Genomic DNA, 576,716 nt, shown 5'->3' with positions numbered 1-576,716 from the left:
GGAAGCTTCGTCGTCTCCCTGAAACACAGCACTTGCGTTAATAGGGAAGAAAGTATAGCAAATGGAATCACGTTATATGATCACGCATGATGGAGCTGTCATTATCCATACCTCGTGCTGCTGAAGAATATCTATGGATGTTGCAAATGTAGTGCGCACTTCCGAAAGCTGTTGCGCCGATTCGTATACGCATGGTCCCGCTTCCACTTCCCCTGGAATTACTTGAATGTCAGGCTCTGCATCAAGTGCAGGGGTTGACGCTCCATCAACTACCTGAAACATAGTACTTGCATTAGTGAGGATTACAATAGTGAAAACATAACACACACCTGGGGTCGACAGCACAGGTACATATCAACGGCTAACCACGAATGAAACATTGTGTAGAACAATCAAACGACAAGAATTTCAGCTCTGATGATGACGCTCGATGGAGCTGTCAGTATCCATACCTCCTGCTGGTGAAGAACATCTAGAAATGTTGTAGATGTGGCGGACGCTTCAGCATCTCCCTGGAAGACAGTACTTGCATTAGTATGGATAACACTAATTATAACTGAAAACAAACACCAGTGGACGATAACTAAGGTGTATATCAATTGGAAAGCACTAACCAAACATTCGGTAAAATAATTACACGATAAAATAAAACTATTACTTGACATGCATAAAACAAGTCTGTAGCGGATTAGCCTAGTAAGATTACCTGATACGCGCTAGAAGTGGTTGATAACCGCGACCACGTCAAGGATGTAGAATGTTCTTGCTTCAGATTCAAGGGATAGTCAAGAAGTTGTAAAGGTAAATTAAGGATTGATAATGAAATGCCAATATTAAAAATAGCCATGTAAGGCGACAGAATACTTGAAAAATGCTCAATACAGCACAGTTCCCTGTTCCCATATATATACATTGTGTTTGTGGGTTATGAAATCGAAAAAGAATATATTGATAAATGTCATTATTCAAAAAACTATACACTCATATCAATATCGAAATTATTACAAGGGATAGAACACCTACAATATCAATTAATCCGTTCGGATACCTACACACTACCGCAAGGCCTAAAGCTAAATCCGGACACTTGACTCACCAGTGGCGGAATGTGGACGAATAGAGTGGGAATAGCGTTTTCAAGCAATTTCCGTGTCGTTCGCCGTTTATTCTTCTTTGTTACCCAAGATGCTGTGTACATGTCCAAGGAAAAGTGCCGGCTGCAGATGCGTTATCGATCACCCCTCTTGTCCTGTAAGACTTGTTGGACTCTACTTTCCAGCTCATCCAGTGGATATCCGCAATATCTGACCCATTCTCTTATTCGATCAACAGTTTTCGGGAATACATGCATTTTGTGCCTTCAGATTTCGCATGGGTCTTCGAAGGGCAACCGCTAATCGAACAGGCAGGCATTGTTGATAAATCTGAAAAGTAAATATCGACATTATTATACAATCTTCAAGAATAAAGATTTGATACAAAAGTAAATGAATCATACAATGATCAATGCAAGGTTTGTTTTGGTCGCAGGAACTATACCAGTTCATTATGTGCGGCTTAGTATTTGTATAAATTGCAGAAATGTATAAATGATGTGACTAAAATCTGAACATGTGACTCATCCCTTGGATGTTCTGTATTGCACGAGAAGGAAACATGCTTACATTATAGACTGGACCCTCGAAGGATGCAATTCGATGACAATAGACACAGATGAAAATAAATAGATCTATTGATAGCATAGCAATGGAAACTCAAGTCAATAGCAATGAGACCAATGAACATAGCACTATTGTGTACTCTACTCGCAAATAGATAGAAATTTAAAAATCTGCGAAATATGACTAGGATACATGGCCTTACCTTGACCAACAAACAGTCGGATTCAGCAAGCAGAGCAGTATGTTGCAGGAGAATAGGTGAGTGGCCACAGGTAGCACACTGATGGGTTTGCTCTAAGCGTTCACAGAAGTTCACGGATAGCACGACGACGAGCAGATTAGCGTAGATCTCAGTGGTTGCCAGGTAACACGTTCAGGAGTTGACTTGCAAAGCACAAAGATGTTCTCATGAGACATATCAAGTGGTTTATAAAGTATTAGAAACAGGGGTGTGTTTGTGAATGAATGACGTATGTATGTCGTGGTTTTAGGGGGGCGGCCTGCTTCAAGGGGAGGCTTGGCTGGAGACACGGGGTCTGAGGAGGCCATGTGACCGATGGCCCCTTGGCGTGGGATACCTTTTGAAGTGTACATGTACTTTAGCACCTTGGCCTTTCGCGCCCCTGACAGCCCCCCATGCCAGCGCTCATCCACTGGCACGAACCGCCTTTGATAGAGGGGGGTGGGATGGATGGGCCTGGGGCGTGAAGATAAGGCACAGGAAGACTGCTGAATGGAGACACACTTATGTGGATTGCAGGGGGGCGGCCTGCTTCAAGGGGAGGCTTGGCTGGAGACACGGGGTCTGAGGAGGCCATGTGACCGATGGCCCCTTGGCGTGGGATACCTTTTGAAGTGTACATGCAGTTTGGCACCTTGGCCTTTCGCGCCCTTGACAGCCCCCCATGCCAGCGCTCATCCACTGGCGCGAACCGCCTTTGATAGAGGGGGGTGGGATGGATGGGCCTGGGACGTGCAGATAAGGCACAGGAAGACTGCTGAATGGAGACACACTTATGTGGATTGCAGGGGGGCGGCCTGCTTCAAGGGGAGGCCTGCCTGGAGACACGGGGTCTGAGGAGGCCATGTGACCGATGGCCCCTTGGCGTGGGACACCTTTTGAAGTGTACATGTACTTTGGCACCTTGGCCTTTCGCGCCCCTGACAGCCCCCCATGCCAGCGCTCATCCACTGGCGCGAACCGCCTTTATATCAATGATAGTATATCGTTGCTTATCAATAACAAATGCCACATACCAGAGATTCTTGTGAGCACAGACCCACACTTCAACCGGTGTATTATAGTGGTCAAGAACCTAAGGCCTGTATAATCCAATGGTAATTATTAGTATAGATATATGTGTGACTTTTATAGATACATAACCTACTGAAAGACTTTGAACAAGTGTTATTTAGTGCATGCATTATCGAGAATATGTTATGTTAGCTTAGATAGATAGTGACCACCCTGCTTCACAGCGACCAGACCTTCACCCATTCGGAGCACAGATGTCTGACGTCCATCGTTGAATGGAGACACACTTGATTCATTTAAAAAATCGAAACAACCATTGTTAAAATATATGTGGTGTTTTATTTTGTATCTTATTTTCATGACACAAAAATGCAAGACTTTAAAGATTATACAGGTCAGGTTGCAGCACAGCCAGAGAAAATCCCCTGTACTGACCGCTGTCACTCGGGAACGTTTCTCTAATGGCACGAACGGCACAGGTGGGTATCACTCTTCGAACGCGGTGTTCAAGCCTCCCGTGGAGCCACCATGTAAAGGAACGATAGGCCACCAGCCTGTACCACCTGTGAAAATGAATGAAACAAACTGTTTTTAAATGACCAAGATAAGTTTAATAAACGTTTGTTGTCAATGACAATTCTTGTAACTAATGGCATTCTACACGGACAAATGCTATCTAGACAATGCACACTATTGAACGACTTACATGCGTTACAATGATATGTAGATGTAATTTTGGATATAGTAGAAGAACATGAAATAGGAGTGGCATGACAAGCAGAGTATACTTACTCGTTACTCGGATTACGAGGATGAACAGTTGCGCGAAGTTCGTGCATAAGCACCATCATTATCCTCAACACGGCCCGTGTGAGGCAGGCTGCCCTGAAGTCTGGCAGCTCGGTGATGCATTGCGGTCATGGCTCACCTTCCGAAATGTAGGCCAGGCATCCCGAGTTTTCTCGGCAGCAGCAGTTCTCCTCCTCAGTCGGCATTAGCTCACAGCGATTGCATGTGCACCAGGTGGAGACGCCGTCCATGCGACTAGGCCCAGGCTCTTCATCTGTTGATTCGTCCTGCCAACTGCCGTCCGAATCCCCATCGTTTTCGCTTGCTTCCCTTTCCAGTAGTTCCTCCTTGGTATACTCGGGCTCGTACATGTAGGGCATTATTGTAGCCATTGTGTGTTAAACAAACTAAAATAATTTATAGCGGTGGTACTGGTATCTGTTCACACAGGCTACAAGCAACGAAGGTAGATGACCAGAGCACTGAAACGAGTCACAGAATACTCAAAGTGACACAGAGAGAGGAATGGAATCGAAAATCTGCTGCTGTGTGTTGTGAAACGGTCTGTTTATACTTATTGTGGAAAGAGGCGTCCTGCCATTTCCATGGCGACACGTCATTAGCTGAGGCGCAGCGATTGTTGACACGAGACGTGCTTTGGCGTTGGGAAATGGGCGGTACGAGTCTGCTGATGACAGGCTCAGGGGCGGGGGATTTGATTTAGTGCCGCAAAAGCAGGTCAGCCAGGGTGATGGGGGAAATGATAGGATTATCACAAAATGGCGGCTCCCTGGTGCATGTTTTCGCGTGCGTTTAATGGACGAAAACTCAGGTAAGGTCCATAGGAAAGTTTTCTAAAATCGAGCCACTTAGGCTTAAAAAAACATGGCCGACCCGTAGGGACAATAAAATGTTTTACTAGACCATGCCTTTAAAGAAGAAAGGGGAGTTCAGGAGCAGTGTATGACGTTGCCATGGCAACTTGCAGTGTGTGGCAGGGAAATTGACGAAGCACCATTTGGGCGTTCACCCTCTCACTTACATCTGGCGGCCTGTTGCTGCTGTTGTGCAAGCTGTGCAAGCTCCGAAGTAGGAGCAAAATGACTGCACGTAACTATATTCCGGTTATTTTTCACATTTGTATGCACCAATGTTTTTTTCTCTTTAACTCCTGTCGGACTATGTTTAAAGTCTGTCCCGGAGTGATTTAGTTCTTGCAAGAGGAACAGTGAGTGCCAGCCACCTCTTCTTCACCTCCAGAGCATTCTGGGCTGTCGATGTGGTTTGGGGGGCCCTGGCCTCCCGGATGCGGACAGAATCCGTTTGTATTTGCAGTGGCCTGGATAGGCAGGGCCGAGGACTTGTGGGTTCTGGAAATGACATTGTCAGTTTCATCCCCATCAAAGATTCTATGGAGCTGTCCTCCACTTGTTATTTTGTCACGAATTTTGCCCAGAGAGCCTGGTCCTTCTGTGATGCTATGAGTTCATATATTGTTGCAATGCATAGTCAGAGAGCTGATTCTAGCACTCCAGCATGGAGAGGTCCTCAGGTGGTGTTTTGGTCCGATTTGGGGGCGGAAAACTAAGGCAGGCATCGAAGGTGAAGGTATGGGCTCGGCCTCGAGTGGCCTTGCCTTGCGTATTGTGCTGTGTGGCCTCCTGGAACCCGATACGATCTCTCCTTCTCTTTGTGCCACTGGAAGTGAATGTCTTAAAATTAGTTTACTCCAAGCGGACTGTCGAAGGTCCAAAAGACCCCAGAACTCCAAAATACCCAAGGCTGAAAGACGCACCTCCTCCCCCCACCATTCTCAAATGCCTGGACTGGCCATGTGCGCTGCCGTGACTCGCTCCACAGTAGGCATTGCATGCCCTCATTTGCACAGGTGGGTGAGCGTTCGTTTCTAGGTTCGCCATCATCACTTTCATTTAATTTACATTTTAGCATCTGGAGTGAAAAGCAGGAAACGGTGCAGGTATGTGTTGTGGGGGTGTAGGGCCTTGAAATAAGACGCGGAGCCAGGGCACGTCTTAACTCTAACTTTATTTTACATTAACTGACTTCCTTTCCTTTCCCGCCTCCCCGCCCTGCCCCCTCTCCTCTTTCCACTTTCTCTTTGTTTTAAAGAGCCCGTGTCCCTTTTCCTTCCACAACACCCACCCCTTACTTATCGACTGAGTCCGCGATTACATTTCTTCAATGAGCCGGGTGGGCCTCCTGGCTGACCTGTGAGGTCGTCCGGCTTGCTCGTACTGGCCTGTTTGCAAGGGCGCCTCAGGCGGGTCTGGGTGAGTCTCTGGGTCCATGGGATCTTCTTCCTCTAGAGGCATGTTCTCGGTTTCATCTTCCTGGAACATTCACGTGAAGTATGATGCTTTTCGGGTTATTCCGCCTTGGTCTCCTACAGCAGTGACCATGGGTCCTTTTATTTCCGTCACTATCATGGGTTCGGGCCGATGCCTCGAGTCTGTCTTCCGGCGTTGGGCTTGCCTGACCAGCATGGTCTCTCCTACTGGGATCACAGGGGTTCTCCGGCTTTACGTTTCCTGTCGGCCCATTCTTTTGTCTTTTCTCCGCTTCTCGCTGCCGTATCTCGTCGTCCTCCTCTGGCGTGTAGTCCTCGAGTTGGGGAAGCCGGGACCGTGGTTTGTACTTGATCATGAGTTCGGCAGGGGCGCGTCCGGTCACCTCATGTGGGGTATGCCGATAACTCTGTAACATCTGTGAGATGGCTTGTGGCATTGAGGCTTGGTCTGTTGCCGCTGTCTGGCGTGTGCGCTTGATATTCACCATGAAGCGTTCCACCATCCTGTTGGCCTGGGGCCATAGTGGTTTGATCTTTTGGTGGGGGAATCCAAGGTGTGCCACGAATTTCTTAAATGCCTGTCCTTGAAATGGGGATCCATTGTCCGTTTTCACTGTGTTGGGGATGGCCCACTTGCTGAACAGTTCATCTATTGTACCTACCACATGGTGGAAGGCCGTGGACTGTACGTGCTTCACCAGTGGGAATCGGGAGTATTCTTCTATGGCCACTAGAAGGTGGCCTCCCTCTTCCAGTGGGCCGTAGAAGTCGAGCGCTACGCGCTGCCAAGGTCCATCCGGAAGTGGAACTATCTGCAGGGGGCAGGGTGGTGAGCTGGCTGCATTTACTTGGCACGAGTTGCAGTGTCTTAGTATGTCGTTCACAATGGTGTCCATATGGGGAAACCACACCTGGTTCCGCAATATCTTTTTTGTATTGGCCACGCCTCGATGGCCTTCGTGTGCGATCATGATCAGTGGCTTCCTTAGGCTTTTGGGTGCTACCAGGCCGTTCCCTCTGAGTAGCGTGCCTTGTCTTGTTGTGGCTAGTTCATTGTGTATTCTCTCCATTCTGGCTAGGTCTCTTGTGTCGACTTCCCCCCCTCCCCCGGCTCAAAGTGTTCGTTGGCCGCCTGTTGCCACTTGTTCGTGTTAGTGAGGTGCACCGCTGCCTTGATGGTGGGGTCAGCCCTGCTCCTTTCCGCAAATAGTTGTGCCGTGATGGCTGGGGCAAGGGCGTTCTGTGACAGATATGCGATGTATCCATCAGCTTCTCCCTGCATTGTGGTGTTGTACGCCTCGTCCGAGTGTTTTGACAAATAGTCCGCTGGGTTCGCATCGCCCCCAGTTTTGTGAATGATGGTATATTCATATTCCTGGAGGCGGATGCCCCATCGTTCGATGCGCGGAGGCATTTCGATTTTTGGGTTGCCAAAGAGGGCCAGCAGGGCCTGGTGGTCTGTTATGAGAGTGAATGTTTGTCCGATGACGAAATGGTGGAACTTCTCGCACGCCCATACGGCTTCCAGGCTCTCGCGCTCTGCCTGTGAGTATGCTTGTTCGGTGGTGTTGAGCGCGCGGCTGGCGTATGCTACGATGTGGGTTTTGGTGTTGTTCTGTGGATCGGTTTGAGCCAGGATTGCGCCTAGCCCCACAGGACTGGCGTCGACAGTGATTTCGGTCTGCCAATTTGGGTTAAAGTATGCTAGTTGGCGATTGGCCGCCAGTTCTTGTTTGATGGTGGAGAATGCCTGTTGGCATTTATCCGTCCACTGGAAGGGTTGATCCTTTTTTAGCAGCTGTCGTAGTGGGCACGTGAGTGAGGCATATTGTGGTAGGTAGCTAACGCAGTATCCTGCCATGCCCAGGAATGAGCGGAGTTCACAGGTGTCCTTTGGGCTGGGTAAGATCGTTATAGTGCAGATTTTGGGCCTCATTACACGGTAGGCGGTGGACCAAGGTGCTAACAGCACCTTGGTCCATGCCGGTAAAATACCGGCACCGCCTTGGTGGAAAGGGGAATTACCGCCCTATTCCAAGGTAGGCGGGGCGGTAATTCCCCCTTCCACCATTGCCCTTCCCCATTCCCATTTTTGCCCCATAGGGCATAATGGGAATGGGGAAGGTGCTAATTACGGTACCGCAAATTTGTGGTGCCGTAATTAGCACCAAGGTCCCTTAGCGGGTTGGTTTTTAACACCTGCTAAAAGCAGGCGTTAAAGTACCAACCCGCTAAGGGACCTCGTAGTAAGGCGGTAAGGGTTAACGGTCACCGGTACCATTACCGGTGACCATTAACCCTTACCGCCTACCGTGTAATGAGGCCCTTTGTCTGGATCGGCCTTGATGCCTTGTTCCGAAAAAATTTGGCCAAAGAAGCATAGGGTGTGTGTGTTGATTTCGCATTTCCGGCTATTGAGTGTGAGTCCAGCGTCTTGGAGGATATGGCAGACCTGCTGTAAGGCTGTGTCGTGCTGGTCTTGGGTGACTCCAAATATGAGAATATCGTCACTGTAATTGAATGCATTGGTGACCGGGCTGATTAGTCTGTGGATTGTTTCCTGAAAGATTTCGGCAGCGGATGAGATCCCGAAGTTTGTAGCGAAATAGGCCCTCATGGGTGGTGAATGTGGTGATAGGTCTTGATGCGGGATCAATGACAAGCTGGTGGTATCCCTGGTTGAGATCCAATTTTGAGAATTTAGTGGCTTGGTTGAGCCTTATCAACATGTCCTCGATGTTTGGGCCTGGGTGTCTCTCCCGTTGGATGGCCGTATTGGGGATCCTCATGTCTACGCAGAGGCGGAGATGTCCCTCTGCTTTGGGGACGATCACAAGTGGGGACACCCATGGTGTGGGCCCTGTCGCTCTTTCTATGATATCATTGTTCAATAGTGTCTGCAGCTCGTGGGTGACTTCGCTTGTTGATGAAACCCTACTCGCCTGGGGTGTTGTGGTACTGGCCGAATCTTTGGGTTGATGTGTAGCTTGATTACAGTATTCTTTAGCATGCCCACCCCTTCGAACAGGGCTGGATAGATGGATTTCAGGTCTGCAATGTCCAGGGCTTTGTGGTGGATGGCCTGTATGAGTAGGGAGTCAGGCGGTATCCCTTGAATTGCTTCTGATTCGTCGTAGTGGATGTCGATGAGGCATAGGGCGACAGCGGTTTTGTGGCTGAAAAGGCATCTTCCCGTCGCAGGACTGTGGATGACGTGTATCATCGTCTGAGCTCTTTTACCCCTGTGGATGAGGTCACAAGCGAATTGTCCTTTTGAAGGCAGCGGCTGTGTTGCACCCCATTGGAATATGTGGGCATGCCATGGTTGCAATGGGAACTTGTCTGCTAAGTGTTCGTATGTCAGGTGGCTCATGACATTGACTGTTGCGCATGTATCCACCAGGGACGGTGTGTCTATCCCTCCTAGGCGTACTGTCACTCTGGGTGCCGTGCTGTCGTCTGAGGCTTCTGAGATGAGGCGTACTTACTCCCTGCTGTAGCAGTCATATTCTGTGTATTGTGCCTGTTCCGTTGGAAGTTCTTCGACGGGTGGGTTTTCGTAGGGGTCTCTGGTGACATTGTCCCTCTGGCGTTCTTCTTCGGGATATGCGTGCATGTGATAAATTTGTTCTTGGTTGACGTATGTCTCATCCGCCTGGTCTACCTGTAGGTTCTCTACCGCTTTGATGAACCCCGCATTGGTGGCGGACCTGGGGTTGGTGGCAGGCTTGGTATACTCTTGTTCCGGGTATGGTCGCGGGTTGAAAGGTCTTGGCGCCTCAAATCTCCTCGCAGTTGTCTGTTGGTTGGGTGGTCGGTATGCTGGCAGTGGGGCGGGGGGTTTCTCGGCACATGCTCTGAAAGTGGTTTTCTTGGCCACATCTCATACACATTTGTCCTATTGCGGGGCATTGGCCCTTGTGTGGAAATTCAAACCCGCACCGGTAGCATTGCCTTTCTGGTGGTGGGCGTCTTGCATTGTTCCATTGGTCTTGTCTCTATGTGTTGTTGTATTGGCAGCTTGATTGACTAGTGTTGATGGCCGCGATGGAGTCTACCTTTTTCGGATTCTCTTTGTGAGCAGCTTGGATGTCCACTCTTTCCTACACTCTGGCCAGTTCAGCTATCTCTTTCAGAGGTAGCGGTTTCTTCAGTAAGTGTTTGTGGAATATTGATGACAGGCATCCTTCTATGACCCTCAGTCGGACGGCCTCATCGTCGTTAAAGTTGGCGAAGTCGCAATACGTGATCTTTCCTTTCGCCTGCCGGAATGGTCTTGATGACACTCTTTATGTCTTTTCCGACTAGATTTGTGAATATTTCTATGGTTACCTACTGCTCTCATGCACGCGAAAGAGGAGGCGTGAAAATGTACAGCAAGGGTGCAAAGAGTGATTGAAGGTTGAGTCTGGGAGAGAAAATGCGCATAAGACAGTTAATGAAGTGAAATGAGGAAGAGAGGGTAACCCTTGATGGGGAAGCCGAGGTGGAGAAAGACCACGGGAAGGAAATGGTGAGGGGGGCGGCACAATGTAGGTAGCCACAGAGGTCGAGACAGGAGGGTGACAACAGTGGGAGGGAGATAGAAATTAAAAAGAAGAGGGTGTCCAACAGATTGGGAGCAAGGCGAAGACAAGTGCTCAAATAATGTTCATCTTCACAAATGTTTTCATAAGCGCAATTGGTGACCAACGCCAGAAGCACCCAGAACGTTTCCACGCCACGCTTGCTTGATCTTGCTTGATGAACGTTGTGGTTCTCTGGGCCTCGCCTCGTAGATTAAAAAACAGGACCAGAGCACTACAGCGCCTAGAGGCAATCCATGTTACAAAAGCGCTTTGCATGCTTACTCCCTCGCATGGGAGAAATGTACATAATGGACTGCAGGATACATCACAGAGAATTCATGTTTCAGGCTAAAAATGGTGTTACCCAGATACTGATTTAGCCAAGGCCAGTATTTTAACAAAACACTTGAGAATCCGTCGCCCCCTTAATGCCCAACTCCTGCTCCGTTGGAAGCACTGCCAATGGCTGGCAGTATTAGGATCGATCATGCCAGGGGTGAGGGTAGATGGGGGAAGTGGCATGGTGTTGTGCAGCTGAGGCTCAGTAGTGTTCCAAACTTTGGGGGGCAGTCTCTTCACCTGGCTGTGGTCCTGTTGGGATTTTATGGTAACATAAACCACAGTCCCAGGCAACCTTGCAGGGCAGGGGCCCACAGTTCCTGCTCACTGCTTTCTTTAGACGAATCAAGGAGCTACAGCACTTTCAATACTGCTTTCAAGGTGTTGGGTGAAAGGGATGGCATTTTTTTGCCAACTTCAAGTGTCCCATGTTCTGTCCCACTGCTTTCGTGGATAGTACATTTTTGCATCGCACAAAGTGCTTACTGTCCAGACTTCAAAGCACTCTGCATGTAAGAGAGGTGCTTTATTGGGTCTGATGTCGCCATAGCCCCTTACTGCATGCATGTTTTAGTCAGTTAACATAACCATAAACATCTATGCAGGTAGGCCTCCATAGTTAAAGAAACTGCTGCCAAGCTACCTCACAAAGCTGAGAGCCTGCTGCGGAGATTTGCATTGAACCAACATGTCACTGGTATGAATTAGGGGAGATGACCTCCGGTTTTCACCTTCAGAGGATGATAAAATAATTGCCATTGGGTGCATTTACACTTTTCCTCACCTTCTCTTCACCATGTCTGATAATCGCGGAAACCAAACCTCTAAGGTTCACATTTCAAACACAAGTGCGCCAATTAGGCAACACCTGTGGTTACGTACACCTGCAGTCTGGGTAAGTGCACAGTGACGAAGCTTGAGTCGGTTACTGCGCACTTAGACAGTTTGTGAATGTGCTCAAATGACATCAACCCTAAATTGAAGAAACAAATGGGAACACTTAAGATTGCAAATACATTTTTGGAGGCTCAAATAAAGTCAGGCGTGAAATTAAATGTCAGTGTGTTCATCTCTGCATATAAATAAGGACACGCATTCTTCTAAGGATGGTACATTAAATCTTCTAAGGATGGTACATTATGAAGCAGAGCTGTGTGCTAACCTCCCTTCCAGTGCACTTGTTTGTCCCACTCACCAGCGCGCAGCCGAGAAGGGGCCATTTCCCCATTACCATTGAAGAATGAGCCAACCAAGCGAATCGCAGCATCTGCCATCACTCTCACTGCTTCTATTTCTGTGAGCCCTGCTCGTTATCTAACATGTAGTTTCAGTGCTGTCAGCAGGGCCATTTGAAGGGATTTGGCAGCAAGCGCCATGGAGGATGCCATCTCCCTCCTAAAAGCAAAGAAAATTCTGCCAGCCCTACTCCACCCCCACTTGCACAATCAGAACACAATGAATGACATGCTCTAGATTGACACGCCCTAGATTGGCATGCTCTAGATTGACACGCTATAGATTAACACACTCTAGATTGACATGTTCTAGATTGACACACTCTAGATTAACACACTCTAGATTGATATGTTCTAGATTGACATGCTCTAGATTGGCATGCTCTAGATTGACATGCTCTAGATTAACATGCTTTAGATTAACATGCTCTAGATTGACATGTTCTAGATTACCATGTTCCAGATTGACATGCTATAGATTGACACACTCTAGGTTGACATGTTCTAGATTGACATGCTCTAGATTGGCATGCTCTAGATTGACATGCTATAGATTAACACACTCTAGATTGACATGTTCTAGATTGACATGCTCTAGATTGGCATGCTCTAGATTGGCATGTTCTAGATTGCATGCTCTAGATTGACATGCTCTAGATTGGCACACTCTAGAGTGATATGTTCTAGATTACCATGCTATAGATTGACATGTTCTAGATTGGCATGCTCTAGATTGACACGCCTTAGATTAACACATTCTAGATTGACATGTTCCAGGTTGACACGCTCTAGATTGACATGTTCTAGATTGAAATGCTCTAGATTGGCATGCTCTAGATTGACATGCTATAGATTAACACACTCTAGAATGACATGTTCTAGATTGACATGCTCTAGATTGGCATGCTCTAGATTGGCATGCTCTAGAGTGATATGTTCTAGATTACCATGCTATAGATTGACATGTTCTAGATTGGCATGCTCTAGATTGACACGCCCTAGATTAACACATTCTAGATTGACATGTTCCAGGTTGACACGCTATAGATTGACATGCTCTAGATTGCATGCTCTAGATTGACATGCTCTAGATTGCATGCTCTAGATCGACATGTTCTAGATTTACATGTTCTAGATTACCATGCTCTAGATTGACATATGACATGTCCTAGATTGACATGTTCTAGAGTGACATGCTATAGATTGACATGCTCTAGATTGACATGCCCTAGATTAACACACTCTAGATTGACACGTTCCAGATTGACACGCTATAGATGACACACTCTAGATTGACAGGCTCTAGATTGGCATGCTCTAGATTGACATGCTCTAGATTAACACACTCTAGATTGATATGTTCTAGATTGACACGCTCTAGATTGGCATGCTCTAGATTGACATGCTCTAGATTGCATGCTCTAGATTGACACGTTCTAGATTGACACATTCTAGATTGACATGTTCTAGAATGACATGCTCTAGATTAACATGTTCTAGATGGGTATGCTCTAGATTGACATGTTCTAGATTACCATGTTCCAGATTGACACGCTATCGATTGACACGCTATAGATTGACACGCTCTAGATTGACATGTTCTAGATTGACACGCTCTAGATTGGCACGCTCAAGATTGACATGTTCTAGATTGACACGCTCTAGATTGGCAGGCTCTAGATTGATATGCTCTAGATTGCATGCTCTAGATTGACACGTTCTAGATTGACATGCTCTAGATTAACATGCTCTAGATTGTGTAGCCACATAACTCAGATGATCAGCCTCACAGAATGCTCCCTCATCTCTTCTCTCTCTCTGCAGCTGCATGTTCTGAATGCTCACAAGGCCTAGTAGGACCGCCTCTCTCTTTCATTATTATTATTGTATTGGCCTTTCCTTCCCATGTTCCCTCCCCATTGCCCTGTGGGAGCTTTGAAACACAATGTACTTGCTGTATGAGCGCCTTACAAATGCAAAATAAATGGGTTTAATAAAAATGTAAAAGACTGATTGGAAGCATCAAGGAAGTCATACATAGCATATATAAAGGAAACTTATTAGAAGTCATCAGAAAGGTGTACGCCTCCTGGCTCACAGATGGAGATTAAAATGTTGCCATAAACAACCCAAAAACACATTAATTTGTGTTATGCAATAAGTGTCTAGTCACTAATAATATAAATGAAGAAATGTAGTCAGTTAAACTGTGAGTGACGCTCTTTTGAAGAGAGCACTTAGAACTAAACCACTTGTAGGAACTCGCAATTGTGACAGTTTACTATAAGATTAAGTGAGGTGCCCAGTACTATACATTTTGGTTAAGTGGTGATACTGGGATTTGAGTCCAGTCTGCAAATTATTAGTGAATAGTTGACTGCTGTATAATATCCCGTCTGTAGACCCAATTTAGAAAATACACAAATAACATGATAAATCAACATGGCAAGAGTAAAAATAAAACTTTATGAAAACATGTTGTGCTAAAGGTGAACATTTGTAGCATTACTGTCCCCATCATACATGAGGGCTACAAGTATATCAGATTGCTAATTGATGTGAACCTGACAAATCTCATGTAAGTTTCACTACAGTACCCCCCAAAAATACCTAATTTCACCCTAGTATGCTCTTTTTTTGACCCAGTCTTGCGGGATGTTATACATGACACCCACCTCCACTCTTTCTAACCCACCCACTTACAAACTGGCACACACCCTACCCCCAACCTCTCACCTCTCACCCTACACCGTCCCTCTCTACCCCACAAACTTAATCCTCTCCCTCTCTATCCCCACCCACACACCTAACCCCACTCTCTCTACCACCACACGCCTTATGCCCAGTCCCTCACTCTAACCCTTTCATGCTCACATTCCCTCTTGCTCATCATCGTTGGCACCCTCTATCAATGGCTTCCTCCCTTGCTCTGTTCCCCTTCTCATTCTATTGCATGCCTGCACCCCGTATCGCATCCACCTTTCAAACTTTGCACTCTCCTCCTTGCACCATGGTGCCTATAAATGCAAAATACAAAAATCAGCAGTAAACGCCAAAACTATTGGTATTGCCAATACTGGTTTTGTCATGCAAAAGCAGTGCTGCTGGGAGGAGAATCCCTTACATGTGGCTGCCCTGAATTCCTCATGGTTGCTAGGCTGTTGTCAAGCCGTAAATCGGGCTCATGCAGAAGCCGAGGCTTTCATGTTCCTGCACCACATTCTTTCCCTGTCAGAATATGGTTCCTATAAGAAAGGTGTTGTTCCAGAATCCGCAAGATCCGGGGATTGGTGCTGTGGATTTAACCACACTGAAGGCTTGTTGGTTGATTCCACTGACTCCCCACGCTTTTTGCCCTTGTCCACTGATTCTAATGCTAATATTCAGGTGTTGCACCAGATACAAGTAGGCAGGCCTCTAAGGTATCTATATTGCACCTAGCAGGACACGGGTGTAATAGAAAGTACCCAACGTTGAAGGAGGCAGTTCAAAAGATCAGAGAACATGCTATGAAAGAAGCAGTTCATGTAGCCAGTGCATATCGGCCATTGCATATTGGGGTGGTGCCACTGTCAGTGTCAACCAGAAATATGGTTATTAGAACTGCCTCACCTGCACATAAGAGTGTCATCATGACTTTTCTAGTAGGCATGACTGGTAAACCCACTGATGAAGTGATGGGTGCTATACAGCAATTGTCAGATCTGGGTGAATGGGACAAAGGTGAGGACAAGCCTATTGGCCCACCTGCACCCGCCAATGTCATATCGGCAGGCAAAGAACAAATTGTGTTAGTAATCGAGACCGGGAAACGAAAAATGGGACTATGTCCCTGCTGACAAATGTTTTTTTTAAGAGAATGATTATCAACAATGATATGCTTTTTCTGGTTTGAGTTACAGATTCTGTGCCTGGCTGGTGTGAGTCTCCATTTGGTAGACTCAAGTAACACAGAGCAGAAACAAATACAAACATGGCACATCTATGCAACCTACCAATCTGAATCTGATGAGGTTGGAGAATGAGATTTGTGGGTCACTTCATGCCTACGCCGACACACTAGCCAAAGCAGGCACGAAGAAACTAATTCGCAAATACAAATTGCCCAGAGAATATCTGGATATCAAATTCACATAATTGAATGGATCTACTGACAACCTGACTGGAAACAGTGTCCATACCTGCTTCAACTTTGAAACACATTTTCAGTGTGATGCATAACAACTCTTCAATGGAGGATAATGATATTCATCAATCATTCTCTGTTTATGAATATGTTAAGTTCTGTCAGGAGACCACCGACAAATGGAGAAATCTCACTAAAATCCACACCTATAATATTGCTAAAGATGATACTTTTTTTCTAATTACTTGTCAGCCAGAGGAGGTTGGCAAGTGTCAACAATTGAATACAAATAAAGAAATCAACCGGAATGTGTTAGAAAAACAACTATGTGCAGGTGCTCCAAGCACATGAACCTACGTGACCAATACCATAACTTGTAATCATTCAATTGTAGCTGCTAGTCGTTTGAACCATGTCAAACTTCGGGTAGGATGGTTATTCTCATGCTGGAACACTATGTTTACCTACATTCCTGCTAACATCTCTGGAGGACAATGTGCAGTAACACAACTAGCCTTAACCTTGTTTTCTTTGCAGCCAGCATTACCTAGAGTTAAGAAATCTATATTTGAATCTATAGGGATACCCCCAGATTGTGATTCATATGTGTATTTATGTAACGCTCACCTGATTCCCTCGGAGGCGCGGGTCTTGACTGGGCAGTGAAACCGTCTTCAGCGTTAGGCGTAGGATTCGTTTGGCTCCCGGATTAGGCCCCTTCTTCACTGAAAATTTGACCCGAAGGGTGAGGTGTCTGCAAGTAGAAAATCTAGGTATTAGTGGCTGGAAGGTTGGGAGAAGTTCCAAGCCCCTCTCTCCCTCTCTCCCCGTGGTACTGGGTTGTAGTCGCGCTCACCTTAAATAGGTGAATGCCGGGCTCTCCATCCTGCGTCTTGTGCAGGGGCGCTGGGTCCAGTTACTTCACTGGATTCGAGTTCAGCCTCTTGATTGCAGAGGGTGATTTGAGAGCGATGCCGCCGTTTGCTGCACGAGCGTGACTTGTAAGTATTAAAGTTCTTTTTAGATTGCTCTCTTTTAATGTCTACGTCTTTTTCCTTTTCAGTTGCTGCCGGTGCCAAAGAAGATGCCCTCCCAGTTCGTGGCAATGAACGAAGCAAGAAGATGGAGAATAGGATGGCACGTAAGAAGAAAGGCTGCTCTAGGGCTGTAGAATGCACCTTAATGTCTCTTTTTGTCTTTACAGGTGATGGAATGCGGCGCGAGCAGAGTTGGGGCGAGCGTAACGCAGGTAAGTCGTTTTGCAACTAAGCGTTAGTAACCAATGTTCTTTGTCTTTGCAGGCCCGATGCCGGACGAGAAATGCAGAAAAAACGCCTTGGATGCTGCCGATGGATCGGGTAAGTTGAAGCGCCAACCTTGCTTTTGCCTAACCTGTGCCTTTTGTTTTTGCAGGAGTTGCTGAAGACTGCAGATTGGTTCCAGCAGGTAATTTTCTTATTCACAGGATCCGGAGCTGAAGATTCCCTGGAGCTGACACGGTGAGCGTCCTGCTGCAGATGCAGAATAACGCGAAGCACGTTGCACCAATCGGGTGTGGTTTAAATAGCCCACAGGAGTGCTTAGGTATCTCCTTCCACAGCCTCGCCCAGGAAAAAAAGAGTTCCTGCTTCCAGAAGGGTTCCAGCATCAATGATCCAGGGAGTGGTGCCTGCCCCACCCAGAAGAAAAAGTAGTCCCTGCCAGAAGAGAATGAAACATCATTCTGCTGGTAAGTAAGCAGCATGGTCTGCTGCAGGTAGGTCCACCCAAGCACTTTCACACTTGTTATGAGCCCGGCGCTTCCTGTGCCGGGACTGGTCCATTTTATGAGCCTGGCACCACCGGTGCCAGGACAGGGTCCAAAAGGTCCCCATTGGGACTGGCTGGCGCCGATGGTATATGTTATGAGCCTGCTTCCAAGGGTGTTGGGTTGGTCCTGACTCCTTGGAAGCAGTGGTCATGACAGCACCCCCCCTCAAGGCCCCTCCCAAATTCGTCTTCCCCGGGAGTTTCGGTTTATCAGGAAAAGTTCGATGAAACTTCTTAACCAGACGGGGTGCATGAACATGTTCCGACGGTTCCCAAGATCTTTCCTGAGGGCCATAACCTTTCCAGTCAATCAGATAGTATAGTTTTGATTTGGAAATCTTGGAGTCTAGGATGTCTTGTATTTCGAATTCCAGTTCTCCGTCCACAAGAATAGGGTCTGGAGATTTCGTCAAACGGGTTCCAGGTTGCATGGGCTTCAGTAGAGAAACGTGGAAAACTGGATGTATTTTCATATGGGCAGGTAGACCCAATTTAACTGCCACTGGATTTATTATGGCAGTGATTGGGTAAGGTCCCAGGTATCGTGGATTGAAAGTACGCGGTCCTTTGAGAGGTAAATGTTTGGTTGATAGCCAGACTTGATCTCCCACAAGATATTGAGGGGCCTCCTTTCGACGTAGGTCTGCACACTTCTTGTATTCTTCCTTGGCTCGCTTAAGGTGAGACGTGGCCTCTTTAAAGGCTTGAGTGATTGTAGAATGCAGATGATCTACAGCTGGGGTCCCAAGAGTCTGAGGTGGATCAAGATTTGAGGTGCGGGGGTGGCTTCCATATAAAAGAAAAAAAGGAGTCTTTCCGGTTCCAGCATGGACTGAATTATTATAAGCGTACTCCGCAATCCAGAGAATGTCTTTCCAAGTACTCTCCGATTGTTGTAGCAAATATTGCAAATATTGCAGCGCAAATATTGTTCCAGGGTTTGGTTGGTCCTCTCGGTCTGCCCGTCGGTCTGGGGATGATGGCTGGTTGAAAGCCTTACATCAATTTGGGCTAGGCGACAACAACTCCGCCAGAAGTGGGAAATAAATGGACTTCCTCTGTCTGAGATTAAAACTGAAGGAAAGCCGTGCAACCGAACAATGTTTTCGAGGAACTCTCGGGCCAGAATTGAAGCTGTGGGTAACCCTTTCAATGGGATAAAATGAGCCATTTTCGAGAATAGGTCCACAATTACTAAAATTGTATTAAATTCGGAGCATGGTGGTAAATCCGTGATGAAGTCCATGGAGAGAGTATGCAACGGGTGTGGAGGAATGTCTAGGGGTTGTAAGAGGCCTGCTCGTTTCTCCTTCTGGCTTTTGCTTTGGGCGCACACACCACAGGAATTTATGAAATCCTTAATGTCCTTTCTCCAAGACGGCCACCAAAAATGCCTTTTTATCTTTTCTGACGTTTTGGCAATACCTGGATGTCCTTCCATTAAGGAGTCATGGTAACATGAGATCACCTGTTTTTGTAAATCGGTACAAGGTAGATATAACCTTCCTCGAAAGTATAGTAAGTTCTTATCCGTAGTGAAGTCTTTTCCCTTGAGTTGCCAGTCTTGCACCTCTGCTGGAGTCAGAAGTTTTTTAACTGTAACTTCAATGTCTTCAATGGATTGTGCATTAACCAAACCCAGGATTCTCTGTTCCGGAATTATGGGCATGGGTTCAGGATTGGTCGTGAGTTCATCTACTCCAATTCGGGAGAGGGCATCAGCTTTACCATTCTTGTTGCCAGGTCGGTAGGTTATCACAAAGTCGAATTCGGCGAAAAATAGTGCCCAGCGAAGTTGTCTAGAGGATTGAGCTTTGGCTGATTTAAGGTACTGTAAATTACGATGATCCGTAATGACGGTGACTGTGTGTCGGGCTCCCAGGAGATAATGCCGCCAGGCTTTAAAGGCGGACTTAATAGCCAAAAGTTCCTTATCTGTAATGGTATAGTTGATTTCGGGAGCCGAAAATTTGCGGGACCAAAATGCCACTGGGTGTAACTGGTTTGTCTCTGGGTCCCTTTGCGAAAGCACTGCTCCCATTGCGAGACTGGAAGCATCGGTCTCAACGATATAGGGGAGTTCCGGACGAGGATGTTTTAAAACCGGAGCCGAGGTGAATTTTGTTTTTAGTTCTTGAAAAGCTTGTTCAGCCTCTGTCGACCACTCGAAACGTTTATTTTTTCTAAGGAGGGCTGTAATGGGTTGGACTACTCGAGAGAAATCTGGAATAAACCTACGATAAAAGTTGGCGAAGCCCAACATACTTTGAACACCTTTCACAGACGTTGGTGAGGGCCACTTAATGATAGCGTCCACTTTCCTTGAGTCCATGTGGACTCCATTAGGTGACAAAATAAATCCTAAAAATTCAACCTCAGTGACATGAAAAACGCATTTCTCCAGCTTTGCAAAAAGTCTGTGTTTACGGAGCCTCTCCAGTACTGCTGTGACATGTTTTCGATGTTCCGCCTCAGAGGACGAGTAGACCAGAATGTCATCTATATAGACAACTACACACACGTCAATGAGCTCTCTGAGGACGTCATTCATAAAATACTGAAAGGCAGCCGGTGCGTTGCATAATCCAAAGGGCATTACTTGATACTCGAACAGTCCATATTTAGTACGAAAGGCCGTCTTCCATTCATCGCCCTCTTTTATTCGCACCAAATGGTAAGCTCCTCTGAGGTCCAGCTTTGTGTAGATACAGGCACTTTTAACTTGGTCAAGAAGTTCAGGGATCAATGGTAACGGATACCTGTTCTTAATCGTAATCTGGTTTAGGGCACGATAATCTATACATGTTCTTAGGTCTCCCTCTTTTTTTGGAATTAAGAACAGAGCTGAGGAGGCTGGGGACTTCGAAGGACGGATAAATCCATTAGCCAGGTACTGGTCCAAATACTGCCTCAGGTGAAGATTTTCAGGTTCTGTGAGGGCATAAATTCGACTGCACGGAGGAGTGGATCCCGGAATCAAGTCTATCTGGCAGTCGTAGGATCTGTGAGGAGGCAGAGAATTAGCTTGATCTTTCTGAAAGACATCTTGAAATTCCCGGTATTCTGGAGGCAGTTGAGGGTTCTCAAAAGTAGTTGCTGCCAGCTTAGTAAGGGGCTGAGGATAACAGGTAGGAGCGCATTCTGGAAACCGGATTGTCTTTGCTCGCCAATCAATTTGAGGATTGTGCTTCTCCAACCAAGGGATTCCCAGGATAACTTGAAACTGCGGAGCCTTGATCACGTCAAACACGATCTTCTCTTGATGTCCATCTTGGCTTATCAATGTCACTTCCATGGTGGTGTGAGTTACTGGTCCGGAAGCTATTTCCGTACCATCCACGGTGGTGATGACATCTTTCACCGTCTTAGGACAAAGAGATAGATTCATCCTGGCGGCCAATTCACAGTCCACGTAATTGTCGATTGCGCCACTATCAATGTATGCTTTAAGGGCATGCATACGATTAGGTTGTTCTGGACTCATGAGGACCATGGGCATGATGAAATGCGAGGTCAAAGAACTGGTTTTAACGCTCGGCAAGCGGACCTCTACACTTGTCGGGCGAGGTCGTTTTCCGACTCACAACCTTCGGCACCTTTATCAGAAGCTCCTACTATCTTCTTCCTTGGTTTCACTGGGCAATCTCGAAGGAAGTGTCCCGAGTTTCCGCAATAAAGGCACAATTGCAATTGTCTTCTTCTTTCCCTTTCCTTTTGGGTTAGAGGTCCTTTCACAACACCAATCTGCATGGGTTCCACGGTATCATTTCCTTTAGCTGAACTCTGTGGTCTAGAAAAAACTCGAGTTTCAAATCTGGAACGATCGGCCTTCCGATTCTGTATTCTATGATCCAATTGAACCACCAGGTCGATGTATTCGGAACAGTCTAGTGGAGGATTCACCACCTGAGCCAGAACGTCTTTAAGTTCTCCACGCAGTCCTCTGTAGAAAAGGGTGATTCTCTTGTCCTCAGGCCATCCGGTTTCAACCACTAATCTGTTGAACGATGCAATGTAGGCCAGAAGATCTTGATTGCCCTGTCGTAGTGAAAGAAGTTCATTGTCCAGGGCCTGTCCCTGTGAGTGTCTTGCAAACAATTTTTCCATACTAGCTTGGAAATCCTGGAAGTTATGAAGAACAGGGTCATCTCGAGTCACTAAAGGAATAGACCAATCTGCGGCGCTGCCACTAAGATATGAGAGCACGAAGGCCACCTTAGCCTGGTCCGTTGGGAAAGCGGCGGGTCTGCATAAAAAATGCAAGCGACACTGATTGATGAACACAGAAAATCTTTTCGGATCACCTGAAAAGCGCTCGGGCGGAGCCAAAGGTACATTTCCTGGTAGGTTAATGTGCACCGGATTAGTAGAAGTCGTTGGAGCATGACTCCCACTAGGAGTAGGCAGAGGAGTTTGTCCCGCTTGGGCTTGCAGCAATTGTCTAGCCAAGTCGTCTGTTCGTTCCTTAGAGACCACTAACTCCCTCCTTAAGGCATTCGTTTCCTGGTGTGCTGCGTGTACTTCTGCCCTCAACTCCCCAAGTAACTGGGCCAATTGGTCTGTGTCTGAAGTTTCCATTGCGCCTGGGCGGGAAATATGTGGTAAGGCTTTGCGTTCTGTAACGCTCACCTGATTCCCTCGGAGGTGCGGGTCTTGACTGGGCGGTGAAACCGTCTTCAGCGTTAGGCGTAGGATTCGTTTGGCTCCCGGATTAGGCCCCTTCTTCACTGAAAATTTGACCCGAAGGGTGAGGTGTCTGCAAGTAGAAAATCTAGGTATTAGTGGCTGGAAGGTTGGGAGAAGTTCCAAGCCCCTCTCTCCCTCTCTCCCCGTGGTACTGGGTTGTACTCGCGCTCACCTTAAATAGGTGAATGCCGGGCTCTCCATCCTGCGTCTTGTGCAGGGGCGCTGGGTCCAGTTACTTCACTGGATTCGAGTTCAGCCTCTTGATTGCAGAGGGTGATTTGAGAGCGATGCCGCCGTTTGCTGCACGAGCGTGACTTGTAAGTATTAAAGTTCTTTTTAGATTGCTCTCTTTTAATGTCTATGTCTTTTTCCTTTTCAGTTGCTGCCGGTGCCAAAGAAGATGCCCTCCCAGTTCGTGGCAATGAACGAAGCAAGAAGATGGAGAATAGGATGGCACGTAAGAAGAAAGGCTGCTCTAGGGCTGTAGAATGCACCTTAATGTCTCTTTTTGTCTTTACAGGTGATGGAATGCGGCGCGAGCAGAGTTGGGGCGAGCGTAACGCAGGTAAGTCGTTTTGCAACTAAGCGTTAGTAACCAATGTTCTTTGTCTTTGCAGGCCCGATGCCGGACGAGAAATGCAGAAAAAACGCCTTGGATGCTGCCGATGGATCGGGTAAGTTGAAGCGCCAACCTTGCTTTTGCCTAACCTGTGCCTTTTGTTTTTGCAGGAGTTGCTGAAGACTGCAGATTGGTTCCAGCAGGTAATTTTCTTATTCACAGGATCCGGAGCTGAAGATTCCCTGGAGCTGACACGGTGAGCGTCCTGCTGCAGATGCAGAATAACGCGAAGCACGTTGCACCAATCGGGTGTGGTTTAAATAGCCCACAGGAGTGCTTAGTTGTCTCCTTCCACAGCCTCGCCCAGGAAAAAAGAGTTCCTGCTTCCAGAAGGGTTCCAGCATCAATGATCCAGGGAGTGGTGCCTGCCCCACCCAGAAGAAAAAGTAGTCCCTGCCAGAAGAGAATGAAACATCATTCTGCTGGTAAGTAAGCAGCATGGTCTGCTGCAGGTAGGTCCACCCAAGCACTTTCACACTTGTTATGAGCCCGGCGCTTCCTGTGCCGGGACTGGTCCATTTTATGAGCCTGGCACCACCGGTGCCAGGACAGGGTCCAAAAGGTCCCCATTGGGACTGGCTGGCGCCGATGGTATATGTTATGAGCCTGCTTCCAAGGGTGTTGGGTTGGTCTTGACTCCTTGGAAGCAGTGGTCATGCCAATTTATTGTCTGAACCAGAATTACTAGCTCTTGCTTATTCTTTGGTGAGAATTTGGAAATTAGTTGCTGGGGGCTATACATCTTTGATTAAGTTAGCATGTTTAGTAGTGAAAGGGTTGAATCATACTTCTCAAGCCTTAAAAGAATTGCTTTTCGATAGCAAAGTTATGAGAAAAGCAGTTTTGCAGAATCGAGCTGCTGTTGATTACCTATTATTAAAACACAATTTAGGGTTCAATGCTTTTGAAGGAATGTGCTGTTTCAATTTGAGTGACCATTCCCAATCTATACAAAGCCATATTCAAAGTTTGAAGGATTTTACAAAGAAAATAACTTCCTTTTATTCTGGGAACTGGAGGGATTGGCTATTTTCATGAACCCAAATATCGGTGAAACCCTACGTTATACGTTTGCTTGTATCTTTATCATTTTGATTTTGTTTTGTTGTGCCACTGAGCTTTGGAAGACAAATGTCCAAGGGTGGAATGTAATGCATTCAAAAAATGTAATATCTGTGACTCAAATATGGAGTCTATGTGAAATGCATTTTGGGTGCACGTGCAGCAGTGGATGTTTGCTTCCAATTCTCAGTAAAAGCTTAATTTCTGAATATCATCTGCAATTTCGTTTTCTGAAACAATGGAAAAACATATTGGGCCTCATTAGTAGGAGGGCGGTAAGGGGTTAACAGCGCTGGTAAAGGTGCCAGAGCCGTTAACCCCATACCGCCCTATTACGAGGTCCTCTAGCGGGACCCGCTGGTTTTACCAGACGTCCTTTACGGGTCCCGCGAGGGGACAAGCATGCTAACAATGGGCCCATCATTAACAGGCCAGTTGTTAGCATGCTCCCCATTCCCATTGAGCCCTATCGGGCTCATATGGGAATGGGGATACATTTTTACTGGGTCCAAGAAAAGGGCAATTACCGGGTCCGCCTAGGTCGGCATGACCCGGTAATTTCCGGCGGCAGCCGTGCCCTTAATAAGGGTATGGCTACCGCCAGGGTCCTAATGAGGCCCATTGTGTTTCCCCAGGCCAATCAAGGTTTGTTTTGAATTGCGCAGAAGCCGAAAGGAGTTTTTTCGGCTCCCATGAGAAACAGAGAGTGTTTACTTGTCACGGCATTCCACAGAGTACATCAGCCGGATCTCTGTGAAGTGTTATCAGCAGGTAACCTTTCTGGAAAAGTACTAGTCAGTAGTTGTGTATGATACAATATGATAAGTCATTTATAACGCCCCTTTACACAAGTGTTTCTAGGCGCGACAAGACAAGGAAGGGGCAACAGAAGGAGGAAAAGACGATGATCTTACTAGGCCTTGTGTAATTCAGATCGCGTAAGTGCGGGGGGACGAAGGGGGAGAAGTGCCAGGGGGAGGGGAGAGTGCAAAGTAACGCATAAGTGCTGCCGGGAGTTGGCTCATAATTGCAGAGAGTCAGAGCACTGTAGGGTTTCAGATACAGTCCCTTAAGTGGTTGGGAGGCCTGGAGGCAGTACAAGGGCAACTGGTCATGCAGGAGCCTGGTCCCGTAAGTTCAGTGGGTGGCCAGGTCCCCAGTAAGTTAGATTGGAGGGCATCAGAAGAGGCTGGAAAAAAAGAGAGACACGTTAGCTTCTGGAGGTCTGAGAGAAGGTAGACATGTCTTGTTCGGTCTGCTCCTGTTGTGCTGCCTCTCTGTGCCAAGCCTGGATTCCGAAGCTGTCCAGTGAAGTTCTTAGCAAGGATGAAGTGGTGCAAACCTATGCAAACTATGAAGTAACTTCTTTTCTAATTCTGCATTTTATTATGTAATGTTTATGTGAGCTAATAAACAGCTATGTAAGTGCCAGTTTTATAACCACTGAGAGTGAGTGAATTATTGCGAGTACATTGCCTTCTTATTCAGTGTGTTGGGGAAAAAATAATAAGATATATAGCAAATTTTATAGGCTGCTTCCTTAATGGTCGTGCATTTGGATGCCCCCATTCCTCCTGCATAATTGCAGTTCCTAGTTCCCTTTCCCATCTATCCATGAATGGTAACCTGTCTTCTGTCCTCACCCTATCGAGCAGTGGATAGAGCTCGGAGACCCCCTTCGCAACTGTCCTCTCTCTCATTGTCCATTCTAAACCCACAGGGGTCCTTGTGCCCAGCCTCTTTCACACCCCTATGCGTGATCCAATGCCTTATCTATATGTAACAGAACTGCTCTCTCTCTCTCCCACCTGGAATTCCTGAAATGTTTCGAACAAGAGTGGGTTTTCCTCCTGATACAAATTCGCCAGCTTGAGCGCCTCCCATTTCCCCAGCTCTCCCAAAAGGTATTGCTCCATCCGAGGTAAAATCCATGTTATAGCCCATAGGACTATAAGGTCCAAGACCCGGGAGTAGTTTCTTCCAAATATCCCAGAGTGTTTTTGGTTGCCTCTAACAGTGGACCACCCACCCCCCTAACCGCCTGTCTTACAAACTGCAGTGCCCCCAGAGGGGTGGATGTAGCTCGCTGTTCTACTCTGCACCAACACTTCTGTTCCATCCCCAACCAATACAGCAGTGGGGCAATCTGGGTTGCCATAACATATCTCTTTATCTCAGACCCTCGCAGCCCGCCCATGAGTGTCAATCTAAAAGCACCGCCCGCGGGACCCTCTGTCTTTTCTTATGCCACATTCAAGCAAGAATCTCATTTTGCTGCGTGTTAACCATATGAGACATGATTGTCACAGAGAGGATGCCCACTAAATGTAGCAAAAGAGGTAGTAGAGTCCTATTCACTGCTGTCATTCGGGTGAACCATGGCAATTCTTGTGCATCCCACCTGTTCAGGTCAATCAGTTGCTTCCACAACTGGGGTATGTTTGCCCCATGTAGCGTTTTAAAGTCCCTCATGAGGGTGACCCCAAATAGTACATTTCCTTATGTACCCAGATGAACGCAATCTAATTCTTTGGTCTTATATCTTTGGTCTTATATCTCCTCTGGGCCCTCTGAAATGTTGAGTGCCTTTGATTTAGTGTAATTAATAGTGAAGCCTAAGACTATTGCAAAGTCATGTAGTGCAGTCATGACTCGGGGTAAAGTGTTCTTTGTGTCCCTCATAAATAGTAGCACATTGTCCGCATATAACACAATCTTGTGCGTGTAATGTCCACACTCTTCTTCATATTTCCACTCTAAACTCTCGCTCAGCTGTCAAACACTCCTCTAACATCTGCCGCCTCCTCGAAGAACTTGACCTCGATGTCCTCGGTCTCACTGAGAGATAGTTCACGGCCAGCTCTGTCACAAGCTTTGACACTCTCCTCGTAGACGGCTACAAGATCCTCTCCGCACCCAGGTCCAATCGCTCCTCTGTCATTCCTAGGCAGGGCTACTCCTCTTTTGAATGCCTCGTCTGCAGGCTCTCTCTCTCTCTCTCCTAGCCAATCCCTTACTATGGCTAACATCTATCAGCCACCTGGTCAGATTTCCTCCTTCATTTCTGAGTGGGTGGACCTCTGCTCTTCCCTCCTGGCCTCGACCACTCAACTCCTCCTTTTTGGAGACTTTAACATCCACCAGGATGCTTCATGTCCTTCCTCTGGACGCTTTCGCGACCTCTGCAACTCTCTCTCACTCTCTACTCTCCCCTCTGGCCTGACTCACTCTGCAGGACACACTCTGGATGTTCTGATCTCTACAGACCTTCCTCTTTCTATCCCTCTCACCACTCCTCTCTCCTGGAGTGATCACTTTCTCCTTTCCTCCCAGCTCACTCTCTCCACCCCTCAGGCCAAGCCAACTCCAGCTCTGCCACCTACCTTCTCGGTTATCCGACCCATGAAGCGTGTGTCAGTTGAGACTTTTGCCGCCACTTTCACACCCCACCCTCCCTTCGGCTGACTCACACCCTGACACAGCCCTTTCTATGCTCCACTCTGCTATATCTTATACTCTTGATGTTCTTGCCCCTGTCATGAGGATCCGCTTGAAGCCCAAAGCCAACTGCAATTCCTGGTACGACTCAGACTTCATGAACGTCTGAAACGCAAGTGCAGGATGGATGAGAGGAAATGGCGTATTTCCTGTATATCCTCTGACAACCCAGCCTGCCGCCTGCTCCAAAGGCAATACCGGCTCTCTGTCCGCACCAAGAAGAGAGCCCTCATCCAAGCCCGCATCTCTGCGGCATCCAACGACCCGGCCAAACTCTTTAAAATCTGCAAGGAGCTGGCCAATCCTGCTGCAATCTCTACCTCGCCCGTCCCCTCCCAGGCCCTCTGCACATCCCTGGCTTCTCATTTCATCTCTAAAACTCAGAATATCCTGTCCTCTCTCTCTTCCTCTCCTCCTCCTACCTCTACCCCCCTCTCTTCCTCTGGCCCTTCTGTGGCCACTTCTCCTCGTCCCTTCTCTGCCTTTCCCCTGTTCTCCCCAGATGAGGGTTCTAGACAAGTCTGATCTATGAAAGTCTCATCAAAACAGGTTCTCCCCTGTTACTCTAAAACCATCAATGACCACATTGACATCCTGGCTCCTGCTTTGGCTGACTTCTGTAACCACTCCTTCGCCACTGGAGTTTTCCCTTCCCCCCTGAAACACTCCCTTGTGCACCCTCTTCTTAAAAAACCCTCAGCTGACCCCTCCTGCCCTGCTAACTACCGCCCAGTCTCCATCACTCCTTTCCTGGGCAAACTCCCGGAAACGCTGGCCATCTCCCAGCTTAATCTTTACACTGAATTGGTTGGTTGTCTCCATGACCATCAGTCTGGCTTCAGAGCTGCCAAAAGCACGGAAACTGCTCTCCTGAACATCCGTGAAGACCTGCTCTCCAACCTTGACTCCAATACCCCCTGTGTCCTTATCTTACTTGATCTCTCTTCTGCCTTTGACACAGTCAACCATGCCATCCTGCTCAACCGTCTCCGTGATAACCTGTCAGGGTTCCATTGAATGCCTCATTGGATAAATATAGACGGAGCTCACGCAATAACAACCTACCTAGTAAACCCAGTGCGTACGGTCAGGTGACCAGTACTTAAGCCACGCCCCCGCACACGGCGGCGCTCCTGAATTTGTCTATTTTCAAAGCTACGTACCTTGTACCTTGTCTTCTTGGCTCCTTGAATCCCTGGCCCGCCTTGTGACCATCCTTGCTTCCTTCTTGTCATTGCTCTCAAGTCTTACCTGCTCAAACCCGACCCGGAACGTCCATGGACTGCTCTCGTCTAATCCCTCACGTCTTACCTGCTCATATCAGACCCGGAACATCCACGGACTGCATTCGTCTAATCCCTCAAGTCTTACCTGCTCATACCAGACCCGGAACGTCCACAGACTGCATTTGTCTAATTTCTCAAGTCTTACCTGCTCATACCAGACCCGGAACGTCCACGAACTGCAGTTATCTAATTTCACAAGTCTTACCTGCTCATCGTTACAATCGGAAAACCCACGGACTGCATACATCTCATCTCGTGAGTCTCACCTGTGTCATATCTTCTTTCTGGAACTGTCAAAGACACTTTGGAACATTCAGGACTGTCGCGCATTGGCGCAAGGACCAAAGGACATTGGTGCATCAGCGCAAGGATCAAAGGACACAAGGGCAACGGCGCTCGGATAAATTAACTCTTTAGGCGTCCTCGTGCCGGCGGGTATAGGAAAACAAAACGTTGTGTTTCCCGGACTTTCACTCCATTGCCAACTCTCCTGCAACACCTATCCAGGGCACTCATTTGGTAAGCACAAGACTATTTGTTTCGTACTTTCTTGTTATTTCTGTATTCTTGGTAACAATGATTTTCCTCGTTTTCAAGGTACTCACCAATCTAACTTGAAACTATTCAGTCCCAGTCTGATTTTCTTGTTTGTGAGTATCAGTTCAGTATCTTGCCTTGGAGAGTCCATTGCCTTAACCCACATGTTAATATCTGGTTAATTGTTCTTGCAGCCAGCTGTTAGAGTACCAGGGTGTACCATAATTTCAGGCAATACTCGCCTCAACCTGTCCTTTTGTACTCTTGAGGGGTATATTGTCAGAAAGCCTAAATTGCATCACGACGTGTCAAGCCACCACTACTATACTGAGCTTTTTGTGTCATAACATAACCTGGGTATCACCAATCAGGCCCTGGCTTGGCTGACCTCTTTCCTCTCCGATCGACCCTCCCAGGTCCAACTTGGGACCTTCCTCTCCTCTATTTCAATCTCCACTTGTGGTGTTCCCCGGGGTCTAATCTCTCGACCCTGGCTCTTCAACCAATACCTGGCACTTGACCACCGCATTGCCACTCTCTGCCCCAACTTTCAGTGCTATGCGGATGACACTCAGCTCATTTTCAGCCTACCTTCCGTCACCTCTTCTCCTTCTCTCATCTCTGTCTGTCCGGTATCCTGGAGTGGTGTGCCGCCAATGATCTCTGCGTTAATGCCAGTAAGACTGAGATTTTCCTCATCGGCACTCCTGCTTCCTCCTTTCCTGTCGCTCTCTGGCTGGCCTCTCTTGGCCCTCTTCCTTCTCCCACCTGTGAGGGTAAAAACCTTGGGGTCATCTTCGACTCCACTCTCTCCTTCCCTCCTCACATCCCCGACGTCTCTAAGAAGTCACACTACCAGCTGCATCTCCTCAAAGGTATTCTTCCTTTCCTCTCCTTCCCCCAGAAGCTCACTGTTGCCAGAGCTCTGGTTTTCAATAGGCAACAGCCTTTTTCTAAATCTGCCTGTTTCTACTCTCCGCCCTTTGCAACTCATCCAGAACAGGACTGTGAGATTTGTCCTGGGCCTCAAGCCCTGGGAATGTATCTCCCCAGCCCTGAAATCTCTTCATTGGCTCCCAGTGGCTCCAAGGATTAAATTCAAAACCATCTGCATTGTCTACAAGGCCATCTGGGGCCTGGGGCCTCAATACCTCCAACTCTCTCTTCTTAAATACCTTCCCTCTCGAGCTCTTCGTTCCTCCGCCTCCAACTCCCTCAGAGTCAGTCGTTTCTCAAAGAAAAATGCTGGGGGTAGATCTCTGTCTTTGGCTGGGGCCTCTCTCTGGAACAGCCTCCATGCCACTCTTAAACGTGAGGAGAACCATCTCCGGTTCCAGAAGCACCTCAAGACCTTCCTCTTTGCTTCTGCCTTCTCTCCTCCTCTCCCCAGTTGATCTGTTCTGCTTAGGCATCATGCACCTGGTTACCCTCTGATTTCGGGCCCAGGTACTTGCCCACCCTGCCACGCACCCGCACTGCATCTTGGCAAACCTTGCACTTTGGGTCTGTATCTGTAACCCTACAGCCCCCCCCTTTCCCTGCACTTATCAGACCCCCCACCCGGTCTGTACCTTTTACCTAGCACTTGCCACTTGCTGGCTACACTACCATTTGTTGTTTTTCATTCATATGCTCAGCACTTTCCACTTCCGCCTCACCCCTGCACTTTCCCCCTTCCCTTACTGCTGCACTTGCACGTTCTCAATGTCATTGGGGCTAGTAAGATCGTTGTTTTTGTTCTCCCTTGTTCCCCTCCCTTGCCTCGTCGCGCTCTGAAACACATGTGTATGAGTGCGATACAAATAAAATATCAATATCAATATCAGTATCAATATCTAGATGTGGATGTACCTTTGCATTATCAAAGGCACTCAACATTTCAGAGGGCCCAGAGGAGATAGATATAAGACTAAGGCATTAGATTGCGTTGATCTGGGAACATATGGACATTTACTATTTGGGGTCACCCTCATGAGGGACATTAAATCGATACATGGGGCAAACATACCACAGTTGTGCAAGCAACTGATTGACCTGAACAGGTGGGATGCACAAGAATTAAAGAGTACATTTTAAGTGTATGACTATTGTACATAGGTGCATCTTTGGAGATGTACCTCGTTATTTCAAAAATCAATTCGTAAGATACACTCCTCTGAGACAGCTACGTTCAGCAGATAAAGGACTGCTCAATGTGCCACGATACAATCGTATTGCAGCACTGGGCCGATCCTTTTCACTGCGAGCAGCGCAACAGTGGAATAAACTACCGTCCACCTTGCGCCTGGAAGAGAATTATCTAATTTTCAGGAAATGTCTGAAGACATTACTGTTCAAGTGAATTCAGCTTATTCAGGAAATAGTGAGCCTGCAATGCTGCCCTTTGGCTTGGCAGAATGTATGTCTAGTTTTGTTGTATGTTTTCAGTGCCCTGATGCCTGCAGGCTATCGGCGCAATACAAGCACACACATAACATAACATAACATAAACACAGTTGCCAAACCATTATGGGGCAGGATCCAACAGTTCCAACATTCATGAGAGATGTGTCGAACTCCAGGGTTCATGAAACTGTCTACAATGATAGGCCTTGGAATTTACAGATGGCCTTCAGGATTTTCCAATCCACATCCTTTATGTACCCAAAATAACAATCTGAAGCATCAAGGCCATCCAGAGGCCATCTGCCAACTCCTTGTGCAGAAGCTCATTGTTCCAGTTCCCCCTGGTGGGGTCGTCTTTCTAATGTGGAAACCCTTGGGGAGTTACAGACTCTTTGCATCTGAAGACATTGAACAAAACAACAAATCCAACCCATTCTCGTGGAAATGCCACAGTATGTGATTTCCTTGCCCTAACCAGGAGATTGGATAATGACAGTGCACTGGATGGATGTCAGTCTGCTAATCTTGTTTCAGGAGGGACGCCAAAATACCTAATGTTTGCAATAGGTCCCTCGAGGTTCCAATTCCGAGTACTGCCTTCAGACCTGTCATCACCTCGCCAAGTGTTCGCAAGGGTATTGGCTCCTTTGATTGGGCAGCTTCGTGAACTGGGCATCTGTGTCCACCCATCTCTGGAAGATCTCCGGATCCGAACACCATCCAGACAAGCTGCCATCTCCACCACAACCTATGTGTGATCCTTCCTTTAATCTCACTTCTTTCTAAACTTCAAGAAATCCCAGCAAACTCTGTGAAAAACCTGAAGGTGTCTCACCTACTAGTCCCTGGGGATCTGTCATCCAGGTGGCAGGACACGGCCATCGCTATTGGATCCAGTTCCTGGGGGTGGACCAGTGCGGGAGGATCACCTGGATGGGGGATCCTCAGGGAGTGGAAGTGGGACAACGACGGGTGAGATGCAGTAGCCCCGTCCTTATAACACCTTTTCCCCATCCTACCCCGTAGGATATTCAGAAGTTCTATCCCCCACCTTTTCTGACACAAACACTTTCTTACACTGTGAAAGACAATGGATTAATAACAGAGCCGTTTACCTGACATGTCCCAACACAAGAGTCAGGCAGAGTCAGCCAATTGACAATAGCTACACACACCTGACGGCCCTTTCCCTTACCCACAGGGATAAAACGCAGAGCACGAGACCACACTTTGAGCAAGGCCGAATGCACAAGGGAGCAGCTTTTCCCGACTGGCAGTTCAAACGAGGAGAAAGGCGGCGAGACCTGGAGGGACGACAAGGAGGGACATGCCTTTGCCCATTTTAACCCAGATCCGCGAAACCTCTGAAAGGGAAATCATAAGACCGGGAAGTTCAGTTGGCGTATCGTGTGACAGGTGTCAACGGCACACAGGGCTCTCCCGTGCTGAAAGCCAAAGCCGGGAGAAGTGATGGCCGCCGTAGTGACATCCTTGACTCCCGAGACAAGACACTCTAACAGTTCAGAACAGCCGGTGAGTCGGAGAAGACTGATAGTAAACCAAACTGTGCTGGGCACAAGGTTGCAGGCTGCAACATTGTTCAACAAAGCACTTGTGTGTTTGAACTTTAAAGAAAGACCAGCAAAGGTCCAGATGCAAAGTGGTCCAGCGTCGTGTGGGCGCTCATTCAAAAGACTCTGACTGGAGCCTTTTTTGTTTTGATTGAAACTACGAGAACCAAGAGGCCTTAGAGGAGGCCATGGTAAAGTGTCAAGGTGGTCATACGAGCATCCAGCAAAACCCCTTGTACACTCGAAAGTCTATGAAACGTGGAGGAATTTGTTGTTATGATAGAGCTGTGTGAAGCCTGACTGGGGGCTTAAGGGAAAGCCTGACTGGGGACTGAGACACGGACTTGGGTAAAGGAAGAACTTAAGGGGACTCAAATTACTTTTTTTAAAACTATATTAAAATGTCAATGTGAACCCGAAGGAGGAATGAAAAGAGAAAGCTAGGGGAAGGGAACCCCGCATTCTAATGAGATGAGCAAATCATGAACTGTGTGAGGATGGCTATGTAAACCCGACGGAGGGTTGCCAAACGGGAAACTAAGGGAAGTAAATCCTTTATTGTAATAAGGCAAATTGAGACTTTTATCTGGCAAATGCGAACCCAGCTGAGGGATGCCTGCGAATCAGGGTGAAGCATAAAATACCTGAGAACATTGTGGCAACAAAGTGAGCCCGTCTGAGGGTTGTCCACAGTGAATAGTTATTTTAAAAGACATTGAGACTTTTGAATGTTAGGTTTTGAGTGAAAGGCCGTAGGGAACACGAATGAGGGAGGCTAACACTGAGAGAAGGATCAAAGCCTGACTCAGGGGTCCAAAGGCAAAGAGTAATCGCCCAATATGAACAGTCATTTAAGTCTTTTTGTTTGTTGTTTATGGTCCATCAGGCCTTCTAAGGCAAGAGACTTTGCAGAAAAGGAACTTGGCCCCAGAAGGTCCTGGTATCATTAAAAGGAGCTGTAACCTTGTGCTGACGAGGCCCATGAGTGTGTTGTTCTCAAGGGTCCTGCCTTGTCACATGCTGAAAACGTGGAGAAGGGAGACCCCAGCCATACCATCCTGACTTATCATTTGGTGAACACTTCTTTCTTTTCTGGTGAATATTATTCCACACTATTTTGTAATTTAGCGGTAAGGATTGGCAATAGGTTTTTTAGTATAGGCCCTTTTTATTTGACAAGACGCCACTAACACTGCCTTGTTATTATTTGATGGTTGTAGCTTGCTCCCATCTTAGATTTAAGTTTAGATTGGGCGTTTTTCTCACCCATTATACAGTTTAATAAACACTGTTGAACTGTGATCACTTGTGTCTATGTTTACTGTTGGCACCATGAGTTCCTTACAGCCCCAATTCAGCTTCTCTAGTTGATTGGAATTCATTTTTATATGGGCAGAAGAATAGCTCTGTAACCAAAGCACAGATGAAGAAGCATCTTGAAAATCACCTTCAGCATCTCCCACAAGCAGGCAAAACTGCAGTCAGTACCCCATGTTCTGGGGGAGATGGCTAAATGCGCTGACAAAGTAATTTGGGCTCTATGAGGTATGGATTACCATGGAACCTAGGTTACAGACACCTCTAGCCAGGTGGCTTGAGGAACAGAATCTAGAGCCAGGCAGGGGATTAGAACCGGCAACCCTGAAAGTCAGCGCAGATGCCAGAATAAAAGGATGGTAATCACCTGTGATGTACCAAGTGGCACAAGGCAGATGGTGATTGACCAAAGCCCATCATATTAGGTATTGGAGGGAACACATGGGTGTTAACAGAGGAGTCACCTTCAATCAGCTCATTCAGAATTAAAGTGTCCTGATACAGGCAGATGACCAGGTGACCAGTTGACCGGAGCCTAGCTGAACAGGCAGGGGTACACCAGCCTGCCATTTACAGATTCTGGCACATACATTGTGCCGCGGGGCTGAACAATGTGTCATCTCCTCTTCAGGGTTGCATTTCTGGTATAAAACATTCAGGCTGACCCATCAGCAGGGATTCCAATCTTCATTGGCCTACTATCTGGACCCACAGGCCTTCACAATGCTGGTGAACGAGTGCAGCCTACCCTAGATAGAGCTGTTTACAACTGAGTCAATTTGTCTATGTCTGGGATGATGTTGTCTCCTTCTAGGGCTAACAGTTTGCAAAAGGAATCCACTAGCATGGCCTTGAATGGAGGGTCTTCTTCACGCCTCACCTCCATTTATTCTCCTTTCACACGCCCTTTATTAGCTCCTCACTGGACACAAAAGCTCCTTCTCTCATTTCCAATTATCCTCCTATCATTCTCCTACCTCAGCTCCTGGAGTTGATAGTTCTCTGACTGAGATTGATGGGTTGGGGGTTGAATTAAGATGCCTCAGGACCTAGGGATGATTGAGTAAATGGCTCGGACCATCCAGAAGTCTTGCAGTCTATCCAGCCCGTCTACAAATATTTACCATTGCACTCCCTTCACATTATGATGCTCTTCACATGATTGTCATCCAGTGAAATGCAATCCTGGAAGATTCTGTATTTCATTCTGTGACTCGCTTAATATTTGGCATTCAAGTATTTGCGACCATTAGCCTCATATTGGTTTCTCTTAATTGCTAATCCATCAAGATCTGCTGCATTGTTATAAAGCTGGGGTGTTGAGTCAGTCTACTGACTTGGTAGCTGAGTTGTCCATCTCTGGTGGGTCGAGATTTACACGTAGTCACACACATTGAGACTGTCCATTTCCTTATTCTTATATACCTGTTTTTCTCCGCAGGCCTTTTCTGCTGCTGAGTCTCGTTCCAGGAATGCTCGTACCCCTGCTATTTGTCTTCTGCCCCTATGACTGTCTTTTTCACAAAACTTAAAAAATACATCTTTTTGCATTGGTCAATTGTTAATTTGTTGTGAGGGTTTTCCGGTTTGGCTCTTTTAGATGTTTCCTCATTTTAATTTGAGTTTTTATTGTAATGTTAAAAAGTTGCTAAGATTTTTCTATTGTATTTATACTCTTTACAGCAGTCCACTACTTTTCAGTTAGGTTGTGCTTTATAGATAAATACATTATTCAGGTGTTATTGTCTTTTTGTACCCATTTGTCTTCAATGGGCACCTCTTAAGGCTTTCCGACCCCACCGTCATCACTGGCTTCCATTGAACATTTTGCAGGCAGGGTCATGAAAGGATTTGAACTGCAGAAACCACCTTCTACTCCTCCCATCCGTTCAGATGATATTCCGTTGGTTTTCCGGCACCTATAGTCAAGTCCTTTTGAGTGCCTACTGGAAGTGGATCTACAATCTGTCTCTTTGAAGGTGGCCCCCAGAGTTTGTAAGATTAGATACCTTCTTATTTTGGAAACATTCTTAGTACTGGTTAAGACCATGACAAGGGGAGATGGGGGAAGGGAGATAATAACTGCTAACATCGAAAAAAGCGAAATTATACATATATTCTTGTACCATAGGAGAGCAAACAATAGCTGGCTTGGAGAGACAGCATTTGCATAATGTTCCAGGCTATTGATATTTGAGCATCCACTTTAGAAACTCTTTCGCCAGAGCCCTCCACGTGGGAGATACAGTGTGAAATGTCACTAGGAAATTGAGAGGATGAAAAAGATTCAAACTAATTTCCGGTAGACTAACAGTCTCTTTGGTTATTATGGGGTTTAGGCTTTCAAAAGCAGCCATATAATTTGCAAAGTCCCTGTGAGGAAATGCCGACTGCTCTGCAGTCAGACCGGGAAGAGTGGTGTCTAAACTGCCTACTCATCCCCAAAGTACTATCAAACCAGCAGTGATCATTATCATAAAGATGAGACAGGCACAGCCTGAAACATATACCTCCTTCCACTCTTTTGGTAGCAGAGGCCCGGGGCAGCCTATATCTACGGGATAGGTATTAGCTGATAACAGTAGAAACCCAAACAACTTTAGTAGAATGGTCCAAAATAAAGCAATGGCCAATCAAGGTTGCATACAAAACATAGGTTTTTACTCAAACAAAAAATGCAAACAAGCGAATCAGAAAACACTAGAAAACCCCACACCTGTAAGAGAAACACAGAGAATTCAGACTATTGTGAAAGGGCTCTCTGTGTAGATGTGCAGGGGTGTCCACGCAATAGATTGGCAACAATGGCACTGTTCAAGGATATGTGTTTGAAGAAAAAGGTGGAGAAGGGGGGCTTCAAAGTCACTATGGTCCCAAAGAGTGAACCATGAGGCCAGGGGTCTTTCACAGTGTCTTTATTCATGTCTTTGGAGCTCAACAGCGTTGAGCTGGGCTTCATGGTGCTTTTGCCACAGCCGAGTGGTGCCATGACATTTGAACTGATGTGTTTCCAAAGTCAGCCGGCATAGTTTCAGTCAAAGGTGCAGGCTACTGAAGGGTTGAGTCTGCATTCAAGATGGCGAGACAATGGTTCAGTGCTTCTGGCTGCGGTTGAGTCAGTGGCGAGACACTGACTCTACTGGGTTAAGTTGGTATTCGAGACAACGAGTTTGATGGCTTCCTGCAATCGAATCAGTGATTGAGTCAATTGCTCCCACGATAACGAGCCCACGATCAGGTTGAGGTGGTCTGTCTACTTTAATGGGTCAAATCAGCATCTGGGTGGGTCAGAATTCACCGAGCTGTTCTAGGTTTGGGTAGAGTGCTAAAAGCAGCACTGGCAGAAAGATGTCTTGAAGTGATGAAACAGGATTCCAGCTGCGTCTAGGTTTCTAGGTTGCTGGGAGTCCCAATCCACACATGGATCCAAGAGAAGGTGAGTCATTCTGTTCTGCAGTCCCACTGCGGGAGCTGAGCTGGCAACTACAGGGGATCATTCACCTCCTTTCATATGTGACTTTTGAACCTACATGTTCCACTGCAGGGCTGGTGCTGAGGGTGACAGTAAACTGTCTCAGCAAAGGCTAGTATATGCACTTTAATTTTGGCATGGAGCATTTATGAAAGAAGGGATCTAATTAGCAGGAATAGAAACAGAACTACCCGCCTCATTTTATATGAATAAAAATCAAAACAGTTCAGGCTCTCCCGCCAGATGGCATTTGATCACGGTCCCACTTCAGGGCTGTGCAATGAACAACACCTTGGAGAAAGCAGAGTTAACATCCCGAGATATTTTTTGGGCATTGCCAGTAGGACTCGCAAAGGGAAAGCAAAATGAGAATTGGATTGCCGAAATTAGAGGTCTAAAAACACTTCCCAAGCAAACACATGGAAATGTGACAAGTCATTGGGCCTCATTCCGAGTATGGCGGTAAGGGATAGCGGCCACCGCTAACGAGAGCGGTGGCGGTAATCCCTTACCGCCATACTCCGAGTTCCCTTTGCGCCATGGAGGTTTTAACACCTGCTTTTAGCAGGTGTTAAAAACCATGGCGCTAAGGGACCTTGATGTTAATTACGCCACCGTAATTTACGGTGGCGTAATTAACGCCTTCCCCACTCCCATTATGCCCTATGGGGCAAGAATGGGAATGGGGAAGGGTAAATGGGGATTGGGGAATTACCGCCCCGCCAACCTTGGAATGGGGCGGTAATTCCGCCATCCACCAAGGCGCTGCCGGTCCGGGTACGGCGTCAACCAAGGCGTTAATAGCGCCATTGGTTAGCGCCGTACTCGGAATGAGGCCCATTGTCATAGAGAAATGGGACTATTATTTCACTCTCTTCAGAGGGATTATAGACCATGGATTATAGTGAAACTGGAATTGGGAACTCAACCTCATCATGGGAAAATGCACCAAAATCACACAATGAAAGCGAAGTCAAGTGGAAAATAGATCCCGAGCACTCTGTTGCTGGGAAGACTGATATTTTTTATCAGCAAAGTCTTTCTCGATAAATCACTCCTGCATTATTATTTAAAATGTCTGCTTTTTAAAATGGCAGGCAGCCAAGAAAGAAAATGTGACACAGACAAAATGAGTTATAAATACGATATGATATTTTAACACCCAGAATTTTCTTAGTGCAGACCTCGGGATCGAACCCATGGTGTTTCCTGTCGGCTTGCTTCGATTTTCTGTTGCGCGTCAGGGTTCAAGCGCAAGTGGACGGCGACATCATGCAGCAGATTTTCCTCACTGCAAAGTACAAATATTTCATAAATGTCTTTCCAAATATTTTCCAATATGCAACCACCGGTGAACAAAGTAGTAACCTGTTGTTTGGTTACATCAAGTGCATAATGTATAGAGAATTTTCAATGCATCATCTTGACTGTTTTCTTGCTTCTTTCTGGATACAGTTCCTTAGCCATTGTCCTATAAAAGACTATTGCCACTTCCATACGGTATTTTTTTTTTTAATGTTTATACTCATGCCAATGACCATTTGAATGGGCTTGCAATCTGCCTTTCATGACTAAACACTTGCCCTAAGTCTTTTTTTTCTCACGCCCCGAACACCCCCAGCTCCAGCACATTATGAGTATGTGTGGGTATTTGTACTGGTTCCTTATGTTTTCTTTCAACTCTGTGGTCACCCCAGTTCTGCTTTGGTATAATGTTCTCATTTGTTGTGACTGGGCGCTGCCCACTTCTCTTCCTCATCTTTCGAGATGTACCATATTGCAGAAGCAGCACAACACCTGAATCCGGAAGATTTGAGCAATGGTTTTCCTTCCTTCTGAACACTAATAACCCTCAGTGTTATTACTCATCTTTGTAGGACTATAATGGTAGGCCAAGGTGAAGTGAATTACCACAAAACCCATGCTCATCTATGGTAGAGGGATCTTTCATTTTGGCTTTGGTTGTTCTTTTGGAATTAACTTTTAGCATAACCTTTTTCAGTCCAGTGTATTGTCGTCATAAAGAGCCAGCCAAAAGCTTCTAAAGGACAAACAATTGCAGCACAAATATGCAAAGGACAGAAAATTACAAATTTAAGAGGAGGGATGAGTGTGGGCTGGCAAGGAGGATGCACAAGCATCGCCCCCTGATGTAGGCTACTTCCCAACCAAATACCACAGAAGGGGAGGGGGCACAAGATGTTTAAACTCTGTTTTCCTTCAGGTTTTCTCATTTAGGTATTATGGGGGTCATTCCGAGCATGGAGGTAAGGTCTAAACCATGCCGGTAATGATTTACCGGCATGGATTTCCGCTCCATGCCATTCCGAACCCTCAGACCGTAAATTACGGCACCGTAAACTACAATGCCGTAATTTACGGTCTTGGGTCGCACGCCCCACCATGGCGAAATGAACGGCATGGCGTAAACCGGAGCTGATTCCAAGTAAGGAGCACACGTAAATTACAGCCTCCTCAAGGCCGTAAAGTACCTTACCCGCATGGAGTACATACAGGCATCTCAGAGAAGGAGTAAAGAACCCTGAGCTGTGGGACCCAGAGCCACAGGTGCACAAATGCAACACAGACGGAGGCCAGGAGTCTGCCACAGCAGAAAAGGAACACACCCACACACCACCACCCTCCCACACCAAGATGACACCAATCGAACAAGCAAGGCCACAACCATACAAACCCCTGCAACAACAACACGCCCCCCCAGCGAGGAGACACAGGGAATAGAAGGAGGGGGGAGCCAGGCCCTGCATACAGCACCAGTGCAGCCTCCGTTACCACCCCAGCAGCCCCCATGCACACGCAGCATGTCCGGCCGCTCTAGGAGAAGTCCTACCAGATAGACACCCCTGACCACCTAGACCGTGACACCGTCACCACCATATTGCGCCACAGACACAAGAAAAGCGAGCACCATACAAATGTACAGTGCCAACCCGGCACAAGTGATGGTGTTGCCTGTGCCCCACACCCATGCCAAAGGCACCCACCAGCACACAGTGGCATGTCTCAACCGTCCATTATGCGGCCACATATACAAGTGCCGTTACACCTCCCCAAGCACACAAGGGTCCACCAATCCCCAACATGGACCACCCATGAGATACACAACAGTAAAGCTGGACCTAATGCAAATGGAAGCATGCCAAATGACAATGGTGCCCCTGACAGCACCCACAGGTCGTATGTGGACCAGCCTGGCATGCACGTTGCGGACAGCAACTGCAAACAATACCACTCCCCCTACGTGCAGATGGAATGCAACGCTACCAAGAACCGCACAAATGGGTGGGCCCGACACCAAACAACTACACATGACTCAAATGGCCAGCTGATCACAACGCCACTGCGCCACATGGCCCAACATGCAGGATGACCTGTCTGGCTGGCTGTTGAGTCGTCTGACTGTGTCATGCAAGTGCACTGGTGCCACGGGGTGGGTGCCTGCATGAACCAACTGCGTTGAAACGATGAAGCCACTGTACGGAGTTCACCCCAAAAACAAACCTGCCACAGAACCAGTGCAACAGCACATGTGTACAGATTCTCACTTTGCCAGAATAAGGCACCCACATCACACTACATCTCCACCAACTGACAAAGGGCTAAGCACACTACACCAGCACCACTCATTGGCGGACACCACAACCGCAAGCGCATATCGGAGGACACACTGCACATGCACAATGTGGCATCCCCTAGCCTTGCACCACATTGGAGACCCATCCCTGGGAGTGGAATTCACGGAGGACAGCAGGGGTACAAAAAACACGTCACCGGCATGGCACCCCCATAGGAGTGTTGGGAATCACCATAGAATGGATCAGAGCAGGATGAATACCATGCTCCACAGTCTACAGCCATCACACCCAAATAAGAATGAACACAGTACACAGCACCACAATGATCCGACATCAGGACACCAGCATGCAACAAAGGAACATGTACCACAAGATGTCAACACCATTGTTCACGGACCATCATGTATACAAGACACCCCACTGCATTACATTGCATCGGACACATATTTGTGTCCCTGATCGTGCCCAATACATCCATGGACATGTCCAGATGGCCATCATTGGAACCCTGCCATGACAGCCAAGTACTGTTCTCCACCATGACAGTCCACACACCCACCTCATTTGGCGACACATGCAGCTGTTGTTGGCTGTCCCTTGACAGCAAGCCACATGACCCCTGTCATGAACCCCCTGAACAGGCCCATGGGGCAACCAGACTATGGCCATACCCGTCCATGTGTATAGATGAAGCAGTCACCAGGCTTGCGTGATGCACATATGTGCCGGCGGACCAGGACTGGTGGCTGACCCCTCCAATGATATCTGGTGTCGAATGGGCCCATGCCATATGTGCAGATGGACAAAAAGTGCATCCCTACGTGAGCGGCTATCACCTCTGACATGGTACTGCTACAACCACAGGACGATGCGGTGAAGGCGGAGTATGCAGTGCCAACAAAGGTCCATTGAGGCTGTGCACTTGAGGGCCATGTATTGCTCTGTGCTTACAGTGGACAAGGTCTCCAGGACACAAGTCAGTAGAAGGTGTCATGACATGGGCACACAGGGCAACGGACTCGTGCATAGTTGTACACCATGCACTGGCAGTAGTCAATAAAGAAATGTGCAATGATCAATGTCCACAACGGTTGAACTTTGCGACACCAATTGTGTATTGTGATAATGAAAAAAAAATAGTGCTTACATCAGCAACTGCCCATGCCCCCTCCCCACTCCCCCCAACTCCAGAACACACCATCAACCCCCTCCCCCCAACTCCAGAACACACCATCACCCCCCTCCCCCCAACTCCAGAACACACCATCACCCTCCTCCCCCCTCCCCCAACTCCAGAACACACCATCACCCCCCTCCCCTCTCCCCCCAACTCCAGAACACACCATCACTCCCCTCCCCCCTTCCCCCAACTCCAGAGCAGTCATCCCATGTAGGGTGTGGGGCCCACATGTGGCAGGAATGGCTAATTTCTCTTGCCCCCCTTGTCTGGGGGAGACAAATCCCGGTGACGCAAGGAACGCTGAGTGCGTCTCTCCGGGCTGCATTGCGTGGCCTCACTTGTCGCGGACATGTCCTCCTGCTGTGGCTCCGTATTGTGTTGCCCTGCCTCAAGGGCATTCGCTATGCGATTCAGGACATGGCATAACCGGGTGGTGCTGTCCGTCAGGGAGTCGCACAATCTGGTGGTGCAGTCGGTGAGGGACTGTCGCATTTGGATTAGTTCCTCAGGTAGTTCTGCCCTGGCCTGGCGATTGTCCTCAATATAGTTCTCAATGAGATCGCTCAACTGGCGCACCCGGTGCTGGTCATGAGAAGGGAGACCATCTGCGGATCCACTTGCACCAGCATGCTCTGTAGGGGGTGGTATGGGTGGACTTGGGGGAACAACGTCATACCCCTGTGGGTCAAGTGCAAGACTGTGCACGGGTGATTGTGCATCCCCGGAGTCTCTGCATGACGCCAGGGCCACGAGACATGGCTCCGACATGTGCATGCTGTCTTGTTCGTCCTCCGACATGGGCCCCTGGATGGGTGGCGGGCTGGGCTCCCACTCATCCGGCGCGGTAGCAGCAGCCTCACCTGAGACGCTCGACTGTGCCGAGCTAGGGGTTTGCACAATTGCTGCCGCCGAGGCTGTGTGGGTTGCTGGTCTGCCAGCTTCAAGTGGCCTTTCCGTAGGCTGGGGGATGTTTTTCTTTCCTGCTGGCTTCGGCCTGACCCTGCCAGTACCCGCAGAGGTGCTTGGGCGGCTTCCTTGGGGCTCTGTGCTGTCATGGTCTGTGCCTGTGGGGGTAGGAGAGAGGGACAACATTAGTGTATGTGCAATGTCCTATTTGCATACATGGTTGCATGGACATTTCGGTCATTTACGGTTTGTTCGGTTTGGGGGGTAGCTATAGCAGTAGTACATGTGCATGGTGATGACATATACACATGTTTGGGAGTGATTCTTTGTGCCCTGGTCACGTACATTTTGGCCGGTACCATGCCTACCACGCTGGACAGTGTGCATGATGGGCTGTGCAAGTCAATGCACTATGGTTGATGTGCGTTATGTACTCGCACTTGGGCCAGAATTAGGCGGCATTTGCCTCAGCATTAGTTGGATGGGGGGATGCATTGGATGGGGGGAGGGCAACACGAGAGGGTGCCTTCCATGGCCCATGGGTCAGTTTACATCATGCAATGGACATTGCCAGTGTACACTGTCGACACTCACCTCCTTCTGCAGAAGTCGTTCCCCCGCACTCCATCGTCCCCACGCCCTCAATCGATTCAGTGCCAATGAGCTCCGCACAGGTCTCCTCTCACGGCTCTAGTTGTACTGGGGTACTTGGCCCACCTCCCGTCTGCAGGGCCTGGCTGCGGTTGCTGGAGAGGCGGCCCTGCACCCGCACCCGCAGGTCGTCCCACCGCTTGCGGCAGTCCCTGGGTGTGCGGTGGGTGTTGCCAACAGCGCTCACCCTCTGTGCCAGTTCCGCCCAGATGGCCTTCTTGCGGAGGGTTGATTCCTTGCGCATGTCGCTACTGAAGACTACATCGGCATGCTCTGCCAGGTAGTCCACCATGGCCTGGAGTTCATCAGGGCAGAATCTCTGCTTGCGGATGCGATCCCCCACCCTTTTTGGTGCTTTCGGCATGTCCTGCGGTGCCTGGTCCGGTTCCCAACTTTAGTTTCTTCACAGGGCTGCTGAGGATGGCAACGGAGTGTGTTTTTAAAGATGGCCGCCGCTCTCCTTCCCGTTCCTGTGCGATGTTGTAATTTCCGGTTCCTTTTTTTCCGGCGTAATTTACGGTCAACGTAAATTACGGTCACCGTTATGCACTGGCGCTAATGCTTACAGGGCGGTGTTGTACTTTACGTGTCGCTGCATGCCGGTAGGGCTTTTTCAGGGGGTTTTTATGGCAGGCCGCGCGGCCCTTTTCCGGCATGGCGCAAAGCGCGTGTCCGTGAGCTCGGAATGGACCGTAATTTTCAGCCTACAATCAGCACGTTGTCGTACTTTACGCCATGCCGGAAAATACCGATACTTACCGGCATGACTCGGAATGAGGGCCTATGTCTTTTAGATTTTTGTTTTAATACTTACAGTTCATGGTCGCAGGATCCAACAGGAATCAGCTGCTCCCGTGAACTTTAGAATGTATTGCCTGCTGTTAATGAACTTTACAACACTAGTCTCAGGGCCTGAACAAACAAAGTGTTTATCAATCGGGTGCAACCATTGATAAACACTTTGTGAATCCGGCCCTTAGTTTTACATAACGGTCAACCGTAGTCTTATTTCCATTTTTATTTTGTTTTCAACATTTTCTCATTCATTGTCAAGTCATGTTGCACTTTTTTTTATTGCATCCCATTTTTCCCAAAAAGGATGTTGTAAGTGCATTTTTACTCAAATTCAAATTGCTATCTGACACATCCCCTGTACGCTTGTGTGTGTACTTTAGACACCATGTTCTTACAATTACTACTCACTTGAACCACAAAGTTTTAGGTCAGGTTTACATTTAAAGTGTAAACATTAGGACTTCTACAAAAAAAACATAGACAGTGCAAGCATACACATGTAGAAAAACTAAGATAGAAGCACGAATATCCTTCCCATTGAGTATCACAAAATTGCTCACATAAAATTACAGGTTTGATTACCCAATCTGTCACCATATGCATAGGTGAATAGTTTTTTGGGGAGCATATGAGACGCGCTGATTTCATAATAAAAAGCATAATAAAAACTGCATACATTCTAATTTGGGAGTGCATGAATACAAAATAATGTTTTTTTTCGAATGGAGGGAACACACACGTCTGTGTACTACCAATCTTATGGCATGGCTGGGTGGTATTGGCCATTCCATAACATATTCAAATTTCACCCCGTGATAAAAGCAACTGCTGCTAGTGCCCTTTGGACTCCAAATCTCAGGGAACCGACAGGAGCTGAATTCCAAATAAATGGGATAGACTCTAAAACATGCACAGCGTTCATTTGACAAGGACATCTGCGATTCAAATGCAAGTCTAGTCCAAGCTCAAAATACATGCACTAGGCCAAATTCGCTTAAAGGGGAATTTTAGAAAATAAAACACAAAGCATTGGTTGGCATTTTATGAAAGTCAGATATATTTTCAAATCCCAATCTGGTACCTGGCTACCAATACCTGGCTACCAAAATACAGCAGTGAGTTAAGCTTACTGCTTAACATCTGCCAATCATGCCAATGTGTGCTGAGGGGCACAAGAAAAGGCTTCAAGTACTGTGGTAACTCATTGGAGATTCGTTGTTACTGCTTCAAGAACAAGACTAACATGTTTGTGGACCTGGAAATTCATAAACAGAAAAGCACCAATTAAATCTACTGCAAAACCTATGGAATGGGTAATGTCCTACTAATTGCATTGGCCATTTCTAACATGCCATGGGTCTGACATTAATCAGATACTCCAAGCCACTCACTAGATTCTGATAAAGAAAGTCCGACAGCAAATTTAGATCTGTTCCCACCCAGTTTTTGGGATAAACCAGGAACATGACATTTTATTCCGTTAACAGCAATCCAAAACGCTATCCCGAGTAGGATTATACATCAGACATGTGTTCTGGTTCCACCTCCGGTGCACCTGTTGGGTTTGTGGATGATAGAAGTTGATTTGCTGTTTGTGGGACTCCTGTGGCAGCCATCAGATGGCATCATCTTCCTAAGGCTCCAAACTGGTTGCTGGTTCTTCCATTTAGAAGCTAGGTTTTCCTGGAATGTCCTCATAAAAGTCTGATTCTTATTACATGTTAGAGACAGGACTGTATACCTGCAAAGATAGGGTCAGGGAGGGTTTGTCCTAGACTGACCTGATGGATTTTTCATGAACTTTCCAGATAGCGATGAGGATCACTGGGAAAATATCTGGTAAGGACTAGGTTGGCCCCCACCTTTACCCTGTTTCTTCTATCTCAAATTTCAATGGCATATCAGAGTGGTGTGTCTTGATATCATTTTCTTGGTAGCGAGGTAGTTATGGTCTTTACACCAGAGGTTTTTGTGCATAATGCATACTATGCATGGTCGCAGGGCACGGTGGCAGCTCGGGGGCCCCATCGGTTCACACTTGGTGGCTGATACAGGTACAGGTTGTGCAGGGTTTCTTTTCAGTGAGTTAATGCTCACTGGTTGGCACAACATGCAGTAGTGAGGCTGCATGTATATTTATTGGGAGACAGAAATATGTAGAAATTGATAGCCCTTGTCTGATATGTTATTTCTTTGTTGACAGAACTTGATCCCCCTACAAGAAGTTGTGTTTTGTGGCCCTGATGAAGGCAGAGGTTTTGCGAAAACACATTGACCTCCCAGCTGAAACTCAAGTTGGCCTTTTCTCATTGATTCATCTTTTGAAACACACGCTTGTTATTTACGAACTGCCCAAGGGGTGGATTTCGCCACGACTGGACAGGACTAATTACTGCCATTATTATTTATCTATTTCTAATAGATTGTGTCCTCCAACGTATTCAACATCTTTGACATGTAATTTTCACAGCTGTGTACTTCGGAAACCTTTTCGGCAGAGGGCGTCCTGCGTCGATGGCGTCGGTTCGATGTCCCTCGAAGGCCTCCGTCGATGGCGACGTCACCGGATGTTATAAATATGAAACACAGCGCCTGTAGCCTCAGTTCCATTTTTTCCGCAAATGTGTTTGTTTCAGAGACTCGCCTTGCCTCGTGTATTCCTCCTGAATATGTCTTCTTCTTCGACCCCCCCAACTCCGCGTTCTGGCTTTAAGACTTGCCGGGACTGCAAGTCTAAGATGTCGATTACGGACCTGCATCGCATTTGTTTGTGGTGCTTGGGCGAGAGTCATGACACCGACATCTGTTCCAAATGCCAGTCGCTGACTGCTAAGGCCTTGCGGGAGCGTGAGGGGAAGCTACAGGTAGGTAGGGGTTCTAAACCCAGTAAGTCTTGTAAACCTTCTAAGGGGATGTCCACCGACGATTCGAGGGGCGACTCTCCGCGTCGGAAGGAGTCCCGGGGATCTCGTCCCGGAGTGGTTCCTGCCATTCATCCTCCTCGTCTCAGCATTCCAGAAAGCGCAGTCACCGGTCGCCTTCCCCGTCCTCCTCGGAGGATGGCGCCGCAAGGAAAGTGGCTTGTCCTACAAAGTCCTCGACCCCGGAGGAGTGGGGAGCCTTCAGGGAGCAGATGCTGGCGATTTTCCAATCTCAGGGCACAGTTCTGTCCGCGCCTTTGCAAGAAGCCCGCAAGGAACGGTCTCGATCCGTGGCTCGTGCGCCTTCGGGCTCGGGTACTCAGCGCGATTCTCATCGCGAACCTTTGAGGTCCCATTCGAACAAGGTTCAGGGTGATCGCCAGAAACGTGCTTCCAAATCTCGCATCTCGTCCCCGGCGAGACTGCAGAAGTCTGGTAAGGGCTTGAGGTCCGTGTCGACTCCGTCAGCGCTGTGTCCATCGGATACAGATGTCGAAGCTTTGCCTTCACACCAGCCCTCAGCGCCATTGGCGCCGTTGTTGACGTCGACGGCTACGCCCTTGATGCCCTCGACACCAAAGCCGTCGGCGTCCTCGACGCCTTCGGGGCCTTTTGGCCGGAATTTGCTGATGGAAGTTCCTGGTACGGTGGATCCTCCAAGGAAGGCTACTTCCAAGTCTGTGAGGCCAGTTAAGGACTCCAAACTCTCTTCTGTCGTGAGGCAGGAGATTTTCCTCCCTCTGGATGACATCTATGAGGATGAGGAGAGGTCAGATTTAGAATTTGACCCTGTTAAGCCTGATGTGGCTCCTTTCCTTTCCGGGGACAGTCAGTTAGAAGAGTTACGGCAATCTCTTCATGATGCCAGTGGCTTGGACACTTCTCCTGAGGTGGAATTTGGCAGGCCTGAGCCTGGGGCTCATGCTGAGTCGTCCTACAGGAGACTGAGTATCTTTGTTGGTCTAGTCCTCCAGAAGCTTTTGTCCAGGATGACTTAATGGATATTTTGGATCAAGGTCCGTCCTCTGTCCCGGTGTTACCTTTTCAGTTGACCTTGCAGAAAAGGGTGGCGGCTGCTTGGCAGACACCGGAATATCTTCTGGCAGTTAACAAATCATTAACAAAAAAATACTGCCCTTCCGGTAGCAACCCCAGCTACCTTTCATCTCACCCCACTCCCAAGAGTTTGGTGGTTCAGGCGGCTACAGCCGCCTCGAGGCGGGGGGTGTACCCTACCATCCCTCCTGATAGGGACGATAAACACTTCAATGGTTGGGCATGCAAGGTGTTTTCTGTGGGATGTATGGCGCTGAAGTCAGCCAACTCCACTTGTGCCCTAGCAAGATTTTCACACACTGTGGAATTGTGTTTACCTAGCGGCTGAGCATATTCCTGAAGGGGAAGAAAGGGATAGGTTCCTTGCTCTCATGCAGGATGGCAAGGATGCCATGTGTGAATTCCTTCCGTCGGGTTTGGACACGGCCGACAGTGTTATCCCGTCCATGGCTGCGAGCACCGTTATATGCAGATTTGCGTGGTTGCGGAAGTCGGGTTTTGCTCCGGATGTGCAAGCCCGTCTTTTGAACAAGCCCTTTGATGGCGCGCATTTGTTTGGCGACAAGGCTGACGAGAGCCTTGAGAGGTTGCAGACCTCAAAAGCTGTGGCAAAATCTTTGAGCGCAGCTGTGCATCAACCTCCACCTTTTCATCCTAGGGGACAGCAGTGGAGGGGAGGTTCTTTTCGTTACTACGTCTCCTTTGGTAGAACGAAAGGAGCCACCAGTAAAAGGGGTCAGCATAAAAGTAACTATGGTGGTCGGGGAAATAGGGGTGCCAGAGCCGCTCATGCAGCTGCCTCTTTGCATTCAAGTGCTGCCGCAGCTGCTCCAAAACAATCATGAGGCCGTGTTACATTGTTCACCGGTTGGGGGCAGACTGTCTCAGCATCTCAAAGAATGGCGAGCTAATACTTCGGATGCATGGGTTGTGGATACAATACCCCATGGGTACTGCCTTCCCTTCCTAAAGCGGCCTCACGACAACCCACCAGGGAATCTTTCTTTGTAGCTTCCAGATCTGCTCCTTGTGCAGGAAATCTTGACCCTGCTGGAGAAAGGTGCTATAGAACTGGTGCCTGTAGCAGAGAGGAACAAGGGATGGTATTCCCCATATTTTTTTATTCCAAAGAAAGATGGGGGATTGAGACCCATCTTGGACTTGCGTTGGTTGAACAAACTTCTCAGGAAGGACAAGTTCAAGATGGTCACTCTTTCTCAGGTCCTCCACGCCCTTCGACTTCAAGATTGGTTGGTGTCTCTGGACCTACAGGATGCTTACTTTCATGTGCCGATTCATCCAAAGCACAGAAAGTACCTGAGGTTTGCGGCTGGTGACTCGCATTTTCAGTTTCGGGTCCTGCCATTCGGATCGGCCTCCGCCCTGAGGGTCTTCACCAAGCTAATGGTGGTGGTGGAAGCGTATTTCAGGCGAGGGGGGATTCACGTCTACCCCTACCTGGACGACTGGCTGATCTGTGCAGGTTCTCCCGAGCAAGCGATAGATCATCTCTGTCTCACCTGCCGCTCCCTCCACAAGCTGGGCTTCTCCCTCAATTTCAAGAAGTCGCATCTGACTCCTTCCCAACAGCTCCAGTACATCTGGGCTGTGTTGGACACGTCTTTGGGAAAGTGCTCGCCTTCCAAGGTGAGGGCTCTTCGCATTGTGCAGATGGTGGACAAGTTTCAACATGCCCAGATTTTCTCGGCTTTCGAATTCTTAAGGTTGCTTGGCCTTATGGCATCCTACATTTTTCTGGTGCCAGAGACCAGACTGAGGATGAGATCCCTGCAATGGGTCCTCAAGATTCAGTGGTCACAATTCTCAGGTAAGATGTTTGATCCCGTTCAGATTCCACTTTCGGTCTCACAGGATCTTCTGTGGTGGGCCAACGAGGGGAACCTGAAGGGGCAGCCATTTTGCCAACGTGGCCAGAGGTGACAGTAGTCATGGACACTTCCCTCACAGGATTTGGAGCTCATGCAGAATATTTGACCACCAGCGGACGTTGGTCTTCGTCAGAGTCCAAACTCCACATCAACCTGTTAGAGCAGAGGGCCATCAGACTGGCCCTGAAGACTTTTATTCCGTCTGTGCGGGTGAAGTGTGTCCTGATCATGACAAACCATACAGTGGCCATCCATTAGAACTTGGGAAATTGTCAAGTGATCAATCCATTAAAGAATTGGGCGTTATCCTTCGGTTTTGGCGGGTAACGACAGACAAGTATCTCTGGAGACGTTACGCCGTTCTGAGGCATGCTGCTAGGTATTACGCTTTATGCTTACCCGGAATTAGGAGCTACTACAGGCCCCGCCTTGAAAAAGACCTAAGAAGGTCGAAACACGTGTTGGCTACAAATAGGGCTGACTTTATTTGATTACCTGTGTACATTAAACAATCAGCCGAGTCAGGGCTCCATCGGATTCTCTCTGGACATTATTGTAACTTGTGTACTTTGGCTCAGCTTTGCATCAAGTGTTGTCACACTTGCTATCTTTGAGTTGGATTTCATCAACACTTTTTCATAAAACATTTTTTGTGTCTGCGCACATCTCTTACATACCATCCCAGTTATCGTGCACTTTTGTAGGTTGGGATTTACCTGCAACTGTATGGGGTTGCAGCAGACCATTCTTTTGTAATATTCAGGTCAATTTCCGTATCCATCATTACCTGGTTATCCCACTTCATTCTTGCTCCATTTGAACCTTTGCACTCTTGTCCTTTGAGACTGTTGTCTTTGAAGACGGTGTTCTTGGTTGCAGTTACATCCACTCGTAGAGTGAGTGAACTGCAGGCACTTTCATCTAAGCCGCCCTTTACTGTGTTCCACAAGGATAGGGTTGTACTGGGGGTACGTCCTTCCTTTCTACCTAAGGTAGTATCTGAATTTCATTTCAGCCAGAAGGTGGTTCTTCCGTCTTTCTATCCTCATACTGGTAAGGAAGAGGAACGATTTCATAGGCTAGGATAGCTCTGAGCTTTTATATTTCTAGGATGTCCAGGGTCAGAGTGGATGATCAACTCTTTGTGGGGTATGCTAAGCACTGATTGGGCCAGGCTGTTACTAAGAAGACCTTGTCCAGGTGGATTATCCTCACCATTACTGAATATTACCGTTTGCTGGGCCAGGACCCTCCTGAAGGATTGTGAGCTCATTCCACTAGGGGCGTGGCTACTTCCACAGCCCTGCAGTGGGGAGTTCCTATTAGGAATATTTGTGATGCAGCCACATGGGTTTCTATCGACACCTTTGTCAAACATTACTCCCTGGATACGCTCCATGGTCAAGATGTAGCCTTTGGTAAGGTGGTTCTTTATTCTGTCTTCTGATTGTGGATTCTAAATTCTTGTCGCTCCATTTTCTGGTACTGCTTTGGGGAGTCTGTCAAAGATGTGGAATACGTTGGAGGACACAATCCATTCGAAGAACAAGTTACTTACCAACTGGTAACGTTCTTCCGACTGGATTTTCCTCCAACGTATTCCACATCGCCCTCCCAGCCTGCCCCTCTAGAGAAGTTCCTAGGCTATTGCAGCTTACGTTCCCTCAAGGCTATGTGCAGTCAAGCAGGCATTGGATATGTGCAGGTCACATGTTATGGAGGAAAAAACATAAACTGAGGCTACGGGCGCTGTGCGTCCTATTTATAACATTCGGTGATGTCACCCTCAACGGAGGCCTTCGAGGGACATCGACCCGACTCCATCGACTCAGGATGCTCTCTGCGAAAAAGTTTCCGATGTACACAGCTGTGGACATTACATTTCAAAGATGTGGAATACGTTGGAGGAACATCCAGTCGAAAGAATGTTACCAGTTGGTAACTAACTTGTTCTTTTGCCTTGTTAAACATGGTTCAATTTTGTTTGTTTCAATACAGTTTATGTTCATCCATATGTATGTAGGATTGTTTCGGTATGACCGCAGTATGGGTAGTGTGTCTAGGGTGAGGGGTGTTTTAAGTACTTGTTCATATGTATAATCATTATTGTTTTATCATTTTATTATGTTTTTTATTTTTTTAAAGTGTATATTCACAGCTTTTGCATTAAATGAATTTTGCTACATATTGCGTGGGGACTATGTATTATTAAATTGAATGGTTGCATGGGACCCCTTTGTTTGTTGGCTTGTGGTGTATCCGCATTGGCCCCGTGCACCTTGAAAACGTACACTGGGGAGCCCTTGTGTGTGTGGTAGTTGAAGTGTAAACACCAGCATGATTTCAACATAGGTTTCATATACTCTTGAACAGATTTCTGAATGCCTGATTGTCATGGGGAGACAGGCAGAGAATACTAAGAAAGGAAATGTCCACAGTGACACATGGAATCAGTACTCATCAAGAATGTGACCTCTATAGTGGCAAGTGAAATATGCTCAAGAACACATTGGAGATCAGCATCCATCAAGAATAGGCACTCAAGTGGAGTGTGCAGGAAAAGGTAATTTCAGAAATAACAAAAGAGAGGTCGGGATAATGTGAATGCATCATGAAGTAAGACACAAACAACAGATTCCATTTTCTCAATAAAATTGTTTATTTGCCTTAAATAGCAGGATGGAGTAAGGTCGAACTTAACCTATTCTAAGGTGGGAGTTCCCTACCTAAAGAAACAAAGGATTGTATGTGTCAATATGTTCAACTCAAAAGTCTCTCTGTCCAAAACGTATACTTGCCCTCACAACTAAAGATATACAATGTGTAGGGATGTCAGCAACCAAAGAAACAGTGTTCCAAATAAAGTTCAGAGCTTGTTCCAACTCCTGTCTTACTTTCCAGCTTACTCTTCCCCAAGTTGAAAATAGTTCCATAAGGCCTTGGGGTTCCCTTCCCCAAGAGGTCAACACAGTTCACAAAGTCTTGTGGTTCCCTCCCCCAAGAAGTTGAATCTTCCAGTTTCAAAACCGCAATCAGTTCGAGTCTCTTGGCTTTCAAAAACAGCTCCAGTTCAATTTCATAATTACTCAATAGTTCACACAGATTGCTGTCTTTCTTATGCACTTTAGCAGTCTGTTATTAACTGCAGTTTCTTTATCTTGGCTGACCTTGGCGCTTTGAAAGCAGGGGTCACTCAGTGTAGGCGCAGTTGTCGGACCACGCCGTACACCCACTACAGGTCATGCAACCATTAACCCTTAGCACTTTGGGATGATTCTGTATTCTTCAGGCTTTCTTGCCAATACAGGTCTTCTCTCTCTCTGAACCAGTTTAATTGTCTAACCCTCATTTCTGCTTCTCCTTGGCAGTCTCTTGGCTTTGCCACAACGTGTTTTCACAAAACTCACTTCATGGTGTTTTACCCTTTTCCACTGCCTTGTTTTTCACATTATGCATAAGTGCTCATCACTTGTTTTCCACTCGTGCTGTGTTTTCATGTGTTCATCATATCTTTCCTTTAGTTCGGTATTCAATAATACTTGTTTTACTCTTAAAAGTATGGTTAACACTTTGGAGCTTGTTCGTTGTTCACAAAATCTCAATTTGGTCTCCAAAACCAACTGTCATCGTTCTCATTTCTTTCAGCATTTACATATGCCTGCTTCCAGCCCTGGAGCGCCCCGGTATGAGCGTTCACTTTCTTACACTCACTGGTATGCGGTCGCTCCTCCGGGCATCTTCTCTCTCCTTTCCATCTTTCGCTTGCTCCGCTTGTGCTTCTCTTGAGCTACAGCGAACATTGCTCGCCATCCTTGAACCTTGCTGCAGCAGCCTGCATCGATCAAGAGATCTCTGTGTCCCACAGTTTCGTCTGTGGGCATACAGCAAGGGGAACTGCTGGTGTCTCAACCCTCCCGTGGCCAGCTCGGGCCCCAGCATCTCATTTACCCTTATGCTGTACACAGTGTCCTTCCCGCCAGCCCCTCTCCAGCCTGCTCCATGCCTGCCAGCCGCATCCTTCTCTCCAGGTGGGTTTCTCTTCCTGTTTGCCTGGGGTCTCCCTTTTTATGCCCCTGTGGCCTGTTAACTGGTTGCAGGTGCAAGTCCATTACTTTAAGTGACTGACCATAGTTAAGCCTATTAGCTGGACATGCCTGGCTATTGCAATGGTACTCCTCCACAGTCCTCTTCCTCGTCTCAGTACCAAAGTGGTGTGAATTAATGGAAGCGTGCATAACTCCCAGTTGCTTCCTGCTCGTCCCAGTCTTAAAGTTAAATGGTTGTGGGACCTTTTGTGTGCAAGAAAGAGGGAAAGACTGACAATAACCCACGAAGACAGGGGGATGGTAGGTGTGACAAGGGAAAGGGGGATACCATGTCTCACCCAAAGACATTCTCTCCCTACTCCCCACGGTCCCTTAACCCAGTTGATTCTCCCGTGCATATCCACCCACAGGGTGGATATGCGAGGGATCCAAAAGTGATGACCTTTCCCTGGCCACCTGAGAGGAGGATCCAGGGGGAGTAGAAGTGCGTATGCTCTCAGTTTCTTCACAGTAAGCATTTAAATGTTCCTTCATGGGCTCATGCAGCTCAGCCAGCTCCGCCCCAAAATCTAAAAGGTATCAAAGACAATAACCACAAAGATCAAGGAACGCAAACTGGGATGTAAGTACTACTCATATAGTCTGCCAATCACCCCAAACACAAAGGGTTGTAGCAAGAAAGAGTGAAGAACTTAAAACATGACAATTCTGAAAAGAAGCAAAGTCGGAGTGCTTTACACAACTAAAAATCATAGTCACTCATACAACAGGAGGCCAACAAAAGAATCAGTAATCAGGAGCAAGGAAAACAATCCAAATGTATGCCCTACTACACCGCTCCATGTGGAAAAAATAACAGAGAAGGTAGCTAATACTGGAATAAGTAATACTCACCAAGCAGAGCATATATATAAGCAGGTGGTCACTGCAGGTCATTACTAGGCCAGAAAATGAGGATCCTGTGCCAAACAGTGCTGCAGCATAGATGAGTGTGTGCAGTGGTGGACTGGGAACCAAAAGATGCCCTGGAAATAATGTTCAAAGTGGCCTGTTATTAGACATTTTCACTAAGCCCAACCCTTTTCATATGAGAACATTTGAAAACGAAATAGGTTATCACACAAAAGAGGCCCAGGGTGCAGAAGCCTACTGGGAAATCTCCAGAGTCCCCTATAGGCCAGTCCACCCCAGAGTGTGTGCTAAACACGTTCTATCTCAGGAAACAATAGTGTTAAGCAGCGTGAGCCAAGACGCAAAACGACACTGAAGGAAAAAGCAAACTCAAAATTTGGGAACCCATAAATTATTAGGGAACAAAAAAGCAGGAACTGGATTCCAAGATGGCCGCCGGCACAGCGAGACGTGTGTGAGACTCGCTCCCGCCGGGCCTCTCAGCAGCACCGTAAATAGCTACGTTCCGGAGGGTGGCCGACCTCATACCCGGCACCGACGATCGTCCATAGACACAGGACGCATACGGTGGAAGTCTCCCCGATCCCTGTCTTCCAGAGACGACACGGAGAGGAATCCACCCGTCCCCCCACCGCGCCTACGAACCATCCAACGCGGCCCGGGGTAGGCCCGGAGTAGGCCCGGAGCACAACGTGGGAACGGAGAGAGGTGGTTTACCGCGCAGCACAGAGGAAGCTGGTGATACGGACAGCCCGGGTGGGAGAGAACCCCAACACAGCAGAACCGACGCCACCAGACACCGAAGGGGTCGCGCGTGGAGCGGGGGAGCAACAAACAACTCAACCCGAAGCCAAGAGCCGAGGGACGCCAGCGATAGTCCTCCGGACCGGTGGACTGGAAGGTGAGCCCCCCCCCCAGCGCTCAGCTCTCCCCCCCGCGCGGACCCCGAAACCGCTAGGGGGAACCCCGCATCCCCCCCCACAAGGCAAGATCGGGTGGAAACTATAGGGCACCCAGCCCACGCAAAAGGGAGACGAAATCCCCCCCCCGAATTACCATCGGCTCAACTCGACGCACGCAGCAGGCCCATTTTGACGCTGGGCACCACCCATCGAAGAAGGACAGTCGCGGACAATTTCGCGGGTACTATGTCAAGAGCTAAAGTGAAGGGAGGGGGATCCCAACTGAACCAGCAAACCGCTAGGCAGGACTCCAACCTGGTGCAGATGTGGGCGGTGGATACCCCGGTTTCGACGAGAAGCAGGCCTCCGGAGGCCACCCCGACATTGCCCGCGACGGAAGCGGCCCACAACGCCTCCAGCAGTCTACCCCCAACTAAAGAAGACATGCACTCCTGGTTTAAAGAATTGCAAGACAAGCTCATATCGACAGTCCAGGACCAATTCGCTGCAATCAAACACGACATGCAGCAGGCTATCCATGATGTTAAACAAGACATTGCGAACCTGGAAGAAAGGATAGATACCTTGGAAAAAAAACTGCAGAACGCAGAAGAGGAGGCACTGCAAAACACCGGAACCCAGGAACACCTTGTCCGCTTGACCCACAACCTGGAAATACAGTGCGAGGACCTCGAAAACAGGTCCCGCAGGTCGAATATTCGCATAAAAAATATGCCAGAATCGGTCTCGGACAAGGATCTACGGAAAGCGGTGCAGGAAGTCTTCAGAGACGTCATAGATGCACAAGACTCAGAAACAGTGGGGATAGACCGCATTCATAGAGTGGGCCCAAGGCGCACTGGAGCACCAGGGGAGAGACCCAGAGACGTGTTGGCAGCTATATCCTCCTACACACAAAAAGAACTTATATTACGGAGAGCGAGGCAGCTGGAGCAAATCCGGATGAACGGGGTGGAAATCCAGCTGTTTCAAGACTTATCTGCCACAACACTCCAGAAAAGAAGAGAAATGAACCCACTCACTCGAGAATTGGTCAAGAAAGAGATAAAATACAAATGGACTTTCCCTTTTGGCCTACTGTTCGACTGGGAGGGTAAGCAAAGGAGGGTGACCACCATGGAAGAGGGGCTGAGCATCCTGAACTTCCAGATAGATGAACCATCGACCAAATACGAAAATAAAAGGGGGGAACGGCAGAGCAGACTAGGGGGATGGGAAAGGGTCCGCCAGAAAAGGAAACGGCAAGAAAGAGGAAACGAAGCGCCAAACAAAACAACCGAGTAGACGTAAATCCATAGCCAAATGATACTCGGTGCCCAACGGCGGAACACTCAAGGCGGAACAACACCCGATGATGGAACATGGACAGAGCAATTAAATAGGCCCGGTGTGATACCGGAACGACTAACATCAAGGCCGAGGGATGACAAGGGGTTTAGGATTCCCCGCACGGTTCGCCTCGAGCCAACAGAGGGCAGGGAGCGACAGGTGGAACGCCAGAGCTACCTTAGGTACCCGGGCCCTCCTCGGGAGCACAAGTTGGACTACATTTGAAGTTTGGGGACATGTTAAATGTTTGGGGTGGGAGGGACGTACCCGTTCCGGAAGAGAGAGGGGAATGGTCAACTCGGGCGAAAGGAGCACCCACAAAGGGCATATGAAATGGGGAAGATAAGATTCGTGACCTTAAATGTAAGGGGTCTGAACTCTCCAGTGAAACGGAAAAAAGTGGAGAACATGTTATGGAAGGAAAAGGCCGAAGTGCTACTACTCCAGGAGACACATATCAAAGCACAGGATAGGGGGAAAATTCGCCTCAGAGGCTACGAAATACTGGCTCAATCCAACGCAGCGGAGAAGAGAGCGGGAGTGATGATAGCAATTAAGGGGGGTCTGGAAGCAAGCCTGATCGACAAACTATCCGACAAAGATGGCCGGTTCGCCTTTGCCAATATCAAGCTCCACAACGCCTCACTGACACTAGCCTCAGTATATGCCCCAAACACAGGCCAAGACGGCTTCCTGAGAGACACGATGGGGAGGCTGGAGGCGTACGCGAAGGGTGAAATAATCATAGGAGGGGACTTTAATATGGCCTGGCATCCTCAGACTGACAGAAGCACGGGTGGGCCCCACCACCAAGGCGCCCCGTCGGATCGACTTAAACGACGGATGGAGGGTATGTCATTGTGCGATGCATGGAGAGAACATAAGGGCCAAACCAAGGGATACACATATTACTCACACGTCCACAACACGATGTCAAGAATCGACTACTTCGGGTGTCAGTGGGGAAATTGGGCAAAATTCAAAACATGGAACTGGGTCCCATCTCTCTCTCAGACCACGCACCCCTCTGGATGGACCTGTCGACCCCAAAGAAAGAGAAAGGAATCTGGAGGTGGCGACTTCCACAGGAGATGCTCTCGGACCCAGTGATGGGAGAATCCATTAGGGACAAAATCACAGAATTCTTTGAAAATAACGATACAGGGGAGACAGCCCTCAGTACGGTGTGGGAGGCGTTCAAGGCGGTGATCAGGGGCCACTTAATAGCCCTCAAATCAGCGAAGGATAAGCAAGCACAACAGTGGGAAACTGATCTGGAAGAGAAGCTGTCAAAAATCCGCGGAGAACTACTGGCGAACCCCACCAGGAGCTTAAAAAGATCACTTAAACACACAGAGGGGCAACTGGACCTCCTCTGCAGTAGGAGGGCCCAGTGATCCCTCCTATACCTCAAACAGAGATACTATATAAAAGCTAACAAGGCTGACCGATACCTAGCCCGGTTACTCTCTTCAAAGCGGAAAACAATGACCATTCGGTGCATTAAAAATACACAAGGAGAACAGCTGACACGCACCGAAGATATAGGAGACACATTCAGGAAGTTCTACCAGGACCTATATGAAACTAAACACCCGGACGAGGCAGACCAAAACGGATTCCTGACTTCGGTCCCATTTCAAAAACTATCAGAAAAAGCTAGAACGGACCTTGAGGCCCAAATAACGGAAAGCGAAGTGAAGAAAGCAATAAAAGATCTTCCGCTCAACAAAGCGCCAGGCCCGGACGGCTTTACTGCCCCATTCTACAAAAAATATGAAGAACTCCTCACCCCCTTCCTCACTAGACTACTAAACACCTTCAGAGATAGTGGGAACATTACCCCTTCCATGAATGAAGCTAAAATACTGGTATTCCACAAACAAGGGAAAGATCCCTCCCTCCCCGGCTCCTACAGACCGATCGCCCTGATCAATTTAGATTCAAAAATATACACAAAAGTCCTGGCCGCCAGACTATCCCCACTCCTTCCCTCCCTAATAAACCCAGATCAATCGGGATTCATACCAGGGAGACAGACGCACGACAACACACGAAGGCTAGTCCATCTAATAGAAAAAACCAACATAACCCGCACCCCGGCTGTCCTACTATCTTTAGATGCAGAAAAAGCATTCGACCGGGTTGAATGGTCAATGCTCTTCAAAACTATGGCACACATGGGATTCGGGACCCAATATATAAATATGATAAAGGCCAACTACTCCTCCCCATCAGCTAGAATAGCGGTAAACGGGGTGGTCACGGAGAGGGTGGGAATCTCTAGAGGAACAAAACAAGGGTGCCCTCTATCACCGCTCCTCTACGCGCTGTTCCTAGAACCATTACTAATAAAAATTAGAGAATTGGTCCAAATCATGGGAATCAGGATGGCGGGGAAACAACATAAGGTAATAGCCTACGCAGATGACATGTTACTGGCTCTCGAATGCCCAGCCCAATCCATCCCTGCGGCACTCCACCTAATAGAAACTTTCGGAGACATATCCGGTCTAAAAATAAACAAAAACAAATCAGAAATCTTACCCCTAGCCGGGAACATGGAATCACACAATAGAATTGCAGGGCAGTTTGGCCTAAAAGTCGCAGAGGAAGGCATAAAATATCTGGGTATAACCCTCACACGGAAGGTAGAGACACTATATAAAACCAACTACCCCTATCTCCTGGCAAGAATACAAAAAGACCTAGAACGGTGGTGCACCTTAAATATCTCCTGGTGGGGAAGAATCCAATCGATCAAAATGAACATCCTCCCGAAACTACTGTATCACTTCCAATCCCTCCCGATTGGAGTCCCCGATTCCTTCTTCAAGACACTGACCAAAGCTGTCTCATCTTTTATTTGGAATAGAAAACCCCCTAGAGTAGCCAGATCAGTTCTCACGTCCCACACTAAGGAAGGGGGCCGGGCGCTCCCACACTTCAAAAACTATTATCGAGCGGCACAGCTATGGATCATGAAAGAATGGCTGGGAGACAATCAGCGAACGATCTGGGTGACCCAGGACAGGGTGGTCGCAAGAACACCTCTGGAGGACCTATTGTGGAAATCAAAACAGCACAGACACCCGAACCTGCGTATCAGCGAGGTCATGAAGGCCACATTGAATGCCTGGGACGAGCAGACAAGGAAAGGGCACATTACTACCGCTCCTGCCCCATTCACACCAATCTGCAGGAATCCGCAGTTCCCTCCAGGAACAGAACACGGTGCCTATGAGAACTGGGAGGAAGCAGGCTGCAGAAAAATTGGGGAAATGTTCGTAAACAAGGAACTGAGATCCTTCGCCGACTGCAAAACACAATGGAACCTCACAAATGCGGACAGATACAAATATGAACAACTCAGACAATGGCTATCCACACCCGAAATAACACACGCAGCGACGAGGGAGCTTACCACCTTTGAAAAATTTCTCCTCACCAACTCAGGAGTCAAAAGGCTAGTCTCCACTCTCTATAAATTCATAAACACACAGGAGGAAGACATAAAATGGGCGTATATCAAAAAATGGGAAAAAACTCTGGGAGGGGACATCACACCACAGCAGTGGAAGTTGCTGTGGGCCGATGTCCCCAAACTAACCCGAGCTGCCCAAACCAGAGAAATGTGGACAAAAGTCATTACACAATGGCACTACACCCCAGAGAGGCTACACAGCATGTTCCCACAGACCTCTAACCAATGCTGGAGGGGCTGCTCAGAAATAGGCACATGGAGGCACATATGGTGGGACTGCCCAAAGGTCAAAGGCTTCTGGACAGAAGTAATCTCAGAGCTAAAGAAAATATTTCCGGAAGCGGAACTTTTTCCTGAAAAACTGTGGCTCTGCGGACTAAAAGGGCAACACGCCAATACACTCACAAAAGCACAATGGAGGAGTCTTATGGGCCTGGTCATCGCGGCCTGGGCCACGATTGCACAGGGATGGAAGAAGAAAGATCCACCACTAATATACACGTGGCTATATAAAGTCTGGTCCCAAATGACCATGGAAAAGATAACTCACAATATCCAAGGAACACAAGGCACCTTCACAAAAGAATGGGGAGGAGCACTAGAATATCTTCAAACAGACTATATGGCACAGTGGTGCCCGCACTACATAAAAATAACAGATTTTTTCACTTCTTAATCGACACCGAGAACAATTGACCATGAACTTCTCATCCGGACGGGAGGGGGTGGGGGGTGGCATGGGAAAGTTTGGGAATATTCACTTTCTGTACTACCTATGAAAACAATAAAAATATGTTTAAAAAAAAAAAAAAGCAGGAACTGGGGGGCACCAGCATTGGGAATGGGCCAGAATAAGACGGAGCGGTGCCGCTCTGGCAATAAACGTCTCTTGCCGGAGCGCTGCTCTGTCCCACAGACCCAGGGGCTAGTACATGACATTCTCAGATCCTGCGGCTCAAAGGACAGACCACTTTCAGAAGATTCAGCACAGAGTGCTGCCTAGTCTTCTGAAAGCAGTCTGCTCTTGGAAGTACTGCACACACGAGTAACTCGTTCATCTAAAGCAGTGGTCTTCAAACTTTTTTGGCCTGGGCCCCCTTCCCTCCAAGCAAAATGTGGGCAGGCCAGGCCCCCCCAAAAATGACAAATGGACAGCAAGTCCAAATGGCTATGAACTGTTGTGTGCCGTCACTGCACCCTACTCCCAGTGTAGTCCCTGGGCTCCGCCACCTGCTCCCATCACAGTCTCTGGGCTCCTTCATCCCACTCCTACACAATCTCTGGGCTCTCCACACTCCACCCAGACCCTAGGTTCTCCCCACCCTAGTCCCACCACTATCCGATGGCTCCCACCCATCCTGCTCCCACAACAGTCCCTGGACTCAGCCACCCTGCTTCTAGCACAGTTCCAGGGACAGTGGCGGCTGTTGAATTTTGTAAGTTATGGGGCATAAATATTTCCCCCATGAATGCCCTAGCGACCGAGCGTAACGAGGGAGCCCAAACCAATCAAGGGGAAGTTAGCATTTTAGAGCATACTTAAAAAAAAAATTGGGTAAAAAGCCAAACAGTTAGCAATTGGCTCTGGCAGGTCCAGGAGGCAGGCATTATATTTTTTGCTGGACATCTATGATAGATGTCCAGTAAAATAAATCCCTGTCCCTTGGGCCCCACAGCCCCTCAGAAGGAGAGCTGATTTTGGCAGGTGGGTAGGGGGATTGTGCAACAACTGCATTTTTAAAATACCTTTGTTGTACAACCTCCCCCCCACAGTCGCCAAAATCAGCTCCACGGACCAACACAAACACACACACATTCACACAGCACTCACACAGCATTCACACAGAAAGCACTTATCATTCACACGTGCACCCATGATCATACACTCACTCATAAACCAAGTACACATGCATCCATACACATATTTAAATAAAAAATAAATTAACATAAACTTACCTTCTGCCCCGGTCCCGAAGCGCTCTAGATCCTGCATCATGAACAGGAATCGGGAAGCAAGATCTTCCTGGTTCCTACGTGTGGGTGCTGGAACGCCGCGCTCCAGGCTGCTCTGTCCGTATAAGCAAGGAGGCGCAGAAGCTCCCCCTCGCACATACAGACATGCAGTTCCCTAGCCAGCATTTCTAATAAGCTATGCAATGTTTGCAAAGCAAAACGCCCCCCAGCCTTGCATGGCTCAGTGAGCGTGCGCGCCTGGGTAACTGAACTGTCAAAGCAAAACAGTGTTTCCCTTTGACAGTTCAGCCAGCCCAGGAGCCCTCCCTCAGCTGGAAAAATCAGCTGAGGGAGTGCTTAGTCTTTCACTGGCTAGCTCCTCGGCTCCTCCATAATGGTTGAGGGGGCCACTGGGCCAACGCCCCCTCGCCCATTATGGATGAGCTGCAATGCTTGCACTGGCCTATAGGGCAACAGGGAAATGCCTGAACCAAAAATTCGAAATGCTAGTGTGGGCCAGTTTTTTGGGTCTACAGGGGCCACTTTTTTTTACCAATGTGGGCCAGTTTGATGACTTACTTCACTATGCAGTTAGTAGTTTTGATCATTGTTGCTGAATAAATAATCCTTAAATATCACAATTTGCTTACATTTTAACAAAAAACACCCCCTACTACTATTCAACAGTCTGTCACTAAAGGAATGATTTGCCATTTGCAATTGTGGGCCACTTTTTCATTGGTGCCCGAGACAGTCGTATGCTCCAGTCCGACACTGTGAGCCTCCCCTGCCCATTTCCTCCATTAAAAAAAAAGTATACAAAATAAATACATTTCAGGCTGGGGCCTCGCTCATGTAAGGCCACTAGTGGTATGCCCCCTTCCAGGTGTGCACATGAGTAAACGTGACAATCATGCCTCTGATTCTGTGTCTTCTGTGGTGTTTGGATTCGAATATTTGAGAGTCCTAAGCATAGGATGTTGCAATGGCTCCACAGCTCTGATAAGAAGTAGTTTGCTTGGAAGAATAGATGGTCGGTCCCCCATTAGCATGTTAGCATGTAAAGTTGGACGTTTTACCCACTCAGCAGAGGGCCAACAGACAGCAGCTAACATGACACCCATGTGTTTAATGTGTTGCACTGGGGTGGCGCTGCACTGGCGTAGAAGGGCCAGATCACTAGCAGGGCATTGTTGGCGCCGCCTGAGATTAGTAACAGCTGGGTCTTCACTTCATTCAGACATAGAATGCTTCCCATGGAATCCCGTGTATTCATCAACAGTAATTACTTTGTGGTAATTTACTATGAAGCGATTACTTCGAAATTACTTTTGAAAATATGGGCATTTAAGGGTTAAGGGGTAAAAAAGCGGTTGTGGATGGTTTTGGGGAGGGGTAGTAACGAAGGGGACGATCCCCTAAAATAACAAAAAAATAAAAATTTGAAGTAACATTTCGAAGTAATTACTCTCGATTATATGGCATGGAACCCTTTCCATGTCTAGAATGCAATATGCTCCAGGCATATCCCACTCAGGGATATCTGATCATCGCCCAGGTACACCGTCTAGCCCAAGGTGAATGTATGTGCCATCTGTGTACATCTGGAACTGGTGGTGGTGCTTGGTAATATGAGCTAGTGAAGCCTCATATTTATTTTATTTTATCTTGTTTTATTACACGCCGAAAACCAAGCTGGCTTCAGGGCGGGGGCCACAACAAAATGCACAGGACATAAACGGATAGCACAAAGACAAGGCTTTAGTAAAGTCGGCAGTGGGTGGTAAAATAATTGCTATTCAACCAGGTAGGTTTTCAGCCATTTTCTGAATGGAAGTAAGTTGCTTTCCAGGCGCAGGTTGGGTGGGAGAGCATTCCAGGCAGTGGAGGCAGAGCATGGGAAAGATTTGCCACTTGCTTTCAACTGTTTTGGACATGGACGATTTAATAACATAGTGTTAAATTCTGTGTTTTTGTCATATCAAACATTCAAAATGTTATCGTACTAAATGCTTTTTCGTTTTTAATTTGTTCCTTTTTTAGAATAATTTCTTTTTCCTTTTTTCTTTCTTCTTTGTGTGTTTTTTTTGAATGAGTAGAAATGCATTGTTAGTAGTGTCATAATGTAATTTTTCCGTTATGAATAATTCTAGTTGAAAATGTTGACAATTAAGATCAAGCGAAGGTAGTGATGTGACTATAATTGTTTTATATGTTTTATATGTTTTTATACTTTTATGTATGTTTTGTATATAAAATTGAAAGGTTGATTCATCAGCCATATCAATTAAAAAATATATATATATAGTGTTTCCAGAGTGCAGAGTTTTTAAAGGTTGATAAGTAGATATTCTTCTATTTAGGTATTCTGGGGCTGCACCATAAACTGCCTTATGAACTAAGGCCTATTCTATCTCTTATAGGCAGCCAGTAGAGGGACTTTGGGTGTGTTGTGATATGCTCACCCCATGGCACTTGTTTAAGCATGCAAATGACATTGTTTTGAACCACTAGAAGGGCGTGTAAGTTCTTTATAGTTGCACCGCCCAACAGGGCATTACAATAGTTCATTCTAGATAGAACCGTGGCCCTAGCCAATGTTTCACAGTTCTTATCCAAGATCAACGGTTTCATTGTCCTCAAAAGTTTTAGGTGGTTTTGTGTATTATGTATGATGCTGTTTATGTGTGCATCATGGCTAACATTACAATCCAGGAAAGTGCCTATGGTTTTAAACTTTGGCTCTGTTTGAATGACACAGCCTTCCAGCAGGACATTTTTATATCTGTGATATAATTTAGATTGCCCTCCCATCTCAGCAAAAGCTGAGTAGAATCAGCGTAATTGGGGAAATGGTTGTTCATGTCCTCCAGCAGATCACACAGGGATTTAATATAGAGATTGAACAAGGCTGGGGACAGACAAGCCCCCTGTGGAACTCCAAAGGTAATGGAGGCATAATCCGAGAGAGCCTCACACCAGTGTACGGCCGAGACCCTATTGGATAAGAAAAAATTGGCCTCATTACGAGTATGCTGGTCTGGAAATAAGGCTGCCGGTAGCAACATACCGGCACCCATTTCGGACCGGCAGACTACAACTCTACATTCCTGGACCTGTGAGCATGGCAGGTCTGACCTGCCGGGCGCAACGGCCCCGGAAAACAGATTTATCATGGAAGCACCATCACTGTTATCAACAGTGCTGGTGATTCTGTGAAACCGTCGGACTCCGCGGGAATGGGGACTTCCCACATCCACCACCTGACATCCCAGTAGCACCAGCGGGTTACCACCGGACTTGGAATGAGGCCCAATGAATCCACTTTATTGCATTGGGTGAGCACTTTTCCATTTTACCGAGTGCTGCCAAGGGAAAGTCATGATCCATTAAATCAATTGCCGCTGACAGGTCCAATAAGACCAACAGACCACATCTGCCTGAGTCAATCAATAATGTCTAACATATCTGACTGCAAGTCCAAAAGTGCACTCTGTACTATGGTAGGGCCTAAAACCTGACTGTTTGTGGTGAAGGACATGTTCGTGTTCAAGAAAGCCTGGAATTGTTTAGTAGCTACTTTGTCTAAGATTTTCAAGAAGAAAGGAGTATTATTAATAGTCTTAAGTTAAATATGTCATTAGGATCTTTGCCTGCTTTTTTAATAAGAGGGGTAACGTAACTTGCTTAATGTTTCTGAGAACCTCCTTGTATCGAAAAGAGGAGTTTATTAAGCGGTTAAGAAAAGGACCAAAAATATTTCCATTTGTCAAGATAATCTTTGAAGGAAGTATATCTCTTAAACAAGAAGTAGGATGCATACTCTTTATCATTTCCAAGAGTTCCGCCATATTTATGTATTGGAACACAAAGTCACATTCTTTAGCCTCAGTGTTCCTGGTCTCGGTCACTGATCATGTTACAATCAGTCACAAATGCGGACTCATCGGCCGGCACAGTGATGGTGGAGGTCCTAATCTTGTTTCTAGCATCCAAGACTTTGTCAGCAAAGGCTTTTGGGATTCTAATACAGTTTGTTCTGGATGGTATGAAAGGAGTAGGATGTTGCCTAGGATTTTCAATCTTCTTCAATGTGGCGAAGAGTTCTTTAACTCCATTGTTGGCCCATGCAATTTGATTTTCGAAAAAATCTTTCTTAGCGTTATAGGTGGCACTCTTGTATATTTTCATGAGTTCCTTTCAAGCTGTTTTATGGGTATTAGACAATTAATTAAATAGTATCAGGGAGTATGCATGTCGCACGCTGGCTGGTCCAGGCAAGTACAAATCAGTTTGCTCTGGTTCAAGAAGAAGGACTTGGTACACTCCAGTATGGATCCCAACACTACCACCCACTCCTTCAGTCATTTGTGCATGATCTGATAAATGCCATGTTGTATGTGACTCGCAGATAAAGAAGTATTAGGGCAGTTGGTTGGTCCTCGCTAATTATGGTAAATAAGAAGTCACAAATGTCTACTAGCAGAAAGTACATACCTCATCATTCAAAGTTGGAAGGAGGTCTGACTGCCATCGACCGTGCTGAAGGAGTCTATGTGTTTCTGAAGTTATGCACTCACCTCACTTTCCAGGATTTTTCTGAGGTGAGGGAGGTTTGAGATTGGGCAACAGGTGCTGAAGCTTTTGGTGTCTGTGGTTTCTTCAACAGTGAGGTGATTACTGCACCTTTTGATGATTGAGTATTGTGCCTGAACTAGAGAAAGATTGCATATGTCTATGATGTCAAGAGTACGAGCAGACATGAATTCTTTAAGATTTAACACTTCAAGGGAAGAGATGAATTCCATGAACTATATGTGATGAATCATATGGTATCATCACTCCTTCCATGGCAGTAACCCCCTCCCATGTGACCAGAGGATGACAGCCACTATTTGATCCTAACCCTGGGGTGGTTATATGAGGGAGGATCAGATGGAGGAAGACAACCTCTGGGAGAGGGATGAGGGTATCATCTGATGAGACATGGTATTCCCCTTCCATTTCGGAAAGTACATCTCCAACTCCCGATGCCCTAAAAGCCTAATACCTACCCTCTTCCACCCATGGAGGGTAGAATGAATCTGTCATTAAATTCCAAAGACCAACTCTTAAATTCCAACTGGCCTTGTAAAATTGTGAAAGACTCTATTCCCAGTCCTACATACTCTTCCTCCAAACCTAGTTTGCCTTTAAAACCCATTGCAAACACTCATATACTATTTTTCAAAAGGGACAACTATTCCCACAATCCCCACAACACTGGGAGAAAGAAGGGGAGTGGACTAATGCAGAGCACAGGAATCCACGAACACAGGCAGAGTGGCAGCGAGCGCACACCTGTGCCTGAGATCTTTAAATCACTGAAGCAAGAACCACAAAGAGGTAGCTGGCAGAAGCGTGTTGCTCCTCTCTGTGCGAGAACAAGTCTGTGGACCCAACTGGCTCTGAGTCCTGAGGGAAGAAGGTTGCTGGAGGCAGATGACGTGCAGCGGGAATGGCAGAAGCAATCAAAGAGCTCTGGGCATTCACCAGCATTGGAGAACGGCACTTTGCTCACCAAAAACGAATGCAAAGCAGACAAGCGTAGCGGAAGCCTCAAAAAGCAGGAAACCGGTGGAAGACCTGTCGCAACACGGAAGGCAGCAGGTGACCTTCACCGCAGACTGTAGAAACAACGGCAAACGCCATCAAGAACCGGTGAGTCCACGAAGTCGGAATTTGACACATTAGTGGCATACTGGCTGGCAAAAATGTTTATTAGAAAGATAAATGAAAAGAAAACCCTATCTTTCCCTACCTCTAAGAGGGGTTTCCCTGCCTCATCTAAAATATTAATGGGTCTGGCAGAATGCCCAAAGTAAAAGGTCACAGTCCTATGCCAGAATCCTATCTATTTCCCTTACACTAAAAACGAATCTAAAGGAGTATATGGTTTCCTGGGTCCAGAAGAACAAATCCTTACTTCTGGACAGGGGATCAAAACCTTCACAGTATAAAGTTGAACATTCTCACAATAAAGTTTAAACCCAACTGGTGTGGGAATGTCTCCATTCCCCTGGTCTTTTTCAGGCACGTAGAGCAGTTTGACAACTGGTGGCAGAATGTCTTCCTTCCCCAGGCGTTTCTCAGGCATGCAGGGCAGTTCGACAACTGGTCGGGGGGAATGTCTCCCTTACCCTCTTGACAGACCTGGTTCACTCCATAGCCAAGTACTCTGATGAGGAAAAGAGATTGTGCTTCTCTTCCTATCTTGTTGTGGGTACCAGACACCTAATTTATCTTCTGTAGCTGGTATACCAGATTCACTACCCTGCCAAGTATTCTTTTGGCTCACATTCCTTAAGACAGTCTCTGCCCATGTGTATGGGTCCCAGACCCTAGTTCTCACGGTTGCCGTGCCTCTTCTGCTTTCCCCAACAACCCTGTTTCCCTCTGGTTTGTTGTTAGGTCTTCATTGCAGGTATGGAGTGCTCTTGCAGCTCCTTTCAGCCTCCCATATTCTCTCTCTCTCGTGGGCTCTGCCCCTTCTGCGGTGGCTCTGCAGCGCAGGGTCCTAGATGCTGGTTGCTGGGCTTATCGCCAGGTAAGAAGCGTTCCTGTTGCTCCATTCGGTTTCCTGAGTTCTTTCTGTCTCACAGGCTCTTCTCTCTCCACGGTGGCTCCTCAATGGCTCTGCAGCGGTGGAGGCTGGTTGGTTGGAGTCCTTCTCCATGGCCACGTGGTTTGGAAGCTTGCTTCTGCTCTACTTCCAACCCTTCAATTCTTTCTTCTGTCTGCCGACTGCCAACCCAAAATGGACGTCGGCTTGCATCCTGTTTGGTGACCTCCTCCTTGCCCCAAGCCGGACAGCTTTCATGCCTCTTGGCTCCTCCTGGGAGGATCTACCTTCTCTGGTAGTCTTTCCTCCCTTTTTATCATTAGGCTTGTGCTACTTGGCTCCTGTTGTCTAGACCGCGCACACTGGTTCCGTGGTATATTCAGTAGGGCTCTGTCGCTCTTCCTAGTCTCTGTGGTGTTGAACATTAATTCCTTTCACTCCTCCCTATTCTTTCTTGTCTCAGTAGTTTCTACTTTGGTAGCTCTACAAAAACACATAGGAGAGCATGTTAGGGCTAGAGAGAGTGGGGTGAAGGAGAGGTGTGGGCGCTGTGTGTGTACTGCTTTCTCCCCGAATAGTCGTCACTGGTCCTATAGGGGTTTTCCCTCCCCATGAGATCTTCCCACTGAGTACCACCCCCAGGTGGACTAGCGGGTAGCAGCCTCACCTCCCTGGCCTCATGGGAGGGGTCCCCCCCATGGAAGCAGCAACGACATCCTGGGATTCATCACGTACCCTCCTCCTCATAATATTGTATTTCTCTTCTGAAATTATAGCAGGGATTTTGTTATTTTCATCCCAGGTCCAGATAGGAATGCCTGGTGTAAATTCCTCCGTTTCTCAAGTGTCATGGGGGGTGTATATTGAGATGGGTGTATTTGTTTCTTCCATGTTATTTTTAAATCCCAGGAAGTCCATACCAATAATAGTCTCCTCTGGAAGTCTTGGGATGACAGCTGAGTCTAAGAGGGTTTCTTGGCCCCTGATCTTAATGGTTACTGGAGTCCGGTGACGCACCTCCCGATCGCCATGTACCCAGGTGATTTTAACTGCGCTCCCTCACTCTGGTTCTTGTGCATAGACCGCATCTGCCCTTACCGCCATCTGTTTACTTCCTGAGTCCACTAACGCGGATACTTGGATTCCATTTACATAGTCCGATTCATGCGTGTTAAAATGGGTAGATTCACAGAAACAGTTGCTTATTGTTTCGATGTTGGGATCGCTTTGGGATTCCAGATTGTCCCATTCTTCTCTTGCCATCCACCCTATTTCCATAGGCTCAACTTTTCTTTTTGTTGGGCACTGCCTAGCCAAGTGTCCTTTTTCCCCACAGGGAAAATAGGTGAGTAACAGGATTCTCGGGGGTCCACCCTTCTTCTGATTTTACGTTTCATCGATATTTCACCAAAGGGTATTTTATCTTATCTTTTTATCCAGTTTCTCTCATCCCTGTTCCAAAGATTTTTGGTGAATTTTCATGGACTCTCTCCCTATTATTACCTTTTACTTCTGGATGAAAGGAATTTCGGTGAGTGATTCTTGTGTCTTTCCACCCTTCGTCTCCTCTATGTAAGACTCTTAGTTGTTTGTTTGCTTCCGCATAATTCTGAGTGGTTTCTATGGCGGTGGTCATAGTCGGCTTATTCATTTTGTAAGGGTGCGGAAGTAGGAGACCGACACACAGGAGGTATGCTTTTGGCTATAGACTTTTATTGGAAAGAAAATAAAAAAGAAAACCCTGTCGGATCCTAGTTCTAGGGGTTTCCCTGCTGCAACTAAATACTAAGGAATCTGGCCGGATGTTAGTCTAAAGCAAAGAGTCCACCGTCCTGTGTCCAAAAAACGATTTCCAACTCTTACACTATATACTCATCTGAGAAAAAGGGGTGGTCTTCCTGATCCAGAAGAATGGGTTCTTTCTCCTGGATGATAGCCGAAAGTACACTTCTGGGTGATACAAATAAAATGTCCTTCTTAAGGGATACAAATCAAAAGGTTCCTTGCATAGAGGTTACAATAAGGCACATAGAACAAAAAGTCTAATCTCTTCACAATGTTAGGGGGGTGACTCCTTCCCCCTGACTTTCTCGGGGTTCTCAGTTGGTTTCCCAATATCAGGACAAGTGTCTTTCTTCTCCTGGTCTTCGTCAGATTCTTCTCTATGTCAAGAGAAGTTCTCCCTCCTCTTGGTTCCTACACAATGTTCATAAACACCAGGGGTATGTCTCCCTTTCCCTGGCCTTTTTTCAGCTTTAACAGTGCCAAAAGACTACTGCTCTGCAGGATTACAGGGATGAGTAGTTAATAATTGTCATACTAAGCCCGACACTAGTGCTAAACCAGCAGTGATCAAACATAAAGGTGCAAGAGGCACAACCTGAATGGCACACCTCCTTCGCCTCTCAAGGTAGCGCAGGCCAAAGCCAGTCTATAGTCTTCAAGACAGGTGTGAGCTAGCACAGAAGCATCCAAACAATAGTAATGGGGTACCAAAATAAAAGAATGTCCAACGAAGGCTCTTGGTACAAAGACACTGATCAAAAACACTAATACCCCTCCATGTGAAAGAAGATACAGAAATACAGACTTTAGAATGAAAGGGGATACTCTGGGTTAGGAGAAAGGGTCAGACAGGCAAAGATTTCTGAAGCAAATGTTCAGGTTTGAAGTATATGCCTTAAAAGGTGTTAATTGAGCTCTAAAACCGTCAATAGGACCCTGAAAAACAGACCATGGGGACAGAACCACTGTTAATACCTTTCTCTTCTTCATGGGTGGCTTAATATTGTCAAGTCAAACTTCTTGGCGCTTTAGAATCGGTTGAGTCAGCATTGCGATTGCCGGGTCAATTGATCCCAAAGGATTAATTTGGAGTCAAGACAATGGAGGCAGCTGTCACGCCGCGCGCTCGCTCGCGGGCGTCGGCGCCACTTACCTGGGTCCCTGGTCCACGGCCACAGCAGTCTCCTCCTTCATGGAGGCTGTACCCGCGGTGGCGACTCTCTTCACGCCGACCCGCGGTTCGGATGGGCGCCGTGGACGCCGCCATCTTGCGAGGATCTGCGCATGCGCGGATCGTCAGTATTCGACGTCCCGCGCATGCGCAGCATCGGAACATGCGTTCCAAGCCTCGTTTTGACCCCGGACCATAAATAGGCATCGCATACACAGGGACAACGCGTCTCAACGCGGTTGTTACTGTGTATGCGCTGCTGGAGCCCTGGTGCTAGGTTTTCAGTCCTCCAGATTTCCAGGTCTACCTTTCCTGCTCAGTCCTGCCTCTACTCTTTATTCCTTCTTACTGGTCCTCCTACCCTTTCTTCCCTTATCTTCGTTACTAGCCAGTCCCTGGTTCAGGGTGGAGGAGGTTTCGTCTGGGTTCCTAGTAGTAGTGGGGACCCCTGTCAGTACTGCTTCTTCTTGCAGTTTGCCTTCCTTTGCCTGTCTTGTGCCCTGCCGGTACCTGTGCCTTACTGCCTTGGAAGTTCCTGAGTTCCTCTCCGTTTTCTTCGGTGATCTCATCAAGCCTTCTCAGCCAGTGGAAACACTGTCCCGACGTCACGCTAATCCTGAGAAGTGCCACCCGTGGCGTTGGGAGTTGGTTCAGTGCCATCCTGTCATATACCGTCAGGAGGGGATTGGGCTAATTCCTCGCGTTACTCTTTCATCGGCTATCAAGACTTCGACAGACTGGCAACCTCAACTCCACGGTCTACAGGAAAAAGAGGTAAACCACGATCCCGTGAAGATTCGTATAACAGATTGAGACGCCCTAACCCCAGTTCCGACATGGACGACATACAGGAACTACGTGAAGAAATGCGTGCCATGCGTCTTGAAATGACCACTCTCCGCCAGGAGAACAACACCCTCAGACAGGCATTGGATCGGTGTTTGGCTAGTCCCGCACAACCTGTCACACCGCCAGAGAACTCCATGGCTTACACGACTCCGATGAAGTATGATGGTGATCCGCGTCGAGTGGCTGAGTTCTGTACTCATTGCCGGATCCATTTCCAGTTCAGATCGACTCATTTTGCTCAAGACAAGGCCAAGATCGGGTACATCCTTGGCAATCTGACCGGCAATGCACTCGCCTGGGCAGCACCTCTAGTCTCTACTAACAGTCCTCTGTTGGGTGATTTCACTGCCTTTGAGAAAGCCTTTTTGGACGTCTTTAAACCACCCAATTTGGCAGCCATGGCTCAGAATCAATTAATGGAGATCAAGCAAGGGTCAGATGACATAATCCGCTACATCAGTCGGTTTCGACAATTAGCAACTGATTCACAGTGGCCTGAAATTACTCAAAAAACCTTGTTTCGTCGGGGATTACGAGAGGAGTACAAGGACGAATTACTGCACATTCCTGAGCCAGAAACATTGCCTGCTTTGGTGGAACAAGTCTTACGCATAGACCACAGGTTGACCGAACGACGGAGTGAACGCCGCAGGTCTGCCAGGTATCAACCGATTCCTCTTGCACAGAACCCCGGACCAGCTGTTTCTACTGAAGTAGGTCCAGAACCCATGCAGTTGGGTGCCGTCCGTGGTCCGTTGTCCGAGACCGAAAAGAAAAGAAGACGACAGAAGAATTTGTGCCTGTATTGTGGTGGTTCTGACCACTTTTTGGGCACCTGTCCGCTGCGCCCGCTGAAGAAACAGGAAAACTAACAGGCCCGTTGTTTGAGGCGAAGGCAGCAACGGGCCGCCCTTCTGATTCCGTCCTTCCTCCCATGAACTCAGTACCTTTGTTGATCCTGAAAATCGGTGTTGCCTGGCTTGGAAAATGTGTGCAGACCTGGGCCCTTTTGGACTGCGGAGCATCCGGCAACTACATCGATGCCTCATTTGCGATTGCCAAGGGGATCCGTTTACATAATAAGGAACGACCTACAGTGGTCGAGGTGATCGATGGTTCTACTTTGTCTTCAGGTCCTGTTTGCCAACACTCTGATCCCTTGTGGCTCTCTGTAGAAGGGCATCTCGAACGTATCTCCTTGGACGTCATCAAATCCCCCTCTTTTCCGGTGGTTCTGGGGTTACCATGGTTGTTGTATCACAATCCCCAGGTCGACTGGACCGCTCGCTCTTTGATGTTTACTTCGACACGTTGCCCTAGTGATTGCGTAATCCATGAAACCTTTCCTGCAGTTATGGAGTCCCTCAATCCTGCTGACGTGTCTACTCGTCTATGTGCCACTCAATCGGTACCTCATGAATATGCTGACTACCACAAGGCGTTCTCCAAGCCTGAAGACATACCATTACCACCTCATCGGTACTTTGATTGTTCCATTGACATTCTGCCTGGTGCGACCATTCCCCACGGCAAGATTTATTCGTTGACTCAACTCGAGAAAGGCATCCTACAGGAGTACATTACGGATTGCCTGAACAAAGGCTACATTATACCCTCCAAATCCCCTGCGGGATTCCCGTTATTCTTCGTCAAGAAGAAAGAGGGCACTTTGCGCCCTTGTATCGACTACCGTCAATTAAACGAAATCACAAGGAAAGACAGGTACCCGTTACCACTCATCCGGGACATCATCGAATCTCTGAAATCAGCACAGGTTTTCACCAAACTGGATCTGAGAGGGGCCTATCACTTGGTGCGGATCAAGAACGGAGATGAGTGGAAGACGGCCTTCAAAACGCCTATTGGTCACTTCGAATACAGGGTGATGCCGTTTGGACTCTGCAATGCCCCGGCAGTCTTTCAACGGTTCATGGACCATGTCTTTTCTGACCTTATTGGGATTTCTGTCTGGGTTTACCTTGACGACATATTGGTTTTTTCTGACTCTCGTACTGCACACGTAGTGCATGTTCAGGAAGTCCTCCAGAGATTAATACACAACGGCCTGTATGCCAAAATCGAAAAATGTCAATTTCATAAGGAAAGCATGGAGTTCCTGGGTTATGTGATCAGCAACACAGGAGTACAGATGGATCCCGCAAAACTGCAAGCCATACAAGAATGGAAACCACCACATGGCGTGAAGTCGCTTCAAAGGTTCTTGGGCTTTGCCAACTTTTATCGGCGTTTCATCCCACGCTTTTCTAAACTGGCCAACAGTCTAACTCGCCTGACCAGTACCAAGGTGCCGTTTATCTGGGACACGCGGGCCGAGGAGGCATTCCTGGAATTAAAGAAATCTTTCATGTCGGCTCCTGTTCTTAGACATCCAGATGAAGAAAAACCATTTGTGGTTGAGACAGACGCTTCTGACTACGCAATCGGTGCAGTCTTACTACAGCAAGATGCAGTCACAGGAACAGAACACCCGGTGGCATACTACTCAAGGAAATTGTCAGTGAGCGAGAGAAACTATGCAGTGATAGAAAAGGAACTACTGGCAATAAAAGCTGCCTTCGAGGAATGGAGACATCACTTGCTGGGTGGGAGGTACTCGGTGGTGGTTCGCACTGATCACCGCAATCTACAGTTCCTGCGCTCTTTGCAATGCAGAACTTCCCGTCATGCTCGTTGGGCCTTTTTCTTTTCACAGTTTGATTTCACTGTCACGTACATTCCTTGTTCCCAGAACACGAAGGCTGATGCCTTGTCTCGTTCTTTGGAAAACAACGTTGAAGGTGTCAAGGAACCGGAACCTTTGATTGCATCCAAACATTTTCTATTGATGCTGACTCCCCGGCTCCAACAGTTTGTTGAGGCCACACGTACGGATCCCACAAGAACACAGATACTACAACGTGCCAACATTAAGGAACGTGACGGCTTGTTGTTCTTCAAGGATCGTCTGTACGTTCCCACATTGGAACTCCAGAAAATCATTCTACAGAATTGCCATGATTCCGTCGTTTGCGGTCACCGTGGAGTCCGCACAACACAAGAACTGGTTGCACGACAGTACTGGTGGCCTGGATGGGCTACACTGGTAAAGCAATACGTGGACTCCTGTCCTGTATGTGCCCAGACCAAGATTCCTCGCAAAAGGCCTATTGGCCTTCTGAAACCCACGCCTACGCCTCCGTACCCTTGGCATACCATCGCCACGGATTTCATCGTTGACCTGCCCTTGTCCGGTGGATTTACCTGTATAATGGTGGTGGTGGATTGTTTCACCAAGACGGCTCATTTCTTGCCCTTTCCTAAGCTACCCACTGCATCTCAGATGGCACGATGTTTTCTACATGAGGTGTATCGCCTTCATGGTCTTCCGGAGAAGATCTTGTCAGACCGGGGGTCTCAATACATCTCTTCCTTTTGGGGTCAACTGTGTCGACATTTGGACATTCAGCGAGCTCTGAGTTCCGGCTATCATCCGCAGACTAATGGACAGACAGAACGTACCAATCAGACCCTTGAGTAATACCTACGTTGTTATGCCAATGCTACCCAAGATAACTGGTCGGAATGGTTGGACACCGCGGAAGCAGCTTACAACAACGCTGTTCATTCCGCTACTGGACTCAGCCCCTTTTATTGCTCTACTGGTCTTCATCCTCGCCTGCTGCCTGTTCATCCAACAAATTCCAGCACCGTTCCTTCCGCAGATGCCCTGGTGTCCCTGATCCGCGATCAACATCGTCTGGCGGCCGGTACCTTGGCAGCGGCACAAGCACATATGAAGGAGCAGGCTGACAAGAGACGGAGCCCGGAGCCTGTCCTTCATGTTGGGGACATGGTTTGGCTATCCTCCAAGAATCTACCAGTACGCAACTTACCTGTGAAACTAGCCCCCCGCTTTTTTGGTCCCTTCCGCGTCTCTGAGCGTATTTCCTCTGTTGCCTTTCGTTTGTCTTTGCCTCGCTCTTGGAGGATCCATCCTGTCTTTCATGTTTCCCTTTTAAAGCCCTATGTGCCCGATGTTATGGGTCGTACCTGTTCCCGTCCTGCTCCGCTATTGGTTCGGGGGGTCCCTGAATTTGAGGTGCAGGAGATTTGTGATTCACGAATTTGGCGCGGTGTTCTGCAGTTCCTGGTCAGCTGGAAGGGTTATCCAGCTTGTGACCGCACTTGGGAACCGCGCTCCTTCGTACATGCACCGCGCCTGGTTCGGGATTTCTATCTCCGCTTTCCTTGGAAACCCGGTGCTCCAGGGTTGTCCGGGTGGGGGTATGGTGTCACGCCGCGCGCTCGCTCGCGGGCGTCGGCGCCACTTACCTGGGTCCCTGGTCCACGGCCACAGCAGTCTCCTCCTTCATGGAGGCTGTACCCGCGGTGGCGACTCTCTTCACGCCGACCCGCGGTTCGGATGGGCGCCGTGGACGCCGCCATCTTGCGAGGATCTGCGCATGCGCGGATCGTCAGTATTCGACGTCCCGCGCATGCGCAGCATCGGAACATGCGTTCCAAGCCTCGTTTTGACCCCGGACCATAAATAGGCATCGCATACACAGGGACAACGCGTCTCAACGCGGTTGTTACTGTGTATGCGCTGCTGGAGCCCTGGTGCTAGGTTTTCAGTCCTCCAGATTTCCAGGTCTACCTTTCCTGCTCAGTCCTGCCTCTACTCTTTATTCCTTCTTACTGGTCCTCCTACCCTTTCTTCCCTTATCTTCGTTACTAGCCAGTCCCTGGTTCAGGGTGGAGGAGGTTTCGTCTGGGTTCCTAGTAGTAGTGGGGACCCCTGTCAGTACTGCTTCTTCTTGCAGTTTGCCTTCCTTTGCCTGTCTTGTGCCCTGCCGGTACCTGTGCCTTACTGCCTTGGAAGTTCCTGAGTTCCTCTCCGTTTTCTTCGGTGATCTCATCAAGCCTTCTCAGCCAGTGGAAACACTGTCCCGACGTCACGCTAATCCTGAGAAGTGCCACCCGTGGCGTTGGGAGTTGGTTCAGTGCCATCCTGTCATATACCGTCAGGAGGGGATTGGGCTAATTCCTCGCGTTACTCTTTCATCGGCTATCAAGACTTCGACAGACTGGCAACCTCAACTCCACGGTCTACAGGAAAAAGAGGTAAACCACGATCCCGTGAAGATTCGTATAACAGCAGCACAATTTGGTCCAGTGATGCAGTGTGGCTGTGCAACGGTGATCGGCTCAAAACGGGTGAAGAACAGACAGCCGATGGTTAAGTTAGCATCTCAAACTGGGTCAGTCGGTTGGAGGGAGCCCAATGATGCAATGCAGTTATTTAGTTCTAACTGGTGCGAAAACGGCTGGAGGGCAGGCAGGAAATGGTCAAGTCAGCAGCTCAACGGCTGGAATCGGAAAGTTAAAGTAGTGAGTGTCAAAGTCAGCTCCACAATGAATCAGAAGCAGTTGAGTCGGTTCAGAAGTGGTTTGAGGAGGAAAAAGGAGCTCAGATGTGTTCCTTGGCTTCTTGTGTGCTAGGACATGCCATGGGTCTCCAGGGGCTAGGTGGTTCCTTGTTCTGTTCTTCCTGGCCAGGAAAGTTGCCTGACAGTACTTGCAGGAGATGTCACCTCCAGTAAGCAGGTTCCTGGGTACCAGTGGTCTCATCTTGTGGCAGGCTTTGTCCACACAACTGCTTACCACACATGTTCCTCTTGGATGGGTGATGTGACATAGTTTCAACTTCTTTGGAAGCCTTTATCTTCACTTCTATTGATGAGGACTTTGGGGGAGACTGTACGCTAGTAGTTTTGAATGTGAGACCTTCTTCTGAAGTCCAAAGATGATTCAATTCAAGTGCGAGGGGGGGCCTCCCTCCTTTATTTTGCCATAGTGGATTGGCCCATTTTACACCTTCTGTAACGGTCCAATCCTGGTTGCTGTGACAAGAGTCTTTACCTGGTGACGTCAATACCATAGTGCTTTGTCTGCAGGAAGTTGGGTAGGCACAGGAAAATCCAACCTGATGGCATCCTTCTCTGGGCAGTCCCTACTCTCTTGACTACTCTGACTCCTCCTTCTCCCTCTCCCTGGAGGTCCTACATCAAATCGTTTTCATTAGCACCCTGGGAGGGGGTGCTGACCAATCAGGGTGCTCGGAACGCGGGCTATATTCTAAGGTACAAGCCCGCGTACTGAGCACCATGGTCAGCCAGCGCCCCCTTCTCTTCCCTTCCCCACTCCCCCTCACCTTTGCACCCATGTAGTTTCCTAGACGGGTGCTAATTGAGTCTTTTTTTTGTTGGAAAAAAGCAACTTACCTTTACTGCGTGGCCCGGCGCTGCGCATTGCTGTTTTCCTCAAAGTCCTTTTTCAATGTTGATGATGTCACCGTCATCACATTGAAAACGGACTTCCAGCACACCAGCACTGCAAACTTAAGTTGACTTTTTTTATTTTTAAGAAAAGACACCATTAATACCTGTGTCGGCAACTACACCGGTGCTAATGTTGATATGCCCCCTTCGGAGCATATCATCTCAGTAATTACCACCCTGGTGGCTCCACGCTTGCTGGCAGAGCTTGTCCTTTAAAGCCCTGATCCCCTCGCTTCTCCCTGCGCTGGCATATCCTGTTCCCTCGAAATAGGATAAGCCTGGGAACAAAGGAAGTATCTGCGGCTGGATCTAGCATCCTGTTGTGAGAGGACGCCAACCAAAACAGGCTGAAACACAAACTCTTGACAGAAAAATGAGTCACTAGAAACCAGGCTAACCATAAAATAACATCAATAGGTTTAGGCCAGGATAACTGCAGCTTTCATTACTCCACCATCTAAAGCCATTTTTATATTTATATTTTACCAATGAAATCTGCCACCAGCTCTGTGGGAGTTACATTTATATCATTGCAAGTTGTTTGTTCTTTAAATTCAAAGGATTTCTGTTTTCATTTAAAAAAAGAAAGGGAAATGCACATTTTAGAATAACTTTGGTTCAGTGCGTACCAGAAAGACATCCTTTGGAGGGCACCTATCTGAAGTAGTCATGAATGCCCCCATACATCTAGTGGTCGATTTGGCAACAATGTCGTGTTTACACTTTTTAATGAACAAATCATCTGGAGCACTTTTCAAAGTGTAACTCTAGTGCTGCTGAAGATTCATTTAATTTTGGCAGACTGTAACTCCATGACTTACTTTCCCTCACCCTATAATACTAGAATAATAGGGTGAGGTGTGTCAGTAGACAGCTGTAGGATGTGAAAGGGTTTGCCTTAGGGGGCCAATTACACTTTTTAAAGAAACCGACACAGGAAAATGTTACTCAGTTTCTGCATGTGCCCGTTTCCGGCTGTACATTAATTTATATTAGGTACTGTGTACCCTAACCAACTGCTCGCATAACCAATACAGATGCTCAAGAGAATGCGCAGAGGTGGTGTCTTATGTGTGGATGTTGGTAAGTTCAATATACACTCAAGGGCCAGCACGCCCATCTGACACGATATGATATGGCATTTATAGCGTGCCCATGCACAAGTGTTTCAAGGCGTGACAAGGCCGGGAGGGGGGGGGCAGAGGGACAACAATAAACAACAATCTTACTAGGCCTAGTAATATTGAAATCGTGCAAGTGCAGGGGAACAGGCAGAGGAGAAGTGCTGGGGGGTGGGAGGATGGACAAGTGCATGACAAAGGAAACCACAGGAAACAGCAAGCAGTGCAGCCAACGGGTGGCAAGTGGGGGTGCCCGGAAGTGCAGACACCAAGTCTCTAATAAGTGCAGGAGAGGGGACTTTAGGGTTACAGATACAGACCACAAGTGCAGGTGGTGCCAGGAGGCAGTGCGGGTTTGCAGCTGGACAGCAGGAATCTGGGCCCGAATTCAGAGGGTGGCCAGGTGACCAGGCCGTGGGTCAGACAGGAGATCAGCAGTGGAGAGGAAAAGAGAACACAGAAGCAAAGAGGAAGGTCTTGAGGTGCTTCTGGAACTGGAGATGGTTCTGCTCAAGTTTCAGACAGGAAGGGAGGCTGTTCCAGCGGGAGGCACCAACCAAAGAAAGAGATCTGCCCCCAACTTGTTGCTTGGAGAAGCGACTGACCCTCAAGGAGTTGGAGGTGGAGGAGCGGAGAGCTCGAACAGGAAGATATTTCAGTAGAGAGAGTTGAAGGTATTGCGGTCCCCGGCCACAGAAAGCCTTGTGGACGATACAGAGGGTCCAAAACCCATCAGCACCAGTTTTTAAAACACACAGCACTGTCTGAAATTGATACTCTTTAGCTGACCTGACCTTTACGGCAGAATCCATTCATTAGAGCTCCTAAAATTTCAAAACATCTAGGAGAGTCCCTCTAGCAGATGTCAATCAGTTACACTGCCAAGCTGAAAAATGGGGAAATAACTGTCATGACCCTTGCCCCTGGCCCTCACTGGCAAGTCAGCCTTCCAGTTAGGGCCAGGTCAAAGGCCTTAAAACCTCAGCCAAGACTCTCTTTGGTGCCAGGCTCATAACCATCATGAAGACCAACATTAGAATGGGACTATTTACTTGGGACTATTTAACTTGGGGGGGGGGGGTTCAGCCAACATGGAGGCACACACATAGCTCAGTTACAAGGAACTGAGCTATGCGGTCTAGTCTTTTGGGTGTGGCAGGCCTGGGACTACTTTTCCTGGACTACTTTGGGTGTGGCAGGCCTGGAACTATTTTACCGGGACTACTTTACCTGAGACTATTTAAACCGCACCCAAACAGCAGAACATGCTTTGCGTTATTCTGCTGTGGGCAGCGTAACGCTCACCGTGTCCAGTTCTTTGATGCCATCTTACCTGAAACCAAGGACCTGCAGAGAGAGAAAGAACACTACGAAACTTACCTGGAACAGTATCCGGTCTTCAATCCATCGCTAACTTCAGCTCCACTCACCTGAAGGTACGAACTCCATCATCCGCATGTATCCTGGAATACCATAACCTGGAAAGAGGAGAAAGAAAGACAGCATTAGTAAGCGTTTACTCACGTTTACTCCCGAATGAAGAAAGCCACACATTTCTTACCTAGGTAGTCATCTCCTAGTCAGTATCATTGCTGGAACATTACGGCGCTCGGCGAGGAACATCGCAACCTGCAAGGAGAGAAAAGACACAGGTTAGCAATATAAAAGGCAAAACAGCGCCGCGCATCGCGCATTACTCACCGGAAAGCATTGCGCACACCGCGCTTTCGCCTACCGGCCCATGCTCATCTTCAAACTGCATGACAACACCAAAATACCTTTCCATACCTAAAAGGAAAGAAGCAAGACATTATTATACAAACTAAGAGGAACATAAGAACTGCATATAAAGACTGTAAAGCAGCAAACCTACGGAGTCGCAGCAGGCCCGGATTCCCACAGGGGGGCTTGCACCAGTGAAGTAACTTGGTCGCTGCTCGCCCCCGACATCTACGCGCCCCTGCCACGAGGAGCAGGATGGAGAATCACCTTTTACAATATTAAGGTGAGGAGAAGGCCCAAGGGGGAGGAAGGAGTGGAGGCCAAGGGAGGTGGGAAAACATAAAGACAATCTGGTATTGAATCCAGCTCACCTATATTGCAGACCCATCTTTAACCAGAGGCCTTACCAAGAGACCGGGAGAGGGTTCGAGAGTGCAAATCATCCAACCAGGGCTGGGTGGCGTCCCCGTGGATACCAGGTGAGCGTAACAATAACCCACTATGGAGTCAGTTTCCTCACACCAGTGACATGACTTCAGAAAGCCATCTGCACTGGAATACCTTCTTCCAGGTGCAGCATTGTGAGGAATTGCCATCTCGCAAGGGTGGAAAAGCCCTGGCTTTTTATGATTTTCAATAGACCTTTCCCCGGGCACTTGCCCTTCAGGGCCCCCCTCAGCACTATTTTACCCCTGTTTCCCGCGGCACTTGCCCTCTGGGGCTCCCTTCTGCACTTGCCCAGCCCCTGGGGCCCCAGCCTGCCTGCGCTTCCCCCACCCTGCCTTCCATTATCGCAGCCCTTCCTCCCTGACCCGCCCACTCCCCCTGCACTTATTTCACTGCACTTGCATTGCCCAAATGTCACAAGGCCTAGTAGGACCATTTATTGTTTTGTTTCTCATTTGACCCCCCTCCTCCCACTTTTTCTGTCTTATGGCACCCGGAAACACTTGCGTATAGGTGCATTACAAATGTCCAATAAATAGATAAAAATGAAATGATGATGGTAATTCCATCTTCAGAACCGGTAAGCTACTAATAAGATTCCCTTTCTCCATCGTCTCCATGTTGAAAGCATGGTGAACTCGTGCCCTGCAGCACCAGTAGCATGACCCGCGGTGCCCACTCTACTCGTGGCACACCACACAGTAGGTTCCAAGGTCATGACATCCCCACTTGACAGCCGCAGGGACATCCAAGTCCCTGCGGTTGAAGAGGTAGCATTTAAGATATACCCCTCTGTCCCCAAAACTATAGTGATCATGGATCGCACATTCTGGTGGCAGGGTAAACTCTAAATAAAAGCTATGCCTACAATTAGGCATAATGCATGGTGCTACGTATGATCACAACCACCACATTCCAACTGATATTGCACATGTGTCAGCTCCTATGAACCAGCTCAGCTATGGAAGGTGATGCCTATTCTGGTCAGCTAGGTGTAGCCAGCCAAATGGCCAAACGAGAACCTGGAAGGCTGGGCCTCCTCTTTGATATCTTTGTGAGGGCCTGTAACACCCTCCACCCAAGACAGCCACAGAGCAGCCAGCTGTCCTGGGCATGGACATCAAGAGAGCACACCCCTTCAGAAGGAGTGGCCTCACACCAGGGTGCTGCACATCATAAATGGCCTTTGTTCTCAGGGAGAAGGGAAGGGATGGGATCATGATAGGCAGGCAGGGTCTAGTCAAGGGAAGGAGGCTTTTACCATCTTTAATTTCACTGTATCTCTTCCCCTTTCCTGTCCTCTTCACTTCCTCTAGAGCAAACTACTTTGGGTGTAACATCAACAGGGCAAAGTCCACTCCACCCCGGAGCATATATTGGGCCACTAAGGCAGGCTAGCTTTAGGCCATTCGCCTGTTGACTTCTGCCCTTTAAGGAAGGAGTCTTCCACCCCTTCAGCAGATTCCTCTAAGTTCCTCTCATACCCTTTAGGGATGCAGGGTCGCTCTGAAGAACTCGCTGTACTTCCTTTGGGAGACTGGTACTCTCCAAAGCCCTCAGCCTGAGGTGAAGAGGGGCCATCCAAAACAGAATGACAATCTGTCCCAGGGCACATTGGGATAGACAAGTGTTGTAGACCAGGAGCAACCACTTTGCAACAGATCTCCTAAGATAGGGGAGCGGACACTGAACAGAAACATCCTGTGCTCGAGCCCTCTGCAGAGACCTCACAGCAACCGGAGGGCCAGACTGCATGCCAGCGTCTGCATTCCTCCAACCAGCCAAACTACCGCTTGCATCTAAAACAGCTCGACACTGCATCGTGTCCTAGCGAACGTCGCCTGTTAGGCCGGAACGACTGCTCAATGCCGGGACCCAAACCGATTCAATGGAGAGTCACTTGCAGACTCTAACCAGGGGTTGCAATGATGGCTTGGCCTAGCTACCTTTGAACTGCCACCACATTGATCGCACATCGATGCACCCAAGATCACCACTTTGACGACCATCGCCTGCCGACGTAAACTGCTGGAGCATCACTCATCGACCCCTCCCAGCAGCTAAACCTGACTCGACCTGGCCAACTGCAAAGCATTACTTGGACCTTTCATATTTGAAAATCTGCTGTTTTACCGCAAATGCACCTGCATTCGCCCCTACTTGATGCCCATTTGCTGCTGGGGCCCCCACGATCCTACATACCCAAACAGGTGTGCTGCTCAAAATCACCACAAACACACCACAGTTTGGCTCAAAGGACTATCAAGTCATTCGAACCCGGGTTTCACTGTGTCAGTCCACCATGAACTGAATCCAGGTACTGTTGACTTTGGACTGCCCCCACGGTCCACTTGGGCTCTAGAGACTGGTTAGGTCACGCTTGCTCCTGTTTTCAACAAGATGTCCTTTTTGTGGTAGTACCTTACCTATCACCCCTAGAAACACACTCAGAGTGCTACTTTTCCCAGCTGTTGAATCTTCTCTGTTCTTCTTTTGGGGCGGGTTTTTGTATATTAATCTCTTTCCGTTCTACATGCAGATGATGTGTTGAATTAAATTGTTCATATTTTAATAGAACCTTGATTGGACATTCCCTTTATTTCGGACTGTGATACTGTGTTGTGTGGGTCACTACGGGTTCACCTTCACACCCCTCTTGAGAGTATAGCCTTCCATCGCCCCACGTTACCACAAAAGGCAAAGGAGGTGTATCTCTTAACTGTCTCTGTTTTACCTTTATGATTGTGTTGTGTTTTGGTTTGTAGAAGTGTGAGGGCTGAGTGGGCCTTTTTACCCCAACTCATCCTTGTACTCCAGCAGTGCAGAATCCAATTTGTCACAAGCATGAAGCCCATAATGAATCCTAGTAAGGATCTACAATTTGTGGGACTGCAAGTGCAACGTCCTACTAAGCAGGCAAAGAGATATAGGGTCTCATTATGAGTTTGAGTTTGGAGGCAGCCATGCCCTTAAAAAGGGCATGGCTGCCTCCAAACTCGGGTCTGGGTTCCTTGAATGAGGAATTACCGGGCCATTCCAACCTTGGAGGACCCAGTAATTCCTCATTCAAAAAACCCATCCCCATTCCCATTTGAGCCCCCATAGGGCTCAATGGGAATGGGGAGGGAGCTAATAACGGACCAGACGTTCAGAGCGGGTCCCGCAAGCGAACCTCGTAATAGGGCGGAATGGGTTTACCGGCACCGGCACCATTACCAGCGCCATTAAACCCATTCCGCCAACCTCGTAATGAGGCCCATAGACTATGAAATGAATATTTGCAGACATCCTAGTGTTAGCAGTTCTCATTGGCAGTGACAGAATGTGCATGTATCCATTTGTAGTTCGCTTTGACACATATTAGAAACACCACATAGCCATACAAAAAGAGCAACAATCTAATCATGTTGCAGTTGCAGAGATTAAAGATAGGGTGATGTATCATGCATTTGACAGTAGTGTACAGTGCTATGTCTTAAGGGATGTGCAAGTAGGTCGCTAACATAGGTAGGAGCATGAGATGGAGCCATGGAAGTGTTGCAGTAAAGGCGAGGTCTGGGGGCAAAGGTAGCAGGAGTCCCGCCATGTCGGGTTTTAGGGCACGTTACAGGATGTAATTTGTAAAAGTATGAGAAACGGGGCTAAGGTGGAGCTGTGGCTCGGTCGAGTTGATTCTGAGAGAAGTCTCTCTTCTTTAGCCCCAGAGAGAAGTTATGCTGCCAAGGCCACAGGCAGCTGCGCTGTGTTAATTGAGTCCATCTGCAGAGCTCGGAGGAGCTGGGAAAGGAATGTTGGGTCCAGGGAGGAAGCGTCAGAATGCGCCTTTGAAGGCTGAATTCATGTGAGCAGGGCAGGGGGTTCTGTGATGCCAAGAAGCCTGGTGAAGATTTAGAGCACTATTGTCCTCACCAGAAGAGCGGGCATCCTATTTGAATTGCAGGCGCTGCACTCTAGGCATCAATAAAAACACGGAATTCAAACATAAGAGTGGTGCCCCAATCACATCATTCATGGGCACCAGGGTGGAGACTTGCTAGGGCTGTACTGTGATTTGGGATGGGAGAAGCAGGGGTGATACCAATAAATGTATCTACAAGGGTTGGGAGATGTTTGTGCGTGCCAGTGTCTGACAATGAGGAGGCTCATTGTATTATCAAAGCAGAGTTGACCTCGCTATTCATACTCAGGCTCCAACAGAGGGGTGCACATCACTTGATGATCAGAAATGTTTACTCATTAAGAAATGTGTTATGGTAACAATGTACCTAGTAGTTGATCAACTCCTAGTGACGATGTAGAAGGTCACGTGTTTAGGGGAATGTGTTTTAGATGATGTGTGATCAATAAAGTAATGGACTATAGGGGATAATTACAATTGTATGTAGGTGTTAGCCAATGGGGAGTGTGGGATCATGTTGTAATCTTTATTATGCATAGTTTTATTAATTTGCGATTGTCTGCTATAAAAGATGTAACTCCTGTGGGTGGGGCCAGCGCTGTGTTAGTTTGATTTTGCAGGACCATTTGATACTTTTTGCATGTAATAAAACTTTGTTTTCCTTGAAAAGGGTGCATTGCTTCTTTGGCCTATTAGGGATTGATTTTATCATTCGGATTTTGGGTCAGTCACCCTCCAAAGTTGTTGAACCCAACATGATCCCAGATGCTCAATGAGGCCAGGGGTCCCCCCGGCGAACATACTGGGTTGCGGTGCCCGTCTGCAGTGACCAGTCCCACATGCACGACTTGAGGAGGTTTGTATGCACTGTGTTGCCAGAAGGCCTGCCTGTTCCTTGGAGCGTGGTGCAGCTCCCAGCTGTCCAGGCAAATTGCAGGGGACCTCGCATCGGAGGTGCTCGGGAGAAAACATAGACGTAAGTGCACCTTTGCAGGCGAAAACAATGGGGGGAAGAAATGTGAAGTTGAGTGTGTGTTAGTGTGTGGAGAGAGCAGACCACGTTCCGATATATTGGTTTTATATTAGTGGCCAGAGGGATCTCCTCCAACACTGACAAGTGGACGTTCTAAGCAGTTTAACGGTGTGAGAAACCTGAAGATGTCTTACTCACTAGCCCCCGGAGTTCTGTCATCCAGGTGGCCAGGACACCGCCATTTGTATTGGATCTAGTTCCTGGGGGTGGACCAGTTGGCGAGGATCACCCAGATGAGGGGTCCTCAGGGAGTGGAAGTGGTACGCTGAAGGGTGAGACGTGGTACCCCCTTCCTTACAACACCTTTCTCCCATCTTACCCCATAGGATATTCAGAAACTCTAACCCCCCCCCCCATCTCCCTTTTCCAACACAAACACTTTCTTACACCCGAACAAAGAACAGACTAAAACCAGAACCGTTTACCTGACATGTCCCAACACAAGGGTCAGGCAGAGTGGGCAACTGCTGATAATTACTCACACCTGACTGCCCTTTCCCTTCCCCACAGGGATAAAAGCCAGAGCACAAGAGCACATTTCGAGCAAGGCCAAATGCAAGAAAGATAGAGGGATGCAGAAAGAAAGCCAGGAGAAAGGAATCCTGCTGTCTGATGAGATGAGCAAATCATGAACTGTGTTAGAAACTCATAAACTGTGTTAAAATGGCTATGTGAACCCGACGGAAGGATGACAAGGGGAGAGCTAAGGAGAGTGAATCCAGCATCATGATAAAACAAAGTGAACTGTGAGATTGGCAAATGTGAACCCAGTTGAGGGATGCCTGCGAGTTGGAGTGAAGAGTGATACACCTGTGAACATTGTGTCGACTAGAGTGAACCCGGCAGAGGGCTGTCCACAGTGAGAAGTTGTTTAAAAAGACATTAATACTGTTGAATATTACAAGCTGCATTTGAAAGGCCATAGTCAACCCGACGGAGGGAGGCCCAAGTTGAAAGAAGGATCCGAGCCGGCAGAGGGAGATCCAAGGGGCGAAGAGCAATCGCCCATGGTGCAAGATTACCGAAGGAACTTTTGTTTGTTTATTGTTTGGATCTATCAGGCCTTCTGAGGCAAGAGACTTTGTAGAAAAGAGACTTGGCCCCCGAAGTTTCTGGTATCGCTGAACTAGAATTGCGAACCTCATGCTGGAGAGGCCCAGGTGTGTGCTGTGCTCACAAGTCCCGCCTTGCCCCATGCTAAAAACGTGGGGAAGGAAGACCCAGCCATATCACCCTGGCTTATCATTTTGTGAACACTTAATTCTTTTCTGGTGAACATTATCCCACACTCTTTTTATAACTTTGTGATAAGGATTGGCAATTGTTTTCTTTTTATAGTATAGGCCCTTTTTATTTGACACAACGCCACTAGGATTGCCTTATGATTATTTCATGGTTTTAGCTTGCTCCCATCTTAGCTTTAGGTTTGGATTAGACGTTTTCTCATCCATTCATACAGTTTAATAAACACACTTGAACTGTGATCACTTTTGTCTGTCTTTACTGTTGCCACCATGTGTTCCATACAACGATGATAAAGGAGAAGAGAGAAAAAGGGATCCCCTCATACTCGAGGTAAGGCAGCACTGCAGGTAGAGTAGTGGTCTATTATACAGAGGGCCAGGGATCCGTCCATCCCGGAACAGGAAAGCGCGAGGATGGGGAATTCCCTCATCCCGAGGCATGGAGACAGTGGAAGGGTCTAAACCGTTGTGTAATTAAGTGTGGTTTTATTTTTGATGATGTTTTTGGTATGAATTGTGGTTTAATGTGTATATCGAATTGTTGTGATGTGGGGCGATGGTTGCCCAGTTGTATGAATAAGGGTGTGAGGTAGTGAATGTGTGTGTGACGAGGAACCGACATGGGGTGTGTGGTTTGGATAGAGGGGGCAATTTGGATGAGATGCAGGGAGCGTGTGCCGTTTTGGGAGGGTGGAGTCAAACAGTGCATCTGGATCGGCTATCTGAGAAATACGCATTTTTGATAAGGACGGAAGTGAGAAGAGTTGTGAGTACTGTGAAGGCATAATGAAGCAAGGCACAGACAACAGATTCAAAGTTCAAAATAAAAGGATTTATTAAATCAAATGTCAGGATGGTAGAAGGCCTAACTTGCCCTATGCTAAGATGGGATTTGCCTACCTGAACGAAACTAAGTAAAGTCTGAATCAAAGTGTTCAACTTAAACGTCTGTCTGTGTCCAAAACCTATCCTTGCCCCCACATCTAAAGCTAACCACTGTATAGGGATGTCAGAAATAAAAGAAATGGTGATTAGCACAAACTTCTTCCAACTCCTAGCTTCCTTTTCAGCTCCCCTTTCCCAAGTTCAAGAAAGTTCCACAAAGGCCTCAAGATTACCTTTATCAAGTTCAAGGCAATCCAGTTACCCACTATCCTCGGAGCTCCCTTCCCCGAGTTCACAGGCAATGTTTGCAGTTCCTCAAGTCTCAGGGTTCCCTTCCCCAAGACATTAATTCAGCCACTTGTACTTGTTTCAGTCTTTTCACAATTTAGGGCTCACTGGTCTAGCCGCAGTTGCCAGACCACACGGTCCACCCATCACAGATCACGCAACCAGGATCCCTAGGATCTCCAGCCCACACAGGTTCTTCTGTACTTTCCCCTGTGTACAGAGTTACATTCACTTAGTTCCTCTTTGTCGGCCTCTTGGCTTTATGTGCAGTTTTACACTCTTGTGGCTTCTCCTTGTTAGCCTCTTGGCTTTGCTATAACGTGTCACACACCCCCTGCCAGTCTTTGGCCTTGCTGCACTGCATTCAGTCATAAATGTCACTTTGTGGGGGTCTTATTCATGCCCCACCTTTCTATGGCACTCTTTTACACTTGCACTCTTTTTTCCGTAGGTTTCTTTCACATGGACACCTCTGCTTTGGCTGCTATTTGCTTTGCCCATAAAGTTTTATTAAATTCAGTATTCAATATGCTTAAGTAAGTTTCAATTCACTTTTGGTTTTCAATGTGCATAATTCAGCTTTGCTTCCAGTTTTCATTCAGTTCGGTACTTTGTTAGTTATTCGCAGCCCACTGGGAGCATTCCGGCTTTTGAGTGGCAAAAAGGGAGATACCATGTCTCTCCTGTGGGCACCCCACTCCTAATCCCCAAGGACCCGCCACCCAGGTGATCCTCCCTTGCTTCTCCACCTACCCATGGTCAGGATCCAAAAGTGTTGGCCTTTCCCTGGCCACCTAAGAAGGGATACAGAAGGAGTAGGAGTGAGGATACCCTCAGGTTTCTCAGAGCACCCCACTCGAGTATATGTGTTGCACGCTTCCGCTGTACCAGGAAAGGATTCTCAAATACCATCATGAGTGGGTCACAAATACAAAAGGAGGAATGTACAAGCCGTGGCCCGAAGAGGGCTCCAATAACAAGGATGTGTTGGGACATATGTACGTATTTAGCTGCAAAGTATAAAGGGAGGAAATTGAGTAGGCAGGGTATCTTCAAACTCTGGAGAATGGTTGAGGATTTAGAAGATGCCTCAGAAGAACGAAAAGAACAAAAGGTGTTAATACCTACACCTAGTGTTGTCCCCATGGCCTGCCACCATATGGGTGTTTCCCCTTGCAACCCGCGGCAGGTTATACCAACCCCTATTATGTACTGTCAGGACATCTTGGAGTAAGACACAGACAACGGATTCAAAGTTCAAAACAAACACTTTTATTAACTTAAATTTCAGGATGGAAAAACACCTATCTTACCCTATACTATGGTGGGATTGCCCTATCAAACCAAAACTAAGGAAATTCCAAGTCCACAAGTTCAACTTAAGAATCTGTCTGTTTCCAAAACCTATACTTTCCCTCACAACTAATCTTATACAACGTGTAGGGATTTCAGCAACAACCAAAACAGTGTTCAGCGTAAAGTTCTGAGCTTGGACCAGTTTGCAGCTCCCTTCCCAACGTATAACGCAGATCTAACAAAAGTCTTAGGATTGCCTTTAGATCCAAATCAATATAGGATTGACCAATACTCCGGGTACCCTTCCCCAAGTTCCTGAAAACCGTTCAAAATACAAAATATCCTGAGGCTTTGTCCTCAAGACAACAAGTAATTCCATCCTCAGATCTTCCCCAAGACATAATTTCAGTGAGGTTTTAATATGCTGGTGTTTCCCAATGTTCTTAATGTTCTGTGCCACACTTGCACCCTCTGCATATAGGTGGTCCTGCTGGTCATTACACCACAAAATGTTTTAGTTGAAAATGGCAGTTCAGTTGAGTTCACCTTTTAAAGTTCATTTCCCAGAATTCGATTCACTTTGGGTTAAAATACACATTGGATTTGCTGGCCTCCTGAAAGTTGCATTCACTTTAGAGTTCATTAAACATTGTTTTTTTTTAAAGTAACACTTAATTGCTCTGTAGAAATAATACATGTGAACGTTGCTTGCAATGTAAATTTCCTTTATTCACTTTAAGAATTGGCACACGTATTTAGTTAGGTGGAAAAGCTTCCTTTCTTTTAGCATCTTCATCATTAATGGTTTTCTTTCAGTGCGTTATTAAAAACTGTGCAGATATATTGTTTAAACATTGTTTTTTCCATTCGCAATTCAATAAAGCTTCAAAGTTTGTGTTTAAGTAACTGTGTTGTTATTTTCAGTCAGCATTGTAGTAATATATCATTGTAGTTTGCTTTTAAACAAGTCCAGCATGCATAGACTTTCAGAAACGGGCTATCACCTGCACGCGTCAACTCTATAACAAAGTATTCCCTCTAATTGCAGAGTTAACAAGTCTTATTGTTCACTGGTTTGCAAGGATTCGAATCAGAGACCATCAAAAACGTGTCTCACCATTCACGCGACCACTCAGATACAAAATATCCTTGCGTGTAGAATCAAACATTTGCATACTGTGTTTCTGATTGCTTAGAAACTCACTGGTTGCTTTGTTGCGAGTTTCTGCAGCGCAGATGTTCTGGCGTTCTGGTCTTTGCTTCAGGGCTCCACCTCCTGCCCCTCAGGCAATCCTGGGACAGCCTCTAACCCCAGGAGAAGAAGCACCTCGAGCAACAGAAAACGGGGCAGTCTTCCAGTACGGCTCCACTTTCACGCCTCTTTTGGTTCCACAGAGTCCCAGCTCCCGGGCCACTCTTCACTGAACCACAGGCGTGCTGCACACAAACATCCCCTTGCAGTTCTTCTTGGCCCTTCTGCTGCTGCCGCAATTTCACTGCCACTGCTTTAGTCAGAACTGCCTCCTCCATCACTCTCATTTGGTGTTTTTTTTTATACACCTACAACGCTTAACAGGCTGCAGGTGCGAGTTCACAATTAGCCCTACCTGACCATCATTGTGGGGACATGCCTGACCTCTACTGCTCTCAGCAAGCCTCTTCCTTGTCCAAGTACCTAAGTGGTGAAAGCAAGTAGTCTTCATTACTCCCGGTTGCTTCTTCCTCGTCTCAGTCTCGGGAGGATAGTTCAGGGGCAACGTGCCAGCCTTGGAAGCAAGACGACACAGAGCAACACAGATTGGATCCCCGGGTCTGCACTTAGAAACCTCTGGGCATTAAGCGCATTATAAATAACCTATCATATCAGTACTTTTTGTAGTCATATATGAGGAAGTCGGGGAGGTTGATTTATAATACCCCATGAAGACAGGTGAGGGATTGGGTTGGTCATTAATAGGAAAAGGGGGATACCATGTATCTCCCAAAGGCATCCCTTTCCCAGTCCCCACAGACTCTCAGAACAGATGACCCTCCGTTGCTTGTGCACCGCCAGGGTCTAGATCCAAAAGTGGTGTCCTTTCCGTGGCCACTTGCACAGAGGATCCATAGGGAATGGAAGTAAGAATACCCTCATGTTTCTCACAGTACCCCAACCCGCACTAAGGCAAGGAGCTCCCATTGCTAGTACAAATGCCACATGCAACTCTGTGACTAATGCTACATGAGATCCATTGGTTATGGAAGTAGAAAACAGGGCGCAGGGAGAATTAGAAACAGCGGTCCACAGGACAGAGGCAGAGCTGGCGCGAGCCACGCAGGAGCATGGGGAGGTACAGAAAGTGACTATAGGCGCACAAAAATGTATAGCAGGTGACAATCTTTTTCAAATTGATAGTAGAGTGAGCAGGGACATACAGGTAGCTGCAAGCAAAGATAACCATAATGCTGGGGGGCATCCAGAGGGTCCCTCTCATGCTGTCAGCATAGATTATGACTCAAATTGAATGGCTAGAGATGCAGAAGTCGCAGAGGAGGAAGATGAGTGGGCCTCAGAAGAGGAGCAGGGGGAGAATCAAGAAGATGAGATACCACCAGTAACAATACCGAGGGTAGAGTGCCTATGGAGGCCAAGGATTAGGGGAAAGCCAGGTCAAATGGCTTTAGCCAAACGCAAGAGAGGAGGGAGAGCCCTACACAAAAGGGGGAATTTCACAAACAGCTACCCTTATATGTTGCACAGCTTTGTTGAAGACAAAAAATTAAACTAGAGTGAGTTTTTTACCATCTTCATGAACACATAACAAAAGATGGTGGAATCGGGTGTAATATAGGAGACAAATATATTAGCTGGGGTGGGATTTGGGCCTGGTTTCTGTATTTGCTGGTATGGAGGTGTCAGATACTGATACTGTGGTTGTTGTCCCGGGTTAGGCACTTGTGGGGGGCCTGGAGCAATTGGGGTCATCATCTTTGATGGTGGATGATATGTAAGTGGCAAATGCATATCCACCAGGGTAAGCATGGGGATCATAAGAATATACTGGAATGCTTCTACACTCTTGCGCAATGTGTCCTGTTCTGCCACAGGGCCAACACGGTCCCGGTAACCCCACACCTCAGCCTCATCCACCCGAATCCACATCCTCGTTCTAGCTGGAATCCTCTACCTTCCCCGCTGACAACCCCCCACATCCCTTCTATTATCTGGTAACCCTCTGTCCATTTCGTTGCTTGCCTTGTGTCCTGCTGCCCCTCAGGGGAGCTAGTAATCAGTGCTTCTTTTGCACGCAACTTTGCCAAGTTCTTCTGTACTAACTCTGCTATGATTGCCTGAATCTCGGCGCATCCCTTTGCGTCTATCTGTACAACCTTATCTAAATCTTTTTGCACATCTTTGGGGAGTCGCTTACATAACATGATAAAATATCACTATATTCTTGGCCCACGGCTCCCCTGTCTCCGCCCTCCACATTTCTTGAATCTGGTTCATAGACAATGCAGGGTCTTCATTTAACTTCGTGCTATGGGCCATAATCAAATTGATGTCTGGGGTGCCTGGATATGCTGACCATAACACGTTACATACTCTTTTTCGACAGTCATTAAACTGTGCTTCATCATGATTGTCATGATTCATCTGTACCACTGGGTACCCCACCTTCCTCTGTATGTCATCTGCCTGTTCTCCTAGCAGCACAGCAAATAAACTTTCATGTCCCCCTGCAGTCTGTTTTTCTCATACATATATCCATTTGCCTGCCCCCACTGTAAGGGAGGGTAATACCGTCATTAAATTCTTTCTGCCCATGTGTGGCCAGGGTACATATTGTGCCTGTCCTGAAGAAAGCCTTGACCTGTCGCCCATGTTGTGAACAACCAGAAAGGCTGAAATTGTAATAATTAGCAAGGCTGGAAACAGATTCATGCTGTCGACACTAATATTGGAGGGCTTTTTTGTATGTAAATAACTTCGCAATAGTCACTCTTTTGGTTACTAACATCACCTCGATTCTGTTTATATTGAACAAACTCAGAACAAGAACAAGAAAGGGCCATCTAAGCATTGCCAGGGTGGACGCTGTTTACATGTTTTTCATGTTTTACATGTTTTAGAAAACTTGTGTATTAACTTTTGCTTGACCATTCGGTCTGTTTTTAAATTTTGCTTTGGATCTAATACATTTATGTCCTATATTTAGCCACACCCAATTCCACCATCGTTTGCTATGTGCATACAAAGGAAGGTGGGGAATCCATGGGTACAGATAAATCATGACAATCATGATGGAGCACAGTTAAATGACTGTCGAAAAAGAGTATGTAACATGTTATGGTCAGCATATCCAGACACCCCAGACATAAATTTGATTATGACCCATACCATGAAGTTAAATGAAGACCCTGCATTGTATATAAACCAGATTCAAGAAATGTGGAGGGTGGAGACAGGGGAACCGTGGGCCAAGAATATAGTGATATTTTATCATATGTTATGGAAGGGACTCCCCAAAGATGTGCAAAAAGATTTAGATAAGGTTGTATGGATAGATGCAAAGGGTTGGGCCGAGATTCAGGTAATCATAGTGTATCACTGCAGGAGAAGGCAGGAACAGGAAACGGCTGAGCAGGCACAGATGGCTGAAGCAGAGTTAGTACAGAAGAACTTGGAAAAATTAAGTGTAAAAGGAGCACAGATTACTAGCTCCCCTGAGGGGCAGCAGGACAAGGAAGGTTGCTTCCCCTTATCAGGAAAAGGTATGGACATGCAGAGGTTCTCTGGGGCAATAATGTTGGTTTTGTTTACAGAAGACTTACCAATCAAGGTAGGTACCAAAGAGGTGGTAACCCCGTTATTATTTTCAAAAGAGACCCCAGTGGACTTGCTAAGTAGAGACCTCCTGAGAAAGCTAAACATGACTATTGCATTTACTGAGGATGGTGTAGTGTACTCAACTGCAGGAATATATCATGCTAGGGCAGCTGTGATAGGGGTGCCTATACATCCAGATTTGTTTTTATATGGAGTAACAGTGTTGGTGGGATGGGTGCAAGGAATGAAAGACAAAATGTGGAGAATGCTAGTGGAGTTTTTTTTAGGCCAGCAGTCCCTCAAGAACATGTCCCAGGAAGCATCCTCACACTAGTTATAGAGGCAGCAATAATCAAAAAGGATACAGTGGTACTGTTAGGGACTGACGAGGAAGGAGATGAGTGGTGTGCGGTTTTGTGCATAGATCCCACCTAGCCTTTAAGGGGGTTGTCTGAAGATGTTGACAATGATGGAGAAATTATTTTTGAAATATGTATCCCTTGTCAGGTCATAGTGCAGAACAGAGATGTACCGCACACTACACTTATTGTTAAGCCAGTGTCCTCTCACTTACAGGAAGACATGGCAAAGGTACCCAGCACCATGTAGACCGGTAACCCCCACGGTGTAGGTTTTTTAATGAATCTGATGGAGTCCTCACTGATTCCTCAGCGGTGACCTCCTTCCATAAGGTCAGGAGACAGCAGCTGCCACCTGATCCTGACCAAAGGGGCGGCTATATGAGGGAAGATCACATGAGGGGAGACAACCTCTGGGAAGATGTCATGGCTTCATCGGGTGAGACATTATATCGCCCATTTTCTCTTGAAAATAACCCTCCCATATCTAACATCCTCATGGCCTATTGTGATATATCCAGTCCTACTCCCATGTGAATAGGGAAATCACACGCACCAATTCCACTCATCAATCATCCAGAACTCATTTACCATTTAAGACTACTGAAAACGTTTATTCAAGTTTTCCAAATCAATTCTCAAAAGTGAACTTCATCTCCCAGAATGACCAAAATACTGGGACAAGGAAGAGGAATCGGGCAGTACAGAGCGAGAGAGGCCACAAGCCCAGCGAGTGCTCCAGTAGTTGCTTGCATACACCTGTGCTCAGGAAGTTTCAAAGGCAACTGAAGCAGGGAATCAAGGTCTGCTGCTGCTGGCAGGAGAGAGCTGTGTCTCTCTGTGAAGGTGAAGAAACCAACAGCCAATTACTGGCTTGGTGAAGCCAGGCGGCTCGCCAGCGAAGAAGGAAGAGGCTGCGTGAGAAGGACACGCTGCAGGAATGCCAGGGGCTGGTGAGAAACTTCTAGGCATCCGCAGGTGACGGAGATTAGCGATGTACTTACCGGAGCCTGGAGAGAAGCAGATGAGTCAAGTGAAAGCCGCAAGAGATGAAGCAACCAAGAGGAAGCGGTTGCGAGAAGGAAGCAGACAGAGACACTTCACCTGCTGACCGCGAGAGAATCGAAAGATGTCGACAAGGGCCGGTAAGTCCTCCCAGAGGCAGTGGGGAGCCCGGTGCCTGTTTGTGGCAATGCTGAGTGCAAGTAATTAAGCCACAAGACACCAAGAGAGAAAGAGGGAGTGAACTTGATGTGGAAAGGGGAGTTAAGCTACAAACAAACCCCTTCCAAGCAAAACGATATATGTTATTCAAATATAGGGGAAACCCAGGTCAAACAATTGATAAACAAAGAGTATATGCAGCTTTGGGAAGAGCAGAAACCCTGTGTGAATATAAGAAGTCCTGGCAGGAGAGTATATCAAGCAATTACAAGTGTGTAAATACAAGAAGCCCTGGCAGGAGAGTAAACCAGGCAATCACCAGTGTGTGAAAACAAGAAGCCCTGTCAGGGGAGTATAGCAGGCAACAATAACTGTATGAAGTAAAGAGGTCCTTAGAGGGAATATCAGGACTATAAAAGAGATTATGTGAATCTGTGAATCAGAAGAGGAGAAGTAAAACCCTGGTAGAAAAGCATACTGGGTGTTAAGAAAATACAATTGCAAAGACCAACAAGTTTGTGCATCAATTGTTGTGAGCCTAGAAAGGCACAAATAACTGTTGTATGTGAAGCTTAAATACATTTTCTGTTTAACCTAAGAGTTTAGTTTTAGTGTGAGGGTCAGAATAGACATTTGGACACAGGACAGTATTGGTTTTGACATCCCGACCACACACAGATAGTTAGTTTTGGTTTAGGTAGGGAAATTCTTCTTAGAGCAGGGTCAGAGAGGACTTTTCCCAATCCTTTTGTTTTCAATAAAGGTTTTTAACCGAAAACATGTCTAACTTGTGTCTGAGTTTCATTCCTGACTCCTCACAGTTTATTGAAGAGCATAGGGGCCGTTCACATAAAGCTGAAGCAGGGTACAATGTTACCTAGAGTATGACAATACCCATTATCCAGGGAGGCAGAAAAAGAGATTTATAACACCATCGTGTCATTATGGCAACAGGGCATAATAGTGCCATCTCTATCCCCCTGCAACACAGCTATATATCCTGTCAAGAAAGCGAAAGGTATAAGTGCCTAACAAGTGAACAGTAAATAAATAAATAAAAAAAATGGAGAATGATACAGGATCTCTGCCCTTTGAACAACATTGTGGAGGCAGAGGGTCTGGTAGTACCGAATCCTGCTACGATCTATTTTAACATACCCACTGAGTCCACATGTTTTGCTGTAATTGATTTGAAAAATGCATTTGTCTCCATCCCATTGCACCCTGATTCTTAGTATCTCACTGTGATCACGTACCGCTGGCAGCGATTTCAATACACAAGGCTCCCTCAGGGATACTGTGAGAGTCCCCAGTATTTTTAACAGAGTATTGCATATGGCTTTAGGTAACATAAATGTTCAGAGCATCATCATTCAGTATGTAGATGACCTCCTAGTGTGCAGTAACACTGAAGAGCAGTGCAGAGAGGACTCAGTGGCACTATTGACATTGCTTGCAGAAATGTGGTACAAAGTGGACAAAGACAAAATGCGGTATTGTCAGAAGTGTAAGGAAGGCATGGTATCAATAGTAGACACAGACACAATGGATACAAGTTTCAAAAACCTTTTTTGGTATTTTGGTTGGGTTGGTAGAATTCCTAACTGCCCTATCTCTAGAATGGGAGTAATCTCGACCATTAAATGAATAAGAAATGTTCCAAGTCAGTTTTGTCAAAATAAAAAGGCCTATACTAAAAAAAAAGAACCTTGCCCTCCTTCTCAAAATGACAAATGTGTTAAGGGAATACAATGGAAAATAGTGTCTCAAAAGAAATGTATGTCAGAATTTCTTAAATAACAACTCCCTTCCCCACGTTCAGCACCTAGAGAGTTTCCTAAAAAGTATAGGTGGATGGCACAGGTTTTTCAGTCTTGTACGTGTACGTACTGGTACAATTTACCAGTTCAGGCTTGGGCTTCAAGCTTCTGGTAGTTCAATCACTTCGTTAGACCTCGTCTGTCTTGTCATAAACATACTGTTCCACTTTTGACTTTTACTTTCCCACAATTCACCACAGATCTCCCTCCGCCAGCATCGAGCCTGCCTCTTTTGTCCCATTCATTTTCTTCATTGATCACATAGTTCTGTACAGGCTCTGCCGGGCTCAAGCCTGTCTTTTTCTTTGTGGGGTTCCCTTCCCCACAATTTGTCTCGGGTGTCTTTTCACTGTCAAAGACTTTTGAAACTACAAGAATTTTACATAGACCTCTGCATGACCACTTCAACCTCTCGTTCAATAATTTTACAATCTTCCTCCTCTTACAACACCAATGCCTCTTGCTACTTGTAGTTTCTTATCCTCTTTGTTTTGCCTTCTTTGCCTTTTCCAAAAGTCATATGTAACACCAATACTTCTTGGTATGTGTAGTTTCTTGTTTTCTTTAGTTTGCCTTCTTGGCCTCTTTCAATGTTCATATATTTTGCCATCTTGGCATATTCAGAGTTCACATACTTTGCTTTTCATTCATTCAACTTTCTTTCGGGATCACCATTATTTTCTTGCCTTTGGTTCCCAATTTACTCATAACATTTCACAGAGACTTTCAAATGTGCAATTTCACCTCGCACGACCACTGTGTTACTTTGTATTCATTCCTTTTACAATTCAGCAATTATCCTTTTCATTACGTGGTTTAACGACACACGCACAACCTTCAACATTTGTGTTACGGTTACTTTTGCTTTTAACACAAACCAGACTATTGTTGCCTTCGATAACTCACTGGTTCTGTTAATTAGTCTTCTTTCATCAATGCTCTTCATGCAGCAGTCAAGGTCATTTCCAATGCCTCTTCTGCCCCTCCCCATCTGTAACGCTCACCTGATTCCCGTAGAGGCGCCGGTCTTGACTGGGCGTATACCGTATCTTCAAAGGTGATGTGTAACACACAGCTGGCTCTTTGGGCTGGACCTCTGTGCACTGTATGTCTGGCTCGAAGGGTAAGATGTCTGCAGATAGAAAATGTGGGATTAATGAACTGGGTTATTGAATGTCTCTCTCTTCTTCCCTTTCTCTTCTCCTGTAGAACCCCAAAGGTTAACGCTCTGACCTTAGGTAAGTGAACGCCGTGCTCTCCATCTGCCTCGAGGCAGGGTGCTGTAACCAGTTTCTTCACTGGATAAGGGGAGCAGGCCTCTTGACTTCAGAGGACTGCTGTCCGTCGTTTACTGCACGAAAGGTAAGTTTCGAGTAATTCTAATGTCTTTAAAGTCTTTAGTAATGATGTCTCTTGTTTTGCAGGGTTCCGGCGATGGCGGATGGCGGGCTCAAGTGAGTTGAAGATGGAGCCCGTGTGATGAATAGAAGCGCCTGGAAGCACGTAAGTAAGCGCTTGTTGCCTGCTTCACGATGCGCTCTAACTGTCTTTTTATTTTGCAGGTACAAGTTCGGGGCGGCTGCAGGGTGCCGGAATACCCACTGGGTTAGATGTGGAAAGGAGTAATGGCACGTGAGTATTAAAGTTCCCCAATGTCTTTAAACGCACCTTGTTTTGTCTTTCAGATGCGGGATGCAGCGCCGAAGGCCTCCGGAGCGTGCGAAGAGTTGGTAAGCTTTTGTCTTTCAGATGCCGGAATGCAGTGTGAAGACCTCCGGAGCGCACGAAGAGTAGGTAAGCCTTTGTCTTTCAGATGCCGGAATGCAGCGCGAGGCGTTGGTGACAGCCGATGGACCAGGTAAGTGAAGAGCTGTCACTGAAGACCGTAATGCTAACCTGTTCTTTCTTGTCTTTATAGGTGTTGCTGAAGACTGGATTCAGAATGGTAAGCCTTTTTCCTTAGGCCCAGGATCAGATGCAGAAGACACGATGAGCGTTCTGCTGCTGAGAATGCAGAATAACGCAAAGCAAGATTCATCCATCGGGTGTGGTTTAAATAGCCTCCTGTAGTGCTTAGGTGTCTCCTTCCACAGCCACGCCTAGGTAAGAAAAGAGTTCCTGCTTTCCAGAAGAGTTCCAGTGTTCTGAATCTAGGGAGTGGCTCCTGCCCCACCCAACAGGAAAAGTAGTTCCAAACAGAAGAGGATCAGAGACTCAACTGGCAGGCAAGTAAGCAGCATGGTCTGCTGCAGGTAAGTCCACCCAAGCATTATGAGCCCGGCGCTTCCAGCGCTGGGACTGGGCATATTTATGAGCCTGGTGCCACTGGCGCCAGGACTGGGTCCAAAAGGTCCCAATTGGGACTGGTTGGCACTCGGAACCTGGGTTATGGATCTGCTTCCAAGGGAGTTGGGAAATCCCTGACCTTTTGGAAGCAGAGATCATGACACCAACTCGGTCATTCACCGGGGAGGGTTGTGTGCCACTTTCAAGTACCTTGAAGGTTTCTTTCTTCCCCTCACTCGGTTTCAGTCTTGGAACGCTTACGGCGGCCCGAAAATGTGGGATTCTCACATGGCTCTCTCTCGATCTTTGTAGCTGCAAATCAGCCCCTTGGCCTTCCGACTTCCATCACCTGATTCGCATCAGCTCCGGAAGAGTTGTTCCTTCTCGTACCCAGCCTCGCTCAAAGTGTGACTGTGTGCACCACCTTTTATTCGCCTGAACAGGCGTGTTAACAAGTGGCAGGTGTACATAGTTAGGATTACGTGCCTGACTCTGCCTGGCCTCATTACAGGGACAGAGCCAATGCCAGTCAGTAGAGGTAATCTGTCTAACCTTAGTCCTCATTTTCCTCTGCTCAGTAGTGTTGTCAATGTAACGTGGGGAGGAATTATGGACCCGTAAAATAAACAGGGATAGGGGTTGTAGAAAAAGGGGTATACCATGTCTCACCATCGGGTGCTTCTCCCCCACTCCCCAAGGACCTCCTACCCAGGTGATCCTTGCTTGCTTGTCCAACCCCAGGGTAGGGAGCCAAACGCGATGGCCCTTCCCTGGCTGCCTGAGTATGGAATCCCCGGGGACTAGGGTGTGAAACACCCTCTGGTTTTTCACAGAAGGAAGTGGTATATTTACGGCAAATTATATCCTCAGCAGGAAAAAGGGTGACCCACGAGAGAGCAACTGCAGTTCAAAGTACAGCACAGCCTACCACTGTGAAAGAGATGCACCATTTTCTAGAATTGTGTAACTATTGTAGAGCATTGATTTTTGACTACTCTAGCTGCACAAATCCCTTGTTGCAAGGACTTAAAGAAGTGCAGAAAGTTAAATGGACAGGAGAAATGATCACGTTTTCAAGAACTTAAGAATGCTATAATTAACGCTCCAATGTTGGCAACCCCGATTACACTAAGGAATTCTATTTGTTCTCCCATTCCAATGGTGAATTAAAGAGAGCAGTGTTGACCCAGGCAACATCTATGGGACACAAGCTCTTGGCATATTACAGCCAGATTTTAGACTCAGTAATGCAAGGTCAGTACCCTTGCAAACTGAAGTCAGCAGCTGCAGCCTTTGTGATTGAAAAATGTGATGAATCCTGCGGAGTCCTCACAAAGACCCTATCTAAAGTCTCCTCCCAGGTGGTCAGGGAAAGGCAGACACTTCCTGATCCTGACCCTGGGGGTTGTATTAGCGGGAGGATCACCTGGGAGCAGAAGGGCTGCAGGGGAACAGGAGGTCTCCATTGATTCAGGCGTGGTATTTGCTTTCCTCAAAGAAGGAAGTATCAGGGATACTGGAATATGTAATGGCTTGTTGTCAGATAGAGCTTTTATTTTCCCAAGCTTACTATCTCAATGTGGGGGAAACAATCATAACCAGTTATGCATTGGGAAGAAGAAAATCACTATTAAAGTCACAGACATTCATAGAGATGAAAGCTCCTATGACCCGCAGGGTAGTATTAAAAATGAGTCCTTAAATATTACCAATTTAGATGCAGAAAAACATAATTCTCCTATAAAACCAAACTCTTCATTAAATCCTTATAACACTCCTTTCGGGAATATAAATAATGAGAGAAATTACCTTCCTATTGATATCTCCATTAGAAAAGCTGATGTTGACATTGTGGAGAGGTCCAAATCAACCCTCACTAAAAAAAGAGCATCGGGTCATGAGGTCATACCATCCAATCCTTGGATTGACATTGTAAGGTGTCGCACAGTGAACCCTGCTACATTAATTGCAGCACCCGTTCAGCCAGGGGAGGAGGTGCATGACTATGTCACATACGAAAGTCCAGAGGATGACCTAATTCATGCGAGCGAGGAAGCACTCAAAGAGGGAGAGGTGCTCTTTGTTTATGGTTCATCGACGACTGATCAGGACACTGGTCAAAGGCAGACAGGTCCTGCAGTGGTGTGCCTGATAGACAGGGAGTATGAAGTAGCAGTTAAAAGAATGATACCAATACATTATTCTGCACAAGCAGCAGAACTGATTGCATAGATTGAAGCACTAGAAGCATCACAACGGTGTCTAGTAACAAGATATTCTGATTCGGCGTACGTCACATCCACAGTACATTCATGGTTGTCCAGATGGCGAAGGAGAGCGTTGAAGAGGACCGATGGGATGATGGGCCGCCTGTGCAGCATATCTTCTCTTTACTTTGTTAATTTGTGTTTAATTTTCCCAATTTCTTTCATTCCCCAATTCTTGACCCTTCCCCCCTTCTTTCCATTCCCTGAGTCTTACCGCAGAGTCTTCTCAATCCCCCAGTGCTTTTATTTTATTTATTATTATTTTACATTTGTAAAGCGCACAAAGCAGCCCTTGGGATTCGTGGCGCTGTTGCATGCAGAACTTAGCTTAGTTACAGGAAAACATATGAAAGTGAAGTGGAGGGCAGAAGACAGGTGGTTCAGGTTACAGGAAACCATAACAAACAGTGATGGTTTGTGGTTACATTGAACCTTTACAACAGTGACAGTGGAGGGAGTGCAGCAGACAAAGACAATGACGGAAATGCAAGAGGAGTGACATGGCACCTAACCAGGTGATGAGGATGGGAGGAGACAAGAGGGCAGTGGGGCTAGTTGAAGAGAGTGGTTTTGAGGGATTTCCGGAAGGCCATGAGAGTGATCTGATTCCTGAGGGTGATTGGTAGAGATTTCCAGAGTTTGGGCGCAAGGAAGGGGAAACTGGCACCTCCTGCTTTGGCCCTTTTGATGGTGGGGATGATCAACTGGTTGCTGTAATTGGTTCTTTTGGGTCTGGTAGAGTTATTTCTGACAATTTTATCTGAGAGATAGAAGAGGGGTGTGAGCGCAAGGCATTTGTGTGTTATGGACAAAGTTTTAAAAGTGATGTGACGTGATGGCAATGCGCCTCGCGCCTGGCCTGGGAGATATGATCTCTTTTGGGAATGTTTAATGCAGCTCTTAGCGCACTATTATGAATAACTTGGAGTTGGTGCAGGTTATTAGACGATGTTCTAGCAAAGAGTACTTTGCAATAATCGAGTTTAGCCCTAATGGTGGCCCGAGCTATTGAGAGACAATTTTGTTTGGAAAGGTAGGGCCTAACTGAATTAATGAGTTTAGTTGTGAATGCCGCCGAAGAGGCAATGGCGCTGACCTGGCAAGTCATAGAGAGTGTAGAGTCGAGGTAGACCCCCAGAGTCTTTACTGAAGGTGAGGCAGAGATAGTAGTGTTGTCTACCATAAATGTGCTGTATTGTTTATCCAGTTTAGTGAGAATTTCCCTGGGGCCAACAATGAGGATTTCTGTTTCATCCCCATTGGGACATAGCCCGTTTGCTGCCATCCATGTTTGAATGGTGGAGACGACCAGATGCAGTGTCATGGCATCATGTTCGTAAGAGCCAGAGAGAGGAAGGAGGACTTGCGTGTCGTCAGCATAGTTTGTATAATCTATGCCGTGAGCATCAAGTTTGTCAAATAGCGGTTTGGTGAACAAATTGTAAAGAGTGGGCTAAGTGCAGGAGCCTTGGGAGACACTGCAGTGGATGGTGGTAGGAGTTGTGCAGGCCTGGTCTAAGAATACTTCCATAGCTCTCCCTTCAAGGAAGGAGGTGACCTAGGTGGTGGCTTTGGCGGTGAATTGTGCTGACTTGGTGAGGTGTCTGCAGAGGATCTTGTGGTCCACAAGAATAAATGCTGCAGATAGATCAAGAAAAAGGACAAGCGCGGGTTTGCCTTCATCCATTATCTCAGATAGTTGGTTTTTTAAATCCAGAAGGCAGTTTCCGTCCCATGACCCGGGCGAAATCCCGATTGTCTCTTGCCTAAAATGCAGTTGGATTCAAGGAAGAGCTTGATTTGGGTATAAGCTGCTTTATCCAGCAAAAATGGTTCTGTGGTTAGGGGACGGTAGTTGTTAGGTGAGGAGGGGTTTAGAGTTGGCTTTTTCAAGAGTGGGCGAACCCAGGCTTCTTTTAGGCAGGGTCGGACGATGGCTGAGGCAAAAGAGGCATCAATGAATGCTGTCAGAAACAGTGCAAGAGTTTTTGCGCATTCTTTGACTAGTATGGCTGGGGAGATGCCCCCTTTACAGTTGGATGGTTTAGATGTTTTAGTAGAGCCACAATTTCAGTTTCCGAGACATCACTGAAGGAAAAAGATTGTTTTTCCTGCTGAGTTGTGTCTTCGGTGGGAGAGGATTTGAGGTCAGATTTTTCAAGAGCTTCATGGTATGCTTGAATCTTAGCCTGCAGGAGGTTAATTTTGTTCAGCATGGCTGTTTGGATCCCTGAACACCAGGCTTCATTTTTATCGATATCTTGGGAGTTGGTGGCTGGCTGGAATGGCTAGTTATCTGAATATGGCGAACAATTCTTTAGATTCAGATGTGTCCTTAGAGATTCTGGTGTTATATGAGTTTGCTTTGGCAGTGATAATAGCTTTTTTGTATTGGTTTGATCATTTTTTAATTCTTCTTTGAGGGGTTCTTGTGGATTGTTTTGTCATTTAGTGAGTGCTTTACGTATGAGGGTGCGTAATTCTTGGAGCTCAGGGGTGAACCATGAGTTGGCATGTTTTAAGACTTTAGCTTTTTTTGTTTAAGTGGAGCTACGGTGTCAATAGCTAGTTTAAGGGTGTTGTTGTATATTTCTGCTAGAATAACTGGGTCTTTAGAGAAGGGAGGCTTGAAGCACAGACTTTCTAGAAAAGGTGGCAGGTTGACTTTTGTAAGTTTACGTGCACTCCTGGCTAGCAAAGGTGGGATAGGAGTGTTAGGCTTGAAGGTAGGGGGAGAGGGATAGTGAAATGGATGAGGTGGTAGTCAGTCCAGGGGCAGGGGGTGTTAGAGCTGATGGCGGCAGCGCAGTTGAGGTCTGCAACCCAATCTATGGTGCGTCCTTTGAAGTGTGTGGGTTCAGTGACACTTTGCACGAATCCCAAATCAAAGTTCTTTGGTCAGGGCTTTGGCTTGCTTGTCCTTAGGGTCATTGATGCCCAAGTTAAGATCCCCCAGTAGGATCATTTTGGTGGTAGTTTTTAGGTTTCCTGCTAATAGATCAAGTAGGCTTCCTTGAAATTCAGTGGAGGGGCCCGGAGGTCGGTAGACGGTAAGGATCGTGATCGTGCAATTATGGGAGATGGAGAGTTTGTTGGCCAAGGAATCTGTGTTCCCAGCTAGATTGGAGTTTACTTGTCTGATGGGTATAGAATCATTGGCAATGATGGCTACTCCTCCCCCTTTCATCTGTGGACGGTCCTGGCGGTAAATGGTGTACCCTGGTGGCAGAGCTAAGGTGATGGCAGGTGCTGCGGCTTCATGGAGCCATGACTCGGTAATGGCCATGAGATTTAGGTCCAAGTTGGTGAGGAGCTCGGGGATCTCAGTGGCGTGAGCAGGGAGAGGGCGTGCATTTATGAGGACACACTGAAGGGGGCCGGGAGGTATTTTTTGTTCAGTGGTGTGCAGTCCGATAAGTGAGGTGGGTTGGGGGATGGTGGAATCACGATGGTTGGCAGTGGAGGTCAGATGGGGGCGCGGGGAGACTGTCCCTTGAGGCTAGCCCGTTTCCCTTTCCTCTGTGAGAACAAAGATGTTGAATCCGACAGGGATGTTTTTTTGGGGAGTGCAGGGCGCCAGGTGTAATCAGTAGTTCTAGTTTTAGAGGGGGTGGTTGCGCATGGAGGGGCACGGGGATGTGATGATCGCCCGCCCAGCATGAGGTTCCTGAGTTCGATCTCAGCCTGGTGGATCTGCAGGCTAGGGGGTCAGGTGTATTAGCTGTGATGGCTTAGTTTTGAATGAGAATGGGTATGGAGGGGCTTGGGTGTTCAGGTGGGAGGGAAGGGTTCTCTTTGCACAGAAAATGGAAGCCCATATCACCGGGGGAGGTGAGGAGGGAGTGTGGATTTGGAATGTGCAACAGCTGGCAACAGTGAAAGGGCACCAGAGCAAGGAGCTTGAAGCAGTGGGTGACAGGCAGTACTGGATACAGGTATCTATAGGAGATATTTGGTGCTGGGTTCATGGTGTGGTAGGTCAAGAGAAGGCTATGCAGAGTGCAAGACATGCTGAGTTGCAGCGAGTGACCTTCTTAGATAGTGAAAAAGTGTAAAAAAACAGACAGTAGCAGCGAGGAGTCTGACCTGGGTATCTCGAGCTGTGGTGGGACATAATAATTTTTTTCAAAACATTACTATGAGGCGCAGCTTGTGAGTAGGCAGGCAGGCTGGGCAGCCGGTATAAAGAGAAAGGGGGGAGTCACAATTCCGGTCAAGAATAGCTTGGCCAGCAATTTAACAAATGATTATGGCAGCACTTAATCACGTACTAGGTAATAACATACAGGATTGCATTAGCACAGACAAAGATAACAGTTGGCTATGGCAGCAGTGTAGTTGCAGTGACATCAATTAGCAAATGGCAGTGTTAAATATGGCACATGTTAGATACCAGGTACTTAGAATCCATGATGACATAATCCGGGACGATAATTAATATTTGGTCGTAACCCCAGGTAGTGTAGTCAGACAAGGTGGCATTCTAAGGCAGGCAATGGGTAAATAACAACTCAGTGGAAGCCCTGGTAGAGAGAGGCGGCATACACGGCCGTTGAGTGGGTGGTAGGTAATGCTAGACAAATTATAGAACTAGCAGTGTGATAGTAAGGAGGGGTTAGCCGCGTAGCCGTGGGGCGAGCAGGAGTTGGAAACAATATAGGTCCCAACTAAGAAAGACAACTAAGTTACTGTATGTGACGGGCAATGCAGTCTAGCCGTACAGATGTCCAACTGGAGGCAGGCAGTTTAGGATGGGGGAAAAACAGTACCTGCGGTCCTCCCGGCTTCAACCTGCTCGGGACAGGAGCCTGGATTGTGTGCCTTGGATTGTGTGCCTTAGGTTGTGGCCAGGTTACGCCTGCCAATGCTGCGGGATTGATTGTTGAAGACAGATGCAGCAAATCTGCACGCAGGCGAGGTGTGGAGATAAAAAAAAGGTTGTAGGTGCGATTATGACTCACACCGGAGCCATCTTGCCTTGTATTAACCCTCATTTCTTACCCCGTCTGTCCATTTCCACCCCTACTAATCCCTTCCCCAATTCTTCTCATTCCCCAAACCTAGCATTCCCTTCCCAATTCTTTCCATTCCCTACTTCTTTTATACCCAATGCTTTGCCTGCCCCAAATCCTTCTGTCGCTAATTAATTCCATCCCCGTACCTTAATTCCCCAAGTCTTTCAATACCCCAATTCCTCTAATCTATTCAACCCCCAATTCATTCCAATCCCGAACTCCTTACTTCCCCCCAATTCCTTTCCATCACCAACTCTTCCCATTCCCCAGCTCTTCCCATTCCCCCACTCTTCCCATTCTCCCCTCTTTGCATTCCCCAACTCTTTCCATTCCCCAAATATTTCCATGTCCCAAATATTCCCATTCCCCTACTCTTTTTCCTTGCCCTACTCTTTTTCATTCCCCTACTCTTTTCATTCCCCAGTTCTTTGCTTTACCCAAGTCCTTCAATAACCCAATTCTTATTGATTCCCCAATTCCTTCCATCTTCCCAGTTTGTTCCGTTCCCCAATTCTTCCTGTTACCTAATTCTTCCTGTTCCCCAATTCTTCCCTGTTCCCCAATTATTCCCCTCCCTTCCCCATTAGTTTTCATTCCCAATTAGTTTACTTACCCCCCTTTTGCTTTCATTCCCCTGTAAAAGAGGACGAGATATCCACCGACGGGCCCATAGGTCAGTGCTCACCCTCTAGTACTTGTAAAACAAGATAGCTGCACCATGTGAGGGATGGGGGTGCAGGATTCACTTACTCCAACACAACTCAATAATGAGGACTCAGTAATTTGGCAAAGGGAAGTCCGTTTAATGACAAGTACATCAAACAGGAAAGCAGTAAGGAATCAGCATTGTTGCAATCACCTGTCTCGCTCCGGCTTACTCGAACTTCAGTTGAACAGTAATTTTTATACACAAAACTCGTCATCATGGACGTCTAATTCTAAAATGCAATATAATTGGTTAGAAAAGGTAACTTAAATATAGGTGTTATATCTGTATATGATAATGGAGCTTGCGGATTGGATAACTCTTATCGGGTGGGCGTCTACACCCCTCCATCTACATTACACGTGATAGACGTCACTACAAGTACGACGTCTCACTGGTTCTTACGATATATAGGACCCTAGATAACTTGGTCCATTGTGATTGGGCAGGTTACACCCCTAGACATACATTTCCACTTTTAATTAGCACCATGCAGAATAGACATCCAGGTGCCTGGTGTCCTAAGTTTCACCCTGCCACCCTTCCATCAATCAGTATCTGGGGGCTATGTGTCAATTAGTTGGCGGGCATGGCCTCGAAACTGCAGCCTCTTATCTGGAGAAGTTATGGCACCCTTGGATCTGGGTAACATCAGACGTTGGTAATTCTTTGCGCCTGTCCCGGTCACATATCTGTTCACCGTGAATCTGCTTCAGTTTCCAGCTTTTAGTGTATTTAATTCTGTTTTCGGCCTCGCCACCTGCATGGGCCTCCCTTATCTTGAACTTCACGGGGCAAGCTGGTATGCTCTGAAGTTTCGATTCCTGTTAGCTGACGCTCTCCTCCCCTTCTCTGGTTGACCTCGATTTCCCAGGCATGAGCTGCTCTTTGTTGAGTTTCGATTCCGCTCCTTCTCCTGGCTTTGGCTGGGATATGAAACCAGGCCTGTTAGGCCTCTGGCCGCCTGGGCATACTTCTGCTTCTACAAAATTGAGTCGCACTTGTATAGCGTGCCTTATTGAGGTAGATATAGTTGGCGCTTGCCGCTCTATTCTTCTACTAAGCATTGCAAGCAGTATCGTTTTCTTAGCGTCTTGCATTCCAAGCCTGTTTACACGCGTTTAACTGGTTGGTTACTTCCATATTGTCTCATAGCAACGTTTCCTCACATTTTAACATTGTCTCTTTCCTGTGTCCATTACATCTATTTTCATAGCTACTCGCACTGGCGTGCTATCTTTGATAGCTGCTTTTGTTCATTTGCGAGTCTGTCCAGGCCCTTGTGTCATTTCCACTGGCCTTCCATTACAGCTCTTTGGGTCTCTTCATGGACCGTCCGTAGGTACTCTTCATTTTGTCTCAGCGGCTGGTACGGCTGTCTAATAGGGTACCGTGCTGCCCAGGGCTGTCTGGTTATGGGCGCTTCTACCGGTATGGATCTTCTGATGTACACTGGGCAGAGTCCCAGTGCAGTTCTTTGTTGGTTCATCCTGCTACCTTGGCGAGTCCGTTCCTGGTACCTCGAAATGAGGGGCAGGGGTGCAGGCCATGTCTGGGACCTCCTCTACACTCCCCTCTCTGATCGTTTCATCGACCACTTCTGCGATCTCTTTTGCATTTATTTCCTTTGTTTCTTTAGTGTTATGTTCATCGTCTTCAGGGTTTGTACATGATGGTGTGAATGTGTGAGTCTTTGGAGTCCATATTTTTATCCCCCCTTTCAAACTCCCTGCTGTTTTCACATGTTCGTCTTTGTTCCATGTCATCAGCTGACATTGTCCATTTGGACTGCAGTAGATCCATTTTCCTTCATACCTTCTTCGTTTCTTAGGATATGTGAACCTTGTTCCTTCTGGCGCAAATTTGCTGCCCTTCACAAAGTCCCTTATTTCTTCATCAGTCAGGTCTATGGGTTTCCGTCCTGGTTCGACATCAACCATTATTTTCATCCCTATGGCTTTCTTTGCAGTTTTCTGGCACTGTGTAATGATTTTCTTGATAACACAGCATCCTAGCAGTACCATTGCTAGTAGGGCTCCCAGAAACTTCAATATATCTGCCATCCATTGTGGGACCCATGAGAACAGGGCTCCAAACCAGCTGTTGTCGTCCACCTCATCACTTTCATCAATCATCTGGTTCTTTAGGTTTTTCAACATACTTATGGCCTCTGTTAGGGTTCCGTTTTCTTCATCGTGCGATGGTACAAATGTGCAACATGATTCTCTGATTTTTGCACAAACACCTCCATCCATCGCTGTGAACATGTCAAGCACATATCTGTTCTGGAGGGTCATCAGTCTGATTGCTCTCAGTTCTTCCTTGATCGCGTTAAATCCTTTTATAGTGGCATTGATGGTCTGCAATAACTCCCATCTGGTTATTTGCAACCATTTAGCATTCATTCCAATTTGGACGTGGGGCAGGAGTAGTGTTGTGAATACTGTTGAGGTGAGGCTAAACAGTCTGTGCTTGTATGGGATTGCATGGAATGCTTCTTCTGATTTGGTAGAAAAGTAATTTTCTCTCTTCATTCTGGATACCAATTCCGCAGATCTCCTTCTCCTTAGATGAGCATCTGCTTTTGGGAAACTGTCCAACTTCAGGTCATTGTTAGGGATTACTAGCGCGGGAACGTGGACGTTCACCAGTGGGCAAATGCCGCCCCAGTTTTTCGGCAGCCTTATGTATGCCTTGGATCCACACGCCCAGTAATGGTCCATAATAACTGCGGTTCCTTGTGTCATTCCTGGGGCTTCAAAGATTCGTCCGCAGTTTAGATTCCCTCCCATCTTCCTTGTGCCATTGTTTCTGAAGCATAGTTTCGGGCTCTCCAGTGGCACTATCTGCAGGGGTCCCCCTCTATCTTTGACCCATGTTAGTAACTTTACTAGCTTTGACCATAGGGGTTTGCACACTTTATGAGAGTTTTCTATTGCTTCCTTGCAGGCTCCAAGGACCATCCAAGCTCGGCAGATCACTACTCCTTCTTCCCATCCATTTGGGGAAACCACTGTCCCCAGATCTGCATTTGGCCTCTGTTCTTTCAGATGTGTGCCTCTTCTGCAGTTTTTCCTTGAATGTTCAGTCTCGGGTTTGTTACCCATCGTGCTCCTGATCCTTTGACGTCAGGATTCTCGTATCTGATCACGTGATTCCTGGTGTGCGCATTGTTTCTTGTTTTAATGTCCTGGACGTAGCCATCTTCATCTGGATAGTCCTTTTCTGTGGCCCATATCAGTGAAGCGTCTCTTCCCATAAATTGTTCTCTGGTGTTTCACATTGCTACGTGTGACATGAAGTGTGCTATTGGGACATCAATTTCTACAGCCACGAAGATCTTGGATTTTCCCGTGCTGTACGGTAGTAGCGCGCAGACGAAGCATTCTCCTTCTGATTGCCTTCGTCCTACTTCCTTCATGTGTTGATACCATATGTTGTTTCCGAGATGGGCTGTGCTGTCCAGGTAATCATTGAGTTCATTGTTGTCTTCATGTGGGTTTCTCTTGATCCTCAATGTCCTTTTGTAGTTAGCTATAACCACGTCTCTAAATGCGTCTATATGACTCTTTCTCGCTGGAGGATTCTTGGGCATGCTTGTTAGTAGAGCGGGTTTCATTACCTGTATCGCTGTGGTAGGAGAAGGTTTTGCATTTCTTTTCCTTTCCTTTTGTAATTTTTTGTAGATGTTCTCTAACCGCCATTGGCTCACCAACTCCCCAATGCGTGGCTGTGTCGTAGGTCTGGTGCTTGTTCCTTGCGTCTGAGCTGGCGTGCTTACTGTTATAGTCTCTGTAGTTCTAGTTTTCAGTTCCTCATGTAGTTTCTTAGCTCTGACTATGAACGGGAACAGATGGTCTATTAGCATTTGTGTTTTCTCTGTGAGTTCCTTTGTGGCTACTTCTGTTCTTTTGAGGGATTTTGCTATGCCCTCTTTCATTGGTTTCTCACTTGGTTCTCCATGGTTGCTTCTGCTATTTTCTGGAGCTGTTCGTTCTGTAGGCAGTTTCCCTTTCTCTGCTCTGTTGCCCTTGTTTGAGGCCCTGTTGCCATTGACACTTGCCCTTGTTTGCGTGTGTTCAGTGTTTGTGTGTGTGTGCAGTGGTCAGTGCTACATTTTCATTCACTCCGTGCTGACCCTGTCTCTAGCCTTTTTCTTCATTCATTACCTCAAGTGTGTATGAATCACTGCTAATTACATTTAGTTTTATCTCGTTTGTTTTACCATCAGCTTTTCTATAGTGACTGGGATCACTATATAGGGTCTGGGTGCTTTCGTAGGCCCCAGACGTTCATTATCTGGTGGATGCACTGAAATTGGGATGCTTCGTGCACCAATAAAGAAAGCAGTTCTGATAGTCAACGATAGAAAGACAATGATAATTACTACGCATATACACATAATAGACTTGTAGGACATCTGGCAGCATTTCCTTCCAGGGAAGCGGGGGCGCCCCTCTGCTGGAGGTAAAACTAAGTTACTGTTCTGGGCCCCCATTTCGAACAAGTCCATAGCCAGTTATTTATTCCTTCTCTTACTCTGATCTCGTAGCTCAAGAGTTCATTACTACTTAAAGTGACGAGTGCTTTTCAAGTGTCCCCCCTCTTGCGGGTGATGTCAGTAATCTCTGAGTATGCAGCATAGTTCCTTTTGCTAGACTATGGAAAAAGGGTTAGGCTAGCATCAACAGGTGCATCACATTCATAATGCATATTTATAGTAGGTAAAGTCCCAGTGCACTCCTTGAATTTGCCTTGGTCCTGAGGACTTGCTGGAACCTGTTCAATGCGAAGGAATGAAAAGACAGAACTGCCAAAAATCACACAAAATAAAATAAATGTAAAAATAAAACAAAAATAAAAACAGAAGTGAACATGGAAAAAATAAGAATAAAAATAAGGAGAAATAGAGGAAAAAGTAAAAAGGAAAAATAAGATGGTGAACTTTCTGGCTTCTGCTCTTCTCGATCTGTCCTTCGGCGGAAAATATGGCACTGTGTCTCTTTCTCTCGGTCTGTCCTACGGTGGAAAATTGAAGAGCTGTGTCTCTGTCCCTTCGATCTATCCCACGGTGGAAAGATGAGCACTGTCTCTCTGTTTCCTCGATCTGTCCCACGGCGGTAAGTCTCACTGGAACCTCCTTAGGTATTCTCGCTGGAAGTTAGATAGCTCCACCTGGAGCATTATGCGTGGAGAAGTGTGCCATGTGTGAGATGTTGGCTGGATCTCTAAGGAAGGGGATGACGTCAACATCTGCAGGCCTCCCCACCATTTCCGGATAGTCTGTGACTAGTCTAAGCAGGACGTTGTGTGCCAGCCGGGTGTCCTCGGGTAATTGGGACATTTGTCCTGTTTGGCTGGGTCCTGATCATGAGCTTTCCTTTTAATTCGCACAGTCTCTGCACCTTCCTGTTGTGTGGACTACCACGAGGTGCTTTAGTTTAGTCCATAGCTGGTTCAACTGAGCTAGGTATCTTGGGTCTCTGATAAAAGTACGTGTGTCATTTGTTCTCCCGATGAGTCCTGGGAATTTCTCGATTATTTGAAAGAACAAAGTGAATGTGAGTTCATCAATGTCTACCGGCGGCGGAAGCATTTGTGTCCTTTTTTGCTGTGCTCGGGTAGCTCGGCGAAGGCTTCCGTGATGACAGTCAGCAGTTGCAAGATTATTTTCTTGTTTGCAGGATCTTGAATAAAGTCTGTGACACTGGTTTCTCTCCCTATGAGTGTCAGATATGATATTACCACCAGCTGAAAGTAGGTTAGCACATCCCACTTGAGGTCTCTGCTGGGAGATACCATAAGTTCTGTAAACAAAGTCTTGACACTGGTTGCTTTCAGGACGCTTTGTTACGCTCTCAAGAACTGTCCTTCTTTATTTTTTTCAGTTTATCAGAGTCTTGATTCTTTATACTACTTGAGCGTGACGTTATTTCAAAAGTTCATTTTATCAGCTTTGTTGTGGCTTTGTGTATGTAGTTCCCTTCTTTATCCTGCAACTTTGGTGCCCAGAGTGTCCATTTTATTGTTCTTTATTACCTTTCTCTGGTTTGGGGAAATATTCTTAATCAAAAGTCACAAATTAAAACAGAGTTCTTTGTCATTGTGTTGCTGCTCATGCGTTCTTCTCCCTCACCATGGATCTTGTCTGCACGTGCTGAGGTTCTTCCCCGTTGTCTGTGGCTTCTTTGTGGTTGGATGCAGCTGGGGGGCTCTCTCCTATATAAGGTTTAATGTCATTCAGGAAGAGCCATGCCCTTCTGCCCTGGACTTTGACGGCTGAAGGAGTGCAGTCCTCTACGATAAAAGGGCCATTGAATCGTGGCTCATCCCACTTCTTCCTTGTAAAGTTCCTTATGAGAACAGCGTCACCAGGGAAGACGGGTGGCGCACATAAACTTTGCGTGGAGTCTGTTTCAGCACTTCCTGTTGTATTTTGTGCTGCGCTGCACCCTTTTCTTTGTCGCTGCAGCTGGCCTGAAATGACAGAGACGCTGGATGTCAAACAATTCAGGTAGTCCTGCATCTCTGTCCCCAAGACCTCTTTTGTTGGCTCGGAATCACATTTAGCTCTATCTCGGGGGTAAGAGGGGTCCTCATCCTTCTGCCTGTGACTATCTCGTGCGGCGTGAGATGATGGTCGGATTCTGGTTGGTTCTGAAGTGCATACAATGCCAGTGGTAGACAGTGCAGCCATCCCTTTTTCAATGTGAGTTTCAGCTAGGCTATCCTCTCCTTTAACAAGCCGTTGAGCTGTTCACATATGCCATTCCCCTCCGGATGATACGCCAACGAGAACTTGTGCTTTATACCAACCAACAACCTGATCTGCTCGAAAACTTCATTAACAAAGTGAGCCCCATTGTCTGACCTCATTACCTCGCACACCCCCCATCTAGGGAACACTTCCCTCCTTAGAAATTATGCAGCACAGGTAGAGTCTGGGTGTGCACAGGTTCCTGCTTCTATCCATCTAGAGAATGGACACACCACCACAATTAAATACCTGTACCCATTGCACACTTGAATCATATCGATGTAGTCGATATGCAAGTGCTGGAATGGCCCATTTTGCCGGGGGATAACTCATCTTACTACTTTTAGTGTGTGCCCAGCGGTGAATTGCTGGCAGATTATGCAGTTCACCATGAAGAACGCAACATGCTCTGATACATTCGGTGTAAACCAGTCTTCTGCGAGCGTTGCAGCGAGATTTTCTTTTGCCATATGTATAGGGTAGTGTAATTGCTCCAATACTACTTTCAGTAGGGTGACAGGCATTACTGGTTTACCAGTGCTGTCTTGCCTTCACAACCCGTCAAAGGGGTTTAAGGAACACCCTCGACGTTTCCACACATTATTCTCCTCCTGAGGTGCCTCCCCCTGGAGTTCCATTAGCTGAGTCTGTCCCATGTTGCTATAGGACTCTGGTGTGGCTTGTGCTACCATCATACGCTCATGGGTACATGCCACCTCCACGTCCATGCTTGTTTCATCCTTGGATGCCACGCACTTGGCTTCCGTGTCTGCTTCATGATTTCCACATGACACGAAATCTGTCCCTTTGGTGTGGGCGGCGCATTTCACGACGGCTATGCCCACTGGGAGCTGTAGTGCTTTTATCAACCTGTCCAATAAGGCAGCATGTTGCACTGGTGTGCCGTCCGCTCGGAGGTAGCCCCTCCTTTTCCAGCGTGCTAAGCCTGCGTGCACGGTAGATGTCAGATAGGCAGAGTCACTGTACACCGTTACTTCCTGGTCTGCATGATTCTCAATGGCGAGTATCAGCGCCAATAGTTCTGCAGCTTTCGCAGAATAGTGAGATGGTATTCATGCACTGACGAGTACCTGACACTCTCCATTCGCTAGGTGTTTTATCACGGCCACGCCTGTGTATCTTTGTCCATTTTCTTGGTCGATTCTTAATGAGCCGTCAATAAACACAATCTCACCACCTGCAGGGCATTTTCCTTTACCCTTGGCATTTCATCATAGAATTCCTCATAATTCACCAGTCATGTACGGGTTCTCCCTCTGTGACTGGTTCAGCTATGAAAGTAGCTGGATTCACAGTTTTACATCGCACTATCTTGATCGATGGGTTAGAGATAATCACTTCATATGCGGATGCTCTCTGAGATGTCAGCGTGCACTTTGGCTTCTCTAGTATGGCGAATAACGAGTGCTCGACGTACAATGTCATGGAACACCCCATCACAATGGATGACGCCTTTTCAATGGTGAACGCGGCAGCAGCTAGATTTTGTTCGCATGGGAAGTGGCCCTTCATGACCGGGTCCAGACTCCCGCTGTAATATGCTAAGGGCTTGTACCCCAGTGAGGTTCGCTGAGCGAGCACTGTGTCATAGAATTGCCATCGGTATGTGAGAACAGGTAGAATTCCTCGGCATAATTAGGAATCCCGAGAACTGGGGCCTTACAAATCACCCCCTTGAGTTCTGCAAACCCCTTTTCCATTGTCTCGGTCCATTTGATTTTTTCCCTTGTCGCCTGGGCCTTCTTTAGGGCCTGAATCAAGGGCTTAGTATACGAGGTATAGTCGAAGACCCATGCTCTGACATAATTGCACAGGCCTAAGAAGCTTTGCATTTGTTTTATCGTGAGCGGTTTAGCCGTGTTCATGATGGCTTCAGCCCTTTCTGGGGTTACCCTTTTCCCTTCGTGTGAGATTAGCTGGCCTATGTACAGCACCTCTCGCTGACAGTATTGTAGCTTTTCCTTGTCAACTTTATCTCCTTTCTCAGCCAGGATAGTCAGTAGGTGGACAGAGTCGCGCCTGCATTGTTCCTCAGTGACGCTGCAGATCAGAATGTCATCCATAAACTGCAAAACAACACTGTCTAGTGTAATATTGCTTAGGTCCATCTCCAGGACTCTGTTGAATATGGATGGAGACTCACAGTACCCCTGTGGCAGCCTCATGCTTTTCAGGCGCATTTGCCTGAAAGTAAATGACGTCAGGTCTTGTGAGTCCCGGTGCAACAGGATTGAGAAAAACGCATTTTTCAAGTCAATCACTGTGAAATATTTTGCCTCAGTGGGTATGTTGCATAGAATTGTGGATGGATTAGGGACTAGAGGAAACTCGGATTCAAAAATATCGTTTAATGCTCTTAAATCTTGGATTAAACGCCAAGACCCTCCCTTTGATTTCTTGACAGGGTAAATCACCGTATTGCAAGGTGATTCTGACGTCAATAGGATGCCCTGCTCCATCATTGCGGAAATTGTCTTTGCGATCCCTTCCTCTGCTTCTCTGGTCATAGGATATTGTCGTGCTCTTGGTAAAATTGCTCCTGGTTTCAGTTTAATTTTCACTTCACCTGCCCCCTTCAGGATGCCTACGTCATAGGGCCCTGTAGTCCATACCGCGACAGGCACTTGGGCCATGTCGTCATCAAAGTATTCTGGACGTATCAGCCCCAACATCATTCTCTGTGGCACCTCCCGTTTGATCATTTTGACCCAAAATATGAGACTCACTTCCACTCTTGTCTCTTCTAGGTCAGGGTGTTCTTCGAACAGATCGTCATCGGTGACGTCAGTCACTCGATACCCTTCTTTGATGGCGATAATGGCACACCATTGTCTGCCTTCGTCATCATATCCTTTGGGAAATACCACTTTCCCTCGCACTGCGGCAGATTGTATCATTAAGGGAAATACTTGTCCCTCTTCTTCATACATAGGTATTCTTGGTCTGAATAGGAACTCATCAGGTGTCCTCATAGTTCTATCAGCGAGGCCTGGCAATCCCGCCATGAGCACCCGCACGCTATATGCGAAGACTTCCGGCTCTAATGGTATAGCTCTCATGGCTATACGTCCTGAGTATGCTCTGATCATTTCGCACATGTTCGAATAATGCATTCCTGGAGTGGAGCACACTATACCATTCTCGGTAAACGAGATTGTCACATTCAACTTAGTCATTAAGTCCCGACCCAGGATATTTACTAGGGTCTGACGTGAATATAATAAAAGTACATTAAAGAGACTGGGAACGTGTCTGTAAAGGGAACTCTACTGTGAGCTCCCGTGAAACTCTGAGTATCTATGGCCTCGCCGGACAAGGAAAACTTGCCTTCTCGTATGCACGAGCGTGTCGCACCCGTGTCAACTAAGAAGGAATATTCTTTACCCCCTATGACGACATTCACCCTAGGTTCCCTATTAGGGTCTGGTGTCACTGATAGGATAGAACACATCAGAGTCCCCTGTGAGCTGTCCTACTTCATATGTAAGTTCGGCCCACTGTATACTTGCTGATTTCCCCCATTTCCAGGGTTGACTCCCCCTCCGGATCTTGTGCCCTGTGACATTTGCGGTGGTGCCTGCTGGGATTGCCCCTGCGGTAAGTTTCCCATGTGCGAGGGTTGAACCACTTGCTGCGCACCTTGCTGCAGGCCTGACAGCTGCTGCTGCACTGTGTGATTTTGTGCATTGCCCTGGTATGGGACGGTAGGCTGATTCACCATGCCTATTCCCATTCCTTGGACACTTTGCCACATGCCTTGGCTTCTGCACATGCGCGCCACATGTCCTGTCAGTCCACACAGCCAACACACTGGCATTGGTCGGGCCATCTGTCCATCTGGCGTAGCTGGACTGGCCACCTGCGTGATCTGAAAGCCACCTTGATTATTCCGAAAGCCACCCTGGTTACCTCAAAACCGACTCTGATTACTCTGCCATCCTCTTCCTCCAAAACCGCTTCCCCTCGGGTAAAATCCTGTGCTACCCTGATTATTCAGCGATGAGTTAGTCACTTGCTGTTCGTGTGGTTCAGCTGGGCTTGTCAGCATGGCTCCCTCGAGAGCATACTTTGAGAGTTTCTTTTGCACCAGCTTCGCTTCCTCACCCTTACGGGTTGCCTCCTTTTTTAGATTCTTTTCTTGCAACAATCTACGGCAATGTGCAATTGTCAACTGTATTTCAGCCCATGGTTTGGCTTCTATTCCTACCAATTTCTTGAGTTGTTTTTGCACCGGCTCGGGCAACCCTTGGCATAATATATGGTAGAATACAGGGATAGATTTCGTCCAAGACTCATGCGTTTCGAGCACCCACGCATCCTGAAAATTCCGGATATAAATCAACGGATCCTCTGACTCTTTCATTTTCCGTGTCATTATAGCTCCCATATCGGAAGTGTCTGGATATAGCGTTCACAGCGCTTTCCACACTGCAGCTCTACAATTATTAAATGGTGCTCCGTCATGGGAGGTGTTAATTAGGGTTACCCTAGGGTAGCCTGCCCGTTTCCATACATCGTCTGCTCTTTCACCAAGTATGCCGATTAGGAGGCCCTTAATGTCCCCCATAGCTAAGGTGACACCCCCCGTCATTTTCTCTAACTCATGTATCCACTTCCCGGCTCCCGATGTCAGCATTGGAAGCTTATTTTTTAGGTTCTCTTGGTCCATGTGTGGCCATGGACTATATTGTGGTCTTGCTTCCCCCCTTTTCTAGCAGCGGGAATAGGAATGCGCAGTCTTCCTTTTCTTTCCCCATAGCTCTCCTGTCTACCGATGGGGTGGCATTTCCGCCTTGCCGTCTCCCTGGCAATGCCCTTAATCTATCTGCATAGGCAGGTGCTGACACCCCCTCTGACCGTGGGGTGTTCCATCATGTCGGTCGGACTGCGCGGCAGACTTCGGTGTCCTACTTGCGGACTCGCTAGCATCTGACCACCGTATCCTTTGGTCCCCTGGGAGCTGTTTTTCGCACCATCTCCCTTCCTCGTGTGCCTCATGCTCCGTTTCCCCACCGGAGTCAGATTCTGAATACTCCCAGTATACACAACTCCTTGCATCTTCTTCGTCCTGCCCAATCTCCAGTCTGTCTAGGGACAGTCCCCTGTTCCCACTACTTCGGGTGACATCCTCAGTGTCATATAGTTGAGTGCTCTCCAAGCGCTCATCTTCCCTTTCCCCATGGGATCTCTGTTCTAGCCCCATCTCATCGTATATTTTATCAATCGTTTCCCCGATGCTTCTGGTGTCGAAGTCATCCTCAATATTTGTCCCACTCGTACCTGGTACCGAGTCATGTGCAGGAAAGAATTCTTCTATTTCTTCCCATTCTACAACAGGATTGGGTTTTTTAACTTCCCGCTCCAAATATTCAAGATATCGTGCCCTCTTTCTGCGCTTACGTTCTGCTTCCTCATCTATTCCCTTGCGCTTCCTCGCTTCTTCTCTAGCCTTGTCTACTTCCCTCATCCTTTCATTTCTACATTCCTATGCCCTTCTAATTTCCTCATCTTCTCTTCTCTTCACTCTCCTCTCACGTACCCTTTGCTCTTCTTCTGACCTTTGCTTATTCTGTTTGTACTGGTCATAGGCTGCCTTCTGTTTGCGATCGAGCTGTTTCTCTTGCTCTTTGCAATATAGTTGTTCTCGCTTCAGCCTATCCTTTCTTCTTGTCCTTTCATCCCTTATTTCCTTTTCCTTTTCTCTCTCTCTCCTTGGCGTCTCATCAGACCTCTCTCTTGGCCTTTCATCATCACTTCCTTTTCCATCTAGTTTCAGCAATATCTGCCCTCCCATCCATTTGTCTTTTGCGAATGTTATCTCATCAGTTCTACCTTAACTTCCTTTCCCTTTCTTTCCCTCTCGCTCCCTAACGAAAGATGCACAACTCTGTGCCTGGTCCTTTCCTCCGTCATTGCGTCTCTCCTTGTCCCTCGGGACTGCGGATGCAAGTTTAATTTCCTGGTCCTTTTCTTTATTGTTGTCGTTACTATACCTAGACGACTCATATGCGGGGTTGCTATACCCTGTGGCTGCCTTTAGTTCTCTTAACGGGTAGAGCCCCTCTGTCTTACTTCCCTCGATGGCTGGCTCAGGCACGGCTGGTGGCGCACTAGGCGTCTCACCCCCCTCCGTGCATACGTTTAATATCCAATCTACAGGAGGCTCTTCCTCCTTCGTCTGCTCAAACATCTTCCATAGTTCTAGAACAGCAAGACATTTCTCTAGCTTCTTGCCTGTATATGTGGCATGTACATAAGTCGTCATGTGCTGTAAGACGGCTTTTGATAGGTAACCCTTTGTGTGGCCAGGGCATAAACATCTTGTGGGCGGTACCCTTAACCCACTCTGTGATATACTTTTTTCATTTAGGTGCATGCTTGGGTAGTTGCTTGATTAGATGCGCAAGTGGGGTGACCTCCTCCATTTTCAATTCTGTTACCAACAATATTTATACAGTTTGTTATCCTTCTACTAGTATGAGCGAGCACAGATACTCAAGCTCCAATCCAATCTTTTCCCGCCAAAATTTATACTATCAATTAACTCAAAACCATCAATTCATTGGCGATTCCCTCTTCTTCACAGAATGGCGTAAAACCCAATTTCATCTCAAACAATCAACAATACGGTTCTCTTACATTCAACCCACAACAGGACACATAGGACAGACACTTAACAGACTAGACGGACACCAGCTGGTCATACATATACCTGCCTTCTAATCAATACCCCGTCATGGAGTTTAAACAAACTCCTCTAATGCATCTTTAAACGTCATCGTAGTCTAATTGTCCCTTATTATATGGGCTATGAGTTCACGTTTCTTCTGACCGCTGTATTAAAGCGCAGGAATAAGGCGAATCCTTACATTTTTCTCTCAGGTGCCCCCCCGGTAACCTTACGTTTTTCTTTCGGGTGCCCCCCGGTATCATTATGTTTTTCTCTTGGGTGCCCCCCCGGTATCCTTACGTTTTTCTCTAGGTGGCCCCCCCACCATAACCTTTATGTTTTTCTCTCGGGTGCCCCCCGGTATCCTTGCGTTTTTCTCTCGGGTGCCCCCCCGGTAACCTTTACGTTTTTCTCTTTTATAATCGAGTTATTAACCCCTTATATATATACAGTCTTCTCTACTTCTGACTATTTTATTTTTTCTCTGCCACCCTCCTTTACCTTTCCCTTGCTTGTTCTAATGCCTACAAGACATTTGCCAAAGTAACGAGTTTGTTGCTTTACTCACTGATCACATCTTTTTCCTCTCTGGAGCTTCGGGATCACCGCCCCTTCCTCTTCAGCCTCTTGCGGTCTTTTCGTCCAATTGGCTGCCCGTGGGAATGAGAATGGTTATGCTTGGAAAGGCGGGTTCCTTCAGACCCACTGCAGATTTTTATGGACTTACACTATCATTGTCCACGGGAAGCTTCTCAGCCTACTCAGCCGGAATGCTGAAAGGACTCGTGATATTGCCGAAGGCCTAGAGTTACTTTGTGCCGTCGGTCTATAGGTGTCTTATAACTATATTAATCAATAATCCATAATCGATGGACGAAACCATCCTCACGCTACCAGGTGTAAAAGAGGACGAGATATCCACCGACGGGCCCATAGGTCAGTGCTCATCCTCTAGTACTTGTAAGACAAGATAGCTGCACCATGTGAGGGATGGGGGTGTAGGATTCACTTACTCCAACACAACTCAATAATGAGGACTCAGTAATTTGGCAAAGGGAAGTCCGTTTAATGACAAGTACATCAAACAGGGAAGCAGTTGGGAATCAGCATTGTTGCGATCACCTGTCTCGCTCCGACTTCCTCGAACTTCAGTTGAACAGTAATTTTTATACACAAAACTCGTCATCATTGACGTCTAATTCTAAAAAACTTGTCATGCAATATAATTGGTTAGGAAAGGTAACTTAAATATAGGTGTTATATCTGTATATGATAATGGAGCATGCGGATTGGATAACTCTTATCGGGTGGATGTCTACACCCCTCCCTCTACATCACATGTGATAGACGTCACTACAAGTACGATGTCTCATTGGTTCTTACGATATATAGAACCCTAGATAACTTGGTCCATTGTGATTGGGCAGGTTACACCCCTAGACATACATTTCCACTTTTAATTAGCAGCATGCAGAATGGACACCCAGGTGCCTGGTGTCCCAAGTTTCACCCTGCCTTCCTTACATCAATCAGTATCTGGGGGCTATGTGTCAATTAGTTGGCTGGGCATGGCCTCCAAACTGCAGCCTCTTATCTGGAGATGTTATGGCACCCTTGGATCTGGGTGACATCAGACATTGGTAATTATTTGCGCCTGTCTTGGTCACATGTCTTTTCACCGTGAATCTGCTTCAGTTTCCAGCTTTTAGTGTATTTAATTCTGTTTTCGTCCTCGCCACCTGCATGGGCCTCCCTTATCTTGACCTTCATGGGGTAGGCTGGTATGCTCTGAAGTTTCGATTCATGTTAGCTGACGCTCTCCTCCCCTTCTCTGGTTGACCTCGATTTCCGAGGCATGAGCTGCTCTTTGTTGAGTTTCAATTCCGCTCCTTCTCCTGGCTTTGGCTGGGATATGAAACCAGGCCTGTTAGGCCTCTGGCCGCCTAGGCATACTTCTGCTTTTACAAAATGGAGTCGCACTTGTATAGCGTGCCTTATTGAGGTAGATATAGTTGGCGCTTGCCGCTCTATTCTTCTACTAAGCATTGCAAGCAGTATTGTTTTCTTAGCATCTTGCATTCCAAGCCTATTTACACGCGTTTAACTGGTTGGTTACTTCCAGCTTGTCTCATAGCAATGTTTCCTCACGTTTTAACATCGTCTCTTTCCTGTGTCCATTACATCTATTTTTATAGCTACTCGCACTGGCGTGCTATCTTTGATAGCTGCTTTTGTTCATTCGCCAGTCTGTCCAGGCCCTTGTGTCATTTCCACTGGCCTTCCATTACAGCTCTTTGGGTCTCTTCATGGACCGTCTGTAGGTACTCTTCATTTCGTTTCAGCGGCTGGTACGGCTGTCTAATAGGGTACCGTGCTGCCTAGGGCTGTCTGGTTATGGGCGCTTCTACCGGTATGGATCTTCTGATGTACACTGGGCAGAGTCCCAGTGCAGTTCTTTGTTGGTTCATCTGCCCCTCATACGTCACATACCTTGGCGAGTCCGTTCCTGGTACCTAGAAATGAGGGGCAGGGGTGCAGGCCATGTCTGGGACCTCCTCTACACCCCTTCTCATGATCTTTCCGCCCCCCCACACCGCGTTATTGGAGTTGAAAGGACATCCAAACCCCCTACACCTCCCCTTTTCCTGGGCTCTCCCCTAAGTCTAGTACTCCTGGGTGCCATTTTTTCTAAGCTAGTGGCTGTGCAGTCCCCTTCTGGGTATCTGGCAGTGCTTTCTATAGGGATACACCATGTAATACCCACTGAGCAATTCTGGAAGAGAAAACAGATTATTCCAATGTTACCGACAAGACCAAAAAAAGGAGGTCCGGGGTGGGGGGGCGGTGTTTTCTTTCTGTGGGGAGCAGTACCAAAGAGGACACAACCTTTGCCCCTTGTGCCTTATATAGGCGACTCTTTGGCCCTGCTTCCCTTTCCGCCGCCTTCCTGTGACGTGGTTCACCCCCCAGCAGTGGGCAGGGGCAAACCCAGCAAGGCCCCCCCACTCTTAGGTAGCCCAGGGCACGGTAGGTGTCCCCACTAATGGCAGCCACCGCCGATAGCAGTCCTGATGGCACGTTCGCCTACCATAGTGGGGACAACCCACACTTGCACCCCCTACAGAAACATGCTCGGTCCCCCCACCAGTCATACCAGACACCAAACTTGTATCCGCATTCCTGTTATCCCACCCCAACCCCAAAACACCCTTGCTGATCCCGTGAAATAACGAGGTAGAACCACTTGTCAAGGTGGAAGTTACAATTGCTGCAGCAAGCATAATGAAACATCAAGCCACGAGTTTACTTACAGGTGATCCGTTTCCCCACCACACCTCAGGATTCTGCGCTGGGTGTGGCTTCCTATGCCACTTCTCCCTCCCGTCAGCATCCAAAAGGACCCTGTTGGTAAAACCACTTTTTGTTTCTTACTATTTTCTCTTTATTTTTTTCAACTCTTTCCATTCCCAAACTCTTTGCATTCACCAACTCTTCCCATTCCCCAAACCTCCCCATTCCCCTAATCTTTTTCATTCCACTACTCTTTTCAATCCCCATTTCTTTTCTTTACCCAATTCCTTCCATACCCCAATTCTTATCCAATCCCCAATTCCATCCATCATCCCAATTCTTTCTGTTCCCCAATTCTTCCCCATTAGTTTTGATTACCCATTCATTTACCTTCCACATCGAGTTGGAAGTTCTTCCAAGCCCCCTACACCTCTCCTTTCCCTGGGCTCTCCCCCGAGCCTAGCACTCCTGGGTGCCGCTCTTTCTAAGCTACTGGCTGCGCAGTCCCCTTGTGATATCTGGTTGTGCTTTCGATAGGGATTGACCTGTGACTTCGCCATGACTCTCTACTGAATACCGCTGGCAGTGATTTCCCCACAGTCACCTGGTTGTGACTCACCCTAGCACTAGGGAATTTTTAATAACACAGCAACCTCTCATCATACACGCACACCAGCATTCACTACAAACATTGATGGCAGCAGACAACCCCCTGGACTGTGTTCAGTGGTGTGACGAACATTGGACGGGACAGCAGTCCCCGGCTTTCACCCTTCCGTAAAGGCGTCTCCCGTACAGTAGTTATTGCAAATTGGATCCGTATCCGGGGGGCCTGCCACCTGCAGATGGTGTCATCACGAAGTACATTCTAAACCTACACCAATTTGGTTCCATGCATGGAGGGCCCCCGTCTGAGGTTGGCGACGTGTTAAATAGAAAGAGAAAAAGAACCCCAGCTCCCCCCCATTGTGAGCCCCTCTGTTGCAGTTATCCACTAGCTGCCCGACCCAACGCTTCCAACCTTGTACTCTGTTCACTTACGACCCACACCACACTCAAGGCAGCCCTCAGCTCCATGATCATTAAGGCCACACCTATATCTGACAGGTGTACTCTATCTCCCCCAAAGTAACCGGGTGTTTTCAATGTGATTAGCGGGTGCTTGATCCAGTCCCCGCCCCTGCTTTTTAAAAATGTTCCCATTTTAGTGTTCAATTTCCTCCTGAACACCTCAATTCCTTTGTGACAGTGAGCCCCCTGCCATGCTTGCCTGGGTATTATCTCAGACCATAGTAACTCTGCACCCCGAAACTCAGGCCCCACCTGTGTCAGCGTTCCCCGCATTCTACTCAAAAGCTCCCTTCTCCCTAGCAACACAAATCGTTAACCCCCAGATGGATGACTGGATTTTTACTATGTGTCAGAGCAAACTCAAGGTTGCCGGGCAACGTGCCGAGTGCGTGTTTACTACTTGCACCACCGCCAAGTTATCAGACCACACTACCAAACGCTTGTTAGACAATTCCTTGGGCCATAAATGTAAGGCCACCACTATTGGCAACAGCTCCAGAAAGTTGATGTTCTTGCTCCAACCCTTCCTTTTCCAAGCGTTAGGCCAATTCCCCCTGCACCATTACCTCTCCATGATGACCCCAAAACCATGTCTCCCTGAAGCATCTGTAAAAAGCTGGACCTGGGAACAGGAGAACCAGGGGGCTTGCCATAAGCATACCCCATTGAAGTCTTTTGAGGAAAGCCAACCACACCTTTCGCTGCCTCCCTATCCCCCATCACAAAGGCGAGCCACCTCGCGAATACCCTCCCTGCCGGAATGACCCTACCAGCAAAATTCGACCTCCCTATTAATGACTGTATAGACCTCACTGTTGCCCTGCTGTGTGCTAAAACTGTGTTGATGTCGGAGACACACTTGAGTATCTTTTCTTGTGGCAGACAGCAGATCCCTTCGACAGGGTCATTCTCAATGCCCAGATAGGTCAACCTAGTACAGAGGCCCTGCCTTCATCCCGCTGCTAATGGTAGCTGAAGATGTTAGTACCACCTTCTCCGATAAACAAAAAGTCATCCAGGTAATGGATTTCAAACCACCCCCCGTCTGTTCTTCAATTCATTCAATGTCCATTCTAAGAAAGAGCTGAATGCTTCAAAATAAGCACAAGATTTGCTACACCTGTCAGGATCGGCGGGTGGAGGCTTTGGGACTACTGGCGGCATTAACCTGCTCAGAGTCACGCTCTAGTCCTCATCCAACATGGCGGCTAGCCCTATAACTGCCGACTCCGCCCCTTACTCCAGTGCGTTGTATCTGTTTACCCTCCCGTTACTTCGCTCGTACTCTTGTGACTTAGCTAGAATACTTTTCTGCGCTTTTTTCCTTGTTCTGTTTTCCTGTGCCTGTGCATTTTCAGCCCTACTTATTCTTTGTTGCTGTTCTTCCCTTTCATACGGCGTTCGCTGTATTTCTTATCTACCGTTTTTCTTGCCTACTCCGTTGTAAATTCTTTCACGGCGTTTGCCCTTCTTCCCCGTTTTGTGACTTCCCTTTTTATATACTTTCACGGCGCTTGCCGTCTCCAGTCTCCCGTTTCAGTCTCCGGTCTTTTATTTGTTTGACTACTTAGCATTTGTTTCTTAGGTTAACTTTTCTTTCTGCCATTTCCGGATGGTAAATTATCAGCCTTCTCACTGAATCTATTGTTACACTCGTTGGACTATTGGTCTTTGGAATCATCCATCCATCCGAAAATCACCATATCCAGGGTTTTTTCTGCCTTCCGGCTTTTTCCCTGGGACGAGGCTGGCCCCCCGGGGGGCTCCCGGAGGCAAGTTCTCATCTCTGTCACGGTGGCCTCTGGAGGGGCCAGACCTTACTTACACGACAGAAGAGGTGGGAAGCTTAAGGAAGACAATTCCAAGAAAAGAAGAACCCAAAGAAGTCGGAAGCTACCCTTAAGGAGAGCTCTTCGGAAGTCTCAGGTGAGGAGAAGGGGGAGTTTAAACCAGGACCTGACAGCATACAACGCCCGACTCACACTATGGCTTCTTTGGAACACTACCAGGAATTGGTGGCGGCTATGCAGAATCTAACCGTCGAGGTTCAAGCCTTGAGAACTGAGAACATAGCGCTCCGACAACAGGTAGTGTTACGCCGGGAGGAATACGGCGACTTACCTACTATGCCACTTTCCTTCGGAAAGTATAATGGTTACCCCGGAGGCTTTAAAGACTTTATTGATGCATGTAGGGTGTACTTTGCCTTCAGACCCCATGCTTATGACTCAGCCAGATCAAGGGTTGGCTTCATCATCGCTAACCTCTCAGGAAATGCCCTATCTTGGGTCACTCCGTTGGTAACTAACAATGATCCGTCTTTGAACGATTATGACCGTTTTTTGGAGGTATTTAAGGAAAGGTTCGATAGACCCGAAGTGCTGTATTCATCTTTGGAGGCTATTCTAGACGTTTGTCAAGGAAGCTCTGATCTCCAAACCTACATCTCTCGCTTCCAGAGACTAGCGGCCAAGGCTGACTGGCCAGATTCGGCTCAACAGACTATTTTCAGACGAGGCCTTCACGATGATATTAAGGACGAACTAGCTAGAGTTGCCAGACCAGCTTCTTTCCGAGATCTGATTACCTTGTCACTCCAGATCGAATTTCGACTACAGGAACGACGACAAGAAAGAAGACGACCCAGAGGAACTCCTCAGGTGTTAAATCTTCCTCCTCCTTCACCTCAAATAAGAGCGTCACACATGGCGGAAGAACCCATGCAAGTCGGAGCCGCTCGAGGTCCCCTGACTCAGGAAGAGCGAAGGAGACGACGTGATACCGGATTGTGTATGTATTGCGGTTCTTCTAAACATCTTCTAAGAGACTGTCCGGAGGTTCCACCTCGACGGAAGGAAAACTTCAGCCCCCGTTCTGCTGCAAGGGAAGTTTCGGGGGACTTGACAAGTACCCTTGCAACAGCTCAAAGACCTTAGAAAGTACAGAAGAGAACAGTCTGATGGTGTTTAAGGTTGAACTCTGGCGGTCAGGATCCGCTCCCCTCGAGGTACTGGCAATGTTGGACTGCGGAGCCGCAGGCAATTTCATGAATTTAAGATGGGCAACTGAGCATCAGGTGGCTACCAGACTCAAGTCAGCTCCCATACCAGTAGAAGGGGTAGACGGTAGACCTTTATCCTCTGGACCAATCACCACAGAGACATTCCCTCTCAAGTTGAAGATGGGCCATCATGAAGAGACCTTGGAGTTTGACCTGATCAGGGCAGCCCATTTTCCTTTGGTTATAGGCATTCCGTGGTTACGAAAACATAACCCGCACATTAACTGGACAGATAATAAGGTGAAATTTGATTCTCTATTTTGTAAGACCAACTGCATGAATCAGTCAACGGCATCCCTTTCTAATGTCAGATCAGTAGAAGGAAAGTCTGTCCACAAACCTGTGATCATATCTTCTATCCCTCTCCAGTATCAGGCCTATGCTGAAGGGTTCATGGATACCCTACCCAAAATGCTGCCTCCACACAGGGTTGAGGACTGCGGTATCGACTTAATGCCTGAGGCTGTGATTCCCTTTGGCCGCATGTATCCTCTGTCTCTTCCAGAGCGGAATGCCCTTCGGAACTATTTGGATGCTAACCTACAGAATGGACTTATTCGAGAATCTAAGTCTTCCTGTGGTGCTTCTCTGTTCTTCATCCCCAAGAAAGATACGGTGGAGTTACGCCCCTGTATAGATTATCGTGGTCTAAACAAAGTCACCATTCGTGACAGGTATCCCATGCCCTTGATACGAGACATAATAGAAGCAGTACAAGGAGCGGTCTACTTCACTAAGCTGGACTTAAGAGGTGCCTATCACCTATTGCGTATCAGGCAGGGTGACGAATGGAAAACGGCCTTTCGCACCCCATTTGGCCTATATGAATACAGGGTAATGCCGTTTGGCCTTGTCAATGCCCCGGCGGTATTTCAAAGATATATGGATAAGGTATTTGCTGACATGCTGTTCATAACAGTGGTGGTATACCTCGATGATATATTAATATTTTCCAAGACACTGGCAGAGCACAGAAAGCTGGTCTTACAGGTTTTGCAGCGCCTTAAGTCTCATCAACTACTGATCAAACCAGAAAAGTGCCAATTTGAAACTACATCAGTTTCCTACTTGGGATTCATACTTTCCAAAGAGGGCATCGCGATGGATCCTATCAAGATAAGGGCAATTGGAGAGTGGAAGGAACCTACCAATGTTAAGGAACTACAAAGTTTTTTGGGGTTGGCAAACTTCTATCGAAGATTCATTCCCAATTTCTCTAACACCGTGCTTCCGCTCACTTCTCTGCTGAAAAAGGGGATAAGATTTATCTTTGGGGAGGAACCCAGAAGGGCATTTTCTATCCTCAAGGATTGCTTCTCTACGGCACCCATTCTAGTCCAGCCGGATCAGACCAAACCTTATATCTTGGAAACAGACGCTTCCTTAGGAGCAGTCGGGGCCATTCTACTACAGAAATCGGAGGACGATTTCGAACACCCTGTGGCCTATTACTCCAAGACCCTAACTTCCAGTGAGCGTAACTACTCAGTACTCGAAAGGGAACTTTTGGCCATTAAGTTGGCTTGTCAAGAGTGGCGTCATCTGTTGCAAGGGGCAGCTCACAGCTTTACTATCCGCACAGACCATCGTAATCTGCGGGTATTACAGCGGATGGAATGCACAAATGCACGTCACGCCAGGTGGGCCTTCTTCTTCCTGCAATTCCATTTTAGCATCACTTACATTCCCGGTACTGAAAACATGAAGGCAGACGCCTTGTCTCGAAGCCATGGGGAAGGTTCTGGTATTTACAAAGATCACGAACTCATTTTCCCAGATCTCAAGATTGTTGCATCCACTCTCTCTTTCCTTCAAGATCTGATACCACAGTATCAAACAGGATTAGACCTTCCTTCCTCCGTCATCCATGGTGAAGATGGGCTGTACTATCATGGAAAGGCGCTGTTCATTCCCACCAAGAAGCTACAAACTCTAGTCCTATCATGGTGCCACAACACCCCTTTAACAGGTCATCCCGGAATTAGGAAGACTTATAACCTGCTACGTAGGGGATTCTGGTGGCCTACACTTCGGAATGATGTAGGTCGGTATGTATCTACCTGTTCGGTTTGTGCCTCCAACAAACATCGAACTGGAAGACCGGTAGGACTACTACAACAACAACCCTTACCAGGGCGCCCCTGGGAACATATTTCCACTGATTTCATTGTGGATCTCCCACCATCTGATGGCATGACAGTGATCATGGTGACAGTAGATTCTTTCAGCAAGTTAGCCCACTTCTCTGCCTTTAAGCAAGTCCCCTCAGCCTCCGAGACAGCTGCAGTATTTCTTCGAGATATTGTCAGACTTCATGGGTTGCCTCGGACCGTGGTTTCCGATCGGGGACCACAATTCACTTCGAGATTCTGGGCTTCTCTTTGCCTCACACTGGGAATTCACAGGGCTCTCTCTTCGGGCTACCACCCTCAGAGCAATGGACAAACCGAAAGGTTGAACGCCAGTCTGGAACAATATCTGAGGTGTTTTTGTAGCCCACAACAAGAGCACTGGTATCGTTTCCTTCCGCAGGCAGAGTTTGCCTACAACAATGCATATCATACATCTATCCAGATGAGTCCTTTTTTTTGTACTTATGGGTACGATCCTCAACATCTACCCTGGCTTAGTACTCCATCCTCCAAGATTCCAGCTGTAGATGGTGTGCTTAAGGACTTGCATGAAGTACATGAAATTGCTCAGAAAGCACATCAGGCCAGTCAACAAGCACAAAAGAAGTGGGCGGACAAGGGCAGAAGCCCCAACCCGACATGGCAGATAGGTCAATTGGTCTGGTTGTCCACCCGATTCTTACCCCGATGGGTCCATTCTGGTAAGTTCTCCTCACGATTCCTGGGGCCATTCCCTATTGTGCAACAGATAAACCCGGTGGCCTTCAAGATCAAACTCTCGAACTACCTTAAGAGAGTCCATCCAGTTTTTCACGTCTCCTTGCTTAAGGAATACAAGGATGACCCATTCCAAAGACCTGTCCTCAGAGTACGTGCCCAGGAGACCCCAGCTCCGGAAGAATATGAGGTGGCCTACCTGGTGGACTCCCGGTACAGCAGGGGTAGGTTGCAATACCTGGTTCATTGGAAAGGATACCCATTGGAGGAAAGATCCTGGGAACCTGTGAGCCACATTCATGCATCCCGATTGATCAGAAGATTCCACCACTTCCACCCGGGTAAACCTGGGGGACCCCCAAGGAGAAGGGGGTATACTGTCAGGATCGGCGGGTGGAGGCTTTGGGACTACTGGCGGCATTAACCTGCTCAGAGTCACGCTCTAGTCCTCATCCAACATGGCGGCTAGCCCTATAACTGCCGACTCCGCCCCTTCCTCCAGTGCGTTGTATCTGTTTACCCTCCTGTTACTTCGCTCGTACTCTTGTGACTTAGCTAGAATACTTTTCTGCGCTTTTTTCCTTGTTCTGTTTTCCTGTGCCTGTGCATTTTCAGCCCTACTTATTCTTTGTTGCTGTTCTTCCCTTTCATACGGCGTTCGCTGTATTTCTTATCTACCGTTTTTCTTGCCTACTCCGTTGTAAATTCTTTCACGGCATTTGCCCTTCTTCCCCGTTTTGTGACTTCCCTTTTTATATACTTTCACGGCGCTTGCCGTCTCCAGTCTCCCGTTTCAGTCTCCGGTCTTTTATTTGTTTGACTACTTAGCATTTGTTTCTTAGGTTAACTTTTCTTTCTGCCATTTCCGGATGGTAAATTATCAGCCTTCTCACTGAATCTATTGTTACACTCGTTGGACTATTGGTCTTTGGAATCATCCATCCATCCGAAAATCACCATATCCAGGGTTTTTTCTGCCTTCCGGCTTTTTCCCTGGGACGAGGCTGGCCCCCCGGGGGGCTCCCGGAGGCAAGTTCTCATCTCTGTCACGGTGGCCTCTGGAGGGGCCAGACCTTACTTACACGACAGAAGAGGTGGGAAGCTTAAGGAAGACAATTCCAAGAAGAAGAAGAACCCAAAGAAGTCGGAAGCTACCCTTAAGGAGAGCTCTTCGGAAGTCTCAGGTGAGGAGAAGGGGGAGTTTAAACCAGGACCTGACAACACCCCATAGGCATACACCTATCAACGTAGATATCCCCCATGAACTGGAAACCCAAAAGGTGAAAACTTCTCAGATGTGCAGGCAACAATCTAAAGGCTGCCTCGATGTCCACTTTAGCCAACAGCGCCCCTTTTCCAGCCTTTCTGGCCAGGTTGAGGCTCATCTAACCAATCATTCACTGAGTCCACTTTCGGATGTGACAATGTGACAAATTGTGGATCAACTGATATTTTCCCTTCTCCTTTTTTGGCACCACCCCTAAAGGGGAAATTATTAAGATGCCCAAAGGCGGGGCCGAGTATGGACCTGCCACCCTGCCTCGCGCCCTTCCCTTGGAGATCTTATCCCTCACCACGTCTGGGAAAGCTCTGGCTGATCTCAGATTCTCAGCTGGTCGTTCCCCCAGGGGTTCTGTGTAAGATATAACAAAACCCATAATAAAACCCCCTGCCAAGATTTCCCTCTCATGTGCCAGGGAGTACCATGCCAACCACAGCAGTAGCTTATCCACCCTAACGTGGACGGGCCTTTGGTGGTGAGAACACTTCCACTATCCACCCCACCCCCCAATTCTGGGTCCAACCCGTTACACCTATGCTCACACTGTCCACTGCCCCCCTGACCTCAACCCCCCTGCCAGCCCCTCTTTTCACAAAACCAAAACCTAAACCGTCATTACCATTTTGCCGTGGAACAGTCGACTTGGAGGCTTGGTGAGCCCTGTGTGCTTTAGATGCCCAATGAACTTTGCCACCTTGAAGAAAGACAACATTGTATTTAGTATAGGGCATGACAAAATGACATTCAGTTAAGACATTTATTAGCAGGCCCTTCAAGGGATCAAGACCAAGACTCCGTCCTGCCCTACGCTTTTAATCTGCCTCCTCCTATCGCTGGCCATGAAATTATCCCTCCCCCCCGCCCCCAACTTCTGCAGATGGCCAAAGATTCTGCAACGTGAACAGACATGCTGATAGCGGCAATTGGGTCCCCATTGGCAGTCGCTGTCGTTAAAGTATCTGCATCGTAAAGTGGGACGCCCAACATCCTGGTTGCCAGGTATCCCTATGCCCCTAAAACCTCCCTCTGGTCCTGCTTGAGGAGCCCTTGCCACGTTTGCTGTTAGGTTAGGCCCCCAGTTCCCAGCGGAAGGTGGAGGACCATTGACAGCCCCACCCCCCTGCCCCAAATAGCCAATGGCAACCTGTCCTTCCAAGCGCTATCCTGTGCGGGCATCAGGGCACCAAACTGGTGTAATTGCCACTGGTGCGTACTAGGTAAACTAGTGTAATTTGAGTTTGTTTGTGGTAATGCCAGTGAATGCCGCTACCACTCATGTCAAATTGCCCAAATGTAACCTAGCCCCCTTGTAACCGGTGCTGCTTCCGTGATGTGGCAGCATAAGATTGCTGTGCATGGAGTGTTCGCAATGATCGGGTAATTTCCAGATTGCCCATATTGATCTCTTGCCCATTTTAATGAGTCGGGTTATCGTGGAGGGTAGTGAACATTCTGCCCCTAACCCCTCCTCCGTACTTCGTTCCACAAGGAAGGGAGTGGGCAGGTTGGGCAGATTGGCGGTGCCGGGGCAGTGGATCCGGGTGCCGAGTGTGTGGGTGACCAGGATCACACACTTGTATCAACTTCCTGGATTTCCAGGTCATCAGTAATAATGTTTTGTAGATTTTAAGTACAAACACCAATTGCATGTTAATGCCACTTGACAGCATGTAAAAATCTTATTGCACCCTGTTACAGCCAAAGATATAATTGTGGCCTCATTTTCCCTTCATGATTGTTAAACTACAAGTCCCAGAATGCAAGATAATTCCACCTGCAATTTAGTTAACTCTTCTATACTTTTCCATAATTTAAGACATGCCACAAAAGAGGTGGTGTGATAGCCAGGGTAGCTATGCAGATTCTCTGTGCCCAACTCCAAACTCATTGTTAATCGGGATGTTGACTTCAAACCACTTTTTTTTTTTTTTTTGCATGTCACCATCGTGTTGCCCGCTTTAACTGACCCCAGATGCTGGGGCGCCGCCTTTGGTTTTCCCTCCGGGGTGGTGGGTGTGTATCCCGGGGCACACAGAGCAGGGACTGCAACGGTGCATGCTACACACTGCACGCCAACCACAATGAAGAGACTGACACAGATGTGGTTGCTAAAAGTCCCTGCTCTGGTCTGCCCAGTGGTGGTGAGCATGGCCATATTTATTTACGCCTGCCGTGCAATAACGCGTCACGGCGGGTGGTCACATGACATAACTAATTTCCCTTTTTATATAAACATGAACTTTCCAAAACATTCCAAACACTCAGTATTAACCAAACGGATATCTCCTAGTACATCAGAAACATGTGCACATGCCGTTTCCTCTCACTGACCAGTCCCTTCAGTCAGACAACCACTTACAGTTCAGGTGCCCAGCTCGTAATCCCGTAGGTACGTTGGTTGGCACTAGGACTCACGGGCGGGCGGGATATCAGCACTTTCTCTCTGGGCTCGGCCCATCTCCTACCAATTGACCCGGCCCACTGGACACCTGTCCTTCTGCTCTCTCTGGAGGAGTCCAATCGTGGAAGTCATCGTCCATCTTGCTGGTCGTCACCGGGTGAGCTGCACTACTAACCCTGCCTCCGTGCCGCTCTTGCCCTTGCTGCGGTCATTCCGATAGTCTGCGGATGAAACTGGACTTTTAAATAACTTGCCCCTCGTTGTCCACGGACGTTATTTGTGACCCATGCACCTTGACCACCTTGAGGGGTGTGGGCTCGTGGAGAAGTGGCATTTTCCCTGCAGGGTTTCGGGTCCTCACTAGGACGGTATCCCCCACTGCAAAGACATGTTCTTGTAGGCCTGTGCGCATTTTCTCGCTCGATCAGCGTCTCACTGTGTACACGGATGGCTTTGTTGTCTATGGTGCCTTGGGTTCTCCCCTCCCTTTCGGGGAGAAGCGTGCAAGGACAATTGTGGAAGAGTGCCTCTGCAGGGGCTACCCCAGTCGAACAGCGTGGGGTAGTTTGATATTCCAGCAAGAATTGAAATAGTGTTCTCTTTTCACACAGCCCTTTGCTGTGAGCAAATCGGAATGTCTTGTTCAGGGTGCGCATCAGGCGCTTGGCCTCTCCGTTAGCACGTGGCCATACAGGGGTCATTTTCCTGTGTCTCATGCCTTTGTTCTGCCAAGAATTCTTCAAATTCGGAGCTCTGCAAAGGTGAGCCGTTATGGAACTGATCGTCTTGGGGAACCCATACGTGGTTTCCCATCACCGGCACTACATCGTGGAAGGCCACCAAAGGTACAAACTCAACCTCACGGTATCGGGACCATTGGTCCACCATCACAAGGAAATGTGAGTCACATTTGTGGAGCCGAAGTCCATGTGAACATTCTCGCAGGGTTCCTCACTTCTTGCCATGCACTATATGGCGGGCACCTTGTGTCTCAGGAAGTCGCTTGGCACCATAGGCAATCTTGTATGAATGCCTCTACTTTTTGCTCAACAGCAGGGAACCACACCTTTAGTCGGAGGCGGCTCTTTGGCTTTGCAGCCCCTTGATGCCCATTGGGTGCCTGCGCAATTACTCTTTCCACTAGCGCTGCAGGCATCACCATTTGGGCACCTCTCAAGAGGAGGCCATCCTCTGTAAATGTCAGTTCATGTCTGACTCTCCATAATTGTTCGAGCGTCGATCTGGCTTCCTGAGTTTCGCTTCCTAGATCCTCTAAAACTGTTCTCCACTGTCCCGACACTATGGTTTGTTTTAGGATTTGGAATCAGTCGTCGTTCATCAGCACTGATCTCAGCTCATCATCTCTCATTTTCTTGGGATGATCCCGGCCGTGACCATTTTGACGTACTTCTCAGTCTCCGAGATGCCTTCCTGTGCAGCCTCACTTTTGTCACCTAGATGCCTAGACAGATAGTCAGCAGCATTGTTTGATCCTGGTCGATATATCAGATTCACACCATATTCCTGCAGCGCTGGCAACCATTTCTCGATGTGTGGTTGGGAATTTGCCAAGCCACCTGTCATGATGGGGAGCAGGATTTTATGATCTGTCACCACTTGCACCGGCTTCCCATAAATGTATACATGATAATGGCAGCATCCCCACAGCACTGCCAGGGCTTTCCTCTCGATCTGAGAGTATCTCTGCTCCATTGGGGATAATGCCCAACTAGTCCATTTCCACGTGGTGGATTGTTGATGAGGTTGCTTAGGGGTTCTGAACGGGTTTCCAGGTCCTTTATGAATCGGCTACAGTAAGTGATAATTCCTAGGAAACTCCTCACCTTGGAGATGTTCTCTGGTGCCTTAGCGTGTCCCTTACCTTGGCTGGGTCAGCCGATAGTGCTCCTTCTTGGAAGATGAACACGAAGAATTCTATTTTCTTTATGAGGAATTCACACTTTTCACAGTGGAATGTTAGTCCCTGGGATTGTATACTTTCCGGCACTGCTTCCAGCATTCAGGGTGCTCTCCTTCAGATTTTGCATAGATCTAGATGTCATCACTCAAGTTCAATGTTCCTTGCAGCCCTGCCAGGGCTCCTCTTATAGTGTTCTGGAACACTTCTGCAGCGGACAAAATTCCCAAATTAAGCCTCTTGTAGCGGTATAGGCCGACATGAGCTGTGAACGTGGTGATATATCTACAGTCTTGGTGGAGTACCAGCTGATGATACCCAGACCTGAGATCCAGCTTAGAGAAGAAGACAGCAGCTTCCAGGTCATCCAGCATCAGAGTTATGTGGCGCTCTCGTTTTATGGCCTTGTTTGGGAGCCTCATGTCCATGCAAACCCTGACACTGTTGGACTGTTTTGGCTTCTGGGTGATGTGAGAAACCAGAAGGTGTCTCACCAGCTAGTCCCCAGGGGTCTCTCTATCAGGTGGCCAGGGCACAGCCATCGCCTTTAGATCCAGACCCTGGGGGTGGACCAGTGCGGGATGATCACCTGATTGAGGGGTTTTCGGGGAGTGGGACACCTGATGGCAACACGTGGTATCCCCCTCCCTGTAACACATTTACCCCATCCTACCCGGTAGGATATTTAGGAACTCAACCCCCCCAAACCCGCACACTTTTCCTTCAAGAAAACTTTCACATGGACAGCCAGCCGTGGGAGAAAACAGATTCACACCCGAGCATTGTACCTGACATGTCCCATTACTATGGTCAGGCAAGGTCAGGCAATTAAAGGTAATCACTCACAGGTGACTTCCATTAAACTTCCACACACGGATAAAAGGCAGAGCATGAGAGCACACTCTCAGACTTGAGCCGGACCTCCTTAAGTTCTGGAAACTTCTAAAAACTCTGCTTTTCTCTCCCTCTTTCCCTGTCTTGCTAATCACCTCACTGCCACTGTGACCAGTGGCATAGTCCTCAAGAATCTCACTGAATACCAGGCCCTCTACCCAATCGACACCAGCACTGTTTCCCTCACTGCACTGCCCCCTGTGGGCCCAAGCCTGGCAGCTGGGCATCCTACAGCCCTTGGGATTCGCCTGCTCTAGATCTTAGCTTGAGGCCTCCTCCCTTGGCTCCCCTTGGCACTTCCTTCCCGGGCCCCCACCAGCACTTGCCCATTCCTTGCCTCCCCCACACCCATCCCTATCTCCTGCACTTCTCTTCACTACGCTTGCACGTCCGAATGCCCCAGGGCCTAGTAGGACCACGATTGTATATCCACTGTTTTGCCAATGTTATTAATTCCCTTTGTTCCCTCCCCACTTTGCCCTGTAGTGCCTGGAAACACAATTCTGTTTTATGAGCGCCAAACAAATTCCCAATAAATAAAAATGCAGCATTGCTAGAAAGACTAATGTATGCCTTATCCCGCCCATCAGTAGCAGCGGTGGTGAAATAAACCCCTCACACCCGGGACACACACTTTGTTTTACTCGTTAATGATGCTGCAGACAAGGCCGCCAAAGTAGTGGCGTACTTAGAGGATCCGGACGTTACAGCATATCCTGAGGTAGCCATACAACAATTGCAGCTAGCAGTACCGCCCACACAGCAGTCCTGCTCACTCAAATAATTGAATTACAAGGTCAGACACCCCAAGAAGAGACGTATTTGTGCATTAAACGTGGGTGTTCACTGTCACTAACGGATCTTATCTGGAGACAAAATATTACAGGTAAAGTAGTAATCCTACGGGAATTGCTTATGGTTGCTCTTGAGCAACTGCATTCCCCAATGCATATGTCGAAACAGTATATTGCAGCTGACACTCAGGAGAACTGGTTTGTCCCTAGCCTTCAAATATATGTTCCTAAATTCAATCCAAATTGCACTACCTGTCACCTCTACAGCACCGGACACACCCTCAGGACATTGCATGGCACAGTGCCCTCGTCCAACAAGACCCTTTCGGGAGCCCCACACAGACTATGTGGATATGATAAACAGGTGCAGTAACTATCGTTATCTCATTGTTGTTGTGTGTCCATTTTCTCATTGGATTGAACCAAGACCTTGCGCACAACCAGATGATAAATCAGCTGCCAGATTTGTAGTATGCAAGGATCTTTCTCTCTGGGGGATATGTGATGTCCTAAAGTCAGATAATGGCACTGTTCTCCACTGTCCCGACACTATGGTTTGTTTTAGGATTTGGAAGCAGTCGTCGTTCATCAGCACTGATCTCAGCTCATCATCTCTCATTTTCTTGGGATGATCCCGGCCGTGACCATTTTGACGTACTTCTCAGTCTCTGAGATGCCTTCCTATGCAGCCTCACTTTTGTCACCTGGATGCCTAGACAGATAGTCAGCAGCATTGTTTGATCCTGGTCGATATATCAGATTCACACCATATTCCTGCAGCGCTGGCAACCATTTCTCAATGTGCGGTTGGGAATTTGCCAAGCCACCTGTCATGATGGGGAGCAGGATCTTATGATCTGTCACCACTTGGACCGGCTTCCCATATATGTATATATGATAATGGCAGCATCCCCACAGCACTGCCAGGGCTTTCCTCTCGATCTGAGAGTATCTCTGCTCCATTGGGGATAATGCCCAACTAGTCCATTTCAACGTGGTGGATTGTTGATAAGGTTGCTTAGGGATTCTGAAAGGGTTTCCAGGTCCTTTATGAATTGTCCACAGTAAGTGATAATTCCTAGGAAACTCCTCACCTTGGAGATGTTCTCTGGTGCCTTAGTGTGTCCCTTACCTTTGCTGGGTCAGCCGATAGTGCTCCTTCTTGGAAGATGAACACGAAACATTCTATTTTCTTTATGAGGAATTCACACTTTTCACAGTGGAGTGTTAGTCACTGGGATTGTATCCTTTCCAGCACTGCTTCCAGCATTCAAGGTGCTTTCCTTCAGATTGTGCATAGATCAAGATGTCATCAATCAAGTTCAATGTTCCTTGCAGCCCTGCCAGGGCTCCTCTTATAGTGTTCTGGAACACTTCTGCAGCGGACAAAATTCCCAAATTAAGCCTCTTGTAGCGGTATAGGCCGACATGAGCTGTGAACGTGATGATATATCTACAGTCTTGGTGGAGTACCAGCTGATGATATCCAGACCTGAGATCCAGCTTAGAGAACAAGACGGCAGTTTCCAGGTCATCCAGCATCAGAGTTATGTGGCGCTCTCGTTTTATGGCTTTGTTTGGGAGCCTCATGGCCATGCAAACCCTGACACTGTTGGACTGTTTTGGCTTCTGGGTGATGTGAGAAACCAGAAGGTGTCTCACCAGCTAGTCCCCAGGGGTCTCTCTATCAGGTGGCCAGGGCACAGCCATCGCCTTTAGATCCAGACCCTGGGGGTGGACCAATGCAGGAGGATCACCTTATTGAGGAGTTTTCGGGGAGTGGGAAACCTGACGGCAACACGTGGTATCCCCCTCCCTGTAACACATTTACCCCATCCTACCCGGTAGGATATTTAGGAACTCAACCTCCCCAAACCCCCCTACTTTTCCTTCACGAAAACTTTCAAATGGACAGCTCGCCGTGGGAGAAAACAGATTCACACCCGAGCATTGTACCTGACATGTCCCATTACTATGGTCAGGCAAGGTCAGGCAATTAAAGGTAATCACTCACAGGTGACTTCCATTAAACTTCCACACACGGATAAAAGGCAGAGCATGAGAGCACACTCTAAGACTTGAGCCGGACCTCCTTAAATTCTGGAAACTTCTCAAAACTCTGCTTTTCTCTCCCTCTTTCCTTCTTTCCCTGTCTTGCTAATCACCTCACTGCCACTGTGACCAGTGGCATAGTCCTCAAGAATCTCACTGAATACCAGGCCCTCTACCCAATCGACACCAGCACCATTTCACTCACTGCACTGCCCACTTTGGGCCCCAGCCTGGCAGCTGGGCATCCTACAGCCCTTGGGATTCGCCTGCTCTAGATCTTAGCCTGAGGCCTCCACCCTTGGCTCCCCTTGGCACTTCCTTCCCAGGCCCCCACCAGCACTTGCCCATTCCTTGCCTCCCCCACACTCATCCCTATCTCCTGCACTTCTCTTCACTATGCTTGCACGTCCAAATGCCCCAGGGCCTAGTAGGACCACGATTGTATATTCACTGTTTTGCCAATGGTATTCATTCCCCTTTTTCCCTCCCCACTTTGCCTTGTAGTGCGTGGAAACACAATTCTATTTTATGAGCGCCAAACAAATGCCCAATAAATCAATAAAAATGCAGCATTGCTAGAAAGACTAATGTATGCCTTATCCCGCCCATCAGTAGTAGCGGTGGTGAAATGCACCCCTCACACCCGGGACTCCCACTTTGTTTTACTTGGTACTGATGCTGCAGACAAGGCCGCCAAAGAAGTGGCATACTTAGAGGATCCGGACGTTACCGCATATCCTGAGGTAGCCATACAACAATTGCAGCTAGCAGTACCGCCCACACAGCATTCCTGCTCACTCAAATAATTAAATTGCAAGGTCAGACACCCCAAGAAGAGATGTATTTGTGCATTAAACGTGGGTGTTCACTGTCACCGACGGATCTTATCTGGAGACAAAATATTACAGGTAAAGTAGTAATGCCATGGGAATTGCTTATGGTTGCTCTTGAGCAACTGCATTCCCCAATGCATATGTCGAAACAGTATATTGCAGCTGACACTCAGGAGAACTGGTTTGTCCCTAGCCTTCAAATATATGTTCCTAAATTCATGCCAAATTGCACTACCTCTCACCTCTACAGCACCAGACACACCCTCAGGACATTGCATGGCACAGTGCCCTCATCCAACAACACCCTTTCGGGAGACCCACAGACTATGCGGATATGATAAACAGGTGCAGTAACTATCGTTATCTTATTGTTGTGTGTCCATTTTCTCATTGGATTGAACCAAGCCCTTGCGCACAACCAGATGATAAATCAGCTGCCAGATTTGTAGTATGCAAGGATCTTTCTCGCTGGGGGATATGTGATGTCCTAAAGTCAGATAATGGCACTCACTTTTTCAATTAATTATTTAAAGAGATTACATCCCTACGAGGGATTAAACATAAAATGTGATCTATTTACCACCCTCAAACAAACAGAATTGTGGTACATCTCAATGGGTTATTGAAACAAAAACTGGCAAAGTTGTGTAATACGCTAGGGAGGAACTGGCTACATTGTCTTCCTCTGGCTATATTCAGCCATAGGAACCAGCCAGGTAAGGACCACCACCTGTCCCAGCACGGATAGTGATGATGAGAAGGTTACATACACCACTCACACCTGCATGCTCGGCATCAGATGCACACAGGGCATCTGAGATTTTGGGGGAGGACTTTCAGGAGTATTTGAGGGATTTAGCAAAATGTATAAAATGTATCTCCCAACAGCTCGCTCCCAGGAGAGAAGAAACAGCTGCCATGCCTACAGTGTACCCACCGTCTCTACGGGCACCTCAGCTCTACCTCCTGAGATTTCGTCTACGTGCGATCATTTGTGAGGAAATGGAATTACTGTCGGTACCGAGGCCCGCCCAAGGTCATGTATGCCACCCCGTCTGCAGTTAGAGTGAAAGAACTGTGCGGCTGGGTCCACTTATCTGACGTTTGGAAATCAACTGGCACAGCACTGTCTCCTGCAGGCCCTCAAGAACAGTGACATTAAACAATTAATGTAGATACCTTTCTAGGGACATTCTTCCAACAGATGCGCCCCAACGGGCACCATGACAGTACTTTTTCTTCTTCCTCAGAGGGTCCAGGATTAAGAAGTAGTGCAATGTATATATAGGATGCTTCAGTTTCTGTTTTTTTCTTTATTTCTTTTTACTGTAGTAATCTTATATGGTTTGTGCATATAAAGGGGGTATGGTAATGACACAGAAGCATTAAGTATATGGATGGCAAGAAATACATGGGAAACAGAAAACTAATTTGAATATACTGAATATAAATGAGTTATTTTGGATACAGTTGTGGATGTTGTGAGGAACCTGAGGGAATCCTCACTTCTACACCCCCCTGGATCCTCCTCTCAGGTGACCAGGGAAAGGCCATCGCTTTTGGATCCCGATCCTGGCAATGGATATGCAAGGGAGCATCACCTGGGTGGAGGGACCTTGGGGAGTGGTGAGAGGATGTCTTTGGGTGAGACATGGTATCCCCCTTTCCCTTGTCAGAAGGAACCCTACCCTCCCCCTGCCTTTGTAGGTTATTGTCAATCTTTACCTCTTTCTTACACACAAAAGGTCCCACAACCAATCAACTTTAAGACTGGGACTAGGAGGAGGCAACTGGGAGTCCATTCATTCGCACCTCTTTGGTACTGAGACGAGGAAGAGGACTGTGGAGGAGTACCATTGCAATAGCCAGGCATGTCCAGCTAATAGGCGTAACTATGGCCAGGCACTTAAGGTAAAGGACTTAAACCTGCAACCAGTTAACAGGCCACAGGTGCATAAAAAGGGAGACCACCAGGCAAACAGTGAGAGAACCCCGCCTGGAGAGAAGGACACGGCTGGCCGACATGGAGCAGGCTGTAGAGGGGCCGGCGGTAAGGACGTTGTGTGCAGCAGAAGGGTGAAAGAGACGCCAGGGCCAAGTGGGCCGCAAGAGGGTCGAGACGCCAGCAGTTCCCTTTGCCGTGTGTTCAAAGCTGGAGCTGTGGGACACAGAGATCTCTCGATCGCCTCAGGCCACTGCAGCAAGGTTCGAGGACCGCAAGCCCTGCTCGCTGGAGCTCCCGAGAAGCACAAGGGGAGCAAGCGAAAGACAGAAAGGAGAGAGAAGATGCCCAGAGGAGCGGCCGCATACTGGTGAGTGTAAGGAACAAGTTACTTACCTGTAACTGTTGTTCTCCAGCATGGGTCTGGTATGGATTCACATGCTCATGAATATTCCCCGTCGTCAGGCTGGGAATCCTCGGTAAAGAAAAATCAGTATCAGTTTCGTTTCTGATCTGTCTTTCGTAGTAGTAACCAATCACTGATCTCTGCGTCATACTGACCACAGCCAATGACTGCCCTCTCCCTAAGCCCCGCCTCTGGCAGCCATCTTCAGATTTGGTAGCACGTGAAGTGGCAGTATGACCAAGTGAAGAGCCGCAGAGGGGTAGGTGGGAGGGTTCGCATGTGAATCCATGCCAGACCCATGCTGGAGAACAACAGTTACAGGTAAGTAACTTGTTCCTTCTCCAGCATGGGGTCTGGCATGGATTCACATGCTCATGAATAAAAGAATACATAGCAGTACACACATGCACAACCACGGGAGGTGGCAAAGGCTCAACATTAAGCATTATATCCAAAACTCAACAGTAAGCAATTCTTACCTCCTCACCAGGCTCACCTTAGGCGAACAGGTAGCGCAGCACTGCTTGGCCGACCCTGGACTCCTCCCTGGAATCCCGATCGACGCAGTAGAATTTCGTGAAGTAATGCGTCGACCTCCACGTAGCAGCCCTGCAGATGTCCAGCAAGGGCACACCAGATAGGAACGCCGTGGTAGCTGCGATCGCTCTGGTGGAATGGGCTCTCAGACAGCCAGGCAGCGGTCGGTTTGCCAACCGATGACAGTACATGATACAGCCGGAGAGCCATCTGGAAATGGAGGCCTTCGATAGAGCCTTCCCCTGATTGACAGGTCCAAAGTTCACAAAAAGTTGTGACGTCTTCCGAAAACACTTTGTGCGGTCCACGTAGAACTTCAGCGCTCTAGCCACATCCAGCGAGTGCAAAGTCCTTTCAGCCGGCGACGAAGGCGACGGGAAGAGAACAGGCAACACCAATGGTTTGTTGAGGTGGAAGTCCGACGGCACCTTGGGCATGAAGGAGGGGTGCGTCCTGAGCACTACCCTCGTGTCGTGAAAAGTCAAGTACGGGGGCTTGCAGGAAAGGGCCTGGATCTCTCCCACCCATCGTGCGGAGGTGATGGCCACAAGAAACGCTGTTTTCCACGACAAGAACTTCAACGGAGCCGAGTGCAGAGGCTCGAACGGAGGTCCCATGAGCTTGGTCAGCACCACGTTGAGCTCCCACGCCGGGGCCGGAGCCTTCACCGGCGGGAACGATCTGAACAGTCCCTTCATGAATTCTTTCACCAGACGATGAGACCACAAAGACGTCCGCCCCGTGGTTCTGGTGTACCGGGAGATCGCAGCAAGATGAATCTTGATGGACAGCCTTGGCCAGCGTCAGTAGGTACGGCAGTACCTGGGGAGCCGTAATCCGTAGAGGGTTAATCTTCTGTGCGTGACACCAGACAGAGAACCTCTTCCATTTGTGTCCATAGCATTTAAGAGTTGAGGACGCCCTGGCCTTTGCAAGAACCTCTCTGCAGTCGGCCGGTATGTCGTAGCCTCCAAACTCTAACGCTGCAGGAGCCAGGCCTGCAAGTTCAGCGACTTTGGGTCGTGATGGAGGATGGCGCCTCCTTCCCTGGAGAGAAGATCCGCGTCCACTGGCAGCTTGATTGACGGGGACGCTGACAAGTCCAGAAGGTCCGGGAACCATATCTGCCTCGGCCACGCAGGTGCGACGAGGATCATCCTGCACCGTGACCTCTTGAGCTGGTTGATGAGCCGGATCAGCAACGGCAATGGAGGGAACGCGTATAGAAACAGGCCCTCCCAGGGGAACGAGAAAGCATCGCCCATGCTCCTCGGCTGGGGAAACCTGCTGGCGAACCTCCGGCACTTGGAGTTCGTCTCCGTCGCGAACAGATCGATCTGGGGTGTGCCCCACCGTCGGAAGAGGCGGTCCACTGGATCCTGTCGTAGTTCCCACTCGTGGCACGAGCGCAGCTCTCTGCTGAGCGAGTCGGCGATGGTGTTTTTTATTCCTGCCAGATGAAACGGCACCAGAAACATCCCTTGGGCGACGGCCCAATACCACAGATCCTGCGCCTCCTTGGACAGGGCTGGGGATCTGGTACCGCCCTGCTTCCTGATGTAGAACAAGGTGGTGGTGTTGTTGGTGAAGATCCTCACCACCTTGCCCTTGAGGGACGGAAGAAAGGACCTGAGGGCCCAAAACACTGCACGGAGCTCCAGGACGTTGATATGGAGGGACTTCTCCGTCGGAAGCCAAAGGCCTCTCGCGTGCAGATTTTCGGTGTGCGCTCCCCACCCTTCCAGGGAGGCATCCGTGGTCACTGTCTCCTGGTGGCCGGGGGTCTGGAAGTCCATGCCCGCCGTCAGATGCGCGCGGGTGCCCCACCACCGGATCGGAAACTCTCGTCGAGTGTGATCCTCTCCTCGAAGCTGCCCGTCGTCTGGATCCAGCGCGCGTCCAGGAACTCCTGCAACGGGCGCATCCGGAGCCTGCACAGGCAGATGAGATAAATGCAAGAAGACATCATTCCGAGGAGGGACTTGATGGACCTCACCCTGGCCGCGTCCGCAACCAGTATCCGCTGCACCTTGCCCAAGATGGCCCTCGTCCTTTCCTCCGACGGAGAGGCCAGAAGCGACACTGTGTCGAGCTTCGCTCCCAGAAACAGTGTGTCTTGCGCGGGCACCAGGTCGGACTTGGCGTAGTTTATGGAGAATCCCAGGTCCGTGAGTAGTTGGACGGTCCTTGCCGTGTGCTCCACGGCGAGCTCCTTCGTCTTTGCTCGGATGAGCCAGTCGTCCAGGTAGGGGTAGACGTGGATCCCCTCTAGGCGCAGCCGCGCTGCCACCGGTGCAAGGCACTTGGTGAACACCCTGGGTGCCGACCTCAATCCGAAGGGAAGGGCTCTGAACTGGTAGTGACGCCCTTGGACCACGAACCTGAGAAACATTTGGTGTCCCTTTAGGATGGGGATATGGAAATAGGCATCCTCCAAATCCAACAACGACAGGAAATCGCCCTCCTCCAGTTGATCCAGGACGTGTTGGAGGGTGACCATCCGGAACTTCTGTGCCTTGATGAATTTGTTCAGTCGTCGTAGGTCCAGGATGGGACGCCATCCTCCCGTCTTCTTCTTCACGAGGAAGTATCTTGAGTAAACTCCAGAGCCCCGAAGCCTCTTTGGGACGAGCTCGATGGCGCCCTTCCTGAGCATCGCCCTTACCTCCAATAGAAGTTGAGGGACGTGATGTTCCTTCCTGGCCACAGGGGGGACGCGCGGGCACCTCTTTAGAAACTCGAGCGCGTGACCCTGAGCCAGGGCGTCCAGCACCCAACGGTCGGTGGAGATGGACTCCCACACGCTGACGAAGCTCGCCAGCCGGCCTCCCACCGGGGTGCTTCGGTGGGGGCCCGACCCCACGGCCGGTTCAGTCCTGCTTCGACGAGGCTTTGCCGCCTTGTCCTCCTTGGCGACGACGGCGGGGTCCGCCCGACTTGCCTCATCCCCTGTAGGCTTCCTGTGACGACGAACGGGCCGCTTGACGATAGGTGGAAAATCCGCCGCTGGAACCTTTGGAGGCACCCTGTTTGCCTCCGCCGCTCCGAAAGGGCGGCCGTCGTTGCTGGAGAACACCAAGAGCCAGGGCCGTCTCCGTGTCCGCCTTGATGGCTTGTAGGGAATCGTCCACTGTTTTCCCAAACAGGTTGCTCCCGTCGAACGGCATGTCCAAGACTCTGGTCTGCACGTCCTGATGGAAGTCAGTAGCCTTGAGCCATCCACACCGCCTAAGGCACACGCCGTTGCCCAACTGGCGAAATCCAGTGTCAGCGATGTCCGTCGCTATAGTAATGGAGTGGTCTGACGCCACTTCTCCTTCCTGCAAGATCTCTAGGGCCTCCGCCCTCTTGTCGTCTGGTAGGAAGTCCAGAAGGGGGGCGAGTTTGTACCACAACTCCCTGTCGTAGCGGGCTACGATAGCCAAGGCGTTGGCAGCCTTAATCATCGTCGCTGCTGATGAGATGACTCTGCGTCCCATTGTGTCCAATTTCTTTCCCTCGCCGTCCGGCGGGGAGGTTGACGTAGAGGCCGCGCCCCCCCCGCTTTCTTCCTGGCCGCCGCGGAGACGACCGAGTCTGGGGTCGGCTGTGCCCGAAGGCACAAGGGGGCCGCGTCCGGGACCCGGTACTTCTTCTCGTACCGATCCCTTCTAGCCGGCGTTGTGGATGGGTTCTTGAGGAGGGAGAGACCCTCATCCCAGATATCGTCCAGTAGAGGTACAGCGAGGACCGTCTTCCTCTTGGTCTCGCGCCGTTGATAAAGGAAACCTTCCTTCTTCTTCTCTTCCGGGCAGAGCTGGAAAAGCTTGGATGCCCTGGCGATCATGGTGTAAACGATCCAATCTCGTCGGGCGGGGAAGCCCGGGTGGGAGGTGACGACGGGAGATCCTCGTCGTAAACCTCGTCGTCTGTACCCGTCGCGGCCGTGTCAGTCCCCGTATCATCCCCACGTGTCGTGGACGGGGAGGAGGGCTGAGCAGGGCGCGATGGTTGAAAAGGAGGTGGAGGATGAATCCTTCTTCTCTTAAGAGGAGGGCTCCCAGAAGGGCCTGGCTCCGGGTCCCCCGTCGGGAGTGGTTCCTCCGTTGGTGGTAACGGCAGTCTCGTCCTTATCTCCGAGCATAAGGACTGTATAGCCAACAACATGGCCGCCGAGTTGTCTTGCGGCACTGGTTGAGGGGGTTCCGACGGGCGATCAGGAGCCCCGTCGGCACCCTCGACGTTCTCGTCGTCTCCCACGTCGGGGTCCCTCCCGACAGGATGGTCTTCTTCCACGCCAGCGCCATGGCCTAAGACTTCGATCAGCTCCTCCTCAGAGGTTGAGGCCGAATCCACGACGACCTCCTGCCCCCCCTTTTTCTTCTCCGTCGGAGGTTTCACGGGGGTCCTGTCGATGGGCATGAAAGAGGACTCCCTCCGCGGTGGCAGGGAGATTCTGGGCCCCCGGGTCGCCACCACTGGTGTAGCCTCCACAGGCTGAGCCAGGGCCGCCGCGACTGTCTCGATAGAGGCCTTGGCCGGATGGATCAAGGCTTTCACCACCTTAGGTGCGCTCATCGCCTTCTCCTTGGGGGGAGGGTCACCACCTCGCTCCCCCTCCGATGGGGCCTTCGAGCACGACCGGGGTCTCTCCAGGAGCTTCACCGGGTGCTCGGCCTTCCTCTTACCCGAGCCAGAGCGTTGGCTCGTGGTTGATGGCGCCGGGGAGGATGCGCCCTGCCTGGCGCCCGTAGAGCCCGACCGTTCGGCGCTCCCGGTGCCAGCGGACTCGTAGTGCTTGGCCTTCTGTTGGACCCCCGTCGCCGGGGCGCTCTCAAAGGTCTAAGAAGACCGCTCGGACTTCTTCTTCTTCTTCTCGCCTGACGGGATCTTTCCTTCCAGCCAGTTGGCGAGATGCTGATGGCGGTCCTTCATGGTTCGCTCCGACATATTGCCGCAAAACGCACAGTCCTTCTCCACGTGCGTCTTGTCTTCATGCAGGCAGTAAAGGCAAAGGGAGTGTTCGTCCTCCTTAAAGACATTCTGAAGCTGGCATCCAGGGCAGACCCTGAACAGCTTTCCGGGCGTCGAGCTTCCCTTCTCCTGGGCCATGCTCGAGAAGGGCCTGAGAAACTTCTGGAGTCCTCCAAAAGCGTGGCTCGCCGAAATCTTCACCCTTGAGGGGCGTAGAACAATCCGACACGTGTCCCCGTTGATCGGATAAGAAACGGTGGAGCTTGAGGCTCTTTTGACCGAAAAAGAGAAAATTTTCCTAAGAAAAAGTGCGAAAAAAAGCACTAACGCTCGAGAGCAATAGCACGAGGATCCCAACACTTGAACATGCGGTAAAAATCTGAAGATGGCTGCCAGAGGCGGGACTTAGGGAGAGGGCAGTCATTGGCTGTGGTCAGTATGACGCAGAGATCAGTGATTGGTTACTACTACGAAAGACAGATCAGAAACGAAACTGATACTGATTTTTATTTACCGAGGATTCCCAGCCTGACGACGGGGAATATTCATGAGCATGTGAATCCATGCCAGACCCCATGCTGGAGAAGAAAGGGAACACTCGTACCAGGGCACTGCAGGGGCTGGAAGCAGGCATATGTAAATGCTGAACGAACTGAAAACTATGACAGTTGGTTTTGGCAACCAAATTGAAAGTTCTTGAATAAAAAACAAGCTGCAAAGTGTTAACCATACTTTTAAGACTACAAGTATTATTGAATACCGAACTAAAGGAAAGATATGATGAACATATGAAAACACAGCACGAGTGGAAAACAAGTGATGAGCACTTATGAATAATGTGAAAGCCAGGTGGTGGAAAGGGGTAAAACACCACGGAGTGAGTTGCGTGAAAAAACATTGTGGCAAAGCCAAGTAGCTGCTAAGGAGAATCAGAAAGTAGTGTTAACCAATGACACAGGTTCACAGAGAGAGAAGATCTGTATTGGCAAGAAAGCCTGAAGAATAGTGAAGCATCACAAAATGGCAAGGGTTATCGGTTGTGTGACCTGTTATGAGTGGGCTGTGTGGTCCATTAACTGCGCCCAGACTGAGTGACTCTGCTTGTAAAGAGCCAAGGAAAGCCAAGATAAAGACATTACATTTAAAAACAGATTGCTAAAGTGCAGGAGAAAGAGAGCAATCTGTGTAAACTTTTGAAAAGCCTGAGTGATTATGAAATTGAACTGGAACTGTTTTTGAAAGCCAAGAGACTTGAATTCATTGGGGCTTTGAAAAAGGAGGAAGAGACGACTTCTTGAGAAAGGGAAGCCCAAGACTTTGTGAAAAGTGTCGACTTCTTGGGGAAGGGAACCCCAAGGCCTTTTGGAACCATTTTGAACGTGGGGAAGGGGAAGCTGGAAAGTAAGCAGGAACTGGAAGGAGCTCGGAACTTTATTTGGAACATGGTTTCTTTGGTTGCTGACATCCCTACACATTGTATATCTTTAGTTGTGTAGGCAAGTATAGGTTTTGGACACAGACAGACTTTGGAGTTGAACTTATTGACAAGACTATCCTTAGTTTCTTTAGGTAGGTAAATCATACCTTAGCATAGGGCAAGTTAGGCCTTACTGACATTTAAGAAAAATAAACCATTTTATTTAGAAAATTGAATCTGTTGTCTGTGTCTTACTTCATGATGCCTTCACAATGTGCACAATGTGCACTTCCCCAAAACAAATATTATGTGATAAAACCACGTGAGGGAGGTGGGAAGAGCTAAGTCAAATGGGAGCTGCTACATTTGCGCCCTTATACCTCATGCAACAGACATGCCCAAACTGTTTATCCTGCAAGAAATGCCACCTCTTATAGCCCCATTTTTAGTGCACCTGGCCCTTTGCAGAATACATAGCCTGTTTCAAGGACACACAGTCCAGGCAACAATAATGGACAGAGATGAAAAGCGAGTGTGTCAAAATCAAAGAGCAAGAACATTGTCAAATAAGACCACTACTGAAATTGGAAGGTGCACTGTTCTCCAACAACAGATGGCTGAAAGGACTAGTGAGCTATGCAGCAGGGGGGAGGGAGGGTTCTACTAGGCTTCTTGGAGGATGTAGTAGCATGTGTCAGCCAGAAACTTTCTAAAACTTGGTTCACCGATGTGTCAAAACTTACCTGGATCAAACTGAACGAAAAGCCTGCTAAGGTGCAAACACTAGCACACTTCTCCTTTTGCTTCAGAGGAAATGGCACTTTACTCGTAGACATAAATAAAAGGTGCAATAAGACTTTGGGCCTCATTACACGGACGGCGGTAAGGGTTAACGGTCACCGTTAATGGCAACGGTGACCGTTAACCCTTACCGCCGTACTACGAGGTCCCTTAGCGGGTTGGTGCTCTAACGCCTGCTTTTTGCAGGCGTTAAAAACCAACCCGCTAAGGGACCTCGGAGCTAATTACGGCACCGCAAAATTGCGGTGCCGTAATTAGCGCCTTCCCCATTCCCATAGAGCCCTATGGGGCAGAAATGGGAATGGGGAAGGGCAATGGCGGAAGGGGGATTTACCGCCCCACCGACCTTGGGATGGGGCGGTAAATCCCCTTACCGCCAAGGCGGTGCCGGTAATTTACCGGCATGGTCCAGGGTGCTAATAGCACCCTGGATCACCGCCTTCCGTGTAATGAGGCCCTTTGTTTTTTTCCCAACCTAACTAATGGCACATCCGCACTGATGGATTTTTACTGAGTGTGCGGACATTACGCGTATCTCCACCTTCCCCTATCCTGGAGAGGCGTTTGCTCATTCACCACCTTGCATTTGGCTGTTCACATAGTACCCACCATGCATCTGACTGTCATAAGCGCGCCACCCTCCGTTGCAACAGAACTCCCTCCCCATCAGCATTCTCACCGCTCATTAAGAGTCCGACGGCAAAAGAGGTCAAATTATTGGTCCCAAGACTCCTCTGACAAGCTTAAAGCGATACTAGAACAATTCCATCTGTTCACAAAGATGTATGAATGTTTTACTTCCCTCTGCAGATATCAAGGTGTTAGATGCTCCAGATAGCGAACCAGAGAGATCAGGGTCGCAATTCAATAAAAACAAAACTGTTTTTATTAATTATCTCATGACAATCCAGAACCGGTATCTTCTGGAAGAGTGGCGTGTGCAAGAAGATATTATCTTCTTGCTTCAAATACATACCCCCAACTGATGCAGACAATGGATCTCTTACCATGCCATAGGGGTCCTCCACAATTTGCGGAATACCATGGAAAAGGAAGCTGTAGTGAATGCGGAAGACTGGTTTGATTCGATGTTTTCATGGGCCCCCTCTTGGTTGGGATAGTTGTAAAGGTGATGGTTCCTATTGTAGTATTTTTGTTCCTGTCAAATGATTCTACGGTGTTGCTCCAAGATACTGCCTAAGAGTGCAATGATGATGTTGGTGTCCATAACATTAGGTAAAACTGCTCCCTTCACAAAACACATATGCACACAGACCAGCAAGTGGAATACTGAAATAGAGCACAGGATGGTAAGAGTAGAACAACCAGTTGGTCCCCCGGGGACGCTGTCCAACCCAGCACCTGGTCCAGAGAATTATGTGCAGCATTGGGTAGATTTGGGTTGAGATGGGTGATGTTGCTTTATGACGTGTACCCTAGAAGAATATGCCCGAATGGGGGAAGGTTTAAGCCATGTGTGCAAAGTGTTTGTGCTCAAAGACGACAATTATAGAAGGAAAGCTGGGTTAGTTAATAGAGCATTAACTAAATGGGGGGTGTTGGGATGAAAGTGCAACGTCCTTAGCAGGCGAAGAGATCCTAGTGTTAGCAGTTCTCATTGGGCGCAGCATAATGTGCATGTATCCATTTGCAGTTAGCTTTGATACATATTAGAAACACCATATAGCCATACAAAAAGAGCAACAATGTATTCATGTTGCGGTTGCAGAGGTTAAAGTTAGGGTGATGTATCTTGCATTTAAAAGTAGTGTACGGCGTTATGTCTTAAGGGATGTGTGAGTAGGTAGCTGACATAGGTAGGAGTATGAGATGGAGTCAGGGAAATGTGGCGGTAAAGGCGAGGTACAGGACTATGGTAGCAGGAGTTCCTCCATGTTGGATTTTAGGGCACATTACAGGATGTAGTTTGTGAAAGTATGAGAAACAGGCCCAGAGTGGAGCTGAGGCTCTGTCCAGTTGATCCTGAGACAAGTCCCCTTTCCTTCCCCCCAGAGAGAAGTTATGCTGCCAAGACCACAGGCAGCCACACTGTGTTGATAACAGTTAGTTGAGTCCAGCTGCAGAGCTCGGAGGAGCTGGGAAAGGAATGTTGGGTCCTGGGAGGAAGGGGAGGGATGCACCTTTGAAGGTTGAATTCATGTGAGATGGGCATGAGGTTCTGTGATGCCAAGAGGACTGGAGAAGATTTAGGGCACTACTGCCCTCACCCGTAGAGCAGTCATCCTATTTGAACTGTTTATTTCCTTGGCTCACCTTTGCTGTTCTTGTGTTCCCCTTAGGTGCCAGAATGCGGCGGAACGTGCAGAAGGATGCGGTGGATAGTGAGGGTGCTGCGAGGGCTGGTGAGTTCAGCGCGGCGCTGCAGCAGGCGAGGCTGCGCGCGTAAATGCTTCTTTCTTCCAGTTCGAAGGTGCGGGGGCTCCGGAATCCAGGTTAGGATCGAAGGTTTGCTCTTATTCTAACCTTTCTCCTTCTGTTCCTCCTTTTTCTAGGAGCTGCAGACTCGAGGCGGGCGTGGCAGAAGACTGGATGCAGGTTTGCAGACACAATGAGCGTTACGCTGCTGGATGCAGAATAACGCAAAGCGTGTGCTGCTCTTCAGGTGTGGTTTAAGTAGCCTCCAAAGTAGTCCCAGGTGAGTATTCTTCCCCAGCCCCACCCGAGTAAAAAAATAGTCCCTAGGTAAAATAGTCCCTTCCAAGCCTCATTTGGCTTGGAGCTCTGCAGCATGGTCTGCACCAGGTAAGTTTACTCTATGAGCCTGACGCCTATGGCGCCAGGACTGACTCTCCATATGAGCTTGGCGCCATAGGCGCCAGGACCGCACCCAAACAGCCCCTAACAGGGGCTTTTGGGCTTGCTCAAAACAACTTGATGCCTGCTTCCGGGGTTGCTGGACCTGGTCTGGTTCCCCGTGGGTAGGCATCATGACAGCACTCCCCCCCAAGGCCCCTCCTAAAGTCGTTCTTCCCCGTGGTTTTGGTTTGTCTGGGAAATTTCGGTGGAATCTTTTCACCAATCGAGGTGCATGCACGTGGTCACTGGGTTCCCAAGACCTTTCCTGTGGTCCGTACCCTTTCCAGTCGATTAAATAAAAAAGTTCTGACTTCACCATCTTGGAGTCCAGCATATTCTTAACTTCAAATTCGGGTTCCCCGTCTATAAGGACGGGGTCCGGTGGCTTGGTTAGTCTTGTCCCTGGTTGCACTGGCTTCAAAAGTGACACATGAAAGACGGGATGAATTTGCATATTAGCAGTTAAGTCCGACTTGACGGCCACCGGGTTGATAATGGCCTTAATAGAGTAAGGTCCCAAATACCTAGGGTTAAAGGTCCGCGTTCCCTTGAGAGGTATGTGTTTTGTGGCCAACCATACTTGGTCCCCTATCTGGTACTGTGGAGTCTCACTTCTATGCCGATCAGCATCTTTCTTATATTTCTCCTTTGTCTGTTTCAAATGTGCAGTTGCCTGCTTAAAGGCTTGTGTAATCGTAGCGTGTAGATGGTCCACTGCGGGCCTTTCTAAGTGTTGAGGTGAGTCAAGGTCTGAGGTTCGAGGGTGGTGCCCATATAGGGTATAAAAGGGACTTTGTCCAGTTCCAGAATGTACTGAATTATTGTATGCATATTCGGAGATCCAAAGGATGTCCTTCAAATTACTCTCAGTTTGATGTAGCATACAACGCAGGTATTGTTCAAGAGTCTGGTTGTTCCTCTCCGTTTGACCATCGCTCTGGGGGTGGTGACTGGTCGATAATCTCACATCGACTTGCGCCAATTGACAACATTTCTTCCAAAAATGTGAAACAAATTGACTGCCCCGGTCAGAGACCAACACGGACGGAAATTCATGTAAGCGAACAATGTTTTCGAGGAATTCTTTGGCCAGGATTAAGGCTGAAGGTAGTCCTTTTAAAGGAATAAAGTGGGCCATCTTGGAAAAAAGATCCTCAATAACTAGAATGGTGTTAAACCCATTACAGGGAGGTAGATCAGTAATAAAGTCTAACGATAAGGTGTGCCATGGTGTAGGCGGAATGTCTAAAGGTTGTAAGAGTCCAGCTGGTTTTTTCTTTTGACTTTTGTTTTGGGCGCAAATGCCACAAGACATCACAAATGATTTAATATCCTTTCGCCAGGTGGGCCACCAGAATTGTCTTTTAATCTTAGCTTCAGTTTTTGCAATACCTGGGTGCCCCTCCATTAGGGTATCATGATAACGGGAAATTACTTGCTCTTGTAGTTCCTTGTGTGTTAGAAACAGTCACCCTTGGTAATAAGGCAGATCATTGGTGACAGAGTAGTCCGGGCCTTTCTTTACCCAGTCCTGCAGGGCAGTAGGATCAAAGAGTTGCTGGATCTTTGCCTGAATGTCCTCTAGTGTCTGTAGAGTAGTCATGCCAAGGATCCTTTGTTCGGAAATTATCGGTACTGGTTCTAGGTTCACTTCTGCCTCTGCCATCCCTATTCGGGATAAGGCGTCTTCTTTACCCTTCTTACAACCTGGTCGATAGGTTATCACGAAATCAAACTTGGCAAAGAACAATGCCCATCGGAGTTGACGTGACGATTGGGCCTTGGCTGTTTTTAAAAACGGTAAGTTCCGGTGATCGGTGATCACAGTAATGGTATGCCTGGCAACGAGAAGGTAATGCCGCCAAGTCTTGAAGGCGGATATAATGGCTAATAACTCCTTGTCGTAACTGCATAGTTTAACTCGGGAGCCGAGAACTTTCTGGACCAAAATGCTACTGGGTGAATCTGGCCAGTTTCAGGGTCCTTTTGAGACAGGACAGCTCCCATGGCTAGACTGGATGCATCAGTTTCCACTATGTATGGAAGTTCAGGGCGTGGGTGCTTTAACACAGGTTCAGACGTGAATTTCGCTTTCAGCTCTTGGAAGGCCTTTTCAGCTTCTTCAGTCCATATAAAGCGTTTATTTTTTTGCAAGAGTGCTGTGATGGGATGTACGACATGTGAAAAATCTGGGATGAATCTGAGATAGAAATTGGCAAAGCCGAGCATGCTTTGTACTCCCTTAACTGAACTTGGCGATGGCCACTTAAGGATTGCGTCCACCTTTCGTGAGTCAATTCGGACTCCCTTTGGGGTCAGGATAAACCCAAGGAATTCAACTTCTTTGGCATGAAAAACACATTTTTCTAGTTTTGTGTATAGTTTGTGCTGGCGTAATTTCTCAAGGACTGCTCGAACGTGCTTCACATGGTCAGATTCTGAAGAGGAGTATACTAGAATATCATCGATATACACGACAACACAAACGTCAATGAGTTCACGAAGGACATTGTTCATGAAGTATTGGAAGGCTGCTGGTGCATTGCACAACCCGAAAGGCATCACCTGGTACTCGAATAACCCATACTTAGTGCGGAAAACAGTCTTCCATTCATCACCCTCTTTTACACATACCAGATGGTATGCCCCCCGGAGATATAACTTGATGTATATACAGGCGTCCTTCACTTGGTCTAATAGTTCAGGGATCAGAGGCAATGGGTATCGGTTCTTAACAGTTATCTGGTTCAATACGCGGTAGTCTATGCACGTTCTGAGGTCACCTTCCTTTTTGGGCACGAAGAACAAAGCTGAAGATGCAGGGGACTTGGATGGGCGAATAAAGCCATTGGCAAGGTACTGGTCTAAATATTGTCGTAGGTGAAGGTTCTCAGGTTCCGTAAGGGCATAGATCCTGTTACAAGGGGGTTGTGCACCGGGTATGAGATTGATTTGACAATCGTATGATCTGTGAGGAGATAAAGTGTTTGCCTGTTCCTTTTGGAAGACATCCTGGAATTCTTGGTATTCTGGAGGTAGTTGCATGACTGCTGTGGTTACTGCGGCCAGGCCTACGTTTTGATTTTTCTGTGGGTAACAGGTTTGTGCACAATCCGGGAAGGTTATTCTCTTCTCTCGCCAATCAATACAAGGATTATGTGTTTCCAATCAAGGTATACCCAGTATTATTTGGATCTGTGGGGCTTTGATTAGATCAAACACAATAGTCTCTCGATGCCCACCCTGACCCAATAGTGTCATCTCTGCGGTGGAATGAGTTATAGGCCCAGAGGCAATTTCAGTTCCATCGACTGTGGTGATGACATCTGAGGTGGTTTTTCGGCAGAGAGGTAGATTCATCCTGGAAGCCAATTCATAGTCCACATAGTTTCCTATGGCCCCGCTATCAATGTATGCCCTTACTGCGTGCATACGCGATGGCTGCCCTGGATCTACGAGGACCATTGGTATGATGAAATGCGAGGTCTGAGTATCCTTCTTCAAGCTCGGCAAGCGGACCTCTACGCTTGTCGGGCATGGTCGTTTCCCGAGTCTGACTCCATATGGCTTTTATCAGCAGCTCCTACCACCTTCTTGGGTGGTTTTACAGAGCAATCCCGTAGAAAATGCCCAGAAGTTCCACAATATAGACACAATTGCATTTGTTGTCTCCTTTCTCTTTCCTTCTGGGTTAAGGGTCCTTCAACCCCTCCGATTTGCATGGGTTCTGAAGCATCTGCTCCTTTGGGGTTAGCGTGAGTTTTGACCAATACCCGATTCTCAAACTTGGCTCGATCAGCCTTTCTGTTCTGAAGTCTGTGATCTAACTGGACCACTAAGTCTATATATTCAGCGCAGTCTTGAGGTGGGTTCACGACTTGAGCCAAGACATCCTTGAGTTCTCCTCGATTAAATAACGTGATTCGGTTTTCCTCAGGCAATCCGGTTTCCACTATCAACCTATTAAAGGTTGCGATGTAAGATAGAAGGTCCTGGTTACCCTGTCATAGGGACAAAAGTTCGTTATCCAGGGCCTGTCCTTGGGAGTGCCGGGCAAATAGTCTTTCCATGCTAGTTTGAAAGCCCTGAAAATCCCGAAGAATTGGGACAATACAAAGGCTACCTTGGCTTGGTTGTTTGGGAAGGCTCCAGGTCTGCATAAAAAGTGCAGGCGGCATTGGTTCATAAACACGGCAAACCTTTTGGGATCTCCGGCAAAGCGTTCGGGTGGAGCTAATGGAATATTTCCTGGTAGGTTTATTTGCACAGGGTTACTTGATAACACAGGAACTGGATTACCCCCAGAACCAGGTAGGGGTGCCTGTCCAGCCTGGCTTTGCAATAGCTGCCTAGCAAGGTCATCAGTTCGCTCCTTTGACAAAATCAGTTCTTTCCTAAGAGCATTAGTTTCTTGATGGGCCGAATGCACTTCAGCCCTCAGTTCCTCTAGTAATTGGGCCAATTGGTCAGTCGCTGAGGTATCCATAACGCCCGGGTGGGAAGTTGTGGGTAGGCTTCGCGTTCTGTTACGCTCACCTGGCTCCCACAGAGGCGTCGATCTGAACTGGACAGCTGCGGTCTCCACCAATGTGACGCGTAGGGCCGAGATGACGGACTGGACTGGCCCACCTAGCTTCGTTTGCTTGGCCCATAGGAATATCCTTCTGCAAATGGAGAAAGGGAATTAACCACCCGTGGAGTCGAGTGTAAATTCCCCCCACCCCCGCTGTTCTCCCCACAGATCACCTTTGATGTCCCCCTCCTATAGTCTCACCTGATGGTTTGAAAAGATGAGCTCTCCATCCTGCATTGAGCGCAGGGGCGTGTTGATAACCAGTTGCTTCACTGGCTCGAAGGAATCAGTGAGTTCCAGAACAATAATGACTCCGAAAAATATGTAGTTCGTAAGAGTTCACCTGTCTGACTTTCACTCTTGTCCGATTCCTTGCAGTTTGCAGCTTAACCCCAGCGAAGAGTTCCTCGTGGTAGCTGACGAAGTTCAGGTAAGGATTTGGTTTATCCTACACAGTTCAATAAAATAAGGCCAGAACGTAAGCTGCCTGTTCCCTTATTCAGGTGTGGCGAGAAAATATGAAGTTCAAGGAATTATGCCTCTGGCGGTAAAATTAGGTAAGTCTATTGCGGTGAGAAGAGTTCCCCTTATTTGTCCCGTTGTCTCACCTTCTTGTCCTTTTGTTCCCCTTAGGGGCCGGGGTGCGGCGAGGATGCAATGGAGACTGCACCGACCCATGAAGAGGAATAGTACCCCCGGCGGTAATCAGGTAAGTCTATGGGGGTAGTTACTATTGCCTCTGTTTATTTCCTTGGCTCACCTTTGCTGTTCTTGTGTTCCCCTTAGGTGCCAGAATGCGGCGGAACGCGCAGAAGGATGCGGTGGATAGTGAGGGTGCTGCGAGGGCCGGTGAGTTCAGCGCGGCGCTGCAGCAGGCGAGGCGGCGCGCGTAAATGCTTCTTTCTTCCAGTTCGAAGGTGCGATGGATCCGGAATCCAGGTAAAGATCGAAGGTTTGCTCTTATTCTAACCTTTCTCCTTCGGTTCCTCCTTTTTCTAGGAGCTGCAGCCTCGAGGCGGGCGTGGCAGAAGACTGGATGCAGGCTTGCAGACACGATGAGTGTTACGCTGCTGGATGCAGAATAACGCGAAGCGTGTGCTGCTCTTCGGGCGTGGTTTAAATAACCCCCAAAGTAGTCCCAGGTGAGTATTCTTCCCCAGCCCCACCCGAGTAAAAAAAAAATAGTCCCTAGGTAAAATAGTCCCTTCCAAGCCTCATTTGGCTTGGGGCTCTGCAGCATGGTCTGCACCAGGTAAGCTTGCAGCATGGTCTGCATCAGGTAAGTTTACTCTATGAGTCTGGCGCCTGTGGCGCCAGGACTGACTCTCCATATGAGCCTGGCGCGATAGGCGCCAGGACCGCACCCAAACAGCCCCTAACAGGGGCTTTTGGGTTTGCTCAAAACAACTTGATGCCTGCTTCCGGGGTTGCTGGACCTGGTCTGGTTCCCCGGGGGTGGGCATCATGACACATGCGTACAGCAATCATCCCTCTCATATAATAGGAAACATCCTGTATGGGGAAATATTAAGAGTAAAAAGAAATTGTAGCACACAAGAAAAATTTGAGAAGCATGTGAAACAACTAAAGAACAAATTCTTAAATCCAGGTTATCCAACAAAACTCTTGAAGCAAGCACTCCCGAAATCGCAGAACATCACAAGAACACACCTACTAATGGATAAACAAAACAAGCAAGAAACAATGACCAAAGTCAACTTCATAACCACATACAACAGTGACGCACGGATCACAAAAAGGTTTCTAAAAAAACATTGGAATATCCTCAAAACAGACGAAATTATCAAAAAATATATAGATGAAGACCCAACATTACTCTTTTGGAAAGCACCAACACTGAAAGACATGATAAGTCCCAGCAAACTCAAGGAAAAGACACCAAGTAATCTTAGCAGCTATATGACTGTATCATCCCCTACAGGGACATACAAATGTGGAAATTGCAAAACGTGCCCTCAGATCCTCAATGGAGCAAAAGGACAAATCCTACCAAATGGAAAAATTTGAAAAAATCGAACAATTCATTAATTGCAATAGTAAATTCGTAGTATACTGAATAGTATGCGTGTGCCAAAAATTGTATATAGGCAGCTCAATAAGGACAATGGAAACAAGACTATTAGAACATATGCGCACAATAAACAAATCAGGACTTGAGGTATCCTCTTTCAGCTCATTTTATCTCAGAACATAAAGAAAAAGACATGGACAAAATAAAATTCCTAGGTTTGGAAAATGCGGAAACACTACCAAGAGGAGGTAATCGAGAACTCCTTTTGAAAAGAAAAGAGTCTGAATGTATATGTATTATGGACACTTGTACATCCGGCCTAAATTCAGAACACAAGATGTCATATTGGCTTTAGATGGAACGTAGTCTGGGATATTATGCTAATCTTTTACTAACTCTTAGTTTGGGACACCATGTTTAGCATCTACTAACTCTGAAATATAATCATTTGATTAAGGTGATTTTGTTAGCGAAAGCAACACAAATAATTTAGCAACAATGGTGATTGTGCCAACAGAAGTGACATCGAAAATGTGATGCTGATTGGAACCAAAATGAGTAATGTATTAATTATGTGAATGTCGGTTTAGAAATATATACAACAATGTCTGCACTTCACCTAATGTTATATAAACATTTGATAATGGTGATTGTGTCAACAGAAGTAACTTAGAAAATACACAGCACGGAAGGTCTGTACAGAAATACACATAATGTATTTCTTTAAAAGTAATGTCAAAAAAGTGTTAATGTCCGCATGATAAGACACTCATCAATGCCTGTATTTTATCTTAATAGCACCATAGTTAAAACCAAAAAAACGAATCCACAAATTATAGACATAGAAGATGATCACGACTCATAGAAACAATCTCCATAGTCGCATTCAGCAACACAGCACCCAAAAAGGCTGCGGCACGTTCAAAACGTGATGACGTCATCGTGCGAATGTGTGCAATGACGTCACACATGCCACATACTTTAGGAAGCCAGAAATGCACATTTTCCAGCGTGGAAAGGACACAAGAATGGACAATTGTATCCAGTGCAGTACATTTTTTGAGGAAAGAAGTAGGAAATCCCTTTTACTAACTCTGTAGCAACTTATTTTATAAATCTTTTCTTTTTTTGTGTTATTTGTATGAAAAAGCCTCTGATGTTGCAAGATAGATCCAACTTAAATTGGAAATCTATAAATTGAACTAAGATTTTCTGAATTAGAATATAAAGTTTGGTAGCAACCTAAGAAGTTAGATAGTTCGAAGCCAGCTTTCACATCCTGTCTTTAAAAGTAAACTGATAAGAAATTAGGGGTACAAAAACTTCAAAAAAAGACATTATGGTTTTCCATTTAGATAAAGGAAACCAAATCACCACAAGAGTAAAGAAAACAACAGAATAAAAGAAGAAAACAATAGAAGATTATGATATGATAGTTTATTTATATAGCGCCTATACACAATGTGTTTCAAAGCGCTTCAAGGCAAGGGAGGGAACAAGGGAAAATACAACGACATTCTTACATGCCATGAACAGTAAGGATGTGAAATTAACTATTGTACTCGGCCTGACGACATTTCAGATAGTGCAAGAGCTAAGACATAGATAAGGAATGGAGGGGGAGAGTGGGAAGGAAATGGAAACAGACAGGCGACTACTGTACTAGGCCTGACGACATTTCTGGTACAGCCGGAGAAAAACAAAAGGTGAGTGAGAGGGGTGCAGAAAGGGAGGGGAAGAACAAAATAAGTGACTATCGTAATAGGCCTGACAACGTTTCAGATAGTGCTGGAGGGAGGTGGGGGTAACAGTAAGGGGATGGAGGAGCGACAGACGAGGTTGCTATCATACTAGGTCCAGGGACACTTCTGATAGAGTAAGTGCATAGAAGAAAGTAAGGGGTGGAGGGGAGGAGATAGGAAAAGGGAGAGGGGAGGGAGGAGAGAACAGAGAGTAAACAGTCAAAAAGAGTGGAGAAGCAAGAGGGGAGAGCGAATACAATTAAATTGCAGAAGGCAGTAGTGACACATAATGTTGCAAGCCAGGATACAAGATGAAGATGGGAACAGCATGATTCAGGGCCACCATGAGTACAAGATGCAAAGGAAGTCCTGCATGAGAGTTGAGAAAGGGTGACGCACCGCGAATCAATGAAGTCCATAAAAGTAAAATCCAGCATTGGCCACAAGACTGTAATGGTGAAACCAGAATGTATCATGACAGACTACTGTGTGCGGGAAGGGGAGTGACAGACTCTTATCCAAGAGAGTGACAGATATATGGTGAGTAATAAGAAACAGAAAAATATTTGTCTCATATAAGAAGTGTCATCTTTAATATACATCAAGTAAGAAATCACACATGTGGGAATATATTTCCCCCAACAGATTCTCTCCTGGGGACCCATGGAGACTGATCCATGGAGAAATACTTGTTGAGAGAGAAAACAACAGTTGAGAGAGAAAAAAGTAAATGAAATACAAATTGACCTGAAAGCAAAGGAATTTCAGTTAAAACTGTTAGTTAATGAGTCAGAAATTGACAACAAGAACTTGATTTGAACAATATTTATATTTGGGCAAACATGTAAACTGTGGAAACAAATAGTTTTGTTTGCATCAGAGCTATTTTGAAACACATGTTTCTAACTTGGAATTCTGACAGAAATAAAAACACAATGTACACAAAATGAAAAATGACTATTACTTTAGGAATTTGAATTTGAAAAAGGTTGGAATTCTGACAGAAATAAAAGCACAATGTACATAAAATGAAAAATGACTATTACTGTAACGCTCACCTTGTATCCACAGGGACGCCACCCGACTGCTCTGGAGCGCTTCTGGGACGGATTCACATCCCCGGGACCCGCACTGCCGTGGGCTTATTCTGGAAGACAGGAGTTCGATTTTAGCCACAATCACCTTCTCTCAGGGCCCGCCTCCCAAGTGTTCCCCTTGCGACCCCCTTGGAGTCTTCCTCACTTTGTATTTCGATAAGGTGCGCTCTCCGTCCTGCCGTTCTGTGCAGGGGCGCGTCGTGGCTGGGCACCTTTCCGCCGAGTTACTTCACTGGTGTGGGGCCTGGGAGTCCAGGCCGGCTGCGACTCCACTCATGAGGTAGTCTTTAGTTTTAAAAGAATGAGTGTCCGCAATTGTAGTTGCCCTGTTGACCTTCTCCTTCTCTCATTGATGCAGAAGGGGTGATGAAGACGTCGAGCTGATGGAGAGGGCAGTGCTTGAGAAGGTAAGAGAATGCGTGAAGCGCAGCGCTATGAGCGTCTTTTGAATAAGGCTAGCCTGTGCTATTCTTCCTTGCAGGTCAGCAAGAAGTTCCTGGAAGAAATGGGGCCAGATGGAAGCAGAGCGTAGAATGGACGATGTCCGGGCGGCAGTTGAATTTCCAGGAGAGCTTCGGTAAGTAAGCGAAGTCTGGAGCCGATGGAATAGGAAGACGAACGCTTACTAATTGTCCTCTTCTTGTCTCTTCTCTCTAGGATGTTGCTTGCAGAAGAAGACGAGTTCCAGGGAAGATTCCGGAGCGATCGAGGAGCTGAATACGGAACAGGTAAGGAAGAATAACTGTGTTCTTCTTCTCCCTGAAGATGCAGGCTAAGGATGCTGCGATCAGGTCTCGGTGAACATCACGCTGCAAGTGCAGAACAACGCGAAGCGCGTGCCTCAGCTCGGGCATGGCTTACATAGCCAGCAAGTATCCCAGGTGCCTCCAGGGCGGACCACACTCTGGATGCTAGACTGCATGGTGCAGTTCCATGTCGATCCTTGTGGGGGCAGCCATGTTGGTCCATTCCCCAATGGAAGCTCCACCTGCCATATGAGCCTGGCGCCAAAGGAGCCAGGACTGGCTCCAGGACTGCCGAGAGGGGCGTAATTGGGCCCTTGGGTTTCCAGGCCAGGGGTTATGTTTGTGACAATTACCTTAGGAATTAAAATTTGTAAAAAGGTTGGCGCACTGTAATAAGGTTCAAACAAAAGTAAAAGAGTCAATGGGCCTCATTATGAGAATGGAAGTAATGAAAATAGGGAGGCGAATGGTATTACCGGCATCGTTAATGGGTCCGGGCAATTACGACCTGACAACCCGCCAATACCGCCACCGCCCGTACCGTGCCCCTTCATACCGGCTCGCACGCGTACACGCGCCCCTACGTGGAGTAAATACCGGGATGCCGGTAATTGGAGGACATCACAACTCACACGGGCATGCAATTACCGGCAACCCGAAGGCGGTAATAAGGGCCTGCATGATGGCGGCCATACAGGCATTGTGGACCACCCGTAAACAGCAACCTGCAGTCAAGGCAACTGCCACAGGTGCACACAATAACCACAGGTGGAGTCAATGGAGCCTGTCCCAGCATAAAAGGAGTACACCCACACACCACACCCCTTCCCATACCAAAATGATACCACTAGCTGTTGCAATCATGGGGCTGGAGGACATGCCTGTACTGCTACAACTACAGCAACTACAACAACAACAACAACAGCAGCAGCAACAACAGGCAGCACAGAGGAGACGCAGGAGGAGAAGGTGAGTGAGACAGGCCCAACAATTACCACCAGTGCAGCCAGTAGTACCTTGGAGGCAGCCACCAATCCCTCGCATCAGACCCAGTCCATTCAATCTAACCCCTGAGCAGATCCACACCCTGTACCGTTTGGAGCGGGACACCATTACCACCATTGTGGACCTGATACATGACTACATCGTCAGCCTCATTGAAATTCTCACTGCCATCCCCCCGCTACTAAAGGTGGTGTCTGTGCTCCACTTCCTGGCCCCAGGCACCTACCAGCACACAGTGGGCCAGCTGCATGGTATATCACAACCACTCTTTTCACGCATGCTGACCCAAGTGCTGGATGCCCTCCTGAAGCACGCTAGCACCCACATATCCCTACCACAGACTGCCCAGGAGATTGCCGACACCAAAGTAGGCTTCCATGCACTGGCAGGCATGCCCAATTGCGTCGGTGCCCTCGACAGCACCCATGTTGAATTGGTAGTCCTCATGCCATAGAAGCGGTGTACCGCAATCGCAAGCAATACCACTCCATCAATGTGCAGATGGTATGTGACTCCAGCAAGATCATCACACATTGTTGTGCCCGATATCCCGGATCCACACATGATTCCATGGTGCTGCGTAACTCCACCCTACCCTGTCACATGAAGCGACATGCTGGACCACGTGCCTGGCTGCTTGGTGAGTTGCCTGACTGGCCCTTGGCAGTGCATCGGGGTTGTGATGTGGTGGGATACATACTCCACCTGGGTGGGAATGGGGGGGAAGGATGCATACTCCACCTGGGTGGGAATGGGGGGGATGCATACTCCACCTGTGTGGGAATGGGGGGATGCATACTCCACCTGGGTGGGAATGGGGGGGGGATTCATACTCCACCTGGGTGGGAATGGGGGGGTGCATACTCCACCTGGGTGGGAATGGCTGGTGAGTGGACAATGCACTCAGAGCTAAACACTTCTGACCTGAACCTCCCAACCCGAACATGACACATCACTGCCACACATTGGACCAATGCCGTACATCAATGTCAACATGTAAGATGCCCAACCAGGCCACCATGGGTCTGTCAAGCGATGCATGACTGAACATGATTACAACTGTGCCAATGTGGCCAGTTTGATTAGGCACAGTGTAGCATACACTGCAATCATGGGAGGCAAGACATCATTCCGCATCCACAGTACATCCGTATCACCATGCAAGTAAACACCCTGCAACATCTGTAGAACGCCATCCAGGCTAGCAGACCATATTGCAGTGCACAATGCATCCAAATAATGTCAGTGCATACGTACAGGGACACGTGCATGTCAACAGCAAATAGCTGCGGCCATAGCTGTGAATCCTGAAGGTGGCAGCTCAGAATGACTCACACAGACCTCTCTGTACTCCCATGCAGGTGATGGAGGATATCCCTTTAAGCCGTGACTACTTACCCCCGTACGGAACCCGCCTAACAGCCATGAAGAGGAGTACAATCAGGTACATATCCGTACACGTGTGGTGATTGAGCAGACCTTTGGCCTGCTGAAGGCGCGATTCCGCTGCCTAAGCAGATCTGGTGGATCACTCCTTTATAGCCCTGAGAATGTGGCAAGGATCACCATGGCCTGTGTCATGCTGCACAACATGTGCGTCCCGAGAAATGTACCACTGCCACCTGACATTGACATGCATGCACCGGGTGAGGATGATGAGGATGAAGATGGAGGAGAAGCAGCACCCCTGCCAATACGTGATGCACAAGATGGACGTGCTATACGTCAATCAATGATTGACAAATGCTTCTGACCCACAGGGACGTTGATGGATATGTGTCACTACTACACTGAACACTGGGTCCATGTGGACATGCACACAGGGAATATGGGGAGGTGGGCACTGTGCACTGACATGAATGAAATGAATACACACGAAATGAACAATGTACAGGCATTGAATGATTTTGTACACAACGGGTGTATTAATATGAACTACATAAAAGTGCTACCCCCCACTACACCAAAACACCCCATACCCCAATGAACACCCCACACCGCCCAATGAACACCCCATAGCCCCCCAATGAACACCCCATACCATACAATGAACACCCCATACCCCTCAATGAACACCACCGACACCATGTAACCCACTCCCATTGTTGTCCAAGACTATTTTTGTCCTTTCTTGCTCTCCAGGGGCAGCATTTCTGATTGCCTCGCACTCCGACTTGTCTGATGCACAGGGCTGGAGGGTGTAGAGGAAGCGGCTGTGGAGGATGTGGGTGTGGTGGATGGGGTGGTTGTCGCAGTGATTGCCACGGCTGGCATGGGTTGTTGCTGCTTCATGTGCACCAGGATTGAGGTCAGGACCTGCATGACGGCCCCCAGACTGTCTCGCATCATCACCGCAGACGCATTGATGGCGGCAGTGCTCCAGCATTGAGTCCTGTCTTGCCTCCACCCTTGCTAGCCGTGCCTCAAGGTTGGTGGGGGCAGCAGTGGTTGAGAGAGCTGCGACCGGGCATCCATTGGCAGGATGGGCCTCGGGGTGGTGGAGAGATCTGAGCTGTGGAGGGCAGGATCCACGATGGTGCTGGTGGGTGTGTCCTGAGTGTGGGGTTTGGGGGTGGACAGGGGGCTTGGGGAGTGTGGACATGACACATGTATCAGCCCTTCCTCGTCCACATACTCCTCTTCTACAACTTCTATGTCACTCTGTGGGGCAGTGGCAGCTGTCTCGCCCACAGAACTGGTTTCTGCCGAATGGGTGCCACTGGCCTCGCCTTCTCCTGGTGTTGCCAGCTCTATTGTTCCGGTGTCTGGCGTAGTTATGGGGCCCTCATGTGCGGCGATGGCCTGGGCACTCGCCCTGGGTTTTGGTGCAGCCTGTGAGGCTGCCCCGGAGGTGGTCTTGCCTGTGGGAGTTGTCTTGTGCCGGGACGTGGATGCCCTTGTGGGTGTTTCCTCAATGGCATCCTCTCCATCGGTGCCTGGGGGGGTAGAAGAGATGCAGGGCATCAGTGATGGTGTTAGATGCAAGATGCATTATATGGTGCTGTGGAGAATTTCATTTATCATGCCTCCATCTGGACAAGGATATGTTGATGTGTGTGTTGGGACATGCATTGCCTTGCCTATACTCTATTCCAGATCACGTGTGCTACGTCACGGTTTCCCCTACTGGGATCTGAAGGGTCACTCACCTCCATCTCCAGATGTTGCGGCACCCATCTTCATCTCCCTGATGCCCTCGATGGACTCCTTCTGGATGAAGGTACTGCACATCTCCTCCCAGCGCATTAGTTTTGTGGGTGAGTGGGGACCCCCGCCTGTGGCCATGGCCTCCCTCCTATTGCTGGCCAGGATGTTCCGTACCCTGAGGCGGAGGTCATTCCACCTTTTCTTACAGTCTTTGACTGTCCGTGGGGTGGTGCCCACTGCAGAGACCTTGTGGGCTACCTCCTCCCAAATCTCCTTTTTTCTCTGCTGCACCTCCCTTTTAAGGTTGTGCTGGTTAATCTCCTCTGCATGGGCAGCAAGGGTGTCTGCCAACATGTTGAGTTCTTTGTCCGAAAAATGCTTCTTGCGCAGGCGGGTGTTTGATTTCTTGGTAGCCTTAGACATGTTGAATAGATTGGCACTGGTCTCTCCTGTAAACAACTGGTGGTTTGGGAGGATTGCAATGGATTGTGTTTTTAAAGGTGGCCGCCGGCGTATTTCCCGTTCTGACGCGATGACGTTACTTCCGGGTCCGGTATTACGAGCCCGGTATTAGCATGATGTTATTACCGGGTCGGTATTAACGGGTTCCTCCTAGGCGGAGGCGGTATCGGCGGGTCCCGTGAAACCCCATGCATTACCGGCATGGGGGTTCGCGCGTGCTCGCGCCCTCGTAATTACCCGCTATTAGCAGCATCAAACGAGCATGGACCCACTAGTTCCTCTATGCCGGTAATGACCCTGTTTTTACTGCACTTCTCGTAATGAGGCCCAATGTATGTTATTGCTACGGTCACAATAAATTGAGCCAAAGTCTGCTGACGACCAAAACAAACAACATAAAAGAAACAAAGGACTCGCCCCGGAATAATACCTAATACTGGCCGGAAACTCTTCAAAAATAAAGACTTTTTATTTTAACTTTAAATCTGTTGTCTGTGTCTTGCTTCATGATGCCCTCACAGGCTGTACCGTGATTTGGCCTGGGAGGAGCAGAGGTGATACCAATAAATGTATCTAGAAGGTATGGGAGCTGTTTGTGCATGCCACAGTGTCTCGTATAATGAGCAGGCCCATTGCATTATCAAAGCAGAGTTTACCTCACTATTCACACTTTGAGTAGGCTCCGATGAGGGTTGCACATCATGTGATTGTCAGGAATATTTACTTGTTAAAGAAATGTATTATGGTAACAATGCGCCTGGTAGTTAATCAACTAGTGATGATGTAGTAGGTCACGTGTTTAGGGAAATGGGTTTCAGATCATGTGTGACCAATAGGGTAATGGACTATAGGGGATGATTAGAATTGTATGTAGGTGTTAGCCAATGGGGGGGGGGTGTGGGATCATGTTGTAATCTATACTATGCATAGTTTTGTTAATTTGCGGTTTTCCGCTATAAAAGATGTCCCTTTTTTGGGTGGTGCGAGCTCCGTGTTAGTTCGGTTCTATGGGATCGTCTGATACTTTTTTCCTTGCAAACGGTGCATCACTTCTTTGGCCTATTTGGGATTGTTTTTATCGTTCAGGTTTTGGGTCATTCACCCTACAAATTGCATGTGCCCTGAAAATCGCTTTGGCCCAGCCATGGGTCCCATGTGAGGCTCCCAAGTAACTAGGTCCTTTACTTTTTTCTTTGGGTAACCCCAATCCTGTGGTTCTGATTGCTAGTAATGTATGCTGTCTGGTGGTTCAAGTGCAGCCCTGAACATGTTCGCCATCTCGTGTTCTCAGGGTGATTGTCAAACTTTACACCGCTTCTTCTCCTAACCTGGGGATAGAGCTGAGGACAGGCCTGGAATAATAACTCCAAACAAACCAGGTGACTGGGGTCCAACCAACCTATGCAGAAATGGGAGGTTCAGAAGTAGCACTGCCCAATCTCCCTCCGAAGAGTGCCCAAGGCTGGTGCCCTTCTGCAGGTTTCCATCACTCCACGAGAGACAGCAGGCTGGCAACCTATAGTAGCCAGTCTGTATTCTCCTGGGGTAGGGGTGCAAATGTCCTCTTGTAGGTCCTGGTGCCAATCCTCTCTCAGTGCCTGCCAATAAGAATTCCTCAGCACTGGAGTAAGCACTCCTCCCAAGCCAAGGTCTGAATAGACTTGGTCACTGTCACTTTCAGTTGATCCAGTTACCCACATTGAGGGGAAAGAAGTGATAATATCCTTCTCTTCACCCACCTGGGTGTATGTCCAGGGAACAGGTTCATCATCTAAATTCCCATCTTCCAGATCTATGATTGTCCTGGTTAAGAGAACAACTGCAGGAAGTTGTGATAGTGCCCACACAGCTCCTGCGTGCTCGGTGCCAGGACTATGGTAAAGGGGTCTCTTCACCAGCGATCCCTCCAGGGTCATTGACCATCCTCTCCTCTGTAAGGTCCCAGTACAGTAGCCCTGACCAGGGACTGAGTCACTCCAATGGACTGATGCGAGGCTCTGCTAAAGTAGGGGTAGGGGTAACCTTTCCTGTCCCTGTTGGCTAGTAAATCATCTCCAGTTTCTACAGTGTTATCCATGGGACTCATGAGAGGGACTACACACCTCAATCTCAGAGAATGGGCCACAGCCCTTAGGCATAGACACCCCGCCCTGAGATTGGCTACATCCATCTCAGTGGTGTCCCTCTGGGACTTGACCACTGGATCACTATTGTGAGAGTCCTGAGTGTATTCTCCCGAGCAGACCTCGCAAATCCCTTATTTGGGTGGCCAGGGAAGGGCTGATGCTCTCAGATCCCAACCCTGGGGGCGGACGAGCGAGGGAGGATCACCTGGGTAATGGACCCTGGGGTTGTGCTCGGGGTAATAACCCAGGTAGGATGTGGTGTTATACCTGTGATGAAGGAGAGGAGGACGAGATCCCTGAGACCTTTGTAGGCTGTACCACATCTGTCCACTCTTCCTCCCAAAGAATCTCTCTTACTCGAATCCAACAACCCCTCCACATCTGGTACATCCCCTAAAAGCCCAAACCCTGTTGCACTCGGAAACCCCATCTCCCAGAATCCCTGTTTTCCTGTTTTCTACCCGAGGACTCACAGTCATTCTTCTCCACGTCCCTCTGATTATTATTTCCCAAACTCCCAGTCTACTTTAACAAAACACTACCATTGCCACAATCCCCCTTGTTTATTTCACGCTAATAATCCCTGTCATTCCTGTTTGTTTCATCAACCCACAAACCTCACCCCACTGTGTTAACCAAACCCCCTAGTACGAGGGCTATAATTCCAAATAACACCTTTTCCCATCCTACCCTGTAGGATACTTAGAAGCTCTAACCACCCCTTTTCCGACAGGAATACTTTCTTACATTGTAAAAGAAAACGGATTAACACCAGAGCCGTTTACCTGACAAGTCCCAACCCATGGGTTAGGCAGAGTCAGGCAATTGACAATAACCAGACACACCTGACGGCCCTTTACCTTCCCATAGGGATGAAAGGCAGAGCACGAGAGCACACTAGGAGCAAGGCCAACTGCACAAGGAAGCAGCTAATCCAGGATGGCAGTTTAAACGGAGATGAAAAGCAGGCAAACCTGAAAGGACGACAAGGAGGGGGATGCCCTTGCCCTTTTCAAGCCAGACCAGCAAAACCTTAGAAAGAGAAAACATAAGACTGGGATATTCAGCTTGCGTGTGGAGTAGCAGATGTCAACAGTGCAGAGGGGCCTCCCGCATTGATAGTGCAGGCGGGGAGGCAAGCTGGCTACCGTGATACTACCCTTAACTCCAGAGATCAGAGAAGCCAACGGGTTCAGCACAGCCAGCGATCTCAGAGGAAGCTGAAAGCAAACAGAACTGTGTTGAGCCCAAGGTTGCAAGTAGCAACATTTTGAATAGAAGAAGAAAGAACTTGTGTATGTGTTTGTGAACTTTAAAGAAAGCCCAGTTAAGGTCCAGGTGCAGAGGAGTCGGCGCCTTGTGGGTGCTCATTCAAAAGACTCTGACTGGGACCTGTTTTGAAACTGCAAGAACCAGAAGGCCCTAGGAGAGGGTGGCGTGAGTCTTCAGAGTGGTCCTACAAGGGTCACATCAAATCCTTTGTACAATCGAAAGTCTCTGACCCATTGTCGAAAGAAAGCTAGGGGAAGGGAACCCGGCTTTCTGCCAAGATCGGAATTGTGGATTGAGACAAGTGTCAATCCTAGGAGAAGGAAAACCCCACTTTGTGATAAAAATGAGTGATACATGAACTCTGTTAGAGATGCATGAACTGTGTTAGAGATACGTGAACAGTGTTAGAGAAAGACTGTGTGAACCTGACGGAGGGAGGCCCAAGTTGAAAGAATTGAGATAAAGCAGAGCAAACTGTGAACAGTGTGTTAAAGCGGCTATATGAACCCTACGGAGGGATGCCGAGGGGAGAGCTAACAAAAGTGAATTCTGCACCCTGATAAAAACAAGTTGAACTGTGTATCTGGGACGAGTGAACCTGGCCGAGGGTTGACCTGAGTGAGACATTTTTCAAAAGGACATTGGGACTCTAGGAAACTGTAAACTGCACTTGAAAGGACATAGTGATCTTGATGGAGGGAAGCCCGAGTGGCAAGGAGGGTCCGAGCCGGCAGAGGGAAATCCTAGAGGCGCAAAGAGCAATCACCCAATGGGCAAGATCACTGAGAGAACTTTTGTTTGTTTGGCATTGTGAATCAACAGGCCTTCTAAGGCAATATACTTTTGCAGGAAAGAGACTTAGCCTCTGAAGGTTTTGATATTGTTGAACTGGAACTGTGAACCTTGTGCTGACAAGCCGAGGAGTGTGCTGTGCTCGAGAGTCCTGCCTTGTCCCATGCTTCAAATGTGGGGAAGGGAGACCCAGCCCTACCACCCTGACTTATCATTTTGTGAACACTTCTTTTTTTTCTGGTGAACATTATCACACACTCTTTTTGTAACTAAGTGGTAAGTATATATTTTCGGTGAATAATTGACCCAAAAATGGGCAGAAAGTCAGCAGAATTACCCCCAGCTCAGAGCTGGGGGTGAATCCTCAGAGTCTCCACAAACTCAGGATTGGGTGGAGTGGTAATGCGTTGCTAATAGCGTTACCGCCCCATTTTACTGATCCGCCCAACCCCTGATGTTCTCATGCAGGGAGATTCACAACCAGTCTCCCTTAGTCTGGACTGGGCACTCTTGTGCACCCCCAGAGTCCACTTTTATCCCGAGGTTGGAGACTTCAGGGAAAGATTTGAGGATAGCACCCTGTGGGTTGCTGTCCTAGCTCTCCTGATACAAGTCAAGGAGTACCTTCCCTATCTAGGAGTAGAATGGCCAAACTGGATTAACCCAATGTCTCCCTGGGATGGGGGTAAGCACTGCCTGATGCCTCACACTCAAAGACTCCTTGGTGATGGTGGGGTCGGGTTGAGGCAACAGCAGCCTAGGTGCCCTTTTTCCTGGGCCATCTCCTCCAGTTTAGAGGCTCTCCTTGCATCTGGATACTGTGACGATTCACAAGGTGTGGTCACTTCTCCCCAAGTGGGAGCCCTTTTCCATGAGGCTAGGGAGGTGTGGTCGCTGCCCAATAATCCCCCTAGGGGTGATTTAATGCGAGAGGACCTCATGTGTGGCGGACTCCCCCTCTTGGGGTAATGACGATCACCTGGGGTACAGCATGTTTAATTTTGTTACTCTCCGGCATTTCCTAGCCCTCCCTAATGTCCAGAACCACTAAATTGAAAGCAAACCTACGTACTGTTGTAGCATAAAAGATAAAGCCAAAAGTACTAAGGCGAAGAAGAGCATAGGAGACATAAAGATGATTGAGGAGATTAAAATCCTGCTGACAGACCAGCGGAAAGGAGACGTAGAGAATTCCAGTGAGAAGCTGTGGGAGTTCTCCATTGGGTCTGCCGGTGCAGACCTGATCACGCGACCAAGAGAGGGACGCGAGCTGAGCGGTGCGAAGAGACACTGCACTGCAGGTCCTGAGAAGGAGAGAAGTACGAAGAGCCAATGGAGCCGATCCTGGTCCTAGAAAGCCCCAGTGACATACCGAAACCTCTGAGAAGGTACGCGTGATCCATAGGGGATGTAGGAATGAGTAGGAGAAACGCTCAAACAGCTTTCCTTCAGCCCAGTAGGAGTGAACCAACTATTGGGCCTAGCCATTGTCAGTCGTGCCTCCAACATCATCTTCCTCGTGTCAGTGGCAAACAGAAACCCAATGACCCGAGGACCTTTTCTATACACTAATAAAAGTCTATAGCCAAAGTAATGCCACCTTTGTGTCAGCTTCCTTCTTCGACACCATTACAATACTTCCCCGTGGGCAAAGCCCTGCCAGTAGAGCATACTCGCACAGTGCCTGACATGAATCTGTCGGATCTTGACCACTTGATGACTCCAACTCAGGCAGCACACTTAGAAATAGAATTCCATCTTGAGGAGTTTCTTCATCATGGACTCCATCTGGGTCACTGTCATTACTCTCCATAGAGGGCCAAGAAATAGTTTCCTGTCCAGGCGCTTAAAAGCCCAATGGGCCAATAATAGCACTCTCTGAGGCTGTTGAAGGTATCTCCTGACCTGGCTCACTCAGGGGTTTCTCTGTCACCCCTGGTTTATAAACCTTAGTGACCAGTTTGAAAGTACAACTCTACGCGTTGCTGTCCTTGCTGATCAGTGACCATAGAGACCCTTTGGAGCAATAGCCTCAGGGTTCTCTGATGAGAAGGGTACCAAGCCAACAGGCATAGATTCCTCTCCACCCCTCTCACCTCGCCATCCCTGGGGTGTCCCCTGTTACTGGACACCCTGTGTACACTGCTCTGTCAGGACAGGCCACTCTCGCGGTATTGGGTGAAAAGAAGCCCTGTCTGGCCCTTCTGTTGACTGTGTTTCCAGTTTGTTTGCCACAAAACCAGAAGCCTCTGTGATGAATCCCAGGATGTCTTCACTGCTTCCCATGAGGCCAGGGAGGTGAGGCTGCTACCTGATAATCCCCCTGGGGGTGATACTCAGTAGTGGCTGCAGAGTGGCAGTCTCTGCAGCGTTCTACGAGTTCCTGTTGGATTCCTGTGCTTTGGAGTCTGTTTCCAGTGTCTACTACTGAGAGGGTTGAACTTTTCATTCAAAACCCCTCTTTCCCGCGGAGCGGCCGCGGAGCGGCTGCAGAGTGGCTGCAGAGTGGCAGTCTCTGCAGCGTTCTACGAGTTCCTGTTGGATTCCTGTGCTTTGGAGTCTGTTTCCAGTGTCTACTACTGAGAGGGTTGAACTTTTCATTCAAAACCCCTCTTTCCCGCGGAGCGGCCGCGGAGTGGCTGCAGAGTGGCAGTCTCTGCAGCGTTCTACGAGTTCCTGTTGGATTCCTGTGCTTTGGAGTCTGTTTCCAGTGTCTACTACTGAGAGGGTTGAACTTTTCATTCAAAACCCCTCTTTCCCGCAGAGCGGCCGCGGAGTGGCTGCAGAGTGGCAGTCTCTGCAGCGTTCTACGAGTTCCTGTTGGATTCCTGTGCTTTGGAGTCTGTTTCCAGTGTCTACTACTGAGAGGGTTGAACTTTTCATTCAAAACCCCTCTTTCCCGCGGAGCGGCCGCGGAGTGGCTGCAGAGTGGCAGTCTCTGCAGTCTATGGCAGCTAGGGCAGGGCGGCTTGCCAGCAGAAAAAGCCACACTCCCCGAGTGTCCCAATTGTCTGCCGCTGCCGCTGCGGCGACCAAAAAGACTTTGACTTTGGCTGGCGTTTCGATCTCCGCCACTTACCCGGAGTCAACACTACTGCAACCCGAGACCCTAGGTCCCAGATTGCGGAGCGCCAAATCAAAGATGATCCTTGCGCATAACCAGCCTCACTCGGATTCCGAGGCAGACTCTTCTGTGTCAAGGCTGGCCCTCATCACACCCGGACCCTCTGCAGCAGTGAACCAGGACCCGGGAGCACGCCAGCTGGATGCCCGGGAGTCTCTACCGTCTGCTTGGCCTCCTGTTTGTCTTCCTGCCTGTCCCCAGCCAATGGAGAAGTCCCCCGTGACCGCCAGTCACCCCCCGCCGTGTGAAGCGTCTGCGGAGTTCCCCCTCGGAGGAGAGGAAGCGCCGTGTGTCGCAGGTGAGGAGGGACTGGTGGGACTGGTGGGTGAAGAGGGGGCGGCGGGCGACAAGCTTCCTCCCGCTGACCCTCCGTGTTCATCACGCCCAAGGGCTTGTAGCCCTAGTTTTCAGGTGGGCGATGAGGTCAGTGGAGAGGCAGCGCGGGCGGACGACCTGCCAGTTCCGACAAGTTTGGACGCAAACCGCCTTATAGTGGCACCGATCCTGCATCCCCCCCCCCAGATGTTGGCGAAGCCCAACTAGGGGCGCATCCTCTAGAGGTGGATGCGCTGGAAGGAGCGAAACGAGCGGCTTCTCCTGATATGGGGTTGTTCGACCCTTTGATAAGGGCTGCGAGAGCCAATAGGGTAATCAAATCAGCTCAGGTCTCCACACATGTCTCGTATCCAAAAAAGAGAGGAGGACCGGTTCGCAGGAAACGATGTGCACATTCACATCAAAAGTTGGGGTTAAAAGCCCAGCAAACACAGCGCCCAAGACACTCCTGCGCTCTGTCACATCTGCAGCATAACCAGCAGAAGGACGATACAACACATTTGTCGGTAAACAACAGATTCTTCGCAAATCTTCTAAAAAAGAAAGTCTCACTTTCAGAGGAACTTTCGGATGCGGAGATTTTAGAAGTAACAGCGGATCAAAATGCTCCCATAAATGTCATGGGAGGCTCTACTGACTTGCGTCCAGCCTTTTCACTGGAACCAGCACGCTTTTCTTTTGCAGGAACTGAGGAAGAAGCAAATATCAGGTGGCACTTTGGCTCTCCCCGAACTGGTGTACCACCCCCGCAAATTCCACCTACCAAGCTTACAACCGACCTGGAGAGAGCTACTAACTTTTCAAACCCCCAATCACCATCGGCTGTCTGTACGGCCCTTGAAGCAACGGGCCCCCTTGCCAGGCCACTGCCGGTTGGGTCGGTGGTTTCAGCAGCTACATCATCGACAGCCAAGTCTTTTTTGCAAAAACAGGCATGCTTAAGATCTCCGGTGTCCACTATCATCGACTTAAGTGGTGTCGAAGATCCCGCTTTCACTTCCTCTCATGTAAATGAAACAGAAATCAGCGTCTCAGCACCCACGACTCCGGATCAATTTGATCAGGGGTCTATCGAGGTGCCCTGTTTAGCTACGCAAGGGAAAGTCCCGGTCCCAATTGAGCCTTTTATGCAAGAAAAGGGCCCTGCAGTGGTGGCACAAACAAGTTATGGGATCCCCAGTCCTTCCATTGGCCCGCTGTTTGGGAGCACCCAAACGGTATCTAGCTCAACGAGCCCCATACGTTCTAACGAGAATGGAGGAAAGCCTATAAAAGACACCTCGCCTAAAAAGACGGATCTAAGACTCATTATGTCAACTGTAACCCTGGCCATGGCTCCTTTTTGCAAACTATATGAGTCAATAAACGACTCAATGAGAGATCATACCTCCATTTTAGCGATGATGAATAGCCGTCTAATTTTTCTGGAAGGCTATATCAACGCACTGAACAACAAAATGGAAAAGGGTACCAAAGACGAGGAGTTCGGTCAGTCCTCAGCACAATCAACGAAAGGCCTCCAGGTGGATGCTAGTTCCCAGACCCTGGCCCCAAGTTCGCAATTTCAACTTGATGAACTAAGAACAACTGTCAGCTACGTGCCCCTGTGTGAGGGTCCGATACTGACCAAGCCACAGTCCACCAAGGCCAAGGGAAATGGAGCAATATGTGATGAACCGAATGAAATCACTATAGACCAGGGGTCTGTCCCGGACAGGAAAGCAAAGGAGGCTACTCTTGTAACGAAAGGTCATCTTACGACCCAAAAGCAAATGACTATTAAGTTCTTTTCTCCTCAACCGACTATTAATAAAGTACAATCGGCGAAAGACCAAGGCGAAAGGAACTGCGGGTCTGAGACCCCCCTTAATTGCGAAACATCAAAATCAGTGGCTGAACGGGAAATTCGAATGTCTGAAGTCGGGGTCCAATGTACTAGATAGCGTTCCTGTAAATAAGGAATCTGAGCATGCGATAGATGAGAACTTACTGAATTGTAGTGTTTACACACTATCTGATGATCAGGAATCAACAAATAACTCTCGTCATATGGACAAGGAGCCCTCGCCCTTTTGTACTTTGGAAAGTCGCTGTAAGAAGCTTCAAAAAAAGTGTAGCTGGGGGGGGTCCGTTGAAAGACAGTAGCCCCAAATGGCACCATACTAACTTCCAAGAAGTGGAAAGGGGAGAGTTCAATTCCGAAAATCCTCGCTTAAGACCGGGGGTTAGAAGAACCGACTCTCCTTTAAGATCAAGTTCCCCTTCTGTAACTAAATGGGTGCACGCCACCCGGGACAAATGGTTTTCGGAAAATCGACTTTCCCCAGTTACAAATACGAAAGATAAGCAAAAGCTGCACCTCTCTAAATCTGGTGAAAACAAAGGGCGAGGGTCAACGGCACATGCTTCTAAATCAAAACGAAACTTCAAAATCCAACAGTTGCCAAATAACAGAAACTACGTGATATTAAATAGAAGCTACCTGCTACATCTTCTTAAATGCGTACCATCGCTCAGAAAAGTCGAATCAAATGACCTTACCAGGGTCGAACCTTTTCACCAAGGAAAAATGGCATGCGCTTACTTGCACGTGCAAACGAACTGGGCCAAAGTGAGGATCTCCGAGGCGGCGGAACATCTATTAAAAATGGGCTTTGACCTGTTTGAATTGGAAGAGAGTGCTCCATTTACCCCCCCCCAGGAAACCTTCAGAATCAACTAATCCAGTTACACCTCGTATCGCAGTTACGAAGAGTAACAAATCACAATTGCACTCAAGACCTGGCAAGGAGAGAGGATTCAGACAAACTTCTACACACAATGAACCAGCTTTACAGATTGCCTCCCCCCGGTCTTCTCTTTGGAATCCCAGTGGCAAAGAGGAGAGTCAGTGTCCCAAAATGGCCACAAAGATAGACAGAATTGCCCTTAAGGATCCTTTGGGTATAGGAAGATGTCCTCAGGGACCTAGGTCGAGAATCGTAAGGACCATACATCAATTACCGGGGGGCAAAGAGACCGGCACTCATGAACTTCAACAACAAGTTCCACCAGCGGAACAATGGGCATGGTTGCCCAACGCACTGACGATAAACAAGAACAAATAGCAATTTGTTGAGCGTCTGTCCGCACCACTTGCCTCTACACTACTAACTGGTAAACCAGATCTCTCCCTGGGGTCATGGAATACTCGTGGATTCCAGCATCTAACGAAACAAGGAGACCTAAACTTGGGGTGTTTAGATATCATCTGTTTGCAAGAAACTTGGATGATAGAACGCCCCTCCATAGACGGATACGATTTGACATTCGCTCCAGCTGTTAAAGGACCTTTTGGCCGACAGTCATCAGGCCTTATAACTGCAATTCGCTGTGGATCCGGCCTACACTTAAAGAACACTCTGAGAGCGACAACTCACTTATTGGCCACAGAAGTTATTTGGATTGAGGCAGAGGTGAAAAAGGGAACGCCCAAAACACAATCTTTAATCATCCTCAATGTATATTGGAATCCCGCGGTTATGACTGATTTAATCTTCATAGCACTGATTGAGGACTCAATCGATGAAGCACGAGTAGGGTGTCCTGAGGCCCTGCTGATCATCTGCGGAGATCTAAATGCCACCTGGTTACCACATGACTCAGCCGGTGACCTACCTCTTTTTTCGACCTTAAGAAGCAAACGTGGCGTGGCTTGGTTGTCGTTGATGTCATCTCGTGATCTGCTCTGTGCTGAGGATTTATTCCCCAGAGGTGAGAGGCCGCCCACCTGGGAAAGAGGTAACTCCTCAGCGGACCTTGACCACATCTTCGTAAGCAGGCTTTTGGCAGCGTTGACCACTTCGTTCGAGGTACGTAGGTCCTCGGCTAGCGACCATAACCTGCTTGTATTGGAATGGAAGACTACAAGGCCTGTGAACCCAGTTACGCCAGCACAAGTGGAGTTAAATAACCAGCAAAACCGTCTAAGACTCTCAGAATCCTCGATCTTAAAGATACAGGCTCAATATTTGGCAATTGAAAATGAGCACAACCTACTGAGTGACCCGCAATTACCAGACTATCAACCACTTCTGGTTCCTTTTAGAGCTAAATTTGCTGGCCTCAGACAAAATAACGATTGTGCTAGACATCAATACAGCAAAGAACTGGTCCTAAAACGGAGATCAGTAAGGCGAGCCAGAAGAAAATTCGATGTTTTTCCCTCACTTGAAAATCAGGCAACCTTGAATCAAGAAAAGAAATCTTACAAATCATGGCTCAAGTACCACCGTAGCAAATTTTACCAACAAGATGCCGAAGCCATGTTGAAGCTTGTGAGCGGCCACCACCCCCGAGAGTTCTGGGCACTCTTAAGATCCTCTTTGTCGCCCCACGAGATTCTACCATCTAATCCTACTGGGGAAATAGCGTGGATAACATTCTATTCAAATCTGTTTAAAGCGCCAGCACCGTCAAGCCCCTTCAAACTCACTACAAAACTGGCACCATGGATAGATTTGAGCAGTGAATCCGAGATTCTCAAAATCCTGCATAGACTGAAACCATTGCGAGCACCCGGCCCGGACGGAATAACAAACCTTGACCTAAAGAAATATCCAAGTCAGTGGGCTGTGTTGATAAGTGAAATCTTCAAACGCTGCAAACAGGCAAGGCAAATTCCGTCTTCATGGACAACATCTATCATAGTCCCGATATTCAAAAAGGGCGGAAAAGAAGATCCAAAAAACTACCGCCCTATCGCACTTCTGGATACGGTCGGTAAGGTGTTTGGTTCTCTACTACTACAAAAATTTCAGGACTGGGCGAGGGAGGCCGAATGCGCGGACCCGTTTCAAATGGGATTCACAAAAAACAGCGGTACAACCACTAACATCATGTTTCTCAGCGCACTCAAAAGTAAGGTGTTGGGAGGAGGCCCACGAGTGTTTTTAGCGTTCATAGATCTGGCGCAAGCTTTCGATCAAGTAAACCGTGAGCGCCTGTGGAGAAAACTGAGTCTTTGGAAATGCCCGGACGAACTCCTCCAACCGATTCAAGCTTTACATCAAGAAACAAGGGTGCGAGTGAGACTAACCCAGGCTGGTTTGTTATCATCTGAAATCCCAGTTGACCGCGGAGTGAAACAGGGTTGCCCCCTTGCTCCGTCACTCTTCCTTGCCTATCTCGGCGATTTCAAAGCCTCGGAGCAAACAATCCGCTCCTTTCCACCAACTATGGGCAAGTCGAAAACATCGAGACTACTCTATGCTGATGACCTAATCTTAATGGATTTGACTCCTATCGGTCTCCAGCGTCAGCTTGATCGTCTGGCGATATATATTCAAACAAATGATCTAACTATAAATACAGCCAAAACCAAGATCTTGATAATGGAAAAATACAAACGACCTAAGTTAATACTTGCCTGGTACCTGGATGGGGTAGCACTGGAAAAAGTCGCAAATATCACATACTTGGGAGTAGCATTGGACTGCTCGAGTATAAACGCAACCCTCCAAAGCTGCTTAATGACCAAAGTAAAAAACCTAGCGGCTCAAGGCCGGGCTTTGGACAACAAGTTCGGTGGTTTTTCCCTGTTACCCTTGATTAAATTTTATAAGATGAAGGTGGTGCCAACCCTTACATATGCTGCAGAAGCCCTTCCTCACACACCGACAAACTTGTGGCTGAAGCTAGAGGGTCTATTTTGGCGCACAGTTCTAGGCCTCCCCAAGTCAACATCGGCCCCTTTGATCAGAAGAGAGCTTGGCCTATTATCGTTGGAAGGGACCGTGGAAATTAAATCGATGATACTGTATAGGAAGTTGTTGCTTTTGGACTGTCCTCATGTGCTAGCTATCGTACGCACGGAATTATTGACATCTTCCCCCTCTGTGCTAAAATCTTGGGAAATGGCTCATAAAAAGAAGCTTGTGGAAATAAACTCTTCGGAGCGGGATCTCATCGGCAACTCGCTAAAAATAAAAAGGAAAATCAGTGAGCTCGACTGGATTGAAACCTTGAACATTGCATCTAAAGCAAAATCAGTCAGCCATTTGCCTTCCTATCAGAGCAAACTAAACATTGTTCCGAACTACTTGAGCAAGTTCCCAAATAAAGCTGCTAGAAACGTGTTCTTGAGAGCGCGTCTGAACCTACTGCCGACAAATGAGATCTTAAAACTCAGAGGACAAAGTAACTCGAACACGTGCCGTTTTTGTAAAAACGAGACACACATAGAAACCATACGCCATCTCCTTTTAAATTGCCCAGGAACCAGAGCCGTAGGTGAGAAATTTCTGCTACCACACCTTTCTGCATCATATACCAGGGAAGAAGAAATGTGGTGGACACGTCTGATGAGCGGAGAAAGAAATACCTAGACTATCGCTACTACACAGACTCTGAAGTTTATTCTATCTCTCTGAAAACTTAAGTTCTACTCAACATTCATTTTTTTTTTTTTTTTTTTTTTCCTTCTCAGCTTTCAGCGCTCAGCTCTACTCTTTGCTCTTCACTTCGTTTTGATTTCGATTTGTTATAAAAATCATTAACTTGATTAAATCAACTAAATAAATAAATAATTCGAAAAAAATACTCAGTAGGGGGATCTCATGGGGAGGGAAGCCCCCGCTCGGACAAGGGACGACACCTTGGGAGATACACAGTATAATTCCTCTACACCCCAACCTCCCTCACCCTGTTACCCTGCACAAGACATAGCCCTACATACTTCCATGTATGTCTGCAGAGTGGACAATGTCACTTCCCCAGGAAACACTGAGACGAGGAAGAACATTGAATACAGGGATCACTATAATACTGGGACGAGGAGGAGCAATAACAACCTAGTGAGGAGTGAAGACGTCACTACTGGGACGAGGAAGAGCAACAACAAACTAATGTGGAGTGAAGCCCTCACTACTGAGACGAAGAAGAGGGTGGATCCATGTGGCAGGTTCCGTAGAACCAAGGTGCATGGACTAGATTTCATAGAAGAGCTAATACCGTTCATGTCATCAAAAGGGGAGATTGACTGGGAACAAGGAGAGGCCCTCGCTGGAGGAACCGGGAGATTTGAATGCTGGCAGCTGAAGAGGAGACGGGACGCTGACAGTACCAAGAATGGGACGCCTACCCGTTGGTAAAGGCGACCTTAGAAGCTATGTCGGAGGCGAACATCCACCAAAAGGCAGATGCCTGAGTTCCCATGCATTCAGAAAGCCTGTAGCGCGAGGGGAAGCCAAGACATGCAGCTCAGAGGCCAGAAGTCACAGTGGAACCGCAGAAAGCTGTGGAAGCAGCGAAGGGAAGCTGTGGAAGCCCGAAGCACTCGGGAGCAACTGAAAAGCACTGGTAAGCTCTCCAAAGAAGTCGGGAAGAAGTTGATGAGACGGCTAGGAGAAGGGAGGATCACGAAACTGAGTTGGGACCTGCACCCATATACTTGATCAAGGCCTGATTCGTACCCACATGAAGAGAGAGCCAAGCAATCTTCATCGTCACAGTACCTGGCAGGATAGTGTACCCGGTTATCAGTGAAACCAAGGAGAAATAAGAGCCAGGTTAACTGCGACCAATGAAGAAGTAGTAGTATCAAAGCAGGAAGACCACAAATAAAGAAAAGTGAGTCTGGGATTTGCACCCCCATGAAGAGAGAGCCAAAGCAATCTTCATACCCACAGCACCTGGCAGGAAGGTATACCAGGTTGGCTGTGACCAGCAACGCAGTAGTAGTCAAGCAAGGAAACGCACAATTGGAAAGTACAAAGAAGGCCAAGCCTGGAACTTACTCACATATGAAGAGAGAGCTAAAGCTCACTTTCTAGTCACAGTACCTGGCAGGATAGTCTACCAGGTTAGCTGTGAAACAAAGGAGAAACAAGAGCCAGGTTGACGGTGGAATATACTGGGAAGAAACTAGCGGAAGGGAAGCCTCCTCCCTAGTAATTTGTGTAGACAATATCAAGGCCACTTTGGAACACTAAAAGAGAGGAAGACCCTCCATGAACATTCAGAGGACACGAAAGGAATACTAAAAGAGGAGAAGACCCTCATTGAACATTCAGAGGGCACAACAGGAAACTAAAAGAGGAAAAGACCCTCATTGAACATTTGGAGGGCACAACAGCGTGGAAATAAGGTTGTACTTCCTTTTGAAGTTTATTTGTTGCACCATTTTGGAACTTTGTTTTTTGAGTTGGAACAGTACTTTGAGACTACAGAAGATCCCCTGTTCACATAGGGTAGGCTCTTAGTGTAAGGGCTAGATATAGGAATTTTGACACGACGATGGACTTGTTTCTTTTGGGCTATCCTGACAGACTAGTGAACCAAAGATTTAGAGCTATATAGTCCTCTTTTTTAGGGGGCTGTGTGGCAGAGGACAAGCAATAAATGTGTGTATACAGAATGCCACAAAAACAGCTACCCGCCTACACACGTAGTAGATGTGTTAGGTTGCCAAAAGTGTAATCTTTACTGTCAGTAAATCTATACAGGCAGGAAAATAGAGACATACATATTTTAATTCATAAGTACAAAAACACTCAAAAACATTTATATTAAAAAAGACAAAACACATTGTTAACAAAGTGATCCATAAAAAACATTCAGCGAAAGTCAATTGTTTAGACCAACAAAAACCATTTTCCTAAACTGAACACAACCATCTTGATGTGATGGGGTTGTGAAGTTAGTAAGGGTGTGAGGTAAACATTTTACTATTATATATATATCCTTGACTCATAGTGTGCTTGTCCTTGGCTCTGTCGACACAGAAAAATGTGTTACTGGGTTCTGGCAGTAATGATTAAACGAAAACAGTCTGTAGCCAAAAGAATATGCTATGAGACGTCTGCCGGACCCGTCTTCAGGACGTTGTATAGTAACACCAAAAATGGATGTTGAAAGGTGGCCCATCAGTTGCTAGCCTTCACTTATAAACAGTCTAAAAACCAAAACGAAAAAGTGTGCTGGTAACATGATAAAAACCGAATTAGGAGTGTTATATCTCTATTGGTGTGCACGTGCAACCATTTTCACTAACCTTTCAATTGCTTTGCGGACGTGTGGGCCTTCATGTAGAAAAAGATGCAAGGACGTTTTTCAATTGCCCAAAATGTCAATCCTCACATTTGTCAAACTGGAAGAATAAAGAAGCCAACAATGTTTGTATTAGCAATTTGTGGCTATCAACTTGTGTGCATTCGAAGTCACTTAATCTGTTTTATTTAGAAAAATATATGTTATGACCATTGTTAGTAGATGACATCATCATTATGGTCAAGCCTCTGTCTGTTTCTTTTCAAAAAGGGACAGACCCAAATGTGGGAATGGCCCACAAGATTATTTATTGTCATCTCAATCTCGTGTAAAGCCAGATACCTAGTATCGGGAATTGTGTTTGTTCGCATCACCCACAGTTGTTTCAGTTTAAAGTAACAAGTGCTTTTACAATTGTGACCCCCAATGGCTTTTAGTTAAATCACTCGGTACCGGTGAGTGAAGATAAAGTTGCTCTCACAGTTTTTCTGGCGGCAAACAGTGCCGAGTTCTGCATGAATTTGCAAGATGTTTCGCAATGTGATAGTAGCCCAATCTATGAAAGTAAATGTAAATGTTTACATTAGTAACCCAAAGTTGCTTCCTCAAGATTGTTGGCATGATCTACATAAGTGTTCCCTCCTATGCGTCCCACCGCACGCTTACCTTTGCGGTCGTGTTTGTTGTGCCCTCGTCTCCGCGCTCTGTGCTGGGTGTAACGGCGTACACCTGCAGTTGCCGAGTTTGATAATGATTTTGTGCGCGAATTAGACCTATGTGCTGTAAAGGCAATAAGGGTCATTGCGCCCACCATCTTAAAGTAAAAAATGGCGTCCGCAACTTGAAGCTCCTATGTAGTGCATCTACTTTTCCAAATAGGGCGAGACTCAATATTCCAATTGTTCCCACTGTCCATTACTATGCATCTTACTTAAATAAATGTATACTCTTCCAATGGATGTTTCGTATTTATTTATTTATTGGAATTTGTGATGTTAATAAATCATCGCTAATGTTTGTTTATCGGGTCTCTTTTTATTCCAAAACAATGGGAGGGCGGTAGATCTATTAACCGCACCGATTGTGAAGTTCCTGAGGCACCATGAATGGTATAATTCTGATTTACTGCAGGAAAGGGCAAGTGGAAATGTACGGCTCAGTTGGGAGGGACACCAGGACTAGGTCTTATTGGGCTGGACATGTAGAAAAAAGTCATGTGACTCACACCGTGTGTTTGACTCAAAGAACCTATGTGGTATAGCTTATATGGCATTGCTCTAAGTCATATCAATTGGGTAAGATGCTGAATGCTAGTTGGAGGTACATGGGAGAGATTTTTTAATGGAGAGAGAGAAATTATTTGTGAAGGAACAAACTCCATTCAATCCCAACATTGAGACCAGCCTGAACAGTATTGAGATCGTAGATCCATTTTTGTTCTAATTGTCTTAGTTTACGATCTCGATCACCTCCTCGAGGGTGTGCTGGCACTGTCTGAATTATAAACCACTAAATATATTCTTCAGTGTGCTTGGCCTTTACAAAGTGGGCTACTAAGAGTTTTTCCGGCACAGAATTTTTAACACACGAACAGTGTTCACAAATTCTTTGCTTGATTGGTCTCTTTGTCTTGCCAATGTATAGTAACCCACATGGGCAGGTGATACCGTAAATGGCCCAGGGTGTGTTGCAATTTGTAAAAAAAAAATTAAATGCCACATGCGACCTTTCAAATTGACCGTTTTTAAATTTTTTGTCAGGCGGCACACTGTCCAGTAAAAAAATACCATGACTGCCCCGTGGACCCCCAGCGCCTGGCATACACACATAATCACATTGATCGTGTGCATGTGTGAGGAGCAGGAGACCCATGGGGGAGGCATATCATTTTTTACTGGACATCTATCATAGTTGTCCATTAATAAAAATACCATGCCTGACCCCTGTGCCTCCCAGCGCCTCGCATACACACAATCACATTGACTGTGTGCGTGTGAGGCGCTGGGAGGCCCACGGGACAGGCATAGTATTTTTTACTGGACATCTATGATAGACCCCCAGCATCTGGCATACACACATAATCACATTGATTGTGTGTGTGTGTGTGTGTGTGTGTGAGGAGCTGGGTATGCAGGGGGCAGGCATGTCTTTTGTTAGTGGGCATCTATGATAGATGTCTGGTAAAAAATTGCATGCCTGACCCTGTGTGAGGTGCTGGGCCAGGGGGCAAACATGGCATTTTTTACTGGATATGCCCAGTAAAGGATTCCAGCCCAGTCCTCTGGGATTCCTAGTGCCACACATGCATTGTCATGTCTGACCCGTAAGCCTCCCAGTGCCTCACAAGCACACATAATTGATTATCTGTGCATGTGAAGCACTGGAGGGCCCAGGAGGAAGGCATGCCATTTCTGGGCATCTGTGATAGATGCCCAGTAAAAAATGCCATGCTTGGGCCCCCGGCACCTCGCACATACAATTGTGTGCCTGTGAGGCGCTGGAGGCCCCAGGGGGCAGGAATGGCAGTTTTTACTGGGTATCTATGCCCAGTCGAAAATGCTATGGCGGTTCCCTGGGATCCCAGTGCCTTATAAACATCTCCCCCTGTGCCCCCTAGCACCTCGCACTCACACATAATCACATTCATAATGAATTTGTGAGGCGCCGGCACACCAGAGGGCAGGCATGGCATTTTTTTATACCTGGCATGGATGATAAAACAAGCATGATAAGTGTTATTATGAAGTTAGACTGGCATTTTATGCAACCAGTCTAGCCATTTCTTACGGTGGCATGACATTTTGTATTGGGCATCTTTGATGAAGCAAGCATGATTAGTGGTATTATTCTTACTATGCCATGATATTTTGTATTAGGCATCTTTGATAAAGCAAGCATGATAAGTGTTATTATCTAGCTAGACTGGCATTTCAATGCAGCCAATTTAGCCATTTCTTATTGTGGTATGACATTCTGTATTGGTATCTTTGATAAAGCAAGTATGATAAGTGTTATTAAGAAACTAGACTGGCATTTTGGTGCAGCCAGTTTGGACATGTTTTCATACTGTGGCATGCATTTTTAATGGTAAAACCAACTGGAGTATGTTCTTATGTGGGGATACGGCCATATATTGGCAGAACAAGCATGAACATATGTTCTTATATTATAATTACAGGCATTATGCGCAAAGCAAATATGAGTATGATCTTACATGGAAATACTAGCATATATTGGTGCGGCCAGCATGGAAATGTATGAGCACAGACAGTGAGAAAATGTTTTATACTGGCACATATTGTGGGCGAAGGTATCATGAAAATGTGTTGGATAAAAGGCTACTGTGCACTGTTAGTGGCTTGCATGTACTTGATTTTTACACGAATAACTGAACAAAACCAACTGCAAACTGTTTAGCATTTTACCCATTTTTCTAAAAAGTGTGCTCTAAAATGCACCATTTAACCCATAATTCGCCCCCCAACATTCCCATACGCCTATAAAATTCACCTGCCACCACTGCTGAACGGTCTCCTTGCGGTGTTTCTTTTATGTCTATCAATGCAGGAAATGTCAGGAAATAATATGATATAGCTTTTACTTGACGAGGACGACAAGCCATCAGTAACTAAACAAAACTCGTCTATCAGATTCAGTGGCGAAAAATTAAATATCGACTTTTTCCAACGACTGTTCAATATTATAATTCTATTTATGTAAAATATAACTATATTTTATTTTATTACGAGCAAACATATGTGCCAAATAAATGCCACGTTTATATTCAATTCACAAAAAGGAAATGATCTGGTTCATGTTCTCTCTTGCTGAATGGACATCTCGCCATACCAAGATGGCTACTATGTTGTCCCAACGCTGTACGGAAGTTACAGTGTTGGGAGCCGTGGTTTGAACTTTGTTCGTGCTGCAGGTCGCCTTCTTCCTGTTAAAACGTTTACTTTAGCCGGCTTCAAAATGTCCTTTTAAAGTCCAGCCGCTCGTTCCCCGCTGTGCAAACGAACTCAGCGAGGGATATTTATTGGAGGGTCCCCCCCTAACGAACCCACGCAAGAACTAGTATTCCCTACTAGGCTGCGTGTGCGCATATCCCCCCGCCCGCGCAGCTACACACACATACAGGTATTAAAGTGCACTGTGCTTTACCGTTCTCCTAACAGCTCACACTGTGACAGCTGTATGCCCTGCCAGTCATACTAGTTACTACGCGCGGGATTGAAGTACATTGCGATTGCAGTGAGTGTGCATCGCCATGTATAGACTATTCACCTACGTTGTCATATATTTTTTTTTTCTTCATATATACGCATCCATTACAGGGGCCTGTCTGAGTCGCACCATTTAGTATGTTGCACACTGCTGGAAAACCGTCCATTGGTGCTCTTAAGTATCCCACCCTTTACCGCCAGTATGCAAACTGAAGCTCTGAAGTTTGGTGGGGCAACCGATCTCTGCCCCTGTGCACAACATTCTAGTGCCCTTACCAATACCAACGGCTCTGTAATTTGTATAGGGCTATAGCAGACATGCCAACATTCCGAATCCCCTGAGAGGGAGATTTCAGCACCGAAATCGGGAGAATGCATTTTCCCCATAGGAATGCATTGAGGATATTGTTGTTTTAGGCGGGAGACAGTAAAAAATATGACTGTTTTTAATTAAAAAGTCGGGAATCTCCCGCCTAAATCGGGAGGGTTGGCATGTATGGGCTATAGGCACACACGAGAACTGGCAGTGTAAACCCAATTGCCGCCTATATCCACAGGGTTCTTCTGCCTCGATTGCACAGGTTGACTCATGTATGAAACTCCCGACAGGTGGCGGCAGCTGTGGTCATGGCAGCAGCAGTGTCCGTGTCCAGAGGGCTATTCGGGCGGCTGCCCAGTGACGGGGCTGAGGTTGAGAGGTTCCAGCTGAAATCGGAGTCCTTGACGGTCGACGTAATTTCTTTGGGATGCATCATCACCGCCCTGCAAGTGCAGGGTCGGGCCGCAGAATCCGAAGATGTTGTTTTGGGATTTGATACTTTGGAAGGTGAGTCTAAACGTTATGATTAAACGCGAATAACACAAACCGAACCATTTGGAACCTCTTTCTTTCACCAGCTGTACCACTATGGTGCTGCACCTGTAAATGAAGGGTGGAATCTAGTGCCCCTAGACTATACTCCTTAAGACACTTAGTTAGATGGCTGATTTCCCAGTATAATGTGTCTCCCCCTGCGGTGTAAAAAGAAGACCGGATACCCCTTGTGAGTTGTAGAACCCAGTAAATTCATAAAGCACTTGTAGTCTGTGTGGTAACTGTGGAAAGTTTTTTTCTCTATTATTGTTGTTTTGATCATTGAAATCTGACCTTTTAACATATTCATTACAAATTAAAAAGCATATATAAAAAATAATTTCATTCGAAAAACAATATCTCACAATAAAAATTCCTTGAATTTCTACAGAATTAGAAAACATGGTTCAACATAATGAACATGAAATTATCACATCTCTTATTCTTAATCATCATTAACATCTTGAATCTTAATTTTCAAAGAATTTAGATAATTCACAAGTGCATACCTTAATTGTTTTGAGTGTCCTCCAAATAAAGTTGACCATAATTCATCATGCATGACCACAGTCTTGTTAAACAAATGCTTGAAGTAAAATATTCTTAATGATAAGAGACTAACACATTCGACCACTAGATGCTTCATCGTTTCCACCTCTTGATTACAATATCGACAAGCTTGAGCAGATGTCTTCTTCCATCTATACAATCTCTCTCTCGTAGGCCAAATATTCAGTCTGAAACGCATGAAATCGGTTCGATGTCTAGCATTCGGGGACTGCTTTAGATATTTTTCTATTTGTCGTTGTACTTTTAAAGCAAAAGGATTCAAACCGAATTTCATTATTTTCATGCATGCGTTTCGGGTTTTGATCCAATCGGATCGCCATAGTTTAGTTTTGGCTTTATTGGGATTTTCGATAAGCAAGATTTAAGAGACATTTGCTCCTGCTAAAAATTTCTTAGCACAAGCACGCCATTTCTTTGGAAAGTGATCATCTGACAACAGTAAATAACTAGATATAATGGTAAGTAGACCATTAGTACTATCTTTCATGATGCATTTCCTGTACAATTGACAAACCTTCCATTTATAAATAGCGTAGAGAGAGGTTAGACCTAATTCATGTCTAATGATCGAAATAGACTCAGAATTTGGTAGCATGAGCGATCTTTTCCAACATATACTTTAAAATTTAACCCAATATGTATATGATTGGCATTTCTCAACTTCAGACCCATACAAAATGGTGGGCACATATTATGGTATGATTCATCTTCCCTTTTTTATGGATTTATGGTTTTATGTTTAATTTTATGATTTAATGATAATTTCACTGTCATGTATATTGTCACCAATGTTGCTATGTTATGATATATACAGCCTTGACAACGACCAGAGGTAGAAACACGTGTCGGATGTTGTTTCTTTTGGAAAATAAACATCTCACGTGATTTGGACATGTACTATGTTTGTTTGAAACAATCTTTGCATTGAAAGGACTGACCTCGAGCGCCAGACACTCCCCCGAAACCTAATTTTCAATCTTCAATATTATTTACAAACTCTGTGGGAAGTTTGAGGGGGTTTTTGTTTTGCTGCCAGGATAATTAGAACTAATTGTAAAGGCTGGTTCTGGAACCAATCGAGAGTGGTCACTAGCGCACCAACAGGGACTGATCCCACATTTACAATCATTTTCTTTATTTATAGGTTCCTGTAAAGTCTGAGGAACATTGGAATGTTGGCATTTTCACTGAAGACCATGCAGTGTCAAGGGGCAATGATTGCTGGTATAAGTGTTATGTCCCAACATTGCAATATTTCTCCATTGTCTTTCCTGGTTTCAAACAGAACATTCTGCCATGTTTTGTGGAATGTTCTAATAACAATAACACCCCGCCTTCGCAATATGACCATGTGGTAATGTCCGTTGGTCCTTAATTGGCTCGGGCCTAGGAACTTGGGCGAGAGCCAATACCACCTGGTAGTGCCCTCGGAATGCCACATTATTGCTTATTTCAGACGCACAGGCCAACGTTGCCCAGGAATAACTGTCACTGAGGGATACCTGTCACTCTTGGCAATCACTTGAAGCCACAGCATTCCATTCACACGTGACCTCAATGACTTTGGAAACATTCTTTGTGCAAGCAAAAAGAAGCAGGGTAAGGGAAGACCAGCGGCAATCTATAACCCTTTTCATTGTACATGTCTCGTGTATAGATTTGGGCAATTCAGAAAAACAACTATATACATTACAAACCCAATTCTAACTTCCACTGATGATGTCAAGGGTAGCACAGCCCTATATAGTGACATCTCCCCCAACATAACTCATTCTCTAGTCAGGACCTCCTCCGCCCTACAAGTCCCAAAATCCTGTGCACTGAGTCCCTTTGTCGGAGAAAAACAGAAAATGGCCTTTGCTGGCCACAATGTAGGAACATTTTAATAAAAGCCATGCAGATGCATTCTGTGGAAAAACTATGCCTGGCAAAAAAGATTGTGCGCACAAAAAATAAATACCTGTCTGTTTCCCTCAGCTCAGGGCTGCGCGCACACGCTCCACTACTCAGTGGTTTCCTCGACCAGGCCCCATAATGTGTTGGGCTAATTTGGTTATATCGAGGGGCACCCAAGAGGCAGCTCTCTCATTTCATAGAACCTCTCTGGTAGACCCTCTCCTTCCACCTGTGCTTGCCTTAATTTGCTGATGCTCAGACACAAGGCCACAGATTTACTGTGGGTCAGTGGCAGCCCGCCACTATGGGTGGGGGCGGGGGTACCACCTTGCTGTAGTGACAGGCAGCACACTCCCCTGTGTGCTTTATTTGCATGGGGGACTGTGCTGCCTGCCTCTGAGCAAGGTTATGTCCCCCATTATGTTTTTGTTTTGTGAAACATTTTGGCTCTGCAGCGAACTTATAGCATTATAATGAGAGGTGTTGGAAGACTGGCTCCGCTGCCTCCTGTTATTGTGCTAGCAGCAAGACACACTACCTGACAGCGTGTTCACGTTGCAGAGATCCACAACGTGGACATGCTGACTGACAGCAGAGGACTCCTGACCTGTCATGCAGTGTGTTTACATCGCAGTGAGTAGGGGAGTGCCATCCGAACCGCCCCGTGGTGGCACAGGAGTGTGTGGAGGGTGGTGCATGCATGTACCTTGTGTTTTTATTGTAATAAAACCCGTTCCGGCTGCCCTGTGTAGTTAAAAGAAACATAAATGTTATTACCTGGCTAGATTGTCCTACATTAGTGGTGCCTGTTAAGATGGATTTCTAAACTCTGGCCTGGTGGGCAGAAGTTTAGGAGACAGATGGTATACACTGAGTTTAGATCTCCAGCCTCACTTGTACATATTTTGTATTGTAAATAATATTAATGTCTCCTAAGTATATATGATTGTATGTCTTCTTGTATTACCTACTGTATATTCTCTGTGTGTAACTATGAAATTGCATATCCTTGTAATGCGCCCAGATACCTCTGTGTGAGGCGCGCAATATAAATATTAAACAATACAATACCCTAGTTTAGTGGAACAGGGAAACCTTCTGGACAAGCTAGACCAATCACGGTAGCCTGGCAGGTGGTCAAGACTAACTCTTAGGAGGGGTGAGAGTGATCCGAAGCCCACAATGAGCACACGCATTGAAACTCCACAGAATACGCTTAGACAAGTGTATATCAAAAATACATATACATTTACTATAGGCCTTATATTTAAACACAAATAAACTACAGTAATATAAAACAGTTAACACACAAGCCTTTCACTATTTAACATATATACACTTACGTTTTGCCTAATGCGGTAAAAGGGAAAACACAGCCACAACCAGTAACAGAAGGGTAGGTTAACACAAATATAGCATTAGGCAGTTCTTCAGAATCGATCCCTAACTTAAGCAGTCCAGCCCTGCGAAGTGGGGAGCCTTGTGCTCAAAAGTGCAGTAGTGCATTAAAAATACACGGTCGTGCATAGTGAGAGAAAGCGGGTCCTCTTCAGGGAGCTGTAGCAGTTCAGGAAGGGGCTTGAGGTGATGAAGAACAGTGTCCCACTATTCGAGGAGGGTCTACCCTTGCAGGCAGAATGACTTTCGAGTTTTGGGAATAGCTAGGGAGCACAGGCTAGCCCAGTTAAGTATCTTTTTAGGGATTCTCGTACGTAAAGAACAATGGCTGTGCCAGGGAGCCACCGGTAAGTGATGCAAGTACTCACCGACCCTTGACACAGTCCGGGCCAAAGTTTGCAGTCTAGGCCAGGTCACTTGTAGGTTCAAACGCTGCAGTTGCACGTTGCTCTGGCTCTAAGCAACTGCGGGACAGGACGATAGTCTTTGGCGGGACAGTAGCCTTTTCTCAGATCACAATGAAGAAAAGAGGACAGTTCCAGTGCAGCACGTCTCGGAGGACAGGGGGGAAGGCAAGGCTACTACAACAACTATCACCACAGCAAGGCGACACAGGGACCGCAAATGCTTGCAGCGTGGTGCACTCTCCTAAATTGCGACCCATGGGAGGTAGGACTATGAAATTTGGAAGGAGCAGGCCCAGGACCACAAGCTAGTGGTTCCCCAAGTCTCGAGTGACAACTCAGGACGACAGCGCTCATAGGTGATACCCCGGGTTCGAGCTGGTCAGTTTGCTGGATGGGCCAGGAACACCTCCGATGAGGCTCTTTTGGAGGGTAATCAGGAGGTGCAGAGAGTAGTTGTTCCCACTACTCCAAAGGGTTGAAGCGCCCTTGCAGGCATTCTGTTATCGATACAAAAGCAGGGGTCTGATGGACAACAGCAGGCTCAGGGTGCCAAACCTTCCAGCATGTCTCTGGCGGTTCCACAGGTCTGCTTTAGCGTTTCAGGATACTTGGCTCCTTCTGTAGTTTGTACAAAGCTTACATTGATGACCTGGAATGGATTCAGAGCCTCTTATTTTATCCAAGATTCGATTCACGCTCAGATCTGGGATAACCAAAGGAAGATCTTCTCTCTTGCATGCATGCCAGGCGTGGGCCAATCACAGTCCACGGTGATTCCGGTCGTTCAGGCATACCAGACATACTGGCACCAGTAGTGCGGATTGGGACCAGACAGTCCCAATCCTCTTCCTGGGCACTAGCACATGTGACATGCAGGAGCCTGCAAAAGTTGCGGCTTTTGCGGGAGGCTACATGCCCAAATATGGAAAGCCTGGGTCTGCTTGACCTGGCAGAAGTCAAAGGGATGTAATGGCCAAAGGAACGAACTAAATACTTTGCGGCACAACCATTTTGGGCACTGCCCATAGTCTTGAGCCAAGTGCGGTAAACGAGATGTGGTTCATTAAAAAGAAGGAAAAACACTATAAATGTAAACTGCTGCCAGCATTTCATCCTAGGCACATTTGTACAATCACCCAATAATCCTTAAACAGTGTCGAGGGCCATAAAACAAAAGGACCCCTATGTGCGGTACTGTAAGGTAGTTGGCACATAAATAAAATTACCAAGGAATGGCAGCATAATCAAAGACAAAGGAAACATAGTAATGACAGTCGGAAGGATGTGTCATATTCCCCATAACAAATGAGCAAAAGCCCAGAGGGGCGCAGCTGTAGGCTGTAATCCAGTGGAAAAAGTCAGGTTAGGTTGGCCAAACAAAAGCAAAAAGTTTGGTGGGGGCCATAAATGGAGGGAAAATTGCACCTAAGGGAAATCTTTACTAACACTCGCCCCTCCCAAACCAAGGACATGGGGAATGAATCCACCCCTGGATGGGCCTCATGTTCAGGTCGACTTAACATACTGGACAACCCATCAGCATTGGTATGTTGGACACCTGGCCTCTGCTCAATGGTGAAGTCAACCCCTTGCAGGCTTATGGACCACCTGACCAACTTTGGATTCTCTCCCTTTATGTTCATTAGCCACTTTAAGGCTTTATGGTCAGTTTGCACAGTGAAGTGGGTCCCATACAGGCAGGACCTCAACTTCCTTAGGGCCCACATGACGGAGAAACATTCTTTCTCTACAGTGGACCACTTGAGATCTCTGTCCTTAAACTAGTGACTAATTCATCTAATCGGGTGTTCTTGCCTTTCTCATTTACCTGTGATAGTACAGCACCTGTCTCAGTGTCGCATGCATCTGTCTGCACAAAAAAAACACTTTTGTAGTCAGGGGCCCTGAGAACAGAGGTCTGGCACAGGGAGTCTTTTAAGCCATTGAAGGCCTTCTCACACTCCTCAGACCAAGAGACCTTCTTGGGTTTCTTCCGAGTAGTGAGAGCACTCAGAGGGGCAGCTATGTTACTGTAGTCTGCTATGAAATTTCGGGTAGTACCCAGTGAGACCTAAAAAGGCTCTCACTTGGGTTTGTGTAGTGGGGGTAGGCCAGTCTTATACTGCTTGTATTTACAGAATCCTCCCTCAACCCACTTCATGCCCAGCATAGACCACTGATCCATGTCCAATCTGGCACTTACTGGCCTTTATGGTCAAGTGGGCCTTCTAAAGAGCCTGCAACACTATTCCCAGGCATTTCACAAGTTCTTCCCAGTTGGCACTGAAGACTGCTATATCATCCAGATATGCTCAGCAGAATTCATCCAACCATTTCGGGCATGATTCACTGGCATTTGAAAAGTGGCAGGTGCGTTCTTTAAACCAAATGGCATTACCATGAACTGGTAAGGCCTTCTCGGTTTAAGAAGGCTGTCTTTGCCTTGGCATGTTCTGCTAGGGCTGTTTGCCAATACCCTGCAGTGAGGGCAAATGTGCTGAGGTACTTGGACGCACCCAAGGTATACACCACCTCATCAGTTCTAGGCAGGGGTTTAGCATCTGTCCTGGTGACAGCATTCAGACCCCTGTATTCCACACAGAACCTCAATTCATAAGTACCTGCCTTTGGTACCAGAACCACAGGAGAGGACCATAACTACTTGAGGGCTCAATCAACCCAAGATCGAACATCTTGTGGACCTCTGTTTTGATATATCATCTCACCTTGTCTGGCATCCTATATGCCCTACCTTTGGTAAGTACACTATCCTCAGTGTCGTGTTTGCACCAAGGTGTCAAACCTGAGGTAAGTGAGAACAAGGGGGAGAACTGCCTCAGCAAAGTTCTTACTTCCTCTTGTTGACAAGGAGTCAGGCGAGGGGCCACTTTAACACCCTCAATGGAGCCATCTGAAGGGCTACTTTGGAATAAGTCAGGAATAGGTTCTGATTCCTCCTCTTCAATGTCAGATGACAAAAAGATGCAGATATTCCAACCCTAAGGATAAAAGCCTTCAGCCTGTTTATGCGGAACACTTTGGGGCTTGACCCGGCCTCCTAAGGTCCACTAAATAGTTCATCCCACCCAGCTGTTCCACAGCTGTGTAAGTGCCTGACCATTTATCCTGTAGGGCTCTAGGCCTTATATGGTTCATAATCAAGACGTCGGCCTGCGGTAAAGTTAATAAGTGAAGCATTCTGGTCATACCAATGTTTTACCAAAGCTTGAACAGCCTTCAACGTATCACTGGCCTGAGCCATCAGGAGGACCATTCTCTTCCTTAACCTCAGCATATAATCCACTACATTGGTAGTGATAGGAGGAGTAGGGCACTCTCACCCTTCCTTGACTATGGCCAGTGGTCCTCTAACAGAGTGAACAAAAAGAATCTCAAAGGGGCTGAAACCAAGACCCTCTTGAGGTACCTCTCTGTAGACAAAGAGTAAGCAGGGTAGCAGGAGATCCCACTTTCACCTTTGGGGTTCTTCCAGAGCCCATTCATGCTCTTGAGAGTCCTATTAAACCTCTCAACTAAGCCATTTGTTTGTGGGTGATAAGCAGATGAAAATGTGTATGTGACTCCACACTCCTTCCACATGGCTTGCATATATTTAGACATGAAGTTGCTGCCTCTGACAGACACAACTTCCTTAGGGAAGCAAACCCTAGTAAAGATTCCAAGCAATGCTTTAGCAACTGAATTGGCAGTCACTGTCTTCAATGGGATGACCTCAAGATATCTGGTGGCACGGTCAACCAGCACCAAGATAACATATTTGCCAGAGAATGTCTCAGGGTCAAGGGAACCAACAATGTTGATCCCTACCCTCTCAAATGACACCCCCACCACAGGGAGCGGCACCAATGTACCCTGGATTGTTGAACCACTTTTTCCAGAAATCTGGCAAGTGGCACTACTCCTACAATGTCCTTCTACCTGGACCCCCATTTTAGGCCAGTAGAAATGCATGGATAGCCTCTGCTTGGTTCTCATGATCCCGAGGTGACCCGCTAAAGGAACGTCAGGAGCCAGTTGTTGGAGGAAGGGTCTTACTTGAAGTGGGACCACCAACCTCCTATGGTCACCTTCAGTAGACTCTGCGGGTTCACTGTACAGGAGCCCACCTTCCCAATAAGTCCTATGTTTACCAGGATGTTCACCCTCAAGCTGGGAACAGGCCTGTCTCCTTAGGCCTTCTAAATATGGGCACTCACATTGGCCCTTACTAAACTCTTCCCTATCAGGACCACCTTCAACCAATAAACTTTGGAGTTCAGGATGGTCATTTGGGTTGAGGATTTCAGGCAGCACCTCTTCCTCGTCAGGTTCAGGTGCTTGGCCAACTACCTCCACCTCAGTGGCAGGTCAGTTAGGAGGAATATTCTCTTCCCCTCTTCTAAATTTCTTGACTCCCTTAGTCTTGGGTTTCCTCTTTGGCTTTTGCTCAGCCTTGGACTTGGCCAGGGTACCCATTGTTTGTGACCTTGTGCATAGTCTTTCTGCTGTGTCCCCCACACGACCTAAGTCTCTGAGGTAATTCCCCAGCAGAACCTTTCCAGGGACTTGCCTCCGTACACTCACAAGTATCCTTACTACTGCAACATTAATGGTTAGATTTACAGGCATTACTGGGAACTTGAGAGGGGGGCCGATCAGCTATCTTGGTGGCCATCAAGGGAGCACTGGCAAGCTCTTCTTGGTTTACTAAAGTGTAATCCACCACAGTTCTGCTGGTCCCACTGTCCCTAAGGCAGGCTTGTTGACGCCATTGGCTTGCACACTGTCTTTAAAGTAGTGCTTGTTATAATCAGGTATACTAGCATAGGCCTCTGAAACGCTAGGCTCACAGGAACCCAGGGATACTAAGAGTACTTCAGACTCTATCCCACTGCGGAAGGAGTCGGAAGAGAAGGAGGCCCCTGTGACAATTTCTTCTTTGCAATAAGAGGGAAGGCTAGACTCAGAGTGGACCCCCAAGGTTTTTACCTTTTATCTGGTGTCCCTCTTCACATGGTCACTTCCCCCACAACCCACACAAGATCCACTGAGTCTTAGGACATGGGGATGCTTACTGTAACCAGAGCTATGCTTGAGATGATAACTCCCACTGCCCTGAACATTCTCATGGGACTTACCCTTATTAGACATTTTGTGGCCCTACTGGGAGGAAGATTTATCAGTACTCCCACCCTCCTCATATTTGTGCATTTCCCCTCCTCCTTCTTACCAGAAGCAGGCTTGTCCTTATGGAACACTCTGTGCGACACCCATAAATCCCGTGCATTTCCTAAATTCTTTGGATCTATCTCCTTAGAATCAGCCAAGTGCTACTTAAGCTCAGGGGAACAAGAAGCAAAAATATGTCCAAGCATGACTTCACAAATCCTACCCTCAAAGTTGGTGACCTTGTAACCTTCCACCTAACCATTCACATTTTTTAAGGAATTAGTTACGTGCGAAATCCAAGTATTACCTTCTTTCTTTTTTGTAATCTCTGAATCTTTTCAAGTATTGGGCAGGTGTCTTGCCAAACTTCAAGACCAGAGTTTGCTTTAATTTCTAGTCTTTTTGTCAGCCTTTGACTTTTCTATAATGGTACTGCAACCAGAATGGGGTAGTTGACTGAACAACCATGCAATCATATCAGCATGCACAACCTCTTGCACTTCAAATGCATACTCCAATGCAGTTAACCAGTCTATGATGTCATTCTTGTCATCGTACATACTAAGAAGATCTTTTGGAAACCTTGAATGAGAGGAGGAGCTAGACCCATTACCAGATCCTCTAGAGGAGCCATTTTGGCAGCTTGTAACTTGGCAAGCTCCAACTGGTGATCCCTGTACGTTTGTTTCTCTGCTTTCTCCAGTTCTAGGGAAATTCAAGCTCCCTCTGCTTAAACAGCAGCTCTTGCTTCTTGAATTCCAGCAGGGCCTCGGCACCAGCAAAAGAGACTTGGGACTCTTCATCCCTATCTTCACAAGTTCCCCTCTATGATGGCAGCAACACTTCATTCAGTACTGTTACTAGGAGCGCCCCCAGCACTCTCTTTTTATTTATTTGTTTATAGTTTTTTTTTTATAGCGCTCTTAATACCTGAGTGCGGCTTCTGCGCCGATCCGGGATTCAAACCTCTGTTGCTCTGCGTGGTCTTGCTTCCAAGACCAGCACGTTGCCCTGTGCTATCCTCCGTTCTGCACTGCCATAAGAGGGGCAAACTGTGATTTAGCTTTCGTGCCAATCCATTAACTTTTGGATCATTTCAGCTTTTGTGCCAGGAGCTTACAAGCCTCTTTCTGCACATATCTTCCCTTGTGTCTCAGACTTGGAAGCACTTAAAGTTACAGTCGCAATTGCTTCCATGCTATAAGTGAGGCAGGTGGCCGACAGTAAAATTTAAACTAAGGTCACTGTGTTTCTTGTGTAAGTGTAACCTGTGTATTTCACCAGTGTGCAGCACTGAATGTGATTTTCTTTGCTTGTTGTTAAGATTTAGTTCTGGGGATTTGACCCTGTTACAGGTATACTGACATTTTGTCTTTTGGATCGGCTAATCGAAATTTGGCCCAGATTTGAGAAAGGCTCTGAGGGAGCCGAAACATGTTATCACTAATGGGCTTTATCTCAACATTTAATGTGTGACAATACAACACAATTAAATGCCGTTCAAATTGGTGGCGCTGAGTACTAGATTTCTTCCTTCTTCTACATTATATGTGGTGATGGTTAGGCTTTACCACCGTCTGAATCCAGAAACCTGTGACACCCACTTACTCACAGATGCAAATGTATTGATATCAGCTTCTCTATTGTCTCAAATTGGGATTGTAAGGTGTCGCCTCACAGAGCAGCTTTCTTCAAAGCCAGATAACCCTAATCTTTTTAGGGATTCTCGTGCGCAAAGAACAATGGCTGTGTCAGGGGGCCTTCGGTAAGTTATGCAAATACTCAACGACCCTCACCACAGTTCAGGGCAAACTTTCCGAGTCTAGAAAAGTTTGCTTGTACGTTCAATCCCTGCAGTTGCACGTCCTTCTGGCTCTCAGCAGCTGCGGGCGGGACGATCGTCCTTGGCACGACAGTCGCCTTTTCTCAGCTAACGATGATGAAAAGAGGACAGTTCCAGTGCAGCACCTCTCATGGCATATGGGTGCAGGCAGGCAAGGCTCCTACAACGACCGCCACCACAGCAGGGCGACACAGGGACTGCCAATGCTCGCTGCATGGCGCACACTCCTAAATCACGACCCAGAAGAGCTAGAACTTTGAATTTGGCAGGAGAGTGCTAAGGACCACAAGCTAGCAATTCCCCAAGTCTTGAGTGACTAATCGGGATAGCGATGCACCAAGGCGATACCCTGGGGCGAGCTGGTCAGTTCACTGGATGGCCTTGGAACACTTCTGATAAGGCTCTTTTGGAGGGTAATCGGGAGGTGTTGAGAGTAGTTCCCACTACTCCAAAGGGTCGAAGCGCCCTTGCAGACCTTCTGTGATCGATACAAAAGCAGGGGCGTGAGAGGACAACAGTGGCCTCAGGGTACGAAACCTTCCTGCACGTCTCCAGCGCTTCCACAGGTCTGCTTTAACGTTTCAGGATACCTAGCCCCTACTGTAGTTGGGAGTGAACTTCAGTTGATCGACCTGGAATGGATGCAGAGCCCCTTCTCTTATCCAAGATTCATTTTGCGCTCAAATCTGGGATAACCAATGGAAGATCTGCTCTCTTGCATGCACGCCAGGCCCACAGCGGCTCCTGTCTTTCTGGCATACCAGACATACTGGCACCAGTAGTGTGGATTGAGACCAGACAGTCCCAATCCATTTCCTGGGCACTAGCACACGTGACATTCAGGAGCCTGCAGTTTCCGCGGGAGGCTGCATGCCCAAATAAGGAAAGTGAGGTTAGGTTAGCCAAACAAAAGCAAAAGGTTTGGGGGGGTCCATGAATGGAGGGAAAATTGCACCTAAGAGAAATCTTTCCTAACAGTGTCAGTCTGTATATTCTTTTTTTAATGTTGGCATGGCTTTTATTTTTGGCATCAAGAGTAATGCAAACATGATAAATGTTATTACCTGGCTAGACTGACCTACATAAAATGTAGGTCAGTCTAGCCAAGTTATAACACTTGCCATGTTTACATTACCCTTGATGCCAATTAAATGTTAACATGCCACATTACAAAATATATATGCAGACTGGCACAACTAGTCAGTCAGCATATACTTAATGTGGCATGGCATTTTTTTATTTAATTAAGGTAAAGCAAAAATAAGTGCTATTACATGGTTAGACTGACCTACATTAGTAGTGCCAGTCTCCATTTACTTTCTTAATGAGGTATTACATACGTGTTATTACTTGGCTAGCTTGGCCTAGTCGGTGTGTATTTACTTTCTTACTGTGGATTGGCATTTGTTACTTTCTATTTGACATCAGGGGTTAAGGAAACATTAGTGTTATTACGTGGCTAGACTGGCTTACAATGGTGACTCCAGTATAGCCATACATATTATGTGTGGTTGGCATTTTTGTACTTTGGATCAAGGGTAAAAGCAAACATAAGTGTGATTACTTGGTACATTGGTCTACTTGGTAGTCAGTCTGGATATACTTTCTTTCTGTGGCATGCCTTTTTTTACTTGCTGCAAGTCCTTATATGGTAACTCTGGCATATATTGGTGCAGCATGCAAGGACATGTATAGGCAAAGCCAGCATGGACATGTTTTAGATACTGGCATATGTGTTGTAAGGAAGGCATGGTATCAAGAATAGACAGACATAAGTGATCACAGTTCAAGGGTGTTCATTAAACTGTATAGGTAGGGTGGAAAAATGCCTAATCTAAACCTAAATCTAAAATGGGATCAAGCTACGACTATCAAATCACAATAAGGCAATCCTAGTGGCATCTTGTCAAAATAAAAGGGCCTATAGTCATAAAAATACCTATTGCCAGTCCTTACAACTAAATACCAAAAGAGTGTGGGATAGGATTCACAAGAAAGAAAGAAGTGTTCACAAATGATAAGTCAGGATGTGGTAGCCGGGGGTCTCCTTCCCCACGTTTTGAGCACGGGACAAGGCGGGACTGAACACAGCACACATTCGAGCTTTCCCAGCACATGATGACAGTCCCGCTTTAGATATTGGGGCTGTCGATGGTTAAGTCTCTTTTCCCCAAAAAGTCTCTTGCCTCCAAGGACCTGATAGCCTCCAAAATTAACAAACAAAAAGTTCCTTTCAAATGTACGTTGGGTGATGCCTTCACCACTTGGCCCCCTTCTTCCGGGCTCAGACCCTTCTCGACTGTTTGACTCCCTCTGTCAGGTTCACTACGGCTCTTCACAAATCAATTTCTCTTTAGCACTCACAAATCTTAATGTCTCTTTAAACAGTTCACCGTGGACATCCCTCTGTCTGGTTCACTTTTGTCAACACACTGTTCCTTGGAACTTTAGACTTCGCCCCAATTTATTGGCATCCCTCCGTCGGGTTCACGCTTGCCATTTCACAATTCCTTTTACGTTCTTCTGATGTCGGATTCACTTCCTTTGAGTTCTCAATGGTTTGTCGCTCAAAGACATTCGACTGTACAGGGATTTTGCTAGACCCCTGTATGACCACTTTGACCTTTTCCTCGTGGCTCCCCTAGGGCCTTCTGGTATCAGTAGTTTCATTCAATGTGGGATCAACCAGAGTCTCTTGAGTGAGCACCCACGTGGTGCCGGACTCCTTTGCAGCTGGTCTTCCCTTACAATTTTACAGTTCTTTGAACTTTCCTCAATATGCAATTTTTGCGACGTTCATTCAACACAGTGAACTCACCGGCTGTGACAAACTGCTTGGCTTTACTTGTATCTGGAGTCAAGGCCGGTACCATGGTAGCAGGCATCTCCCTCTGTCCTGCTTATCAGCATAGGCATCTGCTGCAACACACTTGGGCTATTGTTTGCGGTCTTAGCATTCCTTCTACTGAGGTCTTGCGGGTCTGGGTCAGAAAGGGCAAGGTCGCTTCTCTCCTTGTCAACCTTAAGCTATTCGCCGCCTTTCTCCTGCTCTTGAACTGTCGTGCTTGAATAGCTCTCTCGTCGTGTGGTCTGTATTGTGCTGTCATGCTCCACCTTTTATCACTGTGGGGAAGGGAAAGGGCCGTCGGGTGTGTGTGATCCTGGTCAATTGCCTGACTTTTCCTGACCCTTGTGCTGGGACATGTCCGGGAAAGAGCTTTGGGGGTTTGTCTGTCGTCTTTCGTGATGTGCGAAAGTGTTCGTGTCGGAAAGGGGGGGGGCGAGTAGAGTTTCTAAACTTCCTATATAGCAGGATGGGGAAAAGGTATTAGAGCAAGGGAATACCGCATCTCACCCCTTTGGTGTCCCTCTTCCACTCCTGAGGACCTCCTCCCCCATCCAGGTGCTCCTCCCTCACTGGTCCACCCCCAGGAACTGGATCCAATAGCGATGGCCGTGTCCTGGCCACCTGGATGACAGATCCCCGGGGACTAATAAGGGAGACATCTGTGTTCATAGTGATCTAAGTGCGATGATGGATAGTGAAACCTCCACTGCCATCAGCTCGAATCAACTAGGAACCCCAATAGATACTGAGGGTGGAGATCGTAAGGAAAGAGTTACTGTTTTTCAGACAAATACGGATGTGGCACAGTCAGATAGCCGCTATCGGTTGTTAAATCAGTAAGCTCCTATTAGTCCGCCTATACAACAATGAACAATAGTCCAATATGATATTCCCTTACAACTTAATCATAAGCAGGTGCCTTTTGACAAGACTACCTGTACGCATATTGAGTGCAGAGCTCTCGAGCAAAGCGATATTATTCATCAGGTTAACATGGATGTAATACAGTTGGTCATCATCAGACGTTAAATCAGGAAGTTGCAATTAGTCTGTTTGTACAACAGCGAACAACAGTCAAATATGATCATTCTTTACAAGTTAATCAGTGCCTAATGATGATATTACTCATACCAATACTGAGTCTATACAACATACTCAGACTGATAGAGAAAAACTTCATGGATCATGTACTCATTAAATGTGTACTAGTGAACACAAGATCTCTGATAAAACATTCAACTGAAATTACTGACTATATTGTCAGCCAAGAGGTGGACATTTGTGCCGTCACAGAGACCTGGTTGTGTAGTGCTGCGGGGCCTGCTCTTTCTCTGGCCATATGTAGCAATCAAGACCCGGACCAGGGTTGGGTTGCTGAAATAATACTTTATTCAGGTGATTTTAAACTAATGAAAATATAGTCCATGAACTCCTTGAGAGTTACTCCACTCTTAGGCAGTCTTCCAGGTCTAAGATTAAGCCCTCCTAAGTCTCCTTGTTGTCCGGATAGGCCCACCAGTTGTTCCTTCTCTCCTCGTCCTCTTCGTATGACTAGGAAAATCAACAACAAACGCTGGATTAGTTCCCGGGCTTTTATAGGATGTGAGTGACTTGCTTCCCCCCCAATGGAAAGCTTCCCTGTCAATCAGACTTCTCATTGGCTGGTGTTGCCATGTCCCGCCTCCTTTAAAGGCTGCCGTGGTTTCCCAGAGTGGCTGCTTCTGCTGCCTGCCCGAAGAGTCCCGCTCCCAGGCCACTCTATCCTGCGAGTCCCTCCCCCCCTTTGAAGTCTCTCCCTCTCGCCATGAGTGTCTGTCTCTGTGGCCGCCCCAGAGCGGCCCGCCCCGCCGAGCAAGCCGTCTCTCCCTTCTTTCCCTTCCTGGTGGGGAGAGACGCTCGGCGGGCCGTGTGGGTCGGCTCCCCGCGACCGCCCGCACCTCCCGCGGGTTCGCCGTCCCCAACCCGTCTCCCGGGCTGCAGGCCGCGGCTGCGTTACCCTTGGCGGGTTCAGGTAAGGCTGGACGGGAGGGGGCCGCTCCTTTCGTGTCGCGGCTCGTTGCCGCGATCCCGTAGAGTCCCGGGGATAGCGGGCGGGACGGGGCTGCGTTCTCTGGATCACGGCCCCATGCCGCGATCCCGCGGAGTCCCGCTACCCCTCCCGGCACCCCCTCCACTCCGGGCCCCTTCTCACACCATACCAGCAGGTTGCAGAATCTTCCGGGCAGATAGACCAGAAGGTAGAGGGGGTGGAGTAGGTTTAATATGTCAAACCTCACTAGATGCCCATGAGGTGGGAGTTCAGGGTCCTCATGCATGTGACATCATTCACATCAAAATATTGACCGATACCAATACAACTGTGAATGTGATTCTTATTTATCGACCTCTGTTGCCCATGACTGACTTTCACGATTGTTGGGAAAGATTTCTCTTTATTTATCTTTACAGCGCCTTTCCATTTCCATGGACCCCTAAACATTTTGCTTTTATTTTTGTATCAGACCTGCTCCTTTTGCAGTGCAGTGAAGCCTTAAGCTTCACTATATTGGCTCTTGCTCATTTGTCACGGGGAAACTGACATGTCCTTTAGGCTGTCAGTACTGGGAAACATTGTTTCAGTTAGTCTTTTTACTTAAAACTTTTGGTAACTTGTTTTCACTTTGGTAACGTTTTGTCATTGTACAATACATTTTACAATGCAGTACAATGGGGTACACTTTTTGTTTTGCCCTAGACTAATACTCAGAGGATGTCTGGTTACTCTAGATGTGCTAAAGGCACAAGCTGGTAGCATCAGTTACTTTTTGCAATTTATTTGGTGCATTTTGCTTTAGCCTTACTGCGTTTACTGCGATTGGCTACTGTGTCCTAACATGGCTGTGTCACATGGTTTTTCGCTTGTCCTTTGGCCATCATGTCTTTAACCCTTCTTCCTGGCCTGTGAGGCCAGGAACATCCTTATATGGACTCCCCGTGCCCAGGAAAGCATAGGCCTTTGGTGAGCTACTGCAGGGCCATGGGTGTTTGCTGCCAGGAAGTGGGTTAAGACTGTCAGGTCCCAATCCACAAACTGGTTTTAGTGTGTCTGAGTGGTGTTCATGAGTTGTGGACCACTGCTGGGGTGTGTGTGGAGTTCTGTCATTGGTTAGTGGGAGTTTCAGCTCTTACCTGGCTTTTAGGATATAAAGAGGACCTGTGCACCCACTCTAGAGAGATCCTGGAAGAAACCGAAGGAGCCAAGGATCCTGTCCAGCTGCAAGACCCACGAGAAGACCGGAGATCCGTTGGGACGAAGGCCTGGTGACCAACATCTGCTGCTGTCCTGGTAGAGCTCTGTCTTGTGGAAGACCTCCAGCAGTCCTGCAAAGGAGCTGCGACCCTTGGAGTGGAGGAAACCTGAATTCTCAACGTCAGCTCCCAGTCCTACGAAGAAGAGCCTTCTGAAGTGCCCTTGCACCGCCCAGTGGCTGAGCAGCTGAGAGTTTCGGCTACCGTGCTGCAGACCTTGTTGTTCCGAATTGAGGCCTAGAACTTAGGGGATCTTCAGCTTGTGCCATAAGACTTACCTTTGTGGAATTTTGTGGTCATAGCATCAGAGGACCCGAGATAGGAAGCAGAGTCTGATCACGACAAGTGAATCACTTTGCATCGCTGGCCATCGTCCAACACTGCTCCTTTGCTACACTTGGTCACTGCCTCGTATTAGACACATACATTTAAAGCCCCTCTGCTTCAAAAATTGACCAGCCATCACTGCTATGAGCTGGCAGCTCTATGCTCAAAACACCTCTTCTTCGTGTTCCTCATCTCAGTACCGGATGGATGTGTGATAGGATGCTCCCTGCCTCCTCCAACCCTTCTGCCCTCTTTGTAGTCCGAGATGAGGGGACCTGGCACTGGGGTGGAGGCCTGGAACAGAAAGGCTTCCAGACCAGTGGTGGAGTGGGCGGGACTGCTGCACCTCTACTTTAGAAAGAAAAAAAAAAAAAGTTTTACCGTTCCTATACTTTTATTTTAATAAGAAACCATTCCGGAATGGTTTAGTTTTAAAATAAAAGTGTAGGAAGAAGTTGAAACTTGCACTTCAGTACACTGCACTAAACATTCCCTTAAACAGCAGGTGTGTTTGTTTAGGGGTTTGGATTGCGCGTGGGAGGGGGCGTGGCAATGAGATTTGTGAGGAACGGTGGCAGGCCAGTAGGAAACATAGCTCCACTACTTCTTTTCATACACTTCTACCACTGTTCCAGACAAGGTGGACTCCTGCACTCTACTCACACTGCTATGGAAGCCACCCGCGGGCCAAATTGAGGCGGTCCTCTACCTTATGTCCTCTCAGTCAGTTGGACCGAAGCCCAGTCCACGGTGTTGCAATTCTCCAGGGAACTCTGTTCTCGAGCAGTCTACCTTGGATTCTGGAAAGTTCCAAACACTCAGTTGTCACATCAGTGATGACATCGATGACATTTGTGATGTCATCTTTGATTTCCTGGGTGTTATTCTTAGCAGTGCACGGTGGTGGCGGGAGTCATGGTTGCTTAGCTTACCATAACTGGCGAATTTCAGGGGGTTTTCGGTTTTACTTAGAACCATAATGTCCCTTTAACAACGTTTTTTTCATTAAATTTCATAGGTTTTTAGTAGCACAACTTAACCATAACGTGACATGAGTGAAACTATATAAACCAATTATTACCCATTACTTTGTCTACTTACCAATTTTTTTTTTTTAAACACACCATACAGAGAGTTTTACAAAGGTAGCGGGCGCCCCTCTCTCGCAAGAACAGACATGATAACCTGTTCAGTGGTTATTAACCACTTGAGAGTTCGCAGCCACTGCTTTTACTCACTGTGCCTTTCACAGATGGGAAATATCCATTTGCATATCAGTCTTTGTCCCGCCCAGGGGCAGTCCAGCACCGAAATACAATGGCAATTCCAATCTGAACGAGAGTACCACCAGCAACCCCATACACATGTTTCACCCTTGTTGGGGATCATCAGTGAGGTGAAGCTGATGCCTCTCTAAGCACAGTGAGAGGGAGACCACGTCTGGTTGCCCCCAGGAGACCTAGGGTTACCAATCCCAGGTTCCTTAACAAATAGTTTTACAAAGGTAGCGGGCGCCCCTCTCTCGCAAGAACAGACATGATAACCTGTTCAGTGGTTATTAACCACTTGAGAGTTCGCAGCCACTGCTTTTACTCACTGTGCCTTTCACAGATGGGAAATATCCATTTGCATATCAGTCTTTGTCCCGCCCAGGGGCAGTCCAGCACCGAAATACAATGGCAATTCCAATCTGAACGAGAGTACCACCAGCAACCCCATACACATGTTTCACCCTTGTTGGGGATCATCAGTGAGGTGAAGCTGATGCCTCTCTAAGCACAGTGAGAGGGAGACCACGTCTGGTTGCCCCCAGGAGACCTAGGGTTACCAATCCCAGGTTCCTTAACAAATAGTTTTACAAAGGTAGCGGGCGCCCCTCTCTCGCAAGAACAGACATGATAACCTGTTCAGTGGTTATTAACCACTTGAGAGTTCGCAGCCACTGCTTTTACTCACTGTGCCTTTCACAGATGGGAAATATCCATTTGCATATCAGTCTTTGTCCCGCCCAGGGGCAGTCCAGCACCGAAATACAATGGCAATTCCAATCTGAACGAGAGTACCACCAGCAACCCCATACACATGTTTCACCCTTGTTGGGGATCATCAGTGAGGTGAAGCTGATGCCTCTCTAAGCACAGTGAGAGGGAGACCACGTCTGGTTGCCCCCAGGAGACCTAGGGTTACCAATCCCAGGTTCCTTAACAAATAGTTTTACAAAGGTAGCGGGCGCCCCTCTCTCGCAAGAACAGACATGATAACCTGTTCAGTGGTTATTAACCACTTGAGAGTTCGCAGCCACTGCTTTTACTCACTGTGCTTTCACAGATGGGAAATATCCATTTGCATATCAGTCTTTGTCCCGCCCAGGGGCAGTCCAGCACCGAAATACAATGGCAATTCCAATCTGAACGAGAGTACCACCAGCAACCCCATACACATGTTTCACCCTTGTTGGGGATCATCAGTGAGGTGAAGCTGATGCCTCTCTAAGCACAGTGAGAGGGAGACCACGTCTGGTTGCCCCCAGGAGACCTAGGGTTACCAATCCCAGGTTCCTTAACAAATAGTTTTACAAAGGTAGCGGGCGCCCCTCTCTCGCAAGAACAGACATGATAACCTGTTCAGTGGTTATTAACCACTTGAGAGTTTGCAGCCACTGCTTTTACTCACTGTGCCTTTCACAGATGGGAAATATCCATTTGCATATCAGTCTTTGTCCTGCCCAGGGGCAGTCCAGCACCGAAATACAATGGCAATTCCAATCTGAACGAGAGTACCACCAGCAACCCCATACACGTGTTTCACCCTTGTTGGGGATCATCAGTGAGGTGAAGCTGATGCCTCTCTAAACACGTGTATGGGGTTGCTGGTGGTACTCTCGTTCAGATTGGAATTGCCATTGTATTTCGGTGCTGGACTGCCCCTGGGCAGGACAAAGACTGATATGCAAATGGATATTTCCCATCTGTGAAAGGCACAGTGAGTAAAAGCAGTGGCTGCGAACTCTCAAGTGGTTAATAACCACTGAACAGGTTATCATGTCTGTTCTTGCGAGAGAGGGGCGCCCGCTACCTTTGTAAAACTATTTGTTAAGGAACCTGGGATTGGTAACCCTAGGTCTCCTGGGGGCAACCAGACGTGGTCTCCCTCTCACTGTGCTTAGAGAGGCATCAGCTTCACCTCACTGATAATCCCCAACAAGGGTGAAACACGTGTATGGGGTTGCTGGTGGTACTCTCGTTCAGATTGGAATTGCCATTGTATTTCGGTGCTGGACTGCCCCTGGGCAGGACAAAGACTGATATGCAAATGGATATTTCCCATCTGTGAAAGGCACAGTGAGTAAAAGCAGTGGCTGCGAACTCTCAAGTGGTTAATAACCACTGAACAGGTTATCATGTCTGTTCTTGCGAGAGAGGGGCGCCCGCTACCTTTGTAACACCATACAGAGAGACCTTAGAAAATCATCTGCAGCAAATGGAGCAAAAAATGGATCTATTAAACGAATAGTGCGCTCAGAAATATTATTGTCCCGAGGGGTCGTTCATGTGTTTCTAAAGATACGTTGATCGAGCGTACAAACATTTCCTATGCACCTTTCCGTAGTTTTCCTCTTTTTTACATCAGGCAGCAGGGCGCGGCCATCTTGTGATAATCTTATCCGTTGCCGCATCGCCCAAGGTGGACTGCCCTGGCGGCACAAATTCATATGCCCCGGCCCTGAGGCTGACATCACCAAACCTAGTGATATTCTCTGTCTATCTCCAGGACGTTACTGGGCAGCGTAGCCAAACGCACCCAGTCATAACCTAGTATTTGACGCAGAACCCGGAATATCAACACACATCATCTCACAGCACAGCATGTCCCGATTTTGAATATAAAACCATACGTTTAAAGGAAAAAGCAAAACTGCAAAATTTTTAAAAGTACTTTTATTTCACAATAAACACTCTAACATCCGGCGATTGCCATATTCAAGCAAATGCATCATTTTTTTCTTTGTTCTCGATCCAGAAATGTTTATCGTGAGTCACACGGTGTTCCTTTTGGGTATAAAAAGGGCATTGACGCACTGTGAATCGCAAGGCTTTGGCATCAGCTTGGCGCTAGGCCACCGTAAACGATGTCCGGTTGCTCCTTATCACTGGTATCGCGCAGTGGCATACCGGTAGAGTCAAGAGTCATTCTTATGCAGCCATTCAGGTTTATCTGCAGCTGCCGGTTAAAAAACCCATCAGTTGGTATCTGGAATCGATGACAATCGCAGAAAGGCAGGATGTAGCTGTTTACAAAACGATAACAGAAATGTGTCTCAGTAGCAGATCTTAAGTACAATTTATAATTTTAACCATTAATTCGGTCCTGTGTTAAAACCAATGATGAATTCGGACGTCAGAACAATGGGAACACAGAGAAAACAACGTGGAAATTAGTCTAAAATTTGCTTCAGAGGTTAGTGCTATGGATAACTCGAAATGGGATGCGGACGCTGACGCTACACCAGGGAGCAAGATGAGAGAAAGAAGAACACATAAATGGACTTTTAATTAAATATTATGTGTTTGTGGAACGTGGAGGAACCCAATAGTAGACTAGATGCATCTCGATACTGAACTGCCCATGTGGGCGGGACAAAGGCCACTACACGCACAGGTTGTATTTGCGTGTCCTTGCAATATGACACAAACAACAACCAAGTACAATGTAAGGCAGCAATAACAGTCGGCGAATGATAAGTTGACTCGTTGGTCTATAAAATCGTTGAAAGTAAAACTTACATATTTGGCATTTCCATTCTCTCTGCGTAATGCTGACACTCCATTCAGGGCAACGAATTTTCATAAACTGAAATTACATGTTCCTTTCTCCAGTTTTGAATGGTGAACCTTATCATATTTGACAGTGTCACATCCCTCCCTTCATGCATTCCTTTTGGAATCTTAGCTTTGGTTCAAGGTAAATAAACAATTGAACCTTATACTCTGTACGATGCGTGGGGTTCCTCAGCTCAGAAGCAATAATTAAACGGCGCTGACCTTCACTCACAATGGCAGCCAATAGCCCTTCAGACCGTACTGCATTAGAAATATTTTTTTTTAAAGCTTTTTTTTCTACCATTCACCAATGCGGGCGACATTTCTACGGATTTACTTTGTTCCTATGGAGAACTTTGCACACTCCCAGAGACTCCCACAGGTAGGCCACATGACCTGTCAGCTCAGCCCATCTCCTCTTCACACGCCAAATCACATGAACATTTTCCGCAAGGAGCAAATCTCAAGCCCTGACAAAATGTGCTTGTATGAAAATGTCCTATAATATGCCCTCGTGTGTTTGTACTATCCCACTTTGTGTCACTAACAAGGTGAACGGTGTGGGGGTCTTGCCACCTTACAAATACAGACACATAGTAAATACATAATAGTAATGTCTGGATTCCCCTAAAAACTTAGGATAGGACCCAAAAATATCTAAATATGCAAAAAACAAGGGGGATCCTGGGAGTCTCTCTGCCAGACATTAGTCCTGGTTGCGAGAGCCTTACCCAGATTCTTTAGCTTACTATCTTCCACAGAGGAGAAATATCCCAATCATATCACTCTTTGCCCTGATCAGCGGCGGTCCAGCACCAAAAAGTTAGGCAATTGTACTCTGAACAAGAGTACCAACAGCAACCCCAGACACGTGTTTTGGTCTGGTTGCACATCATCAGTAGGGTGGAGCTTTGCCTCTCTAATAATGGTGACCAAGGTGTAAACGTCTGGATTCCGCTAGTAACTTAGGGTGAGACCCAAAGTTACTTACATATGCAAAAAAAAGGAATGTCCTGGGATTGCTATTGGTACTCTTCTTCAGAGGAAAATTGCTTAGCATTTTGGTGCTGGTCTGCCCCAGGGCAGGACAAAGACTAATATATTTGGGATATTTCTGCTCTGTGGAAGATAATGAGATGAAGACTCTGGGGTAAGTGTCTCGTAACCAGGACTAATGTCTAGCTGAGGGACTCCCAGGACCCCTCTTGGTAATTTGCATGAAAAAACTGCATACAACCACAAAAAGTCAAACAGTAAGTATATAATAATTGGACTCACAAACACCACAGCATAACACATCCATTCAAGCAAACACCTGACCATACACCACAATCCAAAAGGTTTGCTTCCATGGGTATCTTATGCTGCAGCGCTTGTTGCCAAACACTACAATCTTGACTGCATGGCCTGGCCAAAACTCTTCATACAGCCTCACCAAGAGAAACACTAAGTATATAATAATTAAACTCACCACAACATAATACAGCCATGCAAATGAACACCTCACCAATAAATACAACCCAAAATGCCTAGAGTCTTCAATACCAACATTCTGAACACAATCCAACAAACAAAGACACATCATCTCACTGTCCTATAAACACTATTACACTACTACCAATCAGTACACACATTTTTAAAAACATATCCCCTAAGCAGCCCACATACCACAGTCAAAATCTTTGGTAACATGGGTGTGTTATGCTGCGGTAGTTGTAGCCAGGGCCTAGGGTCTTGGGTGCATGGCCGAAGGCCTACGGCACTTCTGCCATGCACCCAAGACTCTAGGCTCTGGCCACAACCACTGCAGCATAACACATCCATAGAAACAAACACCTACCAAATGACCACAACCAAAAAACATAATGCATCCACCTCAAAACCTACCCACTTAACATTCTAAAAAATAATTACAACCAACGTATAAACTCTTCAATACATACCCTCTTCACCCAATGCTCTTCTAACGACCCAAAACCAACATCATAGTAAACTAAAATAGCCAGTAGTGCACTTGGTGTTCATTATGTCCGCAGACACCGCAAACACATCACGACCTTCTCACACCTAAACAACTACAGCATTTTACCCATCTCTTACTCCCCCACCCTCTCCAACCACTCGTACACACCAACACACTCCCCAAAATTGGATTTATGCTCACTTCCAGCACATATCTGTGCATCCAATATGGCGGGCGAATCGAAACAATTTGACGCACCTCACGCCTCATCCCAGCCAATCAGAAAACACGACGCATGTCCGCGGACATGACGCAAGCCGATGATCCAATCGGTGTCCTGTCCGCAGAGCAAAAAGGGAAGTGTGTCTGCAGAGCAGACATAGATATCACTAATTTCTTTGCCTTACATTTTGGTCATTTAAATAAAACCTACTAGACGGATTTACACCAAATTAACAAAAGCATGCGTTCGGGACCAAACCACCGATCCTGCCGCAAATTTGGTGAACATACGTCCAGCGGTTTGAGCTGTAGGCGCGACAGACATTTTTTCCCATTATGTCTATGGGAAAAAAAAAAAAATTGGGACCCCCCCTAGAACCTTGCCCCCCACCCCCTAAACCAAACCTCACCAAACTTTGTAAAAAAATTCTGAGTGGGCCATATACTTTTTTTGCAAAGTTTCATGGGGGAGCGAAGTTATAAGCCACCCAAAAAGTGCTCTTCCTATGGGTTTAGCAACTTAACCATAACTACATGGCCGCTACATTGTGTTGGACTGTTATAATGTATATAACCTGTTCTTTCTTTTTTATAATCTTTTTCTATGTATAAGGTTTACAAAGTTAAACCAATATCGCAATATAAAAAAGAAAAACAAATTGGGTTTTGTCTGAAAACCCCACCTGACTTTTCTTTCAATTTTTATCCTTTGGCATTCCTATCTGTCACGCTCACCTACTATTTCTTTAACTTCTGCCATCTTGGATAGTTTCCACCTGGCCACCAGTCATGCCCCCCACAGTAGAAAAAATTTACCCAGGGCGTCTTTGCGCCCAGCACAGTTGGGATTGGCTTGAACATAGCACAAAACTGTGCCACCTACAGAGCATGTACTGTGCATCTTTGGAGCGGTTTGCAATACATTCGTTCATAATCCAATGAATCCATTTTTGCACCAGTACAAAGCTTAATATTACGTGGTCTGTCACTGTGTTCTAGTTTTTACAATGTGCACATTAATGCACGAGATTAGGTGTCTAATTATTCTAGTTTAGCCTCTCCTACATTCGGGGACACCCCTGCCCCTACACTGTGATGATAGAATAATCCTATCCAGTGCGCAAAAGAATCCAGAGTGGCCTAGGAACTGAAGGGCAGTGTGAAGTGGAAGGACATTATGGGTAGAACGAGCACAGGAATTTAAATTCAGCCCCCGCCTATTTTTCCAGCCCTTTTCTATCGAAGTAGACTATTAACTAGCATCTGTCATGCCCATTAATATCAGCATTCGGAATGATAAAATGATGATTAACAAGGTGTAATGATGGAGCATTCCGGACAGTAGTGTGCCGGTGTGAAGATACAGCAGAAGGCCAGGATACTTGGTTGTCTGTACCTTTTGCTGTTTCATGGCTCTCTGGCATCCAGAGTAATTTGTCGTCTGCCACCACTGATTCCCACAGGATGCTGGAAATCACAGATTTTGGTGTAATTGGGTTTTTTGTTCTCAGCCTCTGCATCGTGGAAGTCTCACATTGTCCACAGCAGGCCAATATGTTTGTGTTCTTCACCGGGCCTTACGCGGCCTGGTCGCTCCAGAGTGCTATAAGGAATAACCGGGAGATACTGCTCCAAGAATTGTGCATTCAGTTTTTGGTACAGCTAGAAATGTTAGTGAAATCGCCCTAATGACCTCCCTAGATCCATTTCAGGTTGTGGGAAAACAAGTTCTGGAGGTATTGCATGGCCCGCCTGTTCTCGAATCTTGATTAACGTAGTTCATTTCAAGGTGCTGCTTTGAAGGTCACTTCTTTATTTCTTGATGAAGCCGCAGTGACAGTGTAAAGCTCCTCCTTCCCCTGTGAGCTCCGCCAGCACGTGCTTTGAACCAACTTAGATCTAGAACAGAGGTCTGCCGCAGGGGAGACGCCAGATGTTTTGGAATGCAAGAGCTATACTCCCTCACCATTGACTGCTGGAAAAAGCTGCTGGAAGTTATAGTCAAAAAGATCTGGAGAACCAAAAGGTGCAGGCCCCTAATCTAGCTGCTTCCTGACCAAACGCAAATTACCAGACAACCCCAACTGAATTTAGCCTCTCCCGTACTGGCCAAGGCACTGATTAAGCCATAGGTTTTAAGAAGCCTCTTCCCAATGTGACTGGTGGAAAAGGTGCTTAGTGCATGTATCTAGAACTCTGAAATTCCAATGGTGGCAGGAAGAACATTGTATCAGAATTGTTTGAGGATACAGTGGAAGGACGAAGGCTCGATATTCCATATCAAAACAGCCGGTGTTGCAGAGATCTCGCTGGAACAGAAAACCACCCTCACCAGTGTTAGTTTGTATTGTCCCACTAATGATGCAGAGAGAAATGGAGTGTTGTGTGTGGAGCGCTCAACCATATATCTTCACTCCTGTTACCACATTTAGTTCTGTTATTTGATGTTTTTTTATTCCCTCCTGCTAATGCCAAAGATGTTTTGTACAGTGCACAATTAATTTTGTAGCACTGTGTCCATGTGCAGAAGTTAATTTCCTGTGCAGCTCAGGTTACTGATTGACCAGAGTCTGGAGGGACCTCCACCCCTCCTAGAGTTAAGGATAGGTAGGTTTTCCTTTCTCGTGTTCACTGAATAAAAGTCTTTGTCCACAACTATGCAACTTTTGTGTCAGCCTCCTCCTTCTTCACCCTTGCAGTATGAATGCACAAGCTGCTCGTCCATAATAGGCAAGGGGGTGCCGATCTGTCAGTATCCTTACCCATTATGGAGGAGCCTCGGCTTAAACTGTCAAATGAAAACATTGTTTTGCTATGACAGTTTCTTTGTTCCCCCATGGCGCATGTCCAATGGGCCATGCAAGGCTGGGGCTTTTTGCCTCCTCAGCCTTGCATGGCCCATTGGGGATGTAGGCTGGGGAATGGCACGTCTGAATGCGCGATGGGGCACTTTTGCTCCTCCCAGCACATTCAGATGGCCTGGTGCAATGCGTTTGGGACGCATATGCAGAAGCTAGGAAACACTCTTTGCATCCTGGTTCCTGGGCGTGCTGTTGGAGCTGGAGGGCTTTCAGGGAGGTGCCAGCATTGAGGAGCAGCAGGACCGTGGTTGAATGTAAGATTGAGTTTAAAGTTTAATATGTATATGTTTGCATGCATGCGAGGGAGTGTATGGGTGGGTGTGATAATGTGAGTGCATGGTGTATGAGTGTATAGCCTTGAGCAGACTCTTGTCTCTCTCCTTACCTATGTCTGGTGTCTCCCAGTATCTGGCTAACTCACTCATAATCTGTTCTTCTCTCTCTCTTTCTGTTCCCAAGTTGGTAGCCAAGTCTGTGACATGAATGGGTGAGCCCTGGCATATTTTACACGGCTCTTGATTGTTGTGATTGTGCACTATTATCTCTGATAGGTTGTTCATTTTTCTGGTGTCCCCTCTGTCTTTGATTGGTTATTTCCCTTTTCCAATCTTTCTCTGGGCTGTGTTCTCTTACAAATTAATTAGGGTTCCATGTTGGATCCTGTTGTTAATCTCGTGTTGGTAAATAGCATTCCTGCAGTGTTGCACCACAGTAGCAAAGGACTAAGAGTGCCATACCACCATTTTGAGGTCAGGTGTGGCTACACAGCTCAACAATGTGAGCCTGAGCCTCCCCAGTCCTGTTGCGGGCATTGCCGACTGCTTGAGCATGGTGTCATAGTGTGCTTCTTCTCTGTGCAAGCAGACGCAGGGCAACAGGCTGTGTTCTGGCTCATGAGTGCTGTCTCGATAGTCACCGGTTAAAATGTCTGAATTCCTCTCCTCTAATTGATGATTGGCGGGGCCAGTGCTACACTTGCTTTCTCCATGGGCCACGTTACCAGCAGACCTGGGAGGCAGACCAGATGAGAGATGCTCTCTCCAGGGAGAAGTTAGATTACTCGCTGGAGGGATGCCTTACACTTATTATCATACCTAGACATGATGTGCCTCAGCTGCACAGCCTCAATGCCTGGTAACGGGAGAAGGCTGTTTTGTGAAATCCACTTGAGGACATGTTTTCCCTATTGGGGATCATGTGATTTGGGAAAACCGCAGAGCATTTCATTTGGAGGGTTTCACCCAGGATACATTGGATGCATTAGAGCGGCCTTTGCTTACCTCAGCGAGCAGGGCAGGCTCCCTGTTATTCTCCATTCCTGATTTGGTTATTGTTGTGTACAAGAGACGAGGACTGTAATCCACTACCGCCCCGGTCCATATGCTAACAAAGGGACTGTGACAGTGATTCATCTTTGTCTGTGTCCCTGCTACATGAGAAGGATTGTGACTAGGGTCAACCCTGGTCGGGGTCCAGGATACATTAGAAGGGCTGTGGTGGATATCTGAGAGGATCTGGGAATCCCCGATACGCAACTTCCAGGCAGCACTTAACATGTTTGGTGAGCCTTCCGGCACTGTCCCAAAAGGAGGTGGATTCCATGTTACTTCATTAGAACATGCATGATTAGGAATTGTAGTGAAATTTGGAGATCATTTATTTTTAAGTACAAAAATGAAACTTTACTTTTTAGCACCACAAATTCCAGGATTGTATGCACCTGTACAAAATTGCAACACATGCCTGTTTATACATTGAAACATTGAGGAATTGGAAGGAGGTGGTGTGTATTCTTGTATCCTAAAGTTGACCTGTAAATGTACAGCGGTACACATGCTCCACTCACTGCTGAGCTGAGAACACACTGCTGCCCTCTTTAAATAGGACATGTTAACCACAGGCGGTTTGAGAAGGCGAGGCAACACTGGGTTATGCAGATACACTCTCAGAAGAGTTCAGCCTCAACAAGAGGTATCCGGCCTTCCACAATAAAATAGCTCTCCCCTTAAAGTGCCATGCAGACCTCAAGAACTTCAGGCAGGGGGACCACAGTTGAGAACCCACCCGCATGTAGGAGAACCAGTTCTTTCTGTAGAGCCTGGCCGTTCAGGGCCTATGGAGTAAGCAGAAGAGCGTTTGCTCTTGTGTTCCTTTGTGCATTGCTTGAATCCACCCAGAATAACCACGACTTCCCGGCATTGCTGGACTGGCCCTGAGCCAAAGACATGCTTGAATCCCTTGAGCATGTCACTCAATAGGGAGGCAAACTATTTTTGCCTGACACTTCCGTAATGCTTTTTTTGAGTTCACTCGTCCAACTGTAACAGTTTCAGTCCCTCATCCGAATACATGTCATTTCCAAATGACCTCTTATATTAAATCCTGTCAAAGCACAGTTTCTCACACGTGAATGCAGCGTATAGAACACAAATGTTCCACGACAAAACCTCAAAAGTTCACCAGGGTTTAGAGGATGCAAGTCTTGTATTTCCTTCTTATCTGCCCATATGTGTAAGGTGGGGCCAACTGCCTAGACTCAAGATTGTCTCAGGAGTGGAGGCATCTGGTGAGACAGGTTATGCCACACACACACCCTTTGTTGTACTGCTAGAACACATCATATATAAGAGACATTCGAAAGACAACTAAAGATGCTATCTAGATCATTTCCCATATTTCTCACAATCGTTTAGCCACGCCTCTCAGCAACACGAAAAGGCGTTCACTTACCATCTTTAATGCAATGGGTAGGGCTCGCCTATTTCTTTGTTTCTTTGCTCGAGAGCTAGTGACAGGCGCCAGGAGCCTGCCCTAAGATTGAATTGTAATGGATGACGGACATCTGCTCGCCCCATCACCACTTACCGTGTTTGTCTCTGTCCACATCCGCCTGTCAGTCTATTCTTTACTTGGTCACTCTTGGCTACTAGGTTTGGCAGTCCCAGAATTACTATTGCCAAGCAGTCCAAACTGACGCACTTCAAGGACTCGCTGGGGCATATCTCGGCCCCATCAGACACCGGCATAACGGGGTCCCTGTGGTGTTGGTGGGGCCCCCTGCTTCCCATGCCCAGTGGGGGAGACCCACTGGTGGTGGTGGTGGGGGGCTCAGCAGGGCTTGCAGGGGGGGGGGGCGCCCATATGTTGTGTTGCGCCACTGCCATCAGATAGCCGCACACTACTTTCTGTAACGCCTATTTATCCCTCTGAAACTGCCCTAACGTAAATATTCCCTTCTCTTTCATACACCTTGGTATTTACACTTCTAATTTTTGCAATCCTGGTCTACGATTAACTTTGGCTGGATCGGCATGGACCCAAGCTATCACAAATATCTGTCTCCCTTTAAACCACCCCACCTCCGTCAGCACCCACCGTTTGTTTTATCTGTACTCTTCTTCCGCTCTATCTGATTCACCCCCCTCCCGCCCCCCCCCCCCGCCCTTGTGTTTTTCACACCTTTGCAGATGACTGGCTGGATACACCAGCCAGAGTCCCAACATCCCAAACTGCACAAGCTTCGGGGCTGTAAGTCCTCTACAGTGTTGATCAGGGTCAATATAAAAACTGAGTAACTTATATGTGTAAAATGCAAAGGCATGAAGTGCCAACGGTTTTCGACACCAGAGGGGTCGCTGGGGGGGAGGCATGTTGGGGCTATGGCGCCCGTATAGAAGCTCGGGGGCTACAACCAAAACGCTAGCTAGACCCTAGTCCCAACAGTCCGGCTTTAGTGTAGCCCCGTATCTTTTGCAGACCTAGCAACACCTCTGTTCGACACTCTTATATTACCAAACATATTGGCAAGCCAAGTCTATTTTCTCTTTCTAGCCCAAGGTCCTGATGCCATCACTGGCCCTCAGCCCCTCAGAGTGCACTCATTAAGCAGTGCCAGTGCCTATTTTGGTTGTCAACGTAAACGTAGCTCGCTTTAGCCATACACTGCTCGTAAGGTCACAGAGCACTGCCAATTATATTCATGACATCACGCATGACATCAAACATTTCAGAATGATAATTCTCCATGGGCAATCAGCAAAGCCGATGCCAGATGCGCGATACCCATAGCCACAGTACCCAAAGCATTTTGGTAATGTAACTGGGCATGGTTGCTGGCCAGGTATAGTACAATTTGAAATATTTCATTTAAAAGCCTTGAGCCTTATTGTGTTCCATAGCTGAAGATTAGGATTGGCAAGTAACGCCTTGACCATCGACCATCTTTTCATCCGTTACATTTAAATCTAAGGGCAAGATCCTGATGTCTGCCACTAGTGTGGTGCGTGACCCTCCCAAGTGTGTTCCCCTTTTAAGATGGATGGGCCATGACACAGTCATGGCCCAAGCTAATATAAGGAGCAACTGCAGGCACGTGCCCCAGGCCGGCTGCCGACTCCATAAGGGAATGACTGAGTCCGTGTCTCATTTAGGCCTGCAGGCCCACCCTGTGTGAGCACGGGCCTGCAGGCCATGATGCTGTGGGGCCCTCGTGCCAACAAGGTGGCAAGGGTCCGCATGGTCAGGGTATGGCCCACCCTGCCCCCACCTAAACCGGGTGTTCCCCGGCAGCCCCCTGAGGTACTGGGCCTCTAAGGTGCTGATGACCGTAGCACCCTTGGGGCCTGCTGGATGCCCATAGATGCCCCATCCCCAACAGTGGCGACGAGGAAAAAAGATCCCAGCGAGGTGGTGCGGCTGCCCGGCTATCTGCTGTGCCATGCTTTCAATAAGGAAAAGAGAGCAGTGGCGGAACAGCCGTTGCCTCCGCACCTAAGTTTATTCCGCTCCGAGATCCCCCGCGATGTGTCCGCCCCTGGAGATGAGAAGTATCTGCACTGTCAGGATAATTAAACTGTGCCCCAAAAAGGAAGGTAGAGCAGCTCCCTCCTGGGGAAAGAAGTGGCGGCCCGCTGACCTAACCAATTGACTCCCGCAAGGAGGAGGAATGGTTTCACGCGAGCCAACGCACAAGTGCTCTGCTGCCGGCAGGAAGTGGGTGTTGTGGGCTGCCACCGGTCTCCGGGGCAGCCCACCGTTGGTGTCAGGATCACCCGACACGAGAGGCGAACCGGGTAGCAGCCGGCGAACCTCGCGTAGGGTAGCACCCTACGGCACCCCTTCACAACGGGCGCAAGACTCACGGTGCGAAGTTGTCACCCTCGGTTGTCTCAGCTGCGGCACACAATAGGCCACGTCCACGTGGCAGGCCACACACATAGAAACACAGACATGAGTTGCCACTTCCTGGGGCTCTGCTGCTCTGCCCTAGCAGCGCCACTTTTATTACATACGCACGTGAGCGTCATGACACAGTCACGGCGCTCACGTCAACCAGAACACTAGACCCCCACACAACAGTGGGTAGACCACCGCCCGGAGAGATAACGAGCGGCCAAAAGGGCTGTGGCCGCGTCAGTGAGGGAGAGTGCAATGGTGGCGGCGCCGCTGCCAAAATGGAAAATGAAGATGATGGGGAGAGGGTGGCCCGATCCCCTGTAAGCAACTGGTGAAGCCATTTGGCAGTGAGCCGCCGAGCCCCCTGGCGTTCCCGAGCCAGCCGGCAGTGAGCGTTCAATAGTCTGCGATCGGAGCGGAGATAAAGGAATCCTGGGCCAACCAGCAGTGAATTATGCTGTGCTCCGACAGAAGAGTTTGAAAAGGGGGATGACTTGTCCACGCTCGGGCAAGGAAAGAGAACCTCTCCTCCTGCTGTGAGATCCCAGGCCTCCGCCAGTGAATAATGAAGAGCTCCACGTCGGAGCATGAAAAAACGAAAGATGCTCATGACTGTTGGGGGCTGCTCCGGGTCACCGGGCAGCCCCGTGTTCGGGTCGGGTGGCACCCGACAACATACACACTTCGGCGGCGCCCATGCCGCATACTCAGGGGTGGGAGTTCCGCCCACCCCGCTCCAGAGCACCGGAGCCCCGCACACGTGGCCAGGTCCACCTGGCCACCATGGCCCCGGCTCTGGGGGCACCCAGGCCGGGGTCGCATCCCCAACCCGCCTCACATGGCTGGGGGACCCACAGGGACGGCGTTGCCCGGCAGGGGCACCGTCCGGACGGCGTTGCCCGGCAGGGGCACCGTCCTCAAGCTGGGCCCCGTCATTGGGCCCAGCACACGTGGCGAGGCGCCATCCTGGCGCCAGCACAACACAATCACGCGGAGTCAGGTTCACTCGTGACTGCCGAGCCAGAAGCGGCTCGGACCTTTTATTAGGTTGGTCACATGGGTAACCATGTGACCACACAACTCCGTGGAATGTACCATGGCCCCTCACAGGGGTGCCATGCAACACTCCTCCTTTTTCATAGCAAAATGCAAAACTCCAAAATCCCACCATAACTACCACTACTACTACTGGAGCCACTCTACTACTTTACACACCCTTTATTAACCTGGGTGAGTGGCTCTCATGTCCCTGAACAGCACCAGTGAGGGCTACTGGCACCACATAAAGCACTCGGAGTCTACAGGTGCGCACCACACAACATTGCCCACTAACTGGACCATTTTAAGCAAGTCCGTGTCTGCAGGCTCACAGTCTTCTGGGGGAATGGCACTTACGATGTCCACCGTGCGCCTGGAGTCGTCGGAAACCAGCTCGCATCCTCACCAGAGTTTGTTTAGGACAGTCACAACAGTCACCACAAACCGGGAAAGCCACACCTGGGGAGGCCCAGGGGCCACATCGGCAAGTCCCTCAATGATGAAGGCAGATTGCATGGCCGGCTGCTGGCATGGCCATCTCCACGCTCAGGGCGGGGAGCGCTGCACTCCCCCTTTCACCCGAGGCTTGTTGATGTTCCTCGGCCGTGTCCACTGGCCGCACGCCCCTGGGTCAGCTCAGAATCAAGATTCCCTGAGGGCGCACGAGCACTCCTTTGGGGAGCCGCTACCCTTCGGCCATGCGATGACTTCGGCCCTCTGCGGGCGGGATGTGCTGCCCTCCATGCCATCTTTTCCGATCCCTTGCCCCCCTTCTGTTTTTAACCGGGGTCGATGTGCACACAGGACAGTGCTCCCCGAGCCACCCACAGGCGCCTGCTCTTCCAGGCCTCACCAGCCACACCATGCCCCCATTATTTCTTCACCTTTTTTTCCACGGGCCCAGGCAGTGATGGGCCCGCCTTATTGGTTCCCTTGTGGGGGGGGCCCATGGGGGCAGCAGCACCGCGGTGGGCGGCCAGCGGTGCCGGCAGGCATACCGGGGGAGGGGCGGGCAGCCACCCATTCTCATTCACCTTGCGGGCCCAGTTGTTGTTGGGCCCGCCTTTATTATGTGGCGGCCGATGCGTGGGGGGCGCGGGGTACTGCGTGGCTGCCCCGGCCGCCCGCATCTCCTCATTGCGGCCGATGCCGCGGGCAGTCCCCCTTCAAAGGAGGAGGGGGGGAAACCCACGCGGCCACCGCCGCCATCGTGTTCGGGGCCGCCTCCGCTGAACGGCGGCCCCCTTCCCAGCTGACTCCTTCGCGGCTCACAGGCCCCGACGGGGTTGGGCCCGCCCTCACTTGGTGGGGGGCAGGCTCACCTCGCCGCGGCCGACGCCGCCATCTCCTCTGCCTTTCCCCACGCTGTCCGGGCAGTACTTTTGCGGGCCCAGTTGGAGTTGGGCCCGCATCCATCCTCCTGCGGCGATGTTAGCCGCCCCTCGTTGCGGCCGACGCCGGGGCACCCTCACTCCCGATGGGGGAAGAGGCAGCCCCCGCGTTCTTCACTGCGGCGCGGGCCGCACACTTCTCCCCCCTCCGTTCCCGCGGCGGGGTACACCGACACACACACGGCCGATGCCGTGGACACTCACTCCCCCGCAGGGGAAACACCTCATCCCTGCTCCTGATGGTGGGGGAAGATCCTCTTCCTCTTTGGCGGGCCCTGCCGGAGATGGGCCCGCCTCCGTCCATGTGGCACAGCCGCCGACCTGTTCCGTCTCCCTCGGGGGACGGGGCGGGCAGCTTGCCAGCCTTCTTTTGCGCGGGCCCAGCTGGTGTCGGCCCGCCATCCTATGTTTGCCGCTCCTCCCCTCCGCGGCTTGCGGGTGGGGGAGGGGCAGCACCTCCTCCGTGGCCGACGGCCAACGCCGCAGAAACTTCTCTCCCCCACGGGGATAGGGGGGAAAGTCGTCTCCGCTCCTCCACATCGCGGGCCCAGATGGAGTTGGGCCCGCACCATATCTTCTTCGGGGCACGCGGGGCCCCTCGCCTCGTCGCCATTGTTGGGGGCTGCTCCGGGTCACTGGGCAGCCCCGTGTTCGGGTCGGGTGGCACCCGACAACATACACACTTCGGCGGCGCCCATGCCGCATACTCAGGGGTGGGGGTTCCGCCCACCCCGCTCCAGAGCACCGGAGCCCCGCACACGTGGCCAGGTCCACCTGGCCACCACGGCCCCGGCTCTGGGGGCACCCAGGCCGGGGACGCATCCCGAACCCGCCTCACATGGCTGGGGGACCCACAGGGACGGCGTTGCCCGGCAGGGGCACCGTCCGGACGGCGTTGCCCAGCAGGGGCACCGTCCTCGAGCTGGGCCCCGTCATTGGGCCCAGCACACGTGGCGAGGCGCCATCCTGGCGCCAGCACAACACACTCACGCGGAGTCAGGTTCACTCGTGACTGCCGAGCCAGAAGCGGCTCGGACCTTTTATTAGGTTGGTCACATGGGCAACCATGTGACCACACAACTCCGTGGAATGTACCATGGCCCCTCACAGGGGTGCCATGCAACAATGACTCTGCCGATCCCGGGCCCATCGGCGGTGAGTTGGCTGGAATAAAATGAAAATAAAATCAGGAAGGGGATGAAGTAACGCAGCCCGGCCCACTCCCACCGGAGCTGACTGCAACATAAGTGTATGTTCAATATGCTCCATGATCAGAGCTCTTATAAGAAAGCACAGACGTATTCTAGAACATCTGCAAATAAACATGCCCTGCCAGGCAGGTGGAGTTGAGGAGATCCTGCTGCTTTGGCTTGCCCCCTTAACTGCAAGGGCCAATTTCCCCCACACTGCGCTCTTCAGCACCATATAGAGCGGGTATCCTGCCACTAGATGAAGTGTCTCGGACAACCTTCCCCATGCACATCCAAACGGAAACACTGGCAGAGGCCTTGCAGGAGATGCTCTATGTGCAGCATGGAGTCTCCAGGGCTGGTACTCGCCGTTCCCCCGCCCCCTCCACGGCACCCAGTCATGTTCGCTGCCAACACTGCGCTAATTGATGAGCTTCTCAGGACCGGATCCTGTCTCAGATCTGTAAGGAGGGAGCGGTGGAGCATGATAGACATTCGGTAACAGCATGGACGCTAAACTGCAGTGAAGGGAATATAGCACTCGATCACTGCTGTCAACATGCAGGCTCTGCCCCAGTAATTGGAGTGAATGCGGCCAGTGAACTTGGCACTCCGAGGAAGTTTTCAGTGCCCTCTGCATGGGGGCGACCAAAGGCTGGGAGCTTTAACATAAAAGAATAAATGAAGAGGTAAAGGAAGGTTTATAAGCAAAGCCACCAGTGTCCCAATGCAGGCCCTGCACTTCTTGAATTAGCTAGCTCGTACAGTGTAAAGAGGAACAGGTTTCCAGTCCAGGCACCAGGTTAGAAAGACAAGAAGTGCAGGGCTCCATCTGCTCGCAAAGGCAGGGTTTTAATATTTTAAGTGACAGTTGTCATCCAAACAACCAGGTGCACTGGAAAGGATATATGTTAAAAAACCATAAACGAAAAGATCGAATTACGGACACCACTAGTTCCCCCTGCATCACATGTATTGTATGTGGGGGACACCCCTGCAACCTCTGCAGACCATAATACCGAACTAAGGGGGTGGGGGCCACCCCAGCAGCGCCCGCTCCCCTAGGTCGGTATTGTGGTAGTAGGTATTTTAACTAGACTGAATGCACACTATTAGTACATTCAGTCTTTTATATACAACCTTTTCGTTTATTACCCAGTGGAAAGACACACACTCTATACATCATGCTTGCACAAGTGTCACGCTTCAGTATTATGAGTACTGCCTTGACAGATCGTGTGAAGAATGCACTGCAATGCTGGGACTGGGTGCTGCATGCATGCACTGCAATGCTGGGACTGGGTGCTGCATGCATGCACTGCAATGCTGGGACTGGGTGCTGCATGCATGCTCCATGGTAGGAGCTAAAGAAAGAACACTACTCCTGCCTGGGGGAGTGAAGTAAATGGCATAGCCTAGAGTCTTTGCCAGCAGCGTCTTGCTGCCTGTCCCACATCCACCACACAGAGTGGGGAACTCACCAGGTGCAACTGCCCTGCCGACAGGTAGATGGCCCCACCATCCTGCCACTGGTGTGCGCCCTCTGCTACTGACGACTTCCTGCCCGCACTCCTGCTTGGGGGAGAGACTTGAACAGCAAGTGGCTGTGCCACCAGTGTTGCACTGCCTGCCCTGCAACTGGTCCTGACACCCTGGCACCTATGTCCGGCCAACCAACGTCTCGCTGCCTGACACCCGCCACCAAGAAGTGCAATGAGCAAGTGAGGGTTGCAGCGCGGTAAGCGCTTGTGTGCCCTCAGATACCGCAGGGTCCTGCCCACAGTCCTGCCTGGAAGAGCAAATAAAACAAAAGTGAATATAGTGTGCCCGGGGCGCTTGTCAGGGAAGAGACTGGAGAAGTGAACATGCACAGGCCCAATATGAAACTGGACCGGCACATACATTCTTGCAAAATTACCATAGGGTTGCAACTCTGTGAGAGTGCTTGTGCACCCTCTGATACCAGCAGCGTTCCGTCCACCATGCCTGCCTGGGGTAGTGAAGAAAGTAGCGATGCCCTGACACTATGCCACCAGTGTCACCCAGCCTGCCTGCCTACCGTCCTGCGCGTCTCTTCCAGCCCCTGAGCTGGGACATCACCTGCCCAACTTGGCTGCCGGGAAAGAGGGAAGCCAAGACCGGCCAGGACCGCTGCCCCATCATCTATAGCAGTGGCCCCTGCTGGAAGGAAGGGAAAGACCTAACTAGCACATGCACGAATCAACAGGAAAGAGGGTTGTAGCTCACACAGCCCCCCTGGGGCTGGCAAGGTCATGGCAACAACCCCTGGAAGTAAAGGGGGGAAAAAGTATGTGGCTGGTGTCGCTCCAGGAAGAGCAAGTGGCTCATCAACAATGTCACCCGGCCTGCCCAGCAAGCTGCCACTCCTGCCCTGCGAACATCAAGGGACCATGCCGTTGTGGTCCCTGGCGCTACCAGGTGCAGCTGCGGTGCAATGAACTGCCCTTGACCCACGGTAGTGACTATCCTGAACAGACACTGCAGTGAAGTGAAGTTGGCCCCTGCAGTCCTGCAAGTGCTCAAGGAGGACTCAGTGAACCTGTGTTTTGATGCTGTGAGACTGCCGGGAAGTTATATATGCTTAAAGTGGCCCCAGTTCAAATGGATGCGAAGCTGTGCTCCCGCGTTTGTAGGCATGCTCGATATGGTGCCAGCAGCTAACAAGGGCATCATTCAGTGGTTGAAGTTCCACTTACCCCAGGTTAATAAAGGGTCTTGTAAAATGGGGTAAAGCTGCCAACATACCACCAGCAGTTTGCCAAACCTGTCACTCGCTGATGAATACATGTAGAATCCTTGATCTGCGTGACATGTCTGAAACTACCAGAGTCCCTCTGTATGTGTCATTGGGTCATTCCACGAGTTGTCTATTCTATAATTTCTGTGTGGCCTAAGCGGTGTCGTACTGTAACAGGGGTGGGGGGAATCAGTTTGTATTTCAGTAATATTTGTTTGTTTGTTATGAAAAAGGAGGCATGTGGTGTGTGATTCTCCCAAGTGTGTTGCCCTTTTAAGAGGGTCAGTGTAATGTGTGGCCCTTCCATGTGTATTGCCCTTTTAAGATGGCCATGAATGTATCGTGGCCCAAGCTAATAAAAGGAGCAACAGCAGGACCATGCCTCAGGCTGGCTGCAGACTCCATAAGGGATTGACTGCGCCTCGGTTTCATTTAAGCCTGCAGGCCGACACTGTGTGAGCACGGGCCTGCAGGCCATAATGTGGTGGGGCCCTCGTGCCAGCAAGGTGGCTAGGGTCTGCATGGTCTGGGTATGGCTGCCCTGCCCCCACCTAAACCAGGTGTTCCCCGGCAACCGCCTGAGGCACCGGGGGCTGTGCTGGATGCCTATAGCAGGCCCCCCCACCCCAACAGCTAGCTGTCTAGAAAAGAGACAAAGGAATGAGTAAGCCTTACCCATTACATTACACATGTTAAGTGAAACGCCTTTTCGTGTTACTGAGAGGCGTGGTTGAATGATTGCGAGATATATGGGAAATGATCATGATGGCATCTTTGCTTGTCTCTCGCATGTCGCTTATTATATCTGATGGGTTGTCACTGTACAAAAACAATGCAGTTGTTTGTGTAATATCCTGTCGTACCAGATGCCTCCACTGTTGAGTCTAGACAGCTGCCCCACCTTCTATAGATGGGCAGTGACTACTCTTTCTAGAAGGAAATACATTGCCACTTAGTCAAGATGTGCTTCCTCTAAACCCTGGTGACCTTTTTGTGTTTCATGGTAGAATATTTGTGTTCTATACGCTTCATTCAGGTGTGCAAAACTATGCTTCGACAGGTTCAACCATCCGAGGTCAATTGAAAACGACATGTGTTCGGATGAGGGTTTGAACTGGTTACAAGTGAATGAACGAACTTCAAGGAAGCATTAGGGAGGTGTGATGATGTGAAGGCTGATCATGTTATCATAGGAACTCTGTGCTATGGGTCTGTGAGTGGACATATTGCCCAGGAGGGCTCCAGTCTATGCGCCAACTTAGAAGTGGGTGTCTACTTGTGAACACTGTCTGCCATAAGACCAATCTAGAGTGATTTATTTCTGAAATGTTGCCTGAGCTCCCCTGGAATGATCCCACTTAGCTACTTAAAAGAAATCATTTTCTGTTATCTTGCATTTGCATAGCACCTCCTGCCATCTTTTATGGCATTAACGTACTTTTGCCTGTCAGAGAGGCAAAGCAGGAGTATGTTTGAACATTCAGTAGTGGTAGGCCGGAGGAAAGTTGGGCAGATAGTTGGGATGAGGGTGAGGGATAGCTAAGATGCTTAGGAAGGCATGAGAAGGAAAAGGTGGAGGAGCTTGGTGTACAATTGGAACAATTTTATTGTGGAACTCTACTGTGTTCTATGGGGTGCATCGCCAAAAGGAGATATCGCTGAAGAAGAGTTGTTTGCTGCAGCGGGGGTAATGTCTAGAATTTACTCACTGCATGGCGAACGTGGGCTTGTTGAAGCCACGCCCAAGAAAACACAGACAGCAGAGCCCTACTTACTTCTCAATGCCCACAATAATATTTGGAAGGAGGCGTTTGTCAGAAATCCACATTTGCCAAGTTTGCAAAAGCTCCCTGAAAAGCGAGCAAAAAACCCTCTGATTTTTTGCTTTCTTCATTTATGGGCCGATTACTCGAACCCTAGGCTTGTGTGGAGTGGTCAGACTTTTAATACTTCCACAGTGTCATGGTGAACCATGCCCAGGAAAACACAGCATGCAAAGCTTCTCTATTTACTCCCGTAAGCCCTGATCGGGCACAAACAGCCAAGTTCTATAGATGGGAAAGATGGAAGGAAATATGGGCACATTTAACTCGGGATGGCATTTCGACCACGGCTTCCTTGGGGGCAGAAGCCCCATGCTGGGCCTTCCTGGAGGTTCCTGGTAATGGTTATATTGGTGTGTGAGGAAGAAATCCTCTTAGGCTGGGGGTTAATTTACACAATTCAGCCTTTGACTAGCTTGCTCACCCTGGGCTGCAGTTACTGTGTCCAATTAATAGAGGGCATCATGCAAATGCTTGGTCAAAACAGGGGTGTATGGCCTAGTTAACAGATTAGATGGCTCCAGGTGTGCCGTTTATTTACTTTTTTGTGTGTTTAAGGGGTTGCTACCTGCTGTTTTATGGCTGCTTCAAAAGAGCTTGAAAATTGGAAATGTTAAATTTAAAACATTATGATGAAACCTCAACATCATTTTTTTATTTTTTTTATTTTATTTGTTTGGCTGAAATTTAACCTTTCAAATATTTGGTACAAAAATAACTCGTAATTTACAATCAGTATTGTTCATCGATACACAATAAAATTACATTTTTCATCAAAATAAAAAGCATCATTCTTAGACCTTTTGTACAAACATATAACTACAGAATAACTGACAGAAATTTGACTAAAGCAATATATATAGACAGACGTTCACTGTTGATTAACAATCCCCAAATTTCATCATCCGAATGATGGCAATAAAGCTGTAATTGGTTTTTAAAGTAAATTTGTCATAAATGGACCAACACTGGACAACACACAACTTGAGTTAAAGACTCAGTTTGCTCAAGGTTTTTGCAGAAGTGACACCAATCATGTTGTTTTAATTTACTATCCCTTCTGGCCATAATGGCATGTGTTGGATAAAGATTTAGACGCATTCTGAGTAATTGCTGTCTCACAAGATGTGATGGACATTTATGCAGGTATTTTTCCATTGTGCCCATTTTTTTGGAAGAAAAATAAGAGGGGAGTAACCAACACATTTTTTGCATAGATCTTGAGTCACAATCCAATCATGTTGAAAGAATATTTTTTTGGCTTTTGACGGATTCAAGATTAACAATTGTAGAGATATGTCGGCTTCAGTTAGAGCTTTAAGTACACTATTGTACCACAATTTAGGGAATTTATCATTTGATGTTAGTAAGTAATGTGCAATAGTGTTCAGCACATTCTGATGCACCTACCAAGCACTTCCTGAAGAAACAGCACATTTCCCAAATGACATTACAATAAATCGAACAAGTTCCCAGTTCCAGTCTCAGTAAAGCAGTTGGAGCACAGTTTGGTAGTTTAAGAACATATTTCCAGAACAGACTTTCATACCGATCCCAGTACTGTCTCGTTTTTGGTGTTTGGGATTCGGCCCCGTATGACACTACAGGTATAACTTTTTGTTTGTAAAACGACAATATGTGATTGATGGTAAACTTTCCATATTTGCGCATTAGAATTGATGCTTGGGAAGCCAGGGTTTGAGCTTTTGCGCTAAGAATTAGAGAATTCTTTTGTTGACTTGGACAACTTGAAAAAAATAAGCCTAGATATTTACAGTTGTCAACCACGTCAAGGTTTTGCTTATCAAGTGTCCATTTACACCGTTTGATGTTTTTCTTGCTTTTGTTCTTTTGAAATATGACCACCTGTGTTTTTTCTGTATTATTAAATTATTTGCTCTACTATAGTTGTCAAAACATTTGAGCAAATTTTGAAGGCCTTTAGGGGTCTGTGATACAAGTACAAGATCATCGGCGTAAAGAATCCATTTAATCTTTTGTGTTCCCAATTTTGGTGCATCACTTTCTGTGTTATCAAACTCGATTCCCAGATCTAATAGGAAAAGGTTAAAGATTGTTGAGGCTAAAATGCAGCCTTGTTTAACACCTCTTTCTGAGCTAAAACTCCTAGATAACTGCCCATCTAGTGTAAGTCTAATCTGGACAGTTTTATTAGAGTGAAGATCTTCAATTATTCTTTGAAGTGAGTAGGGACAACCATACCTAGTTAGTTTGGCAAAAATCAGATTGCGATCAACGGAGTCGAATGCACTGCGAAAATCAACAAAAGCCATATATCAGTTTTGATTTCGATCAGTGTATTTGGCTTTTAACATATTCAGAACTATCATATTTGGAATGGTACCAAGGCCAGAGACAAACCCTGTTTGAAAAGGGTCACGCATATTAGCTGAATTGAGCCATATATTCAGTTCTTTCAAAACAATCCGGGAGTAGATTTTACCTGACGCATCTAATAGCGCGATAGGCCTGTAGCTCTCTGGTTTCTCTCGATTGCCCTTTTTGTAAAGTGGAACAATGATGGAATGTTTCCATGAACAGGGAATTAACTGAGAATGATTGATTTGTTGAAAAATAGAGAATAGGATGTTAGACCATAATTCGGGATGTTGTTTGAATATATGGTTCGACAGCCCACCGGGCCCAGGGGCTCTAGATGCACTAATAGTTTGAATGAAGTACAATATGTCTGTTCTATAAATGTTAAGAAAAAAAGGAACATTTTTGGATTTGATGTGAACAGCACCCTTCTGCATGGGCGGGGCTAGGATTTTCTGAAAGTATTCTACCCATGTAGATTCTGTTACTTGTTGAATTTGTTTACAGTGCTGTTGGGTAGAAGTTAGCTCATTTAAGACTTTCCATATGCGTGTTGTGTTCTTGTCTTTTATGTAATCAAGCATTTGTTCTCCGTCTGCTATTGACATTTGTTCTTTATAATGTCGAATCCAATTCCTATAGTTAGTTTTTAAAGTCTTTAGTTTTTGATACCGAATGCATAATGGAAGAAGTGCCACCTGCCGCTTAGCCTACCGAAATAGTGCTTTCCGTTCTTTTATTTTAAGATCAAATACATGGTTTCTGGGCTTTTGTTGATTTACCCTATTCATGGGTTGTCTCATTTTGTGTAAAATATCTTGATACAGAGAACTGGATACTGGGTGCGGTGTAGATCTATTAAATGTTGCTTCAAGCGTTATACCAAATTGTATGATGGAATGTGCGTTCCATCGTAATCTGTTAACGCTATTATTAGCAATAACAGAATGCCCCCATTTTGTATTTACAGATGGTAATTGTCATTGTGGAGCAAGCCATTGGAGGCAAAGCAGGTTGTGGTCACTCATTTTTTGTTTCTTCAATTTTAAATTTAGATGAGTACTGAAAAAGCGAGCTGCTTACATATACATAATCAATGATTCCACTGGATCCTCTTTGAGACCAAGTATTATGAGGTGGGGAATCCTCGAGGCCTGACCCATTCATCATGATAAAGCCTCTAGATTTGATTAAGTGGTTCCATAGGGTTCTCCTTTTGTGTTCTGTGGTCATTACCTTAGTTAAACTATGGAGGTTTAAATTACCAGCTATGATAGTATGGGCAATTTTGGAAACAGATGTCATATAATCCAACAACGTGGAAACATTGATAACAAACTCAATTTCATCAGTGTTTGAAGGATTCCAGTAAAGATTAACCAGAGCATAGAGGATGGTGTTAACAGAAATAATAGTCAATTGGGAGTAATGATTTGGAGAGTATTTATGGATAATGGTAATATTAGCACTAATTTTCGTGGCGGTGAGAAGGCCACTCATCGGCCGGCCTCTAGGGCCTTTTAAGGCCAGAGTTGCATGCATGTCATGATTATCCCATAAAATTGAATTAGTAATCCACGTCTCCTGTAACATTACAATATAAAATTCTGATAATCCATTGTGCTTATTGCCAATTAAGTGACTGAAACCACATGTGTTCCAGGAGACAAGGGATATTGCAACTTTGTCATCTCTGTGCTCTAGTTAACTTTTGGTTGCATTACACTGGCATTGGCATTGTTGATTTACTGTCATGATGCCTCCCCCCGGGCATCAGGACCAAGGCCGGGAGCAGGCATCCAGACATTTGTTTAAACCTCAGCAGCCCTGGCTAGGGGCTGTCTGGGTTCAGTCCTGGCACCTTAGGCGCCAGGCTCATCATAGAAATCAGTCCTGGCGCCATAGGCGCCAGGCTCATAGACTTTACTTACCTGATGCAGACCATGCTGCAAAAGAGTCCAAGCCTACATGAGGCCTGGATGGGACTATTTTGTTACAGGGACTATTTTTTACTCGGGTGTGGCTCTAGGGAACTTCTTACCTGGAATTACTTTGGAGGCTATTTAAACCACACCCGAACAGCAGCACATGCTTCGCGTTATTCTGCATCCAGCAGCGTGACGCTCACCGTGCCTGCAGCCAGCATCCAGTCTTCTGCCACGCCCACGTGCCTGCAGCCAGCATCCAGTCTTCTGCCACGCCCGCCTCGAATCCGGAGCTCCTAGAATAAAGAAGAAGAAAAGGACAAGGTTAGAAAACAAACTTATTTCAAATTCCTCACCTAATTCTGGAACCATTTCATCTCTGGACCTGGAAAGTACATCAGTCCTGCACGCGTCGCTTCGCCAGCTCCAGCACGGCGCCATACTCACCAGTTCTCACAGCATCTTTCGATCTGGCACTGTCTCCATCATTTCTTCGCCGTAATCCGGCACCTAGGGGACACAAGAAAAAACAAGGTGAGCCAAGGGAATCAACAAATATAACCTCTTACCACCATAGACTTACCTGATTTACCACCGGCGGTATTATTCCATAGCTCTCCACATTTTCATATGCCGCATCTGTAAAGAGGGAGAAAAACAACACGTTAACGCATGCAATAGTTACCGGACAGCGTTGGGTAACACAGACTCTTACCTGAACGCCAGCAGCAGCTACGAGACCTTCTTCTCACAAACTCAGTTGCAATTTAAGGAAGGAAGGGAACAAGAGTGAACATCGGGCACATTGAACTCTTTGAACTTGATACTTACCAATCCCGCCAGGGACTTCAGAGTCAATACTTACCGGAACTCTCCCAACGCCTTCAAACCAGTGAAGTAACTGGTATCTACGCGCCCCTGCAAGACACGCAGGATGGAGAGCTCATCTTTTACGAACATAAGGTGAGGCTACTAAGGGGATATCGGAGGTGATTAGTGGGGGAGAGCGAGAACAGTTGGGAGGCCATCACTAAAACCCACAGGTGGTTAATCCCTGTCTCCACTTGCAGGAAAATACTTCTTCGGGTCCAGCAGACAAGACTAAGCGGGCCAGTCCAGACAGTCATCTCTGCACTACGTATCACGTTGAAGGAGACCGCAGCTGTCCGGGTCCGATCGACACCCCTGTGGGGTCCAGGTGAGCGTAACATTTACATCCATTGCAGATTCTTGGTTACCGTCACTAAGGCACCAGGTAACATTTTTTTTGGGGCCTTCTTTCATGAGTGAGTTTGACTCAACTTCGTTTTGTGATTCACACATGACAAGAAAACCCATTGAGAATAACACCTCCTTTGCTTGCCAGACAAGATTCTTGATCACTCTTGACCGGAACCATAGTCTCACTGTGCTTCGTTGATGCATAGCAATGAATTCAACCTGTTCTATGTCTGAGCTAATGATGTCATTCAAAGAGTCAATGTCAGAGAATATTTCCAAAATGCTCTGACGGTTTAAGGTGTATTGCGTATGTGGCTTGGGGCGACAGCTCAAGAGTAATGATCCCAAAATATGATAATTGGGCTTAGTTTGTGTTTTCTCTTGGGATACTGAGACATTTTGCTTTAATAGTATCGAAGATGGTTTATGTGTTTCAGCTACTGGTTTGTTGGGTAGCAGAGATTTAAGCATTTGAGCTATTTCAGCCCCGTGATTATCATTTTGAATAGCCAAGTTTGTTAGTAGTGTTAGAAAACGCTTGTTGTTGCCTAGAATCGCACCTGTTTACTTCTACAGCATTATCAAGACACATACACGATGTTGGATGCAGAACGGGCTTGCTAATGGATTCAGGAACCTTGAGGTCTTTCTGAGCTGAACATTGAGTCATATAGGCATCAACTGCTTTTCTAATTTCCGCGCGCCATAGAGTTAAGTTTTCTTTTTCATCGCGAGATAGATTTGTGTTCAATTCTGAGCTGAGCAATTTGGTAATTGTTTTGGAAGGTAGTTGTTTATGCGTATCTGCATGAGAATTCACTGCATTTATTAAATCATCCAGAGGTTCATGAAAAGTCACTTTTTTGTTGGAGAGAGAATTAGCATTCACAAGTTGCTTGCAGGCTTGCGCCAGTAATAAGTATTTTTTTGCAACGGCTGAAGATGCTAATTGTGAATTTGAGTTTGGTACATTGAGTTGTTTTATGAACTGCTTAGAAGCAGCAGACATCGATTGTTTGGTACCTTTGATGTTCTTTGTTTACTTTGCCACAATATTTGGCAATTTTTTAGAGCCTTTTTGCTTTGTTACATGATCTTTTTTTGAAAAGATTGTGTAAACCTCATTATCAGTTGTGTTTACAGGAGTCACTTTTTCCTGTTTTTCCATAGTAGCAGAGTTGGACGGAATGTTGGAAGAGAAGTTAGCAAATTGTCCAACAATGATGTTAGGAAAACATGGGAGCACTGGTGTACATAAATTAGACCCAGACCATAGTTGACCACCCACAGCAGTTCCAGGTGACGTGGCACAATCAACCACTGTTATGAGTTTTGTTTTTTTGGACTGGGAGGTAGTTACAGTATCATGAGGCAAAAGAGTAGCATTATAATTCGATTGCCATTTTATAACCGAGTTTAGTAAATCAGTTTGCACATTTATTTTATCATTTAGTGTGTCAAATAGTTTGATCAGAGTGTTCATAGTAGTGTGCCTGGCCTCGAACGACATAACTACCACTTTCGACAAGCCATCCTGCGCTAGCTGGGGATGAGATTCTGATTGCCTACGTGGTGTTGGATTTAAAAAAGAGGATGATGACACACCTTGATTCCTGTGTGGAATTTGAGAAATGTTGGGTGAGAATGATAATTTCTCTGCCAAAACATGGTTTGAAGTTTCACTCTGAGAGTCAACTAGGTCAATGGTTATTGGAGCAGCATTTTGTGATACAGGTGGGGAAGAGGAATAGTTTCCCATCACAACACTAGTATGTGGCCTGGATTCACCTCGAAGTACTGTACTATCTGATAGTGATATATCACAAGCTGTCATTTCTATTACGTCTTCTGCATCTTGCAGTGGGGTTGAAATTACTACCCCTGTTGCACCTGCTATGCTGTTTTTGACTGGCATGTTGCCCATGGTATCAACGAGAGGTACAGGCAGCCGATTTTCATTGCCAGTAGTGGTAGGAGCTGCAGGAGAGCAAAAGGTGCAAATATCAGTAGAATTAACGGCAGAGTCTTTATTTCTGCCCCGCTTTCGTCGAGCAGGTGTCATTTTAGGCGTTGAACATGTTAACACAGCATTTTCATCTGTTATGACACCTGAATTTATTTTCAGATTTCTCATTGTCATCTCTCGTGCGTGCAGTCCGCCAGAGATTTGGGAGCAAAGGCATTCCAGTTCTTAAGGTGTAGATGTGCCGCATTGTTTATCAGTAAGAGTCAAATACACTAACAAGAGATTTACCACCATGTAGAAATAAATTTCCTGAACAGATAAAACCCAATTGGAAATTCAGTTATCAGAATGGAAAAGAGGCTTACTTTGAAAAAAGAAGAGCCCCTTTTAAATTTAAACACAAATGTTCTTAAATAACGCTCCAACGCTGCGCCGCGAACAGCAAACAGTACTTTCGTAGTACTTCCGCGGTGCACGCGCAAATGAGCAGGAGTGGGTCTATTTGTACCGCTCTGCCTCGGAAATGAGGGGTTGGGATTTGCCAAGCCAAGAGCCTAGAAACAAAGAGAGGACAACAATGAATGGTAAGGCTATGGCTGCAGAAGTGACTTACAGTCTATAAGAGTCTTTCAGCGTCTTTATGGGTATGATTGGGCAAACAGTCTTAGCTTACTTTTCTTAAAGCTGTAGCTCCAAATCAGTGTTGCGAAGAATACAATCCTCCCGTGAGCGAAACGACTCCTGCTCAAGCACGGCAGCAGCTAAATCCAACGAAGGTTAATAGAGTCCACGGACGGGAACAAGAACAGCAAACAGTACTTTCGTAGTACTTCTGCGGTGCCTCAACATAATATAACATGACCTTACCAGCTGGTATAAAAGCAAACCATCTTCATATCCCACGCACCCAAAAGTAAGTGAATGGGTACATGCAATAACACTCAGGATAAGGATTCTACTGAACGTGCATTTAGCTTTGGGAAAAGAACACATCCCAGCAGACAAAGACATTACACAATATGTTTATACAGCTTAAAACGTGGCATGGCAAACCATAACATAACGCAGTGTAGTATACCAAACCTAACTGAGTGTAGCACTTCATAACAGGGCATAGATAATCTAGCTTATTGCAGGCACATAGCAAAAGATCGCTAGGCATCCCAAACAAATAATCACACACACACAAACGCACCCCACAAATACTCTACACATACACACATCCTCCCCCTTATGCTCTAGAGCAGTGGTATTCAAACTGTGGGTCGCGACCCCCTAGGGGTCCGCGGGTGCATCCCAGGGGGGCCCTGAGAGCTCAGCATGAAAAAAGATTTTTTTTTTTTTCTTTTTTTTTTTAGATTGGAAGAAATGGGCAGGGGTGGCCCACATGGGCGGGCTGAAGCATGAAACTGTCTCAGGCAACAATGAAAAAGTGGCCCACAGTTGTATATGGATATTCATTCCTTTAGTCACAGACTGGGCCTCATTACTACTATGGCGGACCAGTAACAATGGTGCTGGTAAGCTACCGGCACCGTTGCTACCGTTCCGCCATAGTAAGAGTTGTGCTCGTGGGTGCTTGACAGCCCCCGCCAGGTCTGACCTCAGCTCGTCGGATGCACCAGCACCGTTATTAACGGTGCCGGTGCATCCGAGCTCCCCCTTCCCATTTGAGCCATATGGGGCTCAAATGGGAATGGGGATCTACCGGCACCTTCGAAAGGGCAATTATCATGTCCGCCTAACTCGGCATGACCTAGTAATTGCCCATTCGCGGGTGCCAGACCCGGATGCAACTCCAGTGGCAGCCGTGCCGGTTTTACCGGCACAGCTACCGCCAGAGTAGTTATGAAGCCCACTGTTTCAATAGTACCCAAAGGGGTGCTTTGTGTTAAAATGTAAGTAAATTGTGATATATTCAGCAACAATGGTCAACATTACTAACTGCATAGTGGCCCCTCACCCATTATGGAGGAGCTAAGGAGCCAGCCCAGTGAAACAGTGAGCACTCTCTCAGCTGCTTTATCCAGCTAATGGAGTGCTCCTGGGCTGGCTGAACTGTCAAAGGGAAACACTGTTTCCCTTTGACAGTTCAGTTTAGTTCCCCAGCCGCACATGCTCACTGAGCCATGCAAGTGCTGGGGCGTTTTGCTTCGCCAGCATTGCATAGCTCATTGGAAATGCTGGCTGGGGCACTGCATGTCTGTATGTCCGAGGGGGAGCTCCTGCGCCTCCTCGCACATACGGACAGAGCAGCTGGAGCAGCACCCACACACAGGCCAATGCAGAAGGTACGTTTATGTTCATTGTTTTTATTTAAACATGTGTATGGATGCGTTATGAGTGAGTGTATGGTGATGGATGCTCATGTGAATGATAGAGTGATTGCTGTATGAATGTGCAGCGCCTTGCATATACACATAATCATGTTCATTGTGTTAGGACCAGTGGGGCCCAGGGGACAGGGATGGTATCTTTTTACCGGACATCTATCATTCAAAACCCTCTGCCTTGTCCACAAGGCTTTCTGGGGCCTCGGTCCAAAATACCTTCAGCTATTCCTCCGCAAATACCTCCCCTCTCGAGCTCTTCACTCCTCTACCTCCAACTCCCTCAGGGTCAGTCGTTTATCAAAGAAACGAGCTGGGGGTAGATCTCCGTCTTCGGCTGGGGCCTCCCTCTGGAACAGCGCCCTGCCACTCTAAAACTTGAGGAGAACCATCTTTCTTCCTGCACTTATCAGACCTACCCTGTCTGCTGCCTTAAACGTAGCACTTGCAAATTGCTGGCTGCACTACCACTGTTTGTTGCCTTTATTATTTATTTATTGTTATTTATCTGTTTCTCCTCTGCTTCGCACTTTCCACTTCTCCCCCCTTCCATGCATTTTTCCCCTCACACTTGCGCGTTCTCAATGTCACTGGGCCTAGTAAGATTGCTGTTTTATTCTCCTCTGTTCCCCTCCCTTGCCTTGTCACGCTCTGAAACACTTGTGTACGAGCGCGATAGAAATAAAATATCAATGCCTCCTCCCTGGACTCCCAGCAACAATTGCAAACTGTTTGGCTATTTACCCATTTTTTGTTAAAAGTATGCTCTACAATGCAACATTTTAACCTATTATTTAAAAAAAAATTCACAGGGGGAAACCCCCCCGAACCTCCCTTTAATGCCCCTCCACTTAAAAAAGATTCACCAGCCGCCACTGGCCCTCAGACTGTGTTGGGAACGGGATGGGGGAACCGAGGGACTATGGTGGGAGCACAATGGGCGGGAACCATGGGATAGTGATGGGAGCAGAGTGGGGAGAGCCCTGGGTGTGTGATGGGGTGGGGAGAGACCAGCGACTGGGTAGGAGTGGGATGAGGGAGCCCAGCGACTTTGATGGGAGCAGGTGACGGCGCGCAATATATACTGTCCATTTGGCATTTCTGGGGGGTCCCGACCTGCCCAAATTTTGCTCAGGGGGGCCCTGGCCAAAAAAGTTTGAAGACCACTGCTCTAGAGACACCTTTACTGCACTTGAAGACCTCTGCTGCTCATTCTCTGGCACTCGTTAGTTGGTACCAGGCAATTTAGCCAAGCATGGGTGGCTTTGTTTAAGGATTGGCCTAGTGAGACATACTCTGTTTTAGTTGGGTTGGACATCAGGTTTTTCCGGCTCATCCTCAAGTTTTGGCTGGTTGAAAGGCCATCCCTGAGCTGTGGATGTCGGATGCACAGTTCACTTTAAGATACAGCTCTGTGTTATCTAGATAGTTATTGGGCCTCATTACGACCCTGCCGGTCCGGAAAGAACGGTGGCGGTAAAACCACTGCCACTGTTCTTTCCGGACCGGCTGACTCAGAGTCCTGCAGGCGGGAGGTGTCACTCCCGCCAGGTCTGACCTGGTGAGTTTAATACCACCTGCCTGCAGGCAGACATGGAAACACTGGCTCTGTCATAGACGGAACCGGTATTTCCGGTATTTCCATGGTCCCCATCCCCATGGAGTCCTATCGGACTGCATGGGAATGGGGATTTACAGAATTCCGCCTCCGGAATTACCGGGTCACTGGGATTGTAATGCCCCGGTGATTCCGGCAATCACGGAGGCGGAATGGAATTACCGGGCCGGTGGTAGCCTTCCGGTTTTTCCGGAATGGCTAGCCTCATTACCAGTCCGGCGGTAACCGAGCTGGAAAAAACGGCAGGTTACCGCCAGACTCGTATTACCATTCTAATGATACGGAGCACCACAGGTTCGATCCCCGGGTCCGCGCTTGGAAACCTCTGGGTATTAAGCACGTAATAAATAACCTATCATATCATATCATATCAAGCGCTACAGATGGCGTTTAATGTGAGGATAGTCCAGACAGCGAGATTTACATCTGCATCTGCATTTCTCCTATCTACGTACGTTAAGCTTGCTCTCTATTGGAACCTGAGCACACCACGGAGTGGATGTTTTCTGGTGCCAAGTTTTTATCTGGGAACGTGCACCTACCAACTGTGTCATGGTTGGTTAAAAGTTGATCATAAAGTGTTGATGTAATGTTATTTGACATTTGTATAGCACCTTTTCCCATTGTTATGGACTCAAAGCGCTGTAGGTGAACGACCTGGGGGGACCAAAGTAGGGAAGATTTGTCAGAGGAGTTTAGAATGCATGTGTGCATTTTAGCCAATACGAAGGTAGGTAGGGGTGACCAAGTCCCTGCTAGTGACCCATGTTGAGCTGGCTTGTGGATGGGTGCCGGACGGTTGTCGGGAGAGTATGCGAGTGCAGGAGACTGACTGTGTCCAGCTAGACAGATGTATTTATTTGTTTTGTTTATTTCTTGTTGTTGTGGGACATAGCTGCATTCTAATGACAGAGGTACTGTGCAATGTGACTTCAATTGGTGTATGATGGCAGAGCAGATGCGTGAATGTGGGTGGCCATGCCTTTGGCTATCTTCCATCGACATGGAGTGCGATACATACCCATGCGTCCTGGCTTGGTTCCAAATACACCCACATTCAATACAATACAATGGCTAAAGTCAAAAGCGCTGCTAGATTTTGGAGAGTGACAGGGTTCAAAATGCACCTAGATTCAATATTATTTATTTATATAGCGCTGAGGACGAGGCCCATAGGCATGGGAGCGCTGACAAACAACAAGAAACATAAACAGGAAAGCTAATCATCAATGAGGATACAGGCTGCGCAGAGTAAGTCAATAAAACAGAGCTGCCTGGCTAGTGCCATACAAGCACCTGTATGTGAGGGAAAGCAAACGAACGGTGATTCTGGAGGCAACAGGCAGTGTTTTTCTAGCCTCATAGATATGATCCCTCCTACATAGGCCCTCCACACCCTCCACTGCATTATTTTGCACCATCTGTAATCAAACCAGTTCTCCTTTGCCAATGCCCTGCAAAAAACTGGAGCAATAGTCCAGTTTGTTGCCAATTATATCACTGGCAATGATGGCACAATTATTGCGGTTCAGAAAAGGTCTTAACTGAGCTAACAGTTTAAGAGTAGGAGTAGGAGGAGGAGGAGGAGACAAGTCTATTCATGTGCGCCTTCGTGTTGAGTTCTTAATCCCAGATTATACCCAAAAGCTACACTTCGGGGAGTGTAGTCCGCTATTTGAAATACACAGAACTCTGCTTTTTCAACTGGGCTGCCATGCTAGTTATCGTCAGCTCAGTTGTTGTGTCATTAATGGCTAAGCCATTGTCTGTCATCGAAGTCTGTATAAGCGAGTAGACTGAGTTGATGTTTTCCATATCTCTAGTTTGATCGCCTGAGAGAGGTATAGGACACAGAGTATCATTAGCGTAATTTGTATATATTACTTCATTGGCGCCAAGCAGTTCAAATAAGGGCTTGGTAAAGATGTTCTTAAATGAGAGAGAAGCAGGAACCCTGAGGGACTCTGCACGTCACCACAAAATCATCAGCCTTGGTGTCACCATGAACTCTGGCTGAGCGATCTGACAAGAAGGATTTGACCCAGTGGGCCGCTGCTGGAGAAAAGGAGGCAGAATTTAATAGCCTCATAAACAGGAGCACACAATCAAATAAGTCAAAAGCTGCAGACAGATCCAGGAGCATAAGGAGAGCTGTGCCACCTTTCTCAAAGACCTGGAGAATGTTTGCCTTTAAATCAAGTAGGGCTGATTCTGTGCCTTGCTCACTTCAAAAGTCCAACCGCCGCTGGCATAAGATGGTGTTTTTAGACAGAAAATCCTGTACTTGAGTATAGGCAGCCCAGTTCAAGATCTTAAGCAGGAACTGGATGTTGGTAATAGGCCTATCATTTGAGGGAACATTGGGATGAAGAGATGGTTTCTTGAGTAAAGGTGAGATCCAAGCCTGCTTAATGCATGGCGGAACAAAGTTTTCACTAAAGGATGTACTAATATATTTTGTGATCAATGGAATAAGCTGAGCGGCACGAGCCTTTACAAGCATTGCCTGGACATCTCCCTTGCAATGGATAGGTTTTAATTGTTGTAAAATATCAGAAACTTTAGGTTCCATAACCATTCTAAACTCAAACGCAGGGATGGTGCTCTTGGATGTTTGATCTTGCCCCCTCTAGGGCAATACATTTGTTCACAATGATCTTATTCATCATAGCGTCTTGGATGGACGTACACCAGACTTTATCCTTATTAACTGTAGGAATAGATGGACAGGGGTCTTAGCGCTTTAAGAATTGTAAAATGTTCTTTAGTATCAAAGATGGCCTTTTCATTCCTCTTGTCATAGGTCCATTTTTCTGCTAGGATAATGGCAGATTTATGAGAGTTGACTACGAGATTACATTGATTTCTATTGTCCTCTGAGTTGCTTTTTTTCCACGACTCAAAAGCCTTACGTTTAACAGCCTTTAGGTCATGAATTTCAGATGAATACCGTTCTTTTTCCTAACAAACTAAGTTTTTTCTGGAGCCACTATATTAACTGCATTGAGCAGCGTATTTTGGTATGCTTCAGCAAGTTCGACTGCTGATGCATAATTGGCCAAGTTGTTCAATGTTGCTTCTGCTTATACAGCGGCTAAAGTCAAAAGCGCCGCTGGATTCGAGACAGTGGCAGGGTTCAAAATAAACCTAGATTCAATAAGGTGGCTAAAGTCAATAGGGCAGTTAGATTCTAAATAGTGGCTGGAATCAATATACACAGTACTGGCAGTGCACACAGATCGTCGTCCCTTAACTGCTTGTTGCAGTAGACAGGGATGGGGTATTGGCTTGGCTGGGGCACCCAGGGATACAGGAAAACAGGTGATGGAGGCACCCAGGGAGGCACCCTTTGCTTTAGCCCTTAACCAGCTGCCCGGGCAAGGCTACACTGGAGGAAACTCCTAAATAGATGTGATTCCGGGTCAGCTGACCTGAGAGACAGCCAATAGGAAGGGTGGGTGGAGAGGAGGAAGGAGGAAGGGCCTGGCATGGGGAGGCCCAAGGCGATGGCATGGCCAAAGGCCACACTAGAGCAGGAGGCAACAATAAAGGGCCAGGTGGATAAAATAACTTACCGCTCCAGCGGTCGGCAAGCTGGAGTTCTCTGGGATTGCTGTGGCCGGAGGTAGTAGACTCCTGAGGTTTGCCTTGTCCCTTATTGTTAGGGAGGAAATGTGTGAGGTGGACGAAGATGGCAGCATGGCAAGTCCAATTTAGTGGGATAGGTTAGGTGCATTTTGTGAGGGGAGAAGCAATGAAGATGAGGTTGTGTGTGTTACCTTCGATGTGGGTGGGTGTTAAATCTATATCAATAGATTTTGTGAGGTCATTTTGGTGGTCATGGGCTCTAGGCAGGTTGAAGTTGCCAAGGAAGAGGTGTGTTGAGTGTGAGATTGAGCCTGACGTGAAAAGGTTGGTGATTTCATCCCAAAATGACCCACTCTTGTTTGCTGGGCAGTGGATGAGGTGGACATTGACAGTGTATCTCTGTGACAGTGAAAGGGGCGAGTAAAGGAATCGAGTGAAGGGTGGCCGTAGGCACTGCACGTCCAGTCTGATTTGTGGATGACTGTGAGGTCCCTCTATCCTCCCAGCACGCTGTACGCTTTGGATGTTATATCCTGATGGAACAAGACTATTACCATATGGGTTGTGATGGGGTAGGGTAGTGCCAGGTTTCAATGATGAAGATTGCATCAAGCTCCTGGGTACTGATGAGGTCCATGATATCAGCTGCTTGTAAGACGTCTGAGTGGATGTTGGTGAGCATCATGGTGGGCAGGAGGACTGGTTGCATCAGTGGTGTAGGGATTTTCTTGAGGTTGGATGCATGTTTGCCAGGCCTTGGGATTGCAACACTGGGTGTGGCTGAGGCCTGAGGGAGATGCATAGTGATGTATGTTCTGGTGAGTTAAGAGGAAGAGGTTCTGGCACTCCCTTAGCCTTATCCCAGCTATACAGGGGCCAAACCGGTGATGTACTGGCTTTGGGTGCCAGCGTTGAGGACGCCTAGTGAGCCCTGGTTGCTGATTGGAGGGGTGAGAAGTTGCATCCTAGCCTTGTGACCAGTGGCACTCACTTTTAAGGTTGATGCTCCAGGCAGGATGAATCCCTTTATGGTTCTGGGTTGGCTCAAGGTGGTACAGTGGGTGAAACTCCGGCATGTGACCAAAGGCCCTCTTTACACGTAGGAAACTAGCCACCCACAAGCCGTGGGAGGAGCTTAAAAGTTGCCACTTGAAGCAAGAAATATATCAGGATGGTTCAGGTAGCGGCTGGAGGGTGTGCAGGAGGCAGAGCCTGCTCACATCATTGGCACTCACTGCACAGGAGTAACCACATAGAATACCGACACAAACTGAACACACGCGTACCGAGGGAAAACCTGCGTAGGCGCTCTTGAGAGAAGTAGCATGATTAGTGCTCCATTACATAAGCGTCCTGAATTGGCCCCATTACATAAGCTTCCTGATTATGGCCCCAGAGGGGTTCTCTCAAGTAACAATTGGGATAGCGCTTAAATGGGACCTCTAAATGTAAAACTATACGCCCTCCAAGGCACACTGAAAAACAGACACACAAACAATAGCCCTTCAAGGTAGACACTAGACTTATGACAGGGCACATGCTGAGGCACACCAGATAACTGAAGCACCAATATGGCCCTTCAGGAAAGGTGCTACATTCATGATTTCGCACCTGCTGAAGCACCCTGAAGACATTAGGCCATTCTAGGAGTCAGGACAAGCAAGGCAAGCTGCCTGACTGACTTTTCTAATTGCCACACTGACCCGTAGAGTCCACTGAAACCCACCTGCAAAAGTCTTAATAATTATAGTCCAAGCCTGGTAGAGACGAAGGTGTAGAGCCCAGAGCGTTGGGGAACTCTGTGGTATCACAATACAACCCCCCACCCCGTCCGTAATCCCTCTCACATTCCTCTCTTAATCAGGAAGTCCGGTAATGGCAACTGACCCCCATGCTCGCCAGTAGCTATCCCCAGGCTATTCCTCATGTGTTCTCCATCTTGAAAGATATTCCTGGCTGTCTGCAAGCCTTGATACACTGAGAAAAGAAATTATGTGTTTATATGATTATGGAGGATAGGAGGTTTACAAGGAAAAACTCCTAGTCCGGGTACCACGTTGTCTACTCCTTCCCAAAACCCTCTGGACCCCTGACGATCCGGTCACCCCCCTCTCCTCGGAGAATTTTCTACAGATCTAACTGTCAGCCTGTCAGAAAACTCGCGTACAAGTGGTTTGCATTGATGTCAATCTCATATGGGTCCTCCCCTATTATTAGATCACAGGTACTTGGGACTATGCCTCTACTGTAAATAAAAAAATATGCGTCACTACAGTCGCAGCAGCTGGCCAATAGGAGGCACTGATATAACAGATAAAGAAGTGGAATTTAACCTCTTGCTTGTTAGAAGTTCCCAAAGAAAAAATGCATAACACAAAAGGACAAATAAATGCATCTTGTTATTGTGTCAACTAAAAGCTTTTGAAGCGGCACGTACATCCGAGTGTTGCAAATGCTGCCACTGCCGTTGCTCCATGTAGATGCACAACATAATCCCCGAAAATAGCAAAGATTCATACATGATATTTCCGGCACAAATCTGCCCTGTCACGTTATTTCGGGATCCGAAAATGGAGAGACATCTGGCTCAGGTAACACAATGTTGTGCTTTCCAGTCATGCATTCCACAGAGATGTCACGCCTTCGTTGACCAGTGGGGAATCCGAGTCCCTTGGTAAGCCATCCCTTTATCTCTAAACATCTGCGCGTTTTTCTCTGTTCTGCTGTGTTTGTCAGACATGGCCTTACATCCTCTCCAATCTATTTAGACAGGGTTTCAGTGGACTTCCGTTTATTATTTGCACTTTTCTCTACAGTGGATGGGTGTGTCGTAGGACATTTTTGATGTGTCTATAAAGTAAGGCAAACTGGATGCACTGGTCCTGCGCCCTATCTCCTTCAACTCCCCCATTTGCCCTTTGCACGTCCATTTCAATTTCTGTGATAGTTTTTGTAGTTTTGTTCTGAATTATATAACATTCGCTTCTATGACAACTACTTTATTCTCTGTCATTCTTATACAGATTGCTCTTTTATTTGTATCCATTTCTTTTAGATCAATTTTCCACAAATCTTTCTCGTATTTACAGTTGCAGTCCTCTCTCAAATCTGAGCACAACATGGTTGTCATAATCAATATAGGTGCCAAAATACTTTGGTGGGTGGCTGTTCCTTGGCCTCCGTATACACTCTTCCGGGGGTTTCCCTGATGGACGATGCCCACTTAATTTTGTGGACACTTTCCAGAATTGGTCTAAAGCGCGTCTAAAATTTCAGGGTTCCACTGTCAATCAAAACCAACCCCACCTCCTAAGCAATGTGACGAGCAAAAAATATTCATCAAGTAGAAAGGAGGACTCTCCCAGATTCTTCATTGCCTAATGTGAACCTTTTACTTAATCGCACAGCGTAGTGTGCCAAAGTGTGAGGAGTAGCAGAAGTGACATCACACACCTGATGCCCCACTTCCTGTGATGTCACGTGACCCAATTACATCACAGGAAGTGATGTCTTATGACCACTGTTGACACAATGATTTTGCAGATGTACAGACAACTTATATAGCATGTAGTTACTGAAGCAGACAACATACTGTTTAAGTTACCAACCGTATTTTAACTAAGGTGCTTCCAAGATATGGCATGATTGGATTCATGAGATGACTGGGTACAGCCACAAAACCAACATAGGCTACTGCCTTGAAATGTCAAAACATCTTCATATGGCCAGTTATTGCTGTCTTATGATAGTTTTAGAATCATACAGCAGGATACGTTCAAGACTGCATGTATCATCTACAAAGCAGTCACGTTTACCACACTGCTTACCACATATCTGGTGACACTCGCTCCTTGCGCAGCAAATCGACCAACCGGCTCGAATCACAACTAGTCAGCAAACAGAGGACCCGCAAACAATCCTTCTCCTGTCACGCACCCACCCTCTGCAGCTTGATCCCCTTATCGACTCTGCCGCAACAATTCTCCAATTTCTCTAATCTCTCAATACATGGCTTTTTCTACAGCACCTAACCATGGACTAATCCCAATGGATGCACAGAAAGCAACTCGGAGCACTGTGCTACTGTTAAAAGATGCCAACCTAAACGTCGTACAGCGATCCGCTGCTCATGAGCTACGTCCGCACTTTAATCAATAAAATATTGAAATAAATAAATACAGCAGGTATCGTGTTTACATACTTAATGAAGCCCCACAATTCCAGGTATTACCTTAATATGCCACATGTAGCCTACTATTTGCTGCTACTGCCATTTTATGCCTGTCGTAGTCTCATATGCCAGCTATGTCATAATATGTGCAAATTAACAAGGGAGGTCCTGGGAGTCCCTTTGCCAGACATTAGTCCTGGTTACGAGCGACTTATCCAGAGTCTTTAGCTCACTCTCTTTCACAGAGAAGAAATATCCTTAACATATCAGTCTTTGTCCTGGGGCAGTCCAGCACCAAAATGCTAGGCAATTCTCCTCTGAACAAGAGTACCAACAGCAACCCCAGACACGTGTTTCAGTCTGGTTGGACCTCATCAGTAGGGTGGAGCTGTGCCTCTCTAAGAATAGTGAGCAAGTGGTCCACGTCTGGATTCCCCTAGTAACCTAGGGTGAGACCCAAAGTTACTTAAATATGCTAATTACCCAGGGGGGTCCTGGGAGTCCCTCTGCTAGACATTAGTCCTGGTTACGAGTGACTTGCCCAAAGTCTTTAGCTCACTCTTTCACAGAGAAGAAATATCCCAAACATATAAGTCTTTGTCCTGCCCTGGGGCAGTCCAGCACCAAAATGCTAGGCAATTCTCCTCTGAACAAGAGTACCAACAGCAACCCCAGACATGTGTTTCGGTCTGGTTGGACCTCAGCAGTAGGGTGGAGCTGTGCCTCTCTAAGAATAGTGAGCAAGGGTTCCACGTCTGGATTCCCCTAGTAACTTGGGGTGAATATGTGAGCTGCGACATGTCCAGTTGCTGCCATCATTTCCCAAGTAAGGTCTCCATTTCCCTAGACATGCCATCTAATGCACAATACTGCATATGTATTGTCACCATATGTAAAGTTCAGTTTTGCATGTTTGGTGATGCCATCATATGCCAAGTAATGCCTTCAACCTTCAGATATGCCAGGCAATGCCTACCATGCATGGTATAATCACGCGTAATTGGCTTGCATATACTGCCCGTCAGCCACCTGCTAACTTGACCACACCGAACCACTAACAATGGAACTTAATTTTGGGCCTACCCCACCACATGCCATATAACAAATTATGTCTATTAGCACTGCTGATGGCTTTATCCCCTCCAACCTTTGTGCACTCTATCCACTATATACTTTGGGACTGCAGCAGTAGTCACTTGTATTTGACAGCCTAATATGCTACTCACTGTTCTGTATGCTTGAACTTCTTGTGGTCACTTGCCGTATGTAACAATACCTACCATTGTGTCGCACCTTCACTGTACTAGCATTGCTATCATCATCATTAATGTTTGCAACACATACGTTTGATCCACTAACCTGTAGCTGTTTAGCATTTTTTTAAATTAAGTACCACGTGAGCTGACCTGCTTCTTGATAGTGCATTTACACTGTGATAACACGGTGTTATGAGCAAGTACATTACGTCCTGACTTGCATTGACCCTACTGCACTTTTTCATCGTTTTAACATTGCTACCATTGCCGACCGTTGCCACCCCCTGTATGTCTGACTTACCAAATTGTAGATGTTTACTACCTTGTAAAATCAAGCACCCTATGCTCTGATCAGTATTAGTCTAGTACGCTCACATGGCCTCACGACCAAGTACCTCATCTGGATCCGCCTAGTGCATTTATACTGGTCCATCCGCACCCACCTTTGCTTACCTGGCTCACTGCCATCAACCTACGCACTCATTAGACTATCATCTCACAATGCATTGGCTATACCAGTTGTACCTTTTACATCTCCTAGTTATCATCTCCACATCAAGCAGACAGCCCACCACCACTATCACGTGCATCATTAGAAGGCAAACTCTCACGGTACACTCAACCCAGACACCATCTCATATGCTACAAGCTCCTCTGTCCATGTGCCACAGTGTCCTACCATGCTACACAGGGTACACTCATGCCATTGAATTCAAACATACTATACAGTGCATTAACCCCTATCTTAATGACCCAGCCCTGTGGCTGAAACACTTCACCACTAAACCCAGGCCCAACCAACCTTGTTACACTCTCAATGAGGAACTCGAGACTAGGTTCCAGATCAAGCCACACAACGCTTCACACCCACTCTCTCCATGAGGTCAAACCATTACCTATGACCAATCCACATCCATCCCAAAATATTGACTTGCCTGAACCCAGTGGTGTCATAGGCTCTACGTTCTCCACCCCCACCACCCAAGCTATCAGATGCCCCACCTCTAAAGTCACTCGGATTAAAGGCGCCCAGATTAATGCCATATCTATACCTGCACACGCCCTTGACATTGCCGACTTCATAATAACTGAAGACCTGGACACTTGGCTATAGGCAGCAGCAGGTCCCTCACTGTCACTGGCAATACCTGACAATTATGACATTATCAGATGTGATAGAGACGCTAACCAATCCAAGGGTGGAGGGATCGCATTTATCTCTAAAAAAATCCCTTGAATTTAGGGCTACCCCTAATTTACAGATCCCGTCTGCTGAGCTACTCTGAGCCAAACTGCCACTTTCACCTAACCAAACGGGCCCGGTGCACCTTATTTATAGACCACCAGGACCTATCTCTACATTAATAGACAAAATATCATCTCTCCTAGGTGCCAACACTAAGCCTAAGTCTCAAATTATATTACTTGGAGACCTTAATCTAGGATACCTCAACCCTAATGACCACAAAGCCACTGACTTAGCTAACTCCTTAACAGACATAGGCTTCACCCACCATATCCAAGAACCTACACACAACAAAGGGAGAACCCTTGATTGGCTTGCCGATCTAAATTGTACTATCAATCAGGTGACTGTGTCACCTTGTATCTGGTCTGACCACCATAAGATTACCTTTGCTATCCAAGCCAACACCCCCAGCCCCAACCCTAACATTGCACCTGCTATACATACCCGCAACAAGAAGGACATAACTAAGGAAAAACTACTCCCTCTCATCCTCCCTCTTCTCAATAATACACTATCACCTTGTCTTGCCACGGTTCTAGTAGACATTTACAGCCACTCTATACGAAAAGCCCTGGACAACATCGCCCTGCCCAAATTATGCAAATCTAAACCCCTAGCGCACCTCAATTCGTGGTTTACACCCCATTTACGTAATTTATGTAAAGCTGAAAGAAACCCTGAGGCACACTGGAAAGGGCATCAAACTGAAGCTAACAAAAACACCTTGATCACTGCTTCATCCAATTACAAAGAAGCAATTCTCTTAGCAAAAAGGGAGGTCTACAACACCTGCATCTCGCAAGCTCAATCTAATACTGAAGAGCTCTTCAAAATCCTAAAAGAGCTTGAATCTCCTATTGCCCCTACTATTAAATGCAACACCGACGCCAGTTAGTGCAACAATATCCAAAAACCACTTCTTGATAAAATCTCTACCCTGCAAACTAAAATCAACAATAAAAAAGTAACCTGCCCCCAGACCTACCCGCCTACTCCTTTAACAACAAACTACCAGCACCTAATAATTCATTGAAACCCGTCCGTTTCTCTCCCTTATCCAACCAGGAAGTGGAAAACATCATTAACAAGATTAAACCTTCCAACTGTCAAGGTGACTCATGCCCTGCCCCATTCATCAAGGAGGCAGCCCACGACCTTGCCCCTTTCATCACCACATTCATTAATGCCTCTTTCAAATACGGCATTGTATCTGACAATCTGAAAGACGCGTGGATCATCCCACTAATCAAAAAACCTAACCTTGATTTGAGTAACCCTTCAAACTACAGACCCATTACCAGAGTGCCATTTCTCTTGAAAATTCTTGACTGTGCTGCCTATCTTCAAATTCTGGCCTACCTGGAAGATAACAAACTCCTAGGTCTTCTTCAATCACAGGACAGAAACTGCCCAGATTGATCTAAAAACGCAAATTGAGGGTCTAAAAGACAAGGGCAAATTGACACTCCTTCTCCTGCTTGACCTCTAAGCAGCTTTTCATTTGGTCAACCACCAAATTCTTTGCTATTACCTCAAAATTACTGCCCATTTCTCAGAGAATGCCAACTCCTGGATTAAAGCCTTCCAGGCAAACAGAATGATGAGGGTCTTCTCCCAATCTGCTACCGCTGAGCCCTCTCCAGTTACATGCGGGATTCCGCAAGGGTCCTGTGTTTCCCCCACATTATATAATGTATTTACCAAGCCGCTCTTTGATATTCTGGACTCTATGGGTGTTGCCTACACGAATTACGCAGATGACGCCCAGATACTGATCCCCATCACTGGTGACTATGAGACTGACTCAAAGGTGCTTAACGATGTCTGTACAGTAATCCAAGCCTGGGTGGCACATCATGGGCTTTGCTTGAACGATGATAAAACTGAGTTACTTATCCTAGGCTCACTGACTAGACTAAATAAACTGGACGCAATATTCCAATCATTCATCATTGATGGGAACACCATTAAGGTGTCTAATGATACTAAAACCCTTGGTATCTATCTAGACTCTACCTTATCACTTCGTCAAACAAACGCAGTGGTTTCTGCTGCAGCTTACACTTGTAAGCTGATAACAGCTTACAGACCCTTTCTTACAACTAATAACTGTATCATCCTAGCTAGAACACTTATATTGTCAAAGATTGACTATTGTAATGCTCGCTACCTCGGGACTAGCCAAAGAAACATCAACAAACTCCAGGTTACCCAGACCAATGCCAACGGGGCTGCTCTCAGTTTCCCTAGGAAATTACATATCTCGGACACCAGGCAGAGCCTTCATTGGCTACCGGTTGCCCACAGAATCTCACTGAAAACACTAATGATTACTCACATGTGTCAAGCCAACCTCGCCCCTAAATACCTTGCCAACCTCTTTACCACACACACTGCCCTACGATCACTGAGATCCTCTCTTATTTAATGTCTATTCCTAGATTTAAGCTACAAACAGCACTAGGGGCCAGCTTCCCGGTCCTCGCGGCCAAACTCTGGAACACCCGGTCCAGCCTACTAATACAGGAGCCTTCCTTCCCTGCCTTTAAACGCAAAACTAAAAAATGGCTCGCAGAGCAGGATATAGCACCACCACGCTCTTAATGCCAGTCCTCCTATTTTCTGCACCTTTGCCCACTGTACTTTGGGAACCTGCACTTTGCTGTAACAATTGTACCATCTATTCTCTGTATGTTGTACTATGTAAATTATTCTTTGTACCTTCTATTATCTGTAACATTTGCATTCTGTAAGAATTTCATTGTATATGTAACCTATCACCTGTAAGAAATGCGCCCAGATGCCTCCTGGCCAGGCGCACAATACAAATAAATAAACTAAACATATGCAAGGTACAGTCTTACATGTCTAGTTGCTGCCATTGTATGCCATTCGCGGCAGTAAATGCCCCAACAGTGCCATCTATTGACAGTAAATTCTTAATCTTCTTGGCAAACTCGCCATATGCAAGTCAGACTGACACATCCAGTGGCTGCATTGATCTGCCAGGTGCAGGTCAGCGGTCCTGCCCTGCCAGATTATGCCTCCTAATGTCAACATTGGGATTGTACATATAGTTTCATGTCATTGCCTTCTGCTTCCAAGTACTGTAATGATATCTGAATTAATTTCCAATTATGATAGCACTGAAATCATCAACCGCAGAAGGATGAAGAGCTGAATCGGGCCTGCCGAATGTCGCCCTTGTGAATTGCAGGCGGGATCAGTGTCCGAGGCGAATGCTTAGCTGGTGGCGCTATCCACTCTGGCCCCATGCATTGCACAGTCGCCAGAAGCAAGATGGAGCCCTGTCCATGTGCTAGCTTCCTGTGCCAGGCAGAACCTCAAACGCCCCATAACTAATACATCAGCGCTATAGCACGACCTGTGTAATTATGCTGCCAATCTGCACACATGGTCAGATGGCATAGCTCAGTTCACAGTTCACCCCATGCATGTTATTTGCTGCAGTATGCGGGTAACTGCTTTGAATCCCAGCCACTCGAGTGGCCCTATTGTGACCTTTAGTTGGCCTCCGACACAATGAGAGTTCCTCTGGTATATGAAAGGAGCAGCCGCTGCTGGTCAGTGCAGATTAGGAGGGTGGCCAGCAGTAAAAGGATGCCTGCTGAAGATAACAGTGTGAAGTGATGACTTACTCTTCAGAAGTGATACCCGTTTTGGTGTTTAACGTCTGAGCATTTTGAGATGAGGTGAGAGCTAGGCTCGGAGTCTGTCTCCTCATGCTCCAGAGACAATGGCTCTCAACGCATGAGCCTGCGCAGCCAGGGGTCGCAAGAGCAATGCCAGTGGTACCCCAGGGATTGTAATTGGTTATATATAACGCGCTTAATACCCAGAGGTTTCCAAGCGCGACCCGGGGATCGAATCTGTGTTGCTCGTGTCCTCTTGCTTTCAAGGCGAGGACGTTGCCCCTTCGCTATCCTCTCCATTCGTTAGCAGCTGGTCCCCCAGGCTACCCCTTAATGAAATCCCTGGTGCTAGCGCACCAAATTGGCACGTGCAGAAAGACCAGGTGATTCCCCACAAATCGTCTCTCTTTCATTAATTCATAAACAAGTCAGTGTTGTTGTCGCTGGCTCTGGTGCCTGCGCCACTCCGAGCACACAAACAAAGCACATTGCTCTGCTCGTGTGGGTGCAGGCCTGTCTGCCTGCTCCAAAGGGTCTCAAGTAGTGGATTGTTGGCAACAGAGAGGCGAGGGGCATGTTCGTGAGCAGGATTTATTTCTGCTTTGTGCAAATCAAAACTGCAGTGGTTATTCCTTGAGACATTCAATGTTTCCATATTGCCTGGGTTCTTCCAAAGGTTGTTTTTGGATGTGTCCGTGAAGGGGGCCCTTTTCCCTGTCGACTGCCATTCGGCGAGCCTGGCAGACTGCATTTCCTTGTGGATACCATTTACCAACATACTTTTGAGAACGTCATGGACTCCATGCTTTCTGTGAGCCAATGTTCTCAGGTTGGTCCCATTTACAAGGCTACCATGGCCGGGCCATAGGATCTGTGGGCCCCTGAACTGCAAAAGATGTGTGGGGCCCCCAATTTGCATATGTAGCGTCATCAGTGAACTCCTAGAAAGTGACTTCACTGAATGAGTCTTTAATACTCGTGGGGATCATTAAAGTTATATTTCAAGCAGTTGCCAGAAGTATACCAAAGACAAACCTTGTGATGTTCAGTAGATATATTTGACCATTTTGTCCAAACTAGCAATATGCTTTTAATCCCAGAGCCACATAGAAGGATTTTTTTTGCCTGTCAAAAGAAATGACTCTCCAAGCATTGCTTTTATTATTTCCAAAAGATAAGGTGCACAAGACACGTATGTATCCTGCTGTGACCGCAGGTTCCAAGGACTTGAGGTCAGGGATTGGGCTTAAAAGTGCCTCTACTGCTGGACTGCCTTACAGTGCAACTGAAGCAGAGCCAGTTTCCCGAAGAGGTAGGTGTTCAGGCAGAAAGAGTATGCAATTTCACAGGTCTTCAACTGTTAACAAAATCAGGGAGTACAACCTGCCCAGTCTCTCTCCTGGGCAGAAAGCGCTCTTCCGACATCCTTTGTAAATCATCATGACTCAGGTGTCCTCTCCTCTTTTCCCCTCCTAACCCCATGTTCGCCCCCATGTTAAAGATAACTTGAAAACAACAAAAATCATAACAAAGCACTTGTACAGATACGTAAATCCTTATAAAACAAATGTTAAGAAAATAGAGTACGGTTGTAGTAGTCTTTTACCCATCTTGAAGAGAATACTACAAATTGCCAGAATGCAATGCAGCAGAAGGCTAAGCATGCCCAGTGGGTTTTGTAAACGTGCTTTCAGTAGTTAAAGACGCACAACAAAAGATAATGGGCCTCACCAGAAGTTTGGCGGTAATCTAGTGGTAAATCCATGGAATTTCCACCAGACTCGGTTAGCATCACCACCATTTGGTCCTGTGACAAGTGGAGGTAAGTTAGCGTAAATCCCTACTTGAGGAGTACCACTCAATTTTTGACTGATTTACTGTGAGTGGTAATACTGCATGGTAAATCTGCATAGTTTGGCGGTAAGGTGGAGGTTGTACCTCCAACTTTTAGCTTGAGGTAAAACTTCAGTTTTTTGGTCATTTGGTTGTAAAGGGCAGTAATGAAATTACACTGGCATTGCACACCTAAATATTAGGCCAATCAGGCACCTCCTCCCTTTTAATACTTGCATGCATCTCTTAACCACTCTTGTCTTCTCTAAACTGGTCTACTGTGCCAGCATCCTCTTTGGTCTCCCCAACTATACTTTCTGGCCTCTTGACAAGACCACTAACTTTGCTACCAGGACACTCTTTGAACTCCCCCACTTCACACCTACTTCATCGTACAGTCATCAGGCTGGAAGGCTGATGCAAAACAAGGCCAGATTTAAAATGTCTTCTCATGGTTCACAAATCTATCCACGGGAAGGCACCACTGCATTGTCCTCTTCTATCCAACTCGACAAGCCTTCTCATAATCTCTGCTCTGCCTCCTCGACTATTCTTGTGGTACCTAACCCTTCCTGTGCTTCCGCTCGCTTCCGCTACCTTCTCTCTTCTTGCTCCACTTGCATGGAATTCTCTTCCCCCGGACATATGAGAAACAGTCCACACAGATTTGTGCAAAACTAAAAGCCTACCTCCTCGCCTCTGAGTTACCCTCTTAACCTACCTCTCATCTGCCTGTGAGCATACATTTTTCCCTCGCCTCTAAAATGCCTCTCTCCCTCACCTACTCTGCCTCCACTCTAGCCTTCACCCATCATAGTGACGTCCCGAGCACAGCTAGCTGGCCGTACCCCCTTCATGCACTAATGTCCAATGTTCATTGTCCTTAATCTATGTATGTCTACTTCAGTATTGTCCCCGGTGACTGTTCCATTTACTCCCCTCCACAACCGGGTCAGAATGTCCCGCAAACACATCCCATTGTAAGAAGCTCACCCCACCCTGTCAAATCTGATTTCTTATTTATTGTGTGTTCTTTTCTGGTCAAAAGAGCTTTGTTCCTCCTGTATATAAATAAATGCATACATTTTTACTGCACGGTCGTACTTGTAATGAGGCCCAATGTGTGATGAGGTAATCTGGCTGTTTTTCATTGTTTGACAAAGTTGTGAGTCACATATAATGATGTGGGGAAAATGCGACATTCTACCACAAAATGCGTTTTGGTGTGTCAAATATGAATGCATGAAAATATGGGTCATAGCTTCTTTTGTGGGCGATATCTCAATAGTTTGGGGATTTGGCATAGATGTGGGCTGTTTACTGGTGCTTTGTGTGTGCTTTCAGAATGAACCTGCCCATTTTGCATTTCTTATCTCAGAAACATTAAGAACGTCTTGTTCAAAACAATGGTTACTTAAGTGAACCATCACCTATAAGTAGCTTCTGCATTAAATGCTCTTTGAGAACAGACAGTAATAAGTATTCAAGCATTTATGTGGCCCAAATGTGCAGTTTGCATACAATCAGTGGATCTTTGTGTTCAGATGAAGTATATTTTCGAATTCATTATTTGGAAGACAAAGCTGCTGGTAACAATTGCTTCACGTACAACCAAGATTGCAAACAAAGGCTTTACACATATAGAAACAGAAGGAAGAAGAGGAGGGGAAATGAATAGAAACCAGAAAGAGAAGAAAGCTGATGTACTTCTACGCCGGAGCAGGAATAAAGAAGGGAAGAGGTTACGAAAATGAAACAAAATGACCAAAAACAGTTAGTGAAATTGTCAAAGATAGTGTACGTTCATAAAGTGATGAGATATCAGAAAGTCCCAGAAGATAACACGGATCAAGTGATGCCATAACATGAAACAAAATCCAAAGCCGTCAGTCAGTGGGAAATGCACATATAATTGTTTTGTTAATAACTTTTGAGAGTGTAACGAATGCCTAGATGTCGTCACTTCTTCCTGATGGGGAGGCCGCTTCCCAAGAGGTCAAGTAGGTGAGGCCGCTACCCGATAGTCCCCCTGGGTGTGGTACAGCATGGGAGGATCTCATGGGGAGAGAATTCCCCCTCTTGGGACAAAGACGAACATCTAGGGAGAATGTGGTTGGACCCCCCAATCCTCTCCTAATCCTACACAGTAGCACCACAATATCATGCCCAGTCACCCCATGTACATGTGTAGGACCAATGACATATAACAACTACTGAGACAAAGAAGAGTACAGGCTACCCACTGGAGGCTGGTAGTACTAGTACTGAGACGAGGCGGAGGTGCAGCACCATGAAGAATACAGCAAGAACTAACTATTGAAATAAAAACCAAAGGAGGACTGCAGAAAGTGTTGAAACAGTCCCCGAGCAGTGAGCAAAGAAGCTGTCAGACATGGGAGATTCGGACATGTGGGAGCCCGACAACCGGTGACGCAAGCAGGAAGCTGGAGGCATTCCCGGGAGTTCCACAACCGGCGAGCACAGTCGGGTAGCAGCCACACATTGGCAGGACCTCCAAGGGGAGATGGACTGTACGGTCCTTAAGCCGTGCAGGGACTGTGGAGCGCCAGCATCGGCGGAGCCGCTGAAGCAAAGCAGAAAAAGCAGACCGTCACCAATGGAGTGCAGGAGGCCGGACCCGATCCCGAGAAGAGCCACCACTTTGCATGAAGGTCCCAGAATGTAACGGGAAGCCCGAGTGGGTTGGCAGGGATAGTGAGGCACCGCCAAACTCTCCTCCACAACCCCAAGGCACCGGGATCGCTAAAGAAAGGCCCCACAGGTTCTGTGGTCCGAAGTGCTTTCTCTACTTAAGAACTAAGTGATATACACTATACTTCCTTCCGAATTAGGAACACCAGAAGGTAAATAGTTTACATGTAGGTTTATTTCTCTTAGTTCTTAAGTAGAGAAAGCACTGGGACATCCATCTAGCCCAGCACCTCAGGTTCAACTGACACCTGTAGAACCCTGCACACCAAACATACATCAACATTCCACCTAGAGTCCCAGTGACATCACCACACCAACACTCCACCTATAAGGTTAGTGACATCACCACCATCACAACACTAATAGCCATAATCAAGCACAGCATAGATTATGACATATGCCCCTCTCTTCAACCAACACAACACTCATAGACATAATCAAGCCCAGCACGGCGGCGAAAGAGCAAGATGCACAAACCCGCTCAATAACTCCAGCGTCCTCCTTTACACTGCTCGTCCTGTGCTGCGCCGACCTGCACTGCTCGTTACTCCTCCTACCCGAGTCCACAGCGAGACAAACCCGCTCCTCATCGGGATCCTTCCCAGGTTTACATGAGTTTGCACGCCCGTGCACAGAAGGGGCCGACATATAGGTACTGCGGCCAGCACCTCCGCTTCTCCTGCACCCGCCCGGCATGCAGGGCGAAAACGGCCACAACCTCTGGCCCCCTCGACCTGGGCCTCCTGCCACCACTGCTTCTACACCAGCCGCCTCAGGCTAAACCAATAGCCAATGCAAGCTGGACACATACGGACACCTCAGACAACCGCTCCTGCTGTGCAGCCACCCCTCTCGCCACCTGGCATCCAGACTCGCAGGATCCCGACCTGGATCCAAACCTGGACCTTCACTGCACCGCCCGGCCTGCAGCCTCTTCCTGCTTGATGGATGTCTCCCTGGAAGGCAGCGCTTCTCAACAGCTGCCCCTTCCCAGCAGCACAGGAACCATCCTTGTCGCCAGTGATATAAACTATACTTCCTTCCCAATTAGGAACACCAGAAGGTAAGCAGTTTACATGTAGGTTTATTTCTCTTAGTTCTTAAGTAGAGAAAGCACTGGGACATCCATCTAGCCCAGCACCTAAGGTCCAACTGACACCAGTAGAACCCTGCACACCAAACATACATCAACATTCCACCTAAAGTCCCAGTGACATCACCACACCAACACTCCACCTAGAATGTTAGCGACATCACCACCATCACAACACTAATAGCCATAATCAAGCACAGCACAGATTATGACATAAGCTTAATCTGTGCTGGGCTTGATTATGTCTATGAGTGTTGTGTTGGTTGAAGAGACTGGGGAGAAGGCGGACTGGGACACTACGAAAGGAGCATTCAACCTCAAGGAGGGTCCAGTGTGGAAGGACCACTCCACGAAGGAGGCAGAAGCAGCTACCTGGAAGCAACAGGGGAACCGCTGACCAGCAAGGAAACACTGAGGCAGGCCAGAAGCATCACAGAAGCTCTGGAAGCACCACGGACCATAGAGACACATACACAAGTGTGAGGGGAGGTGAAAGGTGCCCAAAGAAATGGGGTAGAAGCAGCTGGGAACTTGGAGGGAAACGAGCCATGGGTCTGGGACCCCAACCCTGAGAATATAAGAAGTTTTGAAAGCATCCAGGCCAAACATCATGGTCTCAGTACCTGGCAGACTAGTAGACCAGGTGGACTGAACCTTGAGAGAAGAAAGTGAGAGTCTGGGACCCTCACCCACGAAGGCAATCAAAGCCTCTTGACTAATCATAATAGCAGTACCTGGCAGGCGAGTATACCAGGTGGAGTGTATCTGCGAGTCTCTGACCCGCACCCGTAGGAGCACCATTGTTGACCCTCATAATAATAGTACTTGGCAGGAGAGAATACCAGGTGAATTGTGTATTTGCGTCTGGGACCTGCACCCTTTGAAGCATCCTCCTCAGTCTTCATTGTCACAGTGCCTGACAGTGAAGGGAGTCAGGTTGACTCTGGGTACAAGAGCAAAACAAGGGGAAGGAAGTATTACTCTTGACACAGTTTTATGATCATTGTTATTGCAAATACCTGGCCAACTGAGAAACCACGTTAGTGGTGAGAACAGGGGAAGGAAGTCATACCTACGATGCTTTATGTATATTTTGCAAACAGCCAAGAGAGGAGAGTTGTTCTCTTGGCACTATAAGAAGTCTGAGACCAGGGGAAGGAAATCCAACTGCCTTGTGTTTTGTGAACATTCTGCGACAGCTAAGAGATTGAAGTTATTGTATTCCCATGGCACCCTAAGAAACCTGAGATTGGCGTTGTGAACATTGTGAAGATAACAGGCTTTATTATCTTTGTGCCTTGTGGAGAGTCAGTCCAGTGGACCCTTTTGAGACTTTGTTTTGCTGTTCTGCACTTGACAAAGAACATTTCATTTTGACCTATGAGTAAAGGTGGCGATACTACCCAGAATAAATAATTCATTATTTTTAATCCAAGTAGATTCTCACTTTAGTTAGTTTTAATTCAAGTATAAGGGCAGGAAATTGGTTTTGGACACACAGCGATGGACCTTTTTGTTTTCGACTGACATTCTGACAACCTCCTTAGTATTGGTTGAGACAGGGAAACCCCTCCTAGTAATAGGGCCAGATAGGGTTTTATTTTTCAATAAAAGTCTTTGACCAAAAATATGCCACCTGTGTGCCTGTTTCCTACTTCTACACTCTTACAGCTCACCACCTCCCTAGTCCAGGCATCCTGTTTTCCTCGGTTGGCAACAAGAGATCGGGAACAGCGACTACCTGTGCCTCTGCCTAGAGCAGTGATAGTCAAACTTTTTTATGCTAAGCCCCCCCCCCACCTTGATAATATCAAGCGGGGGGGCAAGCCCCCTTGTTTTGTAAATATATTTTTGCCAGGCTTCCCCAGATGTCATATTTGCTTATATTGTCTATTAAAGGCTGTCACTGTCTGCCCTTTTTGAAAACTCTTGCGCCGCACCGAACATTCTCCATTCCCCCCATAGGGGGACCAGCCCCACAGTTAGAAGTCCACTGACCTAAAGTGATGGCCTAAATGCCTCAGCTTTTTCTATCTCACTCCATTTGGGGATTTTCTAGAGGGAAACCGCATCCAGGCCGTCTCTGGGATATTAGGTTTTCTAATATGATCTGGACGTTTTTCAATGGCCTTTTCGTTTTGGTTCCTGGCACTCCTTCCAAGCCCTTGCATTACTTTCCCTGATGTTCCTTTTCTGATTCTTCTCCTCCCTGTTACTCGTCTGTCTCTCTCTTCTTTCTTATCTACTCTCTTTTTACTCCCTCTTCCTTCCCTTTTATGGGCTCACTGCTGTGTCTCTCTCATACTCCCTCGTCATCTGGTCCCTTCTCCACTCCCCTCTGTTCTCCCCTCTACTCTTCTCTTCTCTCCTCCCCTCCATTTCCCTCTGACTTTCACTCCCCTCTAACTTTCACTCCCCTCTAACTTTCACTCCCCTCTTAACGTTCACTCCCCTCTTACTTCCACTCTCCTCCACTCTCCTATCATATCTCCTAGTCTTCACTCTCCTCTTCATTCTCCCTTCTCCATCGCTCCTTCCACTTACATTCACTCCTTTCATTCTCTGACACCCTTGTCTCTCAACTACTCTTTCTCTAACCCTGACACATACCATGCATCAATCATTCACGCATGTGTATACACAGGTACGACTATCACTCATAATCCAACACCTCACCTGTTACAATCTCCACCAAGCTACATTTCACCATCCTTCCTCCGCCTGGGATTTTGGCCTGCCCCTCTCCACGGGACCTCACCGAACAACCCATGCTCTGTAGTTCCTTCATTCCCCTATATATATTATAGGGATGTTCCCTTACTTCTGCCTCCCCTCTCCATTGGTTCCTTTACTCCCCCTTCGTCACTTCAGCGCAGTGAGATAGCTGCTGTTCTGGTGTGCAGTAAACGGTTTCCTTCCGGGTTTCCAGAAGGTGTGTGGGCCAACGCTGCTCTCCTTCGTGGGTTACTTACTTCTTCCTTTTCTGCATGGATTTCTGGGACCAGCGGCTCTGTCAAAGAATAGAGAACACTGGGCACGGCAGGCTTTGGGTGATTGAGTGTGGCACCCTTCACTTGCTTCAAGGCACATAAGGTGGGGGGCAAGACTGGGGCCCTCACAACTTCTTCCTCCTGCCTCTGGGACAGGACTTGCTCTCACAAACAGCCTGATAGGCCTCCTGACCCAGGTTGAAGGGTGGGGTCCCTATCCCGCCAGGGAGGGTCAAGTCCCTAACCCTGTCACAAGAGTATTTATTCAGTCTGAATAATATGTAAGACCCAGTGATTGCATATCACATCAGAGGTAATGCTTTTAAACCTTGTGAAACACAATGTGTCTCGAAAATGGCTCCTGTCCAGATTCGCTGTAGCAGATCCTATTCTGTGGTGCATTCACAACAAAGTGATGTGACACAAGATGTCAAGTGAAGTTCCTACACTAAAAACACAGTGATCTGTGTGTATCAAGTGAGGATTAGAAGGCAGGATAGAATGTCTAGAGAAAGGAAGGAAGATCATAAATTTAACCTGTTGCCTGGCCTTCTGCGAGTCAATCATAGACACCAATTTGAAAGCAGTTCACTTTCTTAAAGTCTTTTTCAGGAATAACCTTCTGTCTCATACAGTCTTCTACCGCAGTGATGTAATGAGATCACTTTCAGAAACATTGCTTTTCCTGGTAACTTCCAGATATGTAGAGTGCTAGTGTGATAACTGCTCAAAGTGGATTATTGTGAACGCAATGAGTGATGGTCAGTCGAGTCTGCTTGATCTTGAAACAATATTTTCCTAATTGGCGTTTGCTACAGATATATGAAACTTCAGGGTTCGAAATTGAGATTTGATGAGCAGGAGCTAAAGGCAGCTCCTGGGTATCGGGTATCATCACCGGTAGGAAGGAGCTCCTCTGGGGTACTTGGAGTACTGAGCGTGCTGCCAATCTGAGTGTTCCATGAGATGCAAATACAAACTTTGTGTCCCTTATGTATGATCTATTGTGCTTTGAATGTGCTCCAGATGTGTCCTAATGCTTCTTTATAAACATTCCCAAAAACACAGTTTGTCACATAGCTATGTTTCAATGGCACCAGTTTCCCTGGGGAGCTAAAAGTAGCTCCTGCTAGCTGTTGGTGTCAAAATAATCAGGTTCGCAAAGCAGGAACTAAACAGCACCCAGCTCCCAGCAATTTCGAACTCTGAACTTGCAACTTCAGTAATGATCTCACTTGTGTTTTTCCTGCTATATTTTCTCACACAAAAAATGACAGTTCCTTTCAACCATCTCTACCTACCAAGTTACCACAAAATATAAGCTCATTTTTTTGATGCAAGGCCATCGAGGAATGGGCCCTTGCAAGTCGACAAACACCTATCAGGCCGCAGAGAGCTCAGACTTCCTGAAAATGCCTTAAACCTACAGTAGAGGAACTTGTGCGATTCACCAAAGAAGTGACAAAGAAGGAGGGTTCCTCCAAATATATCTTACCTCTGTTGACGAGGAGAGGTAATTACTGACGGGCCCATTGGTCAGCACTCACCCTCGAAAACTTGTAATACAAGATAGCTGCACCATGCAAGGACAGAGTGCAGGATTCAAATGCTCCGGCAAGAATCAATAATCAGGACTCAGTAAATTGGCAAAGGGAAGTCTGTTTAATGATACATACATCAGCCTATGGAAATCAGCAGCATCACGAACACCTGTCTCGCCCTGACTTCCCCGAACTTCAGTCAAACAGCCTTTTTTATTGGCGAATTCTGTCATCATTGACGTACACTTCTATAAAAAATCATCATGCAATATAATTGGTTGGGAAAGGTAACTTAAGTATAGGGGTTATATCTGTATATGAAAATAAAGCATACGGATTGGATAACTCTTATCGGGTGGGCGTCTACGCCCATCCCTCTACAACACACGTGATTGACGTCACTAAAAGTACGACGTCCTATTGGTTACAGTAGCTATAGGACCCTAGATTACATGGTCCATTGTGATTGGGCAAGTTACACATAAATCTTCACTTTAATTAGCAGCATGCAGAATAGACACCCTGGTGCCTGGTGTCCCAAGATTCACCCTGCCTCCCTTCCATCAATCAGTGGTTTAGGGCTATGTGTCAAGTAGTTGGCTGGGTATGGCCTCGGATCTGTAGTCTCTTATCAGGAAAAGTTATGGCACCCTCTGGTTCTGGATGACATCAGGCGGTGGTACATCTTTGCGCCTGTCTGGTCACGTGTTGGTCCACCGTGAATCTGCTTCAGTTTCCAACCTTTTGTGCATTTAATTCTGTATGCGCTTGGCCACATGCATGGGCCTCTCTTATCTTGACCTTCACGGGCGGGCTGGCATGCTCTGAAGTTGGAGCCTCGTGAGCTCATGCTCACCTCCCCTTCTCTGGTTGACCTCGATTTCTCCGGCATGAGCCATCCTTTGTTAAGTTTCGATCCCGCTCTTTTCCTCCGCTTGGGCCTGGATATGAAACTTGGCCAGTCAGGCCTTGGCCACCTGGGAGTACCTCTGTTAATACAAAATGGAGTTGCACGTGTACATTGTGCTGTATTGAGGTAGATGCATACAGTCGCCGCTTGCCACTCTAACTTCTACTAAGCATTGCAAGCAGACTCGATTACTTAGCATCTTGCATTTCAAGATAATTTACACACGTTCAACAAGGCGGTTGCTTCCATCTTGTCTCATGGCACCATTCCCATACGGTTTTCAGAGTGTCTTTCCCCTTCGTCCATTACAATTATCCTCGCAGTCGTCGGTACTGGCATGCATAGCTTTCAGTAGCCACTTCTGGTTGTTCTCGGGGCTGCCCAGACCCTTAGTCTATTTCCATTGGCCTTCCATTAAGGCCTTCGGGGTTTCCTCGTGGACAGTCTGTAAATACTTGTCGTTTCGTACCAATGGCAGGTACGTTTGTCTGATTGGGTACCGTGCTGCCCAGGGTTGCCTGGTTATGGGCATTTCAACAGGTATTGATCTTCTAATGTACACAGGGCAGGGGCCCATTGCAGCCCTATGTTGGTTCAGCTGCTCCTCGTACGTCACATACCTTGGCGAGTACCTTACTGGCAACTCGCAATGGGGGGCAGGGGTGCAGGTCGTATCTGGGACCTCCTCTACACTCCCCCCCCCCCTCTGGTCGGTTCATCGACCACTCCTACTTCCTCCTTTATATTCAATTTCTTTGATTCCTCAGCTTCTTGCTCATCGTCTCCTGGGTTTACACAAGATGGCGTGAAAGTATGCAATCTTGGTGTCCATATCTTTATCACCCCTTTCAAGCTTCCTGCTGTTTTCACATGCTCATCTTTGTTCCAGGTCATCAATTGGCATTGTCCATTTGGACTGCAGTAAATCCATTTGTCTTCATACCTTCTTCGTTTCTTGGGATAAGTGAATTTTGTTCCCTCTGGTGCAAATTCACTGGCCTTCACGAAGTCCTTTATCTCCTCATCTGTCAGGTCTCTAGGCTCCCAGCCTGGTTCGACATCGACCATAATTTTCATCCCAATGGCCTTCTTTGCAGTTTTCTGGCACTGTGTGATGATTATCTTGATAACACAGAATCCTAGCAGCACCATTGCTAGCAATGCTCCCAGAAACTTGAATATGTCTGCCATCCATTGCGGGACCCATGAGAATAGGTTTCCGACCCAGCTATCATCATCCACTTCGTCCATTTCATCAGTCAACATGCTTATGGCCTCTGTGAGGGTCCCATTTTCTTCATCGTGTGATGGTATGAACGTGCAACATGATTCTCCAATCTTTGCACAAACACCTCGTCCATTGCGGTGATCATGTCCAACACGTATCTGTTCTGGAGGGTCATCAGTCTAAACGCTCTCGGCTCTTCTTTGATCGCATTGAATCCTTTTATTGTGGTGTTGATGGTCTGCAGTTATCTGCAAACATTTAGCATTCACTACAATTTGGATGTGTGGCAGGAGCATTTTGGTGAATACTGTTGAAGTGAGGCTGAACAGCCTGTGTTCATATGGAATCACATAGAATGCTTCTTCTGATTTGGCAGAAAAGTAGTTTTCTCTCTTCATTCTGGATATCAGTTCTGCGGATCTCCTCCTTCTCAGATGAGCATCTGCTTTTGGGAAGCTGTCCAGATTTAGATCATTTTTTGGAATCACCAGTGCGGGAACATGGACAGTGACCAATGTACATATGCCCCCCCCAATTTCTTGGCAGTCTTATGTATGCTTTGGATCCACACGCCCAATAGCGGTCCATCAGGACTGCGGTTCCTTGTGCCATTCCTGGTGCCCCATATATTCGTCCACAGTTTTGAGTTTCCCCCATTTTCCTTGTGCCATTACTTCTGAAGCACAGTTTCGGGTTCTCCAACGGTACTATTTGCAGGGGCCCTCCCCTGTCTTCGACCCATGTTAACAGCTTCACCAACTTCGGCCATAGAGGTTTACATAACCTCTGTGAGTTTTCTACTGCTTCCTTGCAGGCTCCAAGGACCACCCAAGCTCGGCAGATTACGACTCCTTCCTCCCATCCGTTAGGGGAAACTACTGATCCCCAGATCTGCATTTGTCCCCGGTTCCTCCATATTTGAGCTTCTTCTGCCGTTTTTCCTTGGACGTTCAGTCTTGAGTTTATTTCCCACCTTATTCCTGACCCTTTGACGTCAGGGTTTTCATATCTAATAACGTGATTCTTGGTGTGCGCCCTGTTTCTTGTTTTGATGTCCTGGACAAACCCGTCTTCATCAGGGTAGTCCTTTTCGTTGCCCCGGATCAATGAGGCATCTCTTCCCATGAATTGTCCTCTGATGTTGCACATAGCTACGTGTGACATACAGTGTGTGCTTTGGGGACATCTTCTTCTACAGCCACGAAGATCTTGGACTTTCCCTTGCTGTATGGCAGGAGTGCACAGACCTTTGTCTTTGTCCAACTTCCTTCATGTGCTGGTACCAAATGTTGTTTCGAAGATGGGCTGTGCTGTCCAAGTAGTCTTTTAGATCATTGTCCGTTTCATATGGGCTTCTCTTGATTCTTAACGTTTACCTGTAGTTGGCCAACACTATGTCTCTGAATGCGTCTGTACTGCTCTTTCGTTCAGGTAGTTTCTCGGGTATTATCCTTGGAGGGGCAGGTTTCATTTCCTGCCCTGCAGTACTATGGGGAGGTCTTGTGTTTCTTCTCCTTCCCTCGTGCATTCTCTCATCATCCTTCCAACACGCGGCGGTGTCGTAAGCTCGGTCGTTATCTCTGGTGTTGGAGCAGGTGTGCTCGTTATCACAGTTGCTCAGCTCCTCGTGTAGCTTCTTTGCTCTTAGTATGAGCGGAAACACATACTTGACTACCGCATGTGTCTTCCCCATGAGTTCTTTTATGGCTTCCTCTGTTCTCTTGAGGGATTTTGTCATGCCATCTCTGTCTTGTTGCTCGCTTGGTTCTCTGTTCTCTGGGGCTGTTCGTTTCACAGGTATCTTTTTGTGTTCTGTCGCTTCGGCCTGGGGTCTCACAGCCATTGACACTTACCCTTGCTCGTGTGTACTCAGTGTGTGGGTGCGTGCTGTGGACAGTGCTATGTTGTCATTCATTCCGTGCTGACCCTGTCTCCAGCTTTTCTCACCATTCATTGCTTCATGTGTGTACATATTATTGCTAATTACATTTAACTGTAAATCGTTTGCTTTATCATCAGTTTTACTTGGGACAGGGATGACAATATAAGGTCTGGGTGCCTTTGTGGGGCCCAGACGCTCATTACCTGGTGGATGCACGGACATTGGGATGCTTCGTGCACCAATAAAAAATGCAGTTCTGATCGTTAACAACAAAAATCGCTATACATATACATATGATTGCCTTGAAGGACAGTTTGCAGCACCTCCTTCCAGGAAAGCGGGGGCGCCCATCCACTGGTGGCAAAACTAAATTACGGTTTTGGGTCCCCATCTCGAACAAGTCCATAGTTTATTTCTTCTCTTATCTTGATTTCGTTACTTAAAAGTTCAGCAAACACTAAACTGGCGGGTGCAGCTTAATGTCCCCCCTCTTGCAGGTGATGACGGAAGTCTCTAGTTATGGAGTACAGATCCTTTGCTAGACTATGGAAAAAGGTTAGGTTTTTAGCACATCACATTCTTTCTGCATTTGTGTATACAACGCATTCCCAGGGTATCTTCCCAATTCGTCTTGGCCCTGAGGACATGCAGGAATTTGTTCGCAGTGACACCATAAAAGGGTGGCTTCGCTGCACATCACACATAGATAAACCATTGAAAAAATAAAAACAAAAATAAAAATAAAAGTGAACACATGAGAAGGTAGGAAAAAATAAGAAAAAGGTTGAAAAAAGTAAACACGGCAGTGAAGTTCATTGCTCTGCTCCTTTCGCTTGGTTCTTTGAGGTCGAGTTGCTGCAAAGTCTCTCTCTCCCCCATTTACTCCACTGCGGGATGATGATGAAAAACAGAGAAAAATAAGAAAAATAGGAAAAGAAGTTCAAGATGTAGTTATCCCCTTTTGATTTGTTCTACGTTGGGAGCATGAAGAACTGTGTCTTTGTTTCCTTGCTCTGCCCCCGGCTGGGGCTTCTAAAGCGTTTTATCTTGGATCTCTCCTTTCTAAGGCTCTTCTCAGCAGCGGATGTCCATGGTTGCTTCTCAGCTGTGATGCAATAGCTCTCAGGAGTCTGTTGAGTTGTGCATTTTTTGCTGGATCACAGAGAAACGTGTGCACGTCGACAGTGATGGGTCTACCCACTAGCTCTGGAGAATTCTCGATGAGGTGAAAGAAGACTGTGAAGGCAATTCTGCTATATTCAGGTGATAATGACATTTGCTCTGGTTCTCTGTCTCTTAGGTCACCGGTCTTTTTTGCAGTGTGATCAGTCCTTGCCTTCTCGATCTGTCCCTCGCCGAATAATTTCACTGGAATTCTCTCAAACTCCCTCTGAAAGCTGGACAGTTCCAATTGTAGCTGTATGCTATAGAACAGTGTTCCTATCTTTCTCATGTTGGCAGAGTCTCTGAGGAAGGTGAACCTCGGCAGGTCTCCCTACCCTTTCCGGAAAGTCATTTACTAAGCCGAAGCGGACATTGTGGGCTAGTAGGCTGTCCTCAGGGGACAATGACATTTATTTGTTTTGCAGGGTCTCGATCACACGCCTTGCTTTAGCTTTGAACAGTCTTTGCACTTGCCTGCTGCGTGGATGGCTACCACTTTATTTAGTTTACTCCATATCTGGTTTAGAAAATGATTGTTTCGGGGATCTCTGATGAACGTCAGTATATCTGTGGTCCTCCCGACAAGTTCTGGGCACTCCTCAATGATTCAAAAGAATAACGTGTAGGTCACTTCGTCAATGACTGCTTAAGGCGGGAGCATTGGTCTTTGAGTCACTGTGCTCAGGCAACTCGGCGAAGACCTCTGCGATGACAGTCAATAGTTGCCTGATTACCTTCTCGTTTTCTGGGTCTTGAATGTATTCAGTGACACTTGTCTCTCTCCCTATGAGTGACAGGTATGACAGTACCACCAGTTGGAAGTAGGTTAGCACATCCCACGTGAGGCTTCTGCTGGGATGAACCATATGATCGCGAACAGAGTCTAGACACTGGATGCTTTCAGGATAACAGTTTTAGTTCTCAGGAATATCCGGTTCTGTTGCTTACCAGAGTCTTAGGTTTTTCAATGCTTTTTGTGGCTTTTAAATGTTCATGAGCTTAATGCTTTTGCTGATATGAATACGTATTTTTCTTCATTTACCCTGCACCTCTGGCTGCACAGGGTGTTTGCTTGCTTATTATTGTCTTTTTTATGCCTATAGAAAAGGTTCAGTGTGGACAAGATTTTCACAAAAGTTCTTTGTTGGCTACATTGAATGTTCATTTAATTGTCCCTTTATCACCTTTCACTTGGTTTGAAGAACTGTCTTGTTTTGAAAGTCTCACTTTTATATATTTTTTTCTCGCTCTTGTAACTTGTCTGCTCATGCGTCCTTCTTCCTTGCCATAGATCTTGTCTGCACGTGCTGAGGTTCTTCTCCGTTGTCTGCGGATTGCTCGGCAGTAGATGTAGTAGGAGTGCCTTCTCCTATAAAGGGCATGACGTCATTCAGGAAGATCCAGGCTCTTCTTCCTTGGAGCTTGACAGCGGACGGGATGCAGTCCTCTACGATGAAAGGGCCATTAAATCGTGGTTCGTCCCATTTCTTCCTAATAAAGTTCCTCACCAAAACGCTGTCACCAGGGAAGATGAGTGGCGCACAAAGGCTATGTGCTGCGCCTGTCTCAGCACCGTCTGTTGCGGTTTGTGATGTGCTGTTCCCTTTACGCCGTCGCTGCAGCTGGCCTGAAATGACAGATGGCTAGAGGTAAGGCAGTCAAGGTAATTCTTCATTTCTTCTCCCAGAACCTCCCTAGCATCACATCAAGCCCTATCTCGGGGGGTAAGAGGGCTTCTCATTCTTCTACCAGTGATAGTTTTGTGCGGCGTGAGGTGATGGTCGGAGCCTGGCTGGTTCCGTAGCGCATATAATGCGAGTGGTAGGCAGCGCAGCCATCCCTTCTTTAATGTGAGCTTCAATTTGGCTATCCTTTCTTTCAACAGGCCGTTGAGTCGTTCACATATGCCATTTCCTTCTGGGTGATACGCCAACGAGAACTTGTGCTTTATACCAAGCAACAAGCTAATCTGCTCAAATACTGAGTTTACAAAATGGGGCCCGTTGTCTGACCTCATAACCTCACACACCCCCCACCTGGGGAAAACCTCCCTCACCAGGAATTTTGCAGCACAGGCAGCGTCAGGGTGTGTACAGGACCCTGCTTCTATCCATCTAGAGAATGGACACACCATGAAAATTAAATACCTGTACCCATTACAAACCTGAATCATATCGACATAGTTGATATGCAGGTGCTGGAAAGGCCCTTCAGGTCTGGGAATGATTCCTCTCATCACCTTCAATGTGTGCCCAGAGGTGAATCGCTGGCAAATTATGCAATTGACCATAAAGAATGCAACATGCTCCACTAGATTCGGCGTGAACCAGTCTTCTGAGAACGTTGCCGCAATATTTTCTTTTGACATATGGAAAGGGTAGTGGAGCTGTTCTAACGCTACCTTTAGAAGGGTGACAGGCATTACTGGTTTACCAGTGCTGTCCTGCCTCCATAACCCACCAGAGGGGTTTAAAGAACAACCTCAACGCTTCCATAAATTCTTCTCATCCTGAGGTGCCTCCCCCTGGAGTCCATTAACTGTGTCTGCCCCATAATGCATATTGGTTTCTGGAGTGGCTCGGGCTATCATCATTCGTTCATGGGTACGTGCCACCTCCACGACCATGATTGTCTCACCCTTGGATGCCATGCGCTTCCGTGTCTGCTTCATGGTTTCTACGTGACACGAAATCTGTTCCCTTGGTGAGCGGCGCACTTAATGACCGCTATGCATGCTGGGAGCTGTAGTGCTTTTATCAGCCTGTCCAACAAGGCTGCATGTTGCACTTGCGTGCCGTCCGCTCGGAGGTAGCCCCTCCTTTTCCATCGTGCCAGGCCTGCGTGCACGGTGGACGTCACATAGGCGGAGTCACTGTACACTGTTAATTCCTGGTCTGCGTGATTCTCAATGGTGAGTATCAATGCCACTAGTTCTGCAGCCTGTGCCGAATAGTGGGATGGTATTCGTGCACTGACAAGTACTTGGAACTCTCCTTTTGCCATATGTTTTATCACGGCCATGCCTGTATACCTTTGCCCGTCTTCTTGGTCAATTCTCGATGACCTGTCAATGAAGACGACTTCTCCGCCTGGCAGAGCATTCTCTCTTACTCTGGGGATTTCATCATAAAAATCTTCATAGTTGGCGCAGTCATGCACAGGTTCTCCCTCTGTGACTGGCTCAGCAATAAACATAGCAGGGTTCACAGTTTTGCATCGCACTATTTTGATCGATGGATATGACATAATCACCTCATATGAGGATGCTCTCTGTGAAGTCAAGGTTCCTTTTGGCTTCTCCAATATGGCAAATATTGAGTGCTCAACATATAATGTCATGGAGCATCCCATCACAATGGATGATGCTTTCTTGATGGCAAACGCGGCGGCTGCTAAATTGTGCTCGCATGGGAAGTGACCCCTCATGACCGGGTCCAAGCTCCCACTGTAGTACGCTAGGGGCTTGTACCCGAGCGATGTTCGCTGAGCGAGCACTGCTGTCATAAAATTGCCATCGGTATTAGAGAAGAGATAGAATTCCTCTGCATAATTGGGGATCCCGAGAACTGGGGCCTTACAAATTGCCCCCTTTAGCTCTGCAAACCCCTTTTCCATTTCTTCAGTCCATTCAATTTTTCCCTCTGTTGCCTGGGCTTTCTTTAAGGCCTGGAGCAATGGCTTGTTGTACGAGCTGTAATCGAAGACCCATGCTCTGACATAATTGCATAGGCCTAAGAAACTCTGCATTTGTTTTACCGTGAGCGGCTTAGCCGTGTTCATGATAGCTTCAGCCCTTTCTGGTGTTACCTTTTTCCCTTCATGTGAGATTAGTTGCCCTATGTATAACACCTCCTGTTGGCAGTATTGCAACATGTCCTTGTCCACCTTGTATCCCTTATCAGCTAATATGGTCAATAGCTGAACAGAGTCGTGTCGGCATTGCTCTTCAGTGGTGCTGCAGATCAAAATGTCATCTACATACTGCAATACAACACTGTCTACCGCAATGTTGCTTAGGTCCATTTGCAGGACTCTGTTAAAAATGGACGGAGATTCACAATACCCCTGTGGCAGCCTTGTACTTTTCAGGCGCATAAAAGTAAATGACGTCAGGTCTTGTGAGTCACGGTGCAATGGAATCGAGAAAAATGCATTCTTCAAATCGATTACCGTGAAATATTTTGCCTCCGTGGGTATGTTGCACAAAATGGTGGATGGATTAGGGACTAGAGGGAACTTCGCTTGGACTATATCGTTCAATGCTCGTAAATCCTGGATTAAATGCCAAGATCCTCCCTTCGATTTCTTGACAGGATAGATCACGGTGTTACAAGGTGATTCTGACGTTACCAGAATGCCCTGTTCCATCATGGCAGAGATTGTCTTTGCAATCCCCTCATCCGCTTCTCTGGACATGGGGTATTGTCGCGCTTTTGGTAGGATCGCTCCAGGCTTGAGTTTAATCTTCACCTCTCCTGCCCCCTTCAGGAGTCCATCAACACACAAAGGGGAGTCCCCCAGATTAACCATTCAGGAACAAATTTGATGACCCAGTCTCAATTTAAACTGGGTCCATTCCGTAAGTTGTATACATCACCTCACAGAGTGAGAAATACACAGTGTACCATATTTTTCATTTAATATAAAAAAATCATAGTTTTATTTCGTAGGCCATAGGTCCTACGTACACCAATCATAAAAAAAACACCACATACAGACATATATCAGTGTGTAAAATGTGTAAAATGCATCTATTAACAATTTCATGATATAATCATAAAAGCACAGGTGACACAGCAAGGATTATATAAACCAGAGCAGGGCGGGCACACATTCTAACTTCCTGGCCCTATCTGGCTAACAAGTCACAGATATGCTCCGTGTGGCAGTCTCACCCAATTACAATGCTTCAGGAGTCCTACATCATAAGGCCCTTTTGTCCATACTGTGACTGGTACCTGGGCCATGTCTTCCTCAAAGTATTCTGGTTGTACCATCACTAGCATCATTCGATGTGGCACTTCTCGTTTAACCATTTTTACGCAGAATATGAGACTTACTTCCACCTGTGTCTCCTCGAAGTCAGGGTGCTCTTCGAACAGATCATCATCTGTGATGTCAGTCACTCGATACCCTTCTTCAATGGCGATAACTGTGCACCATTGCCTTCCTTCGTCATCGTATCCTTCTACTAAAACCACCTTCCCCTTTACTGCGGCAAACTGTATCTCCAAAGGAAATATTTGTCCCTCTTCTTCATACATGGGTATCCTTGGTCTAAAAAGAAACTCGTCAGGGGTCCTCATAGTTTTGCCTGCGAGGCCTGGCAATACCGCCATAAGCACTCGCACGCCATATTCGAAGACCTCTGGCTCCAGCGGTAAAGCTCTCATAGCTGCACGTCCCGAGTATGCTCTGAGCATTTCACATATGTTGGAATAATGCATTCCTGGCGTGGAGCACACTATGCCATCCTCAGTAAATGAGATTGACATATTCAGCTTTGTCATTCGATCTCGACCCATGATGTTTACTGGGGACTGACGGGAATACAGTAAAAGCACATTCATTTCATGCTCTCCCACTGAGACCAGGAGAGTGTCTGTAAAGGGAACTCTACTATGAGCTCCAGTGAAACTCTGCGTGTCTATTGCCTCGCCGGACAAGGAAAACTTGCCTTCTCTTATGCACAAACGCATCACGTCTGTGTCAACTAAGAAGGAATACTCTTTTCCCCCTATGGTGACATTTACCCTCGGTTCCCTATTAGGGTCTGGTGTCACCGATAGGATAGAGCACATCAGAGATCCCTGTGAGCCGTCCTATTTCATGTATAGGTTCGGTCCACTGTATACCTGTGGGTTTCCCCCACTAGTGTTAGTGCTCTGAGCCACTTGCTTCAGTGTCTGCTGGGGTTGTCCCTGTGGTACATTCTCCATGTTCAGTGGTTGGACCACTTGCTGTGCACCTTGCTGTAAGCCAGCTGCCTGCTGCTGCACGGTAGTTTTGTGCATTGCCCTGTTGTGGGGTAGCCGGTTGATTCACTGTGCCTGCCCCCATCCCTTGATTGTTCTGCCACATGCCTTGGCTTCTGCACATGCGTGCCACATGTCCTGTCACTCCACACAGCCAACACACTTGTGGTGGTCGTGCCATCTGTCCATCTGGCATAGCTGGACTGCCCATTGGTGCGCTCTGGATACCACCTTGAACATTTTGAAAACCTCCTTGGTTTCCTCTAAAGCCTCCCTGATTACCCTGCCATCCTCTTCCTCCAAATCCCCTTCCTCTCGGATAATATCCCGCGTTACCCTGATTGTTCTGCGGTGGGTTAGTGGCACATTGCGCACTCGAATCGGCTGGGCTTGTTAGCATGGCTCCCTCGAGCGCATACTTCGAGAGCTTCATTTGCACTAGCATCGCCTCTTCTCCCTTACGCGTTGCCTCTTTCTTTCGATTCTTTTCTTGCAACAGCCTACAATAATGGGCAATTGTCAACTGGATTTCGGCCCACGGTTTAGCTTCTATTCCTACCAATTTTTTTAGTTGTTTTTGCACCAGTTCTGGTAACCCTTGGCACAATAAATGATAGAATACAGCGATAGATTTCGTCCAAGACTCATGCGTTTCAAGCACCCACGCATCTTGAAAATTCTGGATATAAAGCAACGGATCCTCTGACTCCTTCATTTTTCGAGTCATTATAGCTCCCATATCGGATGTGTCTGGATATAGCGTACGTAGAGATTTCCATACTGCTGCTCTACAGTTATTAAATGGTGCTCTGTCATGAGAGGTGTTAGTTATGGTTACCCTAGGGTAGCCTGCCCTTTTCCACACATCGTCTGCTCTTTCTCCGAGTATAGCAGTTAGGAGACCCTTGATGTCCCCTATGGCTAGGGTGACGCCCCCCGTCATTTTTTCTAGCTCATGTATCCACGTCCCGGCTCCCGATGTCAACATTGGAAGCTTATTTTTGAGATTCTCTCGGCCCATGTGTGGCCATGGAATATATTGCGGTCTTGCTCCTCCTTTCTCTAATAGCGGGAATTGGAATGCGCAGTCCTCTCTATCTTTCTGGTCTTTTGCCAGGGTGGCGTTTTCGCCTTGCCGCCTGCCTGGTAATGCTCTTAGCCTGTCCACATAGGCAGGGGCTGATGCCCCCCTCTGACCGTGGGGTGTCTCTTTGTGTCGGCTGGACTGTCCAGCGGACTTCGGTGTCCTACTTGTGGACCCTCTTGCATCTGACCATCGTACCTCTTGGTTCCCTGGGTGCTGCTTTTCGCACCGTCTCCCTTTGTCATAGACAGTTTCTTCCGTTTCCCCTTCGGAGTCAGACTCTAAATACTCCCAGTTCACAGAGCTTCTTCTATCATCTTCGTTCTGCTCGACTTCGAGTATATGTAGGGAAAGTCCCCTACTCCCACTACTTTGGGTGACATCCTCAGTGTCCTATAACTGAGTGCTCTCTAAGCGCTCATCTTCCCTTCCCTCTTGGGAGATTCGTTCCAGTCCCATTTCATCATATATTTTATCAATCGCTTCCCCAATGCTTCTGGTGTCGAAGTTATCATCAATAATTGTCCCGCTTGTACCTGGTACTGCATCACTTGCTGGAAAGAACTCTTCTATGTCTTCCCAGTCTACAACAGGATTGGGTTTTTTCACTTCCCGCTGCAAATATTCTAAATCTCGCGCCCTTTGCCTGCGCTTATGCTCTGCTTCCTTATCCATTTCTCTTCGCTATTCGCCTCCTCTCTAGCCTTATCTACTTCCCTCATCCGTTCGTTTCTATGTTCTTTTGCCCTTCTACTTTCCTCATCTTCTCTCTTCTTCACTTTCCTTTCGTGCACCCTTCTTTCTTCCTCCAACTTTAGCATGTTCTGCCTGCACTTTTCATAGGCTGCATATTGCGTGCGACTGAGCGTTATACTCTGCTCTTCGCGATATAGTTGGTCTCGCCTCAACCTATCCTTTTTTCTTGCCCTCTTGTCTCCTTACTTTGCGCCTCAACAGACCGTTCACCCGGCCTTGCGTCATCACTTCCTTTTCCATCTAATTTCAATAGTATCTGCCCTCCCATCCATTCGTCCTTTGCAAATGTTACCTCATCGGTTCCTTTCCACTTCTTTCCTTCTCTCTCTCTCTCTCTCTCTCTATCGAGAGGTCCACTCGTTTATGCCTGATCCTTCCCTTCCTCATCTCTCCTCTCTTTGTTCCACGGGATTGTGGAGGCCGAGTCAATTTCCTGTTCCTTCTCTATCGTCTCGTCACTGCTACACACAGGTGACTCATATGCAGGGTTGTTATACCCAGTGGCTGCTTTAAGTTCTCGTAGTGGGTAAAGGCCTTCCGACTTGCTTCCCTCAACAACTGGTTCCGGCGGGGCAGGTGGCGCGGTAGGCATCTCATCCCCCTCCGTACATACATTTAATATCCAGTCTGCGGGAGGTTCTTCTTCCTTCACTTGTTCAAACATTTTCCAAAGCTTGAGAACGGCAAGGCGTTTCTCGAGTTTCTTCCCGCTATATGTGGCATGTAGGAACATGGTCATGTGCTGTAAGACAGCCTTAGACAATGACCCATTCTGGGGCCACGGCATAAACATTTTATTTGCGGTGCCCTTAACCCACTCCTGGCTGTATTTCTTCAGCTTTGCTGCATGTTTTGGCAATTGCTTGCACAAGTGTGCAAGTGGGGTAACTTCTTCCATTCTTAATTTTTTCACCAACAATGATCACACAGTGTTTCAATTTTACACTATTATCAGCGAGCACCACATACGCAAGCTCCAATCCAACTTTTCCGCAAACTTTTTACACCAACAGTTTTACTCGAGGCACATCAATTCAGTGGCGATTCCCTCTCATCTACAGAATCGCGAAAACCAAAATGCATTGCCATCATTTAATATCACAATAATTCACATTCAACATACACAGAACATGTAGGACAGACGCTTGACAGACTAGACAGACACCAGCTGGTCAACGTATACCTGCCTTCTAATTATTACCGCATCATGGGATTTGAACTACCCCTTTATGACGTCTTTAAATGTCATCGTAGCCTAGCGTCCCCCTCTCTGTGGGCTCTGGGTTCAAGTTCCTTCTGACCACTCTTTAAAGCGCAGGAACAAGGCGAATTTACAGTTTTCTCTCGGGTGCCCCCCGGTATCCCTTATAGTTTTTAATCTCGGGTGCCCCCCCGGTATTCCTTAAAGTTTTTAATATCGGGTGCCCCCCCGGTATTCCACTATATCTGTCTTCCTTTTATACTCAAGTCATTAACCCACTATATATACCTTCTTCTCTACCTCTAACTATTTTATCTTTCTCAGCCACCCTACGTTACCTTTCCCCACTTGCTCTAATGCCTATAAGTCATTTTCCAAGGTAACGAGTTTTATTGTTTCACTCACCAATCGTCTCTTTTCCTCTCTGGATCTCCGGGATCACCGCCCCTTCCTCTTCCCGCTTTATATTTTTCGTCCGATCCGCTTCCCATGGGAATGAAAAGGGTTGTGCTTAGAAAAGCGGGTTCCTTCAGACCCACTGCAGATTTTTGGGAGTAAATACACTATCACTGTCCACGGGAAGCTTCTCGGCCTACTCAGCCGGAATAGCGAAAGGACTCGCGATGTAACCGGAGGCCCAGAGTTACTTCGTGCCGTCGGTTTAAGGGTGCCTTATAACTATATTAATCGATTATCAATAATCGATGGCCGAAACCATCCTCACGCTACCAAGTGTTGATGAGGAGAGGTAATTACTGACTGGCCCATTGGTCAGCACTCACCCTCTAAAACTTGTAATACAAGATAGCTGCACCATGCAAGGACAGAGTGCAGGATTCACATACTCCCGCAAGAATCAATAATCAGGACTCAGTAAATTGGCAAAGGGAAGTCTGTTTAATGATACATACATCAGTTTATGGAAATCGGCAGCATCGCGAACAACTGACTCGCCCCTACTTCCCCGAACTTCAGTCAAACAGCCTATTTTATTGGCGAATTCCGTAATCATTGACGTACACTTCTATAAAAATCATCATGCAATATAATTGGTTGGGAAAGGTAACTTAAGTATAGGGGTTATATCTGTATATGAAAATAAAGCATACGGATTGGATAACTCTTATCGGGTGGGCGTCTACACCCATCCCTCTACAACACACGTGATTGACGTCACTAAAAGTACAACGTCCTATTGGTTACAGTCTCTATAGGACCCTAGATTACATGGTCAATTGTGATTGGGCAAGTTACACCCCTAAACATAAATCTCCACTTTAATTAGCAGCATGCAGAATAGACACCCTGGTGCCTGGTGTCCTAAGATTCACCCTGCCTCCCTTCCATCAATCAGTGGTTTAGGGCTATGTGTCAATTAGTTGGCTGGGCATGGCCTCAGATCTGTAGTCTCTTATCAGGAAAGTTATGGCACCCTCTGGTTCTGGATGACATCAAGCGGTGGTACATCTTCGCGCCTGTCTGGTCACGTGTTGGTCCACCGTGAATCTGCTTCAGTTTCCAATCTTTTGTGCATTTAATTCTGTATGCGCTTGGCCACCTCCATGGGCCTCTCTTATCTTGACCTTCACGGGCGGGCTGACATGCTCTGAAGTTGGAGCCTCGTGAGCTCATGCTCACCTCCCCTTCTCTGGTTGACCTCGATTTCCCCGGCATGAGCCATCCTTTAAGTTTCGATCCCGCTCTTTTCCTCCATTTGGGCCTGGATATGAAACTTGGCCAGTCAGGCCTTGGCCGCCTGGGAGTACCTCTGTTTATACAAAATGGAGTTGCATGTGTACATTGCGCTCTATTGAGGTAGATGCATACAGTCGGCGCTTGCCGCTCTTAACTTCTACTAAGCATTGCAAGCAGACTTGATTACTTAGTATCTCGCGTTTCAAGCTTATTTACACACGTTCAATAAGGCGGTTGCTTCCATCTTGTCTCATGGCACCATGCCGGAGGAGCCGGAGAAACTTGGAAAGAAAAACCGCAGCGTTTTCCAACACAATAACGTTGTATTTATGTTTGCGGTCGCTTCAAAAGCGACCGCAAACATAAATACGTTTTTAAAGCTGTGGTTTTATTTCTAAGTTTTCCGGGCTCCTCCAGCCCGGACAACTTAGAAAAAAAAACGCAGCTAGTGAATATTTTTAAAAAAAAATAAATAGCACTTACCGAGATTCAGCTGCAGCTTTCCTGCTCTGGTCTCCGGTCACCGTCCTCCGCGTACAGCACTAATGAAGGGAAAGCCACCCAGCGGTAGCTTTTGTTTACTACAGCTGGCTGGCTTTTCCTTCATTAGTGCCGCAAAAGCCAGCACAGGAGGGCATCCATTTCACAAAATGGATGCGCCCATGTGCTTGCTTTTGCGAATTTTGAGCTTGAATAGCTCAAAATTTTACATAGGAAGTTTTAAAAAAGAGAATGCTAGTATTATTTTTTTTTTTATGTTGCCTATCTATTTTATAAATAAAATTTTTTACTAGACCATGCCTTTAAACTCAGCCAAGTTGGTGGTGGGTAAAGTAGTAGTGGTTTGGCTTGTGGGAGGCTGTCTGGTAGGCCTGGTGGAAGTTTTGTTGTTAAGGAAGCGAGATCCTAGTCTCTCGTTTCTGATGCTCACAGGGCAGGGTATCAGAGGTGTGGGTGACGATGCAAATTGATGGATCCATTCCATTCTATTCTAGGTCATCCCAGATAGAGACTAGGGAAGCTTCTGTTCCCCTTAGTGGTCTGAAGCCTAATTGCGCTGGGTCTAGAAGGTTGTTGGCTTCAGCAAAATGGCCAAACTGTTCGTAAGCAGTGCGCTTGGCGATGAAACCCATCTTGGAGATAGGACGGTAGTTTTGGGGGAGGAGTGGGTCAAGAGTAGGTTTTTGGAGAATGTTACCTGCTCAGGTGGAGGTTAGTATTTTTTTAGCATTGAGGATGGGCATGGGTATTCAGGGGAGCCTGACAGGCGGCTGACTGCTACAAGCGAGTGTGTGATGGGAGAGAATGAGTCAAAAGAAAATTGTGATTGTGTGGGGTTATGAGTGGAGGTGGCGGGAAGAGATTTAGTTTAGCGATGATGGTGGTGTGTCTTTCGTTGGCGGCATTGTAGAAGTGGATCGAGAGGGTGTCGCATAGAGCTTGCAGTGGGCAGGCCTGAGCATGAGGGGGATTTTAATTCTGCTATGATTTTATTTAGTTCCTTTCTTGGGTTGCAAGCATTTTGGATTCGGTTCCCATAGAATGATTTCTTGCTTTTTCTGATTTCCGATCTGTAGATTCTGGTTGTCCTTGCTAGGGCGGTTTTGGTCTGGGCTGATGGGTCGGCTCTCCAGGCCCGTTCCAGGCGGTGCTTGAGAGCTTTTAGTGGTTTGAGATTGGGAGTGAACCACCTCACCGTTGGTCCAGATCTCTGTGAGGTAAGTTTTGACAGGGTGAAGGGCGTGAGAGCATTTATAAGCCAGAGGTCGAAGGAATCTATTGCTGGGGGTCCTCCCGCGAGGAAGAGTGAGTTGAGGGAGTTGCAGAGTGAGCATTCCAGATCTGGGGTGATTACCACTTTGTTCCATGATGGGAAAGTAGAGAGGTGGGTTGATTGCACCGAGGGTGTTCTCTACTGTGGAAGGGAGTGGAGGGGTGGTGTTTCAGGTTGAGTGGTACCAGACTGTCTGTGAGTGACATGGTCATAGTGTTTGATGGGGAGTCGAGCCATATGTTGAAGTCTCATAGGATGGTGAGGGTTGTGTGTAGGATGAGGTTGGCGGCCAGTACTTCACCAAATGTGACTGCGAAGTTTGTTATAGCCGGGGGGCCTGTAGATGAGTAGGAAGCTGTGTGAGGTGGAGGGTTCGAGTTGGAGTTTTACCAGGAGGGGTTCGTAGTCTGTGGTGCTGGTGGAGGTGTCCTTGGTTATTAGTTTGAATTGGTCTTTGTGTAGTATTACAAGCCCTCCTCCCCTTTGTGATCTGTTCCGGACGGTGAGAATGTAGCCAGTTGCGAAGGTCTCGTGCCTGATGGGTTCGTAGTCATCAGAGAACCAGGTCTTAGTAATGAATAGGGTGTCTGGGTTTTCTTCTGTGATGAGGTCATGGATGTGGAGTTTATTTTTGGAAACTGGCCTGCTTTGATGAGGGTGCAAGATATTTGGTGGGATGCCTTTGTGGGTAGAGGGTGGGTAGAGTTGTGCGAGACCGCGGGGTCTGATGAGGGGACTGGCAATGTGAGGAGAGTAACAAGGTGGGTGGTGGAATGTGGAGATGAGGGAGCAATTGGAGTGGGAGGACAGGGGGCAGAGGAGAAGAGAGCTAGGACAGGGTTGGGTGAGGGCGGTGAGGTTTCGCTCCTGTACTGCGGTGGCAGTGGTTGTGAACTGGGTCGGAGGATGGGCAATGCTATGGGGGCATTAGGTGCCTGTAGTCTCGCCCTTTCCTTGCATTATGAGTGGTCATGAGTGTGTGGGAGAGAGTGGGTGGTTCTCTGGTGATAGGAGTATTGGCTAGCACTTCTCTTGCTGTGCGAAGGCTGGGGAAGTGGGAGTTAGGGGTGATGTGTAGTTGATTGGCGAAAGTGTGAGCAGGAGGTGTCGGGGGTTGTTTGTTGGCACGGTTGGAGTGCAATGGGCATATTAGGTGTCTCGCTGCATTCTCTGGTGTGTTCCGTGGGACAAAGTTCTCTAATCCGACTCTCCATCTTGCCTCTCTTAGTTGCGCAGAGCGGGATCTACGGGTGGGGGAGAGTGAGACAGGCTGAGGCGGGTTGGTGTGGTGAGGGCAGGGAAAAGGAGGAGGTGAGGGATGCGCATTGAAGGTGTGCTGTGGAAGGGGGTTGGGGCTGTGAGATGGCGGAGGTAGGGAGTGGCTTTGGTGGGTCTCAATGGGCCTAGTGGTGCGCCAGCTTGCTGCTCTGTTGTGGCCTGTGAGTGACATGGCACCTAGTTGACTGTGTTACGTGGTTGAGGCCTAAGTTTAAAATGTAGTTCGGGTACAAGATAGAGTATAACTAGTTTTGAGTACAAGAAAGAACACAGCTAGATTTGAGTGTTCCGTATAGTGGGAGGGATTGGCCTATGTTTCACAATGCAGTTTGAGTACAAGATAAAACAAAACTATATTTGGGAGTCCTGTATAGTGGTAGAGAGGCTTACCTTTCACAATGCAGCTTGAGTACAAGGTAATGCACAACTAGATTTGATAAAACAACTAGATTTGAGAGTCCTGTATAGTGGAAGAGAGGCCCAGGTCTCACAGTGCAGTTTGGGCACAAGATAAAACACAACTAGATTTGAGAGTCCTGTACTGTGGGAGAAAGGCCTACCTAGACGAAGGTGAGCCTTGTTTTAATCCTGAGCTAGACAAATATGTGATAGAGGTGGTGACAGCATCTAATAATAACAACGGCGCGAAGCTAAATAAAGAGCCATCTTTATTAACATTAAAAGCTATCCCTATCATAGCAATAGCGTTGAGTGCACTGGCCAAGAATTCTGTACAAGTCGAAGTTCATTCTCGGACACAAAGCACTCTGACAGATATATGGAATGCCAAAACTAATAACAGTGATAAAAAAGAGGCAGACGGAATCTTACCTGTAAGAACAACCAATAATGATTTGTTGGCTGAAACTAAATCTGATAAAGCTCTGCAATTGCATTTAATTTTCAAAGACCACAATCAACCACCACTGAATAGATTAGCGGTCTTGAATATTTTTCATTCAATTGTTCCATTAAGGGCCTTAGCCACTCTGGATATCAAAATAGTAGATCAGGTGGAAGCATTGGGTGAGTTTACCACAAATGTCTGTTTTAATTCAGACTCGTCTTTAAACTATGTTATGCAATATGAAGTAGATCTATTAAGATTAGGTTACACTTACGCAAGTTGCGGTTCCAACTATAATACCCATAGTTAGCAGTGTGGGGAACTCTAAAAACTGAGATTCAGGGGGAATGATGAATAGTGGAGATAAGAATCTGTTACCCCCAGAGCCACCGAGTAAGGACCCTGTTGCAAACAACCAAGCAATAACAGAGAATGGCTCTTGGCAGTGGCTCCCTGTAGCATTTAAGCAACATTTTATGATGAGGAAAAGTTGAGATGATTTATTGCTCACGTGGAATACGAGGGGGTCATACTCATCTGTTTGCAGAGGATGGGTTGGTACCTATGTTAGACAGTTTCTTGTTTGTTGCCTTGCAAGAAGCTTGGTTAATGGACAATGTTTTATTTGATGGGCGCGGCACAGTACATAAGATTGCTATCCAAGGGAAAAAGGGCTTCCAAAAGGCGGGCTGTTAATAACAGTGAAACTCCCTTGGGTAGCACAAATGCTAAAAGAATTTACCCCAAATATCTTGGCAGCTAAGCCATTATATCAAAAGGGTGTCATAATTATATGACGCTCCCAATATGGTGAATACAAGAGAGAATGTAAGAGTTGTGAGTTCTATACTTGATAACTATAATCACAAATATCCAATATGGATGGAGATCTAAATGCAACGATCAGCCCAAGGTCAACAATTGGGTTTCGGGCCACAATGAAAGTATCCTCACCTATCTTTAAGAAGGTAAACAAGAGGCAAGGAAAACAGTGGCACAGCGTTTTGGTCACCCATGGGTTTACTATGCTTAATGGTAGTACACTGAGTGACTCACACATGGCAGGAACAAGGGTGGCGGGTATATCCGCCTCGATCTTAGACTATGTGTTAGTCAGCAATAAAGGTATTGGAAACATAAGAGATATGGGCTTAGTATATAGAGAAGAGAACGATCATCTGCCGCTATGCACTCATTTGATTTTGGCGACTAGCAATAGTCTAACAGATGACTATGACCAAAATGGCCACATTTATGTCAATGAGGGACAGAATCACATACAATGGCATGCTACAAATTTGGATCATGCTAATTTAGTTGTTAAGGCATTACTCCCAAAATGTATAGCCAAAGGGCAATCTCTTGCAACCATGTCGGGTGAAACGTTGGTAATGCAATTCTCTGACATGATGGAGGAGATTAAAAAACAAGTGAAGGAGAATCGTGCTTACAAGTTATGCTATTGAACGATCAAATAAAGGTGTATCCAACAGTAGATACAAAGATAAGGTAATTAGTACTGCTAATAAAAGGGTACGTTGTGAAATAGCTGAAGTTGTCTCTTGCACAAGGAGAGGGCATGATGCTGCCTTAATCACGGCTAGAGTGAAATCCATCAAGAATGGATACAGTTGTTGGTTAAGACAGTACCAATTGAATCGCGAGAGCGATGGCAGGAGATTGCCTCATTGCCATATTCAACAATTCTTCTAAGATCTGGGACGTAATCTGCAATACTAAAAAATATTTGTAACCATAAATTGTATCTAGGAAGAGTCTTGGTGTGCCCACATCAAATCAACCTTAGGCCAAACAGAAAATATTGAAAAGGGATACCCACTACCTACAGAGAGAGGGTTCTGTAGAGTATCCGTCTTGGATATAACATCAATCATAGAACAGTTTAAGAACTCTAGAGCGGCAGGGCCTGATGGCACTTGTAACAAACTTCTCAAATTAGAGCCTGATCTGTGGGCCTCTACATTGGATATGCTGTTTACTGAAATAGGTTCCTAGATTGTATCCCAAAATCATGGACTGTGAGTCCCATATTAACCGTGTATAAAAAGGGATCATGGGCTGGCCCCAAGAACTTTTGAATGTTGGCAATGCTTGACATAACGTCAAAAATTCTTGCCCGAGTGCTACTAATAGAATTAAATGATTGGATACTAAGCAACAACATTCTGACGGTTAATCAGATTGGTTTCAGATCAAGATCCAGTACAATCCACAATCTCACTGTATTAATATCAGGCATCGGATATGCATGGAAACGCAGACGATTGAATGTATATTGTGATTTAATCGACTTCTCGGCCGCCTTCGATTCCGTTCTTAGGAATTGTCTGTGGATTAAGCTGAATCCATCGAACATTCCCTAAGGCCTACTTAAAAGGCTAATGTTACTTTATTCAGATACCTCTGTGCGGATACGATTGGATGCCAGAGGGAAATTGTCGGCTATTATACCGACAAGTTGTGGTGTAAAACAGGGTTGCATAGTGGTAGCAACCCTGTTTAACTTATATCTAGCTGACATACAACATGCTTTTGAGAATTTGACGACTTGTCCAATGAAATGGGCGCGTCGTACATGGGATGGTTAGCATACGCGGACGACCTACTATTGCTAAATCACACGCCATCGGGCCTACAGAGGCTGCTAGAAGCATTGGCTGACTACTCTAAAATAAATGGGTTGAATATTAATATAGAGAAGAGTAAATAACGGTCTTCATAGTAGTGAAAAGCCCTAAAGATTATGTGTGGTCTATGAACAAAGTAAACCTTGAACAGGTCACCAGCTATACATATTTGGGGATCTTGATAGACAGCAAGTTAACTTGGGAAAGTCAATGGTTATCAATAAAACCTGTTGCCTTATGCCAGCCAAGGCAATCTGCGCCTTTATAGGCAGGAATATGGGATATTCTGCACAGGCTGTCTTGTTGAAGTATACAGCAAAAGTAAGAGCCTTGCTGATGTATGTAATTGAGATATGGGGACATAAATACTTATCTTGCTTAATAAAGCTTGAGGCAATTATACTTCGAAAATTGATGCATCTTTTCACCACCATATGAGTTGAATATTTATACTTCGAGTTTAATATGAAATGTATACGAGCTGACTATATAAGCACATCAGTTATGTGCTTTGGCAATCTAACTAAATTGGATAATGGAACAATTGTTGTATCAAACATGCAAGCTTTTTTGTTAATAGATAAATGTATAACGATGGGGACACTGGGACTCATGAAATCTATGCACAGAAAATGGGTTTCCACAAAAACCTAGTGCTGCTACCTTTGTTCAGGTAAAGGGTTGGCTCAAAAGAAAATTGGCAGAACACATTAATGAGCATCATACAGTGGCGCTTGCAACCAAAGCACATAGCAGTGACTTTTGACATCATCTCATTCACTGTCAGACAGTGCCCAAATTAAAGCTTACCCCAGTCCCATGGTATTTCAATCTTACTTCATAATGAAGTTTAATAACTCAGAGGCATTGAAGACTAAAGGGTCACGTCTAGGTCTGTGTCGTGAAATGAGACAATGTCGTCTATGTAGCTGCAAAGTTATAGAGTCTCTCTACCATTTAGTGATGTGCTGCGAAAGTCTCCTAGAGCTGCGAATTAGGTTTTTTAAATCATATGACAATATGACTGACATTTGTACTGTATCAATGTTGTGGCAACATTTTATGAAAGGTGATGATTGTAATCTCATCTATTAAAAGATTAGGCTTTTTGTTAATCTTTGAATAAGGTAAATGAATGAGAACAATGCTTACAAGTCAATATGCAGTCTAAATATTATATCTGGATTGTGTTTATGTATATGTTGTTGTTATTTCTTGTACATACAACGTCTGATGGCTATAAGTATATTAAATAAACAAAGTGAAGCCTACCTTTCACAATGCAGTTTGAGCACAAGGTAATACACAGCTAGATTTGAGAATACAACTAGATTAGAGCTTCCTGTATCGTGATAGATAGGCCTACGTCTTCACAATGCAGTTTGAGTACAAGGTAATACACAACTAGATTTGAGAACACAATTAGATAAAAGTTAACACATATCATAGATGCTCTTTGCACCAGCGGTTAGCTTAGCGATCTCCAAAAGAGCCACATACATAGCAAATGATGAAGCCGAGTAAGGAGCACTTGTCATCCTCGATTTGGACTTCTTTATTTTGTGGTCCCCGATAAAGTAGTCTTTATTTTGCTCCAAGACATTGTGTCAGGCAACATTGGTTTGGATGTGCCACTAAAGCATTTGCACTAATATCAACCCCTTTGTCAATGATGCATTCTCAAAGCATTTAGGTCGCACTGCTATGAAAATCTCAATTTTCTTACTTAATAATTATGTGATTGGAATTCTGGCTCGTAGGTCAGTAATTCTGATTCACAATATTTTCCAGATCAGAGGCGCTACATTTGTTATTTTTTGTTGTTTTTTTATTAGTGCATTTGGTAGAACATTGTCAACCTTTCACACTTCATAATACAGTAACATATTAAAAACATACTGCATAATACAACAAAACATTAGAAAACAATGATTCACTTTTCCCAATACACTCAAAATTATGCAATCATGATTACTTCCTCAGGCCCCGTTTTCTGTTAAGAAATGAAGCATTCAATTCATCACTTCATTACATGGCATTTGCTTAAAATTATGGACTTAAAATCTAAAATTTGATTCATTCCATTTCATTTAGTTAAATCATTGAATTAAAAGATATTCAACTTAATCAGTGCTTTTTGCCAAATGTGAAAAAGCATCCGAGGCTGTCACCAGGGATTCAGCTGCCAAAATCATGGCCCAAAATTGGTCTGTTGCCACAAGCCTCAACTTCATGTAACCGTTCTTGTATTCCTCCTCCAGTCCTGCACAGTTAGTAAGGATATGCCTTTGTGTCTCAACATAATTCCCACACAGTCTGCACAGCCGAGATTCCCTTGGTATTCCAAGCCACACTGGGAGAAGGCTTAGTTGCATAGCGATTATAAGGCACTACACTATGCTATGATGTGAGTAGGTTCCAGGGTAATTTGATATACTTCTGTGTTAATCCATCAATAATGCAAATATCGTGTTGCCAAGGGTTGATCGGCTGTAAATGTGCCAGTAATCCTATATCCAACAGGTGCGTCATATCACAGATTTTCTCATCTCTCAACGGCAGAAAGCGACAATGCTCGTATGTATCAGTCCGCTGATCGCAGGTGTTTGATAGAAAGCACTAGTGAGCAATCCAGAATTGGAAAAGAGGAGGTGGTTAGAATAAATGAAAATAGATTTGACTTGGATTTGTTGTTTTTAGGAGGGCCAACTGTCCATCAAGGCAAGCGTAATCTGTTATCACGTGTATTGTTTTTGTGTGAATGCTGGAATGCCGAATGAAACCCTGTGGAGGCCCCCAGGCAGTGGAATTGTCTCCCACCCTCGTAAATTTTCTGCACTGCTTTATTTTGATCTGTTGTCGTTGGGCCCCTAAAAGGAGTGGGGCCCGTAGGCCAGTGCCTACTTGGCCTAATGGATAGCCCGGCACTGCTGGATTGTATAATTCACACAGCTTTCAAGCGATTTCTATTCCATCAAGCCTTCACATGCAGGCCATATCTAGCTCCCGGGTCCACCCAGGTTAAGAGGCTGAGCAAGAATGGAAGGATATGGTTAGAAAAGAGTCACCGAACCAAAGCCCTTCCAGGATCTGTGACAAATGAAAAATGAAGCTAAGAGAGTGATAATGTTATTAGGGTATACATTGAGTACATGCCTACCTTTGGAAAACAATGGCATGCTTCACAAGTCATAGGGGTAAGTACATGGTGAGGGAAGCAGATCGCAAGGGATCCATACAGTGGAGCAGTGAGCTTACAACGGGAGATGGGGAGAGAGAGTAGTTTGGCAGCAAGGAATCTATAAGCCACCAGGGGAAGAAACGGGCGCCAAGAAGCAGATCATCATCGCCCAGTCTCACGTTAGGTGGGGACTGGAGTGGGTGTGGAGTTGGCGTTGAGGAGGAGCCATTCCTTGAAGTGTAGGTTCTGGTGCTCCGTCCTGAAATGTTGAAGTGAGAGGGGCGAGTCTAGATAAACTAGAATTGTTAAAAGTGGACTTGAAAGTGAAAAAATTAAAATAATGGTTAAAAAATGATGAAAAAGAGAATGCTTGTGTGCTCGGTGCTGGTGAGCTGTGTAGGATTTAGGCTAAGAGTAAATTGAGAGTGAGTGAGTGTGTATCCAGTGTAATGAACTTGGAAATGTCAGTGCTTGAGGATTTGTCGTGGGCGTGTTTATGACTCCACACGCTTCCTTTGTTAATGCAGGCAAATCGAAAGTGTCTGAAAATATCCACCTTTTAAAAAAATTTACCTCCCCCCATTCTGACACGGGAGTTCACCATTTTGAACAAGCGTGGATGTTGAATTGTGGCCAAAACTTGCAGCTGGGTGTATTTCTGGAAGTGATGCACATCTCCAGGCAGTTAATAGTGTTAAAGCCCAGTGGGGGTTGCAGGGCAAAGAATATTTGGGCATGTGTGCAGCAATTTTTCTAGAAACCTGTGCTTACTTTTTTTGACAGGTTATCTCAGTAAACATCCTTATTTTGGAGCTGTGATTGGACGTGTTGCCAACAGGATTGCAAAGGGGAAATTTACAGTAGACGGAAAGGAATATGAGTTGGCGATCAACAATGGACCTAACAGTATACATGGAGGATTGATCGGGTTTGACAAAGTAAGTAGATTTTTCTATACTAGTAGCCTTTAGTTTTGTTTTTTAGGAAATCGTACTGTTGACTACAGCCATTGCACCCATATGAGTTAGGCCATGGTCGATATCCTGGATTGGGCCACACTCTTAAATCTCTTACTGTCCAATGAAAGGAACCTAGATCCTTTTCCCAAAGGTGTAAACAAAAAGCAATCTATCCAATGTCCTTTCCATCGCAGGCTTCAAATTTTGCCACAAAGAAGCATCTTGTATCCGGTCCAACACCCTCAGTTGGACCGGCTACAAGATGTATCATCAAGCGCATTTCAGCCTAAAATCCAAGGCCATAGTGGTGAATCTTTTGATCTATATTTTCAAGTTAAGTCAACTTTATTCGGCAACAAGCCATAAAAGACAACAATAAAAGCAATACTGTCAAAAGAATAATACAGAGTGGTTACATATTTACAAATACAATACTATTATTAATTAAAAACGTTACCTAATAAATAACATCTTAATAGAATTAATATATGTTCATAAAAAAGAAAAAAAGATCAAAAACACATTTCATGAGAATTAGGGGGGAGGAAGAACCTTGCAGCCCCTACAAAGTATGCCTATTTTTTAACCAATGTCCTGAGAAGAGTCCTAATGACCATGAGCCATTTGTCTCATACACAACATCATGTATAGTGCACATTCAGATATTATTTAGGTAGTAAGCTCCCTAATGCAAGACCTCCATCTAATTCGTCTGCCATAGATTTCTTTCTTAGCACCCAGCTTCAATGGATATATTTTGCAGTTAGGGATACAGCATCCCTGTTGCCATTTTTTTTACAAAAGGTCATTGCATGAGCTGTCGAATGACTACCTACAGCTCGTAACATAGGAACAAGGTAGCGCTTATTCGGAGTAATTGGGCAAGGACAACATAAAATGAGTCAACGTCTCTTCAGTTAAACCACAGATGGGGCACTTGATCGTACCAATGTTACTCCATGTTAAGATGGATTTCTGAGCTCTGGCCTGGTGTGCAGAGTTTCAGAAGGCCAGCCTAGTTTCTTGGAACAGGGTAACCTTCTGGACAAGCCAGACCAATCAAGGTAGCATTGGCGGCGGTCAAGACTTGGTCTCAGGAGGGTTGAGGGTGACTGAAAGACCTCAATGAGCACACAGAGTAAAGGACAAATCACTCCCAGGCAGGTGTATCTGTATTACAAATAAGCACATTTATTCAAGGCATTTGAAATTCAACACACAGCAATTATCATTAGCAATACATCAAACCAACACAACACTACTATAATACATATACACAATCCCAAGTGGCCTAAAGAGAGAGAAGCACAGAATGGGTCCACAACCTAAAAGGGAAGGAAGCAAGCAGTACAAATAGTCTTTAGGCAGTTCTTCATAAAGTTAACCCTAACTTAGAGGCAGTGCAGTCCCTACGAAGAGAGGAGCCTAGCGCTCAATATACTTTAAAATGCTGGTGCACGCGTTAGTGCAGAAGGGTGAATACGGGGTCTCTTGCAGGGGCTGTAGCAGCTCAGGAAGGTGGGTAAGGCAATGAAGAACAAGTTCCCACTATCCGTGGAGGGTCTCCCCAAAAGGGCAGAACCGGTTCCAGGAGTTGGGAAAAGTTCAATAGCATAGGCCATCTGTGGAAAAGAGAGTGGCACTCGGGGGATACTCATGCGTAAAAATGGATGATGCACTAGGGGCCACCAGTAAGGGTTGCAGGTACTCACCGTCCCCTGGTGCACTCCGGAACAAACTTCGGCAGTCGAGTTCACGTCGGTTGCAGGTTCAAAAGCGGCAGTTGTGCAGCTCTGTGGCTTTCAGTTACAGCGATGATTCCCTGGCGGGACAGTGGCAATTTCTCCGCTCCTGTTGGATGGATCAGGCCAGTTTCACTCTAGCAGGCTTTAGGAGTTAGAGGGGCACAGCAGAAAGGCACCTGCGAAGTTCGTCGCCATGGCTGGGCCACACGGTAACCGTGTGTACTCCGGTTCGGGTACTCTCTCTTTATTCCAGACCTGGGAATGGCAAATGTATGGAATTCGGTGTGAGTGCCTTGAACACAGAGCTTGCGATGTACCAAGTTTCAAGGGTCTCCTCGAAATGGCGGGGTGTCAGAGCAAAGGTCCTGCACAAGCTGGTCAGCCCACTGGTTGGCCGAGGGACACTTCCGAGAAGGCTTACTTGCAGGGTTTGATGACGGTGCCGAGAATAGTTGGTCCCACCATACTAATGGGTCAAAACGTCTTCGCAGACCACCTATTTCGATCAGATGCAGAGATGTCCAGCAGGACGACAGCGGGCTCAGGATGTCAAACCTTCCAGCGGTTCCTCGACTCGGCTTCTTAGTTTCAGGATACTTGGATCCTATCCTAGGTTCAGTGAGAATGCAAGAAATCAACTTGGTGCAGGTCTTTGGGACCTTCTCTTATCCAGAATCTCCTTCACGCCAAAACGAAGAGGACCCAATGGGAGATCTGCTCACATACAGGCACACCAGATGTGGACCAATCATGGACCACAGTGGTCCCAGTCATTCACAGCACACCAGACTCTCTGGCACCCACGATATGTATTAGAACTAGACAGTCCAACCCACATCATGGAAGCACACCCAAAAGCATGCAGAAGCCCAAGAAAGCTTGGCGTTTCACGGGATAATGCATGCCCAAATAAGGACTGACCCGGGTCGGCTCGACCTGGGGAAGGCAAAGGGGCATGATGGCCAAAGGACAGGACAAAGAACCTTGTGGCATTGGCCCTTTTGGAGCCTGCCCACCCTCCTATGCCAAACGCGGTAAGCGCGGTTTGCATGGCAAGAAAGGGTTAAAAATATGCGAAACGATAATCTGCCACCAACTCTGTCCAAGGCACATCTGCAGTTCTAGGGCCTTTGGAAACGAAAGGAAGACCCAGCCACACTGTACTGTAAGGTACATTGTCCACTTGTAACATGTTTTAGAAAAGTTACAACATTGGAAAGGACTAAGGGAAACAAAGTCTCCCAGTACTGACTGTCTTTAAGGGCATGTCAGTTTCCCCATAACAAGGTGAGTGAAACCCCAGAGGAGTGCAACTGAAGGATGTGCTTCACTGGTAAAGTCAGACTATGGTGCTTAAACGGCAGCAAAATGTTGGGGGCTACACAACTGGAGGGAAAACTTCACATAAATGGGAATCCTTCCTAACCCTCAATGATGTGATAAATGCACTAACTTGGAGGGTACCCATCCTGAGGCTCACAAATAATGCACATGCATACGGTGGAGTAAGAGTATCAAGAAAATTCTCAAAGCCCAATTCAGGTTTGGACTGCAGGTAATCAAATCCCAGTCTAATGCTTCCACAGTCTTCCACCATGTTTGCACTTGTCATTGCAGCGATGGCTCCATTGATCTTAAAGACTGTCATGTTGTCAACCTATTTACCCTAGAGGGATTGCACCACAACAAGGAGTTATTCAAAGTGCTCAGGGTTGTTTTCACATTTTTGACCCAGGGGAGGTTCATGTCCCCATCGCGGGTGAACACATGAGCCAGTGCTTCACAGTATTTTTCCAAACCCTGTATGTGACAAAGTCTCAACCAGTATAAAAGTGGCTTATAGGCAACACCTTCTCCAATCGGAGAGACATCAGTTTCCAGGCAAATAAGCGTGTTAGGAGAACATTGTGGTAACATCACCAGGTTTTTTAGTAGGAATTTGTTTTCTTACAGTCCAATCTGTGGTGTTAACATATTCCCAGATTTCTGCCCCAAACAAAGAGGACGTAAGAGCTTGTTTTTAAAACTCTCAAGGGCAGGCGACACGGCTCCTTTAGCATGTCTATTAAAGAAGCTCTTCACTGATCGCTATATTTCTCTAGGGTGGTTCCTGCTTTATCCAACTGTGCAGACCAGAAACCATTCTCATGAAATCTTACCCCTAGATAATCATAGAAGGCTACTTCTTCAAGTACGTGATCCCCTGCTCTCATGTCTATCTTTGCTTGTTCTGCCAATCTGTGCTTGAACACCATAGACTTCATTTTTACCTATGCTCAGGAACGATGCCATGGTGGTTTTCAGACGTTGCAGCGATATGGCTAACAATATGGCATCGTCCACGAAAGAAAAATGATGCAGGGTATTTCTGATGTACCATTTTTGGTGGGTCCAGACAACCATTTAATAATGCAAGAATAACTTCCTGCATATATATCAAAAAGAGGAGGGGGCAAGCACAGTGTAACAGAAAAAGGTTCTGTGACCTCCCTGGCTAGACTGTAATGAACTATCGTTTTATTCTCCGTTTACAGGCTTCCCAGATCAACTCACAGGTAACCCCATTAAAGGCTGTTTTAAGATCCACGAAAACTGTATATTTTTGAATTAATAAGTACAAACGAAAACTTTGGTCTAGTGTACTCCTACCCTGCTGGAACCCAGCTTGCAGGGTGTGAATTAGGTCGCCCTCATCGGCCCAATGATGGATATGTCTCAAGATTACCTTCGCAAAGGTTTTCTCCGAACTATCCAGTAACAATATTGGGCGATAATTAATTGGTCGGTTGGTCTCATCCCCCCTTTTTATAAATAGGTATAATCTCTGCAAACCACCAAGAGGCCAGAGACCGTCTTAATCTTAATGCATGCATTGAAAAGTTTACACAGAGCTCGGGCCCAGACTGCCATTTCGTTCTTAAGGATGTTGATGGGAAACCTTTCCGGGTATGGGGCTTTACCACCTTTCTGTGACAAAATGGCTTCATAGACCTCTGTCACTTCAATCTGAAATATGTGCTCCTAAATTAACAATACTGGGCTAGAACAAACATCCAGCCCGCCTGGAGAAATGGCAGTGCCAAACATCTGGGGTGATACTACAATGGAGCGCTACTTCCCCCTTAACCTCAGCCCCACTAACCAATTCCCGGAATGCAGCACTATCATGGGTTTCATAGGCTCCCAATAAACGGGTCCGTTCTGACCTTATATGAGCATCTTTCTTCACTTTTATAGTTCTTTTGTAGTTTGCTCTGCAGGTTCGCATTAATCCTTTATATTGGTGATTGATTGATTCTTTATGATCACTTTCATCTCTGTCCTTGAGCCTTTTGTGTTAAAAAATCTGAAAGATAAAAACATACAGGAAAAATATAAAATAAAGACCCCACAAAAAAACCTCCAATCTTTCACATAGAAAATCTAAAACCACCATAAAAACAGATAGGTTATCACACTTGAATGGCAAACCTGTCCTCGAAAATTCGATCTCACAGCCCCGCGTAGTTGAAGCTACTGCCATGTGGGGCAGAGGTGGTTCCTCACAGCCCCGCGTAGTTGATGCTACTGCCATGTGGGGCAGAGGTGGTTCCTTACAGCCCCGCGTAGTTGATGCTACTGCCATGTGAGGCAGAGGTGGTTCCTCACAGCCCCGCGCAGTTGATGCTACTGCCATGTGGGGCAGAGGTGGTTCCTCACAGCCCCGCGTAGTTGATGCTACTGCCATGTGGGGCAGAGGTGGTTCATAGAACAAACGCCCAGTGGATTTATGCACTGGCCCCTGTCTGGAGAGTATCATTATCTTCACACTTTTTCAGACTAAGTGTGTGGCAATATAGTATTTATCCTTACATTTTAAGGGTTGCAGATGTGTTCAGGGTCCTTGGAAGTAATCCATATTACATGTGGGGCTAAAAGAGAATGAACGGCAGTAGAATGTGTATCGAACTGTGATTATAGGCAGTAGTTTGAATAGATTATGCTATTGTGCATGTGACGCTACACAATCATTGTAGGTACTATTTCACTGCTGTGAAGTATATTATACACATTTTAAAATGTTTAGGTACAGTAAATATCCAAATAAAAATTACCCTACTGAATATATTGTGGTCTATCGAAAGTGGAATGATATACATAAGAGTGTGTATTTGTTTTATTTTTACTGTATTTTATTTTTTGAAGAGCATGCCGTACGTTGATGAAAATAAAACCTTAGTTGTAACATGCACACAATAGTCTATGGCCCATGATGCAATCCCAAACCTTACATGGCTTGGGGAGTGGTCATTTGTTTCCCCCTATGCTGGATGCACATGATCCATTTAGCTGCACTGCAATGTGGTTTAGTTGCAAGAATCATGCCACAGCACTTTGAAGTTATGGAAATCCAGTAGTTTTTGCACAGCAGTGGCACTAAATAGGCTCCTCCCTGCATCATTTCAAGCTTTGCACACATCTGAAATTGTGTGCCCTCCCCCAATGTTTCCCAAGCTGGCTGCTCCCCTGTTTTGAAAAGCATTGTATTAGACACAGCATACGGGCGAAACCTCCCATCAGCGTTGCAATTCATTGCTGATATAGAGAATGTCTGCTTCGTGGTCCACTGTAAATATCCCAAAGAACAGGGCCACACAGAACTCCCTTCACTGCACTGTCTGTAGGGAGGGAGGGATAGGGTGATTGGAAAAGGATCCCTCTTCTTGCGTCTTGAAACTAAATTAATGAATGTAACCTATTCTTTCCAGAAACTGTGGACCCCAGAGGTGCTGCCAAATGGCGTCCGCTTCTCCCTGGTGAGTGAAGATGGCGATGAAGGTTATCCCGGCGAGTTGAAAATGTGGGTGACGTACACACTTCATGGCGGCGAGCTAACCATCAACTACAGAGCGCAGACCACCAAGACCACGCCCATCAATCTAACCAACCACTCGTACTTCAACCTGGCGGGACATGTAAGAAAATGAATGCTCAATCTCTCTCTCTGTTTTGTTTGCCGTTTTCTGGTCACGGTTGGGCTCCCTCGCACTTGCTGGCTATCTACACATAGCAGAGCCGAATGGAGCTATTATGTGATTCAACCTTTCTTTATATATATATATATATATATATATATATATATATATATATATATATAGAGGGGGAGAGAGAGGGGGAGAGAGAGGGGGGGAGAGAGAGAGGGGGAGAGAGAGGGGGAGAGAGAGGGGGAGAGAGAGAGAGAGAGAGAAAAAAAAAAAGAAAAACACCTCCCCCATGCTTAACATGAGAGCCGGGGTCACATTTGTTTGATGAGTCTCACCGGTCTCCTCACTGTCCTGTGTGGTCTGCTTGGAGACTCCCTCGGTAATCATTTCTGATGTCTCTTGATCTTCGGGATAGTCTTTTGAAGAACGACGCATTCCGTGTTATCTCATTTGGTTCTCCTGTCGCGGTTATCATGGGTCCCTTTACAGCCGTAATAATTCGAGGCTCCGGGTCGTAGCGGGTGTCTGTTTTCCTCCTCTGGTTTTGTCGCACTAGGACTGTCTGCCCCACTTCGAGCTGGGGTTCCTTTGCATTCCTCTTTTTGTCACCCCATTCTTTGGCTTTACTTTTCTTTCCCTTATGGCTGCATCTTCTTCTGGTGTGTAGTCTTCCCATTGAGGGAGGCGTGTTCGGGGTCTGTATCTCACCATTAGTTCTGCTGGTGTTTTCCCCGTTGCATCATGTGGTGTGTTTCTGTAGCTCCTGAGAATGCCCCAGATAGCTTGTGAGTGTGATACTTGCTCAGCTAGGGCTTTCTGCCTGGTTAGTTTCATAGTGGCCATGAATCGTTCCACCATTCCGTTGGCTTGGGGCCAGAAAGGGGTAACTTTTTGGTGATGGAAGCCAAGATGGTCTGCAAATCTGGCAAACTTGTGTCCCTGGAATGGAGAACCATTGTCTGTCTTGACGGTGTTGGTGATGCCCCATTCGCTGAAAAGCTCATCTACGATGGGCGCTGTCTCTCAGAATGATGTTGACGGTGTTCATTTGATGAATGGAAATCTTGAGTACTCGTCGATGGTCACGAGCAGGTAGCCTCCTTCCTCCAGGGGCCCGTAGAAATCCATTGTAACCTTTTGCCAGGGTCTCTCTGGAAGTGTTGTCGGCTGCATGGGGTTTGGGGATGACTTCTACGCCGCTATTTGGCAGGGTCTGCAGTGTGCCAGCATGTCTTCCACTACGATGTCCATGTAAGGGAACCAAGTGTGGTTCCTTAGGCTCTTTTTCGTGTTGTCAATCCCTCTGTGGCCCCCGTGTGCTAACACCACTAGTGTTTTTTCTGTAGGTCTTTCGGGGCCACTAGTCTGTTTCCTTGTAGCAGTATGACTTGGTCAGTGGCCACTAGTTCTGAGTGTATCTTGGCTAGGCAGTTTAAGTCTTTCTTGCCTGTCACATCCCCTCCGTTTCTCCTTTCTTCCAATTCCCTCCATTTGTTTGTACAGTTGAGATGTATGGTGGTCCTGATCGTGGGGTCGGCTTTGCCTCTGGCTGTGAAGACTGTCGAGATAGTCGGTGGCATGGCATTGGAGGACAGGTATGAGATGTATTCTTCCGCCTCGTGAACTAGGGAGTTGTCACTTCCTGCCAGTGGGTGTCTTGACGGGTAGTCAGCCGGGTTGGCTTCTCCTCCTGGTTTGTGGATTATTTCGTAGTCATATTCTTGCAGTCTTATCCCCCAGCATTCTATTCGGGGGGCATTTTTGTTTTGGGGTTTCCAAATAATGAGAGTAGCGCCTGGTGGTCCGTGACCAGGGTAAGCCTACGGCCAATTATGAAGTGGTGGAACTTTTCACAGGCCCATACAGCCGCAAGGCTTTCTCACTCCGTTTGTGAGTAAGCCTTCTCGATGTGAGATAGAGCACGGCTGGCGTAGGCCACTACTGCATGTCGTGTGTTGTCCTTGGTGTCGGTTTGGGCCAGGATGGCTCCCAGGCCAACTGGGCCGGCGTCTACTGTGATGACGGTGTGCCACTCAGGGTGGAAGTATGCTAGCTGACGATGATTGGCGAGACCCTCTTTGATGGTCAGAAAAGCCGTCTGGCATTGTGGGTCCCAGTTGAAAAGTTTGTCCTTCTTGAGGAGGGCTCGGAGTGGGTCAGTGATCGTGGCATAGTTTTGGAGGTAGCGTGCACAGTATCCTGCCATCCCTAGGAATGATCATAATTCCACTGTTGTCGTGGGGGCTTGAAGATCGGTGTTCGCTTTTATCTTGTCCGGGTTGGCCTTTATGCCTTTGTCTGAGAATATGTGCCCAAAAAATCTGAGGCTTGTTCTGTTGATATCGCATTTGGGCCCGTTCAGTGTTAGGCCAGCGTCTTGAAGGATCTTGCAAACTGCCACGAGTCCCTTGTCATATTGCTCTTGACACTTCCCAAAGATCAGGATGTCATTGCTGTAGTTTAGGGCGTTTACTTCAGATGATATCAGGCGTCTGATAGTTTCTTGGAAAATTTCGGCGGCTGACGATATGCCGAAGTTGAGGCATTTATACCTGAATAGTCCCTCGTGTGTTACAAAGGTGGTGATTGGCCTGGAAGCTGGGTCTATGACGAGCTGGTGGTAGCCCTGATTGAGGTCCAATTTTGAAAAGTGCATTGCTTGGCTCAGTCTGATGAGCATGTTCTCCAAGCTTGGTCCGGGATGCCTCTCTCTTTGGATGTTCTCCCAAGCCCTTCCACTTTTTCAATGATGTCATTGAGGAGTAGGAGTTGGAGTTCTTTCGATACTTGGGCCTGGAGGTGAAAGCCCACTTTGCAGGGGTGCTGTGGCAGTGGTGTGACTGTGGGGTCGATGTGCAATTGGATGACGGAGTCTTTAAGCATTCCTACTCCTTCGAATAGTTTGGGGAATTGGGTTTTGAGGGCTTCTTTGGTGAGGGGTCGGACGGTTATTGTCATAATGTCACCGCTATCTGATGGGTGTCCTTTAATGACTTTGGTTTGTTCGTATTGCAGGTCAATGAGTGCCAGGTCCCTGGCTGTCCTATAGCTGAGGAGGCATTGTCCTATTGAGGGACTCCGTATGACGTGAATTATGGTGGTTGTTGTGAGTTTCTGTGAGTCAGATCACATTGAAACTGCCCTTTGGATGTCATGGGTAGTGCTGCTCCCCACTGGATGATGTGGGTCCTTAATTGTCGCAGGGGCTAAAGGGCTGCTATGGCGTCGTACAGTTACTCGTTCATGATGTTCACTGTCATTCAGGTGGCGACAATAAATGTATTCCTGGTGTTCCCCATTTGTATTGTGACTTTGGGGGCTGGTGTGTCTTCGACGTCGGCGCTGAGGAGCCGGACGCATTCCCTGTCATATCCATCTTGTAGGTACTTGGGTTGTTGTATCTCTTCTTGAAGATATCTCAGTGGGGAGTTGTTGTATGGGTCGTAGTCCATCGGGAAGGATGGAATGTGAGTTTCGTGCTCTTGGGATGGCAGGCGTTCCCTTGTGTAGGCTCTCTCCGGTGTGGCTATTTGCATTTGGTCATAGTGGTGGAAGTCATACAGTTCGTGAGTCTTCCTGTCGGGTTCAATTTGTAGTCCTTCTAATGCTCTCACAGTGTTCGGCGTTGGTGGGTGCTTGCGAGGTGTGTCAATCCCCTTTCGATGGGCTGTTGGTCAGGTTGTTCTCTGTGTGATTCCGGAAGGCAATTGGTATTCTGTGGGTGGTTCGGGCCGATGTCAGGGAGTTGTTCCTTGCACATGGCTTGAAAGTGGTTTTCTTGGCCACATCACATGCATCGTTGACCAATAGCAGGGCATGGTCCTCTGTGGGGGGTACTCGAACCCACAGCGATAGCATTGCCGGTCACTTTGTGTCCGCTGTGTAGTGTTCCTGGGAGTTTGTCGACTCTGAGGGTTCGGGTATCGGGTGTATGGGGTTATGGCCGCGATGATGTCCCCTTTTTTGGGGTTTTCTATGGCTGCGGCTTGGACATCTATTCTTTCGTACACCCTAGCCACGTCTAGTACTTCTTTGAGGGATAGGGGTTTCTTCAGAAGGTGTTTTCTGAACATTAATGAGATACATCCTTCTATTATGCGCAGTCTGATAGCTTCATCGTCATTGAAGTTGGTGAAGTCACATTTTATTATTTTCCTTTGTAGGCGGATAACAAATTCACCTATGGATTTGTGGGGGTGCTGCGCGCACTGATTGAAGGTTTAGCGTTCATAGTCTAGATTGGGTGTTATTACAAGTTTTTCATTGATGGCTTCTAGGAGGCGTGGATAGGTGGAGCGGTCTTGCAGGGGAATTTTACGTATTATGTTTTTAATTTCTCTTCCCGCTACGTTTGTGAAGATGCTGATCTTGTTGGGAGGAACTTGGGTGTCGATGGCACCTACAAAGTCTTCGAATTCCTCGACCCATTCTTCCCATCGCTGACCTTGGTCATGATGTGGGTTGAGGGTGAATGGGCTTGGTCTCCTCATGAGGCTGGCATGTGAAGTGAGGCTAGCGGTGGCAGCTGGGGGAGATCCTGCATCAGCCGCTGCTTGTGCTTGGTCGGTCATGGTTGCACTCTGGGTGGTGTATCTGGTGGCCTGTGGTTGGTTGGAGCTGTTAGCGGTATTCCAAGAAGGGTTTTATCGTCTGTTCTTGGGTAGAGTATCAGTGGTATTGTGGGTTTGGTGGTAATGGGTTGAGTCTTGGGAGCCTTATAGTTGGAAAGGCTTGTCTTCATCTTTTCTTTGGGGCGGCCCTTTGTTTCCCTGTGGGTTCTCTTGTTGAGGTGGCAGTGCTCGCACGTATCCTGAGGTGTTGTTGCCTCATGGCGCGAGCGTTTGATGATACGCTCACTGGCAGTGTTTGCACGTGTCCCCATGTGTTGGTGGCATGTGGTGCGACCATTTGATGGTACACTCTGGTGCACTAGCTGGTGTCGCTGGCAGTGCCTACACGTGGCTCGAGCACCCAATGATACGCTCTGGGTGTCAGTTGTGTGCACACATGCATTTCCCCTCGCCACTGCGTATCGCGTGTTCATGGGTGGCAGCCTCCCATATATTCTCACAGTTCCTTTTATATTGGCAAGGGGGGGCGCAGAGTCTTTACCTGGCTCTGTTGTCTTCCCTCCCGGCTAGAATGGTCCCGCGGCACCTCCTCCGTCGGTGTTCCCCTCTGCTGTTGGGCTCCGGTCCGGCGGCGCTTTTCCCCTGCTGCTGGGTTCGTGGTCCAACACTGCTTCTCCTCTGCTGCTGGGCTCACGGGTCGGCGGCGCTTTTCCTCTGCTGCTCGGCTTGTGGTCCAACAGCGCTTCTCCTCTGCTGCTGTGTTCGCGGTCCGGCGACGCTTCTCCTCTGCTGCTGCCGGATGTCCACTCCAGCGATTTTCTGCTGCTGCTGCAGGGCTCCTGCTCCTGCAGCGTCCTCTCACACTGCTGGGCCAGGCGCTGTAGGCGGTGGTCCTCCTCTGCTGCGGTCGGGTAACCGCAACATTATCTTTGCTACCTAATGAGCAGCGGCTGCCTCGTCATCCTGCTGGGCTGACAAGCCCCTCCTGCTGCACGCCTGGGACTGCGGCTTCGTCGGCAGTTGGGCTCCCTCGCACTCGCTGGCTATCTACACATAGCAGAGCCGAATGACGACAGGAGCCATTATGTGATTCAACCTTTCTTTATCCCTTCATTCCCCAACTGTCCCCCTCCCTCCCCTGTTCCTCCCCTTCCGCCCTCTTCCCGCCCTGATGTGTGTCTTTCCTTAATGGGGCTGCGTCCCTTTATTTAGTTACAACAGTCGCAATAGAACATGTGTTTTTCCATTTAACCTTATTCTATGTGTGTGGAGTTTTCTCTTTGCATGACCATATATTTGAGGCCACGACTGCTCACAGGGTTAGCTTTTGCAAAGACAGCGCCCCGAGTGGAACAAAATGTTCTGCCCACCCAAGCAGAAAAAAAGATCTCCCAAGCCCATGCATTTCTGTAACTTTATGGCAACGTGAAAAATCGTGATGTATCTAGTGTTGCCACCCTCTCCTGCATGTTGGGGATCAAAAATGCAAGACTTGATACCACAGAGGATATGGAAGACCACGGAAAAGATGTTTCACCGAGGGGCCGAAATGAATGTGAAAAGACATTATGGTGCATTGGTATAATTACCTGCCCAGGTCAGTGCGCCTTTTTGGGGACAAGAACCCTTTTTCAATTGGCAAACCAATTAAAATGAAAAATATTAAGCTTAAAAGGTCCTCTTAAAAAGGCAGTGTGGACCACACTGCAATGGAATTACAGGCATATTGATGTTGTATACTTCACAAAGGCGGTACATAGATGTTTGATTTTCCTCATTCCATCTGCAACTAAGTAACTTCTCCCAGTTATCTTTCTCTGAAAATGCACACGCGTCAAAGGCCAACTCATTTGAAATGTTATGTTATTGCTGCTTTTTGAGCAAACTCATTCAGGGCCTGAGACGCCACCGCTGCCCTGCCAACGTTTGCCTAATTCACCTGCTATAGTCCTCATTTGTAAGGTGCAGTCTCACATGTCCATTAAAGGCTAAGCAGAGCTTCACATGCAGTAATGCCATCTCATGCCTCGTAATGGCTCTTGTGCATGGTATAGACACCATATGCAGGAGACAGTCTCACAAGTGCAGGTGCTGCCATGATATGCCAAGTGCACCAGCAATGTCGTCTGATGCCAGTTAGTGTCTCATATCCCTGGTAATAGTCACAATAGTGAATGCACAGCCTCACACATTCAGGTGCTGCTATCAGATTCCAGGCACAGCCTCAATTCTCCCGCAATACTGCGCAGGGCAGTTCATTCCTGAGGTGTGGCTTGGTCAACTTATGTAATGTATAGCATCACGTGTCCTGCTGGTGCCATCACCTGCAAAGTGTATTCATAACCTATGATCAAATATGTATAAATGTACAACATGTAAATGCTTAACCCACGTGTACCTTCCCTGTAACCAAGTTCTCCCCAAGTAACAGCGGCTGTTTGTGTGCTATACCAGTGTACAAAATAAATATGCCTAATGCATCCTTAATAATTCCATCCAGTGTCAATACATGCCACGTGTGCAGGTGCAGCCATCATATTCCAAGTGCAGCCTCAAATGCCTCAGTAATGGCACCCAATGCCAACAAATTGCTGAGATGCATCGTATAGTCACCATATGTAATGTGCCCCTTCTGATGTTCGCGGTTTGCCCCAGCCTGCACCCACATTCATCTTAAAGGTTCCCAAAACACACTGCTCAAGTGGCATAAACATAGATTTCTTAGCTGACTACTGTGATTCCGAGGACACAAGGCAGCAGCAACATCTCTTATTTTGGTTCCCAGTTGTCTCTTCCATGTCCACCTGGTTCTTCGTTTGGTTGCCACTCTTTCTCCCACTTGCACCAGATTGGCACAGTAAGGATGCAAAAAAAAAGTTCCCAATGGTGTTGAGACCACCGAGCAACCCACAAGTCTCTAGGAAATATAAAGCGGAATACGTTTACAGGACATCTTTACAACATTTGAACTGTGAACATGTATGACTAAAGACAGATGTGTATCCAGCAGCCCGTGTACCTCGGTGCCCTGGGCAGATGCTGCACTCGCCCTTGCGTAAGACCGGCCCTGACTGCCCATTGTGACTCAGTAAACCATGGCGGCATGTGTTCTAAACCTCTTTAGTTTGCAATGCAGAACTTCAGCAGCATAATACCAAACCACTTATTTTAAAACTTAGCTTTGCCTCAAAGTTGAATAACGGGTGCAAGTAAGCCACATCCCCTTGTATAGCAGAATACTGCAGATTTGCAATAAATGAACATGCATCCCTTCCGTCACCTTGACCTTCACCTCTTCTCATTTCCTCCAGCCTCATCATTCGCTCTCTCTCCATCGTCATCATCGCCTCGGTGTATGTCATTCCCTTTACCATTCTTTCTTGCCTTCTGCTGCCATTGTTTCCATTTTCCTCTATCCTTCCTGTCTATCTTTTGTTATCTTAATAATAGTCCTCATTCTTCTATTCTTATGCTGTGCTATTCCCTTTCATTTTATAGAACCATTCTCCATTCTTTAATCCGTGTGTACTGTGATGAAGCACGTCGTTCAGGGCCTAGTTCCATTCCTAATAACCTTGGTTTAAAAGGTGAGGCTGGCTTGCTTGATGCTTGGAAGCAAAGCAACAGCAGGCTGATGCGGTCCAGGCCCACATGCAGGTATTGCTGGCACCCTTGTGAGCCAACCATCAGTGCTCCCACTGCAGAGAACAACCCAATTGCCCTGCCGGGAGCAGAGACTTCTGAGAGTTGGTCGAGTTGTATTATAATTGCTCTTTTATAACGAGCTTTAAATACGAGCGAGTGATTTCTGAGCGCGGGATCGGTTTTCGAACCTGTATTGCGCTGCATTATATTACTTCCAAGACAAACGCGTTGCCCTTGAGCTATCCTTCCTACCTATTCAAAACTTAAGTAGGATACCCCCAGGTGAAGGGCCGGGGGAGTGGTAGTAAAGATTTTACAACTCTCACAAAGTTTTCCCCATTGGAAAAATAGAATCCAAAATGGCCAACGGACCTTAAATCAGTTTTTACTCTTATATCAAGGTCACCAGAATGCCACACTTTCTGGGGGAGAGAACCATGGTAGGAATGACAGGCCATCAATCCCCTTTCAGCCTACCAGCCTACCGGGATGTGTACTCAAAGCACCAATAGAAGTGAAAATAAAAGAGAGATGCTTCTCCCTGACGACGAGGATCTGAATTAAGAGAAGGAAATTATGCAAGCCCATTTACTGGTAGCAGTCTGTGGGAACACACTGGCCCCTGACATCGAGAACATGTTTGCTGAGAGGCAGAGGCACAGGCCTCTCAACCCCTGACTGGGACTTTTTCCTGAGAGGCTGAGGGACGAGCCTCTAAATCTCGGAACCTAATGCCAGTAGCAGAAGTGAAGTAAAAATGGAAAAGAATGCTGTATTGAACACCAAAACTGGAAGGTACTCGATACAGAGATGACCCCAAAAACCTGCTGTGAATCCAACAGAGAAGAGAGCGCCACAAGACCAGTGATACCTGAAACTAGAAGGTATCTGATACAGAGGTGAGCCTCTAAACTAGTGTGAAGCACAAAGGGACGAGAACCTCGGAACAGCATAACAACAAAACATGTATATGAGTTTCACTAAAAAAAATACATTGTGATAAATTCTCGCCTTGCTCTCAAAGTTCACAATGAAGGCTTCCCTCAATCGGGCTTGAGCCTTCTCTCATGCAGCACAGTTCACATCGAAGGCTTCCCTCAGCCGGTCTCAAGCCTCCTTTTAAAATTCTTAATTCACAAAATAAATGTCTTGGGACTCCCAGTCCCAGAATGCACTGCCTTAATTTCGCTCCCACTTCACAGCGCCCCCAAATGGCATTTTCTGGCTTTAGAAGCTGCAGGAGCTGAAAGGTGGTGTTGAACTGAGGGTAGGGTCTCAGAGACCTGGGTTCGCCTGCCTGGCCCAGGGGAGGAGTCTTGCTTTGGGTACTGCCAGGCAATCACAGCTGCCCCTGGTCTTTCCTTGTGGAGGTACAGCTCCCTCTACACACTGCAGTCTCCTCTGAACTCACAGGGCCAGTGTCAGGGCAGTTTTCCCCTCCTCCAGGTCTCCAAGGGTCTCTGCAGCTCTTCTGGTCTTCCTCTGGCTTCTCGCTGCTTCCAGCATCCCCAACTTGCTAAATTGTGCCTTTGTTTTCCACCTTTTATACTTCCTGGGAGAGGTCATTCGGTTCAGGTGTGCGTAGTTGTAAAGGGAGGCCTAACTTTGCCTGGCCTCATTACTGGGACAGCCTGCTGTCAAAAGGGAAGAGTCTGTCTTCTGTGTCTGAGTGTGTTTCTTGTCAGTAATCTTCACCCTCCCAGTGCCTCGCCTCCCCTCGTCTCAGTGTTTACATGGAAAGGGGGCGGGGTGCGGTTGGGAAGTCTGTAAATCCTGTATGGATGGATGGATGGGGAAGTGGTCAAAAAGGGAAGGGGATTCCGGCACTCACCATCAAGTGCCCTTACCCTACTCCCTGAGGATCCCTCACCCACGTGATCCTCCCGCACTGGTCCACCCCCAGGAATTAAATTCAACAGTGTTGGCTGTGTCCTGGCCACCTGGATGACAGGTCCCCGGGGACTAGTACGTGAGGCACCCTCTGGTTTCTCATACACTAGTAGGGTGCAGTGGCGGCGTGCAATAGTTCATAGCCATTTGGATTTACTGTCCATTTGGCATTTTTGGAGGGGCACGGCCTTGCCACATTTTGCTCAGGGGGAGCACAGGCCAAAAAAGTTTGAAGACCACAGGTCTAGGCATAGTTGTTGGACCACACGGTTAACCCATTACAGGTCAAGCAACCAATAACCCTTAGCACTTTGTTATATTCACTTGTTTTCATGGAACTTCCTTTCCCATACAGGCTCCCTCTTTGAACCTGTGTCAATTGTCCACTTGTAGTTCTTTTTCTCCTTGGCAGTTTCTTGCCTCTGCCACAACATGCATTTCACACCATTCACTTCGTGGGATGTTTTCCTTGTCACCACCTTGCTTTCACACTTCACAATAGTGCTCATCATTTGCTTTTTGATTGATTGATATTTTATTTCTATCGTGCTCGTACACAAGTGTTTCAGAGCGCGACAAGGCAAGGGAGGGGAACAGGGGAGAACAAAACAGCGATCTTACTAGGCCCAGTGACATTGAGAACATGCAAGTGCATGGAAGGGGGGAGAAGTGGAAAGTGCGAAGCAGAGGAGAAACAGATAAATGGCAATAAATAAATAATAAAGGCAACAAACAGCGGTAATGCAGCCAGCAATTTGCAAGTGCTAGGTTTAAGGCAGCAGACAGGGTAGGTCTGATAAGTGCAAGAAGAAAAAGGGGGGGCTGTATGAGTACAGATACAGACCCCAGTGCAAGGGGTGGCCTGGAGGCAGTGCAGGAGGGTGGCAGGATGAGCAGGTATCTGGGCCCGAAGGACAGAGGGTGGCCAGGTGCACGGTGCCAAGAGAGAACAGATCAGCAGGGGAGAGGGGGAGCGAAGGTGGAAGAGAAGAGGAAGGTCTTGAGGTGCTTCCGGAACCGGAGATGGTTCTCCTCGAGTTTTAGAGTGGCAGGGAGGCTGTTCCAGAGGGAGGACCCAGCCGAAGACCGAGATCGACCTCCAGCTTGTTTCTTAGAAAAACAACTGACCCTGAGGGAGTTGGAGGTAGAGGAGCGAAGAGCTCGAGAGGGGAGGTATTTGCGGAGGGATAGCTGAAGGTATTCTGGACCCAGGCCCCAGAAAGCCTTGTGGACAATGCAGAGGGTTTTGAATTTAATCCTTGCATCCACTGGGAGCCAGTGGAGAGATTTCAGAGCTCGAGAGATACGATCCCAGGGCTTGAGGCGAAAGACAAGTCTTGCAGTCCTGTTCTGGAATCTGCTTCCTAAGCCCTTGTTACTGGCTTTCATTTGGTTCATACTTTCACATTGTCCATCAATGCTTTTTGCTTGCTTTCACTGTATTCGAAATTGCATGTCACGTTAATTTCACTTGTGCAGTATATTCATGTACTTTGCATACTTAGTTCGGTATTCAATAATGCATGAAAAACTTCTCAGCTCGTTCAGCATTCACAAATCTTTCCTTCGGTCTCCCGACCCTTTTATCATATGTTTTCATTCGGCATCTCCTTGTGCCGAAACCCAGCCCCTGGAGCACCCTGCCGTGACTATTCCTTTTCTATCACTCACCGGTGTCTGACAGCTCCTCCGGGTGCTTTCAGTTTTCTCTGCAGTCTCTCGCTCCCCTTTCACTCACCGAGAGCTCGGACGAGCAGCGCTCGCCTCTTCTTTCGGATCTTCCTGCTGCTTTTGGCGGCTCCCTGGAGTCTTCATTGTCCCTCAGCTCCAGTGGGGAACACACAGCACTGGATTCTGCAGGGCTCCCGACCTTCTTACTGTCCGTTCGGGCTGCAGCATCTTTCTCCTTCAGGAGGGGGGGAGGGGGTGTGTGTGTGTGTGTATTTTGATAAGGGAAAGGGGGATACCATGCCTCTTCTGAAGACATCCTCTCCCCACTCCCCAAGGTCTCTCCACCCAGGTGACCCACCCTCGCATATCCACCCCCATGTCAGGATCCAAAAGTGATGGCCTTTCCCTGGCCACCTAAGAAGAGGATCCAAAGGGAGTAGATAGGAGGATGCGCTCAGGTTCCTCACACTCCCTTCACCTGGTTTGCTGGTATCCACCTTGATGATTGTGTTCAAAGAGTCTTAACTAATAATTCATGTTCCACAAGAATATAGAATACGTGGAGGATGACTCCCTCCTCCTGGTCTAATGGTTAAACGCCTTGATAATATATTTGGCAACTGTTGTCCTAGTTTCTGAATCAACCACTTCTTATTAAGCATTGTACTTCTTTACAGGCTTCTGTTCTGGCTTAACAAACTCTGGGATATAACCAGCAGAATGACTCCCTTCTCCTGCTTCACTTGGATGTCTGGTAACAGTTCTTATTAAACCTTGAACTTCTCTCCAGGCTTCTCTCAGGTTTAGCTGAAATGTTCCACACCCTTCTAGTTTCTGTGGTTCAATGACACTTTGACAAACTTTGAAACAGGTACTGGGAGGCAGGAGATCCCTCCTGGGGTTTACTTCACTTTGGATGGCTTTGCCACAGTGAATGAGACAAGGGAGATTACCCCTGAGGCTTTGGTTATCTTCACAACAGTTACTGAGACCAGGGAGATCACTCCTGATGCACTTCTCACTGACAATGTCACTCTTGGCACTTCTCCACCAACCACTGTGACGAGGGAGATTACTCCTGATGCTTTGACTAACTTTGCAAGAGTTACTGGGACAAGGGAGATCTCTCCCGATGCACTAATTGCTCTCCCACAAGCCCATACCGAATCTATGGTGGTTCCTGTTACTTCTTTCTTCCTGGGACCACGTCGCCAGTTCTTCCTGGGACATTGGGGCTGCTTAATTGCTTTTTGTCGCCGAAAGGGAAGACTGAAAGGCATTTTGTTTTAAAAAAACTTGGACAATCCATACAGGATTCAAGGATATGTTATGTTATTGGGCATTTGTATAGCGCCTTTTATACCATCAGTATGATCTCAAAGCGCTGCGGGTTGAACACCCTCAGGGACTGTAGTCTAGGTCAGCGCAGAGAGTAGGATAGTAAAAAGTGCATGGGTGCACTCACTATGTGTGCAGCCAGTGCTGTATACGTGGTGTGTAGCTGCATTCTAATGCTTGGTGTGGTGCAGTGGTTGTGTGAGATCAGTAGAATGTGTACAGCAAGGCCAATTGTCCTTGGTATCTGCATTCTGGCGGCGGTGGAGTTGTGTATGAGATTGTGTGCAGCTGGGCCGATTTCTTTTATGGGGTATAGCTGCATTCTAAAGACTGTTGAAATGTTCGTGGAGGTGCATAGATAGGCATGTGTGCAGCTAGGCCGAATTGATCGAGGGGTATAGCTGCATTCTATTATTTGTGGTGTAGATAAGAGAGTGAGCATATTTGTATGTGTGAATGTCTGTGCGGATTGATGGTAGACCCCTGTTCCTGACTACCTTCCAGTGCCTGCTGAGGTGTCAAGTGTAGAGTTTGTTCTTTTTACCAGAGTTTGTTCTGATTACCAGGCTTGGCAGTGTCCTCAGTGTTGAGTTGCCTGATTCCTAACCTTTACTGGGCTGAGCGATTGCTGGTCTATGGTTGTCCCTGTGTCTCGTTGAGTCTGCCATTGTTTATTGGATGATACCTTCTCGTTGTGCAGTTACATCCAGTTCTGTTCTATGTGACTTATGAGTACATTCTAGATTCGATGACTGGTGCTCAGTGGACCCGAAGGTTCAGCAGCAGACCAGGCCGTGTTAGTGGTGTCTGACTGGGATTGTTACATGCAGCAGGGTTTGAGTGTTCCTGGCCTGGTGAGCGGTTGAGTATTGATGACAGACGACAGCACCTTGATGTCATTTGCAGGAGCTTGTCTTGCCAGATTCCTCGTCTGAATTAAGAGCGTATTCGCATGTGGTGGAACAAAGTCAGTCAATTTCTGAAGCTGGGTTATAAGTGCTAGTGGGCCAATTTCTCGGGTCCCGGGTAATTGTTTACAGAGTGTGGCTGGGTGTTTCTGCCATAGTTTATGGGTTGAATTGTGGAATTATGCTGCATCATTGTCCCTTGCGAGAGATGAGAGTGCTAGAGAGCTCATATGACCGGAGGGGTGTAGTGCATATCCGCAAGAGACAGAAGAGAAAGTCCAACCAAGGCTTCATAGAATAGTTGATATTGCGCCTCGGGTGAAGAAGTTAATGGCATCACTTTCCAGACAGATATGGGTAAACATGACTTGATCAGAGACCGCCTCACATGCTTGGTGGATGACAGGGTCAGGCCTAATCGTATTGTTTGAATGTAAGTGCTATTATTTATTTTATTTTTATATTATTGGTTATTTATATGGCACTTATACAACAAGACAGTGTTTCAAAGTGCCACAAGGCTAAAGAGAAGGGAGCAGGGGAACAAATAATGAAAATGACAATGACTAAATAAGAAAGCAAACAAACAGCGATCCTGCTAGGCCTTGTGACATTAAGACCGTGCTAGTGCAGAGAAAAAGAAGGGCTTTGGAGGTGTGGGGGGGTGTATGTGCTAAATGGTCCCACAGGGGGGTGGGAGAGTGGTGCCAGAGGTGCCTGTTGGGGAATGCAACAGGTAAATGAATGGGCAGAGACATCCCGAGCCAAAGCGGGAGGTCTACGCCATCAGGTAAGTGCAGGGCTGAGACAAACCACCCAACTGGTAGGTGTGGGCGTAGACGGCAGTGCAGGGGGATGTGGATGCTGTGGCAATTAGGCTGATGGCCAGAACCCTATTGGACTCTTGAGGGACTGGGCCACCAATATCAGCAGCTCACGGGAGGGAGAGAGGGAAGAAGGAGGATAAAGGCTAAAGAGAAGGGAGCAGGGGAACAAATAATGAAAATGACAATGACTAAATAAGAAAGCAAACAAACAGCGATCCTGCTAGGCCTTGTGACATTAAGACCGTGCTAGTGCAGAGAAAAAGAAGGGCGTTGGAGGAGTGGGGGGGGTGTATGTGCTAAATGGTCCCACAGGGGGGTGGGAGAGTGGTGCCAGAGGTGCCTGTTGGGGAATGCAACAGGTAAATGAATGGGCAGAGACATCCCGAGCCAAAGCGGGAGGTCTACGCCATCAGGTAAGTGCAGGGCTGAGACAAACCACCCAACTGGTAGGTGTGGGCGTAGACGGCAGTGCAGGGGGATGTGGATGCTGTGGCAATTAGGCTGATGGCCAGAACCCTATTGGACTCTTGAGGGACTGGGCCACCAATATCAGCAGCTCACGGGAGGGAGAGAGGGAAGAAGGAGGATGAGAAGAGAAAGGTCTGAGTTGTTTATGTAACATAAGGTGATCCAGTTCAAGATGAAGAGAGAAAGGTAGACTGTTCTAGAGGATGGAGCCAGCCAAGGAGAGAGACCTGCCTCCAACTCTCTGCTTGGAGAAGCGTTTGACCGGCAGAGAGTTGAGCAGGAAGATCGAAGGGATCTGGAGGGAGAGTATTTAGTGATAGAGAGTTGGAGGTGGCGTGGTCCCAGGCCCCAGACAGCCTTCTGGATGATTCAAAGGGTCTTGAATTTGATCCTTGCAGCAACCGGGAACGAGTGGAGAGAATTTAGGATTGGAGAGATATGGTCCCTGGCTTGAGGCCAAGGATAAGTCTCTCAACCCTATTCTGGATTAGTTGAAGAGGGCGGAGGGAGGAAAGAGGCAGGTTGAGAAAGAGGCTGTTGTAGTAGTCCAGCCTGGAGATGGCCAGAGACATTGAGCTTCTCGGGGGAAGGTGAGGAAAGGGAGAATGCCTCTAAGGAGGTGAAGTTGAAAGTGGGCCTTCTTGGCAAGGTCCAGGATGTGAGGAGTGCAGGAGAGAGAAGAGTCGAAGATGACCCCAAGGTTTCTGGCTTCAGTGGAAGGAGAAAGAGGAGAGCCCATAGAGGGTGGACAGAGTGCAGGAGGGAAATGGGGAACAGGTGACCAGATAGGAAAAATCTCTGTCTCACTAGCATTAAGACAGAGATCATTGGAGGAGCACAAAGACTGAATAGCAGAAAGGCAGTCAGAGATGATAGAGGAGGAGGGAGAGCGAGCTTAAGGAAGAGTTGTGTGTCATCTGCGTAACGCCGGTAATGAGGAGAGAAGCCAGATATCGGGTGAGCAAGAGGTGCAACGTAAATGTTGAAAAGCCAGGCTGAGAGGATAGAGCCCTGTGTAACACCACATGTAGAGAGAGTGGTGGAGGAAGAGAAGGAGCCCAGGAGCACCTGGGAAGGGTGGTCAGAGTGGAAGGAGGTCAACCAGCCCAGTGCCCAGTCTGAGATACCAAGAGTATCATGGAGCCGCTTTATGAGGATAGAATGGTTGACCGTGTCAAAGGCGGAGGAGAGGTCAAGGAGAATGAGAACAGCAGGAGAGTTAGAATCAAGATTTGCAAGCAGTTCTTCATGGGTGCACAGGAGAACAGTTTCCGTCCCTCTGGATGCTCAGAATCCTGATTGATGGTCATGTAAACAACCATTGAGCTCAGTGTGTTGAGTCAGTTGGGGGAAGGCAAACTTCTCCAGGAGTTTCCCAAGGAAGGGTGTAGTAGAGATAGGGCGGTAGCTGGCCGGACACGAAGGGTCGGCTGAAGGCTTTTTTAGGAGGGGGTGCATAAGGGAGTACTTGAGAGAAGAATGGAAGGGGCCAGATTCTAAGGAGTGGTTGCAGAACGTGGGAAGAGCGAGGGAAGAGATGTTGTCCTTAATGGTTCTGGAAGAACAGGGAGAAACCTGTTTGCAGGAGACCTTTGTCGAGCAGACAACTCTAGAGATCTCATCTGTTGTGATATGTGAGAAGAGAGTGGGTGGGGGTGGAAGAGCAGCTAAGGGAGGCAAGTTGACTGGGGGAGGAATGGAGGAAGGGGTAGAAGAGGGAGAGGTCAGCGTATCCTGAGTTTTGGAGGTGAAATGGGTGGCCAGTGCAGTGCAGAGGGCCTGAGAAGGAAGAAGCGAAGTGGAGACTGCAGATAGATTGGCTAGTTCTTTGCAGATTTTGAGTAGTTCAGTCATGTTAGAGGCTGCAGAGATACAGGCCTGGATGTGGGCCCGCTTCTTGGAGCAGATAGAGAGGCGGTATTGCCTTTTGAGTAGGCGACAGGCCAGTTTGTCAGAGGGTAAGTCTGAGATCTGCCACATCCCTTCAGCAACGTTGGACTTGTGTTTTAGAGCGGCTAGATCAGAATCGTACCAGCTGTTACGCTTGGAGGCAGGTTTCAGGCGGATCCTCATGACCGGGACAAGAATGTCAAGAGTGTTAGTGATAGCAAGATGAAGATTGGCAAGGACAGAGTCAGAGGGAGAGTCAGGAGGAGGGGAAGGAAGAGGTATGAAGATTGAGGCAAACACAGCAGCTGACACTAGTTTCATTGGTCAGATGACTGCAAAGGGGGCTGGCCGTGCTGGTGGAGGCTTTGTCAGGGGGCCAAGAGGTCCCAGAAGAGAAGAGAAGAGAAGAGTCAGACCAGGAGAGAAGGGTAGTGAGAGGACTGGAGAACAGGAGATCAGGGTGGATTAAAGCATCAAGAGTGTGTCCAGCAGAGTGGGTAGGGCCAGAGGGAGAGATGGGTACAAAGACCCCAAAGGAGTGAAGAGGCAGAAACAGTGGAGTCAAGGTGGATGTTGAAGTCTTGAAGGAGGAGGAGTTTAGAGGTAGATGTCAGAAGAGAGGAGGGAAGTCGGCCCATTCCGAAAGCGAGACCGACAGACACACAGGGTTAGGGGACCTATAGATAGCGGCAAGAGCGCGTGAGAGAGAGAGTCTGAGAGACACCAAGCTTGTGGAGAAGACTTTCAAAGGAGGACTAAGGCTGGGTGGTTATGAGAGAGGTAGCGACCCACTGAGGGAAGATTAGGGCTACTCACTACTAGATCAGTTGGGCCGAGACTTGGAGAGGATCTTGTAGCCGTCAGAGAGAAGGGAGTCAAAAGCAGTGACTGAGCTGGCATTGAACCACGTCTTGGTGGGAGCAAGGATGTCGAGATCAAAGTCTTCAAGAAGGAGGCAGATGTCAGAAGAATGTTTGACAGCAGATCGTGCATTCGGAGTGGCTATGTGTAGCTGGTCACCACCCTTGAAGGTTTTCCAAGGAGGGGTACAGGGATGTGGTACACCCGTCGGAGGTGGTGAAGGAGATGCAGAGGAAAGAGGAGTAGCGGGAGAAGGCAGGAAGTAGATGAGGGCCGGCAGGCGCCGGTCAAAGAGAAAAAGATTGGGTTGAGGACCCTAGGCAATGACAGTACCATTATGATAGAAATGAATAATGCACCTGGAGGATGAGCAGTGCGCCAGGACTACTTCCCATCTAGTGGCACCATTAATGGGTGAAGAGGAAAAAGGGGAGAGGGGTGAGATCAGATGGAGGTCCATAGGTCTGGATAGGGGACAGAGAAGAGGATATCGGTGATAGTCTGTCTGGAAGTAGCACTAACATAGGTGTCCGCAATATGTATGCAAGGATTAGAGGCCAAGAGATATTTTTTAAGCTTTTTTCTTCCAGACTTCTTGAGGGAAGGGGGATAGCTGATAGAGTAACAATTACAATAGATGGGTGAGATGGAAAGAGCCATTGAAGTGGAGGGGAAAAGGACAGTTGGAAAGGCTGCACAATGCACGGGCAAACACACCAGGTGGCCTAGCAGCTAAGGTAGGCAAGAGGATGCACAGATGGAAAGCACACCAAAATTCGAATTTGCCAGAAAGCACTAAAATGCAGTACAAAATTGAGGATGCACAGATGGAAAACACACCTAAATTCGAATTTGCAAGAAAGCACTGAAATACAGCACAAAGGGGTGGCTGCACCGATGAAGGCACACCTCGGAATGAAATTTACGTTTTTTGAAGCAGGGCATTAAGAAAACAGCAGAGAACATTCAGTAAGAGGCACAACAGGATGCATATTTCAATAGCTGCAGAGATTAGAATTTGCAGTTAGGCATGTAGGGAGGTATGTAGACCAGACCAATGCGATCTGTGTTGCTTACCAGAGCAATGGAAGCAGGTTTTTTGTGGTTAGAGCGTGCAGGGGTCACTGTCAGTGTGTTAATTTGGAGCATTGCCAAGAGGCAAGTGTCAATGAATAGCGGCATAGAGGGTGCTCCCTCCAGCGCCGGACAGGGCCAGACAGGGGCCTTTGTGTGGGCCTTCATGCTGGGAGCCAGCTCACGCCTGCCGGCTCCCGGTAGGCTAAATTCAATGCAGGTTCAACCAATCAGGAAGGTGTTTATGTGGGCTTCAAGGCAACGCTCAGAACGAGCGAGAGCTGCCATTTTCAAAGGGAACATCATTGAATTTGGCAAAAAGAAAGTGTGCCGTTTCATGTACATTCGTGGAGTTATGCGGGCACAAATCAATCAATAAGCATTTAATCCTGGTGGTCTTCTGCCAGTGTATGAGAAGAAAATATCTGCTCACTTTGTGCGCGTTGCAGCCCAAAGGGTTTACCTGTAGAATTGGAGCTAGGCATGCATCTGACAATTAGGCACAGTGTTCTGCTGACAAGGGGTTAGCGAGGGCAGACTGGCAATCAGCACCCACAGGGGAAAGCAGAGGAATGAGAAAGTCTAGAGGACAGACAGGGGCCTTTGTGTGGGCCTTTGTGCTGGGGGCCAGCTTACGCCTGCTGGCTCCTGGTATGCCAAGTTAGATGCACGTTCAGCCAATCAGGAAGGTGTTTATATAGGGGTCAAAGCAACGCTCGGAACGTTCGTGGACAGCTATCTTCAAAGGGAGTCTTGTTGAATTTGGCAAAAGATGTTGTCTGGGTTTGGAGTTCTCTGTGTTCATAGTTCTGCCCATTAATAGTAAGATTAACAAGATGTACATCTCCTGGACTGATAACGTAGTGCATACTTGGGGTAGATCATGATTAAGCTCAGTAATGGTGAAAGAACTCAAGTGAATTAGGACTCTGGTTTGGAGTGATGGGTATTTGTTTCCCGATAGAAAGGGATAAACATCTCATGGTCTTAAAACATAGTGTGTGCATGGTGGAGGACAATGAGCAAGCCCAGTCCTAGCTATAAGCACAAGTATTAAAATGTCTCAGGTTTGGAGTCATGGGCATTACATATGTAGAGTGGTTTGTGGTGGCATAGTCAGTTTATTGGCTTATGGGAACAGCTGGGCCTTTTTACCGAGCCTGTAGGAGGCCGGCAGGTTCCTAGCATTGAAATTAATTGATCACTAAAGCCTGCTTCCATGTCCCGATTGTTCTTACCTCACTGTATTGAAGCGCTTCCGAGCCATTTCTGGCCATTGGTGGTAGGTCGAGGGGCCAAAATGGTCCCTTACATGATTTTAGGAAAAGAGCCAGGTTTTTAGTGCCTTCCGAAAAGTAATGTTAATGTTAAAAGTATTTGTACCATGCACCGTCACCAATGGAATTGGTCCCCAGGCGGATCTGCAATCAAGAAGGCGAGGTGGGGTTAGTCAGGAGAAGAGGTAGTAGAACGTGAGAAAGGTGATGTCCTGTAGGCAGCTTCAGTTCGATTGTCACTGTGCGCTGAACTTGGGTGTGAATATCGGATCGATCTGAGTCCTTGTGTGCTGATGGTGCGACTTGTGTTTGTTTGTTGTTGCAGTGTGGTGAAGTGCTTGCGGTTTGCTGTGCAAGAAGGTAGTTGTGTGGATTTTTGTGTGAGTTAAGTATGCAGAAATTTGAGCTTTTGGGTTAGTGGGTTATATGTCTCTTAGTCCTTATAATTCTTGTTCTATGTATCCGGTTGTCCTATGGGATAGGAATATTCTTTCTCCTTTTCTTTCCTGTCTAATTGTTAGGAGTGATGGCGTGGCAAGTTCCCAGCTGTGTTGTATTCAACCTTTTTGTACCATATGACATTATTGATTATATAAGTTAGAATATCTTTGTTCACCTCTTTTGATATAGATTGTATTTTATTACACTTAATAATAATAACAAGATAACATAAATACAGAAGTGTCATATGCTTAAGTGTGGCGCATTCATTTGTAATACTTATCAACTAAAATAAAAATGTTCCATCATACAAATGGTTTGAATTTCATGTATTAGTAAGCAATTACAATACTTCATTGCAGGTAAAGTACCTTATTCAGCTTAATCTATTTCAGGCATTTCAAACATAATATAATAAATATATGTGGTAGTATAAAAAAGAATGAGAATTGCTTGAAGTAGAAATATGTTTAATAGTAAGTGTTATGAAATTAGTAAATGTGCACATTTAATTGGCAATTCTCCTCACTGAAATAACATTGCATGAACACATTATTTTCTAAATGACAAGTTTTATGAAAAAAAATCACATGTAATTGAAAGTACATGCTGTGTAATTGTGATAGCATAGAATCTAAGAATTCAAATGTTGGTTAATATACAAATACATCAGTTACTTATACTAGATAATTACATTTATAGAAAAGAAATTAAGAGTAGTCTGTAAATATTTAATCACAGACATGGAAATTGTATCACTTATATTTGAAGTAATTACTTTTGAAAATTATGAATTTTTATTCCAATATAACGGATTACCTTCCAAAGAACATAATGCATGTATACTACTCTTCATTGTAATGATGTATGTATGCACTTACAATTGTGCACTGTAAACTACATTTAAAGAAAGAAGGGCAGAATACAATTTACTATGTAAGTATTTTATTTATTTATTTTACATTTATTTCAGCGCACAAAGCCCTGAGGCCTCTAGGCGCTAGTTACAGAAAGTGCATGGTATAATGGAGAACTGCATAACTCCACATAAAGTTACAGACGTAAAATGGTGTGTACACAAACTGGCAAAGCCTCGCCTCATAGTACAGGAGGCAACAACAGGCTGCATATAGGACAAAATAGGTAAAATAACACAGATCGGCAAAGCCTTACCTCATGGTGCGGGGGGCTGCATATAAGACAAAGTAGGTAAAATAACACAGATTGGCAATGCCTCACCTCATGGTGTGGGGGCTACATCAGGCTGCATATAGGACAAAGTAGGTAAAATAACACAGATTGGCAAAGCATCACCTCAAAGTGCTGGGGGCTACATCAGGCTGCATATAGGACAAAGTAGGTAAAATAATACTGATTGGCAAAGCATCACCTCATGGTGTGGGGGCCACAATAGGCTGCATATAGGACAAAATAGGTAAAGTAACACGGATAGGCACAGCCTCAGGAGTGAAGAGAAGCATCGATCAAGCTCCACACAGTAAGGACACGGCAGGTGAGTGACAAGTAGGTAGTGGCCAAAGAGGGAAGGTCTTGCACGTAAGGAAAGGTGAATTGCAAGACAGTCAAGGGAGCATACTGGACAGCTACAATACCTTGGAATGTCTTGAAATAAAAGTATGAAATATGTACATGTATATTATGTAACAAAAGAGAGCTGTCATATTTAAAAATGTAATTAATCACACCAGTGATATTGGTGGTGTTGTGTATGATGTCATTAGTTTTGCGATCAGTGATGTCATCAGTGATGTCATGTGTGATGAATTAGTGTCCATTGCTAGTGGGCCCCAAAGAAATCTATTGGTGCAATTTTTACAGTAGCCAATGCTGAAGGCCATGCCTAGTGGGCCCCAAAGAAGCATATTGGTGCAACATATAGAATGGGCATGGCCTTAGGCCGTGGCCACTCTTCATGGTGGAGGCCATCGCTAGTGAGGCCCATAGAAAGGTATTCGTGCAAGATAGACAGTGGCCATGGCCAAAGGCTGTGGCCCCATATAAAATGATTGGTGCAACATGAACAGTCGCCACGGCCAAAAGCCATGGATACTGGTCATGGACGAAGGCCATGGCTAGTGGGCCCCAAAGAAATCTATTGGTGCAATATTTACAGTCGCCAATGCTGAAGGCCATGCCTAGTGGGCCCCAAAGAAGCATATTGGTGCAACATATAGACTGGGCATGGCCTTAGGCCGCGGTCACTGGTCATGGTGAAGGCCATGGCTAGTGGGGCCCATAGAAAGGTATTTGTGCAAGATAGACAGTGGTCATGGCCAAAGGCTGTGACTAGTGGCCCCATATAAAATGATTGGTGCAACATGTACAGTCGCCACGGCCAAAGGCCATGGACACTGGTCATGGACGAAGGCCATGGCTAGTGGGCCCCAAAGAAACCTATTGGTGGAACATGTCTGAAGGCCATGACTAAAGGGCCCCAAATAAAGCGATTGGTGACAAATGTACAGTGGCTATGGCTGAAAGGCCATTGCTATTGGGCCCCAAAGAAACTACAGTATAACCCAACCCTTCATTGGAAAAACGTTAGTTAAGAAAGAGTTAAGGGATCAGATTTAACATCCAAAATACATTGCAACAAAACCTTTGAAATTCACTGAAAAAACGTTTAGTTTGTAAACAGTTAAGGTGAACAATACATTGAAATGAAACCTTTCAAATTCAAAGAAAACCCCTCAGTTAAAAAGACGTTAAAGTGAAAGTTTAACACAACAAAACCCTTGACATTTGGCAGACAATTTAGGCAAAGCCACCTTAACTACTCTCCCTTTTTTGTGCAGCGTATGACCACAATGATGACATCAGAGATTGTATCACTGATGCCATCACTGGTGACACCACTAATTACGCGATATATAACATTACTGATTACATCGCTGATGATATCAGACATAACATTGTATATAAAAATGAATAAGGGCACTTAGATTTGCGAACCCACTGCACTTGTCAATTAAACCAGTATGAACACAATTATAACTTGAGAATCTGCTGCGGGTGACACTGAGCGGCGGGGTCCCTGTGCCCAACTGGACCCTGACAAGATAATTGATTAGAATGATACACTATCACACAGCACTAATTGCTCACTGCTCTCAATCGTGATAGTAGTCCAGGCTGTGTCGAATGTGGGGAGGCATTAAGTTCCACAATGTTGGCACTAGGGTTGAGTAGACAGACTTTCCAATCCTGGCGAGTTGGAGGCGGGGACCACTAGAAGGAGGGCCGTGCTAGACCTTAGGGAGCGGGTTGGCAGGCAAGGCACAATCTTTTCTTGTAGGTATTTGGGGGCGGGCTGGGGCCAGACTTGTGCACTGCTCGGTGAGTAATGTACAGGGTTCTGAAGATGGCCCTTCATCCAATTGGGAGCCAGTGTAGGGGGCAGAGAGCAGGTGAGATGTGATCCCTTTGTCCTAGTGCAAAAAGCAGTCTATCAGATGAGTTTTGGACTTTTTGGAGTTTAAGTTGATAGGCCGGTGCACCCAGGTAAAGGGAGTTCACATAGTCGGGTCTGAACATGACAATGGACATAATTGCAGCTAGTCTAGGTGAGTAGGTAGGTGAGGTGAGGTAAGGGAAGGTGCATTTCAGAAGTGTAAGGTGGAATGACCTGATTTGGATACATTTTTTATGTGGTGGGACAATGCAGTACACAACTCTTTTTCCTGGGTGAGGGGGGCTCTGTACCATGTCTCTTTCCAAGTTCTTCCGTTTACCCTCCCCCAGACCTCATATCTACACCCTACTTAAAAGTAAGTCCAGACTTGGAGGCCAGCCGACCATAGGATCCTTCTGGTAATGCGATCTATAATTCTGTGGAGAAGCGCATGTTCTTCTGGGGTTATCTCCAAGGTATTGATGTTGTACAATTCCCATCCTGTCAAGCCTTGGGTAGACACGGTAGGAAGTCGACCATGGTTGTCCTGCATGCCAGAAGGATTTTAGAAGTATAACTCTTTGGTGAGGTCAGAAAACCAGCCTCCACTAACTTACCAAAAGGGGGAAGTAACTCTACCCTAAGCTCAAGATTAGATTCTCTTTTCTTTCCTTTCTTTTACAGTGGTAGGACAGAGATTAGGATAGAGTAGATTTGAACAGAGGATAGTTGTCATTGTTTGAGACATCCTGACAAGCACCCGTTTGTTGTTTTCTAGAATAGGGACACCTTCAGAGACATAGGACTTTGAGAAGGTTTTCTTTTATTTTTCCTTGAGTTAAGAAGATTATTGAACCATGTCCTCTTGTCCGTCTTCTATGTCTGACTTGCCACGTCTCTCTCTCTCTCTCTCTCTCTCTCTCTCTCTCTCTCTCTCTCTCTCTCTCTCTCTCTCTCTCTCTCTCTCTCTCTCTCTCTCTCTCTCTCTCTCTCTCTCTCTCTCTCTCACAGACACACCTCTTTACAGAGAGATAGAAACATATATTAAGAGTCTCCAGTTCACGTGCATATGGGGTGTCCCAATGTGGCAGGGAGCAGGATTAGGCATTCCCAAATGGCAGTTTCCAAAAACACAGAATGAGAGATGGGCGAGGCAGTTCAACACAAACTTGCCAGGCCAATTGCGGTCAGGCAGCACCCATGACATATCTGACTGGCCCTGACATGATGGGCACACAAACTAAACCAGCAGAAAAGTCCCCTCACTTGGAGTTTAGATGGGGGAGGGGTTACTCTCAAGAAGGAAGTGCCAGGGCCAATCAAGACGAGGGAAAGTCAGGAAGAAAGGGGACATTTAATCGAAGCCCTTTTTCCCCAGACACCTATTACGGTATAAAAGGCAGCTAGTTTCTACTATATTTGTGGGAGAGGGAACAGCATTCCAGAAGCTAATGTTACTGAGAGAGCTGGAGGCGTTGGAGGAGAACAGAACAAGAAAGGGGAAGTTTAGAAGAGGAGAAGGGAGAGCGAAAGCACAAGAAGTGAGAACTGCGGGAGGTGAAGGAGTAAAGGTTGAAGCAGGAGGTGGTGGAGTAGCAAGAAAATGAGAAGGACAAGAGCTGGAGTGTAAGGGCCAAAGGATCACCTTGGTGTCAGAACAGGGGCCAGGGGGCTCATCTATTGGAGATCATAGTGATCAGGTATCCCGGGGGAGAATCAAGGCCAGGTTAGAGAACCAGTTTAGTATCTTTGGGCAGAGGATTATGGGGACTGATAAGACAACTCTAGGATATACTAGAAAATGAAACAAAAAAAACTGCAAACCCTATGTTTTTAATTAATTGTTACTCTAAATTAAAGGAATTTAGAGCTCCAATGGCTTGTATGATTGTTAAGTACTCTTTAGAGGTGCGGGGGAGAAAAACAAACAACCTCGGTATCAAAGGTCAGTAATATAATGAAAAAAGTGGAATTCCTATTGATAATAGGAACTCCTGTCCCCTGCACACCTCTTGATATAGGACAACTAATCACTATTTTTTGCTATTTTTCATAGGAATACAATCAGATTTCACACACACAATTTCACTACTCAAATTTGTAGTTCTTGAAATCATCACAACCAGCTAGAGAAGGGAACCTACAACAAATCCTATCCCGTAGAGAGATGTTTTGGGTACACAAACTAGATGCCTTAGAACCCAGAGGCATGAATGAAGAGTACTCTCTGAATGTATTCCAATGAAAAATAGCAAAAAATAGTGATGAAATTAGCACTTGTTGCGGTGAGAATGGTTGATTAACGTTCCTTTGAATACTCCTTTGAATACTCTTCTTTTACCAACATTTGTTTTCATATTTGCTTTCATATTGTTGTATAAGCAACATCAAGGTGAAATGATGTGGAATAATAGAAAGACAGTCTAGAGCTTAACAACATACATATATTATGTACATCTCTATAAGAAAGTAGGACAAATAATATGTGTCTACACACCACTCAGTGAAAAACACTACAATTCCCAGAATTCCATACTATTCATACAGGATACCGAAATTAGATATAGACAACATGAATACCATTTGATAATGTATAAATGCAGGCACTATAACTTCGAGAAGTGCATGTAGACATAACTCCGAGAAATGTGTGTAAAAACCATATGATGACAACTACTATTATTCCTAACTGCCAGAAGATTAATGTCACTCGCGATCCCACAAAATATATGGGTTGACTGATGTTAGGTGTGATAAAGTGAGAAGCAACACCCAGAATGTACGCACCCATTCACAACGACATAGTGCATGTATTTTGTATGCCCGCGGGCACTACAACTCCCAGAAGTTCAGGACATCACGTGACAGAGATTTAACGTCACATGACACTAAGTTAGTGAATTGTTTCACCCGTGAGAAAGTTGTAAGGTTAATAATGAGGCGGTGCGACAAAGTAATATGAAATTCCCAGGGTGAATGCACCCGTTTATAACGATAATGAGTAGGTCTTTTGACAACTTCAGTTAACCACTGAGGAATTTGTATGCACGAGGGCACTGCAACTCCCAGAAGTCCAGGACATCACGTGACCGAGATTACACGTCATATGACATTAGATTGCACGTCACATGACATTAAGCAGCCTAAGGTGGGTAGCAAACTGTTTTACCCGCGAGAAAGCTACCGGACACTTTCAAGGCGAGGGAACTCTTCTACAGAGGTAAGAAGGAGGACGAGGAATTATCATAATATATATTTTTTTTAAAAATGACTAGCACATAGTTGATTACTAGAAATTCGTACACACATTCTTATCCGTGTAGATTTTTCGAAAACAAACGGGAATCTACTCCTGCGTTGGAACTGCGAGAAATTGTTAACATCTTTAGCATCCACGCTGCGACACACAGGTAATACATTGACTGTTGTATGGAATATTAGTTTAAAACTGCAGAATTGAAAAAGTATAAGATTGTAGTCTGACACATATTATTATTATTATTTAGGTAGAATGTAGGCTGACTAGGCACTATGGTGGATAGACACGACGACACACAGTGTACTACAGAGTTTGGAAACGCACAAGCCTTGACAACAATACACAGGTAGGAATAATGAAACTTACCTTAATAACACTATAGCGATCTTTTGATTTAATCGTCCACTAACACGCATATCACTCTCATTTACAGAACACCAGAGAACTGTCTCATAAGATGACGTTTCCATAATTCCACATCGAAATCGGCATTTGAAGTCTTAAGAGAAAAGAAAAATACTGTTTTGTGTTTGAAACAGAAATTGGATTTATTTGTTTAAATTAACATTCAAAGTATTTTCGAATTACTAGTATCATTAGGAAACACTGTGTTTAAAGAAATAGTTATTGCTCCTGAAGAAGAGAGGTACATTCTCGAAACGCGTAGAGCTCCACATTGAGAATGTTTAGTATTTTTTGCATCTTTGAGTGAATTGAACGTGGATACTAAGTGCTAAAATTATTAAGTTGATAAATACTTTTCAGATAACATTGTGAACATTGTGTGTATTGAAATGTGTTTTCTATTCAAGTAATGCAAAACTAAATGAGTTATGAATTAAGTTGTTCTAAAATCAAAAAATGAGTAAAAATTATGACACCTGTCTAAATTCTGTTTGGACCTTTTAGTTGTCCGATATCAAGAGGTGTGCATGGGACGGGAGTTCCTATTATCAATAGGAATACCACTTTTTTCAAGACAACACTAGGAAGCATGCAGAGGCTATATCCCCTTTATTGGTGATACCATAAAGACAGAGTGGGGTTCACACTAGTGTGGCAATGAGCAAGCCAACAGCATGACCCTGGGAGCCTAGAGTTAGTTCCCAGGTGGAGCGAGCGAGAACATCCTATCCAGAGCAACCCAGGTGGAGGCAATACCTACCCGAATCGTCCCAGGCTGGGACAGCAAACCAAGGAGAACTCCTAGGGCAGGAGGGAGGACTTCTACCGGCCCATAGTGTCCCTGGTGGGATAGCCAAGCCCCAGAGAGTGCCCTATGACAGGAAGGGAGCTACATAACCACCCATTCCTGACCAACAGTTACCAAAGTCCCTCAACTCAGGAGGCATTAGTGCTCAGACACAGGAACCGAACTACAACCAGTCTCGGGGGATCCGACCCCCAACGATGAAAGGAGTGCTCATGAGCATTTATTTCCCTGAGACTGGGCGGGACATTATCCTTTGGTGATGGTTAGGAAACGTTCCTCTTTACTGCACCTTTCCTTCCATTGCTATGGACCCCCAAACATTTTACTTTTATTTCTGTATCTGACCTGTTCTTTTTACAGTGGAGTGAAGCCTTAAGCTTCACTACACTGGTTTTGCTCATCTGTTATGGGGGAACTGACATGTCCTTCAGGCTGTCGGTACTGGGAAACATTGTTTCCCTCAGTCGAGTTATTTTGTTACTACTTTTAGTAACTTTTTAACACTTGTGTTCGTTTTTATCATTGTACAATGCATTTTACAATGCAATACAATGGGGTATACGTTTTGTTTTGCCCTACACTAACACTCAGATGATTATTGGTCAAACATGGCCTTGCCTCAAGGTTTTTCGCTTGTCCATTAGCCAGCTTGTCTTTTAGCCTTCTTCCTGGCCTGTGAGGCCAGGAAAACCCTTATATGAACTTCCAGTGGCCGGTAAATCAGAGGTTTTTGGCGGGCTACTGGAGGGCTATGGGTGTTTTCTGCCAGGAAGTTGGCTGGGACTGTCTGGTCCCGATCCACAAACTGGTGCCAGTGTGTCTAAGTGGTATGCATGCGTTTTGCCTCCAGTGGTCCTGATTGGACCACTGCTGGCGTGCGTGAGGGGCAGACCTGTCATTGGCTAGTGGGAGCTGCTGCTCTTACCTGGCTGTTAGGATAAGAGGACCCCTGCACCCAATCTGGAGCCCCCTCTCTACCCCCCCCCTCTTTCTAGTACACACACTAGAGGGGCAGTTTACACACTGCACCCCCTGTACACTTACGTTCTTAGGAGGTGTAGGTGTGGAGTAGCCTGGCCTGCCATCACTTTTATGCTAAAGCAGCTCCATCGAGTTTAGACACGGGCGTGCATTGCCCTATGTTTATTCATCAGTTTGCCCCCTGCAATGTCGGGGGGGACACATAGCGGTTTTGGTTGCCTGGCAACGCATGAAGCCGGCACCAGCCTCGATTGCCCTGTGGCCATGCACAGCCAGGCCTCCTCCACCATGTCAGGACGTGGCTCTAACGCCCCTCCAATCACAGCGGCACTCCACCTTCAGGCCCCCATTGCCATGACAACAGCCTGCACACTTTAACCCAGCGAGAACCGCTCAGCGTTCCTTTTGCTCAAACGCGGCACTCGTACCGACTGACAGGAATTAAGTGCTGAGACACACACAGACCACCGAGCCAGTAACAGACGGTTAGCAACATTTAATTTTACGTATGCCACCACGCCCAGCAGGCATCTTAACCCCATGCACAGAGACGCTCTTAGCCGTTGCGATTATGCTTGCTAATTTTGTTTTTCCTTTGGCTGTTTCCTCCCCTCCATTGTGGTCCTGCGCCCTCCCTCACCATACGCCAGTTGTTCATGAGGCCAAGACAACCCATGGGCATGCTGCCAAATCACGGGCCCCAGATGTAAACAGGCCCCTCCGTCACCACTATGTGCTGAGGCTCTGTTCTGCCCTGAGCGCTCTGGTGAGCCACTACGTCCATCCAGGATAGGAGGAGAGGACATCTACCCAGCAAACCAAGCCTTTCTCCGCTGTTTTACCCCTTTTGAACCCGGCATGGGTAAGCATGCCTTTTACCAACATCTGTCATTTGGGAGATGACCATGAAGTTACACTCATGCCGCTTGCCACTATGAATAATAGGCCAGCGGCCCCCATTTGTGCCCCAAGCCTCACATAGACCTCTCTTTTTCTCTTCCTTTTTCTTTGCCTTCCCCTCTCCTCCTGCATCCCCTCACAGTCTCAGGATCTGAGGTGGGACAAGTTCCATACCATCGATATAGGCATATTCATTCAGGCCTCAGAGCCACACCAGCTGTATCCTATACAGGGGTTAGCTAATTTCTTTCCCCTGCAGTATGTCCTATGCTCCTTTTGCCCTGGTTGTTTTCCCAGCCCTTTCCTTGCCTTTTATTGTATTCTCGTTTTTAATTATGGCACACATACTCATTAGAGGTTTATGTTTGCATGCAGGGTTTCTGCAAAGCAATTGTTTTGGGTCCTGAAGAAGGCAACAGTCAAATCATAAGAGACATTTGCCGAAACGTCTTACTAACCCAACGGATTGGCAGCCTGCTACAATCGCACTGCGCCAGCAGTATGGACTAAACACCATTATGCCATACACAATGAAACCACAATAACCTATGTTTCTTGACGTCGACCTGCAATAAGGTTGATTTCATTGTTGAGCTAGACAGACAGTGGTTCTTCGAACCACTCTCTGCATATTCTCAAATTCATAGAAGAAGTGCGACAGATTTTTACATATAGGGTGACCTTTTTTTTCACTATGTTTGATTTGTTCAAATTTGTCAAAGTTTATTCTCGCTCTTTTTTTTAATGGACATGTTTTTGTACCTCACTGGTATATGTTTTATATTACATACTACACCAATGTGGAAAATGGTTTAATTAAATAACATCCACTATTAAGTATTCTTTGCAATATTGAAGGCTGTAAACTTTTTTCAAATAGTTTTTCTAGCTAAAAAGATCCCAGAATTATCTGTTTTTCCTTCGTGCCTACTTAACTAAATATAGTCAAAGGTTCTACCCACACAAGTGTTGAAGCCCCTCGGCTTCTTCACCACGTTTGTGTTTTTCTGATGCATGTCCCTAATATGGAACATGCCCACACATGTTGGGAACCCACCTCTGTAAAGCCCACTCTGGAGAGATCCTGGAAGAAACTGAAGGAGCCAAGACTCCTGTCCAGCTACAAGACATGCAAGGAGACCGTGGACCCGTCCAAAGCAGGCTTGGCAACCAACTTCTGCTGCTGCCTTGGTAGAGCCCTGTCCTTTGGAAGATAGCAGTCCTGTGAAGGAGCTGTGACCCCTGGAGTGGGGGGCACATACATTCTCAATGTCAGCTCAGAGTCCTGCGAAGAAGAGCCTTTGCTAGGGCCCCAGGACTGCCCTGTGGCTGACCAGCTCTGAGTTTGGGCTACCGTGCTGCAGATGTCGCCGTTCTGAGATGAGGCCTGGAACTTGGGGGAGATTCAGCGTGTGCAGCAAGAATTACCTCTGTGAAATGGTGTGGTCCTAGCATCAAGGGGACCCGAGATAGGAGGGAAAGCCTGACCGCGGCAAGGGAATCCCTTTGCGTCGCAGTGCATCGGTGGCCATTGTCCGAAACTGCTTTCCTGCATCCATTCCTGTCCTGAGAGGGGCCCTGCATTGAGTTCTGCTGCATTCTTCAATGGCTAGACCTTGCACCAGCATTAGACACCGACCGGAGAGCTGCTCAAACATGTAACCCGTGGAAATCAAGGGCTGAGGCTGACGGCGGGAAAGGCAACCTTGGACCCTCTTCATTTGGCCTACCAAGCACTCAGAACGTTGGCAACAAGTGTGTTAGTTAGTGTAACTTGTCCATGACACTTGGAAATGTTCACTGGACCCCAGAGACCCTACCTTCATTTTTCCAGCTTCACAAAACTGTATGGAACTTTGCAGACTTTTGGGCACAAGGCCTATACGTTTTAGGGCTGGACTTCTGAAGTTAGGCTTGCATCTCTGTGGACCTGAAGTGCTCATACTAATCTCTACCTTCCTTTTCAGGGGTTTGATATGTATTTTGCCCTACTCCAGTAATTGTGTATATATATATTTCTCATTTTTAGTATTGAGTGATAATATTACCTGTTTGTAGTAATTTTTCATTGTGTTGTTTGGCCATAAATAAGGAAGTATGTGTATACATGTTTGTCTAAGTGTGTTCCTTGATTATTTCACTGTGTGTTGCTCATTGAGGACCCCTTACAATCTCACCACCTCTTGAGACTTAGTCTAGACCACTTGTCGTGCTACCTTGAAATGGTTTGACTACAACACTCAGAGTTGTCCCTGTCACAATACTAGGTTGGCCTTGTATACATCTGTCCACCAGGCCAAAGTATCAAAAATCAGTCCTAACAGTGATCGCCTATAACCCTTCCTTTCTAGACTTGGGGCCTGGTCATTTTGTATCAGTACACTAGTTACTTCTAGAGTTGGGAATACACTGTTAGTGTTTCACCCATCCTGCCACCTGTTTGCTGACATAAAGCACCTCTCTTATCCAGAAAAACCTCAATTCCATTGGAGTTCTTCTGTCCTGACTTTAGAGCAATAATTGTTTGGGGATGTTCGGTCTTGCAGGCTGTTGGCAGAAGCAATCCGAGATGTGATCCTTTATAATTTTGCAAGTTACTACCCTGTTACATAGAGGACTTTCTTTTTCTGTTCTGTGTGGACATCAAACTATCTGAATTGTTACAGAATCCCCACATTGTCCATCCCTCCCACTTTGCCTTTAGGCCATTGATCTTAGTAGATTTTGTTGTTTCTCATTATCCCTTCTGTAGGCACATTTGTCTTATGCTTTACCTTGGATCACTGTGTCTTCATCCAGTCTCTGTACGTTTGACATTGCCAGGTTCATCAAAGTTTGATTTTCTGTGGTCTCCATCTTCACCTCAAGCATCTCCCTATAGCAAGGGTCTGCAACCTGGGTCTCTCCAGAAGTTTGGGACTGCAATACCCATGATCCCTCTCCACTGACTATGCTGGCTGGGCCTGATGGGAGCTGTAGTCCAAAAAACATCTGGAGATCCAAAGGGTTGCCTTGGCCCTGGTTCTCACACCTCCATTTTACCTCGGCTTTCATTTGCACCTCTAGACTTATCTCTGCCTGGGCCCTGTAATCTTATTGTAGCCTTGTCCATCTGCGCTAATACCTCCCATGCTGTCCCTCTTCTAGTTTAATTGTTGCCCCATGCTGCAGGCTCGTCTTTCCTTCATTCTCCTAGCCTCATCTTCCATCATTTCCCGCTTCTACTGCCCTCATCTTTCTTAATCATTTTGTTGACACTGAACCCTGGATGTCCTTTAAGACGAGGTAACAGTATCTGAGATGGATGGGGATGCAGATCTTACTCATACATCAATAATCAGACGACTCAGGAAGTTTGGCAAAAACATTACTGTTTTAATTACACTTGTTAAAACAGGGCTTACAACAGATATCAACAGGCGCTGCACAGTATTCTCTCTCAAGAGTTCTCAAACATTTCATAAAAAAACACAACTTTATAATAAAAATGGCAAAATAAGAAAACCTACGGGTGTTTCTGATGGGCTTAAGGAGAACATCTAAGTATACTTTCTATAAGGGCAGGGATCGTGGTGGGATCTCTAAAGTCAGGTGGACAACTAAGCCCACCCCAAGTGCAAGTCATTTTCCGTGTCAGACTAATACACAACGTTCTATTGGCTTCTCAACTATAGAGCTCCTTGCTACGTGGCCCTCTATAATTGGTTGGCACACTTGTACCCTTCTGGAATATTCCACTCGCTAGCAGCACAAAAGCTGGTACCCCAGTTGCTAGGGGGTTGGCCTGCTCATGCCTCCCCACCCAATTAACCCAACATCCATCATCACTCCTGTGGTCTGCCAGTCAATTAGTCTTTGAAGTCTTGAACTCAGCCTTGTGAAGGCTCATTGTGCCTGAGACTAAAAGGGAGTGAAGGCATGGCCCGATCTTCTGGTCTCGGTGTAGCTTGCCCCAAAGTCTATTTTCATCTGATCATGTGACTCGAGACCACATTTTGAGCTCCTTCGTTGTATTTAAAACTATTAAATGTAGAAAACCTGGTACTTCTAGTGTTTTTCCATTACACCTCATACAGGAGCTTGGCTTGCTTCTCACGTTTATTGTATCTTCTCAAGTAGATAACCAGGCTCTTGGCAGCCCTGACTCTTGACACTGGGCCAGACAAGCCTTCTCGAATCTTCCTTCGCCGTCAGCTATTCTATTCTGGTGCGCCACACTTTCAACCCTTTCATTCACAGGGTCCAATTTTGCTAAAATGCGTTGTGGAACATCCAGATACTATACACACATATGTGTGTTTGTATGTATATATATATATATTGGCGGCACCGCCTGCAGTCTATTCCTTACGTATATGATTACTTCGTATACTTGCATTACTGCAACAGTATATTTGTGAAATGGCTTTGCATTTTCTTCAGTGCTTTTCCACACGTGCAATCTTCAGGTCTATATACTTTCTTCATTAGCATCTCTTCTGGGTGCATCATTTCTGCTTCATGTGGCGTCACCAGTCTCCTCTTTCACTCATCGTCACACTTATTCCGGAAATTCCTTCAGAAGACTGTAATTTCTTCGGGGATACATCATATTGGGTTTTCTCAATGTATAGGTACCATTACTGGCTTTGCACATGTCACAATTTCTGGCTGCCAATATATAGGCAGAATTGGGGCGGGTCTTCCGGTAGAGGTACTTGCTTCCTCCTCTACACTACCATTGTGACTTGTAATGAGTAGGGGAGAACAGCACGCTAACTAGTGGGGTTTTAAAAAAATAGGGTACAATGAAACAAAATTAAAAGAAAGTAACAGCCACTACCTTTTAGTTGTGTGAAAGTCTCACAAAAATATGCCCAGATGTTCGACGAGTTTGTTGTGCCTATAGAGTTGCGAGCTAAAAACTCACTGGTGATGGCCATCAAGCCTGAAAAATGTCTGCTGTTGCTTGGAGCCTCCTGCGAATGTGAAGTGCTGGAGGGCTCCTTTTGGGGTGGCACCAAGGGCTGATGTGCATGGTGTTCCCCCTTGTGTAGTCTCAGACCGGGCTAAAAATGATGTACTGCCAGGCTGTCAAGAGCGACTGGCAATGGTTATGACTAATTTCCATCTGATCGCTCATCACTTTTTGTTAGTTAAAGGGATCTGCATTGTTCTGATACGAACAGTTGAATCCAAAAGTATGCTTTAGCCCAATAAGAGTATTATCCTCCTAAGGCCAGTGAAGGTTAAACCCAGTGAAGGTCAAACCCTTTTTGTAAGCTGTTTTTAAGCACTGTTTTGAAGAGACGCAATCATGCTATCGCTTCCTTTTGGGATTCTCTGGTGTTTCTGCTCGGTGTGTGCAAGAACAGCAAATGAACCCCCAAACTTCTGGTTTCCTTACATCGCAAAATGTCACTCCCTACATGGTCTTGTTGTTTGGCAGATGTTAGAGGGAGTTTTCTTTGCCCAGTTTAATCTGCTTTCAAATGCCTGTCTTTTGTAGGGTGCAAGCAGTGTCTACGATCATGAAGTTTGCATTGCGGCGGATTCGTACTTACCTGTGGATGACACCATGATACCGACTGGTGGGTAGCTTGACGTTTCTGGCCGCGCTTGGCAAGCTTTGTTAGACATGCAATGGGGTAGCTCCCAAAGTATAGGTAATGTGTTGCTTTTTTAATGCATTTCATTGAATCAGTGCGAGGGATGATTGCAAACTATTGTGAATGGTCACAGTAGATGAGGAGCAGAACACTCAGCACACCTAAAAGATGGGTTCAACAGCTTTATTCTTAGCAAGGACGAGAGAAAGACAAAGACTGCCTCTTTTTCTCCAATTGGTAAGCTTGGAGCTTTTAATTATGCATTTGTTCAAAAAAAGAAAATATATAGAAATGTATGCCCTTTAATGACACTTGTTTCGACATAAGCGTCTTTTTCAAATCAGGGCTAATTTCATTTCATTAGCAAAAATAGCATATTCATTACAAAAGTCAAAGAGAACAAAAGTAGAAAATTATCATTGTGTACGTTATAATTCAAACACAAGCAATTTTATGCATATCGGTTGGAGGGTGGCCATTGGGGGAGGGGGTAGGGTGGGATTGTTGGGGATGGTTGAAAAAATGCAAAGAAAAATGCAAAGAAAAAATCAAATAGACAAAACATTAATAAGAAAATATTTAGTTGTCCATATCTAATTTCACAAAGTCTTAAGAATGGCAATTTGCAAAATCTTTCTTACCTAGTGAGTTCGAATGAAAATTCATAAGTTCAATGCTTAAGGTAAATAATCATGGGTTAAATCCCTACAACAAAAACAGCATGTGACCCATTAGTATGTTTAAACACTTTTAGTTAATGAAGTACCTTTAAGAGATAATTGTTGTGCATTGTCTATATTTTTATTTTTAATGTTGCCATTGTAAGAATGTAACAGAAGGTTACGTTAGGGTTAATCCGTTAAATGATGTTGATGGGTGAAAGGACAAGTAAGCCGGTTTCCGGTTAATTGCAACATAAACGTTTTAACCGTGTTGATACTCCTGGTAGAGCCAGTATGATAATTCTCTTAATGTTAACATTTGTGATTGCGCGATCTGGGCGATCGTAGCTCCACGTGAAACCACGTGCAGTTTCAAAATGCTAGTAAGACCCCCTGCAGAAGCCCCTACTCCACACTTACCTGTTCGTCTGCGTGTGTCGTTCAAAAAAGTCCCTGTTCGTTCTGCGTCGGATTGCTGTTATTATTGTAACCGTGGTACCCGAACAATTTGGTCCTACTACAGTGTTTACCCGGAACTTCTACTTTATTGTGCAGCGTTATGACGCAATTCTAGTGTCCATTCACTTTATTTATAGTTATTACTTTGCTCTCATATTGATTGAGTTCTTGGTGTTATTTAGCAATAAAATTGTGTATTTTAAATCAAACCTAAAAATGTGCTGAGGTGTTACACGTAAATGCCAATCGCGTGTGTTATATTCATACCGTAAATTGTGTGACTTGTGTTATTATTGAAAACATTAAATAAGAACTTCCAAAATTAAAAAAGTGGATGGTACACCATCTCTAGTAGTCCTTTGTTGATTACTATTGTCGCGGCCATATTTTGGGCGAACATTGGTTAACTAATATGAGAATCGCGTTTTCTTAATCAATATTAGTATAATGTCAATGGGAAAGACATTACAAAGGGCATGCGTTTGTAGTGGATTAAGCACAGGGCGGGTTGTGTAACCTAAGTGTAAAATCGAGGTTTTCTTTGAGTATTTTATTTTATTTTATTTTAAATGTTCCACATGGTTACCGAAATTGAGCGAATTAAAGCAATAGCTGTATTTGTTGTAGAATTAGTTCAAACCGTTGTGTTAAGGGTATTACCCTAATGTGTGCTGTTATGCATAATTTGTAGGAAAAAAGCATATCTACCTTTTTGATACCCTTGATAACGTTCAAAACCTGGTGTATGAAAACATACTTGTACAATTTGAGCTTAAGATAAGCAAAACTATTTTAAACTAAAATTGCTAAGTACATATGGTGTACATACAACACTTCCTTGTGTAATGGAGGCCTAATATAAGCATAATCATTTTTGACTAATCGAAATGATGAGTACATGCAAGAGAACATTGAAAACTGATATGTATGTGAAAAATGTTCTTTCATTTATCTTTAAAGGAATGAGGCCATCTCATAATCAGAGTTCAAGCCTCTTTCTACTACACGAAATGTGCAAATCAATTTTGCTTCTTCTTGCCGCAGTTTGGTTTCAAGATCTCCTCCTCTCGGTCCCAAAGACACTTTTTTGAGTCCAATATGATGTTAGAACTTCTAATAGAACATGCCTCCGGGGAGCACAAACGGATAACAAACCAAATAGAGGAGGTCAAAAAGGAAATACAAGAAGCAAAAGCACTAGAGGTGACAAAAGAGAAGAACTACCAAAAAATGTTCGAGATTTTGAAGGAATATCAAGACGAAATTAAACTCAGAAAGATGAGAAAATTCTTTCGAGACAACAGAGATTATGAGGATGATAAGGTGTACACCTTTCAGGACAAATATAAACAATTAAGTAAGCCCAGTTTGAAAGAAAGCACACCAAACACTTGCCCAGGTAGTTCGGATGCAGATTCTGAAGGAGATCAAGACAAGGATACACCTAACACTACTGAACCCCAAGAAGGACAAGGATTTTTTAATCAAATAAGGAGATATAAAAAAGGCAACAGACTCACTTACCAGAATCAGAAGCAAGTACGTTTTTTATTGCCACAACAGGCAACCCAACAACAACCGCCAACAGGAGGAGGGGGAAACGTGGCAACAGTAGACACAGGAAATCCAGAGGCGCAAGAGGATTTCAGGAGACTAACAAGAGCAAGAGTAAGAGAAGCAGTGAAAAAGAACAAGTGAAAGACCTGGTTTTGAACATATCCAATCATCAACTTCAACCTGAAGAAATATCATTATTAAACAAAGGATTCACCTTTGCACCAACCACAAACTTCAATAATACAGAAGTACATATAGATTTATTCAAATTCGTGAGGAAGCTGAAATTAAAAAAACATTTTGACACTCAAATCAAGGTGCATCATACGAAGGAACCATTGATACAGGAAAGTGAGATAACCATTGAAGATTTGGCCAATATAAACACACTCGGAGGTCTACAAGAAACAGAAGAAAGACCTATCCATGAGACATTACATGAACTTCGAATACAACAAACCAGCCTTTCTGCTAAAGAGTTGAAACCAAAATCCAAGTTCACGCCACAGCTTATGCCGGACAATCTAGTCGATACCTTTTACAAAACAGTCACCAAGGATTTAAATGACTACAACGATGCTAAAACTACAAACAGATTTAAAATGAAATACCAATATGACAATTTAACCAGAATGGATAGAAAAGTTCTTTTTCAACTCAAGAAAGACCATAATCTGGTGATTAAAGGAGCTGACAAAGGAGGGAAAATAGTAGTAATGGACAGAGCAGATTATATAGAGATGGCAATGACCCATCTGAATACGCTGAATTGCTACGCCATACTGAAAAAGAACCCTAAATTGGAAATACTAACAGAATTGAAAGAAGCAATTACTTCATGGCACAGACAAGGACTAACTACTGATGAGGAAAAATACTTTTTGGAAATAAAACAACCTATATTACCGACAATATATTTTTTACCTAAAATACACAAAGAGTATACAAAGATCCCAGAAGGTAGACCAATTCTAAGTGGAATTGGTTGGGCAACCATGAACCTGGAACAGTACATTGATAATATCTTAAGACCAATGGCGTTTAAAACCAAATCCTATTTGAGAGATACAACTGAGACAATTAACAAACTAGCAATGATTGAATGGCAACAGGGCTACATCCTGGCTACCTGGGACGTACGTTCCCTATACACATCAATTAGACATGATGTTGCTATAGAAACTATGGATCACGTATTTTCAAAGGAATTAGCGTCTAATTACCAATCTGTAAGCATGTTGAAGGAAATGCTTCTATTGACATTATAAAATAATGTATTTATCTTCAATGGTCAATTCTTTAAGCAGACACAAGGAGTGGCAATGGGGATTAAATATGCCCCAGCGCTTGCCAATTTGACGATGGCGATGTACGAAGACAAACACATTTTCACAGACAATGAATTTGACGCGAAGGTAATATTATGGACACGGTACATAGATGATGTACTGATAATTTGGAAAGGGGAAGAGGGACCCTTGGAAGATTTTAGGAACAGAGCAAATAAGAACACGATGGGGATAGAATTTACTGGAACTGCCAGCGCTCACGAAATAAATTTCTTAGATCTGACCATTTACGTAGAAGACAATCATCTCAAAACAAAAACTTTCAGGAAAAGTACGGAAGCAAATTCAACTCTATTCTCAACAAGTTGCCATGTTAATTCGGTGATTAGGAATATACCAAAAGGAGAGTTCATCAGAGCTCGAAGAAACTGCTCTGAAAAAAGCAGTTTTGAAGATGAATGTAAACTACTAACAAGGCGATTCAAAACAAGAGGCTATGGAAATAAAATAATCATGCTAGCTAAGAATAAGGCCTCCCAGGTGGATATGGAAAGCACCCTGAAGCCAACAAAATCCAAACAAGAGGTAAAACAAGAAATTAGTTTCATTACAAACTACTGTGCAGACAACAAAGTTTTGAGAAAGATTTTGAGAAAAAATTGGCATCTGTTACAACTTGATGAAAATGTGAGAAAGTACATCAGAGACAATCCCACTTTAATTTACCGACGAGCCAAAACTATTAAAAACATTCTGAGCCCCTCATTCCTTCCAGAGGAGAAAAAAGATACTACAGTCACATGGCTTCCGCCGTCACCCATTGGATTTCGAAAATGTGGAACATGCACAATGTGCAAACATGCTTTGAACAATACAGTGATCTTTAAAGACAAATATAAGATATCACACAAGATAGTGGATCAAATCAACTGTAGAAGTAAGTTTGTAGTATATGCAATTGTCTGCCATTGTGAAAAAATCTACATAGGCAGTACCATTTAGGAACCCAGGACAAGAATAAGGGAACATATATCAAACATTGGGAGTCAAGATACTAATTTACCCTTAGCACAACACTGGCAAAGTAAACACCAACGAGTTCATAAAAAGGAATTGAAATTCATTGGACTCAAAAAAGTGTCTTTGGGACCGAGAGGAGGAGATCTTGAAACCAAACTGCGGCAAGAAGAAACAAAAATTGATTTGCAAATTTCATGTAGTAGAAAGAGGCTTGAACTCTGATCATGAGATGGCCTCATTCCTTTAAAGATAAATGAAAGAACATTTTTCACATACATATCAGTTTTCAATGTTCTCTTGCATGTACTCATCATTTCGATTAGTCAAAAATGATTAGGCTTATATTAGGCCTCCATTACACAAGGAAGTGTTGTATGTACACCATATGTACTTAACAATTTTAGTTTAAAATAGTTTTGCTTATCTTAAGCTCAAATTATACAAGTATGTTTTCATACACCAGGTTTTGAACGTTATCAAGGGTATCAAAAAGGTAGATATGCTTTTTTCCTACAAATTATGCATAACAGCACACATTAGGGTAATACCCTTAACACAACGGTTTGAACTAATTCTACAACAAATATAGCTATTGCTTTAATTCGCTCAATTTCGGTAACCATGTGGAACATTTAAAATAAAATAAAATACTCAAAGAAAACCTCAATTTTACACTTAGGTTACACAACCCGCCCTGCGCTTAATCCACTACAAACGCATGCCCTTTGTAATGTCTTTCCCATTGACATATTACTAATATTGATTAAGAAAACGCGATTCTCATATTAGTTAACCAATGTTCGCCCACAATATGGCCGCGACAATAGTAATCAACAAAGGACTACTAGAGATGGTGTACCATACGCTTTTTTAATTTTGGAAGTTCTTATTTAATGTTTTTAATAATAACATAAGTCACACAATTTACGGTATGAATATAACACACACGATTGGCATTTATGTGTAACACCTCAGCACATTTTTAGGTTTGATTTAAAATACACAATTTTATTCCTAAATAACACCAAGAACTCAATCAATATGAGAGCAAAGTAATAACTATAAATAAAGTGAATGGACACTAGAATCCCATCATAACGCTGCACAATAAAGTAGAAGTTCCGGGTAAACACTGTAGTAGGACCAAATTGTTCAGGTACCACGGTTACAATAATAACACCAATCCGACGCAGAACAAACAGGGACTTTTTTGAACGACACACGCGGACGAAAAGGTAAGCGTGGAGTAGGGGCTTCTGCAGGGGGTCTTACTAGCATTTTGAAACTGCACGTGGTTTCACGTGGAGCTACGATCGCCCAGATCGCGCAATCGCGAATGTTAACATTAAGAGAATTATCATACTGGCTCTACTAGGAGTATTAACATGGTTAAAATGTTTATGTTGCAATTAACCGGAAACCGGCTTACTTGTCCTTTCACCCATCAACATCATTTAACGGATTAACCCTAACGTAACCTTCTGTTACATTCTTACAATGGCAACATTAAAAATAAAAATATAGACCATGCACAACAATTATCTCTTAAAGGTACTTCATTAACTAAAAGTGTTTAAACATACTAATGGGTCACATGCTGTTTTTGTTGTAGGGATTTAACCCATGACTATTTACATTAAGCATTGAATTTATGAATTTTCATTCGAACTCACTAGGTAAGAAAGATTTTGCAAATTGCCATTCTTAAGACTTTAAGTGAAATTAGATATGGACAACTAAATATTTTCTTATTAATGTTTTGTCTATTTGATTTTTTCTTTGCATTTTTCTTTGCATTTTTTCAACCATCCCTAACAATCCCACCCTACACCCTCCCCAATGGCCACCCTCCAACCGATATGCATAAAATTGCTTGTGTTTGAATTATAACATGTACACAATGATCATTTTCTCCTTTTGTTCTCTTTGACTTTTGTAATGAATATGCTATTTTTGCTAATGAAATGCAATTAGCCCTGATTTGAAAAAGACGCTTATGTCGAAACACATGTCATTCAAGGGCATACATTTCTATATATTTTCTTTTTTTGAACAAATGCATAATTAAAAGCTCCAAGCTTACTGATTGGAGAAAAAGAGGCAGTCTTTGTCTTTCTTTCTCTCGTCCTTGATAAGGGCGCATGACAATAGCTTAAGTAGCAAAGATTGTTTTGCAATTTGGATTCAAATGGAGTTAGGGAGCCATGAAACTCCGTTGCTACTTCATCGTGCGACCGTGACCTTGAATTCAACATTCAACAAGGAGAGGGCGCTGAGGTCCACGGGGGTAGATACCCAATAAAAAAGGCTCCCCACTCATAAGCAAGAGCTTTATTCTTAGCACTGGAAGAGTTGGCTACATGCTTACATGTGGGGTGTACAATGTAAGCATGTAGCCATAGGATCGCCTTTTCAGCTGAATTATGGAAGCGATGAAGCGGAGAGGAGCAAACCGAATAGTAGTGGGGGGACTTCCTAATTTCCTATACCTGGTTTAGCCCTTTCTGGCAAGGTTCCCAATGTCTCCCCTATTGGCTAACTTAAGGCAAGGTTCGGCGGTCAGGGGTCACGGTTATGTGGAAGAAGTAATTAAAACAAGCGATGACTAATTCTTTCAGGGTGGAGGATTAACACAACCAAGTGCCAGGGGATATATTGGAAGACCGGGTGTTCTGGTCTAAGGTCTAAGGTCAGTGCTATACACTAAATAAAAGGAGCTCTGGTTTGCCACACACACACACTCACACACACCCCATGTGAAGAGACTCTTTAATTTCACTCACAGCCACAGGGTGTTTAAAGCACCAGAGCAAAACTCTTTCCTGACCTTGAATGCTGATCCGCATGTTCTGGATATATAGATGTCCTCCTCTCTTGAGTCACCCTCCTGGCTCTGTAGACGTAGACACGTCAGATGCCTACTAGCCAGAACATTTTAATTTGCCCTGGCCTTAGGGGATACCCAAAACACATTTCTCTCTGGCTCCCATGCTTGGTTGCTTTTCAGATTGAAATTATTATTACACAGCAGCCCAGGGTTGCCCTCCTTGCCTTGCTCTGCTTGGTATCCCCAGTTTTTTAGCTTCTGTGCGGCTCAAGCTCTGGTGGTCACAAGATGCCAGCAAGGGCTGCATTACAGCACTCAGCAGGTTAACATGGTGAACCAGAAGGAGGACTCGGACTACAATGGGTCATAGTGTAGCTTGGTTGAATCAAAATAAAAATGCCTAACTGGGCCCATCGCTATGAGGGAAGTCCCCTGCCTTCTAAAACAAAAACCAAGGAAGCTTGTCGTAATCCAATATAAAGAGTCCTGCGTCCAAATTCCTTGTTGCTAACTGGTGCTACGACCTTAGAAAGCCTAACTAAAAAGGGGGCTTGCAGAACAGCTTCTGGTTGGGCTTCTGTCTGACCTGGCTCTTAGAGAACTTATCAGCCGTCTCTGAGTTTCTTTCACTTGTCTGTTGACAAGGTAGAGTCTTCGTGGATAGTTTCAGTTAAAATTATAAATGTCTTCTAGATTTCTTCAAGTTTTCTCACCCCCCCCCACCACCAATCCCTTTTGGGAAAGGACCAATGCTTCTTCCTTGTATATTTCAGCTGTTTATTACTGGTTCAATCCCTCTAAATTCCTTCAGGATCACTTTGCATATCCGTCTGCAGTATCCTCCACCCCTACTCCTTCTCAGGCCTGCTGCGACACACTTGCCACTCACTTCACCACCAAAACTACGGACATCCTGAACAGCCTTGTCACACACTCTTCCAACCCATTCCTCACCTCTTTACCTCCCTTGGCTACTCACCCTGCTCCTTCCTCCTTTTCCTCCTTTGCCTTTGTCTCACTGGAAGAAGTAACCAGAGTTGTCAACTCCCTGAAGGTCTCTTCCAAACAGATTGCCCCTTGCTCATCCAGAACCATCAAGGACAAAATGTGCTCTCTCTGATCTCTGTAACCACTCATTTGCTACTGGTTCTTTTCCATCCCCCCGCAAGCACTCCCTTGTGCGCCCCCTCCTTAAAAACCCTTCCTGTCCAGCCATCTATTGGCCCATTTCCATTACCCCCTTCCTGAGGAAACGGCTTGAGAATTTGGCCCTGCTCCAACTTAACTCTCACACTGGACTTGTTGGCAGTCTCCACGACCATCAACCTGGATTCTGAGCATCCAGAGGCATAGAAGCTGCTCTCCTGCATACCCGTGAAGAACTGCTTGCATCCCTTGATTCCAACTCTCCTGCTGTCCTCATCCTTCTTGATCTCTCTTCTGCATTTGACACAGTCAACCACTCCATCCTCATAAAAAGGCTCCCTGACAGCCTTGGTATCTCGGAGCGGGAACTGGACTGGCTGACCTTCCTAACTGACTGCTTGTCCAATGTCAAACTGGGTACCCTCTCCTCACCTACTTCCGTCTCCACATGTGGCATCCTCCAGGACTCTGGTCTCTCTATTCTCTCGCATTGCCTCTTTAACAACTATCTTACTCTGCTGGCATGCCTCATCTCCTCCTTCTCCCCCAACTTCCAGTGATATGCTGATGACACACAACTCTTCTTAAAACTTCCTGCAGACACTCTTGCATCCTCCATCATCCCTGTGTGCCTCTCTGCCATCCAGGCCTGGGGTACTTCCAATGATCTCTGCCAGCAAAACAGAGATCCTTCCTGTTGGAACCCCTGCACCCGACCTCTTCCCTTCACTTTGGCCTTCTTCCATGGGCTCTCCCCCTGCTCCCTCTTTGGAAGCCAGAAACCTCAGTCATCTTCAACTCCTTTCTCTCTCTCTCGTTCCTCCCTCACACTCAGGACATTGCCAATAAGTCCCACTTTGAGCTCGTCCTTCTCCAAGGAATTCTACCTTTTCTCACCTTCCCCCAGAAGCTCAATGTTACCAGGGCTCTGGTTCACTCTAGGCTTGACTATTGCAATAGCCTCCTCCTTAATCTACCTTTGTCCACTCTGCAACCCCTTCAGCTAATCCAGAATAGGGCAGCAAGACTTATCCTTGGCCTCAAGGCCAGGGACCACATCTCTCCTGCCCTACAAAGCCTTCCCGGTCGCAGCACAGATGAAATTCAAATCCCTCTGTATCATCCACATTATCTGCAACTCTTTCTGACTAAATATTCCCCCTCAAGACCCCAGCACTCCTCTGGCACCAATTCCTTGTGTGTAAAGCGATTCACTAAACAGAGGGCAGGTGGTTGATCGCTTTCCTCAGCTGGCTCCCTTCTTTGGAACAGCCTCCCTCTTCATCTTGAGCAGGACCTTCTTAAATTCCAGCAGAGCCATCTAGACCTCCCTCTTTACCTCCTCCTTCCCTCCCTCTCTCCCCTGCTAATTGCACAGTAGCTTAATTGGTGTGTAGGGTCTGTATGCATCCAAAGGGCCCTGACCTCCCACATTGTATCATCCCAGCTGCTGTCTGTCCTCTGCAATTGCCTCTGTCCACCCTCCACCCTTGGAGGCTTGCACATACCTTTTCATAGCACTTCACGTGCTGCTCTCCCACGAGTGCCACGGCACCTATCCCATACCCTCTCCCTGCTGCACTTGTACATTCTGAACACACACAAGGCATAGTAAGTTCGTCTTCCTATCCCCATTGTCTCTTCTTATATTTGTTGTCTTTAAATTTTCTATCACCCCCCTATCCCCTCCCTGTTGCCCTGTAAGTGCTTGGAAACAGAAATAGCTTCCTGTATAAGCGCCTAACAAGCAAACAATAAATAAATATATGTTTCTGTATCCCACGTTTTTGGCACTGGGACTCCCCAAAGTCCTCTGGCTCTTTGAAAGGATTATTGGTTCTTAGTCCAATTAATCTCTTGCATTTTTTGACTTCCCTATCCTGGATACAAAACACACAGATCCCTTTCACGTCCTGGTTAACAGGACATGTGTTCATAGGTTTCTTTTAAATTCTTGTACAGTGAGCGGCTTCTCCAGCCTTCATGTACAGTGTTTGTACTTCTTTCACTCTGTTTTACTTGGTTTTCGTGCCCTGTTACACTCTTGCAGGCGTCCACGCTCTTGGCGGCTTCTCCAACAGTACATTTCTATCTCTTTCACTCTGTTTTACCTAGGTTTTGTGACCATCCCGGTTTCCCAACTTCTCATACTGTGAACGGCTTTGGCAGTCTTTGACCTCAGAGTGTATTGTCCTCATTGTCGTCTTTGCATTGGGAGCGTTCGCTTCCCTGCTCGTGTTCATCTAGCTCACACCTGCACTCTTTGTGTGGAGCTCGGTGTCTCGAGCTCCTTTCTCCCTCCTGGTCTCGCAATCTGTTACCGGCCTACCACTGTTCTCTAGTTGTAACGCCACCAGGGAAGACGGGTTGCTTCCCGCCTTGGATTCTTACGTGACTGTTGCCTCTTTTTCGGTCAACGTACCCACCTCATAGCTTCCAGCTAGCAGGTCTCGCTCCAGCTATGCCACTGCTAGCTTCCCGTAGCTCTCCCACTCCAGGACGTGTACACAGAGGCTCACTTCTGCGTATTGTAGTCTCTCCTCCCTCCGTAGGAGACGCTCACGCCGTAGGATGTTTCTCTCCATTCACTGTTCTGATTCTGTTTAAATACCTCCTCACAGTTGAAAACGTTGTGTCCTTCTTCCCTGGCGGCAGTGTTCAGATTAAATACCGCATTACCTGATGCCAACAGGATGGAGGGTGGATGCACTGGTATTTGTGGTTCAAATCTGACACCAAATAGGTTTTTCAAGTCCCATATATGCGGGTAATGGAGTCCGATCAAGGAGGTCCCCATTGGGACTGGTAGTCCTTGTCCCTGTGAGGGGAGTAACTCCCATTGAGGTGCTACTTGCCCAAACCCCTGGAGATGCTCTGGCAGAGCGTGCTCACCTCCCTAGCCTCACACAGGCTGTCTCCCCTCTAAGAAGAAGCGACGAATTGCCCAGATTCGTCACATAGGTCACATTCCTCCTCTTGGGTGGCTTCTGCCCCTTGTCATCTTCTAAGTTACAGCCACAGCCACTTAAACGTCTTGCATCAAGCTCTCATTGCTGCCCGATCTCTCTCAGGGACTGGGCAAACTCGCTCAGCCCCCTGCTCCTCGCTCTTCTCCTCACGGTCTCCGTCAACACACAAACTCTCATGAACACTCATAACTCCCTCAGCACTTGTCTGTGTTTCCTTTTCTACTGCCTGCATAAACTCAAGTGCCTCAATAAGATTCATTCTATCTGCTCTGTTTTCCCTGCTCTTAGACATGATGTAATGACAATTCTGATTATGCAATGAGGCCGAGTATGACAGTTAGGGCGTGCCGGTCGATGCCCCCTTAGGCCTGCGTTTCTACTTTCCTGCTAAGACGTATCCTGTTCTGTAGCCTGTACCTACAAGAGGCAAGACTGCTCGTTTGTACCAGTGGCTCCTTAAAATCTCTCCTCCCTAGTACTTAGTTACATGATAGGCCATGGCTCGGTGTCTCCACCTTCCTTTCAAGTGTTTCCTTCCCTGCTTCCCCTTTAATTCCTGTCATGTGTAGTAAATATACCTGGCTGTCATGTTCACCAATGGTTCAAGATCCCCAGGAGAAGGCCTTACATGTGCCAGATGCCATTTTACAAGCTGGCCCTACAGCCGAATCCTCTTCTCTTCCTGTGCATGCTCTTCCCTTACTGTATCCGGGTTATTCACAGGTCATCCACTCTATCCCGCCTTCCTATTGGGTGATCGCTTCTGTATGCTATGCTGTGTCTGCATTCGCCCAGCTGCTTTACAGCCTACCGTGCAGGCCCCTTTTCCGCATGAGCGGGCTCATGCACAGTGCACCAATGGATCAGTGTACTAATGGATCAGTGTGATGACTGCAGTTACTGCTCCCTTGGTGTTAATATCCCCTGATGTTGCTATATGTGCCTCTGCTTCCTACCACCGTGGACCAGCTGGGACCCCTGTGTGGAGGACCCTGTGCTACTATTAATTTAACACATTGCCCCTCATGGGAGGATTCTCCTTAGGGGAGTGTTTTGAGGTTCCCTGTTGGTCGAGTAGGGAAGGCTGTGTGGACTTCGGAGGATCCCCCATATAACACGTTCATGTGTTGCAGCACTCAGCTTGTGGTTTCTCCTGGCCCACATGTCCCCACTGTCCTTACCAATGCCACCCTACATGTGACCCTGTCACAGTATACACATTTTAAATTGTGTGCAGCCATAATAAATGGCTCAGCTGTGAATGTCAAAAATGAATATCTGTCTTACAGTGTGGTTAACGTGGCTTCTTACATTTCTGAGGTAGAAAGTGGCAGGCTTGTTTTCTGGCTTTCGACCACAAAATATTTGTGCTTCGCTCGGGCCTACCAAAGCTTGGCCGGGCCGTTGAAGCCCATGTTGGCCCCCTAGCCGGGGGACATGGGACTCCACCATGGACATTTTAACTGTATCACTTGACAATTCTTCTGAATTATTCCACATCTTTCTGCCATCGGGATGGTCCATGGGCAAGAGCCATGCAAGGAATTGGCCAATCAGCTTGTTACAAAGATTTATTAGCATCCAAGCCCGCGTTACGAGCAAGCTAAAAGCTGCTTGCACCCACCTCCACCCCATGGTCCTAGAACCGCCTCCCTTCCTCCCTTCCCACTTATGTATTCTTTCTCCAGACTGCCATGCTGCTCACCATCACTCAGGACTGCTATGAAAATGGAAGAAGGGCTCCACTTGGAGCCTGACCTTTCATTCCAATGGTGGCCATCTTGAGTGAGTATTTGATACAAAGAATGGGTCGCAGCGATTGTCACCCATTCAATAAACCAAATACAATGCTATCGCCACTGTGGTTCCTAAACCCGGGGTGCTATAATAGCATTGGACCCTCACCGGTGGTCTGGATCGGTCAGTTAACGGCACCGGGGCACATTATTAAGGCCCTCATTTCACTCGGGCCTATAACTTGAGCTCCAGGCCATTAACGGACGATCTAGCCTTCCAGCGCAAGTATTATTGCTTTGGTAAGCATGAAATACCTGCCGTTTCGGCCATTTGGAAGCACATAACGTGCCGGCCCACTGATTATCTGAAATCTGAAAATGACTGCACCCATTGGACATGTATGGTCCCAGCTTGCATACCAAGGCCCTCTTGTGCTGCGAATCTTTACATAAAACCAAAAACTAAAGCAACGCTGTCTGCTTGGGACCTATCACAGCAAGGGGAATCGCATCCCATCTTCCGTTCCCCCTTCACCCCAACAAGGAGAAATGACCATTTGCACCCGAGGCGAGCTTTCAAGATTTGGAGAAAGGAAGGTTGTGTTAAGGCAGGAGACATGTTTAACAAAGGGACTATTCAAATATTTGTTTAATGCAAATCGGATTTCGAAATTCGAGAGTGAAAGGCTCTAATGTTCTGAGGCATTGGCCACTACACTGACTTATAAAACCGCACTCATCAGGTCCTTAACCCAATTAGTGAAAGTGTTGCAAGGGCTGAATACTCCAGAGGCCTGATCTCTGAAAACTATACATTGTTTATGTCTAAACAAAACAGACAAAAAGTGGTAATATAAGGGAAAACGAAGAACTAAATTGCCAGGTGGAGGAAGAGACTTGGCAGGAAGTCATCAAGAGGGTTTGGGGCTGAACACCTCTCCCATTTTCGAAAACCCAAGAGACACTTTATGCTGGAGGGGTTGTGGCCAGGAGGATACGTTATTACATATCTTGTGGGCATGCCACACATTGAAATGTTTTTGGCTAGAAATATGTTCAAATATTAGGGATATTTTGGGAAGGGATATGCCCACAAATCCTGCACACATACTACTGGGCATGGGATGGAATGAGATGGAGGGAGGAAGGAAGGAATTGTGCAGGCTGAGCGCCTGGAGTCCCTTTTATTTCTTGAAATACTTGTGGGGTGGTTACCAGGACTGACCCTGTGACTTATTTCTAAGAACCTGCACCATTGTCTCGGGCTCGGTTCAATTTTGATGTGTACTATGGTGTTTTGGCAAGTTAATTGTTTTAACTGTGACTCATCCCTGGCAGCTTCCACAGTGCCCATGTGCCCATGCCTCGGGCCGGCTCTGATCCAGTTTGATGAATAGCCATGAGTTGGTAGGTGACAGTGCTAGCACTGATGCTGGCCATGAAAAAAACATCCTGCTCTAAGAAGCCACCATGGCATTAGTGCCATTCCACTGCTGTAATAATTGGCAGTACTGCCCCAGGTGGATGGGTAGCTTGGTTTGTGGTGCAGACCGGAGCCGAGCAGCGACCACACGAGGTGCAGCTCACTAGTTAAGCCGGGAGGCAATTTCTACTATATGTGCCAATGTCAATGTGATGTTGGTTTGCAGTGCCCCTGCAGTTATGGGTTCTCAACGGGCACATTCAGGGAGCCTTGTTAGGCTGGTCCCTTCCCCTTTTTCTGGTGGCATGATTGCACAAATATGCAGGAGAGTGCCAAGCCGCCAACACATTGAGTCTTAAACAAACACAGGCAGGCGGATATGATCCGTGGTGCCAAGTGTCCGCCTATAGAATTCAATCTTGCTGAGGTGCTCGATAGGCAAGTTCTTCCGGTCAGTCGTGATTGTATCTGCATTTGCTCACCCCTTTGCTCTATTCTCTGTGGATAAGCCGTCAAAAGGTTCCACTTGCCAACTCTCGAATCAGAGGAAATTGACGATAATGATATGTTTGAAGAAGTTAAACGTATGGCGCATTGTTCCAAGACACAACCACTACGCTATGTTATTGTTATTGTGATTGTTATATGTCAATCACACGTCTGCCGTGGGTAGTTCACACGTCCTCCCCCAGTGACTGTTGCAGCTGCAAATCCAAATATGGTGACGCTGCGGGGAGCAGCAGTGCGTGCGGACACCAGTGGAATGTGGCACGGGCGTCCTAGAAAATACTTAGATCCTGGCACCCATGTATTTACAATGTGTAAACATTGACTATGTAGGCAATATATTAAAAGTAATACCTCACAGAAGGCGTGGACCCACACTTGCTGACGTCTCTCCAGTAGCATCTTACTCTATCCTTCTTCGTTTCCGAACACGATGTTCATTTTATAAACTGCACAAAAAATAAAAGGGCATTCGCTCAGTATTCATTAACTGTCACGCATATAAGGACCCGCCTCAGAAATCTGTTCCACTCTCTTCATGGTGTGATTCAAAGTGTATGTTTGACTGTAAATCTGAACAAAAGTTAATAACTGAAATAGTTAAAGAACATGGCAGGCAATTCAATAAAATATTTAAATCCCAGTTTTCGATATTTTAAAAGCCTTATTGCTTTTTTGCTTATGAAACATTATCAAGCATGGTATTTAAATAATGGGGTGCTTGGAATCTTCAGAATGGCCCTGCCCTTTAAGCAAAAAAGAGAAAAGGCACGTTTTCTAACTACAATTATTTGTTGACGTTCTTCAATCTAAAAGTTTCGTCTGTAACCCGGTGTTCTTACGCCATCTACTGACATGAAAGTTGTCTTCAGGTTCTCCAAATCTTCCCTCAGCAGTTCCTGGGCAAACAGTCTGCGGGCCTGATAAGACGTTTTAATGTTCGCGTGTGGCAACGGCACCTACAAGTCGGGGACATCGCGTTTGCTGTAGGGCCAATTTTAAAAACCCAGAACTTCTGCGCTGTAAATATGAAAATATAATTGCAGGCATCAAGTTTCATCTCATGAAATCAGCTCCCGTATGTGGGTGCGTGAGCAGGTGCATATGTTATAAGTTTAGTTTAGTTTGTTTATTTATAAAGCGCATCCGAACCCTCAGGTAACTGGGCGCATAATCATGTTTACCGCAGGGTTAAATATCGTTGCACGAACATCATATAACAGACAGAGCGTACATTAGTCCAGGCTCTGAGTGCTTACATACAAGAGTAGAATATACCAAGAAAAGAAAAGTATGTACAGAGAATATGGGATGAGGAATAAAAGTTACAGTGGCTAATGCGGACCGGGTTACAGGTTGGTCCTGACTATGCTGTAGGTAGAATAAACATTACTACAGGTGGAGAGTGGTGGCTAGCAGGTCATGACGGTGAGAATCTGGGTGTTTAGGCTAGTAGCCATGATTTTACCATGGCTCTGAATGGCCAGAATGCGGCTTCCGATCTAATTGTAGTGGGGAGGGTGTTCCAACATTGTGCTGCGAGCACTGGAAAACTGGAGCCCCCTGCTGTTTTTAGGTTGTAATTCGGGATCTTTAGTTGGTGTAGGTAAGGTGTTCTGGTGGGTCTAATGGGGCAGTGTCTAGAAAATTTGTCAGAAAGGTACCGTGGGGCAGTGTGTGATAGGCACTTGTGGGTGATGACCAGTGTTCTTAGCTTAATTCTGTCACGGATCGGGAGCCAGTGGACTTCTTTTCTAGCTGTAGATATGTGCGCCTTGCGCGGGAGGTTGAGGGCACATATTAGTGCATTATTTTGCAGGATCTGGAGTCTATTCAAGTTTTTAGTGGTAGTGCCTAAGTAGAGTGTGTTGCAAAGGGGGAAAGGTAGGGCAGAGAGAAAGAGAGGCTCGCAGCCGGGTTCTTTTTTTGCACATACACCAACTTTTTGAGAAAGGGGCGGTGCTTTAAGTGTGATTAGAAATGGAAGGGGCTCTCCCGAGCGCTTGTTCTTCTTCTTGCTGATAGATTTTTATCCATCAGCTGTGATTTTTGGATACCGAGGCTTTAGCCTCATTACTCCATCTTCTCGGGTTGGGTATGTAGTCGTGGGTTTGTTTTCCTCTTGGTCTGTGTGGTCTTGTCACAGTAGAGCTGGTTTCACAGGGTCTTCGCAGTGATGGGCCGTGGGTAGCGGTCGAAGGGGCTTGCAGTGGTGGCAGTGAGTCTTCTGATCAGAGGGTTCGGGTTCTGATCCAGTCCTTGGCAGAAGTTCTTACTCAGCTTTGCTAGATGTTCGTCCAACATCTCGATGTCCAGGTCTCTGTGAAGGTCTGCTATCCTTGTGAAGATTGGAGCTCCAGAAGATATCTGCAGGGCCTTGTTCTGGACTATCTGAAGACTCTTCCGGTGTCGCTCATGGCAGGTCAACCATGCTGGGGAGGCATACGTCAGGGTTGGTCTGATGATCGCCTTGTAGACGTTGATCTTTGTCCGGAGGGGCATGGACTTGCTCTTCAGGAGTGGGTACAGCGCTCCCATCTTTCCTGTTGCCTTCTGCTGAGTATTCTCGATGTGGCTTTCCCAGTTGAGTTTGCTGTCCAGGGTCACACCGAGGTAGCGACTGCTGCTCTCCCATTTGATGGTCTCCCCGTTGAGGCTGATGTGTGGGTGCTCCTTGATCTTCTCTCTGGTGAACAGCGTTGCGGTTGTCTTGCTGGTGTTCAGTTCTATCCTCCAGTCGTTGTACCACTTCGCAATGGTATCCAATGAAGCTTGCAGGTTTCGTTAGGCCACGCCACATACCGAGATCCCCCGCTCACCTAAAGGAGGGGGGCATGCTAAAAGAAGTAGAGCTGGGCGCACTGGCATTATTATCTTTGATGCACCCAGCCCCTCCTTTTAAACAAAAGAAGGGGCTGGACACACCAAAGGTGTGACACCAGTGTGCCCCAACTCTCTTGCAGGTAGCCCTTTCATTCAAGGAGCTGCATGGTGCAACCCTTTAACCACAGGCTTCTTGAATGAAAGGGCTGCCTGCTGCTGATGTCTCTGTACACTGAAACAGGAGGAGGGCTGGACTGCACAGCTCTGCCGCCCCATTTCAGAGTACAGAGACATCGGGCAGCCCGCACTGCACGGTTACACCTGCCTCTTGCAAGTACTTGTAAGTGGTCCCCCCACATAGGCCTTATGCTTTATCAGTCCTTCCTAATCTAGAATTAAGGAGGAGTGTGGGAGCCGCTCTCCTGAGAATGAACCATGGGTCAAATACCCTGTTCTGTGGAATTTCTTCCACTCTGTCTACAACTACGTTTTAGCTCAATGCACCCTTCACAGAGGAGAAATACCCATTTGCATATCAGTATGTGTCCCACCCACCAGGGCAGTCCATCACTGAAATGCTAAGCAATTCACTTCTGAATTACCATCAGCAACCCCAGACACGTGTTTCAGCCTTTGTGGGCCTCCGGTGAAGTGAAGCTGAGCCTCTCTAAATTACAGTGAGCGAGCAAGGGGTCCACGTCTGGATCACCCTTGGTTACTTAGGGTGAAACACAAAGTTTTACAGAATTGAAAGGAAGTGTGGGAGCATGTCCACTGAGAAAGACGTGTGTTTCGGCCCCAATCTAGACATGAGTATTCGCAGAGGCAGAAGAGCACACTGGTGGTCAGGTGGCCATCAGTAGGCAGCGCATCATCAGGCACAACTGTAGTAAATTCTGAGAGAGTTCCATGAGGATATCTTCTTTACCAAGTAAGTACAGTACTTTATAGTTGGTGAAAGGGCTCTGGGACTTTATAGAAGGCTCCCTAAATGTGTTCCAGCATTAGGCCTGGGAGAACGATTTGGGTGAACACCCAAACGTGCGAATCATCACCCTAGCCACACTGGACTGACACAATGACTTTAGGTAAGTATTATCTCTAGTCCCACAGTACCTCTGCAGTGAAGAAGATGATGCAGGTGGACACCCTCACAGTGCAACAGCTACCGGACCCGGGCTCTGGATTCTTGGTTCTCAGATGAACGAAAGAACACTGGAAGGGATTATACAGCAGCAGTCGAGTGGAAAGGCTCCCGGCAAAGGATTCTTTTTTGCTTCTCCAAACTTTGTGATTTTGGCGCCTTTTCCAAGACACCAGATGAAGAGTGGTTGTCGTCCGAACAATTCGCCTCACTTTCTCGGTCCATCACTCTGGTGAGGTGACCTCAAGGAGTGGAATCTTGCCTCAGGCCAGGGGTAAAGTCCTAAAAATTCAAATGGGGGGGACTCATGAACAAACGCAATGAGAAGTGACGTCACCAGAAATTAACATACCAAGGTGAAATATGCATATTTCATTAAATTGGCTTTGCATAACCATCCAAATTGCACAGGACGAATGGCATTTGCCTTTCATAAAATCAACATACACACAAAAACAAGAGAGGATATTTTCTTCTAATAGTGTTTTTGAAAAAGTTAAAAGGTGTGCATGTTCTATAAACTCCAAAAACCAATATAAATGTTTTCCCTGGAACTTGCAGTACCGAAATGGGACATTTCACCTTCAGTTGTTTGCAATTTTTCATTACGTTATATAGTGAAGTGGTGAAGTGTCAGGCCTGCAAACCTGACAACTGCACTTCGATCCTGAGGTCGGCTTCAATTCATAAATTCGAAGTGAACATTCAGTGTTTGTCATTTTACACCCTCTGAAAAAATTGGGTGGACACCGTCCACCTGCATGTACCATCAACTTGAGCCCTGCCTCTGCCGTTCCGGAAGGAGTCCACCAAAGTTTCAGACATTCGTTCTTCGGAAGACTATGCACTGCACTCAGCCTCAAAGTCCCAGGGTATTGGCGGTTTTGAAGCCCAGGAAAGAACACAGCTTGTCGTGGGATGGCTCGAAATGCAGGTCATCCTAAGAGTAATTGTTCCGATCAGTCCAAGGGAAGAAGTAGTGTTCTTTGGCACTCCGCTATCACATGGAAGAAGGGGTCAGCACAGCATCGGTCACTCATCAGGCATCTCCAGTCGCTGGAAGTAGCTACAGGCATCTTCTCTTCTTCTTCCTCATCAGATTTAACTCCAGTGGTCGACTTGTCTTCAGCTTCAGAATCCAGTCCAACTATCCTGGAACCCTGCCAATCAGCAATCATGCTACATTCAAACTTTGGGGGTGGCTGTCCTTTTAGGACAAACCGAAAAAACAGGGTGGAAATCACCCCGTAAAACCTGGTGCTCACTCCTTGCTCACTTGTTGGAGCTTAATTCATTCCTTTATGTTAAATCAAAATGCTTTATAATATATTTAGATTTTCATTTAGTTGCTTTCTCATTCGTTTGTTCCAATATTTATACATTATCCGAAATTCTGTGTTTTAATCACACAGTATTATTCAAGGCGAAACAAAAGAATTCCTGGTCCTTTGTGTGTGGGCTACTGCCAATGCATTTCGTTGCCTAGCACCATCATCAGGGCTTTATTTTCAAAATTCACATCATTTCAAATCAACATCAAATATACCAATATACATTCCAAATGATGTCAAATTTACATACTGCCATTTGCATTTCAAGCACATTGTGATGGACGTTTCAGTTTGTGGTAAAACAAGAAGGCAGGGAGAGAACAACAAGCCTATTTTCCTTGTCATGTAACTATAGCCAATTGAAACTTTCCATGTTCTCTCAGACCGTACCTGCATAATTACCTTAGCTTTTACGATTGGTATTCTTCCTCGCCTTATAACGTTATGAGTATGTTGGGAAATCTCCCTGTAACGGTAAAGAGGATTGCTAAGTTTGTGCCTCAGTGCTACTATTTCTAATACTAACCATAGTGATCGTGGTTCTTACCTTTCTAACTCATCTGGTCCTGCATCTCGTCTCCGGGTTGCTGCTGCGCAAACCCGCGAGGACTTTTGTTTTTATTAGTAGCCATGGTGATCATGGCATCGTCCACAGGCCAGGATTGGTCATCATGGACGCGCCTTGCGTCCCGCTTCCCCATAGAAACGGGTAGGCGGGATATGTGATCACCATGGTTACTGAACGTACGCTCAGTCAGAATGCTGATAGTTTGTACTAAGTGTCAAATGATCATGTAGTGGTGCCCATATATTTAATAGACCCCTGTAGACTCCTGCATACCCGCCTATGGAAACTGAGTTTATGTAAAATGTTATTTCTGTCAGTTGGTTTTTGGTATACATTGGTCTTGTAGCCAGTAGTACTGTTACTGATTTTCACATCTAAAAAATGTATTGATTCTTTGGAAAATTCAGATGTGAATTGAATCCGTTGGTCTATGCTGTTCAGATATTGTAAGAATTTTTGCAGTTCTTCTTGCTGTGTCAGGAATCTTCTGCGAATGGGGACTAATGAACACATAGGAGGCTCATGCGCGATACGAGAAACTGAGACTTAAGTCACGTCATATTAAGACGTAACATGATCGCCATCTTATTATGAACATGGGTGGGTATTCAGTACCTACAGGGGTCTATTAAATATATGGGCAGCACTACATGATCATTTGACATTCAGTACAAACTATCAGCATTCTGCCTGAGCGTACGTTCAGTAACCATGGTGATCACACGTCCCGCCTACCTGTTTCTATGGTGAAGCGGGACGCGAGGCGCGTTCATGATGACCCATCCTGGCCTGTGGACGATGCCATGATCACCATGGCTACTAATAAAAACAAAAGTCCTCGCGGGTTTGCGCAGCAGCAACCCGGAGACGAGGTGCAAGACCAGATGCGTTGGAAAGGTAAGAACCACGATCGCTATGGTTAGTATTAGAAATAGTAGCACTGAGGCAACAACTTGGCGATCCTCTTTACCGTTACAGGGAGATTTCCCAACATACTCATAACGTTATAAGGCAAGGAAGAATACCGATCGTAAAAGCTAAGGTAATTATGCACGTATGGTTTGAGAGAACATGGAATGATTCAATTAGCTATAGTTACACGACAAGTAAACTAATAGGGTTGTTGTTCTCTCCCTGCCTTCTTATTTTACCACAAACTGAAACGTCCATCACAATGTGCTTGAAATGCAAATGGCGGTATGTATATTTGACATCATTTGGAATGTATATTGGTATATTTGATGTTGATTCGAACTGAAATGATGTGAATTTTGAAAATACAGCCCTGAAGATGATGCTAGGCACCGAAATGCATTGGCAGTAGCCCACAAACAAAGGACCAGGAATCCTTTTGTTTCGCCTTGAACAATATTGTGTGATTAAAACACGGTTGTTTTACAAAATATCCAGAGAAGGTTGGAAATGTATTCAAAAGAATTTTGGATATCATATATATATATATATATATATATATATATATATATATATATATATTTGGAACAAACAAATGAGAAAACAAGTAAATGAAAATCTAAATATATTATAAAGCATTTTGATTTAACATAAAGGAATGAATTTAGCTCCAACAAGGAGCAAGGAGTGAGCACCAGGTTTTACGAGGTGGTTTCCACCCTGTTTTTCGGTTTGGCAAGATTTTATATAGCCCTGGCACCATTGGGCTGTTTTCAACCTGGGAGCTCCATGTACAAGCATTAGTTCATAAAAGCAATACATATGAGACAATCTGCGCAAAAGCAAATTGCATAACACAAAAACGTGGTGCCCACCTCTTCTCCATACTTCATGTCCTTTTAGAACAGCCAACCTCCCAATTGGAACTGGTTCCAGGCAGACATGCCAGAAGACGAAGAACTGCAGTGTTTCGGACTCCTCCCTCATTTCCTGTTTTCACAGACACTGTGGAGCCTCTGTGGACTCCACAAAGGAGCCCCACTGAAGACAAAGGTCAAACCAGAACCTCCTCCACCTAGCACGCCAGAATGACCATGAAAGGATAAGCACACAAGAAATGGCGAAACAAGAATACAGCCACCATTTTGTGTCAATGGTGACCCTTCTGTGCATTACTGCGGCTGTGAACACAGCCTGGAAGTAAAAATGAAACTAAAGTTGGTAAAACATATCCACTGCCACAAGCCATTCAGGTATGCTTGTCACTGTAACAGAAATGTTACAGGAGCAGGGAGAAAGGGGATACTGTGTAACCCCTCAGCACTCCACATAAGCGGTCCGGGGGGGTGCTGATTTCACAATATAAAATGTAGAGAGGATAATAAATATCCCTCTACCCTTGAGAACATTAGTTCACACAAGGAAAATAAGAGAAAATAAAAATGGAAGCCCTAGGGGCCCCCAGCCAAACTGCACAGAGTGTGCTGTGTGTAGCAAAATATGTTTATAAAGTTGGAGGAAAGTAGAACTCCAAAAATGAAGTATGGAGATATATAAACATGTTTCTCAGACAGAGTAAAAGAAAGGGTGAGTGGGGATAAAGCTTCCCACTCAGGAGCATAGAAAATAAATCCACAAGTTAAGCAAAAAGTGCTGTCTCACAGATGAAGGTGATTTGGCATAAAATGAAAAATGCACCCTGGCATAGCCAATCCTCCTAACGTCCAGGCGACCATCCCTTAAGAGTTATCCCACTATGCTAAAAATGGATTTTTGGGCATACTGACTTATTTAATCTGCAAACTGCAACGGCCGCAGAAATGAGTAGCTTGCATGCTGCTTTGCATCAGCAAGTAAGATCGTAAAACCCCCACAGTAAGCACACTTCATTGATGGCCAGTGTGTGGCAGACTGCTGTTTGGACCAATGTTCTTTGTTATAAGCAGTGTCCATCTACCATTGTCTACTGCTCTTCTGTTGGGTATAATAAACCCCAACTGGCTTGGGTCTTTAGGGACAGTAAGAGAGGTACGATGTGATGCATGAAGGCGATGGGCCGTAAGAGAAAGTGAGTATGGGGTCTCTGCCAGGGTTCAGTAGTGTGGCTGAGATATGTCCACTGAGCCGTAAATAATTAAAAAGATTTGATAGGGAGGCCACCAGGGGGCGCACAGGTAATGGCTGCCTGAACGCTGTGCTCCCGCTGAGGCTGGGCCTTTAAGGGGATTGAGCCCCCTCCCGAAAGAGCGAAGTTCGAGGACCACGGAGAGCCGGAGTTCGAGCAGTGACGGTGGTGTGGCAAGGAGAGCGTCGGCCTCGGCGCCAAAGGAGGAGGAGCGGCCTGCCGAAGCGGGGGAGTTTTGGCGGCGAGCCTGGCCTTTTTCACCCACCCGCTCCCCCGCCTCTGCAGGGGGAGCACTCGGGGCAGTGACCCCGGAACGGGATTTGGACCCCCCGCAACACACCACGCCGCAGACCAAGTGGGACCGCGCCCACCGCCCCTTGCAGCCGCGGCAACCCCCTATGGAGCGGACCCACCAACAGCCGCACTGACCCACGGAGGGCCCCCACAGTGGAATTGGACCACAGCACACCAGTCGCTGAGGCGTGTGCGCGACACTCCCCCCCCCCCCCCCGAGGGTCCCCAGAGTCGCAGCGGCCTGCACCCGCCCCGAAGGCCAGCGGAAGGACAGTGATCACCCGTGCCAGACTCCAACAGGTGGTGGCCCCTGGATGCAGCCCCAGGGCGTGTGCCCGCCTGACTTTTGAAGGCATCAGACGGAGGCAGTGGGTCGGAGAGGGCGGCCCCTCTGCCCTGAAAAACATCACCAACATCGAAGAGAGACCCAGGTGAGAGGCCCCCATCCGGAGCCGGTGGGGCATGTGCCCGTCTGGAAGCTGCCCCCCCTACAGAAGGGTGCCAATCCCCCCAAGGGCTCCCCCGAGCCTCCCCAGTCAGGTTGCCACAGGCTGGGGCCGGGAGGAGACCCTTTAAATGGCCCCCGGTCCATGGCGGACCCCGCAGCGGACACATTGGAAGACCGTATGACCTGGCAAGAGGCCCTGCAGGCTTTCCGTTACAAGGAAACGGAGAGCAATATAAGCGGCCCTACCCGCACCGGGGACATGGTCCAGTTAGAGGCCTCAACGCATTCCACGTCAGCGATGGAAAGGGGCTTCGCCTGTATCCTACAGGAAATCGGGGAAATGCGATCAGATATCGCTCAGAAATTCGAAAAGATGGACCAAAGGGTGGACAAGGTCGAGGACAGGCTTCTACAAGTGGAAACCAACCAGTTGTCTTCAGCATCCCACAAGGTTCTAACTGATATGCGATTTGCGGCTCTGGAGAAGAGGGACGAGGAAAGAGCCAGGCAGATGGATGACTATGAAAATAGGGAAAGGAGGAATAACCTTAGATTTTTTTGGGATTCCTGAAACGGAGGGAGAAACAGAGAGAGACTTAATCCGAGTGGTGAGAGACATTATTACCCTCCTGTTTGCAGAGGAGATGACAACAGAACTCACGTTCGACCGGGTGCACAGGGCAGGGGGAAAGGCAGGGAGCCCCAGGTCAGTCCTGGCCCGGTTCCACTATTACACGGAAAAAACTAAGGTTCTGGAGGAAGCAAGGAAGGCAGGGGTGATCACCTACAACAACGCCCAGATCACCATTTTTCAGGACCTCTGCGCTTACACCCTGGCCAAACGCAGAATGTGCCACACCCTAACGCAACTACTAAAGGAGAAGGGGGTGCGCTACAGATGGGGGTATCCCTTCTCCCTGGCCTTCGAACATATGGGCCAACGAACATTTCTGGTCACGGAAGAGGACATAAAGGGAGCCATCCAGGATTATGTGGCAGAACCTACCCCCCGGAGGGGCCCAGTTGGCCCAGAGGCACTCGATAGGGGCGGTCCCGGGCAGTCGGGTTCCAGGAGAAAGAAAACCAGTTTGAGGAAATTCAAAAAATGGAACACTCCGCTGCCTGCAATGGAAGGAGAACGTATCGACTCGGAGGGCGGACGAGGGGGGCGCCCCCGATCAGCAGCGGACCGAAAATGGAAGTCACTGAGGCTTCACTGGTTGCAAAGTCCCGCTGAACAGCAAGTATAATGTGGGCGACTGATGGGACAAGGCAGTGGGGGGCAGGGGGGCTCACAGACATGAGCGTTGTACTTAAGACCTAGGCGAGGAGGGCAGGCTGGTGGTCCGGCCAAATGCCAGCAATGGCGGAACTAACTGGCTGGACGCCGGGTAGGGCGGAGGGGGGATCACAAGTTGGTTGGGGTTGTTCTTCTAGGGATAGGGTTCGGGGGGCAGTTGGGGATTAGTTTTAGGACCCCCCGGAGGGAGGAAAGGGGACCCAGAGAAATCAGGAAGCGAGACAAAGGGAGCGAGAAGGGAGCAACGATGTGATGATGTTGACCATGAGGGAAGGACACCTAGTTTATGGCTGATGATCTGCTGGCCCTGGGAGTGGGTACCCTGAATGTGCGGGGTCTGAACACCCCCACCAAGAGATCTCTGGTTTGTAGAGAATTCAGGAGGGCAAAACTGGACCTGCTCTTCTTGCAGGAGACACACTGGGCACGGGGGAAGGAACCCAAAATGAGGGGGGGGGGGAATTGGAGAGTTGTTCTGTGCATCTCACAGGACCAAGAAAAGGGGAGTGGCCATCTTAGTAGCGAGGGACGTAGGCTTCGAAAAGGATGCCACACTGAAGGACCCCGAGGGCCGCTACTTGTTGGTAAAGGGATCCCTACAGGGCACCCCCCTAACTCTGGCGGTGGTATATGGCCCGAACGAGGGTCAAGCTCAATTCTGGGAAGAAGTGAGGGACAGGCTTAAACTTTTCATACACGGCACGGTGGTGGTGGGGGGAGACTTCAACATGGTCCTGGACCCATCCTTGGATAAGAAAGCGTGTTGGTACCCAAAGCATTAGGCCCACAGATGAAGCCATGGCGCGAATCTTCCGGAGGGTTAACCTCGAGCTGGGCCTGGTAGATACAATTTCGACCCCCAGGACGGATGACCCCACATTTACATATTATTCTGCTATTCACACCTCGTTCTCCAGAATTGACTACATCCTGGTGGACGAGACCCTGCGCCCATATATCTCTGGCCACAGGGTCGACCCGGTCCCCGGGTCGGACCATGACATGGTCCGTGTCACCTTAGCGGAGGGATGGCGCAAAGACCGCAGAGGGCGCTGGAAATGTAACGATGCCCTTTTAAAAGATGAGGTCCATGCTCAGGAAGTGCTAGATGCCATAACACAATATTTTGAGCTAAATGTCAACGGGGAGGTTGGCACACACACATTGTGGGATGCCTTTAAGGCAACCCTGAGGGGAGTTCTCATAAAAATAGGTGCCCAGAAGAAAAGGGAGAGGGAGGCCCGGGAGAAGACCTTGAGAGAAAAAATAGCGCGGCTTCAGCCGGGGGGCCCTCCGGATCAGCTCCTTGAACGCGATCGGGTGTCCGCCCTGGAGGACTTCAGGCTACAGCTGAAGGACCTCCTCCTACACAAAACAGAAAGGAGCCTCCAGCTGGTTAAGCAAAAATACTATGACAAAGGGGACAAAGCTGACAAGATCTTGGCCTGGAGACTGAGGGAGGTCCAGAGAAGTAGAATGGTGAAGGCGGTAAGGAACGCCCAGGGGTCAATGGGTTATGATACTCCCCACATAGGAGAGGCCTTCCGCCAATACTATGAAAAAGTATGCGTCCGAATATGAAGGGGGCGACACCCAGATTGAGGCCTTCTTGAGCTCCATCCAAGTTCCAGCCCTAACGAGAGAGAGGTCGGAGGGGTTGGAGGGCCCGGTCACCGAGGAGGAAATAGACAGGGTGATTAGCGGTATGAAGGTGGGGACTTCCCCTGGGTAAGACGGTTTCTCAGTGTATTTCTACAAAAGGTTCCGCTCCACCCTAGCCCCGTACCTAGCGAGGGTTTTCAACTCCGGGTTGGAGGGGGGCATTCTCCCCGAATCCATGATGGGGGCCCTAATAGCAGTGCTGCCTAAGGAGGGCAAAGACCCCGCAGAGTGTTCTTCCTACCGCCCTATATCGTTGTTAAACATAGACGTAAAGATCCTGGCCAAGGTGGTGGGGAGGCGGATGGAAGGGATAATGCCGAAGTTGGTCCATGGGGATCAGGTGGGTTTCATAAGAGGAAGGCAGGGGTCGGATAACATTCGCAAAACGTTAGATCTGTTTCACTACGCCCAAGAATCTGATCTGGAGGCATGTGTCCTCTCCTTAGATTCAGAGAAAGCCTTTGACAGGGTTGAATGGAGATACATGGAACTCCTCCTCCAAAAAGTGGGCTTCGGGTCTCACATTAGGAACTGGGTATCCGCACTCTATAGAGCCCCCACAGAAGGGTCCAAGTGAACGGGAAGTTGTCAGTCCTTCCCTCTCTCACGATGAACAAGACAGGGCTGCCCTCTCTCCCCCTTGATATACGTCCTTACGATGGAACCACTAGCCATAGCGATCAGAGCACATCCGGACATCAGAGGGATTAGTAGAGGTGAGGTACAATTTAAGCTATCCCTGTTTGCGGACGACATCTTAGCCTACATAGTAAATCCCGGCTCCTCGCTCCCCCCCTTGTTGTCCCTGTTGGCCACGTTCAGGCGTTTCTCTGGGCTGAAAATCAACACAACGAAATCGGTTCTACTCCCAATGAGAGCCCAAGATCCTGAGTTTGAACTCCTGGACAGGTACAACGGGATTGCGGTGGGGAAGGATTCCATACGATACCTGGGCGTCCTGCTTACTAGGGACCTCTCAAAACTCGCCACCACCAACTACAACCCCATAATGGCAGGGATCACATCAGACCTGAGGAGATGGGGCAAGATGATCCTGTCGTGATATGGCCGGATGACGGCGGTAAAGATGAATGTCCTGCCAAGACTTCTCTACCTCTTTACGGCACTCCCAACCAGAGTCCCCGATTAGACCTTTAAAGAACTGCAAAATGCAGTACAAGATTTCATATGGCAAGGGAATACCCCGAGGACCGGGAGGGCGATCCTGACCCTACCAAGGGAGGAGGGAGGGTTTGGGTTACCGGATTTACATGTTTATTTCTGCGCCGCGCAGCTGTGTGTCCTCCTGGAACACATGAAAGATGGGATGAGGACATACTGGTCATACTTAGAGGACATGGACACCCATCCCCTGAAGGTTCGGGACCTCTTGTGGGCCCCGTGCAAGTCAATTCCGAGAAACCTGAGAACCCATCCGACCCTGGGAGTCCTTTGGGAGATCTGGAAAGAGGACCCACAGAATGCTTATCTTACTTCATGGCCGTCCCCGATGACCTCTCTCTGGAGCCATCCTCTCAACCTAGGTAATAGGGGGTTCCGGGACTCCCAGACCTGGTCAGACATGGGAATGGAATGGGCGGGGCAGATGTTCAGAGAGGGCCAGTTTCTAACATATGAGGAATTGAGGGACGCTCTCGGACAGGGGTCTCTTTCCATCTTTGAATACCTCCGCCTCAAGGGCATACTCTGCGACCAGTCATGGGGCCAAAACCTGAGGAGGCAGTTGACCCCCTTCAAAAAGCTCCTGGACACGGCGACCTCAAGAAAGGGGGCTGTATCCCAAATGTACAAAATTTTAAACACCATTAACCTTCTGGGGAGAAGGAGCTTTCGCTCATTCTGGAACGACCTGGTGGGGAAGCTATTTCAGAGGACGCTTGGTCGAGGATATTCAAAATTGCCTTCCACTGGAACTTATTTACCTCGGACATGGAGCATAACTTTAAGCAAAGATTATCTCTCCACAAGCAGTTCTCGAGGTCTTCACATTTCTGTAAAAGTGAGGTCAGAGAGTCCTTCAGGGCATCTATTGTGACACCCTGGATGCAATCTTCTACAAATGACTCACTCAGCGACTCTCAAGAAAATGGGCAGATTTCTTTGGAGGTCTCCATAATTGCTTTGGTCAGATCTGACCACCGTGTTAATTTCGTCCTTCATAAAGGCCTTGAAGTCTCTTTTCAGACTATAAGGAACTCATCAAGCTGCTCTTTCCTGTGCGTCCCAGTCATCATGTTATTGCCGTCAATGGATCCCGCTTAGAGCAGACACAGGGGGTAGTGATCGTTTTCCCCTGAGGGGGTTGAGGCATGGAGAGGCACCCACTAGTTCTTTTGTAGCTTGGCACCCCTCTTGTATGTTTTCTCAGCAACATATGTGCTGTGCCTGTTGTCCACTCGGGGTTAGGGTACTTCTTTGTATGGTGATTGAAAGTCAAATATGTTTTTTGGTATGACACCTGCTCATCTTGTGACAAACGTACAGGAGTACTTTCTCTTTAACTCGGAGAGTGGGCTTCCCGGGATCTGGGCAACTGCTCCATCATTAGACAATGCATTGCAGTAGCTAAGATTCTTCTTGATGTGTCATTTCAAGTTTCTACTGAGTGTTCTCGTGGTTCATGCACCCTTCTTGAGCAAATGGCCATCCTGATCTGTTTAAATTGCAGAGTGTGTCTGCTCCTGGCTAATATTAGTGATTCTTATCATGCGCTGGTGGCATTATGGTTCGCTATGAGCCACAGGGCTGTTTGTTGCACTCCCATTAGCCCCTGACTTGTGCTTGCTTTTCCCCTATTTCCCTCAAGGTTGTCGCCTTTTACTGAATTTGTTGTCATTCTATGCTTTTCAGCTGGGTCCTCTACTTATTTATTTATTGGACACTTTTAAGGTGCCTATACAACAGATGGTGTTCCAAAGCGCCACAAGACAAATGGAAGGGGACCGGGGGGTGAGGGGGTACAAGGGCGAAAGATACAATAACGGTCCTACTAGGCCTTGTAACATTCGGATGGTGCAAGTGCAAAACAAGAAGTGCAAGGGGGAAGTGCAGGTCTGAGCAATAAGTGCTAAAATGGGAGGGAAAGGTGAAGGGGGAAGTGCAAGTGTTATGGGGAGGCCAAAGGGCAAGTGCCATGGAGAGCAGGTAAGCACTGGGGAAGAGAAGGAGGGGAAGGGGTGTGGGAGGATTCAGCGGAAGGGGTCCTGGGGCCCTGTAATATTCAGAGGGAACCAGGAAGCCAGTCATAGAGGGGGAAGACGGAGTTAGCAGGGGAGAGGGTGAAAGAAGGAGGAGGAGGTAAGCAAGGTCTTGCGGAGCTTCCGGAACTTAAGGAGATCCGGCTCAAGCCTGACCGGGGCAGGAAGACCATTCCAGGGGGAGGCTCCTGCAGAGGAGAGACATCTATCCCCCACTCTTTGCTTAGAGAAGCAAAGGATTTGCACAGAATTAGGGTTAGCAGACCGAAGGGCTCTAGCAGGGAGATATTTAGGGAGCGAGAGAAGGTAGTAGCGGGGCTCAAGGACCCAGTAAGCCTTGTGGATGATGCGAAGGGTCTTGAATTGGATCCTAGCAGCAACCGGGAGCCAGTGGAGAGATTTTAGGGCTGAAGAGATGCGGTCCCTGACGCCAAGAATAAGTCTTGCAGTCCGGTTCTGGATTAGTTGAAGGGGACGAAGGGAGAATGAAGGGAGATTAAGGCAGAGGCTCTTACAGTAGTCAAGCCTAGAACGGACCGGAGCTCTGGAGATGTTGAGTTTCTGGGAGAAGGTGAGAAAAGGAAAAATACCTCTGAGGAGGTGCAGTTGATAGTAGGCCTTCTTGGCAAACTCTGCAATGTGAGGAGAGCGAGGAATCAAAAATGACCCCAAGGTTTTTTGCCTCACAAGAGGGTGAGGGGAAGTAGGCCATAAAGGGCAGCCGGAGGGGAGGGAGGGAAGTTGGGAGCTGGGGTTCCAATTGAGAAGATCTCGGTCTGACTGGCATTAAGGCAGATATCGTTGGCAGCACACCATGACTAAATGGAAGGTTTGTCCTATTAAGATGGCCGCCATGCCTCCAACCATACCATTGAGGAAGCAGCTGTTGGCCGGTGTTGACTCTCCTCACCCGCTTGGGGATGTCTATTGCAGCCCTTCGCCTCCCATTGGGTAGTGCTGGTTTTGAAACCGGCACCAAAATCAAGCTGTGAAGCTTGCCGGAGGCCCCTTTGAAGGCCCCCTTTAAAGGCTCTTCCCCTGTCTGGGCCTGTCGGAGTCCTGGAGGGCCTCACCCCACTCTGCAGGAATCGGCAGGGCGATGTCACTAAGCTCTGCTGTTTGTATTGCCATGCATGTTTCTGCTACTAGCATCACACCCAGAACATTTTCTCCAGCTACAGAGCATTGTCTTTAATCTCTTCCAGCCTCCAATCCCTGCAACAACCAAAGCCTCAGGCGGCTACAAGTGCAACATGCTGCTTATACACACTAGAGTTTATCCGGCAATCTACATTACGTGACTATCTCGCCCGATTATGGCACTGCATTGTGCCTCTCACTCGCCTTCATTGTACCTGGATGTCTTAGTAATCAGTCGTTATGTGTGTACCCTGCTGGCCACCCTGATCTACCCTCTCACACTTGTGAGGTATGCATTCTTACCCTTCCACCACTAGCTTCTTTATTACCACCCGTCCATCTGCTACCTTCTTATTTTACCCTCCTGCAACAATGGATCTATAACTTAGCATTGGAACCTATTTGCAGATTGGACTGATTCTTTACTGTACATACCTGCAATCATACATACATATCTGAAGTAAGCCCCGCACCATGAACCATGGCTTGCCAGACACTGCGTTTACATGATTTACCGTGGCCCTGTACCATGTGGCGCAGCTTTGCCAGAACCTTGCACATTTCTGTTTTGCAAAGTTGTGCATGTGAACTGGATTGCCAAAAATCAAACCTAGCTGTACTTACCTATCCATTACTGTTTCTATGTTCACCTGTGCATATACTTGATGTAGTCCCCCGTTACTTGAGGCAAGGCTTTTCCAAGTTGTTTACACACACCAACTATCTTTATTTTGGCCCTCATTCCGAGGTTGGTGCGAGTCATGGCGCTATTAGCGCCATGACTAGCACCAATATCGGTACCGCCACCAACTTGGTGGTATGGGGACTTACTGGTCCAGTCCGACCTTGGCGGGACCGGTAAGTCCCCATTTGTAAAGCCATTCCCCATTCCCATTTGAGCCCCCATAGGGCTCAATGGGAAGGGGGAAGGCGTCAATAACGGTACCGCAAATTGCAGTACCATTATTGACCCCGGTATCCTTTTGCAGGTCCCATCCTTAACGCCTGGTAAAACCAGGCGTTAAGGGAAGGACCCGCAAAGGGGCTTTGGAATAGGGCGCAAAGGGATTACCGGCGCTGGTGCCATTACCGGTGCCCGGTATCCCTTTGCGTCCACCTTGTAATGAGGGCCTTTGACTTGTGCTGCCTTGTGTGGCCCGTGCATTTTACCTGAAACTACCTACTATGACCTGTGCAGCTTTGTGCTGCTCAAGCAATGTACTTCTAACTAACTTCATAAGCACTTTCTGTAACTAGCGCTTAGATGCCTGAGGGTTTTGTGTGCTGAAATAAATGTAACAAATAAATAAATAGACAGTCAGGAATGAGGGAGGAGGAAGAACAGGGAAGCTTCAAAGAGAGCTGTGTGCTGTCTGCATAACACTGGAAGGGAGGAGAGAAAGAGGAGATCAGATGGGCCCTAAGAACAGGGTAGATATTGAAAAGCCACAGCGACAGGATTGAACCTTGAAGGACACCGCAGGTGGATAGTGTGAAAGGGGAAAGAAAAGTGCCCAGTTGGACTTGACAGGGTCTTTTGGAGAGGAAGCAGGTCAACCAGTCCAGAGCCAAACCCGTGATAAGAAGGGTGTCACGCAGCAGATTTATCAGGGTGATATGGTTGACAGTGTCAAAGGAGGAAGAAAGATCAAGGAGGATAAGAACGGAAGGAGAATTAGAGTCGGGATTAGAGAGCCGGGCATCACAGGTGTTCAGTAGAGCAGTTTTCGTGCCTCTGGCAACTCTGAAGCCAGACTGATATTGTGTAGACAGCCGACAGAGTTGGAATGTTGAGTCATTTGGGAGATGGCAAGTTTCTCGAGGAGTTTGCCTAGGAAGGGGGTGATGGAGCGATAGTTAGAAGGGTAGGAAAGTTCAGAAGAGGGCTTTTTAAGGAGGGTATGCACAAGGGAGTGCTTGAGGGAAGGAGCCAGTGGCAAAGGAGAGGTTACAGAAATCTGCTAGGGAAGGCACAAGGGAGGCAATGTTGTCCTTGATAGTTCTAGAGGAACAGGGGAGTACTGTTTTGGAGGAGACTTTCATAGCGAGGACTACTCTAGAGACCTCATCCGTTGCTATAAGAGAGAGGTGGGGGAGCTAAGAGGGGTGGTATGATAGCAGGGGAGGAAGGGGAGTGGGGCTATAGGAGAGTGAGGACAGATGTCCTGGGTTTTGGAAAGGAAGTGGGAGGCCAGAGAGGTGCAGAGGGTCAGGGAAGGAAGGGGAGATATGGAGACTGCAGAAGGATTGGCGAGTTCCTTACAAATTTTAAATAATTTGCTAGAGTTGGTAGAAGCTCCGGTGATGCAGGCTTGGATGTGAGCCCTCCTCTTAGAATGAATGGAGAATCTGTAATGCCGTTGGAGCAGGCGACAGGCTAGTTTGTCAGAGGATGCATCTGAAGACCACCACTTCCACTCAGCCATTCTGTGCTTGTGTTTCAGAGAGGCTACGTCAGAGTATTGCCAAGTGTTACGCTTGGAGGCAGGTTTTATTGAGATCCTCATGGCAGGGGCAAGGATAATTCAGGGTTTTGGTGATAGAAAGGTGACGTTTAGGAAGGACGAAGTCAGCAAGGGCGTCTGTGGCAGGGGAAGGAGGGGGAATTAAGATGGTAGCAAGGCCAGCAACTCACACTTGCTTCATCGGTCGAATGACTGAGAAGGAGACCTGCAGTGCCGGCAAAGGCATAATAGGGGGAGCCAAGAGATCCAGATGAGAAGACAGGATGAAGTTGTCAGACCAGCAGAGGAGTCGTGCAAGGGTTGGAGATGGGGAAGTCAGAGGAGATGATGGCATCCAAGGTATGTCTGGCAGAATGTGTCGGACCAGAGGGGTGGATGGTGAGGGAAATAACATTGCAGAGGCTGCGAAAGCGACTGGGGTCCTCCTCAAAAGAGTCCAGGTGAATATTGAAGTTACTAAGGAGGAGAAGTTTGGAGGTAGAGGTAAGAACAGCAGAGGTGAGGTCAGACCACTCAGAGAGGAAGAGGTCAACTGGACCAAGGGGCTTGTAGATGGTGGCAAGAGTCAGCAAAACGGATGGAGAGATGCCAAGCCTGCAGACGAGGAATTCAAAGGAGGAGTAGGACTGAGTGGGAATAATAATGGCAGGGATCCAGTCAGGGAAGATCAAGGACACTCCTTCTCCGGACCGGAGAGGCCTGGGCTTGAAAACAATCTTGTAGCCGTCAGGAAGGAGTGTGTCAAAAGCAGTGACAGCGCTGGAAGTGAACCTCTTCTCAGTGAGGGTGAGAAAGTTGAGGTCAAAGTCTTCAAGGAGGAGACAGATAGCAAAAGAGTGTTTGACAGCAGAGCGAGATTTGAGGGTTGCAATGTGGACATGGTTACCATCTTTGAAGGACTTCCGAGGGGAGGTGCAGGGACGTGGTACGGCCTTCAGAGATGGAGAAGGGGACGGGGGGGTGGCCGTCGGAGGAGTGGCAGGTGAAAGGATAAAGTTGATGAGAGAAGGAAGACACCTGTGAAGAAGGAGAAGATTGGGCTGAGAGCCTTGGGCCATGACTGTGCCATTGAGATAGACATTAATGATGCACCTAGAGGATCAGAAACCGGCCAAGTGTACTTCCCATTTGGTGCCTCCATTAAAGGGGTAGTCCAGCTAAAAATTTTATTTAAAAAATAGATAGGCAACATTAAAAATAAAATACTAGCACTTTTTTTAAAAAAAAACTTCCTATGTAAAATTTTGAGCTATTCAAGCTCAAAACTGGCAAAAGCAAGCACATGGGCGCATCCATTTTGTGAAATGGATGCCCGCCTGTGCTGGCTTTTGCTTTTGCGGCACTATTGAAGGAAAAGCCAGCCAGCTGTAGTAAACAAAAGCTACCGCTGGGTGGCTTTTCCTTCATTGGTGCTGTACGCGGAGGATGGGGACCGGAGACCAGAGCAGGAAAGCTGCAGTTGAATCTCGGTAAGTGCTATTTATTTTTTTTTAAAAATAAGCACTAGCTGCGGTTTGTTTTCTAAGTTTTCCGGGCTGGAGGAGCCCGGAAAACTTAGAAATAAAACCGCAGCATTAAAAACATTGTATTTATGTTTGTGGTCACTTTTGAAGCTACCGCACACATAAATACAACGTTATTGTGTTTGAAAATGCTGCGGTTTTTCTTTCCGAATTTCTCAGGCTCCTCCGGCTCAGAGGAGCCTGAGAAACTCGGAAAGAAAAACCGCAGCGTTTTCAAACACAACCGCGTTGTGTTTCTGCCTGCTGTGGCTATCACTTTGGGTCTCCGGTGCTCCCCCAGGGAACAGGGGCGCCATCAGGGGGTGGCCAAGGGGGGCCACGGCCACCCTTATAAGAATGCTGCCCCGCCCTGTGGCCACCCTGCAAAAAAGCGCACAAATATATATATGTATTTCTTTCGCACTCAACTGTGCATGGACAATAAAATGCCCAGTTCTGTGCAAAAAAAATATTTTTTTTGTTGCTTTTTTGCCGAGGCCCGAGGCCTACGGCTGCCAGCCATGAAGGACTGGAGTCAGGATGGACCCGGAAATAAACCTGCCTGGACGCGCGCATTTTTGCTTTAGCTCACACTTCCAGGGCAGGCTGTGTTTATTTCTGGGTTTCACTTTCAATTCCATCCAGTTCCTTGCACGGCTGCAAGTTGCGCCCACGTGTGTGCAGCACAAACCTTTGGACAGACACACGCTGCCAATGCTTTTGGATTCAGGCAGTGGCACTGCCTGCCACTGAAAGGGAGATCTGAGCTGAGATTCCACCAGCAGGCAAGCACTTCAGGGGGAGCTGAGGTAAGCAGTGCCTGTGTGTGGCACACTCCCCTGACGTATCACACACATATGGCTGGGTCCTGGCTGGAAAGAATTGTCAACATTGATGTTATTTAGGGGTCTCCCTTGCTACCCCTGTGGTCTCACTTGCTACCCCAGGTAAATACATTTTAAAAAAAGTGTTGTTTTTTGTTTAAATGCAAGGTCCTAGTTCTTTGGCTAGCGCCATGTGGCTCTTTGCTTCTGGAGTGGCTGGCTTTCATGTTCAGGGCTTGGATTTTATTTTTTTATGAACTCTGGTTCCACAAGTCTAACACTTTCAGCAGTGTCCCTAAATAAGAAAGAATAGGAATACCAACGAATTTGTCTTTGTAAAATTCTATACAATAACTGCTAGACTCAATAAAGGTTTATTTCAGGCACACTTCAGGGGGAGTCACTGATTTTGTCTTTTCTTGAAAACCTCAACTCAGCCTTTCATCCTTCTGAGGTCGATAAATGAGTACCAGCACAGGTTGGGTGATAGTGTATGTATATTTGTTCTATATAAAGCGCTTAAGCGTAAGTGCTATATAATAGCACATCAGTATCATTTGGCCATGGGCGTCTGATTGCATTCACAGTTATTTAGTAATATGGGCCGATACACACTGATATTAACGATACACATGGTGATCCATTCTTGTATGAAATGCATATCGCATTATAGTGATATCGTAACCATATGTTTTGTAGCGTACTTAGGAACAATGCTATGTGATGCCACTTCCTGTTTTGTCAAGGGGCGAAAGGTTGTGTTCCATCGCTTCCTGTGATATCACTTCGGGGTGGGGTCAAACTTCCGCTACCCCTGGCGTTTTGGTCAAATGAGGTCCCTGAAAGTCAACAGCCTTTAAGGATGCCCGAGGAGTGATGCTTTCTTCTAGTATTTGAACACAACCAACAATTTATGCATTTAATCAGTGACGTTAAAAAGAATTCACTGAAGGTGTTCATATTTCCTGAAAAATACATGTTGGACATAATGAGGGAGGCGCAGGATTTACAGAACAGCAATCTGCCATAATGGTTTGCCTTCCACAGCCTAATGGTCTGGACATTAATGAAATAACATTAACTCCCTTGAAGAAGTATCTTAGAGCAGTCTTTTTAATATTGTTTGCATGGCAATGTGTCTAAGTAATTTTAATGCTTCTGTACACTGCTAAATGCCTAAGGAATGTGAATCTTTGAATTTATGGCTGTCAGGCGAGGTGCCTCTTGAATGTGCATGTGAAATGTGTCTCGCGTGTAAACGACTAGGGCATTTTCCATAATTTTGGCAGCTCGGCGGTTTGAGTTATTTTTTTTAAATATCAAGGACCCTTACTTGAGAGACCTGATGGGGTAGAAAGCATCAAACCTGTTACTCTTTCCTAATAGATTTGCAATTCTTAGTATTTGAAGCATGGTGAAACTGTGACCAAAAAAAAGGCAAGAGAACCTAAAATAAAAAGAGTGACCCTCATTTGTCTACAACGGTTTGGCCCTTTTTTACAACTATCTAAGATGCGTAATAGAGTACAGATGCTAGCGGTCAGTGGTTTCAGTGTACCAAAAGAAGTAGTAGAACTATGTTCCCTGCTGGCTTGCTCCCGCTACCCGCAAACCCCATTGCCACGCCTCCTCCCACGTGCAATCCAAACCTCCAAACAAATGCGCCTACTGTTTAAGGGAATGTTCAGTGCGGTGCACTGAAGTGCAAGATTCAACATCTTCCTACACTTCTATTTTAAAATGAAACCATTCCAGAAGATTTCTTTTTAAACAAAAAATATAGGAACCGTAAAACATTTTTTTTAAAACTACAGGAGCACTGCTCCCCAAAGCTCCTGCCCAGTTCAACCGCTGCTATGGGTTTACTGGAGTATATTTTGGCTTCTACTGAGAACTGCTTATTGTTTGACTACTATTTTCAATGCTCATGTATTATCTTTGCCTGAAGAAATCCTCTGTGTTCTTGTGTTTAATGAGCACTAGAAGCACAACACTGCAAGTGTAAATGGTTGCTGTTTTAGTAAGAAAAGTGTATTGTTGGACATTTGATTACTTTTAATGTTGGTAATTCACACGAGTAATACGTTGCTGGGCCTACCACTGCAACCCCTAATATTAAGTCCGCTGGGTGCTCAAGAGTAGAGGGAGAGAAGAGGGTTTGAACTACTGCGGACACAAAACATGCCACAGCCCAATGCAGGCCTTTTGATCTGCCTCTGGCTAGGAGATTAGGCTCTGCCATAGCAGGGTGTGATGGAAATCGGGTTCAAAATGGTATTTGTGTGGTAGCCAGACACATTTCAAAGTAAACTAGTGAATGCAAGTTTAAACAGCCTATTGTTTCTTTTGTCTTCTGCAGAAACTGTTTGTGTTCTTGGCAGGGTCATATGTGCATCAAAGATGGCTAGAGGTACAGAGGGACATGTTTCAGGGGGCCCCAAGAGAGTTTCAAAGATTGATAGAGACACACTGGGCCTGTAGGTACAATGCTTGCAAGACAGTGAGGGACAGACTGCCAGCCCTCATACGTCTACTAAAAGAAATATCTGAAGAGAAAAATGGTGACAGAGCTGTAGAGGCAAGAGGTCTATTAGCCCAAATCGAGTTAGAGTTTGCTGGCCTCCTTTTAACATTCACACATGTTTTTGGTGACATAAAACACCTGTCAGATATTTTACAGTCCCCACAACTCAATTTAGGAACGGCAGTTATCCTTGTTGATTCACTTGTTGACACATTAAACAGTTATAGAGAGGGCTCTGTCTTTAATGAGATTTGGAACAATACTATGACCCTTGCTGATCGATGCAACATCGCTGTTGCACCTCTAGGGCGTCAGGTCACACCAAGTTCTAGGCTTGAAGGGTATTACATTTCCACGCCTATATTTCAAAGACATGCGAATACAGATAAAGAGTAATTTCGGGCAGGTACATTTATTCCATTTGTTGATGTGCTTCTCTCTGAGGTGAAGAGAACATTTTCTAAAGAAAATTGTGCCGTTATGCAAGGGATACAAGCCTTCAATCCCTCCAGTCCCACATTTTGTGAGAAAAATATAGTGTTTCCATTTGCCTCGCAATAGAACTGCAGCAGTGATGATCTAGAATAAGAGATCCCTCATGTCAAGCGAATTCTTGATAGGAGGCAAACTAGTGGTTTTGAAAAACAGACCAGTTTAATAGAGCTCACAGTCTTCCTTGAGCCATATAAGGAAGTGTTTCATTAGATGTTTAAACTTTGCAAAATTGCACTTGCATTACCTGTAAGCACTGCAGCATGTGAGCATAGTTTTTCTGTTCTAAAGTTAATCAAGACTACCTTGAGAAATACAATGAGTGATGAGCGATTGAGCTATTTGGGGTTGTTAAGTGTAGAGTCAAGAAGGGATAGGGCAATAAATATTGATGATTTTTTGGATGTGTTTGACAAAAGACACAGCAACAGGCGATTAAAACTATATTAATAATACAATAATAATGAATAGGCTGAGTACTGAGTAGGCTACATTAAAATGTATATTGTTGTCCATCATCATGCACTTTTGCTTTGTTCATGTTTAGTTTGCAAGAAGACACACAAAAGAATGTAGCCAAGAAAAGCGGGGATGTAAATAGGTTGAGCAGGCTATACAAAAATATATATTCTCCATTATCATGCTTTTGTTTCCTTTTTGTAAGTATATATTTTAGTTTACAAGAACACACAGCAACATGAACCAAATACAGTTGTATTGAAAAATGTTTAGGCCACTGTGTTGTTTTTTACTTGAGTAGGCGTGTTCTCAGTAAATGTTTTGTTCCTTACAATCAATGGGCTCCCTTAAATTAAAGCTGTATATTTGTCTTTTCAAGTCAAAGTCGAACAACTATTCTGTTTGAAGAACAATAAATTGTCTAACATGCATATACACATCACATATTCCTTACATAGCACAAACAGGATTGTGGAACTCAAAATGTTAACCTTACTGATATTAGTAAATGTGCATCAGATACATTAATTAGTTAACTGTTAAAAAATTAATTCCTTAACTCTCATATATACATAGTTTTCAACTGGACTACAAACTACATCGGCATAATAGATTTCTTGAAATTCAGTTATGTGTTTGTTTAGGTGCCACCCCAAGATTTATTGGGCCTCCTCAGGCCACCCCTATAAAAGATTTCTGGGGGCGCCACTGCCAGGGGAGCACCGGAGACCCAAAGTGAAAGCCAAGGCAGGCAGAAACACAAAGCGGTTGTGTTTCTGCCTAAATCTGCTTTCCCATTTGGAGCCCGAGAGCCCCAAATGGGAAAGCAGATTTAGGCAGAAACACTGCAGCATTTAGCATTTCCCATTTGGGGCTCTCGGGCCCCCCGTGGGGAGCCCGAGAGCCCCAAATGGGAAATCAGCTGTAGGCAGAAACACTGCCGCATGTAAACACAACCGCATTGTGTTTCTGCCTGCCTTGGCTTTCACTTTGGGTCTCCGGTGCTCCCCTGGTGGAGCACCGGAGACCCAAAGTGATGGCCACAGCAGGCAGAAACACAACGCGGTTGTGTTTGAAAACGCTGCGGTTTTTCTTTCCGAGTTTCTCAGGCTCCTCCGAGCCGGAGGAGCCTGAGAAACTTGGAAAGAAAAACCGCAGCGTTTGCAAACACAATAACATTGTATTTATGTGTGCGGTAGTTTCAAAAGCGACCGCAAACATAAATACGTTTTTAAAGCTGCGGTTTTATTTCTAAGTTTTCCGGGCTCCTCCAGCCCGGAAAACATAGAAAAAAACCCCACAGCTTGTGCTTATTTAAAAAAAAAAAAAAATAGCACTTACCGAGATTCAGCTGCAGATTTCCTGCTGTGGTCTCCGGTCCCCATCCTCCGCGTACAGCACCAATGAAGGAAAAGCCACCCAGCGGTAGCTTTTGTTTACTACAGCCGGCTGGCTTTTCCTTCATTAGTGCCGCAAAAGCAAAAGCCAGCACAGGCGGGCATCCATTTCACAAAATGGATGCGCCCATGTGCTTGCTTTTGCGAATTTTGAGCTTGAATAGCTCAAAATTTTACATAGGAAGGTTTTTTAAAAAAAGTGCTAGTATTTTTCTTTTAATGTTGCCTATCTATTTTTTAAATAACATTTTTAGCTGGACTACCCCTTTAATGGGAGAAGGGAGATATGATATGATATGATGAGATGATATGAGTAATTTATAATGTGCCTGTACACAAGTGTTTTTAGGCGTGACAAGACAAGGAAGGGAAGACACAAAGAGCACAAAACGACGATCTTACTAGGCCTTGTGTCATTCAGATCATGCAAGTGTGGGGGGAGAGTGCAAAGGAATTCATAAGTGCTGCCAGGGAGATGGCTCATAAGTGCCGATAGTTAGGGGACTGTAGGGTTGTAGATACAGTCCCTAAGTGGTTGGGAGGCCTGGAGGCAGTGCACGGGCAGCTGGGCATGCAGGAGCCTGGTTCCCTAGGTTCAGTTGGGAGCCAGGTAACCAGAATGCACAGCAGTCAGGGACATCAGCAAGGGAGTGGGAGAGAGAAAGCGGAAGCGAAAAGGAAGGTCTTGAGTTGCTTCTTGAACCTTAGGTGGTCCTACTCAAGTTTGAGAGAAGAAGGGAGGCTGTTCCAGAGGGAGGCCCCAGCTGAGGACAGAGATCTACCCCCCACTCTCTGCCTGGAGAAGTGTCTGACCCTGAGAGAGGCGGTGCTGGATGAGCAGAGGACTCGAGAAGGAAGATGCTTAGTAAGAGAAAGTTGGATATAGTGTGGTCCCCGGCCCTAGACCTTGATCCTTGCAGCCACAGAGCCAGTGCAGAGAATTCAGGGCTGTAGAGATACGAACCCTGGGCTTGAGGCCAAAGACAAGTCTCACAACCCTGTTCTGGATTAGTTGTAGAGGGCGAAGAGTAGAGGCAGGCAGATTTAGAAAGAGGCTGTTGCAGTAGTCCAGCCTAGAGAGGATCAGGGCTCTGGAGACAGTGAGCTTCTGGGGGAAAGTGAGAAGAGGGTGAATACCTCTGAGGAGGTGCAGCTGAAAGTGTGACTTCTTAGAGACGTCAGAGATGTGATGAGAGAAGGAGAGGGTGGAGTCGAAAATGACACCAAGGTTCTTAGCCTCACAGGAAGGTGCAGGTAGAGGGCCCACAGTGGGCGGCCAGAGATAGAGGGAAGGCGGGAGCAGGTACCCCAACAAGGAGGATCTCAGTCTTGGTGGCATTAGGGCAGAGATCGTTGGAAGCACACCATTCCTGAATTGCGGACAGACAGTCGGGTATGAGAGAAGGAGCAGATGAGGCTGAGCGCGGAGAGCCTGAAGGAGAGCTGGGTGTCATCCGCATAACACTGACAGTTAGAACAGAAGGTAGAGATGCGATGGGCCAGAGGTGCCAGGTAGTCATTAAAGAGCCAGGGAGAGAGGTTAGCCCATTCAAGGACACCACATGTAGAGAGAGATAGAAGAGAGGAAAGACCCAAGTCGGACCTGGGAGGGTCGATCAGAGAGAAAGGAGGTTAACCAGGCTAGGGTCTGACCAGAGATGCCCAGGTTGTCACAGAGATGATTGAGTAGGATGACGTGGGTGACTGTGTCTAAAGCAGACAATAGATCAAGGAGAATGAGGACAGAAGGAGTCTAGATTAGAGGGCAAGTCTTCACGGGTGTTTAGGAGAGCAGTTTCCATGCTTCTGGCTGCTCTGAAGCAGACTGGTGGTCATTGAGACAAACAACAGGTTCAGTGTGTAGATTAAGCTGGGAGATGGCCAGCTTTTTAAGAGTTTGCCTAGGAAAGGAGTGATGAAGATCAGGCAGTAGTTTGCCGGAGAGGAAGGATCGGCAGAGGGATGATAGATTGGACTTGTCGAGAAACCTCGTCGGGAGTGAACAGGGAGGGGGAGGAGAAAGGAAGAGGACATATGGATGGAGAGGGGCCTGGAATGGAGGAGGGAGATGGAGAGGGAGAGGAGGTAGAGGAAGAGGAGATCGAGTGGGAAGGATGTCCCGTTTTAGTGATGAAATAAGATGCCAGGGTCGTGCAAAGGGCCTGGCAGGGAACAGGGGAGGTGGAGACTGGAGCAGGATTGGCCAGCTTCTTGCAGATTTTGAAAAGTTCGGCCGAGTTGTTAGAGTGCACTGAGGCGCGGGTTCGGATGTATGCTCTCTTCTTAGAAAGGACAGATAGCCTGTATTGCCTTTGGAGCAAGTGGCAGGCCAGTTTGTCAGAGGATGAGCCTGATGCCCTCCACTTCCTCTCAACCACCCTACACTTGTGCTTAAGGGTGGCAAGGTTGGAATCGTACCAAGAGTTGCGCTTGGATGCAGGCTTCAAACGGATCCTCATAACAGGGGCAAGGACATCCAGAGTTTTAGAGTTTGAGAGATGAAGGTTGGAGAAGGCGGTGTCAGAGTGTGAGTCAGCCAAAGGTGTAGGAGGAGGGAAAATAGCGTTGAAAGCCTCCACTGTCACACAATTCATGGGCCGGATGACCGAGAAGGTGGGTGGCAGTGCTGGGGCCGGCTTAGCCTGAGGGGCAGAGAGCGACAGGTGAGAGGAGAGAAGAAAGTAATCAGTCCAAGACAGAGGAGTAGTGGGAGGGCTGGAGAGGGGGAAGTGGATGTTGAGGTCTCCCAGGAGGAGAAGTTGAGAGGTAGAGGCAAGGAGGGAGGAGGAGAGGTCAGCCCACTCGGAGAGGAAGAGGGAAAACTGGCCAGGCGGCCTGTAGATGGTGGCCACAGTGCAAGAGAGGCCAGGAGAGATAGAGAGCCTGCAGACCTGGCATTCAAAGGATGAGTAGGCCTGCGTAGGAATGACAGAAGCAGGGATCCACTCAGGGAATATCAGAGCTACTTCCCCTCCAGGATGGTTGGTTCTGGGTTTGGAGAGGATCTTGTAGCCAACAGGGAGTAGATTGTCAAAACTCGTGGAAGAGCTGGCTGTGAACCAAGTCTCGGTGAGACCGAGAGCATCCAAATCAAGCTTTTCGAGGAGACGGCAGATGTCCGAGGAGTGTTTGACAGCAGAGCAAGAGTTAAGAGATAGCGACGTGGAGCAGATTGTCACCTTTGCAAGACTTCCGTGGAGGGGTACAGGCATGAGATACGCCCTGCAGAAGTGTTAGAGGGGACCAAGAATGGGCAGAGAGGAAGAAGAGGGTGCCCGAGGGAGGAGAAGGCAGAGCAGGCAGGGAAGCAGAGGAGGGTGTCGGAGTGGTGGTGGAGGAAGGAGGCGGCAGAGCAGCCAAAGAAGCAGCAGAGGGTGCCAGAGAGGTGGAGGAGGAAGGAGGCAACAGAGGAGCCAGAGCGGGGTAGGTAGGAGTAGCAGGAGAAGGAAAGAAGTTGATAAGACGCAGGAAGCGTCTATCGAAAAGGAGATTGGCCCTGGACCAAAACGGTGCCACTTAAGTAGACATTAATGATGGTCTTGGAGGAGTGGAAGGGGGCCAAGAGGGCCTCCCACCATGTGTCACCATTAATGAGAGAGAAGGAAAAAGGAGTGCGAACAGAGACCATATGTGGGGTCCTTTGGCCTGGAGAGGGAATGACAAAGAAGATGTCGGTTAGGGTCTGTGTAGGTATCAGCGATATGCAGGCCTGGGTTGGAGACCAGGATGTCCCTTTTGAGCTTCTTCCTACCAGCTGTAGTGAGAGGGATAGGATAGTCAATAGAATGGCAGTTAGAGAAGATAGGGGAGACAGAGTGCACCATAGAGGGTGCGGGCAGAAATGGGGGGCAGCCCTAGCAGGAGGGGATCACACACTAGGGGCAAACAGGAGGGAGGCACACAGAGGGGCAGGGGGGGGTCACACACAATAGAGGGGGAAACCGTAAGTACACCACAGAACATGAATACTGGAACCTTGCAGGGCCTTAGCGTGTGTGGAGAAAGCAGTGCAAGTAAGAAAAGTACACTGCAATGGCTCTTCAAGGGCATGAGAACGCAAGTAAAAAACAGAATTCACAGCTGGTAGTCCTAGGGGACCTAGAGGGGAAGAGGAGAAATGCACACGATGCAACACGTAAACGATACAATGGTAGCACTACAAACAAAATACACAAAGACTGGTAATCAAGGAGACCTGGAAATAAGAGGAAAATGCAAGCGATGCAGTGGAATGACAGTACAATGGTCACAGTACGAACGAGCGTGGAATGCAGAGACACAGGCGGAGGAAGCAAGGGGTACGCGCGTGTGGAAGATGGAGAAAGGGACAGACACGCAAGGTTAGGGAGTTGCATGGAATGCAGCATACACTACTCTCCCATCCCGCACCCTCTTACCTTTTGGACACAGATGGAGGGTGAAATCATCCGCGCACACATTCTGAACCGCTGCCCCATCGCCGCCTAGCACATGTGTTGCACGAAACTGCAGTTTAGCCCTGCAAGGGCTTTGAGGCATAGCGTCCGATCCTCGGTTCTTAAAGGCTCAGGAGCATGGAGAGTTGCATTGCGTGCTATGTGTCATTGTTTCCTGAGTAACTGCATCGTACAACACTGTTGCCTTGTCCTGCGAGGGTTTTGCCGCAGAGCATCTGATCCTCGGTTTTTAAAGGCTCAGGTGCGTGGAAAGTTGTGTTGCGTGCTACTTGTCATCGGGCAGCGTATCCTGCCTACCTGGGTCGCAGAACACCGCGGCCTTGTCCTGGAGGGCTTTTGAGAGAGGACGGAGACCATAAATGGAGTCCATAGGTCAGGGGAGGGAGCGACAAAGAGGTTGTCTATGACAGTCTGCCAGGAGATTCCTTTTGACCTTTTTCCTATCAGCCTTCAAGAGTAGAGGGATAAGTGATAAAGTAGCAGTTGGAGTAAATTGGCAGATGGAGGGAGCCATGGGTGGAGAGAGAGGGCAGAGAGATGGAGGGAGAGCGGGTGAAACAGAGGAGTGCTGCACAGGCACGATGAACTCACCAGAAGGCCTAGTAGTAGACTCTTCAGAGCCGCACGGAAAGTCGACCCTCTTTCCAACCGAAGCAAATGCACAGATGCAGCAGGTGAGGGCAATAGGACTAAAGCCAATTCTGCCAATAGGTTGGTAGATTTCCTCTCCAGTGAAGGCCTCAGTGAGGAGCACAGAGGGCTTAGACAGTGATGCACGTGGCAGCAGGGATCTCTACCATCCCACTTATCCGCCCTTGCATGTGTGCTGGTTGACACTCTCAATTGTCATGTTGGGCCTGGAAATGATGGGCTCTTCCTCTCTGAGCAGGTGAGCGCATGGGCATTTTGTGGCCTGTTCTCTGTGCTGTGTCTTCCACAAACGAACCACAGTGATTGGAAGTGAAGCATTTCCACAGCACTAGTGCACTGTAGGGCCTTCACACCAAATAAGACTGGCTGCTAATACTTCGTGACACCCTTCTTTTTTTGCCCCTCTTCTTCTCTTTGGCTGCTTATGCCACAGGATCCTTTCTGGGTCTGCCCGGGTGCTATTTTCTCAGGGATCATGGTCAGTGCTATAAGTGGGTGGTAAATTGAGGGGGACGCTCTCGTTAGGGGGCATGTGCTAAGTACAAGTGCTTAAACCATGCCCTCTAACAAAAGCCCCCAACAAGAGCCCCCCCAGCCCTTGCATTCAAGGACCCGTAGTTAAAGAAATGCCTGCGGAGGTCGCTGATTCTCCCAGGCAACCCTTTAACCACACGGCTACTTGAATGCAATGGACTGCCTGCTTCGGGATGTCTATTCTGAAACAGGAGGGGGGCTGTGTTGGCCAGCCTCTCCTTTTGTTTCAGATTGGAGCGCTAACATGTAGTGGAAGCCCTTTAACCAAGCACGGTTAATGGGCTTCCTGCTGCATGTTAGCTCCTTACTCAGAAACAAAAGGAGAGGCTTTCCAACCGAACCCTCCTGTTTTGGAATAAATTGACATCACGCAGCAGGTTTAGCGCGCTGCTCGGTTACAGCATTTCGGATTAGAAAAAAGAAAAGGTGAACAGCGGACACCTGCAGGCAGCCGTGTAACCATGCAAAATGGCTGCCTGAGAGGTAGGCATGGCTGCTAGTCATGGTGAGCCCCGGCAGTGCCCTGGCTTGGGACCCCCTTTTCAGAGACTGCCAGGTTTTGACCTCGGCTAGCCCCGGCCCACTTAAAGCCCTGGCCATGGTGATTAAGCTCTTTTGAGCCACACTGCCCACTGTACCCCCATGCGTCACAGAAATTAAGTTCAACCTCGGTGTGCTTCTCTCCACACCTTTACTCCATGATTCAGGATTGGAGCGAATGCAGAAGACCAGCAGTCGGGGGATCAGGGATGGGAGCTTGGCTAGGCTATGTCCTCGCTTTTCCTCGTCACTATCTTGGACACACCCCTCATGTATATTTTTTTGTTAATGGATTGATACGAGTAAAAAGATGTAGAACTTGCAAAGATCATTAGGCCTCATTTCAGGTGTGTGGTATTCCTTCAGCATTTCCTGAGAAATACTGCCAGATTCAGTTACAAATCCCGCCACTCAGACCGGTGGATTTACCACCAGATTACCGGTGACGACATGGTGCTGTTCCTCCTCCATTGGGGATTTGGCATGCACACCGCCCACCCGTGAGAAAGCTTCCACTTTTTGGAATCGGAGTGTAGTTTTTAGCTGCAGTTCCTTGATGGCGGGGAACTCCCCACTTCAAGGGCAAACCTCTGCTGTGAGGGAAAAACTGGTTACTGCCAAAAAAAATGGCAGTAATTACAGCTAAATATTTAGTGCACCAAACTCATAATTAGGCTCATTGTCTAGAATGCACAGCCAGCATTGGTGTAATGCTATGATGTTCGTCATGTTGTTGAGGAGACTTCACCCCCCCCCAAAAAAGTGCCCTACTTTTTAGAATTTCTTGAGAATTGGCTTTGATTGTACCTCTCATCTTCATCAAATGCTTGTGTACCATGCAGGGAGGATTCTTAAGCGAGGTATGAGACCACGGGGAGGGTTGCCTGTGGGTCCATCGTTCTCTGTGGTGTTGAGCTCAGCAGCAGGCACAATTGTCCTGATGGAGAAACCACTGGAGGCCACATCAAAAGTCCACTGAAACCAGGGTATATTGCATACTGTTTGGCTCTAGTGGAAGTGCAACTCCAGTGGGTACGACGTTCACTTATCGCCAGTTATTTGGATTCGTTTTTTGCCGAAATGTGTGACCGAAAAAAAATAATTAAAAAAATATGGGCGCACAAGCCTACTGGGACGAGGTGCTCAGCTGGATTAAGGAGATAGATGGGGAGGAAAGGGAGAAACGACCCCTTCTAATCCTATTCGGCATAGTGGAGCTGGAAGACACAATCTCTAAAGTACCAAAGATGATACATGGTTTGTTGCTCTCAGCAAGAGCTTGTCTTACAACGGTTTGGAAAAGAACTAACCTCCCAACCAAGTCTGAGTGGATTAATGTTTCTCAAAATATATACAGGATGGACAAACGGACAGCCGCCCTCCACGGAGATCGTTCCCCCATGGACAATGAATGGTCTGAATTCCGTGCCAAATATATAACGTGAAGTGGAATGTGCCTAACGTGAAAAATGTATTAGATAGCCTGTTGATGCGCTCTCAATGCTCGCAATGAGTGATATTGATTTGAAATGCACTGCCATACAATGTAGTGATGGCACTAAGAGACTTCTCTGTCGAAATTAAGACACTTTGACTTCGCTCACAGTACTATGGGGGCGGGAGGGGTGTGGGAGAACAGGGATTCTGGTTTTCCGTAATCACGATGTAACAAGTTTCTTTTATAGTTAACAACATACGATTTGATCTTATTCCCATCAACCTTTATTTTACTATGCATGTATGTAACAAGATCCGATGCACCCCTTTGAAAATCAATAAAAACATATTTTAAAAAATATATATTTCTGAGGCTTGTGGAATCTGCTTAGATCACATGCTGTGCATAGGCCGACATCTAGTGGAAGCAGTGGAGTATTAGTTTGTTTTTCGAAACTTGAAAATGGGCGTCGACAAAGGGTGTGCCAGTAATACTATCCCTAGTGTGACGTCCACTGTACCCATGATCCCTCACGCGTCTAGGACCCTCAGATTGTTTTTTTCCGCCATGCTGGTCGGAAGCACTGAGCGGAGTTCCCTGACTTAGTCAGATTTTGCAAATATTGTTATATATTTCCCTGTTTATTCCACCTATACGTCGAGTCTCCGAACATCGACACTCGACGCCGGATCGGAGAAAATTCAACCGTCGGACTACAGTGACGGATTTGGGCCTCGGAAGGCCTCTAGCCTCGGCCCGGGCCTCGGAAGTCCTCTGGACTCGGCCCTGCAAGTAGGGAGAGTGGGGGGTGGCACATATCCTACACTCTGATTAATATAGGTACATTACTTATATTCCTACACTCCCAGCCCGCTGCCACATGGTGCGTATGGAGGGTACCCCTTTTCAATTTTGCCCCAAGTGCAACCGCAAGTATCCTTGGGTTGACAGACACGCCACGTGTAACCTCTGCTTGCCGAAAGGATAGGTCTGATAAGTGCAGAAAAAAAGGAGGGGGACTGTTTGGGTACAGATACAGACCCCAGGGCAAGGGGTGGCCCGGAGTCAGTGCGGGAGGGTGGCAAGGTGAGCAGGTACATGGGCCCGGAAGACAGAGGATGGCCAGGTGCACGGTGCAGAGAGAGAATAGATCAGCAGGGGAGAGGAGGGTTGAAGGCAGAAGCAAAGAGGAAGGTCTTGAGGTGCTTCCGGAACCAGAGATGGTTCTCCTCAAGTTTCAAAGTGGCAGGGAGGCTGTTCCAGACTACAGAACTAGGAAACGTGTTATTCAAAAGAAGAGAAAACAGGAAGAGACTGTATAGGACGGGCAATGGGCCATGATGAATGGTACAGGATAGAGACTGTGGGCCTCATTCCGAGGTCGTGGTAACCCATCGGTGCCCCCCGCGGGTTGCTGCCGACCCGGAAAAACTGAATCCACCGCCTGACTTCCCGGTGCCACTGGGACATAACAAGTCCCGGTGGAGCAGGAAGTCAGGCGGCAGATTCGGTAACTCCCCATTCCCGTGGAGTCCCATAGGACTCCATGATATGATATGACATTTGTAACGCGCATATACACAAGTGTTTCAAGGCGCGACGAGGCAAGGAAGGGGGAACAGAGGGAGGACATAGACACCGATCTGACTAGGCCAAGTGATATTGAGATCGTCCAAGTACAGGGGAGGGGAAAAGTACCAGGGGAAAGGGGAGGGGGCAGGGCTGTACATGGGATCAAAACAATAACAAGAAGTGCGGCCAGCAGGTGGCAGGTGCAAGGGTAAGTGCAGACAGCAGGTGTCCAAAAGTGCAGGTAGGGAGACTGTAGTGTTATAGATACAGACCCAAGTGCAAGGGTTGCCGGGAGGCAGTGCAGATGTGCAACTGGGCGGGCAGGGACCTGGGCCCAAAATCAGAGGGTAGCCAGGTGGCCAGTGCAGTTTCAGACAGGAAATCAGCAGGGGAGAGGAAGAGAGAATGCAGAAGCAAAGAGGAAGGTCTTGAGGTGCTTCCGGTACAAGGGATGGTTCTACTCAAGTCTGAGAGAGGCAGGGAGGCTTTTCCAGAGGGCGGCCCCAGCCGAAGAAAGAGATCTACCACCAACTCGTTGCTTGGAGAAGCGACTGACCCTGAGGGAGTTGGAGGTGGAGGAGCGAAGAGCTCGAGTAGGAAGGTATTTACGAAGAGAGAGTTGGAGGTATTGAGGACCCAGGCCTCAGAAGACCTTGTGGACAATGCAGAGGGTCTTGAACTTAATCCTTGCAGCCACTGGGAGCCAATACAGAGATTTCAGTGCTGAAGAGATACAATACCTGGGCTTGAGGCCAAGGACAAGTCTTGCAGTCCTGTTCTGGATCAGTTGCAGAGGGTGGGGAGTAGACGCAGGCAGATTTAGAAAGAGGCTATTGCAGTAGTCCAGCCTAGAGAGAACCAGAGCTCTGGAGACGGTGAGCTACTGGGGGAAGGAGAGGAAAGGAGGAGGTGCAGTTGGTAGTTTGACTTCTTAGAGACGTCAGAGATGTGAGGAGAAAAGGAGAGTCTGGAGTCGAAGATGACCCAGGGGTTCTTAGCCTCACAGGTGGGAGCAGGAAGAGGTCCAAGGGAGGCTGGCCAGAGAGTGACAGGAAAGGAGGGTGCAGGTGTGCCGATGAGGAGAATCTCATCTACCTGGAATTAAGGCAGAGATCGTTGGCAGCACACCACTCCTGGATGGCAGACAGTCAGAGATGAGAAAAGGAGAAGAGGTGGCAGAGGGGAGACTGAAAACGAACTAAGTGTCCTCCGCATAGCACTGAAAGTTAATGCGGTGGGCGAGAGGTGCCACGTATTGGTTGAACAGCCAGGGAGAGAAGTTAGACCCCTGGGATAGAGGAAAGGAAGGACCTGGGTCGGTCGATCACAGAGGAATGAGGTCAGCCAAGCCAGGGCCTGATGAGTGATACCCAGGTTATCACAGAGACGATTGAGCAGGATGGCATGGTTGACCGTGTCAAAGTCAGAAGAGAGATCAAGTAAGATGAGAGGGAAGATTAGAATCAAAGTTAGAGAGTAGGTCTTCACAGATGTCCAGGAGAGCAGTTTCTGTGCTTCTGGCTGCTCTGAAGCAAGACTGGTGGTCATGGAGACAACCAACATACTCAGTGTGAAGATTAAGCTGGGAGATGGCCAGCCTTTCCAGGTGTTTGTCCAGGAAAGGATTGATGGAGATTGTGCAATACTTAGCTGTGTAGGAGTGGTCGGCTGAGGTTTTCATAAGAAGAGGGTGCACAAGAGAGTGCTTCAGGGGTGTGGGAAAGGCTCCAGTGGCAAAGGAGTGGTTGCAGAAGTCAGCCAGTGCAGGAGTGAGGGTGTCAATGTGGTACTTGATGGTTTTGGAAGAAAAGGGATGAAGCTGTTTTGATGAGACTTTCATGTATCGGACTTGTGTAGAAATCTTATCAGGGGAGAACAAAAGAAAGGAAGAGAAAGAGGGAGGAGAGGTGGCCATAGAGGGGCCAGAGGTAGAGGAGAGAGTAGAGGGAGGAGGACGAGAGGGTGGACAGCATGTCCCAGGTTTTAGAGATGAAATGAGAAGCCAGGGCCATGCAGATGGCCTGCGAGGGGACAGGAGATGTAGAGACTGCAGCAGGATTAGCCAGCTCCTTGCAAATTTGAAAGAGTTCAGCCGTATTGTTAGATGCCGCAGAGACGCGGGCTTGGATGTGGGCACTCTTCTTAGTGCGGACAGAGAGCCGGTATTGCCATTGGAGCAGGCAGTAGGCCAGTTTGTCAGACGATGCGTAAGAAGCTAGCCATTTCCTCTCAGCCACCCTGCACTTGTGTGTCATGGGCGCTACTCCCGAGGGGCCAGGACTGGCCCAGCGCCCTCGGAAGCAGACCCGTCTTCCACTACTCCGGACCCAGCAGACCCCTACAGGGGCCATTTGGACCGTGTCCTGGCGCCTTTGGCGCCAGGCTCATGAAGGGTTTCAGTCCCGGCGCCCTAGGCGCCGGGCTCATATTGATAAACAGTGTAATAATGCTTGGGTGGACTTACCTGAGGCAGACCATGCTGCATATTTACCCAGAACAATCCAGTCTGGTTGAAGTCCCCAGCCATCAGGGCTGGGAGGAACTATTCCCTCCATTCAGGAACTCTTTTCTTACCTGGGTGGAACCGGTGGAAGAACACACACTGGAAGCACTTCTCTGCTATTTAAACCACGCCCGATGGAAAACACGTGCTTCGCGTTATTCTGCAGCAGCAGCAGGACGCTCACCGAGTCGGCTCCTGGATTCCAGGTCCAGAGTCATCTTCAGCTTCCGCGCAGCAACCTGTGGATGAAGAAAGACACAGAACAATACTTACCAGATCCCGGAATCCAGTCACCGGCAAAACCTGCAAAGAATAAACATAAGGTTAGAAAAGTGCAACTCGCTCGCAGCCGCGCCCGCTTACCTGATCCATCCGTGATTGCAACGGAGCTAACCGCGGCCTTCTCTTCGGCAGCTTCTCTGCACCTGAAAGGCAAAGGACATCATTTAAAAGGGGTTCGGGTGAAGGCAGTCGCATTCATCTTAACTTACCAGTTTTTGCACGCACAGAAGCGGCCGCATCAACCGCAGCATCCCGGCACCTGAAAACTAGAAAAAGGACATTATTAGAGGTGCCATTAAAAGCGGCCAACGATCATTATACTTACGTGCATCGGCACGTGCAGTGGCAACGGATATAAAGCCCGCAGCATCCCGGCACCTGAAAACTAGAAAAAGGACATTATTAGAGGTTCCATTAAAAGCGGCCAACGAACATTATACTTACGTGCATCGGCACGTGCAGCAGCAACGGAAAACTACGCCCACAGCATCCCTAGGCCTGAAACAAAGGAAAAGGGACATTATTGAGGTGCCCATCTTTTAAACCCTAAAGACTACAGTATACTTACAGGCATCCGCTCGTGCAGTAACGGCGGCATCGCTCTTCGGCATCCCAGCACCAGTGCCACAACTAAGGCCGCAAAAGACTTGAGCCTCAACACTGAACTCCTCCAGTGACGTAACTGGAATCCACGCACCCCTGCACCAGACGCAGGATGGAGAGCTCAGCATTTGTACGCCTAAGGTGAGAGCTCGCCAAGACAAGTAGAAAGCTAGTCTGTGGGAGAAACTGGCGATTGGTGGGAGAAGGAATCCCATCAAACGGTGATTAACCCTTTTTCTTCCACCTGCAGCAAACTTACCCTGCAAGTCAGACATTCGATAAGAGGAAGCCCAGTCCTGAGAGTCGTCCAAGCTCTACGCTTCTCCATTGAAGAAACGATAGCAGCCCAGCCGGGTTCAGCGCCTCCGTGGGAATCAGGTGAGCGTTACATTGTGTTTAAGGGTGCCGAGGTCAGAGTCATACCAGGAGTTGCACTTGGCTTTGGGCTTCAAGCAGATTCTCATGACTGGGGCAAGAACATCAAGAGTATCAGAGATAGAAGAGTGGAGCATGGAAAGGGCCGTGTCAGGATGTGAGTCAGACAGAGGAGGAGGAGGGGGGAGAGAAAGTGGTGGCGAAACCCTCAACTGGCACACGCTTCATGGGTTGGATGACCGAGAAGGTAGGTGGCAGTGCTGGAGTTGGCTTGGCCTGAGGGGTATAGAGGGAGAGATGGGAGGAAAGGAGAAAGTGGTCACTCCAGGAGAGGGGAATAGTGAGGGGCATAGAGAGGGGGAGGTCTGAGGAGATCAGAACCTCCAGAGTGTGCCCTGCAGAGTGAGTCGGGCCAGAGGGGAGAATAGAGAGAGAGTTGCAGAGGTCGCAAAAGAGTCCAGAGGAGGGAGTGGGGAGACAGAAACACTGTTGCCAACAGTGCCGGTGCTTCAGTGATGACGCTGCCCACCGGGGTCGAAGCGTCCGGCAGGGTCTGTTCTGCCAGGTGCTACGGCCCCGGCAGGCAGATTCGTAGTGTGGCGGCCCGGAAACAAGGGTGCCGGTGAGAATACCGGCACCCTTGTTTCCAGGCCGCCAAACTCGTAATGAGTTCCTATGTCTCTTCGGTAATGGCACTCCCTCTTTCCTACTGGATCACATTTTTTTCTGCATTCTCTACCGGTGATGAACAGAGGTGTTATGAGTGATTGGTCAAGTGTGCTCCTTCAGGCACTACTTAAGCTTCTAGAGGGTCACCTTCACATACACTGAAGCTTTCATACTAAATGATGAGGAGGTGCCTCGGGAGGCAAATAACAGAGCTTGTTGTTTTCCTGTGCGATAACAACCACCTAACATGCTGGACGATTAAAGTGCCCTGCAGCTGATAATGGCTGCCATCCTTGTCTGTTGCTATGAGCACCATCGAACCACTGTCGATGTCAAGCTGGTGCCTTCTCTTTCTCTGTGTATTGGTGAGGCCAGCTACTTGTGTGACCCAGGCCCGGACCCATAGTATGAATAGCATGACAGCTAACTGCCTCTCCCAAGATTCATGTAATAAAGTTGAAGCTGTTCCTTCTGTCACCTCAGACTAACCTGAATAATGATGCACCGTTCTTAGTGGAACCTATGAAGGTAATATTAGAGACTCGTGTCCTAGTTTGAGTGTAATTCATGTGGATATGTACCAAGATGTAGTAACTGGGTTATTGGTACTGGTTGCAGATTGCGTTGAAGTTGGCAGAGACTGAGGCAGTGATATCAATCCGTGAGGATGGATCATTTCTCTCTTGCCCCATCTACAAATCTACCACTGATCAAAAAGTATGCATCTTAATATACTACCGAACAAAAAGCGTTGCAACTTGATCCAAGTAATAATTGTTCTTTTATAACGGGCTTACTGGAGAGACAGGGATTCGAACCTGTGTTGCTATGCTTTGTTTTGCTTCCAAGACCAACGCTTTGGCCCTGAGCTATTCTCCCAGATAAGGTAACCATACAATGTGATCACAATATACGACTAGTGATGTGATCTTCACAGCAGTTTCACTTCACAGTATCTTTCTGTGGCGCAGCATCACTTATGATACGATTCCATTTGCAAGAGTGCAGAGGGTACGCAGCCACCATGGGCCTTGACTGCATAGCTCAGCGGATGAAGGAGGCCTGCATTAGCTTGTCACAGCCAAGTGTGTCCGCCTCCAGATGACATTGTACGTTTTGGAGAGTTGACTGGTATCTCTCGAAACGGGGCCTCATGAAAGCGTCCATCATTCGATTACATGCTGTAAGGGCAACATGGTTTACTTGGGTCGACCTAATTAGCAAGGGTTGGCATTTAGAGAGACGCAGTGTCCATGCTCTTCCACTCCCCTGCTCTCGTTTTGTGATCACCCATGCACATACCTGCCTATATTGGAGCATTAAAAACCGCGAGAATTACGTCACCCAAGCTCCACCCACCCCCAGGTATTAAAACATAGGACAGGCCTGTTCTTTGGTTCCTAGGTTTAGTTAATACCACCCTGAGGAACATTGGTGGAGAACTGACACTAGATAAGGACACAGCTCAGAGTTACCAGAGCTGTGCTTCGATATTTTACTTCTTGTTTTTAAATTCATTGTGGGGTCGCTAAACAAAGAAATGAAAAAGGGATAACCACCCTGGATGGCCTCCATCACACCCTTAGATAAAATGTCTAGTGCCTGTAGGAGTGTGTTTCAAACAATGTTACTCAGAAACTCACTCATTTGCCTGGATTACACAGGGCAAGCCTCTTCCGTCTGTCCCCTAACCCTAGATGAGTGGCACACCGGCACAATCTAGGGCTTAAAACACCTCAGCAGGGCATAGATAGCATGGTTGGAGGGCAAGATGGGTTGCACATAATGGCAACATTAAAATGCAAATAAACTGTACCATAGACCTCTGTGTTGTGTGTGAAAACCTTAGGGTACACCTACAGGCCAGTTACTCACCTCTAGTCCCGCTGTGTGTTGGTTGTAGCAATTTGCCTCATGCAGGAATGTTTACGGCTCATTTATATAGTGGTGTCCTAAACGGCCATAAACCCGGAGACGCCATGCGCTTCCTCGAGACTCAGAGAAGAGCAAAAAAAACGTGAGTCTCTGGGCTAAACCCAGAGGTTAGGCAGGTATGCCAATGCGACTCATTGTGGATGTTGTAGCTGAGAAGAGGGGGGGCCAAGGCTGCAACATCCTGTGTTTTTGAAGAAACGCAGTACAGAGAGAACTGGCAAATGCCTGATCGCATGACACAAACATCCGATGGGAAGCCTGCACACACAGACATCGCATTCCGCACCATGCGAGGAAACGTCAAGGCGGGATGTGTGCAAAGAGCGTGGGTATATGTGCACTAGGGCATGCATGCACACCAGGGAGGGCACTGCTAAAGTGTAGCAGCGTTCACATGAATCCCGGAAGCTCACGCTCTAGGATTATTGTGCCACAAGTAGCTTTGCCACCTTTCGTCCAAAACTAAACATGACAGAGAGACGTTGCCATTGCTCTCCAGCTTGGCACGTTCAGTGGCACAACGGTGAGCAGGGAAGAAATTGGTCCGGAACTGTTCTCCAGCTAAAATTGTATTGCAGGAGCGCTGTTCCGTGGAGACGCACCACACGTTTGATACATTTGTGGTCATTCTTATGTTCACAAAATTCACTTTGTTGTTCAGAAGCCAGCATGCTACACTCAGTGCACCCACATTATTCAACACCTAGCTGTGCCCACAGTCCCTCCCACACCACTGCTTATGCCTCCCTCCCCTGCCTTCTTGCTCGCGAAGCGGCGTCGGAGGGGAGTGAGTTCCCAGAGTACATTTTGTCCATTTCCAGCACTGCCGGTGAGGCCTAATGAGCCGCCAGGACGTATGGCTTCCCAAACCATCTGATCTATTCTTTTCTTGTTGTGCACTAATGGGGATTTCACAATTCAAGCACCAAATCTTAAAGTAATCACAAAACAGGAAGCAAAGTGCAGGCATGCAATCTCAGTAGGCTATGAATGATTCGACCAAGCTGCATAATTGAAGTAGCTGGGGGTTGTTTGTTTCTGTAGAATGATTGGATTGCTTCCCAGTAGTCTTCATTACTCCCAGTCCTACTTTTCCTCTTCCCAGTACTTACCTTTGAACGACTCTGCACTCCCAGGAACGTTCTTTTCAGACCTTTACTCGCACTGGCTCCAACGCCCCTCAGGAGGTCTGACATCCACCTTTACCCACAAGACCTCTGTTCTATAGATACACAATCATGGGACCCTGCCCCTCCAGGGAGGGAGAGGAGAGACGTCTGTACTGGGAATGGCAAGGGTAGGACTAGGCATAATGAAGATTACCAGTAAGTAAGTGCGCATCCACTAAGGGTTATTTATTTAATTATGAATTATTCATTGGGCCGCCTCAATGTTAACAAGCACCACAACGGTGCAGCAAAACAACAATCATTTGATGGAATAACAAGGGATCTCGCTGATAGTTGTTAAAAGGCTGCAAATTCAGAATCGGCAATCCAATCATTACCTCCACATTCCTCTTCCTCATCCGAGTACTTACTTTTGAGATATACCAAAGTGAGGCTGACACATAGCAGGCCTATGACCAATGAAGACACTGACATAGCATTGAGGGCTCAACCTCCCCTCACCATCTTTATTGTGCTTTTGAAAACCAGCGAGTGCAGCACTCAATGTGACACAGATCTGAGTACCTCCACTGCAAATGATGTTGACCCGTTCAACTGGTATTGTTTGATTAATGTGTTGGGGCTCGACCAACTTGCAGCCCTACAAATGCCCAGGAGAGGGAACACCCTGCATATTTGCCCAAGAGATGGACACCCCTCTCCTGGATTGGGCCCTTGGGATGCTTGTCTGATTTGTTCCTAAGACATTAGAATCAGAGATTGATGGTAGCTGTGGAGGCCTTCTGGCCACACCTGTGGCCCCAAAGCTTACCAGTAAATTATCTGTTTTCCTAATGGCCTACGTGCGGTTGAGATATTGCAACACTACACGCTTCACATCCATACAATGCCAGGCTTCCTCCTCCGGAGAGCAGGGTTTCGGAAAGAAGGCTAGAAGTGCTATTTTTGTGACCAGTGGAATCCGGAGGGAAATTTGGGAATAAAAGCTGGGTCACAACGCAAAACAAGTAATTTCTTGTGGATCTTGAAAAAGAGTATCTACAAAGGAGAGCTCCACATCTCCCCAATCTCCAGGTAGAGGCAACTGCCATCAAACATGTGGTCTTTGGGTTAACCATTTTAAATCAATGGGCTCAAAATGGGGTCTTTGTAACATATCCAGGACTAACGGCAAATCCCAAGGAGGGTCGCCAAATCGATTCACTGGTCTTGGTACAATTATACTGTTAAGGAGTCTGGTGACCAGTACCTCTCCTCCAGCAGCAGGGGGACCAATGAACTCTAAAGGCCCAAACAGCTGCCTAGTGTGCTCTTACTCGTGCTCGTGGATACAGCCAGGCCCTTCCATGCTCTCTCATGAAGGAATTGTACAATTTCAGGGAGCCCACAATCTAAGGCCTGGAAATTCTTTCTACCACACCACACCAAGCCATAACATTTGCCCAGTGACAGTCTTAAGATTTAAGTGTAGATGACCGACAAGTCTTCTGGACTGCTTCTGCCACCTGAGCTGAGAGACCTAGCACCTGCAGTCCCCTCAACTTCCAAATCCCCCATTGTATACGTGGGAAGGATGATAGACCATTTTATTACTGCACAGGGGATGTTCATCAGGGCAACACCAAAGGGGTTTTCATATGGAGTGCCAGACATACTGGAAACAAACCCTCCTGGGCCAATAAGGACCATCAAAATCGAAGTGACTGGGCTCTCCTGGAACTTTCTCATCACTTGAGGGATTACCGGTATTTGGGGAAAGGTGTAGACCAGGGAATCTGGCTACTCCATTAGCAGGGCATCCATCCCCTAAACCCGCTTCATTGGGAATCTTGTGTAAAACATGGAGACCTGATCATTTAGGGGGGATGCAAAGAGGTCTATCCAAGGCATCCCAAACTCACTGCAGATCTCCCAAAAACCAGTGGTTTTCAAACTTTTTAGGCCTGGGCCCCCGACCCGAGCAAAATGTGGGCAGGCCAGGACCCCCAAAAATTCCAAATGGACAGTAAGTCCAAATGGAACTTGAACTATTGCGTGCTGTCACCGCACCCTACTCCCAGTATAGTCCCTGGGCTTGCCACCTGATCCCATCAGTCTCTGGGCTCCTTCATCCCACTCCTACCAAGTCCCTGGGCTCTCCCCACCCCACCACAGATCGTGGGCTCCCCCCACCCTGCTCCCACCACTATCCCATGGTACCCGCCCATCCTGCTCCCACCACAGTCCCTGGGTTCCCCTACCCAGCTAGTGGCTGCTGGTGAATTTTTTAAGTGAAGGGGAATAAATATTTCCCTCAGATATTCCATAGCGACTGAGCGTAGCGAGGGAGCCCAAACCAATAAAGTGGGGTTCGGGGGATTTTCCCCCCAGGAATTATTTTAAAATAATGGGTTAAAATGTTGCATTTTAGAGCATACTTGCAAATTGGGTAAAAAGCCAAACAGTTTGCAATTGGTGCTGGGGGCCCAGGGGGCAGGCATGATATTTTTAAGGGACATCTATGATAGATGACCAGTAAAAAGATACCTTCCCTGTCCCCGGGGCTCCACAGCACCTCGGAAGGAGAGCTGATTTGAGGATTGTGCAGTTTTTAAAATGCCTTTGTTGTACATCCCTCCTCCCCCCACTCGTCAAAATCAGCTCCATGGACCAACACAAACACACACGCATTCACAGAGTAAGCACTTTATCATTCACACGAGCACCCATCATCATACACTTACTCATAACAACACATATTTAAATAAAAAAATAAATGAACATAAACGTACCATCTGCCACGGTCCTGAAGTTTCCTCCTCAGCGCTCCAGCTCCTGCATCACAAACAGGAATAGGGAAGCACGAGTTCGCTGGTTCCTGCACATGCGCGTCGGGGCCTGCGTGTGGGTGCTGAAATGTCCCGCTCCAGGCTGCTCTGTCCGTATGTGCGAGGAGGCTCAGGAATTCCCCCTTGCACACAGGGCCGGTGCTACCACTAGGCAAGGTTAGGAGCTTGCCTATATATTGGAAATGTTAGAGTGGCAAAATGCTGCATTAACCGCTCAACAATAATTACTGCCTTGCCTGTCGTGATAGCACTAGCTCTGCCCTGTTTCACTGTTTGCAGGCTGGCTGCAGCAGCAGCAGACCAGGTGGCGCCATGAAGGTTGGGACTTGGGGTCCGGTCAGGGTCACGAGTGGCATGGGCGTGGCTGCGCTGGCACCTGTGCATTAGTATGCCACAAAGCACCGCACGTGCCCCCTTGTTGACTCGATGGTATGAGTCAGTGAATGCTGCAGTGCACTGTACAGCCAGCTGAGCCTCCTGAGCCTGTTACCTTGAATTGGTACGGACCGTCAGACGTGGTGGCCGCCTGCACAACCTGCACTAGCTGCAGGCCTGCAACAGCCTTTTGCTGTGTGGTGCGCCAGGCCAGTGCCCGTACTGGGCCACAAACCCATCCTGGTGGCGGCAACCGCTGCTGTGCCTGTGAGAGCAGCCTGGGGCTGGGCCCTGGCTGTGCTGAGAGAGTAACAGTCTGACGCAGGTGAGGGCCGATGTGCCGTGCCGACTACTGCTGACCAACACCATGGTGCATCATGCATGCGGTGCACCCCAACCCTCTCTCTGTCTTAATTAAATGCTATGCCTATGACTGGCTGGAAATGGCTCAGGCCCGAACAGTAACAGCCCCTCAGGGTCGGGGGGGAAGCCTCAAGCCTGTCGCTGCGGCTTACAGCAATATTATGGAAAATAATGGAATCCGTTTTCTAAGCATTTACTGATAATTTGTTATTGTTCTAGCACTTTAGCATCATTAGCACAGACGGCATAATCTTTGTGCCCTGATGCAAGTGTGCACCTGGATACAACTCTACCCCTTCTCCCGCCAGGACACTCGACCCCTGCTCTCCTCTCTGTTGCACACTGCATGGTCCTCGCCGCCGCCGCCACCGGCCGACGCTATTGCTGCATGCAGCATGCCGACTTTCCCGTCACTGCCTGGCTGCCCCCTCTGTGCCGTGCTCTTGTGTTCTCATCCCAGTTGCCTCTGCTCTTCTGTCACTGTCCCCATCCTCTCCCGTTCTCTGCCGCCTGTGCATTTACTTCTTTACTCACACCCTCCCTTGCCCTTAGTACTCACCGCATTCCCCTATTTCCTCTTTTTGTCCACGTGCCTTTGCCCTGTCTCTGCCCAACACCCTCCTTCCTGCTGCCATTCTCTCTGGCCCCATCTTTGTATCGACAACACTGTGATTAGGGTGCCATCTCCCTTTCTCTAGTCTATATGCCCTTCTGTCTCCACTCTTCATCCCCGTGTCCTTTAGTCCACCCCTTTGTCCGGCCCCTTTGTTCTGCCGCCACTCAACTGCCCCTATGCCCAATCCACATATTACCATCGCTCTATCCTGGATGTGTGTGTCCCCCCCTGTCTGATCCCTCATGTTTCCAATGCCCCCCTTTCTCTTTCTCTTGTATCCTGTTCTTGTACTCCTGTCCCGTTCCCACTGTTTTCTTCCCACATCTCACAACAGTGACCCCTCCTTGACCTGTTGCCCTCTCACCTATTAATCCGATAATCCAATGCCCGGGAAAATCTACTCTTCCCCGAAATGGTCATGCTGGGCGGGCTGAGGTTCCCCATCTGCCTGCAAGGGACAAGTGTGGCCATTTGAGCTTCCAGTGTCCCCTCTGACTGCTGCCCGGCTACAAGGAAGAAGAGAGGTGGCTTAGCAATAAGGAAATCTTAGGCTGACCTTGGTCCACGGCAATCCACAAGATCCCGTGCAAGGGGGATTCTGAGAAGATACCCATGTCTACAACTCCGCCGTCTCCCACTATGCAAAGAGCCTGTCCTTGCCCATTTGGCCTTCTTTTCAAACCCCAGGCTTTCAGTCAACTGATACGTTCTGGTAACTGTAGATTTGGTTACAATGTTTTAAAGAATAAAATGCAGTCTTGCCCAGGCCTGCCACAATGGTGATAGAGGTGACGGGCAGAAGGGGCAGTAGTCCTGCAGTCCTGGACTTCACAAAGGCTGTGTGATGAGAGCATTTATTTTTTATTTTGGAAAGCACCACATATAATCCAAACTATTGCACTTCAGTGGAGAGCAATGGCGTATGAGGGTCACAAAGGTTGTCAGTGTTTGCTTATTGACCCACCCATTGACTACCCAAGGCAATGCTAATCCCTATAGCCATTCCCACCCACTTCCTGCCCAAAATGAATCCACTCCTGGGATGTCTTTGAGCTTGCTTTACTCAAGCCTTACCATACAACTTTGCAGTTGAAGTGCCTTCCAATGTTTTTTCAAAGCAGTCTTCTGAGAGTTATTCACTTTCTCCAGCATGGGGTCTGGCATGGATTCACATGCTCATGAATATTCCCCGTCGTCAGGCTGGGAATCCTCGGTAAAGAAAAAACCAGTATCAGTTTCGTTTCTGATCTGTCTTTCGTAGTAATAACCAATCACTGGTCTCTGCGTCATACTGACCACAGCCAATGACTGCCCTCTACCTAAGCACCGCCTCTGGCAGCCATCTTCAGATTTTTACCGCACGTTCATGTGTTGGGATCCTCGTGCTATTGCTCTCGAGCGTTAGTGCTATTTTTCGCGCTTTTTTCACAAAAACTTCGATTCTTTCGGTCAAAAGAGCCTCAAGCTCCACCGATCCTACATCCGATCAACGGGGACCCGTGTCGGATTCGTCTGCGCCCCTCAAGGGTGAAGATTTCGTCGAGCTACACTTCGGAGGACTCCAGAAGCTTCTCAGGCCCGGTCTCGGAGATGGCCCAGGAGAAGGGAAGCTCGACGCCCGGAAAGCTGTTCAGGGTCTGCCCTGGATGCCAGCTGCAGAACGTCTTTAAGGAGGACGAACACTCTTTCTGCCTTTACTGCCTTCATGAGGACAAGACGCACGTGGAGAAGGACTGTGCGTTTTGCGGCAACATGTCGGAACGGACCATGAAGGACCGCCATCAACGTCTCGCCAACTGGCTGGAGGGTAAGAGCCCGTCTGGCGAGAAGAAGAAGAAATCCGAGCGGTCTTCTAAGACCTTTGAGGGCGCCCCGGCGACGGGGGCCCAACATAAGGCTAAGCAACGCGAGTCCGCTGGCACCGGGAGCGCCGAACGGTCGGGCTCTACGGGCGCCAGGCAGGGCGCACCCTCCCCGGCACCATCAACCACGAGCCAACGCTCTGGGTCGGGTAAGAGGAAGGCCGAGCACCCGGCGAAACTCCTGGAGAGGCCCCGGTCGAGCTCTAAGACAGAGGAGGAGCGTGGCAGTGCCCCCTCCCTCAAGGATAAGGCGGTGAGCGCACCTAAGGTGGTGAAGGCCTTGATCCATCCGACCAAGCCCTCTATCGAAACGGTCGCGGCGGCCCTGGCTCAGCCTGTGGAGGCTGCGCCAGTGGTGGCGACCTCGGGGCCCAGAATCTCCCTGCCTCCTCGGAGGGAGTCTTCTTTTGTGCCCATCGATAGGACCCCCGTGAAACCCTCCGTGGGGAAGAAGAAGGGGGGGCAGGGCGTCGTCGTAGATTCGGCCTCAACCTCAGAAGAGGAGCTGATCGAGGTCTTAAGCCACGGCCTAGGCGTGGAAGAAGGCCAGCCCGTCGGAATGGACCCCGACGCAGGTGACGACGACGACAACATCGTCGAGGATACCGACGGGGCCCCTGCTCGCCCGTCGGATTCCCCTCTGCCAGCGCCGCAAGACAACTCGGCGGCCATTTCGTTGGCCATACAGTCCTTATGCTCCGAGATAAGGACGAGACTACCGTTACCGACGGAGGAACCTCTCCCGTCGGGGGATCCAGAACCGGGACCTTCTGGTGTTCCCCCTACCAAGAAAAGAAGGATCCATCCACCACCTCCTTTTCAACCGTCGCCCCCCGTCCAGCCCTCCTCCCCGTCCACCCGAGGGGATGATACGGGGACTGACACGGCAGCGACGGGTACGGACGACGAGGCATACGACGAGGATATTCCGTCGTCGCCTCCCGCCAGGGCTTCTCCGCCCGACGAGATCGGATCTTTCCACTCCATGATCTCCAGGGCTTCCGAGCTTTTCCAACTCTGCCCTGAGGAGAAGAAAAAGGAAGGCTTCCTTTATCAGCGGCGCGAGGCCAAGAGGAAGACGGTCCTCGCAGTGCCTCTGTTGGACGACATTTGGGATGAGGGCCTTTCCCTCCTCAAGAACCCTTCCACGACGCCAGCTAGAAGAGACCGGTACGAGAAAAAGTACCGGGTCCCGGACACGGCCCCCCTGTGCCTCCGGGTGCAGCCTACCCCGGATTCCGTCGTCTCCGCGGCAGCCAGGAAGAAAGCGGGGGGGGGGTGCGGCCTCCACATCGACTTCCCCGCCGGACGGCGAGGGAAAGAAATTGGATGCTATGGGACGTAGAGTCATCTCGTCGGCAGCGACGACGATTAAAGCGGCCAACGCCTTGGCTATCGTGGCTCGCTACGACAGGGAGCTCTGGTACAAGATAGCTCCCCTGCTGGATTTTCTGCCGGACGACAAGAGGGCGGAGGCCCTGGAGATCCTGCAGGAAGGTGAGGTGGCCTCGGACCACGCCATCACCGTGGCGACGGACATCGCCGACACTGGGTTCCGCCAGCTGGGCAACGGCGTTTGCCTTCGACGTCGTGGATGGCTCAAAGCTACGGACTTCCGGCAGGACGTCCAGACCAGAGTCCTGGACATGCCCTTCGACGGGAACAACCTGTTTGGGAAGACAGTGGACGATTCCCTTCAGGCCATCAAGGCGGATACTGAGACGGCCCGGGCCCTCGGAGTTCTGCAGCAACGTCGGACGCCCTTTCGGAGCAGCGGAGGCAAGGGCGCCTCCAGAGGTTCCGGCGGCGGTTCCGCTTCCTACCATCAAGCGGCCCGCTCGTCGTCGCAAGAGGCCTACAGAGGACGAGGCAAGTCTAGCGGACCCCGCCGTCGTCGCCCAGGAGGTCAAGGCGGCAGGGCCGCGTCCAAGCAGGATTGAACCGGCTGTGGGGTCGGGCCCCCACCGGAGCACCCCGGTGGGAGGCCGGCTGGCGGGCTTCGTCAGCGTGTGGGAGTCCATCTCCACCGACCGTTGGGTGCTGGACGCCCTGGCCCGGGGCCACGCGCTCGAGTTTCAAAGAAGGTGCCCGCGCGTCCCCCCCGTGGCCAGGAAAGAACTTCACGTCCCTCAACTTCTCCTGGAGGTAAAGGCGATGCTCAGGAAGGGCGCCATCGAAATCGTCCCAAAGAGGCTTCGGGGCTCCGGAGTTTACTCGAGATACTTCCTCGTGAAGAAGAAGACGGGAGGATGGCGCCCCATCCTAGACCTCCGACGTCTGAACAAGTTCATCAAGGCGCAGAAGTTCCGGATGGTCACCCTCCAGCACGTCCTGGGCCAGCTGGAGGAAGGGGATTTCCTATCGTCGTTGGATTTGGAGGATGCCTACTTCCACATTCCCATCCTAAAGGGGCACCGACAATTCCTCAGGTTCGTGGTCCAAGGGCGTCATTACCAGTTCAGAGCCCTCCCCTTCGGACTACGGTCGGCACCCAGGGTATTCACCAAGTGCCTCGCACCGGTGGCGGCGCAGCTGCGCCGCGAGGGGATCCACGTCTACCCCTACCTGGACGACTGGCTCATCCGCGCCAAGACGAGGGAGCTCGCCGTGGTTCACACGGCAAGGACCGTCCAACTCCTCACGGACCTGGGATTCTCCGTGAACTACGCCAAATCCCACCTGGTGCCCGCGCAAGTCGCACTGTTTCTGGGAGCGAGGCTCGACACAGTGTCCCTTCTGGCCTCCCCGTCGGAGGAGAGGACCAGGACCATCTTGGGCAAGGTGCAACGGATGTTGGTGGCCGACGCGGCCAAAGTGAGGTCCATCAAGTCCCTCCTCGGGATGATGTCTTCCTGCATCTACCTCATTCCCATGTGCAGGCTCCGGATGCGTCCGTTGCAAGAATTCCTGGATGCGCGCTGGATCCAGACGACGGGCAGCTTCGAGGAAAGGATCAAGCTCGACGAGAACTTCCGACGAGCGATACGGTGGTGGGGCACCCGCGCGCATCTGACGGCGGGCATGGACTTCCAGACCCCAGCCCACCAGGAGACTGTGACTACGGATGCCTCCCTGGAAGGGTGGGGAGCGCACACCGAAAATCTGCACGCAAAGGGACTCTGGCTCCCGACGGAGAAGTCCCTGCATATCAACGTCCTGGAGCTCCGTGCAGTGTTTTGGGCCCTCAGGTCCTTCCTTCCGTCCCTCAAGGGCAAGGTGGTGAGGATCTTCACCGACAACACCACCACCATGTTTTACATCAGGAAACAGGGCGGAACCAGGTCCCCAGCGCTGTCCAAGGAGGCGCAGGACCTGTGGCATTGGGCCGTCGCCCAAAGGATTTTTCTGGTGCCGTTTCATCTGGCAGGGATAAAAAACACCATCGCCGACTCACTCAGCAGGGAGCTGCGCTCGTGCCACGAGTGGGAACTACGGCAGGATCTGGTGGATCGCCTCTTCCGACGGTGGGGCACACCCCAGATCGACCTGTTCGCGACGGCGACGAACACCAAGTGCCGGAGGTTCGCCAGCAGGTTTCCCCAGACGAGGAGCATGGGCGATGCTTTCTCGTTCCCCTGGGAGGGCCTGTTCCTCTACCCGTTCCCTCCCTTGCCTCTGCTAATCCGGCTAGTCAACCTGCTCAAGAGGTCACGGTGCAGGATGATCCTCGTCGCACCCTCGTGGCCGAGGCAGATATGGTTCCCGGACCTTCTGGACTTGTCAGCGTCCCCGCCGATCAAGCTGCCGGCGGACGCGGATCTACTCTCCAGGGAAGGAGGCGCCATCCTCCACCACGACCCGAAGTCGCTGAACTTGCAGGCCTGGCTCCTGCAGCGCTAGAGTTTGGAGGATACGACATACCGGCCGACTGCAGAGAGGTTCTTGCAAAGGCCAGGGCGTCCTCGACTCTTAAATGCTACGGACACAAATGGAAGAGGTTCTCTGTCTGGTGCCACGCACAGAAGATTAACCCTCTACGGATTACGGCTCCCCAAGTACTGCCGTACCTGCTGACGCTGGCCAAAGCTGGCCTGGCACACGCGTCCATCAAGATTCATCTTGCTGCGATCTCCCGATACACCAGAACCACGGGGCGGACGTCCTTGTGGTCTCATCGCCTGGTGAAAGAGTTCATGAAGGGACTGTTCAGATCGTTCCCGCCGGTGAAGGCTCCGGCCCCGGCGTGGGAGCTCAACGTGGTGCTGACCAAGCTCATGGGACCTCCGTTCGAGCCTCTGCACTCGGCTCCGTTGAAGTTTCTATCGTGGAAAACTGCTTTTCTTGTGGCCATCACCTCCGCACGACGAGTGGGAGAGATCCAGGCCCTTTCCTGCAAGGCCCCGTACTTGACTTTCCACGACACGAGGGTAGTGCTCAGGACGCACCCCTCCTTCATGCCCAAGGTACCGTCGGACTTCCATCTCAACGAACCCTTGGTGTTGCCTGTATTCTTCCCGTCGCCTTCGTCGCCGGCTGAGAGGACTTTGCACTCGCTGGATGTAGCTAGAGCGCTGAAGTTCTACGTGGACCGCACGAAGTGTTTTCGGAAGACGTCACAACTCTTTGTGAACTTTGGACCTGTCAATCAGGGGAAGGCTCTCTCGAAGGCTTCCATTTCCAGATGGCTCTCCGGCTGTATCATGTACTGTCATCGGTTGGCAAACCGACCTCTGCCCGGCCGTCCGAGAGCCCATTCCACCAGAGCGATCGCAGCTACCACGGCGTTCCTTTCTGGTGTGCCCCTGCTGGACATATGCAGGGCTGCTACGTGGAGGTCGACGCACACCTTCACGAAGTTCTACTGCGTCGATCGGGATTCCAGGGAGGAGTCCAGGGTCGGCCAAGCAGTGCTGCGCAACCTGTTCGCCTGAGGTGAGCCTGGTGAGGAGGTAAGATGCTTAATGTTGAGTTTGATGCTATGCTTAATGTTGAGCCTTTGCCACCTCCCGTGGTTGTGCATGTGTATACTGCTATGTATTCTTTATTCATGAGCATGTGAATCCATGCCAGACCCCATGCTGGAGAAGGAACAAGTTACTTACCTGTAACTGTTGTTCTCCAGCATGGGTCTGGCATGGATTCACATGCGAACCCTCCCGCCTACCCCTCTGCGGCTCTTCACTTGGTCATACTGCCACTTCACGTGCTTCCAAATCTGAAGATGGCTGCCAGAGGCGGTGCTTAGGTAGAGGGCAGTCATTGGCTGTGGTCAGTATGACGCAGAGACCAGTGATTGGTTATTACTACGAAAGACAGATCAGAAACGAAACTGATACTGGTTTTTTCTTTACCGAGGATTCCCAGCCTGACGACGGGGAATATTCATGAGCATGTGAATCCATGCCAGACCCATGCTGGAGAACAACAGTTACAGGTAAGTAACTTGTTCCTAATTTGAGCTGTAAATGCGCTACTGAAGTTGTACTACTCCCTAAGTAGGGGAAGGATCCCACAACAAGCAGGGCTTACAGACCGATTGCGCTGATCAATCTGGACGTGAAGATCTATACTAAGATTCTGGCGGCCAGGCTAGAACCCCTCCTCCCATCCTTAGACCAGTCCGGATTTGTGCGGCGGAGGCAAACACATAACACCAGGAGGATTGCCCATATTATAGAGAAAGTAAACAAATCCAGGATTGAGGCTATTGTGGTGGCCCTCGACGCTGAGAAAGCATTTGATAGGGTAGAATGGGGCTTTCATTTCACCACCATGCGCAAAATGGGATTTGGGGAAAAGTTTATAAGCAAGATAGAGGCGAATTATCATAACCCCACGCTGCGCCTGATGATCAATGGGGAGGCATCAGATCCTGTGGCAGTGTCTAGAGGCACGAAGCAAGGCTGCCCGCTGTTACTCTTTGCAATATACCTAGAGCGCTTCTGTGTAAAATCAGGCTCCACCAGGCGATTAAGGGGGTGGTGTTTGGGGGAAGAGCACATAAGGTAGCCGCCTTTGCAGATGACATGTTGACCCTGACGAACCCCTGGGAGTCACTGGAAGCGGTCGAGGGAGCCATCAAGGAGTTTGGCTGGGTTGCAGGGCTACTGATTAACAAAAGAAAGTTGGAGGTGCTGTGCCTACAGATGTCCCCCGGGGCGGAACAGGAGTTAAGGAGGTGCTCAGACTTTGCCTGGGCTCCGGGGAGAGGATCAAGTATCTGGGGACCATCATTACGGGGACTATAGAGCAATTATATGAGGCAAATTACCCCCCGTTACTGGGGAAAATAAAGAGGCTGCTCCAGGGTTGGGGCCCGCTGGCTGTGTCATGGATAGGCAGGATTAATGCCCTGAAGATGGTTATCCTTCTAAAAATTATTGTATCTGTTTATGGCGCTACCAGCCAGGGTTCCGACTCCCTTTTTCAGGAAGTTAAACAAACTCACTCAGGCCTACATCTGGGAGAATAAAAAACCTAGAATACCCCAGAAGCTGATGCAGCTGCCCAGACAGAGGGGGTATGGGGGAGCCGGACATGGTAAACTACTACCGGGCAGCTCAGATGCGGGTGCTACGAGACTGGGTGAAGGACGACAGGGGGAAGGTGTGGAGGAAAATGGATAGGGAAGTGGTAGGTGCTGGGCTGGAGAGGGGTTTGTGGCTTCCCCGAGAGGATAGGCCCAGGAGGATGTACTGCAGTGCAATAGAGGCGCTGGTAGGTAGGTCATGGGACAAGGCGGTGTGCAGATCAGGGATTACCACCTTTCCTTCTTCTCTCACGCCCATCTTTGCTAACCCTCAGTTAGCCCCTGGGCTGGGAGTTGACTCCGGTTTTGACTCATGGCAAGAAGGGGGCTGTAGGTACCGAAGGGACCTCTATGATGTGGGGCAGATAAGGGATTTTCCCACTTACAAGAGCATCTTTGGGGTGGGGGAAGAGGAGCGCTTTCGATATATGCAACTAAGGCATTGGGCCTTACATCCAACTATAAAGGAGGCGACTACCAGGGAACTTACCCAATTTGAGAAATATGTTACGACTAGCGCAGGGGACAGCCATCTAGTGGGGGACCTGTACAGGCTGCTCAAGGAGGGGGAAGGGGCAGGCGGGTGGAGATTCATGTCCAACTCGGAAAAAGAAACCGGGCACTCAATTGCGCTAGAGCAATGGCAATCCCTGTGGGCTAACATTCCCAAGTTGACAAACTCCCTACAGATTCAAGAAATTTGGGTGAAGATGATGTACCAGTGGCATTTTAGCCCATGTAAGATAGCTAAAATGTATTGGTCCAAGATCGCCCTGTGCTGGAGGGGATGTGGCGGGAAGGGTTCCTGGGGACATATCTGGTGGCAATGCCCGAAGGTCGCCCCGTTTTGGGAAAAGGTTTGTGAAGCGCTTCATGACATGATGGGCGCAGACGTCGCAGGGGGCACAGATACGGAGCTGTATCATGGGGCTGGATGTTACCCTAGATGGGCTGCACACGAGGGCCAAAAAGAAGCCAAAAAGAAGGTATATCTGACCTTGGTGATGGCGGGGGCACTGCTAGTAGCGCAAAGGTGGAAGGCGAAAGCAGCACCTGCGGAGCATGACTGGGTAGGAAAGGTCTGGGCCCTGGTGGCGCTGGAAAAATTGACATACTCGCTAAGGCGAGAACACCAGAAGTTTTTTCTTGGATTGGGACTTGGTACTTCAATTCCTTAAAAAAGACTCCACGGTGGCCTGGTGCCTGTGCAGCATGAAGCTTCTGGGCTTCGTGTAAGGGGGGGGCCTGGACGGGCTCAGTGAGGGGAGGGGATAGATGGAAGGACAGAAGGGGGGCCTGGGAGGCCCCGATGGCAGAGCTTGGAGTGCTCAGCAGCGCGCAGGAGGGAGTGGCGGGGGATGAGCGAGGAAACTGCTCAATCAAGGGACAGAACTCCAGAGGGATGCACCATGACCTGGGGGGGTGGGGAATAGGGGTTGTATGGGGGTTTGGGAGGGAGCTGGGGGGGAAATGGTTTGGTTTTGTCAAGTTTGTTTAAAAATGCCAGTACAAATTTACATGAACAAAAAGGTCTTACCAGGTCTGTCTACAGCCACTCGATTTATAAACACTATGCTGTTTATCACTGAAGTCCTGTTAAAAACAAGCATTGGCAAAGCCAACAGTTTTGACATGTGTATAGGTATTAGGAATTTGCCAGACACTGCAGTTGTTTGCCCAGGTACCCGCACTATTTGCTCCTGCTACCATCAATGGCCAGGAGATACCACTATGGCGGTGCCTGGCAAATGCCTTTCCATTGTCTACAAAAAGCCCCAGACTGTCAGCATTGCCAATGCTTGTTTCTTTTGTTTTAGTGGTGTGGTGCCAAATCTGGCAGGGCATCTGGAGCTGCTGTTTTCAGCTGCACCACATTTATTTGTTGGTTTCCTTTCATGCATACTGGCCTAGAAGTCAACCCCTCCTGCAGGGCAATTCTCACCTCATGAGCACAAGGATGTGGGGAGTGTGGTTGGTGGGAGGGAGGCAATTCAATGAGAGTGAAGCCGACAAGTGCCAACAATTGTATTCAGCCCTTTAACCTGGGAGCACATGTACATGGCTCAGCTCTTTTTAAAACCAAAACAATGAACAGTTCATCTTGTTTGAAATGTGGAAGTGGGGTTTGTTTAAGTTTGTAAACTTCTCAAATGTTAATTCTCAGCACGTGTCCTTCCTCGTTTTTGACATGCCACTTGGTAGAGTCACACAGATGTGCTTCTAATGTTTTGAGCAACCTATTTGATGGTGTTAACGTTTGAAGATATACATTTCCTGCTGTGGTCATTTCACCATGTTGAAGATATACATTTCCTGCTGTGGTCATTTCACCTCTAAAACCGAACTGGGCATGTTTTGCATAACATGTTTCCATAACCTTCTATATTGTATATTGCCAGATTCACATATGAGCCTCAGTTGTTTCCCAGATAAGCCAACCAAATGTTTTGCTATGTTTGTTGGGGAGAATATCTGTAAGGTGGGTCTTCGAAAGACAATGCGCCCTATTTGAGTGGATATATGGGATATTTGTGTCAAACTGTTGAAGGTGCATGCATGTAAATTGGCAACAGGAAAACAATCAGAAAACTGGATGACCCACTTCACCAAAATTGTGTGATCCTGAGCAAATCACAGTTGCTCTCTGTCGCTCAGTCCACTTAGGTGTCTAAATTGTGAGTGCATAAACCTGGAACCTACATGAAACATATTTAGATACAATTATCACCCAACCAAAGCTGGTACTCTTTTATCGTCCTCGGATGGATGAAAGGCTGAGTTGGCCATGCCAGGATTCCAACATGCACCTGCAGATCACACACTGATCACAGAAGTGAGTGCTCAACCCACTATCTATCTTATGGCTTACTTTCCTATGTTTTAGGTGCATTCATAGGAGGTTCTGTAGATGATTATCCAATCCCGTTCCCAAAAGCCTATTCCACCAACAGCATTCAGGATGAAACTAGGCAGGGATTTCAATAGCCTTCCCAGGAAATGTGGCAAGGTAACTTTTAAAACTTATTTATAAAATTGGTAGATAGCTGCCACAAATCTGGTCTTTCTACAGCTCATCACATTGGATGGAAGAGGACTTTGCGGCACTGTTTCACTGAAGCAAGCCCTCATGCACAAGTTTATGGTGGAGTAGAAGGGGGTTTGCGGTAATCGGTTTTCAAAATAAGGACTCTTGGTTGAGAATGGTTAGGATCTGGATTGGGGGGGGGGGGGCGCCAATCTGATAGTTTGCCTAGGGTGGCAAAATTCCTTGCACCAGCCCTGCTTGCACATACAGACATGGAGTTCCCCAGCCAGCATTTTCAATGAGCTATGCAAGGCTTGCGAAGCAAAACACCCCCAGCCTTGCAGCCTTGCATGGCTCATTGAGCATGTGCGGCTGGGGAACTTAACTGTCAAAGGGAAACAGTGTTTCCCTTTGACAGTTCAGCCAGCCCAGGAGCACTCCCTCAGCTGGTAGCTTTGACCATTGTTGCTGAATAAATATTATTTAAATATCACAATTTGCTTACGTTTTACCAAAAATCTCCCCCTTGGGTACTATTCAAACAGTCTGTCACTAAAGGAATGAATTGCCATTTGCAACTGTAGGCCACTTCTTCATTGGTGCTTGAGACAGTTATATGCTCCAGTCTGATCCTGTGAGCCGCCCCTGTCCATTCCCCCCCTCCCCCATCAGTTTGAAGACCTCTGCCCTAAACACTGACTGCTGCAGAGGTATTTCCCCTGATACTGGTAATACTCTGCTGAATCTGTCTGCTGCCATATTATCTATTCCCCCTGATGTCTATCACCTGCATGGATAACAGGCGAGAGTCTGCTCAGTGGCCAATAGGCATTGCAAGATTCCGCAGGGAGCAGTATATTGTTCCTCCCTGACTATTCACATAAGACAGGGCAGTGGTGTTGTCCATTCCCACTATGAGTGCCATCTCCCGAATCTGATTCTTGAAGAACACCAAGGCCCTTCCAATGGTTGCTAGTTCTTTCCAATTTGAGGAGCATCTAAGCTCTTCCTGGACCATCTCTTCTGATTACCCTACCCCAGAAGAGTCAGGTCTGTAATAAGTATGATCCGATTTGTAGGTGACCTTCTGATGAGAGGACAGGAGGTCCACCAGAGTAAATCTTTCCTCAGGCGTGTCGAGATTGGAATCTTGGAGCCGTACATCTGAAATGCTGGGTTCCAATGGGTGAGCAGGTGTTGTACCATTGGCTGTAAATGCAGCCGTGCCCATGAAACTACAAATACACATGATGCCATGTGATCCTGAAGCGTCAACATCTCCCTGGCTGTCACGCAGTTCCTGTTGAGGCGTTTGTTAAGCAATTTCTGAACTCTGCAGGCCCTGTCCCAGGGTAGCCGGATGTTACCCTCCTTCATGCAAAACTGGGCTCCTGTGGATTGCAGCATCTTGGATGAGATCACTTGGGGATATTTATCATTTACCCCCATCTGACAAGGTATGGCATACATTGTGCCGGTCATGGGCGTAGGACATGGGGGGGGGGCGGGGGGGGGACAGGGGGGGACAAATCCCCTCCACAATTCTAAGTGGGGGGATGTAATGTCATTTATCCCCCCCAAAATATGCGTTTGGCGTGTCGTGCAGGGATCTGTTTTTGAAGTGGGGGTAGGGGCTGCTTACTATGTAAGCTGCCTTCTCCCCCCTGCCCCCCAAAGCATGGGGGCAATACCCTGGGGGCAGATGGGTGATCATCTGCCCCAGGGAAGGGGGGCAAACATAGTTTTGGGTGGGGTGGGTGGGACCATTAGTCACCATGGATTTTTGCAATGGGGTGGCCATCTCCCCCCCCACCCTATGTGGGTGGGGGGCACCTTATGTAGCCCTCCCTGGGGGCAGATTTTTGCCCCTAGGAAGGGGTACATGAGATGCCCTCCATCCATTTGGGGGGGTGGGAGAGGCCACTGCAAATATTGGCAGAACCACCCCTCCCAAGCCTTGGGCAGTACGTTTTGACCCCCCCCTGGGGGCAGATGGCCACACATATGTGCCCATCTGTCCCTTTGGAAGGGCAAAACAAAAATATATATATTATAACTTGTTTTGGTTGGGGGCAGAGGGAGCCACTAGACCACCAGGATTTTTTGTATTTGAAAGGGAGTAGCCCTCCCACCATAAGTGGATAGGGGGCACCTTATGTAGCCCTCCCTGGTGGAAGATTTCCGCCCCTAGGAAGGGGTACATGAGATGCCCCCATCCATTTGGGGTGGGGGAGGCCACTGCAAATATTGGTAGAGCCACCCCCAAGCCTGGGGCAGTAGTATGTTTCCCCCCCCCCCCGGGAGCAGATGGCCTCACACATGTGCCCATCTGCCCTTAGGGAAGGGCAAAACAAATATATATATATATTACATGGCCACAGTAGTGGCCATGTAGTTATGGTTAAGTTGCTGTTTCCATAGGAAGAGCACTTTTTGGGCGGCTTATAACTCGGCTCACCCTGGACGAATCATTACCAAAGTTTGCAAAGAAAGTATATGGGCTACTCTGAATCTTTTTCCAAATATTGGTAAGGAATCGTCCAGGGGGGCCAAAGTTATAGGGGGGGTTCCAAAATGTCTTTTTTCCCATAGACTGAATGAGGGAAAAATTTTGCACACGGCTACAGGCCAAACCACTGGACGGATTCTCATCATTTTTGTGGCAGGGGCAGGGGCTTGTTCCCAAAGGCGTGCTTTTATACATTTTGTCAGTACTCCTACTGCACTTTCCTTTAAAACGATCAAAAAGTAGCACTCTAAGAATTAGTGATGTCTATGTCCGCTCCACAGTCCCACTTCCCTGTTCGCTCAGTGGAGCATATTTCTTTTGGCTAATCCATGACATGCTGTACGGCAACATTTTGCGCTTTCACTGATTGGTTCTGCCGCGGCATCAAGTGCGTAGCGTTCTTTTGCTACGGTCGCCCTGGTCATTTAGCTTTTGTGTTGTATGCCGAAATCCCCACAAAGAAACCTTTATGAAACACTGTGTGCAAAGGTAAGCATTACTTATATGTGGCAGTAGAAAGTGAAACCGTGCTTTGTTCTCGTTACCACTATCGTTCTGTGCAGTGAAACTTGGTAGTCACTGTACGACAAGTCCTTAGTGCGTCTATGTAAGCAACAACCACCAAAAATACTGCTGTTACACTGGCATCCTATATTTTGGAATCTGAGGCAGCCACCTGCATGGTTACCCAAATTTAGCGAGTCTTCACGTGGTCGGGAGTAACGGTTCTCATGATTGACTGCTGCTATGTTGTTGCGAAATGAGAATGTATTTGCGTTCGGAGTGAAGGTCAGTTCACTTTATTTCATTTTTTCAGTAGTCGCTCAGTGTGGTAGCACATGCAGCAAACCTCATAAGGGTCAATTGTTTTTCGACCTTGACGTACAGGGATCGGAGACAGAAAGAATGTAGGGAGTCACAGGGCCTCATTAGAAGGTTGGAGGTAACCATGCCGCTTTTAGCGGCATGATTGCCTCCATATCGCAATCCGGGTCCGGGTTCCTCGAATGAGGAATTACCGGGCCATCGCAACCTTGGCGGACCCGGTAATTTCCTGTCCGAGGAACCCGGACCCGGTCCATCCCCATTCCCATTCGAGCCCCCATAGGGCTCAATGGGAATGGGGATAGAGCTGACAATGGGCACGTTAATGAAGGCCCGTTGTTAGCTCCCTGGTCCCCTCGCGGGACCCGGTAAGGACGCCTGGTTTTTCCAGACGCCCATTGCGGGTCCCGCGAGGAGACCTCGTAATAGGGCGGAACGGGTTTACCGGCACCGGCACCTTTATCGGTGCCGGTAAACCCATTCCGCCAACCTTATAGTGAGGGCCACAGTTTGTGAAACATTCGCTTTGATAAGTTATGCTTCAAAAAGGTTTGTGAAGCACATGAAATATCAGTTCCCGAGAACGTCTTCTTGCAAAGAAGTACTCTGTGACTGCGGAGGCCGAAATGGAGCCAGTGTATATCATGTAAGCACATTTTTCAGGCCTTCTCACCAATCTGCCATTATTTACTTAGTCTGCAGAAAAAAATATATATATTCCCAGTAATGCATTTGAAACATTGTGTGCCGTTGAAATTTCAGATTGCACATTACCGCCGTCTGTACGATGTCACTACACTTTCTACTATTACCTACAAAATGTATGTGGCATTGATAATTTTTTTCCTGCTATGCCGATATTACATTGTCACCATTTGTGGTGAGTTACTACTTTTCCCTATATAACATTATTTCTTTTTAGAAATATTATGTGTTACACCTTACATTTGCATAAAGGCTTCGTATTGATAGATTTTTCATTTTTTCTCCGGAGTTACTTCCTTCCTCATTGCGAATCTCATGGTTTCCAGCGTCCGAGTGATGGGTTTTTCAATCGTCAAGTACAGCTCTTCGTCACCGGTTGTATGTGCGTCATCATTCAATGGGATGACCGCATCGGGCCTTTATGCCCGTACGCAGTTGTAGCGGTACGAAGCAACATACCGTCCTTTCTGGTGTCATAGTTCGCAGCCATTCACGTCGCCTTGTACATCACTGTGAGTGCAATACGCCTAGTGTGTGAACGACACTTAATTTCAGTGCCCTCAAAGAACAACGTTACCATTGCCACTAACATTATAAGTAATAAACCATACTTTCTGATGGACTACTTCACAGCAATTGCCGCCGTCTTGTCATTGATTGTGAGTGGTAACCGTCTACTGTGTTGCAAGTGCACACTGTGTGTGTGCTAAAAACTGTGCCGTCAACGCATGGTTATTGTGTGGGAAAAAATCGATGTGCCCATCAGACTTCACCTTTTCATTGTGCTATAGAGACACTCACTTCAAATTTCTTTGCCACTGAAGAGAGAGCGATGATTTAGCGCTGTGCATTGTGAAATAAAAGTACCTTACTAATTTTTACATGTTAGTGTGTTTTTTTAACCATTTCATGTTTCCCTTCTCAATATGCCATTCTAAGTTGCAGGTTGTAGTATGTTCTTTACTAGGTGTCATATGACGGTACATACGTCTTTATGGAATCATTTCTTTATGCTTCCAAGGTACAGTATCCAGAACGCTATTGAATACCACTTCCTTTGCCAATGTAAGTCTCAATGTGATCTATTATGCTTTTGTGCCGTTAGGGTACTTTGTTACCCAGATGCCCCAACTACCAAGAGCGGTTCTGCATGAAAACGCTATGTTGTCATATTTACTATCTTTCGAAAAGTGAAAAAATGCGCTCAGGTGCAATAAAAGTATTTGCTGTACAAAAACGTTTCAAAAAGATTGATTCCCTATACCTTCTCACTACCCATTTCTTCACCCATTTCACCTTGTGACACTTTCACAAAAATGTGTACACAGGTCGATGGTAATGGTGTTGCTTGCAATATTTCTACCGTTGCTGTACTTCACCTCACAGGGTTTGTTGTGATTTTGTCCGCACATTAGAAGAGTCATTCTTTGACTTCTATATGCACATTTTGGCCAAACATATTCCCTGTAAATTCCACACATTTATGGAAAGGTCATTGCGCACAAACAAACACCTTTGACTTCTACATGTGGTAGTGTTTTCAAACTACACAAGTGTCGTTCTGGTCATAAGAAACCAAAGATACGCCTTTCGTCTCTGAAGGGTACGCTGTAGGTATGCTTAGTGATCACAATGTCGGAGCGGTACATACTGCCACGTACTGGTTGGGACAAAACATTGCATTGCAGTCACCATGTGCACCAGGCACTGGCTTTCTCTTAAAGGTGTTACTAAAAACCACACATTTTGAAACGAATACAAATCTTCTTCGCCCACTACGGGAACACGTTTTACTTTTTTATTTTCTGGCAGCTGTAATGGAAAGCGTAAATAGACTTTCCATGCAACGGCCATCCTTCCTTTTCCATGGTGGCCAACTTGGAAAAGGATTTGTTTTCTTCAAACGGGAACGCTGGAGGCATTCCGGTTGAAGATAAAAAAATCCTTTGTTTTTGTTGCAATGGGTTAGTGTCGTAAAATATGTATAGCTACTGGCATTCTGCCCCCTTTCATTTAGGGTGCAATGGAGTTTACTGATTCACAGACCTCGGTATGCACTCTTGCTTCTATTGTGGTGCAAACTTGCCCTGTTCAGTTGTGAACGGGAATTGTTTCAGTTACAAGTTCGTACACCAATATACACTGTCTTTCCGCACTATCAACGACTCACCTGTACTAATGTGAAGTGTGTATGGGTTTTGTGCCATGTGGCCATACTGTGCTACAGCATATGCTACTGTGCAATGTGTAGAAAGATGGGCTCTGCAGTCAAATGTTACTTTACAGTATGCTTATGTTTTACTATTGGAATCCTTCTAAATACTCAATAAAAACTTTGGTGCACTTATGTTATGCTTCACTTACAGTACTGCGAACGTATGTACATAATTCAAAAAACTTTTCTCAAAGGGACATTATGGTTACGTTGCCCTACTAAAAACGTCCAAAATTCACTACAAAAAAAACTTTGTTGAAGGGACGTTATGGTTAAGTTGCCCTATTAAAAACATATGCCATTCTGTACATAGCCTTTGTAAAAAGGACCTTATGATTACAAGTAAAATCTAAAAACCCCTGAAATTCGGGAGTTATGGTAGGCTTCTCACCCATTTTTCCTATCGGCACTCTCTACTGCTACCACTACCACCCGACCACAAAAGATGCCACCACTCATGTCATTGATGCCATCACTGACGCCATCACTTCCTTAGCCCCTTTCTTTTATGTGAGCTAAGCAACCATAACTCGCACCATCACCGTGCACTGCTAAAACTAACACCCAGGATATCAAAGATGACATGACAAATGTCATTGATGACATCACTGATGACATCACATGTCTCACGTACTTCTATCGTGTCATTGAAAAATGTAGGCCAGGTGGTTTTCTTGCATTACAAGCACAATATCAAAATTGAAAAGGTGCTGTACATAAAAACGTTAACCTTCTCATATGTTCTTAAAGTGTATGCCTTAGGGTTTGCTCTCCGATTATGGTACACATGCATGGGCCATTAGGAGCCATCCAACACAGACTTAATTTACATACAGGGAGATAACCTTTAATGCCAGTAACACTTTCTGAAGATGCTGTTTCTTTCTTCCTTCATTCACTTTCCCTGTGTGTCCCTCTAATTTGTATGCATTGTGGGTCTTCATATGTACTGTTTCTACTAGTACAAATGTATATGCAGTCTTGCATTGTTACCTAGTTTTTGCATGTTTACCATTACATAAACACCCCTCACATCTACCTACCAACATAATACTCACAACCCCTTGCACATAGGCATTTTTAATTGCCATTATTTTCACATGTGATGTCATCATTGACATTTGTCATGTCATCTTTGATATCCTGGGTGTTAGTCTTAGCAGTGCACGGTGGTGGTGTGAATTATGGTTGCTTAGCTCACATAAAAGAAAGTGGCTAAGGAAGTGATGGCGTCAGTGATGGCATCAATGACATGAGTGGTGGCATCTTTTGTGGTCGGGGTGGTAGTGGTAGCAGTAGAGAGTGCTGATAGGAAAAATGGGTGAGAAGCCTACCATAACTCCTGAATTTCAGGGGTTTTAGATTTTACTTGTAATCATAAGGTCCTTTTTACAAAGGTTATGTACAGAATGGCATAGGTTTTTAATAAGGCAACTTAACCATAACGTCCCTTCAACAAAGTTTTTTTTGTAGTGAATATATAAATATATATATATATATATATATATAATAACTTGTTTTGGGTGGGGGTGGAGGGCCCACTAGACCACCAGGATTTTTTGTTGTGGGTGGCCCTCTCCTCCCACCCTAAGTGTATGGGGGCAACTTATGTAGCTTTCCCTGGGGGCAGATTTCTGCTCCTAGGAAGGGGTACATGAGATGCCACCATCCATTTGGGGTGGGGGGAGACCACTGCAAATATTGGCAGAGCCACCGCCCAAGCCTGGGGCAGTACGTTATACCGCCCCCCCCCGGGGGGCAGATGGCCACACACGTGCCCATCTGCCCCTAGGAAAGGGGAAAAATAAAACACATTATAACTTGTTTTGGGTGGGTGTGGGGAGCCACTGAACCACCATAGATGTTTTTAGTGGAAAGGAGGGTTGCCCTCTCCCCCAACCCCAAATGGATGGGGGCATCCCATGTAGCCCTCCCTCGGGGCAGAGGGAAATGTCTCTGAAATTTGGTGGAAAAAAAACACAATTTTCAGATATTTCACTCTGGCCACCCACTGAACCACACCGCCAACAACACATGTCCTACCATCCTGCATTCCCACAGGTGTCCTGATGAAAACGGTACCTCACATGTGTGGGTGCACCTGCCTTGGCGCAAAGGGAAAAGGCTAACCCACTGGTAACCCCAAGTCTTTTGGCAGAGCAGATTTTGCTCATGTGGACAACATACAGATTTGGGCCTAGGGTGTCGAAGCCACCAAGGAAAACAGGGAACCCCATGCATTTCCAAAAAGAGGACACCCGTGGGAATACACAGAGGTCTGACTTGCATGAATCACCCCAGAATGTATTACCCACAATCCCTGGCAAAGTCTGAAATTTAGTGAAAAAAACTACAATTTTCAGACATTTCCCTCTTGTCACCCACCGAAACACACTGCCAACTCCACATGTCCTACCTTCCCGCATTCCCACAGGTGTCCCAACGTAAACGGTACCTCACATGTGTGGGTGCACCTACCTGGGCGCAAAAGGAAAAGGCTAAACCACTGGTAACCCCCAAAGGGTTTGGGGAGACAACCTACAGATTTGGGTCTAGGGCGTCGAAGCCACGAAGGAAAACAGGGTACCCCATGCATTTCCGAAAAGAAGACTGGGAATCCACAGAGGTGTAACTTGCGTGAATCGCCCCAGAATTTATTCCCCACAATCCCAGACAAAGTGAAAATTGTGTTTTTTCCACCAAATTTCAGACTTTGTCAGGGATTGTGGCTTTTCCTTCGTGGCTTCGACACCCTAGGCCCAAATCTGTAGGTTGTCCACATGGAAAAAATTCCTGAAAATCTGCTGTGCGAAAAGACTTGGGGTTATCAATGTTTTAGGCTTTTCTCTTTGCACCCAGGTAGGTGCACCCACACATGTGAGGTACTGTTTTTGTCGGGATACCTGTGGGAATGCGGGAAGGTAGGCCATGTGTTGTTGGCTGCGTGTTTCGGTGGGTGACCAGAGAGAAATGTGCGGAAATTGTGGGTTTATTTTCTGTAATTTTCCCGATTTCCCCCCAAACTATGGAATCTTTCCCTACATAGTTGTTGCCTGACCTGTGCAAATCACCTCTTCCTAAACTTGGAATATTGTCTACTTTTCAGAAATGTATGCCGTTCTGGCTTTCCTACACTTTTCTTTATTCCGTCCACGCATGTCCTATTGGACAAAAAAAGCCAAAATCGCCTACATCTCACAAAACAGCTGATTAGCATATCAAAATATGTTATTTTGGTTTCCACTCAATCTGTTCATGAAAGCCTGGAAAATGGCCAATCCAGCACAGCAAACCATTTGTTCCTAGCTCCTACAAGAAAAACACCACAGGCTTCTTTGTACAACATTTTATTGGCATTTTCTGAAAAAAAAACAAATGTTCTCCTTTTAGGTTATTTTCTCTCACCCCCCCTACAGCAAACTAGGATTCCTGGGTGGCGTTACGACTGCCTACATGTGGGAAAAAAGGGGCCAACTTTGGCCGAGATATCTCATGCAACAAAGAAGTTACAAGGGATTGAATGGCGACATACCGAAATCACCAAAAAAAGCCTTGGCACTGGGGGGGAATACCCATGGCAGTTAAGGGGTTAAGACGGTAAAGCCCCAGAGGAGATATCATTTGTAAGGTAGCTCAGTTAGTTAATGCTCGAAATGCAGATTGTGCATAGGAATATGTAACACCTGTGTTCACTTCCTGGCTTAATCTTCCGATGGGATAATAGGCAGAGTGAATGCATTCAGCTTCCGATGCAACACTGCGTTATCCAGGTCAATTGGTTCAGATAAAGTGGTGGAAAACACTATTACTGTCGCTTTTTCTAATTAGCCAGATTTTCGTGCATTTTCTGGGTGGAGTTCAGGAGCCGAGTGGACATACCAGGACCTCCTGTATTTCCCGCTCCACCAGACAAATGTGGCCTTACTGCCAGCATGGGATCTGCTTGGAAATGAAACCTGTAAAAGCGGGCGGAGTCCAGAGGAAGCCATTGCCAATTCTGCCAGCAACCGCTAATTGCGCAAAGTATTTAAACTCTTCCAAAGTGGAAAAGCAATGTGATTTCACCTACCTTTTATGCTAAAATCTTCCATTTTGTGGCAGAAAAGTAAAAACGTGCGCCAATGAAAGTGGTCCACTTCATGCAGTTTACTTTGTGCCTTGATGCTTGGGGGTTTTGCGTGATGCTACACAGGTAATAAATAAATAAATACATTTAACATGACCCCAGATAAATGGCAATTCGTGATCAGAATGAGTGAGCATGGCATGTCGCTGGTAAGAGGGTGTCCTGTGCTTCTTAAATGCGTTAGCAAATGGCCTTAATTGCCATCTATCGTTAAGCAGGCGCTTAAACCCATCAGTTTGGATTACGCAATAATAAGTTGACAGAGGTATTTCAAATGGACAATTTCGCTCTTTGGGTGAAATTATCAAAGTGGGAGAATGTTGCCCAGCATGTGCCACTTTCTCTGCGGAGTGAATTGTGCCCAACTTGAGGAAGAAGTGTGAAAAACCCAAAAGGGCACTGTGCCCTGCTCTTTCTGCGTGTGTCTTCCCCACAGGGCGACTAATGCCGACTCAGTCATGGGTAAGTCTCAGGTAGCAAGCCTGTAACCTAGTTGATGTGGCAAAGGATTCCAGACTTCTGAGGCTGATAACATCAGTAGCATTGAGTTACGTGCCACCTGACAGATATGTGTGATAAAGTTGCAACGCAGAGTTGTTAGTGGGCTAAAGCATGAGGCAATGTGTGCCCACCCTCAAAGGGTACGTACAACCAAAAGTAATAGGCCCCTCCCCCATCATGGCTCTAGGGGCCAGGTTCCAAACCAGGGCAAGAGAACCCTCCAATCATCCATGCCCACGAGTAGGGTACCCCTCGTGCTCCAGGAACCCTGTTGAGCAACCTCTGTGCTTTCCAGGTGATACTAACGTTATTTAAAGCCAGAAGTCTAAAAGGTAATCGCTTAATTGCAGCTGGAAATTAGCTCCTGGCGTGATCAAAATGCCTTAACCAAGTGTGACATCATCCCCTTCATTTATAAGAAATATGTGTGTTCTTGCGTTTCTTCATCCACTGAATTACTGTTAGAAACAAAGGCAAGAGTTATCTCTTGTGTAGGCATTAGGAAGGCAGTTGCCAGCCTCTGGCATAATATGCCCATGTTCTTCCAATATTGGCTAGATGTTGCCCTCCTATGGCCAGGTAGAACCATCATGGCAGTGACTGGAAAATGCCTTTCCCCTGCAGACAGAAAAGCGGAAATAAGAGACCAATTCAAGATAGGGAACAAATAGAAGTTAAGACAGAGTGCAGCTGCCATTGCTGTGTTAGGGAGAATATGTTGAGTGTTCAAGCAAGGAGGTATCTATTAAGCAAGCAAGCCGTGAGACAAGGGAGAGGCAAATAAAGGCCAGAGGGGCTCTTTGAATAATGTAACAGGGCAGAGGACCCATGCTCTGCCGTCCTAGTAACATTTGAGAGAATCAAATAGATCAGGCTCTGCAGCAAATGTTAAATGAGAAAGGAACAGAGTCCAGCTCTGCATTCAGAATAACAAAGGCAAAGAAAGGCTAGGCTCTGAAGCCAGCATGAGATGGAATAAGAGGGACCAGACTCATCGTGAGAGGCTGGCCCGGCCCTCGCAGGGGCGCTAGAGGGGCAGCCCACATAGCGGGCTGCCCCTCTGGCCACCCCCCTGGGTCCACATACACCCCACCTACTAGGCATTCCCCGGGTCCGACACATCCGGCCGCAGACCTCGGGAGTGCTTATAAGGGGGTGGGCTTGCGATCACTCATCCTCCTTGTTTGCTGTACCCCCCCAAGAGGACAGTCAAAGCAGCAACATCACACACCTGGTCCCTCTACTCCCATAACAGGGCTTACTCAGAGGTACAAACAAGATTTCCTCTTTCTTTGAAACCCCTATCCTTCCATTCCAAGAGACACACATGTCGCCTTGCGCCACACAAAAAAAAGTAGCAACTTGCAGTTGGTAGAAAAGGCCGCAACTCCTTTATTTGGCAGGAGTCCAGTTACAGGTTATCTGCCTCTTAACGAGCTGGCGTCCGAACTGTGGCCCAATGGAAGTAATTGTTATTTCCTCTCTCTTACCATGAGCTCATAGTCAGATGATAAATCCAGAAATGCAACATACAAAGACATGTTCTTTGCTGCTGCATCCTTTAATTTTCTTCTGTTTTCTATTTTCTTTTCTCATACAGTGATATTTGTAATTTAATACGTACTGCTATTTTAATTCCAATTTTGTGAAAAGTCGAGTTCTTTGACTAAAACACAATAAATAAATAAATAAAGCAAAGTCCCCAAGATGTCCCCTGTCCCCCCCAGATTTTATGTGTCTCCTACGCCCCTGGTGTCGGTTTATAAATACAGATTTCTGTCCCTGAGTAGCCAATCGTTCAGATGGGGGTAGACTCGGATGCCCTCCTGGTACTGGTACCTCATCCACTTCTACTGCTGTTGGGAACCTGGTTTCCTCACTCTTCAGTGGGTGCAATTTGTACAGGAAGCCAGGTATGGATATATGTTCTAGGTCCGTCCATTCCCTTAAGATCTTATTCCTGATGTCCGGTATCATGGGGAGGACCACCTTTTGGATGTGTATATACCGGCATATCTTCGGATCCAGGGATTGAGTCACTGCTGCTTGCTCCTTGAATCCCATGGGCTGATAAATTTGCTCGAGCACCCACCTCCTCCCTGTCAAGATATTTCCTAGTGGCTTCTTCATCCTCATCTTTTGAGGAGGATGACAAACTGCTAGAAGCTGAGGAGTGTGTGGAAGATGAGGACAACTAGGATGAACAGGAGGGAGGGGAAGGCAACTTCTTTTTGTTCCCCTTCCTCTTTTTATGCTCTGCCATGATCTCTTTCGACAGTGGCTTCAGTTCCTTTCTGGTCATGGAACCTGACTTCTCCTCCACTGGAGTCTTCTTATTCTTCTTACTGCCATGTTTGGAGGAAGCAGTAGACTCCCACTCTTTGTGCTTTCTCTTCTTTGAGCATGTGCCCCTTTTCTTGTCGGGAGACGGACAATAATAGCATTGGGAAACCTCCTGCCACCCTTTTATAGTGCCCCTGTGTGTCTTATTATGCTTCAAAATGTTGCCCAGAAACCAGGACCAGGGAGCACACGTGTCCCTCCGGTATGAATGCTCCCCTGGTTGCCTAGTAACTAGGAAACACGAGCGTACTGCCACTCGGACGCGTCCCCATGCTGCCCCGCAACCCGGGATTGAGAGCGGGATGCGACTCTAAACATTGAGCTCCGGCGGTCTCTTTTTTTTTTTTTTCTTTCCTGATAACTCAGGGCAGGCACAGAACCCACTTTGGGAAAGATGATTCCTGGGAGCCATCCCAGGGAAGATCTGATGGAGCCAGATGCTGTTGGGTACTTCCCTTGTCACGGCCCTCGGTATCTGGCTCACCTCTGCCAGACCCCACAGTCCTTCAGGAGGCCTTACAGGCATCCTCGAGTCCCAGCTGTGCGCACGCCCTGCAGGAGGGTCGCCAGGACAAGGATCACCAGCAGTTCCTCCTGTTTGCCCCACATTGAGAAGAGGCCTAAGTCTTGGCAGGGACAAAATAAATGGGGTCTCATGGGTAAAGGTAGGGGTTATACCTCCTAAGGGAGAGTGGAGCCAGCAGGAGTAAAGGCTTGAAAAGAATGTTTCTTGGAGGGCGGAGCCTCTCAAAGGTAAGTACTGCGACGTGAAATAGAGGGACGTGGAGGCAATGGTGTGGGGGAAGGTGACAGAGGCTTTCCATAAAAGATTAGCTTTCAAGTGGCAGTGCTGATAATGCCCAGTAGCATGTTGATGGGTGATCGTTTCTCACCCTCAACATTAAGTTGGTAATCACTGCCTTATAGGGTACTGTTATGTTGCACTTTGGAGGAATTAAAGAATATTCAAGCATCTAAAAATAAATTCTGGAAAATCAATTTGGAATTGAAGGGTGCAGTTCATCTAGGTAGACGAGTACTGATTGTGAACGTAATGTGTATAGAACTATTGATTGATTCCCTTTTGAGATGTTGTATCAGATTGCATCGGAACCATCAAGCAACAGTAGCGTTCAGTTTGGCATGCAAGCACAAACACATTTGACAATGTCAAATACAGTGAACATGTGAATAGACTGAGGGTTATGTTGGTTGCAGAAGAAGATGCACAGCGACCCAAACACCTCAAATTGAGCAAAGCAAAGGGATCGAGACATGAACAAGGGAAACCCCTAAATCCCCCCCTTAAAAAAGCCATTATAACTTAGATAAATGTCATTCAAACACAATCCGCGACGAAGAACCAGATACCTCCCGAAGAAAAATAAACTCCTAAAAGAAACACCAGTTCAAACAAAAAAATCCAAAATCCAACAGGTATATCCAGGACATTTAAGTACATCTCAAGAGCCATGTTGTTTCTTTTCATTCAGACGCAAACTGTAATCCATAGAGGGAAACCATAAAATGAGAAAAAAACAGCATCCTCCACCTAAAAGGTTAGTCCAAATATAAACCTCCACATGTGAATTCAGATGTGGTCCCACAATCAGAAAAAATACAAATGATCAGAAGAAGTCATTGAAATATTTCATTCAAGGCAAATGGACAGCAGAGAAGTGAAAAGGAACGAAGCAAATGGTTTTACCCAGTCAAAAAAAAAAAAGCTACTAGACCATTGGGAATAAAATGACAGGCTATCATGTGTAGACATTCAAGCGCTCTTGCTAACCAAAAGACCAGACCACCCAAAAAAGGGACACTCAAAAGTATGTAGAAGTTTGCAGTAAGTAAATCTCGACCAAAAAATGCCAATATTTGCAACTTGTCTATTTGGCTGACTTTTAGACTCATTCCGCTATTCACCAATCCTTAAAAAATTGCAGTTGTAAATTACTGTATATTTGTGATAACCCGAGGGCATTGTGCATCTTTTTATCAGGGGAAGTTGCCTCCGTACAAGGATCATCTTTCGATTTGAGGAAGCCGGTGGTGCTTGCAGCGCAAATCAAGAAGTTTCAGATTGATGGCTTTGACCACAACTTTTGCGTCAATCTGCAAAAAGAGCAACGTTACTCTGCCAGGTAAGTAGAGGACAGCTTGTACTTGCCAATTATTTTTTAAAAAGCTTCATTTAATTTACATGTGAATCCGTCTCTTGTGTTTGGATGTTTATAGCGTGTGCTGCAGAAAGCACCACCAAAAGAAGGACACTAGGACGCCATTTTGTTCCTAAAACATCAAATATAGTATAATTTTAAGAGAGAAGGGAGTCAAAGTGATGCTTTACTTGGGAGGAATACATTCGTGCACTGGTCCTGCTCCATGTTGAGTGACAGAGGAGGACATTTTGTTACCCCATGTCCAGCAGTGGACTGACCTATAGAGAACTCTGGAGATTTTCTGGTAGGCCTCTGCACCCTGGTCCGCCTTTGTGTGGTAACCTATTTTATTCCAAATTTTCTCATATGAAAAGGGTTGGTCTTGCTGAAAATGTGTAATGTGGGGCCACTTTGAAAATTATTTTCAGGGCCTTTTTTGGTTCCCAGACCACCCCTGCGGCCACTTCCTCCTCTCCTTCAGTCTTCTGGCCGGCCAACAGGCCATTAGTATGAACTGGGAAGCAGGGTCCTTCTAGTATATATTTGTCCTGATGACTTTTGGGACATAGCCATGCCATTAATTCCAGGAAGAGGTGTCCTACGTTTGACCATACTATTTTTATTGTATTGCTATACTTCTCAGTATCTTTGCATATCACAACCTTCCTCTGTAGTCGAGAAACTGTGATGGTACCGGAGCTACTGAAAACCCCTGTATTACCCGCACAAAGATGGCACTCGAGTTCTGGCAAAGTTCCAGCTGAGGAAATGAAAGCTTGGTGACTGGAACTTGAAAAGTAGAATTCAAGCTTTGATTTGCCCCTCAACTGCCAGCCTATTATGCAAGTCTATGCAAAAAGGACGAGCCATACTCGTCCTTTGCACTTTGGTCACACTTTTCAATTTCTTCCCAAATCATCTATACACTCGCTTTGCATCTCATAGCCATGTATTCGATGGAGGATCAATTACTTTTTCAATCACGGCCATCCTGTGTTAACGGACAGCCAGAGTTGGTTGAGTTAACTTTGATGCTCTTGCGTCGTATACCTACATTTCACCGAATACAATTTTACCTACGTTTATTTCACCAAAAATGGTAAGTAAAGTATTATATGTATAGTGCATAATAGGTGGGGTGAGGGTTAAGGGTATAAGTTAGGCTAGGGAGGGGTGAGGGGAGAATGCGGGGGTCTCCCACCACATTATAGCAAAAAAAAGTAGAAACTGTAAAAACTTTGGTTAAATCTCCATTAGATAAAATATTTTCGAATAAATCACATACATCCCTCTTGAGTTACAGACAAAAGCACAATCCCCTGCTTTTGACATGTGTAGCCACCAGAGAGAAACGAACATAATATCTTTACACAATAATGTTTTGCAATGGAAAGACAGAAGGCAAACTCATCTCCAATACGATCTCCCGTTGTTGCCACAAAGTAATTTACTTTGTGGAAATTACTTCGAAGATACTTCGAAATGTATATGTGTTTGTGGATTATGGAGTAAAAGCAGGGTGGGGAGGGGTTTGGGTAGGGGTTTTAATGAAGGTAAAGAAGGGGTCTTTGGGGGGACCCCCCCATAAAAAAACCATTTCGAAAGTCACATTTCGAAGTAATTTCCACATTGTAAATTACCACAAAGTAATTTACTTCGTGGAAAAGACATGGAACCCAACAGAGCGTTTGATGTTCCTTGTGTATTTTTCTGTTTTCTCAAAGATATTCTTTTTCCAAGAATCAACTAAGCAAACATTGAACATTCTAGTTTAAGTATTGGTATTACATTTTCATTGTAGAAAGCTAGCATACATAGTAAACATAGATATCTGTTCAGTAGGGCATAGGTGGGCGTAGGTAAAAACCTTAGATACAAGGTCTCCCAACCGTTTCACTGTCCAAGGTTTGTTGTGTAGCACACTTAAGAAATTGCAGTTTATCGTGTAGACAAATGTAACGTTTCCCTTTTGAAAAGACGCTGATGCAAACACACATTTGTCACTTTTCAGTTTTGCTTAGACGAGCAAAGACAGTGTAATATAGTAGCACAATATTGTCATGGTAAGTAGAACTGTAGAGAAAGTGAACATGCCTTACAGCCAGGGGACATGAGGTTTTAGAAAAAAAGAGTACTAGGCTCGGTCAACCTTGGAGGTGAAAATTGGAATACAAAAGCAACATATTTGGGAGCTCTGCTACTCGCAATCAAGTTTATTCTCAACCAAAGAAATTGGAAAGGGGGTTTAGGTAACAGTAGCCAACAAAACAAAATTGTCCTCCTTGGCAATAATGCAAAACAATGCAGTCTTTATTAGACCTGGAGGGGCCCGCCTCTTGCTAAACCACCTGACTAACAGTTCACACAAGCAGCAGGAGTAGGTTGTGGTGATGAGAGAAGATGCCTGCTGTGTTGGTTAAGTGGGATTGGGAGAGTTGATGCGCTTAACCCTTTCACCTCTGGCTGGGTCATGTTGCAGAATGGTGCTCAGCAAGCAGTGTAGAGTTGTCAAAGATGAGCCTGCAAACGGGCATGCCTCTTTGCCACTTGGCACAAGAGCTGCCCGCACTTGGCTCTCTGACTTCTAGGCAGAGCGTAGACTGGTCACGTGGGAGACAGACAGCCAATCATGTGCCTTTTCCCGGTAGCACTGAGGTGGAAGGGAGCAGGCAGCACAATGGAGGCTGTGAACTGAGTGCCAGGTGTGCAGGCAGCCTTTTCCTGTCATTTTCTTCTCCACCAGGACAATGCTGGAAAAACGAAGATTCTGTTGATTTCGTTTTTCTCTCTGTGTGCGATAGCAAAGCTCGAGGCTGGTTGTGTGAGCGGTGCTTGCCAAATAAGCTCTGTCTGTGTGGCAAATATGAGATGTTATTGTCTACAGGTGGCCATGAATCATGCTGTTCCCATGTTCATCTTGTATCCAGGCTTGCAACATTATGTGTTACTACTGACTTCTGCAATTGTATTCGCTCTCCCCTCTTGCTTCTCCACTCTTTTTGACTGCTTACTCTCTGTTCGCTCCTCCTCCCCCTTTCTCCCTTTTCCTGTCTCCTCCCCTCCTCCCCTTACTTTCTTCTATGCACTTACCTAGTACGATAGCAACCTTGTCTGTCTCCTTCCCCGTCCCCTTACTTGTCCCACCCACCCACCCCCCAGCCCGATCTGAAATGTCTTCAGGTCTAGTACGATAGTCGCTTGTTTTGTTCCTCACCTCCCTTTCTGCACCCCTCTTCCTCAACTTTTGTTTTCTCCGGCTCCACCAGAAATGTCGTCAGGCCTATTACGGTAGTCGCCGGTCTGTTTCCATTTCCTTCTCACTCTCCCCCCTCCCTTCCGTATCTATGGGCCTCATTACGAGTCCGGCGGTAATCGTGCCGGAAAAAACGGCAGGTTACCACCGGACCTGTATTACCATTCCGCCTCCGTGATTCCCGGAATCTCTGGGGCATTACGACCCCGGTGATCCGGAAATTCCGGAGGTGGCATTCTGTAAGTCCCCATTCCCATCGAGCCCCATAGGACTCCATGGGGATGGGGACAATGGAAACACTGGTTCCGTCTATGACAGAGCCGGTGTTTCCATGTCCGCCTGCAGGCAGGTGGTGTAAATCGCGCCAGGTCAGACCTAGCAGGAGTGACACCTCCTGCCTGCAGGAGTCTTAATCAGACGGTCTGGAAAGAATGGTGGCGGCAGTTATACTGCCACAGTTCTTTCCGTACCGGCAGGGTCTTAATGAGGAGCTCTTGCACTATCTGAAATGTCGTCAGGCCGAGTACGATAGTTAATTTCACTTCCTTACTGTTCATGGTCTGTAAGAATGTCATTGTATTTTCCCTTGTTCCCTCCCTTGCCTTGAAGCGCTTTGAAACACATTGTGTACAGGCGCTATATAAATAAACTATATCATATCATATCATACTTTTGGGAGGTTGAAATTCCACATGGCCAGCAGAACCTGAAATTCCAGGATTAGGCCCCCATGCAAGATCGATCACCTATTTTCAGGAGCTGCCTGTGAAACACTGAAAATCAGAGCCTTTTTACATTGGTTGATAGCCTGTAATTTAGGACAAAATGCGTTACATCCAGTCAGTAAAGGTGGTAACACAGGTAGCTGGCTTGAATGTCTGGTACAACAGCGCTTCAGGCACGGATCCCGTGCAATTCTGTGAACAGTTTTGGTGATGGGCAATGCCTTCTGGCATGAGATGGTGATCCTGTTACTATTTTGGTGAGCAACTGAAGCCAAAATATAACACAAAGGAAACGGGCTACGCCACCCTTTCTCATGTCTGTTGATGAGCTCGAGTTTTGGAGACAACTGATATACAACAATTATCAGCACGCATAGAGAAATAAAGAAACATTTAAATATGCTATATTCCAATGTGAAAACATATATAAACAGTTTTACAAAAACACATACATCCATCTTTAAAAAAATGTAGATCAATCAATATGTATAAATGGACAGCCACTGGAGAGCTGAAATAAAATCTGAACATATTTCATATAAACACCAGTTACCACACAATTGAAAACACTTCATAAAGTGAAGTTAGTAAGAATGTGACAGAAATCCCACCATTACTATCTGGTCAGCCCTCAATGGTCTAAAGAGAAAGAACCTTGCCTATGCTGTACTCTAGGTACAATAGATACAGTATTTCTTATTTTCACACTTATACAGGCTGCATCCTCATATCTATCAGATATTTTCTATAAGTTCGGGCAAAACAATCACTTAAATCGGGGGAGGCTGACTTGTCAAAGAATACATCAGACCATAAGTCGACACACTTTTTCTCCAGCCTCTGGGGGTGGGGGGCGGGGGGGCTGTGCCTATCATCAGCACCCATATTTGATTATTCCGAGGGGACCTTCATCAGGACACCCAACTTGATGTCGATGCAGATGTAATTTCACTCTCTTGAGAAACTCCTCCAGTTATACGCTCCTATCAACGTGTCTTGGACTATTAGCACGGCAAAAATCTCAGGTGTTAGTCATTCCTTGCTATTGGGGATCTCAAATAGCAAGAAATATCTCAAAACCAGGTGCACTGCACCTGACAGTATTTCCATTTATTTTCCGTTTTCATGCGCTGTTTACGATTTTCCATTCACGACTGTGACTTCAGTACCAGACAGCGGGAGCTCGCCTCGGGCGTATAAACACCCCCCCCTCCTGTTTTCTGTGTGTATATGTTTTCATTTTTCAGTATAGCATATTAAAAGGTTTCTATATTTCTCTGACTATGTGTGCTGATAATTGGTGTATATCAGTAGTCCCCATAGCTCGAGCGCATCAACAGATGTTAGAAAGGGTGGGGTTGCCTGTTTCCTTGTGATATATTTTGGATTGTTTCTTCCCCTCTGAAACAGGCCTCTCCGGATCAAAAAAGTGGGAAGTACCCAGGATATACTTTATGAGCAGCTAAAGCCTCCATCTTCAGGGCTTTCTTGGAGGATGTTAGGCGCTGTAGGTCCCTCTGGTGTCCATTCCCTGATTCCCTGTATGTTGTCCTACAATTACAGGATCATTGATCCAATTACACATATGTAATGCCAACCTAATTATATATATTTCTCAAGAGGATTCCTAATAGGGTTATTAGCAGGGAACATATAAAAAGCTGTACAATCCCATGTTAACATGAGTTTGAAAAAGATAACATTGTGTCAGAAAGAGTGGGAAATGTTGATTGTTACATAAATGTGCTCTTTTTGGGAGTTTGCTATTTGCCTAAAATCAAGGGATGTCACACAATTAATATTTCAACATCGAGATAGAGAAAGGGTACTGACAGGTTTCACTAATCAAGGTGGCCTAGTGATCCATCTGTTACATAAAAAACAATGTTATTGTGTATCAAAAAACTATTTAAAATCAACAATTACATTTCTCACACATTTAAGTTCATAAATTGGTGATCAATCATTTGGATTGGTGAAATAGGAATAATGCAAACACTTGGTTGTCATTTATCAAGAACAAAGTGTGTGTATCAAGCACGATCACTATGCACACATGAATCAGGCTGTTATTATACACTCTGGTACTATTTACTCCTATGTACTACTCCATAGGACATACTCTCAACATGTTTCTGTTCTATGATAATCAATATTGAACATTCTTCAGGAGGAGTTATAGTTTCCTATTAAAGGTGCCCATCTGCTGTGTCTGTTAAAAATGCGTAACCTGTCAAGGTAAAGAGACAGGAAATAGAGTAAGCTATTGTTGCTTGCATTCTATTTAGGTTCTGATATTGAACATAGAGCCTGTAACCTTGGTTGGCTCTTGTGGGGGCGAACAACTGTGTATTCATTGTAACAGGACTGCTTTGTCGTCCTTTGTTGCCTGTAGCAAGAAAAACATAAGAAGATGCGCTTCAGTCGCTTATCTTGAACACTAATGCTCTCATCATGCCACAGCAGGAAAAACACTCTCATGTTGAGTCCATAAACTGTGTGACCCACCTGTTGTGTTGATGTCTCCTTCAAGAGTCAGATTGGATTTCTTTTTGATTTTTGCAATTTGCTCTGGTTATCGTGTTGTGGTGGACATCATTCTGTATCTGTGATCCCTATTACAACATATTAAATGGAGTAAGGAGGGGTGTTTGACCCGTGGGTGGTTTACATTGATCCAGTGTACAACCACGTATTTATACAGGCAATTTATACAGGCATTGTCTATTGGTTACCTTATTTGAGTTCTTGTGTCAGCTTGGACAGTTCTGTAGTCTCGGTTCGTCTATTAGTGTAGGTACAGCGCGTTTTCACTATTCTTGCGCCGTCCTCCGATCGCGCCGTTTGCTGGAAAAGTGTAACGTATTTTTAAGAAATGCCGCAAGGCAGACTATAGGTTTAGGAGCGGCGGATTCCCACTTCGTGTGCTCGCTAGTTACCTTAATTGATAAGCGTTCTTCGTACTGGTGGCTGCTGTCAGGATCAGGTGCCCGGATCGAATGCTTTAGCGATGTCTCTCTCTAAGATGTGCCGGTCGCGTCTCTGTGTAGTTGTTAGCTTGTGATTCTAAATGCGGCATTGTGGTTGCCTAGGGAACGTGGCGTCTCACTAGTTCTCAGTCTGTTTTCTAAACGAGGACGCTGTGGGTGCCGTGGGGCACCATTATTAAGTGGCGTCTTCTGTAGATACCGGAGTAGGCACACATAGTGACCCCACTTAGATTACTTGTCTTGTCAAGATTCCATGTGGCCCAGTATGCCACAGTCGAGTGACCTCCACACGTGGGTACCGGGCGTTGCTTCCTGGTTACACAATGTAGATCCAGTTCTGGTGTCATACTGTGGATGAGCTGTGGGTGGTATCTTTAACCTCATCAAAGTATGGCCAAATGTCCTTGTGTCTTAATTGGCCCATTACCTTGTGTCTCAAAACCCAGCAGTAGTCTCTAAAACCAGTGATACCAGTTTTCTTCCGGGTGTGATGGTCATGTCAATCTCTTCATGGTGCATTCTTGGCATTGTTTATCTTTTGATTTTGTGCCACTCAATGGATTCATTTAGTCTTCTTGTGTCACTTTGCATGATATATATCATTTCCTGTTCTATTTTTAGTAATCTTTCTTCCATTTGGGTTGAGTTGTCGCCCTTCAGGACTTGTAATATAGTCCATGAAAAGTCTTCATGGCTGTGATTGTTCGTCATGAAGTGTTTCACAATCAGGGCTTTCTCCGTCTTGTTGCGCAGGCAGCTGTGATGTTCAATGATCCATGTCTTGATTTTCCTATTGGTTTTTCCCGCATATGCAACGCCACATGGGCAACGGATGAGATATGACTCTTCTGCTGCCATTTTCTGTTAGTGCCTATGTCTATCTCTTTGCTCTTGTTGGTCAGTTTACATACTCCACAGGTGCCACCTGGGTAGTGTCCAATCCCCCATAAAGTGGTGATGTTCTGCGTGCGGGTGATGTTGGTTCTGAGTTTACTACTGCTCACCCTGTTGCCTATAGATGTGCTCTTCTTATAGGCAAAGATAGGTGGTGGGATTGAGTTCTTGGTGATCTTGAACGTTTTCCAATGTTTTTGGATAATGTTTCTTATTCTGAGGCTCTGATTAGTGAAGGTGTTCACGCATACTAATCTCTCTTCCTTGGGTTTACCAATTCTTGTTTCCAACAGTGCTTCCCTGTTGTTGTTAAAAGCTTTTTTCACAATTATTTTAGGGTATCCTCTTTGTCTGAGTTTGGTGGTTAGTTTCTGAGCTTCGTCTTCATAGGTAGTGGTTTCTGAACTGTTTTTTTTTGTTTTAGAAACTGTCCGAACGGGAGATTGTCCCGTAGGTGTTTGACATGGTGACTAGAATAGTCTAGAAGTTAGTTTTTATCTGTCGGTTTGAGAAATGGCTTGACATTGAGGGTACCGTTTTGGTGGAAGATGGTGATGTCTAAGAAATTAGTAGTATGGTCACTTAAAGACATGGGGCCTCATTACGACCCTGGCGGAGATCGTGGTGCAATATGCACCATGGAGCACGGCGGAAAGCTGCCAATACCGCCATGGGGGTTGGCGGATTTACCACCCCATTCCGACCTTGGCGGGGCGGTAAATCCCCAATCCCCATTTTACCCTTCCCCATTCCCATTTTTGCCCCATAGGGTATAATGGGAGTGGGGAAGGCGTTAATTACGCCACCGTAAAATACGGTGGCGTAATTAACAACAAGGTCCCGTAGCGCCATGGATTTCTCCGCCCGGAAAAACCAGGCGGAAAACGGCTCCATGGCGCTACGGGAACTCGTAGTAGGGCGGAAGGGTCCGCCGCGAATACCGCTGGCGTAAACCCACTCCGCCAGGGTCGTAATGAGGCCCATGGTGAATTGGAGGTGTGGATTGAGAGTATTGACCCAGGCGAAAACAAATGTGTTGGCTGTCTCGATTGACCCTTCCCAGATTACAAGGATATCGTTGATGTAACATTAATTAATGCCATCAGATTTTGCCTTGATGCCATCAGATTTTCCTTTTCCAGTCACAACTTTCTTGCTGTCTCAAATTTGGAAACTTGCCAAAGAAATGCAAAAGCAAAGCAGCACCATGCTCATTTAAAAGCTTTTTGGGAGATGTATTCATTGGGCCAACATGTGCTGTTTCAGGGCCAAGTCATTATACAATGGTGCAGAGGCATCCAGAATTCTTCAGAAAGCACAGCAGATGATAGTAAATATGAAAGAAATACTACATGAAATCAATTGCCTTCCATCGCATGTGGTGCAATATTATGTCCAACTTCCGTCCTCCATGGTGCCAGTCATCTGACCCGGTGTGCAGCCAGAAAAATAGCCTAGGCCATTATAGCAGAACGTTCTGCTGTAGAGGATACACGGGCAAATTGCATTCTAAGGAACACTGCCCTCAAAGTGTGTGTGTGTGCGAAGACCCGTGGAGAAGCTGGTAAACGAAGCCGTGCAGTGCGATATCAGGAAATGTGTGACACGGAGCTACCCGGCAGTGAGGACAGGCAAATCCCAGAGAGGAGAAGACTGGAACTACTCGTAGAGAAGGTTAGAGTGGGAAACACAGGAAACAGAAGAACCAATGGGGAGGACTGAGCAGAGCAGTCAGAGAGAGAGCTGATGATGGATAGAGGTGCAAGGGGGGATACCCGAGCGAGGTCCAGATTTGGAGGAAAAACAACAAAGGTTAAATCCATTGGCTAATTGCTACATTGAGTATAAACACTGCCGTAGGAATATTAGAGTACAAGTTCCTAGAATGCAGCGCCAAAGACCCATTGAAACGACATGATGCATGCTGGGATTTGAATGAAAAGTCCCTACAGTGAACTGGAAAAACCCAATTGAGAAGAAAGAGTACTTCATCACAATCCCACATTTAGAAGTCCCATGTTTGAGATATGTAGATGGAATTGGGGAAGCCATGGGGCCGGGAACCATCACCGGCTACATGAAGTAGGCAGCCAAGGAGATATCTGGGGATACTCCAGATTCCCCAGTCCATCCCTAGCCTGTTGTGCTTAGCAATATTGCCAACCACCTGTGATCACCTGATCAAGTCTATAAACCATATATATCTGGGCCAAAGCGTGAGTGCCTATGGAACGCTCTACCTTTCCCTTTGGGTGCTACTTCCACCCGTGTGATCTACACAGGCATCGCAGACTATGCTCAAGAGCTTTTCAGCAAAACACTAGAATCCACTACGGTCTGGGACCAAGACATTGTGGTCGAAGGCAACGAGCGCAAGTTCCGACATGTTTTACATTAATGACATTGAGCATTGTATTTTCCTAAGGAAGTGTCAAGCGGTGTCTGCCATATGTGCGCGCACCATTGAGCCTGTAAGCAGGGAACTCTGGTACACTTAGAGGACTGCTAGAGTAATGTCAGGAGCCAAGGAGTTGGCCTGCTGCAATAGCAAAGCAAGTGTGGCAAGCAAGATTACGGATTGGCCTTTTCATGTTTCGGTTAATGCCTCACCACACACATGTGCAAACAAAAGAGGAACAGCTGAGAAAATGCATATGAATTCAGATATCTCATCCCCGCACTCAGCAAAGGGGAAGACACAGAGAGCGTGGTTTGGCAATTTGCTGCCCCATAAACTTTCGAGCATATAAAACTTTCCAGCATCCTGTGCTGGATGAGGGTATTAGTGGGTGGAGTTGGAACGTGCTGAAAGTGTGAGGAGCAGTGAGGAGGTTATAGTTCAAAGCAAGGAGGAGAAGGGAAGCACAGTAGGTGTAGCGGTTCACGCAGGAGCCAGAAGAGGAGTAGACCGAAAAGAGGTTGAAAAGATCTGGAAGGAGTAGAGTAGAAAAATGAGGGGGATAAGAGATTGTTTTACATGGTCTCCCTTGACAGTGAGCATATAAGGAATACATGATGGCAAGTTTTATGTAGTTAATTGACTGCGGTCATTCTAGAATGGAATTGAGTATGTGTTCGCTTTAAATGTAATAGCAGTCAGTATCCATTTAGAGAAGGTTGAGGGAGGTTGTCTCCTGAGGGGCCCTCATACCTATGAACCAAGCCTGACTTGGCATGAAATAAATCAAGCTCTAACTCACCTGCCTCCTCGTCTTGATATTAGTGGCGACAAGTGGTTAAGTGAGGCCCCCAGCGTCTCGCAACATCGACTGTACACAGTTTCCGAGGTGCTGGAGCTGCTGCCATGTATTGTGGGGCCTTACAAGTGCTGGGGGTCCAGCACCTTTGTGGATTGCCAGGATCACCCGGCTTACTGTTGCTGCAGGGTGGGACTATGGTGGCCCATGGGGACATAGGCCTGGGGTGCCGGGGGCACTGTGGATGCCGGGAGGATCCTGGATGGAGGTTGGCCTGGGCGGACGGAGGCCAGCATGCTGATCTGGGGGCCCAGACCAGTGACATCTGCAGGACCGTGATCACACGGTGTGGGCCTGCTGGACCATGATCACATTGCATGGGCCTGCAGGTCTGAAATGAGAGACAGAGCCAACAGTTCCATTGTTGGAGTCTGCAGCCGTTCTGAGGCATGTGCATGCAAGAGCTCCTTTTAATAGGTCGGGCCATGACAGTCATGGCCCATCTTAAAAGGGAAATACACTTGGGAGGGTCGCACATAACACCAGGGACACTGGCAGCAAATCACCCCACGGTGCGGAGTGTGCCACCTACGTGGCTGGGCTTGCTGCATGCTCTCTGACATGGGGCAGGGGGCTGCAGGCATGTAGAGCACCGCCACTCTGTGTTCTCTGCTGTTCGGCCTAGCACAATATGGTACAGGAAAGGGCCTTGCATTTTCTCTGTTCATGTCCTGCAGCAGACCCGATGTGAGAGAGTGTCTCTTCCTGTGGGAAGCGATAGTACAGTAACAGCACTTAATGTTCCTGGACTGAGAGTGCTTTGAGATGCATGTGTTTTCTGCAAGAGGGTGGCACTAACTCCTGGGGCCTACCAGGAGATTCTTAAGGGGATACTCGCACACAACATTCCCAGCCGCCAACAGGATGGGAAGCATACTCCACACTTTTTGCCTACCTCTGATAAGCCCACTCTAGGGTGGGATACGTGGAAGAAGGACTTTAAGGACTATGTTCTTGCGATACATGGCCCATCATACAGCATAGAGCAGCAAAGGGCTCTCTTGATGCACTGTCTGGGCTTCGAGGGAAGGAGAATTATTAGAAGCTTGCCATTATGGAGATTACTAGTGAGTTGAAATGGAGAAGGTGAGGGAACTGTATAGGACTTGCCCAATGCTTATGAAACGATTTTGCGGAAAATGAACAGGCACTTTGAAAAGAAATGCAGCATCATTCTAGAGGGATATTACTTTGGCACGAGAGAACAGAGACGAGGAGAGTCGATTGAGGACTTCATCAAAGGGCTAAGGGAATTGGCCAACAAATGTAACTTTGGTACAACCTATACTGCGAGGTTAAGGAAAAGGGAACAAGATCAGAGAGAAGATATGGACAAAAGGGATCCGGTTTGGATAAAGTGTTGGATATTGCTAAGAAGATGGAACACATGATGGCGTGTGTGCAAGAGTTAGAAAAGAAAGAAGCAAAGGGTCTTGGTGCGGACGGTGTGTCTGTAGTTGTGAGTGAGAAGAAAAAAGGTGGTGCTTTAATAGTAAAGAGGGTTTCTGTGCAAAAAAAAGAAGCTGGGGCACAAATCACGAGTGGACAACAAGACCACAGATATCAATAAGCTGGGAAGGGAACCAAAATCAAGAGGTGCTAACGTTGTGGAAGTACATTCCAGGGCTTAAGGCTGAATGACTTAAGTGGGGAAGAAAAGGGCACTTTGCTTGGTGCTGTGAGAATTTTTCATGCAAGGGGATTAAAGAATCGACATCGAAGAGGCGGAACAAGTCAATGATGATACTGGCAGGTTGAAGGGCGAAGGTCTTTTTGTTGGTCAGTAAGCCAAGTAGGGTCAAAGAGCAGTAGATGATAGAAGCCACCTGCTGCTGTGGTGGTAAATGGAGTGTGTGTGTGCTGATTCTGATTGACACAGGAGCAGATTATACCATAGTGGATCATAAAGTTTGGTTTAATCGTTTCAAAGGCACAAACCTAAGTCCTCTGATAGTAAGAGTCCATGGATATAGTGATGTGCGTATTGAGATTGTGGGATACTTTATGGAAGAATTGGAGTGCAAAGGAAAGAGGATGAAGGCAAAGGTCTATGTGTCTAAGAGAGGAGGAAGTTAATTGGAGCCATACGAGCAGAGTGAGATGGGAATGATAATTGATCCTAGTGTTCTGGGACATGCTGCAGCATGATGAGAAATGTTTCCATAGCTTGAGAAAAGAGGCAACAATGGAAATTAAGAAATTAAAGCAAGGAGTCAACAAAGTTTTGTAGGCATCAGAATGGGTCTCGCCTTTGGTAGTTGTGAGAAAGGCCAACGGTCAGGTTGAGGTTTTGTGTAGACCTTCGAGGAGTGAACAAGTGTGTGGTTGTGGATAGGTTTCTGCTTCCAAATATAGGTGAGTTGGTTGGCATGGCTGTAGGAATCAAGGTGTTTAGCACCCTGGATTTAGCTTCTACTTATCAAGTTGTTCTTCATCCCGAATCCATGGATTTTACTACATTGTTTCCACAGGGTGTATATATAGATTGGAGGGTGCCATTTGGGCTTGTGTCAGCAGCTTTATTTTATCAGAGGGTAGCTCACAGCATATTACAGGGTGCTCAGGGAGTACTATACTTTCATAACGACATTCTGATTACAGGAAACAGTATTAAGGAGCACTGGGGAACAAGGAGGGGAAGGAAGAGGAAAGAGGGAGTGCTAGTAACCATCTGGAGTGGAGCTATAAGGCAATGAGGTAGGACAAGGGGAAAGGAACAAGCTGGGTCTGGAATCCAAGAGTGGAGGTAAAGGGGCCCAGTAGTTGGAAGATGTTAATTAGGAGGCAGGAGAAGCTAGAAAAGTAGAGGAAAGGGGGGAAAGCCTGGGAGTCCAGGAGAACGAAGAGGTGGGCACTTACAAGGAAACCTGTTTGGTGAGGCACCTTCCACTCTAATGCTGATGGTGCCATGGCAATCTGCCATTGGCACCCTTGTGCCTGGGTTTTGCCATACCCATACTGTGACGATTCACAACGTGCTTTCACTTCTCACCAAGGGGGAGCCCTTTTCCATGAGGCTAGGGAGGTGTGGCTGCTACCCAATAGTCCCCTTAGTGGTGGTTTAGTGCGGGAGTACCTCATGGGGAGGGACTCCACCTCTGGGGACAAGGACAATCACCTGGGTAACATCCCATAGAATGTTGTCACTCCCAAACATTTGCTAGTTCTCCCCACTGTTCAGAACCATTTTATTGAAAGTAAACTTATGCACTGTTGTAACAAAGGGGATGAACCTAAAGCGTACTGGGATGAGGAAGAGCACAGGAGACATGAAGGTAATTGACTGTGCTAGTACTGGTGCGCTTTTGGCGAGTGCTTGGTTGAGTGCAGATTTGCAGGACTCGTTGCTGCCTAAATATATCTAAATGAGGAAATGCAGCAATCGTGACCTTCACTCATCTAATGGGACCATTTGAAGGAAGTCCCGCCCTCCTTATCAGGAAACAGTAGGAAACATAAGAGGGGTGAGCGCTACATTTGGGCACTCTTTTGGTGAGTGCTTGTTTGAGTGCAGATTTGCAGATTGGCAGGAGCCTCAACCCGATTGGATCGCATTGGTTTATCTGGACTTAAAATATCCCAGGTACGCTCTTCGTGCTAAGGCCTTTTGTTTGAAGTGTTTGACTGCACTTAGAGCCATTGCTCGCTGTACATGTACGTAAAACTGCATATGAAAAACTGTAGGCAACATTTTTACGACCTACGGAGGGTGACAAATGAGATGGTGAAACGTACTTGTAGTCGGTCCCATAGTAGGTGAACAAAAATCTCCTTCCTCGCCCAAAAAAAGACAAAAGGGAAAAGCTTGTCAGAGGGAACGGGTTGCAGCCAAACTTTACGTGCTTTCTGGAGAATCGGCTGTTATGGTGGATGGGGATACGGTTCAATCATCTCCGGTAACAGAGGGGGTTACAGGATTAATGATGAACACCCTTTAGCTAATGCAATCAACTCTGTCAACTCCCCCAACATAGACAACAATGGCTCTTTATTAAATGTGTGTCTCAATCTCAAGCGTAACTCATTGGGGCCAAATATTTCCACTGACCATAACAATATAGGCACAAACCGTTCAGCCTCACCGGGCTTGGAAAAACTTGTTTCACCACTCAATCCCATCACTAGTGATAGCGAAGTGGAAGAAGAGGCATTGATATGCAGGTCTTATGACTCTATAAAATACTCTACAAATTCCATTGCTGTAATGCATTCCATTGAGTTGAAGTTGGAAGCCTTACTACTTGAATGTACAAAGTTGGCAGCCGAACAAATGGACTTTAAGAAGATTATGGTAAAAGTAGCAGACTTCATACTTGAGAACAGTGTAAAAAACGACACTCCAGTGAGTGTGGCAGTAGACATGAATTCAACAGCTGTGTCTAAACGGGCCTCATTGCGGGCAAATAAAAGCCATCCGAAGAAAAGAAAAGCCTAGAGGAGGTTAGGAAGGGAGGATGGAGAACCAGCAGCCAAACTAACATCCTTGGGGATAGCAACGGAATATCAGGACTCAGTTAATAGAATTGCCTCTACTGAGGAGCAGGAAGTAGAAGCCCTGTGTACTGAACTGTCGATGCCTAATAGCCCTCCGTCTTTGTGTATAAAACCAAAAGAGAAAAGATGCCAGCGTCGAAGATTGGTTAGACCCGCTACATGTGTAGCAAACAACAAAAAACGACCTCCAACAAAAATTTACTTTACTTTAATAAATTTATAATGTGCAGCAATGAACATGAAGGCATGATGGCGTGGACAAGACCTAACACGACAAAACACAGGAAGAAGATAGCAGGCCGAGGAAGTCATAGACTAAAGCAAGAGAAGAAGACCTTAACCAAACAGCCAAGTTTTAAGCTTTCTTTTGAAAAGCTCAAGTTTAGTTTCCAACTTCAGGTTCAACGGCAAACAATTCCAAGCTGTCCGAGCTGCTATGGAAAAAGCTCCGTTTTCGGCTTTCCTGGATTTACTTCTCGGGATCATTAGCATTTTGGTCTCCTGAGACCTGAGAGACCGTGGGGTACTCTTCGGCATGATCAATACATTCAAGTAGCGGGGCATAATACCCAAAATACTCTTGAAGATGATGAGTAGTAGGAGATAATGGATTATAGCCAGTGTAGAGCTCTTCTAGCTGGTGTGACATGGTCACGTCTGGTTAGACCTGTAACCACTCTCACTGCTCCATTTTGGATAACTTGCAGTCTGTATATTTCTCTTTTACTAATGGCAGTCAACAGACTGCAACAGTAGTCCATTTTGACTCCCACTATGGCTGTAGCCAGGGTTTCTGCATTTGCCTGGGAGATCATGGGTCAAAGGTGTACGAAAAGTTTTAAATAGTAAGCCGCGCCAGATGCCGCACTTCCCACATGAGCTTTCATAGAAAGGTGTTGGTCAAGGATCAACCCTAAAGACTTAACTTTCTTGAGGGTGTCAATTTTGACTTCACCAAGCTGGAAGTTGCTGTACCTGGGATCTAACTTAGAGATCCAGCTAGGAGAATCCACAATCATGAAATCAGTTTTAGCTCTGTTTAGTGCTAGACCATTTTGCACCATCCTATTTTCGATACACGTGTAGGCATTATTAATACTCTTTGTCTCGTGTATGGTCTCCTGTCAGAGGCATGATACATTGCGTATCATCCGCAAAATTGGTAAACCAAATGTTTTCTTGCACCAACATGGAGAAGAAGGGAATAGTAAAGATGTTATAAAAGCAGGGCGAAAGGCTTGCTCCCTGCGGGACTCCATATTCGATCGGAATTGTATCTGCTTCAGGTATTTCCGAACAGACACAACTGACCCGATTATTGGGTCAAGCAAACTATGTTGAAATCAACTGCTGGCAGCGGGTTGCCTTCTGCTCTCAGTTACTATACCAATACCAATAGAATTGGCGATGGTATACTACGGCAGGTATTATTGCAGGGTCCTTTGGATAAATGGCTCGTTACACACACTTTACCTGCCTCTGAGATTAGGATGGCCGATGGTGCTATTGATTCTAGCGCACAGGTTATACCGCTCATCTCTGATTCTAAAGTAAGCATGAGACATACAAATAAGATGGGGACATTCGATCCCCCCCTATCAGTACATATTATCAATGAGCATCCAGACTTTGATACTTCATTGTTAAAAATCTTTGGCTTAGAGAAAATCTTCTCCCCACCTGGGGGGGGGCAACAAAGAGAAACTGTTAAGAAAACAAGAAAGCAAATGGATTTGCATTTGGGACGTTTGTGTCTCTGGATTGAATTGTGATTCAGAAATGTATAATTGGCTTTAAACCTTGCTCGTTTTATAAATATGCAGAATATCATGTAAGACAGTTGATATTATTTAAGATCTACTGAAAAAATTATATACTCCTTTTTCTGTCTTTCTCTTTATATTTTATAACTCTACTTTCATTTCTGTCAATTTTACGACATACAAACCATCTCTGAAAAAGCACCACTAGACGCACACAGCAGTGTAGAAAAAGCTCTAAAAAAATCAGTCTTAGGTTATCCTCAGCCGAATTATATGTACTAAGGCAAAAATATCAAATAGGGTTAATTTTTTTATTTATCTTTACACTATTCATTTAGGAAAGTCCCAGTCTCTAAGAAATGTTTTGTTCCATAATTTTTCAGATTTTATGAAACAATGACAAGAAATTTATTTTTATTTTTATTTCTGTCACCTACAAATTTGAGATTCAAGGAAACTTCAAAAAGAAATGTCTTACTCTGTTGCAAACTGCCTAGCCAGTATCTCTTAACAAACAAATTAAACAGAGCATAACGTTTTGGGATTTACAAAGCAAAAGGGAACAAAAATAGGCAAACGTCAACTTAGACCATTCCACGGGATCCAAATTGCTTCAAAATGGCCTCCGGGAGCGCAGGGTACGTGCCAGCGTGATGACGCCATCACGTCACGATGCACGCAGCGTGATGATGTCATTGTACGGTATAAATAAGGCATTTCAGCAAGCTTTAATTGCGAAAGCAGCCGAGGATGTAAGAGCGGCTTGCCATGGCCAGGAATTATCGTTTTTTGAAGAAGAAAGCTCAATCAAACTAAGGTAAGGCTAAAATCATACTTTTAAATATTATATTATATGCTACAACCAAACAATTTTCTCCTAAACTAAAGTAGGGAGGTACTCTTCCCAAACACTTAAAAACATTTCTTCTTTTTACTTTCCTCTTCCCTACAGATAGATATATTGGTCATCTATTACAAAAGAGATTTGACATATTAACAATTGTCTGAATAATTAAAATGGAACAAGAAAATTAAGCACAAACAGTCAAATTGAAAGGGTGAGTCAGCAATCCTTATTAAGAACCAAACACCTTGTCTTATTTATATGGGAAATTCAAATAATTACATTTGTTTTCTTCTATTTCTTTTAATTTTCTTCTGTCTACAGACCAAAACTAGTCCTTTTTTTTTCTCCTGCGGAACCATTGCAATTGGCAATAGGGAAACACGTGTCGAGAAGTTGAATAAAATTGTACTTTGGAAAGAAGTTGAATGAAATTGTACTAAGGAAATTGAAGTTTAAGTTAAATTCTGACCAGTGTGACAATAACACTGAGGCAAGTCAGAGAAGCAGAATAAAATTGAACTTTGGAAAGAAACTGAATGAAATTGTACTTTGGAAATTGAAGTTAAAGCTAAATTCTGACCAGTGTGACAATAACACTGAGGCAAGTCATTCAATCTGAGAGAAGTTGAATATAATTGTACTTTAGAAATCAGAATCTGAAGTCGAATCCTGACCAGTGTGAAAATAACACTTAGGCAATAAATTTGGTTTGACTCACCGAACTGAGTAAAGGATTATTTATTTTCATTTAACAAGCTAAAGAGTCGGCGCACTAGAGTGACAATTTCTCACATATCAATGACTGAAGATGGGGACATTAACCAACAAGGTTGGCAGGGCTTTAAATGTGGATCTGATGCTTAATAGAGTTATTGTAAAGCCTATGACTGCCAGTCGGGAGACATGCAGGATGGTCCCAAATGATATGCATGGGACCCGAAATGGCTCTCGGTTCTTGGAACAGAAGGATCTGTTGAAACCTACAAATAATTTAGGTGATATTCAATCTTCCCAGATGCTGGAACTGGGTTCTTCTGAGAAATATAGCCATGACTATTGGCTCACACACATGGAAGCCCGGCAGACAGCAAGGCAGGGACTGATGCTCTCTTCGCTAGACCCATTGTAGTAAACCATCATTAAAGGTAAAGACAGGCGGGAGGTGATGGCAGAGTTTGATTTACATCTTTTAACTTCTACCATCAAAGAAGTTCAATATACCTGGACAAATGGCAAATATAGCAATTGTATAGATTTTATTTGTTAACACTGCTGTTGCAAATCATATGCCAGCTTTTAAGATAACCCTGGTCAGCATGAGTGACCACACAATACTCAAACTTGAGCCACAGACTGGTTGCTTTAAAACTCAGGAAAAATGATTATATAACCTGACAGTAAATCTACAGGGTAAGAGATTGCGTTGGTCCTCAGTGAATATTACTAACTTTGCCAAATTGGTATCTACTGCTAAAAACGGGTGCGGTTATTCTGAGAGCACACAAAGGACTTTGGGAAATGTGGTAAATTCCTATGAACCTTTTAAATCCAGACATATAGTCAGTAGTAAACATTTGGGCAAGTCCGGGAACCTGTTTGATATGGGAATAGCAAAGAGAAAAAAGGAGTTATATGCGGCATTGCATAAAATAAAGAGAAGCCATATCTTGCATGAAGGGGGGGGGAAGAACAAGCTAAATAGAAAACGCAATATAAGCAATGGTTGCAAAATTATCGATATAATGAAGCTAGTGCTGCTTGGAATTATGTGATCTGACTAATTAAAACCGGGGATTCCAGGAAATTCTGGCATATGATTCACACACAGAGCGGTCCCCAGGGCCGTGGAAATATGTGGTATAGTAGAAACTGAATGGGCCTCTTTTATTAAAGAGACCTATTGGAATGAACAGGAGACCTTATTAGAGATACAATATAAATCGATGATCGACACATAGGTTTGGCGCCAGGTCAAGGGGCTGATTTCCTGGAGACTATAAGTAAGATACAATCTTCTAGATCTGTTGGGCCTGATGGTCTGTGTAATATCATTAAGGTCTGTCTTAACCAGAAGGGTGATATGTCAGCAAGATTACAAACGCACTCTGGGGTGAGACAGCGTTGCGTATTGGGGCCACTGATCTTTAATCAGTACCTGTCCGATGTGGCAGAGTGCTTGATTAAAGAGGGACTGTTAGCCCCAAGAGTGTGTTTAACTAAAATCATTTGGCTGGCCTTCGTGGATGATTTCCTGCTGTTTGATTCCACCAGGGTGGGACTCCAACGTCTCCTTGCCACGTTTTCATTTTATGCCAAGGATAATGGCCTGTTAATTAATACAAACAAAACCAAAATCCTCACATTTGCGAAGGGAAAACGCAAGAATTTGCACCCTACATGGACACTAGAGGGGTCTAGGGTGGGTATGTTCCCTAGTGTGACTTATTTTGGCTATTATGTTGGTGCATATAAGGGGGCTAAAGCTCAGTTGGAAATTTTAGCACATAAAGCTAAATTATTGGGAACTCAAATGTCGAAAATTGATCAAAAATATGAGAGATTCTCGATAAAACCTGCGCTCATGTTTTTTTAAGGGAAAGTGGTCCCTAAATTTGGATACGGTTTGGAACTGTGTCCTGATGCAGTAATGCACAAACTGAACCAAATAGAAGACGGAATCTGGAGACAGATCCTTGGAATTCCCAAGGCGGGGTACCCTTAACTGCTATACGGTTTGAGCTGGGATATACCTCCATATGAGCCTGAGTACAATGGAGGATGCTTTCGCTATATGCCAAAATGAAGGTCCCTACCGTAAATACTCTTTGACTTGATAGTGAATAACATTAATCACTCTCTCCTACTAAAATTTGGCAATAACTGTGAGAATATTCTTCAAAACATAGACTCAAACCTCGAGACCCTTATCAGCAACCCGTTGCTAACTAAAAAGAGGCTGCTAGATAAGGATTGGATCTCCACGCTGGAAACTTTCCACTCATCTAAATTTATGAGTCATCTTTAACATGAGCACAAGGAAAGAGGATCCCTCTCTAAAATTCTTTCTCTTTCCAAACCGTTATCATTGTGGCCTGCTGTTGCGGTTACAATGGAATATCCTCCCTACTAATGAGATCCTAGAAATCAAGGAAACATGGTGGATGTAGATTCTGTCACTCTGAGCAGGAAACTGTAAAACATCTCATTCTAAGCTGTGTGAAATTGGCTGACGTGAGGCATAGCTTTTTGGGCCCATTGAAGGAGTTTTATTCATGTTCCTCTATTGACTTGATCTGGAAATGAAGTTTAAATGTACAAAACACATGAGAAGGCTTAGCAATCTCTGGATTCCTAAAGGGCCTTAAACTTGATTACCTTAGATACATTTTAAATTAGGCTTATTTATTTTATTTATGCTTAGGTGGCTCAAGCTCTCCTTCTTGTTCCTCTTTTGATCTTTTTTATATTTGAGGATGTTTGTTCTTTTTTTCTTTTATATGACATGTTTTGTTTAAATACATGCTATGTTATATGATGGATATGTTTTTTTCTTCTAAGAAATGTATATCTAAAAAATATATATAACTACTCTCGTTTACTCTGACTTTTTGTAAAGGTTTGATCAAACCCAATACAAATAAAAAAAAAAATATATATATATACATATATATATATATATCATTAAGACTGATCCTTGTTATTGGGTCGAGATTTTGCAATCAATGTTTCTGCATATTTGTGAGTCTGGTAGAGTCCCAAAGACTTGGCAACAGTCGATTTTGATTCCGGTCCATAAGAAAGGACCACAACAATTGCCAGAAAACTATAGACTGTTAGCTATGTTACACAGCAGTTCGAAGATATTTTCGAAATTACTCTTGGACCTGCTGTCGACTTGGACAGAAAAGAATGGCCTTCTGAACATGTGTCAGACTGGCTTTAGGAAAAGTGTAGCACGTCACACTCTCTGGGTTTTGCTTACCTTCATTTCGTCTACATATTAAAACCCAGATTCTCTTTTATATATTTGATACATAGACTACAGCACTGCTTTTGACAGAATTCTCTGCCCCAAACTTTGGGATAAATTGAGAAGTTGGGGCATCAGCACTTCTCTTATTTATTTTCTCAAACTGATTCATAGTAACACACTCGTCAGAGTACGTCTTTCGCAGGAAGGAAACTTAACGGGCTTCTTTCCCACAAATCGAGGCCTAAGGGAGGGCTGTGTACTCGCTCCTCTGTTGTATGTCTCTCACTTTGCACTATGCTTGATGTCCGTTAATAATCATCCGCCACGATTTGGTAGCGAGGATATATACTCCCTCACTTACGTGGATGACACTGTAATAATTGATCGCACGTTAGTGAGACTACAACCTTCCCTTGATGCTCTACATTTATATGCTGGTGCCAATGGACTTCAGGTTAACGTGGATAAGACTAAGATCATGACCGTTGGGAAACAAGCTTATGGTGCCCCAGTGTTTTTCTGGAGCATGGGTGGAATTCGTGTTTATTTATTTGCATTTATAAAGAGCACTGGCAGCCCAGGGGCATCGAGGCATTGTTACAAAAGTGATGTGATATGGCATTTATAACGTGCCTATACACAAGTGTTTCAAGGCGCGACGAGGCAAGGGAGGGGGAACAAGGGAAGACAGACCACGATCTTACTAGGCTAGGTGTCATTCAGATCGTGCAAGTGCATGGGAAGGGGGAAAGGGAATAGTGCAAGGTGGAAGGGAGAGGGGAAAGTGCAGTACATGGGATAGTAGAATAAATAAGATAGTAAAATGGCCAGAAGTTGGCAAGTACAAGGTAAGTGCAGACATAAGTGCTGGAAGGGGAACTGGAAGGGATACAGAAAACAGTCCACAGGTGCAGGGGTTGCCAGGGAGGCAGTGGAGGATTGCAACTGGCAAGGCCTGGGCCCGAGATCAGAAGGGTGGCCAGGTAACCAGTGCACTATCAGCCAGGAAATTCAGCAGGGGAGAGGGGGAGAGAAGGCAGAAGCAAAGAGGAAGGTTTTGAGGTGCATCCGGAACCGGAGATGGTTCTCCTCAAGTTTCAAGGAGGCAGGAAGGCTGTTCCAGAGGGAGGCCCCTGTCGAAGAGAGAGATCTACCACCAACTTGTTGCTTGGAGAAGCAACTGACCCTGAGGGAGTTGGAGGCGGATGAGCGAAGAGCTCGAGAAGGAAGATATTTAGGAGTGTGACTAAGTTACAGGTTACAACATTGCTACTGGTTACATGAGGCGTAGAAAGTTTGGAGCAGGTTACATGGGTGGCATAGTATATAAATGACAAAGTTACTTGGCTAGGAAGCAGTGGTACATGCAGATCAATTCAGCGCATTTAGAGCCCTATGTGTAGATACTGGGAGAGTTCAAATGAACAGTCGCGTTTTGATTTCTTTACGGACGACTAAATGGGATGAACAGATAAAGAGTACAAGTACCTGGGTATGAGTATCAAAGCTGGGTATTCTTTTGCACATCTGGCTGATGTTGTGCCCTCAAAAGCATGGCAGAAATGGCTTACCATCAGAAAGATTATTGACGGACTTGGGGGCAGTTCTAATGAGGCTAAGATCATGGCGTACAGGCTTTCTGTAATACCTGGGATATTGTACGCGCTGGAAGTCCTGCCAGAACAAGCGGTACTCTGGCTTCCTAGATTGGAGGACAGGATTTTATGTTCTTTGCTAGGCCTGCCAGGTGCTGTACCCATAGAGGCGATAAGATTGGACAGGGACTGCAATCTCTACTCTCCTTATGGAGGGTATCAGTTTGCAGGTTCTGGGCAAAGATCAGGTATAGGGACTCAGATAAGACATCTCTATTAAGTCTGACAATTGGTCACACACGAAGGTGTGCTCGGAACATCTGGTTTAAAGAAAAGGAGCTTGTGGTGCACAGACATTTTAAACACATAGGACTGAACCGATTACCTGAGACTGTGAGAAGAAATCTAGACACTTTGATCTTATACAGTCCTTGGAATACCTTACTGAGTGATAGAAATATGCACAATATGTTCAATAAGGTTTGTTTAACGAAACTCCACGTAGCTACTTAATTCAATTTCGAACACCAGCACTGATACGCTTTAATATTTAAGATTCAAAATGTTATCTGTTTTGGTACATACCTGAGCTTGGTGGGGTATTCCCAGGGAAAAGAGAATTTGTAGATATTGTGACAGGTATGTGGAAACTTCCGACATATTCTTAAACAATGTGTTAAATTGCATCCTTTGTATGTAAAGGATACGCTAAGTTTAGGGACTATCAAACAGACCAATTTTGAAGTACGATTTTTGGCGCTGAATCGCTTGTTTTAACTACTGCAGCCTATTATATCTGGCAATCTGTGAACGATAATTAATAATTCCTTTATTTCTTCGATAACATGAATTTGCTAATTTCACTCTTGTATTTTAATTTAATTCTTTTATGTAATCATGTTAATGTTTTGAATTCGTACATTGTGAATTTTACATGTTATTTTATGTGAAAAAGTATAGCATTTTAACGTTTAGTGTAAAGGTTGTTTTCAACCAGAGGAACTTAAATAAAAAAATTGGTACGAGGAGGCATGTGGAATAAGTTATCAACAGAGACAAAAACAGAGACAAAAGACTTTTACAATCCGCATGAAAGGAACTATATACAAGGTATACAAAGTAATACAGGACTATCAAATGTCTGAAGCTCAGCTGTGTCACGTGCACCCGTGTCAAACCCTGATGAGTCTTGCAGCAGGTGTGGAGGTGAACCAGCGCGAGAGATCCAGGTGCTGCCAGAAGGAGGGAAGAGGACGCCGTTGAAGTGCAGTGAGAGTCATCCAAGGCTTCTTCAGGAGCAAACCTGGGCAGAAGACCAAGCAGGAGAGCGGAGCCGCGAAACAGACAGAAGTACTGCGCAGCCGACAGTGCAAAGGCAATGAACCAACAGAGATGCAGAGAAGACCCGCGGTCCCAGGACATCCAGTGACATACCACAATCCCACACAAGGTACTAAGAGGTACGGGGGAGACTTGGAGGTGGGGAGCCCGCTACTGGGTATAACCATAGAAGGGTCTGGGATGCAAAAGCAAATACTGAGAGTATTAAGAGGAAATCTTCCTCATGGCGATAAGCCCACAGACCACCAGAGTTGGGTCAAGACTCTAACCATTGGAAACCAGGCATCCGAGGAAAGCTTGCTAGTCACAGTGGTGACAATAAGCCCACAGACCACCAGAGAAGGGTCCGGGACCCCAACAAAAGGGAACTGAGCAAACAAGGGGATCTTCCTCATTGCAGCGATGACATTAAGCCCAGTGATCAACATAGAAGGATTTGGGACTTTTCTAACAACAAACCAGAGTGGCAAAGTGTACATCAAGCTGATGATTGCGAGAAAGAATTGTGCCAAGCAATATTAGGAGAAAGGAGTCATTCTCCTGGTCCCAAACTAGGAGTTGTCTTAAAGACACCTGGGGAAAGGAATAATTCCGCCTGGACTTGTTGTGAACTGTGCCAAGCAATACCAGGGGAAGAGAGTCATTCTCCTGGTCTTGAACTAGGAGTTGTGCTGGAGATGCCGGGGGAAGGGAGTTATTGCCCCTGGTTTTATTGTAAACTGTTTATATCTACACCAGGAAAAGGGAGCCATTCTCCTGGATGTGGAATTGTATATAAAGGCTTTGTGAAACCCACAAGCCTGGGGAAGGGAGTAATTCTCCCTGGCATTTTTGTTGCATGAGAACATTCTTTTTGGCGCAAGCAACGTGAGAAGGGAGCCATTCTCCTGAAGAAGGTACTTTCTGTTAGTTTATCCTTTAGTTGCAGTGTGAGGGATGGAAGTAGGTTGTGACACAGGACATTGGAGTCTAATTTGACTGACATTCTGACTGACCCTTTAGTATTAGTTTTGAGGCAGGGAAACCCCTCTTAGAAGATGGGGACTGTGAGGACCTTTTTATGCACAAATAAGTCTATAACCACCACTATCATGTCTCCTTTGGATCAGCTTATTTCTTTGACACCCTTACAATACCCAGGGAGGCTTGGCACAACCTAGTGTAAGTTTGGAACCTTGTCCAGCAGCCCAGGAATACTGCAAGGCATGACTGGAGGAGATACAAAGGAAAAGTGACATTTTGAGATGAGGAAAAGAGAGGTGACCACTCAGCCAAACCAAGAAAAGAAACAAATGCTCCGGGACACAAAAACTTGCAAAGGTTGCGAATTACATTTATTTGACTGCCAAGCGGCAAAGCCAATGGGAAGAGTGGGATGGACTGGCCGACTACAGTCCTTAAGCAACCTGAAATTGCTTGTTCTTGTTATCTTTAAGCACCCCCACGCATGTGAGCTCAGTCCACCCTCAGGGGCCGATTTACTGATCGGCAGGCAACCGGCGAGTGGGCCCCCTGTGCCCCGCGCCCTTCCCTTCCCTTCCTTCCCAGTAGCTGGATGTGCACAGCAAGCTGGCGGCAGCAGCAGCAGGGCTCATGGGGCCCCTCGTGGGCCGTGACTGTGAGCCTATTTTAGTGGCTGCTTGGGCTGGCCTGCTCTGCAGACAGCAAAACTTTGCAAAAAGTTACTTGCGAAGTTACGTGAGCCTGGAGGACAGCGTGGTGCTAGCCGTGGGTGCGCCGGGGCACTGCAATTGCAAATTGTGCAACTTTATTCAGCATGTGGTCCGGGGTGGCGGCCAGTAGTCCATGGGGTATAGAGCGGCAGCCGAGGCCGGCAGGATTGTCTGTAACATTACAATGTAACAGTTTGCCGGCGCCACTGCTGCCATGTTTTCACGACACGCCCAGCCCTGGGCCCAGCACCATTTCCAGAATGTTCCTCAGTTCTGCTCCAAGAAGAACTTGTTTGCACTCTGCATCAGTCTGTCCACGTCGACTCCACCAGCTGCTCTGCCAGCCACAGCAGCAGGCAGCGTGTAGAGATGGTTATGGTGGTGGAGTGGTGGGGTGGTGACTGCTGTCTGCTGTCACAGTCACTTCAGTGCCTGAAATGAAGCAGTGAGCGGAAGCGCCAAGGCCTGTGACGGGCCCTGGCTCTGGCTGGACTGACTCACGCAGCAAATTGTCTGCTGGCTTGGAGTTGTACGGTTTCCCATACGATCTTTTTTTAGTAAATCATCGGTAATGTTTAATATCAGATGTGTGCCTGCCCTTAGCCCCCTCCCCAGCTCTTGGCACAGTCCCCTTGTGGGTGGCAATGTATGAATCCAGGACCAGGCTTCTGCCTGACCTGTTTGCTCCAGCCATGATGGGGCTGCGTAAAGAGAATGCGCCAGTGGTATCGTGTGTGACTTTTCTTATAATATGATGTAGTCATCAGTGGCACCTTGTGAAATGTAATTGTCTATATATAAATATGCACCCAAAGAAGTACTCGAATTGCTTCCAGTGAGCAGCCTTTCTAGCACACATCTTTTCCACCTTTCATAGTCCATATGCCAAGTTGCCGCTGACGAGTACTTACAGGTTTTAAAAATAGGATTGTGCACGATACCACTCCTTTACAAGGGGCAAGGCCTTTAGGTTAGGCCATTAACAAAACCTTTTTTTTTCAGGATCTCTGTGGGTGTTCACAATGCGGAGACTCAAGAACCCATGCAGAGAGAGAGAGTTCTTGACCAAGAGAGTGTTTTCAGCTGGAGTCTGGATACCGCGCACATTGCCTAGCTCGCTTGGGTGCATGCTTACCAGACCACTTGCCTAACCATGCACTTGCGTTTGGCAGTTACCTATGATTAAGGTTTGTTGAGTTCAGGGTTTGGCCACAAATGACTCTGACACTCCAGTGAACTGTTATTTTATTTACTTAAGTTTAGGCACACCAAATACAGTTCTTAGAGTCAGGTAAGTAAAAGGGGACATAGGACACCCACCGGCATCCTCTCTCAGGGCTTACATCCTTGCAACTAACAAACCTGGAACTCACTCATAGATAAACATTCTAAGCCCTGCATTCCATCTCAAGATTCTAGTCACTTGCACCAGATGAATGCAAAGTTAATCACAACACATCTTTCCCCTATAGGGACAACAACAAGAACAGTAAAGTATCAGTGGCAAGATCAATATTTCATCAAAAGATTTGTCCAGTAAAGTCCCACCTGAAAAACAAAAGATTATTCAAAGCATTTCATATATAACCACAACCAACTCCAAAAGGTTTAGACCCTGTCACCACTTCAAAATCTATTAACATTAACATCAATGTCCATCTGTGGATTAAAATTAAAAGTCCACCTGTGGAGAGAACATATTAATATGCCTACATAGAACAGCTAATGATGAACACTGTTATCAACTTAATAACTCTAATGAAGATTTAATAAACACTCAAAACCTTAATATCTTATTTCACTCACACATCACCGCATACATGTCTACCAACATATGCCAAAACAATGGCACCAAAGTCGAGGAACAACATTTCCCTTTTTATACAGACAGTGTAATGGACCGCTCAATGGTTCACCACAACCATTGCACCTTTTCACACATGCAACACATGTAATGGACAGTAGTCCGCTCAACGGTTCACCTCAACCATTGCACCTTTTTACACATGCAACACATGTAATGGACAGTAGTCCGCTCAACGGTTCACCTCAACCATTGCACCTTTTTACACATGCAACACATGTAATGGACAGTAGTCCGCTCAACGGTTCACCTCAACCATTGCACCTTTTTACACATGCAACACATGTAATGGACAGTAGTCTGCTCAACGGTTCACCTCAACCATTGCACCTTTTTACACATGCAACACATGTAATGGACAGTAGTCCGCTCAACGGTTCACCTCAACCATTGCACCTTTTTACACATGCAACACATGTAATGGACAGTAGTCCGCCTGTGGAGAGAAATATGTTAAACTACATAACTCAATTGAAGAGAGAGACATGTACCTACAACATCACTCTAATAAACTAATATATATCAGCTCTAGTATCTCAACTCTAATCGCCAGCACCTCTGCATTCTCTCCTACTTCACCATTGCATAGAGAGTAACGGAGGAACACAGAGCTCCCATCCCCATCAAACTTCATAACTGAGTCAGGCCTCCCGCTGCAGCACTCATGCCGAACTCCAGGACTCCACTCAAGCCAACCGCAGCAACCTTCGGTTCCAGTCAAAGGTAAGTGCTGACATCGGATAACTTTGTCAGTGATCTCAGCTACCTTCACTATGACCAATAGCTTGTAGCCTTGGCGCAACAGATGTTTGCACAGTCCATGGGCCCCAGGACCCTCCTAGATCCATTAACAACTTCCAACTCTTCTGAATGTTTGTACAGTCTCAGTTCTCCTAAATGCTTTATGAGAGACTGCCACCTTGAACTTCACTATGCCAATGAATGAATGAACCTTGCTGCTCCAATGAACTTCACAGCTCCTTCTAATAACCATAAGTCTCACCGAGCCCATTGCACTTTACAGCAGACCGTTGTACCTTTCAACACTAGAACTTCTTGTCCCCACTACCCTTTGAAGCACACCCTTGTCACTGAAGTGCCTCTTCACTCCCTATGCAGTGCCACTTCACTGGCCAGTGCAGCACTTCACTGCGCTCGCAGCGCCTCACCTCTTCACTGCACCATGCAGCACTTCACAGCCTCTGCAGCGACCACTCACTGCCTCTTGCAGCGCCTCTTGACTGCCTCTTGCAGCACCTCTTGACTGCATCTTGCAGTGCCTCACTGCCCTTGCAGAATCTCTTCACTGCCTCATGCAGCACCTCTTCACTGCCTCACGCAGCACCCGCGTCTTCACTGCCTGTCGCAGCACCTCACTGCCCTTGCAGCACTTCATCATGCAGCGCCTCACTGCCTCTGTAGCATCTCACTGCCCCTAGCAGCGCTTCACTGTCTCTGCAGCGCCTCTTCACTGCCTGTTGCAGCGCCTAACTGCCCTCGCAGCACCTCTTCATGCAGCGCCTCACTGCCTCTGCAACATCTCATTGCCCATTGTAGCGCCTCACTGCCCTGGCAGAACCTCTCCACTGCCTCATGCAGCACCTTTACATCCATAGCTGCTCTGTTATTCCAGTGCCTTCGTAGCGCCTCTGTCTGGGCCTTTCTTGCCCCCTCTGCCTCTGTAGCACCTCTGTCTGGACCTCAATTGCCCTCACTGCACTTGCAGTGCCTCACAGCCATCCAGCGCTCTTACCTGAGAGAGGATCACTTCTCAGAGGGGGGGGCGGTGGGTGTCTCCCTTTGGTGCTGTCCCCCCAGCACAGCCAGATCCCATCCTCGTCGCCAGTGTTCAGTTCAGGGTTTGGCCACAAATGACTCTGACACTCCAGTGAACTGTTATTTTATTTACTTAAGTTTAGGCACACCAAATACAGTTCTTAGAGTCAGGTAAGTAAAAGGGGACATAGGACACCCACCGGCATCCTCTCTCAGGGCTTACATCCTTGCAACTAACAAACCTGGAACTCACTCATAGATAAACATTCTAAGCCCTGCATTCCATCTCAAGATTCTAGTCACTTGCACCAGATGAATGCAAAGTTAATCACAACAAGGTTCCTCTCGGTCAACACACACGAGCGTGGCGCTGCTGTTCCAAACAGCCCCACTTCCGGTTACCCGCCTACTTCTTGCTCTTAGTGCCTGATGTCGCGCGCCCATTTTAAAGGCTATCATTTAAAAGCAATCGTGCAGCTTCAAACGGAAAAGTTGTCGTTATGAATCAAGCCAAAAAATAAACTCGCCCAAGTCTGTGTTCTTAAAGAATGCTTTTCTTGTGGTGGAGCAACATAAAAAATTGGTATCCGAACTCAAAGAACGCATTGTCCTGCCAACCTTCCTGGGACGATTGCGGTTATTTATTCTTCAGAACAAGGAGAGAGAGATTGCTAATCGCAGAGTAAAAACTTTTAAAAAGCCATAAAGGATTTCATCAAGCAAGCCTCTTGGAAAATCTCCTGTTTTATGGTTCTCCAATATGAACGAAGTCACAGATAAGCCAAAGAAGCAGCTCTGCTGAAAAAATCATTACGCAATAAACACGGCCAGACTACAGGTGATCATCATCAGCGACGATCGTGCAGGGTGAAAGCAAGGGCACAACTAGTAGCATTTATAACAACATGTCCAGTGTCATTTAAAAGACAATGCTCCAGTCCTGCGGGTTTCTTTTCATTCTGTAAAATGCCCCCCCATTAAACACTGGACGAGCATCTCTGGCATGGCATGGGACACGTTGGCACGCACACGCACTAGACACTAGTGTGCTCGCATGTGGTGCAACAGATGGGTCCTTCAGAATTATTAGTATAATCGCAGCACTGAGGGTTGCCGGACCTCTACACTTGGCTTCTCAACACGGCCGGCTCCTGGCTCCAACATCCTTTGTTCTATTGCCCATTAAGTATTTCTGAGGGGCATCTCCGAATATTACCTAGAATTGTGAAACATTGGCAGATGTATGACCGCCACAGTAAAGCCATGACCTCCAGCCCAATGTTACAATCTATGCAGGGTCCGTCCAGCAGCTCTCACGGTATAACTAAGGATACCATAATAATACCCCAGCGACCTGCTTCTACATCCTTCTCTGCTCAGAAAAATGGGATGCCTTTAAAAAAATGCCACGTCAATGCAGTGGCTGAGCCAGGGGTGGGCACCCGTACCCTCGTGCCAGTGCGCCCCCAGCCTCCTGCGTGTGCCCTATTATCCACACCCCCTGGCACCGAAAGCTGCCTCCGCTACTGAGCTGGAAGTTTAATATAAATAATTGGTACACCTTCACCATCCGTTCACAGGCCTTGGGCGCTTCCTTTACCAGCCTTTGTGCCCCACACTGTAAACCAGCCTCTCCTAACCCCTCCACCACATAGGGGGGCCACCAATAATTATCCTTAACTAGAGTTTAGTGACTTTTGAGAGTATATTTTAGTTCATAGCAAAAGTTGCAAATTGAATTGCTTTTATGGGCTTCCAATGTTGGTAGATCAGGCATGATGAGATTGCATGATTTTCCCAGGATTAAACACTTTGTTTAAGTAGCGAAACCAGGATTCTGTCCCTGGTGGAGATGTAAGAACTTGCCACATATCTCCCAGGTATACTTCATATCAGTGTTTTAAAGGATTGGTAAGCAAAAGAATAAATAATTATTTTTCTAGCAATGCTTTGAAAAATACACAAATCACATGATAAATTAACATGGCAATATATATGTACATTATAGAAACAGGTCAACCAAAAGAATGTGATTATACATTTATTTTTCCCGTCCTGGATGCCAGGTTTTCCTGTGTAAACCAAGAGAATTTTGTGCGGCACAATATATGAATGGACACTTTATTAATAATATGTAAGAACTATAGTTTGGGTGCACTCCTTTAATTACATCTGTGATGTTTAATGATATTTCAAGTGTGTGTGTGGTAAGGACATCAGCGACATGCACAAAATCGACCTGCATGCTGTAGGAATTATCCAGTGATATCACCTTATGTAATTTCCTCTCCCTTTGCCCATTGCCCTGAACCCTATCATTTCCAACATTAGCTTCTGGCTTGATCTTTCAGTATTGCCATCATTGACAGCAAAACCTGGCGAGAAGGACCAACTGTCTCTAGCTAGAGCCAGACCCCCAAACACAGAAAACTGTAAAAAAAAACACAACTTAATTTTTTTTCATGTAATCCTACAGTTCATCATTGCGCAACTCTGCCCACTCTAGGCTCTGCCTACATGACCCGTCCACTTGGGGACCTCTGTCATTTTTGCTCACAGGGCCCTTTGCCTTAAATCTGCCACTGTCCACCCTAAACCCTCGACACATTTTCTTTGTAAACCCACTGTGAACCATCATTTCTGGGTGTTAATGATCTGTTCATCCCCTGGCTATGTGTCATGGTCATGAAGTCAGGGGCACAGGCATGCAGGGGTCGCATGCACAGGAGACCTGGGTGGACACTGTCCTGGCGCCTTTGGCACCCAAACTATAGAGTTGTTGCATATTATTAATAAAGTGTCCATTCATATATTGTGAAGCAGAAAATTATCTTGGTTTACACAGGAAAACCTGGCATCCATGACGGGGAAAATAAATGTATAATCACATTCTTTTGCTTGACCTGTTTCTATAATGTGTATATGTATGTGTATTTTGGCGCTATGCTCATGAACAAAAGTGAACAAGAACATCCATTTAACACCAAAAAGCTTTTATTATGGACATAGCACTTCAGATGCATTAACCATGAACATTCCATCCATTAAGCAGGATGCATTAACCTTGAACATTCCATCCATTAAGCAGCCCCAAGTGTATTCTTGGGTGTGGCTGCTAATGGATTGCCTTTGCACGTGCTCACTCTCTAGGAGTGGCAGGGTGTGGCTGGTAAGACGGCCCTAATAGGCGTGCCCACGATCTGTTATATGAGCTGCCCTGATCCTCAAGACAGATGCTTCGCGTTATTCTGCTTGCAAGCAGCGTAGCGCTCACCAACGCCTGAGGTCAGACTTACCTTTGAAGATCCAGCTTCCTGGACATCCTGCTTCCTGCCAGCATACTTACCAACTGGGCAAAGCTATTCTTACCTGTACATCTATTTGGCGAGCCAAGTATTCATCTTTACACTTTCCGGAATGCCGAAATCTTCATCTTGGCACCGCAGCACGACACGCTCCATCGTCGACAGCAGCGCCTGCAAGGAAAAACAGAAGACAAGGTTAGACATCGAAAAAACAGTCCATTTAAGGTTCGCTTCGCCATACTTCGTGCTTTTCCTTAAACCATCACTTACCTGCTGTCGAACATTGCGGTAGCATCCATCTTCCATCTGGCCGCGTCTCGTGTCTCACAGCTGCATTGAGGCCGCATTTCCATCTAAGGAAAGAAAACAGAAGGGAGACATTATTGCAGGCATAAATAGGAGCAACATATAAAGACATTAAACAGAACGAACAGCATCACAAAAGCTCAAGAAAGACTTACCAATCATAAGGAGAAGCATAGTCACAGCTGGACTGGACTAATCCTTATCAGGGATCAGTGAAGGAACTAGATCCCATTCAACGCACCCCTGCCAGAAGTAGCAGGACGGAGAGTTTATCTTCCATAATTCACAGCAGCAGTATCACCACGTATCACCACTCACAGCTTTTCTACTGAGGGATAGGCCTGAAAGGGGTGATTCAAGTTCAGGGAGGGCTGCAAAGGTGCCCCAATGCCTCAGCAGAGACCAGGTGAGCGTAACAGAACACAAAGCCTCTAATACTCTCTGCCTGGGCGTTATGGAAACTTCAGAAACACATCAGTTAGCCCTCTTACTAGGGGAATTACGGACTGAAGTACATGCTACAAGACAGGAAACCAATGCATTACAGAGGGATCTTATTGTAACTCGAGAAAGAACTGACGAATTGGCAAGACAAATGCTACAAGCAGGACAGGTTCCACTGCCTGGAGTGACCCATTCTTCTCATTCTTTCACACCACAACAATCAACACCGGTTCAGGTGGTTCTTCCAGGAGCAGTGCTTCTAGCCCCTCCTGAACGCTTCATCGGCGACCCAAACAAGTTCTCTGTATTTATGAACCAATGTCGCCTTCATTTCTTGTGCAGACCAGGAGCCTTTCCTAATGACCAAGCCAAAGTGGCGTTTGTACTCTCGTATTTAGGAGGTAGTGCGGTGGACTGGTCTATACCTTTGGTAAATCAAGATGACCCTTTACTCCAGAACTTTGGGAATTTCCAAAATGAGATGGAGAAATTGTTTGCCCGTCATACCCAAGGACAAGCTCTGGACAACGAGTTGTTGTCGCTCAGACAAGGGAGTCAAGATCTATTAACCTATATTGCAACCTTCAATCGTCTCATAGCCCAGACCAACTGGCCAGAAGAGAAGAGGACTACACTCTTTTACCGAGGGTTACATGGAGAACTTAAGGATGTGTTTGGGCAAGTGGTGACTCCCCCTGAGAGGTGTGCGGATTACATAGACCCGACGGTGCAACTCGATCATAGGTTGCAGACTCGGAAAAAAAATCGAGCTAGATCAGAGGGACGGTCAGTTTACGTACTACCTCGTGAGGATCAGACTAAACCACATGAACAGTCTGAGCCAATGCAAATTGGTGGATTACGAAGTCCCTTTACCAAAGCAGAAAGGGAAAAAAGAAGACAACAACAGCTTTGCTTATATGGTGGACAAGCAGGTCACTTCCTACGTGACTGCCCGGTAAAACCACCCAAGAAAACGGTTGGGGCAACAGACAAAACTGATGAAGAAGAACAGAACTCGGGGAAACGCCAATGCCCAGCAAGTGTAGGGGTCCGATCGTCGAGCATGAAAAAGGAATCCGTACAGACCTCACATCTAGTCCTTCCAGTGCTTTTGGTGAATCACAAGCAACCATCAAAAATATATATGCCTTGGAGGCATATATTGATTGTGGAGCTGTGGGTAACTACATTGACCAAGATTTGGCTCTCCGAATAGGCCTTCCTCTCCGGCAGAAGCAGAAATCGGAAAACGTCACTGCTGTGGATGGTTCTCAGCTATCATCCGGCCCGGTGACACAATACACCGAGAAAGTCAAGCTTCTGTGTCAGGACGGGCATCAAGAGGACATTACTTTTGATCTCATCAGTGCTCCTCAGTTCCAGATGATATTGGGAATGCCCTGGATGGAGACCCACAATCCTAGGATCGACTGGCGAAAATGAGTTCTGACATTTCCTCATGATTGTGCCGACACATGTTACAAAAAAGATGACACCAATCTGAAACCGAAGAAAGGAATCGTGTTGGGCCTCATCAGCTCCTTACCGCTTGAATACCAAGATTACCAGGATGTCTTCAAAAAAGAGCAAGCCAACGTTCTTCCCCCGCACAGACCCTACGATTGTCAAATAGATCTTGTACCCGGAGCCCAGATCCCTTGCAGCCGAATTTACGCTCTGACAGAACAGGAAAATCAGCATCTTAGAACTTATCTGGATCAGTACCTGGTGAACGGTTTCATTCGCCCGTCCAAGTCACCTGCCTCCTCGCCCTTATTCTTCATGCCTAAAAAGGAGGGGGACTTAAGAACTCGCATCGACTATAGATCCATCAATCGGATCACGGTAAAAAATCGATATCCTTTACCACTTATACCAGAGCTCCTGGACCAAGTGAAACATGCTCAAATCTACACACAAAACTGGATTTAAGAGGAGCATACCATCTTGTAAGAGTAAAAGAGGGAGACGAGTGGAAAACGGGCTTCCGCACGAAGTACGGCCTCTTTGAATACCAGGTCATGCCCTTCGGGCTATGCAATGCCCCCGCGGCGTTCCAATTCTTTATGAATGATGTACTTTGTGAACTACTGGACGTTTGCGCTCTTGTTTACATTGACGATATTCTTATCTACTCAAATTCCATGGAAGAACATGTAGGCCATGTCTGGGCAGTCTTATAGAAGCTTCGACAACACCAATTGTATGCCAAGTTGGAAAAATGTTTTTCGGTTTCTCGGTTTTATGCTCACACCACAAGGCGTACATATGGATACATGAAAGGTGGACGCAATCCTCCAATGGCCCTCACCAACATCCACGAAAGGAGTGCAAAGCGTGCTCGGATTCACCAACTTGTACCGTCGGTTTATACCCGGGTTTTCACAAATTGTACATCCAATTACCTCCTTGTTAAAGAAAAATCAAAAGTTCCATTGGTCGACAGAAACTGAAGAAGCCTTCCAGAAGTTGAAACTAGCATTCACTACAGCACCAGTCCTTTGACACCCACGACCAGACCTACCTTGCATAGTTGAGACAGATGCTTCAGAAAAAGCCATGGGAGCAGTATTGTCACAACGAGACCCTGAAACAGGACACCTATACCCAGTCGCATTCTGGTCCCGCAAATTTTCAGCCCCCGAGTTGAACTACGCAATCACAGATAAGGAATTACTGGTGATTAAAGCAGCATTCAAGGCCTGGAGACATTACCTTCTTGGGGCGAGACATCCGGTCACTGTCATCACAGACCACCGTAACTTGCAATACTTGAAAACCGCCAAAGCACAATCCTCGCGTCAACTTCGTTGGGCTCTTTTTTCGCGGAATACGATTTTATTATCACTTATAGACCTGGAGTACGCAATGGGAAAGCAGACGCACTATCACGCATGCGTGAAGAAAAAGAGGCTTTTACAGCATCCGACCCCATGGCCATAATTCCTGAGGAAAGGATTCAAACCAGAATAGCTGGCTCCACGTGTGTGGATGACCAAAGAACCAGTGTGCAATCGCCCTGCAATGGATACAACACCATGTTAGTCGTTGTGGATTTATTCTCCAAAATGGCCCATTTCATCCCTCTGAAGGGACTCCCAACTGCGTCAACTCTCGCTTCTGTGTTCCTAGAGCAAATTGTTCAATTGCATGGATTTCCATCAATATTAGTATCTGATCGCGGAACTCAATTTGTTTCTGCCTTTTGGAGAAAGTGTGATACAATTGCAAAAATCGATCTCCGGTTGTCCACAAGCCATCACCCTCAAACTGATGGGCAAACTGAACAAACCATCCAAACTTTAGAGCAATATCTCAGGTGTATGTTGCAACAGTCCGAGGATTCTTGGAAAAATATACTCTGGATAGCTGAGTATGCATACAACAACTCAGTTCACACAAGCACAGGACAAACTCCATTCTACACTGTGCACGGAAGACATCCGAGGACATCAGTATTTGATCCACCCGATGCCCTGGAAATGCCAGCCATAAAAACACTTGCATAAAACCATCACTCAGGTTCTTAAGCAGATGACAGAGCATCTGACCAGTGCTAAGGAAAGACAAAAACTGTTTGCTGATCGACATCGGAAGGAAGCTCCTGCCTACCAGATTGGAGGAAAGGTGTGGTTAGCATCCAAATATATTCCCCTGAAGGGGCCAAGAGCCTTCCGCGCAAGATACCTGGGCCCCTATACTATAAAGTCCATAATCAATCATGTTGCCATAAAATTGGAGTTACGATCTCACATGAAAATTCACCCCGTATTTCATGCCTCTCTGCTGAAACCCATGAAATCCAATACACAGCATAGTTCTCCGCCAGAGCCCGAAGTAATAGATGGAGAGCCAGAATATGAAGTCAAATCCATACTGGACTACAAGGTGGTTCGATCAAAATTGTATTACCTAATTGACTGGAAAGGTTACGGACCTCAAGACCGAACTTGTGAACACGTCCATGCTCCGCGTTTAATCAGACAGTTCCATCGCAATAATACCACCAAACCAGGACCGGGAGGAGAACCACCCTTGAGAGTGGCCTTGAGTGGGAGTGCTGCCATGGTCATGAAGTCAGGGGCACAGGCATGCAGGGGTCGCATGCACAGGAGGCCTGGGTGGACACTGTCCTGGCCCCTTTGGCACCAGGCTCATGAACAAAAGTAAACAAGAACATCCATTTAACACCAAAAAGCTTTTATTATGGACATAGCACTTCAGATGCATTAACCATGAACATTCCATCCATTAAGCAGCCCCAAGTATATTCTTGGGTGTGGTTGCTAATGGATTGCCTTTGTACATGCTCACCCTCTAGGAGTGGCAGGGTGTGGCTGGTAAGCCGGCCCTAATAGGTGTGCCCACAATCTCAGCTATATAATCTGCCCCGATCCTCAAGACAGATGCTTCGCGTTATTCTGCACTTGGAAGCAGCTTAACGCTCACCGTCGCCTGAGGTCAGACTTACCTATGAAGACCCTGCTTCCTGGACATCCTGCTTCCTGCCAGCATACTTACCAACTGGGCGAAACTGTTCTTACCTGTACATCTCTTTGGCGAACCAAGTATTCATCTTTACACTTTCCGGAATGCCGAAATCTTCATCTTGGCACCGCAGCACGACACGCTCCATTGTCGACAGCAGCGCCTGCAAGCAAAAACAGAAGACAAGGTTAGACATCGAAAAAACAGTCAGTTTAAGGTTGCGCTTCACCATACTTCGTGCTTTTCCTTAAACCATCACTTACCTGCTGTCGAACATTGCGGTAGCATCCATCTTCCATCCGGCCGCGTCTCACGTCTCACAGCTGCATTGAGGCCACATTTCCATCTAAGGAAAGAAAACAGAAGAGATACATTATTGTGGGCATAAATAGGAGCAACATATAGAGACATTAAACAGAATGAACAGCATCACAAGAGCTCAAGAAAGACTTACCAATCATAAGGAGAAGCATAGTCGCAGCTGGACTGGACTTATCCTTAACAGGGATCCGTGAAGGAACTAGATCCCATTCAACGTGCCCCTGCCAGAAGTAGCAGGACGGAGAGCTTATCTTCCATAATTCACAGCAGCAGTATCACCACGCACCACCGCTCACAGCTTTTCTACTGAGGGATAGGGCTGAAGGGGGTGATTCAAGTTCAGGGAGGGCTGCAACCATGCCCCAACGCCTCCACAGAGACCAGGTGAGCGTAACACTATGACTTATGTGTCTGAAAGGGAATCAACATGAGCCTACACCAGCTGTTAGGGAGAATTTTCATTTCTGTGCTTAATTCCTCCCACCTTAGAGACCCCCAGCTCTTTTGCTGGACTTAAGACTTTTTCATTTTAACTCCTCAGTGAGTGGGACCTTTTTCTCACTCTCTCATTTGTTTTTCCCTGATTTGGATTTTATGTTATCACTGTTTTTGGAGTCTGACAAACTCCATAGGCATCTGCTTATTGTGTCGTGACACACTGCGCCTTCAGTGCAGTGTCACTAAGAAATCCTTTGGATTTCTCTTAAAGTTTAAATACCTTTTCTTCAGTGAACTACAGTTCCCAAGAATAGTAAGATAAAATTTATCTTACTTACCTTTTCCTTTGTAGGTCCAGCACACACCCTCTTATGTGGAGTGATGGGGGGTTACTTAGTAGCCCCTTATCCTACTTTCTTGGCTTTTACTCTGTGCGTTGAGACAGATTTGAGCCCTTTATGTGTTTTTGCCTTTGGCGGGCTTCAGCCGTGAAGCCCGCCCCTGGCTCCAGGGTGTCTGGAAGAACAGGATGTGAGGACGGTCCCGAAACTCCCCTGTCCTTTGTTTCTAGGTGTGCCTGAACAAAACCAATCCTGATTGGCCAGCTGGCTGCCTAGGCTGTGCATGAATGGAAAAACTTGATTGAAAGGCAAGGGTTTTGGGACTACAGGCAGAATCGACCACTGGAAGAAACATCCGAAGCAGAAATCATGAAGAGAAGCCTGCTGCAACCTCCTGGACCTCGAAGTACCGTTGAAGCCCTGCTGCTGTGCTGACCTCCTTTTTCGAATCGACCGAGAAGCTCCGGAAGGGACGACTTCTTCCCTTGTTTATGGTTTATATAAACCTTTACAAAAATACACAAAATCATTTTAGAAAAAGATACACAAACATATAAACCAATACAATAAATACAATATCATAAAGAAATGAGTACAGTTTCTTAATAAAATGTAATCGTAACTTTAACAAGTTATAAACTAACAAATATGAATGTGCGTCATCCCATTACCAATACATACCTTTACAAACAAACATATACATGTCTGATGTTTAGCCTATTTTGCAAAACAGTTTTAGGTATGACTCTTCACTTTAATCTTGAGTCCCCGTGTAGGAAAGTTAACCAGAGATAGTATCGTTGAACCCATTCCGTATTTACAAAACTGCCAAAGTACAATATCCTTTTGGACGTTAATACCGGACAAAGCAGTAGCAAGTGGTACAGTGACTCAATTTCTAGCTGATTATTACAGTGTCTACACATACCTTTTGTCACCTCATTCGGATTGTGTATTACATTTATTTCATTAGTAGCCATAACATTGAGTCTAAATCTCACTATCCCCATTTTAAATTTCCTACTGGGGAATTTCGTAAGATAATGTTCCATTGTGCCTGGTGTTTTTTGTGGAGAGACCACCTGGGCATAGACCCGTGAATTAAACATATCCACTCTATTCCTCTCCCAATCCATACACTTGTTGATCTTTTTTATTTTTTGAGGATTGGATCTTAAGAGCTTAAGTGAACGACCCAAGTTTTCTAAAATAATACCACACTCATCCCTAAGGTCCTTTGTCAACCCTTCAGTGTCATTTGTACCTAGTAATGCATATAAGGAACCCTCCACAGAAGTTTCACATTTTCTTAGCAGACTTAGTTTTCACCATGCGATAATACTTCCGATAGATTGGAGACCAATCTCGTAATTTTTTACCTGCATGGGAACGCATTTTGGTAAGAAGCACAATACTGCTCGCCAAATTGCACTTTCTGTAGCTATATCATCTTCCAATCCCTTGGGCCAGAATTCTAGGCTGTAGCAAATAATTGCTAGCACTTTACTTCTGTAGAATTCCCTACAGGGAGGTTTTCCAAATTTGCGGTCCAGTTATCTCATTTGGTTTATCATTCCTGATGTTTTTGATATCAGGTAGTTTTTGAAAAATGATTTTTTTTATATCTTGCCACTATTGGATAACCCAAAAATTGCAAATTGTCCTTTACAGGCAGAACAGTATTTTCCCATGTCCACCTTAACCTTCTTACCTTCTTCTTTTCTTTCCCCTGGCAAAGTCTCAATATTACAGTCTTTGAAGAATTTATTTTTCGATTCAAAGATGCCATATATTCGCCAAATGATTCTATTAATCTTTGTAATCCTACTGGTGTAGAGTCTATAAGTAGAAAATCATCTACATATGAGATCCAGTTAAATTTTAAGGCCCCCATTTTGGGAGACACTAAGGTTTTTTTTATCCAACGCTTGTCCCACTTCAGAAACGTATAGGTTATATAACATCGTTTCCAATATGCACCCTTGACATATTACTTTAACAGTATCACACTCTTTTTACATCAGCCTGTCTACATTTAGCCTGATCATTACTTTTGAATCTTTATGTACGTGAATTACCATACTGAGTAACGCCTTAGGCATTCCAAACTTGTCTAGTTTTTCCCACAATAGGTTCCTATTCACCATGTCAAAAGTCAGGTCCATAGATGCCACAAATATTTGAGAATGTGTTGATGACCAGGCCAATCTTTGGATACAGCTCACCACTAGTCCCCCACAATCTGTCCCCATGTTCTTATGAAAGCCAATCTGTAATCTAGTATCTTATTACAACTACACCATTCCTCTATCTGGTCCAACACCAATGACGCAAACATTTTAAAGTCTACGTCCATTATGGATATTGTTCTATAATTGTTTGGTGATAACCTCGAACCCTTCTTAAAAATAGGCACTATGTGCGACATCTTTCATGATTTTGGGGTGAGGTGTGTGTCCAGTATAGTTTTAAATTCGATTTGCAAGATCTTTGGCCACAAACCAGCATTTTGTTTTTGAATCATGTTGGTTTACTTATTGGGTCCCGCCGCTCTTGAGGTATTTCGTTTAATTATTTTACCTTCAATATTTTTAGCTGTAATATCTAGCTATCACTCTTGCTCCTGCTTTAAATTGATATTGCATTCAGTGGGCAAATAATTATGCATTTCCTTAAGATATGAAATCCAAGTCTCCTCAGGAATTGGATTACTTACAAGTAACCAGTGGTTTCCCTCTGTGTTGTTTATTAACTCCCAAAAAAGTCTAGAGGGTTTCCCTTTAAGACTTTCTAACATTCATTCTGAATCTGCCTGGTGCAATTTTACTCATTCATACTTCAACCAATTTTTATATCTCCCCCTTCATCTTTTTTGTATCTCTAGTCACCTGTGTATAATCCATCATAAGGAAATTCATTTTACCTATGTTTTTGATATTGCAAGTTGCATTTAAATTGCCTGCAAGAATCGCCTCCCCTCCCTCGTGCGTATTATGCCACTCTTCCATTTTAAGATTTAGACTGCCAATAACTAATTCCAAATTAATTCCATGGGTCCAGTAGATATTGATTAGTAGAAGGGCCATTATTCCATTCCTCTCAGTTACTTCCACACCAATCCCTAGAATGTTTCCCAATATCCTCCAGTCCATGGTTCTTTTTATGTCCATTCCCTTTTTAGTGCTATTGTTTCCCCACCCTTTGGCCTTCCTTTGACCCCCCTGCAACGCACATATACTTGTCATAACAAATCCATCCCAAATTAGTTTCTCTGTAACGCAAGTTTCCTGTAGGAATGTTATGTAATTTTCCTTAATTTCCTTACAGACCTTAGTATTGGTAAGCATGTGCCTAGGCCCCCTGGTGTTCCAGATGAGGAGCTTCAAGGTACTATTACTTTTAAAGTGGCTGGCTCAGAGATTTCAATTGGGCAATTGTTTTTTTTTAATGTAAGAACGAGCCATCTCTAGTCCGGAGCTTCTCCCCTTTGAGATCTTTTTTGCACCGCATCTTCTTGCCCCCTTAATCTATCCTCATGGTCCGAGTTCTCTCTTTCACAATTTTGCTCTAACTTATATATTTCACTATTGAACACTGCAATGTCATAACCATATTTTTGTAGGCTGCCTGCCTCTTTCAATATTATGTTCATCACTGAGGGGGAATGGACAATTAATCTCACAAAGTCGTAGCGATGTGGGTGGATAAAATCCACCAGTTGAATATGCGCTGATAATATCAATCTTAAAGCGGGAATTTCATCAAATAGAGCCAAAATTCCCATCCTGTTCAAAGAATTAGGCCCACCCACATCAAAAAGATAATTCAGAATTAGACTCTGTTACTCAGGTTTTTTTTGGAGCTCTTCATTTCAGTGTTGTTCCCTCCTCTAGTTTCCTTAATGATCTTCCACCCTGCCCTCTCTCCCCCCTCCTTCCAAAAGCAAACTTCCTCTCCCCTTTACTTCCTTTCCACAAGCCACTGCCCCACCCAACTGGGCACCCTCTTCCATTTTTCCCTCCTGTAAATTCCCACCCTTATTCCCCTCCAGAATATCTTTCACAATATTTCTTATCTCCACTTCCAATAGGGTTACATGTTTGTGTGCTGTCCACCCCAAAGTTTTGAACAACCTCCTTCACCTGTCCATTGGAGTTACCTGCAGCATTCCCACCTTAAACAACACCAGCTTTCTTTGGCCCTTTCCTGTGGTTCTCAAAAACTTGCGAGATGATGCCTTAATGTTTTTTAATTCCACAGCCTTCAATACTCTCATTTATTTTCTCTCTCTCTTTTTCAAGTTTTTAGACATCACAAGGCATAGAGGTTCCTGATCCTCCCTTTTTTTTGTTACATTCCCCTTCTCCTTCTTCTGGTACCACAATCACCTCTACCACATCATCCACAGTTAATTCCATCTCATCACTGAGAGCTTTGTCTTTAATGTTTTCACATCCACAACCATTTCTTTTGTCCTGATATTTAACGCCATTTCTTGAATTATACCCTGCCTCTATTGAGTCAAGTCTGTCCATAATATTTCTTAAATAGCTACAATGCTCTTTTAATTCCATTTTTACCCAGGCTCTCATTTCCAATATCGTCATTAGTATCAATTTTCTGTCAGAAGACACATTACTGAGTTCTTGTACTTCTTCATTTTCAAAGTACTCTAATAACTTTTCTTCATCCACCGCCACCCCCTTTAATTTCACCTTCCTTTCCAGTTGGGTTATGACACCTTTAGAGAATATTAAAGGGATATCTAGAAGCGACTTATCCTGATTTACCCTTGCCTCCCCATCCTCTATTTGATTTCCATTTGCCTTCATTCCCCCACCCATTAACACCCCCTCCTCTTCATATAGTGATTGTGAGTGACCCGGCACTCCACCGTCAACTTCTCCGTCCCCCTCTTCTGTTTCCCACACTGCTTCCATCATTAATGAGTCTGTACTCTCCACTCCTCCCCCTCCTCCCTCTAGATCATCTGTCTATTTTTCCAGTCCTGGAGACTGGGGTAGTGGCATGGATAGAGCTCTGGCCAGTGTGCTCCTTCTAATTGTGAAAACCAAGGGTGCAAATACATTGTACTTCCGTGTAGTAATGGTATTTTTCTTCATTCCTTTAGCAGTTTATGAATAATAAGGTAGGAGATAGAACCATGTTCCCTTTGCAGATGTTCTTTTCTATTCAATGGCCATTGATTTACCGCCCAGTAAGTCATTTTACTCCCTAAGATCCGCTTTCCGTATGCAGTTACTCATCACTTATGAACACCCCCGAGTTCAGAGAATTTTATCACATAATGAATACTTTCTCAAAAATAGTACGGCTTATTTACATCCCCCACAGTTCAAATTTCGCTTTTCCTATGAAGTGTCACATACTTCCCAGCTGAGTCCTGTAACAATTAGTGGATGCAAAGTACTTGACCGCCTCTCGCTCCTGACAATTGTCCCTCAATATACACGCAGCAGCAGCATTAACGCAATCTGTCAAAAACACGTGTTCTTCCCGAAGACCAGATTTGTTGTCAATTCATGTGACAGTGTTATATTTCCAACTGTGTCTGTTATGTTTTCCGCAAGTAAGACCGCCGCTCATTCTGCAGATCAGAACTTAGTGATTCCGCCACTCGATATACTCCTCATTTTATGCCTCTTGAAACCTCGTTTCATTGACATAATGTGTCTTGCAGCTCCAAATCTAGCAAACCGCCTGTGTGGTCCTTAGTTCTGCTACACAGCTTTTATAACTCTGAGCCGCTTAGCTTTCAACCATTAAACTCTTCCTTAATGTGCTTTAACATTGCTATATGGGAACTGAAGAAAAGCACAACATGCCTCGCCACTTCCTCACCAGCCGAACAGGCACTTCTGGGGCACTTCCTTGGTGCGTGCGTGCAGGTGCGCGTGCACAGGCCCTTTTGTATTTTGGGGAGGCTGGTGGGCGGGGCTACCTAAGAAAACATAAAATATAAAACCTTTCAATCCTTTTAAGTCACTTATATAAGCCTATAATAGTGTTCAACTTTCTATTGTCCATGGCAAGATGTGAGATCACCGTTGACACCTATTATAGCAAGTCCAAATGAAATGAGCTCTTCAACACGGCTTTTCTCAGGCAGCGTTGCCGGCACAATCGGGCCCTTCTAGGGCACTTCCTTGGATTCTACAAAGTATAATGGTATAATATATAAATGCAAATACTAACCTTGTAATTGAAGTCACTTCACGGTGTAGGAGAAGTGTATTGAGCATATCCAATATTCACCAGCTTTATTGATTCGGTAAAAGTATTTCCCAAGTTCACTTGAACCGTTACACATAATTGTCTTTTTAAAGAATGCTTATTTAAAACTGATTTTAAATGAATAAATAACTATTTATAACTGAAACCTTGAGTGTAAGTGTTACTTGATTACTTGTATTGACAGATTTCATTTGTACAGCTCACATTTACCCCTCTTGAGATAGGCCTGGCTGCTCAGTCACACTACCAACTTGTGTACTACGGACCTATACCAAAAGGTGGGTTACCTAATACCAAGCAGATAAGTCTTGTGTGGTCTCACACAGTGTGACTGCACCAATTCTTACCTAACACCCCCATTGCCCCAGCACCCACTACCTCTGGACGTGTGGGTAGTCACACCCACACCCCAAGGCAGACTCCCTCAAAGAGCATCCCTGAGGGCTGCTGGGAATGATCTGTATGGTTGTGAGAGTACAGACATTCCTTGTGGAGATAGGGCCCCGGTGCATATAGGGTTTAGTAATGATCTCACTGGGGGAATGTATGGATGTATTGCTCCTAAGTCATTCCTGGCTGTCCAACATGAATGTTGATGTGGATGCAGGGTTTTCGACAATCAATCTCATTTCTGTCCCTTTTCCCTTAAATATAGGAGACCCGATAGCATAGCTTACATATGATATGGTTTTCCTTCTGATTTTCAGGAGGCTCATGGGTTGGAACTGACTGACAGGGGAGAGAATTAATTTGATTCTAGCCTTTCTACATCCTTCCAGCATCCTACCCATGGAGGAAGACAAGAGGGAGGTGGGGTTAGAACCTACTTTTCCCATGAGGGGATGAAGAGCCAGGATTACCTCCAGATTTTGCAGCGGCTCAGAGACTACATCTCTGTCATGCCTTAGACCAAATCATCACCAGACCTTAAGCACCATCAAAACAAGGACTGCATTTTATCAATAAACGAGGTCTCCTATCAAGGTCTGACAACAATGCCAAAAGGACAGTCACAAGGCATCAGATATTAGTGCTCCCCCTTTGAACACAAAAAGCCTGGAGCTGGCCCACTCGCTTCTTACAGCAGGCCATCAAAGCATTACCAAAACTGAGCACCCTGTGTTGAGTCATTTTTATTGGCACATCATTTTTCAACAGAGCAAATGGTTTTATAAAAACGTGTCTTATAAGTCAAAAGACCCTCCTACATTGATGTGAGAAGGGCTCAGCTACATCCCTTCAAATTATTGCTGTTTTGGCCTATCACCTAGACATGGGCATTGTGGGACTGTGGAGTCCCTCCAGCGCTGGAAACAACTGCAACCTGGATGATGATGACTAAGTTACTACTTATCAAGGCCTTCCCACTAAAGAATAATACCATGCAGCCAATACTCTAACATCTACTTACATATTCTTTTATGCGTGGGGTTTCCCAAAGACATCTTGACAGATCAGGCTTTAACTTTGTCTCGGCTGATGGAAGAAATTAACACTTAACTGCAGCTACAGTCCTCCTCATGTCAACATACTTCTGCATACCAACTGCGCAGTGATGGTCTAGTAGCACTTTTTAAACTTGACCTTGAAAAACAATTTGAGGATTCGTGACAAAAAATGAAAAGGCTTTGGAGGTCCTTATTTGCCATCCACTAGCTTCATTCTTGGTTTGAGTTGGTATATTGCATACAACCCCAAAATGTGTTGCACACGGTAAACGTGAGTTAGGATGGCCCAAAGGCTATCACCTTGAATACTTCCAGTTCTCAAAGAGAACTAAAGGATTAATTACTTTGGTGCAAGTCTGATCAACAAATACCTGCAGGATGTACAGGACAAACAGAAGCATTTATATGACATGTAAGCCCATTTTGGAAAGTTCCAGGTGGGTGCTTCCGTGGTGCTGCTGCCAACTTCAGAGGACATGCTCCTAGCCCAATACCATGGCCCCTACCCCGTGACAGAAGCATTTAAGATTTAAGTGATCTCAATTGTCGGGTCCAACAAACAGATCACAGAAAACCATCTCAAATCTATCATTTTCACTAGCTGAAGGTGTGAAAAGATCCTAAAGATCCGGTTACAGAAACTCACTCAGACCTCTGTTTGATCACCGACTACATCAAGGATCTCATCTGAAAGATGGTTGCAGATGGGTTGAAGCCTTATCAAACTCGAGACTTGCGCGACTTCATCATTTTCAAGATGGCTTCTAAAGAAATAAAAAGAGGTATGGTGCAGGGAAGTGGGTGCATTTTTACCCTTATCTGCCTGGATCACCCCAGAAAACAGGTGAGGAAGAAATCCAGAAGATGCTGGACGTGAAAATCATTGAACCCTGCCAAAGTCATTAAGTCTCCCCAATTGAACTTGTTAACAAACCATATGACAGGCTGCAATTGTTTAAATACAAAAGATAGGGTCGCAGCAGTGCAAAAGAAAGAGGGCCCCAGGATTTATTTAACATTATGAATATTGAATAAAATGTATGGTTTTGGATTAATTCCGTTCATGCAAAATTCTCCCTTAGGATGTGTTGCTCATGCCTGTGTTAGCAAGGGATTTTGATGTGTGATTAGGCTGCAATTGTTTTGTCAACTTTTGCACAGTGAATAAAATCTCCTGCTTCGATGACTAGCCCATGCCCTGGATTGATGAAATTATTGGAAAGATTTTAACATCCACCTACATCACTATCCAGGATTTAAATAGAAAATGCTTTGCGTGAGATAAGCGTGGTTGGTTGACTGACCTCTGCAGAGCAGAGCACAGATCTGAGCCCGAGGCGTCTTTGTCCATTGGCAAAGCTTTGGCGACGGACAAAGACACGTCGGGTTTTGCCCGTCCTCAAAGCTTTATAAAAAATGGTTTGAATTGTGTAAGTTTCAAGCTATATTTTATAAACATAGAAATATGTTACGGATTTCTATGTTTATAAAAGATGGCTTGAAAAGTACACAAACTATAGTAAGGTACGCATACAAATATATAAATGCTTACAAACATTTATATATTTGTTTCTGCAACTTACTATGGTTTGTGCACTTTTCAGGCCAAGCCCACCCTGGAAGCCGCGCCCCCGAATGAGGGCCCCTCTCATTTTCTTACCCCACTTAAAGCACTGTTCCTACCCATCTCTAAAGTGAGAGCTTCCTGTTGTTAAACAAGTCGGGCTAAGCAGTCTATGAAAGAATGCATTGTTGCAGGTGGCGTGCTTTTTAGGAGATGCTACGTTAAACTGAAAGTCAGTCAGCGCCTTGAAACACTTGTGTATAGGCGCGTTACAAATGCCATATCATATCATATCATAGTGTGCTCCCGGAAATATGGTTATTTAGAAAGATTAGAGTGTCCTGTGGTGCTTGTATACCCCATGACGAGATTGCGTGATTTGCAGCAAAGTTAAGGATGTTAATTATAGGCATGGAGTGATAGCTCTGCCGGCGCTGTGGCGGTCGTTGAGAAGACTGTCGGTAAGGGCGGTTTGGGAGCGATCGTAATTTTGTTTCTGCTTTCTTGCCTGTTGAATATATAGAAAATGCTGTTGGCCCCAGAAGATAAGGAGAAAACAGCCTTGTCAACATTGGAAGGATTGTTCCAGTTCCCAGTCCTGCCCTTTGGTTTGCATGGGAGAGTCTCGCCACATTCCTGCACCTCATTGAGACCTCACCGGGTGCATGCCTATATAAAACATAGTGATAATTAGTCACACCTGCAGAGAATATATATAGCTTCTATACCTCATGGCTCTACTGCTACGGAATGTTGGCCTGAAAGTAAGCCCCAGTAAGTACCACCAGGGTCTATCAGCAGTTGCATATCTAGGGTTTCCAAGTTAGGAAACCCCTGGTTAAGCCGCAAGAATAGAAAGCTAAAGCTGTACAATACATTTCCCCACCTGCCGCTAAGAAGGAGCTTTGTGCATTTCTGGGATTAGTTGGGTACTATAGAAGATTAATTCCACACTTATTTTTTATTGCCAGACCTCTGGCCGACCATCGCAGATCTTTTCCGCCGACTCAGCTGAGATGGGATAAACTGAGTCAATGGATTTACAAGAAGTTGAAGCATTCTCCATGGATGCCATCCACACCTCCTAATTATACCTCATTCGCCCAAAAATGTCATCCTAGAAACTGGCACTTCAAGGGTGGGATTAAGAGCAGTACTTTCCCAAAAAACAGGATGGTAGTAAATGACTCATTCTGTACATTAGTGGGATGTTATTTCTACAAGAAAATAAGTATACTACTATTGAGCTAGCATGCCTGGCTTAGAAAGTGGGCAATTGAAGAACTCAAATGTTATCTGTCAGGCCGACAGTTCAGACAGTTGATTCAAACATGATCCACTAGGGTGGTTAGCAAGAAGCAAGTAAAGCACCCGCCCCCTCTCCATGCCATCGGGTGGTTTCTCATGCTAGAACTGTACACTTGGACAAGCTAATGTCCATTTCCTAAGCGTGCATCCTGTAAACACTCCCAGCGGGGGCTCATTAGAAAGACGGGAGGTATGTGACAAAGTCCCCCCTTTAAGGTTAGAGGATGAGACTGGGGAAGCCTCTAAGTGAATATGGCCTCAGAGGAGGTAAACTGGGATCCCCAGATTTCTCAGTCCATCCTTAACCTATTGTGCTTTGCTAACCCCATACACATTTTTTTTGTATAGTTCTCACTGAAAAATTCACAACCTTTCAACATTTAAAACAAATAGACATTCAAGTGGTGGCAGGCACATAAACATTAGGTACGTTTTCTCTGGCACAATTTCTCAGACTGGGATGAGAAGTTATGATGGAATTAAAGGTAACAATATCAATTTCACAAAAAACCCATACTTATTTTCTTTCAGTACAATCCGAATGTCAACAATTGGTGAGTGCCTTCACCATTACCCCAATATCTATGGTGGGGGTACTTACTGGACTAACACACAACAATATAGGTACAAGGTAATTTGTTGAAGATGGTGACACCACAAACAATTTAGTTCTAACTAAAGGGTAATTTGGAGCACTTGCATGGGTGTTACACTACAAATCTTAACACTGGTGTATTTTGGGTGCTTTACTGAATCCACACGTATAGTAATTATCAGCATCTATTAGCTCCTGCACATAACCAGGATACCAGTAGAAGTACTCATTACATTGTATCTTAAACAAAGCTTTCATTTGAATTGTACTTATGCATTTTTTATTTGTTTGATTTTTGCCTGTCTCCCCAACTTGACCTTGGTATGTATATCTTTATTTCACCACTAAAAATGACTCTTTATGGCATAATGTAAGATACATTTGATATTGATTACAAGCCTTGAGAAAACACATGCCGGCTTGACTGTGGGTCATCCACAGGGCATGACCTGCCCTCCATGTTGGACTGGGGTGTTCCCATCACACTGTATTGAACTCTGTTCTAAGTTTGTGGTTAAACTTTTTGTTTGTAAAAGTTTTTTCTTTGCTGCTGTGGTTTCAGAAGTAAAGATTGTTATGCATAATATGAAGCCTCCTCTCGTCATAGAATCTCATACGCCAACAACACAAATAGAAAATGACTGGTCCTAAAATGGCTGCTAACTGGGACACATAGCAGTGTAGACAAGCATTCAGGTTCTAGATCTGCTTCTGACATGCCAACTCTCATCTATGCATCAATAACTGTACTGCACGCTCACATATGGGTGCTGCTGAAGCCTAAGATCCAAAACTAAAAAGGAAATAATAAATTTGCAACAAGGGTCAGGATACCATGTGATTGCATATCCAGTTACATGCCTGCATTTCAATTCTCGTTTGGACTTGACCTGTTGTCTGGTTGCTCAAAAAGCTACTTGAAATTAGAAATGATTGTGTTGTCTGTCTGTTTTGTAGGGTTTACCATCCTCCAAGTGGCAGGGTGCTGCAGGTGGGCACAACACTGCCTGGGATTCAGTTTTACACTGCAAACTTTCTGGATGGATCACTGAAGGGTAAAGGAGGTGCTGTGTATCCTAAACACTCTGCATTTTGCCTGGAAGCACAAAATTGGCCAGATGCTGTTAATAAGGTATGCTTACATTCCATTATGAAAAATCCTAATATGGGGGACCAACCCTATTCCATATCAAAACTCTGCTGCACTTAGAGAACAGGGAATGTCGGTGGGTAAGCGTCTGAAGTAATATATTGAGATATTTGATAGAGATGTTGGCAACTGCGAGATGTATTTGTACAAGTAGTTCCGGTTGTATTTAACATATAGCATACTAGTTCGACTGTTGGAAGCATTCTCTCTGGTGGCTGTGTTCAGTGCTTGGGGAGGCTTCTAAGCAGCCAAGGCAGACTTTGGTTTTCCTACGTTTCCTCCACTCATCTAGAGTATAGCAGTTGTTAGGCTGACACGCCACAATTCCTAAGATGGAATGTGGGCCGAGAGACAACAGTATAACATGTTATTACTTAAAATGAACAGAATACACACACAGAATGTTCAAAATAATAGTTTATCTTCGCAATCAGTAAATACTAAGGCGCAATGTACAGTAGTGGTTAAGTCACTGGCGTAACAGGGGCCCCCGCAGCCCCGGCGGTGCGGGGGGCCCCGCCAGCACATGTCCTGGGAGGGGCCCCCACTTGTAGAAAAAAAAAATTGTTTTTTTTTTTTCTTTTTGAATTCCCTCTGCATTTATAAGGAAATTATTTCTGTAACAGAAATAATTTCTTTATGAAGTCAGAGTGACTTCAAAAAGAAACGATGGGCCTCATTACGGGTTTGGCGGCAACCGTGCCATTCCTACCAGCAGGTTGCCGCCAGACGCGTAATGATTTACCGGCACCCGTCTTCCCGGTAACAGCGGGGGATTACAACCCTGGCGGTCTGGAAAGTCAGGTGCCGGCAAATGGTAAGTCCCCATTTCCATAAAGTCCTATCGGACTATATGGGAATGGGGACCATAGAAGCACCGGCACCGTTAATAACGGTGCCAGTGCTTCCGTGAAAACTATGCGGGTGGGTGCCGTTCTGCCCGGCAGGTCTAACCTGCCGACAGGACAGCAATCGCCCGCAGAGCTGTAATATGCCGGCCCGGAAACAACAGTGCCGGTGAGCTTACCAGCACCGTTGTTTACAGTCCGGCATAGTTGTAATGAGGCCCAAATTCTTTTTTAAGTGTTAGGGCTCCCCTCAACCCCATGATGTGCGCGTGTGTGAGTGTATGTTGAAAGGGTTCACACTTAAATGTATAGGTGGCTGCCTGTGCGAGTGTATGATGAAAGAGTGCACACTTTAATATACGGTTGGCTGCCTGGGTGTGCCTGTATGGTGAAAGGGTGCACACTTAAATGTATAGGTGGGTGCCTGTGTGATTGGATGGTGAAAGGGTGCACACTTAAATGTATGCGTGGGTGCCCGTATGGTGAAAGGGTGCACACGTAATTCTATGGGTGGCTGCCTGGGTGTGCCTGTATGCTGAAAGGGTGCACACTTAGATGTATGGATGGCTGCCTGGGTGTGCCAGTATGGTGAAAGAATGCACACTTAAATGTATGGATGGCTGGGTGTGCGTGTGTGTATATGGTGAATGGTGTGTGTGCTTGCGTTCAGGGGTGCAACAAAACCTACATTTCGGGGGCTAACCCTTCAAATGTTGGGAGGGGTGCCAACTTCATGGGCGGTGGGGGAGGGGCAAACTTATTTGTTTGGGTCATCTAATTTCTTTATGCATTTTTATGAGACTATTCTAGTGCAGCTTCAATGTTACAAGCAGATAACTCTCTCATTTAAGGTTTAAAGCACCCACTTATAGACTGCTGTGAGAATGAGTGGTCTCCTGTTCCCTCTCTACCCTTCCAATCACTCCCCTGGCATGCAAGTATTAAACCCACACCACGATTTCAATTGCCTAAAAATTTGGCATTTGAATGCAGGTACTAACAGTGAATCACTTTATGTTAGTAATTGGTGGGTTCTTGTTAACAGAGAAACCCAGGTGCCGTTTAACATCTGTGTCCTTTTCTGTCTGGCAACTGCTCTGAAGGTCAGCCAGGTCTGGTCAACATAGTCCAACATTTCAGGGGTGGGGGGGGAGTGCTGAATCCCAGTCAACTCAATGGTGTTGCACCAATACTTGTGTTTAATGCCTGGATTACTTATTGGTAATCTTCATTACTCCTAGCCCTATTCTTCCTCTACCCAGTGTGTATGAGACAGTACTTGTGTATAAGGCACTCTGCATCATACACAAGTACTGGGATGAGGTAAAGGTACATGGAAGTAATGCTTGATTTAGCTACCTGTAATCTTCATTACTCCTAGTCCCACTCTTCATTATCCCAGTACTTACCTATGAGGCAAGGAGCCTCAACCGTAAGCTCTGGGGCAAGGAAGAGGGACGTGGAGGTAATTCTGGGCCAAGGAGCTGATTTTGGAGATTGGGGTGGGAAGGAGAGGGGATGTGTGAGGGGGGGCAGGATTATACGACAAATTATAATGGCTGTCCATGTCCAGGCTAAGCAGGCATGATATGTGGTATTAGTGGCTAGAGAGGCATTTTGATGCAGCCAGTCTAGTCATTCCTCAGTTTGGTATGACTTTTTTTAATGGGGCATTTATCATAAAGCAGTCCTGCTAAGTGAATTACCTGGCTAGACTGCCATTTGGGTGCTGCCAGTCAGCCGTTTCTTACTGCAGCATTGTATATTTTTCTGGGCATCTGTGATCAAATGATATGATATAAGTCATTTATAACGCACCTACACACAAGTGTTTCTAGGCGCGACAAGACAAGGGATGGAAGATAGAAGGAGGACAAAACAAATGATCTTACTAGGCCTTGTGTCATTCAGATTGTGCAAGTGCGATAACGAGAAGCGCAAGGGGAAAGGGACGGGGGAAGTGCAAGGGAGAGGGGAGGGGAAAAACAGGGCAGCAATGCTCTGAGTAAGTGCTGTCAGGGCAGCACAGCTCTAGGTAGTGCAAGGAGAACAAGGGACTGTAGGGTTACAGTTACAGCCCCTAACTGCATGGTAGTACCAGAGGCAGTGCAAGGGTGACTGATCATGAAAGAGTCTCGACTCAGTGAGACTCTGAGGGTAGCCAAGCAACCAGTCGGTACAGCAAACAGGTAGGTCAGGTAGGCCAGCAGGGGAGGGAGAGAGAGAAAGCAGAGGAGAAGAGGAAAGTTTTGAGCTGCTTCCAGAACTTCAGGTGGTCTGCTAAAGCTTGAGAGGGGCAGGGAGGCTATTACAGAGGAAGGCACCTGTAGAGGAGAGAGATCTACCCCCCACTCTCTTCCTGGAGAAGCGTCTAACCCTTAGAGAGTTGTAGGTAGCTGAGCGAAGGGCTTGAGAAGGAAGATATTTTGGAAGAGAGCGTTGGATGTAGTGCGGGCCCCAGGTCCAGAAAGCCTTGTGGACAATGCAAAGGGTCTTGAACTTGATACTTGCAGCAACTGGGAGCCAGTGGAGAGATTTCAGGGCTGGAGAGATAAGATCCCTGTGCTTGAGGCCAAGGATAAGCCTTGGATGCATTTTCTGGATTAGTTGCAGGGGCTGGATAGTAGAGAAAGGCAGATTGAGAAAGAGGCTGTTGCAGTAGTCCAGCCTAGAGAGAACCAGGGCTCTGCGGACAGTGAGCTTCTGGGGGAAAGTGAGAAAGGGAAGAGTCCCTTTGAGGAGGAGCAGCTGGTAGTGGGACGTCTTGGCAACATCTGAGATGGGAAGAGAGAAAGAAAGTGGAGTCAAAGATGACACCAGTGTTGTTTGCCTCACAGGAAGGCGAAGGAAGGGGGCCCAAGGCGGGCGGCCAGAGTGAGCGAGGGAAAGCAGGGGCAGGAGTCCAAATGAGAAGGATCTCCATCTTACTGACATTAAGGCAGAGATAGTTGGAAGCTCACCAATCCTGAATCGCGGATAGACAGTCGGGAATGAGCGAGAGATGAGAGGAGTCTGAGGGGAGCCTGAAGGAAAGCGGAGTGTCATCCGCATAACACTGAAAGTTAGAGGAGAATGTAGAGATCAGGTGGGTCATAGGGGCCACATAGAGGTTGAAAAACCAGAGTGAGAGGATGGAGCGGGGAGAAAGGGACAAAGTTGGACCTGGGAGGGGCAGTCCAAGAGGAAGGAGGTCAGCCACTCAAGGGCCTGATCCATGATGCCCAGGTTCTCATGGAGTCGATTGATCAGGATTGATCAGGATGGCATGGTTGACCGTGTCGAAAGCACAGGAAAGATCAAGGAGGATGAGGACAGAAGGAATGCTGGTATCAAGGTTAGAGAGCAGAACTTCACAGTTGTTCAGGACAGCGGTTTCCGTGTCTCTGGCACTGAAGCCACACTGATGGTCATGGAGACAACCAACAGATTCCGTGTGGAGAGTAAGCTGGGAGATGGCCAGCTTTTTCAACAGTTTGCCCAGGAAAGGGGTGATGGAGATTGGGCGATAGTTTGCCGGGCAGGCAGGATCATCAGAAAGCTTCTTGAGGAGTGGGTGCATAAGGGAGTGCTTAACGGGAGAGGGGAAAGAGTGATTACAGAAATCGGTCAAGGCTGGAGCGAGGGTGTCAATATGGTTCTTGATGGTTCAGGTGGAGCAGGAGAGCACCTGTTTGGATGACACTTTCATAGATCGGACTTGTCTAGAAACCTCGTCAGGTGTTGTCAGAGAGAAAGAAGAGAAAGGAGGAAGAGAGGTAGAGATGGCCAAAGGGGGGCCGAGAGAGGAAGAGGGAGAGGAAGAGGAGATGGAGGACAGGATGTCCTGAGTTTTAGCATAGAAGTGAGATGACAGAGCCATACAGAGGGCCTGGGAGGGAACAGGAGATGTAAAGACCTCAACAGGATTGACCAGTTCTTTTCAGATTTTAAAGAGTTTGGCCATGTTGTTAAAGGCCACAGAGACACAGGCTTGAATGTGTGTTCTATTCTTGATGAGTGTTATTGCTTCGACTGCCATTTTGGTGCAACCAGTCTAGATATGTCTAAATGTGGCCTGGCGAGCTTTACTATATTGTTATTACATGTTGACACTGGTCTACCTTGTGCAGCCAGTTGGACATGTTTTCATTGTGGCATGGCATTTTTAATAGCAAAGCTTTAATGTTCCTGTGCTCGTTGGTGACTTGCATCTATTGGATTGGCGTTACCCTACAAAATAATTGCAAACGCTCTGGCTTTTTAGCCAATTTTTCTCAGACAGTGTGCTGTATGTTATATTAAAACACATATGTATATCTTTCTCCTAGTGCAGTGTGCGGCATATCCGTTCAGCAGCACGTTTGTGCGTATTGCGCAAGTGTGATGATCTAGGCTGGCCCAGAGTGTGGCGCGACCCTTGATTTGTTGATGAGTTGGAGGGCCCCCTCAGCATGGCTCGCAGGGGGGCCCCCACATCTTTTGTTACGCCACTGGGTTAAGTCAATTCACTGCTAAAGCCTAAAGCGATGCTTGAGCGTATCCCTACCCAACTACAAATGCATGGTTCAGTGTCATCAGTAGAAAACCACAGTTCTTGAGCAAAGGCTAAAGATCAAAGTCCAGGCCCAATTATAAAAACCCATCTATACGCTTGGCTATTAATGGCCAGCTGTCACCCGCCATCAGGGTCCAACGCGGTACGAAGCAGGGCTGCCCCCTATCACCTCTCCTGTATGCAATTCACCTTGAGCCGTTACTAGAATCATTTAGGGCAAACAGTGAGATAAGGGGAATAACCTTTCGGGACACAGAGCACAAACAGGGCCCTTGAAAGTTCTCTTAGAGCCCTAGAAGGTGAGTTGCAGGAATTTCGGGCAGTGGCAGGCCTGAGAATGAACACCCACAAAACGGAAATACTAAATTTGACTACCCCTCCACATATGGAATCTGCGATCACAATGGAACACCCGTGTAGATGGGTGCAAAAGGGCCTAAAATACCTGGGGGTTTACCTTACCAAATCCTTGGATACTATGGCAGGAGCTAACTACCTACCACTCCTGGAGAGCATTAGAAACTAGAATCGGGCCCTCTTAATGTTAAGTGGTTGGGACGAATCAATATGCTTAAAATGGTAGTGCTACTCTGGCTGCTATACCACTTTATGACTCTCCCAGTACAGGTCCCCAGCCCTTCTTTCGTGCCTTACAAAAGCAAACGGGGAGGTTTGTGTGGAACCAAAAGAAGCCCAGAGCGGCAAGGCATGTTATGATGATGCCCAGAAACGGAGGGGTAATGGGACAGCCCGACTTTAGGGTTTATCACCTGTCAGCACAGATAAGGGTCCTGAGGGATTGGTTGAAGGGTGATCGGGGAAAGTTGTGGAGGCCAATGGATGAGGAGATGGTAGGAGGCATACTAACAGAGGTCCTATGGAAACCCAAGATAGATAAACCGACTAAAATATACCGTAGAGGTATAGTGGCAGGAGTGGGGGATGTTTGGGACGGGCTGGTGGGAAAAGCCTGATTTACAACATTCCCGTCCCCATGTACCCCTATATTTGATAACCCACAGTTTTCACCAAGGTTGGGAGACAAAGGATTTCACACCTGGAAAGAGGGAAGGTGCCATAAAATCTAGGATATGTTCGTAGGAACTGAAATCAAAACCTTTAGACAATGTAAAGAGGACTTTGGACTGGGAGAAAGGGAAAGGTATAGGTATACCCAAATACGGCACTGGGTGGCAGGCCCCGATGAGGGGAGGGGCAACTAGAGCCCTGACCCAATTCGAAAAGCATTTAACAACGGATACGGGGAATGCCCACATACTGGGGGCCATCTACTCCCATGCCAAACAGGGGAAGGTGATGAACTGAGGCCTTTCATTTGGGATCCCCTCTGCTGGGCTCAGATCCAAATGCCAAGGGGGGCAATCCACTTCCCCTGGTTTTACAATCTCTTGCATTCGCGAATCTTAATGTCTTTTTTTAAACAGCTCCTCAGGCTTTGCCACGTTTTGTTGGCCTCCCTCTGCCAGGTTCACTCTTGCCAACTTTTGCAAAACAGTTCACTGTGGACATCCCTCGGTCGGGTTCACTCTTGTCAATATACTGTATTTCGACTTTAGACTTCACCTCCTTTTATCGGTATCCCTCCTTCGGGTTCACTCCTGCCAATCTTGTGGTGTCTTTCTCATTCTTTTCTTGTCATGCGGGACTCACTTCCCTTCGCTTCACCATCATCTGTCGGCCAAAGGCTTTCGACTGTAAAGAGGATTTTACAAGACCCCTGTACGAACACGTTTATCCCCTTTCACCTTTTCCCAAGGCCTTCTGGCTACAGTAGTTTCTACCATCGGGTAATCGCCCTGAGTTTCCTGCGTGAGCACCCACGTGGTGCCAGACTCCTCTGTTGCCGGTTTGCCCTGTTACATCAATAGCTCTTTAAGCTTTTCACAGTTCACATTAGCCGTTTGCCACTTTTCGTTCAACACAGTGCAGTTTCTTATTGACTCTCCCCTCGACTCAGTGGCTGTGATGAGCCACTTGGTTTTCTTTCTCTTTGGAGTCAAGGTTGGTACCACGGAGACCAGTGCCTTTCCCTGGCTTGGTAATCAGCGGAGGAGGGTCTTGTCTACTGTTGACATCTCGTGCAACACACGCTGGCTATTGTTCGCGGTCTTATGATTCCTTCTGCAGAGCTTTCACAGGCCTTGGTCGGAAAGGGCAAGTTCACTTCTCTCCTTGTCACCCTCTCGGTATGCGCCGTCTTTCTCCTCCTCTTGAACTGCTGTGCTGAATTTGCTCTCACGTCGTTTAATCTGCCTTGCTCATTCTGTGCTCTCGTGCTCCACCTTTTATCCCTGTGGGGAAAGAGAAGGGCTGTCAGGTGTGTGTGGTTTGGATTAATTGCCTGACTCTTGTGTTGGGGCATGTTAGGTGAACAGTTTTAGCATTAATCCATTGACTGTCACAGTATAAGATAGGGTTTGGGTTGGAAAAGGAGGGCGGTAGAGTTTCTGAGAATCTTACGGGGTAGTATGCAGAAAAGGTGTTATATGAGATTATAGCCCTCGTACTAGGGGTTTGGGTAAATTCGGGAGAGTGAGAATGGTAGGGGTTGTGGAAAGAGCGAAAATGATCAGAGTTTTTATCATGACCGTAACAGGGGGGGGGGGGACTGTGAATGGGTAGTGCGTTATCAACGCAATATACTGGGGTTTCGGGAAAGAATAATCAAAGGGACGTTAAGAAGAATGACTGGGAGTATTCTTGTATTTAACAGAAAGACAGGGATTCTGCGAGGTGTAGTTTCTCATGGCATTGGAGTTTGGGTTCTTAAAGGGTTTATTATAGACGGATGGTTTGTTGGCTTTGGCTAAGGGAGATTCATTGGGAGGAGAAGGGAGTAGATCTGGAGCAGCCTACAAGGCGTCATGGACTTCACCCTCCTTACCTTCTCGCCCGGTATAATACAGTGTCTCCCCTTGGTTATTTCCCCAAGCACAACCCAGGTTCCCCTACCCAGGTGATTTCCTGCTTGTCTGCCTTTAGGGTTTGGATAAGAGAGGGCCAGTTCTTCCCTAGCAACCTGAATAAGGGATTCCCGGGATCTACTTGGGAGAATACCCTCAGGTTTCTCACAACCCCCATATAATTCTTTATATGGAAATCTCCACCCTAAACCCAGAAAATAAAGTCAGAGATTGTTCTCCTAGAAAGAAAAAAAGATCGTCGAAAAAGGGCAAGAACATCCACCTCCAAGTACCCGAACATAAAGAAGTGGGGGATGGGACCCACTCCAATGAGTATAAGGTAAACCACAGAGCAATTTACTAAGGACCATACTTGGCAGGGGAGTGAACCAAGCTTGCCTAAGCAGAAAGAGAGAGAAGCAGGGGTCTGGGGCCTACAAGAGAAGGAACCAGGGCAAGGGAGTCATTGCCCCTGGTTGTTGTGTTACAAGAAACTGTAAATTGCTGAGAAAACGAACCAGGGCAAGGGAGTAATTGCCCCTGGCTGCTGTGCTACAAGAGACAGAGCCTTGTCAATACAAGTTAAGAAATTTATGGAACTTTATTTTACATTTAAGAACTTTGGGTTTGTAACCTTATATTTGCATCTCTTTGATTTGGATCTATAACCTATTCTTCTGAGTATAGAAGACCATTTGTTCTTTTATAGTTTAGTCAATAGTGTGAGGGATGGAAATAGGTTTGGACTTGTGACAGTGGACTATTTACTTTAGACAAAGACATCCTGACAGTTTCCTTAGTGTTGGTTGAGGTACGGAATCCCCTCTTAGCTTTAGGGAAAGGTAGGAGTTTCCCCCACCCTTTTACTTTCAATACAAATCTATGCCAATCAACATGAGCCCACTGTGTCTGAGTCCTACTTCCTTCTGCACCCTTACAGCATTCAGACATTTCTCGTCACCGCTGTAGCAGAAAGCCTTGGAAGTCATTTCAGTAATCCCAGTGGGGGGGTGGGGATGGGGGTGGGGGGGGTGGCGGTGGGGGCGGGGGGGGAGGGAGAGAGAGGGAGAGAGAGAGAGAGAGAGAGAGAGAGAGAGAGAGAGAGAGAGAGAGAGAGAGAGAGAGAGAGAGAGAGAGAGAGAGAAAGAAAGAAAGAGAGAAAGAGAGAAAGAAAAGATTTTCCATTGTGCAAAGGATTATGCCATAGACCCTCACATGGCCACTTCGATTCTCTTGCTTCACAATTTACTTTACTTTCATTTCCGCCACTTCTGTGACTTAAACCCCCACTGATTTCGATTGAGAACCTTCGCGGTGCCGGACCACTCTGTTGTCTGGGGCTTTACAGTAACAATTCACATCAAAGTTCAGACAGCCATCTGCAATTAAGCTTTACTTGTGTCTTTCATCACAATCGCCAAGGTTCATCTCTGTATACAATGTTGCCGCTTGCAACCTTCGCTTCAACAAAGTCTGGTCTGGCATAGGTTTCCCCAACTCACCGGTTGTGTTGATATCTTTGAACCTGGATACAAGGACGATATCACGGCGGCTGCTGCTTCTCCCCGACTCAGTCCTGTAGGAGGGGCCCGGGTATATTTCACACACAATGCAGGATTCTTCAGTCGTATTTCCTTGCTTTGTGCAAATGGCTTTGAAATCCTCTGGAGAATAACACTTTCTCACCGAAAGGGTCAAGGGGCTTTCCCTCCTCGATTTCCCTTCTTGGTCACCCGTATTTCTCCTCTGACTGAGCTGCTGTCTGGAAAATACTGCTCCTCCGTGTGCTTTGCCTTGCTCAGCGTGTGCTCTTGTGCTCCACCTTTTATCCATGTGGGGAAGCTTAATGGAAGTCAGGTGTGAGTTGTCATAAGTAATTTCTTGACTTTGCCTGACCATATCAGTGGGACATGTCAGATGCATTGCTCGGGTATGAGTCTGTTTTCTCCCAGAGCGGGCTGTCTGTGTGAAAGTGTTTGTGTAGGTAATGGGGGTGGGGGTAAAGGTCGCAGGTATCCTACCTGGTAGGATGGGGTCAAGGTGTTACAGGGCAGAGGGATACCACGTCTCGCCATCAGGTGTCCCACTCCCTGAGGACCCCCAACCCAAGTGATCCTCCCGCACTGGTCCACCCGCAGGAAATAGATCCAAAAGCGATGGCCGTATCCTGGCCACCTGAATGACAGATCCTTGGGGACTAGTCAGTGAGACACCGTCACACAGTCCTTCTCATCGAAAACTCATAAGGACCGTCACTGCAGATTGGTGACTTGACTGGAAGAGGGTGCCAGGGCCTCTGACTCTATCCTCAGTCTGTAGTCATGCCTATGCCAGGACCAACATGCCCATTGACCGTACTCCCTCGTCTAAGAGGTTAAGATTGCACGAAGAACCTTCCCTGGGGAAGAAACTTAAAACGGGACACAAGTCACACACTTCGACTGTTTCCCCGCCGACTACCTTATCAACAACTCTGCCGAAGCTAATAACACCATCTACCTCGCCGACGGACCCGTCTACAACAGCTTCACCTCCGACTATGACTACTAAGTCCATAGTTCCGATGACACCCTCCTCTTCGAAGCACTCGTCCGAGAGGTGATGTCCGTCAACGTCTGCATCTACTCTGCCCACGAGCCACAGACAAATGTCGTCATCGAAAACCTTGCTGATGACAACCTCGTTGACAGGCCACAGACCAGCCAAATCGTTGCGCTCCTCATTGACGGGTACTACCGTGACTATCGTCTGCACCAAATTGGCCGGGAGTTTCTTTGCCACCTAGGCCATCGTCAGCATCGCTGGTGTCATCCGCAAGCTCCAGTGATTGCCACATTTCCCAGAGGTGCTAGTGTTGACAGGGAGATGCCTCCAGCATTGTCTTTCTAGCCAGCACCGGACAGGCTAAGCCACTTTTCACCTTGGGGCCTTCTGAGGATTGTATCAGGGGCAACATGCTCGCCTTGGAAGCAAGACGACGATGTGCAACACAGATTCGATCCCCGGGTCCGCACTTAGAAACCTCTGGGTATTAAGCTCCTTATAAATAACTAATTACAATATACTGCACCACCTGACACATTACTGCAAGGAGGTGAAGTCTCAAACGAAGAGCCTCTAGAGGCCCTGTTCTCAGACCACAAGGAAATCAGTGATCAGCCCGATCCTATCTTGCCAATACCTTTTCCACCACTTCAGCCTCCTGCAATTCCTGCACTCCACCCACTGCAATGCCTGCTCTTCCATTGGGCACTCCCGCTGAACCCAGGTACATTTCTCCAACATTTTGTCAACCTTGCAGACCTTGGTCACAGAACTGCAAATTCGTTTTCCTACTCTGGCCCCTCAAGGAGCCCTCCAGCATTACCGTCAAGAGGGGATTTAGTTCCACCTCAGCCGGTTCTTCAGTTCTCTGGGACAGTTGCTACCCTCTCTGATACAGACACTAGTCTTGATCACCACAGACAGACCGATGACTACGACGACCTACTCCCAGCTCATGGTGAGACACCAGACCTACCTTCGCGTGACTCACCTCCAGATGAAATGGGCTCTTTCCATGCACTCTGAACACATGCTGTTAAGCTTTTCGGCCTGGTTCCAGAGGAACAGCAGAAAGAGGGTTTCCCGTTTCAAACACGTAAAGCCTCCAGGAAGTCAATGGTCGCAATCCCTATGTTAGACAGCATCTGAGAAGACAGCCTTTTGGTGATGAAAAATCCCTTCTTGGCTCCTCTGAAAAAGTACTGCCTAAAGACGTAGTATAAGGTGACAGAGGAATTCTAAGTGCCTTTGCACCCAGCCCTGCCCAGACTCAGTGGTATCGGTGGCTGCTCGGAAGAGATCAGCAAACCCTTTGTCACCATCCATGGTACCCACTTATAAGGAGGGTAAGCAGCTAGATGCCTTTCGCAAAAGGGTAATTTTCACAGCCGCTACGACATCAAAGCAACACGAACAAATGATCCTGTGCATAATTCATAAATGTTTTATGAGTCTATTGCATTTTCAATTAATTAAAAAACATTTGATGCCAAGTATTGTATTAATTTAATGTGTAAAAATGTAATTATTCAATAAACAATTGCTGTCATATACAAGAACAATTAATTATTAACCAATGCATCGTAGTATAAAATCAACATATAATAAGGACTCTCACAAATCATTCAATGATTGCTCCCTTGCAACGCCCATAAAACAAAAGAGAATCGGGACAACATTTAAACCATTCAAACACTTTATACAATGTGCAAAATACAACAATCTGTGCAACAAAGCCTCTATGTAGAGCCATGTGCCACTATTCCAGCATATATGCCCATCAGCTAATCGCTTAGCTCCTAGGTGTGAAGGCATCATGAGTCAGACACAGACAACAGGTTCAAGTTCTTTAACAAAGTTGTATTAACTCAAAAGACAGGGTGGATTAATGCCGTACTTGCCCTATGCTAAGGTGGGATTTCCCTACCTAAAGAAAACTAAGGATAGTCTGCACCAGGAAGTCCAAAGTAAAACATCTCTGTCCAAAAACCTATACTTGCCCTCACAACCAACTGCTTACAATGTGTAGGGATGTCCGAATCAAAATGAATATTGTTCAAAGTAAAGTTGGCTTGTAATCAGCTCCCCTTCCCCAAGTAAAGAGTAGTTCCTCAAACACAGGGGGGTCCCTTCCACAAGAGTGCATATCTTCAGCTTTCAAAACAACACTTGACTTCAAAGTCAAAATAGGTCTTTGCACAACACAAGCTTCTTCATAGGTGTTTTCAGTGGCTTTTCTATTCAGGGGCATTTCATTTCGCTCGGTATTCAAAATGCCTTTAAATATGCTTAAACTTGCTTTGACTTTCACAGCAATGCAGGTTTTCCAATTATTTTAATGTTCATAGCATTATTTCCATCACTGTCTGCCAGCCTGGTGTGCACCTTTCCTAGTTGCACTGAACAGTTGGTCTGATGGCTCCTTGCAAGGTCTTCTGCTGCCACAGGTTTCTTTCTCTCTGTGCGGCCCTTCGCGTCTTCTCACAGCAGTCTTCCTGTGGCTCGCACACACCCAGCAGTGCTTTCTCGGCGAAGCAGGACTCTCAACCGTTTCCCTTGTCCTTCTTACAGCTTGCCACTTGCCTACAGCGTCCTGTACCTTCGCTTCCCGCTGCATACGCTCTGCACTTTTCCACGGGTCTCGGGCTCTTCTCCAGCCACACCGCCACACCGGAGAGGTCTATCTGCACCCAGCAGTTTGTGGGCGTTCTCCCACAGCTGAGTTCATTGCTTTGCTCTTGTTGTCGTCCTCATCCCAGTACTTTGGTGGGTGTGATAAATGTTTGTTTTCACAAAGTGAGGATGTGTTGTAGGTGTCTTCTTCTGCATCCCAGTACCATACTGGTGCAATTTGGGGAGCACCTTAGGAGAGTCACAGGAAAAAGGCTGACAAAAGCCCATAAAGGCATGAGGGATGGAGGATTTGTGGTGAAAGGGAAATGGAGTGGCACCATGTCTCACCTAAGGATGTCCTCTCTGCACTCCCCAAGTCTCCTCCACCCAGGGGATCCTTCCTCGCATATACACCCGCAGGGTTGGGATCCAAGAGTGATTGCTTTTCCCTGGCCACCCGAGAAGAGGTTCCCGGGGGGGAAAGAAGCGAGGATGCCCTCTGGTTCCTCACATAGGGCTAATTACTTTTAAAACAATATCTAATTTAGTGGTTAAATTCATCAACAGCTTTCTTGTAGCCTTCTCGAGTTTTATCCTCATCGGTAGTTATTCTCAACGACCCAACCTTCCTTAGGGCTGAACTCCATTCATCACAAGGGAGTGCCTTAATAGGCCTGCAAAACAAACCATGGAAAACCAGATTTGTTCAATTCTATTTAATTATAGCAAAACCCTGCCCCATCACCCCTTGAAATAATCACAATCACAAATGCATCCTTTGTTCTAACCTGATGTACATATTTTGTGGCCATGTCTATCAACAGTGGATAACCATTCAAAAGCTCAAACTCTTGACGGTCAATGGGCCTCCTCTCTCTCCCTCGGGTACACCACTGCTAGAAAATAACAAGAAAGCACAGCAAGCTCAAATCTGCTCTTGTTAGAATAATGGGCCATCATCTTAAAAACCTCTCAAAGGTTTCAATGTTTTTAAAAAAAAGACAAACCGTCCTTACCATTGGGCTTTCAAATTGTCAGCTGAACTATTTCCAGTCGTCCTCTGCCGCGATTTCCCAAACTAGTCCCTAAAAGCCAGGTAAAACACTCATAAGTCTCCAGAATAAACAGAGGTACACATTCAGATGTATCAGACAACCGAGTTGCTGCCTTCACTCACTGCCATTCTGACAACGTGAAGTCAAATGCTACCACTGCCGCAGTGGTCTGACAGCTCTTGTTTGCACTGCATGTGGCCATACGGCATCCTGAAAAAATGCTCCACGTGTCCTGGACACTGTAACGTGAATCTAAAGGCACAGCGGATCTCCCAGTAGCCGGCTTGAGTCTACTGCCCACTATGCTGTTAATCCGGAGACTTGATAACCACTGTGAGGCCATCTTTAGTGTATTTGCTCCATACTGTGAAGGGTCAGGAATGAAACTCTGACACAAAATATGATTTTGGATAAAGACTTTTTTTGAGAAAATAAAAGTGGTTGTGTATAGGCCTTGCTGTCCCTGCGCTCAAGGTGTTTCCTACATAAACTCAAAACTAAAGATTTTTCAGTGTCGGAATGTCCAAAACAAAACCGTCCTGTGTCCAAAGTACTATTCTGACCCTCACATTGTAAGGAAATAAATCTTAAGGTGTAAAGGATAATGTCTTTGGCCTTCAGTGTTTCAAAGATGTCTAAAGGTGGAAAGAAAGAAATAACACCAACAAAAAGTCTTTCAAGGAGGTTGCTACTTAATCCAGAGGGTACCTCCCGTCCCCTAGATTCTTCTTCACAATTTTTTGACAATAATAGTTCTTGTCTTTTCCCCTTGTTCAATAACAAAGTCTTATATATCTTTGTCTTTGGCCATGCGGCTGTTAGGATACCTGGTATATTTTCCTGCCAGGGTTTCTCTGTTTCCCTACATTCACAGACTTTTGATGGCTTGGTATACCTTCTTGCCAGGGCTTCTTGTATTTGCATGCTTATTGTTCATTTATATTCAGAGTTATAATAGCCTGGTGTACTTTCTTACCAGGATATCTTGTCTTCACACACTTGCCTGGTATATTCTCCTGCAAGGGCTCCTTGTTTTTACACACTTGCAACTGCCTAGTATATTTTTCATATTTCATATATATTTTTCCGGGCGTCTTGGTTTTTAACATCGAAATTGCCAGGTATACTCTTCTGCCAGGACTTCCTACTTTTAACACTTGCAACAACCTGGTATACTCTCCTGCCAGGGCTTCCTATTTTCACACACTTGCAACAGCCTGGTACTCTCCTGCCAGGACTTCCTATTCTCACACACTTGTAGTGGCCTGATAAACTCTCCTGCAAGGGCTTCTGTCTCTGTAACTCCACCTTTGATATTTTGCTATGTTAGCCCTTCTGGCTAATTCCTTTAGTCAATAAATTAATGGCCCATTAGTGTTTTGCTCATACTTGCAATCATTCGCCACTTTAGCATTGTGGGTTAATTTATATTGTCATTAAAGGTTCCCTTCCGAGGCAAATGCGCTTTTTACTTCTTCACTGTTAAGAAACGGTTCCTCTCTTTATCCGACTTGGATTGTTCAATGTTTAACATGCAGTGTGTTCATCAATATACCTCGGTACTCCCTTCATCCCAGCGTAAATTTACCGACTCTTTGTGACATCTCCTGTTCTGTCTGCAGCATGCCGAAGACAGACGCTGAATTCTCTCTCCTTTGCACTGCTCGACTTTCAGTTTCCACGCCTCCCGTGGCTCTGGCTGAGCTTCTCCTCTCCTCGCGGCTCTACGGTAAGCTTGTCTCTCTGCATTTTTCCACCAGCGAAACGCTCAGGAGCACTGCTCTCGCTTCTGGCATTCCCATGTGAAATCTTCGTTGCGTCGTTCTCTACTGCTCAACGTGCCTCTTTCGGTACTCCGGTCACTCGAAGAGCTGCAGACCGCTCCCACCAGCAGTCTGCCATTTCTTCCCGCAATCTTCTTTTAAAGGTCCCAGGCACAGGTCAATTTCTCACAACAACTAGAGCGTTGCCTGTGCTTGGGGCTTTCTCTGATCTGCATTCCTCTTCTTTGTTACAGTGTTTAGTTGTTTCTGGGAATAGTAGTTTCCTTTTTCTAACTTGCATGACAACATTGGAGGAATGGTTTTAACATGTCCTGAAGATTAATAAATGTTTGAAAGTTGATCTGAAGAACTATTTGAGGGAAATTCAACATTTTCCTTTGGGGGAGCATGGAAAGAACCACAATATACCATTAGGGTGTTATGTATGGGGAGAGTCATCCTGCAACGGAAAATCAGAATACTATATCTAATCCGTGGACACCACCACTTCCTCACGGAGGTTGTTTCCTCCCATGTGGTCCTCCCTCATATAGCCACCCCCAGGGTCAGGATCAGGTGGCGACTGCCATCCCCTGGGCACATGGGAGGTCATCCTCAGGAAAACATTGATGAGTCCATACCTACTATTGAACAATGTAAAAGCCGGAGCCAGCTGCTACAGCCAGATAACCATCTCAGATGCTGTTGTAATCATGTTGTCAATACTGTTAATTTCGGGAAAGCCCTCATACAATTATGAATTCCCCATGTCCAATTGAATATTATAGCAAAATGTAAGCATGCAGTTGGCTCCACCTGGGGTAAGGGAGTAGCTAACTCAGCTAGGGCATATATATTAAAAAAAACTGGTTGAGGGGATGTTATGGTTAAGTTGCCCTACGAAAAACCTGTGCACGTCACTAACAACAAAAAAAAAATCGCCCTCCCCATTATGGTTCAAATTAAAACCAAAAAACCCCAGAAATGTGCCAGTTATGGCAGACTGAGCCCCCATACTTGCCATCACCACTGTGCAATGCTAACAGTCACACCCAGAACATGAAAGATGTATCTCAAATGTAACTGATGACATCACTGACCACATCACATGTTTAGCCCCTTTGTTTTCGTTCCCTGCTCTATATATATATGTACATTCAGTAAAAGAAAACGTTGTTAACAGGATGTTATACTTCACAGTGAAACCAAAAAACACTTCACATTCCGCCATTATGGTAAGCTCAGCAACCATAACTCGCAGCATCTACGTGCGCACATCACCTACAAAAGAACACATTACAACATGCAACTTATCATGCCACATTGTGAAAGCAGACAGTAAATTTGTAAAAAAAAAAAACACTGACATTTAAAAATTAGTACAGTAGTTTTATTTCACTATAAACTGAGCGAAATCATCGCCCTAAGCAATTAGTAAAGTAGTTGTGTTTCACAATGAACTGTGCGAAATGATTGCCCTATGCACATTTCCATACAAGTAGTACGTTTCTGTCTTTCCTCGTCAATGTAAATGGTAATGGGCACGTTGGTTTCTTTCACACACAGAACGTAAGCGTTGCCGCCACAGTAGTCTTTTTACTCCCACATTGATGTGCAAGACGACGTCAACCGCTGTGATCTACACCACCAGAAAGAATGGAATGTTACTTCTTATTGCGACAGCAGCGTAAGGACATAGAGGTCCAACACGATCATCCCACTGAATTATGATGGACAGACAACCGGTAATGAACAGTTGCATTTGACGGTTAAAAAAGCCGTCACTCTGCAGCTGTAATCCGTGACAATCACAATAGGAAAGGAAGTGTCTGAGGGGAGAAGCGTAAATAAAACGTACATCAATGCGCAACCTCTGCACAAAACAAAGTTGTAACACATACTTTTACTACTAAATAATAATTTAATTTGGGGTAATGTACTGGCACCCTACAAACGGCGACAATGTGCAATGTCCATAATGGGGAAAAAAAAATTCAACGGCATGTAAACCTTGTAATGCATTAGGAAAAATATTTTTTTTCCCCCAAAGTAAAAATGTAATGTCAATTCGGTATATAGGCGGGAAAAATCCACTTATATGATGTGGACCGGCTCCATTACGTTAGCTGCAGTCAGACAGTAGTGTAACTAATATTTCATGGTTGGTGCAAACATTTTTGAAGCATAACCTTATCAAACGATATGTTTTTCTAATTGTTACTCCCTACGTTCTTTCTGCTCTTTCCCTGCACCTCAAGGTTAAAAAACAACTGACCCTTATGGCTGTCGACAAATATGCGGCCATACTGAGCTGTATTTCAAACAGAAAATGACGTGGCCTTCACTGCGAATGCAAATACATTCTCATTTTGCAACAACATATCAGCGGCTATTCATGAGAACCGCTACTCCAGTACACGTGCGGAACTGCTGTGTGTACGAAATAGAGCAGGTGGCTGCCTCAGATTCCCGCCAGTCTGACCGCAGTAATGTTGTTTATGTATTGAACAATGGACGCAGTAAGTTCATTTCGTACAATGAGTAGGAAGTTTCACTGTACCGTACGACAGTGCTAACAAGAATACTTCAATGCTTCACTTTCTACTACCAAGTCTCATTAACGCTCACCCTTCGAAACAGTGTTCCATAAGTGTAACAAGTGCATTGTGTCTTCTTCGTTTAGGTATATTAGCGGCGATGTCCGCGTTCAACAGAAAACGAAGTAAACATGGCGGACGGATCGAAATATTAAGACGCACTTCACACTGTGCCACAACCAATCGGTGAAAGCGCAACATGGTTGCGGCCAGCACACCATGGAATAGCCAATTGCAATCTTCTCCACGGAGCGAACAGGGAAGTGTGACCGTGCAGCGGACATAGATATCACTAATCTGTAGAGACATACTTTTTGATCGTTTTTAAGGTAACTACTGGATGAATTGTCACAAAATTTACAAAAGCACGCTTTCGCGACCAAGCCCCTGCCACTGCCGCAAATTTGGTTGAAATCCATCCAGCGGTTTGGCCTGTAGCCGTGCACAAAGTTTTCCCCCATTCAGTCTATGGGAAAAACAGAAGTTTTGGGACCCCCCATATAACTTTGCCCCCCCTGTACCAAACCTCACTAAACTTTACAAAAAAAATCAGAGTGGCCCATATACTTTTTTTGCACAGTTTGGTAAGGATTCGTCCAGGGGGAGCGAAGTTATAAACTGCCCAAAAAGTGCTCTTCCTACGGAAACAGCAACTTAACCACAACTACACAGCCACTATCGTGGCCGTGTAATATATATATATATATACATAGTTCATTCTCTAGGAAACCACATTACATTATGGTGGGAAACCCCAGGAAGTTTACAACCAAATTACTGTTAAAATGGTCACTATTGAAGCAAGTTTTAAACGTTTTTTAAGGAATCGATCTGTCTTGAATATTTCAATCCATTATCACAGCCCATTGTAGTCACTCATTCAGACCCCTTGAATGTGTCCTCAATAGAAAAATCCAAGTCTGTTCCAACTTGAACAGGCGTGACGCCATGGAAAAGTTATTTCAATTATTAACCATTTGAAAGTTTCAACATGTCCCTTTTCCAAAAAGTGTTGAACCAGAGGTGCTGTTAGGTTTCAATTGCAAATGCGACTCTGGTGTTCATTAATCCTTATGGACACGTTTCATGTGGTCATCCCAATGTAGAACAAAGTACAAGGACATATGATCCCAGACACTACATTAGTGGAATACAGTTGGTAAACTTTCTGAGCGACCAATGAAACGTTACATGTATGAACTCCATTGTTCTAATTGTCAATGCATACGCATGACAATTAACCAATGGGAAATTACCCACTACATGTGATCTCTGTGTGTTAAATGCAGCTTTTTGGGTGTTTTACAAAAAGCTACCTGAATCTCTAGTGAACGTGGAGTGCACCAGCCTGTCTATCAGGTTCTTGCTGCTCTTGAGGGCGAATAGTGGCATCTATGCCACACACCCTCTACTGGTGACCAAACGCCAATGTTTTTTCACCATCTCTTGATTTGGTTGGTGTATTTTGAAAAGGTGGTGACACACACCACTCTTTCAGATGGGTTTTTGCCCTCTTGGGGCAGCAACAGGTCCTCCCGATTTGAAAAGTGCACCCTCTTTGCTGCACTCTTGACCTCTTTTTCTAGGTATCCTCATTCTATCTGCCTGATCCTCAAGGTCTTCCAGAGAGGTACAGTTCAGTTTCAATCGAAGGAACTGTCCATAAGACAAATTATCTTTAATGGGCTTCGGATGTTGACTTTTAGAAGCCAATAAGGTGTTTCGGTCTGTGGACTTTCTGTACAGATTTGTGTACAAATAGCCATTCCTGTGTCTAATGTAATGCAGATCCAAAAGCATACAAAAGAGGTTAAGTTGTTTAACATCTGATACAATCTCGTGATCTCGTACAATCTCGTGATCCCCTTCTCCTTGATCTCCCCTTTCATAAGGTTAGCCTTTATAGGTGACCTGTCTGGGAAGTCCCATATCTCCCGCCCCCCCCCCCCCGGGACATTGCGTGTTGCAAACGCATGTATGTGTAATGCTCCTTCACTGTCAGTCTTTAGTTCCGTGCAGTTGTTGAAAGGATGTGTGTTGGTTTTGTTCAACAATATGTGCTAACAGTATGATGCCTCTCTCCTGCCATTTCCTCTGGTTACCTAGTTTCCGGACTCCAGCAAGTCTGCATTCATCACATCTCCCCAGCCCATGGCCTTCAAGGTGGTTCTCCTAGCGTCCAACATGCAGGCCCCAGCCTTGAAAGCCTGTGTTCTTCCCTACCACCATAAATCACCAGTAGGGGAGGGACAGAGCCCATCTCGCCCAGTACCCGCTCTATATTGGTCCTCCTTTCCCCCCGATACCCCGGAACAGCCATTCATTGATCACCAGTTGCCGTAAGGCCCAGTAGTAATGTTGTACATTTGGGACCCTCAGGCCCCCATCCCATACCGACATGGATATTGTTGGCATTGCTATCCTTGGAGTCTTCCCTCCCCATATGAGCCCCCTCTGCAACCCCTTGATGACCCAGAACATCCCAGGGGAACCCCAACTGGAGCGTTTTGAAGTACATATAGGAGTCTCGGCAGCGTCATCATCTTGAACAAATTTGCTCTCCCTACCAAAGGCAGCAGGAGCAACGTCCAGTGTTTTGCGTCGCTTCTCAGACGGTCTAACACCAGATCCAGATTGTTTTTGAAAAACTGCGCACTCCACTCCCACCTTAATACCCAAATACTTAAAGGAAGTCTGTTGTATCACAAGGGGGCATCTCTCTGGAATCGCTGCGTCACTGTCCTTAACTGGCATTAGAATCTACTTCTCCCAGTTAATTTTAAGCCCAGTGACCTCAGCGAAATCTTGAAAGACCTCCCATTACACGATACCCTGTATTTTTGCGATACTTCAAGTAAATAAGGACGTTGTCCATGTCTAGTGAAATACAGCCCCTCCTCCCCCTCCCAGCTTCTCGGACCCCTGTATCTCGGGGTCTGATCAAACTCACAATGCCGGGAGCTCCATAGCCAGCAAGAAAAGCAGTGGCGAGAGTAGACATCCCTGTCTTGCCCACCCGGTAGTGGGAAGCTGTCGGAGATCCAGCCGGTGACCTTTACCTTCGCCTCTGGGTCCTTATACAACAATTTAACCCATCCCACAAATCTGGGCCCAAATTCAAATGTATTCATTACCGCCCATAGGTACTCCCACCCTACAGAGTCAAATGCTTTCCCAGCATCTATCATCATGACTGCATTTGGGCCCCTCAAGGAGGAGACAGCGCCCTGCGCATTGTACAGGCGTCAGGTATTCATTCTGGTCAGCCTTCCCGGTGCAAACCCACATAGATCTGTGTGTATCAATTCACCCATTAGCAGCAACAATTCATTGACTAGAGCTTTCGCAAGGATCTTTGCTTCCCAATTAATCAGCGAGATTGTTTGGTATGCACCACATTATTCAGTGGATCTCCCCTTCTTGTGTATCACCACTATCATGGTGTAAGATCAATCAAGGAATATCGAGGCTTAGTACCACCAAAACTTGGATCCGCCAGTCATGAAGTCAAAAATAATATAGATTTATTCTGTACAGATTCAAATATCAAAGCAGATAGCTATCTGGCTCCCAAAACCTCGCAGTATGTACCAGAAAACACTGTGAGGGGAGTGAGTACTGGTCATCACAAAACATGCATTATGTATACACAGTCCTGGTCATAGCCCAGCCCATCTCCAAACGTATAGGTTACAAATTTGGGTTCATGCCCAGTTCACATAACAAATATACACTATTGGTTTGTACTTTTGACATGTTGTCCCATCCTTGAAGATTCAATGGTGTTGTTGGTTCACCAGTTTAGGCTGATCCTAGTTTCAAGAAACAAATTCAATAGCTTATGGCTAAGGTACATGGTTCTAGTTTGTCTACCATTCAGTTCTTATGTTTGAATATGGCTGAGGCTATTGATGCAGACAACACTTTAAATTGAAGTTCACTTTGGCTCCAAGGTTCCTTAAACATACTGACAAACTTTGTTGTAGTCAGCTGTGTGGATCTTTAGCTTTTCAGAGGAAATCCTGTTTCAAGAAATGTACAAAGGATTCCTTCAAAAACACACAGCATTAGTTTACATGCATTGTATATCACTGTTTGAGGGAGGATGAGTTTTGTAGACATAGATAACACTTTGAATGAGAGTTCATTCTGACTACAAGGTCTGTTTGCACAGGACAAATAGTCTGCTCTGCCAGCCCCAGTGTTGACATAGGCTCAAAGGTCGTTTCTGCTCTGGCAGCTCAAAACATGGTTAATCATTACTGAACAGAGGGCAGAAGTTAGAATCAAGATGGAGGATATTATCCAAAATGGCGTTTGAAGTCAATTCTAATTAACTGCAGGTTTTAATACAAATGCGAAATGGCTTAGGACAATATTCATAATCAGATGATATTTATGCGAATATGGTTTAACAACCCCTCCTTTTGGCCTAAGCCAAGAGCATAACTCACACAGTCTGACCATACGATGACCATGTGTCATAATCAGAACACTCTGAGTTGTTGGATTCAAAAACATCAATTGCCATTAACTCTTTAATAGTTATTTCCTGCATTACTAAGGCATTGGTTGCTTTTTCAGGCATTTGTATCCTAGGTCCTAGTGTACCTACTGCTTGTGTACAACATCCTTCTATCATTGAACATATGAAGGGGAGGCATTGTACACAACAACAACAGAACGGGAGAATACCAAGAATCACCATTAAGACTGCAAAGATCTTCCAACCCCATGATCGTAATAAGTCCCGGAACCAAGTACTAAGATTCCAGTTCCCCTCTTCGACATGTACTTCAGTACTCAAGGTATGTAGAGTTTGAATTGCCTTGAATATGGTAGGGGACGAGTCAGGTACGAAAACACAACAAACAGATGCCACCAATTTACATACTCCACCAGTTAAGCCAGGATGTTGTCTAACACCATCTGGTTCTGTAGAGCCACTAATCTAATTGCTTTTTGTTATAGAGTCATGTTATAGAGTATGTCAGTGGTCTGGTTGATGGTTCTCTCCAGTACTCTTGCCAGTCTCCTAATATCCTCAGAATTCATAATCTGCCCCAAAATGGTACAAAGGATTTTGCTACATCACCCAGAACTTGTGAAGGAGTATCACTGTTCTCGTCCCACCTTGGAAGAGCCCTAGAGATCTCAGTGGTACTAGCTACATATACCCCTGGTTGCAGGATACCCAAATAACAAGTTCCCTGCCAATCCCTAGGTAACCACGGATAAGCCTCATTACCCCAAACAAAGTAGACAGGTTCGCCTACATACAAAGGTCTGTCCTCACTGGTCAAGTTTGCAACATTGGTACAACCCTCGAAATCGCCCATTGACCGAGTGCCATTGCTTTGTATGCAGAAGGAGAAAAGGTTGGGGCTATGGTTAACAGTGTAGGAAGGTGGCATGCCATCCCTGTTACCTACAGGAGCCATCTTGAAAGAAATCAGTGATTGGAAAGGTCGGGACAGTCTATCAGAAGGCCTAATAGAAGCTACATTAAGCTTGCTCCTATTTGCAAAGAGTAAGCATCCCAGAGGCGTCAGGACCCGCCTTTCAAATTCATTCAAATTAGTCCCGTCAAAGTTCCCTGAGATGCTATCATTCCAACGGCCAAAGAATAGTGCCCTTAGAGAGGGATAACATGCAGTAGTTAAAGGCAAAGGATGAATATACCAGCCCAACCCTTTTTCCCCATGCTGTGCTAAATGCAAACAGATCCAACAGTTTGTTCTATTCAGAATTGCGTGAGTTGCATTCATTATTAACAGTAGTGTATTGTTATGATAGCTCTGTCTATGTTGGGAGTCCCTAGGAGATAGGGTGTGCAGGTGCACAAAAGGTGTAGACATAGTAGGAACACTTTCAGTAGGCAGAAATGTTTCAAGTGGGTGCACCTCTTCAATATACCAAAATCCAAAATCAATCAATACTGTAAGACTGCTTAACGCAATTACAAGAAAACAATACGTCTTCAAGGACCATGTATTTGATTGTCCAATGTCATTGTTGGCCACACGATTATTAGATTGTTCCGCACAAGTAGGGATAACGACAGGCATTGTTCCTCAAAACTCTTTTCCGAAAAGTTCATCTGAAAAACTCCATAGTCCGTTTGCTGGTGATCTCCTGATCACATGATTTCTTGATTGAAGACCGTTTTTCCCAGTCCCCTGCCACTTGCTTTTACTTCAGTGCAAAAAGTGGCAAAGGACAAGCTCAACAGTTTCCGGTGGGCACAGCCGTGCCGTAAGTCTAGTGCCATGAACGCAGATTGTACCTTGAGACTCCTGGTACTGTGCGATCTGCGAACAGTGTGTCGTTGCTTCCTGATGAAAGTGCTGAAATAACAGCAGGATTGTACAAGGGTGCAAGAGGATCAGCAGAAGAGTTCAGAGACAAAGCAGCAGTCTCCCAAGGCCCCCGTGGGCTCAGGAAGTGTCTCCGAAACACCCTTGATGCTGTTCAAGACTGATTGATCATTGGGAACAGAGCAACTAGGTTTCTTCTTATCTTCTTGGTCGTGTGGTAAAGGAAAAGGTATCCTCTTGACATGCGTAGCGTGAATCCAGTGTCTCTTTCCAGCTACTCGTACGGCAGTTTGTCTTCCAGACCTTCCAGGAACATTCCCCTAATTTCCTCCGCTGGCCCCAGGCTCATTCACCTCCATAACTCTGCTGATTTGTCATGGCCACTTGGATCTCCTCTAGAGTGGGGTTGAGTTCCAGCTGTTCTCACGGCTCCTGACTCAGCTAGGGCAGAGTTGGGCCGTCTATGTACTGCACAATCTTTGCCCTATCCCGAGATGATGCCTCCCTATATAGCCCCATGTAATAACTTGTGAATGACTCTTCTATCTCATCGTTCTCTCTAACTATGTCTCCTTCCGGCAGTTTTTTTAAAACAATTTAATTTTAAACTGATTGCACATATAGAGACAAAAACTCTTTCATGGAACACACCATGGCAGAATGTGATCATATGCACCCCTTCCGACTCACCCCTCTCTACCCCTCCTTGTATATTCCCCAGGCCCCAGTCTCTAGTCTCCTCTAGTGATTAGACACTAGTCAGGTTCTGTCCTGTAGGGCCAGTTGTGCGGAGCGTGGTTTATATGTTTGCGCTGGAAAGTTCTGATCGTATTCCACAATGGGGGCCCAAATATCTGTGAATCTGTCCAGTAGGCCTGCTCTGGCCGCTGTCACCTTTTCTGCAATCAGTGTCCCAAATGTTGATCCACCACAGGATCACTGAGGACCCTCTGCGGTCCTCCATGTACGAGCAATCGTGATACTTCCCGCAAACAGTAGTTGTGTAATAAGCGCTGCTTTCCTTCTCGTCCCTTGGATAGGATTCAGGCACCTAAGAGGATTACATCAGGATCTCTGGGGAGCACCGCCCGGGTAATTGATTCTATAACAGATATGCAATGGGCCCAGAAGATTTGTACAGTGGGACAAGCCCACCACATATGAAAGTATGAACCCAGCTGTCCACAATTACGCCAGCATTGAAGGCTAAGGGATTTTTGAAACTGATGGAGGCGTACTGGGGGCGGGGGTAATTTAAGCGGAGGAGCAGCTTAAGGGCACCTTCTCTGTAATGCGGAATGAAGAAGAGTGGCTTCTGGTCTATATGTCTACCCAAGTATGATCATCCAGTGTGTGCCCCAGGTCTGTTTCCCATTGCGCCATGTATGGGGGCCTAAGGCAAAGCATATCCTCCGGTAGTAATTTGTAGAGGCTGGAGAACCTCCCTCTTCCCGGGGCCTCCTGCAAAGTAAGTTCAATAGGGCTAAGGCTCCTAGTGGCTTCCTGTTGGACCAGGGGGTAAGTGCCCCAGTGACGGAGTTGGGCATACGAGAATCTATCCCTTACGGGCCAATTGAAAGGTCGATTTGCAGTTTTCAAACGTGCGTGGCGTCCACTTGGCTTTGTGACAGGACCAATCACAAAGTACCATAGAGGTAGGGAAGCAGACCTTACAATAAGAATGTATAATTGCTTAAACTAAAAATGTTGCCTTTTTAAAAAAAAAGAAAAGTGCAAAGAACTCCACTTAATGTGGAGGTTAATTTAGGGCATGTAGTTGCTACAGCAGATGAGGTTGAGAGTAAGAAGGAGGTTGATAGAGAGGGTGTCAAGCTGAGAGAGAGATGCCAACATTTCTGCAAGTGAAGAAAACAGAGTACAGACTGAAGAGTGAGGAGAAAGCAGTGTTGCAGCCAGGGAAGAGAAGGTGTCATTGCAAAGCCACTTAAAGAAGGCCTGTTAAAGAACAAGAATGAGAGAAGGGAAAAGCTAAAGCGGTGGAGATGTAGAGAACCTAAGACTAGGGTTCCGACCAGATAGAGAATCATGTGGTCCAGAGCGTAAAAAAACAGTAACTAGGAAAAACTTACAGTACTGAAATAAGCATGAAGATAAGCATACTGAAACAAGAGAAAGCTAGCTGGGATTATAGTCCAGACCCTGATACAACTAGCAACGGCCTAGGTAGAGGACTAATACATTCTACCAAAATAGCCCTGCAGGGTGAAATACAGACATGCATTACTGAATATTAATCACCCTAGGGTTTGTGGGATGTAAGATCTGAATGAGGCTGTTTCCTCCATTCCCTTCAGGACAAATGACCCCTTTACCAGACGCCACCAGCTACAGGACCGCAGCCTGGACCAAACCCCCAAGCATCTTGAAAGAAGTGTGCTGGGGCACTCCCCTCCCTGTGACCACAAGTTTGGCTGAACCTTGTCCTTGGCAGACAACTGGTAATATTTTGCTTGGTTAGCATAGGGCTAGACTTTGGACAAAAAGGGTGTAGCATAGGAAAGGATTTTGCACCTCTGGTCCTTTCAAAAAGATCCTCATCCCACATCAGACTTTGTGTTTCTACTAATACCATGTGCTATTTTCCTTAAGCTCCTTCCTCAAAAGCGCCCCATACTTCCTCCAAGCCCTCCTTGAGATACCATCTATGGATCAGCCCAAGTTATTAGACTTAGACCCTGAGAGAAGGGGAGGGTCTTTTGGGTTCAACATACTCGTTCAAGACTCTCCAACTGTGGAGAAATCGTTAACACCAAGAAGGCCTCTTTTATGTTTTGTTATCAAGAACTCAGTATGTGTGTTCAGTTATCCACGACAAGTCACAATACATGCGAGTGCAAACTAAATATAAGTGCACAGTGGTAACTCGTGGACACTCCCTAAGGCCAGCTGTATGTTTTAATCACTTCACAAAATTCACCTATCATTATGTTTCTCCATCTAATGTATCAATAATTTTGCACATATACTTGTATGTTAAAACTGTAATAAACACAAGTAATTAAAGGAACCATACACTTGCTATTTTCCCTAGTCACTGCTCTGCTTTTAGTCCCATAGGATAAGTAGGGGAAGCTTTTGTGGTTCAAGTAACTCTGAGGTGCAGACTTTACTTTCAATATTATCATGTTTTCTTAAAATACAAACGAAAAATAAACAGTTTTGTTTGACTGCTTAAGGATTAATCGGGTTTCCAGAATGTATAAGGGAAGTGACATTGGACCCATAACTAGAGCGTTTCAGGTTAATACAGATATGGAGCTTGGTCTGAAATCTATTTCATGACTGGAGAATCTCATCTGATGATAGCAGTAGAAACCGAGGTAGCACTTAGAGGGAAAGCGGCAGCTAACAAAACTGCATAAATGACAAAAATATTAAAGGTCTACGTCTGCGGAGACGTGGAGGGGCCTGTGCTTTTTAAGGTTTTTTTTGGTCAGGTTCGGCTACATATGCTGTTACCCTCGACATGAATGTTATAGTTGTAGTAAGAAATGATGCTATAAAATTAAGTGTGCAGTGTCCCATAGCATTAGTATGTTGTCAGTTTGTACATCACATAATATTGATTTAATTGTAGTCGTTCTGAGGCAAGTTAAACTAATTTGTACACCATCTAGTAAAAAAAAAAAAACACGCGATCATTTTTTAGAAAAAACAAATTACACGCAGGGAACCCCCTACATTTGTTTTTATTTGTAATGGGGACCCCTGCATGCAATTTTCGTCACTCTCGGTGAAGAGTAAAACGAGGTGAAATCGTCTGTTGAGAGATCCAAAAACACTTCCAGGAAAAACGCTTTGCAGGCAATGTCGTATTAAGCATTCCCAATGGAGTCTGCGTGCTCATTAGCAGGTGCTATGTGAGGCGTATTCCATTAGAATCAACTAGTTTAACGCCTGCATTAAAATCTCATACAGATGTAAAACAAAGTGCTCTCCTGGGATGGAGGAGGAAAGCAAGGCAGAGATGTTATCTCTGCTTTCCTGCTTTCATACCCATCAGGACGGCTGGAAAATGAGCTGGAGAAGAAAATGAAAGCATTTTCAGGCCCGCTCACTATAAAATGACCCCAACAGTGTGTGAAATAGTTAAGTCTGGCTATGATCCATGCATGATTTCATTTTATTAATTTCGTTTATAAAGATCAGAAGCAATGCATTTTTGCCACCAGAAAACGCATGCAAAATGAAACATTGATGGTAGTGGAGAACATGGGTCCTTTACAGTAAGGTGAGAGAATGTGACTTGAGAGTGGATCGCAGGGGGCTGGAGTGATGGCAAGGAGGTGAGCAGAGGAGGGGAGTAGGGAATGAGATGAGATGAGAAGGGTGGGACGATTCATGGATAGTGTTGAAGATGATAGGTAGTTTATACTTAGCCCTTTGTTTCATAGATAGCCAGCCAATCTGGCGATGGGCAGAGGAGGTAGAGGTCAAGCGAGAAAGGTTAAAAGGTGTGTGGACCGCAAAGTTGAGGGCTTTGTCCAGAGGAAAATAGCATTGTTGATAAGGCCATAGAGGAGACTGCGCAAAGGGGTAGATCAGTAGAAGCACTCCCTGGTATTCTAAAATTAGAGATTGATTTATTCAATAATGTGTAGAAGTATACATATTTTTTTGAGGTGCGGGGGAGGAAACGTAAACCTGGCACAGGATCACAATAACAATATAAGTAGAAACAAAAGACGAGGATCCAAAATTAGGAACCCTCCCGTCCCCTGCACTCTATCATAAGTCCATCAATTGATGGTTCAGCAAATTTTAAATGCATTTGTTGTAGTTAATTAATAATATTCTGATCAAGTTAGTAGTAAGACTGAACACTCAGTGATTTTGTAAAAAACCCAAAAACAGGGGGAGGTTTTTAATTAATGTCACAGTAAATTCACCATACAGATTTGAAGTGAAAAAGCCAAAATGACTGTCTACAAAAAAACATGAAAACAGTAAACAATGATAGTCCATTTATACAATTCGTGGCTGATGCGTTTCGGGATATTCATCCCTTCTTCTTGAGCCTATTGGGTTTGGACTGCAAAACCTAAACAGACATGAAAAACAACATTTAAACAAACATAATATACGCATGTAAAGTGCTAAGCATAGTGGTCCTTATTGAACCCACATCGAATTCACATATATAGGTATATCCTAACTGGAGTAGTTCAAATGTAACTATCTGAGGTATTAATAAACGTTACTCCCCAATAAGGGGTACCCACTGTGGCCAGTGCACCAGGAACAAATCCATGTTCTATATCAGAAAATAATCAAAGGAATAGAGGTGATTACCCATCTGTGAGAAACATCTCCAAGGAGTGTGTGCCAAAAAAGTAGAGTTGCGGCATACCTAAAGTATAGTGGAGGTGAGGCGTAAGAAAACCCTCAAAGTTTGGTGAACTCGTGTTTCTCAGTTCTACCCGCCAGGCGGTGGAGAAAACCCTCGTCTCAGGCGTGCAAGATGCCTACACATGAGACATAAATAAAGCGGTTCTAAGAGTTTGGATATTCATTACACATGTAATTGGTCAAAAACAATTATTATATTTAAAGTTTGTTCACAGAAAACGCTAACAACAAAGAAATAAAGGGACAACAGTCCCTTATGAATAGAGATGAGTAGAAATGAATTAGGTCCATAAGTGCATAACGGGCGTGAAAAAACAATGGAAGCATATGTAGAGCTCTCGCTTACCTTACAATCTGCAAGTTAAAACGGGAGTTACACGTGCGGATGCACTGCTTGCCCGGAAATATTCATATGTCCCAAAATATCCTCGGGAACCAGAATCTAAAGTGCTCAGCTGTAAACATGAAAGAAGCAAACAATTCAGAATGCTCCCCAGTGGAAAGAGGGGATCTAATGGATCGTAGTTTGAAATAGGTAAGGCGCCATTGATATCCTGTTGTATTTACCTCTGCCAAGTAGTTTCAATGAAGCTATACGATCGCGTGTGAAAGCAGAAGCCGCTTCTGTTGCTCAATGTAACTAAAATGCGAGCGCCTCCCGATCGGGGGGATGAGATGCTCGTGTGGACTGTGGAGGGTCTCAGCGTCTCCCTGGCAACGATCTACACAGACACCAGCCCATCCAGAACCGAGTGTGTGTGTGGGGAAGATAAAAAAAGGACTAAGTAAAATCTTCATGTGCACCATAGCTGAAATGCTGGTGTTAAAATGAGCGCCATTGTGGAAAGTGTATTGCACAACGGAAAAGAGCATGCTGTTGGATTACAACAAGCAATAATCCACATTGTAAGATTGGACAGTATGTTCGGGATGAGTCTCACAGAGAATTCTAATTATGTTAGTTGTCAAAGGACCCCAGATAAATTATTTTACGGATAATCTAGGTTAAATGAATATACCTGCTGAGTACTATGGCCACAGTGGGAAACCTCCCAAGTGGGAGCTCTAGTGTATGTTAAATAAACCTAAATACAGGACATGTTATATGTTATAAAAACTAAAAAGTGCACTGGTGTAACCGTGGAAACGCCCCCAATGGAGCAGCATGAATACCAACTCCCTATCAATGCGTTAAAAGGCAGAAGCAACGCATTCTAGGACATAAGTAATTAAACAGTGGGCCGGTCGACATGTCCCAGACTCATATGGTTTTAACAGTTGTTCCACTGTGGAAGACAGAAATCACACTCAATAAGTACATTAGAGTGGATTCCATTATAGTTAAATTCAGTCAAAACCATTAAAGAAACAGAAAGGAATTTCGAAAGAGTGTGAACAAGGTAAACTGTCTTTACTCACACACAGTATAGACCAGAGAGGACAGTGAAAGAAGATATCTTAAAACGCTACAGTGTGTTAGCACCATTGTTCTATAGGAGAACATGGAGCAAGGTCAAGTTCAGATAAAACACCTCAGGGAAAATTCCTCATTGAGCCCTTGTGGGTTAAGTGTGTCTAGCTGGTGTATCCAAAACTTCTCCCTGCGGGAGAGGATGGATTGGTAGTCCCCACCCCTATGTGGCTTCTTGACGACCTCCAGAACTTGAAACTTGATCTGGGCAACCGTGTGATGATGTTCTAAAAAATGTCTTGCCAATGGGGATTTTGTGTTTTTGCACCTAATGTTGGATTTATGTTCGGTTATCCTCTCCTTAACCGCTCTTGTGGTCTGGCCCACATACAGTTTGCCACAAGGGCATTTGATTGTATAGATAACTCCTGTCGACATACAGGTCGCGAAGTCTCTGAATTTGAATTTCTTGCCCGTAAGGGGATGTGATATGCTTTCACCCTTAATCACGTTGTTACAATGGGAACACCCCAAGCATGGGAATGTGCCTTTTTTCCTTGTTTGTAGAAGCATTTGTCTATCTTTGGGAGGTTTTTCCGCTCTCACAAGTTTATCCCTCAGGTTCTGGCCTCTTTTAAAGGCCATCATTGGGTATTTGGGGAATAGCTTTTCCAGTAGTGGATCATTATGTAGAATGCTCCAATGTTTCTTAATGGCTCTACCGACTTGAAAGCTTTGACGGGAGTATTTGGAGATGTAAAGTAGTGGAGTATCCTTGTTTTTAATTTTAGGCGTGAGAAGTTGTTCCTTACTTATGTTAGAGGATCTCTCTTTTGCTTCTTCCAAAATGGGTTGTGGGTATCCCCTCTTTTCAAATTTGTCCAATAGCTTAGTGCATTCCACATCCAGCCCCGCTGGGTCAGAGACAATTCTCTTCAGTCTAAGAATTTGGCTGTATGGTAAACTGCTTAGCATTGACTTCGGATGAAAACTCGAAAAGTGCAATAAGTTATTGACGTCCGTCGGTTTATGGTAGACGTTCGTGGCAATTACATTATTCTTGATCTCCAGGCTGACATCTAGGAAATGTAGGGATGGAGTACCTACCTCCATAGAGGAGACTGCCACAGTAGTCAGATCTGGAAAGGATTTAGGAGGATATTATGTAACGCTCACCTGATTTCCACGGAGGCGCTGGGCTGGACTGAGCTGTCGCCGTGTCTTCTAGTGTGACTCGTAGATCTCGGCCTTCTCCTAGGGCTGGTCCCCTTCTCACGATGTACCGGACGTGTAGAGTGAGGTGTCTGCAGACGGAAGAACAAGGATTTAGGAACTGGATTGACTGAACTTCTCCTTCCTCAGTCCTCTTATTCGAACCAAGGGCGTGGCTTGCTCACCTTAGATATATTAAGGCCGGGCTCTCCATCCTGCGTCTTTGCAGGGGCGCAAGTACCAGTTACTTCACTGGTTCACTGACAATCCTCTTGATTGCAGAGGTTGATGTTGGAAGATACCGCCGTTTACCGCACGAGCGGTTTCTTGATAGTTATTGGAGCACCCTTAATTTAGTCCCATGCTCAGTCTCAGGGTGTCAAGATTGAAATTGTAGAGGAATGATGCGGCGAGCAGGTGAGTAGGAAAGATGACCGGTTGCTGTCACCCTTTCTAATGTCTCTCTTTGTCCTGCAGGTTTAGGTGCAATGGACGCTGATGAATAAGTGCCCAGGATCGTGCAAGCGCGTATGTACGAAGAAGATGAAGCGCGGTGCACGTAAGTAAAATGACTGCTGTTTGTTTCAAAAGCACGCCTTAATGTCTCTTTTGTCCTTGCAGATCGTGGATGCAGAGAGCGTTGCTAGATGGATGCCGGCGAACGTGCGAGCGCGTAAGTAGAAAGTTTATGGTTGGTGTAGAATGCGCCTTAAAATGTCTCCCTTTGTTTTGCAGATGCCGGCATGCAGCGCTTCTTGAAGTTCAGAACGTGCGGAGCGCAGGTAAGCAATTCAAGAATGCAATGCTTAATCAAGTCCTTTTCTTTGCAGATGTCGATGGGGAGCCGAAGAAAGCGGCGGAAGGCTTTGGAAGATGCCGCCGTATTTGGTAGTTAAGAGCGCTGCTCTCGAATTGAATTCTGCTAACCTGTTGTTTTCTCTTGGCAGGTGCAGCTGAGGATCGGATCTCTAGCAGGTAAGGAATTCGTTTTCACAGGAACTGGAGCTGAAGAATCTCAGGAAGACTGGAGCTGACACGGTGAGCGTCCTGCTGCAGATGCAGAATAACACGAAGCACGTTTCATCAATCGGGTGTGGTTTAAATAGCCTTCTGTAGTGCTTAGGCGTCTTCTTCCACAGCCTCGCCCAGGTAAGAAAAGAGTTCCTGTGTTCTGATTCCAGGGAGTGGCTCCTGCCCCACCCAGACAGGAAAAGTAGTTCCAGGCAGAGAAGGATCAGAGGACCATCGAGCTGGTAAGTAAGCAGCATGGTCTGCTGCAGGTAGGTCCACCCAAGCACTCTTAAGCATTATGAGCCCGGCGCTTCCAGCGCCGGGACCGGTCATCTTTATAAGCCTGGTGCCACTGGCGCCAGGACAAGGTCCAAAAGGTCCCGATAGGGACTGGCTGGTACCCAGGATCAAGGTTATGGGCCTGCTCCCAAGGATGTGAGGAAAGTCCTGACCCCTTGGAAGCAGGGATCATGACAGCACCCCCCCTCAAGGCCCCTCCCAAGCTTGACTTCTCCGGGGGTCTTGGTTTGTTAGGAAATGTTCGATGAAATTTCTTGACTAAACGAGGTGCGTGGACATGTTCTGCAGGTTCCCAAGACCTTTCCTGGGGGCCATAACCTTTCCAGTCAATCAAATAGTATAGCCTTGATTTCGAGATTTTGGAATCTAAGATGTTTTTGATTTCAAACTCGAGTTCTCCATCAACTAGGATAGGTTCTGGAGATTTAGTCAATCGGGTCTCTGGCTGCACAGGTTTTAGTAGCGAGACATGGAAGACTGGGTGCATTTTCATATGAGGGGGCAAGTCCAACTTGACTGCCACTGGGTTTATTATGGTAGTGATTGAGTAGGGTCCCAGGTATCTTGGGTTGAAGGTGCGCGGTCCTTTTAGGGGTAAATGTTTGGTGGATAACCAGACTTGATCTCCTACTTGATATTGAGGGGCCTCCTTCCGATGTTGGTCTGCTCCTTTCTTGTATTGTTCCTTAGCCCTTTGCAGATGAGAAGTGGCTTCCTTAAAGGCTTGGGTGATTGCAGAATGCAGGTGGTCTACTGCTGGTGTCCCTAGATCCTGAGGTGGATCCAGATTAGAGGTTCGAGGATGGCTACCATATAAAAGAAAAAACAGGGTTTTTCCGGTTCCAGAGTGGACTGAATTATTGTAAGCGTACTCGGCTATCCAAAGGATGTCCTTCCAAGTTCTTTCTGTTTGTTGCAGCATGCAGCGTAAGTACTGTTCCAAAGTTTGATTGGTCCTCTCGGTCTGTCCGTCGGTTTGGGGGTGGTGACTGGTTGAAAGCCTTACATCAATTTGAGCCAACCGACAGCAACTCTGCCAAAAGTGGGAGACAAATTGACTTCCTCTATCCGAGATTAAAACTGAAGGAAAGCCGTGCAACCGAACGATGTTTTTGAGAAACTCCCGGGCCAGGATTGCTGCTGACGGTAGACCTTTCAGTGGGATGAAGTGCGCCATCTTGGAGAATAGGTCCACGATTACTAAGATCGTATTATATCCGGAACATGAAGGTAAGTCGGTGATGAAATCCATGGAGAGAGTATGCCAGGGACGAGGTGGGATGTCAAGTGGGCGTAAGAGGCCTGCTGGTTTCTCCTTTTGACTTTTATTTTGAGCGCACACTCCACAGGACATTACAAAGTCTCTGATATCCTTTCTCCAAGACGGCCACCAGAAGTGACGCTTGATCTTTTCCGAGGTCTTGGCCATACCGGGGTGTCCCTCCATTAGGGAGTCGTGATAACAAGTGATGACTTGATTCTGTAAACTAGCACAGGGTAGATATAACCGTTCTTGGAAGTACAATAGGTCGTTCTTCACCGTGAAGTCTTTTCCCTGAAGATGCCAATTCTGTATGTCTGCTGGAGTTATAAGTTGTTTAACTTTGGCTTCAACTTCTTCGATGGATTGTGTGCCGATTAGACCTAGGATTCTTTGTTCGGGAATGATAGGTACGGGTTCAGGATTGACCATGTGCTCTTCCACTCCCATCCGGGAAAGGGCATCAGCTTTACCGTTCTTGTTGCCTGGTCGGTAGGTAATGACGAAGTCAAACTCGGCAAAAAATAGTGCCCAGCGGAGTTGTCTGGAGGATTGAGCTTTAGCTGTCTTTAGGTATTGTAAGTTGCGGTGGTCTGTAATCACTGTGACTGTGTGTCTGGCACCCAGAAGATAGTGTCGCCAGGCCTTGAAGGCAGACTTAATAGCCAGAAGTTCCTTATCGGTAATGGTGTAGTTGATTTCAGGAGCCGAGAATTTGCGGGACCAAAATGCCACGGGGTGTAACTGGTTTGTTTCTGGATCTCTTTGCGATAGGACTGCACCCATCGCAAGACTGGAGGCGTCGGTTTCTACGATGTAAGGAAGCTCTGGGCGGGGATGTCTCAAAACAGGAGCGGAGATAAACTTGGCTTTTAACTCTTGGAAGGCTTGCTCCGCCTCGGTAGACCACACAAAGCGTTTGTTTTTCCTTAGAAGGGCCTTAATGGGCTGGACTATTCGGGAGAATTCTGGAATGAATCTACGGTAGAAATTGGCGAAACCCAACATGCTTTGGACTCCTTTCACTGACGTTGGTGATGGCCACTTAATGATAGCGTCTACCTTTCTTGAATCCATGTGGACTCCATTTGGTGACAGAATGAATCCCAGAAATTCGACCTCGGTGACATGGAAAACGCACTTCTCAAGCTTGGCAAAGAGTTTATGTTGGCGAAGCCTCTCAAAACTGCCCTGACGTGTTTCCGGTGATCGGCCTCAGAAGACGAATATATAAGGATATCGTCGATGTAGACAACTGGACACACGTCAATTAGTTCTCTGAGGACGTCATTCATGAAGTACTGGAAGGCGGCCGGGGCGTTACATAGTCCAAAGGGCATTACTTGATACTCAAATAATCCATACTTGGTGCGGAAGGCCGTCTTCCATTCGTCGCCCTCTTTTATTCGGACCAAGTGGTAAGCTCCTCTGAGATCCAACTTCGTATAAATGCGAGCATTCTTGACTTGGTCTAGAAGTTCAGGGATCAATGGCAAAGGATATCTGTTCTTGACTGTAATCTGATTCAGGGCGCGATAATCGATACATGTTCTGAGATCCCCTTCCTTTTTCGGAACGAAGAACAGAGCTGAAGAGGCTGGAGACTTAGAAGGACGAATAAATCCATTGGCCAGATATTGGTCCAAATACTGCCTAAGGTGGAGATTTTCTGGTTCGGTGAGAGCATAGATCCTACTACATGGAGGAGTAGACCCAGGTACCAGGTCTATCTGACAGTCATATGACCTGTGCGGGGGTAGGGAGTTGGCTTGTTCTTTTTGGAAGACATCTTGGAACTCTAGATATTCAGGAGGCAGTTGGGGACCCTCGGATGTAATTGCTGCCAGCTTAATGTCGGACTTCAGATAACAAGTGGAGGCACATTCCGGAAACTGAATCGTCTTTGCTCGCCAATCAATTTGAGGATTGTGTTTTTCTAACCAAGGGATCCCCAGGATAATTTGAAACTGAGGGGCCTTGATCACGTCAAACACGATCTCCTCACGATGTCCATTTTGGCTTACTAACGTCACTCCCTCGGTGGTATGGGTAACTGGTCCGGAAGCTATTTCCGTACCATCCACTGTGGTAATAACGTCTTTAACCATTTTAGGACAGAGAGGTAGATTCATCCTGGATGCCATCTCGCGATCCACATAATTGCCGATTGCTCCACTGTCAATGTATGCCTTGATGGCATGCAAACGATCTGGCTTCTCGGGGCTTATTAGGACCATGGGCACGATGAAATGCGAGGTCAAAGAACTGGTTTTAACGCTCGGCAAGCGGACCTCTACACTTGTCGGGTGAGGTCGTTTCCCGATTCTGGCTTTTCGATGCTTTTGTCGGAAGCTCCCACGGTCTTCTTAGCAGGTTTCACCGGGCATTCACGAAGAAAATGTCCTGAATTCCCACAATAGAGGCACAATTGCAGCTGTCTTCTTCTTTCTCGTTCCTTTTGTGTTAATGGCCCTTTCACGACTCCTATTTGCATGGGTTCTACGGTATCGACTCCTTTAGCGGAACTCTGTGGTCTTGAAAAAACCCGAGCTTCGAATCTGGAGCGATCAGCCTTCCTATTCTGTAACCTGTGATCCAGTTGAACCACCAGGTCAATATATTCAGAACAATCGTGCGGAGGATTTACTACTTGGGCCAGGACATCTTTGAGTTCTCCACGCAACCCCCTATAAAACAGCGTAATCCTTTTATCCTCGGGCCATCTGGCTTCAACTACCAGTCTGTTAAATGATGCAATATATGCCAGAAAATCCTGATTACCTTGTCGTAAAGAGAGGAGTTTGTTATCTAAGGCCTGTCCCTGAGAGTGTCTGGCAAATAGTCTTTCCATACTGGACTGGAAGGCCTGAAAATTACGAAGAATCGGGTCATCCTGGGTTACCAGGGGAATTGACCAGTCTGCAGCACTGCCACTTAGATATGAAAGTACGAAGGCCACTTTGGCCTGATCAGTGGGAAATGCAGCTGGCCTACACAGGAAGTGCAGACGACATTGATTGATGAACACTGCAAACCTTTTGGGATCGCCTGAGAAGCGTTCGGGTGGAGCCAAAGGCACATTTCCAGGTAGATTAATTTGTACAGGATTAGTGGAGGTGGCTGGGATATTACCCCCCCCCCTGGGGTCGGCAGCGGTGTTTGCCCCGCCTGCGTTTGTAACAACTGTCTAGCAAGATCATCTGTGCGCTCTTTGGACACAATTAGCTCCCTCCTTAGGGCGTTCGTTTCCTGGCGCGCTGCTAGTACTTCTGCTCTTAATTCCCCTAGCAACTAGGCTAGTTGGTCAGTATCTGAGGTTTCCATTGCGCCTGGGTGGAGGATTTGTGGTGGGCTTAGCGTTCTGTAACGCTCACCTGATTTCCACGGAGGTGCTGGGCTGGACTGAGCTGTCGCCGTGTCTTCTAGTGTGACTCGTAGATCTCGGCCTTCTCCTAGGGCTGGTCCCCTTCTCACGATGTACCGGACGTGTAGAGTGAGGTGTCTGCAGACGGAAGAACAAGGATTTAGGAACTGGATTGACTGAACTTCTCCTTCCTCAGTCCTCTTATTCGAACCAAGGGCGTGGCTTGCTCACCTTAGATATATTAAGGCCGGGCTCTCCATCCTGCGTCTTTGCAGGGGCGCAAGTACCAGTTACTTCACTGGTTCACTGACAATCCTCTTGATTGCAGAGGTTGATGTTGGAAGATACCGCCGTTTACCGCACGAGCGGTTTCTTGATAGTTATTGGAGCACCCTTAATTTAGTCCCATGCTCAGTCTCAGGGTGTCAAGATTGAAATTGTAGAGGAATGATGCGGCGAGCAGGTGAGTAGGAAAGATGACCGGTTGCTGTCACCCTTTCTAATGTCTCTCTTTGTCCTGCAGGTTTAGGTGCAATGGACGCTGATGAATAAGTGCCCAGGATCGTGCAAGCGCGTATGTACGAAGAAGATGAAGCGCGGTGCACGTAAGTAAAATGACTGCTGTTTGTTTCAAAAGCACGCCTTAATGTCTCTTTTGTCCTTGCAGATCGTGGATGCAGAGAGCGTTGCTAGATGGATGCCGGCGAACGTGCGAGCGCGTAAGTAGAAAGTTTATGGTTGGTGTAGAATGCGCCTTAAAATGTCTCCCTTTGTTTTGCAGATGCCGGCATGCAGCGCTTCTTGAAGTTCAGAACGTGCGGAGCGCAGGTAAGCAATTCAAGAATGCAATGCTTAATCAAGTCCTTTTCTTTGCAGATGTCGATGGGGAGCCGAAGAAAGCGGCGGAAGGCTTTGGAAGATGCCGCCGTATTTGGTAGGTAAGAGCGCTGCTCTCGAATTGAATTCTGCTAACCTGTTGTTTTGTCTTGGCAGGTGCAGCTGAGGATCGGATCTCTAGCAGGTAAGGAATTCGTTTTCACAGGAACTGGAGCTGAAGAATCTCAGGAAGACTGGAGCTGACACGGTGAGCGTCCTGCTGCAGATGCAGAATAACGCGAAGCACGTTTCATCAATCGGGTGTGGTTTAAATAGCCTTCTGTAGTGCTTAGGCGTCTTCTTCCACAGCCTCGCCCAGGTAAGAAAAGAGTTCCTGTGTTCTGATTCCAGGGAGTGGCTCCTGCCCCACCCAGACAGGAAAAGTAGTTCCAGGCAGAGAAGGATCAGAGGACCATCGAGCTGGTAAGTAAGCAGCATGGTCTGCTGCAGGTAGGTCCACCCAAGCACTCTTAAGCATTATGAGCCCGGCGCTTCCAGCGCCGGGACCGGTCATCTTTATGAGCCTGGTGCCACTGGCGCCAGGACAAGGTCCAAAAGGTCCCGATAGGGACTGGCTGGTACCCAGGATCAAGGTTATGGGCCTGCTCCCAAGGATGTGAGGCAAGTCCTGACCCCTTGGAAGCAGGGATCATGACAGATTAGCTGTTTAGCAGTATTGAAAGGAAGATGATGGGAGATTTTTCTGATATTGAGAAGGTTGAGTATGGATGCAGTGGCAGATTTAGCAATGAAGTGTCGAGATGTTATGTGATGGGTCGAAGATGACAAAAAGGTTATGAGCGGAAACAGAGTAAGGAAGGTAGTCGGAGGCGAAGAGAAGGAGGAGAGGAAGAGATAGCCTGTGGGGCTGGGAAGTAGAGAACTTATGCCTTTGTGTCGTTGATCATGAGTGAGTGAGACGTCATCCAATATTTCATTGCAGAGAGACAATTTGAAATTCTTGACACCAGCTCATCGGATGAGGAGTGAAAACAGAAGTTCTCAGTGTCGCCAGTGAAGAGTTGGTATTAGAGGCTGTAAGAGGAGGTCAGGGTGCCAAGGGCTGGAGTGTAGAGAGTGAAGAGAAGTGGACCAAGAACAGACCCTTGGGGAACTCCAACTGTAAGGGGTTGATTGGGGAGATAAGGCTGTTCAGGGAGCAAGGTATGAAGCAAACTAGGCGAGGGTCACCAGTGGATGCCAAAGAGAGATAACGTAGAGAGAAGGTCAGAATGGTCAACGGTATTGAATGTAGCAGAAAGGTTGAGACGAATAAGAATAGATAAACGTTTTGCATGATGCGTGGAAGAGATGAAGTTGTTAACATTGAGGTGAGCTGTCTCAGTAAAATGCAGAGGACGGAATCCAGATTGAAGAGGGTCCCAGAGGTTGTGAGTATCGAGGAACTCAGCGAGTCGATTAAATGCTACTTGGTCTAGGATTTCGGAATAGTGTGGTACTAGAGAGACAGGGCAAACGTTGACATGGCAGTAAGGATCTAGACCAGGTTTCTTGAGGAGAGGGATGACCGGTGCTGTGTTATAGGATGAGGGGAAAGTGCCATTGTCAAGAGAGTTGAAGAGGGAAGCAATATGTGGAGCAACAACATGTGTGCTTCACAATGTGCTGGGAAAAGTGGTCAGTGGGGGCACAGGAAGGGGTAGCCATGAGGAGTAAGGTAAGAATCTCATCAGAGTTGGTGAAGGCAATGATGACATTGGAGAGGGAGAGGAAGGTAGGGGTGGTGGAGAAAAGTGAGCAGGAGGAGGGGATTGAAGGTAAGTAGCAAGGGCATTGGAAACAGACCTTTTAGATGCAAAGTAGAGATCAAGATCATTTGCAGCAAGTGTAGAAGAGATGGATGTGGGTTTAGGAGGTGAGAGAATTGAGTTGAGAGATTTTCAGAGACGGCTAGGGTGTGAGGATTGAGACAAAATGAAATAATTCACATTTGGCAGAGTCCAGAGTAGAGGAGTAGTTTTGGAGAGAAGTGAGATGGTGGGAGATGAGAGGATTGTCTTGACCTTTGCCGAGGGCAAAGCCTTTTCCCAATTGTTGTTTTCAGGTTGTGGATGAGAGGTGCAATCCAAGGCCATGGAAGAGAATTTTCAGAGTGAGCGTCGTAAGAAGGTAGTGAGAGGAGAAGGGGGAATAAAGAGCAGTGTTAAAATTAGGAGGAGAGAGAGTGGTGTAGGTCAGAGAGGTTGTCAGGAGTTTGGAGGAGGGATTCTTCCATTGGATTACCTTTTTTAATTGACTGGTTTCTCTTTGAAATCACAAAGTATAGCCTATTTCCCATTGACTGCCCCTGTCTATATGCGAGAGGATTATCACAGACAATGCTGTTGTGGCAAAATTGGCCACCTAAGGACGGAGGGTTGCAAACAAGAAGGGGGGCCTGTTATAATTAGAAAGGAAATAGGGACAGAAAGACTTTCCAAGTGTGCATAGAAATACACCAGTTGGAAAATCCTGCAGTGGAAGAGTCAATCAGAAATATATTTCAAGCCTGCTAGAGTTTGTGTGTGCTACATACTACACTGTCTAAAACTTCAAATGTTGTGTCACTGATTAGACGCTTTTGCCAGCTGGTTAAAGACAAACCTTGGTTTGGTCCACAGTGTCCCTCCATTCCTACATTACATTATCAGAGTCGTTGGTCTTTGGCGGCATTGTGATTGAGGCTGAATTCGCTGTGCTGCAATCTTTGATGAAACTGAGGGTGGAGCTAAATGTTAAAAGCTCACACAGAACACAGAGCGTAGGGGAGTCGTGCGAGAGTCATTGGTCTTTGGCTGCACTGTGATTGAGGCTGACTTTGCTGTGCTGCAGTCTTTCTGCAGTGAAACTGAGGGTGGAGCTAAACGTTAAAAGCGCACACTGACCACAGAGCATAGCAGAGTCGTTGGGCTTTGGCAGTATTCGGCAGCTGAAAGTGGCAGACTATGCTTGTATTCCAGGAATTAAGGGTAAGAGTGACACTCCCCTTCAGGCCCTTCTTTTCTCTACTTTGTAGTCCTGTAACGTGCAAGCCATACCCCCTTCTAGGCGTAACAGGCTATCGAATTTGATCTGGGTGACTGTGGGGGAACTAAAGTACCCTTTGAGCCCAGATCTCCACCTGTAGGTGGAATTAAAGCTTAATTGAAATATTTTGTAAGATGACGCGCAGTGCTTCCTGACGTGCTGGCCTGCGTAGTTTGACTACAAATGGAAGGAAAAAATTGTCCAATGCTCATACTAATCCCATGGAGAAGGCAAAAATTACAGATTATATGCCCATAGGTAGTCGAAAAACCTGTGCTACAAGCCAGCAAGTAGCTAGGACATCTAATGTAATTGATCCCCCGCCACAAGACAGTCCCCTCCGAGTAATTATGCTGCAACCAATTTACCCACAAACCATGACATATCATTGGATTCACCAACAATTGACAATAATAATTAATTATTGAAAAATGTAATTGGCCTTCATTGTGCCCCAATGGATGGTGGAAATAGGATATTGGGAAAGGATACAAATGATAATGTCTCAGCCTCTAACTTTTCTAACACTCCAGATTTGAGTGCGCTGTTTTCATCTTTGGATTGTTCAACTAGCTCTGAATCCGATATCAATGACTCTAGGGATTCCAATCATGCAACGCAGCATACGTCTATTTTAATGCCAAGTGAGAATTGTCAGAAGAATAATAGGACTCTTTTGATGAAAAAAATGGTTCTGATGGAAACCGCAATGGAAAAATTATATGTGAACCAAACTGATCTCAAAGACATGGTTGCCGTATTGACGGAGTTGGTGTTGAAGCTCGATTTTCCTAGTTATGGGCAAGACAAAGTATCATCTGTCCCAAGAGGAGTGAAGAATCCAATCTTGGCACAAGAAGACTGTGAGGCTATGGTGAGAGCCTGCAAACCCGCTGAATGCTGGATTGTTGATTGACAGCAGCCATTCTCCAGTAGTTTTGCAAGAATAGCGACATCATCATTGGACATATTAAATTGGAAATACAAGGAAATCTTTGTACCATCTAAGGAGACTGAAATAAACTCTAAGGAGCCCCTGCCCCGCAAAAGATATCTCAGAAGGAGGCAGAGAAAGAAAGTAATGAAGGTGAAATATTAAAAGGTCGACAGAAAAGACTAACAAAAGTTATTTAACAAAAAATACTCTCCCAGATGGCACTAGGAGATGTGCTCGATTAAATGGACCCCACAGTAAACTGGGAACAAAACCGGGAGAAATCTATAACTTTAACAAATATCCCGATAAAAATCCAGACGATACTGAAAGGATTCAATATACAGCTGCTGGCAATAAATCAAGAAATTGGTCTATCTAAGGCAACAGTGATTCCAGACATTAGTGATTTGATCCCACAAGAGAATTATATAATAACTACTAAAACAAAGCCAGTCACATTAAAAAATGCAATGGTAGAGTAAGAAGGCATAGTAGCTCTGAGTAGGTGGATACTGATCCAGGAAAATAACCCCTCTAACTACAGCCCTTTTTTCAATCGTTCATGCCTGTTAGAACTATTTGCAAAAAATAATCAGCTAAAGGCGAAATAAAAATAGAACTTCCCAATTTGGGCAGTGAATCCAACTGGGCACTGGTCTAGTTTTCCTCACCAATGATGGTGGCTGTGATAAAAGCAAACATCAATGCTTTGGAAACAATGGGTTTATCACTTACTGTCTGTAAAAAAGCAAAAATCGAAGAACAAGTACATACATATTGCCAGAGACTAGAGAAGTACGATAGAAAATCAGAAAAAATCAGCTCTAATGACTTCAGGTTTTCCTAAAAGTGAAGAACAGAATGTGTACTTTTGGAAACGTATGCAAGTGCAATGTAGGGCCAATTGACAAACCAAAGTAAAGAAAACAAAAGAATGTTTATCATGGAACACTCTAGGATACAATTCCTTTTTGAGGAAAACAGAGGGGGTTGCCTTTATTATGGGTGCCAATCTGTTTTTGCTGCAAGAAACTTGGGCTCAGAGTCCTTTTTTTTTATAGATGGTTTTATTACACTACATAGCCAAGCGATTCCGTCTAATAAGGGTAGAGCAAGTGGGGGTCTAGCTATTGGAGTGCGAACAAATATGGCAATTAAGACCAATGTATGCCAGTATAGCTCCCAATATGTTGTCTCAGCGGTAATGCAGATTACAGTTTTCCCACAAAGGAAAATTCTGGTAATTAATGTGTATGATCCACCTACTGGTCACTTTCCGGACGAAATATTGAAATTAATAAGTTATTCGTTAATTCAATTGGAAGAACATAAACCTGATGTAGAGGTCGATTGTGGGGGACCTGAATGTTAGATATCTACACCTAGAAGTTACTGAATCGAAACATAGAACCTGTAAATGGTTACAGTTTATGAAAGTATTCCATCTAGAATGTTTAGTTTATGAATAAACAGATGAGGCTATAGAACTGGGAACCTGGTCAAATGGTGTAATTCACTCCGACATAAATTACGTAATTGTAAAATGAATAAAAGTGATCATTATCATACCATCGAATTGAAAAGAAATGATGTAAGTGATCATAAAGCCTTATCTTGGCAGATGGGGATCTCCTCGCTAGTCGGAAAGCTCTCTTGAAGGGACATATAAAATCGATTCTCACGGCAATCGAATGAGATGGACACTGGCGAAAATTAAAGAAATTAACAGCTGCCTGTCAATGGATTATGGGAAAGTGTCATTGATGGGGGGGGGAATGCAAATTAGATAAAATACTGCAGGTAAGTAAAGCCCATACAGGGAAAAGAAAAATTAAACTCTTAGGGAGCAATATTAATCCTCATAAAAGTACTTTTGATATATTTATTCATAAGGAAAAGGTTGCCTATAGAAGAGCGAGAGCTGGCATGCAAGGAGATGCTTCTTTGACAGAATAAAAAAAAAGCAAAATTGACGAAAATGAATACTGGATATAAAAATTGGCTATGACAGCATAATCATACACAAAAACATTTAAATGGTTATTTTTGGGTCTACTTAAGGCTCAAAATAAGAATGTTTTGGGAACACTATAATGAGAGCAGAGCCACTGCTAAATCTATGGAGTTAAATCCTATTGGTGTTATTGAGTGGAGCAGCTATATTCGGGAAATGTACTGCAATGAAAATATAGCATCACTGGATGCTACATGGAAGACTCAATGTAGCAACATATACCTGAATTATGATGAAGAGGATATCAGGAATATTATAATAAAACTCAAATCTACAACTACCCGGGGCCCAGCCGGTGTACCTAATAGAGATCCCAAGCTCTGATCAGGGGTTCTTTTCAAAGCCTATAAAAAAAGGGGCAGGAAGCATGCCTAACACTTGGCAGGAATCTATAATTATACCTATACACAAGAAGGGGTCTAAACTCAATGCAGCCAATTATCGGTTAGTGGCAATGCAGGATTCTAGCCAGAAGATATTTACTGCGATATTGCATAAAGAAATAAGGAAATGGGCTTGTGAGAAAGGTCTACTTAAACCTTTACAAACAGGATTTTGAAAGAACTATAGCAGCATGAGCAATATATTGGCAATTAAATGTCTTATGGCAGAGTCCAGATTGACTTGTGCAGGTAAAAACCTCTCCAGTTGCTATATAATTGGGCTTTCGATAGTGTTTCGCACCCCGTGTTGTGGGGAAAACGAAGTGGGGTATAGAACCCCATCTGTTGTATTACATTAAGGGACTCTATACCAATACATTGGTCTCTATTAGTTTAAATCAGATCAGAGAAATAGAAAGTCTCTGTGATACCAACGTAGGCCTGAAACAGGGATGTGGGCTAGCCCCTATTCTATAAAACCTATGTTTTTGACCTTCCTTAAGCCTTAAGTACGACCCGCAATTTTCCCACAAATATAAACAATGGGCCTGATTACGGGTTTCCAGTACAAAAAAGAAGGTGGGTGAGGCGCGCACTCCCGGTCCTGGTCAATTGAACCTGTTGCAAAAAATAAGTAGCTGGGTCACATCCCAAAATGGACAAATATTCACAGGGTTAGATCCCTTCTGCTGCAAATCAGGTACTCAGTATTAACAGGGTTAGATCCCTTGCTGCAAATCAGGTACTCAGTAATAACAGGGTTAGATCCCTCAGCTGCAGTTCTGTGGTCTGTAGTTGTTCTCCTCCTAGCGCTTTCTTATCTCAAATAATCATCAGGGAGGCTGTTGAGCAGGTGTGTCTAATTAGACTCAAAGGATTCTGGTAGCTGTAGTGAAAACGTTTTTTTCTGTTCAGGTGACCAGCAACCGACACCCCTCCAAAGCACAAGTCCTTCCCAAATTTGGGGGAGGGGAGAGAACCATCTTTATGATTCTCCAAAGTGGGGCACAGTCACCCCGTGGCGCTGCCTCTGGAGCCCGGGACTCCCATAGCATTCAGTACAAAAAAGAAGGTGGGTGAGGCGCGCACTCCCGGTCCTGGTCAATTGAACCTGTTGCAAAAAATAAGTAGCTGGGTCACATCCCAAAATGGACAAATATTCACAGGGTTAGATCCCTTCTGCTGCAAATCAGGTACTCAGTATTAACAGGGTTAGATCCCTTGCTGCAAATCAGGTACTCAGTAATAACAGGGTTAGATCCCTCAGCTGCAGTTCTGTGGTCTGTAGTTGTTCTCCTCCTAGCGCTTTCTTATCTCAAATAATCATCAGGGAGGCTGTTGAGCAGGTGTGTCTAATTAGACTCAAATGATTCTGGTAGCTGTAGTGAAAACGTTTTTTTCTGTTCAGGTGACCAGCAACCGACACCCCTCCAAAGCACAAGTCCTTCCCAAATTTGGGGGAGGGGAGAGAACCATCTTTATGATTCTCCAAAGTGGGTACAGTCACCCCGTGGCGCTGCCTCTGGAGCCCGGGACTCCCATAGCATTCAGTACAAAAAAGAAGGTGGGTGAGGCGCGCACTCCCGGTCCTGGTCAATTGAACCTGTTGCAAAAAATAAGTAGCTGGGTCACATACCAAAATGGACAAATATTCACAGGGTTAGATCCCTTCTGCTGCAAATCAGGTACTCCGTATTAACAGGGTTAGATCCCTTGCTGCAAATCAGGTACTCAGTATTAACAGGGTTAGATCCCTCAGCTGCAGTTCTGTGGTCTGTAGTTGTTCTCCTCCTAGCGCTTTCTTATCTCAAATAATCATCAGGGAGGCTGTTGAGCAGGTGTGTCTAATTAGACTCAAAGGATTCTGGTAGCTGTAGTGAAAACGTTTTTTTCTGTTCAGGTGACCAGCAACCGACACCCCTCCAAAGCACAAGTCCTTCCCAAATTTGGGGGAGGGGAGAGAACCATCTTTATGATTCTCCAAAGTGGGGCACAGTCACCCCGTGGCGCTGCCTCTGGAGCCCGGGACTCCCATAGCATTCAGTACATGAAAGAAGGTGGGTGAGGCGCGCACTCCCGGTCCTGGTCAATTGAACCTGTTGCAAAAAATAAGTAGATGGGTCACATCCCAAAATGGACAAATATTCACAGGGTTAGATCCCTTCTGCTGCAAATCAGGTACTCAGTATTAACAGGGTTAGATCCCTTGCTGCAAATCAGGTACTCAGTAATAACAGGGTTAGATCCCTCAGCTGCAGTTCTGTGGTCTGTAGTTGTTCTCCTCCTAGCGCTTTCTTATCTCAAATAATCATCAGGGAGGCTGTTGAGCAGGTGTGTCTAATTAGACTCAAAGGATTCTGGTAGCTGTAGTGAAAACGTTTTTTTCTGTTCAGGTGACCAGCAACCGACACCCCTCCAAAGCACAAGTCCTTCCCAAATTTGGGGGAGGGGAGAGAACCATCTTTATGATTCTCCAAAGTGGGGCACAGTCACCCCGTGGCGCTGCCTCTGGAGCCCGGGACTCCCATAGCATTCAGTACATGAAAGAAGGTGGGTGAGGCGCGCACTCCCGGTCCTGGTCAATTGAACCTGTTGCAAAAAATAAGTAGATGGGTCACATCCCAAAATGGACAAATATTCACAGGGTTAGATCCCTTCTGCTGCAAATCAGGTACTCAGTATTAACAGGGTTAGATCCCTTGCTGCAAATCAGGTACTCAGTAATAACAGGGTTAGATCCCTCAGCTGCAGTTCTGTGGTCTGTAGTTGTTCTCCTCCTAGCGCTTTCTTATCTCAAATAATCATCAGGGAGGCTGTTGAGCAGGTGTGTCTAAGCAGCAAGGGATCTAACCCTGTTAATACTGAGTACCTGATTTGCAGCAGAAGGGATCTAACCCTGTGAATATTTGTCCATTTTGGGATGTGACCCAGCTACTTATTTTTTGCAATAGGTTCAATTGACCAGGACCGGGAGTGCGCGCCTCACCCACCTTCTTTTTTGTACTGAATGCTATGGGAGTCCCGGGCTCCAGAGGCAGCGCCACGGGGTGACTGTGCCCCACTTTGGAGAATCATAAAGATGGTTCTCTGCCCTCCCCCAAATTTGGGAAGGACTTGTGCTTTGGAGGGGTGTCGGTTGCTGGTCACCTGAACAGAAAAAAACGTTTTCACTACAGCTACCAGAATCCTTTGAGTCTAATTAGACACACCTGCTCAACAGCCTCCCTGATGATTATTTGAGATAAGAAAGCGCTAGGAGGAGATCAACTACAGACCACAGAACTGCAGCTGAGGGATCTAACCCTGTTATTACTGAGTACCTGATTTGCAGCAAGGGATCTAACCCTGTTAATACTGAGTACCTGATTTGCAGCAGAAGGGATCTAACCCTGTGAATATTTGTCCATTTTGGGATGTGACCCAGCTACTTATTTTTTGCAACAGGTTCAATTGACCAGGACCGGGAGTGCGCGCCTCACCCACCTTCTTTTTTGTACTGAATGCTATGGGAGTCCCGGGCTCCAGAGGCAGCGCCACGGGGTGACTGTGCCCCACTTTGGAGAATCATAAAGATGGTTCTCTCCCCTCCCCCAAATTTGGGAAGGACTTGTGCTTTGGAGGGGTGTCGGTTGCTGGTCACCTGAACAGAAAAAAACGTTTTCACTACAGCTACCAGAATCCTTTGAGTCTAATTAGACACACCTGCTCAACAGCCTCCCTGATGATTATTTGAGATAAGAAAGCGCTAGGAGGAGAACAACTACAGACCACAGAACTGCAGCTGAGGGATCTAACCCTGTTATTACTGAGTACCTGATTTGCAGCAAGGGATCTAACCCTGTTAATACTGAGTACCTGATTTGCAGCAGAAGGGATCTAACCCTGTGAATATTTGTCCATTTTGGGATGTGACCCAGCTACTTATTTTTTGCAACAGGTTTAATTGACCAGGACCGGGAGTGCGCGCCTCACCCACCTTCTTTTTTGTACTGAATGCTATGGGAGTCCCGGGCTCCAGAGGCAGCGCCACGGGGTGACTGTGCCCCACTTTGGAGAATCATAAAGATGGTTCTCTCCCCTCCCCCAAATTTGGGAAGGACTTGTGCTTTGGAGGGGTGTCGGTTGCTGGTCACCTGAACAGAAAAAAACGTTTTCACTACAGCTACCAGAATCCTTTGAGTCTAATTAGACACACCGGCTCAACAGCCGCCCTGATGATTATTTGAGATAAGAAAGCGCTAGGAGGAGAACAACTACAGACCACAGAACTGCATCTGAGGGATCTAACCCTGTTATTACTGAGTACCTGATTTGCAGCAAGGGATCTAACCCTGTTAATACTGAGTACCTGATTTGCAGCAGAAGGGATCTAACCCTGTGAATATTTGTCCATTTTGGGATGTGACCCAGCTACTTATTTTTTGCAACAGGTTCAATTGACCAGGACCGGGAGTGCACGCCTCACCCACCTTCTTTTTTGTACTGATTACGGGTTTGGCGGTAGCTATGCCCTTAATAAGGGCATGGCTGCCTCCAAAACCATGTCCGGGCTCCCTGAATGGGGAATTACCGGGCCATTCCGAGTTTGGAGGGCTCGGTAATTCCTCCCTCAGGGAACCCGGGCCCGGACCTTCCCCATTCCCATTTGAGCCTCCATATGACTCAATAGGAATGGGAGCGGGAGCTAACAACGGGCTAATTACGACCGGCCCGTTGTTAGCTCCCTGGTCCCCTTGCGGGACCCGGTAAGGACGCCTGGCTTTACCATGGTTTTACCAGGCGTCCTTACCGGGTCCCGCGAGGGAACCTCGTAATCTTGCGGAATGGGTTTAACGGGTCCGCCTCCATTGCGGCACCCGTTAACCCATTCCGCAAAGGTTATAATGAGGCCCAATGTCTCCATGGGTTGGCTTGCCTACGCAGATGATACTGTGCTGTTTGACTTAACACCAGTGGGACTACAGACATCGATTGAGGCTCTATCACTATATATGAAGAAGAACTATATGATGATTAACATAAATAAGACTAAAATAATGATTTTGAGAGGCTGTAATTCAGGAAAACATAAATTATCCTGAAAACTTGATTGGAAAACTATTGAGGTGGCGGAGCAATATTGCTATTTAGGCTTTTATATCATATCAAGAAAACCCCTAGCCTAAATTATTATGCTGAGATGCGTATCCTCTGTATATGGAGGAAATGGTGTGTAGCCAAACAATGTATAGCCAAGAATGGAGGCTCTAATATAAGTGCCTTATTTGAGGTATATAGGGCGAGTATAGTGCCCAGTTTATTGTATGGGTTGGCAACCTTGCTTCTACCCTCACTAAGGGGCTTAAACAAATAGAAGGTAAGATTCCGAGAATCATAATACATTTGCCTAAGGCAACTCCAGTAGAGGCACTTACGCTAGAATATGAAGTGACATCTCTAAGCACAAGTTGGGTTGTCCAAAGAGTGATACTCTATCTGAAAATGTCAGCTAGTCAATTAAAGACAAATGAACTAAATAGTCTATTGGGGCCTGAGAGGCAAGTCTACATATAATAATGTACACCTGGCAGAACTAGTATTCAAAGTAGACTATCTAGAATACTTAGAAATTACGATGTAAAAAGCCCTTGAATGTCCAAATATTGATGTGATATTGAAAAAGAAAGTGAAGATATCCGACAGAATTCGAAACATCGAAAGGTTGTCAAAGTTAGCTAGATATGTTGAATACTCTAAACAAAGCTTTGTAGCAGACACCCCTTTTCATATTTATCAAGGCTTTGCTCTATAGCTGTGAAATGATTTATAATAAGATTGCGAATGAACTTAATATAGACAAATGAGTATATGGGTATCTGGCAAGGTTTTCCTTACAAGGAATGTATATGTCGATTTATGTGGAGGTGCAATAGAAACAAGAAGGCATGTCTTAATGGACTGTCTCAAAATTAAACCCTTCTATGAAAAAGGATGTAGAAATTATTGCACACATTTTTGTCTCATTAACTCTGATCAATTTTGGAATACTCTGTTTAGAGCCGATTTAGTGATTATATCGTCCGCTGCTTTTCATGCATGGGAAGAATTTGTAAAATCAGTACAATGTGTATGAAAGGCTGAATGAATTAATGGTTTTATGCCCGTTTTATAATTATGAATTGTTGAATTAAAAAAAAGAATTCTGAAATAAGATCAAATATGTCATGGATATGAATGTTGTATTTATAAAGTGTTTAATGCTTGTTCAATAGCCAAATTACATAATAAAGAAAAAGACAATTACATTATTAAGAATTGGATATTAATAATTTATTTTCTTCTCCGACAGCCAAACTTTCCTGATGCACTGCTGCGCCCCGGAGAAGAATACAACCACACAACTTGGTTGAAATTTTCTGTAGTTTGAAAAGGATCACCTTTATGGAACCATTGCTATGCTACAGTAGATAAATGGTTTTGATTTCTGTCTTGTTGCGGTTCTAAAACTCTGTCCTCAAAGTATATGGCATTCTGCTCTCTCCACCACCACCAGCAAGTCCACATCTTCAGCCTAATTGTTATTCTGAAAAATGGATCAAAAGCAGATGTAGGGTGATCGGTTTTTGTTCTCACAGTGCTATAATTGGCAGCCAATTTCAGTTTGTAACAGGTTCTGATGAGCACAGTAGTACTGTCCCAATAGGAACGCATCCCAGTCTCGCTCTATGCGAATGAGGTTTAAACTCTGTACAGTGGTGTGTGTTCTGAAAACCTAGTAAACCATTGTTTCTAGTTATGCATAAGTAACAGATAACTAGCAGGTTTCAGAGGAACAAAAACACAATGGTCAGAATTTTCCATTAACCCAAATGAATAATGTTTTTATTTTTTAGGGTTTATCACCGGCATGATATAGTGGCAATTTAGGCATAGAAAGAGCACAATCAGCTAGTCATCATGACCATTAGAGTGAAATGACAGCATATGTCCAGTGAAAATTTAGCACTGTGCAAAACAATTATTGGCAACAAAACGCATCTAGTAGACATTATGTTGAAGGAGAGTTTCAGAGGAGTTTTACTTTGAATCTGAGGCTGATGAGTTTGCTATACCTTGCTTCGAATATAGACCATCCAAATCTCAGACCGATTTCTAATTATTAATTTGAACAGTACAGTTAATTGAGATGATCTGTTCGATCAGAAGCGCTGATAGCCCTTCTACCAGGGCAAGGCACATAAAGTCTCAATTTCTTTACAAGAGCATATGCAGTCTGGATCTACCGATACACAGTTGTATGCATTATTGGAGTAGGGTGGTGTCTTGCAGTCTTCTCTGCTAATAGCTGATTTTCAGTTACATACCTAATCCCAATAATCGATCTTGTCAGAAGACTCCACACATGGTGCCTCATTACGACCCTGGAGGTTGCCATGCCGCTATTTGCGGCATGGCTACCCCAATTCCAGTTACCGGGTCCTGGTTCCCTGAATGGAGAAATACCAGGCCATTCCGAACTTGGAGGGCCCGGCATTTCCCCATTCAGGGAACCCAGACCCGGTACATCCCCATTCCCATTTGAGCCCCTATAGGGCTCATTGGGAATGGGGAGCATACTAACAGACCCGTTAATGACTGGCCCGTTGTTAGCTTGCTGGGCCACTCACGGGACCCGCTAAGGACGTCTGGTAAAACCAGGCGTCCTTGCGGGTCCCGTGAGCGAACCTCGTAATGGTGCGGTAGGGGATTAACGGCACCGGCAGCTCTACCAGCGCTGTTAATCCCCTACTGCACTCCTCGTAATGAGGCCCATTGTCTCATGGAGTGTTCTGTTGCCTTTGATGCTCTCAAGAGATTTATGTTTTGGATTGTGGACTAGTATGTTCCTTGTTGTCACAATATTATATATAGAATGTATAGCAAGACAAAGAAATTGTCTCCAAGGCAAATATAGATCTGGGGTTTCCGCGGTTTGCCCTATAAAATATCATGATAGTATAGTACTACAGTGAAATCATACCAAATTGTTTGAAAACCAGACTTCAGAAAGGCAAAACGATGTGGACATTTCTCTTAGTTACGCAGTGAAATAAGATCATACTAATGTTTATTTTGTGTAATCTGTGCAAATCAATACTAAATAATGGAAATAGATTTGTTTTGTTAATTTTTGTGCTGGCAATAACAATCTGTCAATTCTGAATTAAACATTAAATCGAAGGTCACTTGATTGAAAAGTAAAATAAAACATAAATAACCTGCACCAAGAAAGCTAAATTGGTCTTTTTTTAAATTAGAACTTTTATTGTTTGAGGAATTCTCTAGGTTAATTTAGCAGAAATAACCACAAGATCCAAAATTGTAGTAATGAGGAATCTTGTCATCGAATTTTGGGGAAGAGCAAACCTGAACTGAAGGTTGCTTTGATTGTATATCTTCCCGGTTTTGGTCTAAAGCTTGCGTACACTGTCCCCTGTGTCAATTTCATGTTTGCACCAAGGTATCAAACCAGGAGTCAGTGAGAGCAAGGGGGAGAACTGCCTAAGCAAAGTTCTTACTTCCTCTTGCTGGGTAGGAGTCAGGTGAAGGGCCACATGGACACCTTCAATGGAGCCATCTGAAGGACTACCTTGGAAAAAGTCAGGCAGAGTTTCGGAATCTCCTTCCTCTCTGTCTGATGCCAAAAGTAGTGCTGCTATTTCAACCCTAGGGATGAAAGTCTTCAGCCTATTTATGTGGAACACTTTGGGGCCCTGACCAGGTCTCCTACCTCACCCAGATGCTCCACAACTGCGTAAGGGCCTGACTACTTGTCCTGTAGAGCTCTAGGCCTTATATGATTCATAATCAGGACTTCTTGGCATGGGGTGAAGTGAATAAGTGAAGCCCTCTGGTCATACCAATGTGTCACCAGAGCCTGACCTGCCTTCAATTTATCACTGGCCTGAGCCATTAGAAGGACCATTCTCACACATAATCCACTACATTAGTAGTGATGAAAGGAGTAGGGAGCTCCCACCATTCCAAAAAGAAGCTCGAAGGGGCTGAAACCAACACCCTCCTGAGGTACCGCTCTGTAGAAAAAAGTAAGCATGGCAACAGGAGATCCCATGTTCTCCTTTGAGGTTCTTTCAGAGCCCCAATTATGCTTTTGAGAGTTCTACTAAACCTCTCAACTAAGCCATTTGTTTGTGGGTGATAAGCTGATGAGAACTTACAAGTGACCCACACTCTTTCCACATGGCTTGGCTTCAGGATATCTGGTGGCATGGCCGACCAGCACCAAAATAAACCGATTGTCAGAGGATGTCTGCGGCTCATGGGGACCAACAATGTCAAACCCTTCCCTTTCAAATGGCACCCCCACCACAGGGAGTGGCACCAATGAAGCCTGGACTGTTGAGCCACTCTTACCAGATATCTGTCAAGTGGCACAACTACTACTTTGGCCTTCTACCTGGACCCCCATCCTGGGCCAGTAGAAATGCGGGACCACCAACCTCCTATGGCCACCTTAAGTAGACTCTGTGGGCCCACTGTACAGGAGCCCACCTTCCCAATAAATCCTAGTTTCCCAGGAGGTTCACCCTCAAGCTGGGAACAGGCCTGTCTCCTTAGGCCTTTTAAAGATGGGAACTCACATTAGCTCTTACTAAACTCTTCGTCCCTATCAGGGCCACCTTCAACCAATAAACTTTGGAGTTCAGGATGGTCATGTGGGTTAAGAATCTCAGCAGAACCTCTTCCTCATCAAGTTCAGATGCTTGGCCAACTACCTCCACCTCTGTGGTAGGTGAGTTAGGGGGAATATTCTCTTTCCCTCTTCTGAGTTTCTTGACTCCCTTAGCCTTGGTTTTCCCCTTTGGCTTTGGCTCAGACTTGGCCAGGGCAGCAGTGGTCGAAGTGGTTGGGAGCGGTGCTCCTCTACTTTTTTAAATTAAGTTTTACTGTTCATATACTTTTATTTTAAAATGAAACCATTCCGGAATGGTTTCTTTTTAAAATAAAAGTGTAGGAAGCAGTTGAAACCTACACTTCAGTGCACTGCATAGAACTTTCCCTTAAACAGGAGGGCCATTTGTTCGGGGGTTTGTATTGTGCATGGGAGGGAGTGTGGCAATGGGGTTTGTGAGGTGGGGGGGCAGGCCAGCAGGGAGCATAGCTCCACTACTTCTTTTCATGCACTTTGACCACTGCAGGGCAGCCTTTGTTTGTGACCTTTTGTATGGTCTTTCTGCTGTGTGCCCCACGAGAACTGAATCTCTGAAGTCATTTCACAGCAGAACCTTTCCAGGGACTTGCCTCTGTATACTCACAGGTATCCTTACTACTGTACTATTAATGGCTAGATTTACAGGTATTACAGGGTACTTTAGAGGGGGGCCATCAGCTGACTTGGTGGGCATCAAGGGAGCTCTGGCAAGCTCTTCTTGGTTTACCAATGTGGAATCCACCACAGTTCTGCTGGCCCCACTATCCCTAAGGGCAGGAGTGTCAACCCATTGATTAGCACACTATCCTTAAAGTAGTGCTTGGTATTATCCGGAATGCTAGCATAAGCCTCTGAGACTCTAGGCTCACAGGAACCCAGGGATACTAAGACTACTGCCCCACACCAGAAGACCTCATTAAAAGGCCAGATCCTGTCTGTGCCTGACTTTGCCATCACGACCAGCTTCACAGGGAGGCAGGAGCCCATCGCGCATTGCCTCAACACCAGCTTCTGGAGAAGCGAGACGCCCCATGCGCTGGCAGCATTTTACATTGGTAAGCCAGTGCAACTCCTACAACGACGCTCAAGATCCCTGTTCCTCCAGTTGCCTCCAATTCTCATATCTACTTCTGTTGCTGATTTAACTTGTGCAACCCCTGGAGCAGCCAAAATCGAAATGTGTGCCTTATTACAGCTCGACCCGACCATTCTAAAATGGCCACTACCGTGCTCTGCATACGTTGCTAAGCAACGCTTCCTCAGCATTTCTAGCATGCTACTATTAGCCCATAATACTGCCTTTTTTACCCAATCAGGTGTGCCGGCAGGCAGAAGCCGGACCACACCAGAAGGCCCTACTAAAAGGCCAGATCCTGTCTGTACTGTCTGGGCCGCCGGAGCCGTAGGGCCGGTTATGCTGCCGAAATTGTCCCTGTCATCTGAACAACCTTATTAGCAATTGTGGAGGTAAGCCGTGCCTCAATTGTATACCAAGCATCTGTCCCTCCACTTCGCCTTGCACGGCCGCCAACCTGTTCAGTAGGTCTTAACCGTTGCTTATTGCGCATGCTACAACGGAGCGCAAGATATCCACAATAGCTTCCCACACCTGTCTGCACTGTGATGTTTGCCCTGCTATCCCAGGTACGATCCTTGCCTCGGTCTTGCTACCCGCGTACATGACTAGTCTCCCCTCCTGCACGGCATCATTAGCCTATACAAAGTGGATCATGGTACAATTCACACTAACCATGCCAACGCTCACTATGTATCTATCGCCTTACTTACCACTGTATACTGTAAAGATGTTACCTTGCATGCCTACTCGTCACTTACTGCTAACTTGTTAGATTGTATTCACCTGCAGATTATTTTAGTGTACTAGATAACCGCGATCACGGTACCACAGTTACCATGGCCTCTTACAAGACTGCTTTATTACAGACCTCTGAAATGGATGCCAGACCCTGTCAAGCATGTTAGTCTATGATTGTCTATAAACACCTTATCTTAATATTGCCAGAAGGCATCTATGCCAAAACGTCTACACCACTTGCTACAAAATTTATTGTATACTGCTAAGTACTGTGCATGCCAAAAACCGTAACTTACTGACCGATATCTGCACGTGAGCTGGGATACTAAGTGCCTCCTTTTATCCGGCCTCCATCTCCTAGAATTGGGATTAGGCTTGTTGTACATGTCAGTTTCTATGAAGGAATATCCCCATTCACGATGTCCGTATGATTGCCCTACATCTGACATTTACCTCATTACATCGGATTTTCCACATGAAGTACTTCACCATAGCTTAAGCTAACCACCTCTGATTGCAAGTCATGCCTCAGTACAACACTAGACTTTCACTGAATTGGCCTTTTCTACCAAGTGCCACCTTCCCAATATTGACTATGCTGCTCATAGAAGTCCTAGCCACCACCCTTGGCATTATGATGCACGCTACGCCCAAAACAACCTTTAACCTGGCCCTTTCACCTAAAAAGAGCAGTGTATCCATCTCCATGTCCGCTGCAGTACCACACTCTGACTCTATAGCTCCCACATACTTCCTGCCACAGTGGCCACCACAGCCTCTCAAATACTTACACTCTGCATCACCACACCCTGACTCTATAGTACCTAAATAATTCCTGCCACAATGGCCACCACAGCCTCGCAAATACATACACACCATCCCAACATCAACTACCGATACTAATGCCCTCTCACCTACCCAATGGATCCAACAACATGCTTCTCGACCATCACAGAATCAACCATGCGACTCAGTAACTAGAAACCTCAGACGTTGATCTAATTTAATCGATCTCATTTCCATACACACATGACCAAAACTCTAATCAAGGCTAGAGCTACTACTACTAAGGATAAAATCCGGAAATCCCACAAGAGCTTTACTAATAATGGCAACCCTTCCTCTACGAAAGCCACTGTTGGCTGCAGAAGCCTAGCAACATTATTACGCCTATCAAAGGAGCTCCAATCAACGCTAGATCATTGATAACACATGCCCTAGATGTGGCTGATCTTATCACTGCCATTCAATTAGACTTCTTAGCCATAACAGAGACCTGGCTGCATGTTGCAGCAGGCCCGTCAATGTCATTAGCTATCCAAGATAACTACACCATCACAAGACACGATAGAGAATCTTCCAAAGGTGGTGGTGTTGATATTGTCAGCAAAATTGACCTTAGCATCAGATCCCTCCCCTACCACCTGTTCCCATCAGCTGAACTCCTCTCATTGAAACTTCCACTATCTGCCTCACATACCCTAAAGATTCATCTTGTCTACAGATCACCTGGACCTATATCCACATCCGGGGAAGATATGGAACAACTCCTCGCCACTACACCAAACCTGGCTCACACATATTACTGCTTGGTGACCTTAACTTAGGCTCTTCAACCCTAAGGACAGCTAAGCCACCTCTGTAGCCAACGTTATCACGGAACTAGGTTACTCCCAGCGCATTACCAAACCCACGCACAACAAAGGCAGAATTCTCGATTGGATCACTGACCTTAACTGTGAAACTAACATCCTCTCTAATGCACCATATGCATGATCTGACCATCACATTCACCATTCAGTCCTGTTCGCAACTAAACTTAACTAGCACCTTGGTTCCTCCTGCGTTAACAACAAACAACAAGATTATCACAACAGAAAACCTATTACCCTTACTACAACCCATCTTAAACTACCCAAACAGCAATATAGACCCTTCCACCTTTGTGGATCTCTACAACCATACGCTCAGCCAAGCCATCTGTATCATAGCCACCTTGAAATTATGGAAAGGGAAGCCTCAAGCTCACCTTAATAACTGGTTCACCCCTAGCTTAAAAATGCAATGCGATAACAAAAGAAAGGCTGAATCCGCCTGGAAAAACTACCCATCAGCCTCCAACAGAGGGACCTTCTTAAAAGCTGTAAAGGGATATAAATTAGCCATTTTACAAACTAAAAGTGAAATCTACAATAACAGAATCTCTAATGCTAAACCTAGTTCAAAAGAACTATTCAAGAGGGCTTGAATCATCCACTCCACCTATCGAGACTTGCTCTAAAGACAAGACTTGGTGCACCAAGATTCAATCAGCCCTACTTGACAAAATATAGCAGTTACAAACTAAAATCGAAAAGATAAAACGTAACATCAGCTCTGATACCTAGCAGGGAATCCATATAACCCGCTCAAATTCACTACGTTATCCATTACAGAAGTGGAATACTTAATCACCAGCCTGAAACTAACCCGATGCTAGGGCGACATATGCCCTGCAACCATTATTAAAGAGGCAGTCAAAAAACTTGCACTGGCCATCACGTCTTTCATAAACTCCTCTTTTGAATCCAGAACAGTTCCTACCAACTTGAAAGATGCATGGGTCCTTCCTCTCCTAAAAAATCCAACCTCGACCCAGACATTCCCTCAAACTATAGGTCTATCACAACAGTGCCCTTCCTATTGAAATTCTTGACAGGGCAGCCTATCTTCAATTACAGACTCACCTTGAAACAAACAATCTCTTGGGCTTGCGACAATCTGGGTTTAGACCTAGACACAGCACTGAAACTGTGCTCCTAGATCTGAAAACGCAAATTAATGACCAAAAAGATAAAGGTAACGTAACGTTCCTCCTACTGCTAGTTCGATCAGCTGCGTTTGACCTGGTCAGCCATGAAGTCTTATGCAATCACCTCATTTCCTCAGCCCACTTCTCTGAGGAAGCTACAGCTTGGATACAATCCTTATTTGGATAATAGAACGGTGAGAGTGTTCTCTCCTACAGCATCAGCTGACCCAGCTCCGGTGACATGTGAAGTACCACCAGGAGTGGAGCCCCAAGGTTTTGACTTTATATCTGGGGTCCCCTTCACATGATCTCTTGCTCCACAAGCCACGCAAGATCCACTGGGTCTTGGAACATAGGGAGGCTTACTGTAACCAGAATTATGCTTGGGAGGAAGATTCCCACTATTCTGAACATTCTCATGTGACTTACCCTTGTTATGTTTTTGTGACCCTTCTGGGGGGAAGTTTTATCAGATCCCCCAGCCTGCTTTTCTTTGTGCTTATTCCCCTCCTCCTGCTTTCCAAAAGCAGGCTTGTCCTTATGGGACACTCTTTGTGAAACCCATAAAACTGCTGCACTGGCTAACTTCTAACAATCTATCTCCTTTCGAATCAGCCAAGTGCTGCTTAAACCCAGGGGAACGAGGAGCAAAAATATGTTCAAGCATGACTGAACAAATCATACCCTCAAAGGTGGTGACCTTGTAACCTTCCACCCAGCCAGTCTAGTTTTTCAAGGAATCAGTTGCATATGAGATGCAAGTATTACCTTCTTTCTTTTTTGTAATCTGTGAATCATTTCAAGTATTGGGCAGGCGACTTCCCAAACTTCAAGACCAGAGTTTGCTTTAATTTTGCAAAGTCTTTTCTGTCAGCCTTAGACATTTCCATAATGGCACTGCAGCCAGAATGGGGTAGTCGATTGAGCAACCATGCAATCTTATCTGCATCCACATAAACACCAACAAATCCTTAGAGGGTGGCTAGGGCCATAAAACAAAAAAAGTGTGCGATACCGTAAGGTATTTGGCACATAGATATGAAGTTACAGAGAAATGTCAACATAGTCAGTACTGACAGACTGAAGGGTGTGTCCATGTTCCCATAACATACAAACAAAAGCCCAGAGGAGTGCAGCTGAAGGCTGTGCTCTACTGGAAAAAGTCAGGTTAGGTAAGCCAAACAAAAGCAAAATGTTTGGGGGGTTCACAAATGGAGGGAAAATTGCAACAATTCTTTCCTAACAGACACTATAAATGCAAATAGAAATATACACAAGATAAATTGCATAGATTTAACTCTGCAATCCCAATACACTTTTGGAGAGGTTGTGGGTGATTGGGTCAACATCTGATGGAGCTGCCCTAAAATCAGCCAATTCTGGTCAATGGTCAATACTAGGTTGCAGGATATATTTGGGGCCCAGATTTACAGGGAAATGTTGGGCAGCTTGCTGGGAATGGGAGGATCTACAGCTGAAGGCTTATGCTATCCTTTCGCTGGCGGCGTTCCTTGTAATAGCCCAAAGATGGAAAACAATCTGAACCCCCACAAGAACAGGACTGGATGACGGCAATGTGTCACTTTGTTGCTTTGGAATGGATGACATACATAGTACAAGGAGATCAGGCATGTTTCCGAATAGAATGGGGCCTGGTATTGTCATTCCTACACAAAGGGAATCTGTGTCCCCAAAATGTATGCCTTTTGGGTATTGTTTGATTTGATATATGTATTGTAGGCTTGACTCATACTGGATCCGATGAGGGGTGGGAAGTTTGGGTGTGGGGAAGGAGAGTTCTTTGTATTTTGTTTAATATCGATATGTTAAGAAAAATTTATAAAATCATGTAATAAAAACAAAGATGTCAAATGAAGCAATGCTCCTGAGATCAGGAGGCAAAGTATTCCATAGAATGGGTGCTGCAGAATAGAACGCACCTCGACTTACCAGGGCCATTTTGGTCCTGGGAACCAAGAGTAAATTGGGTTTGTTTGATCGTAAAGTTCTGCAATTGGGGAGCCTTGATAGACTTCAGACAAGTATTCTGTGTTTGTGCCAAACAGATATTTGTGGGTGATGGTCAGAAGTCAATATGATATCCTTGTATCAATTGGGAGCCAATGCAAATTCCTTCTGGCTTGTGACACGTGTTCACGTCTGTCTAATCCTCCCACTGCCCATACGGCACTGTTTTGAATGACCTGAAGTCTGACAATATCTCCCTTACTAGAGAAAACTGCTGCAATAATCTAGCTTGGTGGCAATGATGGCCCAAACGGACGTAACTGCGCTAGCAGTTTGATGTACTGTGCCACAATAGAGAACCGCGCTCTCGTGTTCATTTATTGATCAAAATACACCCCTAACGTTTTCACCTTTGGTAGAGTTGCTATTTTACATCCTGCAATAACGAAATGCTGATACTTGGGTTCAAGTGTTCTTATCTTGCCAGCTGTTCCGGCAATCATGAGTTCCGTTTTTGCATCGTTCAAAGCAAGATTGATCTTCATCATCCAGCATTTAATAAGGGAATAGACCCTATTTATATCCTCAAGATCTTTTTGATATTCGCCAGACAGAGGCATTAGGCACTGAGTGTCATCAGCTAGTTGGTATAACTAATACCCCTGTCATCCAGTAGCTGAAACATTGACAAAGTAAAAATATTGTACGATGTGGGTGAGAGGCAGGGCCCCTGTGTAACGCCAAACTCGTTCTTAACCAAGTCCGCTGATGCCTCACTGCCACATACTCTGGCAGAGAGACTCACTAGGAAGGAATTAACTGACGCTGCTGCTGGTGCTGAAAAAGCTGCGACCTGTGGGAATCGTTTGGTCAAAAGAGTATGATCAACTAGATCGAACGCAGCAGGAAGATCTAACAGCATCAGACGCACAGTCTGTTCATTGTCCATAAGTTGCAAGATATTGGTTTTGAGATCCAGCAATGCTGTTTCAGTGCAGTGGGTGGCTCTAAAGCCAGATTGTCTCTTGCCCAAGATGTTATTGGCTATCAGATACTACTGAACCTGCAAATAAGCAATGTGGTCCACAATCTTAAGTAGAAAAGACACGTTAGTAATTGGCCTCTAGTTAGTTGCAAACCAAGGGTCCAGCATCGGTTTCTTTAACAGCAGCGTAATCCAGGTTTGCTTAATGACCTTGGGGACCTGTCCTACAGAGAAAAATTGATTGGCACTTTTAGTGATGAAAGGGAGTAAGAATGGTAGGCAAGCCTTAACTACGGTTGCAGGACAGTCATCCCTCTTGCAGTCAGTCGGTTTGAGCTGTGAAGTAATATTTTTCATTTCAGCCTCTGAAACAGATCTGAACTCAAAGAGGGTTTGTGTTTTGCCCTGTAAAGGGTATAACCCTGTATCTGGATGCCCAACCTCCTTGTGCGCACAGTCAGTATCAATCAATTTCTGTTTGTCCCTGATGTTATCCCTGATCTTGTGCAATTTAACAAACATGGCATCCTTGATGAAAGTACACCAGGTACTATCCATAGTTATTTTAGTGCATTCTCTAGGGTAAGGATTTTCTGATTCTTTGAGGATTTTAAACAGCTCATGTGTATCAGAACCCGCATTCAGAATTCTAGAGTTAGAATGCAAGGGATACTGACCTCCAAGGCTGTAGCACTTAAACTAAGGCGAGAGCAGGCCCTCTTACTCAGCCAGGAGGTGGAAGCCAAAGATAAGGAATACAGGGAAACAGGCTCATGCAGAACATTTCAGGAGCTACAGGTAGCAAGGAGGCAGGTCAACACTATGGAGGCAGTCATGGCTAAATCTGCACTGGCCCGTACGAAGCAGATGTACTTTGAAGAGGGCAACAAGGTGGGGAACATCCTGGCCTTGAAGCACAGGCAAAAGATTCATTCTGGGCACATTGTAGGGATACAAGGAGTTCAAGGGGGCATTCTGCACTTGGGCAAAGAAATTCTGGGGAAATTTGATAGGTATTCTAGTTCTCTGTACGTGACCAAGCACCCAGAGTGTGAAAAGATAGAGGGATTTCTGGATAGTTGTTCCCTACCTCAGTTTACAGGCGACCAGTGGGATCAGCTCGACCTGGCAATCACCAAGGAGATCTTGAGGGCCATATAATCCCTGAGAGTGGACAAATCCCCGGCTTGAATGGCTTCACAGCTGCGTTTTATATCAATTTGCAGACAGTCTGGCACTTCAGCTTCACACCCTGTTCAACTCGATCTTCACCCTGGGCCACTTCTCTAACACCATGGAAGAGGCCAAAATATCACTAATACCAAAGGGGCGGGGGGCAAAGATCCAGTTGTGTGTGCCTCTTATCACACTATTGCGTTCTTGAATACAGTTATCAAGATACATGCCAAGATACTGCCTGCCAGGCTGGATAAAGTCCTCCCACAACTAGTGTGGTCAGACCAGGCAGGCTTTGTCAGAGGAGACACCGCGCTGACAATGCTAGAAAGATCATTGGTCTTATTGATATAGTGCATAAGACTTGCACCCTGCATTACTTCTGGGGCTGGATGCCGAAAAGGCGTTTGACCGGGTTGAATGGCCATTTTTCTGCGAGGTCATGCAAAGGGTTAATCTGGGAGACAATTTTATAGCAGGAGTCTTCTCTATGTACTAGACTCCTAGAGCTAGAGTTTCCTCCAATGGCCTTCTCTCCCTGGGGTTGCCTCTAACAGGGGTACCTGACAGGGCTCTGCACTGCTTTTTGGGGTTGGTGGTAGAATCGCTGGTGGCACAGATAAAAAAAAAGGAGGACATCAAGGGCATATTGGGATAGAGGTGGAGAGAGGAGGGTGGGCACCATTTATGTTGTACATTCTTTAAATCAATTGCTTGTAGATAATTTTATAGTGATGTGTCGGAGCATACCACTAAGGCCTAGGAACCTAGGTATATAATATTGCGAAGAAAAGAACAAGGAAGACTTCCCAGTTCGTAGTATGCTCACGTAATGCTATTAAGGTTAATTTGCACACGTGTGTATTTGCTATTTGTAAGCATTTCATGGAAATTTCAAAAATAACGATGCATCACTGGTGGGGGTAAAGGTTATTTCCAGATATTTACAGGCCGATTCATGGAATAATTAGCGCGGCGCAAGTGGGCAAAAACGTGCGATTCGCAGTGGAATAGCGATAATCGCAGTGCAAGTGCGAAAATCGCACGAAAAGCAGCGCACATCGATTCATGGACGGCTGTGCGCGAGAAAACCATCGGATGTGCGAAAAAAAAGTGCGCGGCGCACGTTGCCGCACAGGCCATCTAACAGCGTGCGCCAGGTCACAGCGAAAATCGCACAGGCCACAGCGAAAATCGCACATAGCGCGGCGCACGCAACAAAAGTAGGCGGAACACGGGGCGTAACACTCGGAATGGGGAACAACTTGCCAAAACGTGGGCGTCATGGGGGAAGTACAGGGTACAAGTGCGCGGAACGCCCACACGCTCGCCTACAACACAAATTCATGGAATAGAATAGGGCAAAAAAGCGCACGCTCAAACCAGCGCACAGGCACAAACACGACCGCCACAAGAAAGCAGGCGGTAGCGTCTCTGCGCCTGGAACAAATGTGCGCCAAAAGGTGCGCCAACAAATAGCACCTATATACAGCCATGAAGAATGTCCTATACTGTGGCCCTCCAGGACAAATGACGTGCAAAGGGGTACCCACAAACACGGACAGCCGCTGACAAAAAATTACGTGTGCGTGTATACCGGGGTGCGCGGGAAGTCTCACATGCGATTTCGGCAGGGTACGTGTATTACATGGGTGCGCGGGAAGTTCCACACACGATTTCAGCAGGGTACGTGTATTTCTGGGGTGCGCGGGAAGTACCACACGCGATTTCAGCAGGGTACGTGTATTTCAGGGGTGCACGGGAAGTACCACACGCAATTTCAGCAGGGTACGTGGATTTCAGGGGTGCGCGGGAAGTACCACACGCGATTTCAGCAGGGTACGTGTATTTCAGGGGTGCGCGGGAAGTACCACACGCAATTTCAGCAGGGTACGTGGATTTCAGGGGTGCGCGGGAAGTTCCACACGCGATTGGCCCAGTGCGAGCAGGGTACGTGTATTTCAGGGGTGCGCGGGAAGTTCCACACGCGATTGGCCCAGTGCGAGCAGGGTACGTGTATTTCAGGGGTGCGCGGGAAGTTCCACACACGATTCGAGCAGGGTACGTGCATTTCAGGGGTGCGCGGGAAGTCCCACACGCGATTTCAGCAGGGTACGTGCATTTCAGGGGTGCGCGGGAAGTACCACACGCAATTTCGGCAGGGTATGTGGATTTCCGGGGTGCGCGGGAAGTTCCACACGCGATTGGCCCAGTGCGAGCAGGGTACGTGTATTTCAGGGGAGCGCGGGAAGTTCCACACGCGATTTCAGCAGGGTACGTGTATTTCAGGGGTGCGCGGGAAGTTCCACACGCGATTTCAGCAGGGTATGTGTATTTCAGGGGTTCTGGGGAGTACTACACGTAAATTGGCCGTGTGGGTCCTCCAAGGTGTACGCTCCACAACCTCCACGGCCCCTGCAGGCAGCCCACACCACGGGGGACTACCCTGCACCCCTGCTCATGTCCCGCAGGCAGCCCATCCACCATGGCCATGCCCCCCAGCCAACCCACATGTCACCTTGCACTACTGATCAACAATGCATGTCTCCCACCACCCCCACCCCCCAGCACTGCATGGGCAGCCTCCACCAGGCCCCCACTCATGTCTCCCACCACACCCCCACCACCCAGCCACCAGGGGCACCCTCCACCAGGCCCCCACCCATGTCTCCCACCACCCCCACCCCCCAGCAGTGCAGGGGCACCCTCCACCAGGCCCCCACTCATGTCTCCCACCACCCCCACCCCCCAGCAGTGCAGGGGCACCCTCCACCAGGCCCCCACTCATGTCTCCCACCACCCCCACCCCCCAGCAGTGCAGGGGCAGCCCCCACCAGGCCCCCACTCATGTCTCCCACCACCCCCAGCCACCAGGGGCACCCTCCACCAGGCCCCCACTCATGTCTCCCACCACCCCCACCCCCCAGCAGTGCAGGGGCACCCTCCACCAGGCCCCCACTCATGTCTCCCACCACCCCCACCCCCCAGCAGTGCAGGGGCAGCCCCCACCAGGCCCCCACTCATGTCTACCACCACCCCCACCCCCCAGCAGTGCAGGGGCACCCTCCACCAGGCCCCCACTCATGTCTCACACCACCCCCACCCCCAGCAGTGCAGGGGCAGCCCCCACCAGGCCCCCACTCATGTCTCCCACCACCCCCACCACCCAGCCACCAGGGGCACCCTCCACCAGGCCCCCACTCATGTCTCCCACCACCCCCACCCCCCAGCAGTGCAGGGGCACCCTCCACCAGGCCCCCACTCATGTCTCCCACCACCCCCACCCCCCAGCAGTGCATGGGCACCCTCCACCAGGCCCCCACTCATGTCTCCCACCACCCCCACCCCCCAGCCACCAGGGGCACCCTCCACCAGGCCCCCACTCATGTCCCCCTGCACCCCCACCCCCCAGCATCCAGGGGCACCCTCCACCAGGCCCCCACTCATGTCTCCCACCACCCCCACCACCCAGCCACCAGGGGCACCCTCCACCAGGCCCCCACTCATGTCTCCCACCACCCCCACCCCCCAGCAGTGCAGGGGCACCCTCCACCAGGCCCCCACTCATGTCTCCCACCACCCCCACCCCCTAGCAGTGCAGGGGCAGCCCCCACCAGGCCCCCACTCATGTCTCCCACCACCCCCACCCCCCAGAAGTGCAGGGGCACCCTCCACCAGGCCCCCACTCATGTCTCCCACCACCCCCACCCCCCAGCAGTGCATGGGCACCCTCCACCAGGCCCCCACTCATGTCTCCCACCACCCCCACCCCCCAGCAGTGCATGGGCACCCTCCACCAGGCCCCCACTCATGTCTCCCACCACCCCCACCCCCCAGCCACCAGGGGCACCCTCCACCAGGCCCCCACTCATGTCTCCCACCACCCCCACCACCCAGCCACCAGGGGCACCCTCCACCAGGCCCCCACTCATGTCTCCCACCACCCCACCACCCAGCCACCAGGGGCACCCTCCACCAGGCCCCCACTCATGTCTCCCACCACCCCCACCCCCCAGCAGTGCAGGGGCACCCTCCACCAGGCCCCCACTCATGTCTCCCACCACCCCCACCCCCCAGCAGTGCAGGGGCACCCTCCACCAGGCCCCCACTCATGTCTCCCACCACCCCCACCACCCAGCCACCAGGGGCACCCTCCACCAGGCCCCCACTCATGTCTCCCACCACCCCCACCACCCAGCCACCAGGGGCACCCTCCACCAGGCCCCCACTCATGTCTCCCACCACCCCCACCCCCCAGCAGTGCAGGGGCACCCTCCACCAGGCCCCCACTCATGTCTCCCACCACCCCCACCCCCCAGCAGTGCAGGGGCACCCTCCACCAGGCCCCCACTCATGTCTCCCACCACCCCCACCCCCCAGCATCCAGGGGCAGCCCCCACCAGGCCCCCACTCATGTCTCCCACCACCCCCACCACCCAGCCACCAGGGGCACCCTCCACCAGGCCCCCACTCATGTCTCCCACCACCCCCACCCCCCAGCAGTGCAGGGGCACCCTCCACCAGGCCCCCACTCATGTCTCCCACCACCCCCACCCCCCAGCAGTGCAGGGGCAGCCCCCACCAGGCCCCCACTCATGTCTCCCACCACCCCCAGCCACCAGGGGCACCCTCCACCAGGCCCCCACTCATGTCTCCCACCACCCCCACCCCCCAGCAGTGCATGGGCACCCTCCACCAGGCCCCCACTCATGTCTCCCACCACCCCCACCCCCCAGCAGTGCAGGGGCAGCCCCCACCAGGCTCCCACTCATGTCTCCCCCCCCCCACCCCCCAGCAGTGCAGGGGCACCCTCCACCAGGCCCCCACTCATGTCTCCCACCACCCCCACCCCCCAGCAGTGCAGGGGCAGCCCCCACCAGGCCCCCACTCATGTCTCCCACCACCCCCCAGCCACCAGGGGCACCCTCGACCAGGTCCTCACAATCCCCAATCATGTGCGTTATGGTCAGCCTCCACAGCCAAAAAGCCCTACCAAGTAACCCATTCACCCACATGGAAATGGAAATTACATGTCACACCCCCAATGTTCATGAAGCTAATGAACCCATGTCCGTCACACACAATGTTTGCAATTGAATGGGAAAACACCCAACATGACATGCATGAAACCAATGAGATGATACCACACAGTGAAGCATGAAAACAAAATTGTATTGAAAAAAAGAAAGAATGCTAAAGAAATGAAACAAACTACAATGGGAAGTAAAAAAAATCAAGCTGCATGTCCACATAAAAATAAAGAACTGCAAATCATAATCCAAAAATATTTCCTCCAAAGTGAAATGTAAAAAAATTATCCATAAAATCAAGAACTATGTAAAAAACTTGAAAGGGTCCATGAGCCCAACTGAACAAAGGAAACCTAAAAAAACACCTAACTAAAAAGCAACTATATACAAAAAGTGGAGCAGTGTCCGTCGACTCCAAATCATAAGAAAAAACAAAGGAAACCTAAAACTAAAGAACTATATACAAAGGCGGCGGGCAAGTCCAGCGGCTCACTCCGTGGTGTTCCGGGCCAGGGCATCATCGTACTCCTGTTCGATGTCCCGGAGGCGGTCCAGTTCCATGGCCCCGAGGGTCCGCAGGGACGACGCCGTGTCCTCCTTCAACACCCTGCGGATTGCCTCGAGGCACTCGGCCCGCCTCAGGGCCCTCCGCATGGAGTTCTCCGCCCTGACCATTGTGAGCCGCGCCTCTTCCGCCCGCCGCCGCTCCGCACCTATGGCGTGGCCCAACCGCTGCCACACGGAAGACACTCTCTGTCCTGGGTCCTCCTGCCCTCCGGCCGATGCCTGCCCCTCTGATGTCGAAGGCCCCGAGCCTTCATGGCTCCCACCATGTTGCTGCTGCTGCTCTGCCTCTGCCCGTGCACTGCCTCCTGCTGCCTGCACATCCTCCGCCGGCTGGGGTGCAGTTGTTGATGTGGCCACCCCTGCTGGACGTCCGACTCCCGACTGTGGCAGGGATGCCTCCTCCACCAGCCTGGCCGCACTGTCAGAGGCAGCTCCACAGGGCACCCAGGTGACTGATGGGTGGGAAGATGGCACAGAGGACGACTGGCGCGTAGGGGGTCCAGTTGAGGAGGGGGTCGGAACAAGCCCCATCAGACGGAGGAATCCGGTCTGGGTGACCTGTCCCAGCAGGCTGACGTGGTCAACGAGCCATTCGAGGTGACGTGCAGTCTCTCCATGAAAAGACTGCAGGTCACCTCGCATGGCCCGTTGACGCAACGCCACACCAGCCAGGACAGGCTCAACCCGGACCTGGATGGCCACGTCCGCAGGCAGAGGAAGGCCAGTTGACGTCAGCTCATCCCCTGCCTGAAAACGGGTCTGGACGTAGGCATCCCTGCTGGTGCAAGATGATGCAGGGACAGGATCGGGGACAGGATTGCACACAGGCACCTCCGCGGCCGCCTGTGCTGCCTCCTGTCCCTGGTCCTGGACTGCACCACTAGCACCAGTGGGATCCCCACCTCCAGACCCCGTCTCTGGTGCTTGCACGGCCTCCTCCTCCACCAGACCCCCCACCAACCTGGATGACTCCGTGCCATCTTCCCCTGTTGGGCCCTGTGGGGTCCCAGCTGCCCCTTCTGCTGCCGAGGAGTCCAACTCCAACCTCCGCCTCTTGGACCTCCCCCCGGCAGCTGCGGCCTGGGACGCGGCACCGGACTCCTCACTCCCCGACGAGATGACAACACGGGAGGGGAGACGGGCCTTGCGTCTCCGGCTGGCGGTCGGATCCCCGCCGCTGTGCTCCACAGCACCTTCTCCGCCCTCTTCATCAGTTGACGCTGCAGACAGGGAGAAACAAAACACAGGCATCAGGGCACTGTACAATGGACACATACACACATGACAGTTGCACATGAGTGGCATTGGAAAACCTCAGACATGTCATCACAATCCCCAACACACGTCATTGCAACTCGCACACATTAGCCATACCACAGCCATATCGCAACTGCCACCACCATCCATACACATACAACAGCATGAGCAGCCAAAGGTGACCCAGACATCATATGCAACACAGGAAGTGCACCACACATGTACACACACCACCACACTTGCATGCATGTCTACACCTCTGCCAAGTGTCGCACTGTTCAGACGGGCATCCATGTCACATCTGCCAATCAGGCTTACACATACTGCAGTCACATGCATCCATGTTGCATCACTGTTGCACCCTTGTCAAATACACACACATGCACATGTACACAGTGCTCATACATGCAGCCCAAAACAACATACATGCGTGACATCACGGACATGTCTACTTACATACACATTCATCCAAACATGTGTGCACGCACAACTGCATTTGCCATGCAAGCCTACACACACAAGCACCATCCATGTCTCACACATCACAGCCCTCGCATGTGTCAGCCCCACGGCCCTGTACACCCCCGCCCATACTCGACCCCATACAAACAGATGTGCAACCTGCACAATACCGAATAATCACCACACGCACTGCTCACAATCAGGATGCATGTACACTCACCGCTCGACTCCAGACGGGTCTGCTTCTCCAGGACCTGGACGTGGAGCGCTGGGGATATGCGTTCCAGGACCCCCATCTGTTCTTCTGACAAGTGGGCCCGGCGCCCCTTGGCATCCGCTGCCTTCAAGAGGCGCCGGGCCTTGTTCAGGGTCCTGGACCTGAAGTCCTCCCAGCGCTTCCTGACATGTTGTAAGTCCCGGACTGCCACCCCCTCCGCGTTGATGGCAGTCACGATGTCAGTCCAGATCCGAGTCCGTCCTTCCTTGTCGGCGCGTGAACTTCCGAAGAGGGCATCATACTGCCCCAGGACTTGCTCCACCAGGACACCAACTTCGGTGGCACTGAAGCTGGTGCCCCTCTGCCTCTCTGGCCGGGGGTTGTCAGTGGTCACAGATGGTGTTTGCCCCGACATGACAACCCCAGAGGCAGGAGTGGGTGGGCAACTGGGTCCTGGGGCTGGGCTGTGGAGCGATGGAATTCCAGTCGGGAGTCTTCAGTTCCAGCAGGGGTGGTCACAGCAACAGCACCCCTGGCTGATGTGCAGGCAGCAAATGGCAGTGCACGTGGGCAGCAGGCAGTCAGGCAGCAGCAGATGGTAGGTGGGAGCGTGCTCGGGGCTCTGGGGGGCAGTAGTTCGGCCTTCTGGGCAGGAGCGTGGTCTTCCGTGTGCTTACGCGTGGCCAGCTTGGTACGAAGTGATTTGGCACGTGAAAATCCTGCACGTCAGCGTGAAAATCGAGGAAAGGCCCTTAGCGCGTAAGCGCGTCAGCACGCATACGCGATTCTATTGGACCAAAGGCCCTCAGCGCGTAAGCGCGTCTGTGACGTGACCCACACGGGTGTTTCCCACACAGCACGTGATGACAGAGCACACGTGGAAAGACTGCACGTCAGAGTGTCATTGCGTGTAATTGGACAGCACGTCAGAGTCTCATCGCGTGTGATTGGTGGAAATGGCCCTACACGCAGAAGTGACAAAGCGTGTAATTGGTGGAAATGGCCCTACACGCATAAGTCACAAAGCGTGTAATTGGTGGAAATGGCCCTAGCGCGTACACGCCGCGTAAGTGACGCTGGACGTGTGGGCCTGTATAAAAGGTACGTGTAGAACACCATTTCCTTGTACGTGCTTTTCGTGGAGAGCGAGTGGGTGAATTCTGTACTTCTTGTCGTTTCACACGCGATTTACTTCACGGCGTTTCAAGTTCGTATTCCCTGTTACCTCTGACAGCTTTTTCTCTTTTTTCTCTTTTACTGGTTTACCTGGGCCTGTTCCCTCAAACAGTGTTCCCTTCTACTGTTGTTCTGTCTCCTCAGACAGCGTACAAATCTTCTTTTGGCGGGGGTGTTGCCAACCAAACGCGCTCCTTTTACATGCTTGTTTACCAGGCAGACGGTGAGTCACGCACGTATCTAACATCTGTGCTTGCCCCGTGTGTAGCCTACCCCTTCAGAGGTCATTCTAGGCTGCGTGTGACACGCATACGTTCATTCTTGTGTTACTGGGTGCCACAGCGTAGTGCAGGTTTTTCTTTCTGCACACGTGGTCTAGGAGGGGTTGCGTGCACGTCATCTCCCTTTTTTGGGGCTCCTGTGCGTAGCGTGACCCGTCATCTTTCCCCAGGGGTTACAATCAGCCTTGCAAGAGCACTAGGGTACAATTACCATCTGGTACCCAACCCCTTTGACCCCCAATTGCCCAGGACAATAGTTTACAGCCACTCCCATACGCACATTTACATCAGTGCCATGGCTGGGAGGCGAGGATTCCGTAAGGGTGGCAAAGGTGGAAGAGCCACAAGTGGTGGCCGTGGTGGATCCGGTAGGGGACGTGGTCGTTACTTGCAGGGTGAGCCTGTCCCCCCATGTGTGGAGGACCAGTCAAGGGCACCCATAATCCCCCCCCCTCCCGTTGAGGCTGATGTGGCTGACACCATCCATGCTCAGCCCTTGTTGGACCAGCCCGTTGTGGCACCAGACCTGGCTGACTCCATGGCTGACTTCCAGGTCAGCAGGCCTATGACACGTGCGCTGGTGCACGTTGATGTCACCATGCCACGTGCATCTGGGGCAGCAAGGTCATCTGCTGCACCAAGTAGGCAGGGTGGAGAGGCTGCAGGGGCAGCTGCGGCTCCATCCACCCCAGCCCTCACACACCCAGACAGGACAGTGTCGGTCCTAGTCCATGCTGCTGACATTCCCCCTGACACAATGCCTGCACCAACTCCCATGCTGAGTGTGCAATCCCACACTCCTGATACAGAGTCCACCAGGGCTCCTGCCCCTAGTGTCCAGAGCGGCGCAGGACACTCAGGATCACCACCACCTTCCAAGCGGAAGAAGAAGAGTGCTCGTCCGGCACAGGCTGATGCCCCAGACACGGCTACACAGTCCGGCCCGTCCAGGAAGCCCAGCTTCACGGATGACGAACTGAATGCACTTGTCGAGTATGTGTCCGCACATGACAACGAGATGGTCATTGTTGCAGGATCCAAGACCACACCTGCACAACGCCAGGCACACTGGCAGACCGTTGCGGACATCGTAAGTGCCCTTGGAATCGTGAGGCGCACAGCCAATGATTGCTATAAGCGCTGGAATGACCTAAAGCACAGGGCAAAGAGTAAGCTGGCCTCAAGTCATGCCGCAACTCTAGTGACTGGAGGTGGGTCTCCAGTAGTAGACATGGAACTCACTCCACATGAGTCAGTCGCTGGGACCTACGTCACGGAGGAACAGATCCAAGGCGTGGGAGATCTGGCTGATTACGAGGCATTGTCCGGTGAGTGCACATGCATGTGTGTGTCATCCATGTGCATGGTGTGTGTGTGAGGGCTTCTGTTTGTGTGCCAGGTGAGAGTGTGTGCGCCTGAGTCGTATGGGTCAGCCATGTGCTTCATGCAATACATCCTGCGCAGCTGCATTTGGCCATAGCAGTATCCCTTCTGCCAACAGTAGACATCTAGCCCAACTGCACGCCAGTTGCCCTTGAAATGTCACCTTGCCACAACATAGTTGCTTATTTTTCACTGTTCATTCAGTCAGATTGTTTGCATTCCACCACTTTTACTAGGCATGTCACTGTCCACTAGTCACATGTCTGACATGGCTATGGTAAAGTGGAGTGACTTTCTTACCTGGATATCATTTGTTCACACATGTCCCTGTGCAATTGGACCATTTCAGACTGGCAGCTCCAGGTGAAAAATCTGACCTGTTAGAATTAGAAAAGCGATTACATGCGGGAACTGGACTGAATGAATAGGTGCTGCCCTCCTCTCCATCTTCACTCAATAGCAATGGTACATGCCATCTGTGTGATGGCATGTGTGTTTCACCTGGCAATCACAGGCCAATGTGTGATGCCACTGCCAGGCAGCATGCAGAAAATGTGTTCATCTTCCATCTTGGTGTCATCAGTGTGTGCCATTTGCCTGCCCTTCATACGCAGTGAGGGTGCATGCATGGGAGGGTTTTAGTCATGTGGGACATGTGTCAATCAAGTACTGGTTCTCTTGCTTCTCAGCCCTCATTGTGTGCCATGGTGCTAATGCCTGTTTCCATTTCTTTGTTTTTATGTCTTTGCAGGGGAAGACGCACCTGATACTGCTGGGGTTGTGGAGATGGTGCAGACCCAGGAGGGGTCCGAGGGCCGACCAACCACCAGTGAGGGACGTGGTGTGGTGGTGGGGGAGAACCCACAAGTGCTGCAGGTCGTGCTCTCAAGGGGTGTCTCTGGCTGCACCTCCCCCGAGCTGTACTCAGGTGTTGATTCGGATGAGACCTACGTGCCGTCGCAGGTGAGTGTTCCAGGGAGGGATTCTGTTCTGTCTCACCCACCTGCACCAGGGTCAGAACCCTCAATGGGGATGTCAGTGTTGGCAGCTACGCCTTTGGTGGTTACGGATGCAGGGTCACACTCCGCGACATCTGATCCTGTTCCTGGGCCAGCAGATCAGAGGGGGAATGCAGTCCTGCAGCCTCAGGCAGTGCCGGCACAGCAAGGCGCAGTACGCCTTGCCCCAGACAGGTGTGGTGCCCGCCGACGTGGTGGCCGTACGCCACCTGGCAATACCGCATGGGAGCAATCCATTTACGGTATGGCAACCCAACAGGCTGCATCATCCGAGATGATGGCTCAGGCCATGGATAGGGTGGCCACTTCCATTGTCCCCCCTGAAAGGCTGATGGAGCGACTAGAGCAGGCAACTGACTCCATCTGCCAGTCACACAGGGAGGACATGTTGGGGTCCAACAGGGACCGGCGGGCGGCACTGGCGACTCTGCAGGAGGCCATCTCCATTGAGTCCCAGGGCCACAGGGAAGCCCTGAGGCAGGAGCTCCTTCACCTCAGGACGACTCTTGTTGAGCTTGAGGCTTCAACACACCAAAGGACAGAACAGCAGCTGGAGCGTCTCACCCGTACGCTCTCAGCTGAGATGCAGGCAACGAGGGCGGAGGTCCGGGCATCCCGTGAGTTGTTGCATGGGGACCTCCGCACACTCATCCTCCAGAACCAGACCTACCACACCCGCATGCTTGCAGCCATGGAGGAGCAGGCTAGGGCCTTGCGTGGGCTGCCTCCCATAGTGCAACCACCTCCGGATGCAGCTGCACAGGGTGATAATAGCGACAGCAGTGATACTCCCACAATAGGGTAGCCGTGTGGGCCATGAGCCCATGGAGGTGTTTTATTTTCCCAGGATCCACGGGTTCTGGTGTGCATCCTGTCCTCGGACCTCCTGGGTGGCCTCCCCAAACCCCCCCCCCCCCCCCCGGGCCCATCAATGGCCATTTTTGATTTTTTCTTATTTTTATTTTTATTTTTATTTTTATTTATTTTATTCCCTATTTTTTTGGGACGATTTGTTGGCTTCCGTGGTTCCTGTGGGCATACGCTGCATTGTGGCTGGGCACATGCAGGCTTGTAATGTATTTGGTTCAGATGCTTGGGTTTGAGTCACACACACCCCTCCTGCTTCCCGTTTCCATGGGCTTGCAAAGGGTGTGCCCAAGTGACAGTGAATTACACAGTGACGTTGGACTCCCATGAGCTGTGTGGGCAGTCTGTAGTCAATACTGTGTATACATTCCTAGTGCATATTCCTGTTGTGTTGTACACTGCATGTTGCATTGATGTGTAACTCATCTTCTGTGTCTACCTCCCAATTTGCAGGTCCCTTCCTCATGTCTACACAAGGACCTCTAGTCTGGAGATGGGGTCCATGTTGGCAGCAGTGCACCTACAACTCTACATGGCGCCAACACTGCACAGTTGGTAGTGGTGGGAGTGCAGGCATTTCCAGGTGGTGAGACTACTAATATTTAACATTTGTGATGTCATGTTAATGGTAGTACGTGCTCAAGTTTGTTGTTGGTCCGGCATTGCTGTGAGCATTTCAGGTGTTGCAAGTTTCTAATAGGGACACTGTACATGGTGACACTAGTGTCATGTTGTGGGGATTACTTTGTTTACCTGCAAATAGCATGACATGGCACGGTGTGTCGTGTGGCGGTGCTGGGGTTGGGTTGGCTGACATGGCACTGTCCTCTTGTTGCATTTTGCAAGTGGGTATTCATTTTAGCTGCTTGAATGTGTAGCTTCACAAAACTGCATTGGTGGTGTCTGTGTGGGTAGGGATGCACACATTGTGACACTTCCAGGTGAACAATCTCAGGCTGATATGGTATTCACGGTTCATTCTCCAGACATTCAGGATCAGTGTCAGGTTGAGTCATCATTGATTGTCAGATGGAATGTGCCAGGGCAGTGTGCACTCCACAGGGGTGTGATTTCTATGTGAAGTAATTAGCCACTAGCTGTGTACGGGCTGCCTCCCCCCGTGCCCTTTCCCCTCCCATGCGCAGCGGCTGTGCATGTGGTTGGGGATGTGGGGCCACCACCATGTCCACGGCCAGGCCCCGGCGTGTTGCAACGTTGTGCAGGACACATGCTGCCACTATGATCCTGCACACTACTGGGGGAGCGTACAACAGCTGGCCGCCAGAACGGTCAAGGGAGCGAAAGCGTGACTTTAGCACTCCAAATGTGCGCTCCACTATGCCCCTGGTTGTAATGTGGGCTGTGTTATATCTTACCTGGGGTGGCGTGGTGGGGTTCCGAATTGGCGTCATCATGTGGGGGCTGAGAGGGTAGGCACTGTCCCCTGTGGAGGTGGTGATTGGTATCATTGGTGGGGTTGTGACCTTGCTCAGTATCTGACATGCATGCATGTGCAGTGGCATTCATACTCACCAAGCAGCCATGTATCGCCATGCCGCCCAGCTTCTAGGTCCCGGCTTAGGGTGGACATTCGGTAAATGAAGCTGTCGTGGGTTGACCCGGGATAGTTGGCATATACTGAGGTGATGATTCCCTTGGCATTACATACTACCTGCACGTTGATGGAATGCCAGTGCTTGCGGTTCCTATAGATGTGCTCTGATGCCCTGGGGGGACGTAGAGCCACATGGGTGCAGTCGATGGCACCTAGCACTTTGGGGAATCGTGCCACACCGTAAAAATCCAGGGCGGCAGCATGCCTTTCTGCAGGTGTTCTGGGCAGGTATATGTGCCTGCGGACTGATGGCCGTGCAGTGATGATGTTCAAGACCTGGTGTAGGCAGCGTGACTGGGTGGCCTGTGATACACCACCCACAATGGCACTTGTCCGCTGAAATGATCCAGTGGCTAAGAAGTGCAGTACATTGAGGACCTTCTCCAGGGGGCTGAGTGCTTGGGAGCACAGGGTGGGTGATGTGAGGTCATCCTCCCACTCACTCACCAGGTCCAGTATAATGTGTGGTGGAAACCTGTACCTCCCATGCACCTGGTCATCAGGCATCCCGAAAAGGCTGGTTCTGGGTGTGAATATTCTGGCCCTGACTATCCTCCTCCTCCTCCTTTGGTAGCCCACGCCCACTGCTGCTAGGAACGGTATGTTCATCCTGGGTCTGAGCTTGTTCTTTTGTTAGCGCGCAAATTTATGCGTTGCGCGTGTTGTAGGCGAGCGTGTGACCCGCGCACCCCTGAAATCCAGTACCCAGTCCAATAGCGTGTGGAAATTCCCACGCACCCCGGGATACAGGTGCGCTGACGTACTTGCGTGTGTAAGTGTCTGCGCACCCCTGATATACACGTACATAGGCCAATCGCGTGTACGCACACTTTTGTCCGATTACACGCGATGAGACTCTGACGTGCTGTCCAATTACACGCGATGACACTCTGACGTGCAGTCTTTCCACGTGTGCTCTGTCATCACGTGCTGTGTGGGAAACACCCGTGCGGGTCACGTCACAGACGCGTTTACGCGCTGAGGGCCTTTGGTCCAATAGAATCGCGTATGCGTGCTGATGCGTTTACGCGCTGAGGGCCTTTGGTCCAATAGTTTCGCGTATGCGTGCTGACGCGCTTACGCGCTAAGGGCCTTTCCTCGATTTTCACGCTGACGTGCAGGATTTTCACGTGCCAAATCACTCCGTACCAAGCTGGCCACGCGTAAGCACACGGAAGACCACGCTCCTGCCCAGAAGGCCGAACTACTGCCCCCCAGAGCCCCGAGCACGCTCCCACCTGCCATCTGCTGCTGCCTGACTGCCTGCTGCCCACGTGCACTGCCATTTGCTGCCTGCACATCAGCCAGGGGTGCTGTTGCTGTGACCACCCCTGCTGGAACCGAAGACTCCCGACTGGAATTCCATCGCTCCACAGCCCAGCCCCAGGACCCAGTTGCCCACCCACTCCTGCCTCTGGGGTTGTCATGTCGGGGCAAACACCATCTGTGACCACTGACAACCCCCGGCCAGAGAGGCAGAGGGGCACCAGCTTCAGTGCCACCGAAGTTGGTGTCCTGGTGGAGCAAGTCCTGGGGCAGTATGATGCCCTCTTCGGAAGTTCACGCCCCGACAAGGAAGGACGGACTCGGATCTGGACTGACATCGTGACTGCCATCAACGCGGAGGGGGTGGCAGTCTGGGACTTACAACATGTCAGGAAGCGCTGGGAGGACTTCAGGTCCAGGACCCTGAACAAGGCCTGGCGCCTCTTGAAGGCAGCGGATGCCAAGGGGCGCCGGGGCCACTTGTCGGAAGAACAGATGGGGGTCCTGGAACGCATATCCCCAGCGCTCCACGTCCAGGTCCTAGAGAAGCAGACCCGTCTGGAGTCGAGCGGTGAGTGTACATGCATCCCGATTGTGAGCAGTGCGTGTGGTGATCATTCGCCATTGTGCCAGTTGCACATCTGTTTGTATGGGGTCGAGTATGGGTGGGGGTGTACAGGGCCGTGGGGCTGACACATGCGAGGGCTGTAATGTGTGAGACATGGATGGTGCTTGTGTGTGTGGGCTTGCATGGCAAATGCAGTTGTGCGTGCACACATGTTTGGATGAATGTGTATGTAAGTAGACATGTCCGTGATGTCAGGCATGTATGTTGTTTTCGGCTCCATGTATGAGCACTGTGTACATGTGCATGTGTGTGTATTTGACAAGGGTGCAACAGTAATGCAACATGGATGCATGTGACAGCGGTATGTGGAAGCCTGATTGGCAGATGTGACATGGATGCCCGTCTGAACAGTGCGACACTTGGCAGAGGTGTAGACATGCATGCAAGTGTGGTGGTGTGTGTACATGTGTGGTGCACTTCCTGTGTTGCATGTGATGTCTGGCTCCCCTTTGGCTGCTGATGCTGTTGTATGTGTAGGGATGGTGGTGGCAGTTGCGATATGGCTGTGGTATGGCTCATGTGTGCCAGTTGCAATGACATGTGTGTTGGGGATTGTGATGACATGTCTGAGGTTTGCCAATGCCACTCATGTGCAACTGTCATGCGTGTATGTGTCCATTGTACAGTGCCCTGATGCCTGTGTTTTGTTTCTCCCTGTCTGCAGCGTCAACTGATGAAGAGGGCGGAGAAGGTGCTGTGGAGCACAGCGGCCGGGATCCGACCGCCAGCCGGAGACGCAAGGCCCGGCTCCCCTCCCGTGTTGTCATCTCGTCGGGGAGTGAGGAGTCCGGTGCCGCGTCCCAGGCCGCAGCTGCCGGGGGGAGGTCCAAGAGGCGGAGGTTGCAGTTGGACTCCTCGGCAGCAGAAGGGGCAGCTGGGACCCCACAGGGCCCAACAGGGGAAGATGGCACGGAGTCATCCAGGTTGGTGGGGTATTTGGTGGAGGAGGGGGCCGCGCAAGCACCAGAGACGGGGTCTGGAGGTGGGGATCCCACTGGTGCTAGTGGTGCAGTGCAGGACCAGGGACAGGAGGCAGCACAGGCGGCCGCGGAGGTGCCTGTGTGCAATCCTGTCCCCGATCCTGTCCCTGCATCATCTTGCACCAGCAGGGATGCCTACGTCCAGACCCGTTTTCAGGCAGGGGATGAGCTGACGTCAACTGGCCTTCCTCTGCCTGCGGACGTGGCCATCCAGGTCCGGGTTGAGCCTGTCCTGGCTGGTGTGGCGTTGCGTCAACGGGCCATGCGAGGTGACCTGCAGTCTTTTCATGGAGAGACTGCACGTCATCTCGAATGGCTCGTTGACCACGTCAGCCTGCTGGGACAGGTCACCCAGGCCGGATTCCGCTGTCTGATGGGGCTAGCTCCGACCCCCTCCTCAACTGGACCTCTACGCGCCAGTCGTCCTCTGTGCCATCTTCCCACCCATCAGTCACCTGGGTGCCCTGTGGAGCTGCCTCTGACGGTGCGGCCAGGCTGGTGGAGGAGGCATCCCTGCCACAGTCGGGAGTCGGAGGTCCAGCAGGGGTGGCCACATCAACAAGTGCACCCCAGCCGGCGGAGGATGTGCAGGCAGCAGGAGGCAGTGCACGGGCAGAGGCAGAGCAGCAGCAGCAGCAACATGGTGGGAGACATGAAGGCTCGGGGCTTTCGACATCGGAGGGGCAGGCATCGGCGGGAGGGCAGGGGGACCCAGGACAGAGAGTGTCTTCCGTGTGGCAGCGGTTGGGCCACGCCATAGGTGCGGAGCGGCGGCGGGCGGAAGAGGCGCGGCTCACAATGGTCAGGGCGGAGAACTCCATGCGGAGGGCCCTGAGGCGGGCCGAGTGCCTCGAGGCAATCCGCAGGGGGTTGGAGGAGGACACAGCGTCGTCCCTGCGGACCCTCGGGGCCATGGAACTGGACCGCCTCCGGGACATCGAACAGGAGTTCGATGATGCCCTGGCCCGGGACACCACGGAGTGAGCTGCTGGACTTGCCCGCCGCCTTTGTATATAGTTCTTTAGTTTTAGGTTTCCTTTCTTTCTTATTATGATTTGGAGTCAACGGACACTGCTCCACTTTTTGTATATAGTTGATTTTTAGGTAGGTTTTTTGGTAGGTTTCCTTTGTTCAGTTGGGCTCATGGACCCTTGTTATTTTTGTACATAGTTCTTTATTGCATGGAGATTTTTTTACATTTGACTTTGGACAACATTTTTTTCGATTTGGATTTCCAGTTTTGTGTTTTTATACGGACATGCAGCTTATTTTTTCTCATTCACATTGTAGTTTGTTTTCTTTCTTTAGCATTCTTTATTTTTTTCAATACAATTTTGTTTGCATACTTCACTGTGTGGTATCATCTCATTGGTTTCATGCATGTCATGTTGTGTGTTTTCCCATTCAATTGCAACAATTGTGTGTGACGGACATGGGTTCATTAGCTTCATGAACATTGGGGGTGTAACATGTGATTTCCATTTCCATGTGGGTGAATGGGTTACTTGGTAGGGCTTTTTGGCTGTGGAGGCTGACCATTACGCACATGATTGGGGATTGTGAGGACCTGGTGGGGGCTGCCCATGGTGGCAGGGGGGTGGGGGTGGTGGGAGACATGAGTGGGGGCCTGGTGGAGGATGCCCCTGCACTGCTGGGGGGTGGGGGTGCAGGGGGAAATGAGTGGGGGCCTGTTGGAGGCTGCCCATGGTGGCAGGGGGGTGGGGGTGGTGGGAGACATGAGTGGGGGCCTGGTGGAGGCTGTCCCTGCACTGCTGGGGGTGGGGGTGCAGGGGGACATGAGTGGGGGCCTGGTGGAGGCTGCCCCAGCACTGCTGGGGGGTGGTGGGAGACATGAGTGGGGGCCTGGTGGAGGATGCCCATGGTGGCAGGGGGGTGGGGGTGGTGGGAGACATGAGTGGGGGCCTGGTGGAGGGTGCCCCTGGATGCTGGAGGGTGGGGGTGCAGGGGGACATGAGTGGGGGCCTGGTGGAGGCTGCCCATGGTGGCAGGGGGGTGGGGGTGGTCGGAGACATGAGTGGGGGCCTGGTGGAGGCTGCCCCTGCACTGCTGGGGGGTGGGGGTGGTGGGAGACATGAGTGGGGGCCTGGTGGAGGCTGCCCCTGCACTGCTGGGGGGTGGGGGTGGTGGGAGACATGAGTGGGGGCCTGGTGGAGGATGCCCATGGTGGCAGGGGGGTGGGGTGGTGGGAGACATGAGTGGGGGCCTGGTGGAGGGTGCCCCTGGATGCTGGAGGGTGGGGGTGCAGGGGGACATGAGTGGGGGCCTGGTGGAGGCTGCCCATGGTGGCAGGGGGGTGGGGGTGGTCGGAGACATGAGTGGGGGCCTGGTGGAGGCTGCCCCTGCACTGCTGGGGGGTGGGGGTGGTGGGAGACATGAGTGGGGGCCTGGTGGAGGCTGCCCCTGCACTGCTGGGGGGTGGGGGTGGTGGGAGACATGAGTGGGGGCCTGGTGGAGGATGCCCATGGTGGCAGGGGGGTGGGGTGGTGGGAGACATGAGTGGGGGCCTGGTGGAGGGTGCCCCTGGATGCTGGGGGGTGGGGGTGCAGGGGGACATGAGCGGGGGCCTGGTGGAGGCTGCCCATGGTGGCAGGGGGGTGGGGGTGGTGGGAGACATGAGTGGGGGCCTGGTGGAGGCTGCCCCTGCACTGCTGGGGGGTGAGGGTGATGGGAGACATGAGTGGGGGCCTGGTGGAGGCTGCCCCTGCACTGCTGGGGGGTGGGGGTGGTGGGAGACATGAGTGGGGGCCTGGTGGAGGATGCCCATGGTGGCAGGGGGGTGGGGGTGGTGGGAGACATGAGTGGGGGCCTGGTGGAGGGTGACCCTGGATGCTGATGGTGCAGGGGGACATGAGTGGGGGCCTGGTGGAGGCTGCCCATGGTGGCAGGGGGGTGGGGGTGGTGGGAGACATGAGTGGGGGCCTGGTGGAGGGTGACCCTGGATGCTGGGGGGTGGGGGTGCAGGGGGACATGAGTGGGGGCCTGGTGGAGGCTGCCCATGGTGGCAGGGGGGTGGGGGTGGTGGGAGACATGAGTGGGGGCCTGGTGGAGGCTGCCCCTGCACTGCTGGGGGGTGGGGGTGGTGGGAGACATGAGTGGGGGCCTGGTGGAGGATGCCCCTGCACTGCTGGGGGGTGGGGCTGCAGGGGGACATGAGTGGGGGCCTGGTGGAGGCTGCCCATGGTGGCAGGGGGGTGGGGGTGGTGGGAGACATGAGTGGGGGCCTGGTGGAGGCTGCCCCTGCACTGCTGGGGGGTGGGGGTGGTGGTAGACATGAGTGGGGGCCTGGTGGAGGCTGCCCCTGCACTGCTGGGGGGTGGGGGTGTAGGGGGACATGAGTGGGGGCCTGGTGGAGGCTGCCCCTGCACTGCCGGGGGGTGGGGGTGGTGGGAGACATGAATGGGGGCCTGGTGGAGGGTGACCCTGGATGCTGGGGGGTGGGGGTGCAGGGGGGCATGAGTGGGGGCCTGGTGGAGGCTGCCCCTGCACTGCTGGGGGGTGGGGGTGGTGGGAGACATGCATTGTTGATCAGTAGTGCAAGGTGACATGTGGGTTGGCTGGGGGGCATGCCCATGGTGAATGGCCTGCCTGCGGGACATGGGCAGGGGTGCAGGGTAGTCCCCCGTGGTGTGGGCTGCCTGCAGGGGCCGTGGAGGTTGTGGAGCGTACACCTGGGAGGACCCACACGGCCAATTCACGTGTAGTACTCCCCAGAACCCCTGAAATACACATTCCTTGCTGGTATCGCGTGTGCAACTTCCCGCGCACCCCTGAAATACACGTACCCTGCTCGCACTGGGACAATCGCGTGTGCAACTTCCCGCGCACCCCTGAAATACACGTACCCTGCTCGCACTGGGACTATCGCGTGTGGAACTTCCCGCGCACCCCTGAAATACACGTACCCTGCTCGCACTGGGACAATCGTGTGTGCAACTTCCCGCGCACCCCTGAAATACACATACCTTGCTGAAATCGCGTGTGGAACTTGCCGCGCACCCCTGAAATTCACGTACCCTGCTGAAATCGCGTATGCAACTTCCCGCGCACCCCTGAAATACACGTACCCTGCTCGCACTGGGACAATCGCGTGTGCAACTTCCCGCGCACCCCAGAAATACACGTACCCTGCTCGCACTGGGACAATCGCGTGTGTAACTTCCCGCGCACCCCTGAAATACACGTACCCTGCTCGCACTGGGACAATCGCGTGTGCAACTTCCCGCGCACCCCTGAAATACACGTACCCTGCTCGCACTGGGACTATCGCGTGTGGAACTTCCCGCGCACCCCTGAAATACACGTACCCTGCTCGCACTGGGACAATCGCGTGTGCAACTTCCCGCGCACCCCTGAAATACACATACCTTGCTGAAATCGCGTGTGGAACTTGCCGCGCACCCCTGAAATTCACGTACCCTGCTGAAATCGCGTATGCAACTTCCCGCGCACCCCTGAAATACACGTACCCTGCTCGCACTGGGACAATCGCGTGTGCAACTTCCCGCGCACCCCAGAAATACACGTACCCTGCTCGCACTGGGACTATCGCGTGTGGAACTTGCCGCGCACCCCTGAAATACACGTACCCTGCTGCAATCGCGTATGCAACTTCCCGCGCACCCCTGAAATACACGTTCCCCGCTTGGCGTTTGCTGTTTGGCAGCCCGGTGAACTGGTCCAGGGTTCGCGCAGCCCTTTGCGATGATTTAGCGATTTTGATGGCTTTTCCTTGCGCGAGGGCGTTCTTGGGGGCGTTACTGGCGCTGCTGCAGGGTCGCTGCGATTCTCTGCGCCACGGCTGGTTTGGGAGCCTGAAATCCATGAATACGCTGTGCGCAGAAATCGGTTTTAGCGCACGTGCCTGGCGCAGACAATCGCACGCGGACACTCTGCGCCAGCCACTTGCGACACTTTTCTGCGAATTTCTATGAATTACCCTCTTTATCTTCTGCAAAGCAGTATGCATCCCCAGATGTATATTTTAGCAGTGTGAGCCAATGCATTTCGGAACGGGTTCCGTCTTCAGGGCTAAACAACATGCGTCTGGCTGCTTGCTAAACCTTTAGATCTGACAAAAAGATGTTATAGAAATGACAATCTTGATGTTGTCCTTTCCACCTATTGCTGGGTAGCGCATGGTGCTGCGGAGTGCAGATGGATAAGGACCTCACAGGCTCAGACAATATTATCCTGTCACTGAGTGCATTCTTGAGGTATTCCGTCTAACCTCTGGCTTTAAGGTGAACCTAGATAAGAGTGAAGCACGTAATATTAACTGTAGTTAGGACACTGTTGAACACCTGCTGAAAACTGCTCCCTTTCCATGGGCCAAAAAGACGTTAAAATACTTGGGCGTAAGGTTGACACCGCACAACTCAGGGTTGTATCAGGCAAACTATCCAGGATTGTTTGCAGCGGTTAGCTCTGATTTGCGGTCATGGGGTTCGCAAGCGATCTCATGGTTTGAGAAGATTGCCACAGTAAAGATTAATGTCTTTCCCAGTGTGCTGTACAATTTTCAAGCTCTTTCAATCTCTCCTGGTAGCAATCCCCTCTCATGCACTCAAGTGGATGCAACAGGAAATTCTGTCTTACATCTGGCAAAATGGGAGGGTCAGGATAGCGAGGGCAACACTCTACAAGCTTAGGGATAAGGGGGGCCCAGCACTGCCAGACATTAAACGCTATTTTGAGGCTGCCCAGCTAGGCATCATCCATGAGTGGGTCAACCCGAACAGAAGCAAAGAGTGGACTCGCCTGGGGGAGATGTATGCCGTCGCTATCAAGGGTTGGGAGACCCCCTGAGTATGTACGAGTTCCCTAACAGTAAGACAACCATGCAAATGTGGGATGGGGCAGTCGCCAGACAGGGCCCCTCAACGTTCCCCTTCACCCCAATTCATTTTAACGCAGACTTCCGCCTGGCATATGATGGTGACCTTTGCCGGGTGGTGAGCGAGGGGGGGTGAGTTCTTAGGACATCTTTTCTGAAGGGTGCCAGATTCACTCCTTTAAATCCTGTAAGCTTACTCTTGGGGTTGGGGAGAGGGAGCGACAACCACGACACTGGGCAATGCAGCCGCATAACAAGGAAGCCGCCACCAGTGCGCTTTGCAGAGGCGTTTTTATGGGAGGACAAAAGGGGCACTTGCCCAGGGCCCCTACCTTGGAGGGGGCCCCCACCAGGCTGTCTGATCTAAAGTAAGATTTCATTGTTCACCAGACTTAAATAGCACACGCCAGAAGATGTTATGGCATGCTGCCGAGGCGCTAAATCTATTGCCTGTCTGTTTTGACAAGTACATTCTGCCTTGATCAATTAATCATATAATGCTTTCTTTGTTCACTGTGGAATACATAGTTTGTGTGTTCCGTACGGCACAACTTCTGTAGCATTCTTTCCTTCCTGTGGGAATTATGTTGATCATGCGCAATAGCCAAAGTTCAAATCCATATTGATAAATTGAGTGCCACAATGGATCCGAACTTAACTCAGTGTGTTAAGCACTCATTGCAGAGATATGTGTTCATATGAAAGATTAAATGAGCACATTCCAACAAGGCTAGCTGAACCTTTCCTATGTCTCAAGTTTATAAACATACCTGCATATGTACTTGGTTTTGCAGCATAAGAGGTCTATTATCAGCAATGTTCCTGCACCAGATAGGGGTTGCTATAAAAACTAACATGTCATTCGTATGGTGAAGGTCTAGAAATTGGTTTGTTCAGATGGAGCGTTCTAAAACCTAGGCAATCCCCTCCAAAGATTAACATAAACTATTAGTCCAAGAGGTGAATAAGTATCCAAATTCAAGACTGTGGAACCAAAGTGTTCATGCTTGTATCCTGGCTTTGCCAGCAGACGATACATTGATCCTGGTGAAATCATATAATATCTCTTGCATTACTGTGCTGTCTTCTGTGAGGTTTGCCTTCTTGCATGCTGGTGGCAACGTTTAGCTCATTACTTTATACTTCTTCTTATGTAGGCCATTTGAGTGAAAGGGGTGGTGGACAGGAGAGAGCGGACCAGATGTTGTAGGTATTGGGCAAGCATATTTTAAGGTCTGCTCGCTTGTCACAAAAAACGTTTTGCTTTTTGTATAAAGTCAAAGGTTTATCTTCACGTTTATGAATGACAATTTCACAAGCCATTGTTTTGGAAGTATTTAAAGCTTAAAAGTACAAAAGACATACCTAGATTAAATCTGTGAAATCACATTGCTTGGCATGCTGTTACTTATATACTTCCCTTGATGATGGAGAGAATGAAGCTAGAATCATTCCCATTTTGCATAACACCCTTCTGTAATATTTTGGTTTTAAAAATTGTCAGGTTTGGAAATGTGATTTGTGTACTTTCGAAGTCAGTTTTATAAAAAAGAGATTGTTTTAGTACATGGTAAGAGCTGGAAAAGAAAGTGTTCAAATGCAGAAATTGCTTCGTTGGCCCAAATCCCAGCTTCACCCCTTAAGCAATGTGTGATCCTGAGCATCTCTTTTATTGCCTAATCTCTCAGAATTCCCAGTCCCTAAAACTTTCAAAATTGTCAGCCCTTCAGAGTAATGTCCTTCTCAGGGTATGATCTTCATAAAAACCACATTCATGGTTTCACTGGCTATAGGGTTGCTTCCACTATAATAGTGAGCATTGATATATTGCACACCACAGGCACGTGTTCCCTTGATCTCTAATGGCAACACTATTTGAAAACCATGTCCCACTTCTAATCTCAGGCTGTCTGGATAGAGGAACCTTCCTGGTAGCTTCTGATCTGCATTCACTATCTATCCATGCTATGCTATGTGTAGCTTTCTCCTTCCTTTCAATTGGTCTCCTCTATCCATGCTTGAGCACTTCTGCATTCTCTGAGGCAACTAAAGTGAGTTCTCTGCCTATTCTGGGTTACATGTAGCTTTTACATACAGTCCTGCATTAATACTACAGGCTGCATACCTTCCCTGATGCTATTGATTAAAGTATCCTGTTTCTATTCTAGAAGAGAAGTAACCTCATTGTAGATTGCTAATGTTGGCCTTCAAATGCTACTTGTTTATCATTCTGATTAGAGCAAGAATGGAGAGGGTAAGGGGACTTAAAGGGAGTAAACATGCTTATTTTGAATGCTGCGAGGCAGCAAATCAACCTATAGGTTATGATCACGTTGGGGGGAGCCACCAGATATTCTTGATTACTTAATTCCTTTGGTTTGGTGGAGGGGGCCCCCAAAGATGTCCATGCCCAGGGCCCCAAAAAGGCTTAAAATGACCTTGGCGCTTTGAAAAGATTACATTCTCCTCTAGTGAATCTAAGGGGATATCTTGTCTATATGCTTGTCTAGGTACCAAACATAGCAAGTCTGCTCCATTGTATGTCCAAGCTTGGAGCAAGTACCTGGGGGAGGAGACACTGAAGGAGACCTGGCAGGAGATACTAAGAGGCCTGTGCAAATCTACACACAGTGCGAAGTTTGCTGAGAAGGGTTTTATATTTCTGGTGAGGGATCATTTAACCCCAGTTAGATTAATGCATATGAAGCAGAAGGAAGAGGATGGCCTATATTGGAGGGTGTGTGAAAGTCAAGGGACTTCTAATCACATCTGGTGGCATTTCCCCAACCCGGTTGTGTGTCTCCTGGGCTCCCTGCGTGGACACACATTGTCAACGCCCAACACAAGCTGTCACATCCTGCGTACTATGTTCTTGGTGGCTAAATTCACAATAGCAACCTGTTGGAGGAAGAAGAGGCCTTCACGGCGGAGGACTAGTGGGCACGAAAAAAGGTCCTTATTTCTGACGAGAAGGTGACCTCCTTCGTGCAGGACATGGTGCAAGACTTTTTCCCGAAGTAGGGGGGCTTCTTGGGTTATGCTAGGTCGCACAGTAGAGACTCTACCTGCCTGGCGAGCCTGAGGGCCGTAGGCCTGCTGGAATGCTCTTAGTGGTGCCGCTAGTGAAGCATTATACTCACATAGCTCGTTAAATAGGATGAACGGAAGATCAAATTGACAATATTTCATACCTGTGCTGACTTTTATGTGCTTCTGTGTTTATTATTTGTTACCTCTTATATTTAATGCATACTTACCTTCGATTTTACAATACACAATATACTGGCTGCAGATGAAGGAACAGACTGTATTCATTTGGTTTTGTTGTAAAAGATCAATAAAACGATTTAACTACAAACAATTATAATAGAAGATTGTGTCAGAATTTCAAGAATGGCATGCTAAACATGGAGGAAGTGACATAACTAGTTTCCGCTCTAACTATCTTTCATATTGACCAGTTTTGAAATCTCAACTGCTCATAGTAACTTAAAAAGGAACATTAGTCCAAAACGATGCATACTCTCATTAGTATTTAGAAGCTTCGGAAATGCAAAATAAGTCTAAATTAAGGGGACTCAAGGATTCTAAGAACCTAAATCTAAGGGGGAAATAAACTTGACAGAAGGTTAAGAAAAGGGGTTGCCACCCCTCTGCTTTACGCGCAAATGATAAAAGATAAGCAGGATAAGGAAAACGAGGATATCATTGATTTTTCACTGGTATCAGGACAAGCACTCGATTGAATAACCGATCTAGTGTCCCAGGTACTCCATACCTAGCTACTGCACCACTTAATGAAACTGCCCGGACCCTAATAGCAGAGGGCCAGAAAGCAACTCTTGTAGCCCTCGTTTCCAGGCCCTAACCAAAGCCAGGGAGCATCCATTCCTGGCCTAGGTCAGGGACAGTTCCCATAGAAACCATTCCCTTCTTCACCCTCCAGCCCTCTGGGTAGGGCGGGGCACTGTACCTGCTAAATAAAATTGCTGTTAACAGGAGATGGGCTATACCCCGAGTTCTTTGATCACAAAGGGACACAGCAACAAGAGTGAATTTAATAGGGATCCCAACGGGGACACCTTTTTATTTATTAAACACACTTATCTTTTAAACCTTTTTTTGTCATTTACTGTCCCTAGTACTCAGGTACCACCGACATTGAGTGTGAGGCCAGAGGATGGCCTCTGTGGATGGGCCGATATCGCCAGGCGACCTCAGGCAGGCCGCCACACTGTCCTGCATGAGCTTTCAGTACTTAACGTTCCTATCAATAATTAATATCTTACCCCTACTTAACTCTTAATCCTACTTTGCATTCCCCCTAACACTCACCCAAAACGCTATACTTAACAATTACCCTACATAGCATTTAGTTAATAAATATATATGTGTAACTACACATACATATATACATTGACCTAAAACATATACTACATAAAACACTATGTCATAATGGGGTGACTGCTCCAGGTCAGTCACCCCCTTCACAGTACCTTCCTGGGTCTGTTCTTGGTGGTGCTGGCTGCAAAGCTGACTGGTGGCCGGCTAGTGGCTTTGCTGATAGCTGTGCTGTCTGGGGGATTGTCCGCTGTTGATGAACCTCGGGGTCATCTTCGACTCCACTCTCTCCTTCTCGCCTCACATTTCTGACGTTTCTAAGAAGTCACACTACCTGCTGCACTTCCTCAGAGGTATCCTTCCTTTCCTCTCCTTCCCCCAGAAGCTCACTGTCTCCAGAACCCTGGTTCTCTCGAAGCTGGACTACTGTAACATCCTCTACCTAAATCTGCCTGCCTCTACTCTCCGCCCTCTGCAACTCATCCAGAACAGGACTGCCAGACTTGTCCTTGGCCTCAAGCCCCAAGACCGCATCTCTCCAGGACTGAAATCGCTACACTGGCTCCCTGTGGCTGCGAGGATTAAGTTCAAAACCCTCTGCATTGTCCTCAAGGCCTTCTGGGGCCTGGGGCCAAAATACCTTCAACTCTCCCTTCCTAAATATCTTCCTTCTCGTGCACTTCGCTCATCCGCCTCCAACTCCCTCAGGGTCAGCCGCTTCTCTAAGCAACAAGTTGGTGGGAGATCTCTCTCTGCTGCAGGGGCCTCCCTCTGGAACAGCCTTCCTGCCTCCCTAAAATTTGAGGAGAACCATCTCTGGTTCCGGAAGTGCCTCAAAACCCTCCTCTTTGCTTCTGCTTTCTCTCCCTCTGTCCCCTGCTAAATCACTGAAATTGTACTAAATCAGCAACTGGGCCACTCACCAATCTCGGTCCTTGGCCCAGCCACTCTCCCCTGCACTGCCTTCCCGGCAACCCCTGCACTGCGGGACTGTCTCTGGATCGCTACAGCCCCTCTGCCCAGCACTTGTCTGCACTTATCTTGCACTTGCCACCAGCTGGCCCTTATTATTTATCTTGTTCGTTACTAACCGTGTACTGCACTTTCCCCCCTCCCTTTCCCCCTTGCACTTTTCCCGTCCCCTTAACCTTGCACTTGCGTGATCTGAATGACACCTGGCCTAGTAGGATCGTTGTCTGTCTCCCTTTGTCCCCCCCTCCCTGCCTCGTTGCGCCTTGAAACACTTGTGTATAGGCGTGTTACAAATGCCATATCATATCATATCAATAGTGGGGCTTGGCCCCTCTTGTTTCTTCAGGTTGGCCCTGTCCACCACATGGTCCACTCACACTCAACACGCAGCCTGCGCTTGTTTAAATGTACTGGGCGGCCCCCTGCATGAATTGGGGTCCATCCATAATCACTGCAATCTTCAGAGTGAGCTCCATTGTCTTGGGGCCCACCCGCATTCACTGCCACACCCACTGCCATCTTAGGGTCAGGCAGCATCCCCATGACAACAGGAGACACTGCCACAGATCACTGCCTCATGCTGTGGCCTTCTCTTCTTCTCGCCCAACCCCTCAGCAATGCGTCAGATGCGCAGGGGGCAGGTAGCAGTCTTCACCCGGGCTGCTCTGCTGGGCAGCCCGCAGGCTTTCCTTCACCCGGGCTGCCCAACGGAGCAGCCCGGGATTTCCTCCTCCTCTCCACTTCTTCAGCTGGTATGGCCAGCAAGGTCAGCCGAGGGCTTATCTTCAGCTCGTGCCTGCCGGCGCGGATCAAACTTTGGGCTCTTCACCTGCTTGGTTGTGCCTGGTATACGCAGCCCAGGAGGACTTTTTTGAAGGGCCTGCCTCACTGGCCATGAGGCGGGCCATTAAGGGCACGACTGGGCAGCCTGGTTTAGGCCGCCCCCACATGCAGCTCAGGCGGCTGTTTTCTTTTGCCCCAGGCAGCACCTGGCATGCTGCCTGGGCCCTTGAAACTGCTGAGCCGCTCCAGTCTGGCCCCGGGCGGGCCGGCAGCTGCCACGGCCCTGGGGCAGGGCTGCCCCTGTCCATCCTGGCACCATTTACGGGAATTGGGCCCAAAGGGGCTGCTCGAGGCAGCAACCACACCAAGTATGTATTTTTCTTTCTCTCTCCTCAAACTGTCTTTTGTTTTAAATCCTCTGTGGATT

The 576,716-nt window shown here is 47.1% G+C and overlaps 1 protein-coding gene across 3 annotated transcripts; it reads left to right on the top strand.

Annotated features, from left to right (window-relative positions):
* Nucleotides 1-193,424: 193,424 nt before the first annotated feature.
* Nucleotides 193,425-537,414, top strand: GALM (galactose mutarotase). 3 transcript variants are annotated; one of them, XM_069607805.1, is made up of 8 exons: nucleotides 193,425-193,660; nucleotides 194,356-194,572; nucleotides 297,479-297,633; nucleotides 304,148-304,354; nucleotides 340,478-340,559; nucleotides 430,233-430,374; nucleotides 482,611-482,785; nucleotides 535,493-537,414. In XM_069607805.1, the coding sequence occupies exons 2-8, from the start codon at nucleotides 194,374-194,376 to the stop codon at nucleotides 535,568-535,570; spliced, it is 1,038 nt and encodes a 345-aa protein (XP_069463906.1). In that variant the 5' UTR covers nucleotides 193,425-193,660; nucleotides 194,356-194,373; the 3' UTR covers nucleotides 535,571-537,414. The 3 variants fall into 3 exon arrangements, with proteins under 3 accessions (XP_069463906.1, XP_069463908.1, XP_069463909.1); XM_069607807.1 differs by lacking the exon at nucleotides 193,425-193,660 and adding an exon at nucleotides 193,695-193,774; XM_069607808.1 differs by lacking the exons at nucleotides 193,425-193,660; nucleotides 194,356-194,572 and adding exons at nucleotides 240,613-240,814; nucleotides 240,922-241,049.
* The last annotated feature ends 39,302 nt before the right edge of the window (nucleotides 537,415-576,716 follow it).

Source organism: Ambystoma mexicanum, chromosome 4q (assembly GCF_040938575.1).
Source record: "Ambystoma mexicanum isolate Mex_15411 chromosome 4q, UKY_AmexF1_1, whole genome shotgun sequence".
NCBI lineage: Eukaryota > Metazoa > Chordata > Amphibia > Caudata > Ambystomatidae > Ambystoma > Ambystoma mexicanum.
This window is presented reverse-complemented; position numbering and strand designations above follow the sequence as displayed.

Coding starts and splice junctions, on each gene's coding strand:
- GALM (XM_069607805.1), top strand. CDS start 194,374: ATGGCAGCAGCAGTGTCCGTGTCCAGAGGGCTATTCGGGCGGCTGCCC. Junction 297,634..304,147: donor GATTGATCGGGTTTGACAAA/GTAAGTAGATTT, acceptor TATTCTTTCCAG/AAACTGTGGACCCCAGAGGT. Junction 340,560..430,232: donor TGACACCATGATACCGACTG/GTGGGTAGCTTG, acceptor TCTTTTTATCAG/GGGAAGTTGCCTCCGTACAA.